The sequence below is a fragment of the Balaenoptera musculus genome, chromosome 3 (genome assembly GCF_009873245.2).
Source record: "Balaenoptera musculus isolate JJ_BM4_2016_0621 chromosome 3, mBalMus1.pri.v3, whole genome shotgun sequence".
NCBI lineage: Eukaryota > Metazoa > Chordata > Mammalia > Artiodactyla > Balaenopteridae > Balaenoptera > Balaenoptera musculus.
The window spans coordinates 65,608,593-66,185,308 of record NC_045787.1 but is presented as its reverse complement, the minus strand read 5'-3'; the positions used below and the strand labels follow the sequence as shown (position 1 = coordinate 66,185,308).

General features: G+C 35.8%; 1 protein-coding gene across 2 annotated transcripts; it reads left to right on the top strand.

Annotated features, from left to right (window-relative positions):
- Positions 1-100,114: 100,114 nt before the first annotated feature.
- On the top strand, positions 100,115-536,686 carry EDIL3 (EGF like repeats and discoidin domains 3). Of its 2 annotated transcripts, XM_036849259.1 has the most exons (12): positions 100,115-100,281; positions 100,814-101,030; positions 234,127-234,255; positions 260,382-260,411; positions 304,449-304,577; positions 343,572-343,685; positions 376,977-377,158; positions 413,503-413,658; positions 415,076-415,220; positions 419,609-419,793; positions 492,375-492,530; positions 533,600-536,686. In XM_036849259.1, exons 2-12 carry the CDS (start codon positions 100,964-100,966, stop codon positions 533,747-533,749), a joined length of 1,443 nt encoding a protein of 480 aa, XP_036705154.1. In that variant the 5' UTR covers positions 100,115-100,281; positions 100,814-100,963; the 3' UTR covers positions 533,750-536,686. The 2 variants fall into 2 exon arrangements, with proteins under 2 accessions (XP_036705154.1, XP_036705155.1); XM_036849260.1 differs by lacking the exons at positions 100,115-100,281; positions 260,382-260,411 and having other exon boundaries at positions 100,483-101,030.
- Positions 536,687-576,716: the final 40,030 nt, after the last annotated feature.

Sequence of the window (576,716 nt, the reverse complement as noted above, 5' to 3'; positions counted from 1 at the left end):
AAATTTAAATAGAAGTAGATTTTCAAAATTATAAAAAAAAAAATTCTGTAAATTGTTTAGATAAGGGATTAATTTTCTTATACTAAAAAAAAAATGTTAGTGAATGAGTCAACCTTTGCCTTATAACACAGCCAGATAATGACTTTGGGTTCTTGTAAGCTGACACATTGGCCTGTATGTATCACTTGATAACATAGAGTATATTTGTTTAACTCTAAAATATTTCCCTTTTAGATATATTTCAGAAATCCTTCATATACATGCGAAACTTTTAGAATTGTGCTAAAAGTAAATAAAAATAAGTAATTGAAAATAAATTAAGAGAATCTTATTACAGAAAGGACTAGTTTAAACTGCTAGAAAGTTCACTGATAGTTCAGGAATTATCACTTTTTGACAAGATGAACAATATGTGTGGCATGAACCAAAGCTGCTAAAGTTTCCTGTTTAGCCTTTCATACAAGACTATATTTTTTTTTTCCTGTTTCTCCATATTTCTCTTTCCAAGTGCACCTTTTAGCAGTCATCTGTATTCCCTCTGTCTCGTGTCTCTTTTTACTGTTTCTGTGCTTCACCCTTCTCTTCTTTTTCATGAACTGGCATATAACATATAATGTAGGTAAATATTTTAATGTTGGACTTGCTTACAATATAAAAAGCATTTGGAATGTTTTATTTTTCTAAAATAAAATTAATTTTTTCAATAAATAAATTGGTTAGGTAAGCAAATGTTCTTATATTACTTTTGGGCTTCTAAAATTCTCCCATTGGGATACCTAATCTTAGACTGATCACCCTGGATGAATGATTCAGCATAAAAGCTACGAGAATGGTGACTAATTTACCTAGACACTCATGTTTGGGGCAGTTGAACTTGAGGTACAGAAAGAGATGCACAATTAATAGCAGGAGCAGAATCTACAAAAAATGCAGAAAAGGAGACAGGTTTCCCCTGTTTCCTCAAACTAGGAGAGCAATATTGCAAGACCAGTGGTCTCCCTCATAATGTAAAATCTTGGCATTTAAGTCCTCATGGATTCCTAAGGATGATTCATAGAGCATATTTTGAAAACCAGTCTTTCAGTTGAAAACAAGTGTGTGTGTATATACATATTTAAATACAAATATATATAAATATAAATATATATATATATATAATTCTTTCCTACGGTGCTAACTGTAGCCTTAAAAAAATGCACAACATGAGAGTGGCGAGTTAAGTTTTATTTGGGGCAAAATGAGGACTGCAGCCCAGGAAACAGAATTTCAGATAGCTCTGAGAAACTGCTCCGAGGAGGCAAGGAGGGAGCTAGGATATGTAGGAGTTTTGCAACAAAGGGCAGGTAGTCGGAACATCAAAAGATTGCTGTTAATTAAAGAAACCAGATATGTCAACTTAAGGAATTTAGTGCTTCTCTATGTATGGGAAGTTGCAAGAGTCTGGGTTCACTGAAATCATTCCTTCGATATGCACCTCAGCTCTCAGGGGCCAGTATCCTGTATTTTCACATCCTGAGTCTCCTCAGGGCTCACCATAGGGAGTGGCTGCAGTCTGATGGCTGCTAGATGGCAGGTATTGTTTCCTTCCTGAGTTCCCTCAGGGCTCACGTTGGAGGGCTGCAATTGCTGATGACTGTGACATCCTTTGTTTACTGATATGGCAGAAAATATTCCATTTCTCAGTGCATATCAATCAAATTAGTAACCAAATGAGGCCATCTATACATTATCTCTTTAAGCATTTGGTATTTTAGGTAAAGAATCAATCATTTATTCTACCTCCTAGAAGTACTTTATTTCAAGGTGATAAATTAGTTGATGAAGGAAAGTATAGTAATACTATAGAAGAACTCCAGGTATTAAAGATAAAAAGAATGATAGAAAAATCACCATTTTTAACCCTTACTGAAATAGTCTATGCAATGATTATTAGTGAAAATTCAGCTCAATAAGTAAAAGGTTGATGAGAAATTTAATAATCAATAAATAAGGCTGTCAGTATCTGAACCCACTGATCAGTATTTGCATCCCTAAAAGTTTCAGGTGTACAACATAGTGATTCAGTATTTTTTCAGATTATAATGCATTAAAAATTATTATAATAACTGTGCTATGCAATATATACTTGTTGCTTATCTGTTTTGTATATAGTAATTTGTATCTCTTAATCCCATACCCCTAATTTGCCCTTCCATCTCTTCCTCCTCCCCTTAGGTAACCACTAGGTTGTTTTCTATATCTGTGAGTCCGTTTGTGTTTTTCAAATACATTCATTTATATTATTTTTTAGATTCCACATATAAGTGATATAGTATTTGTCTTTCTCTGACTTATTTCACCAAGCATAATATTCCTCTAGGTCCATCCACATTGCTGCAAACAGCAGAATTTCATTTTTTTTATGGCTGAGTAATATTCCATTTTGTGTATGTGTGTATTTTTTTGCTTCTGTTGCCCTTGCCTGAGGAGACATACCCAAAATAGTATTGCTAAGAATGTACACTGATGGTGGGAATACAAATTGGTGCAGCCACTATGGAAAACAGTGTGGAGGCTCCTAAAAAAAAATTAAGAAAAAGAAAAAGATCCTTTGAAATTTTACTTCATGTTGGGTTGAGGAATAACTATGTAACTGAGGTGCTTATTATTTTGTTTTGGGTATAGTCATTTTCATCCAGGACAGCTTCATGTATTTTGACTGTCAGTAAGGTATATGTCTTTCTCTAGTGTAGAAAATAAGGATGGATATTTGTGTATTCCTTGATTAAAAATGCTATTAAATCTTTAGAAGATGCACTGCTAAATCAGTAGCTATTTTGCTACTTTAAATCACTGTGTATGTGAGTAAACCTCTTTAAAGTAACTGATAATATAAGCATTCCTTTTCTGAAAGTAGCTCTTAAAATGACTTTCATTTTCACAAAGCTACTTATTTCATTAGCAAAAGTAAAGGCAAATCAAATGAATTAAAGAAATATCAAGTTCCTGATGTTGGCACACTGACAATATTAAATAACATTCAAAGGCTCTTTTTAGTGACAAGGGAAATATCCTTTTTAAGGTTATATATAACTTTGGAGAGTTGAATAATATTTTTCTTTGCTCTATTAAAAAAGGCATAATGGATAAAGTTCTGACAGGAATAAATATTTCTAATAAAAAGAATAGAACACAGAATATTGTCAGGAGTACTTCAAGAGTTACAATGAACCTGATTGCGTTAGAGAACCTGATGCTTGTTTCTTCTATAGGCACAAAATATCATAACTTGTCCAAGCACCAGCATATAACCACTTCATAATAAATTCAAATCATGGAGGAACTTTAAGTATTCTTCCAGGAAGAGCTATTAGAAATACCTCTGCTTTGAAAGGTTAATGATTCTATGAGAAGTCAAAAATATTGATGTAATATTAGACTAAATCATGTACTGCATTGGTATTCAGACATGTTTGAATCATTAAATATTTTAAAATGAATTATTATTCACAGATGGTCCAAAATTCATGCCTTAGCTTTGCTGTGATATTTGTAGTTTACTGAAAAAGAATATGTGGGATTTACTACCAAGAATTCAAGTCACATAGAATTAGTCTAGAATGCCAAAATATATCTGAAATACAATTTTAGTTAGTTCAATATCAACTTTTTTCCGTTAATTTATGGCCTTTCCTGAGTTTTTAGAGAAATCATAAATAGTATATTTCCAAGCATACCGCTTTATTGAAAATCACTTTTGGTATGATTAGAAGTCTCTAAAATGTATTTTTATTTTATTCTCTTTTAGCATTTATGGTACACACAATGTTCAAACCTTACATATATTTATTATTAGAAATAATTTAAATACAAAACAAAAAACAAGAAAAAAACTTCCTGAAGCTTACAGAAGAATTCTAAAAACAAATTAGTATTAAAGTTATTAAATAAAATTAGTAAATTATATTAAATGTTAATCAAGAAACAATTTATAAGATCTCAGGCAGCCTAAATACAATAAAAATTCAATGAAGTTGTACAAATAATAGGGAAATAAAGCTATGCTTTGAGCACTAATATTTTAATTCATACCAATGTAAAGGAAATATTAGAGAAGCAAAAATATTAACATACAGACATTTCATAAAGCGCCAAAAGGTAATGCAGTTAATTGGAAATGAATAATCCTTTTAACAATTTCCTCTACTATATCATATTTCTTATTATTTATCTCTCCTTCATACATTCATAGGAAGCTTCATAAGAACTTTCTTCTCTCCAATCCCAAATTTACATAAGTGGAAACAAAGGTTTATAAAAATTACATAATTTTTTCAAGATCTCAAAATTTAATGTGGTATAGTGGGTCTTCTTTCATACCAATACCAGTGATCTTAATCACTCTACTAGCATGCCATTGTCTATGGACATGAGCTGTACTCTGTCACTCTAACTACATAAAAATCCTTAGATAAGCTGTAAATTTCTTAGTATGAAAAACATGGTAACAATGTGACTCTCCACTATTAGAGTATAAGATGATTTAAATCATTGCATAGCTTCAGTGGTGATTAAAACTGTATAATTGTTCATAGATTTTTCTGATCATCGTTATGGCAGATTATAAGTTTTGGAATGGACATTCAAGGGCTTTACACTTTTTTCCTAAATTTACTCTCATCTCCCTCACAAATCTTGTACTTGAATTCTCAAAGAGATTCATTTCATCTTTAAATAAGACAAGGAATACATTTTCTTATGTGAATTAATGCTGTTTCTCAGTGGTATGCATGGGTTTAGTTTATATTTTATCTAATGGGGCCATCTAGAAGAGATATAATTCCTATTCCATATGACAGCCCTGAACATTTCTTTTCCATACTAAGCAGCCCTGCTTATGATTCTTAGTGTAACATAGGTTCTAGACTTTCACCCTCCCAAAATTTTTCCTTATTTGAGATGTTCTAGGTTACCTGAAATCCTTTTGATATATGGTTCCCAGAACTAAACACAATGTGCTTACCCACACTCAATAGTTCATTTACTTTAACATAAATGGAATTTTACAGATTGCATTATTTAAAGGAATAAAATGAGATGTTACTTTGAGGAGTTTAATGTAATGGTATTGATCTGAATTTCAATTTAAAACAATTTAAAAATTAAAATACAGTCTAAGGTACAATATGCACAATAAATGAGTCATAGATTCAACATTAGTATGTTAAAATATTAAAAGATTTACATTGTGGTTCATAAAAAATAGTTTATTATTGGCATGCCCTCACTTATCTTTCTAATTATTAAAATGATGACAATAGGTATAGACTTTTTACTATAAAATTAAAATATTTAGATGGATAATTAATTTGCATATCACTGTCATATTTTTGTTAGAAAAATATTTTTGAAAGAAATTGCAGTGTCATTAAACATTGAATTTCACTTTGTTCAATGTCAGAAATGCTTTAAATGATATACTTAGGAAACAGAATCAATAAGAGTTTAGACAAATCTGAATGAATTGAATTTATTAATATAATTTGCTAATGGAAAATTGTGAACCAGGTAAGGATTCAAAGGAAGATTTTTATACAAATGATTAACTTATTTCTGTATCATCTCAAGCATATATTTGATGCTTCAAATACATGTTTGTTTATAACTCAATAAGTTTTCTGGTGTTGCTCCATTTGTCAGCATTTTTAACTCACTGAAGAATATACTACATACTGTTGTTTTAGTTGACTTTTATAACTGCCCCACTACCTAAGAAATAAGTACATTAAATCAAAAAATTGTTAATCTAGTCTTTTTAAGTGTCTTAAAGCTATAACTCAATTTGCTGTAGAATGGATTTCATCACATGTTTAAAATTCATCTTTTTAAAATTGACAAAACTATCTGAAAAAAACCTGGAAAATATCTGAAAAAATATTCTGTATCATATGGCCAATTAAGAAATAACATGACATGATCAGGAATATTTACTATTTAGCTACTTTTTCTATAACATTGAAAAGTGTTATAAATTTTAAAAATCGAAGGAAATATAATAATTGTGATCCTAAAATGGATACATGTAAATTATCCTGGGAAATTCTATTAGGAATAATCTCACTTCTATAGTTTTTCTTATTCTAATGCTCAGTATTATCACAAAACCTATTTTTTTCTAACCTGTATCTTCCTGCAAATCATCCATTCAATTTTCAGTCACATTGAACATTCAGTAACTTTTCCATTCCTTTGTTTTATGATATAACTATGTTTCACCCATACTTTGTTCATCTTGATTATTTTCCAAGGTAACTCCTGTGAGTTTTGAGCTTTGAGCCTGTATTTTCAAAACTAAACAAATATCTTTTGTCTGTTGAGCTTTCCTAAATGACCCACAAAGATATAGACTTTTAGTGTGGTACTCTTATCTTTTTTATATTTGGGAATACTTTAATATTCAGAAAACAGATGCAGACTTTGTGCCAGGAAGCAAATCAGTTTACATTTATCCATAAAAAGACACAGAAATTGTGTTCTCACATACAGCTTTCAAGGATGTATGGAGTGGTGACATTAGAATAAATAATTTAATAACAGAATAAATACAGAATTAAAATGATTGAACAGTGAATGACAATTTATTAGATATAAATCCTGAAGTTCAATGAGATAATTTGTAAAAGGAAGTTGAGGTCACGAATGAAATTGGATGAAAATATGACTTTTCTCACGTTTAGCTATGGTGAATTAGCTTAAATCAGACTAATCCTTCTGCAGAAAACAAGTCAAGAAGCTATAAAAAGTATACGAGATATCTATTAAAAACCATTAGATAATGGCAACCAGATTTGAGAAATGAAGATCCAAAAGAAAAGTACTGTGATACAAATCCAAGATTCCAAGCACTTGTCTTTCACTCTCCCATAGCCCCCTTGATACATTTGCTAATTTGACACATCCGTTAAGGAAACAGATGTTGAGCACAATGTTTGAGAGTTGAATGGGGCTAGGAGACAAAAATTCGAGTTAAGGACCTGGCAAGGAGGAAGGGCTTTGGAAAATACTCCAGACTTTTAGTCACGAAACTTGAAGGTCTATATCCTAGAAGTAAGGGAACATAGGAATATATCATTGCAAACAAAAGCTGAAACTTCTCAGGAGGAATAAGATATAGGAATAGAGAAAACTGGATTATATACTTGTCTTCACAAAGACTTTAACCCTCGTTTAAGTTAGTTCAAACACTATTTGAATCTTTCTTCAGTGTAACTTAATTGTAGAGTTTATGTCCTATCTAATTTTCAAAACTTTGTGTTATAATTAAGGGGCAGAAGTGGGAGAGAAAAGTTCTATTTTTTTACTGGACCACAGTTGTTGTTTTCAGTCAGGTTCTCTTGCTCTTACAGTCAGTAGCCTCCTTAGATCTGGTCCAGAGAAGGGCTTGTCCTGGACTCCCTAATTCTGAATTTTCTTCTCTTGAGGTAAAGGATTGGCAAGGGCAAAGTGATATGCTCGTCTGGAGCTTGTGCCCTCCTCCACTGTCTAGATCATGCTTAGGGTACTTTGCCCCCTGTAAATCTCTGCCCAGTAGCCCCAAATCTCCTTGTAAAGCCTGTAAGACCTCTTTCCTGGGTCTCCCCTTCCAATGATTGACCACATCTGCCACATCTGCATGTGCACACTTTTGTAGAATAGATGCCCTGGTATAGATAGGAATGAAGTATCCACTTATGTGTGCATTAGGTTGTTGATGAAGAAAAAGGGAGCTGAGAGTAGTAAGAGAAGGTGGGGACAGAGCCCTGGCTGGGGATAGAGACAAGAGGTAGGCTCTCCCCTTGCCTCTAAGTTATACCCTTGAACAACAAAAGGTTTGAGAATTCTAAACTTAAGCCTGGCCCTCCCAATTATTATAATGGTAAGGAGATAAAACATTTTCTTTAACAGCTAGCTTACCTTAATGACTTTAAATACTTAGATGTGGTTTATATATTAATTAGTTATCAGTATGACAAATTTCCCCAAACTTAGTGGCTTTAAATCATTATTACTTTTATTACTTCTCCAAAGTCTATGGGTTGATTAGGCAATTCTGATACAGGCCAGGTTTGGCTGATCTGTAGGTGGTCACCTAGCTCCTTGACTGGGGGCTAGCTAGCTTAGAATGGTCTCAACTGACATGATAAACTCTGTTCCGTGAGCCCATTGCTGGCTGGTGGTATCAGAGTTTGTGTCTTTATCTTAGGCAGCTATTAAGAGTTTAAGGTAACTTCATCTATTTGTTTAATATGAAAATAAAAGTTCAGTAAATACTGAAGTGACTTATTTTACATTATGGTAATTTTTAAACACCTCCTCATAACTGTAGTGATCCAATAACTGCTATTTTATGCTTTAAATGTATATTTAATTTTAGAGCATGCATAAATTTACCTTGGAATGTTGGCTATTCTTCCTATATTCTTACCAAACAATTCTGATTTTGTGCTTTGAGCATTTTGCGTTTTGTATCCATAATGGGCATAATAAAGGTCAACACAGATCCTTTGCTGAAAGGGGATGTAGCCCAGGGGATCAGAGATATAATTGAGTCTGAGAGCACAAATCAGTGTCATGACAGAAATTATTCCCAAGTCAATAGTGTTATTACAAAGGCACTACCATTTAATAATCCTTCGTTCTCTAATGTTAGTCAAGTCTGAAAGTAGATAAAAAAATTTTAAAAGGGATAAAATACTGTGAGATGCAATGAGGAAAAATATAATCAACATTTCCTCCAACCTCAGAAAATAAATCTTCAGGAAGTACTTAGAGTTCACTTAAACAAGCATACTTTAAAAAAGAAAATCTCCCAAGCTGTTATTTGAAAGTATTTTACATACATTAAAAAGTTGTTACCTGTTAACTCTAAAAACAAGTCTCTTAAATAATGTATATCACTAAGTTTTTGATGATCTAGAGAGAAAATTCTCACAAAGTAGACTTCTAAAAACAGGTGTCTTTTCATCAACTTGCCAAACTATATGAGATTAATCTTACTTACCTCTTTTTTATTAGAATATTTTACTAGGTACATATTTTTCACAGTAAGTTGTTTCAGTGTTCAGGTACAGTAAAAAGACCACTTGAATTTAGTTTTTAAAATCCATATTAGAATTATTATCATTGGAAATTTGTAAATCTAGTTTATGAATCTAGTCAATTTTAATTTTAAATCTAGTGTGTTTTAATATATAATTCTAATAAACTTTATCATCTTTAAGGTAGCCTTAAATATAGCTTGGTTAATTTTATTTCATTAATATTTTATCTGTATTTCTGAATAAAATCTATTCAAATTTTTCTTTATTCTAAATAAAAAACAATCTTCTCAAGTCTTCCAGAAATGTTTAGGTATCAAATAAATTATACTTATAAATATTACCTCTTTTATGATTCTTAAATATTTGTGTACTATTAACAAAATCATCTTTCATTTTTCAAATAAAATGACAAATCTATAATAATTACTCGTTTACATATTTTAAATTTGGATCAAAAGAGTAAGCTTTGGGATACTTAAACGTGCCAAATTGTCTTCATCATCACAGATGTACTCCATTAGTTATTTCTGTGCTCAATTCTAAACCTTTTATGTTTAAAAGACTCACTAAAGAACAGTATCACCGTCCCACATAAACTGGACTCTCAGTCACAGCTGTCATGGGTTATATACAGCAAGAGGTGCTTAGCAGGGAATTAGTAGTTGTTGCCTCCCCACCTCCACCTGACCCCAGGCTGACTGCTATTTATTTTTACTATAAGGAGGATTCTATGTGATACCAAAGGGCTGATCTTTCAGCTCCTGTCCCTCAGTTAATTTACATATTACCGTATTTTCATTTGAATCTTCAAGCTCATTCCCAGATTATAGGTGTCATTTTTTGCTAATTATTTAGACCTCTTTTTTTTTTAACTTAGTTGGCTTTGAGAATATGTTAATGCTTTCTCACCATCTAAAGACTCCTTTCCCTTGTACAGTTCACACCCTTATATATTCTTTCATATAATTTTAAATTCTTTTGCCTCATGTAGCTAGCAAGAACGCTATATTACTTTCCACACGTTTTTTCCTGTGTTGCAAGTCCACAACTTTTACACTTATTAAGATCACCTCCCATTGGATTTCACACGTATCTTTTGACTTCTTCTGGCTCTGTGGTCGGACTCTAAAGCTATGTTGATAACAGTGATAAATATTTAGTCAGAGTTGAGACTGAGGCTCAGCTGGTATTCAGGGCGTGCTAGTATAACAAGTACTCTAACAAAGGCTGCCCTGCCAGAGAGTAAAGTTGTATTTTTTTTCCTCTTTTCTAGTGAAAGAATTACCAGACAACTATCTTGGAATCATTAAAGCTAGCCTTCCTTAGAAAGTTTGAGAAGAAAGAGACATAAATTAAACCCTTTGTATTCTGAGAGTTGAACATATCTAAGCTTGGACTAACACAGGGGGAAGGGTTAAGGGCAGAAGCTAAAACAAGTGTTTTCAGAACAGACATTCTGAAGTTTTGACACAAACAGTGCTGATTCAGAGCCCATATGCTGACATATATAATCCAGAGTTGAGAAGTGGTCCTTCTCTGCCTATATGGTATGTAGTTTTTTTATTTTCTGTATATTATGATGTTTTAACATCATAAAGCACAAACAAAAAAAAACCAACCTTTCTTGCTGGGAAGAGACTGTCCCTCTCGGCTAAGCAATTCTTAGATATAGCAAAGGGCCCAGTGGGGAACATGCCTTTGATATGCAAATTAACCAGTCTAGAGCCATATCTTCTCTCCCTGGCCTACGCACCGCAGGAGGTGATATTCCTCTGCCTTCATAATCCCAGGGCCAGTTACCAGGCAACTAGAGGCCGTCTAGCCCAAGCCAACTGGAATTATTCATATTAGCCAGTCCTAAACTGTTGACCCTGCCTTGCCTTAACCTTCCTACAGAACCCCCAGTAAAGGCCATGGCCTAAGCTCCCCCTGCTCCTTCCCTTGTGCCTCTTGACCTATGCTGGTGTCATCCCCTGTGGCCCTGAGTCACATACATGTACTCCCTTCTCTGGGACCTGTGAGTATAATAAACTTTTTCCTTGCAGGCCTTGTTCTCGTTTTGTCCTTTGGCTGGACCAGCTTTAGCACACCATGTCCAACATGTACAATTTGAAAATGGTCCCACTCTCTGCCCCTGGGATCTGCACAGCTTCGGCAGCTCAGGGTTCAGGGTATCTGCCATGGGAAGAGAGGTATTGACACTGAAGGAATAGCAGTGACCATCACCAGTCACTGGCATGCAGTTCTGCAAAAGAACACAGAACCAGAGCAGATTTCTTTCTGATTCCCCTTAGACAAATTCTAGAGACTCCCAGAAACAACTGGGAGAGTTTTGAAGTAGACATTGATTTCCTCAAATTATGCAAAAAACAAGCCAGCAACATTTGGGAATTTATATTAGTGTGACCTTATTGGACCTATAGGCTGGGGAGGCATAAGGACATTCTGATTTCAAATCAGTTATTAAATATGTATGCACAGTTCAAGGTGTACTTGGTTCTTGCACTTTTCAAGGGTGAATGAATATTTTGTTTTGCTTTGACTTCTTTTTTTTTTAACATCTTTATTGGAGTATAATTGCTTTACAATGGTGTGTTAGTTGCTGCTGTATAACAAAATGAATCAGCTATATGTACACATATATCCCCATATACCCTCCCTGTTGCATCTCCCTCTCACCCTCCCTATCCCACCCCTCTAGGTGGTCACAAAGCACCAAGCTGATCTCCCTGTGCTATGCAGCTGCTTCCCACTAGCTTTCTATTTTACATTTGGTAGTGTATATATGTCCATGCCACTCTCTCACTTCGTCTCAGCTTACCATTCCCCCTCCCTGTGTCCTCAAGTCCATTCTCTACGTCTGCGTCTACGTCTACGTCTTGCTTTGACTTTTGAAACACAATTATTAAAAATTGATTTAAGGGAGGTCACGTGAGTGTGCACAGTTTTCTATCTGCTCTACTCAGTGTCATAAACTCTATAACTGAGTATTCCCAATGCTGTTCAAATAAATGTTTATTAAGCTGAAGTGAAATAAACAGGAAAATCCAAAACAGTATAGGGTAAGTGCCCATGGAGGAAAACAAAAATTGCGAACAAGGAAGGGAGTTTTCTTTTTTGTTTTGACAGGAAAAGATTGGTGTCAATTATACATCCCTAATTACTTTAAAGCACTGCTGGCTCATGATGTATAAGCATTAGGTAATACTAGCTAATCTTTATTGAGTGTTACTATATGGTGGGCACTAGATTAGGCCATTTAAATTTATCATCTCACTTAATCCTCTCAACAGTCCTCAGTAGGACTATTCCTACATTCCTTTTTTTTTTTAATTTTTACATTTTATTTTATTTATTTTTTTATACAACAGATTCTTATTAGTCATCAATTTCATATACATCAGTGTATACATGTCAGTCCCAATCTTTAGGCTCTGCTTACTTCTTCAAGTCTCATCTCTCATCCTTCCCTGGCTCCTGTGCCATCACAGGCAACTGTGAGCAGATCCATTTTAATTGCTCCCGGTTCCCAGCTCCCTCTCCTCCTCTCCACCCACCACCAATGTAATGCTTATCCCACTGCATTGGAATTTCCTGCTAATTGTCTAGCCCCCACCTACCAAAATGTATACCCAAGAGAGTAGCTTCCTTTCCTAGCTGTCGCATCTTATCAAGCAGAGCACTAGGTAGGCATCGTCTTCCCTTGGCAGGGACGTTGCCTGTGTGTTGGTCTGTACCTACCTCTCTGGTGACTCTCCTGTAACAACTCTGATTCTTCTTCCTCTCTTTCATTTCAGACTTGCTGTGTTTGATCTAGGATAAATATAAAACAAACTAACAAGGCTTATCAGTTCCAGAAGTTAAATCTAAATATATAATAATCTCTTTTAGAAAAAGCTGTACATCTCTTGCTGTATTACCTTTGATATTTCTAATTTTACGTTGTAATTTTTGGTTTCTTAAATATATTTTCCAGTGATTTCACCATTTTATTAGTTTTCCTAAAAGAACCAGCTCATAATTTTTCAGTTCTGCTTTTCTTTTTTTTTTTCTTTTCTGAGTCATAATTCATTAATCTCTTCTTGCAATTTTTTTTTTGGTTTATTTTCCACAGAGTTGCTTTATTTTTAATCTAACCATTCTAGAATAGAGTTCTGGTAGTTATATCAAGATGTATGTTTCTCAAAGCATTTGAAATGACAACAATTTAAATAGATACAGTTTCTAAGCCCTACTAAAGAGAAAGATTTTAATGTCCCTAATGTGTTAATCCTTCCATTCTTATTAGGGCTTGGGCAGGCAGTTTGCACATGAGCAAACATGTTCTTAAAGTGGCTAAAAGCACCAAAATTAGGGAAGTTGAAGAAAAAAAAATGAGAACAAAAAATTCTAAGAAGATGATTCAGAAGAGAAGCATTTCCTCTACTTCAAGGAGACTCTTGCAGCTTTCAGAAGCTTTGCTTCTCTAGAACCAACCTGTAGGAGTTTTCTAATGTGGACAGATGTCTAGGGCTTTGGGTTTGGAGAAGACTTTGCTCCCCACAGGACAATCATTTACATAGAATCAAACAGTTTTCATCTTTGTGTCTTGGCCTTTTATAAAGCTTTTATAAAGAAGGAACGGTACTCTGAACACAGCAGTTGTTCCTTAATTCTTTGGGGGTTAAAAAAAAGAAGAGAAATACTACGATTTTTCAGTTTTTTAGTATCTTGACTTGTTCTGAAGTTTGGATATAGATGTGTTTTACATTTAATATATGTTTTAAATCAGTAAATGCATGCATTGTATTTATTTTTTACATATTTTCTGGATATTTTTCTTATATATACATATATACTCACATATATGTGTATGTACATGTAAAGGAAGCATGCGTGTAAAATGTATATATTAAGGTACAGGTGAGAATAAAATCTAAAAGTATGGATGGTAACATAGAAGGGGATGAGGAATGTTCCTCCCAATATTTTAAACACAAACAGAAGGTGGAGATCAGTTTCTGAAATGATGTACATCCAGTGATATAGATCAATATATTTTATAACACTGCTCCATATGGCAAGGATGAATTCTGAATACCATAGTTTAAGTTTGGTGAAGTTCTAACTCATACAAACTATCCTTCAACAACATATAACAACCTCCTATCAATCCAGAGGGACAATTTGCTAAGATCCCAAGCAAGAAAAACATGGAAATGATTTCCAGCTATGAAGCTTGTCATCAACACAGAAACATGACAAGGAAGAGGAATCCACCTCATCAGCCTCAGAAAAGAAACCCCATTTCTCCTAACTGTTGAACAAAATGGGCTTAATTAAAGCAACTGAAAATTTTGCAGCCCTCAAGACGGCAACCTCAGATGAGTAACTGCTACAAATAAGATTTTGAGTGCTTTGATTTTATCCTAATGAGCATTTTGGTTAGAAAGAATTCAAGTCACCTTCAGCGAATGAAGCACTCTCTAGCCCACTTTCCCTGGACTAGGGAAGAAGAGGGCTGTGCCTTCTTTAAAGGGAATACCACAAGAGCAGTTTACAGAAAAATGGCAGGAGAGGAAGGTGTGATGGATGGTGCATGGGGTTTAGAACACCTTTGCTCAAAAATCAGCTACAGATTGGCAGGCATCAGTGATTCCTGGACTTGTCTTTCAATCCATTCTGTACACACATATTGGGAAGGAGGTGACCTCTACTTCTCTCTACCTTTCTACACCTATATTTAAAACTATTTTTCCCTCTTGAGCCACAGAAAACCAGACTATTCAAAAGCAACAAGGCAGGACTTCCCTGGTGGTCCAGTGGTGAAGAATCCGCCTTCCAATGCAGGGGACACGGGTTCAATCCCTGGTTAGGGAACTGAGATCCCACATGCTGCGGGGCAACTAAGCCTGCGTGCCACAATTGCTGAGCTTGCACACCTCAACCAGAGAGCCTGTGTGCTGCAGACTACAGAGCCCACGCGTCCTGGTGCCTGCGTGCCACAACTAGAGAGAGAAAACCCACACGCCACAACCAGCGAGAAGCCCATGCCCCACAACAAAAAGCCTGTGCTGCAATGAAAAATCCCGCAGGCCTCAACAAAGATCCCGTGTGCTGCAGCTAAGACCCAACAGAGCCAAAAAAAATAAAAAGAAAATCAATAAATAAATATTAAAAAAAAAAAGGCAATGTGGCATAGAGAGCTTACCCCAAATTTTATGAAAATATTTTAAAGGATTCATGGTTCTGTAAGCTCCTGAAAGATTATTTCTGTCTGGTAAATTTGGATTTCCAAGTCCTAAGTTTGAAATCTACTCAGTCATAAATATTCTTTACAGAAGAACTTCAGTGACCTGAAGAAGAATTATGACCTAAAAAGCAACAATTAACCAAATCCTAAAGACTTTATTTAACAGAGCAGGGAAAGTAGTTTACAGTCTTTGAAGGATACAGAACCCTAGAGTATGCAAGGTAACCAGCAAATACCAAAAAAAAAAAAAAAAAGAAAGAAAAAGAGAAAAGAAAATCTACTTTGCAACGTTTTAAAAGCATATGAGAAAAACACTTGTTTTTAACTCAGAAAAGGGAAATAGACTTTATTTATAAGGAGTGAACTCTCCTTTAAGGAAATTTTTCATATATTGGCAGGAACTCAAATCTTCACGCTTTTAAGTCATTATGGAACACATGATCTCTCAGGTAAGAATAGCAGCTTCCATTATGACTTTTTTTAATGGTTGAAGGTATGTCATCACATTTTCAGGAGAAGATTCTAATTTTCTTTCATTATTTTGTTTTATATTTCTCCTGCAATTGTTTCTTGTCAATTGCATTTCAGATATCATCCAACATGCTACTCACTCCTGCGATTTGAATCATTGAACTCAAGGTCCCTTCCAGTTGATTAGAATCTCTCAAATGATACTGACATTTGAACTGTGCATCTGTAATCTGTTTGCTCCTGCTAAGTCTTACCTCTACATACAACCCACTCTCCATAATTCCTAGCGAGAAAACAGAGCAGATTTAATGACATCTTGGACCCCTCGACAAGGCACCTCTGTGGGCATCATGGCCCTTTATTGTATGCTCTCATAAAAATTGCCACCACTGTGGTTATTCAACATATGTTTTTTAAGTGCCTCATATGTTGCAAACGGTGTACTAACGTTACAGTGGTTCAAAAATGACCACAATAGAAACTTTGCTCTCTAATGACTAATCCTAAAAAGGAGATTGGAATTAGCATCATGTATTTCCATACCTCCACACCACAACTCCCCCACTGATGACCCCAAAATGTATATGTCCTAGGAAATTCAGACTTTCAGGGAATGAAAAGAAATAGCAAAATATTTACAAGTTTGGTGGATGAGAAAATGAGTCCTAAGTGAAATTTGCATGTGCTTTCCTCTTGGGTAAAGTAGAGCATCTATAATGTGCTTTAGAGCTATTGCTGTTTCTTTGGCAGTGAATTCTCTGTTTACATCTTTTGCTCAGTTTTATTGCATGGTATGTCCCTTTCTTATTAGTTTATAAATTTATATTGAGAAATTCAAATTTACCTAAATATATTAGGAAAAATAGCCCTTCATATATAACATGAAATGTACATGTTTACCAGTTTGATTTTGTTTTTTGATTTAGCTTATTGTATGATCTTTGATTGAGAAATCCAAACTTGCCTAAATATATATTAGAGAAATTAGGCCTTTTTATATAACATGAATTGCAAATTTTTACCAGTTTGTTTTTGGTTTTTGACTTTGCTTACATATGATCTTTGACATTTGTATGTTTGGTATATGTGTCTGTATTTTAGTCAAATTTATTCATTGCTTGGTAAAATGATCAACTTTGGTTCTTCATGTGGTATCATTGTTAGAACAGTTTTCTATATTCTGGGCTTATAAAGTACTTATCTAGTTCTTTCTTGTATATTTTTGGGTTAATTACATTTAAATCATTGACATGTATTCATAAGGTAGCAGATATATTTGTATCTACCTCATTGTTTCTAAATGGCTACTCTGTTCTATAAAAACATTAGAAAAAGCCCTGTTTCCACATTTAGTTCTTGTATATATTTGTGTCCATCTCGTGTCCATTTCAGGATTAAACAATAGGTGAAAACTGTAGTGATTGGATACAGCCAAAAGTGTCTCTAATTCGTAATAATCAAGGCATTGGTCAATCAGTATTAACAATACATTAGAATAATCAAATACGTATTATGTGAAGGTATAATAGATATAATGATATATTTTGAGACTATTGAGATTTACTATCATTAACTACTATATTTAGATGTGTAGGGTTTTCTAAAATTGTATTTACAACCTGTATATAGGTAAAATTAAGTGTATTAATTATTTTATACATATATGCTGCTAAATGGCTCTTAAAATAAATTTTGAATATAGTTTCTAAAACAGACAGCTGCCATCCCCTTTGTCACTTATTTTACCAGGTTGCCTAGAAACATCACTTAATAGATTGGACAACGGCAACCTTTGTAAAATGATCATGAACAATAAGGTACATGGAGTCTAAATGTGGCTTCCTAAATTATGAAATATTGTTGTGATGACTTATTTCAGTCAGTACTACATATGCTAAAAGCACATTTTTTAGAGTGCAGAAGTATTAAGTAATTTGAATACTCAGAAATACAGATGTATCTTGGATACTCAAAGATAGAGACATATATATTTCATTTCATTTTGTGAGCAGAGATACTCCTAGAATAGAATGTCCTAAAAGTCACTCCAGGCTTAACGTTTTTCATGTTAAACATTCTGTGATTGGTTTGGCTAACCCTTGTTTTTCTCTTGTAGTTGACTGAGAAACATGCTGGCTTAATTATTTTTCTTTTTAACTTATTATCTAATGCCTAGCATAGAGCATGTTAAAAATGATGTTCAGTAAATGTTTACTGATGACATTTTAGCCAATCATATAGAAAAACATGCAATTTTAGCCACTCATATTTAATAACTTACAGTTTCACCAGATAAAATTTTATTGGCTAAGAAAATTTTAACATCGGTACCATATAAATTTTCTTCAACTTCGAGACAAAATAATTCATTATGTTCATGATCATGAAAAACAAACAGATACTCAAATGCAGTGATGAGACTAGGCAAAATTTCAGCAGTTTCTTCCTTTCCTGACTTTCATGCCCTCCAGATATACCTTCCACATCTAGCAGCTACTGACCTAGACTGGTATATAGCTGGGATTTTGACAAAGATTAATTCTCTTTCAAATTTTCTGAATGAGTATGAAGAAATCATTTTAGGTTTTTTGTCTATGTCTAGGAACTAAAAAATCTTTAGTGTCACAAAAAGTGAAAATTATTATAATGCAGATGTGAGACTTTTAAGAATGCTTATGTATAAAAACAGTGTGAAGAAATCCATACCCAAACTGATAGTTTCTCCTATGTAGCATAGTAAGTATCTGAATATTATTCTATTATAAAGGCAAAACTCAGAAGAGGGAACAAAAGTGAAGTTACATGATGGAAGGAGAATGAAAGCAGAGGCCTTTAAAAATATATTCAAATAAATTTCCCTGTAAAGGACAAAATGTAAAGAATATTAAGGATAACTGAGAAACCTGTCTCCCACTATAAAACTTGTTTTGTGGAGAAAATAAGTGCCTAGTATAGTTAGACAGGCGCAAAGGTGCCCACACATCAGTCAGTTAACATAATTTGAGAACCTCAGTGTCAAGAATCGTGAAAAAGTCTGACATCTTACTCTACTTGCAAGCTAAAAAGTCTCAACTTCTTGAATGTTGGTAGAAGACATGAGATGCTTGTATGCAGGGGCAGAAGCATTTATTTCTCTCAACACAGCAAGCAGCATTGAGCATGAGCATAGCTGGTGTTCGTTCTTCAAGTCCAAATTCCCGGAGGGATGGAAAAAGGGTAGGTGACACCTGCACATATGGTGGATTGTGTTACAGGAGAGGAAATCTGAGTTTAAGGAACCTGAATCTTTTACACCAGAGGGAGGTAGAGGTACAATCTATCTCTATCTTCCAATGCTTTTTGCTACAAAATATCTCCTTGAAAAGATATTCTGGAAAAATGGCACTCAGTGCTTCTATTTGCAAGATGTTCAGAAACTCATAAGCTCCATAGAGGATTCTCTTCCAATCTTTGCCATTAGTGATTGACTAATGTAGACTATAAATGTAGAGTGTTTAACACTGAACTCATCTATTACATCCTTGTCAAAATGTTACTACACCATATTCAACTTTTGTTAAAATACTATTTTTACTATATATTTAACCTGTTGTGTAGAAGAAACCACTCTTTTCCCATTGCATGTCTGTATCATTTCTTGGTTTTTGTTGTATTTTTGTATTTTTTCTTTTTGTTGTATTTTTTCTTCCTCTTATTCTTAAAGAACATGAATTTCTTCCTACTGCATACTATCCCAGATTGAAGGTCATCTGAACAGTGAATATTTCTGAATTATTTCCCCTAAGTTATCTAATTTCTCATATTCTGAACCATTATTGCAAATGGACATTGTAAAAGATTTTAAAAATTTAAAATATATACTCTTTAAAGCCTTAGAAAGAGGGGTAAAAAAACAATTAAAATCTATAAAAATCACCACATACATGTTTTTAATTCATACGTTCCATTTGTGTAGTTAAGCACACATACCGAGAGACAGACATATGTACAAACTCATCCACATGACAAAGTGGTTATATATTTGAGTACTAGATTTAGGTTATGTATGTTCACATCCAGGATCTGCCAATCAGAGCAGAGAAACCGCAGTTTCCACATGGATAGAAATAGAGATAGTAGCCATTACATGCAGGCATCGTAAGATTGCTGTGAAAATTAAATGAAATAACGTTGGTACCTTTAGTGCATTACTTAGACCTAGTAAGTGTTCAGTAATTGTAATGTAGAATGATGTAGAAGAAGAGCTAGGCTCCCCACCCCTAACAAGCAAGTTGCATGGCCTTTCCAGACTTAAGTATCTTCATCTGTGAAACTACTAGTATTGTAGTATTTGATCTCCCATGTTCAAACACCAAGATTCTGTTATTCTGTGGCTATGATTATATGTAATGTTTGTTTTAAAATGTCAGCATTACAGTGAAATTCAATCATGAACAACTAACAAAAAACTATCATTGTAATTTTTATTGTTGTGATTATTATTCAGAAAACCATAATTATTATTCTGATTCCCAGTGCTTATTTAGCTCTTTGTTTCTACTAGGAAGTGATGTTTTATGGTCATCATATTTTTCCCTAGAAAAATTCTTGAGTTATCTACATTAATATTTGTTTTACAAACAAGGAAACTGAAATTTGAATGGGTTAACAAACTGACTAAGGTCATATAACTGGAAAGAGTTAAGAATAAAGCCTGAGGAGTGAAGGAACAAGAATGCAATTTAAACAAAAATAGGATGATTTGGATGGTGGGCATTGATTTTATTTTTTTAAATAAATTTATTATTTTTTTGGCTGTGTTGTTGGGTCTTTGTTGCTGCTCGCGGGCTTTCTCTAGTTGTGAGTGGGGGCTACTCTTCGTTGTGGTGCGCGGGCTTCTCATTGCGGTGGCTTCTCTTGTTGCAGAGCAGCTGTGGCTCGCAGGCTCTAGAGTGCAGGCTCAGTAGTTATGGCGCACGGGTTTAGTTGCTCTGTGGCATGTGGGATCTTCCCGGACTAGGGCTTGAACCCATGTCCCCTGCATTGGCTGGCAGATTCTTAACCACTGTGCCACCAGGGAAGTCCCGGGCATTGATTTTTAAAATAGCGTTCTCTATAGACACTAGATTATAAATTTCTGAACAGAATTTTTAGTTTCTCAAAGACAAGAACCATTTGTTTTCCAGTTTCCTTCAAACCATCTGTAAACAGAGTAGGCTCTAATGAAAACATAGTGACTGAGTCAATGATTCAGTCAGCCCACTCTCCTAGCATTATCTCAATAATATATCTGTTTCTTTTGGTTGGACATGAGCAGTCTCATGGCATGAAGGAGCAGTATTTTTTAAAAAATTGTTTCACTGAGTAAATATAGAATAGTTAGCCAAGATGGTGACCAGAACATAGTATACTGATTTAAGAAGCTCTAGTTGTGAGTGTTATTGCATAAAGGAAATTTTGGCACAGAAATGACAGTGATCATTGATGTCTGTGTGAACAACAAGTGCTTGGCAGGAGACACGCAAAGCACTTAGTGCAGAAGTTTGGGCAGACATCTGTCTTTGCTAAAGACACACCATGTTCTGATGAACCATGGCAGGCTGAGAATGTCAACAACATTCCCTGGAGTTAAAATCTGGGAAAATTTAAATAATCTCTGTCCTGGATAGAGGGATTTTTTTTTTTTTAATTGGAAGTGATGATTTCTAAATTGTCTCAAATCCTCAATTACATGTACCATGGTTTTTGTTTTGGGGGGTTTTTGTTTGTTTGTTTTTCCTCAAGTTTAAAAGGAAACCACAGATACTACCAAAATAAAATGGTCCCAAATTGGGAGTGGGTCAGTTGACATAATGTAATTTTTCTTCTAGCTCTTAACATAAAGCGTTGAAATGATGCCCATTTTCCCAAATCGCAGAAACAAGGTAGAATATGGTCAGTATGGGACTGACATGCAGATAGTCAAACAAACACAGTCCTTTCATTTGTTTAACCAGTAACTCATTATGCAAGAGCATGAGTTCTTGTACTATTTTGCTTAAACCATTGTTACATTCTTTTCCAGTGCTTCACAAAGCAAGAGCCAAAATTGGAGCCAAAATTTCACTTTTGATTATCAGAAAGTATAAGATGCCCATTTTCTAATAATGACAGTAATAACTACTACTTCCTCAGATCATAGTTTGTCGCAGACATTATGCTAATCATTTTTCATGGATCATTTCTGCAGTATCTGACTTTAGAGCTGAAGAAATTGCCTTCAGAGAGATTAAATCACAGGCCAAGATCACTGGCTGGTCAGTGTCTGAGCCACAATGATCACCTTTAAGTTCTGTCTGATTCTAATGCCTGGGCTGAGACAGTATCAAAGCCTACAATAAATTCATATGCATTTCAATAAATACTATCACAAAGGGGTCATGGGCCTGTGGAAGACCCCCCAAAAGAGGACTTGATCTGGTACAGCACAAGTCTGCATTAGACTTGATAGGGATGTTAGGGGTCCCTAAAACTACATAAATTAATGTAAAAGGAAATAAATAGAATAGATGCTAGGAATAGCTTTTTTCTAAAATTACTATTATATATTCTTAAGGAAAGACTGAACTTTTTTTTAATACTTTGTTTTTAAGTCTTTAAGGAGTGAGCAGCTAAGAAGTTATATGTTCTGTATAATATAACATATGAACAGGAAGCCCTAATGCTCTATTTGTGTATGGATGCCAGGGAACATGTCTAATTCTCAAGATTATATATATCATTGGCTTAATTATTATTGTTAGTTTCTTTTTGTATAATTTCAATATTTGTGTGATTTTTATTGTTTATTATGTATTTACTTCTCATTTTATAAAAATATATTCTACATTGAGATCCAAGGCTGTAAGATATTTTAAATGTAAAGTTATGGTTCTAAAACTGTGTTCAAATCAAAAGTACGGAAGTCAGAATATTTCAAATAAAGGATGCAAAATTGCATCCACTGATTTCCAACAAATGGGAGGTAAGCTGCCTAAGATGAAATGATAAGTGACTTTGGGAACAGGCTAATTCAAGGGCATTGTAAATGTCAGTTTTCTGTCTTCCTCCCTATTCTGAAAGTTTACCAGTATGAAACAGTTTTCCTAATATGCCACAATGAAGGCAAAACATAGGAACAGTCTTACTGCTGAACCTAACTCAAAAATTCAATTCACTAATAATGTGGCTAATTCAAAATAGGCATGTGATACAACACATAAGTACCTTCTCATAAAAATAGTATTTATATTTTTATACCAAAAATATAAAGTGCATAATGTTTCAGTGCATTTTGAACATTTTTAGATTAAATAAAAAGTGGTTAATTTAATTTATATTTCTGTAATTATAAAGTTCACTAAGAATTTTCTTGTTTGTATTAATTTTTTAGAGACATACCGTTTGTTGTATAATTAACTTGAAATAGTATCGAATTTCACCTGGCAGTATCCCTTCTACATGTCATAAACTGAAAATGATACAGATTGCAGTCATCCTGCGGAAGGCTCTTGTGGTAGGCACAGTGCTCTACTGGCCTTCTAGATTCTGGCCCCCTGGTGTACATGCCCTGCATAATCTACTTCCCTTAAGTGTGGGTAGGCCCATTGTGAATATGATGGAATATTACTCCCATGAAAAGGTTACATGGAGAAAGTGAAAGGACTTTGCAGAAATAATGAATGTCCTTAAACAATTGACCTTAAGTTAATCAAAAGAGAGGTTATCCTGGTGGCCCTCACCTAATCAGAGAGTCCACTAAAAAAAACTCTAGAGGTAAGCGACAGAAGAGATTCAAAATAACAGAGTCCATTTCCCGTTGGTGTTGAAGAAGTAAACTGCCAAGTTGTGGAGGGGGCCACAAGACAGGAAACAGTCACAATTCTAGGAGCTGAGGGCCTCAGTCCTATAGCTTCAAGGAACTGAACTCTGTCAACAGCCAATGAGCTTGGAAGAGAACCTAAAGCTTTAGATGAGATCACAGCCATGGCTGACAACTTGATTTCAACCTGGTGAGACTCTGAGCAATGGACTGAGAGAGCCTGTGCTCAGACTCCAAACCCAAGGAAACTGAAATGATAAATTTGTGTTGATTATAACCACTAAGTTTGTGGTCATTTGTTACACAGCAATAGAAAACTAATAGACTTATCCACAACTATTTTCTCTGGTGCTAAATTATAAAAATTCATTTGTTTGCTCTTTGCATTGGTGTAGGGAGAAAATAATTGCAGGTGAATTTTCATGCTCCCTGTATTGTCATTAAATAGCTACTCTTTTCACCTTCAGCACTGCTTACTCTTCCCAGTTCAAACAGCAAAATTAAATAATTGAAATTTTAACACACAATTAAGCCCCAAAGCAAAAAACAGAAAAATTAAATATTCTTTTAAATGGCAGTGAAAAGAAGCCAATTATATATCTTAGTTCTCTATCCAGTAGGTTCAAATCACATCCTGATTTTCTCCTACAACACTGAACTTGAGTTTTCTCTTTCATTTCAAAATTCCTCAAACTATGAAATATAATATCTTCAAATACATTCATTTCAAACAATTCTATTTCAACTGGACCAACCAATTCAAATGCCCCATGGGATTGATTACATCAAGATAATAGGCTAAGTATATGATGAAAATATGACTTGCTATACTAAGAAAAATCACTTGTCCTTCACTTTTTCCAATTGTAATTATATCTGTGACTCACTCAACAACATAATGAGGATTATTTTATGTATGATGATTTTGATGTTCCAAGCCAACTTTAAAGTATTTTTGCATTATGCAACAAGATATATTTCTAAAAAGATGCCTTTTGTAAAAGCTGGATTTTGTAAGTCAAGTAGTATTTCTTCATTGGTATTTTACATGCATTTTCAGAAGAAAAAAATGGATATAAAATAATCGTACTTTCTGAAAAGTACAATTAGTGTTTTTAAAAAAAGTCTTGATTTTAATATAAATGACATAGGCAGAACACTCTATGGCATAAATCACAGCAAGATCCTTTTTGACCCACTGCCTAGAGTAATGGAAATAAAAACAAAAATAAACAAATGGGACCTAATGAAATTTAAAAGCTTTTTCACAGCAAAGGAAACCATAAACAAGACGAAAAGACAACCCTCAGAATGGGAGAAAATACTTGCAAATGAATCCACGGACAAAGGATTAATCTCCAAAATTTACAAGCAGCTCATGCAGCTCAATATCAAAAAACAAAGAACCCAATCCAAAAATGGGCAGAAGACCTAAATAGACATTTCTCCAAAGAACATATACAGATTGCCAACAAACACATGAAAGAATGCTCAACATCACTAATCATTAGAGAAATGCAAATCAAAACTACAGTGAGGTATCACCTCACACCACTCAGAATGGCCACCATCAAAAAATCTACAGACAATAAATGCTGGAGAGGGTGTGGAGAAAAGGGAACCCTCTTGCACTGTTGGTGGGAATGTAGATTGATACAGCCACTATGCAGAACAGTATGGAGGTTCCTCAAAAAGCTAAAAATAGAACTACCAACAGTCCCACTACTGGGCATATACCCTGAGAAAACCATAATTTAAAAAGAGTCATGTACCACAATGTTCATTGCAGCTCTATTTATAATAGCCAGGACATGGAAGCAGCCTAAGTGTCCATCAACAGATGGATGGATAAAGAAGATGTGGCACATAAATACAATGGAATATTACTTAGACGTAAAAAGAAACAAAATTGAGTTATTTGTAGTGAGATGAATGGACCTAGAGTCTGTCATACAGAGTGAAGCAAGTCTGAAAGAGAAAAACAAATACCGTATGCTAACACATATATATGGAATCTAAAAAAAAAAAAAAAAAAATGGTTGTGAAGAACCTAGGGGCAGGACAGGAATAAAGACACAGATGTACAGAATGGACTTAAGGACACGGGGAGGGTGAAGGGTAAGCTGGGACGAAGTGAGAGAGTGGCATGGACTTATATATACTACCAAATGTAAAATAGATAGCTAGTGGGAAGCAGCCACATAGCACAGGGAGATCAGCTCGGTGCTTTGTGACCCCCTAGAGGGGTGGGATAGGGAGGGTGGGAGGGAGATGCAAGAGGAAGGAGATATGGGGATATATGTATATGTATAGCTGATTCACTTTGTTATAAGGCAGAAACTAACACACCATTGTAAAGCAATTATACTCCAATAAAGATGTTAAAAATTTTTTTAAAAAGCTGAGCAAGAGGACTGCATCTTTCTCTTATCCGTTCTTCTGCCTCAGTTATTCTGCTGTTGATTCCTTCTAGAGAATTTTTAGTTTCATTTATTGGGTTGTTCATCATTGTTTGTTTGCTCTTTACTTCTTCTAGGTTCTTGCTAAATGTTTCTTGTATTTTCTCCATTCTATTTCCAAGATTTTGGATCATCTTTACTGTCATTACTCTGGATTCTTTTTCAGGTAGACTTCCTATTTCCTCTTCATTTGTTTGGTCTGGCAGGTTTTTACCTTGCCCCTTCATGTGCTGTGTATTTCTCTGTCTTCTCATTTTGCTTAACTTACTGTGTTTGAGGTCTCCGTTTCACAGGCTGCAGGTTCGTAGTTCCCATTGTTTTTGGTGTCTGCTCCCAGTGGGTAAGGTTGGTTCAGTGTTGTGTAGGCTTCCTGGTAGAGGGGACTAGTGCCTGTATTCTGGTGGATGAGGCTGGATCTTATCTTTCTGGTGAGCAGGACCACGTCTGGTGGTATTTTTTGGGGTGTCTGTGACCTTATTATGATTTTAGGCAGCCTCTCTGCTAATGGGTGGAGTTGTGTTCCTGTCTTGCTAGTTGTTTGGCATGGGGTGTCCAGCCCTGTAGCTTGCTGGTCATTGAGCGAAGCTGGGTGTTAGTGTTAAGAAGGAGATCTCTGGGAGAGCTTTCACTGTTTGATATTACATGGGGGCCAGGAGGTCTCTGGTGGACCAATGTCCTGAACTCAGCTCTCTCACCTCAGATGCACAGGCCTGACACTGGCCGGAGCATGAAGACCCTGTCAGCCACATGGCTCAGAAGAAAAGGGAGAAAAAAAGAAAGAAAGAAGGAAAAAATAAAATAAAATAAAATAAACTTATTAAAATAAAAAAATTTTTTTAATTATTAAAAATAAAAAAACGGAAAAAAAGAGAAAGAAAGAGAGAAGAGAGCAACGAAACCAAAAAAACAAATCCACCAATGATAACAAGCACTAAAAACTATACTAAAAAGAAAAAAAAAAAAAAGGACAGACAGAACCCTAGGACAAATGGTAAAAAAATAAGCTGTACAGACAAAATCACCGAAATAAGCATACACATACACACTCACAAAAAGAGAAAACGGAAAAAATATATTTATATATCTATAAAAAAAAAAAAGGAAGAGAGCAAGCAAATCAATAAAAAAAATCTACCAATGATAATAAACTCTAAATACTAAACTAAGATAAACATAAAACCAGAAACAAATTAGATGCAGAAAGCAAACCCCAAGTCTACAGTTGCTCCCAAAGTCCACAGCCTCAATTTTGGGATGATTCATTGTCTATTCAAGTATTCCACAGATGCAGGGTACATCAAGTTGATTGTGGAGATTTAATCTGCTGCTCCTGAGGCTGCTGGGAGAGATTTCCCTTTCTCTTCTTTGTTCGCACAGCTCCTGGGGTTCAGCTTTGGATTTAGCCCCGCCTCTGCATGTAGGTCACCTGAGGGCGTCTGTTCTTTGCTCAGACAGGACGGGGTTAAAGGAGAAGCTGATTAGGGGGCTCTGGCTCACTCAGGCCGGGGGGAGGGAGGGGTACGGAATGTGGGGTGAGCCTGCGGTGGCAGAGGCCGGCATGACGTTGCAACAGCCTGAGGCGCGCCGTGTGTTCTCCCGGGGAAGTTGTCCCTGGATCACTGGACCCTGGCAGTGGCAGGCTGCACAGTCTCCTGGGAGGGGAGGTGTGGATAGTGACCTGTGCTCGCACACAGGCTTCTTGGTGGCTGCAGCAGCAGCCTTAGCATTTCATGCCCATCTCTGGTGTCTGTGCTGATAGCCGTGGCTCACATCCATCTCTGGAGCTCATTTAGGCAGTGCTCTGAATCCCCTCTCCTCGTCACCCCAAAACAATGGTCTCTTGCCTCTTAGGCAGTTCCAGACTTTTTCCTGGACTCCCTCCTGGTTAGCTATGGTGCGCTAGCCCCCTTCAGGCTGTGTTCACGCAGCCAACCCCAGTCCTCTCCCTGGGATCTGACTTCCGAAGCCCGAGCCTCAGCTCCCAGCCCTCACCTGCCCTGGCGGGTGAGCAGAAAAGCCTCTCAGGCTGGTGAGTGCTGGTCGGCACCAATCCTGTGTGCGGGAATCTCTCTGCTTTGCCCTCTGCACCCGTGTTGCTGCGCTCTCCTCTGTGGCTCTGAAGCTTCCCACCCCACCCACCCCCTGTCTCTACCAGTGAAGGGGCTTCCTAGTTTGTGGAAACTTTTCCTCCTTCACATCTCCCTCCCAGAGGTGCAGGTCCCATCCCTATTCTTGTGTCTCTGTTTTTTCTTTTTTCTTTTGCCCTACCCAGGTACGTGGGGAGTTTCTTGCCTTTTGGGAAGTCTGAGGTCTTTTGTCGGTGTTCAGTAGGTGTTCTGTAGGGGTTGTTCCCCATATAGATGTATTTCTGACGTATTTGTGGGGAGGAAGGTGATCTCCACGTCTTATTCCTCTGCCATCTTGAAGGTCTCTGTTCTCAGCGTTTTTTAAAACCAGTTGGGGCTCTTGGTTACTGTACTTTCGAACTACATTTAAAACAGACTTGTAACACAGGAAAAGAAAAACTTTATGGCAAAATAAAACCAAAATAAAAGCAAAAGAGCACTTCAAAACATGTGGAAGTTATATAAGTTGCTAGCTCTTAATTACTCTTGCTTAGTATAAGTGTACATAGCAAGCCATTTGGGTTCATTCAAATATGCAACACAACTTAATTTTTGTTCCTGTGAACTTTTCTAATTAGTAAAGTAGTATAAAGTTAATTGGTACATATTGTTTTTGTCTAAAAGCATAATGTTGAATTATTAATTTTATAACATTTATTTGATGTGTTTTGAAGTGAAAGAAACATTATATAGTTGACACTTGAACAACAGGGGTTTGAACTCCATGGGTCCACTTGTACACATGTTTTTTCCAGTAGTAAATACTACAGTACTATTAATACATGATCTGTGGTTGGTTGAATCTGCACACATGGAACCGCCGATCCAGGGGAACCATGTAGAGGGAGGGCCAACTTGTAGTTATATGTGGATTTTACACTGCTGGAGAGTTGGCACCCCTAATCTCTGTGTTGTTCAAGGGTCAGCTGTACTAAAAAAATTATTTGTTGTCCAAAAAATGGTATAACTTTTAAAGAGTTTTTATAACATGATTGTTATAACAAATCATGATGACCTAAACCGTGATTTGAGACAAGTTTACTTAAACTATAATAGCAAAATCTGACATATTCATAATATTTTAATAAAGTCTGTCTAGAAAATAAAGATTATCGATGTTTACCTTACACTGGCTTTTCTCAACATATGTTACAAGACTTGCTTACAACTCAGTCTTGAATTGACCTCCTTCTGGCTCCTTCTCATTGCCAAGTTCTCTAAGACAGCAATTTCTAAATGCTGATTCATTTCTGAGACAGAGGATGTCAACATGTCATATGCAGTAGGCTGCTCCCTTGTCAAAACCTTTTTTTTCCCTAATTATTTTACATTTTATTGTCATCTGTGCTCTCGAAGTTACTTATATCTATTGTATCTGTATGAAAGAAATTCTATATAATGGAGTGCTAGTGTGCATCTCTGTGCTGAGAGAGATCACCTTGGTAGCCTGAAATCAGCTGTAGTGGGAGTAGTTACACCACAGAAATTGGCAAATGCTACAAATCAGGGCTCTTTTTTTTTCTGTAAGTAAGTCAAAACCTTTTTATCACTCTAATTGCTGCCCGTAGTACCTTATCTGTTTAAAAAATGTCTACCTCCAGTTCCCAAGTGCCTCCACAGCCAGCACTGAATACCACGTGCTCACGGGGACCCCGTGCTATGTCTGTATTCTCTGTAGAAGTGCCTGCTCCAATGCTGTTTCTTCTCCAGTGTGATTCTGGGTACCTATCTGCTACTTAGTACTTTCCTTTGAATAGTAGCCATTATGTTTTATTACCTTATTTACTGATATTCTACCAAACATCTGAAATTTTCAGTTTGTTTCTTTATTTTCCTTAATAACTTTTCTTAAAATGATCAAACTTTTTTTTTATTTTAATTTTCTGAATGCCTGAACAGTTCCAAACTGAGTCAACAACCTTTAGATAATCATTATAGGTTAATGATTTCTTGACACAGTCACTGATATTTTTCAGAATTCTGCAGTGGTCCTTCCATCCTGCTGTGTTTTTTGTTTTCTTTTGAGACTTCCTTTTATTTTGCAAGAACATAGTTTGGTTGCCAAGCCTTTCATATCATATTCCTCTTATTAATTCTTCTTCACTTCTTAGTGTTTCCATAAAAATCTTGAAGAAACATATGTATGTATCCAGTCATGTGCCCACAGATGTGAAAGCTGCAATTAATAGTTTTTTCCTATCTGTTTGGCAAAATGATTGACCATATTTTATCAAACATAAACCGACAGGCTTTAAAAAATATTTTTAATGGTTATACTTATCAGCTTCTGCAACCCTCTCTACCCCATCCCTAACCCTAACCCTGGTTAATCCCTGGTTTATGACATCTCTAGGATGAATAAGGATGCTAATTCTCAGAAAACTGATGATTTTTTTAGGTTAATACACATGCTTATGCATTATTTCCCTTGTAATCTCCTTGGAGACACATTGTTTTGGGAATCATTTACTCTGTGCAGGGCACTGTACTAGGCACTATGAAAAAGGGATATACTCTTGGTTGACTTAGTAGTTCCATGCAGCTGCCCCAGGTTTGCTATAGTGAATGAAAGAGTGGGATTTTGGAGGGGGGGGTCTGAGATCAATGAAGTTCTCAAACCTTCCACTTAAAAAAAAAAAAAAGACATTTAATCCATACATAATATGAATACATAAATGACTTAACTAGATCTTGAACATTTCTTCTCTGATCTCATGATTAAACCCAATTTCACTACCTTCGATTCTCCCTTGTGCATCTGGAAAGATGAACAATAGAGGAGGAAAAAAATCTTTAAAATTCTGCTTTTCATTGATTTCTCCACTAGGACATAGTCTGTTGCAGAGAGGTAATCATTTTCTCAGTAACTGGCACTGTCACAAAGGAAAACCTTTTTTCAAACAACTTCTCATAGATGCAGAAAGCAACCTCACCAGATTTCCATCCCACGTTAACAAACTATCTAGATATTATGCTGTTATTCTACTTCTGATGGGAAGAGCACACAATTCTGCTCTTCCACATAAAACACAAAATTTATTAATTTAGTAATTTCTTTACTAATTTTTTTTCACATATTACCATTTGAATGCCCTGGAATCACCAAGCAAGCAAGACAAGCAAGGTTACCATTTTTATTAAACGTTTGTTTTTGAGGGTGAGGGACAAGTTTTTGTTTTGTTTTTTTAATAAATGAATGAATAAGCAAATAAAAAATTAGCAAACACATATATCAGATGAAGGTGAATGATTTGTAGAGAATTTAAACAAAGTAACTTGAGGGTGTGACAGAATGGTTACTCCCAGTTGCATGGGAAGAGAGCCTTTCTGAGGGAGCAACAATTTATCTGGGATCTAAATGATGAAAAGCAGACTGCCTTTAAGTTTCTGTGAAAAATCATTCTAAGAAGAGAGTAGGGCTAGTCCAAGCAGAGAGTGAGCTTATTATTTCCTAAGACTGGAAATAAAGCCAGTGTGCCTGGAGCCTAATGGTGGAGAAGGTTAAGTGCACAGTATGAGTCCAATGAGTATAGTGAGTTGAATGGTGGCCCCCAAGAAGGTATGTCCAAGTCCAAAGTCCTATAGCCTGTGAAAGTTACCTTATTTGGAAAAAGGGTCTTTGCAGATACAAAGAATGAATCTTGGAATGAGATCATCCTGATAGAGTCTATCAGGTAGACTCTAAAACCAATGATAATTATCTTCATAAGAGAAAGATGAGAAGGCAGTACAAGACAGAGGCAGAGACTGAGGGGATGTGGCTACAAGTCAAGGAAACCTAAGAATGCTGAAAGCTATCAGAAGCTGGAAGAAACAAAGGATTTTCCTGTAGAGCCTTCAGAGGGGTTCTGGACCTGCCAGTATCTTGATTCTGGACTTCTGGCCTCCATAATTGCTACACAATAAATTTCTATTAAGATACCCAGTTTGGGGTAATTGGTCATGGGAAATTAATACAGAGAGGTAAGCATTGGTAGATCATTAAGAACATTGACAGCAAGTACAAAGCGTTTAGAATTTAATAAAAAGAAAAAAATGAGACTTGAGTGGGGGGGATGGAGAATGAGGGGCTGTTAGAGGACAGAGATGGTCTGATTTTTCACGAAGGCAGATAAATACTGGTTATCAGCTCATGCTCAGGTGCTCGACATCTTTGGGTTGAATCCTGGTCTCTATGAGCTATGCATTAACTTTCTCTCAGCTATATGATATGGGTCAATGAATTTTAAACATCTAGGCATTTCGTTTCCTAGTCTAGTGGATATAACAATAATACAGTAACTCATAGGTTCACTGTGAGATTCAGTAAGTTTAAACTTTAAAGTACTTTGAAACAATATCTGGCACTCAATAAGTACTTAAACATTATATATTGTTTCATTTTTTTAAGGTTTGGAAAATAGATTTTAGAAGGAGAAGAGGTGAGTCAGGGAGAAAAGAGGGATACATAAGCTCCAAGCAAGAGATTGGATAAAGATGGTAATATAAGAGGAAGTGAATGAATGTTTTGAAAATAGAATCTATTCTACATGGATCTGGGAGGTGAGGGAAAGAGAAATGAAGGACGATACCTAGATTTTCAGTTTAAATAACTCAGAAAAATGTAGTAATATAAGTTTAAAATAATAGGACATAGTGTCCTTAAAGGAGCAGGGGTTTTTTTAATAGAAAAATAAGAGTTATGTTTTAAATATATTAAATTTCAAATGTCTGTTAAATATACAAATCAGGAAGGCAGCACATGATTGTGGAGTGTGGGGAAAATTTGGGTTTGGAAATTAAGGCTAGAAATAGAGATTTGAGAATGATAAATCTACAGATGGTCTTTAAACTGTGGGTCTTGGTAAGATCACTGATGGAGAATGTATAGATATCTCAAGGAGCTGTTATTAAAAAGGAAGAAAAAAACAAAGGTAAGAAACCACATCAATTCCTAATATTTACAATAGTTTACTGTTAGCTATTCTCTCTTAATCAGTTTGGGCTGTTATAACAAAATACCATAGACTAGGAGGCTTAAACAGGAGATATTTAGCAATACTGTGTTGTATATTTGAAAGTTGCTAAGAGAGTAAATCTTAAAATCTTTCATCACAAGAAAAATAATTATGACTATTTGTGATGATGGATGTTTATTGGATTTACTGTGGTGATCATTTATATATATATATATATATAAAATCATAATGTTGTACACATGAAACTAATATAATGCTATGTGTGAATTATATCTCAATTTAAAAAATAGATGACAGAAGCAGAATACACATGTTTCTCAAGTGCACATGGAACATTCTCCAGAATAAACCATGTGTTAGTCCATAAAATGTCTTAGTAAATTTAGAAAGTTTGAAATCATACAGAGTATCTTTTTTCAATAATAATGAGGTGAAACAAACAAAAATAGGCATTTACTTTTCAGTTCTGGAGGTTGGAAAGTCCAACATCAAGGTGCTGGCAGATTTGGTTCCTGGTGAGAGCCCTACTCCTATTCCTAGTCTTCTTACTGTGTCCTCACATGGCAGAGAAAGAGAGCTCTGATCTCTCTTCTTCTTCATAAAGGACACTAATCCAGTCATGGGGGCCCCACCCTCATTAGCTCATCTAAACCTAATTACCCACCAAAGGCCCCAGCTCCTAATACCATCACATCTGGGATTAGGACTTCAGTATATGAATTTGGGGGAACACAACCATTCCTCCATAATGTATGCCATTTAGGTTATTTATATCTACTATGTTTGTATGGTGGAAAGACTGTAACAGTGTGCTACTGTGCATTTCTTCCCAGTTCCATGTTCGGTGACATCATACTGATAACTTGAAATCAGCCAGGGTGAGAGTACCTCTATCATAGAGTTTGGAAAATGCTCTAAGCCAGCCTCCTTCTCCTACACCCCCTGGAAAACTGGTTATTCAACATTTGCTAGCATATACTATATGCACACCACTGGGCCAAGAGAGGTTTTGTTTGTTTTTAGGATGGAAGATACTGCTAGTTATTTATATGCTGATACTTGTAGGATAAGCCTTTTTACATTTCTAAAATAATTCAAATTGTTATTGGCTTAATTCTGTTAAGATAAAATATAAGTTAATTGTTTGAGGATAGGGTTTTTGAGAGGAAAAATTCATAGAGGAGAATATTATTACAAAATCATTGTTTCTAAGAAGGCAAAAGTGGATTGGATCCAGAACCCAAGTGAAAAAATTGGCCTGAGATAGGGAAGAGGCATCTGTAGTGACATCAGAAAAGACCAGTGCAAGTAGTTTGGTGTACTTGTGTGGGAGGTGATGAGGACATTGCTTCTTTGCCTGCCAGAAGGAGAAGGTCTCCTTGCCAAGCCCATATTTGAGAAAGAAGTCTCATTTCACCCAGTTACAGCTGCCACATCTGCCCCTAACTAGAATCAACACGTCCAACAACTTGCTCACCATTTATTTCATTGCACCAGGTCTCCAGAAATAAAACTATTCAATCGAAAGCATTCTTTTCAATTATTTATGAAAGGTCTGTAAGTTTTAGAAATGAAAATACTAACCCAATTTTCTTTACCTACATTACTTGCTTATAAAAATTCATCTCTGAAGTTATATGCAAGTCACAGGTCTCACAAATCCTCCAATCGTCCTGAAGAAATAAACTTATGGCAAATTTTCCTGAAGTTTATGTAAATCCAAAAATAGCTTCAGTGTTTTATGAGTGGAATGTTTAGCCCTCAGTACAGTCGATGCTAAGAAGTTCCATTAGAATGTAGAGCACTTGATAAAATACTCCATTTCTAGTACCTAAATATAAAAATTAGAGCCTGTTATCTCTAAATGGAGTAATCTTCAGCCACTTTGTGGCCACCTGAGAGGTTAGGTAATCTCTAAAATAATAAACCTTCAAATTCCTCATAGAGTTTAAGTCTCATAACTGGAACTGGCTGTCAGATGAGAATAACTCAGTTGAGCTCAGAGTAGCCAAAAAGCTTTTTATATTTCATTAAATTGCTTTCTCTTGCTGATGACTGGGACCCAACTTGGATATTGTGGTTTTATGATTGTGATATAAATTACTATCAGGAAATATTCTGATGACCCCAGATCACACACAAAATAATCAACATAGCCTGAATTGATTTTGAATTACTAAACTAGGGTAAACCTTTTCACATAACTAGAATAATTTCATTTCTTACTGGTGTAAATGTCAATTCTCTGAGGAGAGGATTTTTTAAAGTTAACCTGTATCCCAGATATCGTGACACAGGTCTCTCAGGGAATAACTCATGAATCAAATAAGGTATTGCCAGTAGGTTGATTTCATTATTTGACCCAGAGAGAGACTCATCCAGATTAGCTAACGATAAGGAGTTTAATGTCGAGATCTATATGGAGCAAGAAAAGAGGCAGAATCTCAGAGAAGTTAAGTGTAGGATATATAATCAGGTTGGGTCATATGCAGAAACTCTTATGGGTTCAACATATTTTTCTGTGTTCAGAGCAAGAGATTATAATCTCCCTTTCCATTGTGTTAGCATTAACCTGATTTATGTATTCTCTGTATGTCAGCTGAGTTCTCCACTCATGACCTCCAGGCCTCTTCACTCTCTATTCTGTGTATCTCTAAAATGTTTCATAGTTTGCTTTATTCATTGTTTACTGAGATTCTTTCATATGTCAGGGACTGTCCTTGGCAACAGTGAACAAGACAGATAAGTTCCTTGCCCTCACAGAGTTTGCCTTCTTCTGGGGGAGATGGAGATTAACCAGGAATTCAAGATAAATATAGATTGTGAACATTTATATCCTATGAAGGATGTAAACGTGGGCTTGTGATTAAAAGTGAACCTGGGTGGGGCAAAGCAGGGGATGAGTGGTAGGGATGAACAGTACTACTTTAGATAAAGTGATAAAGTGATCTGGAGAGTTGAGAATGAGCGATGGGGCAAAGGTGTGAAGTGGGAGGAGTTTTGTCTGATAATCATAGCAATGGCTTAATCGTAACCTCCAGCTTACTGATAGCCCAGTAAGTTACTGGCAAAGCCCACTGACCATTTATTCATCCTCCCCTTAGTGCTGGGCAATGTGCAAGCTCACCCAGCCAGGGAAGCCCTATGCCTTCAATTTAATTCCTTTATCAATTCTGTGCTTTGTGGCTCTTAGGAGATTTGTGGCTTTTAGGAGATTAGAGTAGATGAAGATGACAACTTGTGTCTGTTTCACTCACTGCTGTATCTCCAAGGCCTAAAACAGTTCTGGAATGAAGGGTTTAATGAATGACTTGCTGGAAAATAGGTGGACTATGGGATGGATTTGAATTTTATCAGTCTAGTTAGGAATGTTGCAGTAGTGTGTGTTCAGTAGTTTTTCTCCTGAGCAAAGTTTGCTTGAATTATCTTGGATATGAAGTTTAGATTTGCATGATTTAACAAAAAAATGCTTAAACTCTTGCTTATATTCATTTTGGTTCATATATATGAAGCTTTCAAGACTCAAGAAAAATTAATGTGCCATATGTATTTTAAAATCCCAAACACTGAATATAGTGCCTGTACTTAACTGTAAGTAGCTGTTGAATAAATGAATGAATGTGCATGTACATTTTTAGTTCTCCTATTTTAATGTCAGCTTGAGAAATTTTACAATATGGATTTCTCCTCTACTGAAATATATAGAAAACTTGAGATGGTTTAAGATCAAATACACAAAATTTTTCAACTTTAGAATTAATGACAATTTTCAATTTTAAGGTTATTTTCCCCTCAAACCATAACTTTTGAACATAGCTTTCAGAACTTTTTGCAAAATTATGTGTTCTATGAAATGAAAAATTAATTATCACAAATGTCACCCACAGAAAAGCAGTTACAGAGCAGGTGAACATTTAATTAGTTTTTAGATATATTTCTTGCAATATATTTTTTATTCATTAATCAGTTAAAAATAGTTAATGTTACTTAAACCTACGTACAAATTCTGGTGGGGTATATTTTTTCAGATTGAATCAGAAATAGACATCTATTATAAATGTGTAAGAAAATGATTTCCAGCTCTAACAAACAAGTCAGATTTTCTTTTGACAAATTGGTGTAGGTTTTCTCTTCAGAATCTGAAATTTTCAGGTTGTAGCAGTATGAGGCAGCTTGTCCCTTATTCTCTGGAGATATGGATGCTAGTTGGAATAATGATGTCTGGGATCTAATCACAAATAAGTTCAGGACTAAATATGCATTGCTGCAGCCACTGAGGGAGAAGAGACGAGACATACAAATAACAGCTTCTTTCTGAGTGAGAACATTACTTTCCGGACTGTTCAAACAGGGTGAGCACTTTCATAACGTGCACTTCTAATGAGAGCACAGTTGCATATTGACAGCTTAACCAGCTTCAAACTCTGCCTAAAATGTCAGACTCTTAGCAGATATTTCTAATAACAATTGAGACGATTTCCATTCAGTCATTCACTCTACACTACACCTCTGTTAAGTGTCCAGGCACTGTTCTAGGTGCTATCTGGTTTACTTAATTGCAAAACAAAACATAAATTTGTGTTAGATAGAACAGAAAATTACACAAGGTTGTCATGTTTTAATACAAATTATAAGAAACATGAAATGTAAATGTTATTAGGTAAACTACTATTGGACCTCGGATGAGAAAACTGAGGCCCATAAAGTGGTTGTGTCACTTAACTGAAGTTAAGCTGTAGGGCAAACTGCAGAGCTGAGCAAGGACTCACCAGATAACCTCAGTTCTCCAGGAGTGTCACAATTTTATATGACTTTATCATTTTGGTGGAAGTTGTTTATTTTTATATTATATTAATTTTTGAGTTAATAAGTAGACCTGGTACAAAATCAACAGTATAAAAAGGTTTATATTTAAAAGTATGCTTCTTCCATCTTCAGTCCACATGCACCCATATTTTTCCTCAGAGGTTACCAGTTTTACCAATATTTAAAACATGATTTTGAAGATCTTATAGGAATAAGAAACAAACGTATGTGCATGTGGGTATAATGTGCGTATATGTGTGTGTGCATATATATGAATACATATTTGTCTTCATGCATATATGCAGATGTGTATGTGAATGTTTGTTTTTCTGAACAAAATGGTGGCTAACTGTAAATAATGTTCTACACCTTGCTCTTATCTCTTGAAAATGTTTCCTGAAGCCCATTCCATATCAAGATCTGCTGCAGATATGAAAATCTGAGCCATTCTGATTATAATCTTTCTTTGGAGATCTTTTCATTTTTCCTCTCTGAAAACTTCTTTTGACTCCAGTAATCTAAAAGTCACAATTATTAATGTCTTGGGAGGGTCTATTTTTAACTATTATGCTGTGCATGATACTTTGCATTTGCCATTTCTAATGCCCAGGAGAGTATATAAGATCTGCCCTTTGTTCCTTGCCGGAAGGAAATGATCCTGGTTTTTGACTAAATGAGACAATGGAGGGAATTCTTAACAGACAGTAGGAACAGAAACTTTGCTTTGGCCAACCACTGTTTATTTCTGGTTCTCATGGTGTTTGGGATGCTCACAAAGAACACTAAATGGTAGCAGTCAATTCCAGGTTGCCTGTTGCTGCATGAAATCCAACCAACAGTTTAGTTATCATTCCTATGGCAGATTGCAAAAATGACCACTACTCTTCACTCCTTCCACGAGGAGGCAGAGTCTATTTCCCCTTGAATCTGAGGTGGCCATTAGAATGTGGAAGAAGTGACTATGTACCAGTTCTGAGGCCTTATTCTTTCTATTCCCACGTAGAACTGTGACACTGCCATGTGAACAAGACCAGAGTTGGCCTGCTGGAGCATGTGATACTCTTGCCCAGTTGCCCCCCTTACTGCAGTCAACAGCTAGACAAACCCCAGAAATAGAGATTCCCAACCTGCCTGAAACTGGGTTGGAAAATAAAAACTGGGTTTTTTTTCATATCTAGTTTCTTCAACTGATAAAATATTCTCAAAATAAGCAAGATCTGGGGCAATGACTAAATCAAGGGTATAGACTATAAGACCCCTTTTTAAAGACATCTGAAAGAATTCAGATAGTGTCTATTAGACCCTCTCAACTAGAAAAAAAAAAAAAAAGTGTTTCTAAGAGTCTTTAAGGGACCTTTCCAGCAGCCTGACATGCCTCATCAAAGTAGAGAGAATTTGAGAGTATGGCTTTTGGTGAACAGAATTCATACAACAAAATTCATTGGAAACCACAAGTTTTTAAGAGAATTATACTAGCAAAAGCACTGCCTGCTTAGAAGTAAGGGGACTGAGGCAGTTAAATGAGAAAAGACCTTTGGGTCCCTATGTTTCTTTTAGCAAGAACTAGACTAGGAAAAATCCTTAAAGATATAGTAGAAGTGAGAGGATATCAAAAGTTAGAGCTGAAATCCATTCAGAACAATGGGCTGGAGAAGTGATTTCCAAGGATCAGAACCAGGCCCTTATCAAAAAATGGTCCCTGTTCTTAGAATGGGTAGGCCTGGTAACATCTGTCTCACTGGATTTCTGAATTGTCATGGACCAGTGACTGCACTATTCTTTTGTCCACCTCCCTCCCCAAATGGGAGTCCTTATGTAGTTTGTCTGTTCCTGTTTCTCAATTATCTGTTGGGGTCTAGGAGAAAGACAGTTCATCTTTCACAGGTGTCTGGAGCGAAAGGAGGTATATCCAAATAGCTACATCTAAAACTGATGTCGATTGCAAATTCCAGGTTTTGAGCCTGGAGCCATAATTGGTTGAGATTTTTAGGGATCCGGGGATGGCAGTAGCATGTATCGCTTTTGGAAACGATGTGATTAGGTCCAGAATAGCCTTTTTGGAAGATGAGAAACATATGACTCAGTTGCTTCTGTCATCCTAGAAAAAGAGTTTCCTTGCTCACCTGTAGACCACAGATGCATGGGGGAGTCAAGCTGTATCCAGAAGTACTTCCCAGCCTCTATGTCTAGCATAGTGGTTGACCTACAACTGCATCCACTATGCTAGACACAATATTTTGCAATTGCCTAGTGAAATGCCCAGGTTGTCACATAAAACCTTCCCTGATAGTAATATGTGGGCACCTTAACTCTGGAAATCATTCTGGTTGTCAGTCTCCTAGATAATGAGGAGGAATGTTTTCAGATAACAAAGAACAGGAACTTGTCATCTATCCCAAACCAGGGTTTCTTTTTTGCCCTCATGACACGTGAGTTACCTCCTAAGATTGGAAAATGGGAGCAGACAATCCTGGACTCTCTGATGCTCCATGGAGTTCAGTCAATAGCAAATGTTATCCCTCCCTTAGTACTTATTAGGAGTTAGAGTTAAAATACCACCCACCATTATCCACCATTAGCCATGAGGCAGGAGTCATTTTGAGTGTTAGCTCCTAATTGTACTGTAACCGTAAAGCTGCTCTAATGTGTGGGCTCTTGTAATCAAGGAAATGATCCTGATTCTATGTCTTAATGAGACAGTAGGGAAGAATCTAGCATGTAATAGGGAAAATACTTAACATTTATCTGAACCACTGTTTTCTGGTTTGTAGATAAAACCTCTATTTAATGTGGGAATGAGGAGGAGAAAGTATTTAAAATTCATCTTCTGAACCATGAATCATGCCCAGAAGGGAACAAGAATAAAACTAAGAGAGCAGGACTTTAGATACTCCAATTTATGCTTCACCAGAGAGACTCGCCTATGTCATTTGTAATTATTGCTTTGAGTGGTAGAAGCTGCACAAGCATTGTCTCATTTAATCTTCACAGCTACTCAGTGAGTAAACTATTATTTACATCATTTTACAAATGAAGAATCTGAGTCTTGGGAACTGAATTATCCAGTCTTTCAGTTAGAAACTGGCAGGCCTTTACTATAACACACACACATGCATAGCATAGAAGACAATGCTATTAAAATTATCTTCCACCTCTACTTCTTGGGTTTTATTTATTTATTTAGAAAAGAAGTATGCTGCTAAAATGTTTGAGAACCATTGGATCACTCATTATAGAATGTTTAATACAATTTTCACTCTACGTTACTTCAAGGGTATGAAAATTGTTCTTAAAAGTACAAAAGTTTTAGAAAAAAAATTGGAAGTCATTATTTACCCACCTATTAGGTTCTAACTTTTTTGGTTTTGTAGCATGGCACATTTTTACATGTAGAACATACTACCAGGTACCAAGTTATAGCAGAGTAAATATATATATATATATATATATATTCATTCCCCGACACCACCACAGAAAATTAAAGTTTGATAGTTATGTTATAAAGACATGAATATGTCAAAATGAAATGTCCCAAAATAAAATTTCAAAACACAGATGCCTCAAGCTTTCCTTTACTGAAATACCTTGAAACAACAATTCTTTAAAGCAACCTAAAGTGCTGATAAGGAAAAAATAGTGATACTAATTGTATGCCAGTGTAATAAAATGCTAGGTTAACAGACAAAGTTACTGCATATGGAAAGACATTTTATTCTTTTTTTTAAATTGAAGTATAGTTGATTTACAATGTTTTGTTAGTTTCAGGTGTACAACAAAGTGATTCAGTCATATATATCCTTTTTCAGATTCCTTTCCATCATAGGTTATTATTACAGGATATTGAATATAGTTCCCTATGCTATACAGTAGGTCCTTGGTGTTTATCTATTTTATATATAGTAGTATGTATCTGTTAATCCCAGATTCCTAGTTTATCTCCACCCTTTCCCCTTTGGTAACCATATGTTTGTTTTCTATGTCTGTGAATCTATTAAGACATTTTATTCTTAACTTAAACCTCGAATTTCTGTGAAGGATGATATTATCTAGTTTTAGTATTAATGGAAAACATTTAAAATTTAATTTGCTGAAAATATTTTAGGAAAATGCTTAATGATTAATCAAATAAATGAAAAAACATATTCTCAGTAGGCATTCGTCCATCTCAGTTATACTACTCAAGGCTTAGCAACTGCATTCTTATGCAATCTGGAATAAATCATTTACATTTTGTCATAGTCTTCAAATTTTTGCAATGTAATTTATAAGTTAAATCATATTTGTGTAGGTGTCAGGTTAAAATGTAAATAATGCATTTTTCAATTTGTGAAGAGTAAGTCTACTATGTAGTGAAAATACTGTGTTGTGGGAAATATTTTCTCATATACTTTTCACTCACTGTACTCTTTTTTTTTTTTTTTTTTTTTTGCTGTGTCATGACTCAGTGAGGAAAAAAAAAATGATCATAATATAAAAAAAAATCACCATCCATAGTCTCTGGATTACTTCCTAGAAGATGAGATATCCATCAGGCCAGAGGAGGAGTTATGAACTTATTCCTTCTGCTAGAATAAGTCCTGGAGGCTTTAAATTCTTATAGATTTTAGTAAAAAAAAAATAATAATAATGATGATGATGGAAATAGTGATAACGGTAATTGTAATAAATGCATTATGCAAGGATGTTTAGAGTATAAATAGATATTAGAAGTGTCTTTCCTAATGGAATTGAGGCTAAGGAGGTTAATTTACTCTTGTTGACATGGAGTTTGAGGTTGACACTTTCTTAGCTTTCTTTCTAAATTTCATGATACTGTTACTTACAGTTATGTTAAAAAATTATGTAATCTTTTGTCCTCACCTTAGTGGCTACATTTCATTGTGCTAAGGAATGTAATAGTGGTGAAATGGTCAAAATAGTAAAGGTAATATACTCTTTTACTAAAATGCTGATAAATATTTACAAATCAAGTGAGATAATACTTCAGTTTATTTCATGTATGAGTTTTATGATTTTAAATAAATTTCACTCTGTATTTGTATTGAGGAGTTCTCATTGCTAGGGATATGAGTCTTAAAAATCCTACGCCCACTTAGGGTTATATTTTCAATTACTGTGTTACCTAGTAAGAACCTAGCCTATTTAGAAATTATTTTGGTTGACAGGAAATGATGCCCATCTTTGGGAAAATGAATCATTAACAAAACCTCTGGCTAGCTGTACATGGAAGGGATACGTCATTATGTTTTGTAAAATTATATGTTATCTAAATTATAGATTAAAAAAATGACCAAATTTATTATGTAAAAGAACTTTCACAATTCTGATTTTGTATCAAATGCATAATGTGCCAAAGCACTTTAACACAGCTAATGAGATAATGTAGGGTTATGAATTATAAATACTTCAGGATGCTTGTATGTGAAATCATCTATTCATTTGGTGAGTGTTTATAGAGATCCTACTATGTGACAGACAAGGAATACAGAGTATAGTCGAATGACATAGTCCTTTGAGGCATTTACATTCCTATTTAATATAAAATATTCACTTCAATTTATGGATAACAGGCTCAGGAAAAATTTGAATAGCGAAATAAAGGTTTTTGTAAGCATTATTTTAAGCGTGAACTTTGGGACCCCATGTGAGACCATTTTGTGTCTCTATTAAAATCAGACTTATGGCTATGGAATGCATGTGGCAAAAAATACCTAACTAACTTTTTCTTATAATATATATACATTAAAAATTCAATTGATGAGGTATGTTTTACATTTTATGTTGTCTCCCAATAACGAATCATAACAAAGCATGTTTCCATCATAAGGAACTTGTCCTTTCACCGAGTATTTGTATATTGTTTATAATTATTGTAGATTCATATGTGAAACCCGAGATTATGAACCATAATACATTTTTGGCTTTAACGATGTTTAAATTCCATGACTCAACTGCATTGATTTTCTTATTAAAGTGGAAATATACTTCTATGAAGAAATAATAAACTGGAATTCCACAACCCACTGTTTCAAATCTAATAATTTAATTTCAAGTAAAATCAAGCATTACTCATAAGCCAAAATTGTTTTTGCTCCAAAGTTATTCTACTCTAATTTTTAAAACAACCACATTCAATTATTTAAACACATAAAAACAATAAGCATTCATTCTAATCATGAGTCCATGTTTTCTTGAGTCCTGAATTCTTACTGTAAACAAGACCAAATAAGTTCACGTACTTACTTCACCATTCCCTGGCACTGTTGATGACTGCATGCCCATAAAGGTTAAAACAGTGTTCAGCAAAATGCCTAGAGCAGCAGAAACTAACCATAGTACAGTGTCAAGGACATCTACTTATTTCCCAGGGACTCACTACTGAATGTAAAAATGAAAGTTACTGAATTTTTTCAGAGTCTTGTGCATCTCACGTCTTGATGTTTGATGGGTGATATCATAACCTTGAAAAATCCCTCGACTGCAACAAATCTTTTTAATCTGGCCCTTTGGTAACTAGGAAATTAGCAAGTATATGTTATTTCTTATGTTAAGAGTATTTTAGAATGATTCTGCCAAATTTTCCCAGAAGACACTCACTTAAATGAATTTCACTCTTGTAGTAGGATTATAGGGATGTTGGCCTTACTGGTTGGTGTCCTGGAATCACTATTTCTTCTCATGGTAGCATTAAAATTACTTCCCACTTGTGGGGAAAATCTTAGTTCAATTGCTTTCAAACACTTATGGAGAAACATGTTAAAACCAGTTCAGAAAAAAAAAATGTTGAGCAAAATTATTACAAAGACAGTGGTTACAAAACAAAGTCTGAAAAAAATAATTATGATCTACTTTACAAAGAAAACGAGAAATCACATCTGTCTCTAGACCAAATTTCAAATATCACTCTGATATTCATGACCCCAGTACCTAACCTGAAACTTACTAGGAAGTTAAACCTGAAACTTACTAAGAAGTTAAACCAGTCTTCCACTAAACTGCCTTGACAAGGTGTAGTTGTATAGATAGACCATGTTTCTAATTACTCAATAGTGTTAAATCCTTTTAGCTTAAGTAGTTTAATGATTTCCGGTGGATGGCATTCATTCCTTTGAGATTTAAGTAGTATTCTAAGAATATTTAGCAAAATCAGGAGGAAATATAAAAAGCACCCTTAGTTGTAATTGATTAAACATAAAATGTCATATTTTTCCACTGCCAAAGTATAGTACTCTTTAAGTGCTTAGGGAAGCATGTCTTTTAGGTCACTTGGGTATCATCTAGTACGTTGTAGTCATAGTAATTTATGAAGAATTAAAAGCCATAGCCTGGAAGTTTAAAAGGCCTTTTTTTCCTATGAACCACCTTTGTGCCAGCCCTATAGAAAATTCCTTTTAGTGAAAATAAACTATATCATAACAGATAAATCATTGCCATCATATGCATAACAAATCATGGTATAAACTACTTCCTAACATTTGTACTGCAAGTATAATTCTACAGGGTATAGTGTTATAAATATATATGAAGAAATTTTTAGTGTTTGGAGTCACAGAAATGTGACAAATCTAGAAGTATTTTATTTTAGTGTTGTTGGAAATTTTGTGTCATCAGGTCTTTCTACATTATGTGGTATAATATAGCCTTTTAGAATTTATTTTTATGAAGGAAGAACACATAAAAGTGTATATCATTCCAGGATCAGTTAATAGAACACAAGTCTTTCTTATTTCCATTTAGGCAGGCTTTGAAATCCTTTTCACAGTCTAACACACCATTAAGTTATTGCTACTTGGAAATGAAATGGAGGTTATTACATTACGAGGTAGCATTTTTGGTTAGATGATTTTTTTGTTTAGTTTTGTTTGGGTTGGGTTTTACCACTGCATCTTACTGATTAGGTAATGACCAAGTCTAAGAAGCATAAACATTAATCTCAGAGTGAACATGAATCAGATAGGTAGGTTGAGCTATTATTTCAGCCATAATTCCATGGATTAAATGAATTAAGTCTGACAAATCCTTAACTCATTAATAAATTTAAGTATGCTTAATGAATATCCTTAAACTTTTAAAATTACATCTTAAAGGTTAACCCTGGGACAGAAAGAAGGAATGCCTCAAAAATCAGTCTAATTCACTATTGTTTTTCTCTACAAATGTTCAAGCTTATCGTATTTTCATATACAAAGAAACTTCGAAAAAATAGAAGAAATTCTAATAAAATGGTATAGTATTCCAAAGTGAAAATCAAAATAATAAATATGCTAATGTAGCTGAGAATACACATCCTGTATTAAAATTCTTCAAATATAATGAACACTTTCTGATGTCAATACATTATCATTCAGCATCCACTAATGGGAAAGGAGCCAGTTTGCCTGCAAGTGCAATGATCTGTAAACATTCCCTCCTCCCTCCCTCTCATCTCTCATCCTCTTCCTCCTCTTGCATGTCATCTTTTTTATTATCTAATTAAGTTGATGCCACACCATCTAGCAGTCAATCAAGTGAAAAACCCAAGAATAATTACTCTTGATTCCTCTGTCTCTCTCTCTGCCCCACAGCCTGTTAGAATTGACAATTGCCCCTTGGCTTGGCAGTTTTGTTTCCTAAATATGTCTTTAAACTTTTCCCACCTCTTCATCGTTAGTATTGCTGTCCTTGCTGAGGTTCAAAACATCCTTCTCCTGCACCTCTTCAACATTCTCTTAACTACCTGCTTTCCCTGCTTCTAATCTTGGGCTGTCAACTCTGTTCTCTCCCATTGCCAGGGTGCCCTATTTAAAACAGAAACTATCTCTTAAAACTCTTCAATTGCTCTTTAGTTTCTATAGAATAAAGTCCAGACCACCTTGTATGCCATAACTAACTAATCTTGACCTGGACTGTTTCTGTCTCTCCAGACATATCTTCACCCTCGTCTGCTTGAAATTTATGATCCAGCTACACTGAGCTGCTTCTAGTTTTCCACCTACATGATATTGTTTTCTGTCTTCATGGGTCTTCAAATGAAGTTTCTTATGTTGGGAATGCTCTTACCCCACTTTTCACCTTGTAGAATAATTCCTACAAGGTATTTTTTTTTTTTTAAAGATTCAGGTTATATATGTCTATCCCTAAGTTTTCCATTATTGAATAATTATCCATGTGTATGCTTTCTACCCCAAGGCATCTTATCCATCTTCGGCTGTCTGGAACATGGCAGGTGAACAGAATAAACACACTCAGTGCATTGTTGTGAATGAATGGTAGAGTTCAAATTAGTATATCAATTTCAAAATGTTTATCCATGTTAACAGAAAATGTAAATAACTCAACTTAATCTTCATAATTCAACCAGAGCTTAGCTACCTGTTGAAATGCCAAAGTTGTGGCACAAGAATTATCATAACTCATTTAAAGCAATTTAAAATGTGGTCACCCTATAATGGGTGAAGAAAATGTGCTCCAAGAATGTGTTGCAAGTATATCTGCTTACACAGAGGAGCAAGCTATTCTGTGCATAAAAATGCAACCCTTAAAAACTACTGTGGGTCCTTTCAGGGTGAAAGCAAAGACCCTCACCTCTTCTCAGTAGACAAATGATACATTGGTAGGGTCCTTTCAAACTCGATAGCAGATTATATACGAATTTCTTGTTTTAAAAGTGCTGCTACTTTAATCAATCTTATAAGCAAGAAAATTATATTCATTGAATTTTAGCTAAAATTTTGGTCATTTCCTTTAAATCTTATATTCTTTATTGAAATTTAAACTCTTTCCAAGATAAGCTTTAACATGTAAGAGAAAAATATTTATATATTTCAAGTTTAATCATATATTCATTTAAAAGTCAGTATTATTTTCAACTTATACAGTCTGTCAGTTCCCTCTTCTCATCACTGCACCTCTTCTGTGGCCTAGTATCATTTAAATCCAATGCAGTATTTGCTAACTGCTTGTGAATATGTATTCCAGATAACTGATTTTTTTTTTTAATGGCAGAGGTCTTGCCTTTTCAGATCTAAAAGGCAGTAGAGCTTTCATTAATAGAAAAATGAGGGTTACATAAAATCTTCCTACCATTGTAACTGCTCAGATTCTATTCAAGTTAAATAGCTCTCCAATGAGAAGTTAATATGCCTGCTGTAGTGTTAGCGTGACACAGCATTAGCACAGGGTCTTTCTTTTCAGTTCACAGAATATCCTGTGGTGAAGGTGTTGATGTTGGAAAGAAAAACTATTTCAATTCAAAGAAGGATGTTTAATTCATGTGGGACTTTTTTTTCTGGTTGTTGAGTTATGCTTTGTAGGAAACATGAATTGAAAGTTGAAGAACTGAACTCTATTCTCAGCTGTGTCACTGTCTTATTGCTCTAGGTTATGTGAAGTCACCAAAGCAATTATCTCTTTGTTTTTCCACATAAACAAATAGAGATACTAATTTTTCCCACAGATAACTGGAGAGAATCAGAGTCACTGGGCTGGAATAAGAAATGGTTAGTAATGAGAAGTAATATAAAGAGGATTTGATGATGGGCTGGATAAGGGTGTAGGAGGACCTTCTGAAATTAGGTAAATTTTCTGACAGATGTAACTTAATATACAGCCTGAAATTGAATCTTGAGAAAGGCCTATATTTAGGAGGTACAGTAGAAGGATGTGGGGCTAACTAAAGTGGTAGAGAAACTTCAGAAGGCTGGTAGAGGACCCAGATGGCAGCTGTGGCAGAAACCAAGGAAACTGTCTTCCAGACCACCCACCTGTTCCCTGATAAGCATCTCTCCATCTCTATGACCCATTTTAAGGATCATCTCCTTTGATGCAGAATAATAGGTCTCCCACACCCCCACCCCACCCCCGCCAAACATTTCCATGTCCTAATCCCCCAAATCTGTGAATATATTTGATTGTATAGTAAAGGGGAATTAGTGTTGCAGATGGAATTAAGGTTACTAATCAGCTGACCTTAAAATAGAAAGATTTTCCTGTATTATCTGGGTGGGCTCAATATAATCACAACAGTCTTGAAAATTGGAAGAGGATGAGAAGGAGATGTGAGGATGCATGCAGAGACTGGAGTGTTTAGATGTGAAAGAATTCAACCTGACATTGTTGGCTTTGAAGATGGAAGGGGCCTTCAGACAGCGTGTGGGCAGCCTTTAGAAGCTAGAAAAGGCAAGGAAATGGATTCTCCCCTAGAGCCTCCATAAAGGAGCCAGCCCTGCTGATGCCTTGATTTTAGCCCAGTGAGACCCACATCAGACTTCTGATCTCCAGAACTGCAAGATAGTAAATTTGTGTTTTAAGCCACACAATTGTTGTAATTTGTTACAGTAGCAATAGAAAACTAATACAGGAACTTTCAGTACAACAAAATTTCAATTTCCTTGGTACAGTGGTCAAAGTGCATTGTTAAAAAGGAAAGACTTTGGTACAATAGAAGTAGTATTGGACTTGGAGTTAATAAAACTGGACTATAGCCTTGACCTTTAAAAAACCAACCAACCACATGGACTTGGGCAAGCCCTTAAATTTCTGCACCTTACTTCCCTCGCCTATAAAACAAGGAGTGAGATTAGATGATCTCTCAAGTTCCTTGCAGTTATAACTATTATAAGCAGATGACTGAGTTCCTTCAAATGAACATGTATTTTTCAGTTCTGTTTTATCACATGTAACCTTCCCCTAAGATTTTTGAATTTCTGAGAGAATATGCTTTCCCAGAAAAGGAATTGATTTCTGAATAGGAATTCTGGGGAGTTCTGCAGGAAACTGTGGAAGGGTATATGGGCCAAGAGACTTTCTAGACCTTTGCAAAATAGCAAATAGATGGGATTTTTAATCTTCTATGCCACTGGCCTTGGGCCATTCTGAGAGAGTATGCTCCCAATGGGACCTCCCTCCATCACCCTTTGTCTGTGTACCCCTCTCCATGTCACAGTTCCTTGGTTCTGGGGTACTCACCTGATGAGGCTGCTGAATTTGCAACTCATAGTATCTAGTTTGACTCTGTTGAGCCCTTGAACTAGAGGCTGTGTGAAAGCCTCCACTAGGACAGCCATATGTAGGCCATTTGTGAGTAAGCTAAAGGAGTTGGTCTAGAAAGAGAGAGTAAAAGAAGTAGATGTGTAAAGTTTAACAGAGATGAGAGACTGTGTAGCCTGAGATAGGGCCACAGAGGTGTACATGAGAGAACGAGAAGATATGAATGTATGGCAACTGCCTAACTCTAGGCCCTGGGGAGACCCAGCTTCTTTTTATGCCTCTGGATGATATGGTATGCACCTACCAAGTATCTCTCCTTTTTTGTTTGAGCTCCCTTGTGTTGCTTCATTTTCTTGAAATCAAATAATCTCTGCCTACAGCGTTAGACCCTCACCTATTCCGCGCTGATTTTCTATGCAAATGCCAAACCATTTATGAAAGATAAGTTTAAAATGATCTCATGTCATTCAGTGATCAGAACACCTAATTATGAGCTAATAGCTATTCAAGTATATAAATTAATAAGAATTTCAATTCACAGCATTGGAGTTAAAAATTGAAATATGTATTTCAAGATTTTTTTCTTGTATCTATTTCCTGTTAATAATTTGCCATTGAAAAACCAAAGCAGATATGGGAGAAACACATTAGTGTTGTTTACTAAGGGTTTAACTGTGTTTAGGGGGGAAAAAAAAAAGAATCCTTGCCTATTGAAATCCTCTTGCTTTGCAAGTATTTTTACAGAAAAACTTTGTTATAGACTTCTGAAGGTTATTTTGTTTATACCCAAAAATAATAAATGAGGATTTTTACCATAGGATACAGCTAAATGTTCTTTATTAAACAGATATATACAGCCCTACATTTTGCATTCTATTCAAATATTATACATGAATGTTTCAAAGATTAATATTCTCTTCTGAGCCTGTAAGAGATTGTGTCAATTTCTATTCTACCCAGGGATTTTTCCATTGCTTTAGGTATAAATATATAAAAACTCAGGTAGAATTTATTGATGTATTACTAGAGTTATGGCAATGACAGCTTGTCATATGCTTTGCAGAGAAAGTCATTAGCCAAATGCAAATTTAGGTCAGCTAACATTTCTGAATGATATTTAGGGGATCACTGAAATTATTGAAAATGTGCTTCATATTTCATTATGCAAATGTCAAACTCGATTCCTCATTCATTTATTTATAGTCATGTTCCCAAACTTACCTGAATATGCAACCCATGAAGATCTATCATTTAATGAAGTTTTCCTCCACCACAGTTCTGATTCTCAACAATTAAGGTAAATCATTGTATCTCATGTCTTTAAATAAGCTCTCAGCCTCTGACACATACAAATAAATATTTATGCATATTAGGTATACATAAAGATATTTGACAGAGACTAAATAAATGAAAGTATAAGTGCTTACTTATAACTTTTTTCCTCTCATGCCTTTTAAGTAAAATGTATGATCTGCACTGCATAAAGAGGGGAAGATACAAATGGCAGAAGTACTAAGAGCTCCAGGTTGCCTTACAGCTTCATCAGAGTGACCACACAGCGAAGAGTGTGAGACAATTAAAAAAGAAGTGTACTAGCACAGATGGGAAAAGAAGTTAGGAAAAACTGAATGGACAAAAAATTAATTAATAGAAGTTTTAAGAAGTTTTGATGAGGGATGTATGCTGTACTTACTTCTACATATATTCAAGAAAATCTAGATTAAAGAGTTACTATAATCTACAAGCTTTCCAGAGTCAGAATGATTTTCCCTTTGTGTTCCCATGCCAATGTTAGACTTGGCTCAAGAAAAAGAGCACCTTGTATTACAATATTTGAGATACATGCATATGTATATGCATGTATATTAATAGATTTGAATGCCTAGTGTGTTAGAATAGTTTTATGTGCTTTGATTTTAAGAAAAAGGAATAATGAGTAAACTTATGTGAACATTACAGATTTACATTATATTAGTTCTCTCAAAGTATGGCCTAGGATCAGTGCAAATACTTTCTGATTATTTCAACCTCTCTGTAGTTGATCTTGGCAAAATCCTGGTTTTTGGCAACCTTGACTTTCTCATTAAAAATGATACTGTTCTCCTTTCCTCAGTCAATTCATTCCCACAATCAGGCTCTAGAACTTTTTGCTAATAATTGCCCACAACTCCATACTCTCAATCTTAAGCATCCAACTTTCCATTTATAACATTTTATCTTTCAGCTCACTCTCTCTAGTGTCCTAATTACAACAATTCTTTGACTCCATCAAAACCTCCAATTCATTGATCCTACCATCTTTTTACTCCTCCTCAACCCTATTATTCCTCCATCCCCTCCATATCTGACTTAGATTCTACACCAATCATTATTATTACTCCTGTGCACAGACCCTCACACCTTTCTTTATCTCCCTCCATTATATTTGCTGAGAAAAATCCCAACTCTGGTTTAATCTAACTTTGTATTCTACATCTGCTTGAAGAAATACATACAAGTATGCTCTAAGTCAATTTATGATCACAAACCTTAAACAGGTCTTTAGTGCTTCCAACCAATCCTACTACCCTTTCTAAGATGAGTACTTTACACCTCTTCCTTTCTGTCCTCACACTATCAACAGTCTTCTCCCATACTCTCTACTGATTATCTTCATTCCCATTTCACTGAACAAATGGAAGTGGTCAGATTTCTGAGACTTTTTTTTTAATCCTCTTGCCATCAAATTAAGTTCTTTACATGTAATGCCCTCTGACTCTTCCCTTTGCAATAAGTTTTATGATCATTTGTTTTGTTTCTTTTGTTCATGTTTCTTACTCTGTCCCCAACACCCAGAATGATGATGGGAATATAACAGCCCATAAGTAATTGTTGAATGAATTCAGTCTAATCTCTGACGCCCTCTACAACTATGGTACTGCCCTTCAATATCTACTATTTTATTCTTTGTTTCATCTTTTTAGTACCTAGAACAGTACCAACATTTGGTATTTCTTTGTCAAAATTTATAAAATATAAATGTTTGAATATTCAGGATATTTAATCCCAGTTAGAGCAATAACATTAGCTAACAGCAAATTTAATTATGCTCTGTCCATCTTTGTAGGATATTTCCTAATCATAGTTTAAGAGATTTGCATAACATAAAAGTTGATCTTCAAAAAAAAATTCATAGCACTGCATTCTGTTAGAATTCTAACATATCCAAGTTCAATAATTATGCTTATCTGTAATTGATTTTGAAAGAAGTACTCCCTTCTCCAAGAGCTATGTTATTTCATTTTATGTTTCCTAAACTGTAGACTGTGAAATCTTTCTGGCAAGAGACAAATAAAAACAAAAGCATACTGAATACATTCCATTCAAATCAAACACTTTGTTCCCATGGGGTCAGCTTACTCTGTGTAGGGTTCTTCTTTCTTACTTCCAAGTAGACTCTATTTTTTTTTTTTTTTTTTTTTCAGCTTTAAGAGGCACAAATGGAAGCTCACAAATCACAAAACTTACCCAGATGCTCACATTCAAGCTTAGGTCCATAACCCTGGGTATTTTATTGTCTTTAAACTTTCATCTGTTTGTGAACTTCATAACACAGGATTTAACTTTCATAGTTGATTTCTCACTGTAGTAAACTTTCTCATCTCTCCCTTTGACAGTTTCTGACTCTGATTTCACTCTCTATTAAGTTCATTGATGAAAGTAGCAGAAAGAGCACGATCTGCCAGACTGTCTTTACATTTATTGACATAAATTGTTCAGTAGATTTTACTCAATAACAATTTCCAATTTTCTTGTATCCGTTTACATCCATAATGTTACAGACAATTGACATCATGTCACTTTGCACATAAAACAAAGAGCAAAGATGCCCACTCTTAATAAACATATTAAACCAAGGCAGCTTGGTTTAATTTACATGTAAATGTAAAGGCAACTTCTATGTTGAGAGCAGAATGAATTCCTGGAATCCACGTCAAAAAGTGATATTCATAAATTGGTGCATATTTTCTTCATTAACAATATTGTGTTTGTAAGGTTTGTATTTTCTCAAGGCATTGACATAAATCACAGAGGTAACCAACAATGGCCAATAAAAACAAAAATATGTCCTAGTCCTGCTGGCTAAAGCAACATAGAATGCATCTATAGTCTCTTCCATATAATAGTCATTTTCATATTTGAAGGGCACCAAAATGTACTGTCACCTGAATATTCTTTTGTCCAAATTAAAAATCCTCACATCCTTTCTATGCTGTTCTATCCTTTTTATATGCTAAGATTTTACTCATCCTTAAAGATTTCGAAAAATATTGCTATCTTGTTAAAATCCTTCACCTCCAAAAAGTAGAAAAGTAATAATAGCCTCTTCTGTGCTTTAATTGGTACAATCCTAGAGTAGACTTCATTCTTCTCTGACTTTGTACTACAATTCATGATATCTTTGTGACTGCCTTTAAGGTAGAGACTGCATCTCCTCATCCTTGCTCAGGGCTTAGCAGGGAATGTAGGGCACATAATAGGTACTCAGCAGTGTGTTGTAAATTGAATCAAGTTAAGCTCAAGTGTATTCTAAAATCAGTGAAACTGAAACATTGACTTTAATAGGAAGAGACAGCTCAGGTCTAGTTCTGACTGGTTTGCATATGTATATATAATATTGTGATAAGATATTAATAAAATTAGCATTTGGGGGTTTGGATTATTTCTATTTTAATTTTCCAAGGAACATATATTCTTTGTAGATAAAATTAGAAGTACAAATGAACAAAAAGGACAATAATAAAACCATCTGAAAACCTACTACCCAAGGGTAACTACGATTAGCATTCCATGTGTATCTTTTAGGTATTGTTCCCCAGGTACATTCCTTATGTAGTTCTCAAAGGAGAGAATAAGAGAAATGAGGGACCAGGTCCAAATAGTTAAAGGCAAATTGCTGTTAATTAGTCTGAAACTATTATATTAGTGATATACATGAAAAGAGGATTTTAAAAATTTAATTAGTCTTTATTTTATTTTATCTCCTACCAATGTTTTCTCTTGACCATATCTATGCAGTAAAAACAGAGTCAGATCAAGATTCTAATTTACTTTTATATTATTCTCACTGTCATTCTAAAAGCCCAATTAGAGATATAGAATAATTTGGCTAAATTTCTTTAAGTTATCCAGTTAATTTAGTTATAATATCCAATACCATCAAATAATATGTCATAAAATTAATCACAAGTTAATATTTTATAGTTTTCATTTTGGTGATTAGTTTGTTACATTATTTAAATAAGAAAATTCAATAGAATTTAAAAGTGCATTAGACTTAAAACTAATGAAACATTTATGTGGTATTATCTAAGATATTTAACTCTTACATATTTTAGGTACTATGATAATTTACCTACAATTTAAAATCTTGTCAGGGCTCTAGAGTAAATATTACTTTGTAGTTAATAAGATTGAATGATACATATTTTAATAAACTCACTAATTTCTCCATTGATCAATCTAGATAATAAATGGTATAGCCAAGCGCTAGTTTTTAAAGATCATGCTCTCATAGCATGTATGAAAATGCTTGCATCCAATTCAAATATGTTAGTATAAAAGCTTTAAATTGTTTCAAATAACTTGACCATGTTGCCTTGCTTTCCTCTGATAAATAATAAATAGGGTTAATCTTACACTGATCTTACGTCATATACTTATGGCCTTATCCAAAGCTTTCATCCACCTCCTCTCTCACAGATGTTCTAATGAGCACTGTTTCTTTAAAGGGAAGGGTACTTGTCTTGGAATAAATCTTCAGAGTTCTATCTGTCCTCGTTGTCAAGTAGCAATAAGTGATTTTCCTAAAAAGGAGAGAAAAAAAGGTAATCCAGATTGCAAAAGAAGGAATTTATGGTGAATGGGTAGAGTTGGTTCCCATCAAAATTTAAAAGAGTTTGTCTATAAAGGGAATGATTACAGTGGTGGGAGCAGATTTGGGGGGAACCATGGCTAAGCTGTCACCACATCTAAGCCCTAAGGATAGGAGGATAGAATAGTTACAGAAACCCAGATGTCTTGAAAGGAGTAGTGACTTTTAGTCAAGGGACTAAACTAACCTCCCAGGGAGGGAGTTGGAAGAATGAATACTTCACTTTTATTCTCCCTTTTCCCTTTAATTTCCTCTTTGCCAGACCTAAGGGACACCTGAAGCCTCGGGAATCCATTGATGTAATACATTCATAGTGGAGAAAGATAGAAGACTAGATATGGAAGGCAAACAGAAAATAACCAGAGGAGTTAGTAAACATAAGATTTAAAATCCATGCAGGTAAAGAGCAAATTAAGATCAAGAAAAAAAAATAGTTTCTTGTTCCACTATGAGAGAATAGTACATATTTATGAACAAAGGAGATGTCATAAACTGAAGCAGATTGAAGAAAATGTGGATAAAGAGAATAGTTGAGGAAACAAAAATCTGAAGTCAGGAACTGCGACATCAATGACAAACATTAAGTCCAAAATGATCAAGGCAATAGGGAATATATACATGTAGTGTAAACCTTTAACACAGAGATAACTTACACTGCCCTTTATACAAATGTAATAATCCCTCTGTCAGACCATTCCCAGTTTCTTTCTTTTATTATGTTATTTATGAAAACAAGTTGTCTCCCTGACTAAACTATTTAAACTGAGATCTATATGTTTAATTTAGCAAATACACTGAATAACTGTTATAGTTAAGGCACCGATATGCAACACAAGAATAAATAGAATGGGTCCTTGATCTCTAAGAGTCAAAAATATCTGAAAGGAAGGAAATTCTGACTCATGCTACAACTTGGGTGAACCTTCAGGACATTCTGCTAAGTGAAATAAACCAGTCACAAAAAGACAAATACTGTATGATTCTACTTATATGAAGTACTTAGATGAGTCAAAAATCATAGAGACAGAAAGTAGAATGGTGATTCCCAGGGGCCAGGGGGAGGGGATAAGGGGGAGTTATTGTTGAATAGATATAGAATTTCAGATTTACAAGAATTACAGGGATGGATGGTGGTGAGGGCTGCACAACAATATGAATGTATTTAATACCACTGGTCTGTACACTTAAAAATATTTAAGATGGTACATTTTTATGTGTTTTTTAATTCGATTTTTAGAAAGCAGCCAGAAAAAAATATATCCAAAGGGAATACAACATGTAAAACTGTTATAATTCAAATTACTCTGTGTAAACACAGTATGAGAAGAAGAAAACCTTTAGGAGACTATGTAGAAGAGAGAATAATGAATTTTGAGGAAGAAGGTGAAAAAGGTTTCATAAAGAAGGTGCTATCTGACATGTGCTTTTGAAAACAGTTAAGATTTCAACTGGTAGTGAACAGGGTAAGCACGTTTTAGTCAGAGGGAATAAGTAGCAAAGAACAAGCAAAAGTAAGGAAATGTGAAAATAGATATTTAGTGTGGGAATGGTGAGAAAGTTCAATGCAATGAACATAGGCTGCATATATAAGGAATGTGGCATAAACCTTTCATTTCTTATCTAATATCCATTAATTTGCTTAATTTGCTTCCTTCTCAACAGGACTCTGATTTATTTGAGGAAGAAATATTCCCAAATTAGTAATGATATTCCCCAGCCACCTTGCAGCAGTACAGGTGTCCATGTGATTAAGTTCTGGTCAAATTTGTTGGGTACGCTATAGGCAAAGATTCTTTAAAAGGAGGCTGATGTCTGGCAGGCAGTTTTTTTTTTTTTAATTTTATATTGGAGTATAGTTGATTAACAATGTTTTGTTAGGTTCAGTTGTACAGCAAAGTGAGGCAGTTATATATATATGTATCTATTCTTTTTCAAATTCTTTTCCCATTTAGTATATTACAGGGAATTAAACAGAGTTCCCTGTGCTATACAGTGGGTCCTTGTTGGTTATCTATTTTAAATATAGCAGTGTGTATATGTGTACTACAAACTCCCAATCTATCCCTCACCCCTACCCTTCCCCACTTGGTAATCATAAATTCGTTCTCTAAGTCTGTGAGTCTGTTTCTATTTGGTAAATAAGTTCATTTGTATCATTTTTTTAGATTCTGCATATAAGTGATATCACATGATTTTTGTCTTTCTCTGTCTGACTTACTTCACTTAGTATGATAATCTCCAAGTCCATCCCATGTTGCTGCAAATGGCATTATTTCATTCTTTTTAACGGCTGAGTAATATTCCATTGTACTTATGTATCACATATTCTTTATCCATTCATCTGTTGATGGACATTTAGGTTGCTTCCATGTCTTGGCTATCATAAACAGCACTGCAGTGAACATTGGGGTGCATGTATCCTTTCTGACCATGTTTTTCTCTGGATATATTCCCAGGAGTGGGATTGCTGGATCATATGGTAGCTCTATTTTTAGTTTTTTAAGGAACCTTCCATAGTGGCTGTACAATTTACATTCCCACCAACAGTGTAGGAGGGTTCCTTTTTCCCCACACTCTCTCTAGCATTTATTGTTTTTAGACTTTTTGATGATGGCCAATTCTGACTGGTGTGAGGTGATATCTCATTGTAATTTTGATTTGTATTTCTCTAATAATTAGTGATGTTGAGCATCTTTTTATGTGCCTCTTGGCCATCTGTATGTCTTCTTTGCAGAAATGTCTATTTAGGTCTTCTGCCCACTTTTTGATTGGGTTTTTTGGGGTTTTTTTTGATATTGAGCCACATGAACTGTTTGTAAATTTTGGAGATTAATCCCTTGTCTATCTCATCGTTTGCAAATATTTTCTCCCATTCTGTGGGTTGTTTTTGCCCTTTGCCTTTTTTCTTCCTCCTTCCTGGAATGCAAATGTGAAGGGTGGTGCTTTAGCTGCTCTCTTATGACCATGACACAATAAGTATATACTACAGAAGGCTAAGTGGAAGAATGGAAGAATCCAGAGTCCTGATGATACAATGGACTTGTGCCATTCCCAGACTTCTGTTTATTTTTGTATATTCTTTTGAAAAAGAATTCCCTGTCTTGGTTGGCTACTGTTTTATGGGTCTCTGTTCTCACAACTGAATGCAGTTCTTAACTGATAAATACAGAGATCAGATTGAAAAGGTGCCATTTATATTGAGTTCATAGAATGCATAACTCAGTTCCTTCTATGTTATAAACTCTGATTAATGATTTTTCAAATTATATTTATCAGATGAATTAACTAATGCATTAAAATTATTTAATGGTGAAACTTTCCACAAAGCCTGAATGTCATAGGTAGGAAAAAGAATAAGGAAAATTCTTCTGATATCTTAAAAGAGGTTGTGCTGGATAAAAAGATGAATAAGGTGGATTAAATTCACACCTCAAGAAATATATGAAGTGAAACTAACAATACTTGAGTTATATTCCTTTAAGGTGAATATTATGGACAGAAACTACTACATTCCAGGTATTTATGTGGCAGCAGCTGAATAGACACTGGTCTGATCTTGAATGACATTTCTTATGTGCTTTTATGCTATGATATTAAGATGATGATTCATCTCATTTTTAAAGTCTTCTAACCTTCCAAAAGTTATAATTTATTCAAAAGTTTAACAGCTCACTCTGTCAGGAATGTTTTCTTTATGTCTAACTCACATCTCCTGCACTGTTTTTAGAGGACATTGAGAAAAATATGTACCTATTTTCTGAATAAAAATCCTAACAAGGGCAAATGTTATATTTCTTAGAAAAACAGCTAAAAGTTATAGTGATGTGACTAAGAAAATCATTTCTCCCAAATATTTTAAAAGTACATAGAAAATGATTGGAAGAAGGGAGACCTTAATGATCAATTGATACAGTGTCACTCTACTCTCTTCCATCACTGTCATTATTGAGTTCTTTTTTTTTTATTTTGGTTGCACCGGGTCAAGTTGCAGCTCACAGGCTCCTTAGTTGTGGCACATGGGCTCCTTAGTTGTGGCATGCGAACTCTTGGTTGCAGCATGCATGTGGGATCTAGGTCCCTGACCAGGGATCGAACCCGGGCCTGCTGCATTGGGAGTGTGGAGTCTTAACCACTGTGCAACCAGGGAAGTCCCCATTATGGAGTTCTTATGCAAAAGTACTGTTACATAGTAACATAATCCAATTAAGCACCTGTCAACTGTCTAAAATGGATATGTGGAATATTACATAAAAATTTGACTGATCTCACTATGGAGAACAGTATGGAGGTTCCTTAAAAAGCTAAAAATAGAGCTACTATATGACCCAACAATCCCACTCCTGGGCATATACCCTGAGAAAACCGTAATTCAAAAAGATACATTCACCCCAGTGTTCATTGCAGCACTATTTACAATAGCCAGGACATGGAAGCAACCTAAATGTCCATCAGCAGAGGAATGGGTAAAGAAGATGTGGTACATGTATACAATGGAATATTACTCGGCCATAAAATAAGTGAAATTGGGTCATTTGTAGAGACGTGGATGGACCTAGAGACTGTCATACAGAGTGAAGTAAGTCAGAAAGAGAAAAACAAATATCGTATATTAATGCATATATGTGCAACCTAGAAAAATGGTATAGATAAACTTATTTGCAAAGCAGAAATAGAGACACAGACATAGAGAACAAACATATGGATACCAAGGGAAGGAGGAGAGGGGGTGGGATGGAGTGGGAGATTGGGATTGACATATATACAGTACTATGTATAAAATAGGTAACTAATGAGAACAGACTGTGTAGCACAGGGAACTCTACTCAGTGCTCTGTGGTGACCTAAATGGGAAGGAAATCCAAGGAAGTGGGGATATAGGTATATGTGTGGCTGATTCATTTTGCTGTACAGCAGAAACTAACACAACATTGTAAAGCAGCTATACTCCAATAAAAAATAATTTGGCTGATCTTTACCAACTCAATCTTGTAACTTTATACTGTTGACACTTTTTAAAAATGTAATATACTGAAATAGATATATTTCTTCATTATGTTTATATATGTACATGTATACACATACATTATAAATATATACATGCATAATGCAAACTAAATTATTTATACAGGACACATTAAATGCTTCAGATTCAGGGCACTTTAGCAGCTATTCTGGTTGACATAAAGAAGAAACAGGTGTGATTCAGTACAGTTATCAGTATATTCAGAGCAATTTCATAAAACACTGAAATATATCAGAGAAATCAAGAGACCATATCTGCAAATGTAGTGTATTATGAAATGTGAACTAATTTTGCTTGTAAGAGGAGGAAGCTAATGTACTTTACAAAATAAAGTCATCCTATTGCATTATACTTTTTTGTTAAATAAAATATTTAAAGCACACAGGACAGAGCCCAGCATGAAGTAGTTACTAAAAATTATGTATTAATTGCACTTTCCATTAGTATCCCACACACCTTCAGTTACAAATAGCAAGTGATGTCAGTGCTTAAACTTTCTAAAACACGTCTTTTGTCATTCCACTTCTATAATCAACAGCTTATTTGCTCATTTATTTTTTGTTCTAAAATCAAAGTATTTGGTCAGACCCCACAGCTCTCCGCATTCTGCTCCTCCCCAGCTATTTAACATTATCTCTACTCTAACATTAGCCCTCCAGTCCTGTCTTCTCACTGCCTTCATGAATGCCGCATCCATTTCCACCACTCTATGTTTACTCATGCTATTTCTGATACCTGAAACGCTTTCCATTTATAGAACCGTTCATCAAATCATAATCTTTCCAATCACAGTTTCTACCACTGTGTGACCACCTTTATTAGCTATCACACTCTACACAAACTCTTCCATCTTGGACTCAATGTTTTACTTGTAATTACCACCAAAGAACTTAATATTTTATTGATAATTATTAATATTTTATAGATTAAATAGTAACATATTAAGTATGATTTTTAAAATTTTCATGAATAGAATGAAATGGATGAGATCCTGGGTCATTCACTCATTCACACTTATCAAGTATTAATTGAATGCCAATTTGTACCAGTCACTATTTTAGATACTTGCATCAAAATATCTGTCGGAGGGGAAGAAGATCCCTATCTGTACAAAACTTACAACTAATGAGGAGAGAGAAATATTTACCAATAAGTGTTAAAATGAGTAGATTATCTAGTAAATTACAAATGAGAAGTAGTACCATGTGGAAAAACAGAGTAAAGTAAAAGTAGGGTATGGGGAATGTGAAGTTATATCCTGGTTGAGAAGTTTGAGCACTGAATTGGGAGTTATTTAAAAAGTGGAGATAGAATAAACAACTCTTTTAAGGAGCTGGCCTGTAAAAGCAAAGATAAATGGGACGCTAATCAGAAAGGAGAGCAAACCCTAAAAGAATATATTAGTTGTTACTTAGTTAAGTTGGGATATAACTGAAAGTATGGACTACTTCCAATTGCCAATTGGAATTAGAGACAGGACAACATGATGATTAATTGGACAATGGGAGCAGAGACCATAATGTGAGCTGACCACACTAGAGTAAATGGCTATTGAGATTGCTTTGAGGTAAGCAAAGCGTGAGGTTTCCACCTCGATTTGATCTTATCAATGTGTATTTGGCCATGCACCTGGAAATCCTATATTTTTTCTCCTTTGTTATGTTATGAAAGGTTAATATAAGATAAGTAAAGGAAATGAGTCTGTACACCATTAATGTTCTCTGTTGCTTTTATAGAACTTGTTAAAGGTAATGGGGAGCTACAGGGACACCTGAATATTTCTTTTTTTAAAGTGGGGAGTTTGAACATTTAAAAGGCCAGCGGGTGGAAAATGAATTAGGAGGCAAGACCAAATCCATTGACTGTGCTGAACAATGAACAAAAGTTTGCCTAGAGTGATGATGCTTGCATCACCGTGGTGATTGGGAATCACGACAAATGGGAGGGATGTGTTGGCAGATTGCCAAAGTGCACTTATGACCCTAAGTCCCAATGCTAACAATCTAAGTATAAAAATGTTTCTTCAAAAATATTTTAATAAATTCTTCAACTATGGCTGAAAAACTGAGGCCCAATGAAACCTTAACAAGGTTAAGGGACTAGATGAGCAATTTCACATATTGTTAAAAGAACAATCAGCAATGAATATTTCTGCAATTTGATTGGAAAATTAAAATTAAACTAATGAATATGCTAATTTCTTTCTGAAATCTGAAAGGAGGCTTGCAGCTGTATGATTTTAAGAAGAAAACCTACATGGGTGGTGGGAAATGGAGAATACATGGTTAATTTGAAAGATTCAGAGCTAGCATGAAGAAGGCTTAGTGTATAATATTTGTTGCAATGACAGACTTGAGAACCAGTTTTGACTCTGCCACTTCGCTAGCTCTAAGACACTGAGCGAGTTACTCAACCTCTCCGAGGCTCAGTTTCCTCACCTTAAAATAAGAATGCTACTAATAATTGCAGTATATACTTATTGTGAGAATTTAATGCAGATAGAATGCACTAGCATTGTCCTTGACATGAAATAAATTAGAGGCATTGGTATTATGACTGTATTGATACTGGTGTTGGCATTGATATTTGTGTTTATAGTGGTGTTCTGCTCTTAATGGTGTTGGTGTTGTATTGGTACTGGCATCGATATCACTACAAAGTACAGCCTAAGGCATTATTATGGTAATAAGAAAAGAATTAGGCCTACATTTTAGTCATCACAAGGGCTGGAACTACTAAGAAACAGCATAAGAACAATTCATCTTCAATAACCCAGAAGATGAAGACCTTTGCAATGAAATAAAACAGAAATCTCCCCATGTCTGACAAAGCTATAACAGGTTCTTATGTGGATAAAAGGCTGCCTTCTGGGTCAGGATGGGAGTGTGAGCTAAAAATTAGGCATTATAATACCTGTTTGAAATAATTACAGTGTATATTAAATGAATTAACGTGTCTGCCTTAATTCCCTGGAAGAGCCTAGATTATTATTTCCCCGTCAGTCCTCTCTTATGTAGATTCCTCTGCTTTTTTTCCACCTACATCTAAAGGAAAGAACCAACTGCAGCCCTGTCTTTTATGACACTCTTATTTTCTGTAGAAATAAGATTTTATTCATCCTCTTAAAACTAAAAAGAAGTCAATATATATGAATAAAGAATATAACAAATTCTGAAATTGAGATGGTTATATGTAGTTCCTTCTGTATGGAACCATGGTCTTACACTAGTTACAGGCAAGAGAAATGGCTACTACAAAACTTCCATTTATTCTCCTTTTGTTCACTGAGATGCTGAGAAATAAAAGTGTCTGTTAATTTTAAAGTATTTAAAACAAATTTGAAAGTTGTGGGGGAAAAATGCAGCTGCTCAAAGATAATTTCTAATTTCTATAAAAACATGAGCTAAATGTTTGATATTTTTAGAAATTTGGAAAACAAGCTCATGGATTAGAGATTTAATGGATGTGTTAATTCCCTCCTGAAAGCTGAAAAAACGATTATGACTATACAGTCCTCACGAGAGCCAAAGAGAAGAAAATAAAGACTGAGGTCATCTATTTGGCTAATACGGAAGGACTGACAATTTTAGCAGCAATTCTGCATAATTAATGTAAAAATACTGGCTACCAAAATTCTCAGGGTTAATATTAATTTTCTGATTTCATTATATCCCTCTATCCTTCCACTTTGAATAGTTTACAGCTGTTAATATGTTTTTATATTAGTTGTTCATACCTGTATCATCATCTAGATAACAAGCTTGGGCAGCGATCATGTGTTATTCACCTTTTATTCTCTCCAGTGCTTAGAAAATAGTTGTGATCAGTACATATTTTTAATGAACTAAATTATGCAGATTCACTATGAAATGGCCTTGAATTAATAAACATTTTCATTTATTATAATTTAAGCAAAAGGCCTATAACTTCTATTTTATTGAAAAAAAATTATTTCAAAAAATACCTGTTCTTTTCAATTATGAATCCAAGGAAAATTGGGTAACATGTGGAGTGAGTTTGGGTAAAATTTTAAAGAAAAACAGATCAGTTGCTTAAAAAATAAGTAGGTTTTTGTTTGTTTTTCTTTTGCTTCAATAAGTGATAGGCTGGAATAATGTTGGGAAAAGAATAAAGATAATAAGAAACAGAGGATGTACAGAATGTCTGTCTTAATGAAAAGGAAGATATATCTTGGAAAATAATTGAATGGTTTCATTAGGGAATGTGGAGCCAGCTCAGAATATCAGGACAAAGAAACAAATGTTCTGTGATTGCTATAGACTGTTGCTCCTGAAAAGAGTACCGAGATTAGAAGGTCTGTGGAAATGTGAATAGGTCATGTTAAAAGTACCCTTAACATCTGGTCACCTTAGTTGTAGTGATGTCATGGTGGTAAAGGATAAAGAGATTTTGAAAAACACTTTGAAATCTTAGGTTCATGGATTAATTTCCTTGGTGCTAAGAGTAGGTGAGTATCACGGGAGTTCAGACACTGAAGTCTGGAAAAATTCTGTTAGTAAACTTCATGAGATTTATGGGGAATGTCATAGGCAAGTTGATTTTTAAGGAAAACAATTGCAAAATGTTATTCATAATCAGTAGCTCTCTCTCTCTCTCTCTTTCTCTCTCTTCATGTGTGTGCGTTTGTGTGTGTGTATGTATCCAGAGAGAGACAGAAAGAGAGGATGTGTGTGTGTGTGTGTGTGTGTGTGTGTGTGTGTGTTGTTCTCTCTGGAAACCATAGTACAGATCTAGTAATATATTTTAGACGGTCAATTTACTTCAGAAAAGCAAAATTTTTTTAAAATTCAAAAATTAAACAGTATGAAAATTTTAATTATAATTCACAATGTCATTAATAAAAAAAAGAAAATCATATGTTAATCTCAATAAATGTAGAAAAAGCATTTTAAAAATTAAATCATTTATGATTTTATGTTTAAACAAATTAGGAATAGGTTTGAAATTGAAAGCTTCTTCCTTGAGACTAGGAATGAAAAGGATTACTATTATTCCTACTTTTATTTAATATTTTACCAGTGACCCTAGCCAGTACAATTAAACATGAAAAAAATCATTAGTTGAAAGGAATGAATAAATTTATGTTTATTTGTTGAAGACCTGATTGTGTATGCAGAAAATCCAGTATATTCCAGATCGACTTTAAATCTAAATGTGAATGATGAAATACTAAACTTCTAAAGGAAAAATATTGAGTATCTTCAAGATACTTAATAAATAGTAGTATTTTACAGAGGATACAATAAGTAGTAAACATAAAAGACTGAGGAATTGGACTTCGTTAAACTTAAGAACTTCTGTTCATAAAAAGACTCCAATGAAAGAATGAAAAATGCAACCACACGCTGGGAAAAAGATACTCATAATGCAAATACGCAATGAAGGATTCATATACGTAATATATTTTTTAAAACTCCTATAAATCAATAATAAAAAGACAAACAATACAAAAGAAAAATAGTCACTTTTCTAGTCTGAAAGCAAAATATGACTTAAAGATGTGCTTCATAAAAGAGGGTATCCAAGTAGCCAGAAAACAAATTAAAGGTGTTTAGCCTGTTTACCTGACAGGGAATTATAAAGCACACCACAGTTATATTCAACTACCTATGTATCAGAATGAATAAAATTAATTAATGGCTAATATAAAGACAGTGCCAGTATTTGAGAGTATTTGGAGCAATAAAAATTTCATACATTGGTGGGGGAAGTGAAAATCAGTACGAGCCCTCTGAAAAACTATCTGGCATTATCTACTAAAGGTGAACATAATATTCTTCTATTTTCCCAATACTTTTAGGTATACATCCTAGGTATATCCCCCAATTCTCTTAGTCATGTATTTGTAGGCATGAACACAATACTCATAAGTATAAACTCATAGGTATATAACTATTTAAAATGTGCACATATATGTACTAAAAGGCATGTACAAGGCATGTACCAATAAAGCACCATTTGGTCATAGCCACAAAACTAGAAATAACCAAACATCGTCACTAATGGAATATATAAATTGTAGTGTATCATGCATAGGATTCTATCTAGCAATTCAAATCAACAGAATACTGCTACATGCAGCATGAGTTAAGGTCACAATCACAAAGTTGGTCAAGATAAATCAGACTATATAATTCTATTTATATAGAGTTCAAAAAAGAAAAACTAGTTCATGGTGATAGAGATCAGAACAGAGGTTGTCTTTTGGGAGGAAGAGGTAATACTTGGGAGAGAATGGGTGAGGAGTGTCTGAGGTACTGATAACATTCTGTTCCTTGATCTAGGTGTTCCTTACACAGTTATGTTCAGTTTGAGAAGTGAGCTGTCCACATACGTTTTGTGTGCTTTTCTGCTGTGTATCACACTTCAAAAATTTACCAAACTCAGCTAAAAGTAAATGCTGTAAAGATTAAGAATCAAAAGAAATATTAAATTGGAATAGTACACTTTAGGAAAACTAGAAGAGGAGTAAGCCATGTAAAAGTCATATTTTATCTTAAACACAAAAAAGAAAAACAGACAGAATTGAATTCTCCTTAAAATGCAAATCAACTTTTGCACTGAAGTAAGTAGGGAAATCATTTTCCATCTGAAAACATCAAAGAACTAGAAAGAAAAGTATATTTAAATATATGTTAAGTTGTAGAATTATAAGGTTCTTAAGTATTACAATGAGCTTTTTATAATTTTTGTTTTATTAAAATAATTACTTAAATTTCAGTGTTACTCTTAGAATATTACATATCAAAGAAACTAATTTTGGTTTCTCTGTAAATTTGTCACTTAATTATTCCTAATGGAAAAGCTTATTGTTCATTCACTCATTCAGAAAAAAAATCTATAATAATAATAACTGAATTCAGAAATAAGGCCCTCCATAGGACTAACCTCTCTAGCTCCAGCTCCCACCTTGCTGACTTTGGCCTTCTGCCCTCTGGGCACACTGACCTTTAAGTTTCTTTGTCAGGCTCTGAAGCCTGTGAGAAAACTCTCCAAAAGCAGAGCGCTCCTATTTTCCTGACATCACAGTTGCTGTTCCAGATGCCACTGGTGGTTGACTGCTTGAATTAATACCCCCAATTTTTTACCCCTCTTTTCACTCATGCCTTTGGTTAATGGCCTTCCATACTGACTGTTCCTGGCCATGTAACTTGCTTTGGCCAGTGGTAAAGTAGCGAATTTGCAAAAAGTGGAGGCTTGGGAAAGCAACTGTGCATTCTCACTTCCTCTCTTGTTCTTCTGCCAAGCCTGCTAGAACATAGGTCAACTGGTGTAGACCTGAATCTCCTCACTTGTCCCATCTGAGGCCACTCTACACCAGCCGACAGACATATAAATAAGCCCAGTCAAGACCATAAGAGCCTTCTTGCAGATGGAATGCTAAGAAAGGACCCATGAGTAAGCCCAGTTGAGGCCAGAGGAAGCCCCTAGCCTACCTGCATATTTGTGAGCTACACTTATTTTGTAGCTATTCTAAGTCACAGAATGTTGGGCGCAGTTTGCTATGCAGCATTGTTTTAGCAATAAACAACTGATACACCATTACATACTTCAAAGGTTCTCTCTGCCATACACAGCCAGAGTCAGAGAAATGCCTCAGAAATGAGCCTAGCAGTCTTCTGATTGAGGTCATTCCCATGCTTTGTAATTCTGACTTTGTAGAAGACACCAGCTATAGACTACAACTCTAGCATAACAACAAATTATAACCTGAAATTATCACCAAACTGATTGTCTTTCTTATTGGATTTATGGTTGAAAATATTCTCATTAAATGCACGTGAAAGTAGTAGCTACTCATCCCTTCCACAACACGTATCCCAACAATTCCTTCTGCCTAGGACCACCTCACTTATGATTTCCTATGCTTATGTTACATCCTCTCCTCTTGTGACTTGTTGAAACCTACTTTTTCTTTAAACTTCAGCTGACTTATCATTTCATGAATTTCCCTGACTTCCCTAATTAAGTCAAAGAGTTCTCATTTTACCCTGTGTTTTTCCTTTGTGGCACTCATCACAATGCAAAATTTTTCATTCTTGTAATTTTTAGGTTAATTATCTATCCTTACGTTGATTTTAAGTTCCATGAGAGTAAAATATTACATATTTTTGCTCACCATTTTGTTCTACTGCCTAATACGATGCCTAATGCATAAAAGGCAGTCAGTAACTACTAGGTGAATGAATGAATAAATTTAATTTAAAGCCATCACAAAATCAGTGAAAAATTAAAATTGAATGTGTATTTGTGAATTTAATTTAATTAATAAAATAATTTTTATTTCTTAATCTTTGTCAGTGTTCTACAGTAAGAAAATTTATATTTAAAATTTTACCAAAAAAGAAAAATGAATGATAAACAGAAAAATCTTTAAAAGTTGGAGAAAAGCCTGCAAACAGAGTGAAGACATGAAAATTTTAGAACTTGTGCTACATTATAAAGATTATATTTATTGAAATATATCATTCCTCAGTAATTGTTGAAAATAAAAAGGTTGCAAAGAAACCTTGTACATCAAATTAATAAATTCAATCTGACTCAGTTAAGTGGTAATTTAATAATGGAATAATACATTTATGTTAAATTTTAATATCATACATAATTATTTTAGTTTTTTGGATGACATCAAAACAGTTTTCAAAGCAGACTTTTACTGTTTAGTGTCAATATGCATCCTTTTCCATTTGCAGTTTAATTAGATTTCTAATAGAAAATTGAAGTGGAGAGTTAGAATAATTATATGGATTATGTAAACAACTAAATCAGCATCAACATCGTTAATACTGTTAGATGTATAAAGGAGTGAAAGGATATAAGTTTCAATATAATTTTTTATACTTTGTTATATTAGAATATATAATGTCGTATTGGATTATATAGTAATGTTTTTCTGCAACTGCTCGGCATAAAACTGCTTATTAGATGACATTATAATATCTATTCTGATACATCAGTATGAACTCTTCTGAGGCTTTTTACAATATCAAGTTGTAAAAAGCATTTAGTATAGTGATGTCAGCAGGGTGGCTGAATGAGATATCCCTCACACATATCCCCTCCTCAGCAATAACTTGACATCTGTACACAGACAAAAGCTCAATTATTTGTCTGTTGAGTTCTTAGAAATAGCTACAACTTTCACAGAGTATGAAAGCTTAAAATAAATAAAATTTTAATGAGATTTTCATTTTTATTATAATAATGTATAAACTGTATAAAATATTAAAGTCTATTGTTAGCAGCTTGTTAAATTAAGGAGTACTGTATATTGTTTTTCTGCACATTCCCTGCTTTTTCATCAACACTTATGGGCCTATTCAGGCACAACAAGTCTTCATTTGACTCAGTGACTACCTTAATCAAAATCTCATTAAATCCTTACTATCCCACAGAAAGACTTGACATATAGTAATATAGTTTACTGATTTATAGATAAATATGCCCAAACACAAATTCATATTTTTCTATGATCTTTACTCTTAATGTGCCTTTGCTCTCTTTGCCATTGTAGATTTTTCTCTTTCTCCCTATGATACTTAATACACTATTGTACTTGCTTGATAAAGAACTTTATTTTAATATTATCACTAGCTCTAAAGAAAGGACATGTGTATTCCTATCTGCTTTACAAGACTCTCATCTTTCTTGGGTCAGCAACTATCTGAAGCATGTTTTCACTGCAGAAGGCAGAAGCCAAGAAAGCAAGCCCAACCTCAAAACATTTTTCACACCTTCACTTGCATCGCATCCACTAACACCCCACAGGCCAAAGAAAGTCATATAACCAACCCAGCGTCTTTGGGGTAGAAAAATATGCTCTCCCATGGCAGTGTGAGGAAGAGGCATTGGATATTTGCTAAAAAAAAAAAAAAAAAAAAAAAAAAATCTAATATACCATACTTACTGAGCAAGGAACTACAGAAAATGGAAACAACTGAAAACTTCCCATTCACTGTAGTCCACATATATGCTATTCAAGTCCACAGTGTCTTACTACAGGCTTTAGTACAAAGTTTAATTCATCTGTTTTTACCCTAAGGTTAAAAATACTTAAACAAATGGTAAAGCTAAATCACTTTTTTAAATGAGTTTATGAAGCTTCTTACCAGTCGCCACATAGAAAAAATCCACTTTAACTCTCTGAAAAATATAAGACCCATAAATAGGTTAGTGACAAAGGTCAGGTTAGTAGTCAGACTCCTGATAAATTGCTTTATTTTTAGAAAGATTTTAGAGCTGTGTTTACTTGTGTTTACTCAAGTAAATGCTGAGAGAAAGGTATGATGCTGTGTCTCTGTAATACTTCAAAGTCAAGACAAGATTATCCACACTAAATGCTTATTTCTGTAGTTCATTGACGACCATCAACTCATACTACGATGATCTAGTTTAACCCATTTCTTAAGTTCTTAATCATTATGACAGTTTCATTTCTACATATAAAATACAAAGTGACAAAGAAAATAAGAATGTCTAAAAGGGGTAGATTTCTAAGTTTAAGGTTTTGATTAGATTTTTTCCAAAAGATTGTGCCATAACTACGTTTCCATGTAGTGTTACTTGATTTCATTGCATATTGAAAGTTAATAGTTTATAATTTTAAGTCAGTCAGTATTCACTGAGTTATTTACCTATTGCTCAGTGATACATAAAAACCCAGGATAAATAATGATTTCTACCATCATCACAGAATCTAAAAATGTATTTTAAAACATAGGCTTCTTTGGAAAAAAAAAAAAGAAACTAATTTGGTGAGAAGTTTTATTGGACATATCCAATCTACACTTTAGATAATTATTGAGTTTTATTTTATCTCTGTTAAGCAAGCACAAACTTCTGTAATTATATTTCTTTGCATCATTTAAAAAAAAAAAAAAAACACTTACAGAAGAGTTACAAGTACAATACAAAAAACGTTTCCTCTTTCTGGAACATTTCTGTGCCAGCATGCTGCCCCCAGCAGGACAACCTCTTTATCTGGGTTGGGCTCTGACTCCTGATGCCAACCTTCCTTTCTACATGAAAGCCATCTTTACTTTGTCCCCCTAATTCCTTTAGAATGGAATAAGCCAAGGAAGGAAGGGAAAGGAACAGCTGTAATTATGCTTCTGGATTTCCTCCTCAGTCATTTTGGTTAAAGAGTACATATTGTGTGGTCAGTTATAATATCACACTGAGGAACCTTGGAAAATATTATTCCAGAAAATGGCAATTCAGAATACCTTTGCTTTGTTTTACGTATTTAAATACCCAACTCAGAGATCTCGTCTATAAAAATCTCACAAACAGCAAAATTAATCATGTAACAGCATAACTCATATCTAATGTTTGACTGCTATATATTTTTATATTATTATATTTGGCAGTAGTCTAAATTGGTAAAGTTTATACACCATTGAAGACATTTTGAATGTATATTTCAATTAGCTTATGCTCCAGCATCTGAAGATAATTTTCATACACTTTGTTACAATTGTGAATTATACTTGTCATGTTCTTTAGAATTACTATTGTTCCTTTTGTTTGTTTATTTTTAGTTTTTAATTTTGAAGGCTAATTTAAAGATGTTAGGCCTCAAGCCAAATATAAATACATGGGGGAAAAATACAGTCTATTCCAAAATAAAACTATTTCTGTCTTTATTTCTGGAAAAATGACCTGTTTCTGCAACATCAGGGGCAAGGAACAAGCATGCTATTAGTACTAAGTGCACTTTCTACTAGTAAACCACAAAGTGCTTTTTCAAATCAATATGTTCTGAAAAAAAATTTTTTTAACCTATCCAGCGGGGGAATCATTTTCAAAGTCAAAGACAGTGGAAGATAATGGGCGCTAGAAAGTTCCTCTTTCTTTCCATTTAGGATGCCCCTGTGTTCTCTCCTCCTGGAGACAAAGCAGTTAAGTATATGGCCCATGCATTGGAGGAATAACAGCCCAGTAATCATGAGACAGAAAGCATGGCCATGGAAACTGCTACAGTGCTGGAATAATATTCGATTTTCCTTTAATCTGTTCCAGATTTTTTGCAGAGAATTTTACACTCTGGTGTAAGTATTACAATTTAGAAGTACTTTTCTCCCATTTTCCATTCTGATTCTCCTCCAATAGCATATTTGTATGTCACAATTTTGATAAACAAAATCAGTACATATGTTTTATAAATAATTTTTCCCTCACTGGTTTTTATTCAAAGGCAATCGTATAATATATTTCACTTTGTCTGGGCAAACTGAGCATGTCAATACTTTTCATGTTAAGTTTTTGGAAGACATAAAGAGGGGGCAGATCTTTCAGCTCAGAATCATACAGCTACCAGGAATGTGGATTATAAATATTTAGATTTAACCACTATCCTCTGGTCATTCATTGAGCAGGCCAACATCTAATGAATAATCTCCTTCTGCCACAGAACTGCAGAATGTTAGCCTCAGGAACACAATGATAAATGAGATTGCACCTAGGCCCCAGAGATATTCAGAGTCTCAGGGGTGCCTCCATGGAACAGCCTTCAAAATGTTTGGAAAATTGAAAGTGAAATTCATTCTATCATGTTCTCTTAATATCCATGAGAAGAGAACATTCATTTTATTTTATTTATTTATTTATTTTATATTTATTTTATTTTTGGCTGCATTGGGTCTTCGTTTCTCTGTGCGGGCTTTGTCTAGTTGCGGCGAGCAGGAGCTACTCTTCATTGCGGTGTGCAGGCTTCTCATTGCGGCGGCTTCTCTTGGAGCACAGGCTCTAGGTGCACGGGCTTCAGTAGTCGTGACACGTGGGCTCTAGAGCGCAGGCTCAGTAATTGTGGCGCACGGGCTTAGTTGCTCCACGGCACGTGGGATCTTCCTGAACCAGGGCTCGAACCCGTGTCCCCTGCATTAGCAGGCAGATTCTTAGCCACTATGCCACCAGGGAAGCCCAGAACATTCACTTTAGAAAGAATTAAATTGTGAGTCAGTGTACCCAGAAAACATTAATTAAATATTAATAGGTTTCTATGATACACTGAAAACAAGTGTAAGTAGGAATCAACATTTGCTGGATTAAATCATAAAGGACCTAGAATCTTCAAAAAGGAAGGTTATAAATTCTGTCAAAATAGAATTCTCTGCCTTAACATAAGCTATCATATCTCAGTTGTCAAAGAGTCAGAGAATTAATGCAATATGTGATGACTGAAATCTTGACTCATCCTTGTGTCTTCTGTTTCCTTAACTGAGGAAGTTTTGAAATATCTGCTTTATTTTTATTGAAGTACAGTTGATTTACAATGTTGTGTTAGTTTCAGGTGTACAGCAAAGTGATTCAGTTACACATACATACATATCTATTCTTTTTCAGATTCTTCTCCCTTATAGGTTATTACAAAATACTGAGTATAGTTCCCGGTGCTATATAGTAGGTCCTTGCCGGTTATCTATTATATATGTAGTAGTGTGTATATGTTAATCTCAAACTCCTAATTTATCCCTCCCCCCCTTTCCCCTTTGGTAACCATAAGTTTGTTTTTTATGTGTTTGCATCTATATCTGTTTTGTAAATAAGTTCATTTGTATCTTTTTTTTAGATTCCACATATAAGCAAGATCATATGGTATTTGTCTTTCTCTGTCTGATTTACTTCACTTAGTATGATAATCTCTAGGTCCATCCATGTTGTTGAAATGGCATGATTTCATTCTTTTCTCTATGGCTGAGTAGTATTCCACTGTGTATAGATATCACATTTTCTTTATCCATTCATCTGTTAATGGACATTTAGGTTGTTTCCATGTCCTGACTATTGTAAATAATGCTGCAATGAACGTTGGGGTGCATGTACCTTTTTGAATTATGGCTTTCCCTGGATATATGCCCAGGAGTAGGATTGCAGGATCATATGATAGCTCTATTTTTAGTTTTTAAAGGAACCTCCATATTCTTCTCCATAGTGGCTGTACCAATTTACATTCCCACCAACAGTGTAGGAGGGTTCTCTTTTCTGCGTAAGCTCTCCAGCATTTATTATTTGTAAGACTTTTTAATAAAGAAAAAAGTTGTGTATGCATGTATGGGGGTGGGGAGAAGGAAACCTTGCCATTTAAGACAATATAAATGGACCTTGTGGGTGTTACGCTAAGGGAAATAAGTCAGACAGACAAAGAGAAATACTGTATGATCTCACTTATTTGTAGAATCTAAAAAGGCAGGGTCGTAGAAACAGAGGGTATAATGGTGATTACCAGGCACTAGGGGAGAGGGGAAATAGAGATGTTGGTCAAACAGTACAGACTTCAGCTATGAGATGAATAAGTCCTGGGGATCTAATGTACTGTATGGTGACTAAATTTAATAATGCTCTATTACATGCTTTAAAGTCACTGAGAGAGTAGATCTTATGTTCTCATCACACACACAAAAAGTGGTAATAATGTGAGGTGATAGAAGTGTTAACTAACCATTGTGATGTTCACTTTACAATAAATATGTGTATCAAATTACCATATTGTACACCTTAAGCTTACACAATATTATATATCAGTTATATCTCAGTAAAGCTGAGAAAAACTAAAGTCATAGAACCCAATAAAAGAAAGCTCCATGAGGTCAGGAAGCTGGCTGTTTTGTTGTTGTTTGTTTTGTTTTGTTTTTTAAACCTTATATCTTCAGTACCATGCAGCCTTTCACATAGTATGGATTGAATTGGTGCAATAAACAAAGTAGGCGTTTTTGGTGGATTGTTGTGATACATAGTATGTATCGAGTAGGTATAATAAATATAGTAAACTTTTTGTTTATTGTGAGATTTTTTTGTTATTTTCCTTGGTTTATTTTTATGTTTGTTGTTTGCATGCTTGTATTTGCACATGAATGTTGAACTAACTTAGTTTATAAATGAGGGTACTAAAGCCCAGAGAAATTAAAAGAATTATCCAGATTTAAACATTTCAAGTACAGCAACAGTTTGATCTAATCTTTTAATATGTATCCTTTATGGGGATAATAATTTCCTCCACAATCCACTCTTGATTCCTTACCTCTTTTATGTAATAAAAGAAACAAAAGATATCTCCTGTAAGCAACATATGTAAAGATTTTAATAAAGGGCATATAAGAATTATCAAATTACTTGTCAATGTATTATTATCACTACTATTTTAAACTATTACTTTTTGATAGACTTTCCCTAGAAATAATATGATTGATTTAATAAGCATGAACTGCAATTCTAATTCAACATATATCCTTTCTCTAAATTCAATTGTATATGGAGAATTTCTCATATTTATTCAATAACTCAACTGTAGAGCACATGTGTATGAATGCATGTGAGCGTTCAACCCAGATACATATACATAACAACATGCATGTGATTTAATATTGGTGATGTTACTGTAGAAGAATGATCTAAGAAATTAATTAAATCTTATAATTGTTTTAGTTGATTCAATAGTAGGGTATAATGTTATTTTAACTTTAAACAGTGTAAGGAGAAACATCTGTAAGGATCATAATTTTAAAGATCATTGCACAGGTAGACATAAAGCTATTTACTTTTAACTACTGAATCAATAGTTGATTTTTGAAAGGCAAGTTAAACAGCATTATATTTTAATGTTGGAAATTAATCTTAATCTCATAATAAAGAAGATTTTAAACTTATCTAAGTATCATTTTCAAAAACTAGACTTCATCATGTTTGCCTTGCAATAATATGAATAAGGGGTTTTCATATTTTAGGGAAGTAATGCAGCATGTTTAAATATATCAGTCCTTTCATGAAGAACTGGGTGACAAAGAACTCACCATCTCCTTGACAGCTTTGCACAGCTCTGAATATTAAAATCTTCTTCCTTTTACATGGCTAAAATCTGTTTCCTGGTAACTTCTTTTTAGTATTTCTTACCTAAGCCCTTTCTCGAGTGATCTCTCCATAGTGGAACCCACAGCTCTCTCCATCCTATCAAGTACTACTTCCTCTTCCATGTAGAAAGGATGTCTTGGTGCCAGTGGTTATTCTAATGGTTTTTGCAAACCCTGATAATCATGGAAGCTTCTTACAGTTCCCTGGACTGCTGGAGATGCCCTTCACTTTGGGTATCATACTTGTTAGGTCTCTTTGAGGTTTTGGCTTATTTCCTTGATTCTAATGGGATATATACACCCCCTGAGGTGATGGTTAGAGCTTGAGATTATCACAGTTACACACTAACCTTTACCGCTCAAGGGGATATCTTAAAATAGCTTTTTCTGGAGGAATAGTTTATCAGTAGGTAATCTGAGATATTAATTTTAAAAAATGCCCTCTGAAGATAAAAGGTTATTTTTTATGTGTATTTTTAAATGACAGTGAAACATACAACTTAGGTAAACTGTCTGAATTAATTAAAAATAAAAAATTAAGCTTCTTTAAATAATTATGAAACCTAATGAAAGAAATACTCAGATAAGCACACCTGAAAACAGTCAGATATGCATTCTGAAAATGCAGACAGAAACACGGTTGACAGAATTCCTTTGTCATCCCATTTCTTATATTGACCAACAAAACTTCCCTTCCCATTGTAATAAAAAATCAGATTCTCTTGCATAAAATAAAGGAGGTGACTAAATACAGTAAATAGAGAATTAAGCATCAGCATCTTGTGTCCTGCAAAAACAATTTTATAAGGGTCATCTAAAGTAGAGTACTGAAGGCAACCACCTTATCAGTATTCCTAAAACCATGGCAGATTGATCAGTTTTAATCCTGAGCAAGATAGCATAACAAGATTAAAAGAGAATCAATAGGACAGTCTGATCAAAACCTGGTAGATACTAGGCTCTTCATGCATATTACCTCCCAAACTTACAAGCCTCACAAACACTTTTATGTAAATATTATTCATCCCATTTAAGAGATGAAGAAAGCAAGGCTCAGAGAGCTTAACTAACATGCTCAAGTTTACATAGTTAATAAATTGTGAGAAAGATCAACTTGTTTGACTCAGTCTCACCCTTTCCTTGACACCACAAGGCAAGTCATTGTTTTTCCACACCTGCATTGAGGAAAATCCGACAAGTACTGGGCTCATTTCTGGTTGCTTTAGGAGTGTAGCATAGCTGCATGAGCAAGCGACTATGAGTCAGATGACCTGGTCTTGGATTTTCCCTCCACTGACCTACAGAACTTTAGGTGTGTCATCTTGCATCATGGTATCTAGTTTCTTATATTTATAAAATACAAAGCCAAAACTGGATGTTCTCCAAGACTTACTTGCTCCAGATTTGAAATTCTGTGATTCTCTCACACACCTCTTTGAATTATATTTTCCTTTTTAAACAAGAGTTATCTGGATTTAGATAATTGTATTTATTTTTCATGTCAGCTATTATAAATATTTGGAAATGTGATGTGTTTTACTCTGTAAGATATTGGCACTATCCTGTGATAAACCTTTCAAAGTTGTCTTATGCTGATATCAAGTGCTGGATTTCAGAATAAGAAATGTGTGACTGGAAGTCTTTTAATGCTAGTAATTCTATTCTGACTTGGAAATTACAAAGTCTTTTGGCTCATGTATGCAGTTAAATTTATAAAGCACAATGGCAGTGCTCCATTTTATACTTTTTATGTAATTCAGTGATTTGGTCATGGGAAGAAAAAGCTGGTATTTGGATAAAACTAACAATATAACGTAAAATCGGCAAGTTTTTTTTTTTTAAGATGGAGGGTTATGCATATATGATATTTGTATACACATACATATACAAGCATTCACACATATGCCAAGTCATTTTTCTTTTTGAGACTGAAATACCATATTTCTCATATATTTTAAAGAAATAAAACAAATTTTTATGTCATTAAAGTTGTGTTTTACTTTGTAAATAAAAAGGAAATTTTCCAGTCCTTCTTCTTACCATTATTTTTTTTTAAGCACATTGATTTTTTTTAATTTTATTTTTTAATCAGTCATCAATTTTATACACATCACTGTATACATGTCAATCCCAATTGCCCAATTCAGCACACCACCATCCCCACCCCACTGCAGTTTTCCCCCCCTTGGTGTCCATATGTTTGTTCTCTACATCTGTGTCTCAACTTCTACCCTGCAAACCGGTTCATCTGTACCATTTTTCTAGGTTCCACATACATGCGTTAATATACGATATTTGTTTTTCTCTTTCTGACTTACTTCACTCTGTATGACAGTCTCTGCATCCATCCACGTCTCAACAAATGACTCAATTTCATTCCTTTTTATGGCTGAGTAATATTCCATTGTATATATGTACCACCACTTCTTTATCCATTCGTCTGTCGATGGGCATTTAGGTTGCTTCCATGACCTGGCTATTGTAAATAGTGCTGCAATGAACATTCGGGTGCATGTGTCTTTTTGAATTATGGTTTTCTCTGGGTATATGCCCAGTAGTGGGATTGCTGGATCATATGGTGATTCTATTTTTAGTTTTTTAAGGAACCTCCATATTCTTCTCCATAGTGGCTGTATCAATTTACATTCCCACCAACAGTGCAAGAGGGTTCCCTTTTCTCCACACCCTCTCCAGCATTTGTTGTTTGTAGATTTTCTGATGATGCCCATTCTAACTGGTGTGAGGTGATACCTCATTGTAGTTTTGATTTGCATTTCTCTGATAATTAGTGATGTTGAGCATCTTTTCATGTGTTTCTTGGCCATTTGTATGTCTTCTTTGGAGAAATGTCTATTTAGGTCTTCTGCCCATTTTTTGATTGGGTTGTTTGTTTCTTTAATATTGAGCTGAATGAGCTGTTTATATATTTTGGAGATTAATCCTTTGTCCATTGATTCGTTTGCAAATATTTTCTCCCATTCTGAGGGTTGTCTTTTCATCTTGTTTATGGTTTCCTTTGCTTTGCAAAAGCTTTGAAGTTTCATTAGGTCCCATTTTTTAATTTTTGTTTTTACTTCCATTACTCGAGGAGGTGGATCAAAAAATATCTTGCTGTGATTTATGTCAAAGAGTGTTCTTCCTATGTTTTCCTCTAAGAGTTTTATAGTGTCCAGTCTTACATTTAGGTCTTTAATCCATTTTAAGTTTATTTTTGTGTATGATGTTAGGGGGTATTCTAATTTCATTCTTTTACATGTAGCTGTCCAGTTTTCCCAACACCACTTATTGAAGAGACTGTCTTTTCTCCATTGTATATCTTTGCCTCCTTTGTCATAGATTAGTTGACCATAGGTGCGTGGGTTTATCTCTGGGCTTTCTATCTTGTTCCATTGATCTATGTTTCTGTTTTTGTGCCAGTACCATATTGTCTTGAATACTGTAGCTTTGTAGTATAGTCTGAAGTCAGGGAGTCTGATTCCTTCAGCTCCGTTTTTTTCCCTCAAGAGTGCTTTGGCTATTCGGGGTCTTTTGTGTCTCCATACAAATTTTAAGATGATTTGTTCTAGTTCTGTAAAAAATGCCATTGGTAATTTGATAGGGATTGCATTGAATCTGTAGATTGCTTTGGGTAGTATACTCATTTTCACAGTATTGATTCTTCCAATCCAAGAACATGGTATATCTCTCCACCTGTTGGTATCATCTTTAATTTCTTTCATCAGTGTCTTATAGTTTTCTGCATACAGGTCTTTTGTCTCCCTAGGTAGGTTTATTCCTAGGTATTTTATTCTTTTTGTTGCAATGGTAAATGGGAGTGTTTCCATAATTTCTCTTTCAGATTTTTCATCATTAATGTATAGGAATGCAAGAAATTTCTGTGCATTAATTTTGTATCCTGCAACTTTACCAAATTCATTGATGAGCTCTAGTAGTTTTCTGGTGGCATTTTTAGGATTCTCTATGTATAGTATCATGTCATCTGCAAACAGTGACAGTTTTACTTCTTCTTTTCCAATTTGTATTGCTTTTATTTCTTTTTCTTCTCTGATTGCCGTGGCTAGGACTTCCAAAACTATATTGAATAATAGTGGTGAGAGTGGACATCCTTGTCTCGTTCCTGATCTTAGAGGAAATGCTTTCAGTTTTTCACCATTGAGAATGATGTTTGCTGTGGGTTTGTCATATATGGCCTTTATTATGTTGAGGTAGGTTCCCTCTATGCCCACTTTCTGAAGAGTTTTTTATCAAAAATGGGTGTTGAATTTTGTCAAAAGCTTTTTCTGCGTCTATTGAGATGATCATATGGTTTTTATTCTTCAATTAGTTAATATGGTTTATCACATTGATTGATTTGCGTATATTGAAGAATACTTGCATCCCTGGGATAAATCCCACTTGATCGTGGTGTATGATCCTTTTAATGTGTTGTTGGATTCTGTTTGCTAGTATTTTGTTAAGGATTTTTGCATCTATATTCATCAGTGATATTGGTCTGTAATATTCTTTTTTTGTAGTATGTTTGTCTGGTTTTGGTATCAGGGTGATGGTGGCCTCATAGAATGAGTTTGGGAGTGTTCCTTCCTCTGCAATTTTTTGGAAGAGCTTGAGAAGGATAGGTGTTAGCTCTTCTCTAAATGTTTGATAGAATTCACCTGTGAAGCCATCTGGTCCTGGACTTTTGTTTGTTGGAAGATTTTTAATCACAGTTTCAATTTCATTACTTGTGATTAGTCTATTCATATTTTCTGTTTCTTCCTGGTTCAGTCTTGGAAGGTTATATCTTTCTAAGAATTTGTCCATTTCTTCCAGGTTGTCCATTTTATTGACATAGAGTTGCTTGTAGTAGTCTCTTAGGATGCTTTGTATTTCTGCAGTGTCTGTTGTAACTTCTCCTTTTTCATTTCTAATTTTATTGATTTGAGTCCTCTCCCTCTTTTTCTTGATGAGTCTGGCTAATGGCTTATCAATTTTGTTTATCTTCGCAAAGAACCAGTTTGTAGTTTTATTGATCTTTGCTATTGTTTTCTTTGTTTCTATTTCATTTATTTCTGCTCTGATCTTTATGATTTCTTTCCTTCTGCTAACTTTGGGTTTTGTTTGTTCTTCTTTCTCTAGTTCCTTGAGGTGTAAGGTTAGATTGTTTACTTGAGATTTTTCTTGTTTCTTTAGGTAGGCTTGTATAGCTATAAACTTCCCTCTTAGAACTGCTTTTGCTGCATCCCATAGGTTTTGGGTCATCATGTTTTCATTGTCATTTGTCTGTAGGTATTTTCTGATTTCCTCTTTGATTTCTTCAGTGATCTCTTGGTTATTTAGTAACGTATTGTTTAGCCTCCATGTGTTTGTGTCTTTTACGGTTTTTTCCCTGTAATTCATTTCTAATCTCATAACGTTGTGGTCCGAAAAGATGCTTGATATGATTTCAGTTTTCTTAAATTTACTGAGGCTTGATTTGTGACCCAAGATGTGATCTATCCTGGAGAATGTTCCATGCACACTTGAGAAGAAAGTGTAATCTGCTGTTTTTGGATGGAATGTCCTATAAATATCAATTATCTCTATCTGGTCTATTGTGTCATTTAAAGCTTCTGTTTCCTTATTTATTTTCATTTTGGATGATCTGTCCATTGGTGTAAGTGAGGTGTTAAAGTCCCCCACTATTATTGTGTAACTGTCGATTTCCTCTTTTATAGCTGTTAGCAGTTGCCTTATGTATTGAGGTGCTCCTATGTTGGGTGCATATATATTTATCATTGTTATATCTTCTTCTTGGATTGATCCCTTGATCATTATGTAGTGTCCTTCCTTGTCTCTTGTAACATTCTTTATTTTAAAGTCTATTTTATCTGATATGAGTATAGCTACTCCAGCTTTCTTTTGATTTCCATTTGCATGGAATATCTTTTTCCATCCCCTCACTTTCAGTCTGTGTGTGTCCCTAGGTATGAAGTGGGTCTCTTGTAGACAGCATATATCTGAGTCTTGTTTTTGTATCCATTCAGCAAGCCTGTGTCTTTTGGTTGGAGCATTTAATCCATTCACGTTTAAGATAATTATCGATATGTATGTTCCTATGACCATTTTCTTAATTGGTTTGGGTTTGTTTCTGTAGGTCCTTTTCTTCTCTTGTGTTTCCCACTTAGAGAAGTTCCTTTAGCATTTTTTGTAGAGCTGGTTTGGTGGTGCTGATTTCTCTTAGCTTTTGCTTGTCTGTAAAGTTTTTGATTTCTCCATCAAATCTAAATGAGATCCTTGCCATGTAGAGTAATCTTGGTTGTAGGTTCTTCCCCTTCATTACTTTAAGTATATCAGGCCACTCCCTTCTGGCTTGTAGAGTTTCTGCTGAGAAATCAGCTGTTAACCTTATGGGAGTTCCCTTGTATGTTATTTGTCATTTTTCCCTTGCTGCTTTCAATAATTTTTCTTTCTCTTTAATTTTTGCCACTTTGATTACTATGTGTCCTGACATGTTTCTCCTTGGGTTTATCCTGTATGGGACTCTCTGTGCTTCCTGGACTTGGGTGGCTATTTCCTTTCCCATGTTAAGGACGTTTTCGACTATAATCTCTTCAGATATTTTCTCTGGTCCTTTTTCCCTCTTTTCTCCTTCTGGGACCCCTATAATGGGAATGTTGTTGCGTTTAATGTTGTCCCAGAAGTCTCTTAGGCTGTCTTCATTTCTTTTCATTCTTTTTTCTTTAGTCTGTTCCACAGCAGTGAATTCCACCATTCTGTCTTCCAGGTCACTTATCCGTTCTTCTGCCTCAGTTATTCTGCTATTGATTCCTTCTAGTGTATTTTTTATTTCAGTTATTGTATTGTTCATCTCTGTTTGTTTGTTCTTTATTTCTTCTAGGTCTTTGTTAAACATTTCTTGCATCTTCTCGATCTTTGCCTCCACTATTATTCCAAGGTCCTGGATCATCTTCACTATCATTATTCTGAATTCTTTTTCTGGAAGGTTGCCTATCTCCACTTCATTTAGTTGTTTTTCTGGGGTTTTATCTTGTTCCTTCATCTGGTATATAGCCCTCTGCCTTTTCATCTTGTGTATCTTTCTGTGAATGTGGTTTTTGTTCCACAGGCTGCAGGATTGTAGTTTTTCTTGCTTCTGCTGTCTGCCCTCTGGTGGTTGAGGCTATCTAAGAGGCTTGATGGGAGGCTCTGGTGGTGGGTAGAGCTCCCATTATTTATTTTTAAATTACAATTATATTTTTTAATTCTACAAAAGAAAAAATACAGTCAAGCCAAAGGAAAAATTGCCTCCAACTCCATTATATAGATATAACTATTTTTTTAAATCTCTTGGTACATATACTTCCAAACTTTCTTTAAGCATTTGTGTGTATAAATACAATCATACTACATATACTCTTTTTCTAATCTGATTTCTTTTATGTAATATTTTATATAAACAAATACAAATTATAGTAGTCAGTGCATCCAAAGTATTTGACTACATGGGTATTAGAAAATTTATTAATTTTTTATAGACTAAAAATAATTTATAATGAATAATTTTTTATTATTACTTAATGATTTTCCCATTTTTGATATTGGCAATGTGCAGTAAACATGTGTATATGTATCTGTACTTGACTATTTTTTCCCTTAAAATAAATTTCAAGATATGAAATTTTTAGGTGAAATGGTGAAGTAGTTTTAAAAGTTCTGATTTTTACTGTTACATTTCCCTATAGAATTTTAAAAAATCATTTTACATTTGTACTTACTTCCTAACACTCTTCCAAACTCTTAAGTCCTCTTCTTAAATAACATTTAAATGTTATTTGGCCACCTCATTAACATTTTTCCATATGTTGGTACAAAACATTCAACTATATGAATTATAAAAGTATTACAGAGGAAGCCCCACAATGCCCCAGCTGATATTTATCTTACCCCATGAAATTTACGCCTACTGTTTTTTGGAAATCTAAAAACCATTTCACTTTCTTTGAAATTCCTTTTGGGAAGTGACCTGCCCCTGCTTTCAGTCTGTGTGCCTCGGTGGAGCTGGTTCCATCCCCTATTTCAGGGGTATGTGACCCAGGCCACAGCCATGCAGTACATTTCATTTTCTATTCAAGAGAGATTGGTTCAGAGATGGGCATGCTCCTTTATCTAGAGCATTCACCATGGAATTTTGCTCAAATTTGTGGAAGAAGAGATGTGTTTGCATGTAGTACACCCTGGGATGATGTGATGGCTACTGCTGTAGCCATTTCTCCACCACATGGAACATGTTTAGACTGGAGCCAACACAGTAGCGGGCAGAACCAAGAGGTGGGAAAAAGTCAGTGCTTGTAACAATCTTCGATCCCTGAATCCAGCCATGCCTGGCTTGTGAAAGATCCCTAAATTGTAATCACATGAACAAGAAATTCCCGTATGGGTTTAGTTTTTGGTTACCTGCAAGTTAAAAACAATAATGCTAACTGATATATGTTCAAATAAAAGTTTCAGTAATAGATTCATTTCCAAGTCTTACAGAACTTGGTGTTTCCTTCTTGTTTCTTTCTATGTTCAGTCTACACCTCCAGCCATATTATAGACACACATGGTATGCTACTCACTGCCCTATCTCCTCTCTCATCTCTGGACACTTAAACGTTATATTTTACTGTTGGCAAAAACACATAAGCAGCAGAATGACGATGACGTCAACAACAACAGAAAACCCTCAATATTTATTCTTGAACTATTATTTGTAAATTCTCCTGATTATCTTCAAATGTCACAGATTCTCCACCTGCATACAGACTATGAGCTTTTGAACGGCAGGTTGTGATTCTTACATTTCTTTCCCTTTTCCTCAGAGTCTTGCTTTAACAAAACAGGAACTCAGTAAAAAGTGTGCTGATGGATTGAAAACAAAAGTTTAATGACAAATAGAAGTAGCAAAGGAGGACCTTTTCATAGGATAGCTGATAGCCCTAAGAGGCCACAGATCCATATTAAAGATAAGATAAATTGAAGTGCTAAACTCTGCAGGCCACACTGGCTACAATATCTCAAAGATTAGTAACATTGTGTTCCTAAACAATCACACAAAACATAGACTGTAAAATATATAATCAGATAATTATACTAGTTCAATTCTATTTTATTTCTATTATTCACTTGCCTTTTAATTTCAAAGTTTATTGCTTTTCCTTATCTTTGAAAATAGAGAAAACAAATTTTACTGGAATCCTGGGTGTATTCTTGACATTAAAATAAGCGATTCATAGAAATAGTTACTATGTTATCATAAAGGTATATTTATAATTATATAAATAATTAGTAATTCTAATAAGTAGTTAATAAATATGTTGTTCTGTGTTTAAAAAGTGTTATTTATCCACTCTTGACACATACTTTAGGTAGAGCAGAGAGGACGCCTTTATTAAAAACACAGAGGGATTTCACAATATAGCAGGCAAGCCTCAGATTATCAACTGCTTCATCAAGATTTGCTTGAAAAAAGTAGAAAACCCATGGGCTTGTTAAGAAGTACAGAAATGCCGTATGACTGATGCTGGAGTCAAATAACTGGTATAAAAATAAGCCCTGAATAAAAGGAGGTTTATATGAACCGAAATGGTTTTCTGTTATTTGAAACCTTCACATTATTGTGTGGCTTATATACTAAGCATCATATACTTTATTGCTTTTTAAATAAAAATGTTTTTTATCACATTACAATATATTTCAAAAGGCAATGTATATAACATTTAAAATTTTTAAACTAAACATTTTTAATTAAATTTTAAAATATCTATAATGACAGGCTTAGAGATATCCTTTGCTAATACTTAAAACTTTCCAAAATGTTTCCTATGTAACTACAAACATATTTTTATAAAAATTATGTCATTATATACAATTTTGAAAATTGCATTTTTGATCACTGAATTATGATTATTTTTCTGTATTAGTGAATATTTGTCTATGATACAATATTAAGAGTTACTGTATCCCATTGCTGGGAGTACCATTATTTAATTAATCAAATATTTACATTTAATTAGCCTGTTAGCATTAACATTAACTTTTAGAAACAAAACTCTGATGAATAAAAGGATAAAGTTTCCCTCTCTCTTGAATAAAATGTGCTTACCTCTCGTAAGCAGTTTGGTTGGTTTATATGATGCCCACCACGAACCAGAATTTCTAGCATCAGTTTGTCACTTATTCTACCTTTCCTTTCCAAACTGGTAACAGAAAATGCAAGTTACTCCACAAATTACTGAGCAACTGACTAATTTATGCTGGAGAAGGACAGACCAGTTTTATAGGTTGCTCACAGTTCTCGCTAGAGGCATATTTACCTTGATGCTAGTGAGGCTTAAGTTTCAGGGACTTTCATTTGTACCAGCTCCTTCCAGGGCCCTGGGAGGGACCTGGCAATATGTTCATATGGTCATATGCTTTTGAAAATTTTGAAATGGAAGGTTTATAACCATTTCTATTTCTAGTCCAACTCTCCCTTTGTCAGCACCTTCCTTTTTTGGGGGGTGGCATTGGAGGAGCCATGGGAATTTGGGGGATATGTGTCTGAAAAAGTTGAGTTTAGAATTCACTTATTTTGGGTTTAATGCCATGTATTTATATGGCTTGCAGTCACTTTTACTTGTAGTAAGTAACCCTCACGGTTGTATAGCAATAACTCCATGAATATTACCACCACTTCCTAGCCTGACTAATCCAGACTGTGACAACAAGATACAGGACTAAACCCTGTAGAAGTAACCAGCACCAACTGTATGTGGATAGTGGAAGAGAAACACAGTTTGACAAATATAGATCCAGAGATCCAGTCTGCGGAATGTTCCTTGAAACGTTACACCTTGTTTATAAAAAAAAGTTGACAGAGTTTTAGAATACCAGTTCTAAAAGTTTTGACATTACTGAGTAGGAGTTGTGACATATAAAGAAAATTACCTAATTATTCATTTAATTATTTTTGATTAATCATGCTAGAGAAAAAAATCAATTTTTTTCCATTCTCTCTATAGGTACTCATATTTTAAAATTGTTCTTAAATAAAAAAGTGATCAAAAAGTATACATCCAAAAGAACTGACAGAATATAAGACATGTGTCAGGCTATGTTAATAAAATGTTTTATTTTGTGATCTTTGAAACTTTGAGATAGGTCTCAGCTTTTTAAGATTTAAAAATAATCTTGGTCACTCTAAATGAAAATACACTTATATAACCATTTAAAACTACGTTTTAAATACATAATGAACAATAAATATATTTATGATACATTGTTTAAGGCCTAATGAGAGAGAGGAAAATATGAAGATAGAAAAGGAGAGGGACTTCCCTTGCAGTCCAGTGGTTAAGACTCTGCATTCCCAATGCAGGGGGTACGGGTTCCATCCCTGGTCGGGGGACTAAGATCCCACATGCCACAGGGTGCAGCAAAAAAAAAAAAAAAAGAGAGAGAAAGGGAGAGAGATGTAACGTATACATATTCATATACTCTATTTGTAAACATTTAGGATACATTCTGGAAAGGTATATTCTAAAATGTTAACAGTCATTAAGAAGCAGAGGTGAACTTATGGGTGAATATTTTCTAGCATTTAAAAAAAATCTAGATTAAACATAAGCATTTACCTTAATGTCTTAAAAATTAATCAAAACCATTGTGTTATGAAAAGTATAAAACTATATTTATTGACTTGGTTAAGATTACTTAAACTTTACCTAATGCTGGACATTTAACTTGTTTCAGATATTTGATATAATAAATAATGTGACATACTATACTTGATCTAATAATTTAATAATAACTACTCTTTTAACTGAATTATAATCATATATAAAACTATATTAAATTAACTCCTTAGGATAAATTCTTAGAAATTGTTTTACTGGGCCAAAACTTATATTTTAAGTCCCTCATCTATAGTATCAAATTGCTTCTTAGAAGATAGAAGGAAATGACATTCCCACTAGCGGTATATGACAATCAGTCATCACAGTAAATTATTCTTCATGCTTTGATATTTACCTTTTAATTATTTTTATGATTTTTTTGATGTACAGAAGTTTTTATCTTCATTTTTATGTAGACAAGGAGATTTGTCACTAACTTCTTTCATATTTTCATTAACTGTTTTTTACTTATTCAAAAATTGTAGATTAAAATATTGACCTAAAGGTTTTCTATTATATGTGGTTTGATAAGAAAGCTAATTAGCTTGAAAATCAATTTTTATTTAAAAAAAATTCAATTACTAGAAGTATGTTTACTTTATTTGATTTGCAGAAATGTTGAGTTACACCTGCATATTAAAAATTGAGAAATTTCATATTACACATCAGGTTTTAAAAAAATTGGATTCTGGCTATTCTGGGCCCATAATCCCCAAGGCAACAACCAACTGTAGTTGGGTAGCTGCTACACCCTTTAGATTGCATGCATTTTCCAATTTGCCACCACTCCTTATATTGTGTTCTATTGGGTCTATTTTCATTCCTGTATGTGCCTGCTTTGGCATAGTAGGCATTTAGTGTGAATTTTTATTTTAAATAATAGATTAGATAGATGTTCACAGAAAAGACATCAGGATTAATCTGGGCTCTGTTTTCCTTAATAAGACTGTGCTGTTGCTGGTGTCTGGAGCAGAATGGGTTCCAATGTCTGTTGGGTTCAAGCGACTGTGCAGTCTTGGCTGACCAGTGTTAGGGGTGTATAAGTGGAGTACGGGGGTGTATTCTGGTGAATTTAGTCAAGACCTGTTGGTTCGTGGAATATTTGGGCTGCACAGTAACACTAGTCAACAAAAGAATTTAAATTTAGTGATTTAGTGATTTAAACGGAACTGTGTAGTAAAATGCCTTAATACTTTTTAGAATGTATGATAGATGAGTGATTGAATATCCCACAAGTAGATTTCATTGCTGATACAAGAGAAATGAACTGAGAGTGAGTGAGAGACAACCTAAACTCCTGAAAAAACTTAGAGCTCAAAGTGAGGAGGAAAATAGTACCAAGTGACAGAGGAGTTGGTAATGCTCGTCATGAGTTTAACTCTGCAGATTGATCAAAGAAACAGACTGATCAGAAAATTTAATGGATGAAAACGTTATTAGATGATGTTTCAAATTAAGAAAATAGGGTATAATGTTTAGACCTCTTATGTTGGTCTAATTCTGTGAGGAAGCTGGTCAATGCAAAAACAGCTCCGTGTTTATCTGAAGACATATGCATAGTACATCCGGACATTTTTTTCTGAGAGAATCAAACTTCTCTTGACATATCGACGATGAAGTAAAGTTTAGGAAAACAAATTATACTAGACAACCAACACTCCTGCTTGCAAGAATTCTTAATAGAGGCTTATTCTGAAGAATGAAATTTAATAAGCAGAAAATAATTAACAAAATATTTTTATTTTTAGGATGCAAGTGAAAAGCAGGCTAATGCCCACTTCTGATTTTTTTTCAATTTCTTCTCTCATGGTTGCTGAGGCTTCTGCTTCCTGTAACGTGCTCTTCAGGTGTTTCGCTGCCTAACTTCTGCTGAGTGTTCTGCTTCGGGCCCCTCTAGGACTATCCTCTACCCACCCACCCCTACCCCTCCCCATCACCAACCCCTCGCATACCAATGTGTACTCTGAGCTCCAGTTATCCAGATATCAGAAGGTATCCATGAGGATATCCTTAACCTTAGAGAGGAATACTTCTCCCTGTCTTTCCAGGAGGACGTTGCATTCCTTCCCCGCTTGCTCCACCCTCCTTTTCTACTTTGTCTGTCTTCAAAGAAGAGACAAAAATCAACCTAGAAATTAACTTCCTTTGTTAGACCTCTTAACCACAAAATTGTTTAAATGGACATAGGGACAGAATCACTACTCTTTTTAAAGATTTATACAAAGAGGTATGCTGTATCTTCCTTCTCAGCCTCAGGTATTTGGGAGATTCCTGCAGGGAGCAGAGACTAGCCAGTTTATCATGTGCTTCTATCCGTTGCTCAGTTGCTCCCGTTTGCACACCTCTGGTGCTGTAGTCAGACTAGAATGCCACTGGAAGTTCATAGCATTGAGAGTTACTTAGATTTGCTTGGAAGTGCCAGACAAAGTAAATAGAATAAAAGGAATTATGAAGATTTCCAATTTCCTTTTCACCCCATACTGTGGGCTGAATGTAAGGCTTGGTCACTGTCAGGAAGTTATCTTTAATTCATAGATTTGTTTATTAAGGACTGACTGATCTTAGACATTAGAAAGCAACAATACTCTAGTCGTTACCCTGGGATGTCTATGAGTTGGTGCTTATTGCTCCCGTGGGAAGGATTCCTCAGCCAACAGTGCCAGCCACTGCCAGGAGCAGGGATTTAAGCTCCGTACTACTCAATTCCTCCACAAGACTGCCTTTTAGGGCAAAGGTGCCATCTGGGATTAGAAAAGGAGAGCTGTTTTATAGCACTAAAAAAGGATTTTACAGAACGAATTAGAAGCAAAAGGACTGGCCACCTCCCTTGTTAGGGATGTAAGCTATTCAGAGAATTCATAAGATTCTTCTTCTGCATTTGAAAAAGAAAAATTAAAATAGCTAAAAGAAATATTATAGTAATACAAATATAAGTAAAGTAGAAAATAAAGCAGATAAAACAATAAAAGATTTTGCTATGGTTAAAAAATATTAAAGGTAAAGGGACTAGCAATTCCTTTTATTTTAAGGAAACTGGCTAAAAGTTGTAGATCAATAGTTTATGTACTTAAGTTATCAAAACCAAGGCTCTTCCAAGGGGGAAATTTCTGGGCCTTTTCAGTCATTGCTCAAGGTTCCCAGGCAGTGTCAGGGACAGAACTGAGTCACCAGCTTGAGCCATAGCCCAGAGTGACACATTATTTAATACAGGAACGGAAAATGTTAAAATAATACAAGGGTGTTTTCAGCTGATGCTGAGTCAGATCATCATAGGCAATACTAGAAACATTTCCACCCCTCACGCTACACACTATTATGATGTATCCTACTCATATAGGAAGACTAGAAAATAGTTTACATATCAATATTCCTGTTAATTTTATTTTTAAAATTAGACAGATGCAATTTTAAAACTTTTTGGCAAGAGTACCTACCTTCCTTCCATCTGAGTACGCTTTTAATTTATTCATCTCCAGTTTGACAGTTTCAGGTATCCTCTAAACTCATCATTAAAAAAAACAAAAAATAAACCCTGACTTTTAGGTTACTTTATAATCTCTACTTTCAAATTCATGTTAATTTTTTTCATTACATTATTTTATAGCAAACATTCAGGAATGTATTCCTTACAATAAAATGGTAAATAATAATTCAGCTAAGTGGAAAATTAATTTTTAAATTTTTTTATTGATGATTAGATAACTGAAGGCCCATATTACAATGGGTTTTTACTATATCAGCTGCAACTTTTCAATTTGAACTATCCATTTCATTATATTTCAGATCATAAATTGCATTACAAATCAAGTTGCATTGCTATGTATTATTCCTTAAGAAAAATATAATGATTAGAATCAAACTATAAATCTCTCAGTTCTCTAAGGATTTAGTGAGACAATGGTGAAATTTTGCTTCATAGCTTTTATATATACTTTATGATTTTGTTCTTGAAAATAAAAGCTTCCCTATGAATTAAAGTTCCCAAGATCATCCAATAAAACAAAAAAGCCATGCTGCCATTGTGTTTTTAAAACCTTATTAAAAATCTTTTGGTTTATATTACTGTTTTGTTTTGCTCACCCTCAAAGGCATAAGGTCAAGATGTTATAATTTTCTTCACAGTGAGAAACATGATATTTCCTGAATCCTCCAATTTTAATATAGGCATTATGGTTTTGTATAGGTTTGTATGGGAAAAGTATGGGTTAAAAATATTTAATCTAGTATTTCATATTATGTTAATACAATAATAATTTAAGACAAATTACAACTTTAATATGAGAGATGCATGATATTTTATTTTAGTGAAGTATTTAAAATTACTATGTATGTTAGGGAATGTGCTAGTAGTATTTTGTGTTCAGATAAAAGTAACAGAATCAATGTCAATTTTAAACACATGAAATCAAATGTTATTCTCCCCATGGCTGAGGAAACATACCGTATTTCAAATTGCGTTTGCCAAAATACCATCTATTAAAATATATTCCATTTGAACTTTCTATTTTTTTTTTTAAATGAACCAGTGATTGTGAAAATTTTTTACTGACAGAGTTTTCTCATTAAGTTGTAGTCTTTTGGAACCAGGAAAATCAAAGAAGATCTTATGTGTTCATTTGTTTATGGAGACAGAAACATTTTTCTCTAAGTTTCATTTAGTTTTGGTCCAACTACTATGTTTGATGTATCAAACCAGAAGTCTTGTATATTTTAAATAAATAAATATCTGGAGGGAAAAAGAGAGGGAAATGCCAATGAAAACTAGATAAAAGAGGAAATAGTCTAAAATTGTCCTTTGGACTGTTATACTATGATTTCCCCCCAGTTAACCATATATTTAAATAGCTATGGATATGGTGGGCACAAAAGAATTTTTTATCATTTTGTTTTAAATCAGAAGACATACATTGCATTCCAGATTTCTGTCAAATGCAACCTCAAATTTTACAACATCCAATCCTGCCGAATCTTCACAAGCCTCTCTTGCTAATGAAAACATAATTTTTCTTTTTATCATATCCTGTACATTCATGAACACTTATTTCCTTTCTACACTGACAGTACTGTCTTCACCCCTTAAAGTTATTTTTCGAGCAAATGTTGGTACATAGAAAATGACTGTACCACCTGACCTGGACCCAGGAGACCAGAGGCCATGTGCTGTGCCATAAAAGGTCACTAGAATGGTCTCATCAGAGTCAGGAACAGTATAAGTGTGTCCATTTATTTAGCATTTATTTGGCAGCAGTTACAACAATTTCATGGGGAAAAGAAATAAGTATGAAAATCTGAAAAAGGGGGTAAAACTAATATTATTTTCAGATGATATAATTGTATATGTGAAAAATCCAAGAGTAAACTAAAAAAACTGATAAACAGTAAAAGACTTTAATAAAGTGACTATAACATAAGTATACACATACACACACACACACACACAAATAGCCTTCTTATAAACAGCCAGTTACAAAATATAACTGAAAAAAACCATTTAAATAAGTACGTAAAAATATTAAATACCTATGGGGCTTCCCTGGTGGCCCAGTGGTTAAGAATCTGCCTGCAAGTGCAGGGGGACACGGGTTCGAGCCCTGGTGCAAGAAGATCCCACATGCCGCAGAGCAACTAAGCCCATTCACCACAACTACTGAGCCTGTGCTCTAGAGGCCGCAAGCCACAACTACTCAAGCCCACGTGCCTAGAACCCGTGCTCCGCAACAAGAGAAGCCACCGCAATGAGAAGCCTGTGCACCGCAACGAAGAGTACCCCCCGTTCGACACAACTAGAGAAAGCCCGAGCACAGCAACAAAGACCCAACACAGCCAAAAATAAATAAATAAATAAATTAATTAATTAATTAATTAAAAAATAAAAATAAATTTCAGTTGAGTAAGAATTGTAAATACACACATGAAAACATAATATCCATAAAAGTACTATGAAAAAATATATGAGAATATGTTTATAAACTCAGAATGGTGAGGGTCTATCTTAGCAAAAAAATAAAACCTAGATATCATAAAGCAAAGGTGGTTAAATTTCATCACTCCAAATATAAAACATTTTAGCACAGCAAAATCAAACAAAGCAGCTGTAAACTAGCTGGATAAATTGTTTGTCATAAATATGACACACAGTGGGCTAACTTCTTTATTATATGCAGATTACCAATCAAGAAAAGGGTCAGCAACCCAGTAGAAAAAAGAGCAAAACACATGAAATGTAGGTAACATAAAGAAAATGTAAATTATTTTTAAGTATATGAAAAGTTGCTAAAACCACTCAAAAAATATTCAAAACCATGAGATACCACTTTTCATCTGCAAGATTGAGAAGACCGCAAATTGCAAACACATTGTATCATCCGAGATGTAAGGAAGACAAGTTCTCTGATGTATTATAGGTGGAAGGATGAATTCATATATCCTTTATGAATGGCAGTATGGCAATATCTACCACAATTTTATTTTATTTTTTATTTATTTTTTAAACAATCATTTCTTTTTTTTATAAATTTATTTTATTTATTTATTTATTTTTGGCTGTGTTGGGTCTTCGTTGCTGTGCACGGGCTTTCTCTAGTTGCGGCGAGAGGGGGCTACTCTTTGTTGTGGTGCGCGGGCTTCTCATTGTGGTGGCTTCTCTTGCTGCGGAGCACGGGCTCTAGTTGTGTGGGCTTCAATAGTTGTGGCACATGGGCTTCAGTAGTTGTGGTGCATGGGCTTAGTTGCTCCGCAGCATGTGGGATCTTCCCGGACCAGAGCTCCAACCCGTGTCCCCTGCATTGGCAGGAGGATTCTTAACCACTGTGCCACCAGGGAAGTCCCACAATTTTCACCCAACAATGCCACTTCAAGCAGTCTATTCTAATGAGTTTATCTTGCACATGTGTGTAAGATGTGCATTCATTGCAACATTGCTTGCAATCACAAAAGATTGGAAAGAAATGTCTATCAAAAAGGATTTATGTTATGCAAATACTATGCCAGTCTTTGATGCAACTTCAGAAATATATAATTTTTTGGTGAAAAAATGTAAGATACATAATGTTTGTATAATTTAGCAATTTTTTTTCAAAAGCATGTGTACAATACTCTATATACACACACATGTGCACAGGTGTGTGTTTGTATGTGTGTATGTATATATACACATACCTTTTGAAAGATACACAGCAATAGCTACTAGCTACCAGCTGTTGGCCCTGGGGAAGCATCCCTGTGTAAGGAGGGAATATCATCAAGAAGGAAACCTTTATTTCTCTGTACACCCACTTGTACCTTTGAGCTTTTATTATGTGCATGTATTAGTTATTAAAAATATATTTTAGGGAGCTGAAAACTAAGTCGCTCAATGGGTTGAGCAGGAAACTGGAGGGAAGTAATTAGAGGCACCAGAAATTTCTCTTACCAGGGTCAGACCCTGAAGGCAAAGGCTACCCCTGTGTAATGGCCCTGCATATGTTCTGGAAACAGCATCCATCAGGGAATCAAGCAGGGAAATACTGGGAACTCTGAATTTGGTATAAAATGTGTATTTTTAAAAATGAATTTTCCTTAGTGTTCATAGTGGAAAGACTGAAGAAGTTTAGAACATAACATTCAGCTATATCCAAGGAATGCAGTTATCTTCATGGCAAGATCCATTTGTAATTATTTGGAAAGGTAAGGTTAGCACCAGTGAAACAACTAGAAAAAAATAAGAAGTACTAATTCTAAGAAATCATGGTTCTGTGGTACTGGAATAATTTGAGAGGTCTGACAGGGAGACAGGAATTCAGCTAGTAGAATTTGTAAGAAGTCCTTTCAGATCGGGGCAACAGCATGAACAGAGGACTGGAGGAAAGAATTAGCTTGGTGTTTATGGAGAGCAATGAAAAAAAGTGTTATGAGTTATGCAAATATTTTAGAGAATTTTAAAATGTACTTGGAACTCTACACTCAAGCAGAGTATACTCTAAAATGATAAATCAAGGTCAAAGAGAATGCAGACTGTACTAAAAAAAATGACAGTTACAATTATAGCCACTTAAATTGAAAATATAAATGAATGAGATAAGTTAGACGCCTGACTAAATAGATGCTACAGCATAATGGTTATGAACATTGCTCCTGGAATCAAACCAGGGCTCAGATCATGGCTCCTGGCTCCATCCCTCATTGCTGCCTTAATCTTGGGCAAATTACTTACACGTTTTGATCCTTGGTTTCCTCAACTGTTAAATAGAAATAATAATAATATTTACTTCATAAATGTTGTTGGGATGACTTAGTGGAGCAATATATTTAAAGATGCATTAGTACTTAGCATACAGCTGACCCTCCATGATTTTTACCAGTAGAGTAAAGTGGTTTCCGGATTCAGACTGACACTGACTTGAGACCATAGGCAATTTTTGTAACCAACCTGTGCCGCATTCCTTCTCTCTAAAAAAGGGATGATGATAGTGACTCACTGTATTACTTTTCTCTTGCTGCTTAACAAGTTATCACAAGTTTAGCAGTTTAAAGTACCAATTTATTAGCCCACAGTTCTGTAAGTCAGAAGTCCAGGTGGGCTTGACTGGGTTTTCTGCTTTGGATCCCACAATACTGAGATTTTAATTCAGAAGCATTTGGGATATTAAAGAAAATAGAGTTTTCGAAATACAATATAAAGTTTTTAAGCACAAAATGATTTTTAAAATTAATAGTAGTACTGAGTGTAATTTGATCAAATAATCTAAGACGCTTCCTATATCTAGTTTATTTATAAATATCTTTCAATAATTACAGGAATACAAAATGCTACCTTTATTTGCTGATTGACAAATTAAAAGATGAGTTAAAAATTTTTTTTCCAGATAATTTAATGGGGGGTGGGGGATGGGAAATTGAGATAATCAGCTATTGAGGAAAATTCTTTTGGAATTCTGTATGTGATTATTGTCTCTGTCATCATCATCATCATCATCATCATCATCATCAACATCATCATCATCATCACCACCACTGTGTGCCCACTACTGGCCTAGGCCCTTTTATAACCACAATAATTTACCACTATGAGTTTGACACTATTACTAATTCCATCTTACAGATAAGAATATTGAGACTTGGCGATTAACTGAATTGCCTGTGTTAAGAGTTAAAGTGGTAGAGACAGTATTCCAATTCAGACATTTTCTGTTCCAGAATCTAAACAAGGAGCCAATAAGAATAGTTCTTGAAAACTAGTAAACTTTCCACAGTCTCTTTTTTGTTTGTTTTGCTGATACTTTATTCTGCTTTATTTTCAGACAACATTTCCCAAGTTATTTTCCTTATAGCGCTAAATACAATATGTTAACAGGTGTGCAGAGAAAAAGCTTACCTTAGTAAAAAAAAAAACCCACAAACTTTGTAAAATGCTGGATTAACACTTTTGAAAAAGTTTCTTAATCACAGGACCTTTCAAAGTTTTTAATATGCTAACATTCACCATGAATCTTTAAGAGGCTGCTTTGATTGGCGATGTTTCCCAAAATTATTTGACTATGAAACTTTTTTTTCCCCCATTAACATCTTGGGGAAAGTAAGCCTGCAGAAAATATTTTGGGACCCGCTGTCTTCAAGTGATGTATAGATTCATTTTTGATGCTCTAGGCATATATTTGGAGAAGCTATAAAACTGTAGGTTGGATCATATGTGATTAAAGGTCCTTTTGCACTTTATGTGAGGTAAAAATTCTTAACAGAATTTCGCCCTTTTTCTTTTCCTTTTATAAAATGTCTATTTCTTGTGGTCCTTTAACATTTCTTATATTCCACTTCTGGACAGGCTGTATATGAGTTTAGTAAGAGTGAAATGAGTCCTATAACTGTAAATTAGGTAAAGTGCCTGGAATTTTCAAAATGAAAGGCTTATTAGTACATGATGATTATCAATAAGTGAGGGAATAGGGTAACTATGTACAGGGAGGTATGAATCTAAGATTATGTACCAAATTTAGATTGGAAATGGGACTTAAGAAAGTAGAGGTATTAAACTGGCAACATATTTTACAAGTCGACTGCCAGGTAATACAGAATGGCATTTATAGTCACAATTCTAGGCATTTGGTCATAGAATATGAATTTTAGTGTAGTTTTATGCTCTCCTGGAGTTTTTTTTTTTTTTAAGAACTCAAACTAAAAGAAAGAAAATTTTAGTAACATACACTGTTGCCAAAAAAATTATTTAACTTTCTAACATGCCTACTGAGGTCATATATTGTCAGAAAAGTGGAAATAAACAGGGAATAAATAGGAAAATAAACAAAACTCTTGGCACACTTTTTTTCTTTAATATCACAGAGTCATTGGTTTCTGATTTGATTTTATTATTTATTTATTTATTTTAATTTTCTTGGAGTGTAGTTGATTTACAATGTCTTTTTAGTTTCAGGTGTACAGCAAAGTGATACAGTTATACAAAGACATATATTCATTCTTTTTTCGACTCTTTTCTCATATAGGTTATCATAGAATATTGAGTAGACCTCCCTGCGCTATACAGTAGGTCCTTGTTGGTTACCTATCATATATATAGTAGTGTGTGTCTGTTCGTTTTTGAGATTTAGTACTGTGTTTTAGAAATAATGCCTTAAAACTAATATTAAACATCTCACTTCAAAAAGTTAGAGATACTTTATGATGGACATGCCACCACATGACTGATAAAAAGCATACTTTTAAAATTAAGTTACAGTGATGTGACAGAAAGTTGGAATTTGCTTGTTTGAAACTGCTTTGCTGCAGCTCTGGACAGTGGTACCTTACACTAACATCTGTGGCTTTAAGCAAGAAAACAGAATGTAAATAAATGATTCTTCCCCTTTCCCTTAGCAAAATCATTTTTTAAAAAATGTTCTTGTACCCCCACCAAACATGAGATCTGAACAAACCTTGTTTTTGTTGTTGCTGTTGTTTTTTTGTTTGTTTGCCAGCGGTACCTTAACTTCTCGATGGCAGTATACAATGTTATTTTTCCATCAGCCTTACATCCTTGATCTCACTTCAAATTCCAAAGGAAGGTAGAAACTGAAGTTTAAAGGACTCAAGGAGGCAAAAGGAGATGAATTGCATGACCAATTGTCCTCTGCTATCCTTTTCTTAGTACGTTCTCCTTTCAAATCTTTGCCTTCAAGAATGTTTCCTTCAATGTTTCTTTGTTGGTGTTTCTGTCTCCCTCCCTACCTCCCTCTCTAGAAGGAAAAAAAAAAAAAAATTAAAGGCTGTTTTTCATTTTGGTACCTGCAACTGCCAGAGCTGAATTCAGGTACCCTAAGCAAATATTTTAAATGGAAAACAGAGGAGAAAACACTATTGTAAGCCATGGGCTGTAGTTTTGGTTCAGCCACTTTGACTGCAAAAGCCAGTCAATTTATATTGCTTTTGGTGGGTAGCAGCGAAATTTGATCTACCATGGTGATGCTTCAAGAATCTGTCTTTGCCTTTTATTTTCTTGCACGGTCCCCAAACTCGCCCTACTATTTCTCATCTGAAACAGATGTCCTCCTTGAGGAGATGTATGCCTCCCACTGGCTTGCCCTGTGCCTTCACCTTTTGGCCCCGGTGGACAGATGAGCCCACAGGGCTCTCTCCCCAACCCTAGAGCCAACCAAAGTGCAGCCAGAACAGCAGCAGAGCAGCCCTGTCTCGGCTGATTAGAGTCTGGCTGCTGACCACGTTGCATTTCCTGGAATCCGGGACAATTCACTTTGCAGCGTTCTGTCTCTCGGGCAGCTTTGTGCCCCAAGAGCCACTTTTCAAAATCTCTTGACTTCTTTTTCTGGCTATACTGAGAACGGGACTTCAGGGGATTCCTTAACGTGGTTAATTATAAAGTCAGTGTTGGAAACCAAGAGAATCTCAGACACCAAGGGTTGCTTCCCTTAACCCCGGAGTCTCTGGCGTGTGTGCAGAAGGTACAGGCACTGTAGGAACTTCAGAGGTGGTGGCAGGTGCCAGGGTGTGGCTGCAGTTGTCTCCCTTTTCTCTTCCAGCAGAAGGAGCCACCTCTGGGGGGTGGGGGGAGAAAGAGGGGGAGGCCGCCGGAGGGATTAGGAAGGAGGGGCGCGCGGGGCGGGCGGGCGCCTGCGAGGCTCAAGCTCACACGCACGCCGCCTCTGTTTGTACACAGTGCGCTCTCGGCTCGCTCCCTCGCTCCCCGCCTGCTCACGCTTCATTGTTCTCTTAAGTCAGAAGCCCCGCAGCCGGCCGCGGCGGCGCGAGCAGAGCACGCAGTGTGCGGGTCCGCCAGCGCGGGTGACCCCGAGCCGCCGCCGGAGCCGGCGCCCGGCCCCGCCCGCCGCGCCTCGCCTGGGACCCACCCGCAGAGGAGGCTGAGCCCGCTGGCGACTCCCCGGAGCTCGCCCACCTCCCAGCGCCCCGGAGCGCAGGCAAAAGGGGAAGAAAGATTCCTCCCTTTGCTCACCACTCTTTCTTGCTCTCTCCAAGAATTTGTTTAAGGAGACGCTGCAGGAAAAAAGACATCTTCTTGAATCCTCTGTCGGGGCGGGGTCTGCCGCTGCCCTGCGGTGCCACCTCAGCGACACTACCCTCCACTAGGACCCCTGGCCAGCGGGGTAACGTCCGAGAGACGGGATCATGAAGCGCTCGGTAGCTGCTTGGCTCCTGGTTGGGCTCAGCCTTGGTGTCCCTCAGTTCTGCAAAGGTGAGGCGACGGCCCCGGGCGCCGGTTGCGGGACAGGCAGAGAGTCCCCTGGGAAACGCTGCGCAGGGGGCTGGAGGAGGTCCCCCGGGCGCTCCAGGGGTGGCGAGCGCCGTGGGCGGCACCGAGGAGGCTGCGCCCTGCCCTGCGTGCCCAGGAAAAGTGCTCGCAAAGTCAGAGCGGAGTGTGCGGGCCTGAGCCGGGAAGAGGGTGTGGGGTACCCAGATGAGATCGAGGAAGGACGGGGACGCAGGGGAGGCGGGGGGGGGGGAACCAGATCTTGCACGGCTTACTTGGCCCCCGGGTAGCCGCGCGAACCCTCCCTGGGCAGTGTTGGTGATGCCGGCTCCCGGCTCCAGACGGGGCTTTCGCTGGGGAGCGAGGGAAGCGAGCGTGCCCCGGGAGTGGAGTAGTGGAAAGGGGAAGAGGCTGGAGTGCCATTGGGCTGTCCGCCTCCAGGGTGCTGTGCTCTGGTGCCCGGCCCACGCCAAGCAGTTTGCAAATCCGAACCCGGTGCTGGGAGTTTGGGCGGTGGGTGCGGTGGAGACGGGTCTGATAAGTCAGTTCGGCTTTCCCCCATCTCCCCATCCTGGAGGCGCAGCACCAATAGCCGAAAAACCCCAGGAACCCGCCCTTCCTCTAGCCCAAAGGGCCTCAAGCTTTGCTCAGCATTCCCTCCTGGTAGAAGCCTAACTCTTGGTAATAAGGAATCTTGCGTTGCAAGACTACCCTGGCACCCCCGCCCAAGAGCGGAAAAGTTGTAAGAGGTGGTCTGGTGGTGGTTTTCATGAATTGCATGAAATAAACCAGTCTGTTTAAAAAAACAAACAAAAAAAAAACACAGGACTTTGAGGAGTCTCCCGCTGAGTTGCGTAGTCGGCTTCCAGGTCCCTGGGAAGGATGGCCTGTCAGGACAAGCCTTGGTCTTGGTTCCATCTACGCTCGCGCTGGGGTTGAAGTTGGCGCCTGGAAAGGGCAGGGGGAGCTGCAGGGACTCTGGGTAGGTTGCTCGAGGCGGACCCAAGTCCCTTCTGCGCCCACATACACAGGCGGCTCCTCCTGTGTGTTCAGTGGGTAATGAAACCCTCCGCAGGCTGCTTCAAGTGGAGAGCTGAGTGCACTACAGGGTTTAAAATGCTGTGCCTCTCGAAAACGGTGGCTGGATTTACAAATGCATTGACTCACATCCATTTGAGATTAGACGCTGAATGAATATTCTACACCATTCATCCATGCACCCATCCGCCTGTTTGTTTCACAGGAAAATTGTGAACTCTTGGGCTACTATTTGCCTAAGAAGCCGGGTGTTCCTCGCCAGATGCCCTCGGTGCCCTACCAGTAGCTATCCAGGCCGCACCTTTCCTGGGCCTCCCTCCCTCCCCCAGAACGTGGCTATTTCCCCCTGCGAGTAGGTGTGTGCCTCGCCCGCGTTTACTATGTGCCCTTCCAGTTATCAGGCAGAGGCCGCCAGCCGCTCCACTGAAGGTTAAGGAATGGTAATGGCTCTGTAGTTGCACCGCGGACTGCCCCAGCTATACGAAAAGGACAGTGCTTCAACCGCCGATATTTCTCCTTTCTTTCATTTCCCGTCTGGATTCCTTCTGCACTTTGATCCCTCAGCACGAAAGGAGGGGGAGAACGGCAGGCATTCCCCTCCCCTCCTCCTTTCCCCGCCTCCGTTCCCACCCCAAACCGAAAACACACACTCACCCACTCACAGGCACCTACTCCTTGACACCATCGCCTCCATCATCGGTCCTGGCACCTAGGCGGAGGGCGGCGCAGGTGGAGGAGGAGAAAGTGTATCTAACCTGTGTGCCGCGCTAGCCTCCCTAGGTCTGGTTGCTGGAGCCCTGGGGCGCTCGGTGAGTCCCGTCTCGATGCAGCCCGAAGCTCTGCTGTCTAAAGATACACACGCCTAGGGCACAGCTTACTCCGCCAGGCGATCCAACCTTGGTGTGTTGCCTGGGCTCTCTTTCCGTCCCCTAGACAATGCTGGGCAGTGTGTACTCCACATTCTTCCGTAGATTTCTCTTTTTGTCCAGACAGCCTGTGAGGAGAGGGACAGGAAAGAAATGGACCATTTTCCACGAGCTCTTTTTGTTAAACTTGCACCTTTCTAATTTATTCTCCCTCAGCTCTGCAGAAAGGCAGAGTACAGCTTGCGTGACATCTCCAAACAATTAAACTTTGAGCAAACTTATTGAGGCCAGTGTTGACGATGAGAATTTACCTTGCACCTCTCCCACCCCACCTCCCCAGATATCATTTGTCTAATGTATACGTTTTATAAATTGGTGTTTCCCTGTGTGGGTTGCAATTTACGCGTATTAATGACTGGGATTTGATAAGGACATGTAATTCCTTTTCTTAGTCGTTTTTATTTAAAAATTAAACCAATGGATCAGTCAGATTGAATATTTCATTAACTCTTAAATTATTCATTGTTATGGGTTGCTCTAAAAAACCCAATTACATGCATACAGTTGCAGCAAGCACGTGACATCTTATGCAATCTGTCCCTGTGCTTGCAGTTTGTGTCTGAAGTCTTTAAGCAAATGGCACTGTTTAAAAATGTCTAGACATGTCCTAAATACTATGAAATCACTGGCGTTCGCATTTCCTTTTTTAATCAATGGCGATTTTTAGTTAATTCTACATGGGGATCAATTAGTACCTGAACAGTCTCACTCGAGGTAAAAGCACCCATGCTTCTATGATTAGTATAGCAATACTGATGCTGAAATAACAGGCTACTGTACTTTAAAAAAATTATTACACATTAGTGTCTTCATTACTTGATTTACATGATCATTAATTTTATACTTTAAAAATAAATGCTAGCTGCAGATTCCAGGTGAAACATTAAAAAAAATAATTTTGAAATACTGAATTAAAAATAATAAGTAATTGAAGATAAAGTATCCTGCTGGTACAGTTTGACACTAATGCAAAGCGCTGACCACTGTTATGATGCAAAACACATTTTTTCCCTTTTGGTCCTAAAGAAGTTTTTTTCTAATTATTTTTGAAATATTTTCTTAGAATTGAAATGTATTTTTGTTTTAAATTTATATTGTTTGGGGAAAACATTTATAATAATACAAATTAAGGGTTACAAAAATTGAAATGGTCTGTTCTCCCCTCTGTACTCTTGAATTTACAAAGATCTTCAAAACCAGGCAAATGTATTTTACTTCTGAGCTCTTCTCTAAATTAAAACTCTCTTGTATTTTTCTCAAATATCTTAAGATCAGTGTTTATATAAAACATGTATTCAGGATGTAGGGTATTTTTAATAAATATTTTCATAAAATTTTCCTTTCTTGTCAGATACATATGATTTTTCCTTCTCACAAAATGAGAATACCATATACGTGACTAGACTAAAAAAGCTTGGTTGCTCAAAACCATTACAAAGTATAAGTTTGACAGTTTTTAGACTCTAAATTAGTAGTCCACACTCTTAATTTCACTGATATTAATTAAGATAAAAATTTTAATTAGGTAATTTATTTTTAAAACTTTTCATCTTTTGAAGGGTTTTGAATAATGGGATGGACTGTATATGTTATCATTTGTGTACAGTTTTGTAAACCCGCCTGATCTGAGAGTTTCCTAAAGCCTAAGAAAGTAATTCTGATATTTGTTGTTTACTGAACATACTTGCAGGCGCCAATAGCTTTGAGTATCATTTATGATGTAGTAGGTTCATTATATTCCTTGCCAAATAAACCCACGAAAAACAGTGCGGGTTTCAGAACTCAGTTCAAATCAAAGTAAATCAGAACGCTTGGGTACTGAGAAACAAACAGCAAATTTTGTAATCAGTTTACTCCTATGAGTTTATATGAGTTTGAGTTTATTTCCTAAGTAGTTTGCAAACTGATGTTATTATGATGAAAAAAAAATAGTAGAAAACCAAAGCCAAGCCATTCCTATTACTTAATTCTTACCTGTCTTTTAAGGAAGATGTCTAGCATGTTTTTGTTTTTGTTTTTTAAATCACAGCCCTTATAATGATTATAATATCTTTTGGTTAATCAAAGCAAACATGTATTTATATATAAAGACTTAAGTTGTTGGCTATGTGAAATGGATTATTGAAAATTTTCTCATGGTTGTGTGATAATGCTAAAAATTAAGTACTATAAATACTTACACTGAATGAATTACCCCTTAATTGTTACTGAAAATACCTCTAAACAGTCTTTGCTTTGGGAGAATTGTTGAAGGGAAAAGTAGACTGGGATCATCGACTATGCCCTTGCCAGCAGGTGTCAGGATAATCAATGGAGATCTTTTAAAGGAAAGATGTTGGGTGGCGGGCGGGGGAAGTAAAGTAGTAAATGTTAATCTGCAAATCCACATAAAGTGACTTTCTACTCTCTGTGAAACTGATATTATTGAAGTTTTCAGCGCTCCCCTGAGAAAGATAGGGAGGGTGAGCTGTAAGGACCTGCTGCTTGTACCACAGGATTTTTACTTGGAAGCAGAGTTGCTCTAACTGCCGCACACAAATAACTATATGTCTAGGTTGAGCCATTATTTCTCAGGGGGTTCCTGAGTAACTTCCAAGGAAATGCACGTAGAGCTATGAGGAGCTTGTAGTAAAACAATTATTACTGAAATGTTTGGCATACTTTTAAGCTTACTCTCCCTACCAACTGTAAATTTTATGCATAGAAGTAAGTACTTGTTATATTGATTTACGTGGATGTATATTCAACTATTTATATGTACAGATCTAAAGTACTGGAGGAGATTACAGCTTATCCTTTTCTGTCACAATGGTAAAGTGTATGCTTCCTGAAACTTGTAAGTTTCTAACTTAAGTCACAGGGCCAAAAGAGACTAAATGACGTGATAAAGTTTTGTCATTACCCATTTAAGCCAGTTATTATTCCTTATGTATGTGCCTATTGTGTTTCAATAGCTGTCAGTGACTTGACATTATTTTTTTCTAATTGATCCTTAACTGATAACCATTCCTCAAAAGTTAGTTCTAGCATCTGCTGATATAGCCCTTAAAACAGTGTTACAGATTCACCGTCACACCATTTCTACACGTTCTCTCTGTTTCTTATAAAGTCGCTGATACCATGTCAAGCAGTCTGTCTCCAGTGGTATCCTTTCTGTGTCAGAGTCCTCCTTAAATAACCCCCCTCCCAACATTTCCTTGCTGGATAGCAACGAGGGCACAGCATCCACTATAAAATTCTGTCATCATTATTAAAAGGTTGCAAATCTCTAAAACACTGTGACATTTGCAATTTGCTTTCTTGTGAGGAAAAAAAAAATGACAATGTAAAGCCTCTACTACTAAATCCTGAGGTTTAAAACATAAACAGAAATAAATTAGGATCTGAATTATGGAGCAACTCAGGATTTTACACCTTGATACGATCACAGTGTCCTGCCTAAAACTATCAACTGGGCAATAACTTACGTCCACCCCACTTGTAGAGAAGTATCTTGCTTTGCCTGTAGCACAGAGCTGAGAACCTAGGAGACAACATCAAAAACTCCTGACCACCTAAAATAGATAATGCATTTCGGCCTTAAATCATATAGAAAAGTCTATTTCTCATGGTTTTTAAGTTCCAGGGCTCTCTATAAACTGAATTCAAAAAATAAAAGACATATGAGGTAATAGGTCAAACTTAATCAGAGCGATAAAACATGGCAGCTGTTAGACAAAGAGGAGATTGAAAAAGTATATGTAAAAGCAGAGCTACCTTACAGTGTAAAAAACTAGAGACATTTATTTGGGGTGGGAGAGGGGCTATGTTTAAAGGCCAAAAGGCATTACCCTATGTGAGAATATGCTTGTATTTGATGCCAATATTGATCTTGCATCCTAGACAAAGACTCACTGCAATATGTTGAACATTTGGGGGATACAAAGGCAGTGAAATATGTGCATTATTGAAGAGATTTTGTCCAAAATGTTTAAGCTTGAAAAACCTGTTTAAAGGTGAAAGACATATCTGAAGAATGTGCTTGTTTGAAATTTTATTTTCCCATCATTTCAGATAATATGTTGTTATACATTTTTTTATTGATTTTCCTCCTAAAGTAATGAATGAAGGTACAAATTACAAAACAGAGGACTCAATTTTGTAGAAAAGAAGTAGATCTCAGAATGCAGATAAGATGCCCTGCAATTATTTTGTTATATTTTAGAAGGAAAGGTACTACTATTTTGTTTTAAAATATGCATTATTATGGTGATAGAAGCTGTGTAGGATTTGTTCAACAGAAGATTTAATAGTGCATGAAGTAGAATGGAGGATTTAAGTTCAAGAATTTAAGTGAAGGCTTTTTGAGTACTAAAGCACTTTTGAATGTGATTGTTACTATGGAGAAAGAAAATTGACTCTAGATCTAAGCTTTACTTTTTTCTATTTTCTAAAACAGGTCTGTATCAAACTGATCAGTCTCTTTAAAACTAATTTAACATAGTATAACAGCCCACAGACGGAAAGGCCAAGGTTTTAATCTCTTTTTGTTAAATGACTTTGTGCATGATTGAAAGTGGTCTCTGAATGGGTTAGGACACCATGCATTCTTTAAGGTTTATGCTTGGTATTTGATGAAGACATTTATTTTGGGAATGCACAATAATCCTCTTAAGTCTCTTCTTGTACTGAGGTCAGGATGACCATTTACATTTTACTGCTACTGGAGATCATATGAAGACAGCCCAGGTCAAACGGGCTCATGACCCTTGGGCAGAAAAGACTGGGACAGTCAAGTGGGAACATTGGAGAATATTCTTGTTTGAAATAAATTGGCGAATCCCTCCCAGTAGCATAGAGCAGTCTCCCAATTATAGGCATCAGTCTTATCTTTGCTCACATCTCCGATACCCTTCTCCCCTCACATGTTTGGCTCCAGATGCTAATTGAACTCTAATTTTATCCACACACTTTTTCCTGTTTGTTTATTCATCTTTTTTCATTCTATAGTTTAACTTTTGTATTGTCAACACTATTTTGAAATTGTCTATAGGCAAACAAAATGCAAATTACCATTCAAAATGCTTTCATATTTATTTATAAATTCTTGTGTCATATTGTGCTTCCTACAGAGCCAGGGCTTAGAGCAGTGCAAGGCAAAACAAACAACACAACTCTACAACAGCAGCAACAAAACCGAAACACTCAATATATATCCAAAAGAATGGAGCTATCCACTCCCCGCCCTCGCCCCCGTCAGTGTTCTGTGAGAGATACCCACATATTTTAAACAGCAGTATGTTACAAAAGATAAGTCCAAAGTAGTCCCAGGAACTTTAAAAGCTTTGTTTCTCACTTTGTTATATTAACTTTTTTTTTTCTTTTTTTTACAATATATGTTATAGAGTGAACTACTTTGAAAATACTTCTCAATACTCCTGCAAGAGCATTGCTAAACACATAATATTAACATGCAGGCATGACAAGAAGTGCTGTGTTTGCTGTGCATCTTCAGTTAAAAGAAAAACTACCTCTGAGTGATTGATTTCTTTGTTAGATACAAGGTTCTAACATTTCCAGCTAACTTTAATTTTGATCTAGGAACAATAATTTTTCAGACATCAGTTTGTTTTTTGCTTTCCTCTCTTTATTTGGGGACTACCACCATGTCTATTTAAGCATCTTGCTAGATAACTTAACAAGGAGCATTCATTCGGATATCTTTCTTAAGTATAGTTAGTAAGTGTAGTATTTATTTGGTGCATGTTAGGTGTTCCCCTGTTCTAAGTACCATCTTTGATTCTCACTATGATTCTATGAGGCAAGTACTATTATTATTTACATATGAATGAGAAGAGAGATACAGAGAGGTTAAGTAATCTCCCAAATAAATAATCTACTAAGTAGCTTGTTAGAAATAGGATCCAGTTTAAATCTAGAGCCTGCTCTCTTAACTACTGAACTATGCTGTATTTCAGTGAGCGACACATCCTGTATGTCATGGAAATATTTTGTTAAATGATTTTCTTATTTGTAAAACACACACATCATATCCAATTTCTATTTAACAGGTAGATATTTTGGAAGGGGTAAATTATATTTATTTTCTTGGGGCAAAATTTTTAAAATTTTCAAATTTAGTTTGGTAAAGTGTCAATACATCTTTTCTTTTCACATTCAGAAATAAAGGGTGGCGTATGCTCTGTTTGGTCAGAAAGAGTTAATGTGTCTTTCAGAAAAATGCATCACTAGTATGAATAGTGAAGACAGGAAAAAGAAGAGGAGTACTCGGGAAGTGATTCAAAACCTTGCTATTCAATTTTATTTCAACATGATTTTTAGAATTTATTTTGGTTTTCTAGGATTCCATTGCTCCACTGTTATTCAGTATGATATGTAAGAGCATGCTTTCTCTATAATTTTCAGATACGTTATGTAGGAAAAAGTGATTTTAAAGGTTAACAGATACATAATGTAGGACATGGTGATTTTAAAGGTTAACTAGGTTTTTATTTCTGCTAGTTTAATGAAGGTATTTTATTTGCTTTACATCCCATCCTCATTTAATTTTATTTCTGTGTAACGCCATTAAGAAATTTGAGCCAAACAAAAGCACCAAATGGTCTCAAACCATATCAGCTAGAAAATTATATCTTCTGGTTTCTTTTAAGCGTTATTTAACCAAGATATTTATTTTTTAAAACTAGAATTGGATTAACTTTAAGTATTTTACAAAATAATGAAAATTACATCATATGAGATCACCTTGTTAATATCTTCTTCTGTACATCTGTATGGTATTTTATAGTTGAAATGGACCTCTACATGCTTTATTATATTTATTCCCCTAAAATAATAATAATAATAATAAAAACAATAGTTAAAATTTCTTAAGCATTTCCCATGTCTATTCTAGGAAACATAAGCAGAAAAGGCATTCTTAATCTCATTTAACAGATAAGGAACCTGAGGTTTGAAAAAGTCACATCATTTATAATTCAACATGTCCTATAATTTAAGCAACCATTGCCAGAGTTTGAACTTGACTGTGATTCCAGCTTATCTTTTACTCTTTTCTGCTATACCACTTTGCTTTAGGTAGTTATAGTTGGTGCTTTTTTCTCAGTTCTTGGACCCACAAGATGAGAAGGAGGAGTTGGTGTACTACTTGCTTTTTCGGAAACTATTCTAACTGCCTCTTAGTATGACATTCACACTTTCCTGCCATCAGCCTATAACATCTCCTTTCCTCTTTGGAGCCAATTACTAACCATCACAACATCCTGAACTTCCTCAAAGGCTTCAGAACCTTGTTTCTTCTCTATTATTTGTTCCCTTAAAAACTTGTGACCCTTTTAATAATCTGGTGTTAAACTTCCTGGAAGTTCCCAACACTAATGATTCCCAGCTCCATTCTTAGGTACCTACTGGCAATGCTGTTCATTAGACTTTCTCATCACATGATTTGCTCATTTACTAGTACTTTAAATTTCTCAGACTTTCCATTTCTTGCCAGAATTTTCTGTCTTTCTACCTCTCCTTGCCCTTCATTCCCAGTAAACCCACTCTTGTCATTGCTGTAATTTTCAGTTCTTCTTATCTTTCTTCTTTACCAACCTGATCTTTGTGGTTATCCATTTCAAGATGTATTCAACCATTTGTGAATTTTTCAGCCCACGTGCTTTCATCATTTTTGCTTCTTTAAGTCTCAAACTAAGGTAATTTCCAACGTCCCTTTCCCCTCATTGGCCATGAGAAAACTGGAGTTCTGTCAAGAGGTAATAGGATCCACTGGAAATCCTGGTGAATTTGAAAGGTTGAGTTTTGGGTCCAAAAGGGAATGAGCAAGAAAGAAAGTGATGGTATGAGGAGTAAGGTGATGGGGGCATTGCAGTAATTATACTATAATTACAGATATTGATAATTATAAATTTGGGAGTATGACCATAGGAGTTATGGTTGAAGGAGGGTAGAAGACAAGATCATTGGAAGAGGAGAATCAAAACATTTGGAAAAATTATCTATGTGGGTATTGAAATTCCCCAAAAAATTATACCAGGAGAAATGTTGGAGAGAATGATAGTGAACCAGGAACAGAAATCTTTAAGGAGTGAGAGAGGTACAGAGATGAAGAAATAACTATAATAGGGGGGTAGTATTGGGGAATAGAGATCTATGGCATGAAATTAAAAGTGGATAGGGTTTTTTTGCTGTTGCTTTTTTTTAGAGCGTAAGGAGAGAATGTTCAGGAAGTTGCACTGAGGAACAAGAGGGACTCCTGCCACATCTCTATAAGCTATGGGAGAGAAAATGGTAACCAATTAAGAGAGCTGCAGGTTAGACACTAACTCAGAGGAGAGCTGATTTTCTCTAGAGCAGGAAGAGAGATGTAATAGCCTAGTCCCAGGCATCATGCACTTTGACAGTCTTCATCCTACACCTTTTGACACATTGAGCTCATTATGATAATTGATATATTCACTAAGAGCTATGCTTTCAAGCACATAAAATATGTTTTCATATGCAACAGCTCTTTTAAACCTCACAAAAACCTAGTGGATTATTATTATCCCCATTGACAGATGAAGCTATAGACAGAATAATTCTATTCCCAGTGATAAACACTCAAAACTAGGTTTTGTAGACCCAAGTCCAGGACTCTTTTCACTTTAGCACAATGGCAGAGAAAAGCCTTAAATCCGAGGAAGGATCCCTTCTAAATTTAAAGCATAGCTGGGTAATGGGAAGATGTCCTACTTTGTCCTATTCAGATAGGCCTCTATGTATTTTGAGGTCTACAGAGTTTAAGTTACTAGGAATGTCTATATCTGCTTGGTGGCCTTAATCCTTGCCCATCTTGGATTATTTGTCCAAATGGTTCTTACTGGAAAACAACATTATTACTAGGGGAAGTTTTTTTCCTTTATAATATGCTCGTAATTGTGCAACCTTGTACACAAAGAATTCTTTTTCCTCAATTTACATGTTTCAAATATTTGTAAACCATAATGTTTCTTCTTTAGTTTCTGAGATGCTAAAGTCGTACATATTTTTCCTTTAATCTGTCCTTGTAAGCCATTCCTTTCATCCTTTTAGTTGTGTCGTTTGGAATCTGTCCAAGTAGCCTACATATTTATGCAACAGGCTTGCCAAAAACTCAACAGAGAATTCCAGGGATGTGCTTCCCTAAAATAACACCACACACATTAGTCTGTACTTTTTAATTTTGCAAATACAATCTTAATTTTTAATCTATTACTTTGCTGGTTAATTTTTTCTATCAGACCACCTTTTTCCAAGTACTACTTATCTATGTCATTTTATTTCATAATTTTGTTTTGCATTAGCCTTCACTGGAGTTTTACTTTATATTTTTCTTCATTCTGCATTCAGAATGATGACCATTACTACTGTATGATGTATTCTCTGCCCACAGAATCTCAGAATAACCTGATTTCTTCACTGTAAATTGTTATTCTGCTACTTATTGCTATTTTAATATCATGTACATATCAGCTAAATAATAATACAATGTATAAATTCTTATCCTTACCTTTTTTTGCATATTTATTTCTTTTGGGCCCTTTGAAGTATTCACTATCTTCTTGAAACCATCATCTGTCTCTATTTCTGTATTTTTCCTATTTATTTATTTCTAGCTATCTCCTTCTATATGTTGCCATTTTCTGCTCCCAGATCATTCCTCAGCTTAAACTGCACAACCTCAGAGAATCTTTGTGATCACCTTCTCCAAGTACTGAGGCGTCAACATACACATAGATACAAACAATATACCCCTGTCACTAGCTTCTATTACTGTTCTTTTTTGAAATTACGCATTTTTCAAAAATCACATTTATATAATCACTTGTTTATTATCTTATTTTCTCTCTTGTTCGTAATGTATTCTTGCAAGCTCCGTGGGGGCTGGAAGAACATCTGTTTTATTCCCTAATGGTTATATCCAGCTCCAAACGTGATGCCTTGTACACAGTAGACACTCAATATTTGTTGGCTGAGTTTATGCATGCGTGAAGGAGTGAAAAACATGAATGAAAAACAACTCTGCTGGTGTATAAATCTTTCTCTGGTTAAAACAAAAAATGTGTTCCTTTAATAGACCCATTAACTAATTTAATAAATTCTTATCTACTTGCCCAGATGCATTGACGTGTGATTTATGGCGCAAGTGATACACTTTTAGAAAGCAATAAATACTTAAGTAGAGGCAAACTCTAAGAGCTGACTGAATAAATTACCATCTTGTTTTCATCCCTGTCTAATTTATAAACACTTTAAAATCAAGATTCGGGTTTTACCTTAAATTATCAAATTACAATAAAATAGTTGTAATTGTATATGCAAGATAGACAGTAAGCTTCAGACTATCATTTTATTATCAGGAGTTGAAAAGAAATGTATATGCAACAAAATCAAAGCACTTGGTGGTTTTTCACTGTCAGGTGGAGGAGCTGCAGGTAGCCCTCCGATCTGCTAATTGCCCCAGTGCCTTGGTGACCACTCCCATGAGCTCCACCAGCCATAACTTTCCTCCCGCCATAACTTCTTTACCTCCTCCCACCACGCAGTCACACCTGCTGAACCCAGATATACTTGGCAGAGGGGAAAAGACAGCACCTGGGCACTGTGTCTGCCCAGGAGTCAAGAGTCTCCGAAACAGCTCTGTTTAGAGTTGTTTGTGTAATGACCATCTTTATGTCACTGCAAACTGCTTTTTATTTCCCTTTGGGCAACTATACTTCTACCATTCTTAAATGCCTCGGTGGTTCTAAAACAATTTGCATGCTTGTGACCCCAATAATTGTGTGATTTCAGCTCCTAGTCTAAAAGCTCTGAAGATGACGTGTCTTTCTAAAAAAGGTATACAACGGCAAAGGATTATGTAGAATAAAAATGTTAAAATCTAATGCTTTGCTCTTTCTTATGTGATAAGAAAGAAACCTTGGCTTTTTTTTTTTTTTTTTTGAGGGACAGTTACTTCATCATCTTTGTTTTAGTTTTAATTATTTTTTAACCTGAAGTATATACTCATTGAAGAAAAGTTGTAATGGTAACACTTTGGTGTCTATATTTAGAGACTTCTTTCAATAAATAAATATCTCAAAGTAATGTTTTTAACCATAAAGTAGATCATACCACCTAGTTTTATAATTTATTCACATACATTTTATTATGTAGAGATGGATGCCAAGAACTGTTCTGGGTGTTGCAATTACAGACGGTGAACAAAACAGACAGAAATTCTTGCTCACATAGAGCTTACATTCTAATGAAGTGGAACAGAGAATAAACTAAGGAAATTGTCTTGTAGGTTAAAAGGAGAGGGTAGGGATTTCAGGAGTGGATTTCATTTTTATGTAGGGTGCTTATGTCGAGCCTAACTGTTCAAACACATTAAGGAAGTGACTTACATGTTGCAAGTATGTTGTCTCAAGTTTCATTTATCTTTATATTATATTTATTATGTTTAATATGCAAAAGGTAAAACAAATTTATTTTGTAAAATAATCCATATTTTCCTTTATGAATTCTGCTTTTGGCATCATATTTAAGTTCACAAGAATCGCCCTTTGTTTCTCCAACCAAATGGTTGGGTATGTTCCAACACTACTTAAAAAAACTGTTAGAAAATAAAGCATGTATCATATAATAAATTAGAATATTTTCTAATTTATTCACATTATATATAGCATTAAAATGTTTGTGAAGTTACATATTTATGCAAAATGAAACATATTACAGTAATCTATATACAGTGTGATAACCACAAAGTGAAAACATAAAACAAGATAAAGCTCCCAGGCTCAGGAGTCGAGAGTTTTCAGTTTCAGTAGATGACTAACCTTAGTTTTCAAAAATAAATAAATAAATAAAATGGGGATAGTAATAATACAGCCTGACTCCTAGGATTATTGTGAGGATTTAATACAGGTTAAATGCTTAGAACAATATTTGTGTCCTGTGATGGATATGACGATAATGATGATGATGACACTGCAGTATTTCCAGTGCCATAGCACAATGCTTGGCACACATTATGATAAAAAATTAACTGGTAAATGAATGGAGTACCAATCCATTTTTTTTCTTATTTAATTATTATTTTACTTTTTGGTGCAATATTTATCAAGAAGACTTCAGTCTTTTAACTGAGATATAACTTACAGGTATATTAATATAATGTGTTGTTAAGAGAATGGAATCAGATAGACTGGGAGTTGGATCCTGGATCAAACAGTCAGTAGCTCTGAAGCCTTCTGCAGTTTGTCTAGCTTGTAGACTATGGATAAAGCAGTAGGAATCTAATAGCGTTGTTGTAATGATTAAAAGATATAATCCACATAATGTGCTTATAGATCCTGGCACAATATAAACCTCAATAAACATTATGTATTATTATTTTCTTAATTGTGGCTGTGGCTATTACTGTAAAGGGGGCAGTTACCTTGGGACACATTCCTGAGGAGAATGGTATAAGGAGGGGATGGGAACCTGGATGGATCTGACAAATTGGCTGATCAACAAAGTCTAGCAATTCTTGAATTTATGCTAAATGAATCTTGGTTATGTTTCTGACTTTATTTGTATTTCAGGGGGTATTTAACTGTCTTATCCATTAGGGCTGCTATAATAAAAATACCATAGACTGGGTGGATTATAAAAGACAGAAATTTGTTTCTACAGTACTGGAGGCTAGAAAGTCCAAGATCAATGTGCCAGCAGATTCAGCGTCTGGTAAGAGCCTACTTCCTGGGTCGTAGGTGGCCATTTTTCACTGTGACCTTATGTGGTCAACATGGCAAGGGAGCTCTCTGAGGCTTTTTTTGTAAGGGCACTAACAGTACTCATGAGGCCTCCACCCTCATGACCTAATCACCCCTGAAAGACCCTAGTTCCAAATACCGTCATATTGAGGATGAGGTTTCAACATGTGGATTCTGAGGGGACATAATCAATCTGTAGTATCGTCTGCAGTAGAATAGCCTTCAACGTCTCCTAACTCACCAGGAGGTCTTTGCTTCCTTTATATTCTTTCCACTTAGGTGCACTTACTCTCTACTCTGAATATTGACTGTGAGTTGTGTCCTGATTTATAAGCTATAATAGAAATTTCTAAAATACTTTAGGTTATTTTTATTTCACATTTTGCTTTAGAGGCCTCAACTGTGAATATGGTATATAGGGAAGTTTAGAGCATGAAGGTTTTTTAATCTGCTTATTCATGACTGGTGGTCTCTGTGGTCAGTACTTAGTATTCAGAAAACTGTTATCTCATGTATCTAAATGGGTAAAAATTAAGTTCATGTTGGGCTAAAGATTTTAAAATAAAATAATTCTGTTTGCATTTTAAATAATTGACTTTTATACTGTTCCCTCTTTGGGGGGAAAAATGCCAGAAAAACAACAACAACAACAGAAAACTTTCCATTCAGGGAATACTTTTAAATACAAGAAATAGATATACAAACATGTTTTAAGAATTAATGTAGAACTACATGGTTTCCTACAGAATGACTCAGTTTGTTCAGATGAATTAAGAAATAGACATTAATGATTTTAGGGTATAAGACTACTAGGTCAATTTGTACTTATTTTCAAAGTAACATTTATGACTAAAATCAGCTCGTGGCCAAAGCAAGCAGGATTCCACATGAGATTTACATGGTTAAAATCATTGAGATTTATCAAGAAAATATATTATGCATGGACTATTTCCAAGTCAATTCACAGTTAAAAACATTATTTTGAGTATTATAAGAGAGTCTCCATGAAGGAGCAGTGGTAATACACAGATTCAGGATTATTTACCTGTTTTGAGGTCAGCTAATTAGTGATCTTAATTGCGTTTACAAAGTCCTTTTTGCCATGTAACATAACATATTTAATGTTTACAGCATCAAGGAGTGAAGATCATGGGACCAGAATCCTACTATTGTTTTTATACATAATCTCATGTAGATACAGGTTTGTATAACTTCATCTGCTGTAACAGTGTGGACTAGTTTAGGTCTCAAAAAACTTACTCGTGGCTCTACCAAGTACTTGCCTTGTGACTTTTAGCAAACTCTAATCTCTTGGTTTCTTTATTTGGCAAAAATAGAGATAATAGCCTCTACAGTATTTGTCTTTTGGGCTTATTATAGTGATCAAAATGAAAATGAAACAATATACTGGGAATGATTTTGGAACCTGAAAACTGTCCTATAAATTGTTTGGTTTGGTGGTAGCTTCAAATTCTTGCTTTGTTTTCTATTCCTTTATAGAGTAAGCTAGTATTAGAAGTCGTGATGATTCCTGATATTTTATATGATACTCCCTTCATTTGTTTTTGTATGTTTAACTGAACATATCCAGATGCCATGAAAACTTTTGATTACAGTTGTTTGGAAAAGGAACATAAACACACGAGAAATGATGACAAATCTGATATGTAGGTAGCCACTGCATTATGAGAACTTAATTGGTGGTGATCAGACAGCTCCTACATGTTAAAATGGGCATATTTATATCTGGTATCCCCAAATGTCCCTGATTTCACCTGCCTTTTTCAACCCTAGGTTGAGATCTAGAGTGGCTGGCTTAGAAAATTGTTTTGTTCATGCAAATGCAGAGAATTAAAAAGTTAAATCATCCTCTCACCCTCCTGACAAAATTGCCACCTCCAAAGGAATCAGGGTCATCTTCTCTCCTGCTATGTTCCTGCTGCATTCTTGCTGTGTTCCTGCTACATTCTTGCTGTGTTCCTGCTACATTCTTGCTGTGTTCCTGCTGCATTCTTGCTGTGTTCCTGCTACCCAAACCTTCAACTTCTTCTTGTCCCAATGCCAGTCCACAAAAATAGCTTAATACAAATTTCCTTAAAAATAGTAGCAGTGACACTATTTAAAATATTTTAGCTAGTGTTATAGATTTGTTTCTAGAAAAACATGCTTTATTTTGTTTCTAAAAAGCTCAATTTCAAAATTATACATGGATCATAAGCCATAACTTATTTTTGAATTAGCAATTTCTTGATACCTTTCAATACAAGAATTAGCTTAGATTCTATTACTAAAGTGCAACCACATTATTGAGATTTCCCCCCGGTAAATATAAATGTATACTATATATACTGTATATATATGTAAAATTTTAATACTTTATTGTAAAGGAAAGTATTAAATTGGAGGAATAAATACCTTAATACCTTAATAAATGACCTCTTTAGTTAGTAATAGAGTTCACCTGGTGATTGCTTTAAAAATAAAATGTATTCAGAAGTCAACTTTACAAATAGGAAAACAAAAATATAAGCAAAATTACTGCTAAAAATAATTTCTATATATTCTTTGGGAAGCGGTATAGATCAATTTGAATTAACATTTCTGGATTATTTTAAAGACTTTTTTTTTAGTTTTGAGTTCCCCATAATTCGAGTACCTTGAAATATTTAAAATGTTATTACTGATAGCAGCTGCATAGTAAACCAATCTAGGGTTGGTGGTTTCGGGTTGCTAGTTTAGCTTTAATTGGGAATATGTTATAAATTAATAAGTCAATTGACTTTGGGATAATAAGAGGCATAAAGAACTCTTCCAGGATCAATTGTTTGTGAAAGCAATTATTAGGAGCAAAGCCTAGAATCACAGCCCGCTGGAGCATGCAAAGTTTAACAGTGACTTCTTGGACTCTTTTATGTCAGTATATCAGTCTGAAAGTATGCATTTTAAAAAGTAACTGCATTATAGAAAACTTAATATTTAGGTCATTTGGCAATATGAGGAATGTAAACCATCACTCCAGAACAGTGTAGCTTGGATCAACCTTTTCTTTTTTTTTTTTTTTTTGATTCTAGAAATTGTAGGAAAACACTGACTATGAGGAAGATGCAGTTTAACAATTTAAAGCTTATTCAGATGGTTCGCTGGTTCCCTGACTCCTACAAAAGGAAATTAAAGTAAAATGAATTGATGAATACTTTGGTTGCACTCCAGGAACTTAAACACTGTTGTTTCTTTTGTTGGAGTAATAATCAAGGTGTGTAGTAAGGCAAAAAGACATTACTGATATGTGCTTTTAAAACTGATAGTCCAGAAATTAAGTCGAAACCATTCCAGGAAACCTACTAATACATGTTTATAGTTAAAAATTGGTTCTTTTGACATTGCTGCTCATTTGGGAAGTTGGCTTATATATATCCTATGTTAAGTTCATTTTGTTATGTATCTATATAAGCTTGTTATTGTAGGGTGTTACTCAAGCTGCTGCTCTGGAACAACATACAGAAAACTCTTGTGTAACCAGAGTATTTGTGACTTCCAATTTAGGTTATTAGTCTTATGTTGGAATGGTCACTGTTGGTTTTTTAGGTTTATGAAAATTGCTGTAGTAACATTTGTAGTAACAAAAGTACAAAATATTACTATAAAAGTAATATTTGTAGTAACAAAATGGTACTATAAATTTTTTGATATGCAGAACACCATAACAATCTTGTGTCTAGTTCAATGAATTTTCAAAATTGTATGTGCCCATTTAATCACTGACTAAAACATGATATAGAATATTTCCATAGTCCTAGAAAATTCTCCCATGCTATATCCAGCCAAATTCCATCCTTACCCCTCCTCTCTCCAACATCTGTTTTTTAAATTTCTGTCACCATAGATTAACTTTGTCTGTTTTTGGACTTCATATCATTGTTAGTATAGGGGGAGAGAGAGAGAGAGAATTTTAGTCTGGCATCATTCACTCAACATGATGAGTTTATTTATCCTTGTTATTGCACATATCATGAGTGCATTCCTTTTTATTCTTGAATAGTATTTCATATAAATATAGCACAATTTGTTTATTTGTTCTCTAGTTGATGGACAATTGGGTTGTTTCCTGTTTTTAGCTATTATGCATAAGGGTAATCTGAAAAATCTTATGGAAGGTTTTTTTTTCCATAGACATATGATTTCATTTCTCTTGGATGAATACCTAGGAATGTAATTGCTGAGTCATAGATACATACATGTTAACTTGATAAAAACCTATTCAACAGATCTCCAAAGTGATTGTGTCATTTTCCTCTCCCAGCAGCTATGTATGAGGGGTCCAATTGTTCCCATATCATCACCAAAATTTGTTCTACAATTGATGAACAATGAAGGGGTTAGGGTCACTAACCCTCCACGTAAAACTGACCCACAGTTTAAACCCCTGTTGTTCAATGGTCAACTGTATTAGTCTTTTGATTGTAGCTGTTCTAGTTGATATGAAATGGTATCTCACTGTATTTTAAATTTGTGTTTCTTAATGACTAAGGATTTGAGGACAGATGAGTTTCTTGACATTCATGTATCTTTTGTGAAGTGTCCAGTCTTTTGCAAATATTACTTTTTGTTACTGTTGTTTGGGTATTTTAAAGCTGATTTGTACTGGTTCTGTATATATCCTGAATATGAGTACTTTGCCAGATACATATTGCAAATATTTTTCCTAGTCTGTGGCTTGATACTCATTTCTTAATGGTGTCTTTTGATGTAGAACTTACTGATTTTGATGAAGTGCATTTTATAGATATTTTTCTTTTAGAGTCAATGTTTCTAATGTCCTAAAAGGCCTTTGCCTGGTCTAGTGTCACAAATATATTGTCTTATTTTTTCCTCTAAAAATCTCATATTTCTGGTTTTTACATTTAGGTTTATGATCCTTCTTAAATTAATTTTTGTATGTATCACGAGGTGCGGGTTGAGATTTATTTTTTCCATAGGGAGATTCAGTTATTTCAGCACCATTTGTTGGAAAGACTGATTTTTCCATTGAATTGACTTGGTGCCTTGGTTGTGTCTATTCTGTGTCTTTAATCTCTTTATCTTTACACCAATACCAGGGTGCCTTGATTACTTTAGCTATATTGTAAGGGTTGAATTTATGTAATTTCTTCTAAATATATTTTATTCTATATCTTTTGTACTTTTATATAAATTTTAGAATTAACTTGTCAGTTTCTTCAAAAAAGCCTGCTGGAATTTTGATTTAAATTGCACTAAATTCATAGATCACCTTGAGAGGAATGGCCATATTAACAATCTTATATCTTCCAATCAATTAAGATATTATATTTGTTCATTTATATATCTGTGTGGATCCATATTTAACAAAAGGACTAATTCCTTTTATTTTTGTAGAGTTTTATAAAATATAAAGCATTTTTACATTGATTACTCATACTTTATCTTGTTTTAAAACAGGAATTAAGTATAAAAAGTGGAGATCATTCAGCACCATAGTGTGTTTCACAGTGCTTACAGAAGCACTTTGCACATAGGATATACTTGATAGACAAATTGAATTCCCAGAAAACCATTTTATTAATACTTTTATAACATGACAATGCTGTTGGAAAAAAAATAGCATTTCTAATAATGAAGTTTTTTAAACTGAAGTATATAAATATGCAAGTTTCCAGAAAAATAAACTGAGATTCATAGCATTAGACCTATTAAAAGCTGGAATGACAAAACCTTTAAAACACTGGGAAGTAGTTAATGGAATCAGAGAAATTTAGAGTACCTGTGAGCATCTTATTCTCCTAGAAATAAAGATTGTACTTTAGCCAGCTTGAATAGGTGTGTCTTCTATTTATAAAGATAATGGTAGTTTTAGTTATTTCTAGCTTTTTACAGAGTAGTCAGGCTCCTAAGGCGGGAAGACATCGTACAGAGGCTTCATCCTGCTTTAGAAGCTTAAAGATCGTGTGTGTATGTGTTGATGATCTTATTCCAGAAGAGTGTTATCACCAGAAAGCTTTTGCTTTGACTGAATCTCTTGAACCAAGTCCAAAAGAATGTGATTTTCTTTGAAACAGGTTGAGCAAAACCCATCAATTGTCTATTTTTTTCTATTACCACTTGTTTGCAGAATTGACTTAGGAAAGTGGACCAAAGCTATACTGAAAGGCAAGACATATGCTTTTGAGCCACTCATTGCTGGTACCTTTCCAGCACATTCGAAAATATTTAATGTGTTAATATGGCACCTAGAACATTTTAGGAAAAAAATATTCCTAGAAGAATCTTGCTATATAACTGTAAGCCACTCCCCAAGTAAATTATTTTTGTTGCCTTATATGATAATTGAACGGTAGATTGAGTTATTGGAAAAGGGATTGCATTCTTCCTGCTTGAGAGGCCATTATTAGCAATGTATTTATATCCAGTCTCCTCCCATGATTTAGCTATACCACATATGATCACAGTGAAATGAAATAAAAATCTTCTAAAAGACTACTTTTTGTCATGTGGATCTGTGATAAGATTTCTCAGATCTATACCAAGCACTACTTTGAAATTTGCTGAGGTCTTTTTTCCTTTCAGTGTTTACTGAGGTTCTTATTTAGATAATTACCATTCTGGAGGTTATAACCTACACAAGTGATGGCATTACTTATTCCTTCTTTACTAATTTAATAGGAAATGACTGATAAAGGGCATTCGATTTATCTACTCACTTCACATTAAGAGATGTTTTTGAGGGCAGTGACTCTATTCCCAGGCTTCAAACACCTTGGCCTTTAATTTGTCAAACTTCAGTCTTTAAGTAAATTAGCTGGGTTCCTACTGAATTAATTGAATTCGGAGAAGGCTGTATAAATAGTTGTTCCTATGTTTTCTCACGCATTTCTGTAGGGTCCAAACTGTTGGAAAGGAATTAGAGTCTGAATTACTCAGTTACACCTGTAACACCTCTTCTTTGACCTCATAAAATCTCTCCTTTTCCCTCTATTAACCCTCCTCTTGCCTTCCCTTACTTTTCAATTCAGCTTATATCATTTTACACCTATGTTAGCTGCTCCCCTGTGAATCTTCAACTCCCCCAGGCCTTGAGCTGCTTTCACTTGGTATTTGTTCAGCCTTAGTTGGTAGTAATAGTTTAGTGTTTCAGTCCTAGAAACACGTCCAGTAGGTGCATTGAGAAGAGATTCATCTCGCAGGTGTACGTATAATTTTTAAAACTTATATCAGAATGAATTTTTAATTCCATAATGCTAATTATAATCACTGAGGTTACAAAAAGACACAGGAGACTTCTGGTCATTCACTCCTTATTTATCATGGATTTAGATAAAAGGAGTTAGTTGAACAACTTGAATGTTTAATGGTCTGAGGTTGAGATGATCTGACCACAGCAGAGATAAACCTGTCCCACAGTCTGTGCTGCAGCCCCCATTCTCCTGGTCAGTGCTTGGATGGGCAATGCCAAGGTTAGCCTCTGCCTCTCAGGTTTGGGTGTTTTAACTGATGAATAACCTCTTTTCCCCAATCCTGTTGATACACCAAAGCATTCTGGCATTCTTTCTTTGGATACAATTATACATTCTGTTAGTTCCATGTCAACTGTTGCTATCCTGAAAAGCCAATCTTTTCTGTTGGGATTTTATAATTTAACCAGCAGCTGGCAATTTTGTTTTGTAGTTTTCCAAGTTCTCAGGGAACTCCCAACCTGTTTAAAATTGCAGCCTCAGTATACATGAGCCATATAACTAGAGGGCCATGATGTTGGAATTTAAAATCTCGGGTTTGTTATTTATTTCAGAAAGAAAATTGCATATTCTAGAAATGCCCTTTGTGCTTTTACATTAAATGATTAGCAACGTGTTATATCACTTATCTAATTAAATTCTTATGTGATCAAATTTTGGGCAAAAGTTGGGAACTAGAGAGGACATTTATCCAAATTCTTGCTGTGTTGAGTATAGCTGCCTTGCACATTTTATGAAATGCTATAAAGGCAGACATGCCTGGTGATGTCTTAGTCAATCAAATGGTTGATAAAAATTTTATTCATCATATTTAAGTCATCTTAGACTGAAACCACAAGCTAAAAAATATAAAAATTAATTCATATGGAGCACAGCAGCAGGAACATTAAAATGGCAGTTCTTAATAAACCCAAATTCCCATACCTACGTGAATGCTGTCATCCCTGGGGTAATCACCCAGGGATGTTTATTCCTTTTTTTCCAAATGGTACCACAGTTGTTCAAATGGTATCTTAAACTCCTTTTGGAACTGTCTTTAAAGCCACAGGATAAAATGAGTACCATCTTTTTCATGCCACAGTTAGATTCTGTCCCAAAACTCAGCTTTATTTTTAACTAGTTTACTGGGCTTGATACTGAGGGATGTTTTACTTCTTCTAAAAATTGTGTATAACCTCAAATGACCAAAAACTACCACTGTTTAGGTTCTTCAGTATATTATAGCACAATATGTGAAAGCAATTTCAAAAGGGAACCTTGTGCTGTTTCAGAGCAACTTCTGTGTCACCTGCTCACGTGACATTATTGTAGGTATTTGTGATTATGAGCAACACTTTTCTGTGGCCTTATGGCTTACACAGGATTAGAGAAAAGTGCCCCACTTAGGGTCTAAGGAGAAGAGAAGATGCATTAAATAGTTAGAGAAGGCCAGGTGTATTTCCAGAACACAATCTCCATTTGTAATGCATTCACTGGAACTGGCCTCTAAACCCCAAAATTATGAGGTTCCAGGGTATACCAGAGCTAATTATTGCCTGTGCAGAATGTTCCTTGGCTGCATGGAGTATTCTTGTGGTTAGTCTGGGTTTTCTATGTGAATCCTGCTTCCTTGTGGCTGCCATGACTGATTCAGCAGCCCTGGAGAGAAAGAAATGGGTGAACACTCTGCCCGTGTTCCTAGTGATCCTGTCCTTCCCATTTTACTCACAGAAAAATAAGAACCTGATGGGAGTCCTGGGGCAGCGGTTGGGGGTGGGAGTGGGGCTGCCACTAAAAGTGGGAACTGACATCAGAAAGATTGTTCTCTCAAGGTCAGAAAAGCCAAATAAATGATATTTGAAGACTCAATTCCTGAATCATTGATATAATGACTACTTGGAAGAAAATAAGTATGACCAGTTAGGTCTAAGATAATATAGATGAGGAAGTAATAACCCTGTATCTGATGTGGTAGCAGAATAATGGTCCTCCAAAGATTTCCAGGTCCTAATCCCTTGAACCTGTGAGAAAGAAACTTTGCAAATATGAGTAAATTAAGGATCTTGAGATGGGGAGATTATCCTGGATTATCTGTTGGGCCCAAGGTAATTACAAGGGGCTCCTTAAAGCGAAAGAGGGAGCCAGGAGATTCAGAGAAGGAGATGTGATGTTTGAGGCAGAGTCGAAGTGAGGATTGTGAAAAAGACTCAACTGGCTATTGCTGGCTTTGAAGATGCAAGGGGGTCTCACAAATTAAGGAATGTGGGTAGCTTCTAGCAGCTGGAAAAGGCAAGCTAACAGATTCTTCTAGAACCTCCAGAAAGGAATGCAGTCATGCTAACACCTTGATTTTAGTCCAGTGAAGCCCATTTATATTTCTTTCTTTCAGATGGTAGTTAAGATAATAAATTTATTTTGTCTTAAGTTATTAACTTTGTGGTAATTTATCACAGCAGGAACAGGAAACTAATATACTGATGCAAGAGCATCTCTCCCACTTACATAATCCTGGCCATTCCCTCCTTATCACCATTCTTGCTTTGGCATCCTGAATCCTGGGAATAATATATTTTCACATGATTTTTATGTGATTGGTTAAGATTTTTAAAACATTCATAGAGTGAATTATCTGAATTAGAAACTAATTTAGAGGACAGTATGTTTAAAAATATGTCTATCAATTCATTTAAAACACTTAATAGTGGTGATGAACTGGATTACAATTTTCTCCCAAGATTGTGTTCCTTTTTCTTAATTTTGATGTGAAATTATACTAATACTCCTGTAACTTCGTTAAAAATTATCCTAAAAGTTGTCTATATAATTTCAGTACTAAAATATTGTTATATTTAAGATTGCCTGAGATAAATGAACCATCTGCTGAGGTTTGGAAGCATTTTTCATTTCACACAGAGATCTATATATCCAGAGTATCATTTTAACAGAATTTGATAGGTGATTTTTAATTAGGTACTTAAAAAATATGAGGCAAACATGAACCTAGAGGTAGTACAATGATATAAAAATTCTCATAAGAAAATGAAGAAAATTGTTAGGATACAAAAATTATATAAGATATAAGATGGGATTCTACACCAAATTATGTCTTGAATGTATTTTAATTATACATATTTGGGGAATTGTGATGCATGTAAGCCTAAGAAAATATAAAAATGATTACTTTTAAATGCCTTTTTATATGATAGTTATTTAATTAGCATTGATTAGCTGAACATTTAAAAATTATTTTTGGTGGAGTCGCTGACAGTTAGAAACGTATTTCCTTCCTTTCTTTGTTTCCAAGCATTATCAACATAAAAAGCGCAAGGGAAGAGGCCCCAACATGGCTTGCTTCCCAGAATCCTGTTCCAAGATTGGCATCTGCCCTTCATGCCCACTGAGGTCAAATGGAAGACTAGACTAGGCTTTGGCTTTTATTATGTACCTCCTGTGTTTTAGTTGACATTACTTCATTTGGCTTTCACTAGAGTCACAACCGATTCACGTACAAGGTCCTTATTACACAAGTATTTATTATGCACATGCCCAGAGTTGTAATTTTAAGTTATTTACCCAAGATTGCACATTAAGTAAGTCGTCAGAGCTCAAACTCTTCCCTACAACCTGCCTCGTTGCCAGTGTCCATACTCACTGGGAGATACCAGTGTGGCAGTTCCATGCAAACTGCCCTTCCTTTTGATTAGTTGCAACAACTGTTGTGATTGGTTGGTGTTCATGGTTTACCCGTTGTTACCTATGTTGCCTGTCACCCCTGACTCTGCTGCCTCTAAGAAGTACTCTTCCCAGTTAGGCCTGCTGCAGGGACTCCTGGTCCTGCCCTCTACCCAGGCTGTCTTTGTACAGCCATTAGGGAAACAAAACTAACCTACCCTCCCCTGTGGTGGCAGTTGAGGGGGGTGAGTTCTCTTTAGATTTACTTCTGTTATCCACAGGCTAAGGTTTAATACATTTCACTGAATTATTGAGTATTTTAATTGGAAGGAATCTTGGCGAGCATTCTGGTTCAAATCCAATCCTCATTTTATAGATAAGGGAATTTACATTTAATAATTGTTAAATGTAACTGAAGTTCAATATGGAGTAAACAGTATGTAATTTACCCCTAACAACAGCTCTAGTAGGTGAGTATTACCTCCATTTGACAAACAGGGGAAATGAAAGCTTCATTGACTTTCCCATCATCACCCAGCTCATCATCAGCGAGATAGGACATGAGCCCTGACAGAATTGTGGGGCTGAAAGCCTAGTTCATTGGTTGCCTGCACTATCTGTTTCCTATAGAGATGAAGAACAGGCAACTTGGGTTGCTCAAGTCCGCACACCTGACTAGGAACATACCTAGGACCAGAACACAGTGTTTGTCAACAGGAGCTCTTAAAGTAATGCCAAAGATTGTAGATAGATTTTGAATCAGATAATACTGCAAAATAAGAATGATGCTGCAAATTTATTGTCTCAACAATCCTGAGTGGAGTCAAAATAGATAAAAAATATACAAATAGCCCTAATAAGATCATACAGTTTCCCAGAACCACCTGTCCTTGCTGACCTATGAACATCTTTTTAATACCCCCAAAGAGCTAGTTTAAAGGTTTAAAAGGGGTGGGGGATGCTCTTAGCTGAAAAAGGCTATTACTGTGCTATCTAATACAGTAGTTTGATCACACATGGCTGTTGATTATAGGAAATGTGGCTAGTCTGAATTGATATGTGCAGTGAGTGTAAAACACACACTGGATTTCAAAGGCTTGACACACACAAAAAAGTAAAATATCTCATTTAATTTTTATGTTGATTACATGTTCAAATGATAAATAATTTTATTAAAATTAATTTTTATTGTGTCTTTCCTCTTTTTAAAGTGGCTACTAGAAAATTTTAAATTGCATATGTAACTTGCTTTATATTTCTCTTGAACACTGCTGGACTAGAATAAGAGATAATGGTGAATATTCAAATCAGAAGCAGGACCTCTGCTCTTGGAGTACTTTTGTTTGTAAATTTAGATGATACATAGTATGGCAGCCCTTTAGAGATAATTCTGGCTCACTATTATTTAAAAAGCTCGATAATAGCATACTATTACTTTAGTACTATTATTTTTTGTTATTTCAAGACTAAGTCTTATTAATCTCTTGTGAATTGTCAGATAAATGGTTGGCCTATGGTTTCAGTACATACAACTTTGAGAAGTTTAAATATACATGAGATTGTCCTAAATCTTTTAAGTGGTTGAAAAACCAAACTCTTTTAAGTACTTATTTACCTCAATACGGCGTTCATCTAAAATGACTAATAGATGTGTCAAAGAATACTCAGCTTTACCAGTAAACGAATAAGTACAAATTAAAATGGTATAATATAGCCTTTGCTCCTGTCAGTAAAACAAAAATTAAAAGATTGTTAATATCTAATGTTATTCTGGTAATGGATTCCTGGAGAGAGTGCAAATTGGTTTAAATTTTCTGGTGGGAAAATTGACAATAGACATAAGAGTTTAAGGAATTTAATATAGTAACTAAAGTTGAGGCATAATATTGAGAAAGAAATAACCACTAATCACTAGTCTCACATAATATTGAGAGATAAATACACTAAGATAACTTACTACAGTGGATAAGAGCACAAATCCTAGAGCTAGTTTGCCTGAGTTAGACACCAGGGTCTTCCACTTCCACTGTGCCTCAGTTTCTTCATCTGTAAAATTGAAGCAAGGGTAATAGCTACCTCATAGAGCTGTTGTGAAGATTAAATAAGTTAATATTGCTAAGGTTTTTGGAACAGTGCCTGGTACACAGTAAATTACATATATATTTTTAAGTTCATTAAAAAGTATTTGCTAAGATATATGTACATATAAAAATCTGTGATATTACATATAATACAAAATTTGAAAGTGAGAATTTAAATGAATGGTATATCCATGCTATAAAATAATATGCAGTCATTAAAATGTTATGAGCTGTATTTATTGACATGGAAGAGTGTCAGTGCTGTTCATAATATGTAGTATTATTCTATTTTGTGTCTATTCATAGAAAAATGACTGGAAACATGTGAACATGATTCTTTTGAAAATGGAATTTTGCTTTATAAAATGGACTTGTTTTTATTTTTCAAAACGATCCTGAATTTTTTAATTTAAATTCAAATTATATTTAAAATATTTAAATTTAAGTTTATTTAAAAATGTAAGTCACAAATCCTTAGTTCTTTTCGTCAATAATGAATTATGTACTTTTTGAGTCAGCAAGTGGGTAAGTACATTACTACTCTTAGTTACCTTTTAGGATAAGAGGGTTAGTTTTTTTATCTACTAACTAGATCACTTCATTACAATTCACCCTAATGTATAGTTATAGGAAGAAGAAACAAGCTGCTTAAGGCCGAGCAGGGCCAGGGAACCCAGGTGGAAGGGCTGTCACTAATTAGACTCTTCTGGACTATGATTTTTCCACAACACAGGCTTCAGAGATGTCTGGTGCACTGTTGCCTCGAGACCCATGCTTGGGAAAGAAGCTGTTATTTTTTTATAAATAACAGTAGTAGAACATGTTTCTAAATTTGGCAATAGAAGTTAACAAGAATATTATTTATCTCTTAAAAAGGCTGCTATATTACTTAGTAAAGAGAAGAGATATCATCATATTTTAGATGAAATTTTGAGCTATAATATACAAGAGTTATTAAGATTATGGACTGGGGCTGTGACATATCATAAGTAGGAATTGTATTATTTGTTAAAATGATGATTGAGTTTCCATAGTTTGAGATAATGAAATGTGATTTTTATTTAATGAAACATGGAAGATGTATCAAATGTAACATTGCTAACAAATGCTAACTAGAAATTGAATTTTGTAGGAGTTGAAGTGGTACTTTAAATATTCTGAAAATATTGGGATATTTATATCTTCAATAGACACTGATGACCTTCTATGTGTTGGTGACTTTTCTGGGTAACAGGGTCAGAGAGATAAACTTAGCACATTTGGAAATCATTAATATGTTTCAACTTATGCATCTTTAATCCACCACCTAACCATACACAGCATCCCCAATTGACAATTTTTTGTGGATAGTTTTTGTTAGGTTTGCTTTGGTTTGGTTTTGCCATGGAAGAACACAAAAAAACAAAACAGGTAAATCAGGTGAGAGATTTTAGATTTGGGTAAAACCAAAGAGAGGGAATCACTGAAAGTTTCTGAATAAGGAAGTTTGATAAAATAGGTATTTTTTTTAGAATATTGCACAGGCAAAGTGGTAAGGAGAAAAAAAAGATGGATGTAGCAGATGCTGTCAGTGACCCACCTAAATCCTTCAGGCCCTGCATTTTGCGGTGTTCAGGATGATGTCCAGCCGCCATACTATTTCCATGCCTAAAGGCTTTTTCTGGAACAGGTAGAACGGAGATGACAGGGAATGAACACCCCCTACGGATTAGTCTTCAAGCAATAATTTCAGGGAGTTGGTGTGTAAACAGCCTGGCTCTCTTCTCCAAATGGTATAAGTCTCTGAAGTGCATTTTCCACCTTTCCCCCTGTTTTCCCCCATAGAATTTAGCCCACCCAAGTCACCCTCTGCAGCAGCTTCCTTTGTAAGCACTCTTTCCTGGCTGCCTTTCCTTCCATGAATCATTTCTCCAGTCCCTCACCATTGCTTCCTGGGCTTGAACCTAGTGTCAGGGTTTATCTCTGGGGAACCTGAATGAGGTAACAGCATAGGGGCAGGAGTCGGAAAGATCTTTATCTTATTCATGCAAAATAGTAACGTTAACATTCCGGGTCTTTAAAATATACATGTGAGCAAACATTTTAAATGTATCTTATAGAGAAAAGTAATTCAATTAAGTAGATATTGAGTCCTTTCAACATGGAAGAAACTCCAGTAGCCCTGCAGGGGCTAAAACTAGTGAGACACATATCTACCTTCCAGGAAATTGCAGTTATTGGGAGAGACAGTGAATATAAAGATGATTATAAGATAGACAAGTGCAATATGTGAATTCAAATTAAATAATTATTCCTATTATTGAATGCATATTAGATCTTAATGCTTACTAAAATTTTTCTCCTAAATTAATCTTAATCCAACCCTGTCTTTAGAAGCTAAGAGATTGTATCTTTAGAAGCTAAGAGATTATATCTAAGATGATAGGAAAAAAAGCCAAAATATGGTTATGTATAATTAGGTAAAGAAGATCAATAGAAAAGTCACCTGCACTTAGTTTTAGTTACTATAATTAATGATGTTAGCACAATGCATTATAATAAAATTAAAGGCAAATATTACTGGAGATGTCAATTAGCTATTCCCAAATGGAGCATAACATTTCTTTCCACTTATACATATTCAGTTTTTGTCCTCTGCTTCATGATACAAGATCTGTAAATTTAGAACAATATGAGATGAGTTTTCCGATAAAGAGGACAGATAAAAATAGAGTTTTGTATTTGATGGGATCTGAATACATTCACATATTTACTATTTTCCTTCTATTCATATATATTTAATGCTGCCTAGAACAGAACTGTGAACAAAGGGACACCATGTTACAATCTGGGAGCTCCTACAGGTCATAAAAGAAGCCAAGGCTCACCTGTGCAGCTTAAGTCCCAGAGCTAGGCTTAGAAGCCTTAAGGTATTATAATTTATCGATGTATTTTTGTTAGTACTTGTTGCATGCAAAAGACAGAAAACGAACTTAAACCAGCTCAAGCAAAAAAAAGAGTTCATTGTCTCATGGAATTGAAATGTTCCAGCTTCACACACAGCTGGATCCAGGGGTTTAAATAATGCTCTCAAGACTCAGTCTCACTTCATCCCTTGGTTCTGTGTTGGTTTCATTCTCAGACAGGCTCTCCCCGTACAGAAGCAAGATGGTTATCAGTGGCTCTAAGCATACAGGTTATTAGTTTCAACGCTAGTAGAAAAGGGATAAGCTCTACTGTCTCAGGAGAGTTTCACAAAAGTCCTGCAGTAAGTATCACTGGCTCTGATATCCTTGTTGCTTCACCTCATCATTCCTGAGTTACCCTCACAGCCACTTAAAACATGGAGACTGGTGGAGAGGGGAGTTTCCAAGGAACCTCAGGGCCTATTAACAGAAGACAAGGAATAGAAGTCCAGCAGGCAAAACCAAACATGTCCACTGTACTCACCTTCTTAAGGAGAGTACTCATGAAAATACCAAGATAAGCAAAATTAAATTGGCAAGACCAGTAGTTCAGAGATATAGAGCAGGGATCAGTCAACTATAGCCCTTAGACTAAATCAGCCCCCGCAGCCTGTTTCTGTAAATAAAGTTTTATAGGAACACAACCATGCCCAATGGTTTATGTATTATCTCTGGCTGTTTTTTTGCACTACAGCAGCAGAGCTGAGTAATATCAACAGAAGCAGTATGACCCTTAAGCCTAAAATATTCATTACCTGCCTTTTCTTTGGAAAAACTTTGATGACCTTGAAATAAGGATTTAAGAGAAAAATAATAGAATTAATTTGGTGCACTTAATAGAGTAAATAAAATTGGTACAAGTATCAGTTTTTAAAACAGACATTTTGCTTTTTGAACCTTTTCCAGTAGAGAATTTTCTGAAATCATCTGCTTCAGTAGTTTATGAAACATTGCTTTGGTTGCATAGGGATCTGCTGAGTGAGATTCTTCAATCTGTACCTATTTTTAGAGGTTTTGAACCAGCCTTACTAGCTTGGAATTTTTTTTTTTTTTCTTTGTGTACTTGCATCTGACTACATTTCATTTTTGGAAAACTTTGCAAAATGCTTCTTTAATTATGTGTGTATGTGTATGTGTATTCACAATACCTAATGATTTTTTTTATCCATATAAATTAAAAATGAAATTTAAACACATTATCTCTTTCTGTACCATCCTGAGTCCCAACTAATTAGGGAGCAATTAATAACATTGTGGTATATATTTTTTAAAGTAGACCATCTGTGGGAGATTCTCAGATTGTAGATATTTTGTTACATGATAACTCAGTCAGCTTTTGGCAACACTGTAATTGGAGAGCCATAGCTCCACTTTAATTTTTTTTTTTTTTTTTTTTTGGCTTAAACAACAAAAATGTATTTCTCACAGTTCTGGAGGCTGGGAAGGCCAAGATCAAGGTGCTGACCAATATGGCTCCTGGTGAAGGTCTTCCTGGTTTGGAGACTGCCACCTTATTGCTGTATCTTTGCATGGCAGAGAGAAAGATCATGTCTTTTGTGTGTCTCCTTTTTTTTTTTCTAATTTTAATTTTTTAAAATTAATTTTTATTGGAATATAGTTGATTTACAATGTTGTGTTAGTTTCTGCTGCACAGCAAACTGAATCAGCCATACCTATATCCACTCTTTTTTATTATCTTTATTCTATTCCCATATAGGTCATTATAGAGTATTGAGTAGAGTCTCCTGTGTTATACAGTGGGTTCTTATTAGTTATCTATTTTATATATAGTAGTGTGTATATGTCATTTCCAATCTCCCAGTTTATCCCTGCCCCCCTTTCCCCCTTGGTAACCATAAGTTTGTTTTCTACATCTGTGACTCTATTTCTGCTTTGTAAATAGGTTCATTTGTACCATTTTTTTAGATTCCACATAGAAGCGATAGCTTTTAGATTTGGAGAGTATCTGGCTTTTTTGGTATCCTATTTTTTATTATCACTGTTTATTTTTCTCATTAAAAACTACCCCAAGAGTAATAGATACTTTGAAAAGGATATTTGAGTATTTCTTCTTTCTTTTTGCAAGTTGGTGAACTCAAATGACATTTCCTTGGCAGAATATGTGTTTCAGATGTCTCTGTTTAGTAGGGTTCTATCTTTCTATGGCAAGAGAATTAGTGGTGTGTTACCCAATAATGTAATTACAGAAAGATTTCAGTGGTTAGGTATTTCCTCTGAGGTGAAATGGGAAATGTTACAGAATAGATTTCTACTGTAGAGCCTGTAGAATATTATCTGTGTGGGCCAAGAAAATGAGCCACAGGAAAAGATGAGAGAATAACAACTTGGTCATTCAAATACTTCTGTGAAAATACATAATCCTCTTAAAATGCTTCATAAGCAATCCAAGAGTTTTTAGAATGGCGCCACCAGTTTACTTTAAGGGTAAGTGATATGACTGATTGGTTGAAAATGATATTATAATTTTGAAGCAACATAAAACGTTTAAATCAAGAGCCCTAGCATTTGACACAGCAAATGATTTGTGGTAGTCTAAGGAAGCTCTATCTAATAGAAACGTCATGCAAACCGCACGTGTGTAATTTAAATTTTTCTAGTGGCTATATTAAAAAACACAAAAAGATATAGGTTAAATGAATTTTAATAATATAGTTTAATGGCAACTATAGTTGATGACACTGTATCGTATAATTGAAATTTCCTAAGACAGTAGAACTGAAACGTTCTGATCAGAACAAAATAAAAAGTGAATATGTGTGGTGATAGACGTGTTGATTAACTCAATTGAGGGGCGTGGGGGGCATCGGGAATCCTTTCAAATGTATATATATCAAATCACCACGTTGTGCACTTTAAATATTTTACAGTTTTGTGAATTATACCTCAATAAAACTTAGAAAATAGTTTTATGTTTTTAACCCAGTATGTCAAAAATATTCTCATTTAAAAACTTAACAGTATAAAATTATTAATGATATATATTACGTTCTATGCTTTATTCTAAGTATTTGTAATCTGGAGTGTATTTTACAATAACAGTACATCTCAATCTAGATGCTAAGTTTTCATCAAAAATACTTTATCTGTATTTAGAGTTCATAAAATTATATTTGAAAGAGGAGAATCACATATCCAAGTTGTTGCTAATGTTAAAAATTTTTCTAATAGCTACATTATTAGATTTATATTTAAATTAAAATTCATAAATTTAGCAAAAAGGTAAAAATTTATTTCTTTAGTCATACTAGCCACATTTCATGTGCTCAATAGCCACATGTAGCTAGTAGATACCATTGGGCAGTGCAGGTGTAGGATGTTACTCAGTCATACAAGTCAAAATTTTCAAATACTTGTGATTTATTTCCTTATAGTAACAAAACATATGAATAGGAGTATCTACAATATGCCAGTTGTAACAAAATATATTAAAATGAATTTTCACACCAAAAATTGACTGGCATATGTTCTGTAGGCCTTTTGGATGTTTCCTTCCCACCCCCCCCACCCCCAAATAGTGGCTTCTCTTCCACAGCTAAAGAGCCTCTGCTACCACAGGTAGCAGCTTTCAAAGATAGATGGACTACATTTTTTTTAATAGAATTATTTTATTGAGGAACATTCATCTAAAGTATATTGTTCTATTTTCCCAAATATTGAAGAGTTTCATGTCAGATTCCTGGTGGGACCCCAGGCTGAAACTCTTCCTGAGCCTTGGCTGCAGAGTGAATCTTAGGTGATGGAGGCCAGAGGCCCCGGGCCTTTAGGATCAACTTTAGAGCTTTCCCATAGGAGAGAAGACACCCCTATTTCTTTCCCAGGTTCTGTTCCAAGCCAAAGGGTCCTGCTAGAGATTATGAGTTAGAGGCAAACCAGAATCCATAGAGATCAATCTCAATTCTTCACCTCCTGTGGACAAAAAAGTTTAAATAAATTTACAGCTACTCATGTGATATGTATGGAATATACCTTAATAGTTGTTTGGTTTTGGTTGCCTTTCTGAAGTCCTAAGGTAGGAAGAAGTTTCTATGGAAATATTATATCACTTGTTAATTCTCACAATTTTCCAAAAAATGAAAGTAAATCCAAGTGTACTTCCTGCCCCAGTACAGAGGAGCTGGCCCATCTTAAAATAGATAAAACTAGACAATTTTATTTCTCCTCCAAAAAGAAAAAAAGCAATTCATTAACAACATAACATGAATGTCAAAAAACCATTTTTACTTCAGGTTAAAAGGACTCAAAGACCTGACCCATTGTTACAGCAGTTCAGGAACGCGGCCAAGAATAGAAGTTATGCCAAGAACATTTTTTTTTTTTAATTTTAAATGTAATAAGAACTCAGCTAGAGTTAAAAGAAAAACAAGTTATTTCAAGTGATGAATTTTATCAGATGAAAGTTTCCAACTTAAAAAATATATATTAGTAGGCAAAGACAGTGCACATCTCAAATTTTAAATGAGCCAAATTTAAATGACTTCTAAACACCTCTTTAAATTTATCTCTAAAGAAGAAAAAGAACAGGCAAATACTTGCATTTGTTCCTTGCGTTTTAGCCATTAAAAATTGGTTGTTCCTTGCATTTTAGCCATTAAAAAATTCAACATACATATTTACCATGAGTCTGAGTTTTGCAAATGTAGAAAATTATAGTTTGGGATCATGAAGATTTTAGGTAACTCATGAGAAAGTGGAAAGGAATTTGGACAGCAAATATGTGAAGGATTACAGTCCTGACTTTACTTTCAACACCTTGGTTAAGGACATTAAGGTTCTTTGAATAGGGAGGGTGTATAAATAGAATTCATGGCTACTTAGCAGCTGAGAAGTTCAGTGAAAATACTCTTTCATTATAAAAAGTACTATCTAAATTTGAAAGGGAACTTGATTACAAATGTATGGATAGATGATTTCTAAGTTTGCTTTCAGCTCTAGAAGTTTGAAAGTTTCTGAAATGAGGAGGAAACAATGAAAAATAAGGAATAATATTCTGCCAGACAGCTTGATTCTAAGTCAGTATTTAAACTTAAAACTGAAATGTAATACTGAACAGTCATGAAGGATAGATAATTCATGATACAAAGATTGACTTGCTGTTCTGTGTTCAAAGAATAGATGAAAGAAAGGCTTATTTAGTTCTAGGAAACTGAGTAATGGTGGTTCATAAATTTTATTGATAAAATTGCTTTCAAAAGAAAGAAATCAATTCACCCCTCAGGGCCAAAAGAGAGCACAAAGTAACTGTAAACCTTCCTCATTTAAAAAAGGGAGAAAGGCTGCTATTTTTATTAAATGCGTAAGAATGGTATAAGGAAAAAGCATGCATTGATTATGCGGTTACTGCATACTGAGCTTCTAGGGAGAAAGAAGCTGTCTTAAAATAAGCTGTAATATTTGCATTAAATTTCTTGTTATGACAGGGGCACTTGGATACATAGAAGGGATATTATATTTAAGTGGTCCGTTGGGTTTTTCATATGAAATATGCCTGTGTGCCAGTGGCAAAAAGAAGGACCTTTTTCAAAACTTCTTCATCCACCAGAAAGTTAAAAATATTTTAAAAAATAATTAGTTGAAATGGGATTTTCTGGCTGACCCCATTTCAGATTATATTAGTTTCCTCTGATCATCATTTTTTTTTTTAGGGTCTATTCTTAGAAGGATTTGAGGTGATTGTGTGAGACTTCTGACCCACACAATAAATGACAATAGAAGCTGTTCAAACTTAACTTGAAAAAAACATACGGAAATATTTAACAAACCTTATAGAAATGTTTGAAACACTTGTCTTTTCTGTTAACCTGAAACATTTTTTGACTTTCCCTTGGTTTCTATGAGGCTCAGCTCTGTTTGGATTATTGTGAATTCTTTTTTTATAGTCAGGCACAGTTGCCAAACAGCTGTTCATTCAACTAGAATATAAAGCCTATCGATGCAAAGATTTTTGTGTGTTTTGTTGACTGCTCTATCTCCAGTCTAGAATATTGCACATAGCAGGAGCTCATTCAAGGTTTCCTGAAACATGTTGAGTGCATGCTATGTGTAAGATATTGAGCTATGTGAAAAAGGAAAGATAAATGTGTATAAGTTCCTAAATATTTTTGAGAACCTATTTTAGCAGGAAGATGTGTTCTGGTACCAAGCCTGATGGATCTGTCAGGGAAGATACACATTAATCAGGCAATGAATGTAAACTGAAAAAGAAATGCAATGGGTGCCGTAGGGGAGGAAAAATAATTTTCCCTCTATTCTTCCAGGTTCTTGGTGGAGACTTCCCCTATAATAAAAGACAGATTAACAGGTTTACCTCCTGTATACATGGGAGAAACCCAGGAAAACTGAGAAACTCTGCAAAATGGCCCGAGTCACCACCTTATATTCCATCTTCAGCTAAAGATAGAAGATGTGGGGAGGGGAAGGCCAGTGCTGGGAGGTTAGCAAGAAGAGCTCAGTAAACAAGGGTATGGTTGTGATGCAGATTTAAGTCACTGCCTTCACCATGGATAAAGAATTTCTAGAGGTTTTGTCCTCCTTCTCTTCCCAGGAGAAGAGAAAGGCACACACTATTAAAAATGGAGATTTCCCTTATAATTGTAAACGTCTCTCATAAAAGGGTAACTCATACTTGCTTTTCAGAGCTTCCCCTGTGTCTGCAGCTTTTCAAAAATAATCAGCCGATTATAATTTTCAGGTCAAAAAGGTTTATTTTGGGGTTGTGAATTATATTTCCCTTCAGTGCTTTGAGAGCACAATCCTCGATGGGGGCAGGGCTGAGGACCACTTTCACATACGTCTTCCCTGAGTTGACTTTTGAGCTGAGCCATGAAGAGTGGAGGAATTGACATAACTGAAGTGGTGCAGTGGTGGCGGGGAGGGTTTTGGATGGGGCATCGAGGAGCACATCAGGCAAAGTCCTATGGCAGAAGGAAATATGGTGCCTTTGAGAAACTAAAAGAAAATTTGTGAGATTGGGAACAGACTTAACTAGTAAGTAGAGCTTTGAAAGTTGATGGAGTATAGCTCACGGGCCACATCATCCCCTCTAGGCTGTTTGATCTCTATCTTACTGGCGATGAAAGGCTAGAAATTTTTTTTTATTATTAAAAAATAAAACTGTCACTTACAAAGATAGTACATAATTATTGACTATATTCCCCACACTGTACATTTAATACTGGTGACTCATTTATTTTATAACTGGAAATTTGTACCTCTTAATCTCTCTCACCTATTTCACTCATCCTCCAACCTTCCACCCCTCTGGGAACCACCTGTTTGTTCTCTGTATCTATGAATCTGTTTCTCTTTTGTTATTTTTGTTCATTTGTTTTTTTAGGTTCCACATATATGTGAAATTGTGCAGTATTTGTCCTCCTCTGAGAAAGACAAATTACATTTAGCATGATACCCTCTAGGTCCATCCATGTCACAAATGGCAAGATTTTATTCTTTTTTATGACTGAATAATATTCCATTGTATATAAATACACCACATCTTCTTTATCCATTCATCTGTTGATGGGCACTTAATTTGCTTCCATATCTTGGCTATTGTAAGTATGCTGCAGTGAACATAAGAGTGCATGTTATCTTTTCAAAGTAGTGTTTTACTTTTCTTCAGATGAACACCTAGGAGTGGGATTGCTGGATCATATGGTAGTTCTATTTTTAATTTTTTGAGGAAACTCCATACTGTTTTCCATAGTGACTGCACCAATTTTCATTCCCATCAACAGTGCATGGGGGTTCCTTTTTTCCCACATCCTCACCAAAACTTGTTATTTATTGTCTTTTTAGTAATAACTATTCTGACAGGTGTGAGGTGATATGTCACTGTGGTTTTGATTTTCATTTCCGTGATAGCGGGTGATGTTGAACATCTTTTCATGTCCTGTTGGTCATCTGTATGTCTTTTGGAAAAATGTTTTTTCAAGTCCTCTGCCAATTTTTTAATCACATTGTTTGCTTTCTTGTTGTTGAGTTGTATGAGTTCTTTGTATATTTTGGATATTAACCCCTTATTGGATATATCATTTGCAAATATCTTCTCCCATTCAGTAGGTGGCCTTTTTGTTTTGTTGACAACTTTTTAGTTTGATATAGTCCCTTTTGTTTATTTTGGCTTTTATTTCCCTTGCCTGAGGAGACATATCCAAAAAAATTACTAAGACCAGTGTTGAAGAGTGTACTGCCTATGTTTTCTTCTAGAAATTTTATGGTTTCAGGCCTTACAAGTCTTTAATCCATTTTGAGTTTATTTTTATAGATGATATGAGAAAGTAGTCCAGTTTGATTCTTTTTCATGTAGCTGTCTAGTTTTCCCAACACCATTTGTTGAAGAGGCTGTCTTTTCCCCATTGTATATTCTTCCTCCTTTGTCATAGATTAATTGTTCATGTAAGTGTGGGTTCCTTTCTGGGCTCTTTATTCTGTTCTCTTGATCTATGTGTCCGTTTTTGTGCCAATACCATACTATTTTGATTACTGTAGCTTTGTAGTATAGCCTGAAGTCAGGGAGCTTGATTCCTCTAGCTCCATTCTTCTTTCTCAAGATTGTTTTGGCTATTTGGGGTCTTCTGTGTTTCCATACAAATTTTAGAATTATTCTAGTTCTGTGAAAAATGTCACTGGTATTTTTACAGGAATTGCATTGAATCTGTAGATTGCCTTGGGTAGTATGAGCATTTTAACAATATTAATTCCAATCCATAAACATGGTCTATGTTTCCATTTATTTGTGTCCTCATCAGTTTTTTTTCATCTGTGTCTTATAGCTTTCTGAGTACAGATATTTTACCTGCATAGTTAGATTTATTCCTAGTTGTCTTATCCTTTTTGATGTGATTGTGAATGAGATTGTTTTCTCAATTTCTCTTTCTAGTAGTTGGTTGTTAGTGTATAGAAATGCAACAGATTTCTGCATATTAATTTTGTATCCTGAAACTTTATGAAATTCATTGATGAGTTCTAAGGTTTTTTGGTGTCATCTTTAGGATTACCTATATTTAGTATCATGTCATGTGCAAACAGTGACAGTTTTGCTTCTTCTTTTCCAGTTTGGATTCCTTTTATATCTTTTTCTTGTCTGATTGCTGTGGCTAGGCTTTCCAAAACTATGTTGAATAAAATAACAGTGAGAGTGCATTTTTGTATTTATGTAACAATTGGAAGGCATGTGCAGGTGTGAGGGACCAAGCATAAGTCCACCCAGTGTTAGATTTACAATGGGCATGCCATTACAATTGAAATACTGTAAGGATTCTAATTCCAGATGAATCTTAAAGCCAGAGACATGCATTTTACTTGGAATAATAGTTCTGTTATAGAAAAATATAAATAATAATGTTCCCTTTGTGAAATCCCATGAGTAAAAACACTAATTCACATTGTTTGGCTATGTTCTAATTAACTTACAAACATCAACTCATTTGTCTTACATTATTCAAATAAGAAGGGGACTATTATCATCCCAATTTTAGAGATAAGGAAACAGAGGTACTTTCCAAGGGTATAGAACTTATAAGTAGCAGAGCTGCCTAATTCTAGAGTCTGTGCTCTAAACCACTGACTTTTTAAAATTGTTTTTTATTTTTTTATTGTTGTTAATGTAAAAGTTTTATTTACATTTATGAAGACCATGAAATTATAAGTTTAGTAAAATGTATTGTTCATAATCTACTTGGGAATCAGGAGTAAGTTTTCTTCATAGCAGTAATGGTACCTGTAATGTGATATCTGAACAGTGAATAAAAGGAAGTATCAATAAAAGCAAAGCAACGACAACAAAAAATCCTTCAGTAGCCTAGAATGTTATGAAATGTAGTATTTATATACTTCAGAAAATCAACTATTATTAAAGATATGTTTATTCTTCCATACTAAAATGTCTTTCTTTTTAATGTATTTTTAAATTTTCTTCTACACTTACAGAAATTAAAATAATTATTTTTTAGAGATTAGAACAAAAGTGAAATTCAATCATTAAGTATATTTTCACAGGTTAAGACTTAAAGAAAAAACCCTCCAGGATATCCTGCTCCTCATTCCTCATCTTTCCTAAATTCTTATTTTTTTTTTTTTCTTTTAGCGTCAGAGTTAGAAGTTACTCCAATTACAGGTATATATCAAGTGTACTTTATTGTGCATTCTTGGTCCATAATGGAGTTATGATTAAATAACATGCGTATCACACATTAACATGCAGGATTTTTATAAAGGTAATTGTTAAAAGCAATAAATAAAATGTTACAAAAATTCAAAAAGTTATTCCAGTATTTTAAAGCACAGTATATTTAAGGGAATAAGTCAACCATACAAGTAGACAGGAAAATATCCATATACAAACTTCTTGGGATTTGAGCCAATCTATAGGCAGAGGGAAGGCACCCAGTTAAGAGGAAGATTAAATATAAAAACTACAGGGTGACTGATAGAGTTCCTGAGAAGAAGTTAAAGGAGATAAAAGTTAGTGTATTTTCTTAAAACATAAAATAATTATAATGATGCAGATAATACCAGTATAATTTACATAATGCTTATTGCATGTCAAGCTCTGTCCCAGCAACTATTGCTACTTAACTCTTACAACAACCTTATGAAGTAGAGGTTGTTATTACATTATCCCTATTATCCAAACAGTGATCTGGAACACAGAGAAGTTAAGTAAATTTCCCAGTGTCACACAGGTGAAGAGCGGCAGAATGAAATTTGATCCCACACAGCATGACTTAAGAGTCTTTGCTTTTAACCATGATGATGAATTGATAAATGGCTTCTTGTACAGTCCAGGAAGGTAAAGTAGGTCCTAGTCATTCATTTTTACTGTCTCCCTGGCACCTACCGCAGCCCCAGCACAAAGAAAAGCAAGGAAGAAAAGGGATAGGAAGGCAGAAATATTGAGTTTCCGGTCCAGCTACATAATTTTCAGAGCCTAGTACAAAATGGAAATATGGGACTTCTTGTTCAAAAATGATCAAGACAAAGCAGCAATAGAAGATCATTAAACCAAGTGAGGGACACTTCAGAGTGTAGGGTCCTGTATGACTTCATAGGTCGCATGCCCATATAGCCAGACCTGAGGAGCTGCCTTAACCTTGGAAAAGAGATGCAGTAATCTCTTTTTCTAGGGAAAGGTTTTGGTGGATTGGATTATTATTCTCAATTCTTCATCGTGTGAACTTACAGTGCATGAAAGTGAGAGGAGTTTTTACTTCCTCAACCCAGTGATGTTGGGTTTTGTCATAAGATTTATCTAGGCAAAGGGATAAAATTAATGCTTCAATAGTATCAACATAGAGCAGAGCCAGGGCCAATTTGCCAACTGCTTATGTGAAATAAGATAGTTAAGGGACTATACTAGGGATTTTACATATTTTATCTTATTTTATTTTACAACCACCATTGACCTTAGGTATTATCATTATGTGTCAACCATTTTTCTTTTTATAAATGAGGAAAGTGAGATCCAGAGAAACTAAATACCTTGTTCAAGGTTATATGGCTGCTATATTAGTTGGCTACTGCCAAATTCCTGCTGCATAACAAACACTGACAAACTCAGCATTTTAAAACACGAAACATTAATTTTTTGCTCACGTGTACAGAACACATTAGTCTTTTGCTTGCGTGTCTGCAGATCAACTGGTGCTCAGATCTAGACTAGGCCCAGAATCGTAGTTCCTCTTCCTGCCTTAGGTTGTCTGGGCTTGACCACAGGCTACAACTTGAATTCATGTTTACTTCTTATGTTCATATCTTTCATGGAACGGTCTTCTCATGACAAATGACAGGAGTGCACAAGAAGCTAACCAAACTGCAGAAGCACATTTTAATGTTTCTGTTTTTCTCACACCTGCTTGCATTCTGCTAGCCAAAGCAAGTTACAGGGCCAGCTATATTTAGTCAGAAATGGGCTTCTTAAGGGATGGTCTCCTTAGTCCTCATCCTCCCAAGAGTTAGTGTATAACTTCAAGTGGTAGTTCGTTATGGAGATTCTAGCCTGGATAGTATTATTGGGGGAAAAAAAAAAAGAATTTGATTAACATAAATCTAGAGTTAGCTTTCTAAATATGTTTCTGTATTCAATTATTTGACCATTATATGTATGTATCTAAGTATGTAGATTAGTATCTTAATAGTTATGAAACTTCAGAGAAGCATAGATGCTTGACGCAAACAGAAAGAAAAATGCGTGTTCTTTTAATGTTGATGACTAATAACCTCATATTTTATTATGGTACAAAAAAGAGCAACCTCATAGCTTTTGCATAGTGTTGCATATCATTATGATTTCTAATTCAGTATGGAATTGAATATTACAGTTCTATAGTAAAAATGAAATATTTGCATCGTTATAGAAGACATCCCTCTCCTGATTATGGTTCATCATTTACCATGGCCAAAAATAGTTATGTAAAATATTGAAGGTCAGTCTGAATATAGTCACTGAGTCATAAATTTGTAGGTAATGTAAAATAAAACCTACATAGTGCCAGAAAAGGGGGTTTTATTCTTTGTTATATCTGAATCATATTCTGTGTGTATGTGCTCTAGAGCCAGGCCCTCAGTGTGGAATATTTTTCTCACTAGTTTCAGAACACAAAGGGGCAATATATATATGTATGTGTATGTATATGTATATATATATATATATATATATATATATATATATATATAATTAATTTTATTCACACTAGAAAAGCAACGGTTTTATTATTAGTTGCCTTTGTTCTCTAATTTGAAGATGTAGCTACCATTTGGAACCAAATGCAGGGAATTTCCAACCCCATAGTCTCTTACGTATAAATTCAGAGTGAATCCCGTGCCCTCCCTTCTTGTTTCTAGCTTTGGGATAGTTTTCCTATACTGTTTGCCAAAGCAGATCAATGCGATAGTTCTTAAAATACAGTGGATAAAGAGCCACCACAAGACCATAGGTGGCTTTGGTACCTTTGTGCAAGTTGGAAGAATTCACCCCTCCAAGAAGACAGAGTTCTTAGGGTACACAGCTTGGTATCTTTTCTACGAATTAGGAAAAAGCACGTCTTCAAAGTTTTGTATGCAGGCTTAGGTCCGTGCACAGGACTAAGCCAATGGAATGCAGGCTGGAATTCAACCCTTCTTTGGTTGCTTGTCCTGGCACACTTGTGCCATGAACAACCTGTGCAACTGTATGGAGTCCCTATGATTAAAAGACCTACCCCAGCCTAGACAAGAATTTGGTTGTGACATTGAGCAAGACCCGTAAACTTCGAAGATATTTTTTAGAAATTTATCTTATAGTTTTGAGATATGGTCTCACTTCAAGGGAGAACAGGGGAGACGTGTCCTTACGTCTTGTTTTGGAACTATGTAGTTTTTTTTTAAATTAATTTATTTTATTTTTAATTTTACTTATTTTTTATACAGTAGGTTCTTATTAGTTATCTATTTTATACATATTATTGTATATATGTCAATCCCAATCTCCCAATTCATCCCACCACCTGCCCCCTGCCACTTTCCCTCCTTGGTGTCCATACATTTGTTCTCTACATCTGTGACTCTATATAAGAGTAATAAAGCTACAGAATGTTGTTATTTTTATTGTGATATTTAGCATAATGTCAACTTAATTATGGATTAAATATCTCTAAATTAAAGACACCATCATCCACTTTGTGAACCAAGCCTGGGTCCAAGGATTCTTTATGAATCACCTTCTTCACCCTCTCTCCTCTCCCAGTCATAGTAACTGAGCTTCATTAATACCCTTTCTTTAAAAATAATTTGTATTTCGCCTTTTTTCTATCACCACTCTCACTGCCTTGGTTCAGACTCTCATTATGTCTTTCTTGCATTATTATAATTACTCCCCATCAATTCTGAATCATGTTTCAATCCCATGAATCCATTCTTCATAGTGTCCCTTCACAGTGCAGTTATCCCCTCTGCCTGAAATCCTTCAATGACAGACCGTAGTGCACAGGAATAAATCTCAGTCGTAAGAATCACGTATGAAGTTTTTCATGATTTGATCCCCATTGACTTTTCCAGTCTCATCTTCTATCTTCATGTTCTTCAACTACATATAGACCTAAACACATGAAGCCTTTTTTACACTTCTTTGCTTTTGAACATGCTAGCCCCATTATCTCAAATGCTGCACTCCCAGTTCCTGTGATTTCATACCCATTCATTAAGTTTCTATTTGAATATCAAAGTCAGTTCAAATACTCCCTAACCCCTCCCCCTTTCCTCCACTTCCTTCCCAAGGCATGCACCCCTTCCTTGTTTGTAAAAATTAATGCCACTTGTATGGTAATTATTTATTTACAAGTTGTGGTCTCCATTTGATTGTGTATGCTTTGAGTTAGAAGCCAAGGCCTTAGTTTTTTATTTGTTTATTTGTTTTCTATTTTTTAAAATATCTTTAGATTCTTATTTAAGGGATGACTCAAAATAGCTGTTCTGCACATGTTTTCCAACGAATGGCCCTACTTAACACATTCAGTGTCTGGGTTAGGGCTTCCCTTCCAGTACAGATATCATACGATAAAAGGGGAAATAACCTGGGGTAAATTGGAGGATATAATAATGCTAGTAAAAAGAGAATGAAAAGAAGAAAGGAGATTCTAGTGACAGGAGGTCAGAAAGAGGAATAAGGAGCAGATTTGGAAAGCAGGGACAAATCAAACTGCAAAGCCCTTACCAGAGAAAGGAAAGGTGAACACTCGTAATATTTGAAAAAATTTTTAATGTAGACGAAGAGATTGTCTAGAATGCACTGTGTAGAATGGACAAGTAAATTCAGACTAAACATTTTGAATATATGGTGGCTATGCCAAAAGAAGGTATAAACAAGATCACAAACCAAGGGCATAAAATTAAAAGTGACTTAAGGAGTGATGGGGAGTAATAGAAATGGTCACTGTGTAAACTAAGAGCAAGAATAAAAAAATTACTGTGCAGGGTTTAGTGAAATACTGTTATTAAATTTGGAATTATAAAGAAAATGGGATTCCTTTTTAAAAATAATATCTAGTTTCTGTTAGAATTACATTATTACTAATAAAATGGAATAAGAAACTGTAAATTGTACTCTTGGTTTGCTCTAAAATACACTATTCCTGTCAGAAAGGAGGACAAAATATCAAGCTCAAGCCTCTTAGGTATGAATGATAACATGAAAGAAGATAATAAGAAAGAGAATATGTATAAGGTAAACTGGTGCAAGGAACCGTCACCATTAGGTTGTCCTTCACTATAGCATCACTTTAAAGATGCCAGGCTTTAGCTGGTACTTGAGAAGAGGGAAGACATGAGCCAGTCAGCCTCCGTGAGAGTAACAGCATCCCTGAGCCCAGGGATAAGCTTCATCACAGGACTCAGCTGGATTAAAGTAGAAGGAGCCCCATTGCCCTGATGGCTGGGCTGACTGGATGGTTCACTTAGAAGTAGCTTCAGGTCTTGCGAGGCAACTAAGATCAGGGTTATTTCTCCACGTTTCTCTGTTAAGATTTTTGGCGTAATGTAACTTGATTTCCCACCCTCACCCCTCTTCTATTTTCTCCCACTCCTGGGTTCAATTTTTTAATAACCAAGGTAATTTATCTTTTAAGTTGATCTATGTTGGTCATTAAATGTCACATCATTTACTACTGTGGTTTAAGTATTAAGCCTTATTGGGGACCAGCCAGTTATGACTGGCTGGATGTTCAACATCTAAGTGCTAGTCACTGTTATTGTTTTTTACAGTGAAGTCATTTTGTACATGCTAGATAGCTTTATACTGTAAAATAGTTACTATTTGTAGTGTAAATATATCTGAAAATGTCCAGTTTAACAGATTCTGGAGGCAAAATGTCCCCACACAGTCAGCTCCTGCTAAAATCACTGGAAATGTGTCATGTTACAATGGTAAGGGCTGACGGTTACCAGAGGCTTACTTATGAGTTAGAAGCTGCATTTTACATTCGTCTTCTCATTGATCCTCAAACTCTCTCTCCAAGGTAGGTAGCATTATTATTCTCATTTGTCTGAAGAAGAAGCTGAAGTTTAGAGGAGACAAAACCATTTTGTTCCCAACCATTTAGTGAGAGGAGGAACAAGATTCACATCTTCATAGTGAGCCCAGCTGTTCACCAACATGCTCTACTGGACAACAGTACCTCAGTGAATGAGTTCATAGGGCTGATATACTGCTGGTATTTGCAGTTACAAAGTTCCACTTGTGAAGTACTGGGAAATTAGAAGACCTCTCTTTAATTTTGGTGTAACTGAAAGGATCAAGAATAAGTATTACAATGAAAAGTAACAAGAATTACTTTATATAAAATTTATATTTACTTTATCTCCCAGTTATTTAATGTTCTCTGACCTGCAGAATAGAGCGGGAGAGGATTTAAGAGTCCTCTCACTCAAACTTAGTTTAAAATTTTATTGCACAAAAAGGCATGTGGATCAGATATTAATCAGTGGTTAGTTAAAATGTTAAGAAACAGACAACCAGTATCTACTGAGGGAGAATTTAAAAGAAGAGACGATTGGATTGGCAGAAAAACAGACACACAGATTATGGAACAGGGTTGAGAGCCCAGAAATAAATCTATGCATATATAGGCAACTAATTTACAACAAAGGAGCCAAAAAAATAAAGTGGAGAAAGGAATGTCTCTTCAATAAATGGTGTTGGGAATGCTAGACAGCCGCATACATGCAAAAGAATGAAACTAGACCACTATTTTATACCATACACAAAAATTAACTCAAAATGGATTAAAGATGTGCATATAAGACCTAAAACCATAAAACTCCTAGAAGAAAAGAAAGTGCCCACTTCGACATTAGTTTTAGCAGTATGTTTTTGGGTATGTCTCCTCAGGCAAGGGAAACAAAAATAAAAATAGACAAATGGGATTAGGGCAAACAAAAAAGCTCTTGCACAGCAAAGGAAACCATCAACAAAACAGAAGACAACAAAAGAATGGGATATTTTCAAATTTTATATCTGATAAGTTAATATCTGAAATTGTAAAGAACTCATAAAACTCAACAATAACAAAAAAACAACCCTATTAAAAAAAATGGGCAGAGGTTCTGAATAGAATTTTTTCCAAAGAAGGCATACAGATGGCTAACAGGACATGAAAAGATGTTCAACATCATTAATCATCAGGGAAATGCAAATCAAAACCACAATGAGCTATCACCTCACATCTGTCAGAATGGCTGTTATCAAGTGTTAGAGAGAATGTTGGTGGGAATGTAAATTGGTGCAGCCACTGTGGAAAAAAAGTACGGAGATTCCTCAAAAAATTAAGAATAGAACTACCATATGATCCAGCTTTTCTGCTTATGTGTATTTATCCAAAGAATATGAAAACACTAATTCAAAAAGATATATTACCCCCACCACTATTCATAGCAGCACTATTTATAATAGTCAAGTATGAAAACAACCTAAGTCCCCAACGACAGATGAATAAAGATGTGGTGTATGTATATATGCATACACACACACGCACACACACACACAATGCAATACTATCCAGCCATAAAAATGATTAACTCTTGCCACTTGTGACAATGTGGATGGACTTTGAGGATATTATGCTTAGTGAAATGTCAGACAGAGAAAGACAAATATTGTATGTTTTCACTCATATGGGGAATAAAAAAAATGAATGAACAAAACAAACACAGATATAAGAATAGATTGGTGATTACTGGAGGGGAATGGGCAAGGTGAAATGGGGAGAGGAAATGGGTAAAGGGGATCGATTGTATGGTGATGGGTGGAAACTAGACTTTTGGTGATGAGCACACTGAAGTGTATAATACAGAAGTCAAATTATAATGTTGTATATGCAAAACTTACATAGTGTTATAAACCAGTGTTACCTCAATAAAATAAGTAAAGGAGATCATTTTAGGAGGACTTATAGAAGATGATTCTTGAGGCAAAAGATAGATAAATCTAAATAAATTTTAAAAACCTGTAAAGGTCTCATTAAAAAAGATTGAGGTTTCATTATAATGAGACTTTCAGCTCAATGGATGCAGGAACCAGGTTTTTCACCATTTTTGCCCAGCACATTTAATGCATTCAATAAATATCTGCCAAATTAATGAATAAGTATGTCCCTCTGAAAGGCAGGGAGGAAATTGAACGCCAAAGACTGAAAAGGCAGAATAAATCAGGGCAAATTGGCAACAAATTCTGAATGGGATGTTCAGATTAAATTTAAAATGAAGAAGGTAGTAGAACTTGGTTACTTGTTCTGTAGGAAAAAATCTTCCCTCTTTTTAGTTGCACTATTTGAAGAATAAAATATTTCATTCATCCCACATGGCCCCTGTACAAGGGCATCATTCTTACATGAAAAGATTCAGGATGAAAGAAACTCAGTGTCTACTGATACCTACTTCTGTTCTTCTGGTCAGGAAGAAACATATTGTATAATTATTGCACTTTTTAAGTCATGGTGGTTGCTCCATTTACCTGAGCACCTAAAGGTTACATCCTAGGTATCTTTGGTTTCTTTACCTTCCATCAGGCAGCATTCAGAAATTCTTCCAAATAAGAACTTCGAATCTAATAAGTTACTGATTTTTCTTAATGTTTGGGGGGGGAATTTTGTGTCAATATCTTTTTCCTATTGAGTATGTTATTATAGGAAATAGAATATATTGATATAATATTTATGGATTTTAGTATTTGTGGCCCTATTGATTAATGAAGAGTATAAGCTTCAAAGATTAAAAAACAATGAAAAGCAAAATTTTATCATGAGAGAATGTCCTAAAAACACTTAGTTTCTATTTATTTATTTTCTGACACAGAAATTATCTTTCAGTGTGAAGTAACTCTTTCATTAAGTTTGTACTTTTGATCTTTGTGTTAGTTTGTTGTTAAGGAAATCATAACTAATCGCCGTATCATGCATATCTCCATTTCTCAGGACTATTTTTCTAAAATATTTCTCAGTGAAATGTTAATTTTATACCCATGGTATAAAATGGGAGAAAATATTTCCTTTTGTTCCTCCCTAGAAAGCTGTGCATTTTCTTTTTATTATCTTATTTATTATACATAAATTTCAATTTGCATATATAAGTAATGTATTATTTAATGATATTCTAATGTTTATAATTATTTCACTATTGGATTTTAATGGTTTCTGAATGTATATAACTTATCTTCAGAAGTCCCTATAGAAATAGTATTTATTTCTATTTATAAAAATATATCTATCTCATTCCTTTCTAAAAGGATGTGCACTAAAGAGTATTATGCAGATTTTCTTTTATTCTGTCTACCTAGTTCATTAATAGCTTGTTCCTTTGAAATTAAATAGAGTATGTGTTAATGCATGTATTTATTATTTGAAATCTTGATTAATTTTTCACTCAAATCAGTTTTTATTCTTAATTTTCTCCTCTGTCAAAAACTGAATTCCTTTCAACCCCAATTTCAAAAGGCAAATTATGTTAATTTTCAAATGGGGATAAATCACAGTGTTTAAGCAAGTGAAATGCATAGCTTTTTTTAAATTGAAGTATAGTTGATTTACAATGTTGTGTTAATTTCTGCTGTACAGCAAAGTGATTCAATTATACATATATATACAGTCTTTTTTGTAAATATTCTTTTCCATTATCATTTATCATAGGATATTGAATATAGTTCTCTGTGCTCTACAGTAGGACCTTGTTGTCTCTCCATTCTCTATATAAAAACTTACATCTACTAACCCCAACCTCCCACTGCATCCTTCACCCTCCCCCCTCCCCTTTGGCAACCACCAGTCTGTCCTCTATGTCCATGAGTCTGTTTCTGTTTCATAGATAGGTTTATTTGTGTCATATTTTAGATTCTACATATAAGTGATATCATAGAGTATTTGTCTTTCTCTTTCTGACTTACTTAGTATGATAATCTCTAGTTGCATCCATGTTGTTGCAAATGGCATTATTTTGTTCTTTTTTATGGCTGAGTAGTATTCCATTGTATATATGTACCACATCTTCTTTATCCACTCATCTGTTGATGGACATTTAGGTTGTTTCCATGCCTTGGCTTTTGTGCATAGTGCTATGAACATAGGGGTGCATGTATCTTTCTGAATTATAGTTTTGTCTTGATATATGCCCAGGAGTGGGATTGCTGGATCATATGGTAATTCTGTTTTCAGTTTTCTGAGGAACCTCCATACTGTTTTCCACAGTGGCTGCACAATTTACATTCCCACCAATAGTGTAGGAGGGTTCCCTTTTCTCCACACCATCTCCAGCATTTGTTATTTGCAGACTTTTTAATTATGGCCCTTCTGACTGATGTGAAGTGGTACCTCATTGTGGTTTTGATTTGCATTTCTCTAATAGTGATGCTGAGCATCTTTTCGTATGCCTACTGGCCATCTGTATTTCTATGGAAAAATGTCTGTTTAGGTCTTCTGCCCAATTTTCAGTTGGGTTTTTCATTGTTGTTGTTGTTGAGTTGTATGAGCTGTTTGTATATTTTAGAGATTAAGCCCTTGTTGGTTGCATTGTTTGCAGATATTTTCTCTCATTCTGTAGATTGTCTCTTCATTTTGTTTATGGTTTCCTTTGCTGTGCAAAAGCTTGTAAGTTTGATTAGCTCTCATTTGTTTATTTTTGGTTTTATTTCTATTGCCTTGAGAGACTGACCTAAGAAAACATTGGTACGATTTATGTCAGAGAATGTTTTACCTATGTTCTCTTCTAGGAGTTTTATGGTGTCATGTCTTATGTTTAAGTCTTTAATCCATTTTGAGTTTACTTTTGTGTATGGTGAGAGAGTGTGTTCTAGCTTCATTGATTTACATGTGGCTGTCCAACTTTCCCAACACCACTTGCTGAAGAGATTGTCTTTGTTTCATTGTATATTGTTGCCTCCTTTGTTGAAGGTTGATTTACTGTAGGTGTGAGGTTTTATTTCTGGGCTCTCTATTCTGTTCTGTTGATCCATATGTCTGTTTTATGCCAATACCAAGCTGTTTTAATTACTGTAGCTCTGAGGTATTGTCTGAATTCTGGGAGGGTTATGCCTCCTGCTTTGTTCTTTTTCTTTAGGATTGCTTTGGCAAATTCTGGGTCTTTTATGGTTCCATATGAGTTTTAGGATTATTTGTTCTAGTTCTGTGAAAAATGTCATGGGTAATTTGATATCTTTCCATTTATTTGAATCATCTTCAGTTTCCTTTATTAATGTTTTATAGTTCTCAGTGTATAAGTCTTTCACTTCCTTGGTGAGATTTATCCCTAAGTATTTTATTTTGGGGGTTCCACTTTTAAAAGGTATTGTTTTTTTTTTTTTTAACATTGCCTTTCTGATATTTCATTCTTGTTATAAAGAAATAGAACTGATTTCTGTATGTTAATCTAATATCCTGCTACCCTGCTGAATTTGTTTATCAGTTCTAGTAGTTTTTGTGTTGAGTCTTTAGGGTTTTCTATATATAGTATCATATCATCTGCATATAATGACAATTATATGCAGATATAATGACAGTTTTACCTCTTCCCTTCCAATTTGGATACCTTTTCTTTCTTTTTCTTGTCTGATTGCTGTTGCTAGGAGTTCCAATACTATGTTGAATAGAAGAAGTGAGAGTTGGTATAAGTGCATAGCTTTAGTTGCTAAATTCTTATTATAGCTTCAGTTCTTGGTGATCAGCCGTATTGTTTGCAACTTAAATATAAGAAATTATTTAAAATGTACTACTTCACAACCTAAGGTAAGGAGAAGTACCAAATTACATAATCATAAGTCAACAGGAGGTTATCCTTGAGCTTTAGTATAATTCTGTGCCCTCCTTTCGCAAATATTATTATTGTTTAATATTATCATGTTTCCCCTTTTCTTACTGGCCACCCTCCTTTCCCTCTATCCCTTTATGCTTCTCAACTCTTCTCATTTTCATTCACACCTCTCTCTCTTTCTCTTTCTGTCTCCTCCCTCACTCCTACCTACCTACTTACCTACCACCTACTTACCTACATCATCTGTCTATGAATGTGTAGACACACATTTAACACAGCCTGACTATCCTTGTCCTCAGTGCAATAAGAAGGATGTAGACTGTCAGGTTTTACCCTGATTCTGCAATAGGCTGATGGGATTTTCAAGGTGATCTTTACCATAAGAAGCTCTTTGTTTTCATCATAGCCTTTTGAGGAACTGTGGAGTTACTTATTGAAGCTGTACTCCTGCCGTTACATTTTTGATTGAATCAGTGCCAAACACCAGTAATAGTAATACAGCAATACTGCCCTGGATCCTCCTTTCTCAGGACCTTATGTCTCTGCCAGTTGAGAGTCTGGCACGTATCCTGTGTGCCTGCAGGGAGAGGTGTCCTGTTAAGTGTAGTCAGGAAAGCAGCCACTTCAGCTCATGAAATCTTGCACTGAAAGTTAAAATTCTGTAACCAGAAGTTTATCTTGAGAGCTTTGTAATGGCTTTCAGCTTTAACCTGATTTAGGCAATCGACCTTTTTAGTACTCTGTACACTTTATTTTCCTAGAAGAATCTGATATTAGATTCTCTCTTCTATCAGTCAGAGAATACTCCTCCACTGGATTGTCTGGAGAGGCTTTCAGTGAGTTTCCTAGTGAGCAGATGTATTCAGCCTTATAACATATTTGCCAGTTTGCCCCTAACTCTATAGGTGAATAATTCAGTAATTTGGGGGAGCTCATTTAATAATTTTACTTCTCTTTTCTTCAAGTATTGACTGAGGATCCATACTCAGTTCTGAGTATGTGTATGCGTTAAAAAATGAACAGTCCCTGTACCCAGGTGGGTCCTACTGTTAAAGAAAAAACTAGTATACAGAGGGACATTTATATAACTTCTATAAAAAATCTTTTGAAGATAAATATCAGTGAGGAAACAAAATGAAATAAAATAACAGAGAATTTGCTGTAAGAGTTGGTATGCCAACCCCTTCCTGATCCATTTTTCATGGAATCAACCATGCTCATTATTGCTGTTAACTGAAGGCAGCTCTGCTACTCAGGAAGGATGAGCTTGACCACAGGCTTGCATGCAGCCCTGCAGGGGCCTCCTTAGTGGCCCTGTCTACTTAAAAGGTAAGCAGAACTGAGAAGTTGGATTATAAATAAAACCAAAGAACTAGAGAATTTTATTGATAATTGATCTCTGTTGTAAATGTTGACCACATTTTTTATGTCTGTGTCTTCATCTAGATATTTTACTGACTCTGTTCTTTATAAAGACAGATAAAGGAAGATAGCTGAATGTGAGGAATCATCCTATTAATAAGAAAAATATTTTTAAAATTGTGTTCTTTTCAGTTTGTTCTGATGGGAATGGACACGACTACATATAAAATGCATATCCTTAATGTATTTTTTTAATTTTATATATTTATTTTATTTATTTATTTATTTATTTTTGGCCACGTTGGGTCTTCGTTGCTGGCCGTGGGCTTTCTCTAGTTGTGGCGAGCGGGGGCTACTCTTCGTTGCGGTGCACGGCCTTCTCATTGCAGTGACTTCTCTTGTTGAGGAGCATGGGTTCTAGGCACACGGGCTCTAAAGCACAGGCTCAGTAGTTGTGGTGTACGGGCTTTGTTGCTCTGCGGCATGTGGGATCTTGCCGGGCCAGGGATCGAACCCGTGTCTCCTGCATTGTCAGGCAGATCCTTAACCACTGTGCCACCAGGGAAGTCCCTCCTTCGTGTATTTTAAAAAATAAGATGTCAAGTATGAATTTGAGAGCTAGCTGTACTTACACTAATTCTATCCTAACAACTACATATACTAAGTTAATTCCATCTTTATTTTCATAAAATGAGTTTTCTGACAATTAAGGAAAAGGAAATGTACATACATAGAAAGTATGGATTGTACTAGTTTAAACATTGAAATTAACCATCCTGAGACTTTGCTGTATGAATTACTTGAGTACTTAAACATTAATGTGACAAGCTGTACCTCTCAGGAAGCATTTTTGGCAACTCAGTGTAGTGTGCACTGCAGCCTGCCTATATTGGTCTATCTGTCTCATGCTTGTTTATTGTCATCTGAATGAAAGCAAGAGGTACTCTGCTACATTCTGAGTTCCCAGAATTACAAGGCCAGTTTTAGAACTAAACCTTTTCTCTTTGCACTGAAAAGAAAAAGCAACTAGTTACTCCAGGAGAAAATGGTAGTTTTTCTGGGAATTTTAGTCTCTCAGCTTATCATACTTACTTGTATTTTACGTTTATTTGGAATGAATTATTTATTTGAAAGTTAATATTAGAACTGAATAATCATCTATAATATATGTCTCTGGAAAATTATGTTCTCACTTTCTATTGACAGCTGTAAGTAATTAGAAATGTAGGTATTTAGGTATTTAGATATTTTAATCTGATATTTGGAAATCAAACTGAAGATAATTTTGCAGTCTCTGCAATGGAATTTCTTCTAAAAATCTATAAGTAATGTGTAGAAAAATACAAATTGTATAATTTTGGACAGGTCACCTGATAATTCTAAGTCTCTTTCCTTTTGTGCAAAGGAGATAATCTCTCTTATCTATAAATACTCTTGTGAATAGTATATGTGAAAATGCTTTGAAAAGTACTATTATTGTATTTATTATTATTTTTAAAACTGTCTTTAGCATTATTATAAAAATGGTGATAAGTTTATACAGTAGAATGAAGAGGCAGAATAATACCAGTAATAACTTATTAATTTTAAGGTAGCAAGAGACTATCAAATGCAGAAATAGAGACAAGCAGTATAGACAATAGGAAGTATAATCAATATGCTAACTTCCAAGAAAATTACCTAAATTAATACCTGGTACAGTGTTGTGGAATGCAGTCAGAGGAGCTATACAATTCTGGGAGCCTTTCATGATAAGCACTGTGTAATAGGCACAGATGTATTCATAGTAAGGCATCTAAAGAGCGTATTTTGTGCATTTACAAAATTCAGAAACAGAGCTGAAGTATTTATCTTGAATATTCAAGATAAATCTTAGTATTATAGAAGAACATCAGTACACATTTAATGGAAATTGCCCAACTTTTACTTCACTTTTCCTGTCTTCTTTGTAGTATGGGATGTTGGTAACATTCAGCTGGTAGATAGGACATTTAGGTTGTTCAACAAAGAGGTTGCCATGGAAGAGAAAAAACAATGGTCATTTTCCTTTTCATGCCTTTCTCTCTCTTGTTACTGGGGGGAAAAAAAAAAAAGAAGAAGAAACCAAATAGCAGTTTTCCTGTTCTCAAAGAAGATATACTCTTGCATATATTATAAGGAGGAAATGTGCAGAATAGGGGTACTTAGCATAAAATCACTTAGTATGCAGATAGTGAATTTCATAAGTAGTGACAGAGGTTCAGTGCTGCCTGCTTCCCAGCACTGGTATGACTGTGGCAAAGAACTGTAGTTCTTTTAGAGGATACTCATGCTCTGAAGAGTCAAACACAGCGAAGTTGAAAGTTCCCCGAGGAAAATTTCAAGTGCTTATAGGAAACTTTACAAGTATCTGCCTCTTCTCCTTTTCCCAACTGAAATAACCTTACAGATGCAGTGAGAGATAATGTGAACCACCGACAGTTACTTGAATTTTACTTCATTCAGGGTACTGCACTTCTTTTACTGATGGAATGATATGAGGCATTTTATCTCAGCTGAATGTCCTCCTGGTGTTCTTTGAGCTGAAGAAATTTGCCATTTTCTGCACTGAAGCAGAGGCCTGGTAAGGAGATAGTGGGGTGAACTTTGTATTTCTGTAGAGCCAATAATATACATGAAGAGACCCTAGGCATACAGGAATCATGTATCCATTTCAGAAATATTTTTTCAGGTTTCAGAAATCAAAAGTCACCTGAAGCATTTGTTGTTAGGTGAATTGCACCACTCAAAGGGAATATACAAAGATTTATTCCCTTGAGGTTATTAAAGCTCCTTCTCTTAGGGCAGTAGCCACATCTAAAGAGTCAGAGCATAGAGATGGAGGGGAGGTGGACGGTAGTGGTGGGAAGGATTTTCTGTATAGCTAATTTCACCATGGTATAAATGTTCACAAAATCTAATATGCTTGGATTGATTTCATCTTAAGACACAGCTTTAAGAAACACGTTCTATATATAGAACATCTAGTTCTGTAGAAGAGGATTACTGAGAAAGGCTGAAATGTTTAATTGCACAGGACGCACTTCTACACTTATGTTTCAGAAAATTTTCTATGTTACCTGTCCTTTTAAAAAAATATTATTCATTGTTGGCTCCTTTTTCACTCTAATGAAGCAAAAGGAAATAGTATTTCTAAAGAGCATTAATAAATGTTATCAAAGTGGTAAATTTAATATTAGAAATAAATTCTCCTTGAGCAACATCCATTTATTCATCTAATGAAGAAATACACACTACCTCCCAGCATTCTTGGAGTGCCCCCGTGCGCTGGCAAGACCTCCACGCACTATCCTCATATAAAACTAAGATGAATTAGGGTTACACCCTCAATGGGCGAAGTGGAAAGTAACCCAGCTTTCTTAATCTTTCCAGTCAGTGGAAAAAGGTAAAATAATAAAAATAAAGTGTCTCCCTGAAAATGCCTAATTCCTTCATTGGGCATTGGGACTGCCATTCACACTCACTGCATGGCTCTGAAAACTGCATCGCTAAAATTTAATACAAAGTGGTCTTGAGAAGTTGGTGTCCATAATGTGTAACTGAAGTAAATGCAAAACCACTCTACAGGGAAAAAATATGTACTACCTAACTCTAAGTGTTCTCACAGAAAAAGCTCCAAAGAACATGAATTAAAAAATAAACAAAATAACACTAAATATATAGAGAAATAATCTAATATAAAAAAGTTTTAAAAATGCAGAATCAAGTTTGCACAGACTGTACATTTTATTATGTATGTAATTATGCATGTAATTTTATTATTATTATATGCAGAATATAAAATAAATATCTTTAATCTCTTTAAACAAACAAACCAACCAAAAAAGATGGAGTTGAAAGTGTGACAAAGGCAGAAATGACTATAAAAATTGGTCAGTTATATTTGAAACAGAACTAAATTTAACTTATGGAAAGGAAAAACAATAATTGAAATTCTTTTTAAAAAATGGATTCATTAAACTGAAAAACTGAAGAGTAGACACAGTGAAAAAACATTTAGGGTATAGGACAATATATCTAAAGAAATTATCTTTATTGCAGAACAAAGAGAAATCGAGAGGGAAAAATTAGAAGTTAAGAATGAAGGACAAATAAATTCCAACATATGTCTAATTGAACTTTCTGAGGGAGAAAATTTAGAAAATGATGAAGAAACAACATTGAAGATAAAAGTAGCTGAGCTACTTTCTAGAAATTATGAAGGATTTTAGATGCACAGGACATGAAAGCAAAAAAATTAAGAATCCACATTTAAATACAGCATACTGAAACTATAAAATGCTAAAGACGAAGAATTCTTAGGAGTAGCCAGAGAAAATACAGATGACCAAAAGATTTGATTCACTTTTAACTTTATAATGGCAATAGTTGAAGACTGAAGATAGTGAATCATGTTTTATAAAAGCTAAGAGTACTTACAGTCTGAAATTATATCCTATAAGCTTAACATTCAAAAATGAGGGCAAAATAAAGGTATTTTCAGAAAAACAGAAATTGGGAGAATTCAGTACCAACAGAATCTAGAGGAACTGCTAAATTTCACACTTCCAGAAGAAGGAGCATAATCATGTTAGGAAAGTCTGTGCAGAGGAATAGTGAGCAAATAAAAAAGGTAAACATGGAGGAAAATGTAATCAAATGTTGACTGTATAAAATCATAACAAAAATATAAAATCTCTTCCAGGTTAGAAAAATCAAGTTACAAGCAAAGCCCTGGAAAGCAATTGTACTTAAGTCTAGAGGTGGATGATCACAGGTAAAGATTTAAAGATCATTGTATTAGTCTGAAAGAGGACAAAAATATTGATTAACCTAACGTATTGAATAAAAGACGGATTTTCAAATTTCTAGTCAACTAAACTAAAGCAACAACTGAAGAATAATAACTAAAAGGAAAGAAATAGAAATGTGTATCCCAAACAGGGCGGTGAATGGAATCAGGGTGAGGGTAGGGAGAATCTTGATGAGTACAAATGAGAGAAAAAAAATGTAGGACAAATTAAAAGCATAAGGTAAGATGGTAGAATTAGTCCAAACATATCGGTGATCTCAGTCAAAATGAATGGACTCTCCAATTCAAAGAAAAGATTGCCAAGAAATAATAAAGCAAAATATTTACAGGGTATACATTCAAAATATAAAGATACAAAATGTTGAAAGTAAAATAATGAAAAAATATATAGTAAGCAAATACCAAAATGAAGCAATTTTTTAATTAGACAAAATAGACTTAAAGGGAAAGCATTATTAGAGATTGAGGGTTATTACATATTGATAAAATGTTAAATCTCCAGTGTCATATATCAGTTCTGATAGTATATCAACCAATAATAGTTTAAAATATGAAAGCCAAAATTGAAAAGGATAAATTGACAAATCAGCTGTCAAGACAGATTTTAGACCTCATATCCTAATAATTGATAGAACAGGCAGATTTTTAAAAAGTAAGTATATGGCAAATATGTACAACATATACTTGATCTAAGGACACATATAGAGTACTGCCACCAACAAATAGAGAATACATATAATTTTTAAGAATACATAAAACATTATCCAAAATTTTTAGCCTTATATGTTATAAAGCAAATGCCAACATATTTCAGAGAATAAATATTATGAGGTTGTATTCTCAGAGCATATCTTTAGCTAAAAATCAGTAACATGAAATAGCTACAAAACTCCATATGTTTGGAAATTTTTAAAAACACATTTAAAAAACTCATGAGTCAAAGAAGTAATAGTGGGAATTATAAAATACTTTGAAATGAATGATAAAAATATTGCATGTCCACTTGGGATGCATTAAATAAATAATTAGAGGGAAATATGTAGCCATTAGAGTTATTATGAAGAATAAAGTAGAGATATTAGGAAATAAGAAAAGGGTGAGCACTGTGTAAGCATTATAATTGAGAAGTTAGTTTTAAAAAATAATCCATGCAAATTAGAATTAAGGAGATAATATTAAGAGCACAAATTAATAAAACAATATACCTAATAGGATCATAAGATCAATAGTTGGTTCTTTGAAATTCCTAAGTTAAGGTGTTAAAGATTCTACAAGGCAAGGCCCTAATAAACAACATTTGGAGGGAAGATATGGTCGTAATTGCAGATACTACAGAGAATAAGAAGATAATTAGAGAAATAAAATGAACAAATTCCTAGAAAAATACATTTGCCAAAATTCAGTGAACGAGAAATAGAAAATCTGAATACTCCTCAAACTGTTAAAAAGGAAATGCATAGCTTTTAGGAGCAGTCATCCTAAAAGAGAAATATAAAATGCTTCATCTTATTTTGTGAGGCTTTTATAATTTTGATCCCCAAACCTGACAAGAACAGCTGGAGAAGAAACTGTTACAGATTGGTCTGTCATAAAAATAAATGCAAAAATCCTAAACAAAATTTTAGCAAAAATTAAAGCAATGTGGGGAAAAAGATAATACTGTACATCATAATCAAAGTGAATTTATCCCATGCATATAGTCTGGCTCAAACTTTTAAAATTTGTTCACCATATTAACATATCTATAGTTGCAGAAAACAATTTAGTAACATTCAGTAATCATTTGTGACAAACATTCTCAGCAAAGTAGAATAGAATTCCTTTCTTGATATGGATTCTACATCAATAACTTCAGCAAACCTCAGACCCACAAGAAATGGTGTAACTGTATGTACAGTGGGCCTGTCAACTGCCCTACGCCGTTGTATGTAAGGGATTTGAGCATCTGTGGATTTTGGTATCATCAAGCGTCCTGGAACTAATCTGTGGATACTGAGGGAAGACTGTATATACTATTGTGTTAGCTTTTCTTCCTGTTGGTATCCCTGTGTGGAGGAAATCTCGGTGGAAGTTCTTTTTTTTTTTTTCCTTCTGTATCTTCTGTGAGATGGCTTGGAATCATTGTAGCATTCTGAGGTTCTGGTTGCTTTCCCTGCTTCTACAGTCCATAAGGAGGGCTGGATCTACCTAGAGGCAGTCAGTAGTGCACAGGATTTATTGTATGGTGTGGTAGTAAGAGACTTAGAATGGCTTGATTCTAATTCAGCCTCAGTTGAGAGATTTTCATAAAGTCTGCAAGTCTCAACTGCTATTTCTGGTTCTTCAAAATTCCTGCTGCTGACTAGACTGTGTTTACAGTCATTTTCCTTGGGTGCAGCCCGAGCTGGCTGCCATACTTTTCAAACTTCAGTGGGTATCTAAGTTCCTAGGCCTCTGGTTAGAATGCAGATACTGATTAATTGGATTTGGCACGGGGCCCGAGTTTCTGCCTTTCTAACAAGTGATGCCAGAACTGTTGCTCCATGTTTTTAAGTGAAGCATTTCAGATAGCAAAGTCATTTTTTACAGGGTTCTTAGAGTAATTCTTTCAATCAGTATACTTTATTTACTGAACTTAAAAAGAAATTCAATTACAGGCAACTTTTTCAAAAGTATTAGTTACATTAAATTTCTTTAATTAGCTACTTGATATAGCTCATATCACAGATACACTAATATCAGTGAAGTAGTTTATCTTCAAAAAAAATTTTAGCATGGGAGGAGATATCATGGTGTAACAGAAAATAAACAAGTGAGAAACTCTGGATTTGGTAATCATCAGACCAAGGTGCTAGTCTCAGGTCTGTAACTACTTGGTTATGATTTAAATTATCGAAATCTTGGTTTCTTAATCTGAAGAACTAGGAGTTGAATGAACTGCATGATTTCTCTGGATTGCTGCAACTCTAAACTGCCATGATTATAGAACTTTCATAATTACAGTAGTTTTGACGTAGCTCACATATGAGATTTCAGATCATTTATACATAAGGTAAGCAGCAAAGTGTGGAGTCGAATCCAGGCTATTATCTCAATCTTTGAGAAACATAATGAGTATTTTCAGTTGGGTTATTGGTATAAGATGATCAAATTCACTGGAAATAGATCAGTTCACCTTTTATCTTTCTAGTCATTGCCATATATTCTGTTAAATCAGAGATAGATAAAAGGAAAAATTGCAATAGAAAAACCTTCATGTATTGTGAACATTTAGTAAACTCACCTCACATTTCTCATTATCCAGTTTCTACAAATACCATAAAAAGCACAAAATCATAAGATATTTATGTTTTAAATTAAGTTATTTGAACTATTTGAAATAATGAGGTTAGAATATATTTTTCTTGAGACTTCTCTGATTCTTTATTTTCCACATATACTTTTATTTTTTTTTAACATCTTTATTAGAGTATAATTGCTTTACACTGTTGTATTAGTTTCTGCTGTATAACAAAGTGAATCAGCTATATGTATACATATATCCCCATATCCCCTCCCTCTTGCATCTCCCTCCCACCCTCCCTATCCCACCTCTCTAGGTGGTCACAAAGCACCGAGGTGATCTCCCTGTGCTATGTAGCTGCTTCCAACTAGCAATCTATTTTATATTTGGTAGTGTATATATGTCAGTTCCACTCTCTCACTTCATCCCAGCTTACCCTCCCCCCTCCCCATGTCCTCAAGTCCATTCTCTACGTCTGCGCCTTTATTCCTGTCCTGCCCATAGGTTCTTCAGAACCTTTTTTTTTTTTTTTTAGATTCCACATATATGTGTTACAATACGGTATTTGTTTTTCTCTTTCTGACTTACTTCACTCTGTATGACAGACTCTAGGTCCATCCACCTCATTACAAATAACTCAATTTCGTTTCTTTTTATGGCTGAGTAATATTCCATTGTATATATGTGCCACATCTTCTTTATCCATTCATCTGTCGATGGACACCTAGGTTGCTTCCATGTCCTAGCTATTGTAAATAGAGCTGCAGTGAACATTGTGGTACATGACTCTTTTTGAATTATGGTTTTCTCAGGGTATATGCCCGGTAGTGGGATTGCTAGGTCATATGGTAGTTCTATTTTTAGCTTTTTAAGGAACCTCTGTACTGTTCTCCATAGTGGCTGTATCCATTTACGTTCCCACTAACAGCACAAGAGGGTTCCCTTTTCTCCACACCCTCTCCAGCATTTATTGTTTGTAGATTTTTTGATCATGGCTATTCTCACTGGTGTGAGGTGATACTTCATTGTAGTTTTGATTTGCATTTCTCTAATGATTAGTGATGTTGAGCGTCCTTTCATGTGTTTGTTGGCAATCTGTACATCTTCTATGGAGAAATGTCTATTTAGGTCTTCTGCCCATTTTGGATTGCGTTGTTTGTTTTTTTGATATTGAGCTGCATGAGCTCCTTGTATATTTTGGAGATTAATCCTTCATCAGTTTCTTCCTTGGCAAATATTTTATCCTATTCTGAGGGTAGTCTTTTCATTTTGTTTATGGTCTCCTTTGCTGTGCAAAAGTTTTTAAGTTTCATTAGGTCCCATTTGTTTATTTTTGTTTTTATTTCCATTTCTCTAGAAGGTGAGTCAAAAAGGATCTTGCTGTGATTTATGTCATAGAATGTTTGTTCTCCCTATGTTTTCCTCTAAGAGTTTGATAGTGTCTGGCCTCATTTAGGTCTTTAATCCATTTTGAATTTATTTTTGTATATGGTGTTAGGAAGTGCTCTAATTTCATTCTTTTACATGTAGCTGTCCAATTTTCCCAGCACCACTTATTGAGTAGGCTGTCTTTTCTCCATTGTATATTTTTGCCTCCTTTATCAAAGATAAGATAACCATATGTGTGTGGGTTTATCTCTGGGCTGTCTATCCTGTTCCATTGATCTATATTTCTGTTTTTGTACCTATCATACTGTCTTGATTACTATAGTTTTGTAGTATAGTCTGAAGTCAGGGAGCCTGATTCCTCCAGCTCCGTTTTTCTTTCTCAAGAGTGCTTTGGCTATTCAGGGTCTTTTGTGTTTCCATACAAATTGTGCAATTTTTTGTTCTAGTTCTGTGAAAAATGCCAGTGGTAGTTTGATAGGGATTGCATTGAATGTGTAGATTGCTTTGGGTAGTATAGTCATTTTCACAATGTTGATTCTTCCAATCCAAGAACATAGTATATCTCTCCTTCTGTTTCTATCATCTTTAATTTCTTTCATCAGTGTCTTATAGTTTTCTGCATACAGGTCTTTTGTCTCCTTAGGTAGGTTAATTCCTAGGTATTTTATTCTTTTTGTTGCAGTGGTAAATGGGAGTGTTTCCTTAATTTATCTTTCAGATTTTTCATCATTCGTGTAAAGGAATGCAAGAGATTTCTGTGCATTAATTTTGTGTCCTGATGCTTTACCAAATTCATTGATTAGCTCTAGTCGTTTTCTGGTAGCATCTTTAGGATTCTCTATGTATACTATCATGTCATCTGCAAACAGTGACATCTTTAATTCTTCTTTTCCGACTTGGATTCCTTTTATTTCTTTTTCTTCTCTGATTGTTGTGGCTAAAACTTCCAAAACTATGTTGAATAATAGTGGTGAGAGTGGGCATCCTTGTCTTGTTCTTGATTTTAGAAGAAGCGGTTTCAGTTTTTCACCATTGAGAACAATGTTGGCTGTAGGTTTGTCATATATGGCCATTATTATGTTGAGGTAATTTCCTTCTATGCCTACTTTCTGGAGGGTTTTTATCATAAATAGGTGTTGAATTTTGTCAAAAGCTTTTTCCACATCTATTGAGATGATCATATGGTTTTTATCCTTCAGTTTGTTAATATGGTGTAGCACATTGATTGTTTTGCATATATTGAAGAATCCTTGCAATCCTGGGATAAACCCCACTTGATCATGGTGTATCATCCTTTTAATGTGCTGTTGGATTCTGTTTGCTAGTATTTTGTTGAGGATTTTTGCATCTATGTTCATCAGTGATATTGGCCTGTAGTTTTCTTTTTTTGTGATATCTTTGTCTGGTTTTGGTATCAGGGTGATGGTGGCCTCACAGAATGAGTTTGGGAGTGTTCCTCCCTCTGCTATATTTTGGAAGAGTTTGAGGATAGGTGTTAGCTCTTTGCTAAATATTTGATAGAATTCACCTGTGAAGCCATCTGGTCCTGGGTTTTTGTTTGTTGGAAGATTTTTTATCACAGTTTCAATTTCATTGCTTGTGCTTGGTCTGTTTATATTTTCTATTTCTTCCTGGTTCAGTCTCGGAAGGTTGTGCTTTTCTAAGAATTTGTGCATTTCTTCCAGGTTGTCCATTTTATTGGCATATAGCTGCTTGTAGTAATCCCTCATGATCCTTTGTATTTCTGCAGAGTCAGTTGTTACTTCTCCTTTTTCATTACTAATTCTGTTGATTTGAGTCTTGTCCTAGTTTTCTTGATGAGTCTGGCTAGTGGTTTATCAATTTTGTTTATCTTATCAAAGAACCAGCTTTTAGTTTTATTGATCTTTGCTATTTTTTGCTTCATTTCTTTTTCATTTAGTTTTGATCTGAACTTTATAATTTCTTTCCTTCTGCTAACTTTGGGGATTTTTTGTTCTTCTTTCTCTAATTGCTTTAGGTGTAAGTTTAGATTGTTTATTTGAGGTGTTTCTTCTTTCATGAGGTAGGACTGTATTGTTATAAATTTCCCTCTTAGAACTGCTTTTGCTGCATCCCATAGGTTTTGGGTTGTTGTGTTTTCATTGTCATTTGTTTCTGGGTTTTTTGGGGATTTCCTCTGATTTCTTCAGTGATCTCTTGGTTATTTAGTAGTGTATTGTTTAGCCTCCGTGTGTTTGTATTTTTTACATTTTTTGTCCTGTAATTGATATGTAGTCTCATAGTGTTGTGGTCGGAAAAGATACTTGATGCGATTTCAATTTTCTTAAATTTACCAAGGCTTGATTTGTGACCCAAGATATGGTCTATCCTGGAGTATTTTCCGTGAGCACTTGAGAAGAAAATGTATTCTGTTGTTTTTGGATAGAGTGTCCTATAAATATCAGTTAAGTCTATCTTGTTTAATGTGTCATTTAAAGCTTGTGTTTCCTTATTTATTTTCATTTTGGATGATCTCTCCATTGGTGAAAGTGGGGTGTTAAATTCCCCTACTATTACTATGTTAATGTCGATTTTCCCTTTTATGGCTGTTAGTATTTGCCTTATGTATTGAGGTGCTCCTATGTTGGTGCATAAATATTTACAATTGTAATATCTTCTTCTTGGATTGCTCCCTTGATCATTATGTAGTGTCCTTCTTTGTCTCCTCTAATAATCTTTATTTTAAAGTCTATTTTGTCTGATATGAGAATTACCACTCCAGCTTTCTTTTGATTTCCATTTGCATGGAATATCTTTTTCCATCCCCTCACTTTCCTTCTATATGTGTTCCAAGGTCTGAAGTGGGTCTCTTGTAGACAACATATATACGGATTTTGTTTTTGTATCCATTCAGCCAGTCTATGTCTTTTGGTTGGAGCACTTAATCCACTTATATTTGAGGTAATTATCGATATGTATGCTCCTATTATCATTTTCTTAACTGTTTTGGGTTTGTTTTTGTAGGTCATTTCCTCCTCTTGTGTTTCCTGCCTAGAGAAGTTCCTTTAGCATTTGTTGTAAAGCTGGTTTGGTGGTGCTGAATTCTCTTAGCTTTTGCTTGTCTGTAAAGGTTTTAATTTCTCTGTCGAATCTGAATGAGATCCTTGCTGGGTATAGTAATCTTGGTTGTAGGTTTTTCCCTTTCATCACTTTAAATATGTCCTGCCACTCCCTTCTGGCTTGCAGAGTTTCTGCTGAAAGATCAGCTGTTAACTTTTTGGGGATTCCCTTGTATGTTATTTGTTGCTTTTCCCTTGCTGCTTTTAATATTTTTTCTTTGTATTTAATTTTTGATAGTTTGATTGGTATGTGTCTTGTCGTGTTTCCCCTTGGATTTATCCTGTATGGGACTCTCTGTGCTTCCTGGACTTGACTATTTGCTTTCCCATGTTAGGGAAGTTTTCAACTCAAGTATAATCTCTTCAAAAATTTTCTCAGACCCTTTCTTTTTCTCTTCTTCTTTTGGGACCCCTATAATTCGAATGTTGGTGCATTTAATGTTGTCTCAGAGGGCTCTGAGACTGTCCTCAATTCTTTTCATTCTTTTTTCTTTTTTCTGCTCTTTTTCTGGCAGTTATTTCCACCATTTTATATTCCAGGTCACTTATCTGTTCTTCTGCCTCAGTTATTCTGCTATTGATTCCTTCTAGAGAATTTTTAATTTCATTTATTGTGTTGTTTATCATTGTTGTTTGCCCTTTAGTTCTTCTAGGTTCTTGTTAAACGTTTCTTGTATTTTCTTCATTCTATTTCCAAGATTTTGGATCATCTTTACTATCATTGCTCTGCATTCTTTTTCAGGTAGACTGCCTATTTCCTCTTCATTTGTTTGGTCTGGTGGGTTTTTACCTTGCTCCTTCATCTACTGCATATTTCTCTGTCTTCCCATTTTGCTTAACTTACTGTGTTTGGGGGTCTCTTTTTGCAGGCTGCAGGTTTGTAGTTCCCGTTGTTTTTGTTGTCTGACCCCAGTGGGTAAATTTGGTTCAGTGGTTTGTGTAGACTTCCTGGTGGAGGGGACTGGTGTCTGTGTTCTGGTGCATGGGGTGGATATTGTCTTTCTTTTGGGCAGTCTTGCATGCAGTGGTGTGTTTTGGGGTGTCTGTGAACTTATTATGATTTTAGGCAGCCTCTCTGTAGTGGGTGGGGTGGTGTTACTGTTTTGGTAGTTGTTTGGCATGGGGTGTCCATCACTGGAGCTTGCCAGCCGTTAGGTGGAGCTGGGTTTAGCGTTGAGATGGAGATCTCTGGGAAGGCTCTCGCTGATTGTTATTATGTGGGGCCAGAAGGTCTCTGGTGGTCCAATATCCTGAACTCGACTCTCCCACCTCAGAAGCTCGGGCCTGACACCAGGCCAGAGTACCAAGACCCTGTCAGCTACACAGCTCAGAAGAAGAGGGAGGACAAAAATAATAATAATAATAATAATTAATTAATTAATTAATTAAAAAAATTTTTTTAATATTAAAATTAAAAAGTTAAGGAAAAAAAACAGGAAGAGAGCAACCAAACCAATAAGCAAATCCTCCAATGATAACAAGTGCTAAAAACTATGCTAAGATAAACATAAACATCAGAAACAAGTCAGTTGCAGACAACCTACCCCAAGTCTACAGTTGCTCCCAAAGTCCACTGCCTCAATTTTGGGTTGATTTGTTGTCTCTTCAGGTATTCCACAGATGCAGGGTACATCATGTTGAGTGTAGAGATTTAATCTGTTGCTCCTGAGGCTGCTGGGAGAAATTTCCCTTTCTCTTCTTTGTTTGCACAGCTCCTGGGTGTCAGCTTTGGTTTTGGCCCCACCTCTGTGTGTAGGCTGCCCTCAGGCTTCTGTTCCTTTTGGGAAGTCTGAGTTCTTCTGCCAGCATTCAGTAGGTGTTCTCAAAAATTGTCCTTTTGACAACTTTTCCACTTTCCATACCTTGAGTAATTCTACTTTGACAACAACAAAAACATTTTGTTTCGCCAGTTATGTTTTTCTGCTTTAATCCTTCTCTGATTCTTGAGGCTTATTCATTTAGAAAATTGAATAAGCATACATATTCATTAAATTACGAGCAGATTTTAAAGCTTGTTGTCTTGAAGACTTTTCAAAAGTTTACACTCTATAATGTCTTCTTTGGGACATCATAGAAAAGTTATATTTTATATATTTTAACTATTTCACATTATAGATCAGGAGAGAGATAGTGGAAAAGATTAAATGATACCCTTTTATCTTCAAAGTGTTTTTGGAGAAAGACTGGTGTTCTTTCCTGCAAAGGTAAATTGGCCTCATAATTTTAGCATGGTGAAATTTATGAAATCTAAGAAACCTTTTAACTTATATTTCTGTACATCTGTACTAATAAAAGAATCTCCATAACCTAAAATAGACTTTTCCTTTGCATGCATTTATTATATGAAAGTCAGACGCTAAATTAAGAAGGAAAACGATAAAGCGAATTGGGCATGAAGATAAAGCAGATGTTTCTGATACTGTAAAGGCCTAGCAGAGTAAGTCACAGTTATGATGGCAGAGATTTGTCGTTGGAGTCACTGCCTTACACCCTTCCCCATGATCTGTGCATCTCAGATTACTTTGTCCTAATGTGGACTCCCTTCTGGTTCCCACTGTGGTCTTCCTTTTCTTTCCTTTTTCAACTCCCAGACCCCACTAAATGGTATCTACCCTATATTCTCTGTACCTTCAGTATATGGATCTTGTGTAAATATCTACAATTTGGTTGCAAAATTGGACCACTTGGGAGCTTTAAAAAATACTGGTGTCTAGGTCCTACCCCCAGAGATTCTGATTTAATTGATCTGAGATGTAGTCTGGGCTTTGGGGTTTTAAAAAGCTTTCCACGTATCTAATGTGTAATTTGAGAACCACTGAAATGTACTGGGAAGTCTACCTGTCTCTTTGGGATCACCTTCTACTTAATGTCAAAATACCCTTCTAGGTAGATATTACATACATTGTAGAAAAAAGGAAATGGAATATCAGAAAGGTTAAATAACTGGTGTAGGGGCAGAAAATAATTTTCACTTTACCCTTCAGACTTCTTAGCTGAGACCCCTCTAATGAAAGATGGATTAACAAGAGAAAAACAGAAATTTACTAACTTGTGTACCTCATGCATACATGCGAGATACTTGGGGGAAAAGGGTAACTCAAAGTGGTGGCTTTAGAATTCAGGCTTAAATATCATCTTAATAGGGAAAGTTTGCAGGGGAGGGGAATGTAGGCCTCTTAGGGGAAAGTAAATGACTTTTAGGAGAGATAAATGGACCGTTAAAAGAATAAATGGAAGGTGTGATAATTTATGACAGTTTGTCTGAGTGTGGTGTCAACCTTTAGTCCCCTCTCCTGTGATAAAAGTCAGTCCTCCCTGGTTGATGAAACTCCCTGGGAGGGGATTTATGACAGTTGAGTCCCCTTTGGAGGATATGTCTTTAGACAGATAAAGGGAGTTCAGAGAAAGCCTCTCCCTGCATCTGCTGTTTTTCAAGTGCCTATAGCTCGAAATAATCAATATACTAAAGTGGCATATTTTGGAGTAGCCTGTCCTGAACTTCTACAGTTGTAATTTGCAATAACATATTCTGCTACTCTTCACTTGCCTAAGGTTAATGTCACTAGTACGTGGTAGCCACAGGATTCTATCCAAGTTTTCCACAATGGCAGCCTAGCTCCTTCCCCTTATGGAGGGAGTAGGCCTAATTCTATGTTGTGTGGCCCAGATTCTTAGCAAAGCCAAGGTCTCTTTTCTTATTGTATTGCAATATTAGTAGTCTTCATAAAAAAGTTAAAGAAACAATATTTACTTATATGTAAAACTAACTCTCTTCATCTATAATGGTAGAATGATTTATTTTTTCCCTTTCATTATGGAGCTGCAGTGGTCCATTTGAATTTAAACTGGTACATTATGTCTTTTAACCTGACTGACAGTGCCAAGGTAACTACTTGATATTTGCTATATTTCATTTAGTGACAAGGCATTCTAATCTTCTCCTATTCAATTTTATATATGCATTTAAATATATGTGTGTGTTTTCAGTATTGTGGGCCCTGTCATAAAAACCAGACCTTTACTATCATTTAATTCATATAATTTTATGGCAGGAGTGGAATGCCACTCAAAACATTGCTGAGGCTTGTTAAAATTACATTTTTCTTTCGAAATATATTTATTCAAGATAATCCAATATTCTATTTGATAACTACTTTAAATTATGGATTTCCTCTTCCTCATTCTATCTGCTAAAATTACTGTTTATATTTAAATCATTCATTTGTTGAGGAAGGAGGCACCTTAACTTAAAAGAAGAGCACTTTGCTTGTTTATTTTGTACAGCTGACAAGAAGTGTAACCTAATAACAAAAAGAAACATCCTACCAAAAGTGTAAAAACATTCAATAGAAAGTGCATTGAATGGTGAGAGGGCAGTAGGTAACCTCTTGGAAGCTTTTTGTCAATATCTACTGATGCTAATGCATGTTAATTAACTAACTAAACATAACCTAAGTCCAAGCAATTCATAATACGTGGCTTGTAAAAGAATGTTTAAGGTGGCATCACTTATGAATTTAAAAAGTTAGAGAAAACCCCAAAAGTCCACCAACAGTGGAAAGGATAATAAATTGGTATATTCATCCCAGGAATACTCTACAGCAATGAAGAAAAACTACTTCATGCAACAATATGGCTGAATCTCATAGGCATAATGTTGCGTGAAAGAAACCAGACTCAAAAGAATGCATTCTGTTTCTATGAAATCCAGGGGCAGGCAGAACTAATCTATGATGACGGTGGTCACAGGAGTGGTTACCTTTGGGAGATGATTGTTGACTGGGTAAGAGTACAAAGGAGCAGGCTGGAGTGTGGAAAGTGCCTTATGTTTTTATCTGGAAGGTGATAAGGGAGCACGCCTGTGTAAACATGGAGCTGCGCACATGATTTCTGCACTTTATGCAAGTTGTAACTCCATCAGAGCACATTGGGTATATGCATGCACGTGTGCGCTTGCATGTGTGCATCTATTCTTTTAAGTTTTGGTCTAAAAGGACAGACACCTGAGTGAGCAAGACCTTAGGACACAGCAAATACTTGTATAAGCATAAAGAAAATTGTGACCTCAGAAGATTTAGAATTAGCACCCTAGATGGCTGTGTTACTCACCTTAATGCTTAGATAACTGATCTGCTTTCCAACATTTGCCTGTCCTTTGGGGTGCAATAGAACTAATTTTTTTCTGTAAATTCTTCAAATAATTTTAAATTGCAGTCTAGACATAAAGGAAATTGAGCATACCGTTCTTACAATACATGGTTTTTGCATAATGACAGCAGAACCTAAAACTTCACATTGCCCTTAATGTGCTCTCCCCCATATTAAAAAATATATTTGTTTTCTCTCAGTTACTTTGGGTAAATGACTCCCCACCATTATGGAGATTTCTAATATGACCTGATCATCATTAGCATCTGGCACAACAATAACTATTGTTTTAGTCCTACTCTGAGCTAAAAAGTGTTTTATGAAAAATGTTTAGATATCAAGGTTCAGTTATTTCTTTGTCAAGAGAATGATTTTAGAGAACTATGTTAAAGTGTGTGGTCTCAGTGTCAGAATTCAGTTATTTGTTTTCTATGAAAATCTCTCTTAATGGGTATTTTCTATACCGCATTTGTAAGACATTTCTGGAACTGAGGGAAAGCAATGATAGCATGGGGTGCCAGTGTGGACATAAGGGTCTAAGGGAGAACATGGATTACTACCAAGTAAGCACAGACGCGTTGGCTTGAGAAAGAAACAAACAGACCAGCAACAAATTTTATTTATTAATTTTATTTTATTTTTATTTTTATTAAAAAAAGTTATTTTGGGCCCTGCCATGAGGCTTACTGGATCTTAGTCCTCCGACCAGGGATTGAACCCGGGCCACAGCAGTGAAAGTGCCGAGTCCTAACCACTGGACTGCCAGGGAATTCCCAGCAACAGTTCTTTAAAAGTAAAGATTCCATATAAAGGGACAGGAGAAGGTAAATGGGAAAATCTTCAACATAATCATATCATGTAAGTTTGAGCTCAGGTAAAAATTGTGGTCTCCATATGTATCACCAGTACATAGCTCATAGAAGGAAATATAAACACGTCATATTAAGTCCTATATCTTTATATAAACTCTGAAAAGAAATTTATTTGACAAAATGTGAACATAGTATCTCCTTTTGTATGTCCGATAAAAATCACTTAGTCTACATAAACAATTATTAACTGTTTTCCTGGGTTTAAAATGAATTAACTGAGTGACGGATGATAGAATTTTGCCCACTTGCATGATCTAAAGGATATATTGCATCTCCTGAGGAATCTTTATTTGAAAAATATGTTGCTAGAAAAAGAAGTATCAACTTAATTTTTTAAAATCACTATCAAATATATATCAAATATAGAGATCTCTTTATACAAATGATATTATTTTTAAAAGATAATTTTTTAGTCTTGCATCCAATATTATGAATCTTGTCTTGATAGAATACCAAGTATTTCTATTTTATAAAATCTGAATACTAAATTAATAATTTACTTTTTATCATTTTCAATATTTTTAAAAAATCAGTAGCCAAAAACGAGTCTTAAATTTATCTTTATACCTGGCCAAAGAAATAATTCTCAATGGAATTAACTTAAAATACAGTAGAGGGCATGTATCTCTCATATAAAAACCAATTGCAATTAAGGTGTCACTAGTTTAGACTGTTCTGCAGCTGGTTCGGAGATTTCATTTGGGGAGTGAGCGCCAGAGGCATTAGGACTATTCATGTGCACAAATCACCGTAAGCTTTACAGTCCTGTACACAAACAGCTTCTGCTTCTCTCTTCTACATTCCAGATACATGTTCGTACCTGCCTACGAGATATCCTACAGGCCCTTAACACTCAGCATTTCCAAAACATACTTTGTAATCCCTCCTCTGTCTGCCCAGGCTGGATCATTTATTAGTAATAAAGGCCAGAAAGCTAGGAGGCCACGAGGTCAGACTGATGCAACATCACAGTTGTCTCTTAAATTCCTCTCCACTTTATTCCTGTATCCACTTCTCTCACACTGAGTATCCCATGTGACCCCGAAATTGCCTCCCTGCCTTCAACCTCCTCTGCCCTCCATATTTCCTTTACACTGTTGTCCAGAGTTATTGTTGTGAAATATAGATCTAATCATGATTATTTGAAATCTTTTAGTGGGTGAAAGGATAATGCAAGAATCCTACAAAGTTCTGACCTCAAACTACCTTTCTGTTTTCATTTTCTACACTAAGCCACTCTTTTCAAACCCAAATTTGTCTTTTTTTCCCCTCCTAATTCATATTATCCTCTACCTCTTCACTGCTTTGTGCACTAGAGACCAAACGTTTTTATATACGGCACCTTCTCATCTCTCCTCCTGTATTTTTTATATCTCTCTTTCCTGTACAGGCTCTAGCTAATTGTGGACTTCCATCAAGTTTGGCCTTGCCCTCTGCTTTTTCTTTCCCTCTAATAACTCCCTCGGAGAGAGTTCATTTGCTCTCAAAGCTTCAACTGCCACCTCTGTGCTTCCCGTGTTTCCTCAACCCAGAGCATGAAGCCTACAGCTGCTACATAACCTTTCTAAAACATAACTTTGGACCAGTTATTTTCCTCTTCAAGAACCTATAGTGATTTTTTGTATTGCTCATGTGTATATATGCATAAAGCTAGTATAAATACCTCTTTTATAACTGTAGCTTATATGCCATTTCTGCAGATGACTTACTTCTCTGTTTTGTGGGGCCTCTTATCAAGCATCCCCTCTATTTTTGTGGAGGCTCTCTATTTTTCCTTATCCACATTACCTCAGCACTGATCTTACCCATATCATGTTGTTTATTTTCTTTTCTGTGACTTCTTTTTGGTCTCTATGCCTCGAACATCCTTCCCAGTTTTCCATTAATCTGCAGGTATTATTTAACACAAGACACAGGTGGGATCCACTTATTCTGTGAAACCTCTGACTAACCCTACTTCTCTCCTGTTACTCACTTTGGATTTATCTTCTGCTTTTAAAGTGTGTTCTTGTATTTCTTTTTGTTCTGTAATTGGACCTCCCTAACTAGATTATTTATCTGTTATGATCATGTCATTTTTTCGTATTCTCATGTTATGATAGGTCATTGTCTTTTTTTAAATTTCTAGTACTTAATACACAAGAGATGGATACCTAGTTGATGCTTACTGGAAGAGTATATGAATAATAATTAAGTCTTACTGAGTGTTCACTAGGCGTCAAGTATTATATATAGTATTTTACATGAATCATCTCATATATTCTTCATAAACCTCCTCTGAAGTGGTACTATTATTACTCTTCTGTTGCAGATAGGGAAACTAAGGCACAAGGAGGTAAAACGGTTTGTGTAAGGTCATATGGCAGGTGAGTAGTGAAGCTGGGGTTTGGAGCCTTGTACATAATCACTAACTCAGTTTGGAAATATGACTTAAAAGGGCTACAGAAGATGGTGCTGCTGGTTAAATCTTCTCAGGAAATTACTTGTTCAGGGAGCATGCCTTACAACCCTGAAAGTTTTGCCACCACAAAATAATAAAGCAGAAGCACTGGGAAGAATTGCTTTCACTAGAAATGGATTTGTGTGTAGCACTTGACTCATGATTTAGGACTAACTTATTCGCTAAGCTCTAAATTTTTTCTGATACCATCTAAGCTGTATTGGTCAAGAGAGAGTTGTGGACAATTTGACTGTAGAATATACTTTACCCATTTGCCATAATCCCAGATCTCAAGGAAGATTCTATTTAGTTTATAGAAGGTGGGAAATGAGAGTAAAATTATTGTTATTTATAATAGTAATATTTACCAGTGTGGTGTTTTCAATCAAGTGTGCCCTAATTTTAGAAGTATATCATGAGCATTAGACTTCAGTTAGTTCATATGTTACTGTTTCCAGTATTAATCAAACTTTGACTTTAAGGAATCCAATCCCAAATGCATCATCAGTTTGGTTGCTCTTGTGATTGGTCTTCATCCTATGTTTCTAGCCAATGCTCAACCTAAGCCAGTGACCTTTTTACATAGTAGCTGATTCTAATACTTTTCTGCCAACAATGAAAGAAATGTAAAAAGAAAAGGGTTGGGACTTCCCTGGTGACACAGTGGTTAAGAATCCACCTGCTAATGCAGGGGACACAGGTTCGAGCCCTGGTCCAGGAAGATCCCATGTGCCGCAGAGCAACTAAGCCTGGGCGTCACAACTACTGAGCCTGCACTCTAGAGCCCATGAGCCACAACTACTGAGCCCGCGTGCCTAGAGCCCATGCTCCGCAACAAGAGAAGCCACCGCAATGAGAAGCCCACGCACCGCAACAAAGAGTAGCCCCCGCTTGCGGCAACTAGAGAAAGCCCACACGCAGCAACGAAGACCCAACACAGACAAAAATAAATAAATAAAATAAATATATTTATTAAAAAAAAAAAAAAGAAAGAAAGAAAAGGGCTCTATTCCTAGGGTAATGTCCTGAGCTTGCTTTTTTGCTTTCGTCTAAAAAAGCAGAAAGTTAGAAAACAACAATTCTCATCACAACAAAGGAAACTCTATTGCTTTCATAAATCTGAAGAGGAATGTGCTCAAATTCACAGATCAGAGAATTTGAAGGGCATGTGACAAAAGTAAAGAAAACATATAGACAGTGTATCTTGAAGTTATTTTTAAGTAACTGGTAACGGAACTCACAGCTTGGAATTGTACAGTGTAGCACCAAATGAAACTCTGTTGAGAGCTTTTGAGAGACCTTGCTTCATTTAGCTAGTAGATTACAGCCTATATCTAAAAAGGCTCCTGGGACCTAGGGCAACTAAGCTAATCTGTGCCTTTGGGAGTGATTCCACAAAAACTGTTAAGAGCTAAATTTCGTAGAACAAATTGTGTACAACATAGGCACAGAAAATAGTTGCAAGGTGGTCCAAAGAAACAGTTTTACCATTTGAGAGGGAGGAGATGTTTAATATAATTGTTCACATATGTACCCATGGAGAAATCACTGGAATTAAAAAAAATGTTAACAGCATTTAAATGTATCTTTTCTTTTTAAAGAACGATGAAGTCAGGATTATTTAATTACTGCTTAAGCCCTGAATTTGTTAGTTCTAGATTTAGTTTCTGACTGCTTAATTTTATTCACCGTCTTAAATACTATGAGTTGTTTTGTTAGTTTATCCAAAATATTCCAAGCCACTAACTAATGCAGTGTTTTGCCCTCCTAAGAGCTTTAGATTTATTTTTAGCTACATTAAAGTTATATTAAAAAATATTTTCCCATATCTGGGATTATATTCATGAGGACTGTTTTTCTTCGTTATTTTCAATGACTGAGATCCTTGTTTCTGACACATTTCTAAACCATGTTACCACATAAGAAGTGAGGGCTTGCTTTCTTTCTTTCTTTTTTTATTTTAAAACATGATAGTTTTCATTATCCCTGGGATTCCTTGCCTTGTATCCATATTGGTAGTATTTTTTGGCTGCTTAGATTTGTTTATATTGAAGTAACTTTTTGAAGATTTAGTCATAAAGATATAAAACTAATTAATGGATTTCAATGAGACTTATCCCAAGACAATATGTATCATTCATCAGATCCTCAATATGATATTCAAAACATAATTTCACCTTGCACACTTAATTGATCTTTATAACAATTTGTTCTGAGGTTTGGTTTCAAATTTTCATTTAGGATACATAAAATAAGAACTTTTTCCCTGGTATTTTTGTGTCAGTTTCACTAAAGCAAGAAGAGTGGAATAGAGGCTGCCTGTTCAAAACTACAAAATGCGAGCTGGCATTCAGTATTTTGTGGTCTGTCATGCATGTCAATTAAGTGACAGAAATGCCCCAGATGTTCTGTAACACATTGAGAAAGCTCCATATTCTAACACAATTTTGGTGTACCCTAGGTGACTTTGAGTTGAAAAATCCTAAATTCAACATTCTTGTCAGTCCATTGACATATAACAAAAAATGTAGTCAGGCTTGTTGCCTAATGTTAAAACCAGACATTCTGTTACCAATTCAGTTTTTACCTAGAAAACATCCCTGTTACTCAATGGTGAAAATATTAAACAGGAGCTATATTGTTTACTGGACCATCTACTTCTGCATATCTTCATATATTTACTGCTATAGCAGATTTTTCCAAAAGCTTTAGAGTCACATTTTTACATAAGTTATGGCTTGTACACACCAATGAATACATTACTCTGCAACCATTAAAAATAAAGTGATAGATTATATAGGGTGCCATGAAAAGCGGCCTAAGATATATTGTTGAGTGGAAAAGCTAATTGCAAAACAGTTTATATGGCATGATCCACTTTATCTCAAACAGACACACACAGACACAAATACACACGCACATATACACACAGAAACACACCCGTTCAAGTAGTTGCATTAGGAAAGTCATATTTGAGTGGGGGAAGAATAGAAAGAATTTTAAATTGTCATCTTATGCTTTTCTGTACTGTAAAAATTAAGTTGTAACTATTAAAAATAGTTTATACCTAATAAAAATTTAACTGTTTAATTATTAACTTTAGGAATAATAATAAAATAAATAATAAAATATATTAACAATATATTTTAATATTAATAATAATAAAACATAGAAATAATGAAAATCTAAACTATTATGTGCCCACATGGATGTTAATCACTAAATTAATTGTGGACGTCTATAAGGCAGGTTAGGAGAGCAAGGCTAGGATGTGTAGTGTGTTTAGCTTGAAGGTGGTTCTTGGTTCTCTAGTTCTCTTAATGGGATGTGAGGACAGTGAAATCAGGACAGAAGTAGCAGAAAGCATTTCCAAACACGCTGAAGCCAGTCTTAAGATATTATACATAATGAAAAGAAATAGGGGTGGGGAGGATTCTGGCCAAACAGCTAAGAAAGAGAGCAGAGAGTGGATACCAGAAAGAAAATGGAAAATGGCACTTTAGAGCATAAGTGCACAGGTTCACCTTGATGTTGCACAAAGGTTATACAGGCAATGACTCAAAGATGGGGGTAGGTGACGTGTTTTGTTATTCAGCTATTTATAAGGGAACAGGATTGTGTGGTTAACGACAGACCAGTCCAAGCAGGACCCATGAAAGACAGAAGGAGAATTTACATAATAAAGGCACAAGATTAAAGAGACCAAGGCCCCTACATTATACAACTGCAGCTGCCACCATTCACATCCTTATATAAGGCACCTCCGGAGCTGTGCAGCGCACTACCTGGTCAGTGGTCCACACTGTCCTGAAAGAGATCTTCATGATTTGATCAGAAAATTGCTTCAAGGAAAAGTATCAGTATTTTTCATTTGCTTTTAGAGACTGTGGCTCATACCACAAACTATGATGGAGATAGCTCTAGTAAGCACGATGTCTAGCCTATTCACTGAATACAGTAAATTAACGTATGATTAAATGATTTTCTTCCACTCAAAGGGCCTGAGATGGGGCAGTGAAGTGGAGACTACAGAGATCACTGTTTTGAAGATATTAACAGAGAAGCTAGATGAATTTTGAGGCTTAAGTACAGTCCTTCATTTTTAAGGTTAAGAAAGACCTGGGCACAAATAGGAGCTCAAAAGAAAAGTTTCATGATAAGAGAATAATTAAAAGTGCTGGGGGGAGAAAAAAAAAAAAAGTGCTGGGGGCAATGACTGCAGAAATAAAAGTCTGGCAGGTGTGGCAAGAGATGAAACCCAGAGTGCAGGTAGAGAAATTCTCTATAGAAAAGAAATCATCTCTGTCTCTGAGAGGGCTCAATTAGGAGCTTCATATATTGTAAGCATCATGATAGCACAGTTCAAAGTTCATAGGAAGCATTAAATGAAATATTTTTATCCTGAGTAAAAAATAAATGATGTTCATTGGGTTTCTTCTAGATAATCTATCTTCTCCACAAACATTGAGGATTGGCCACCTTCTAACGTTGATTGAACTAGTTTTTACTATTGTCCCTGTGGGCTCAAAGTCACCAGTAGATAAGACAATGAGATCGCCTAGAATAGAAGACGTATAATAGAGATAGATAACATAGGAAAGACTTTGGGAAGTGACATGTCATGGACATTTTTGAGAAATGAAGAGGATAAATCCATGCTGAACCATCTACGGACTACAAAGGTTTCTTTTAAAATTAAAGTACTTGATATTTCAAGTTAAAAAAAATCATGTACAACTGTTAATGTGGTAATGTAAGCTGCAGAAAAAAAGGAGTAAAACATTAAAATCAAACTGATAAAAAAAATAAAATGAAGGCTCTATGATTAATACTAAATCTCTCAGGAAGTTACCAATCAGATTTTTAATTGCATTAAAAGACTGATTTTTAAGACAGATATTATACAAATATACACTCTACATAGTTAATACTCTTGATAGAGAAAATGTTACCCAAAAAAACTAGTTTATTGTTGGCTTCTGCAGCTATTTAAATTCATCTTAGGATGGATCTTAACTTCTTGTGTCTCACACTACTTTGATAATATGATGAAAACTATGGCCTCTCTAGTCAGGAAAAAAATAATCCCACACAAAACACACACATCTGGATACCAGGTGAAGAAACAGAATTCCTGTTACTTTTTCATCTTCTTCCTCAAATTCTCTTTATCTGCTTTGGACCAATCAGTGCCAAAGAATTAGAGATACTCCATGAAAGGATCAGCAAAGATCATCACAAAGGAGAGCTTGGTCTTGATAATTTTTTAAAATGTAGAATTTATTGGATTAATGATCTATTTACAAAGTTGTAAGTCACAGTGGCCTGCAACTTGATGATTTACAGTTGTACTTTCATTCTTTACTACGAGTATGACAGGCTTTTGTTAAAGTGATGATAACTGTGATTTATATGACAAGATGGAGGCTGACATTTTAGCAGGGATGGATCTGACCTTTCTATTTCTGTACTTGGCCCACTACAGCAAGCAGATACTAAGGCTTGCAAGAATAAGAGTATGCTGTATTACATATGACTTGATTTAAAGGATTATTTTGAAATTGACAAGTCTAAAATTTGTCCTGTCATAACTATCTTTTATACTTCATGCTGTTGGATTCATTTTACTTCATGAGTTTGCATTTGACATTCTGATTCCCTATGATTCTGTAAAATTTCTAAAATATTTTATGAGCCATATATGTGTGTGTGTATGTGTGCCTATGAGCATGTGTGATTGGCTTGGACTCATCATACCTGGATTCTAGTTCTAGTCTAGGTTCTACCCCAGTTTTTTTTTTCTTGTGCTGAGAACTCTTTGGGTTTACTCTCTTAACAACTTTCATATATAACATATGGCAGCATCAATTATACTAATTGTGTTGTACATTACATCCCTAGTACTTATTTATTTATCTTATGATTGAAAGTTTGTACCTTTTGACCACCTTCATTCAATTCCCCCTCCACCCATCCACCACCTCTGGTAACCACAAATCTGATCTCTTCTTCTATGAGTTTGTTTGCTTGTTTTTGAAGTATAATTGACCTACAGCACTGTGTTAGTTCCTGGTACATGACATAAGAGATTCAATATTTCTATACATTACAAAATGATCACCACGATTAGTCTGGTTACCGTCTGTCAACCTACAAAAATACTACATTATTATTGACTATATTGACTGTATTCCCCCTGCTGTACATTCATTCTTAATTAACAAATATTTCTTAAGGATGAATTTCTGTTTATGTTTTTTGTAAGGATATACACTTTATTTTCTATATAATCAACGCATATATGTGGAATCTGAAAAAATTGGTATAGACGATCTTATTTACAAAGCAGAAATAGAGACACAGACGTAGAGAACAAATGTGTGGATACCAAGGGGGAAAGGCGGTGGTGGGATGAATTGGGAGATTGGGATTGACATATATACACTATTGATACTATGTATAAAATAGATAACTAATGAGAACCTACTGTATAGCACAGGGAACTCTACTCAATGCTCTGTGGTGACCTAAATGAGAAGGAAATCCAAAAAAGAGGGGTATAGGTATACGTATAGCTGATTCACTTTGCTGTACAGTATAAACTAACACAATACTGTAATGAAACAATACTCCAATAAATATTTTTTAAAAAAGGAGGGGGAACGGGGAGAAGGATAAATTGCGAAAGTGGGATTGACATATATATACTACTATATATAAAATAGATAACTAATAAGGACCTCCTGATTAGCACAGGGAACTCTACTCAGTACTCTGTGATGGCCTATATGGGAATAGAGTCTAAAAAAGAGTGGATGTATGTATATGTATAACTGACTCACTTTGCTGTACAGCAGAAACTAACACAACATTGTAAATCAACTATACTCCAATAGAAATTTGAAAAAATAAAATGAAATAATTTGAAATTATAGACATTTAACTCAGGAAATAAAATGATTCCCTTAGACCATACAGCATACCCATGTTTAAGAGCTTTTATTGATAAGATTGCATTGGTAATATGTACTGGTGTGCGAGACAGGATAATGGCCTCCCAAAGATGTCTACATCCTTCCTAATCCGAGGTACCTATGAATATGCTGCTTTCCTTGGCACTTCACAGGTATGATTAAGGTTAAGGACCTTGTGATGAGGAGACTATCCTGGAATATCCAGGTGGACCCAACCTAATCACATGGGCCTTAAAATCACAGAAGTTTCCTAGCTGAGCTCAGAAGAGAGGAAGATGTGACTACAGAGTAGTCAGAGAGGTGCAATATTGCTGACTTTACAGATAGAGGAAGGGGGCCAAGAGCCAAAATATGCAGGCAGCTTGTAGAAACTGGAAAAGGCATCAAACAGATTCTCCCCTTGAGCCTCCAGAAGGCAATGCAACCCTGCTGACCCCTTGATTTTAATCCAGTGAGAACTATGTCACGCTTCTACAGAACTCTAAGATAATAAATCTGTGTTGTTTTGAGCCACTAAATCTGTGGTAAGTTTTTATGACAACAGTAGAAAATTATTGCACTGGGAAATGGTAAATTCAGACCAAAAGGGTAGATTTTTAAAAGATAGATGGATGGATAGATAGATAGACAGATAGATAGAAAAATAGAGACATACCATGTGGTAATATAAATTTCCAACATGTTATGATATACAGAATGTTCCAAATGTATTGGTTAATAATGATTGCTCTATAGACAAAAATATAGGTGCTGTGGGGTTCTGGTGATTAACTTATCATTTGTGTTTACCCCCTATACATTCTGAGATGTAATTGAAATATAGGCAGTACATACAAAGATCGCTAAACACATGAAAATAAAAAAAGGCTGTTGCTAACTCTAAAAAACCCCCTGAACTTTGTAAATGAAAATACATATACTAAATTGAGACTACTTAGAACAGCAGAGAACAATAATTATAGTCATAAAAATGAAACAATTCCATATAAATATAATTAAATTTATATTGAGAGAATGGAGGATAGATTCAAAAGATAGATAAAATATTTTCTGCTGTAGAAAAAAAAATCAACTCAAGGAGGTAGAATTACTGGGTCTGTTTCAATGATAATATACATTTGTATAGGGATATATAGGGAATGGGGCTCTTAAGGCAACTATATATACATATAATGGAAAATATATTTAATTAATAATTTATATGGTTTTAAAAATATATCAAGTAATGTCAAAAGTCCTCATAGAGGAAATAGCAATCCCCTGCCATCCAGCCCTATCCTGCTGCTCTAGGCATCACCACTTTCACCTGCTTTAGCTCCTTCTTCTCGTGTTAGCCTACATGCTTTTAAAAATGTATGTCTACCACCACCTGTTAGTTCAACAATTTTGGACACTAGAGTCCTACCACATGTGATGAGGATTGTACCTGTCTTTCTATCCATTACCTGTTAGTGGATTGCAGAGGCAGATCCTCCTTATCTCCACTGCAACTTGTTAACAGAGTATTCTGAACTAAGTTGTCCCTCTCAGTATTTAATTTCTCAGCACAAGCTCGTAGGTTTTCTAGACATTTGTTAAATACTTCATCTTCTGGTTATGGGTCCCCTCTTCATGGCAGATTTAGATGTTATAGTGACCAGTAGGCAGCTTGCAAATGAGGCTCTATGAGGTTTCTAGAGAGAATGAGGTAGTCCTTGAAATAGCAACCATAGGGCTGAACCCAGTGGGGCCCCAACCAGAATGACTAAGAATCAGTATTCAATGAGACAAGAGAGGAACAAGTGGATGGTGGCAGGCATGAGAGGAGAGTGGTTTCAAGAAGGATGGATAGGTCAGTGAGGATGTGACCATTGCTTTCACAACTCGGAGGTTATACGTGACCTTGGCAAGAGCAGTTTCTTCAGAGTCCTGGAGCCAATCGCTCCACTGGAGTGAATTAGAGAGGGCATGCATCACATGCTGGTGACAAGTTTACCTTAGGTCCCTTGCTGTAAAACATCATTTTGTTTCAAATTTAGATGACATAAAAATTAACTTGTATGATTAGTTTTATCAGTTTAAAGGCACATTAAGTTTCTCAAAATAAGAAATAAATATCTTGTGCTCTTCAGGTACAAATATAGTTTCATTTTCATTTCAAAATACATGTTTAATGTTCATTGAGTATGAGTCGCTCTCCTAGATCCTGTGGGAAATACAGAATAGAACAAACTTATTCTAGAATATAAATGTTATCCATAAACATCACTAAAATACCTAACTAAACATTGATACACAGTAATAAGGTACCTACTTAGCTAGGCTGAACTTTACTGCCTGGAGCTCCAACGATGTAGAAAGGAAGATGAATGCCCTGGGGCAAGGAAGGAGGGAAGGAGTTTAGTATCTTTTCTGTGACTACCTAATCCTTGCTAGAGTTGGAGGAAGGAAAGTAACTGACGGGTATAAATTGCCTACTATGTGTCACATACAGAGTTTGTTGCTTTACGTGTGGTACAAATTTATCCTTTTAACAAATCGAGGTAGTAACTCTGATTATCCTCATTTTACAAATGAGGAGACTAAGACTAGAAGAGGTTTACTTTACCTCTTTCTTACTGTCTCTAAATGTGGCCCAGGTAGAAAATTGGTAAAACCCAACTTTGAAGTAAAGATACACTAACTTACGTTAATGCCTATGATAAGTCTTCCTTCCCTGTATGATTGCTGACATCCTAAGTCAGGGTTCACAGGGAGACAAAGTCTTTGGGCATTCAAAATGTTTCTATTACAATATAGTAAATGGTGTTTGTGTAGCAGTTAGGAAACATAGAGGAATGATTCAACCCATGTTTTTGTATAATAGACAGTGGCAGTGGATATCAGTTTGCCATATTGTATTATAAACAATTTAGGAAAATTTGTAGTTGTCTTTTAAGAGTGATATATTTAAATTAAAGAGCCATATCCTTAATTATTACTCTTACTGCTATTTTTAAAATGAAGCAATGAACTCTGTAGCTTTCAAAAATTAGTCGTTACATTTAGGAAAAGTTAGTAGGTCCGCCTTCTTCCCACTTTACACATGAAATCTTTGTTGAATATTCACAAGAATACCTAAACTCTTAACAATTTAATTTAGTTAATCTTTATGTTATGTATGCTTTAATATCCCACCGTTATAATGACAGACTTTCCTGTTGCTTCGGTAATAATTGCTAAATTTGTCATTACTCATGAGTACCATTGTCTGAATTACTTTAGGTGATTTCCTCTGGTGTTTCATATTCTTAGAACATAAATGCAATTTAATATTATTTTAGGGTGGGGTAACATCTTTTCTTCAAGTGACGTACTAGTTAAATGTATGGATTAAAACAGACATGCCTACATATTCACATTTACAGAGTTGTTATTTTTAAAATTTATATAGACAATGACATTTTCCTTTAATTTCCTCTTTGTTATGATGTGTGGCATAGGAAGAGAGAAAAATACTAAAATTTTCTATTTTCTTATGACGGTTGTGTCTTCTGCCTTTTTCTTTTCTGGCTACCTTTGTTGTATTGAATTCCCTGCTCAATATCTATGGGAACTAGATAAGAGCTCCAGATAAACTTACACTTTATTGAAATGTATAAATATTAAGATGCATTACATTGTAATGTACATTGTGTTCAACTTACTTGCACACTTCAATTTTGGCATTGCTTCTGTGAAGTAGCGTGATGCCTCAGAAGTCTTCCTTGCTCTAGATCCTATAATCAGCATGTACTGGCAGTGTAACCTTTTCAGGTTATTAACCTCTAAGTTCTGTAGGATGAGGATGGTAATGGTGCCTAATTCATTGCTGAGGTTTAGGGAGGTAGTACACATAATGTGTTACCATGCCATCTGACACATAGTAAGTACTCAATAAAGATTAACCAGTAAATGTTAGCTAATATATTTCCTAACTGGAAGATCCACTTGGCTTTTTAAAATGCTTTCAGATAGTATGACTGTTTTGTAGGGTTTTTCTAAATAGGAATCCGTTGACTTGGTATAGTACTCAAGTGAGATATACACATGTATATATGTATGTATTTATTATACATCCGCTAAAAGACTACACTCTGATGATAAATTAGTTTCAAAACATTTTATTTCTTAGTATTTGTATAGTATATATGGCTAGTTGGAATTTCTCACAGCATTTCTATCTGATGATGGGTCACTTTATGGTCATTATGGTACATGCAGTTTTGGGGGTTTTTTTTTAGTGTTTTTTTCAGGTTTGTTGAGGTAAAATTGATAATAAAATTGTTTATATTTAAGGTGTCCTGCTTGATTTTTTTTCTTTTTAAATTAATTTTTCTTGGAGTATACTTTCTTTACAATGTTGTGTTTGTTTCTACTGTACAGCAAAATTAATCAGCTATACATATACATATATCCCCTCTTTTTTGGATTTCCTTCCCATTTAGGTCACCAGAGTGCATTAAATAGAGCTCCCTGTGCTGTTTTTAAAAGGAATCTATTACTTTGCAGTATGTAATTTTGACCTATATTTTACATGCTGCCATACTTCATGTATTTCATATAAATACTTGCAGATGGGATATACATTCTTCTGTTTCCAACAAATGCAAAAGATGTATTTGTATGTCTATATATTAAAATTTTGTTGTGAAAAATTATATAGAAACAGAAAAGTGAATAAAAACAAGTATACATTGGGATGACTGAGTTACTTAAAAGAGAAAATTCATGTAACCATCACCTAGTCTAAAAATCCCTAACCCTGATATGCTATCTCTGGTGCCCCTTACTAACCACAGCCCTCCCCTCCCTTGTTCTTCCCAACTGGCAAAGGAAACTGTATCTTCATTTGTATGGTTATCACTTTTCTTGATTTCTTTACCACATTACAACCTGAAAATGTATCCCTAAAGGCTATAGATTTGCTAGCTTAAAATTTTGTCTTTATGTAAAGATTTTACTGGGACACATATGGATTGAACTGGACATGGTTCATTTTCCCCACACATGGGTAAGTCTTTACTTGAAAACGAGTATTAGCAGAGCCTCAGTGGTTAAGAGCACAGACTCTAGAGCTGAGGAACCTGGGTTCAAATGCTGGCTCTGCTTCAGTAACCTTGAGAAGGTTTTTCAACACCTCTGTACCTCAGGTTCCTCGAACTGTATAACTCAGTAATGACGATACTGAACCAAACTTGGGTCTGCTTGCCCACACACAGTAAAGCCAATCTACTGATGTCAGGTTGTGGTGAAAGACAGTGCAGCATTTATTGTAAGGCACCAGACAAGGAGTCTGGAGCAGCTATTGCTCAAAAAACCCGAACTTCCTGATGGGTTTCAGGGAAGCATTTTTAAAGGCAAGGTGTGGGAAGGGAGTCACAGGGTGTGTGACAGCTCATGCACAGTTCTGTGATTGGTTGATGGTGAGATAACAGGGCGGTGTCATAGGGGTTAACATTATCAATCCTCAGGCGCCAGTAGGTCTGAGGGCTATGGGCTCATGTTCATTAAGTAGTTACTTCTTCCATTTGGTGGGGGTTTTAGTATCTGTAAAACAACTCAGGAAATGTGCATCAGATACTGTTATCTAGGTACTTCAGAGAGGCACTAAAGATTCTGTGACTGCCATATGGCTGATTTACTGTTTACATTCTTACCAGTTCTCCTGGCCCACCTGCTACTTTTGTCACTACATGTTCACATCCTTTTAATCATTGATTCTTGAGCCAGGGGAAGCCTGGGAGACTACAGTTTTTCTAGAAACAAGAGGCAAGCAGAGGACATGATGGGAGGGGTCTGTCCCAGGAAGGCCCTATAGCATCCTGCTTGGTTACAATGATAGTGTTAGCTCATAGGATTGTTAGAAAAATAAAGTTAATTGACTTGGTAAAGTGCTTTGTGTTTACTAAGTAAATATAACAACTGTTATAATTGTGTTGTTAGCAGTAACCCTTGGTTTACTCAACATACTCATGAATTTCTAGTATCTGATATATTCATCAGTCTGTGAAATCACTAAGAGTATATAGTCTGAGAGCCAAATATTTTAATGGTAGGGTATTCTCAAAAATATTTTAAAATAGTGAGGATGCAATTGTAGCATACTTCTTTCTACCTTCAGCCATTAATGATAAACACAGATAGCTGCTCTTCTGCCATGAAGAGTTTGTATCATCGTTGTTGGCTTGACAATCTGCCGTGTAAATCTGTGCCATGCTCTTGTCCTCTTCTGCACACAGCTGAGAGAACTGAACAAAAAAGCTTTAATAGAGGGCGAATGCTTTCCTGGCTCCAGAACACTATATCCTATTCAGCATGAGATAGACTCTGAAACTCTGAGGGCCTTTTAATGTTTTATTCTGAAAACAAGGTCTAAATTTTGAAAATTACAATTTTGAAGGTTTTTTCCTGAATAATATGATCACCACATTGATATTCACAGTCACTGTTGGTGAACAGGTATGAACATGGTGTAGCAGAAAGATGTCAAGCTTGATGTATGAGTTTGTTAGGGTTGCCATAACAAAGTACCACAGATTACATGACTTAAACAGCAGAAATTTATTTTCTCACAGTTCTGGAGGCTAGAAATCTGAGATCAAGGTGTCATCAAATGTGGCTTCTTCTGAGGCCTTGTTCCTTCGCTGGTGGATGGCTGTCTTCTCCCCGTATCTTCAGATGGTCTTCCCTCTGTACATTTATTTCTGTGTCTACATTTTCTCTTCCTATAAGGACACCAGTTATACTCGACTAGGGCTCATCTAATGACTTCATTTTAACTTATTTTCCTCTTTAGAGACCATATCTCCAAATACAGTCACATGCTGAGGTTCTGAGGGGTAGGACTTATGGATTTGGGGAGACACAATTGGGCCCCAAGTACTTGTGTATCAGGATGCAAAGTTTCTTATTCTGTTTTGCTATAACAGTAAGAGTCTAGTTAGACACTTAACTGGTCTGGTCTGTATAAGTTTTCTTCCAGCTGTGACATATCATGATGTAGGTCAAAATTTACATAAATGTAAATATGCAAGACATTATCATGCATAGAATCATTCACTGAAGTCATCAGTTCTGTGAGGAGTGGTCATTCATTTTTAAAAGTAATTTTAACTTCATCTTCAGTGACTCCCCCCAATCCCTCTTTCTTCTCTGTTAAAAGTTTGATCTGTACTCTAGAAGAGCACTGCCCAATAGAACTTCCTGTAATGACAGAAATGTTCTGTGTCTGATGAATATAGTGAGGTAGCTACTCAATAACCCCATGGCTAATTGAGCATTTAAAATGAGGTTAGTGTGACTGAAGAACTGAGTTTGCATTTGTAATTTTATTTTTAACTTTAATTAAATTCGCATAGCCACTGCAGCCAGTGCTACCATATTGGAAGTAAAGTTCTAGTTCATCTTCAGAGTTTTTTTTTAAACTGTATCTGAAAAGACCAATGGTATATTTTTTTTATGTGTGGAGGGAGGACTATAAAGTATAATTCAATTTTTTCTATATTTCGTGCTATACATTTTTTTAGTTATTATCTTCTATATACATGGGCTATGTGTTTATGTGTGTACGTGATAATGAATGTTCTTACTTCTTGATGGATTGTCACTTCTCTTATAATCCTTGTGTAGAATTTTGTCTAAAGTTTCATTTTTTAATATTTATATAGTTTTTCTATAAGTTATGTATAGATATATCTGTGTATATGTACATATACACACACAGAGTATCCTATTATTTTCTGTCTTTCAGAGTTCCTTTGCTTTCTGCCCTTTTCAAAAGGTATATTTAGAAATGGGTTTCCAAAAATTCAGTCTGATAACCTCTGTCTTAAAAAGTGAAATGATTCCTTTGTTCTAGTATTCTTTAACTATATTTGAGCAAACCAGTTGTGTGTGCTTATGTGTGTGTGTGTGTGTGTGTGTGTGTGTGTAAATAGAGTTAAGATATAATTAAATGTCTCTTATCATTTGTCTAACATTCTGGTACAGATAATGAAAATCAATTTAGTAAGGAGAAACAGTAGCTCTTAATTGATTTAGCTGAATATAAAGTTATGAGCTCTTTTCTCTCTTTAGTTCTGTTCAGTTCTACAAACAGCTACCAAGTAGCTTGTATGATTCTAAATGTCACATAGCCTCGCTGTTGGACAGGCATTACCTTGCATTTTTTTGGTACCATATATTGAATTTTAAATTGGGTTATCAGGCAGATTATAATATGAGCAAGCTATCCTGGTTATAATGTTCCCTGGTGGAGAATATTTTAGCTTAAATGTTGCAGTCAGAGGAAAGCCAAAATAGCAAGTGTTCAGTGAGCAGTCTGTTCTAGGATCGAAACTGAGCTACTTGAAATAGCATAGATAGTCAGTATCTTAGTATTAGAGATGCTGTATATCCAGATGGGACTCCTCAGACACAAGACTCTAAAATGGAGGTTTGCATGCAGGAAGAATACTTGCAGGGAGTAAGGGAAGCAGGAATGGGCAGAAGGAGAGGTTGACCATGATGAGGTTGTAAAAGAAGTCTCAGATGGTATCCTGGGCAGCTCTGAAGCTGAGATGGCCCTTGCAAGTTGTCTGGCATTGAAGCCAGGGTCTGTGCTTCTGTACTCAACCGGTCCCTGGATGTTTGCTGTCCCCAGGGAGGGGGTGCAGTCTCCAGTGAGGCAGCTCCGTTGTCCAGGCAGTTACTGAGAAGGAACTAACTTTCGAGCTTGTAGGAGCTAATACTCCCAACTGGGGAAAAATGAATGCTTTGTTCCTGACAGGGGATCCAAGAAGCCCACCAAGATATCTTTTACAATGTACTACTTAGAAGACAGGAAAAGTTTGTGTTTAATTCTTTTCATTAGGCACTGGTGTATTACAATGACATTACTTATGTTGGACAGTCAGGATGTTTCTCTGGAAGAGTATACAATACATATATTAAGGTTTTCACTTCCTCAGTATATTTTTGTGCTTAAGTAGTTCCTTAACTTGAAAGGTGGAGGTGTCTGAAATGATTATTAATAACTTCAGTAAACCTATTTGTTTCTGACAAGGAAGTAACAGCAGAAAGAATAACCTAGAGAGATTAGAGGGATGGAAAGATAAAAGGGAGTGAATGCTATCAAGAGAAAAGTGTTCTAAGAATCAGAGAGTGGTCAACTGTGTTAGTTGCTGACAGGAAGTCAGAAAGATATGGACCGAGAAATACCCACTAGATTCACAACCAAGTGGTCCTTGGTTCCTTTTAAGGTGAGGAACTGGAGACCGATTAACAGCTTGCAAGGAGTGAAGAAGTGATTGAATGATTCATAGGAGAGAAAGTGTATTTGACAATTTGAGCATGTGTCAGTGCTGACCAGAAAGAGCTTATGAAGAGAAAATTCAAAGAACAGAGACCTAGGGGCTAGCATCTCTCACCAATGAGGAGGTGGAAAAGGGTATGTTCTGAAAAGAAGACATAGTATAGATAACTCAAACAGCAATCTGTCTACCTAATTAAGCTCTTTTATTAAAGGAAGAAATATTTAACAAAACACTCTATTGTTGTTAATGGCTAAGTTTAAGTAAATTTATTTAGATAAAGGAACAGAATGTTAAGTATGTAACTTTAAAACCAAAAGCCAAGCTTACATTGTAGAACTTATTCTCTTTATTTGTTTGATTGTTTTTATATGCCCAGCTTAGAAATCTAAAGGAGTGAACTACTGAATTTAGCAGTTTGCCTGGAAAAAAACAGAAATATTGTTAAAATGCAGCATTCCAGGGTAGGGCAGGGATGTTTTAGTCACAATCTCCAAGCCTTGATCTGCATTTCTTAGCTCTATACTACACATTTCAAATTTATTGATTCATTCAATCATTCAACTTTAATTTTAAAATTAAGTAATGTTCTAAAGCACCTACTGTATGTAGGCTGGTTCTAAGTAATGGGTATAGCAATAAAAAACAAAATCCTACCTTTGTGAGTGATCATTCTAGTGGAAAAGAGAAACAATAAACAAAATGTTTTAGTAAAATCAGTAGTATGATAGTTGGTGATAAGTATTATAAAGGAAATGCCTGGATTTGGGGGCAAGGAACTTAACAATTTAAGTTGAGTAGTCAGCGGAGGCCTTTGGGAAGGTAATATCTGAGTAAGGGATTAAATAAGGCAAAGGATACAAGGTTTTCTCATGCATGGATCATGAGCATTCTTAACAGAGGGAAGTTTTTTAGATGCAAAGATCCTGAGGTAAATGCATGGCTGAAATACTTGAGAAATAGCAAGGGGTCTGTGGGCTGGAGCAAACTGAGAGATGGAGAGAAAGAAGATTGGGAAATGAGGTCAGAGAGATAACAAGAATCTGGGAAGCCATTGGAGTATGGTTAATATTTAGTTGGTAAGTGTAATCTTGTGGTTTATAATAAGAAATATATATCTGTTATGTTTCTGACACAGACCTTGGAATTTCCTGATAAGAGCAATTAAGGTGTCTTTTGTTATGTTAATGAGGCGACTTCTGGAAAACCCTTAGGTAACCTAAAGATGGAAGCTGGTTGCCATGGGAACCAACCACATGATTAGAGGGTTAGATCTTTCAGGTCATCCACTTCCAAGTGGGGAGAGAGGCGCTGGAAGTTGAATCAGTTGCCAATGACCAATGATATAATCAACCATGCCTGTGCAATGAAGCCCTTATAAAAAACCAAAAGTTAGGAGAGGTTCTGGAGTGGTGAACATGTGGATGTTTGAGGGACAGTGGTATACGCCATGAGATCACGGAAGCTCTACCCCTTTCCGCATACCTTGTCTTATGCATTTCTTTCATCTGGCTGTTTCTGAGTTATATCCTTTTGTAATAAAATGGTAATGTAGTAAGTAAAGTGTTTCTCTGAGCTGTGTGAGCTGCTCTAGCAAATTAATGGAACCCAAGGAGGGGGTCATTGGAAGCTTCGATCTATAATAGCCAGTCAGTTTGAAGCACAGGGACAACCTGTGCTTGTGACTGGCATCTGAAGTGTGTTGAGAGGGGGCAGTCTGGTAGGACTGAACCCTTAACCTGTGGGATCTGATGTTATCTCTGAGTAGATATTGTCAGAATTAAGTTGAGTTTTAGGACACCCAGCTGGTGTCTGAGAATTGCTTGTTGGTATGGGGACCCCCCTCACACACCCACATTGGGATTGGATGTGAGGCTTATTTTAGTAGGTACTGATCCAGTCTTAGACTGACGTTGGCATCTATTTCAGTCTGTCAGAGCCATGTTATATACCCTGTTAAAGTTTTCGAATATATCCTTTCACTGAGAAGTTTGAGCAGAGGGGTAACATGATCTGACATGTTTTAACAGAATCACTCTTGCTGACATATGAGAAAATACTGAAAGGGGCAAGGATGAAAGTAAAGAAACCAGTTAGGAGGTTATTGCAATAATCCAGACAAAAGATGATTATGGATTGAACTTGAGTGTAACCAGTGGAGGGGTGAGTTGTGGTCAAATTCTGGATGTAATTTGAAGATTGAGGCAACAGAAACTGCTGACAGGCTTGTGGGTATGAGAGAAAGTAATGAGTCATGAATGCCTCTAAGGCTTTTGGCCTGAGCAACTAGAATGAATTGACCTTAACTGAGATGAGAAAGACAGCAGGAAAAGTAGGTTTGACGGAGATGATCAGGAGCTTGGACGTATTAAATTTAAGATGCCCATTAGTCATCCAAGGGAGTTTGTAATTACATGTCTGGAATTTAATGGGATGTACCAGGCTGGAGGTAAAAATGTTAAGTCATCAGTCTATAGGTGGTGTTTAAAGCCAGGAGACTGGATGAAATCATAAAGGGAGTGAGTATAGATAAAAGAGACAAGAAGTCCAAGGACTGACTGAGCCCCGCAGCGCTCTGAAATAAAGAGTTAGGGAGGAAGAGAAAGAGCCTGCAAAGAAGAAATGGCCAGAGAAGTAGGAGGAAAACCAGGGCAAAGAAGTGTATTGAAAACTAAGTGAAGAAAATAGTTTATAGAGGAGGCAGTGCTTAACTATGTCAAAGACTCCTGACTGGTCAAGTAAGATGAAGACTAAGAACTGACAGTTGCATGAAGTAGTGTTTTCAACTTTAAAGGGTTCATTTCATTTTCCCATATGACCATGTAGAGATCAGGCCTTCTAAGATGCAGACATTCTTGCATTCCAATCCCCAGTTATTAAGCCTGTGTAATTTTGTTGATTAATTTAAAAATTCATCCAGAATTCCAAACAACATTGGAAATCATTTTGACAAATATTTTCATGGTGATCTCACCTCAAAATGTAATATCCTCAGTAGTCAGAATCTGAAAAGCAGTATTATTATTTTCTTCATTTTTGTTCAACTCAGTTCTTTTAATGATGATGTAAAGATATGCCATGGATAAGACCAATACCTTTGGAAGTCAGACATCAATCTCTTATATTCTTAATAAGTCTTCCATTTAAAATAATGTCACGTATCATATTACATCCAGAACTAAGCTTGTATAAAGGATCAAAATAGCACATTTCTCTTTGGAAAATAAATTACTATGTATACCTTATAGAAATAAGGCTAGTTGACAAACACAGGTTTAAAATCAGTAGAACTCTAAGTTTATAAAACATATGCATATATTACATCTTTCAACAATATTATGTGAATCATCACCAACCAAAATCCTCTGTGTCTGCTGTTATGTGGCTGCCTTCCTCTCTCATTTCCGGGGATAGTCTTCAGTCATAGACATCTTAGGTAGGGGGTTGTTTTCAGAAGAGTACTTGTTGGGGCCCAGAGTAGCCTACCCCAAAATGTGCCTCAGTGACATATTGATTATTTTGAATTAAAGTTATTTAAGAAATGGTCAACACAAGAGGGATACTCTGACCCTCTTCTGTCTCCCTGAAAGCAGGAAATAAGTCTCTCGTGTCAGAGGTGTGCTCCCTGCCTGTGGATTTAGAAGGACACCCTTATCGCCAAAGATAGGGAATTTGAGCCAAGAAGCCTATATAAAAAACCTTGCTACTTCTTTAATTTATTATACTACCCCAAGCCCAAACTCTGTTTATATTCCTCGCTAATTGGGCACCTAAAACCTGTTTCTTTGTCCTGTCAATTCCTCATAAATTTATTGTTTCTTTGTCTAAAATGTATAAAAGCTGCCTGCTTTGGCCACTTCTTAGACCCCATTTCTGTGCATGAACTAAAACTTTTTTTTTCTACTATTAATCTGCCCTGTGTCATTTTTATTATTAGTCCAGGCACAAGAACTCGAGAGGGGTAGAGGGGGAAATTTCCCCCTCCCCAGCATACCAATAAATTGTTACCTTCACCAGGAAGCAGGATTCTTACAGTGTTCTCTAGCCTTACGCACTAGCCTGTCTGGGACGTTGTGCAGGGTGTAAAAGTGGGCGGAGTTCCGAGAGTTCAGCCTAAAGCCCCAATGGGGAGAGCAGGTACCGTGCATGGGCTGCCCCACTGGGAACTCTGACCTATGAATAGCTGAGGATTGGCCTAATTGATTCTAACCTGAAGTGCGGGGCCTTGTTTTATGAGGGCAAGAGAAACACCATGAATAGAGAAAGCATTGAATCTGAAATCTTTAGAGAGAATACATAGAGTCTACACTATTCTCGGTATTCTGCTGCCCTATTTAACCTAATAAGTTATAAAATATACAAAAAGGGCAATAAAGGATTCTTTGTATAAAGAATCCAACTAAATATATAGCGTTGTGGATCTCTAGCTTACATTTATCAAAATAAAACAAGCAAGCACTCGAAGAATAGATGCTAAATATATTGTGTTGATCCAGAGTGTGGCTGTCTGCTGAATTCCTTCAATACAGGCTTGATAAGACCTTAAGCACAGCCTATCAGCTTGTACCGCAAGATTTATTGCTGAATCGCCTTTTTTTATACTTTAAAGAGTATTTTATTTATTCTGTTTTCCATTTATAAATCTTCTGTTCCTTCATGTGGTTGGATAGCTATGTCTTTCTCTTTTAAATCAGGGACAGACTGTTACTCCTTATGATCCTTTCCCTTTAAAAGTATACAATGGAAAGAGTGTAGCAAGCTAAAACTCACATCAGTTTTTGTGAAAATATGTGATATCACAGAATTAAAAACATTTTTAATATCCTAAACTGCAGTCTACTGCCTATGCTATTGTCTGGAGAGCTTGGCTTCTCAAAGCATGGCTCAAGAATATTTATGCAGTCTGACTATAGAGCCTAAAGCTAAAACAAGAATTTAAAGATACAGGACAAGAGTTTCATCTTAGGAAAATCCATGGGAAAAAATTCCCATGGAATCATATAGGTTGAAATTCTGGCTGCCAGCACTTATGGTCAACAGGTAAAAAGAACTCCATATATAATATAGTTCCAATTTAGTGCTCTGCGTGTCTCCCCATTCCCATATAAAGTACTGAAATTAATCAGTGCCACTGGATCCCTCATACCACTGACAGAACAATCACCCTGACACTTTTCCTGGTAAGCCTTTCTACCTGAGGCCTTCCACAGTCCATCACTTCCCTTCATTAAATCCATGGTGGAAGCAGCAGCTATCACTGAAAGTGCAGTAATGCATACCAAATGGATGCAAACATCTTAGTAGCTACATGTGGAATTTATTTTCAACAACCTGGAAGCCTCAGTCTAACATAAGATTATCTTTTCATTATGGTTTCCTTTTATGAATGTATTTTGTCTTAGGTATAAGAACCATATTAATTTTTTAATATTGTAAAGGCAAAGTGTTTTGTTTCATTCAAGTGGCCATTTATTGCATACCTACTATATGGCAGACACTGTGCTAGGCACAAAGGATGCTAAACCTCCTAGACATGGTCCCTGCTTTCTAACTGCTAATGCTTGTATATGAGGTATCAGTAGCTTTCAACTGGTTTCAGATTAGCAAGTCTCTATGTAGGCAAAGTAGCATTTGAAGGCTAAGTTCACACACACACACACACACACACACACACACACACACTATTATTGTTGAAAGATATGTGGACACTGTTGGGATTAGAACATTTAAATTTAGTTTACTTAATAGCATTTTATCATTTAGCTTTTTCTTAATCAATGAACCTTGAAAATGCAATTCAGATTATGTGAGAGTTCACAATTTTTTGACGTTTAAAAGGAGCCTACTTATTCAGAAATATTCAATTTCACTGTTACACAGATTATGTACATAGTTTAACTATACTCTCATCATAGTGCTGTTAAACGTAGATTCACTTACCGGTGACTTTAGAAACATTCTTGTAGATATCGACTTCTTGTGACAGTTGTTTGGTTTGTTTGTTAAACTAAATTTCAACCCATCACAGAGCTTTCACTGGTACACAGAGTGTCACTGAAAATAATAGTTTTTATAGATTTTTCCCATTGTCTTCTGGATGGTAACTGATGCTTAGCAGCTAATCAAAACATATATCTTTCAGGAAGGAATGGGACAGCGTTTTCTTTGTTGTACTGGAAACAAAGGTAGCATTACAGCAATGAGCTGTGGCATCTGTCTCCTCTTATGCTCTTTGGTCTGAATTCCTCAAGACTTTTGTTTTTATTGCAGTCCTCTTACTTACAATGTTAGGACAAAACTATTTAAAGACTTTTAGAAGTTAGAATTATTGTTATATGAGGCAGAAACATTTTTTCGTCAAAAGCAGCAAAAGAGGAAAAGCAACTAAGTAACCCTAAGACTATTTTCCTTGATAATGTCCATCTCGTTAGATTTATCATAATCAATTCTTCAAGCAAATGGTTTTTGAACATGACGATGGCACTGTGTACCATTCTAGGTGCTGGTGATAAAGTGATGAAGGATAGGCCTTTGTCCACAGAGATGCTGTGGCCTAGTGGGGAAGGACCAGTACACAGAACAGGTGCTTGTGTATGGTAGCAGTGCCGTAGGAGACTTGCCATGGGGTTTCTGGGAGGAGTTCTTTCACCAGAAATGGGTGTGGAGGGTGGTCAGGGAAAGGGGCTCCAGCTTGGGAAGGTCAGTCCGTAGTTAAAAGGTGAAGACTCAGAAGTGTGGGGGGGAGGATTCTTGGCAAGTGTGTGTGGAAAGTGCGGACGTGTGTTGCTGGTGTTGGGAGCGGAGGTGAAGGGAAGGGAGCGGATTCCAAGGTGATTTACAAGGTAGAAGATGAAGAGGACTTGGCGGTCATAGACTGAATGCTGGGGATGAGGGAGGAGAGAGCTCCTGTACACAGTCCTGTCTTGTGCAGCTGGATGAATGGTTGTGCTCTTCCCTGAAGGCTCTGGGGTAGTTAGAGGGAACATATGTTCAATTTTGTATATAATAAACTTGGTGCCATAGAGATATATGAATTGGGATAATCAACTGACAAAAAAAGACAGTGGCCAGAGAAGCAGGAAGAAATCTAGGAATATATGCTAGGAAACTAGGAATATATGTAAAAGGTGTTTCCTGAAGAAATAATGCTTGTGTTGCTAAAGGATGAGAGATTGAGAAAGATTTGTGAATTGCAAGTAGTAGTAGTTCAATATGGCCAGAAATGGACAAGAATTTGTGTCTAATTCTAAATAATTGAGATTTTCCTTTTAAAGTGAATAGTGCACCTCTGAAGGATATTAAGCTGTAGCCTGGTTTACTTTAAAATGGCCTTTAAAGGAAAACCTGGGGTTATATTTAGCTGTAAAAATAGGAGTCCTTAAAGATACCTTGGCAAAGCGGAGTTATCTCAATTTGTTCTCATGAAAGATAAATAGAGTTAGGGTGAAGAAAATTGTTTATTTGAAAAGAGCAGTCAACTATAATCACAGCAGTTTCTAACTCTTAGAACATAAACCTGAATAGTTAACTGATCTTACAATTATTATAATGATTACAATCATAATGTTATGATTATTGTAGCATCAGCAGCTATTTATTAAATAATCACAAGATGGCATAATTGGGAAGAAACTGTAGCCCTGCTTAGTGGGTATTTATAGTCAATTCTTTAATATGTTTCTTATATTCCATGTTTGCCCTTATAAGTGAATACTGAACATAGCAACCCAATATGGAATTTCACCAGCTTATCTTCTTTCACAGTGACATGTAGGTTTAAAAAAAAGAACAGAAAGAAACAGACACAGTTTATTTGAAGTTAATTTGTACCGTTTTATCTCTCTTACATGATATTTGATTAGGTAATCCCAAGAACAAATTCATTGATAAAATATAATCAATATGTAGTAGTTTTTCAAAAAAGTGTAAGAAACACACTGAAAAATACATAATGGAGAGTCAGTTAGTGAATGTCAGTATTGGATACTTAACTACAGATGTCAGTTTCCTTAACTTAAATAGAAGAAAACTGAACAGTAATCAGGAAAATGCACACTAAAGCAATAAAGAGAGGTGGCACTATACGTATCAGTTTGCAGAGGATAAACAGCCCAACAGCACCAAGTGTTGGCAAGAATGTGGAATAACGGAGACTCACACACTGATATTGGGAATATTAGTAGGTTCCACTGCTTTGCAGAGCAACTTGAAAATAGTTTAGTACATGCATATCATTTGACCCAGCAACTCTGCCTCTAGATATATAGCCAAAAGACATTTTTGCACAGTGTTTAAGGAGAAACATACTAAAATGTATTAGCAAAAACAAAACAAAACTGAAAAAACCTAAATCCTAAATATCCATCAACAGGAGAAAAGGTGAATGCATTCCAGTATATGTATACAGTAGAACACAATAAAGCAATTAAAATATACTAATTGGAGTTTTGTGGGTAAACATGAGTATATTTCAAAAATACAGTTTTAAGAAAAAGCGAAGAATGCAGAAGGGTACATTTAGTATAATATTATATGTAAAGTTTAGAGAGTAATATAAAACTCTAGATTTGTGTGGATCCATACTTATATAGAAGTATAAATCATGTATTCAAATTATAAATATAAAAATTATATTAGTGGTTTCCTCTTTAGAATGAGCAAGGGAAAGAAATGGAATCAAGGAGGGGTGAATATGAACTTAGCACCATGTCTTTAATGCTTTGCCTCTTAAAAAAAAAGTGAAACAGTCAAAAATGTTAAAATTTGGCAAAATTAGGTGGCAGATAAATACATGGGTATTGATTATATTAGTCACACTTTTCTGTTTTCTTGAAATATTTCATAATTTGAAAAAAGAACTTGAACTGCCTGAGGTTACAAGTTATTATAAGCAGAGCCAGGACTGGAGAGCATCTGGTTGTCATAATCAGAAGAGAACAAGCGGGGGTCAGGTCTGTACACACAACCGCCCATGCAGAAGAAGACCAAGCCATTTCCACACTGTGATCACACATGTCACCCACAAGTCATACTAACAGCTACCATTTTAAACCACTGATTAGATACTTTGCTGAATGTTTTATGTGGATTATGGCATTAGAGTGAGATGAAAACAAAAGTCATTTGAGACCTAAAGTGCTTTATAGTGGACCACCCATTACTGACAGGGAATGTGGGTTACAAAAGGCATTAAAAGTCAAATGAATAATGTGTTTAGGGATGAAGTGATATCATATAAGATAGACCCCGTCCTCCTCTATTTGGAGTCAACTTTGCTTTCCACTTTAAACTGATTGAGATGGTAGCCTATGCATAAAACACCAGAACTCATAAAAGTCAGATTTGAATTCTAATGATCACAGTAAAGGTAAGAATTAGAATTGAATGAGAATAAAGTGATAAGAAAAAAGTAACATATTACACTTCAGGAAGTGTACCAAATCTATTAACTAGATCATGGAAAGTTAGCAGTTGATGAGGGTGGTCATTTATTGAACACTTACTATGTGCCAGCCACAGTTCTAAGGGCTTTGCAAACATGAACTCATTTATCTCTCACAATGACCCTTGTGAGTTAAGTCCTTAGATTTTTTTCCTTTACAGAAAAGATCACTGAAGCACAAATTGTAAACAATTTTCCCAAATTTACAAAACTAGTTTGTTATGAGGACAGAATTCCAGGGCTCACATTCTTAACCACAGTGTAATGCCAACAGTAATGATGTGAAAAAGTGATAGAAAAAATATATTTGCAGACAATAGTTCACAAGTGAAGAAAAGACAACAGCATTATTTAATAGTTGTAAGAATACAGTCTACCAAGAAAAATTTATACAGACAAATAGCATGACAATGAAGAGAAAACACTGTAGAGAGGGGCTTTTACAATGTACTGGTAAAACAGCGGCCACTGTCGAATAGAGGCCTGCTGGATGATAATTATCTTATTTAATGATATTAATTTCAAGGAGATGAAACTGAACCCTAGAGAAATTAATGAATTGGTACAAGGTTGTACATCTCATAGTTGGTGGAGCTGGCATTTGAACATAGGTCTCTGGACCAGAGATCCAGGTCTCTGTACCATAGCACATTCTATTTGGGCTTCATGTTCTCACTGTGTCTGCTAGGATTCTTGGGAGATGCTATTGTTATCCCTCATGACATTTGTAAATGACACACCCTTTACTACCCAGTAAAGGTGAAAGAAAGGGAAGAGTGAAAAAGGGACATGAATCCTGGATGCCACAGGGAAACAATTCTTTGTAGGCATGTTGAGAGTGAAGAGACAAGAACATTACATTTTGCCTTCCCCTCACTTAGCCATTGTCCTTCAGTGATACCAGTCATGCTGGAAGAATGAAAAGCAATGTGGCCAAAGAGTCAAGCCCATAAAGCGACGAGAATGTGCAGCTTTCAGTCGTCCCTGAAAACTGGACAGCATCAAATCTTGAGCAGTGGTACATTAAACAGCAGGAAAGAGACCCTGGGGATTAAGTACTGGTGTGTATCAGTCCACTGGCAATAAAGGAATGCTTATTTTAGTACAAAGTTCCTGGGTGTCTGGGGAGAACGTACAGCAGTGGAGTATTCAAACAATTTTGGAATGGGTGCTGGAAAAGAGAAGGTGTCAGCAGAAATGGCAGGAGAAATATCTGAAAGAAGGTTCAGCCCTGTGATTTCGCTGTGGGCAGCGAGTCACGAGTAACAAGGAGAACAAGATAGAGCAGTGGTGAAGGGCAGAGATCCTTGCAGACCAAAGTATCCATCCAAAAGTAGAACAGGAGAGACAGTGTTACAAACAGCAAAGGGCTCAGCAAATACTAGCTTTGACTACAGATACAAAAAGGAACAGTTTTAAGATAGGTATAGTATAGTATAATCTGTTCATAAAGCAGCTGCCATTGTAGGTTTAGGAGCACACAGTGTTAGTAATCTCTGTAAATACCACGGCATACAGATAAAGAATGCATATGTAGAATGCAGATTGCAGTGTTTACACTAATCTATGTGGCTGGATTCCTAAGGAAAATATAAGAAAACAATTTTTAGCATGTCAGTGGGATGCTGAGGGAACTTCTCAAAGGAAAGTATTGGTTTTCTTTTATTGATTGTGTTTACTAATAGTTAAGAGAGTGTTTTGATGTGATTCCTCCACATTTATTTAAATTATTCCTTCCCTTCTCACTGGAGGGAGTTGGACTTAACCTTTATTCTAGTGCAGCATTTGAATAAGTTTTCTCTCATCAAAAGAAGGGAAGAAGGGAATTTATAGCCATTGAATGCCTATTATGCACTAAGCGTGGTGCTCTTTGCTTTACATGCATTATTCTGTTTTCCCAGTTAAGCCTCCCAATTTAAGAATGAAAAAGAAACTGAGGCAGAGAAGGTTTTTCCAAGGTGACAAGGCTAAAAGTAGTAGAGCTGGGATATGAAAGAGATGGATATAGCTCTTAGAGCCTACAGCCCTTGTATTATGAAATACTGTCCTTTGTGTGCTCTCAAGAGGAGCAGGGAACCTGGGTAGGGACAATTACTGGTGACGCCCCGTCAGAGATGTCAAGAAGAACTCTAGGAGGATGGGGAATCTCTACTCCCCCAGGAGAGGAGTTAGCAGATCTGCATTTACTTATGAAAAGCACTTGATCAAGGCAAAAATGTTATGTACTGACATTCTGCACTGTTCTTTTTCTTTCCATGAAGAATTTTGGCTCTTTGAGGCAAGGTTAGAACTTAGGGAGTAACAGTGGACTTACAGGTATGTTAATGGCTCCTTTCCTCAGTGCTGGGGACATCAGACAGTCTTTCTCGTCCCTTATCCCTGTCATAAGATTGGGCACATGGTAGGTCCTTGATATGCTGATTTGTGTTGAAAGGATGAAATTGAGAAGATCAGAATTTTCAAGCTTTATGTGTAAGTTTGTGTCTTTGAGGAATTTTACCCACCTGATTCTATAAAAGTCCAGATAATTTTTGAGTCTCTATTTCGTGCAAAGGTTGATGCTAGAAACACAAATATTTAGTAGACTCAATCCATATGCTCAAGTGCATACACTCAATGTAGTAACAGAGGCAGTGGTTTAAATGAATGAATGAATGAAGTACTTTGTGAGACACATGAGAGGGACTCACACCCTGTTATATTATGCATCCATTCTTTTACACTTTTTGCACTAAATTTTCTTTAGCCTTCCATCTACTCTTGTTCCATAAACTCTCATTCATCCTTAAGATCATTCTCAGACATTCCCTTTTCTGTCTATTCCCATACAGCTTTTCTATCTAAAATCAAAGGAACAACCTAGACGATGTGATTGATATGGGCTATTAGGGAAAAAAGATTTGTATAAGTGCTTTGAGTTACTTGGGGGAAGATATGTTACAGACAATCAGGTATTATTAGAATTCTAATCACATGGATGGAGACATTAAAAGGTTGAGTCTTCAGGGATAGTACTTCATGGGTATAGTACTAATAGAAGGGCATACATTTTTAAAAATAACTTCATTATGATGTGAATTAACTTTCAAAGTAAGGGCTTCAATTTTTTGCATTGAAACTGATTTCTAAATTAAAATAAGTGATTTTAATTTGATTGTTATTAGTTCACTGTTTTCAAAAAAAAAAGAAAATATATTACAAAATCTCCATGTAAATGGTAGAAACTATACCTGTGACATTATAAATTGCTATTTCACTATGTTAGGCGCAGGTAGGTGCTTGAAATATACATGTGGAATGAATGAATGAATTTTAAAATTATGACAGTAATACTGAACTATGTTTTATGAACTGTTAAGAAGTAAACATATAAGATATTTGAAATACTGGTCTTAATAACTGTAGTAGTTATATATTTGAAAGTGAAGGTAAATGAATGGTAATTTTTTTTTCAAATAAATATAATTCTTTATATAACATAAAATAGCCAGTAATTAATAATTGAAATTTTAATTAAGCAAAAAATGACATCAGCTTTTTAATTTTAAAAATGGCTTACTTTATATGAGAGGAAGTGTTTTATAGACTGCTGGTGTTAATGGACCAAGGTAAGAGAATAACAAAGTTGTGATTATTATAGGTTATATATTTTAAAAGTTTAAATGGTGAAAAATGTTTTTGATTCAGTTTATTTATTCTTAGAATGTGCTATGTAAAACCAACATTATTTGACTTGAACATAAAGTCAAAAGGTATAGCAGCAAACTAATGCCAAGGAGGAAATAAAGATATTGGTAAATAAAATAAACAGATCGAAAAGCAAATTCATATTGACAGATTGTGAAGAAAAGGATTAAAAAGTTACAGAAAAGCAATTAAAGCACAGTTAGAGATTAATGGGGGAGAATTAACAACCAGAGCTGAGAATTCTGGAAACACATCTTGAATTTGCACTGAAAATTCGTAAGCAAGAAAATGTAGATACTTTCTAAATTCATCTGAGTGTAAATTTTGGCACACCTTCACACTGTAGTGTTCTAAAACTGATTTGGAACTAGAGAGCCATATTTCTTATTTTGGGATTTTCTGTGTAACTAAGCAAACCAAAAGTTTTACAAACAGATGAATATGAATAATCATCCAACAAAAGAGATAACGTGCAATAGGATGAGATGGCAAAGGACCGGCCTGTAAAGGCTCAAACAGGTTTATAAAGGAAAACTGCAGATAACTTGGGGCTGGTTTTAAAAGACTCAGGGTAGTAAGAAACTGAGATCCCACCAACAAGGAGAAACTTACTGAATATTCATGCATGAACAGTGCAAACTAGGAAACCTCCCTGCAGCAAATAAAGAAATCCAATGAATAAAAAGTAGTTCAGTCTTGCCGTAATGAGGCCCTGAGCTAGTATTTTTTTTCAATTTTATTTTATTTATTTTTTATACAGCAGGTTCTTATTAGTTATCTATTTTATACATATTAGTGTATATATGTCAGTCCCAATCTCCCAATTCATCCCCCCACCCCCCCACCCCCCACTTTCCCCCCCTTGGTGTCCATACGTTTGTTCTCTACATCTGTGTCTCTATTTCTACCCTGCAAACTGAGCTAGTATTAATATTTCTATCTGACAAGAAAAACGTTGATGCTTAAGATTTACTTTTGCATTTTACCTATCAGATCTTTGTTTTTGAGCACGTATTTGTCAAAATCATTCACCACCTCCCTCAAGGGACTCAGTTAATATATTTGCCTAGTTGTTGCAATTCTCTCATATCCGCTGTCTGTGAATAATGATGCTTCTTTAATCACTCATTAACACTACAGTTTATCACCTCCCACCATTCGTTAGATTGCCTTCAGAATAAAAATAAAGAACTTCCAGAGTATTCTTTTAATATCTAACAGATATCACACGCCAAAACCAGTTCAGTTGGGAAGAAGTGGAAGGACATTCAACAGGAATTCAACTTGTAAATGAAACCAACAAATTATAAGTTATACATAATTGAGAGTGTTTGCTAAGAGTATGTTAACACATTTTATACAGATGCTTCTGATTTCCTCCTTGTGCCACTAAATGAACCGACTATATTTTAAGTGCGTGGTTAAAGTAGGAAATCAAAAACTGATGTAAGACTTTTGTGATAGTCAATTATTTTGCACATTTGACAAAAAGAAATCTTTACTGAATGTAAACTGGAGAGTGGCTTTTATTAGGTTCTCAACCTTGTGGTATAGCAGGTAGTAGAAACATCATGGGGCTTGACTTATCAAAACTGGGTTCTAGTCACTTATTAGCACCAGAGCCTAAGTTTTTCCTTCCCTAAAATAAGAATAACTATGGGGTAGAGGGTGTGGTACAGTAAAATTAAATAAAAACCAAATACTGTTTCGGGGATCAGGAGGTTGACAAGATTCCAATCCCAAATGTGAAACTGTTTGGCTGGGTGGTGCATCACTACATTTCTAGACTTCCCTTTACTCACTTAAAAGACAAGGGAGATGGATCATACAGACTTTGGGGTCCTCTTATCTCTGAAATTTTATTGATGTATTATGTATGAAGTCAAAGTGTTATTTTGTGAGATTGAAATAAAATATATGTTTGTGATCATATGCCCAAAGAATTAAATTGGTGCAAAATGCAATGAATTATTACCTTATTATTACTCTTTTTATTACCATTCTGATGACTGTTGTGCTCTGAAGGTCTTTCTGTGTGTGTGTGTGTTTGTGTGTGTGTGTGTAGTAGTAGTAGTAGTTGTTGTTCTTGCTGTTGTTGATTTTCAGTGGTGTATAGTATTTCCGAATATCAGTCATCGTTATGATAGCCAGAGTTTTTACTATGTCTCTTTACCAACATTTTTATACAAAAATTATTTAATATCTTAAAAAATCGTCTCACATTTAAAGTTAGCAATGATATGCATAAAGTGAGTTTCATATGTCAATTTTATTTTTTCTAATGCATATTAAAATAAATAAATAAAGTACTCTTCCCTGCACTACTTAAAAGCCTTCTCTTAATATTTGTAAAAATTGGGCTTTAATATAATTAGAAAATGGTGAATGTAGAGAGGTTAAATATTGAGGAGTAAAAATGATACTAGAATATTTTAGGATGTTCAAATTCAAACAACACAGTTTAAATCAGAAATACAGCATTCTGAGGAAAAGCAGATATGCACCAAAAACAAAAGGCATGGCACAAAGACAATAGAAAAATAGGTCAGTTCATCTCCACCTGTTGTCAAGCTCTTGGCCTTATTTTGATTATAAAACATACTTGCTCACACTGGGAAGAATGTGAACTAGTATTAAGATTATAATCAAGGAATAATTGTACAGGAATGAAGCAAGGTGGCCTAACCTCTTTCCATATTATAAAGACCTGGAAATACAAGACGATGTGTGTGTAGAACTATTTTGAGGCATGAAAGAAGGCAGTGCCATAGGACTGCTACCATGAAAAAGCACTATATGTGAGGATTATAGTAGAAACCTTGGTGAAATAAAACTAGAAATTAAAGAAATGCCAGGCTTGGAGTTTGCATTAACAGTTAACTGAAACAATGTGTGGTTGAGAACTGTCAGGGCACTGCGACAATGTTGTGTCTCTCACTATTCAAATAGATTTTACGGGTCGATTAAATAAAGTACTACCTGTTAAGTGTGAGCTTTTTTGTTTAGCATTTTATAAATATCAACTAATTTAGTTCTCACAACAACATTGTCAAGTACTCACTATTATTAACCCCACTTTTTACATGCGGAAACAGAAGCATACAGAGGTTAAGGGACTGGCCCAAGTATGCAGGAAAGCTAAATTTGACCCCAGGAGTCTGGCTGGGTTCATCATTAGCAGATTCATGTTCTGCCTGTCCCACAAATGGGCCTGATTGTTCTAAAAAAGACCCCTTCTCTTTGGCTGAGTGATTGATTCAGGAATTCTGATTAAGGACATTAGCACAAAGACTTCCCGTAAAGATAGGAATCAAATCAGAAATATGTACTGTATATACACATTAGGACCAATAAGTAGTGGGGAAAATTCCCATGTCTTCTGGGAAAGAAATCCCCTTGCTCTTAGTAAAGAGTGTTTATAAGAGATTCTCTTCTTCTGGATGTCATAGTGTGAGGTTTCAAGTCCTATTACTGCTTTGGTCGTTTGGACACTGTATGAGAAGCCCTTCTGATACCTTACCAGGGACTAGAGACAAACAAAGCCAAGAGAACTGCAGAGAACATAAGTAGAGTCACTGTCTACTCAGAAGCCAACGCGTGAAGTGTCTTGGATGCTTGCCACAGGCTTGGATGCTTCTTGAGCTTTTAACTCCATGCCCTTAAACAATAGGAACTGTAGAAATTGTAAGTAGTTACAGATTTTCTCTCTTCCTCCCTCCCTTTTTCTCTTTTCCCTCTCTCTCCCCCGCTCCCTCCCTCCTTTCCTGCCTCCCTTCCTTTTATTGTTAAAGAACAAAACTAAATTTAAAAAAAATTTAAATCAAGAAGGAAAGCTCCAAGAACATAGTGGTAGTGGAGTATCCAAATCTGAGTAATTCCCCAATTGAGGATGCAGTGTGTAATTCCTTTGACTGCTATGAATTATGTCATTCTGCCTGAAGAGTTTCTATATTGACCCTGAAAATGCTTCTAGATTTTATCATGTCAATAAAGTTACTAAAATTGACCTCTACTCCCAATAGTATTAGAATGTAGCTTATATAGTAATTATGTAATTACTTTAAAAAGCATGAGACATAATTATATTAATCAAAGTGAGAAACCTGTTAAGGGATTTGAAATGAACATAGAGTCTCTTTCCAGAGGTAAACTAAATCTCAGTGGCTTACAAGCTTACAATACATACATCAGTATCTAGTGGCTTCATGGGGAAAATGAAAGGCATATAAATCATTGATGAGGGATCCTCTGAACATCAGCATTAATTTTCCTTCTGTAATAAACTATGTCCCTTTTTTTATTTTAAGTGACACTTAAAGGGGCATTCTAGTTTCACATTAAGTATCATACCAATAATGTAATGCTTTCAAATAGAGTCAATTTTGTCTATTTCTCTTCTTTTAGGAAGACCCAGAAAAGGTGAATTTTAAGTTGTCTAGATAATATTTGAAGAATAAATTCGGTAAGACCCAGACTGTGTCATAAGTTTGTAACTTAATTCACACTAATTAACCCTCTGCCTTGAATCTAGTAGGGACATGATGAATTATTTTTGAATGACTCAAGGGATGGATGAAGGACTAAGACTTCTTTTCAGGACTGGGCTGTATAAGTGATCTAGACCACTAGTTATATTTCTTATAATATTTTTATGTCTGCCTACTCCATGGATATTACTTCATTCCTTGTCAGGTTCTAGATCAGAGAATAAGAAATCAGATTGAATGGGGTTGAATATAGGTGATATTACTTACTAGATGTGGAATCTTGAGTGAGTTATTTAACCTTACTTTTTATTCACTATTTGTTTTTAATCACCAAAATAGTGATAATAGTAGTATCCATGTCATATGGTTATTGTGAAGTACTGAGATAATATCTATAAAGAGCACAGAACAATGCTTGGTATATAATTAGTACTTAACAGTTAGCTTTTATAGTTGTTGGTGTTGGTATTTTCAAAATTAAATAAAATTAAACAAATAAAAACTTTAACCTCCCAGGATACATATCAGTCAAAGTAAAAAATGAATTAGAATTAAATTATGCATTAGTTTTATCAGAGAGATGTTGTAAGTTGACAAAGAACACTACATAAAGTAAGCAAACAATATCAGCATATTTACTGACAAATATCTATATATCGTCATGCTTATGAGTTTAACAGCTATAATAAACCTTGAGAGTTCACACCTGTAATGTGTCTATGATGAGAATAGGCTGAGCTCCTAAAGAGCACATTTTTAGTATTCCCTGCATTAAGTAAACATTAAACATTCATGGCCCATCATAATGCTCACTAACCTCTATTTCTTTCAATTCAACCTTGGTAGTTATCCTTTCTGTTTCTAACTAGATGCTAATTGCATTTTTAAATGTTATGAGTTTTTTAATTAAGTTTTTTTCTTATTACAAAAAGCAGTACACATAATTGTCCAAACATTACAAAATTAAAATAAACACAATGAAGAATATTTAAATACTCTGATGACCTGCCTATCTAGAGATGGCCGCTCTTGATCTTTTTGCGTATACCTTTCCAGATCTTTCTTTTCCTCTCTCCAACTTTAGAAAGAGCTCATAGAACATTACCTGCGTTTTCATTTAATGCAGGCTTTTGACAAGATCCAACAGCATTTGTGTATTGACACTTTGCTTACAAATTCTAATGATCTCCTGTAAAGTTATTCTAACCTCAAGGTTGGGGAGAAAGGGGGAAGGATGGCAGGTAGGTCCTCTGGAGACCCTTTAGTGTGTACTGATATGCCTCTTGAGTTTCCTAACCCTGGGTCTGGGAAAATGGCCAACAATAATCTTACTAACTACGTGGCCCACATTCAGAATAGAATTAAAGCTTTAAGAGCCTCCATATTTGTATATCTTTTGGATTAGTTAAGCAGTTAAGCAGATCTTCCTTTATTTTTTCTTTCCAGGTGACAAAAACTCATAGTTTATCTTGTTGGAACTAAGTTGTAAACTGCTCCTATTAAGGAGGAATGGAAACCATATGTGTATATATTGCTTACAATCATGTAGGTTAATTTGCAAACGGTCCCAGCCCAATGACATGAACCATAAAGAAGAGCAATATGCTATTTGTGATATTCTAGATTGGGATAATATTTTTGAAAGGCTACTAGGCAATATCAATAAAATTTTTGAAGCAAACACCTACTTCTATGGTTATAGTCACAGTATAAGTGCCATTTCTGTCCATTTGTGTACAACAAACATAAAAGACAGTACTGATTTGTAAATTTCAGAAAGGACACAAAAGAACGAGCTAACGGTGGCTACTTCTAGGGTTCAAGAATGAAACGTAGGGAAGGGGTCCAGTTTCACTGTTTTTCATGTGGCTATCCAATTTTTCCTAGAACATATACTGTTTTTAGAATTAGGAAAAAAAAATGTTGAATTTTACCATAGAATGTTAAAAAATGGTGATTAATAGTTCAGGGTCCTAAATTATGTTGCCAGGGTTCAAATGCTCTGAGTATAGGCAATTGTTTTAATTTTTTTCTAAAAATGAAAGTGCTTGGATCACAGTAGGTGATCAATAAAATGGAGGTGTTATCATTATTGTTATCTTAAAACCTAAGGGAAAAACTTTATGTTCAGAGCATGTTTGTATACAGTACAGACTGCATCAATAGAATGAGAGTGATATCAGTGTCTGAAACGTTAACTGCATTTTTAAAAATCTGTATGCTCTTATACTTAAGTTTTCAATGGTGAACCATTTTACTTTCATATGTAGGTTGGCTATAATCTTATCTTTGTAAACATAACAGGGATTCAGAGGGGACTGATGTTTACATGGAGAAAAAGCACAAGAGATTCTATTCCTTAAAATATCCTTCAACACTTGAAGAAAAACAATCATAAGCCACACAGACCAGAAGTCATTCATTACTCCTGCTATTAGCTCTATTTTAGTGATTACTAATCTACATCTGTCATTAAATAGGAGGGACAATGACCTCTTTCTAGGCAAATTACTGCTGATATATGCTACCTCAAGCTTCTAAAAGCTTTATTTCTATTGCAAGTGTTTTGTTATTTTCAGGTAATTGTTTGTCATCCTTGTATTTCTTGTGATAAGAGAGCTTATACATAAGTTCATTCAAATGTAAATATATGAGATTCTTTCCCCATATATATATATATTACCTACTATAAACCAGATATTATTCTAGTACTTGCTATCATTGACTCAAACAATGATTCATATATTGTTCATCCACATAATTTTCCAAGAGGCTGAAATTATCCAAAGATGAGAAGGTAGGCAACACACAATAATACTAAATAATTGGCCTCTAGTCAGAGAATGAAAAGAACTTGAAAAATATAAAGAACTTGAAGTGGTGAACAGAAAGGTGAAGGAAAACAGGGGCAAGGAAAACCATCCCAACATGCATAGTTTCTTATTTCTGAAGCCATGCTGACTACATGTGAATTTTATTTTGCCATTGTTATTCTATGTCTTTAGGTAAATTCTGGAACTTTAGTAAATTTTAATTTTTCATATATAAAATGAGGCTTATTAGCAATATCAGCAAAGTTTATCATAGGGATATTATGAGGATTAAGTGATATAATACTCATAAAGTACTTAGTATAATGTTTGGCACATAAGGCACAAAAATATTAACTAATATTACTATAAAATAATGAAATGTTCTAACAGATCAGCTGAGTAATGGAATGAAAAATATCAAAGGATATATGAAATATGGAAATTTAAGCAAGCAGGTAATTTGTATCAGAAAAAAAAATTTCAGGAACAGGTTGCATGATTTTAGGACTAAGGATAGTTATGTCACCAAGACAGTTATGTCACCAAGACAGTTATGTCAAAAGGGAGCTCTATGAGGCTTGGGACAAGGAGTTTCCCAAAGGTTTATGTAGTTTGAAGTCCCATACCCCAGATTATTCTAAACTGCATTCATACCATTCTTATATGAGAGTCACTGACAAAATTGCAGAGACAGTAATTCAGCCAATGAGAAAAGGGAGACAAAGTCAAAGCCTCACTAATAGCAGAGAGATAAACTGATGCTGGATTCTGAGCCTTTGGCCAGAGCTGCATAAAACCCTCCCATTTCAGATCAGGGCTGGTTCAGGGACTGGGAAGGTGCTGGTAGGTATCAAATGATCACAACAATGAGGACAGGAGGGGTACAGAGATTGAATACCAGGTAAGACCTCACACGGTGTGATCCAAAGCAGAATCCAGACTATTGATAAAATAGAGACAGTGGGTTTTTTAATGCATTCAATTTCTCAAAGAGTTGTCCATTTCTGTGCTTAGTGGCTTCTTTTAACAAGTCACATCTCTATTTGGTAGGCCAGAGGGATAACACAGTCTCACTTCCGAACTATTTCCCTGGTCTTTTTTAGTATAAAAGCACTAATATTCTAAATGGAGTTCCATTAAGGCATCTAGAACTCCTGAAGAAAGGGCACTTTGCTTTCCTCCTTACAATCAAGTTGTTCCCTAGAAAGATGCAAATTGGTGTGCTAACAGCAATAACCTGATACCTGATGAAAACTGGGAAGACGGCAAGAATGCCCATAATTTCTGACTTCCACTGAGTTAATTGTCAGGAACTCCCCTGCATTAAGAAAACACATTGGCCATATAGCCATTAAATCTGACTAGCAGATTCCATGTTTGTCAAAAGAATTAAAGAGCTCATTTGTTTTCATGTTTATCAGGAAGCTATCTACAGAGAGTGGCCTATCAAAGTGATTTATGTTTCTGCTCCCTAAGACTGTTTTGTCTGTGGATAAAAGGTATAAATTCTGAAATGTTAGAGATTATCTGGAATTAGAGCATTCAGCAGCTATTCTATAAAGTGTTGCTTTCATGTGAAAATATTGCTGTAAAAGTTGAATATGAAATCATTCACTTTTTACAAAATTTAATCAAGATCTAAATCAGACTTTTAAAATATGACTTACATTCTATAAATTAGATAGGTGTCTGTCGCTTATTTTTAGTTGAAGGAGGACTAGCTTTAATTTCTGTGATTTCTTTTCTCCACCCACCAAATGGATGAACATATATAGTCAGGGTCAGTGGCACAGTTTATAAACATGTTATGTAATGAGATGATTGACTACTTTAAACATTCTAGCAGTGACTAGTTGGGGCTGCCCTTAAAACAGTGAAATATATTGCTTCAGCTTTTACATGCTGTAGTTTGAAACTGTCATTTTACAGCTGTCTTAAATTATGACTTTTTAAAAGAAGATTCTAAATAAAACACAAAAGTAGACTTTGCAAATTTTTTCTGTAATTTTAACATGGCATATCCTTTCTACCTGAAAAAAAAAAAAAGATTAAATGGGTTATTTAGTGATTAATAAAATGTCCCGTTATTTCTTTGGGTCACTGTGCTTAACAGGTGATCACTGTAGCCAATTTGTTTTCCTACTCATTTTCCTTGGAGGTTATGTTTCTATTGAGGCCATGAGGCTTTACGTTTAGAAAAGGAAGAATTCACAATCTAAGATCTAAATAAGAAGGCAATGTGAAACTTCCACCGTAGGACATGGCACTGGATTTCATCTTCTTTGTATCACCTGATGGTTTTTGTAAAGTCAGTGTGAGTTTGTGCCCTTGACAAAGATTGATGGACTAAGTGTTATCATCATGATGTACTGCATTATTTATATAAAGCAATCAAATTCTATCTTTTAGTTTGTCCTTTGCTGTCAACTGAAGAACTGCGATAGTCTGAAAGAACAATTAACTGGGTTTATAATTTTTGCATAATTATAAAAATATATAATCTTAGAGCATAAAATTCAATAAGCTATCTTATTTATGCATCTTTTAAAAAAATATCCAAAGCAGTCAGGTGTCACGCCTTTGTTTTGTTGACCTTCATCACACCTATCTAGTAAAACAACAAAGCTGGATCAGGGTGTCTCCTTCCTGTACGAGCACTAGCTGTTGTCCTCTAACCAGATACATGGCTGGGTACATGTTGCAACTATCAGTTTTTGACTCCAAGCCCAGCTGGGCCCTCAGTGCTTTCCCTTAGTCTTTTTTTCTATGCTTTTCCAGGCAGCAACCTTCTATTTACTGCAGGTACATATTATTTACTTTCTACTCTTCTCAACCCTCCGATCCCATGACATTTTCAGCAGCCCTGCTACACAGAGAAAACGCCAGGTAGGAGCTCCCTCAGTTTGTCTAACAGCATCTACAAACATAGAGACATCCAGGTGAAACTTCCTATTCTGTCATCTCCCTCCTCACGCCAGAGGCAATTCCTTCCACATGTACTCTGAAGCCCACCCTTCATAGTGTTTTCTCACTCCCTACTCTTCTGAGTATTCCTTCTTTACTGCATCTTTAACCTCTTCTCTTCTGGTAGCTGCTTCCCATCAGCACCAAACACTGTCAGGTTTCTGCCATTTTAAATACACTTCTAGCCTCTGTCTCCCACCCCATTTTCATTTGGATAACATTTTATTTGAATAACACTGACTATATGCCAGGCACTGATCTCTGGCATGGGGAGAATTTGGTGAATAAGTTGATTCCAAACTTAAGAGAGTTTACAAGGTAGAAACATGTGTCTGCTTCTAGACCATGTTTCCAAAAACACGTCTCAGAATTTTTGTTTAGACTCCCATGATTTAAAAGATCAAATTTATGCTAATTTCTCTATCTCTAACTTGAATCTTTCTCCACAGGTTCAAATTCATAATATCAACTTCTCACTAAATATCTCCACATGGATGTCTACAGACATTTCAGTCCAAGCATTTCCAAAAGAGAATGCATCATCCCCCTTCACCACCATCCCCAAACTTGCTCCTTAGACCATATTTTCTATCAAAATGAAAGGCAGAGCTTTTTGTTAAATTTTGATGTATGAGTTACCTCCTTCGTTCTTCTCTTTCTTTTCAGCCATCACATTGGATCTATAAATTTTGTCTCTCAATATGTCTTTTGGAATTCACTTCTCTCCACTTAGTTTTTAGTACTCTGATGCAAGCCGGCAATCCCTTGTGCCAGAATAAACTTTGCCTCTTCCTCACTGGTCTGTCACCCTTAGACTTTGCCTCCTTGTAATCCAGTCTCTGCATTGCATCCAGGGTGAATTACTTGAAGTCCAAATCATGTCACCCTCCTGATTAGACCCCTAAATGGCTGTCCTTTATGCTCAGGAATGCCCAGACTCCTTGGGAGTGTCTTAAAGACACTGCATACCCTGGGCAATGCCTATTCTTCAGGCTTATCTCTTGCCATTTCTGTTTTCTCTCTTCTCTCTAGCTAAAGTGAGTTTCATCCTGTTTCTTAAGCACGTGCTCTGGCTCTTCTCCCTAAGTCTGCACGTGCTTTCCCCTCTGCATGGTCTTTCTGGTCCCACCCCTTTGTCTGGCTGGTTTCTGCTAACCCTCTTGTATTAAATTGGAGATCACTTGCCTTGGGAAGGCTTCCTAACTCACAGTGCTGAGTCTGGTGTCCCCTCTTGTGCTCCTTTGGCATCAGGCATTTCCTTTTTCATAGACCTAACATGTGATGGTCAACTTATTTATGCCTTTTGTTAGACTCTAAAGAACAGGTAATTGTCTGTCAGGGGCCCCATAATATGTGCAGCAATTACCACTTAATGTCACGTAAATGGACTTCAGTTTATATTAACTAGACAGATATTCTTCATAGGTAGAAATAATATAGTCAAAAAACACTTGGAAATTCCATTATATGGTTGAATTTTCTGGTGATTTATGAAATCCAGCTAAGTATTCTATGGAAATTCAATATATGTTAGTAGTAAGTATTATCTGTTCTGTTCTGCCTAACATGCTGTGTGCCTTTATTTTCAATTTGCTGATTCTAGTTTCCTGCAAATATTTTTTTCACATCTCATAGTGAACCAACAAAGAAAGCTAGTCTAATAAATTTCTTTCCTCTTTTGCCATCCTCTCAATTGAAGATAGGAAGATACAAACTTCCTTCCTTCCTTCCTTCCATCCATCTCTCCTTCCTCCTCCTTTTCTTTCTTTCTTTCCTCACTTTCTCTTATTCGTTTTCCTTCTTCTTTAATAAATTGAAATCTTTGGATGAGCTTTAACAAATGTGGAGGGCTGGGTTCCAACCCCAGTGATTCTGACTTAATTGGACTGGGCATCAGGAATTTTAAAAGCTCCCCTGTGATTCTAATATTCAGCAAAGTTTGAGAACCACCGGGTTAGATCATCTCTAATGTCCCTTTCAATTCTAAAAACTCTAGATTTTGTTATTTTAAGGGACTCTCCAGAGTGTTTTAAAATACAAAATATGCCAAAAGACTTTTTTTCAAAATGTAGAGCCAAAATATCTTTGTCTTTTCAAGCAGTTATCCTTGATTAAAGCTGTGTGTTAAAGGATGTAAAATTCAAATAGTCAACACTCAAAATTATTGCTGATTTTCTTCTAATTCTATTCAGTACTTTATTTCCTTAGCATTAAAAAGTTATCTAAAGAGAAAAAATGTCTTTAAAAATAGTGGGATAAACCACAGGCTAACAGCTAAGAAACATCCTGCTTTAAATTAGCTTTAGTATGGCTCTGAGTGAGTCTACAAAGTTTCTTTGTTCATTAATTAGATTTGTGTCTTCCATGACTGCACGTGGTCATTTGGGGGCGCTGTGAACATTAAGGTGTAGAATTGGATGGTCTTTTATTACAAGTATGTCTCGTGATTTTCTGGTAAAATGACAGATCCTCTCAACGTGAATAAACTTATTCTTATTGGCTTTTTTATCTTATTTCCTTCTCTATTCTTCCAAATTGCAGGATGGTCTGAAATATCAACTAAAATTTAGTTTTAAAGCACAAATGAAGCTAACAATCACATCATACCTTTTGAATTGTATTTTTTTTTTTTTTGAAATTTATAACTGGACACATTATCAAGCTTTAGCTTGTGAAAGAAGGCTTTAAAATCAAAATCTATGCATCAGACTCATTAGAGCATACAACAAATAAAATGTCAATATTCAGCATAAAATGTTTCTCAAGAGGCACCAAAGTAAATTGAGAGGCCTATTGTTGATTCAAAGTGACATTTATTTTGTTCTGTACAGTTTCACTGGCAGTAAGTCATAAGGGTGCTAACATTTTCTGTGAGTTTTACCAGGTTGAGTATGCAAATTCTCATTTTAACTAGAGTTATTGCTCACTTGTGTACTAGAATTGGGTCATTTTGCCAAGTACTCTGTTTACAGGTTGGTTCAAATTCTAACTTGTGCGTTTGAAGGCAAAGCTTTTATTTTCTTTCAGTTTTTAAATGAAATGATAGTATAGCTGCCAAGTTCAGTGGGAGAGCAATAAACTGAAGATGAGGTTGTAGTACACAGACCTGCATTGTCCTGGTTGTGGAACATAAATTTAAATGGTCTCTTGTATCTCATTGTGGTTTTGACTGTATTTTTGATTTGCATTTCTCTGGTGATTAGTGATGTTGAGCATCTTTTCATGTGCCTGTTGGCCATCTGTATGTCTTTTTTTTTTTTTTTTTTTTTTTTGGAAAAATGTCTACTCAGGTCTCCTTTTTTCTTTTTGTTTTTTTTTTGATATTAAGTTGCATGAGTTCTTTATGTATTCTGGATATCAACCCCTTATCAGATATATCATTTGTAAATATCTTCTCACATTCAGCAGGTTGTCTTTTCATTTTGTTGATAGTTTCCTTGGCTGTGCAGAAGCTTTTTAGTTAGATGTTGTCCCATTTGTTTATTTTTGCCTTTGTTGCCCTTGCCTGAGCAGACATCTCACCCCCGCCCCCAAATATTGCTAAGAATGATGTCAAAGAGCTTACAGCCTATGTTTTCTTCTAGGAGTTTTATGGTTTCAGGTCTTGCATTTAAATCTTTAATCCACTTTGAGTTTCTTTTTCTATATGGTGTAATAAAGTAGTCCAGTTTCATTCTTTTGAATGTAGCTGTCCGGTTTTCCCAAAACCCTTTATTGAAGAGGCTGTCTTTCCCCCATTGAATATTCTTGCCTCCCTTGTCATAGATTAATTGACCATGTAAGCTTGGACCTAGCAGGTGTTATGCTAAGTGAAATAAGTCAAGTAGAGAAAGACATATACCATATGATTTCACTTAACTGTGGATCTAAAAAGCAAAACAAATTAACAAATGAAACAAAACAGAAACAGACTCATAGATACAGAGAAGCAACTGGTGGTTGCCAGAGGAGAACAGGGTGGCAGGGTGGGTGAAATAGGTGAAGGGGATTAAGAGGTACAAACTTCCAGTTATAAAATAAATTAGTCACAGGGGTATAACTGTACAGTTTAGGGAATATAGTCAATAATATTGTAGTAACTGTGGTTACTTATTGTGGTGATCATTTTGTAATGTATAAAAATATTGAATCACTGTGTTTGTTGTTCACCTGAAACTAATACAATATTGGATGTCAATTATAATTCCATTAAAAAAGATCAAAAGTAAAACAAACAAAAATATAGTCTCTTTTACTTTACCACATATAAATATGTATTGTAATATTCTTCACATTTAATTTGCAGAGATGTTGAAGAAATTAAATAATATCTTGTGTTAGTGTAGTTACATACTTGAGAGATATGTTACTACATTTTTGTTGTTTTTTTTGTTTTGTTTTGTTTTTTTAAATTTTTTTTTAATTTTTATATTTCTGGCTGTGTTGGGTCTTCGTTTCTGTGCGAGGGCTTTCTCCAGTTGTGGCAAGTGGGGGCCACTCTTCATCGCGGTGCGCGGGCCTCTCACTATCGGGGCCTCTCTTGTTGCAGAGCACAGGCTCCAGATGCGCAGGCTCAGTAATTGTGGCCCACGGGCCCAGTTGCTCCGCGGCATGTGGGATCCTCCCAGACCAGGGCTCGAACCCGTGTCTCCTGCATTGGCAGGCAGACTCCCAACCACCGTGCCACGAGGGAAGCCCTACCTTTTTGTTTTTAATTTTACATCTGTATACCAATTTTTTTTTCAGAAATGAACAGAGGGCAGGGATGAAGGTACAGACATATTCTAGGTGGCTTCTAGCATTGCTAAAGGAACAGAGCAAATGGAGATGCATGCCTATATCCAAATAAATTATTAATATATTTACAATACTATGTAAATACAGGAGTACATTAGCAATACTGTGTAAATATATTAATATCTAAAAAAGATATCAGTATATAAATACATAAGTACATTAATATGTAAATACAATAATATATTTTCAGTAGATGTTTGATAACATAGGAAGAATAAGCTTAGCAGAAATGTCCTTGATTATCATGAGGACAGAGAATTAAATGTAGGGCTCTAAATTATAATTTGGTTCTTACTAAAACTGTGTTGCTGACAAAATAAGTTTAGTGACACTTAGTTACTGTTTTGCAGATACTCGACCTCCTTCACATTTCTTAAATTCATCACTGTCTTGCCTATCACTCGGGCTACACACTTGCTGTTCCTTCTGCCTACAAGACTCTTCCTTAGGTTTTAACATGACTAGCGAATGTTCATCCTTCAGCTCAAGTGGCACCTCTTCAGAGAAGCCTTTCTTGACTGGCTATCTTAAGTAACCAGTTCTATTTACAGCCTTTTTCGTCCAGTTTGTTCTCCTCTCTACTCGCTGACCCACCCCACCCCTAACATGGCTTTTATTACAGTGGTTAATACCTTGCTTATTTATTTGTTAAGTTTTTCATTATGCATCCACTCCACTAGACTATAAATTCCAGGAATGCCGGAGCCGTATGTCTTCATCTAAGCTGCATTCCCAATGTCTAATGTGGTTGCTGGAATATCAATAATGATAACTGGATCAGTGACCCTCTGATCTGTGAACTGGAGATAGGCAGTAACATATAAAGAAAACTGAATGCACACACCATCCAAGAGTTTATATATCAATGAGAGAAATTAGCTGTTCTATCCACCTGATTCCCAGAGTACTGCCAACATAGAATTTTCTCCTTTACTTGGCATTACAAGTTGCACGATTGTATACTGAGCTCACAGAAAAAACACAACCACGATCATAATGGTACAACTTTTAGTGTTCGGGGGTTTTTTATCTGCATCGTCTTGTGCAGTGCTATATGATATTTTATAGATTCATACACACTTTGCAATTCAGGCTAAAAGCTCAGGCAAATTGATAATAAAGTGAAATAAGACAGTCCCTGAATCACCTTGAACAGGAGGTGACTGGCAGCAGGTGGTGGGTCAACGAGAAGAATGAAGCTGACACTGAACACAGACAGGATGGTCCCAGTCCAAGCAGAACCCTGGAGAGCAGGGGAAGGGGGTGGGGAAGAGGAGGCAAATGGGAAGTTAAATTTAGCCTGCAATGATTTCTAGCCCCTGGGAAAAACAGTTGCTTCCTTCTATTGCCAAAAGGCAAATCGGCATCAGCTTAATTTGCCTGAGTCTGCCATAAACTGCAGATGGAATCATAAAACATAGTTAGATTCAAACTAAACACATCTGTCCTAATCTAAAGCAGGTGAGGCCAGCCAGCCAAGATGCATCAGGGTATAACACTGCGCACAGATTACAATATGCGGAGGTATATTTTAGGAGCCTGCTGACAGTGAAATAAAGAACCATGAAAGCGTGTATTGTCCTCTTTTCCTTTCCTGAGCCTGCCTTCTTGTACTGGTTGCCATCTTAGTTTTAAGACTCAACCAATACATCCACTGGGAAACAAACAAAGAGACAACAAAACTTGAAATCCAGAAGTCTATTGCATTTTAATCAGGATTCTTGCCTAAACTGATGCTTTCTCAGATTAATTGAAATAACAGGGAATCAGAAGCCCCTACAGTGCATTTTAATTAGACTTGAAATTTTAGCCAGAGAGGGTTTGCTTCTACTTAAGGTATCAGCTTACATCTGTACCACCCACTGAGATAGTGGGTGTAGAGAGAAAACAAGCAGGCTAAGATATGATGGTTTTGACAAAAGTAACTATGTAACTTATCCAAACCAGGACAGTTTTGAGAGTGAAAGGGGACTATGGTACCCGTGGAGGTGCATGACTCCAATATCCTTTCAAGAAAGAGCAATCTGTTTGGCTGAAAAGAATGTAATTAGCTTCCAGTGACCTTCTTCTCTAGCACTTTCATGATCCCACTTGAGCCTTATGATTGAGCCTTGAGCCTCCTCCGGCCAATGATTGAACCCAGGAAGGGCACTAGTGTCTGGTCATTTCTGCCCTTGGGGGATTCCTCTAAAGTGTAATCTTTGCTCTGGAGCTCCCTGGTAGATTGGCTAAGACTTTGTCAAGTCTGCACTATGGATTGAGGCTCCCCTGCTCAATCCTCATTCAATAACCGCCCTCCACCCTTTTCTTTTCACAGATGTCAGATCTGCATCACAAGATGAAGGCTTTTCCTTCCCTTTTCTGCTTCCTCCCCATTTTATCTTTCCTAGGCATTACTTCTCAGTAAACTTGATGTACTCTTTGTGGAGAACCCAACTGACAAAGGGGTGCTATTGATAATTAGGTGTGGGGAAACAGATATATAGCACAGCCTCTAATAACCCTAATTATATTTGATGGGCTCTGTTGTGCCCATCAAAACTTTGTTTTTTGCTGACATTGTCCATCTATCACAGGTACATGTGGGAGCCTTTAATCTCAGGCAGACCTTGACATAATAGAGCCTAAGTGAATAAACTGGATATTCATACGGTAGTGGAAAGGACCTATCACTATTTTCCTCCTTTTTCTCTCTTGAAGAATCTCCCTTCTTTTTTCTCACTTATTTGTTAGTGTGCCCAAGGACCTCTCCTCCCCTCTCCTTTCCTTTCTGCTCCACTCCCCTCCTCTGTCCTCCCTTTAATGACTGTCACTGGAATACAGTATTCACGTCCGTACTTAACAATCCCTGTTTTAGCAAAAGCTCTCTGATTGCATATCTGCTTATTCAATAGCTTTATGAGACATTTTCATTTTGAATATTCCACAGACTTCTCAAACACAATAATTCCTTTGACACTAAGCCCATTATATTTGCTTATGAAAGATGGCCTCATAGTCATACAGACAGGAGCTCTAGAAATCAACCCAGATTATTTGCTCTCCCTCAACCCCACATCAATTTGGTCACAATGTCATCTTGATTCTACCTGGTACATTTTGGTCATACCTATTACCTCTTTCCTATGTTTCAAAAAGACACTGAGTAAATATCAATACTGGGGATAAAATATGAGTTTTCACAAGTATTAATTTCTTAGAAATAGGTAGTAAGCAAAAAGAAAGAAAAAAAAGTACAAGGACAAGAAAGAAAACAGGTCAGCTAAACAGCAGCTGGTATCTACGAGATATAATGAGAGGTGAACAGATTGTCCTGTCTCATTTTGACCACAGAAGCATCATATGACTGCCACACATACCTGGTAGAAAACCGATTAAGTATTAATACCAGAAAGGGCAGCACAAGTACCAAGAAAGTTTTCTTAGGACACCAAAACTCCCCATGATGATGGGATAACCAAAGGGACCAGACATTGTGGCATCATGTGACCTTGGGTAAGCTCACGTCAGTTAATAAACTTTGCAGGAACCTGGCAGTAGGAGTGAGAGGGATCAGAATGAGAGGTCTTGATTTTGGATAAATATATATAGTCTGTATTCTCCAGAACCTCTAAGATACTGTTCATCCCTTGCCTTTCTCCTGTAGAGGCTGCTTCTGTCAGTGTGAATAAATCAGTATAAGCATCTACAATGTTACTTGATCTGTTGAAATGGCTGCAACAACAGATCCTGGTCTGGGGAATGTAGAACTCCTCTTTTTGTAGTATGCACAATACACAGAAATATGACTGACATCTTATTAAATAAAGGTTGAGTGTTAGTACTCATCTTCATGCAATGTACAGAGTTAGAAGATGGCAGTGTTGTTAGTCTGACTGCACAAAGCTGTGCTGCTTTGCTCACACCAAAGGCAGAGAGGCAGGATCACACTTTTAAACTGGTAATTGGCTCTTTCTAGAAAATCTCAACAATAATGCCTTGTTTCTAATGGGGGGTAGTGATCTGGGAGGACTTCCATTTCCTATTTTATTACCTAGTATTTATTAACTGGATTGGATTTAAATGGTGCCTGCATTGCTTTCCCTGTCCACAGCTATCTCTAAAGAGGGTTAAGAAAATCCTCATTATTTTTTGCTGGGACTACTTCAAAAGATTAATGCTTAGTCCTTCTGCCATCAGCCTAGACTACTCCATTTGATTCAACACAATGCTGCCTGAGTCATCATTCCAGAACACAAATGTGATAATATACTTTCCCATATGTAAAGTCCTTTTATGATTTTCCAGTGCTTACAGATAAACTTCAGAATTTTTTGTACAGCATACAGGGCCTTTACCCTTCTGAGCTCATTTCTCTCTACTCATCATAGACGTCTATGCTTTAGTTATAGTGGCCTACTTGAAGTTCCTGGAATAAGCCATGATCTTTTTCCTTTGTATATGTTATTTTCTTCACCTGGAATGTTGAGCATATACCCCCTTCCTCTTCTGCATCACCTAACAGCACTGCATCTGTTTAGAAGTCTCCTGTGGTCCTAAGATTAGGATCATGTATACTAATCACAGCTCTTATTACTATGTGCTGCAATCATTCCCATTTTTTTAATCTCCCACAGTGGGCTCTGTACTTATTGATTGTAAGGACTGTCTTAATTCTGTCTGGCTAGCACTTAAACGTCAGTGCCTATCATAAAATGGGTGCTCAAGGAATAGATGGATGCATGGACAAATGGATGGACAAACGGAGGGATGGTTGAATGGCTCACTAGCTAAATATATAAAGAGATAGACAGATGGTCTATTGAAATATCTTTACCAGTCATCAACCTCCACTTTCAAAGGCACTCTATAGAATTCTGCCAGGATAGTCTTCTTAAAATAGATCTGACCATGTCAAAACTTTAAAATATATGTTAAAAACATTCATTGGCTCCTCATCTTACAAATTATGATGCCACTTTTTAATCTTCCCTGATCTGACATAATTATACTTTCTCAGCCATTGACAATCAAATACTCCAGGGTCCAGCCATGCTAAATTCTATAGTATTCAAAAAAATCATATTCATTCATTCATTTATTCACTTATTTCATGACTCCCTTTTCTAATATATGCTCCAGTGCTAATGTAGTATTTTTATCTATCATGTTAATATAGCTAATGACTTGCTTTGTAAATTTAACAAATATCTTAACCTCCATTTTTATTTTTCTAAAATTTTAAAGCAATTAGTCTGGAAAAGAGGTGAAATAATTCATGGGAAAGCTCCTATAAGGGAATAAAGTTCCTAAGAAATACCAAGCAGTAAGGAAGTTGGGACCTCACTGCTTTTTAAAATTTTGAAAAGCCTCATTCTCTTTTAATCCAGGAGGTGGCACCTTCACCTATAAAGCTCCCTTAGAAACTATATGGGCTTTTCTAAATCTGATTCACATCCTCTTTGTGCAATAAAGCAACACCCGTGGGAGGACCTTCAAGATGGTGGAGGAGTAAGACCTGGAGATCAACTTCTCCCCACAAATACATCAAAAATACATATACACATGGGAACAACTCCTACAGAACACCTACTGAACACTGGCAGAAGACCTCAGACTTCCCAAAGGGCAAGAAAATCCCCACGTACCTGGCTAGGGCAAAAGAAAAAAGAAAAAACAGAGACAAAAAATAGGGACGGGACCTGCACCTCTGGGAGGGAGCTGAGAAGCAGGAAAAGTTTCCACACACTAGGAAGCCCCTTCACTGGTGGAGATGGGGGATGGCCGGGGGGGGGTAGCTTCGGAGCCACGGAGGAGAGCGCAGCAACAGGGGGGCAGAGGGCAAAGCGGAGAGATTCCCGCACAGAGGATTGGTGCCGACCAGCACTCACCAGCCTGAGAGGCTTGTCTGCTCACCCGCCGGGGCAGGTGGGGGCTGGGAGCTGAGGCTCAGGCTTCGGAGGTCGGATCCCAGGGAGAGGACTGGGGTTGGCTGCGTGAAGAAAGCCTGAAGGGGGCTAGTGCACCACAGCTAGCCGGGAAGGAGTCAGGGAAAGTCTGGACCTGCCGAAGAGGCAAGAAACCATTGTTTTGGGGTGTGCGAGGACAGGGGATTCCTTCCCTGTGTGCCCACAGATGGCAGAGCACCACCTAAACAAGCTCCAGAGACGAGCGCAAACCGAGGCTATCAGCTTGGACCCCAGAGATGGGCATGAAACGTTAATGCTGCTGCCACTGCCACCAAAAATACTGTGTGCAAGCACAGGTCACTATCCACACACCCTGACCCTCCCGGGAGTCTGTGCAGCATGCCACAGCCAGGATCCCAAGATCCAGGGGCCACTTCCCTGGGAGAACACATGGCACGCCTCAGGCTGCTGCAATGTCATGCTAGCCTCTGCTGCCACAAGTTCACCCCACATTCCAATTATGACTACCATACCTCTCCCTCTCCCTGGCATGAGTGAGCAAGAGAGCCCTAATCAGCCACTGCTTTAACACCCTCCTGTCTGGGCAGGAAACATGCCTGAGGGCGACCTACATGCAGAGGTGGGGCAAAAACCAAAGCTGAACCCCAGGAGTTCTGCGAACAAAGAAGAGAAAGGGAAATTTCTCTGTGCAGGCTCAGGAGCAGTGGATTAAATCCCCACAATCAACTTGATGTACCCTGCATCTGTGGAAAACCTGAATAGACAACGAATGTTCCCAAAATTGAGGCGGTGGACTTTGAGAGCAACTGTAGACTTGGGGTTTGCTTTCTGTGACTGATTTGTTTCTGATTTTTATGTTTATCTTAGTTTAGCTTTTAGTGCTTGTTATCATTGGTGGATTTGTTTATTGGTTTGGTTGCTCTCTTCTTTTTTCTTTTTTTAAATTTATTATTATTTTTTTAAATTTTATTATATTTTTAAATTTTTTTTAAATTTAATTTTATTTAATTTTATTTTTCGTCCTTTTTTTTTCTTCCTTTTCTTCTGAGCCATGTAGCTGACTGGGTCTTGGTGCTTCAGCCAGGTGTCAGGCCTGAGCCTCTGAGGTGGGAGAGCCGAGTTCAGGACATTGGACCACTCGAGATCTCCCAGCCCCACATAATATGTCAGCGAGAGCTCTCCCAGAGATCTCTGTCTCAACATAAGACCCAGCTCCACCCAATGGCCAGCAAGCTCCAGTGCTGGATGCCATATGCCAAACAACTAGCAAGACAGGAACACAACCCCACCCATTAGCAGAGAGGCTGCCTAAAATCATACTAAGTTCACAGACACCCCAAAACACACCACCGGACATGGCACTGCCCACCAGAAAGACAAGATCCATCCCCACCCACCAGAACACAGGCACTAGTCCCCTCCACCAGAAGGCCTGCACAAGCCACTGAACCAACCTCACCCACTAGGGGCAGAGAACAAAAACAACAGAAACTACGAACCTGCACCCTGTGAAAAGGAGACCCCAAACACAGTAAGTTAAACAAAATGAGAAGACACAGAAACACACAGCCGATGAAGGAGCAAGGTAAAAACCCACCAGACCAAACAAATGAAGAGGAAATAGGCAGTCTACCTGAAAAAGAATTCAGAGTAATGATAGTAAAGATGATCCAAAACCTTGGAAATAGAATGGAGAAAATACAAGAAAATTTTAACAAGGACCTAGAAGAACTAAAGAGCAAACAAACAGTGATGAACAACACAATAAATGAAATTAAAAATTCTCTAGAAGGAATCAATAGCAGAATAACTGAGGCAGAAGAATGGATAAATCACCAGGAAGATAAAATAGTGGAAATAACTGCCACAGAGCAGAATAAAGAAAAAAGAATGAAAAGAATTGAGGACAGTCTCAGAGACCTCTGGGACAACATTAAACGCACCAACATTTGAATTATAGGGGTGCCAGAAGAAGAAGAGAAAAAGAAAGGGACTGAGAAAATATTTGAAGAGATTATAGTTGAAAACTTCTGTAACATGGGAGAGGAAATAGTCAATCAAGTCCAGGAAACGCAGAGAGTCCCATACAGGATAAATCCAAGAAGAAACATGCCAAGACACATATTAATCAAACTATCAAAAACTAAATACAAAGAAAAAATAGTAAAGGCAGCAAGGGAAAAGCAACAAATAATACACAAAGCAATCCCCATAAGGTTAACAGGTGATCTTTCAGCAGAAACCCTGCAAGCCAGAAGGGAGTGGCAGGACGTATTTACAGTGATGAAAGGGAAAAACCTACAACCAAGATTACTCTACCCAGCAAGGATCTCATTCAGATTTGATGGAGAAATTAAAAGCTTTACAGACAAGCAAAAACTAAGAGAATACAGCACCACCAAACCAGCTTTACAACAAATGCTAAAGGAACTTCTCTAGGCAGGAAACACAGAAGGAAGAGACCTACATTAACAAACGCAAAACAATTAATAAAATGGTAATAGGAACATACATATCAATAACTACCTTAAATGTAAATGGATTAAATGCTCCAACCAAAAGACATAGAGTGGCTGAATGGATACAAAAATAAGACCCGTGTACATGTTGTCTACAAAGACCTACTTCAGACCTAGGGACACATACAGATTGGAGGTGAGGGGATGGAAAAAGATATTCCATGCAAATGGAAATCAGAAGAAAGCTGGAGAAGCAATTCTCATAACAGACAAAATAGACTTTAAAATAAAGACTATTACAAGAGACAAAGAAGGAGACTACATAATGATCTAGGGATTAATCCAAGAAGAAGATACAACAATTATAAATATACATGCACCCAACATAGGAGCACCTCAGTACATAAGGCAAATGCTAATAGCCATAAAAGGGGAAATTGACAGTAACAGAATCATAGTAGGGGACTTTAACACCCCACTTTAACCAATGGACAGATCATTCAAAATGAAAATAAATAAGGAAACACAAGCTTTAAATGACACATTAGACAAGATGGACTTAATTGATATTTATAGGACATTCCTTTCAAAAAACAACAGAATACATTTTCTTCTCAAGTGCTCATGAAACATTCTCCGGGATAGATCATATCTTCGGTCACAAATGAAGCCTTGGTAAATTAAGAAAATTGAAATCGTATCAAGAATCTTTTCTGACCACAGTGCTATGAGACTAAATATCAATTACAGGACAAAAACTGTAAAAAATACAAACACATTGAGGCTACACAATACACTACTCAGTAACCAAGAGATCACTGAAGAAATAAAAAAATACCTAGAAACAAATGACAATAAAAACATGATGACCCAAAACCTAGGGGATGCAGCAAAAGCAGTTCTAAGAGGAAGTTAATAGCAATACAGTCCTACCTCATGAAACAAGAAAAATCTCAAATAAACAACCTAACCTTACACCTAAAGCAATTAGATAAAGAAGAACAAAAAACCCCCAAAGTTAGCAGAAGCAAAGAAATCATAAAGATCAGATCAGAAATAAATGAAAAAGAAATGAAGGAAACAATAGCAAAGATCAATAAAACTAAAAGCTAGTTCTTTGAGAAGATAAACAAAATTGATAAACCATTAGCCAGACTCATCAAGAAAAAAGGGAGAAGGCTCAAATGAACAGAATTAGAAATGAAAAAGAAGTAACAACTGACACTGCAGAAATACCAAGGATCATGAGAGATTACTACAAGGAACTATATGCCAATAAAATGGACAACCTGGAAGAAATGGACAAATTCTTAGAAAAGCACAACATTCCGAGAGTGAACCAGGAAGAGATAGAAAATATTAACAGACCAATCACAAGCACTGAAATTGAAACTGTGATTAAAAATCTTCCAACAAGAGCCCAGGACCAGATGGCTTCACAGGCGAATTCTATCAAACATTTAGAGAAGAGCTAACACCTATCCTTCTCAAAATCTTCCAAAATAGAGCAGAGGGAGGAACACTACCAAACTCATTCTACGAGGCCACCATCACCCTGATACCAAAACCAGACAAAAACGTCACAAAGAAAGAAAACTACAGGCCAATATCACTGATGAACATAGATGCAAAAATCCTCAACAAAATACGGGATTCCATTTAGCAAACGGAATCCAACAGTACATTAACTGGATCATACACCATGATCAAGTGAGGTTTATCCCAGGAATGCAAGGATTCTTCAGTATATGCAAATCAATAAATGTGATACACCATATTAACAAAGTAAAGGATAAAAACCATATTATAATCTCAATAGGTGCAGAAAAAGCTTTCAACAAAATTCAATACCCATTTATGACAACAACTCTCCAGAAAGTAGGCATAGAGAGAAGCCACCTCAACATAATAAAGGCCATATATGACAAACCCACAGCCAACATTGTTCTCAGTGGTGAAAGACTGAAACTGTTTCCTCTAAGATTAGGAACAAGACAAGGTTGCCCACTCTCACCACTATTATTCAACATAGTTTTGGAAGTTTTAGCCACAGCAATCAGAGAAGAAAAAGAACTAAAAAAAAATCCAAATTGGAAAGAAAAAGTAAAACTGTCACTGTTTGCAGATGACATGATACTATACATAGAGAATCCTAAAGATGCTACCAGAAAACTACTAGAGCTAATCAATGAATTTGGTGAAGTAGCAGGATACAAAATTAATGCACAGAAATCTGTTGCATTCCTATACACTAATGATGAAAAATCTGAAAGAGAAATTAAAGAAACACTCCCATTTACCACTGCAACATAAAAGAATAAAATACCTAGGAATAAACCTACCTAAGGAGACAAAACACCTGTATGCAGAAAACTATAAAACACTGATGAAAGAAATTAAAGACAGTGCAAACAGATGGAGAGATATACCATGTTCTCAGATTGGAAGAATCAACATTGTGAAAATGACTATACTACTGAAAGCAATCTACAGATTCAGTGCAATCTCTATCAAACTACCAATGGCAGTTTTCACAGTGCTAGAACAAAAAATTTCACAATGTGTATGGAAACACAAAAGACCCCGAATAGCCAAAGCAATCTTGAGAAAGATAAACGGAGCTGGAGGAATCAGGCTCCCTGACTTCAGACTATACTACAAAGCTACAGTAATCAAGACAGTATGTTACTGGCACAAAAACAGAAATATAGATCAATGGAACAGGAGAGAAAGCCCAGAGATAAACCCACACACATATGGTCACCTTATCTTTGATAAAGGAGGCAAGAATATACAATGGAGAAAAGACAGCCTCTTCAATAAGTGGTGCTGGGAAAACTAGACAGCTACATGTAAAAGGATAAAATAAGAACACTCCCTAACACCATACACAAATATAAACTCAAAATGGATTAAAGACCTAAATGTAAGGCCAGACACTATAAAACTCTTAGAGGAAAACCTAGGCAGAACACTCTATGATATAAATCACAGCAAGATCCTTTTTGAGCCACCTCCTAGAGAAATGGAAATAAAAAAAAAGAAAAAAAACAAATGGGACCTAATGAAACTTAAAAGGTACACAGCAAAGGAAACCATAAACAAGATGAAAAGACAATCCTCAGAATGGGAGAAAATATTTGCAAATGAAGCAACCGACAAAGGATTAATCTCCAAAATATACAAGCAGCTCATGCAGCTCAATATCAAAATAACAAACAATCCAATCCAAAAATGGGTGGAAGACCTAAACAGACATTTCTCCAAAGAAGATATACAGATTGCCAACAAACACATGAAAGGATGCTCAGCATCACTATTCTTTAGAGAACTGCAAATCAAAACTACAATGAGGTATCACTTCACACCAGTCAGAATGGCCATCATCAAAAATCTACAAACTATAAATGCTGGAGAGGGTGTGGAGAAAAGGGAACCCTCTTGCACTATTGGTGGGAATGTAAATTGATACAGCCACTATGGAGAACAGTATGGGGGTCCTTAAAAAACTAAAAATAAAGCTATCATATGACCCAGCAATTCCACTGCTGGGCATATACCCTGAGAAAACTATAATTCAAAAAGAGACACGTACCACAATGTTCATTGCAGCACTATTTACAATAGCCAGGACATGGAAACAACCTAAATGCCCATCGACAGACGAATGGATAAAGAAGATGTGGCACATATATACAATGGAATATTACTCAGCCATAAAAAGAAACGAAATTGAGTTATTTGTAGTGAGGTGGTTGGACCTAGAGTCTGTCATACATAGTGAAGTAAGTCAGAAAGAGAAAAACAAATACTGTATGCTAACACATATATGTGGAATCAAAAAAAAAACGAAAAAGGTTCTGATGAACCTAGAGACAGGACATTTATAAAGACGCAGACATAGAGAATGGACTTGAGGACACGTGAAGGGGAAGAGTAAGCTGGGACGAAATGAGAGAGTAGCATTGACATATATACACTACCAAATGAAAAATAGATAGCTAGTGGGAAGCAGCTGCATAGCACAGGGAGATCAGCTCGGTGCTTTGTGACCACCTGGAGGGGTGGGATAGGGAGGGTGGGAGGGAGGTGCAAAAGGGAGGGGAAATGGGGATATATGTATACATATAGCTGATTCACTTTGTTGTACAGCAGAAACTACCACAACATTGTAAAGCAATTATACTCTAGTAAAGATGTTTAAAAAATAAATAAATAAAGGCACACCCGTGACTCTCTGAAGCCTGTTTTTCACTCCAGACGTAATCAGTGCTGCTTTGTGTATTTTAAGGCTGCTCAGGGATAACACCCTTAAGATTTCTAGAATTCCTTTTTTATTTGAGAGATTCTTTCAGGCTACACCTGAATTATATGAAATGTTTTCACAAAGGTCTTGTAGCTACATCCTTCATTTTATATTTATGTTGAGGCCATCTTTCTGACAAAGCTCTGGATTTGATCTTTCACTGGTTTGAGAGGCTGGAGTTGAGAAATTATTTTCTATCGCAAGTCCTGGTGCCTCTCTATTCCTTTTCTTTACTTTCAAAATCATCAGTTCTTTATTTAGCATGTCTCTTTCTTGTAGTGCCTTATCAGATACAGCTATTAAGAGTCAAGTGACACTTTAACATTCTGCCTACAAATCTCATTACTCATATACAAAAGTTTATTAGGTACATTCTCTATCAACCAAGTATCCTCAGGTGATAGTTTTACCAACTGCTTCTCTCTGTATAGCAGGGAGAGCCCTTTTCCTAGCCTCCTGTAGCCATTCTTTCAGTGCCTTTCCGGATTCCATCTGCCACCAGTATCAAAGTCAAGGCCACATATTTTAGGGTTTTGTTACCGCACAACTTATTTCTCTTTCCTCCCATGTTTCTCTCAACTCTCTCAAGCAAGAGAGAGATTTTATTCTCAGGGTGGTTGCAGGGTTCTAAGAGAGGAAGCAGAAATATTCAAGTGTTTTTTCAAACCTCAGCTGACTTCAGGTCTCCTAACATCCTATTGGCCAAAGCAAGTCACATGGACAAGCCCAGACTCTAGGGATCAAGAAATAAACCCCACCCGTTTATTGAGAGAAATTGCAAAGTTACAGAGCAAAGCGTGTGGATATAGATAGGTTATTTATTGGAATAATTAATAAACCATTCAACCACAGATATTTCAGTTAACCTTCTTTAACAAATTAGACAGTATTTACATGTAATGAAGGGACCCAACCTGAGTTAATCACTTTTAGTATGCAATTCAGTATGCAGTGTTTGAATCGTAAAATTTAATTTTTACCATGTTACATACCATCTCTCTTAGAAGCACATGGTTTCAAATGGGTCTTGCCTACCTTACCTGTAAATCTAAATAGTATGGTGACTTTACCAAAGGAAGATGAGTGGGGTATGTGAAATAGTACAGTTCACTGCCTAAGGCAAGAAAATTCAATATCTGTTTCTTTGTTCCTCAGGTGATATTTGTGATCACAATCCGTGTGAAAATGGAGGTATCTGTGTGTCAGGATTGTCTGATGATTCCTTTTCCTGCAAGTGCCCAGATGGCTTCACAGATCCCAATTGTTCTAGTGTTGTGGAGGTTGGTAAGTGTAAGATTTAAGCATTTCAATAGTTATCCTCTTTGTTTTCATGAGTGACTGACAAATTTGTCAGTGCATTATGGGTACTCTGTATAAGATTCTTACGTGTTGCTAATTAGTTAACTCCTCTGTAGGCCTCTCAAGTTTAACATTTTTATTTTATATTTAAAGTATATTTTTATTCATAGTGCTCTCAAAAAATTTAAAAATATATTTTAGTGATTAACATTATACTTTAAAGGCACTACATGTACTACTTGAATATAATAAATTTATTTTTCTAATATTAATATACATTTAAATTTTATTTTCACTGGAAAGCAATTCCCAAGTCAATTTATTCAAGTTAGATAGTCACTCTGAATAAAATAGAACTTATTTTAGTGATTGAAAATATTCATCAGTATTTTGTAGCTGTTCTAATCATAACTTTTCTAAGACTATAAATACATGATGAAAGAAAAAATATTCCAGCTGCATTGTTCTTCAAAGTCTCAAAAACACTCTTGGCAGATATTAGTCAGTGATCACATTTCAAAATGTTTTTCATCTGTGAAGTACTTCATTGGCATGTATAGTTGTGGATTCAGGGTAGCTTCCATAATTTCCAAATAGTTCTCCATTAAGAAGATATCGGTACTTTAAATAACTTAACACTACATAAATTTGTATAGAGATTTTTTTCTCTGTTTAAAAGTAATACCATGGTTAAGTTGGAAGAAATTTTTTTTCATGTCAATACAAAGAAGAAAAAAGTGAACTATATCTGTTCAATATAGGAAAACCAAACATGTATTGGATTAAAGTTCAGTCAGCCAGCATAAACCTTGGAAAAGTCAGAGATGTCCATAGCTTTTCAAAAATAGTTTTGAAGAAGAAAAGTAGTTCTGTCTACAGGAAGGGATCAGTGTGAGTTACTCACCATTGTATCTAATGCACCTAACTAGTTCCTTTATGTGTAGTAGGAGCCCAATACCCAATAACTTGGTTGAATGAATGAAAGAATAATTAAATAACACCACTAACTAGCCATTTTTGGCCACTATTAATTGCATTTTAGTGTGTTTTATTTTTTAAATGTGTTTTACTTTTATTTTTATGTCACATTGGTATGAATGTATTACATTCAAAAAAGTTAATTATATTATTGCTGAAAAGTACTATGTTCATTTGATTCATTTCAAAGACAATTCTCTTTTAAGGCTTTTATTAACTTGCTGCTATTTTAGGGGATTTGATTCAGTGCCATAGAAATAAAACTGTTGTAACCACTTTGACCAAGTCTCCAAATATATACAGTGAGTTTCAGAGTTTAATATGAGAATTCTATCCTCACAAAAGTCTATATCTCTGAAGAAAATTAGAATGATAAATATTCCCAACAGGAATATATGAATAGAATAAAAATTTAGAGTTATATTTTAAGCCCACTGACCCCAAATCGGCAGTGCCTTAGATTTGTAGTATATAATGTTTTTGTTGCTACTTTGTAAGGGCCAAATCTGGAACTGAAGAGGCAAATGTGTTTAAATAATTAAGAAACCAGTATCTTTATAGAATTTTGAACTAAATACTTGAATACTTCGGGCCATAGTTTTAAACATTAATTCAACATTTGTCATTTTATCAGAAGAATGATACTATAGGCTGCAACACTTTAAAATCTAAACATACTGCCATATTCCTCTTAGTTCAATGAGACTTTGAGAAATCAAGTGCTTATAGAATTAAGTTTTACTTAGATTCATTATTCTCTGTTATTAAAACACCTCACATTTCTTCTACCTCTTTGTTAACTCTTGCATATAATCAGGGAATACTAAGTATTTATTGAATAAAAATACTTACTAGCAATGCCTTTAATATCTAGCCTACCTTATTTTTTTCGTGTCTTTAAAACTAATTATTGGTACAAATATATGAACGTTAGATCATTAAAGACAATCCTGCCTTTTAATTTAAAAAAATCTACCACTTTTCTGGAACATTTCTGGGACATTGCTGTTGTTGTTTCCCTGCTGTTGGGTAGCACCAGTGCAGAAGAGCAGAGTGTAGTACTAGAATTTTATACCAGAAAAACCTCAAAAGCTATAGGTATTTTGATGTGATATCATAAAAGACAAAAGAGTTGAACTGTCACCATTGCTGTATTTTTACTTTAACATTAATCCTTGCAAAGATGGAGATATGCTGCTAGCCTTTTGAACCATATATATTTTGTGATCATATGAAGTTCTAAATCACCTTATTAAAACTTGCATTTTGATCTAACTTTAAAAATTATTATTACTCTATTTATTCTACAATCAAAAATATACTCTATTGTAGTGCATTTGGAGAGGGGAATTTCAAACATATGCCACTCTCAGAGATAAAAGTTGATTCTTGATTTTACCTCAAACTTCATTACTTTGCAGTAGCCTTATTATAAGTTCTTGATGCTACTTATTTCAAAGAGAGCCTCATCCATTTTTGGACTTTTACTCTTCCCTCTCAAAGCATCTAGTGTCAGGTAAGCACAAAACACTTTACTCCCTTTGTGACCAATCCTCACATCACTTACATTCCTATGCTACCTGTGGAAGTTTGGAGAAATTAACTTGCTCAGATTTGTGAACTTCATTCACTAGGCAGCATTGTTCTTCTTTGTACTTAATTCTTGATCTGGCTGTGTACTCCAATATCCATACTTTATCTCTCTCTGTCACTCCCTGTCTCTTTGTCTGCCCCCACCCCAGCACACACACACATCCCCCTTATACAGACATACCTACAGACCGTGATGTTCTCAGCCTCTTAGAGTTATGAAAACTCCCTTCTGATAGCCACAAAAGGCTATAGGAAAGCACCTCTATGAACAAAGGAAAGGAAAAAAGCCTAGTTAGCATCCTCTGATTTGAAGACATCAGCCAGATTTACCAGTGTTTGCATAGACGTGCAGTGGACAATGCCACCTTCTCCAGGGGACTGCTAGATAAGCACCATGTGGTTAAGACCCTAATTACTTCCCAGTTACTTGCTCACGTTCTTGAATGGCACTGTGTAGTTTGGAGCCAAATATTGACACATTTATTTCACAGAAAAATTTCTATTACTAGTGAACATTCTAACATTCATATATGGAAACCTTGGGAATTATTAAATTGTCCAAGTGCCATGGTATAATTCTCCTCTGTATGCTATCAGAGTATTTCTGTAAACTAATAACAAATATAAATTTTAAAACTCAATTGCATAGTATATTAATGCAACCAAAGAGGACAGCGTAAGTGATTGACTTTAAAAAAAATAAAATCTTAGTTTTCATTTATTCTTAAACAAATATTTATTTAGCACTGACTAAGTAGTAGTTACCTAATGGTAGAGATGCATTGGTAAACGAATTTACAGGAATTACTGTTTATCTAGGAAAACAGATAAATAAATAAGTAGATAAAATGATGGGTATTGTGATAGGAGAAGTAGATGGAGCCATTAGAATATAAAGCAGGTGTCCTCTTTTAAGCTAGGTGTCAGAGAATGCATGCCTACCTGAAAAAAATAATATTTTGACATAATTCCAAAAAATAATTTTAATCTACCAGGCAGAAAGCTAAAAGTATTCCAGACAGAGGAAATAATTTTTAGGAAAACGAGGATATAAGAAAAGTCATAATTCCATGAACTGAAAGAAATTTACTGTGGCTTAAAAGGGGAAAGACATGATGGCCATTAATGAGTCTGGAAATGGTGATGGTGGCAGATTCTGCAGGGTTGCATGATGTTTTGTGGAATTTGGACTTTGTTCTAAGAGTAATAGAGAGGATTTGTACTTTTAGAATATCACTGTCACTGCAATATGGGGGAAAAATTAGAGCAGAGTATGGCAGGGGACAATTTGTAGGCTACTGCAGAGACCAGGTCAGACTTGATGATCTTAGCCTGGGTCAGTGTAGTAACAAAGAGGATGGAGAGGAGAGAGTCAATATGTATTTAAAGGATACAACAGATAAATTTTCATGACTTATAGGGTTACTGGATAAAAGGGGTTTGCATAAAGGGAGGAGTAAAGAAGAAACATCTCAAATTTCTGGCCTGAGCAACTTGGGGCCATTTACTGAGACAGTGAAAATTGAGGATACACTGGATTGGAAGGCAGAAAATGAGTTGAGTATTTCGCATACTGAATTTGAGGAATCTGCTAGACATTCGTAAAGAAGTCCGGCATAGATTTGGAAGTCATAATTATACAGACAGTGATTTAAGCTCAGGGACTGTATGAATCTGTCCAGAAGCAGAATAACTTGTGAAAAGAAGAGAAGACCAAGAAATGGAAACTGATGAGAGGTTCATCAACAATTAAGCAATAGGTAGAGAAAGTAAAAGCTATAAAGAAGACTGAGAAGGAGTAGTTAGGGAGATAGAAGAGAAACCAGGAAAGGATTGTGCCCCAAAAGTTAAGGGTAGACAGGAATGTGTGGTCAGCAATGTCAAATACTGTGGAGAAGTTGACCAAGGTAAATACTTACACTGATTACATGTGACTTACGGATGATCTTGCCAAGATCAATTTTGCTGGAGTTGTGAGGAAAGAGCTAGGTTGTGGCACATGGAAGATTTAGAGGAAATTTTTTAAAAAGTAGCTAGGAATACAGGGGAACTTCCTCAACTTGATAAAGAATATCTGTAAAAAACCTACAGTTACCATCATACTTAATGATGAGAAATTCAAAGCTTTCCCACTAAGATCAGAAACAAGGCAAGGATGGCCCCTCCCACCACTCCATTTTAATATTGTACTGGAAGTGCTATCTAATGCAATAAGACAAGTAAAGGAAATAAAAGTATACAGCTTGGAAAGAAAGAAATAAAGCTGTCTTTGTTCGCAGGTGACATAATCATTTAGAAAATCCTAGAGTCAACAAAAAAAAATCCTCCTGGAACTAATAAGGATTTATAGCAAAGTTGCAGGATGCAAGGTTAATATATAAAAGTAAATCATCTTCCTATATAACAACAATGAACAAGTGGAATTTGAAATTAAAAAACATAGTACTATTTACATTAGCACCCACAAAAATTAAATAATTAGGTATTTAAAACTCTGATGAATGAAATCAAAGAAGAACTAAATAAATGGAGAGGTATTTGTGTTCATGGATAGGGAGACTTAATATTGTCAAGATGTCAGTTTTTCCCAAATTGATCTATAGATTCAAGCAATCCCAATCAACATCTCAAGAAGTTATTTTGTACATATCAACAAACTGATTCAAGAGCTTGTATGGAGAGGCAAGAGATACAGAATAGCCAGCAGAATATTAGAGGAGAAGAGCAAAGTTGGAGGAATGATAATACCTGACTTCAAGACTTACTGTAATGCTATAGTACTCAAGACAGTGTGGTATCAAGAAACAATAGACAAATAGATCAATGGAACAGAATGGAGAGTTCAGAAATAGATATATATTAATATAGTCAACTGGTCATTGACAAAGGAACAAAGGCAATACAATGGAGCAAAGGGAGTCTTCTCTACAAATGGTGCTGGAACAACTGGACATTCCCATGCAAAAAAATGAATATAGACATAGATGCTCTTCACAGAAAGTTAATTCAAAATGGACCACATATGTGTGTGTGTGTATATATATAATATGTATAACTGAATTACTTTGCTGTACAGCAGAAATTAACTCAGCACTATAAATCAACTATACTTCAATTTAAAAAAATGGATCATAGACCTAAATGTAAAGTGCAAAACTATAAAACCCCTAGGAAATAACATGAGAGAGAATCTAGAAGACTTTGAGTATGAAGATAACTTTTCTAATACAACACCAAAGACATAATCCATGAAAGAAAGAATTCATACGCTGGGCTTTATCAAACTTCTGCTCTGTGGAAGACAGTGTCAAGAGAATGAGAAGGTAAGCCACAAACTGGGAGAGTATATTTGGAAAAAACATAGCTGTTCTCCAAAAAAAATCTTGGCTGTTCTCAAAAATATACAAAGAACTCTTAAAACTCAACAATAAGAAAGCAAGCAGCTTGATTTAAAAAATGAGTCAAAAGCCTTAAAAAACACCTCACCAAAGAAGACATACAGATGGCAGATAAACATATGAAAAGATGTCCCACACCATGTGTCGTCAGGGAAATGCAAATTAAAACAACGAGATACCACTACACACCTATCAGAATGACCAAAATCTAGAACACTGACAACACCAAATGCTGGAAAGCATGTAGAGCAGTAGAAACTCTCATTCATTGCTGGTGAGAATGCAAAAATGGTGCAGCCATTTTGGAAAATAGTTTGGCAGTTTCTTACAAAGCAAAACATACTCTTACCATGTGATCCAGCTATCATGCTCCTTGGTATTTACCAAAAGAAGTTGGAAACTTATGTCCACGCAAAAACGTGCACACGGATGCTTATAGCAGTTTTATCTGTAACTGACAAAACTTGGAAGCAACCAAGATGTCCTTCAGTATGTGAATACATAAACTGTGGTACATCCAGACAATGGAGTATTATTCAGCTCTTTAAAAAATGAACTATCAAATCATGAACAGACATGGAGGAAGCTTAAATGCATATGACTAAGTGAAACAGCCAGTTTGAAAAGACTACATACTGTATGAATCCAACTCTATGACCTTCTGGGAAAGGCAGAACTGGGGACAGTAAAAAGATCAGTGGATGCTGGGGCAGGGTGGTAGGGATGAATAGCAATAGAGCAAAGATTTTAGGGCAATGAAAATACTCTATATGATACTGTAACATTGGATACATGTTACTATGCACTTGTCCAAACCTATGCAATGTACAACACCAAGAGTAAGCCCTAATGCAACCTATAGACTTTGGATGATTATGATGGGTAAATGTACGTTCATCAGTTGTAGCAAATGTACCATTTTGGTGGGGAGTGGTGATAATGGGAGAGGTGCTTGTGCGAGGTCAGAGACCATATGGGAAATCTCTATACCTTCCTCTATTTTGCTGTGAATCTAAAACTGCTGTAAAAAGTAGTCTTTAATTTTTAAAAATGACTATAACAAACATTCATCAATTTATTCATTTGTTTGCCCATCCATCAAATATTTAGCGAGCACATACTATGTGTTAGACACTCTTCCTGGCAGTGAGGATATGAGCATTAAAAAAGAGGCTTTGCCTTCACAAATATTCTAGTCAAAAGAGGAACTAGACAGTAAACCACTACACTTATCATGGTAAGCTCTATTTAAAAAATAAAGACAAGTGTGAGGTAGAATAAAAGGAGGTTATTTTTGGATAGGACTATTAGGAAAGACTGAAAGGTTGATGTTTGAACAGAGAGAAGAGCTGAGATACCTTCATTGCATACAGATGGCAGAGTGACGACAGTAACTAAAGAGGAATTTGGGCCAAGGGGGTTTTTCCTTTAAAATAGCACTATAATGGCATTATGATTCAGAAATATGATAGAAAACCTAAGCTTGTGTTTTACTAAGAATAAACTAAATCAGATGACTCATATAGATATTTTAATGATATTTAGCATACGCTTAACCTATTAAAACTATCAGTCTGACAACAGAGGACATAAACATTGGAATTTTGTAGTAATTTAAAATCCATCATCACTTTTAGAAAGAATTCAAAGTACCTGTGTTTCTGAGAGTAGTTCAGTACAGGGAAACGAAGCATATCATTTCATTTCTAGTTCTTCCTCTTTATCCTGTCTGTCATTTCATTGGCTTCTAATCAGGTTTTCTCATTTAGAAAAAAATTAATAAACATGAAGGTGCTTTATCCTGTTCTGTCTTCTCCTGTCCTCTTCTATGGTTCTACATTGAAACTTATTTCCCTTCGGTAATTGGTATCCATTTTCTAACATGAATTCGGGTTCTTTTAAATTTGTGGCCCTCAGCTCTCCTCACTGCTAATCTATCCTTCTGCTTCCATTTCGTTATGAGAAATTGGTTACATCTGCCCCAGAAACACGAAGTATCTCGTAAAAATTAAAAAAAAAAATACACGCCAATTTCCACTGTACGTCTTGCACCATGCATAACCATATTCATGTGTATCTTTTAGAAGATGACCAGTGTCAGAATTTCAAGTATTGTAGTAGAGACTGAGTCTGTCTAAAAGACTTCTTGTTAGTGAGCATGAAATATCAGAATATTGATAAGCTTTAAGTAGATCTCTTGGGTAGAGTGAGGCTACTTTTAGATTTCTGAACTTTGGTTACCAAATGAGAGATTTGGTAAATTTCAGTTAAATTATTCATATAGTAGATGAAATTATGAGTAATTGTTAGTTTTTTTTTCCCCTTAAGATTACTTCTTGGACTAAGGAAAGGTAGCTCATGATTGAATCCATATTTCTAGAAATTATCATAATGAGAGTTATTCTGCATACACTAAAATAGTTTCTCAAAAGCTGCTAGCCCATGGATGATAGCTTAGAAATTTCTCGGTCAATAAGAGTCAAAGGCATTTATTTTCAGAGTTATGTTTACTTACTTTTTTGTTAATAAAAATGATTAAATATGTGTTCTTACAAATAGAATTATGCACTTAAGATGACAGAATTAATAATTTAAGGGAAATGTTTTACCATTTATTTTGCATATATTATAGAAAAATAATTTTGTTTTATATATATTTAAATTTCTATAACATAGCTTATAAACCAGCTTATTAATTTTAAAGTGGTTCTAATTTACTGTTAATTATAATAATCAGAGTTTGTTAGCTTGCAATTCCAAGCCCTAACATTTATATACTAACCTCAGAAAACACATATATAACATCAAAGGACTTCAGAAAATATCAAGTACAGAAATCCTCTCTTGCCCAGTCAAAAGATGAGTGCCAATTTGTGGTAAGGCTTTTGCTTTCAGGAAAAGACAATGTAACAAATTAATTCTTTTTTGATGTGTACCATTTAAACCGGAATAAATACTTCGTGAATGAAGGGATAGTAGATGTGTATCATTAAGCTTTTTCTGCTTAACAAATCACAAATTTAGTGGCTTTAAACAACAACAATTCATCTCACAATTCTGAAAGTCACTTAAGTGGTATTCTGGTTCACTGGTACTGGATAGTTGAAGATGGCTTGGCTAGTATGGCTTATCTCTGATAGATCAAGCTTCCTTACATAGTGGTGGTGGGAAGGTCCCAAGAGCAGTGAGAAAGATCAAATCACAATTAAAAGCACTTATCAAACCTCAGCCTGTGTCACATTAGCTAACGACAGTTTTGATAGGAGGATTTGCCGCTTCATATTGCAAAGGCGAGGATGCAAGAAGGGGAAGAATTTATAGCCAGTTTTATAATTTACCATAGAATGTTAGTTGCTTTTCTCTTTATTTGATTTTTTAAGTTTTTATTGGCAGTGCAAAAAGTTGGTAAACATATAGATATGTTTGTGGATATTTATTTTTATGTTACTAGCTATGAATACAAAAATTTTAGTAACACTGATTTTTATCAAAAAAAAATCCTCTATTTTTTATAAGGGAGGAAAAAGTAAAAACTCTTTTAAAAGGAAAAGCTTGATTATTTTCTGTTTATTTTAAGGAAACACATTGAAGAAATTAGAAAAGTGAAAATGCAAAGTGACATTAATTTTTCCTTTTATTCAGATTCCAAATGGAGTGGCATGAAGTCGGTTGTGGCACTACCAAAATGTACAATTCTGCATATTTATGAAAATTACTATTTTAAAGTGATAGGCTAAATGACATATTTAGCATTAAACTCTGGGAAATTTTTCTCTTCCAATTTAATGGAAAAGAGGTCTACAGGAGACTTGCAAATGACTTATAAAATAGAGAAAACATGCCCAACAATCTTTAAAACCTTCTATACTGTTACTTGGTTTTATCTTCTTCATTGATTTTTCACCATTAATCTATTGCTTGATTTTAACAATTATAGCTATTGTTTGTTTCCTTTCAATCGAATTAAGTACCCATCAACCCACTGTATCCTAAACAGAGCAAGTCATTAAAAAATAACATTGTTTTTAACCAATTGTGACAAGGTGTTAAAATCTTATCATTTCAGGGAAATTGACATGTTGCTGCAGAATGAACAAAATCTTCTTCCTATGATTACAATAGAAACAAGAAAATGAAAACATAATTTAGGTTGAGTTGCTAAATACCATTAACAGGAAGAAAAGTGAACAGTGTGTGCATTGTTTTTATCTTGACATAGCCAGCTATATGTAAGAATTTATATTTTACATAGAATTATTGATTTTATTACAAGAGTAATAAAGAAGAAAACTTAGGAAATATAAAATAAAAGAAGTAAATAAAAAGTATCATAATCCTAGGTTATATATACTTTCATTATCTTTTCTATCATTTACCTACATCTAAAGTTCTATCTATGTCTGTATCTATAGTCATATACAGTCATATAAAGAGTGATAGCAATTTAAATTGACACCTTTATACAAAATTGTCTACATGTGTTTATGTGTATACATATGTGTGCATAAAACATACTATACATAGCATATTCTTTGATGATTCTTTTTCACTTAGGATATGAAATTAAAATCTTTCCATTTCATTAAAAATTCTTTCCTGACATTATTTAAAATATCAGGCTAACATTCCATCACTTACCTTCATTTTATTCAGCCAGCCCCTATTTTTTTTTAACATCTTTATTGGAGTCTATTTGCTTTACAATGGTGTGTTAGTTTCTGCTGTATAACAAAGTGAATCAGCTATACGTATACATACATCCCCATATCTCCTCCCTCTTGCACCTCCCTCCCATCTTCCCTATCCCTCCCCTCTAGGTGGACAAAAAACAACGAGCTGATCTCCCTATGCCATGCAGCTGCTTCTCACTAGCTATCTATTTTACATTTGGTAGTGTATATATGTCCATGCCACTCTCTCACTTCATCCCAGCTTATCCTTGCCCCTCCCCATGTCCTCAAGTCCATTCTCTACATCTGCGTCTTCATTTCTGTCCTGCTCCTAGGTTCTTCAAAACCATTTTTTCTTTTTTTTAGGTTCCATATGTATTTGTTTTTCTCTTTCTGACTTACTTCACTCTGTATGACAGACTCTAGGTCCATCCTCCTCACAACAAATAACTCAATTTTGTTTCTTTTTATGGCTGAGTAATATTCCATTGTATATATGTGCCACATCTTCTTTATCCATTCAATCTGTCGATGGACACTTAGGTTGCTTCCATGTCCTGGCTATTGTAAATAGAGCTGCAATGAACATTTTCGTACATGACTCTTTTTGAATTATGGTTTTCTCAGGGTATATGCCCAGTAGTGGGTTTGCTGGGTCATATGGTAGTTCTATTTTTAGTTTCTTAAGGAACCTCCATACTGTTCTCCATAGTGGCTGTATCAATTTACATTCCCACCAACAGTGCAAGAGGGTTCCCTTTTCTCCAGCATTTATTGTTTGTAGATTTTCTGACGATAGCCATTCTGACTGGTGTGAGATGATATCTCATTGTAGTTTTGATTTACATTTTTCTAATGATTAGTGATGTTGAGCATCCTTTCATGTGTTTGTTGGGAATCTGTATCAGCCCCTATTTTTGGACATATAAGTTACTTGCAAATTTCCTCTATTATAAAGATTTTGGTACATATTCTTCTAACTAAATTTTCTGTACATTCACCATTGTCTCCTTAGACTAAATTCTTAAAAGTAAATGGTTGGGATAAGAGTTATTTGAGAACCTTTACTATCATAAGTATTGTATAGGAAAGGTAAACAGTTTATCATGATGGTTTTTTTAATGAAAAAAAAGCTTAATGGGCTTAGATCTACTTAATCACAGTAATGTAGATTTGGAGTTATTTGATTTATATAATAAGAGAAGAAAAATATACTTGGAGAGCAAAAGAAAAGATTGTTGTCCTATCAAATATATTTTTTAAATACCATATGAAGACTACATCCCCTTTTATTTTCACTTAAACAGTTATTATATAAGGGCATAAATCATTTAGAAAGGACAAACTATAGATAGGCATACAGAAAGTCCAGTTTGGTAAAAACTGTGAGGAAAAGGCTATTCTCTAAAAGTAAGACCAATGAGAGAGGGAGCAGGCATTTTATCAAAGGAACCTTAAAAATGGCTCTAGAGCATCTAGAGTATGGAACAGACTTAGAATGACTGAGTAAGGAAAGCCTAAGAAGGTTCGATAAAGGTAGGAAGTGGGGGAAAGATTAATATGACGCTAATGGAAAGTGAAAGGCTCTTGGATGAATGAGGGAACGTTTGCTCTCTTCTTTCCACTTACCGTTAGTTACCTGAATGAAGAGAAAGAGATGAAGCATTAAGAATTCATTGAAATTTGTATTTTGATAGGTTGATATTTATTTCTTAAAACTATTAGAACCCCCTGTAGCTTTTAATATTAGTAAATTAGGTTGATCAACAAATCTTATTGGCACCTACTATGTGCTAGGCTCCTACTGTTTGTTACAAGGAATTACTAGAGTAAAGCATAAGGGTTACTACAATGAAATAGAAGGCATGAAACTTTTCTCAAGGAGTTTCAAGTAGACGTCATTGTGTGTGAAGGCTTATTTGGCCACAGTCCCTGAAGTCATAGGAAAACTGGGTGACACCTTAAGGTAACTTTGTACTCTAGGACAATTTATTTTTCAACATATATCAAAGTATTTATGTGAAGGCAAATTCTGTAATCCATATTACTTAAAGGACAGTGGCAACACATAATTTTTAAATAAGTCATATAATGAGAGAGAATTGGGGCAGAATCCTTTTCAGAATTTAATTTTTCCCTCTGAAAGAATAAAATTCACTGAACTATGATTTAAAATGGACAATAATCAATATTTTCTGTTTATTTTATTTTAATAAAAGCTTGGAAAATAAAGTAGGAGGACACAATTTCAGTTCCTCAGTAAAAGATAGAACCACAGATAAGGGTGTTTTCTTAAGTACTAATCCTGGGAAAATATATCAAATTTCAAGTAAGAATTAGCACCTTCTTTGCATAGTATGTTGATAAATCCCCACAATGTCTCTACGTGGTAAAAATTTAATTGAGAAATCAGACCCCCAAGTGCTTCATCCAAATCATAGAGAGCAATTGAGTATAGAACTCATTACTGCTACACAGTAGCTACTATATATTTTCAACAACAAGACACATGTTGTTTGTGTCAACTCAGCTCTATTTCAATCAATGTCATTGATTGAATGGCATAAATGGCATAAATCAGGGTGCATCACACAACATGCTCTGGGCTCTGAGGTCAGCTTCCATTAATTATTCAACTCTGGAGGTTGAGCTATATTATCTCCACAACGATTTCCTGACCCAAAACTTCTGTGGTAAGTCTCACCTCACAGCCAGACATTCTGGTTATCAGGTCATCATGTAGTGAACATTGAAGTGGGGCATTTATGAAATTTACCAATCACCATAATGCCAATGACATTTTTTCTTTCACCTTTTCCCTTTAATAGTGTTTTTAGAGGACTCTATCCATTAAAAGGCTAATGTATGCATTATTCTTGCAATAATCTTGAAATAACCAGTTGAGCTAATACCAATCTCAGTGTTAAATGGGAAAAGGATTCTGTGATAAACACGATGACTATACCAAGGTCATGAATTCCTGCTCAAAGGTGGGCAGAACAGGCATTAAACCTGAAATTGTGTCCCATGCTTTTTCTACAGTCCAGTGTTTGTGTCCAAATTAAAGTGTACCTGTTACACATATGGGGAGGGATACTTTGAAGCAGTGAGAGAACCTGGAGATACAATAACAATAATGATAGTATTAAAACCTCTATTCCAGTGTTGTCATGCTGAGCATGCTCTTGGAATTCTGTAGGAACATATTCTCTAAAGAATTGCATCATGATGTTGTGATCAAGAACTCAGCCATACTGAATTCAAATTCTGACTGTTCTATTTACTATCTCTGTTACTTTGGCCAAGTTGCTTAACCTCTTGATGCCTTCGTTCCTTACCTGTAAAATCCAGGTAATAATAGTACCAACTTCAAAGGGGTTTTGTTCAAATTAAGTGAATTGGTATATGTAAGGTTCTTAGAATAGTTCCTGACTTATAAAAGAGCTATGTAACAGTTATAAAATAAGTAAATAAAAATAGATAGACCTTATAGACAATTCAAAGGTTACATGCAGAAATCAAGTTTCCAAGTCCCTGAATATTCTTCCATCATTTCAGTCATTAATAACATTATTGAAATGTCCAATAAATCCTGACCTATTATTTTTATGTCAGGATTTTTTCTGCTTGTGCTTGAATATGCAAACTGGGGGCTATTTAGCTGTCAGCTTTTAATTTTTCAAAATTTTCTTTTCTTCAGTGTATAATCTGACAGATCACCTCATTTGTTATGGGAAAAAAGAGAACCCTATGTTTTATTATTTGAAAATTATGAGTAATATAAGTAATGTTTACATAATTAGGAATTGGCCTTTCAGGAATAGAGCTTTCCTTATGCTTACAGAAAATAACTTATGAATTGATTTTTCTTTATAAGATTGCAAAATGGGAATCCTGTAAAGGCATAATAAATACAAAGTTGGAATTTATGACAATGTATTAATATTAGATTCTCAGATGTGATACATCAACAATAAGCTCTTTGTGGCTTTGCATAAAGATAGAATCACAGAGCAGAAAAGAACAGTAGAATCTTCCATTTAATGAATGTTATTGAGCACCTCTGGAGAGCTGTTCCTGACCCCCAGGACCTAACCTCCCCTTTGTCTATGCCCCCAAGATAAAGAGCTTGACCTTGAGATAAACTTGGGAAAGACTATAAAACACACACACCAATTGTCATTACACAATGCAGAAAATAATCATCCTGAGAGGAGAACAAAGTGCTGTAGGTATCAAGAGGAGGAAAGGTTACTTCCAGTCCTAGGAATCAGATTCAATGGGTGAGATAGCTTTTGAGATGGGCTGGGCTGGAAGTGTACTTCACCAGTAAAATTATTTGGTGGGAACATTTTAAGCAAAATATAGGATAATAAAAGGCACAAAGATGAGAGGCATGGGAACCTTCTGGAAGAATTAGCATTAGTGGTTGCCTAGATTATTTGGTGTTTGCAGAGATTCTGAGGAGCCAGACAGGAAGGTGGTTTGGATCTACACCGTATAGGGCCTTTAGTCCATCCTCTTGAACTATTTCCATAATATAGTTTTCAATGTTATTAACAATATCATCCCAGGAACATGATTCTGTAATCTCTTTTGATAATGTATAATTGAACCATACCAACATTATAAAAACAAAACAACACAAAACTCTTATTAACAAAATTTGTGATAATTTTTAAGTAGTACCTCAGGCTTTTCTTTTGAGGATTAAATTGTACTTTTTTTTTTTTTTTCATTATGTTTTTTCTGCCTCCAAGATAAACCTGTTTTTCAACTCATTAATTATCATGATTGTTTTCAATAAGACTCGGTCTAATAGGTAGTTGATTTGGAAAAGGCTCAGTGTGGCTTATTGACTGAAATTAGTGTTAATTTCTAACCTAGAATTTCTAACCAGAAATTAATTGCTGAAAGAAGCAACTGCAAAGTTTCAAAAATAGTTTTCAGGAGACCCTCCTATGAACAGAAATGTCAACTGACATGTGGAAAATCCCATGAGAAACCACAAAATATTTATATCCATCTAGATGGACACCTAGTCCTGGACACTAAGGAAACTGTTTCAATGAAGACAAATGTTTGGTTTTCCTGTCTGTGACATAATCAACTACATATGAAATATATGCAAACTAGATTCTTTGCTAGAGAGAAAATGAAAGATTGGAAAAATACATTTAGGGCTTTGCTTGATTTCAAACTTTTGCAATTTTTCCTATTGCTAAGGTACTTTTAGATACTGGCTTGCAAGCCAGTCTGTTCTCTCTTGACCCTCACCACATGTCTCCCTCCCCCTTTTTTTTCCTGCCCAATCTTGCCCTCAGATAGAAAGGAGATAAGATTAGTAGCCCCCAGTGTTCTAGGAATTGGTCTGTAAGATGAGGCTGGAGGAAGGGGAGAAAGGAAATTAATTCTTTCAGCAGCACGAAGAAGGCAGGTAATAACGCCATTGTATTCTGTGCTAGTTAGATCTCATCTGGACATCTAAATCTTGTTGCTGTAAGATTTCATTCGTATTGCTATGTTTTAAAAGACCCTGACAAATTTGAATTTATCAAGAGGAGGTTAATAAAAATCATGACCAGGTTGTACGTCACGATTATGAAATTAAGTGGAGATGTTTGTCTCCGTTAAGAAGAGAATTATAGGGAATATGTTAGTTGTCTTCAAATATTTGAATGGCTGGTATGTCAAAGAAAGCCACATTATTCCATTGTTTTCCAGATGCTGTCTTTAGGAGAGTGATATGATGTGTTTCTTTGTGAGATTATGAGTTCCCTGCCACTAGAAGTTTTGAAGCAATGTTTAGATTTTTGATTGGCAGGTTGGACTAAGTGACCTTTAATTTCAGTTTGGATTTAAACTTTTATTTATGCATAGTCGCTTACATCTTGCTTTCTGAACAGGCTGTTTCCTAGACTGTTTCTTGACAGTTTGGAAAAGTAGAAGTTAATAGTGTGCATTCACAACTTGAAAATAACCTCAAAGATAAGAAGAATGGGGCTTGGGCCCTCCCTGAATAGCCTTGTACCTTTATTCAATTTCATTGCCTTAAAGTTAGACCTGTCCACTTTTTTTATCACTTTTTTTTAATCCTTAAAGACTTTCCAGTTAAGGAAAAATTCATCCTAGGGAGACAAGTTCTGAAGATAGGGAAATTACATTGTCAATGTCGTTTGATTAACACCTGAATGTAGATACACTGACTATTTTCTTTTCAAGAAGGTCCTAATGATTCTGAAAAGAAAGCATTTAATTTTAGCTTCTATTTTAACAGGCAGGAAAAACATCCTCTATAGCAGTCATTAACTCACTGCTGAATAAGTCAGTGGCATATTAGATTAATTGAGCTCTGTATAGGCAAGCAGAGCCTGTGCTTTATCACTTATCGTTAGTGTCCTTGGGACGAGTTCAAGCTACATGAAAAAAAGAATTCCCCTTGACCAAAGAGAAACAGATAGATCCACCAGAGGTATCTCAGCTCTATTCAAGTTACACCTTCCACTGTTCTTTCCCTTCATCTTTTGAGTTTCAAAAGATATTTTAATTAAGCCAGATGTGTGGATCTGTATTTTGGGAACCCATCATTTCAAAGCCATCATAAAATTTCTGAATTCCTCTTTGGAATATAAGTAGTGAAAAAAGAATGATATTTTACTAAAAGGCTTCTCAGATTTCATAAATGGTATAAATGTCATGTTTGAAATATCCGTATCATTAAATACCGGCTTGTGCACATACACACACACACACACATTATATGCCAATATTTTGTAATAAGGTAATTTTCTGTCTTCAAGTAGTCACCATTAATTTTTTTAAACGTTGAAGTTTTTTAAAATAAATTTATTTATTTATTTATTTATGGCTGTGTTGCGTCTTCGTTTCTGTGCGAGGGCTTTCTCCGGTTGCGGCGAGCGGGGGCCACTCTTCATCGCGGTGCGCGGGCCTCTCACTGTCGCGGCCTCTCTTGTTGCGGAGCACAGGTTCCAGACGCGCAGGCTCAGTAGTTGTGGCTCACGGGCCTAGCTGCTCCGCGGCATGTGGGATCTTCCCAGACCAGGGCTCGAACCCGTGTGCCCTGCATTGGCAGGCGGATCCTTAACCACTGCGCCACCAGGGAAGCCCCAACATTGAAGTTTTATATTATTTAATATAAGAATATTATATTCAGTATACAGCCCTACATACCCCCTAGTGGGGTGAAGGTGATGGGCAGGGAAATCTGTTAGTCTAAGGCTGCATCTCCTCAAGCCCACAGCTCAGCCATTTCTTCGTCTCTTGTGTCTTGTGCTTGGGCATCGGTCACTGGAACTTTTACTTGATCTCCATTAATAGTAACTCTATTGCAAGGGAGGTAACTTTCATAGGAAGAAGTCACAAATATAATACTGTCCAATATATTTAAGAAGCATGTTACTAAAGATAGGCTGAAAGCATAAAAGAGGATCCTTTAAAAGCCTTATTTATAAAAAATGAATATTTTATATTGTGTTTAAGATTATGAGCTCTTATTTACTTAATGAAATTATTTGGTCATTTATTTTTGTTTCATAGTTCTACCACTGTTCAAATGGAGTCTGATTATTCATTGAAATAGTATTTCTAAGAGAAAAACCCTGAATCCATCCAAATATCATTCAGTAGAGACTTAAATAAATCATGGTTTATCCATAAAATAAAATATTATTATTGTCCATATTCACTGATAAATTGAGATAGAAAATATGTGCAATATATTAATGAAAGCAAGTCAAAGAACATCATATATTATATAATCCTAGTTTTATTTATAGTATAAATATTTAATTATAATTACATATAAGTTTATATATGTATTCTGATGTTTAAGGATTTTTACTTCAAAATTCAGTTTGTTTTGAGTTTTTAGTTGATAATTTAGATGATGTAATAAATGTAATAAATATATTTCTATTTTCTAATGCAAATCTTAACCCATTATAACAATGGGTTTTTTGCTAACCCCTTAATCACAAAATCTCTTCTGACATTAACATTTTATGTGCAATGATTCCGTGGTTTCCTTAAGTGGATGCTATCTCTGGGATTTGTGCCAGTATTGCTGATTTATCCATTATTTTTTCGTTTTTGGTTCTTTTGGTTTTAACAGATTCACTTTTTAGATTAGCTCATTTGTCCAGACTTATGGGAATGAAGTGAGGGTGAAGTGAGCAGTTGCCCACACGTAAGTAAAGCAGAAATCCATAGAATATGAGCCGGGTGGTATTAGCTTCCTTCTGTCAGTTGCTGTGAAACAGAACAATATAGGTGTTTAAGCATCTGAAATTCACATATGATAAGCAAGTAACTTCAGCTGCATGGCTTTCCTGTCACATTAAACAGCATTCTTCTTCCAGAACTATTCCCTCCTCTCCTGTATTAAGTTTTCAGAAAATTATGAATTAATTTTATTGGAAATTGATAAATGTGAGCAGCCATTTATATTAACTTCTGACCTGCTTTATCCTTCACAAGTTTCTTCTATTTGGCCATGAATTTTCTTTGGCTACCTTAGGTTTAATTCCCAATTCTCTTTTTAGATGGCTCCCAGTAATGTAAAACAGCCATTAAATTCACTTACTGGACTTCATTTTCTCATGTCTAAAACTGGATAGCTTTCCAAAAATATTTACTCAGTACTAATTATGTGCACTATACAAAACTGAAACATAACTGCTGCCTTTGAAAGAAGGAGCATGGATAATGTCCAGCTTGGGAATAAGATTGGAAAATATTATTGCCATTTTGTTTAGAACTGGCTTTAGGTTGTAGTTTAAAAGCTAGTGGGGGATGTTTGGAGGCAACTAAATCGGGAAACTAAAATAAATACTAAAGAAATGAGGGTGGTGAGACTTGCATTCATTCTACAATGATGAGGTGAATTTGGATAGGGAGGGAGGACACATTGAATAAACAAAGGATTTTTGAGGACAGTTGTATAAATACATGAAATGTTGAATTATAGGCTTTTGTAATGTTAAATCACCTAGCCTAAAGGAAACCTAGTGCTTCCTTTAAGTAGCAAAATGTGTCCTAATTATGTCCCCAAAGTCTCTTTAATACTAGCTGAGGTATGAATATAGGCCTGTTACTTGAGGCATATTACTTCCCAGCTACCCAATTCTCTGGGAATACTTTGTAAATTACATATGTTTTTTACTTAGTAGAAAAAAATGAAACCAAAGCTTTCATTCATTCTTTATTATTTTCCCCATTTGTACCGCTTTCTAAAATGAGAAAATCACAAATGCATTAATTGCTGTTAACATGATTAACTGTATAAGTAGCCTGTAAAACTCATGTGAGCTATATTACTACTAAACTTTAGAAAGTGCATTTTTGTGGTTCTATTTTAATGAATGTATTTAATTAATAAACTATAGTTTGATGCCTTTTGAGTTAATTTAAAATCACAGATTTATTTTTTCATGAGGTGATGAAATGGTCATTAGAGCAATCATTGTCTTTTCAAATATTATTCCTTTTCTCTCCTGCCCCAAGAAAGAAAATATGATTGTATAGTTATATAAGTTATTATATATGATTATATATAAATTTCTATAACAAAAATATAGATGACATTTAAGGCTTTCTCTCTGGCAAGTCTAGTAATGTAGCATAAAGAAGCAACTAAATTTTATTGAGTAACACAGAGGACTGTATTAAATATTTACACATATTTTCTTTCTTTCTTTTGACAAATATTTATTGAGCCCTGCAGTGTTATAGGTATTATTCTAAAAACTGTAGTTATAAGGGTGAGCAAAAGAGGGACATTCCTGCCCTCATGAAACTCCTAGTCTAACGGAAGACACTAGTAAGCATACAAATACATACTTACAGGCTAACTACATGTATACATAATTATATTTTATGTACTACACATTATTAACTGTATTCAAATAAATGCTGTCCTCCAAATCTAGCACAAGAATCAAACTGCATGTGGAAGACTGATAGAATAGAGAAGACTTTGAAATTCTCTGAACATTTTCTCTGCAAATCCATTGACTGCTGCTGCTTACCGTGACCCAATTATTCTGCAGTTCTGAGAGTGGAGAATTGACCACATAGTATGCTGTCTGAAGTCTTTGGCCAGGAGAGACTAACACTTCTCTTCATACTTTCGCAAAAAAGGAGTTGGTAATAGCAACTTTTAAGTCCTGAGGCTTGTCCTCATTGGGCCATTGGCCAAGAACAAACAAATCAACAAACAATAAAACAAAGATCACGTAAACCAGTAAAACCTCTTTCTGAATACTTCTCTGTATACTTCCAGAGACAACTCCACAACTTACTTAAATGACTGAATTCACATTTTAAATGTTCATTTACTCTTTGTTTTAGTACGCACACACACGTACACACACACACACATTTATAGCATTTAACCTCTAGGCAGCCATGAATAATCATGCATACATATCATCGTTATTTTTGCATCACTGCAGTTGAATAAAAACATTCTAAAATGTTGTGAGAGTACAAGAATACATACTTCTTGTTGCTTTGCTCATGGAAATCATAAATTACATAGATAATTGTATATTTGCAAAGCATATTTGTGCATAATTAACTAGATTTATAGTATAGCAAACAAAATGATCCATAAGTCAATATGAACTAACATCTCTATGTAAAATAATCATATGCCAAGAAATGTATTTGATGTATTTCATATGAGCTTTTCCTATTTGATGGTGAGCGATGCTGGGCTGGGTATAGAATTGTTTTAAATGGATAGAATTTCCAAGGTATGAAAGTTTCCTTAAAACACCCAAGGATAAGACAAAAAGAAAAAAAACCCAGGAGATATCAAAATTGTTGAGACCACATGAAGAGACTAGAGCCTGTTCAATGAAGAAGTATGTGTGTTTTGCTAGCACATGTATATCAGGGTAATACAAAACTCACTGGGTTTGTGTAGTTATTGTACTTGACAGTTGATCCTGTGAGCAAAGGAGAAAGGTGAGGGAGGGAGGAAAGAGGGAAGGGAAGGAAAATCTGTAGGATGCCTTCTTCTCCTTCGGTTAAGCACCAACCCAGTTCATGAAGATGTACACTGCCGGACTGTCCTGAAAAAATTGTGACCAACTTCAGAAGCAGAGGAATAGGTTTATTGTATCAAAATGTGGTGGTAAACTCTGTGGAAAAATTAAAATAAAAATTTGCTGAAAGCCCAGCTGCCCTCAAAGCACAGCCCTAGACTGTATGTATTTCTGGTCTCGCCTGCCTCAGAGATGATTAATTTCTCAGGCGTTCTAATATATTTTAAATGGGAACAACAAAACTGGTTACCATTGCAGTTGAATGCCATTAGTTGCAAATAAGAGAAAGCTCAACTAAAACTAGATAAATAATAAAGTGCAAGTATTTTTCTTCAGAGCTAGAAGTCTAGAGTAAAGTCAGGATATGATTCAGTGGCTCAATAATATCATCAGTAATCTAATTTCGTTTTGTTTATCTACTCAGTCTTTGAGAATTGGCTTCTTTCTAAAGCTGGCTCCCATCATCGTTGCAAGATGTCTACCAATTTGTTTCTAGGGCCACAGACTTCCTGGTCCTTACCTAAGGAAGTGAGAGAGAGGGTTATTTGCAGATACTTCCACAGAAGAAAGTGTCTTTCCAAGAGCTCTCCTCACCCAAACACCTACAAACCTGTCCTTACACATTATTGTCTCCAGTTGGATCATATACCTACCTAGACCAATAACTGTGGCCAGGAAAAGGGAAAAGATTTACTTAGTTCTGAGATACAGACTCTCTCTCTAAATCCAAAGGAAGAGTCATCTTCCCCCAAGGCATCAATGCAGATACCCAAATAAACCTGAAGATGTTACAAGAGAAGGAGCATTGAAAGTCGGCGAAACAACCACAGAGTACATCGCAAAGGGTTTTCTACAAGCCTGCTAATTTACTGCTGCAGTTCCAACAATTGGACCCATGGCTCTGCAATAAACTTTTTATGGATAGAGCCATAATTCTCAATACTTAGTGTTCATAACAGTCACCTGCTGAGCTTTTTAAAAATGCAAAAACCTGGGCTAACACCCAGAATTCAAATTCATTAGATCTGTGGCATTTTAACAAAATCCCAGGTGATTCTGTTATGGGCAATGAGAGGACCACACTGAGTTAAATTCTGTATATTAGATATATACTTTTACTCTCTCTTTTCCTACCGTCACCATAATTTCAGTACATTTGTCTACATTGTCACCAGGCAGAAAAATACAGAGTTGTTAGTTTGCTTTTATTTCTTTTGGTGCATGTGTTTCTAATTTCCAGGATTAGAGGAACTTGCATGTGACACAGACCTCTGTGTGTGTGTGTGTGTGTGTGTGTGTGTGTGTGTGTGTGTATTTTTATTTGCTGATTCATGAATTCCAAGAAGCAAATAGGAAGAGTAAGGAATCATTTAGGTATCATGAAATTACTTCTATGATCCATAATTTCACTTAAATGTCACTAAATAGACCACTGATGTCCACTTTGAGGTTTATTTGTACTTCTGGGGCTCTTGCTGCCACCTGTTAATAGTTCCCGATGCTTTGTTTGGTAATGCAGTTAGCCTACAAAGCCATCTTTGCCAGCAATAACTGAAATGGTGAATTAATACCAATCCTAACCCTGTATGTGCCTTTGTGAATATGTGTGTGTATTTTAATAGTATGTATATTGGTTAATAGTATGAATATGTTTAGTAGTATGAATATAGTTACATCTGCAAGTTATGAGGAAGCACCACTATGGAGATGTTTCAAAGAAATACAATTCTGTGCAGACTTGTGTACCTGCTGATTCTAATATTGTTTTTTTGTTTGTTTTTTTAAAATATTTATTTATTTTATTTATTTATTTTTGGCTGCATTGGGTCTTTATTGCGGCATGCAAGATCTTTCTGTTGCAGCGCAAGGGCTCTTAGTTGTGGCGTGCAGGTTTTTCTCTCTCTAGTTGTGGTGCACAGGCTCCAGAGCGCATGGGCTCTGTAGTTTGCAGCATGCGGGCTCTCTAGTTGAGGCATGTAGGCTCAGTAGTTGTGGCGCACGGGCTTAGTTGCCCCCCGGCATGTGGGATCTTAGTTCTCCGACCGGGGATCGAAACTGCATCACCTGCTTTGGAAGACGGATTCTTTACCACTGGACCACCAGGAAAGTCCCTCTAATATTGTTAATTTGTTACAAACATGCTTTCAGGTATTATAGGCTGAAGTGTAGGTTAGTACACCCCAGGAGCTTTGGCTTTAAGACTATCTAATTGCTGTGACTCCTATAAGTTTAGAATTGTCTTTACTTCTGTGCTTGCTTGTCCTTTCCTAAAATTTCTTGCTTATCCATATATAATGGAGGAATAAAATCTTAGCCCTTCTGATATTTCTTTCTTAGGCATCACAGGCTTGGGATCTTTTGTTTAACCTCCTAGTCAGTCCCTCTCCTGCCTATGTCTATTCCTGGATTGTAAGGGACTTGAAGAAGTTTCCAAGGGACCACTTCATTTCTTAAAGGGATTTCTCTTGTAGCCCTTACATCCAGTTTTTGTTTTTGTTTTTTCCCTTAGGCTAAGTCCAGGGAACATTATCTGAAATCTAGCCAGTCCTTATTCCATGACCCTTTCTCCCATTTCCTTTTCTCTTTTAGTGGATACTGAATTAGCACTTTGTGAGACAGTAAGGCACAGTGGAAAGAGTTTGGTTTTAAAGTCACGTGAGCTTGAATTCAAACTGACCTTAGACAAATTGTTCAGTCACTCTGAATCTCTGTATCTTCATCTATCAAATAAGAGTATATTTCATCTCATCAGTTGCTTTATAAATTCAGTTCACATACACAAAGTGACCAGCTATAAGTGTAAGCATTTTTATTCTTGTTCCTTTTGAATCTCCAGACTTTTACCAACAATGACCCATCCAAGTCAGCACTTCTACAAGCCCCTGTGGTATTTTCCTAAAAGGGAGTTCCTAGAAGCTACCAACAGTTTTCTTCTTTGAACATGTTGTGAAGTACTTTGGACATGATAAAGCAGCAAACAGCTTTTAAATATTTATGTTCTCCACACCATGCGTGCTAAATGTGTTTGCTCTATTTTTTTTTTTTTTTTTTTTTGGTGCCAAGGAAACAAGCCAAACAGTGTGAGAGGAAAATACTGTCAGGACACAGAGTAAGCTTGTCTAATGTGTACTCTGTGCAGATGTAACCCTAACGGAAAATAGTGGAGACTGCTCCCTAGTTACACAATGATACCTTGATGAACAAATCACCTGGAAACAAAACTCCTTTATAAGCAATTCAGCTGAGTAAATTTTTATTTTAAAACCTCATGAATCAAATGAAGTAGTACTGGCTAGAGTAATATAATTCAGCAGTAATATTCTGATAAAGCTGCAATTGTGCACAGAGCAGAAATATCTTCTCACAGAGCATGTCTGTTAGTATAAAGATGAAGACGTGCATTCTAGGCAAAATTGTGAAGCTACTTCACTTTTGCAACACCATGCTCCGTCCTCCACATACACACAGCAGATTATTACCCTTGGAGTTGTGCTGCTCTCAAAAATGTCCCCTTTTAAAGAAGGAATCAAAATGATTCACACTCTGAATCATTTTGAGGTGGGCCCAGAGTTTGGCAATTCTTGTATAGATGCAGGGTCATGAACCACTGCTTTAGCATAAAGTTATGTTTTCGTAATGTGACCTCTCCTTTTGTAATATCCGTACTTATCCATGTGTGCTTGGGGTCAACCTTTAAAATGCAGGTTCCTGTGGCTTCAACACAGAAACACCACCACTGAATCTTGAAGTTTGTAGTACACATGAGTTGAGTGTGTTTGTGTGTGTATGTGACGGGGAGAGAGAGAGAGAATCTTTGTGTTTAACCAACACTCAGAGTGATTCTGAGTCACTCTAAGGTTTAATAATTCCTACCTTTTTATAATTTCTAACTCATGGAACAGAATTTTTGACTGTCAACAATACCTTTTAATTCCTCTTTGCTAATAGATAATTCCCACAAAGTGGATGGTTGGGGTATTTATGTTATATACAATTTATATTTTAAACAATATTATTTATAATAATTATAATAATTTCCACTCAAGCTAAAAAAGTTCAACCTTGTTTGCAAAAGGACAGAAAATTCAAATTCAGACAACCGAATGGTCTTTTCTAATGCTTGCTTAAAGTATGAGAGTATTTAAATGTTAATTTAATGTAAGTACTATCCATTTATCTGTCATTATCTAATTATCTAATGAAAAATTTCTGATGTATATACAAAATTTCAAGTCAGAGACTTTTAGTCATTATTTAGAAATGTGAAATATATTTATGTTCAATCTCAATTTCTCTTTCTCGCTCTCTGCCCCGTCTCTCTCTCCCTCTCACCTCACTCCTTCCCTCTCATCTCACTCACTCCCTCTCTTTGTTCCCACCCCATCTCTTTTCCTCTATCATAGCATCAGATGAAGAAGAGCCAACTTCAGCAGGTAAAGTTCCTATGCTGTAAAGATTATTCCTATTTAATTTAATGCCCTTAGTAATATAGACCGTTTGAAATGTATTTGTTCAGGTTTCAACCACAAAACTGGCACAGTTTTATTTATTTACTTTATTTCTTGAACCCATTACGCTGTCCCAGTCTAAATGATGTTGGTTATGAGTTTTAAATAAAAAGAGAAAATAATTGAAAATGAACTGTCACAGAGGAAATCATAACACAAAAAATCACATCACTATTACAGAATAAGGAAAATTGGAAAATTAAAACATTGAGAAAAATGCCAATAAGTCATAAAATGGGGAGAAAAAACTAAAATGATAAAATGTAGAAAAATAATAAAATGAGGAGACTGAAATTAAAAAGAGGAAAATGATGAAACAGACTTTCAGAAATATGACTTACCGTGATAGAATACTGCATTATCAAATATGACTGACATTGAATATGATATTCATTTAAGTTTAAGGATAAAAATCATGTTGTTGCCTCAAATACTCACTTTCGTTAAGAAAATAATTTTTGCAGTTATAACTTAATGATACTGAAACTTGGCATCATGACTCTGCTTCTCATCCATCTAATCAGCATTGATCAAGAACAGGCTCAGGTCTGAACTAAATACTGTGAGGAATGCAAATGGTAGAGAAGGCATGGTGTTTTCAACTTGGTTCTAGGACAGTGGGATGGGTCAAAGACCAGGCACATTTATAAGGAGAAAGCAGGCACCACAGCCAATCTGGTTAGCAAGTAATAAAAGACCCAGGCTAGCAGACTAGCAACATCAGGAAAAAGGGATAAAGCCCTGAGATTGAGGGGTTAGATGCTGGTTGGAAGAGAAAGACCAGAACTTAGCACCAGGTTCTTTCTTAGGCAATTGAGGAAGGGAGTTAGGCCTGAGAGACAGGAGCAGGAAATGGTTACTGAAGCTAATGGACAAAAATGGGGCTTGATTGTATAGGAAATGGGGAATGTAGCCCAGTTATTGGAACTCAGGGACAGAATAGGGTCTTTTCAATTCATAGACCTAATTTATTTCAATTGGTAGGAGACTTCTTGATTTCTACCTTCTTCTAGAACTGGGCAGGGATTTTTACCTGTAAGAGTGGTTCAAAACATCAAAAATTCAACGGAAGAAAATGAAATAGACATCTTACAAATATCTTTGGTAAACTGCAAGGATGCCATATTGCATTATACTCATTATCACTGCCTTGAAATGGAATCTCAGAAGACAAACTCTCAGTTAATGTTTCATTTTCATAATATTGTTAGATAGTTTATAACCTGATTTGGATGATAAGAACTCCCTATAATTTTCTCCTACTCTAGTCAGTATTATGTAGCCTATTTTTAGGCGCAACCTAATCACATGACTCAGTAGCAGACTTATGTGTTGTTATGAGTTTCCTCTGCCTAGTTTCTGACTTCTTTTTGCCCTGACTTGAGGCTTTAGTGTTAACAGGGTTGCTCAAAGACTCGTCTTTCTCAGCCTTGGCTGAATTTTCTCTTGGTGTGAGTACCAGTCCTTGTGAGCCTATGCTTTTCTAGAGCAGTTTCATTCCTCTAATATTCTTACACCTCATTCCTAGCTATGTTGCCTGCCAAGCAGTTTTGGTGACTTTGCAAAAGAATTATTATTTTTGCATGATGAAGATTAATTTTAATTTAATGTAAGTAATACAGATAACTATTTCTTGGTGTAATTTTCTTATTTTAAAATTATTTTAATAATGTCTCTTCTTATTAAGAAACTCTTTTGTAAATGCAACTGAACATTTTTCCCCAAATATTTATTTGACTCTAGAGTGATCTGAACATCAGAGAGTTTAAATTATGTTTTTAAAATATTTTTGTTTTCATATATGACCAGATGTTTTTGTTGTGATTTTAGCACAGATGATTAGAATAGAGCAAATGTATTAAGTAATATTTTAACTAAATAGTTTCACATACAGATTACGTTAACATTAAGAAAATTTGCATTTAGTAAAGCAGACATTCCTTTTATATAAAACTGCCAATGGGAGCCAAATGTTCTTCTGTTAATTTTATCAAGGTGTATAATAAAAAGTATTATTGTGTAGTTGTATTAGAACTTTTGACAAGGTATTATGAGATTTGTAAAGGCTTGATTTCATAAGGACTATGAATAATTGTGGAAAGTGGATTGTGATTTTGTTGTTTTAGAGCTTTTTTGGTACTTCTTGCCCCCAATTTTTTCAACAACTATTTTTCTCAATTAAATATTTATTATTCTGTTTATGTGTCTTTTTCAGTAATATTTATCAAAAGATATCTTTTATTTTAAACTATTACCCAAAATATATTTAATATATTGTTGATAGTCTCTGTTTTTACTTTCATCTCCTTCCATCAACAGTTTATCTAGAATGATCTTTCCTAAGCTCAGACTCCTTTAATTTATCTTTTTGATCCTTCTTTAATTGATCTTTCTTTCTGTTATTTCTCCATTCTGTTTAAATTATCAGTGAAATGCAATCATGTTTGCCACAGAAATTGTACCTGAATTAAACTTTCATATGTCCCCACATGATATCTTTATCAGTTTCACATTCTTCCTTCAGCTTCATGGCATAATTGGACTGTAACTTCTTCTAATAATACTTCAGTTTCTTTAAACTAAAAAATTCAGATTATTTAAATTAAATAATCTATTTCTAATAGATCTGCTACTCCTCAAAGTTCAACAGTAGAAGGAATAAAGTACATGGGGGTGTTTCTTGCTGCCAGATGGTCACAGGCTCATGATCACCAGTTGTTAATATATGAGTTATAAGTTAAAAATTAATATTTTTAAAAACAAATATATACATGGTTTATCTAAATGTGCAGGTGCCTAGTGGATGCTACTGAATGATACTATTTATTAAATATTTGCAATGTATGGATATTATATAGCAAATCTAAGTTATTTTTACCCCACAGGTACACAGAATTGGATTAATTATAATTCAATAATCATGAAAAATTCTCATTGTCCAGAATACTTTTTAGAGAAAATAATAGGTTTCTGTCTGGACTAACATATAGTATAAAAAAAATTAGAAAGAGACAATATAACTCTGAGAAAATTAATGAGATATTAGATAGTGTTTTACTTGTATTATAATGCTGCAAAATATGTGCTTTTCTCTTTACAATAGAGTATATTTGATTTGACTTATATTTAGAATTTTTATAACTGCCATCATTAAAACAGACAAGTGATTCCTCTACTCTGTTACCATATGTTTCTGTTTACAATATTTTTATGCTTCACTCTGTCTTTAGTCATTTTTCAAATATGCGTAATTTCTCTTATTTGAACCTCTAAATTGCCATGCAAAAAGCAAGTGCTTAGTAACTGCTTTTTTGGTGTTGACTTATAGAGGGGATGCATAACAAGTCACATCTGTGTTTCTACTCATGGAGATGTAGCCCCTTATTGAATATGGAACATCCATTTATTAATTATTTTCATCTTCAAATGTTCTGATGGGATGCATTAGCCCAGAGCAACATGTTTGTAGTATCTGAGTTACAAGGGCCGTTTCACCTAACACCTGTTTCTGTAACTACCAGAAGCTTCTTTTTATTTATCTTAGTTGAATCTTATGTTCAGGTACTTAAACATCTTATCATTGAGTACAAAAACACATCTATGAACTGTACAAGAAATTCCTTCAAACTAGGTTATATATACTAAGATCTAATTATAAACTAATGAGATTCATTGTTTTAAAGAAACCATAACAGGTACTGTACCTCCAAATGAGTCCTGTTTAGAGGTGATATATGTAATCCAATTATGTTGCTGTTGCTCAAATAATTTTGGTAACTCTCTTTTGACATTTCCTTCAGATATTGCAACATCGGTTATTCCCTTCTATAGTCTCAGAACTGTGCTACTATATTCATCAGACACTGGTCTAAAAAATAGGCCTTCAAAAACAAAGATTTGCAAATATTAAGAGAATGTGCATGTGTGTGTGTGTGTGTGTGTATCTGTAGGTGTAAGATACAGATCCGTTTATAACTTTAATAACACTCTTTAATAGAGTTAAGTCAGTGGCTGCTTCGCCCATGTTGCACAAATCCAATTTCTATTTATCTTCCATTTAAATTTCATAATAAGGAGAGACTTGATAAACTGATTACACCAATGCCTTTGTCTGTGTTCTTTAAGAAATTAAGACACTTACATTAGAAAATTGACTGCTACAAATGAACTAATCCATATAAAATTTAACTTATTAACTATAAGGTCTATCAAATTAGGCTTATTGTCATAGAAATTTCTTCATTCCTCTTTATTTTTTTTGTCTTATTAGCTATTATTTTACCTCTCTAGAAATACCATTTATTCATCAAATTAGTGAAATCATTGTAAGAATTAAAAGAGGACTAGAAATGGAAAATGTTACTGAATGGGATCAATCAGTCAGAAAGTGACACAGTTGAGATATTGTAGTTGTACGATAAATCAGTGGCTAAAATTAATAAAACCACAACTTACTATTTTTTGTTTATACCACCTCAGAAGCAAATCTTGATTTCTTTTCTTTTTTTTTTTTTTTCTTCTCTTGCTTAAAGGGAGATTTTTAATTGCTCTAATTGTCATTTGTCATTTTTTAATATCAAAGAAAGAGACTGAGTTTGAATTTGTATAAAAGTAGTTATTAATGCTGTTAGCTCATATAATAACAAAAAATATGATTAGAAAAAATGGAATTTTCAGATGAATGTAAAAGGAAACTCTTTTTAGCAATCAGCTATGTTAAAACACTAAAGTGCAAAAGCCATACTGTTCTTCACATGTTTATAAAGTTAAAATTTCATAATTTACTTAAATGTAAAAGTGCATTTCTGGCCTATTAATATCAGAGCCCAATTGGTAGTGATGATACAGGTTACTGCCTGGATACAGTAGTTTATAGTAGACTCTTGTGACCTCTGTGTTGCCCATCAGAGTTGGAGAAGTGTTGCACAGCAGAACTTCATCATTTTTACTAGCTCCTTCTAAATCTTTTAGTGTGTTTAATCTTTTATAAATGATCAGTTTGGCCACTGAGGAAATACACCTAAGAACTAATAATCTATACATATAATAGAACATTGACTGGCAGTAATAAAGACTTAAGGCTATATTACATATATATATATATTCATAGTTTTATAAACAAACTATATATATAGTTTAAAACAAATATGTTATATATCTGTGCAGCTAAACACAGGACGCAGTGATTAGATATTTTTGTCTTGTTTTTGAAATACTCAATCTTAGTCCTACAAAAACATTACTTCTGTTTATGGTGGATTTTGTGATTTTCTTAATTATGCTACAGATTCTTTTAGATCTCTTTCCTGTTTTCTTATAGAATTTAATTCTGCATGGCAGACTATGTTCAATTATTCTACAACTCATGCTTTTGGAAAGGAATGATATCTAACCATATTATTCTCTAATGAGCGTAACACTCTTTTGCATTTTGATCTTAGCACTTTATTTCCTTGGGGGTCTAAAGTAAAGCTGCACATCCTCGTTTTTGTTCACCTTACATTTGTAGCAAATTTTCTCCTTTTTTATATAGACATGGCTATTTTCCCTCTAGTGCCTGGAGCAACGTTTCTAATTATATTGTCAAGTATATTGTTCATAAATATATGCTAAGCAGGCTTAAATATTAAAACCCAATATATAAAACTAAAAAGTTTATTGCTATAATCTCTAAAAAATAGAAAGAAGTCATTATTTGTAGATTCTCAGTGGAATAGGGAAGAAATCATTGCCTCTAAAGATTTATCTTTGGTCAGTTCACTAAGACATTCGTTAAAGAACAAATACTGCTTACTTCTTTTTTAATAAAACAAAACTTCCTTATTGATAGATATTTGATAGTGACATTGAATTGTGAGAAAAATAGTTGGTTTTAAAATTTCTGTTATATGTAGATAGTATTTTTCTTATTTCATATTTAAGAAATATTCATATTTAAGGTAAACTTAAAAATAGTAATAAAGGTATATACATGGAAAGGAAAAGTGTATCTGTCAGTGTTCTCTGGAGGAGCAGAATGAAAAGGATATATATGTATATAAAATAAAGAGATTTATATTAAGGAATTGGCTCATGTGATTTTGGGGCTGGCAAGTCTGAATTCTATAGGGAAGGCCGGCTGAACTCAGGCAGGAGTTATGGTTTACAGCCTTGAGGCAAAGTTTTTTCTTCTCAGGGAAACCTCACGTTTTGCTTTTAAGGCCTTCAACTGATTGCATGAAGCCCACCCATATTATGGAGGGTAATCTGCTTTACTTAAAGTCAACTGATTGTAGATATTAATCACATTGACAAAATACCTTCACAGCAATATCTAGGCTAGTATTTGACCAAGCAACTGGGTGCCACAGTCTAGCCAAGTTGACACATAAAATTTAACCATCACAGAAAGTGAGTAAAAATTATATAAACACAAAATATTTTAATTTTCAACAAACCTATTTCAGGAAAATAGACCAAGCATAATTTGCAATGTTTAATAACAATGCATGTTGCCCCACTATCTGTGTACACTTAGACTTCAAGCCTTATTTAATTTCTAGTACTCCTTGCATTGGATGGATTCATCTTTAAGGCCATCTCCAATTGTCTGGGTCAATTTTTTTGCTGTCCCAAGTTTCACCTCAAAGTTTATTACAAATAGAGCACTGAGAAGTATTAATTTAATATTCCAGGGATTTGTTGGCTCAAGGAAGGCATTAAGCATTCCCCTTCATGATGGGTAGGATAAAACCCCATGTACCCGAAGGCCTGAACCTATACCTTTAGGTGTTTTTATCTTCAGATAAATAGCTGTCTCCTACCTATACAGTATTTTCCTTTTACAGATTTCATTTTCATCATCCATAAAATTTCATTTTACCTTAAATGTTTGATGGAAGGATCAAACATGATGATACATTAAAGCGTTTATCACATCATACCCATCCTATAATAAGTACAAGGAATCTAAGCTGTTCTTTTTACTTTTATTATCATCAGTGTTGTTTCCCATATTATTATTATTGTTATTTTGATTATGATTATTTGTCAGGCAATGTGCTAAGAGTTTTAGGTGCAGTTTTTTATTTAATTTTCACAATAAAGCAATGAAGCTAATATATATATATATTCCTACTTAAAGAGGAGAACACTGAATTTTAAAGCATGAATATGCCCAAGGTTACATAATAAGCAAGCGACAAAAGGAGGATTCAATTTCAAGTTTCTCTGGAGAAACTTGTACTTATTCTAATGAAGCAAACTGCCTTTTATTCACTTATAAATAGTTTTACGTAACATACATTTCTTTCATTTGTAAAAGTAATGCACAGTTATTCAAGTTTTTTGTCATGCATGTATTATAAAGCTGTACCTAATAACATGCAAAATTTTACCTATTATTTTAAATGATAATCTGATTACTATAGTAATTTTATGGACCTTGTAGACAATTTTAAAATAATAAAATAGGAAATGGAAATCCCTCTGACTACCTTCATCCATATTGAATATTTGCATTTTCAGAAAACATTCTGCCTCAATCTGGTTGCTCTTACAGCCTTCTCCATCTCAGCGGCTCAATCCAAATCTTCAGGGTCAACTTTGATAACACCCACTACATCCCATTCTCACCAGACCCTTTTAGCCTCTTCTTACAAAATATACCCAAAATCTAACCACTTCTTGCCATCACATATACCATCACCCTTGTCGAATTCACCATCTTCTCACACTTGGCTTATCATGCAGTAACCTTCTGAGTGGTCTTCTTCTTCGTACCCTTGACCCCTCTGCAGGTCCTTCTCAACAGAGAGACCAGGATAATTCTCCTACAAGACCATGAGATCCCATCACTCTTCAGCCGTAAGGCTAATTTAGTACCTCTCAATCAACCCTGCAGTAGATTTAGGATTGAAACTGGATGTAATTTGCACCCTTCGTTACCTCCCTGGCTGCGTTTCCTCTACAGCCACCCTGTCCTTCCTTTTCATGCAACAAACACAAACCCTGAGCCCATCCCCGTCTTGGGCAGGGTTTTGCACTCATAGGTCCATTGTCTGACAGCTTCTCCTGCAAGTATCTGCATGACTCTTCCATCACATCCTTCATGTCTTGACCTAAAGATGCCTTCTCAGAAAGGCCTTCTTTTTGTCTCTAAAAAGGTCACACCTTCTCCACCTTGTCATGGTCCCCTGCTCTGCTTTATTTTTTAATGTTAGCACAGTCTGCCCAGTTTATGTAGCTTATTTTCTGTCCAGTGTGAATATAAACTCCCCCAGGGATGGGGTTTTTTTGGTCTGTTTTATTCAATACTGAATCCCTTGTTGCTAGAACAATTGTTCGGTACATGGTAGTCGTTTAATAAACATTTGTTGTATGGTTGAATTAATGAATAAATTCAGCCATACTGATTTAATGCTGCTTTTAAAGCACTGTTAACCCAAGAACATACATAGTTCTTCCCTGTGTGATGATATAAAGAGAGAGGGGGTGATAGATATATTTCCCAATTTAAGAAATAAAAGGATAACACTAATAATTTGATAAGAATCTTAAAGATGCTTTAAAATTACTTAAATCCCTTGGCAGTGAAAAGCCATTACATTGATCTTTGTTTTTCTGTTTTGGTTGCAGTAGGATAAAATACATTTTGTTTAGTACTTCTTTGAGTGTGGTGTCCTAACAATGTCAGTAATTTAGCCATTGTTAGGAATTACTGAATGGAAACTGCAGCAGTGATTTTAAAAGCTTCAAACCTGGCAACAACCACTATCTAGTGCTGAGCACGGGTAGAAGAGTGGGTGGGCTTAGGTCAAGGAGGCAGCAGAAAGGATGTGAGCAAGGCCATTGGCTTCCTGGGTTTGGACTCCAAGTAGAATAAAAAAGGGCCTGCAATTTTTTGGTACAATAACTTCCTCCTTATTGCATTGTTATCAATGCATGTCTCATTAATAAGCTCACAGACATTTTCAGGTAATTTTATTTTCAACGTTGTGTGGGTGGTAGACTTTTTAAGTCTTTGAATAATACATTTAAAAATAAAATAAAATAAAATGTACCTGGGTATAGTATTCTTGGGATACACCTTTTTGTTTCTAATTATTTATCCAATACAGATCTTCAACTGCTAGAATTCACCAAGATTTAGAGATACGTCCCATATTTTGCATCTAATTTTCTGCTTTTCTAAACATAAATCTAAATGAGAAAATATCCAATATTTCTTACCTAATTTAAATAATATGTTACAATATTGTTGATTGTTTTTGAAAACTTACTAGAGGCTCTTGAAAAAGAGTGAGCAATCCAGTTCTCAAAAATAAAAACAAGAAATAAAAACCACTGTTCACATCAGCTAATAGTTTGTGCCAAGGCTTTAGATGTTGTTTGAAAGACACTGTGATACCTGTCTGAGACTGAGGCCCTCTGAAATCTATTTCATTCCATAACTTAGTGTTTAAAAATGTGTGGGAAGAATTGTGCAGGTACTAAGCCATGAATATAAACAAAGCTAAAATAAGAATGATCAGGAAGTGAATAAATAGGGAATTTATCCCCCAGAATTTTAAGCTTCATCATCTTTACCTATCTAAACACATTGTTTTGCAGTAAGTTTTATTTATAATATCATGAAGAAACCACTGAGAATTCTGTTCCATGTTGAGTTTCTTATAATATGCCATAACTTAATCTGATACTTTTAGGCAGAATGCTCAAACAAGTTTGTCTAACTTTCAAGATTCATAGAGCTACAGAAGAGGGAGATTAGCATATTTTTAAGTAACTTGAGTTTTCAGACTGTGGGGGTTTTTTTTCAGTCTCCTGTGTTTATATCATTCAATTTCTGTGCTCCTTGACAGTTTGGGGGGTGGTGGGAGATAGAGAGACAAAACTATTGCTTCCCACTAATTTTATTCTTATTCTGAAAATGAGGAAACCAATGAAAGCTGGCCTCTTAAAGACATTCTTTCATTTCACTCCATGAAACCTGTGCCTGGCTTTTATGACCCATCACACCCGTGTTTCTTCTCCCTAGGAGACAAACAGTTTCTGTTATTCCAAGTCATACGTGCTGTGCTCACTCTTACTTCAAAGCTTTAATTCATGTTTGTCTGTCTAGGGCATACTTTTCTTTCCCTTTTATATCTCCAAAACCTATCCATCTTTTCACAGTCATCTCATGTCCTACATCTCCCATCTGCTGTAACCCACACTGATGTCTCTTTTCCCAAATCTCAACTTGTGTATCTGTTAGGAATGTTCTTTGTGGCAGGTAACTGAGATTAGCATGACTGGGGAAGGAGTCCATTCTCTGAGATCACAGGATCTTCACTACTACCTTTTAAGTAAACCATGTTTCTGTGAGTATGAAAGAAGGGATAGAATAGAGGTTGGGGAGACAATAGTTTCTATCGTTAAAGGGATTTGAGTTCCATTATTATGTACTGGAAGTGCATTGGAATTGCTTCTCCACCTGGACTGGGGACTCACTCCTGACTGTGATTCATCCTTCTATTGTATTCCCAGCAATGCTGAAGACGGAGTCAGGGATCAATATCTGTATTGTGCCCAGTAGATACATATCATTAAAATTATCATCACTCCTTAGGATCATAAAACAAAAAGAAAAAAAAAAAGAAATTAAATGAACACAGTGCTTTTCAAATATACAAAATATGTAAGCTGTGTGATAGTACCCGTATGCAGCTACTATATCCTCTTGGATTTGTGTAAATTACAATTATGTCAGTCACATTTCTTGATTTATATAATTCCTTAATCACTTTGACTACAGCTGTATTAGTTTTCCAAACTTCCCGTAACAAATTACCATAAACTCGTTGGCTTAAAACAACACATAGTTATTCTCTTATGGTTCTGGAGCCCAGAGGGAGGTCTGAAACCAACATGTCATGAAGGCCATGCTCTAGTGGATAAGCCTCCCTTGCCTAATCTAGTTCATGGTGGCCATTAGCATTCCTTGGCTTCTATGGTTGTGGCCACATCACTTCAATCACTTCCTCCATATTGACATCATCTTTTACTCTTCTGTCTGTGGCTTCTCCTCTTCTGTCTCTTATAAGGACACTTGTCATTGGATTTAAGACCCACCCAGGTAATACAGGATGATCTCATCTGAAGATCCTTAACTTTCTTTTTTTTTCTTTTTTTTAGCATCTTTATTGTAGTATAATTGCTTTACATTGTTGTTAGTTTCTGCTGTATAACAAAGTGAATCAGCTATACATACACATATATCCCCATATCACCACCCTCTTGCATCTCTCTCCTACCCACCCTACCTCACCCCTCTAGGTGGACACAAAGCACTGACCTGATCTCCCTGTACTATGTGGCTGCTTCCCACTAGCTATCTGTTTTACGTTTGGTAGTGTATATATGTCAATACCACTCTCTTACGTTGTCCCAGGTTACCCTTCCCCCTCCCTGTGTCCTCAAGTCCATTCTCTATGTCTGCATCTTTATTCCTGTCCTCCCCTAGGTTCTTCAGAACCTTTTTTTTTCTTTTTTTTTTTAGATTCCATATATATCTGTTAGCCTACAGTATTTTTTCTCTTTCTGACCTACTTCACTCTATGACAGACTCTAGGTCCATCCACCTCACTACAAATAATTCAATTTCATTTCTTTTTATGGCTGAGTAATATTCCGTTGTATATATGTGCCACATCTTTATCCATTCAGCTCTTGGTGGACACTTAGGTTGCTTCCATGTCCTGGCTATTGTAAATAGTGCTACAATGAACATTGTGGTACATGTCTCTTTTTGAATTATGGTTTTCTCAGGGTATATGCCCAGTAGTGGGATTACTGGGTCATATGGTAGTTCTATTTTTAGTTTTTGAAGGAACCTCCTTACTGTTCTCCATAGTGGCTGTAGCAATTTACATTCCTGCCAACAGTGCAAGAGGGTTCCCTTTTCTCCACACCCTCTCCAGCATTTATTGTTTGTAGATTTTGATGATGGCCATTCTGACCAGTGTGAGGTGATATCTCATTGCAGTTTTGATTTGCATTTCTCTAATGATTAGTGATGTTGAGCATCCTTTCATGTGTTTGTTGGCAATCTGTATATCTTCTTTGGAGAAATGTCTATTTAGGTCTTCCGCCCATTTTTGGACTGGGGTGTTTCTTTTTTTTGATATTAAGCTTCATGAGCTGCTTGTGTATTTTGGAGATTTATCCTTTGTCTGTTGCTTCGTTTGCAAATATTTTCTCCTGTTCTGAAGGTTGTCTTTTCATCTTGTTTATGGTTTCCTTTGCTGTGCAATAGCTTTTAAGTTTCGTTAGGTCCCATTTGTTTATTTTTGTTTTCATTTCCATTTCTCTAGGGGGTGGGTCAAAAAGGATCTTGCTGTGATTTATGTCATAGAGTGTTCTGCCTAGGTTTTCCTCTAAGAGTTTGATGGTGTCTGACCTTACATTTAGGTCCATTTTGAGTTTATTTTTGTGTATGGTGTTAGGGAATGATCTAATTTCATTCTTTTACATATAGCTGTCCAGTTTCCCCAGCACCACTTATTGAAGAGGCTGTCTTTTCTCCATTGTATACTCTTGCCTCCTTTATCAAAGTTAAGGTGACCATATGTGCATGGGTTTATCTCTGGGCTTTCTATCCTGTTCCACTGATCTATATTTCTGTTTTTGTGCCAGTACCACACTGTCTTGATTACTGTAGCTTTGTAATATAGTTTAAAGTCAGGAAGCCTGATTCCTCCAGCTTCATTTTTCATTCTCAAGATTGCTTTGGCTATTCAGGGTCTTTTGGTTTCCATACAAATTGTGCAATTTTTTGTTCTAGTTCTGTGAAAAATGCCATTGGTAGTTTGATAGGGATTGCACTGAATCTGTAGATTGCTTTGGGTAGTATAGTCATTTTCACAATGTTGATTCTTCCAATCCAAGAACATGGTATATCTCTCCATCTGTTTGTATAATCTCTAATTTCTTCCATCAGTGTCTTATAGTTTTCTGAATACAGGTCTTTTCTCTCCTTAGGTACGTTTATTCCTAGGTATTTTATTCTTTTTGTTGCAGTGGTAAATGGGAGTGTTTCCTTAATCTTTCTTTCAGATTTTTTATCATTCCTGTATAGGAATGCAAGAGATTTCTGTGAGTTAATTTTGTATCCTGAAACTTTACCAAATTCATTGATTAACTCTGGTCGATTTCTGGTGGCATATAGCATGATGTCATCTGCAAACAGTGACAGTTTTATTTCTTCTTTTCCAATTTGGATTTCTTTTATTTCTCTTTCTCCTCTGATTGCTGTGACTAAAATTTCCAGAACTATGTTGAATAATAGTGGTGAGAGTGGGCAACCTTGTCTTGTTCCTGATCTTAGTGGAAATGCTTTCAATTTTTCACCATTGACAATGATGTTGGCTGTGGGTTTGTCATATATAGCCTTTATTATGTTGAGGTAAGTTCCCTGTATGCCTACTCTTTGGAGAGATTTTATCATAAATCGTTGTTGAATCTTGTCAAAAGCTTTTTCTGCACCTATTAAGATTATCATAAGGTTTTTCTCCTTCAATTTGTTAATATGGTGTATCACATTTATTGATTTGTGTATACTGAAGAATCCTTGCATTCGTGGGGTAAACTCCACCTGATCATGGTGTATGATCCGTTTAATGTACTCTTGGATTCTGTTTGCTAGTATTTTGTTGAGGATTTTTGCATCTATGTTCATCAGTGATATTGGCCTGTAGTTTTCCTTTTTTGTGACATCTTTGTTTGGTTTTGGTATAAGGGTGATGGTGGCCTCGTAGAATGAGTTTGGGAGTGTTCCTCCCTCTGCTCTATTTTGGAAGCGTTTGAGAAGGAGAGGTGTTAGCTCTTCTCTAAATGTTTGATAGAATTCACCTGTGGAGCCATCTGGTCCTGGGCTTTTGTTTGTTGGAAGATTTTTAATCACAGTTTCAATTTCAGTGCTTGTGATTGGTTTGTTAATATTTTCTATTTCTTCCTGGTTCAGTCTCAGAAGGTTGTCCTTTCCTAAGAATTTGTCCATTTCTTCTAGGTTGTCCATTTTATTGGCATATAGTTGCTTGTAGTAATCCCTCATGATCCTTTGTATTTCTGCAGGGTCAGTTGTTACTTCTACTTTTTCATTTCTAATTCTGTTGATTTGAGTCTTTTCCCTTTTTTTCTTGATGAGTCTGGCTAGTGGTTTATCAATTTTGTTTATCTTCTCAAAGAACCATCTTTTAGTTTTACTGATCTTTGTTATTGTTTCCTTCATTTCTTTTTCATTTATTTCTGATCTGATCTTGAGTTCTTTCCTTCTGCTAACTTTGGGGTTTTTTTGTTCTTCTTTCTCTAATTGCTTTAGTTGTAAGGTTAGGTTGTTTATTTGAGATTTTTTTTTCTTGAGGTAGGATTGTATTGCTATAAACTTCCCTCTTAGAACTGCTTTTGCTTCATCCCATAGGTTTTTGGTCGTCGGGTTTTCATTGTCATTTGTTTCCAGGTATTTTTTGATTTCCTCTTTGATTTCTTCAGTGGTCTCTTGGTTATTTAGTAGCATATTGTTTAGCCTCCATGTGTTCGTATTTTTTACAGATTTTTTCCTGTAATTGATATCTTGTCTCATAGCATTGTGGTCGGAAAAGATGCTTGATACGATTTCAATTTTCTTAAATTTACCAAGGCTTGATTTGTGACCCAGGATATGATCTATCCTGGAGAATGTTTCATGAGCACTTGAGAAGAAAGTGTATTCTGTTGTGTTTGGATGGAATGTCCTATAAATATCAATTAAGTCCATCTTGTTTAATGTGTCATTTAAAGCTTGTGTTTCCTTATTTATTTTCATTTTGGTTGATCTGTCCACTGGTGAAAGTGTGGTGTTAAAGTCCCCTACTATTATTGTGTTAGTATCGAACTCCCCTTTTATGGCTGATAACATTTGCTTTATGTATTGAGGTGCTCCTATGTTGGGTGCATAAATATTTACAATTGTTATATCTTCTTCTTGGATTGATCCCTTGGTCATTATGTAGTGTCCTTCTTTGTCTCTTATAATAGTCTTTATTTTAAAGTCTATTTTGTCTGATATGAGCATTGCTACTCCAGCTTTCTTTTGATTTCCATTTGCATGGAATATCTTTTTCCATTCCCTCACTTTCACTCTGTATGTGTTCCTAGGTCTGAAGTTGGTCTCTTGTAGACAGCATATATATGGGTCTTGTTTTTGTATCCATTCAGCCTGTCTATGTCTTTTGGTTGGAGCATTTAATCCATTTACATTTAAGGTAATTATCAATATGTATACTCCTATTATCATTTTCTTAACTGTTTTGAGTTTGTCTTTGTAGGTCTTTTCCTTCCCTTGTGTTTCCTGCCTAGAGAAGTTCCTTTAGCATTTGTTGTAAAGCTGGTTTTGTGGTGCTGAATTCTCTTAGCTTTTGCTTGTCTGTAAAGGTTTTAATTTCTCCATCGAATCTGAATGAGATCCCTGCTGGTTAGAGTAATCTTGATTGCAGGTTTTTCTCTTTCATCACTTTCAATATGTCCTGTTACTCCCTTCTGGCTTGCAGAGTTTCTGCTGAAAGATCAGCTGTTAACCTTATGGAGTTTCCCTTGTATGTTATTTGTTGTTTTTCCCTTGCTGCTTTTAATATTTTTTCTTTGTATTTAATTTTTGATAGTTTGATTAAAATGTGTCTTGGCATTTTTCTCCTTGGATTTATCCTGTATGGGACTCTCTGCACTTCCGGGACTTGACTATTTTCTTTCCCTTATTGTGGAAGTTTCCAACTATAATCTCTTCACCTATTTTCTCAGTCCCTTTTTTTTTTTTCTCTTCTTCTGGGACCCCTATAATTCGAATGTTGGTGCCTCTAATGTTGTCCCCGAGATCTCTGAGACTGTCCTCAATTCTTTTCATTCTTTTTTCTTTATTCTGCTCTACAGTAGTTTATTCCACTATTTTATCTTCCAGTTCACTTACTCATTCTTCTACCTCACTTATTCTGCTATTGATTCTTTCTAGAGAATTTTTAATTTCATTTATTGTGTTGTTCATCATTGTTTGTTTGCTCTTTAATTCTTCTAGGTCCTTGTTGAACTTTTCTTGTATTTTCTCCATTCTATTTCCAAGGTTTTGGGTCATCTTTACTATCATTACTCTGAATTCTTTTTCAGGTAGACTGCCTATTTCCTCCTCATTTGTTTGGTCTGATGAGTTTTTACCCTGCTCCTTCATCTGTTGTGTGTTTCTCTGTCTTCTCATTTTGCTTATCTTACTGTGTTTAGGGTCTCCTTTTCACAGGCTGCAGGTTCGTAGTTCCCATTGTTTATGGTGTCTGCCACCAGTGGGTGAGGTTGGTTCACTGGGTTATGTAGGCTTCCTGGTGGAGGAGACTGGTGCCTGTGTTCTGGTGGATGAGGCTGGATCTTGTCTTTCTGGTAGGCAGGACCACATCCAGTGGTTTGTTTTGGGGTGTCTGTGAACTTATTATGATTTTAGGCAGCCTCTCTGCTAATGGATGGGGTTGTGTTCCTGTCTTGCTAGTTGTTTGGCATGGTGTGTCCAGCACTGGTGCTTGCTGGTCGTTGAGTGGAGCTGGGTCTTAGCGTTGAGATGGAGATCTCTGGGAGACTTCTTGCCGATTGATATTATGTAGGGCCAGGAAGTCTCTGGTAGTCCGGTGTCCTGAACTCGGCTCTCTCACCTCATAGGCTCAGGCCTGACACCCGGCCGGAGCACCAAGACCCTGTCAGCCACATGGCCATGTACGTGGGGAGTTTCTTGCCTTTTGGGATGTCTGAGGTCATCTGCCCACGTTCTGTAGGTGTTCTGTATGAGTTGTTCCACATGTAGATGTATTTTTGATGTATTTGTGGGGAGGAAGGTGATCTCCATGCCTTACTCCTCTGCCATCTTGAAGGTCCTCCCCCTTACAACTGCAAAGACCCTTTTTTTCAATAAGGTATCATTCAGAGGTTTGGGGATTTGGTCATGGACATATCTTTCTGGGGGACACCATTCAACATACTTCAACAGCTAAAGTAAATGTGGTAAATAAATGTACAATGAATTAGGTTGTCCTTTTTTGGAACCTGAAAATTTTAAGTAAATGAACATATTAATGTATAATAAAAGATTTGCAAGAATGGTAGACTATTCTTGCACCTCGAATATTTTTTATTTCCTTGTTTAAAAACTGGTCATAAAAATATAATGATAAAATCATAGTTTACTCAATAAAGCAGCACAGAGAGCATTCATAAAGCCTATAGGCATTGTCAAGCCTAATATAATTCAGTGAAGTGGAAATAACCTCAGTATCAGTGGAAACTCTGTATGTTCTAAGAAATGGGTTCTAAGTAAATAAAATTAGTTAGTAACTATAATAATATATATTTAAACAGGCATGTTTAGTAATATCTGCAGGGGAAAAAAACAGACATATGCAACATCTTAACCACATTGTAAAGTAGCTCCTTTCCATTTTAAAGAAGAAAAGTGTTATTCACAAATTTCTTAATTATTTTGACAGAATTTTATAATTTCTTGATGTTTTATAATTTCTCCAACTTTAATGCTGGATTCATTCATTTGTAAAAACAAGGAAAAAAGAAAAGCAGAGCCCCAGATTTTAGAAGCCTAAAATGCATTTATTTTATCCAGTCAGGTTAGTTAAAATAACACATAATGAGAAAACATAAAATTAAACCTTACTTTATTTTTATTTTAGTTTTATTATTTATTGGCAGAAAAAAGTTCAATATGGGTAATCTATTTTAAGTAGAAAACAAATATTTACTGTGGCAAATATGAACAGTCTTTTGTTCAAATTCATTTTAGCAATTTGGGAGCCAAAGCTTAACCTTACTATAATGAATACAGAACTTTTAAATTGTTAGTATTAAGCTTTTACTTTCATGATAATTTTAACATATAGTAAATCTTGTTAAGTCAAGGTATTTTTTATACCTAGAAAATGTTCTTTGAAGGTGGTGGCAGTAAAGGGTGAATTAGAATGTGCTTGGGCATGAGTCTAAGCTCTTTCTAGATTCAGGTAACAAAAGCCAAGTGTCTCCGTGTGATGTGGAAATGACCCTTGGGAAATCATCATGTTGAGTAACTTGAGGGATAGAGCAGAAAATACCAGTAGATTGCTGTGAAAAATGTGTCAGGAAAACATTTTAACGGAATTTCTTCCACTTTATTTATCAGTGAACAGGATACCCAATAAATGCGTGTACTTCTGTTGCTGAGTGTTTATGGCACTGCCAACTTCTCTACCCTATGATTGATAGAAGTTAAGAATAACCTTACTTTTCACCATCTGTCATTAAAGAGTCAAGTTCTTCAAGTGGACACAGCTTCTTTACAAGATTTTAAATATTATGACTTACACATTTCCTATTGCCTCTGTGAAAGAGATGTAGTCTTTTGCAATGACACAGCTGCCTTCATTGTTTTTCTTGCTCCTTTGTTACATTACTGCTCATCTTTATTTTTGTTCATTATTTGAATGTTTCTAGCTTATTTTACATTATTTTGGGGCTGTCTAAAATCCTTCCTGGAAGAAAAGTGGGACACAGATAGGCACAAACATATAGACATGACTATGTAGAAATTTACTATTTTAATAATTAAGGCTTCTTATAAGACACATTGCATTTAAAAATGATACAAAAGTAACATTTCCCTTTTAGGTCATATAGCCATTTTTTGATAGTTGGCCTTGGACCAATTAACTTATGCTTATAAATGGTCACAATAGAAAAGAGAGAATTTTAAGAGCTACTTTGAGATCACTAATATGTTATTTCAAAGAAGAGCAGAAGACACTTTGGAGGATACTTATATCACAGTCATAAGGGGCCTCCTGAATTTCCAAGTTAATTGGAACTCAAGCCAATAAGGGAAGAATAGGTTGCATGTAGACCTAGAGACAGAAAATAATTGGATAATAACTAAAACTAGATTCTTAATGGAGATGCATGCAAATTTTATGATAGAATTGAAGAAAAAGAAATCATTTTTTAATTAAAGAAGGGGCTGAACATAAAAAGTATAGAAGTTGGTTCTAAAAAGATAGTATCTTGATTGTGAAAATTCAGTTACACTTTTACCTACATTTTGATGAAAATAAAGGAAATAAATTCTGTACCAAATATAATTAGGATAAATAGTGTTCAAAATATTTTAATGTTAAAATCTGTTGTGTTCTATATTGTTACTTTCAGGGGATATACAATAGACATTACTCCCTGAAGTATATATATATGAAAATGAATTTGACTAATAGGACTATATAAGTGTGTAATTTGTCCTTGGACAACTAATAACTTTCTAATGAAGTATTTTAAATAAATTTTATAATAATGATTATTGGGTTTATTTGTCCCAAAAATGCTGTAAACATTCTTCAGTAAGGTAAAATCGTGTTTGATGTTTTGCTTTCACACCTATTTTAAAATAAAAGTAATAAAAGTACAAAGCAACAAAAGTGGAACAAACATGTAAAGTCCAAGCTGTTTTCTAATGGAAGAATTCAGTATCTGCAAGAATTGTCGATCATGTCTAAGGAATTGACAAAAGCCTGTAACAATTCAAATGTTAAAAAAAGAATGTATCTACAGACGTGCACTTGCTTTACTTAAGATTTGCCTCTTTTCTGAGATAGTTAATATTAGAAATACAAGTATTTTGTCTTAAGTTATATTTAAAAAGGAGGTTTCTTTTCCTTAGAGAAATGTGAACACTTTTTATAAGTAAAGAATATTGTCTTCTTATAAATCTAGAAATTTGATGAGCCCTTGACCTAAAGTTCTTAACTGCCACTTGTGAGAGTACAATGCTTCCATTATGTTATAGATTTTATAATAGTCACTCACCTATGTGACCTTTCAATTAAATCATTGAAGTGCATTCTAATTTAGGATTTCTCTGAAAATCACTTTGAATATTCATCTGATTCAGAGGTTCCCGTGCATCTCATGAAGCATTATGACCCACCAGGAACATGTGCTGTTGGCATACCAAAATCAGCACTGAGATTCAAATTCCTTTTGAGAGCAATTTGTGGAATTAATTTACCTATATGATTTAGGCCTGTCAAGGGGTTCATTCATCTGTTGGGTCATCTTTGCTAGAGATTTTTTTATCTAAAGAAATAAAAAATATTCCTAGTGGTAGTGTTTACTTAATTCCCTAGATTTTAATTTAGGCAAACATGAGGTGTAATGCTCATAAAACAGCCCATCTCTGAGATTCATTCAGCTTAATGTTCTGCAGAATATTAATATATTAAAAGCTGGATACTTTTCAGCTTTTGCCTCTCATAAGTTAACCATTTTGAGTCAAAATTCAGTAGTTTGAAAATAATGAATCTAGTTAGTTTTCTCTGCAGTATTCAACGTGAACAACAGTCTTTTAACTCCTGACATTCCCCCCTTGACCTCAGTGGCTCTGTATTTTTGTTTGGCTTTAAAATTGTCTGTTTTTACTTAGTGTCCTCTTTCTTTTGCCTGTCTTTTGAATATAGCTTTTACTATCTCCTTGCCCCTTTTTCTCCCCCAGGCTTCTCTTAATTCCTATATGGATAGAGTATTCCCAAATCTGGGTAGCTAAACCTCTTAGTGACTCAGTTTTTTCAGTGCAATGGTGAAATTGTAATTATTATTGGAGATATTATATGTAAAATACCTAGGGGAATACTCAGCTCATAAAATATGGGAGGCTGCTTTCTCTTCTCCCTCTTCTCTATAGCCCTGGCCTCTCTCCTGAATTTCATATTTCCATTTTCAGACATCAGCCAGACACATCTAATGGTCTATGTGCAAAAATGAATATTCTAAACTTTTTTTCCCCCCTGCTTTCATATGTTACCTCTCTCAATGGCATTACCAATTTCTCTGTCAGGCATAAAACATCCAAGTCACCTTCTATTTCAGTCTCTTCTTGGACATGACCTGTTAAGATCACCTCGTTCTTACTCTGCAATACTGTTAAGTCTATCCCCTTACTAAATACTCCCAACTGATATCCTATAGGACTAAAAAATCTATGTTTGCACAAATTTTGCTTAGCTCTTTGTGGTTTACAAAATGTTAAACAGTGAAGGAATTAGACTCCCATTACCGTTTTTGTTTTTTTGTTTTTTTGTTTTTTGCTGAATCAGTCAGGATGAACTTCATTATGCCTCAAGAATAAGCCACATCCAGATCTCAGTGGCTTGTCACACAGGTCCAGTGTGGGTCAGTAAGGGATCTCTGCTCATTGTACTCGGGGCCCTGGGCCCACAAAGGCTACATCTCAACAGTTGCTTCTATAATCACTAACACAGTGTGAAGCAGGCATGATTAACCACTAATTAGTTCTGAAAATATCTGTCAGAAATGACACACATTACTTCACACATTATTGGTCAAAGAAATTCACATGGCCACTACTAACTTGGAAAGGGGTGGGGAAGTACAACACTACCATGTGTCTATTAGGAGACCTGGAATATTTGTGAAGTCTTGAAGATTTTAATCTGATAATTACAAGGGCTGCACACTGGTTTCCTGCCTACATTGACCTTCCCCTTCTTCAAACCCTTTTCAACAAAATTCTCCTCCAAAATCCATAGATTTTAAAAAAAATCTATTCTTTCAGTGCCTGTTATTTTACTTTTACCACATTTTACTTTGTTGTAGCATAAACTGTGCTCTTTCTGCACTTAATAGAATTTTATGTAGATTTTATTATATAGCTAAGTTGTTTTCATATCTTTAATTGGCAATTTTCTATTCTATTAATACTTCATAGTTATGTTTTATTGAAGTTTGCTTAACTATCCCTCAACTTGTGGGCATTTGTACTTTTTCAAGTGTTTCACTTTTACTATAAAACTTTTCTAAAAAGATTGAGTAAGTAGAGTTAATTCAAAAGATTAGATTGTCAAATCAGCCTTACACAAATCAGAAATCTTAGCCAATATCAAAGCTTACTAATGATTTCAAGGATACAAGCAGTCAAGAGGCACGAGTGAAACAGAGCGCTTTAGGACATTGAGGACAGCTCCCCAGGTCTTTCTTTCCTTCACTGGACACATGATGTCTGACCCAGAAAAACAGATGAGGTCTCTAAGTTTGGACATGGATTACGACGTCTATGGGGGGTATTTAGATAATAGTCTATCTTCATGTAGCTGTTAGCTTATATGACATTTGCCATGGAACTATACCTTACAGATTCTGGATTGAAATTTGTTTACCAGAAATAATCCTAAACTAGAGATATACCCCTAAAAACATTCATAGGTAAGATGTCTCCTCCTAGCAAACATTTGCTAGCAGGTTTAGTTATCTGTATGTTTACGAAGAACGGAAACATCTGCCTTTCTTTCCGTTGGATCATACCCCTGATAAAAGGAGAAAAATAGATTATAAACTAATTATTTAGCTGCTCTCACCACAAGACACAAGTTGTATATATTTGGGAATTAGTATTCATATCACAGATTATTTCTTTGAGATGTAATACACAAATTAATTTTTTTCATTACCCAAACAAATATATTCTATTAAAATGTTACAAAACACCCAGCTTTACTGTGCTCCATGCCTAAGTGCCTTATGCTTGATAAATAATTATCTTAGGCTTTCCTGTGAAGATGAATTTTAGTGGAAATCATATCAACTGGAAGATTTGTCACTCAGTTTTTACCCATATAAGACAATTTTTCCAGTTTCTTTCCCATTATGCCAGTACTTTCCGAGGAAGTTTTTTTCTTACTATCAAAATCTACATAATCAGTAATGCCTGTCTGCTGCTAACATTGGCCTGATATGGACTTAAACATTTTTTTTTGTTTCTTTTAAAATGAGTTTCAGTTTCATTCGAGTAATTATATGACTAATCACTTCAGTTTTATTAAGACAAGTATAATATTTCACAAAACTATGTAATAACTTTAATTATTTGGATGTGTCATATGAAAATATACTCCTACTTCTAAATTTGAAATCTCATCAAATATCATCAATTAAAATATGTAATAATTTAAGATAATATAGCTATTCTTCTTTGTGTATATTATGACTCTGATTTTGAAACTTGTGATTTTTTTTTTTTTTAGAACTGGGAAGAAAGTTTGCTATATTTTCTTCAGTTACTCATAAATACTAATTAATTTTTATGTCTGGTTTGTTTTATTGAAAATGAATATGCTTCATTGTTTATGTGTGCTGAAGATCTTTACATAGAATCATGCTTAATCCCTGAGAAATTTGGAACACATTAGATAGATTGATTAATACTCTGCCTTTTTTTCAGAATGATTTTACAGAGGCATCTTTAAATTCAGATATAAATCATACAACATTTATAATTCATATTCTAAATAAACTCATTCAAGAAAATTAATCCCTGAATGTAATCCTGATTGTAATCACCCCAGTTCCCCTACTTTTTCAAGCTTCTTGGGGAATTGTACCAATATACTATTAGAAATCCCAAATCTATAGACTTGGGAAGGGCTTGTTTTCCTCAGTCATTAGATACTATTTGCTTTAGTTGCTCTCAGCTTGGGTATCAGCCCTTGCTCACTTCGTAGTTGGTCACAGGATAAGTTTCCAGGGCTCCTCCAAATGCTGCTGCTAATGGAGCCCTCAGTTGAGCTGAGGCATGATAGGAGGAAGCTAGCATTTCCTTTTACTGTGCACCACTAAAGCCTCTTCAATCCCACTGACACAAAAGCTTCCTGTTGCAAAATTTTTACTGGAGATTTGAGGCCCCCTGGAAGAAATAAAAAGGACACAACAGCAACAACCAAAAAAAAAAAAAAGAGAAAAAGAAAATAACCTCCCTCTTGCTCTGAAATCTGTCGCCTTGTTCAATTCTCCCATTGCAAATCTCATGCTTCCAGGTAATGGCAAAGACCTATTTAAGGATAAGAAAACAAGTTCATTAGAAAGTACTATCAGGCAAAACACCCTACTTACCTAAGAGGTGTTCATTTTGGGCTGGATCACATTTTGGGGCCTATTGTCTTCCTTTTTCGTGATGTTTGAACTTTCAATATATGTAGTATAAGGATTTTCCATCTCTTTCCAAAAGTGGTTAGAAAGAGTGAGGATGATTGTTCTTCTTGTTACATGTGACAAAGGAAAAAAAATTAAAGCAGTCAAATTAAGATGAAGTTGGGGTGAGGTCTGTGTCTAAAGGGGTTGCACACTCTTGGCATAGACGTGTAGGATAGAGGTGAGCTATGAATTTGGCTCTAAACATCTTCCTTAACTTTATATGTTTTCAACAGATAAAAGATCCTAACACATTGGACTATCTCATCACTACCCACTGAACAGAGACTTCTTCAGGAGCAAAATCAATTCAAGTTGCAATTTGCTCTTTACACAGAGGTCTGAGTCTCTCCATCAAGTAGGGATCCTGTTGGGCATTAATCAGTCTGGAAATCTTACAAGCAGGCAATCTCATTCCATCTCAGAAACCGTAATGTCTTGGTGACTCCTAAAACTGGAAGCCTTCTGGTTCGTGATCTTCACTAGTCCATGTTCTCATACAGCTCTGCTTACTCTGGTCACATCCAAATTTCCGCTGCTCACCTTGTTCTGGAAATTGAAGATCCCCATTCCAAGGCACACAAATCCCATGACATGCTGGGCATCTTCCCAGAAATGTCCTTTGTCTTAACACAATGTTTCCAAAAGTATGGTACTTACTGCTGGTTGTCATTGGATGAGCTTAGTGGGCAAAGAAGACATTAATAACCCTGAATGACACAGTGTTACATAGAATGTTACTTTCGTGCTAATTCTCTTTTCCTCGTTCTGATCAAGTCAAGAATGACTCAGTACGTTGGTAATCTTTAACAGGTCTCTAACATTTTGTAAACGTATATTCAAAATGTGCGTATGCCTTTATTATGTGACTTAACTCAGTACTACCTGTTTTTTTTCAGATCCAGAACTGATTTAGTTCTTAAACTACACCTTTTCTTTGATCTCAGACCTCCAATCCCTGTGTTACTCCAGCCTTCTCTTTCAGCTCCTTAGAGCCTGACCACCCTCCTTTTACTAGTAAAGACCACAAGTTCCATCATCAAAACCACTCTCTTGCACACATTTTCATTTCCTTTGCCTTGCCATTCCTGAGCTGCATACAACTAGAAAGCTCCTAACTTTGGATTAAGGGTATCATCATCCTTCTCTTCTAAGCACAGCAGAAGAAATGTCATGTCATGCAGAGAATGGTGCCATTACAGTTTCCTAGTCTTCAGCATCAACTGAACATCAGTACTACCTACAGACCCTCTGATTGTCTCCTCACATATCTCCTAAGCCCCACAAGTTGATATTTAAAATTCTTCTGCTATGTTTCCTATCACACTACCTCCCACTATCTTTTTTTTTAATTTTTTTGAAGGATAGTTGATTTACAATGTTGTGTTAATTTCTGCTGTACAGTGACTCAGTTATCATATTCTTTTTTATTATGGTTTATCCCAGGATATTGGATATAATTTCCTGTGCTATACAGTAGGACCTTGTTGTTTATCCATCCTATATATAATAGTTTGCATCTGCTAATCCGAAACTCTCAATACTTCCCTCCCCCACCCCCATCCCTGTTGGCAGCCACAAGTCTGTTCTCTATGTCTGTGAGTCTGTTTCTCTTTCATAGATATGTTCATTTGTATTATATTTTAGATTCTGCATATGTGTTAACATATGGTATTTGCCTTTCTTTTTCTGACTTACTTCACTTAGTATGATAATCTCTAGATGCATTCATGTTGCTGCAAATGGCATTATTTCATTCTTTTTAATGGCTGAGTAATATTCCATAGTGTGTATGTGTGTGTGTGTATATATATATATATATATATATATATATATGCACCACATCCACTTTATCCATTCATCTGTTAATGGACATTTAGGTTGTTTCCATGTCTTGGCGATTGTGAATAGTGCTGCTATGAAGTTAGAGGTGCATGTATCTTTTTGAATTTATAGTTTTGTCTGGGTATATGCCCAGGAGTGGAATTGCTGGATCATATAGCAACTCTATTTTTAGTTTTTTGAGGAACCTCCATACTGTTTTCCATAGTGGCTGCAGGTTGTATCTTTTCTACTATTGAGGTAGACATACACTTTGTAGAGGAAATAAATAGAAATCATCCCTTGGTAACTCCGTCAAGTAGCTAATCCTACACATTCAGTTTGTGTGCATCTGATTAGTCATTCTTTGCTTAAAACTCTTAACTTCCCATTATCTTCAGGATAAAGTCTAAATCCCTTATTTGACTTGTGAGGTTTGTCATAATTAGGCTCTGCTAATCCGTCTGACGTTTTCTCCTACCAGTTTCCCTCTTGCACTTCAGGCTCTAATGACACTGTATTTGTTTCAGTTCTACAAATTAGTCATGCTTTTTTTTTTTTTTACTTTGAGTATTCATACATGATAAAGCCCTCCTCTGCCTGGAGGGCTATAACCTACCTTCCTTATCAACCTATTCCTATTCATCCTGTGGATCTCAGCTTTAAATGTTCATTATCTAGGATATCATACTGAGTTTCCGATATTGAATTAGGTATTCCTCCTACATTCTCCCAGAACTTTCTGTACTTGCCATACATTAACACCTAATTCATTATATTGAAGTTTTCTAGTTACTTGTCTGTAATCTTCTTTGGCATACAGGATTCTTGTGGCCATTGGCTGTTTTTGATATTGTTCACTATACCCAGTGTCTGGCACATGGCAGCTGCCTAATAAGTTTCTGATGACTGAATGATGTTATAAATTTAAATTGTTCTTAAGAATAAACTAGATCTGTCGCTCATGAAAAACAAAACTATTCTTGGTCTCAAGCTCAGAGATGCTTCTTGGATCCTGGATACCATGACTCCTCACAGTAAATAAAGTGGGGTGGGTTGTTGTTTTTTTTCCCCCAAAAGTTTTTTTCATTTGTTCATTTTGTTTGGTTTTTATGTAGGTCAGTGGGATTACAGCAAAAATAATCCTATAAAAGCACTTTTTTGTTTGTCAGAATGATCCTATGTACATGGATAATGGCCTTTTTGGCATAATGCAGGGCTAAATCCAGCTTTGATAGTATTTAGTAAGTTTAATATTGTTTCCTGACAAATACTTGGAAAACTTAGCCACTTAAATGCAATATTCAGTCAGCAAAAATATTCTGAGTACATCATTGACAGACACTTGGGATATATCAGTGAAGAAAACAAAGTTCTGTGTCTTCATGGAGCTTATATTTTAGCAAGGGGGCTTTCTGACAATAAGCAAAACCCAAAAAGATAGATGATAGATAGATAGGTAGATAGATAGATAGGGAGATAGATGGATAAAAATAAATAGGTTATATTAGAAGGTGGTAAACGCTTTTCAGAAAACTAGATCACTGTAAGGGAGAAATTGGAATATTGGAGGTAAAGGTACGGTTTGCAATTTTGAGTAGAAAACAGGTAACATCATTTTGAGCAAAGGTTTGATAGAGGTGAAGGAGTTAGCAGAAGAATTTCTTAGGTTGAGGGAACAGCCGGTGCAAAGTTCCTAAAGTGGAAGCCTGACTGTCATGTTCAATACAGCAACAGGGGCCGTATAGACACAAATTATTTCATTGTTTTGTACTGTAATATCAATATATCGTTTGTTATGAGTGTTTATCTGTGTTATCTGGCTTTATAGCCACTCAGTGATATCCTGAAGATAGAACCAATAGCATTTCCTAAGGAGCTGGATGCAGGGTAAAGGCATATACACCTTTTATGCTCCAAGGGGCAACATAGGCAGAGTTCGGAAGGACCTCCTCTTAGGGAAGTTGAGAGGCCTGATGACCACAAGTGTCTGAATCAAAGACTGCACTTTTTAGCCCAGAGGTGCACTAGGGTAGCTTCTGTGTAAAGAGCTGATATTCTCAAGATTTCAGGTTCCCCTCTAGCACATAGATCAAGGAAAATTTGGAGCCCCCGTCTCAAGTTCAGTGACATAAAGCATGGTCAAAATTATTTTATTCAGAAAAATATTAAAACAGTGTAATAACATTCCTACTACAGTTGTGAGGGTGAGCCTGAGTCCACATCTAAAACGTACTTAATCTTGAACAATACGGTTATCCTTGAATACTCAAATTAGAGACATTTTTGCTGCTTGCCAATCTTCATTAGAATTCAACATGTATTTCCTATCAAAGTTCCATAGTATCTTGTACAATGGTGTGAAGACATTGTTTAGCTGCTCCTTTGGAAATTACCATGTCTGTACATTTACAACTGATTTTTTTGAAGCACTAAATAAACAAACATAAGTCTCTTCATTGTTTGTTACCTACTTCAATCAGACTCCTAAATTATTTTAAAAGGCTTTTTGCAGGAAAAATTACTCTAAAAGCCATACCACGTTGACCAAGTAGCAGCTACACATTCTTGTCACTTCTAGTAAATTATTGGTTGCTCTGAAAATCTTTTATATTTGATATGCTGACCTTAAAGAATGACCTACTGTATTTCAATTTCAGACCTACTATATTTAAATAGCATGTTGGTAATAACTTCTTGAATTAATTATTTAAGGTATTCACTCATTGACTAATTCATTTATTGACTACTGCATATAATTTCTCTGTACTGTGATATTTCATCTAAGAGAAATTGTGTTGGAAATAGGAAAGTGCAACAGGCAGAAATAACCTGAGGCATTTTATACTGAAGATGTGAACCTCAGCTTCTTTGTCTCTCCAGATGGTGACATCCTGATCATTTTAATCAGCATACTTTATTTGGATCATGAAAACACTATAAATATTAAATCACAGTGCAGTCAAACATGGGTTATTGCCACTTCTTTTAATGGTTATATGGCCATATTCTATGTAGTATTGAGTACAATGTCAGAGTCCAAAGACAGTGCTATGAAAGTGTAGTATTTAATTTTTTATTATTTTGATAAAGCTGAGAAGGGCTTAAACATCTAATAACTTTTGTGAAGGAAACCTTACCATTTTATGAACTATAGTCAGATTTTAACAAAATTCACCACAAAATTGTCAGCAGAAATGATTTCTTTTATAGGGAATACAGTGATTACCATAGCTCTCTATCTAAAAATTGCCCATCTATGTTCATGTGATTAATGTAACATGGAATTTACAAATTTAAATGCATAGTGATGGAGAAGTGGAAATAAAGATTTTTATAATAATGCAGATCTGTACTGCATACATTTAATACTTTCGCTTATGGGTTAGAAAGTGAATTGTGTTTAATAGCTCAACATTTTTAATTGGGTTTGCAATGATAATAAATTGTTATACACATTTTTAAGTGGATTTCCAGAGTTCTCAAATATTTAACTGCCTGCTACATTTTCATGTCTACTAGGAAGCGAACAGACAAGAACTTTACATAAAGTGTGATGTTATTATTTTTAAATGGCTTTCTGTTTTTTTTTTACCCACACAGTTCTTATCCCTATGGGCAAATCTTCTTTTTTTTAATATCTTTATTGGAATAAAATTGCTTTACAATGTTGTATTAGCTGCTGCTGTATAACAAAATGAATCAGCTGTATGTATACATATATCCCCATATCCCCTCCTTCTTGCGTCTCCTTCCCACCCTCCCTATCCCACCCCTCTAGGTGGTCACAAAGCACCGAGCTGATCTCCCTGTGCTATGCGGCTGCTTCCCACTAGCTATCTATTTTACATTTGGTAGTGTATATATGTCCATGCCACTCTCTCACTTTGTCCCAGCTTACCCTTCCCCCTCCCCATGTCCTCAAGTCCATTCTCTACGTCTGCGTCTTTATTCCTGCCCTGCCCCTAGGTTCATCAGAACCTTTTTTTTTCCTTTTTTTTTTAAAATTCCATATATATGTGTTAGCATACGGTATTTGTTTTTCTCTTTCTGACTTACTTCACTCTGTATGCCTATGGGCAAATCTTGATAGAGGTTTTTCTCAGCCTAATACTATAGCAGTATTAACTGGGTTCTCTTGTCAGAATGATCTTATGGCAACCAGTTTTAGAAGTGTAGTTAAACAAAAGGATTTCTAAGGTTAGTGAAATGACAGTACAACACTGAGAGTAGCACCAGAGAGATCATGGAAAATCAAAAACAGCCAAAGGCCTTTAGGTAAATCGGAAAACATGTATATTTTCTCAACATGTATTTTTCCCGCCTTTCTTCATTTTCATATCACTCTTTTAGTTCTCCATGTTTTTTCTTTTCCTCTTGTGGATTCTAAAAGGAATTGAGATTGCTAAAAAATTTTTTACCTCTATAGACCAAATAAGCTTTATTTTGGAAGCAACAAAAAGTATTGGCAGTTTATCAAACTTGACTTTTCCTGTAGTTATATGAAAGTGACTCCCTAGATAAGCAAAAGGATCAACCAGAATGTCCTCTTGGTATAGAATAATGTCACTTAAATCCCTAACATACTTTGCCAGTATATTCAGACCATAGAGTTGTGAACATTTTTCATCCATCTGGCAAGTATTTGTTGTGTGCTAAAGGGTATATAAAACACCGAGTGGGTTATAAAAGAAGTGTAAAACAGAAATCTCATGTTTTTGGAACCTTAAAATCTACTCAGAATTATAAAATGTATACTTGTTAAATAGTTTATTAATAATGTAAAGCAATATGTTAAGTGCCATAATCATTTCACTTGATTTCCTGCTAATTTTTTTCCTACCTTTCCAGTTGCTTTCTCTGAACACTGCATTTTCTGTCCAGCCATTAAGTCATGGCATATCTTGAGTCTTGGTCCTCGATTCTCCGTATTATCTCTAGTCTTTCCATAGGTGACTGTATTCATACCCATTCATTTCCACCTATACTGGGGACACTAACATTTATATCTCTAGGCCACACTCTTTTCTGCCTTCTTGTTACCTCCTGTTGAATAACAGATCCAAAAAGTTGACTCATGATCTTCCCTTCCAATCTAGACCCTCTTCCAGTACTTCTGTCTTAGGGAATGGCATGCATCATTGGGATGTGAAATCTAGAAACACAAAAGTCATCCTTGACCCTTCTTTCTCAAATCTGTCTATTTCTTTCCATATCCCCCAGCCCACCACTCTAATCCAGGCTTCCCGTCATGCTTCACCGGGACTAGAGTGAAGACTCCTAACTGGTCTGCCTTCATCTATGCTGATACTTTCCAAAGTATTATCCATATAGCACACAGATTATCTTTAAAATTGAAATTCCAATCATATTATCCTATTGCTTAAACATGTCAGTGTATCCCCATAAAGCCCTTTCTCTTTCTTTTTTTTAAATTTATTTATTTATTTATTTATTTATTTATTTATTTATTTATTTTTGGCTGTGTTGGGTCTTTGTTTCTGTGCGAGGGCTTTCTCTAGTTGCGGCGAGCGGGGGCCACTCTTCATCGCGGTGCGCGGGCCTCTCACTGTCGCGGCCTCTCTTGTTGCGGAGCACAGGCTCCAGACGCGCAGGCTCAGTAGTTGTGGCTCACGGGCCCAGTTGCTCCGCGGCATGTGGGATCTTCCCAGACCAGGGCTCGAACCCGTGTCCCCTGCATTGGCAGGCAGATTCTCAACCACTGCGCCACCAGGGAAGCCCTCTTTTTTTTTTTTTAACATGATGTTTGACAGCCTGCCTGATCTGGTCCCTATCTATCTCTGTCTTTGCTCTGTCTACTCCATCTATACTGGACTCCTTGAAGACCCTTCCACAGACCTATGAATGGAAAACTCATCTCCTTCCTTACTTTAGCTCTTACTTGGATTTTAGTTCCTAGCTTATGTGTAACTTCCTCGGGAAACCTCCTATTAATAGGTTCTCAGGATACTGTATACCTTTCCTTCATGACTCATTGAAAAATTACATTTTTAATGTGATTTTTTTGGTTAGTGTCAGTTCTTCCACTTGATTGAAGTTATATGAGAGCAGAAAGAGTATCTGTTTTGCTCACCATTATAACCCTAGTACCTAGCACTGTGTCTGGAACACAGTATGAGCTCTAAATATGAACCGAATAATTCTGTGAATGAAAGGATGAATGAAGGAATGAATGAAACAATGACTATAATAGAGAGTAACAGAAAAAATTTGTTGAAGAGAATAAGAATAAATGATAGGGAAAAAGTAACGGAGGTTATGAAACTTGGGGCGGTTTTGGAAGGAAGGAGAGATTTGGAAGAGACAGTAAGGCGAAGAAAGGCGTTCTGAGCTGGGGAACCATATAAGCAGAATATTAGGAATAGATTTTATCTTCTTTAGGTGATAAGATGGTAACTTAATCAGGTAAAGCGTTCTGGTTCATTTTTATAAACAGTGGAGTTAACATTGACTGTCCAAGATTAGTCTAAACTTATGGACTTCAGAATTCCAGGCAGTAGGAGACCGTTGCAATAATACAGTTTATCTAGTACATCATTCCATTGGGAGAATTAAAAAGGTTTATGACTTTGCAAAAAAGCTGCTTTCTCAGAATAGGATATTTCAATTGATCTTTAAAAAAAAAATACAGACAGTATTTTTCCAATCAGTGACTACTTGGTCTTATTCTGGAGAATTATTTGGAAAAGTTTGGTGTTAATGATTATAACCATAGTGCTTTCAACTCAGGTCAGGATGCTGAATCCGCTCACGTGTTTTCTTCATTTTAAAATTCTTCCTGAGTCTGATACATGCATAGTGGGATAGTAGGAACCATGATGCTATTACCTAGCTTCCCTGTGAGACCCCTATCTTCCATTTGACATGGATTCAATACGATTAAAAGTGAAAATGGAAAATAAGTTAATTATTGCTGTTCTGCATCTGTTTCATTGCTCTCGTTTTTAATTCTTCATTTGTGTTGGTGACCTTTTCTGTGTTTGGGCAAGCATCCCCTAAGCTTTTATCCAGTGATTAAGAAGCATTCATTACACACTCTGTTTGACATGGTCATTACTTAATGCTCACTTAACAAAATTCTACAAGACCAAATTATCACAGTGGGTGAAGGAACAGATGGCCAGCTGGCCGGAATCCATGCCTGCTTCGTTTCATGCCTTCTCAAGTCTGCCACAAAGAAGCCGCATGCGAGACCTAAGGAGGCTATCCAAACAGTAACTTGCCTGTCCAGCTGTGCTTCAATATTCTCAGCTGTGCAGTCTGGGTAGGTGCTCTTCCCATCTGAGTGTAGCTGGATCCCTGAGCTACAGGGATCTCACTGCCTCATGGTTAAGATGGCAGTCACAGAGGGCAGATTCCAAAAGTAAAAATAGAAATCCTTTCCCCCTCCTCCTGTTATTACCTTCAAAATCAAAACCACTTTGCTAAATTTCAAAAGAAAGAGCTGTAGTTTTGTGGAAAGAGTGCACCTACTTTTAATACCTATTTGTAATTACAAGATTATCCACAATCTGATATTTTACAAATTGCCACAGCCTTCAGCAAACAAAATTGAGCTTGGCTCCAGGCTTAAAATTGGATTGTTGCAACCTGCTAGGTGTGGATGAGAAAGGGCTACAAGTGAAAATGCAACCAACCTCTAAACTTTAGGTTTTTGTTATAGACTATGAAAGGTAGTTTAGATTATATGCTGTTATTCCTAAAATTAATACTGATTTTCAGTCAATCATCATATATTTATGAAGCAACATCAGAGTATGTAGCACTTTATCAGCGTATATGGGGATAAAAAAAATACAAGGAGTAGGGGTTCCTGTGCACGAGTGTTTATAATCTCGTCAGGGAGACAAAAGAGACCCATAAAATAATTAGAGCAGGAAGCAGTATACAGTGAGATGCTAATCATGCAGTACAGGCGGCAAGTTCAGTAGAAGCCTGAAAAAGGTGAAGAGCTGTCAGAGGAAGACTGATGAAGAACATGGAAATTTTGTAGCTGCTTAGAGACACCATGTGAAAGAGTGAGATTGCTTGATGCTCCTGAAACCTGGGCTCAGATATTTGCTTATAACAGAAACACATTGGTCTCTCCTCTGTCTTTACTCCATGCCCCGTCCTACTGACATGTAGAAGAGGAAACAAACCAAGGTAGCTAATGGCAAACTTGAATGATATCTTATCACTTTGCACCACCTGCTGATGTGTATTCAGGAGCTCGAATTGTATTTTGCAATGCATGGAATGTGAGTTCTGACAGATGCACTTTTCAAACAGGTGATTTGCTGAGTTCTGTTTGGAAACAGCTCCCTGATTTTAAAGGGCTTTTTAAGGAATTAGAGAGACATTCTTATGATTTATTGGCAATAACCAGAGCTGGCTTATTACAATCACTAGAAGCAGAAAGAGATTTTTTTCCCCTAGATTAATCAAAAATTTTTGAATGTCAGTTTTTTCAATTAGATTGGATTGCATTTATGGTTTCTAAAGTTTCATAGGAATTTTCACAAGGAAATCCCTTCTCTTACTCTAGTGGCTATCTGAAAAAAAGGAAAACATGACATTGATTATCATGATGGCCCATACTTTAGATATCCATGTTTCCTGTAGATTTTAGAAATGTTTATCCTATTGACCCAAGATTTCAAGGTGCACTTGGGTCTTCTGTTACTAACTTCAACAGTAATAATTACTTAATTTTATACAGCATTCAGTAGTTTATAAAAGGCTTCTATACACTATCTTTAATGTTCATAGGCATAATACGCCAGAATTAGCGTCCTTTATTTTAGAAAGGAAATCAAAGGGCAACATTATCTTTTGTCTTGTGTTCAGTACATATTGTTCTATTAATGATAACATCACATAATCAATCAGGAAGCAAATTTATTGGTTAGGTAAAAGATGTCCCCAAACAGACAGCATGTTTTGAAGGATTAAAAAAATGTATATGCATTGTGACTACAGACTAATGAGACAGATTTCTGTTTGAGTAATAAAACATTCTGAGCTGACATGGTGGTTTGGGAAGCTTATTTTGGCATCAGTGCAGGATGAATGGACAGAGGAAGAAATGTAAGATGGAGCTATAGTAATAGTTATCACTTTGTAAATGATAGATCCTCTTGCTATATTTTGTTAATAATTTTTAAAAGTCATACTAATATTTAATAAGATATCTATTTATTGGGAAAAGAGGACATATCAACTATTGTCACAAATGATTACATGTGTTTATAGAAATAACGTGTATAATGGCTTTCCTCAGAGTGTTGGCTGACTACATAAAAAACGTGCTACCATTGGCAAGCCCAACTCTAAACTAGAGTAAATGGCTAAAGATCAACCCCAAGAAATCTTAATTCTTTCTTCAGTATTTTCTTCAATCGTGCAGCAACAGGCCCTCCTTGATGACACCTAAATAGCCACTTCTGCACTCTTCCTAGGCACTGCTCCAAATTTAACTGCTCTCCTGATCTCCAAAATCATCAAATTTTTTTACCACTCTGTGTGATGAGAGCCAAGTGAAATTAGTTTTAGCTAAGGTGTTAATTGTTGCTAAATATGAGTGCTTTGTCAGCCAACTCTAACAATAGATGAGGGTTCTGGTTTCCTTAGTCAGCTTCATTGCTACAAGAAACAGCTACTTAGGGACTACAGTGGATTGAAGAGTACCTGTCCAAAATTCCTTTCTACCAGGAATCTCAGAATGTGACCTTATTTGGGAATCGGGTCTGTATTAGTTTGCTGGGACTGCCAAAACAAAATACCACAGTCTGGGTAGCTTAAACAATAGAATGCATTTCCTCACTGTTCTCTTAGTGCAAGATCAAGGTGTCAGCAGGTTTGGTTTCCCCTGAGGACTTTCTGCTTGGGTTGTCGATATCTACCCTCTTACTTTGTCCTCACGTGGCCTTTCCTCTGATATTGGAACATCGCTGATATCTCTTTTGTGTGTCCAAATTTCCTCTTTGTATAAGGGAGATTGGATTGGGTTAGGGACCATATTATGGCCTCCTGTCACCTTAATTGCCTCTTTAAAGCCTGTATCTCCAAACATAGTCACATTTTGAGATACTGGAGGATAGGGCTTCAACATATGAATTTGGGGGGAACACAATTCAGCCCATCACAAGGGCTTTGCAGATGTAAGTAATTAAGGATCTTGAGATGAAATTATTCTGGACTAGGGTGAGCCCTGAATCCAATGACTGGTATACTTATAAGAAGAGGAGAGAAAGCAGAGAAACACAGGAAAGAAGGCGTGTGAGGATGGAGGCAGGGATTGGAGTTATGCTGCTACAATCCAAGGAGCACTGAGAGCCACCAGAAGCTGGAAGAGATAAGGAAGGGTTTTGCCCTAGCGTCTTCAGAGGGAGTATGGCCCTGCCGACACACCTTGATTTCAGACTTCTAGCCTACAGAACTGTGAGCGAGTAAATTTCTACTGTTTGAAGCCACCAGGTTTGTGGCAATTTGTTAAAGCAGCCCTGGGAAACTAACACAGGAACCCTAACCACCTTTGTAGCCACTAGTCATCTCAGTGCCTTCCTCTAGACAGTTATATATGAAGAGAGTCCGGTATTAATTCTCTAGGAGAAACTTTTTCAATAGGTATTAAAAGAAAAATCTCTCTTTAGCCTCAGATTTCAGTTTTCATAATGTATTCAAATATTTTATATTTAAGGAACAATCTGTTAAATTTGCTGATTCTCCCCTTAAATGGAGTGTTTTAGATTTATTTATAGTTTACCTCTCTATACATATACAAAATACCCGGAAAATATTGACAAGTTTTTCCTCAAATGGCTGAATTTACAATTTACATTTAAAAAGGCGTAGAAAAGGGGAAGAGGAAGAAGGAGAAGGAAGAGGAGGAAGAGGAGCAACTAGTGTAAAAAATGGTTTGAAAGCATCAATCATGTGAACGTTCCCAGAATAACTCCTTCTTTTTCAACTAGTTTAAAATAGAGTGGTAATGGCTCAAAATGGCAACTGCCAAAATGTTCAAAACTTATTAAATTTAAAAGCAACACTATAATAGAATTTTAGCGTGTTTTTAAGAAGAGAGTTTGGAGTGAACTTTTGGGTCATAACTATTCCTATTTGCTTGCATTGCTAAAACAACTAGTGAAACTAAGCTCTTGCAGTGGTCTTACTGATATTTCCTTATTACATAATCTAAAATGTACATTTATTTTTAATATCTAAGTACCAATGTTTTGAGAGTGTAATTTGTAAAATTGACCAGGTCTGTGTACACATTGTCACAGGAGAGTGTTAACCTATTTACTTTCTAATAATCTGCTTACACACCATGAGGAATTCATGATTTGGGGCATAGTCTCTAAATGTGTAAAAAGCTAACCACGTTACACATATAGAAATCACTTCAACTCTCTACTGTTGGAATTGGGAGAAGGTAGATGCAGAAAAGCAGCAAACCATATACAGATCTATTGCTTTTGTGAGCAATTAATCTTGTTGACATATTTATATGAACTTGCATAAAAATGCCTGAAAAACATGCTGTTGACTTCAGTTGTTCATTAATATTGATCATATGCTGTCCCCATTGTGTTAGGAGCTACTTAAAGATTACCTACAAAAGTATTACAGCGTTATCGATTTTAAAACTCCCTGAAGCCTCTGGTATCTTGCAAGTCCGCTTATACTTTCATTAAGAATGACATTACCAAGTGTCTAATCAGATAATTTCGACTTTTAAGAATACTAATCAGAACTGAAGCTCATAACCACGTGTGTATACTTCTTCTGTACACCTGTAATACAAAAAGAAGCAGACTTTTGAAATGGAAATGAATTGAGATGGCCCTTGTTTTTACAAGCTCTGAGTATTTCAGTAACATTACTTTGATTTCAAATTTTGCTCTGCTGTTAAATTGTTTTCAAAGCGATGTATAAGTTATAGATTAACGCTGACGTGTTACAAAAAACATATGAGGTGTCCTAAATATTCCAAAGTTTTGGCAGCAAAAGTTAAGAATGTGGCCATATTACAAACATTTGTTAATATGATTATCACTAAGGAAATTCTAGAATTAAATTTTCAGAAACCATTACATAAATACAAAAAATGTTAATACTGAGCATAGTATATTCACAGTGAAAGATAGCCATTAAAATTACGTTTAAAAAATGAGATACATAAACTGGATCACTAAGTATTTTCTTTTGTTGTTAGCTTCCTCATCCAGCTGCCGACAATTCCATTCAAAACATTTATCACAAATTACTAGCAGAACTCAGCACATAATAGATGCCTAATGAATAGATGTTATTTAAGCTTAACTGGAAAAACCAAATTAACAACACTTCTACGTTGAGCAAGGTCAGGGTCAGTTTCTTTCTTATTCTCACAGTACAATCAATGGTATATGCTATAGGTGATGGTTATTATTTTTCAGTGTGCCAAGACCTTAAGACCTACTTACTTTCAGTATCAAAATAGAGAAGATTATTGGATGCGGGGGAAAACTTAAAAACAGCCAAGAGTTTCCTAGGATGTCTAATTCTCATATGACCGCTCACTTATCATCTGGGGAAAGAAACCTGGAAACTCTTGATACATATTTTAATTGTCACCATTTAACATCAAACATAAAATTTTTTGGCTACCAAGAAAATTTTGTGAGTTGAGAACTTGGGCTACATTTGTTATCTTATCTTTATGTACTAAGTTATATTCTGATTATTTCTTTTTGCTAATGTTTTAAGTGAATGTCTTTCTTTATACAGGAATTATTAAATTAGGAGACTAAAACACTATTAATCAGATTATATGATGTTAAATTTTTCTTGATTATATATTTGCCAAAGAATTAGGATACAGGTATAATCATTAGGCAAAAGTTTACATTCTAATGATCTGTTATTTACAGTTATAATAATATTACAAATGTAATACTCTAGAAGCTTAAACCATATTAGAGACAAAAAATATTGGAAACTAATTATAAATTTAAAGGACTTGAACCTTAAAAGGTGTAGAAAAGTTACAGAAAGTATCCTAATTAATTACCAATTGAAATGCCAAAAGATATTTATAGCTTATAAACCTTGTAAGCTTTAATGGGGTCTCCACAAAAGATATGATGGTTATCACTCATTAGTCCCATATCGTTGTTTATTAAAAATTTATCAGAAACCTACTGTGTGCTGACCATGACTCTTACCACAGAGAATTAAGGGTCTAATGGAGAAAAGTATCATGTAACCAGTCATTTCAACACTCTACCATGAGTTCTCCAAAAGAATGTATACAAGGCATATAACATCAGTTTCATGGTATAATTATTAGGGACAAAAAAGAAAAAAATCTGTATGTTGGGCAGGGTCAACTTCTTATCTTCACAGTATAAGCAACAGTATACACATACCAAATATATTATTACAAAATAATAGGGAGAAATACGTTTGACAGTTGATTTCAAACATAGCTGAAGTGGAGTACTGTTAGCATAGCAGAGCCTCTCTATATTCATAATATCTAACACACTGACCCATTTGCTGAAAATACTCTGAAATATTTCTATTTAGGAAGTCCTGTATTATTTATAGGAATGTGCTTAGTGAGTGCTTGCTGATTCTTTAGGCATCTGTCAAGATTAACATATTAATCTACAGATCTTCAACGGGGCAGGAAGTGTGGCTTAATGGAAAGGGCTTAGGTTTGTAGTCAGGCAGAATGTGTTAAAGAAAATCTTGGCTTTTGCAGTTACACGTGTTACTTAACCTCTCTGCGCAAGCCTGTTTTCTTGCCTGTAGAACAAAGATATGTTCTTACAGAGCACCATAAGGAATACTATGTACTTCATGTTGCTTAGCGTATAAAGCACTCTAGAAAGGTTAAATCCTTGCCCCATTTGCCTTACCTCATCCCTGCCCTGTAAATGAAAATCACTGAATTTCTTAGAGTAGGAAAAATAACAGCAGCTACAACCTTTGTAACATAATCTTTTTCTGAAACCCAGATGTCAGCTGAGGTCATGATGTCTTTGGGGGTATAAATAAAATGAGCTCCAACTCTCTAACTCGTATCTTTGGGGAATCCCAGAGGCTGCACCAAGATTGCTGGGCAGACTTTGCCTGTGCCCTCAGGAAATATCTAGAGTGTCTAGGACTAGATACCTCTGTCAGCTTAGTCTTCAGGTTCCTGTATCCACTGGATTCTTGAGTCCCTCGGGCGTCGTGTCCTGCAACACTTCTTCCCTTCTGCCAGGATGAGCCAGATGAATAGCACAGCTCTTTCCCCTTGATTTCCCCCAATACCACACACAGGTCTGACTGTAGATCTGGATAGTCCAACAGAGACAGGTCACATTGCAGCAGTGCCAACAACTTAAACCTGAATTTTAGATGTCACAATTTCTTACCAGCTACTTTTCTTCCCATATTACAGCCTCACAGCATACTGTTTGACCCCGCTCACTCCCTGAAATTTACTTCCATCTCTGCTTGTGTGGTCTCCCCTCCTGGGTTGTCCCCATTCATTCCTAAGTTCTTCCCTCTATACGGCAGAGCCACTAACTCATCCTCAGCTTCTAGCCAAGTTCTACTTTTCCAGAGATGCAGGAAGCATGAGTAAACAGAGTCATCTATTCCAGGCTCATATTTGCTCCTTCTTCTTCCAAGTGACTTCCATTGACCACTTTCCTCATAATCACGGCTTTAACTGCTCCCAAGGACTGGCAGAGGCCTTACTATTTCAGTTGTTTGCTTTTTATCCCTCCCTCACCCATCTCTGTAAGTAGAAGGGAACATGGAAAATATTTATTTTCTTTCTGATATAAATAATATCACTCTCTTGAGGGGTCAGAAATAGCTTAATCATTTTTGGTTTTAATAACGTTTTTCCTACTAGAGAGAATTCCTTAAACTCAACATTCCTCATATTAGTTGAGGTTTTTGTTTTTTATTTTTGAGAAATCACTGAATTCTTATTAGGCTTGTTTCCTCATCTGTAAAATTGAAAGATTGGATTAGGTGATCTCCAACGCTCCTTATTGGTTTAAAATTATATAATTCTTAGGCTATAATTATTAATATCTTTTTGGCAAATATATGCATGACTATCAGTTATCAGTTAATAAAATCTAAGTCATGTATTTTCTTATTTTGAGTGAACTGATGAGTCAACCCTCTAATGTCACTTTTATTTCTTTCACTCCTCCCCAGTTGGTTGATTCTGTAAAGAATGTAGGTTTTAGGATCACAGATTCTTAGCTTGAGACCTAAATGCATCACTTGTAGATGTTCATTTGGGAAATATTATCTAATCTTTCTGTCTTTAAGTTTTTGAAAAAGGTAAAAGAGAATGGTAAGGACAACTACGTCATCTAGTTGCTGGGAGGAATAAATGAGATTATTTATGTGAAAGGAATTTGTAAGTTGTCAGGCATCGTTAATGTTAATTAATTTGAGAGGAGGGAGGAAATAGAAAGTGAGAAAGAAGAGAATGAGGGAGGGATTCTGTAGCATGGTTTGCATCTCTTCGTGATGGAAAAAAAAAGACCACTGGTGTTAACACCTTCTTCCTGTCTCAAACATTTACAACATACCACCTCAAGGACAGGTGTTAGTTGGTCTAATTGACAAGTACTGCATAGCACTAAACTACCTACTTGAATAAATGTATTTTTTTAAATTGGTATGAAGATATCTGGAGAAAAATCACAGATACATTGATTTCTTTTCACTCTGAAAGTCAGCCCTACCAAGAATTGAGGATCTAGACACCAGAGTTTGCCACATTGTTGCCTATTTCATGCATATCTTTATTAGATTCTACAACCATTGAATTTCGTGAAATTTTAAACTGGAAGAAACTGTCAAACAGCTACTGGAGGACGTGATAGAATTATGAAGTCTTGCAGGATAGCGTTGCCCAACCTCTGAGTGCTTTCTGTTGTCAACTTTGTGATGATGTTGAATTTCCTTTTCTCTCATCAAGTTGTTAAATGGCTTTGACCCACACTTGGGTAGCCATTCACTACTGTGACCTTTTAATACAGCAGTCCCCAACCTTTTTGGCACCAGGGACCTCTTTTGTGGAAGACAATTTTTCCACGGACAGGGGTGGGGAGGGTGGATGGTTCAGGCGAAAACACAGGTGATGGGGAGCGATGGGGAGCGGCAGATGAAGCTTCACTCACTCGCCCGCCCCTCATCTTCTGCTGTGTGGCCCGGTTCCTAACAGGCTGCGGACCAGTACCGGTCCATGGCCCAGGGGTTGGGGACCCCTTATTTAATAGCCTTGCCTGATGGAACCCCCGCCCAGTTGACTCTGGTTATCACCATTCTTGTGCCAACACTTTCACCTACTCTCTAGTCTCTGCTGAAACCACTTGCTTTTCTTCTTCACTAATCTTCCTCCAGACTCTGGAATTCATCTCTACATACAGAGTCAGACACTTGGTTTAATTACTCTTGCTTTCCTTTTCTAGTATGTACGTCTTAACTTTCTCTTCAGCGATTTTTGTTTCACATAATCGATTTTTGTTTCACATAATCACATAAACTAGTGTGTTCTAGTCTCTCCAATTAAAAAAAAAAGGACAAAATTAGAGAATACTATATATTTTGCTTGGCCTTTCTTCATCTCCCAGGGAGAACTTTTTCTTCTTTCAACTTTTCTCTTCTTCACAAACTCCAATCTGGGTTCTGCCCTGAGTCAATTAGCATCTTCCAAGAGGCCAACCAACAATATAAGACAGAATTAGACGTGCAAAATGTTTATTGGGGGGGAATAACTGTGATGGACAAACGGGAGAGAGAGCAAGAGTAGGTAGGATGAGCCTTCAGACTGTGACACAAGCCTGTCAACTCTGAAGGGAGAAAAGGAAGGAAGGAATATTGCAAAGAAAAAGCCTTGGATGCTACTATGCCAGTTGAAAAAATCTCAGCCATACCAAAGGGGCACCCCAGAGTAAAGAATGTGCAGTAGAGGAGTCCCAGGGTCAGGCAAGACTGGCCCAGCTCTACACCTCCACCGTGCCGGCAGCTGGTTCTCTCCAAGGGAGGTGGAGCACCACAGTTCTATTGACTCTCACAGTACCAGTCACTCTGGTGAAGTTACTTTCTCAAAGCTTGAAAATAACTCTCGGGCTTCCCCGGTGGCGCAGTGGTTAAGAATCCTCCTGCCAATTCAGGAGACATGGGTTCAAGCCCTGGTCTGGGGAGATCCCACATGCTGCGGAGCAACTAAGCCCGTGCGCCACAACTACTGAAGCCCACGTGCCTAGAGCCCGTGCTCCGCAGCAAGAGAAGCCACCGCAATGAGCAGCCCGCGCACCGCAACGAAGAGTAGCCCCCGCTCTCTGCAACTAGAGAAACCCTGTGCATAGCAACAAAGACCCAACGCAACCAAAAATAAACAAATTTATTAAAAAATAAATAAATAAATAACTGTGTCTCTTCTCTATATTTGCGACTTTCGATGAGCTACTTCCTATACATTGGCAAAAATTGTAGTTCTCCCGAAGTATGCCCCACCACAAACTCACAGACAGTCGAAAAAAGTATTGCAACCAGCTCTCCACTCCACTTGACCCATGTGGTTATAGTCACTCACAAGTTTATGCTACTTGCACCAGCAGGATACAAAAGCTCTTCTGTGTTCGTAACTCTAGAAATTGCCATTCACTATTACTTTTTAAACACGCAGAAGAGATGTTATAATTCAGAGACCTTAATAACAATATTTTACTTAGTGCTAATACTTTCTGACTGTTTCATATGTGTCTGTTCTGGGTATTTTATGTGTATGAATTCTTTTCAACTCTATCATCCCCCTTTGTGGTAGATTGTATTAGTGTTGCATTCAACAGAAGATGAGACTGAGGTAAGGAGAGGTTAAATAAATCGTCCAAGACCACATGGCTAGAAAGTGATGAAACCAGGATTCAAACCCAGGCCACTGATCTCTAGAACTCCCACAACTACTACATTTCCTGTGGCACTAATATCGAGAACACTTTTCTCTATAAAATTGTTAATTGCAAAATGTTGACCCAATGTCTACTTTAAAGCATATGCATCATGCAGCAATATTCTTTTTCTGTCTTTCAGGTCCCTGCACTCCTAATCCGTGCCATAATGGAGGAACCTGTGAAATAAGTGAAGCATACCGAGGGGATACATTCATAGGCTATGTCTGTAAATGTCCCCGAGGATTTAATGGGATTCACTGTCAGCACAGTAAGTCATCCACAGTCATTGTGCTTTTGCTATCATTGATGGCAAAATATACAAGTCATTATCGTTCTTGTTTGTAGTAGAATGATAGAATCTTTGAGCAGCAAAGAGCCCTGGCCGTTGGCTAATGCTACTTCTCTCCCACTGAATATATCACATTCCCCGCTGACTCCTGGACTGTGTTTCTATCCTCCCAGGCGTGTGGGGGGCTAGCAGTCTTCTGTTGGCCCTTTTCATCGTTGTTCAGCCATACTTGCAAAATGCTGCTTTTATATTGAACTGATATGTGTCTCTTTCTTTCACATTTGTCCTAAAGCTGCATTCTTCAAGCTTCCTAGACATTATTCTGTTGATTCAGTTCAGAGATGATACCCAGAAAAGAAAACTGCCCACTCTGTCCTATCTATAAGCCAGTTTCCTCCTTCTCACATGTCAGCATTTTTAGTGTGAAAATCTTTGAAAGTTCAACAAGTGTGCTATCTGCATATCTCTCTTTTATGCTTGTTCTTATTTAACCTGAAGTTAAACAAAATATGTCCACTTGTGATGAATTCTTCTTAGAAGTATGGCGCAACATTACTGTCCTTCTAAGGATTTCTAACAGTAAAAATCTGCCTTTGTATACTCTTACATTCTCCACCCTAGAGCCCTGCAGCACAGGAAAAAAAAAAAAAGTTAGGATGATATGACCTTGGGTGCAGTCCTTGCCACTAAACAGCATCCCATTACGAAAATTCTATTCTCATTTCAAGGGGGGATTCCTCTGTAAGTGTGTGTGCGCTATGCAAGCAGCCCTTGATTGGGGGGCTCAAGTGGGGTTGCCAGACTGTCTTCCTCTGGATGCTGCTCTGACACTATGTCACAAAGCTTTGCCAATAAGTTAGTAATATTCTCTTCAGGTGATTAGGTAAATGTCAAGGCAGCCAAGATTCTGGGCTCCCATCTCTGTCTTTCCAGAGATGTTTTGAGATATCCATGTGTGAAGGCTGAGCAGTGATGCTACAATAAGGAAAAATCAGCTGTGGTGACTTTGGACTCAGCCTGACAAAAATCAGGAGCTTCTCAGTCCCTTGTTGGTGATCTGAGCCCTTAGAGACAGTTACAAGCAGTGTAGGTATTACAGTAGGCTGTATTATGTGTATTATAACAGGCTTCTACAGAAATTCTACAAATTCCTGGCCATTGCAGGTCTCCAGAAAAGTACACAATATTCTCAAAGTCTCAGAGCCAGGATGCACTCTACATTTTTTGCTGATGATTGGAAATCTGGCTCTGGCTGACATATCCAATTTTGCCTTACTCATTCTTAACACCATGGTCTTAATCATCACTCCAGTATTCATGGCTTATATATTCATTACTCACGCTAGGACATTCGCCATTCCCTTATTCCCCTCCCTCTGCTCAATATCCTGTCCCTCCTTCAAGACTCAGGTTCTATAAGACCTTAAACCTATGTTTAAGGTTTATGGGAAGCTGGAGGCTGAGGGATTCAATTTAGAACTGGGATTTTGTGGTCTAAACAAACTGGTCCCTCTTCTCTGAAGTGCATCACTATTAGAAGCAGCAGAGAATGAGGGAAAGGGATTGGATTTGGAATCAGAGACCTGGATTTGAGACCTGACCTCTAAGTTATTGGATAAGTGACCCTGAGCCAGTCACTTGACCTTTCTGTGCTTGAAGACATATAACTAGAGAAATTGAACTAGAAATAAATGATCTCTGGCTCATACATACAATACTCTCATACTAGGAGAGTATTATGACTAAATGGGTAGCTTGCTTACTGTACAAAGGTTATCAGGTCTTCCTCTTTACAGATAAAATTGAAAAGGATTATATATTGGGAAAGCAAATTTAGAAGTGCTGGAAGCCCTGAGAGCTTTTCCAGGTGGGAGAACCAAAAAAAGCAGCTGTTTAGTGCCTAGATATACTCTAGCCTAGATATACTCTAGAACCTTGCTATTCAAAGTGTAGTCCTGCATCAGCATTACCTGGAAGCTTGTTGGAAATGCAGATTACCAGGTGTCACCTCAAACCAATTAAATCAGAATCTGTTTTTAAAAATGATCCCCAGTTGACTCCCACACATATCGAAGTTTGAGAAAAATTGCACAAGGCTTTCAGTAGCTAGAACTAGTCATCTCATAGGTTAAGGTAGCAACTTCTGCATTCAGTTACATAACAATGCATTATAGGCAAAATATTTATTATTATTTTGCTAATAAAAACTATATTGAAAATCAGTGAAAATCAGAGATGGACAAATATGATATGAACATTTCATTTGGGAAAAGAATTTTAAAAAATTCTTCAGACATCCAATTATAGCAGGGCTTATTAATTTAGTTCTATACGACAGAATGGGAATTAAATATCTTTTGGAATATGCTAAATAGTTAAAGAATTTTAAGTTTCATGATATAGGAGTGACAAATACATAGTTAATAGGTTTAGTTTAACAACTGTTTTGTCAGTATGTTACAAATTAGAAAAAATGTTTCCAGTGCTAGCATTAATATTACCTACATATGCTTTTTTCTTAAATTAGGTTTTGGTTTTGAGAACAGTTTTAGGTTTACAGAAAAATTGAGCAGAGAGTACAGAGAGTTCCTGTATATCCCCCTTCCTTAGTCTTCTCTCTTATTAACTTCTTGCATTAATCAGGTATATTTGGTATAATTGATGAACTGATATTAATATATTATTATTAAGTAAAGTCCATAGTTTAAGGTTTACTATTTGTACTGTACAGTTCTATGGATTTTGAAAAATGCGTAATATCGTGTGTCCACCAAAGCTTCATGCAAAATAGTTTCACTAACCTAAAAATCTGTGCTCTGCCTATTCATCCCTCCCTCCCTACTCCCAACCCCTGGCAACCACTGATTTTTTTTTTTTTTTTTTTTACTGTCTCTGTGGTTTTGTCTTTTCCAGAATGTCATACAATTGGAATCCTACAGTATGTAGCTGGAATCATATACTATGTAGACTTTTCAGAGTAACTTGTTTCACTTAGCAGTCTGTATTTAAGTTTCCTCCACGTCTTTTTGTGACTTGATGGCTCTTTTTGCTTTTAACCACTGAATAATATTCCACTTTATGGATGTACTTCAGTGTGTTCATTCATTCACCTATTAAAGACCATCTTAGTTGCTTCTATTTTTGGCAATTATGAATAAAGCTACTATAAACATTCATGTGCAGGTTTTTGTGTGGACATAAGTTTTCAACCCATTTGAGTAAATACCTAAGAGTGTAATTCTTATGGTAACAGTACATTTAGTTTTGTCAGAAACTGCCAAACTGCCTTCCACAGTGGCTGTACCATTTTGCATACTTGGCAGCAAAGAATGAGAGTTTCCTGTTCTCACAAGCATTGATTATTGTCAGTGTTTTGGATTTTAGCCATTACAAATGCTTTTTTTGGTAATGAAAATAGCATGAGGTTATAACTTTATAACTAATAATGATTAGTATTGGTTTTTATATAGAAGTATCAAATTATACATGATCTTAAAATGCCATACATTAATGTGTATCATATACATATATATGTAATTATGTGTATATATGTATATGTACATATATGTATATATATGCATACGTGTGTGTGTCAATTATAAGATGTAAATTATAGGATGAGTTGAACACCAAAATTGTCTAGAGGTTAGACTTTTGAAAGGCATTTTTAAGCAAGCACTTTTCTGGTGGGAGCTGCATTTTGGGCTGGCTAGAAGTAATCATATTTTATTTGTTGCCTAGTTACAAATCTAATGCCTTAGGGAAGGACTGTTTCTTCATTCTTAGAATTCTTTGCCCATCTTACTAGTGAAGGCATTCTGTGCATTCTTCCCTACCTGTGCTCAGCTCTGCAACCTTCAATTCCTTTTATTGGGTTGGCCAAAAAGTTCAAACTGAGAAAGTTGGCCAGAAAAATCACAGAATCTAAAATTTTCCTCTTTGTATATTATGCTAAATGTTGTAAACCAGTTTGGTGTTAATTTTATACTATTGACTAATGGATTCATACATTCAACAAATATTTATTGGGGACATGAGTCATTTTACTTTTTTAAATTACATTTTTCACTTTTCTCAGAGTTAGCCAATGGTATTTGCTGTTTTGACAATCACTGTTAATTGGATTAATTACATATTTGACAATTACATGTGTTTTCTGATAGGTGATGCTTGTTAGAATCTGGTTCCACCTCAGCCCTATTGAATCACAATCTTTGGATGGTACCCTGGATATAGTTAAAAGTATCCATATGGTCCTTAGGTGCACCAGACTTGAGGACTACTGGCTAAAAGAATGACGTTTAATTTCCAAATTATATGGGAGTAAACTTGCTTTTAGGGAAAGAATTCTGGATTAGACTTGGATTTTTGATGCAGTTCTATCTTGATCAATTGATGAAGACTTGGTTAGTATTTAAAGGTTCTTTGATTCAGCTTTCTCATCCAATGATTCAATTCAATTCAATAAACACTTACTGAGAACTTCACACTGTATTATGTGCTGGAAATAATATGTCTATAAAAAGTAGAATTAATAATCCTTTGTCCTGCTTCCCTAAATAGGATATTTGTTAGAATAAGATGAGGCATTTTAGAACATACTTTACATATCTTAAAGGGTAACAAATTCCTAATGGATGAATATTTTAAAATATAATGGGGATTCCTATTGGTCTTTAATTTTTCCCTTCTCTTAAAAAAATTTTTAATTGTAATTATTTTTTCAAAAAAAATGAGTTGTAGGGCAGTGGGGAAGCCTAATTTGGAACTTTATGCTTTTCTATAAGAATTCCTCTCTTACATCCTTAATTCTAAGAGGTAATTATTATTTTGTTAAATTACTCTTTCTAATTTTAGCTTGATGGCCTCTTTATTTTAGCTTTCCCACTAGAGGATAAATTTGTCCTAATAAAGTATTCACTTCAAAACTGTGTGGAAACAACCTGGAGTTAGTTATTACTGACACCTGCAAACTATATAACCACAGTGGCTAAATAGACCTCTAAGGAGACTTCCAAAATAGACTTGCCTCCAACCTCAAAAGGTTTCTGACTGTAGAGAATTCAGATTTTTCTGTTCGCTGAGAACTTTGCAGGTCAATGTTAGACCCCTTAACTCTATAGCCAAAGGTTCTCGAACTTGGTGTGCATATGAATCATCTGGGAGTACAGATAAATATTCAGATTCATTTTGCTCATCTGTAGAGATTCTAATTTAATAGAAGTAATTTTGGACCCAGGTCTGCCTATTAACAATTACCCTAGTAAAACTGACACAAACAATTCTAGAACACTGGTTCTCACCTTGGTTGCATATTAGAATCACTTGGAGACTTATGAAAACTACTAATGCCTGACTTCCACCCCAGAGATTCTGATTTAATTGGTCTGGGGTATGGTCTAGACATTAGGAGTTTTAAAACCTCCCCAGATGATTCTAATGTGCAGCCAAGGCTGGGAATTAGTGTTCTAGAACTATACTGCCAGGAATTACTATGTCTTAAAGATACCAAGCAGAGAAATACTCACAGAGAAACGAAGCTTAGGATACACAAATATAACTCCACACTAAATGTATAATCAGGCAACCTTATTGAATTTTGTCATTCAAGCTTTACTTAATATAACGGAAATCATCTTACAGCAAGAGCCCTCAACTGATTGAAAGAATCAGGCCAAAGGAAGATATTAGCTTACTGTTCTTAAAATATGTTATCCCTTAATCTGTCGGCAATAGTCAGCGTTCCAAGGCATTTTCATTTTCTTGTTTTCACTCCTTTCAGGAGTCTCACAAAGAGCACTGTCCTGGCAGAGCTATGTACTACATATTTACACAGAAACACTATTCAAATATAGACACAGTCTGTGATTTTTTGCAATGAAATATTCAGATATTGTCGAACTCAAAATATTTGAAAATTGCTACTTTAAATGACAGTTAAACATTCTTTTTTTTCCCTGTTACTTATTAAAAGAAATCTGATTGTCAGGAAACCATAAGTTCTGAACAAAAATATGTTAAAATTTGCCAGAAAGGTTAGACTCATGAAGGTGGTGTATTTATACTAATAGGCCTGACCTTCTAGAACTGATTCACTCATGATTTCATAAAGGATCTCTCCAGGAATAGAGATGGTACCACAATTAGTTTAAGAAAAGAAATTTGTTGCATGTAATCCAAACTTCCCAGGCCTCTCAGTTTGTGGCAACGTGTAACTTTGATTTCCTAATTCCTGTTGCTCTTAGCTACCATTTTCCAGTGCCATTTACCCCTGTGGGGGCTCATTCTCTCCTGAAGTCTTCCTCACTCAGGAAGACTTTATTTATTTATTTATTTACGCATTTGACAAGTAATTTTTGAGAGCTTACTTACTATTTTGCCAGGCTTCCACATGCTTAGGAACGAGTATGAGCTCCCTGGCTCTGCTGACGGTTCCACCTTGAAAATGTTGCTAAGGGGCTGGCTGCACTTTCCTCTGATGGTGGCCACCCAGGCACCTGAAACTGCACGTGGTCTAAGCAACCATCAGGCCAAGTTAAGCCGTTTTAAGGACATTGGGTCCTACTGTGTTCCCTGGGGTTGGAGAGTCACAGGGCTTTTCCCAGAGCCTCACACATCCCTTTACGGACACAACTGCTCAACTTCCTGACCTAACTGCGCCTTCTTTTTTTTTAATTGAGATACAATTGACACGTAACATTATATGCATATCAGGTATGCAACATACATTTTTTTTCTTGTGATGAGAACTTTTAAGATCTACTCTCTTAGCAACTTTCAAATATGCAATACAGTATTTAAAATTATAGTCACCATGCTGTACGGTACATCCCCAGCACTTATTTGTCTTGTAACTAGAAGTTTGTATCTTTTGACCCCGTTCACCCACTCCCTCACCCGCTGCCTCTTGCAGCCATCCATTTTTTCTCTCTATCTGTGGTGCTGGTGGCTGTTATTGTCCTTGGATACCTGAAGATAGTGTCAGATCCCATAGGTTGAGGGCTCAGTACCACAAGACTGCCCCCAGCCCACTCCGGATGGTCCCCAGGTTACCAACAACTTCTGTCAGATTTGGCTACAAATAGGACATTCCCTCCTCAAGTTCTCTTAATTTGCTAGAGCAGCTCACAGAACTCAGGGAAACTCTTGCTTACATTTCCCAGTTTATTAAAGGATGTGATAAAGAATACGGGTGAAAGCCTAGATGAAGAGATACACAGGGCGAGGTCCGTGAGGGTCCCAAGCACAGGAGGTTCTCTCTGTGGAATTGGGGTGTGTCACCTTCCCAGTATGGATATGTTCCCTAACCTGGAAGCTCTCTGAATCCCGTACTATTGAGATTTTTATGGAGACTTCCTCATGTAAGCATGATCAATCATTAATTCCATTTTCAGCCCTTCTCCCTTCTCTAGAAAATGGGGGGCAGGGCTGAAAATTTCAAGCTTCTGATCATGGTTTGGTCTTTCTGGTGACCACCCCTCACCCAAGAGACCACCCACAGTTGCCTCATTAGAACAAAAGACACTCCTATCACCCAGGAAACTACAAGGGTTTTAGGTGCTCTGTGCCAGGAACAAGGGAAAGAGACCAAAATAACCAAGTCCCTGGTGTCATAGGACTTCCATTCTAGTGGAGAAAAAAATAATTTAAAAAATAGGACATACGCATTTACCATATTGCTCAGCAGTTATACTCTTGGGCATTTATCCAAGAGAGATGAAAGCTTAAATTCATACAAATGTCTGTATGTGGATGTTCATAGCAGCTTTATTGGTAATAAACAAAATCTCAGATTGGCCCAGATGTCCTTCAACAGGTGAATGGTTAAACAAACATTGGTACATACATTCCATGGAATACTTAGTACTCAGCAATGAAAATGAAGAAACTGTTGATAAATACAACTTAGATAAATCTCCAGGAAATGAAGCTGAGTGAAAAAAAAAAAGAAAAGAAAAGCCAATCCCAAGAGGATACCTACTGGATGATTCCAAGTAAAACATTTCTGAAAGGACAGAATTTTAGAAAGGGAGGACAGATTTCCAAGTGTTAGGGAGGGAATAGAGGAAGGTGAGTCCTTAAAAGGACAACATGAGGTATCCTTCTGGTATTGGAACTATTTGGTATATTGACTAGGATGATAGATACACACACCTACTTATGTGATAAAATTATACAGAATTACTTACATATACACAAATGAGTATAAGTAAAACTGGAGAAATCTGAATAAGATTGATATAGTAATAGCAGTATTTTAGTTGTGCTTTTATATTACAGCTTTGCAAAATGTTAACCATTGTGGAGAACTGGGTAAAGTGTACATGATATTTCTTTGTCTGATTTTTTACAAATGCATTTGCCTCTACAATTATTTTAATAAAAATTTAATTAAAAATGTAGCAATATATATTATGTATAATGCATAATAATGTAGTAGTAACATGTAATATCAACAATAATAATACGTATTATAAGGATAAGGACTAAGGAGCAGAGGTTTTTGAGTGATATTTTAGAGCATGGCCAAAGTTTTCTCCCAGGAATTGACATCTGAGTAGAGATGTGAATGAAGTCGGGGGTCAGCCAAGTAAACCAGAAGGAGTAGCGAGTGCTAGGGTCCCAAGAGGGGTGTGTGCTTAGGGCACAATGAATGATGAGAAGGGAGGCAGAAAGGAGGCCTGGTCAAGGGCTGGATCAGGTAGGGCCTTGTAAGCCATAGAGAGGGCTTTTTATCTTATTGAAATTGGAAGAGCACCGTTGGAGGGTGGAGAGCAAGGGAGTATGTTAATTCATTTGTTTGGAGAATGGCTCTGACCACTGGTGAAGAATAGGCTCTGCTGGGGGCAAGAAGATGGTGGCTTGGACTGAGGTGGTAGTGAGGACTTGAGGGGAGCTGAACAATGTTCAGATTTGGAAAATCGTTTCAAGTGGATTACACTGGGGTTGTAAATACTTGTTTTTTTCTAATTAATTTCAATAGCATTATAATTATTATTTATTTTTACTTAATTTCTTGTCATGAACTTGGGCAGTATAATATATTGTTATAATTTTCATGATGCCTTGTTACTGACATTTGTTTTTAGCCTTTAACAGCATCATTAGGATAGAATCTAGAATTTTAAAGAAAAAAGGTATATATATACATATATAATCAATGCTTTAAATGTGTACCATATTATTTAAGATATTGAATTTTCAAAATTTGATATTTTTAAATGACTCACAAAATTGGTTATATTTAGATACATTGTGTCACTTTATCTTTCACATTAGCTGAGTCATAATAATATAGTACAGTATATTTTAAAGAAAACATTATAACGGAAGTGATATGTAAATCAAGACTAATACAATTACATACTAAAATACAATAATGATTTTGAAAAAGAGGACAACATTTACATTTTAATCGGAAATCTGGAAATCGCAATTGCATTGAGTGAGTATTTAACATCGGCCTTTAGAATATAACTTGATCAGTTTTGCTCTCACGGTTCCTAATTGATTTTGCAATCACTCTACAGCCTATAAGTTTAGAGAAATTTGAGGCAATATATTCCTTGGAAGTAAATTATTCTTAGATATTCAGGAGGTTTTAATCAATTTATAAGATACATCTTAAACTAAAACATTTCTAAATGAGTATTCTTCCTCCCAACCACATGAAAAAGACTCTTTCGATGGTAAGTAAAGGAATTGCTTTTGACTCTTGCTAAATAAAATGAGTATAGTTAATTTGAATAGTAAAGGCATGATTGTTAAGGGGGTTAAGAAGTTAAATGTAGAAGAGGGTCAAACTTGAATTCTTTCTATGTTATTAACAAGTCATATCAATTTGAACTAATGATTATGCTAAGCCTTGGTTTCCTTCTTTGTAAAATAGAAATAACTGAGCCCTTTGCCTACTCTTAGGTCCAAGTTAATGATGCCCAGACAATTTAATATGTGTGAAAGTGTTATGGACAATTTAGAAGTCTGTACATTTATAAACTCTCATTATTATTTCCGACTAGTTTTCAAAATACTTTTTCTTTAATCATTATAGAAGAAATTGGTACTAAAATAAACACTGATTTTATATGAGCGAATTTTGCAGCAGAGAGAATAGGAAGCCTAGATGCCTCAATTTAAAAAAGTGAAATCTTGTCATTGAGAGTATACGCCTTCTCCATAGCTCGGGAGAGAGGAAGGAGAAAAGAGAGAGCTAGGCATAGACACAGTGATAGAGATAGACATAGAAATAGAGGGAGAGGAAGAGTGAGAGGGAGGGTGGGAGAGAAGGGGAGGTGTGGGGGGAGAGAGAGAAAGAGAATGAGAGAGAGAACAAAACACGTTAGTACTTTGGTTCCATTTTTCTGCTTTTCATTAAAATGCCTTAGAAGAGTTATCTATACTCAATGTCTTCTATATGCTCTGTGATTACTTAAAGACTATATAACATTCCGATCACCTCCTACCACCTTCACTTCTTCCCTAAGGCACCATTATCCACCAGGACAAACTCTTAATGATTGTGCTGTCTCTACACTTGTCCCTAGGCTATTTTCAAAACAACAACCAGAGTGGTCCTCTTAGATCACAGCTCATGTTAGGTCACTTCTGTGTATAAAACCCTCCACGGTTTCCCAGTGCACTTGGAGTAAAATCCAAAGTCCTGTATCTACCACAAGAGACTGATGCATTCTCTTCCCAGCCATTTCTGACCTTATTCCCAACCATGCTCCATGGTGCTGATTCAGCTGGGGTCACACCGTTCTGTCTGCCCTCCAACATCCAAGCCTGCTTCCAATCTGGGGCTTTTGCATTTGTGTCCATTTACCTGACCTCTCTTTCCAAGAGAATCACAAGACTCTCCCTTTCTTTTCTGTATTAGATCTTTGCACAAGTGTTGATTCTCCAGAGTGCCCTTATGTCATTTTGTAAAACCTTCCTCTGCTATCTCTACTCTCCAACCTTTTTACTTTTCTTTATCTTTTTAGCACTCCTCACCACCTGACATATTATATATTTATTATTTATTTTTCTCTAAAAATTAAGCTTCCTGAGAGCAAGGGCTTGATTTTTTTACTTTTTGCTCTGCTGTCTATGCCTAAAAGTTCCTAGTAGGTACTCAGTAAATATTTGTTAAATGAATAAGTGAATAACTAAACCATTAGTCTAGTACACAATTAACCCATTAATGCATCATCTACTAATACCCTGTCTTCCATGATGCTGGACTCCGTGGAAGAAGAAAAAACTCTAAGAATTTGCCTTCAATACCTTGTGAAATTAGTGTGGAGAAAAATAACATGTCATCTAGCAAGACTCCTATGGCCAAATAAGTTTGAGAACTGTCCATTTTTTCCTCCTTTTGGAGAAGGCCAATAGATTGTTGATACATTGATTGTCAATTTATTTGATAACTAATTGTTACGTAATTTTTAAAACTTGGTTAATATTGTTTAACTCAATAATCTGGAAGAGGTGGGAGTGGAAATGACAGTGAAAGCTCAGATGGAGGGTTGAAACTTTAGGCAAAGGAGAGAGGACAGATGAAAACGAAGTGAGGTAGAGACACTGAAGGTGAGGGGGTTATTGCCAAACGAATGGTAAATATGGAGGAAGCAAGGGTGGGGTGAGGTGGAAAGTTATTTCAGGGATCCTTTGCATCTGCACATATTCATGTTTTAATGCAAATGTCCACCCATGCCTACTTGTTTACGAGCATTGATTCAGCATTTACAGTTCTCCCAGAAACAGTGATTATGTTAATGTTGCCCTGCCTGTAGTGACCCCTTTGTCTGAGAGGTGAAGGAGTGATGAGTGATGCTTTCCATCAAGATCATCTAGAGAGCCATTTGCCTCTTTTGCTACGAGAGTCTTGGCCATTATTTGTGGTATACAGTCAGCACACTGTTTTTCTTGGAGTCACTTTTCTTCCTCTACCTTCGTACCAGCTCAGTCCAATGCTGCTGTATATGCTTTAATGCTGCATCTCTTCAGACTGAACTCAAGAGCTTTGTGAGCTATGTTTTCGCAGCCTAGGCAGTGAATCCTTCAAGAGTAACGTTGTAAGGCAGACTCCAGCAGCACTTAGAGACGAACGTGGCACAAGAGTTACACTTGTGGGAGAAATGGGTCCTGAGAACCCTAGACACACATAAAAGGTACACACAGGGAGAGGTGGTTCTGATCAGATGGTTTTGAATCCGTGCCCTCCCCAGAGCTGTGGCAGGTATGTAGTTGCTTTCTGTATAGAGCTCTATACATCATGTGGTAGATGAAAGGTAAATGAGAATAATTAAATGCAAGCATCTGGCATTTGCCTGGCCATGCACGTATTAATCGTGAAGTCCTTGAGGGCAAGAGTCTAGTTGTGTGTTTCCTTTGCCAGCTTTTGCATAGCAAGTGACACAGTTAGGGGTACCAGCTCCATAAGCTGAACCTCTTCTCTTCCTAAAATCTAGCCCTGACCTAGTTTCCCTACTTTATTTCTGTGTTCCCCTTTATTCACCAAATGTGTCACCCAAGTGAGCTCTTGCCATTCTTCCTTCACATTCCTTAACTGCCCATCGCGCTGCCTCTGCTGATGTGCTTTCTGTGCCGGGAGCCCTTCCCCTCATCACTTGTCTATAAAACCAGCCCCGAATCCTCCAGGAGCACTTCCATGATTCCCAGTCCATCCTCAAGCAAGAAAGCCCCCCTACTCTCCACCTTGCATGGCACTTTTCTTTCTTCTTTCTACCTTGCTTTGTATTGATTTGTGTGTTTCTCCTCTCCCTAGGTAGCTTAAAGACACTTTCCACCTGAGTCATCCTCGATTCCTGATCACAACCTAGAATTGTGCTTTGCATGTAGTAGGTACTCAAAATATAGTTGATGAATTAATGAATAAATGAGTGACTAGGAAGAGCTCCGTAAACCCTTCCTTATTGTTTGAATACTAAAATAGAAACCTAGAGAAAACCATGGTGAATTACAACAGAGATAATTGCAATTGTTTTGTCTCTAGACATTAGACCTGTTGGGGTTACTTGCCCTTACTTGGCAGAGTTATGTGTATGTTTTACATATCAATTTACCCTTTATATCTAGCAATGTGCCTGTCACATAGTAGGTGTACAATAATAAATATTTGAGTGAATAAATATGAGGACACATTATCAATGCACTACTTGTATATTTTATATAAATTCAAGGAAGCACGTGTTTTTCTTTTCTGAGGTACAAAGATGCTCCGTGTCATCAGATACTGAAAACTATAAAAGCTGTTTTGTTTGGCTGGCTTAGACAAATTTAGTGTTCAAATCCAGTAAGTATTCTATCTGAAGTTCCTATTGCTCCCACTCTACTTATCGGTTTTGGACATCTATTTTTATTTTCAACTATTTTAATTTGTAGAGATTTTATTGCAAGCTGTTTCAACTGCTTTGTAGAAAAGCAGGGTATATATTGAAAATAAATAATTATTCCAAATGCTTCCACGTTGGCTTGGCATATATAATGAGAACAGCACAGCACAGCACAGCACAGCATGTATAGCAATAAAGATAAATCCCTCATGGCCAGCTCCAGAGGTCCAAGTCAGCCTTTTTAGAGGCAGAGCAATTACTCCGAATTTCTAAGGAGCTGTGTATAAGTGATTTACCATATTTGAATAGAGCAAGCAATAGAGTCCACTCAGACATTAATAAGGTGTTTTTTGGTGGCCATATGGCTAGCATTTTCTAGAATCATTTTCTGTGTCTTCATTTAGGATGAAGTTCATTGTATATCTGCAAGTCTACACCTGTGATTTTTTTTTTTTTTTTTTTTTTTTTTTTTTGCTAAAACTTGCTACGTGCATTGTTCTCTCAGTAAAAGATAACATAATGTCCATGTTAATGCATTACTGTCAATATTACCCTAAGTGGTATAGATGGATTGACTCAGGATGGCTGATTGTTACCTCTAGATACACTGGTTAATCTTTTAAGTCTGCTTAGATAAGTTCCTGTACTGTCAATTACTTTTTTAACTTATAAAGTCATATAAGGTATTTAGTATATTTTTGTGTTGATGGTCTTATATATCAGAAACTAAACAGATGTAAAATTGTCTTATTTCCTTGGTGTAGTTTAACTCTCAGTGGACTCTGGGGTTTTTTTTAATTGATATTTTAAACTCATAGGCAATATGACTTATTTCAATTTCTCTTTAAGTGTGGTCTTGTAATAATGTAAAGGACGTTTTATCTGAGAGCATAATCTTTTTCTTTCCTATTCAGAGTGATTGAATTGAAGAAAACTATTTATTGCCAGCTATCTTTCTGCTGTAGTTTATGGCGTGCCATTCTCAAATGGTTCAGAGAGTATATTTAAAATGAACCTTTTGGTCGTTTTCTGTGTTTCAGGGACTTTGGACATGATTTTGTTTTGTCATTTGAAAGCAGAATCATTCTTTGAGGTTCTAATTTCTTTTCCCATTTTATTTTTAAAAGTTTCTCAAGTACAAAACTCATGAGCCTTGGTAGATTTTTAAAGCAGACAACCTTTTTTCCTACAAATATCTCCTCTTAAAAAACATGGTATATATTAAGTACATTGTCACTAATAAAGGAAAAAGAAACCATGGGAGATCAGAAAGCAGTACAATACTTTTTTGTTGTTGTTGCTGTTGTTTGTTTGTTTGTTTGTTTTGCAATGACTTCTTATATTCACTTACATACTGGTGATTTAATGCCTGTCTGGAGAGGTCCAAAGACAAGAGACTGTGACTGAAGCTGCCCCCACCTGATATGGAGGAAGGGCAAGGTATTGTTTGAGGAATAAACGGCACTTGTAGACTATGGCAGGGAAAGGATGTGTGTGGATTTCTTGTGGGTCAGATATGACCCCAAACCAAGCAACTGTGCTGTCTTGAAAGGAATGGAGCCTAAGCAGAAAGCCCAGGGAAGCTCTCTGACCCGCCAACATGGTGGTCCTCAGGGAACCGGGGGCAGAGCATAGTGACCCATCAGAGAAGGCAAGCTAGAGGCAAAGAACTCCTAGTGATGAGATATTTTCAAAGAACCCACAAAATTGCCCCACAAGAGAATGAGCTCACAACTACACATCTGCCACATCCAGGGTCACCAATGCCATATTTCAACCTGAATATCAAGGAAGACTTTCATCTCATCTACTCTGAAACTGGAGAGGCCAAAATACAGCTAGAGAGTAGAGGATGGGTTGGAATGAGAGAGAGTGTGTCCCTCACTTCCTTCCCAGTTCTCTCCTCGGACACTGCCAGGAGGGTCCCGGGCTCTGTACCTCACACTGGCGACCTTGCTCTGGCCTTCCTCTGGCATCAACCCTCTCCATGGGGCCAAGAGTCAATGGGCACAAGGAGCATGCCCACCTGGAGACAGATTCCCCTCTTCTAGACCATGCTCAAGGTACTCAGGACCCCAGAATACTCTGTCAAATGGCATCCAACATACTTCCAGGGCCTATGCATGCCTCCTCTCCGTATCGCCCTGCCATGAATGGACTGTGTCACTAGTGTGCATACCCCGCCTCAGCTCAGTGACAGGCCGTTGGGTAGCTGTTTGCTGGGTGGGAGGTAGAGCTTGGGTATCCATGGAGAAGGGTGGGTTGAAGGTCCTTTCCCCCAGCATCCTCTCTTTGTTTTCTGGAACTCTGAAGTATCTGGGATTCTCAGTTGAAACCTAGTCTTCCACAGTGTTAGAAATGTAGGAGAATATATATATATCCTTTATATATACACATCCCTTCCCTGCCATATTCTACAAGTGCCGTCCATTCCTCAAACAGTACGTTGCCCTTGCTCCATATCACATAGAGGCAGCTTCAGTCACAATCTCTTGTCTTTGGACCTCTCCAGGCAGGCATACATATATATATACAATTTATATATATATATTACAATTTATTAACCTTATTTATGATTTTTAAATATTTAGACATGTAAGAGACACTGCAAATGTTAAGGGAGGGCCTGCTCCTTCCCCATGGCAATTTTCCCAGCTTAAGGTAAGACTAAACTGGGGAAGAAATTTCCAAATTGGGTATGATTATGGATTTTTAGATGCTAAAAGAGTGGACTTATTTTAGTATGTAAACTATAAGTGACTGTTTATTAACTGAAAGTAAGCTAAGGATAGTTTTATTACCCAAAAGTAACCAGAAAAAACTATGGAAGTTGCTTCAAGATTTGATTCAGTGATAGATAGAAATAAATATCTAGTATTAGGTAAAGGATGTTTTGATTTTGTTTTAAATCTTACATACTAGGAAACTCTTTGGTTAATAAAGAACCCAGTGTTCATTTGTTTGTTTGTTTGTTTGGGTGGATCATTCTCTTATAGTCACCCTGTGATCATAGCACCTGTCCAAGATACATAGGCTTGAGTACAAGATTAGTCATACCAAACCCAGTTTTTTAAAAGGCAATTGTCCTGAAGTTAGCGGAAGAACAATTTTTTTCTTAAATTTGGAATACTTCATTAGATTAGAAAGAATTGAAATAAGAAAAGTCTAATTCTATTAACTGTTAGTTATTCTCTACGAGTCATAAGTAGTTGAGCATGGTTTTATGATTAAAAAAGAAATAGGACATATGTTACGCCCCAGATCCATCTTCCTAGACGCTTTACCTGTAGTGTAGTTGTTTCCACACTGAGGTGCATATACCCCAGAAGAGTGCAAGAGACAATCCTGATAGGTGCAAAGAAAGTAAGATAACTTTTATGTTTTCTTATTGTTAACAATTATGTGTATTAATCATACTACTATTTGCCATGTGGATTGACAGAGACACCTCACTGGGTTTATCTGTCAGAGGGACACCAGTGCAGAGGTTCTGTGGGAAGGTAGGAGTTCTACAGAGCAGCACACTATCAGCACAATGTGGCTGCTTATGTTATCTATTTTCAATTAAATTAACCCTCACCAAATCCACAATTGGCCTAAAAAGAAATCTACAGAGAAAAGTCAGATTGGAGAAATTACCAATGATGCAAGAAGAGAAGAAAATGGTAGCTAAGGTTTCTTCTATTATGACCTAAGCACAAAAAATTATGAGATAACTTGTGTCAAACTAGTCATAGCTAACAGGAGATTGGCCCCCAAATTGAGATTGTCAACATGATATATATTTTACATCTACCGTTATTATCGATGAACTCACCCAGAGTAGATACCATGTTTTGAGATATTAATGGTAATATGAAGCCATCACAATTAGGAAGATGCTTTAAAAATTGTATTGCAACCTTTCTCATTCTTTTAAAATGTATATTTCCTACATACATTCTATACTGTAAAAAATATATTCATTTAGTAATACTTGATATATGATCAAGAATTTTGAGATCATGATTAGAAAGGACTAAAGAGTATTTACATTTTTTGAAAGAAAAAAATACAACATCTGAGCTCATGTACGCTTCAACTTATAAGACAAATGAATGTCTTATTATATTTATGTTGACCCATTTCCTCTGCTTCTAACTAACCTCAAAGACACCATTTTCTACCTACCAATTTGTAGTCCATTTAGGATTATTGAAACAATATAAAACCTCAGTCAGAGAGATTTATGCAGCCCTCGGAGAAATACAGTAGTTGTAAACAATGTCTGCACCCTAGTTTTCATACAATGATTTAAGATGAGCTAACTCATAAATGCACTGTTTATTTATAATGGATAGCTAGTTGCCTTTTACCTTATTTTGTGAATGGAAGTTTCTACCCATTAATTTGTATTGCGAAGTGGCAAAAAGTGAATCTCTAGAGATGCCTGTGGCTAAAATATTTCCACTTGGCTGTACATGTATAGGCAACGGGGGTATCATTAAAATAGAATAAAAATGTACATTGTGTCTTTTTATTGTTCTGTTTGTTCCTTTGTTATAGGCACTACAGGGGATAATTTTATGGGTATTTATAATAGTTTAGGGGGGATATAAAAATGACTAGAGATATTTGGGGTGTAGAGTATGATTATTAGATCAATATACTGAGAATGACACTGAAACACAAAAGCATGGAATGACACAATTGCATCTTGACCTGAATGTTTCAAAAATTAAGGTAAACACCTTGTTACAGAAAATGGAGAATTTATCAAATACTTTGTTTTCAAAGTAATAGTTTTTTTGCACATCTTAAGCATCTTAATATAAAAGGTTTTAGGACATAAAACCAAACATTTCTATATGTCTTCTATTTTTAACTATCCAATTTCACCATGTAATTGAGGGATAAATAGCAAATAGATGCAAAGCTTATCTTATAATAAGGTAGGACTATGCACAACATAACTATGGAATATAAAAGTATCTTGTGTATGCTGGAAGCACTTTAAAATTATGTTTTAGTAATCAGTGTATTTCTGTGTTGATGTTCTGAATGCTCTTTCATCTCCTAGGTATTCTGTTTTGTAGGATAATTCAAGGTATGTCTCTGAGAAAATGCTGACATATTTGGATATGTATGAATGCAGTTGAACTTTCTTGTGTTTTGCTAGTGGGAATTGGATAAATTATTTTTCCAGTATTCACTTTAATTTTCTTCAATGCTGATACTCTTCTTTAAAATATCAGAGCAGTGTTCACTTTGAGAGTTAAGAAGTAAATTGGTAAAACCCTTAAGGTTACCTCTTTTCGTGAATTGCTAGATAAAAGTAGAGAAATGAGAATGCCAAAAGTTACTTGACTCTGTACGATATAATTGGTAGATTTATAAACCAGTCAGATTTCAATTTATTTTTACTTTTACTTATTAGGACAGCTGGTTTTACAAAGGTATTCTTTTTTCTCTTTCCTCGTGTGTAATGAAGCTTGTTGTGCCTACCCGTTTTGTCTGTGTACTATTTTAATACTTTAGTTATATGCAGCATGCTGCTTCATTATAGTGACACTTCTTTGTTCAGTAATATATTCTAGTTATTGTGGTCTAGAAAGTTTCAGAAACATCCACCACTTTTATTTGTCACCAAAATATGCAAGATTGTAAGGCTGAAGTATTGTTTTATTTTAATTACGTCTTCTGAATATTTATGCATTTAGTAACTTATGCATTTACTTTTCTATATGCCACTACTTTTAATTCATAACACATCTTACTAAGGAGTAATTAAATGGGAAAAACAAATTTGCCACAAAGACTTCAAAAGAATTAAAAATACTCATCATCTTCTAGATCATTCTCTCCACAGGCTTCCTTACAGAGATCACACAGATTGGCAGCTCTGCCACTGTCAGCGACACTGAGTTATATGATGTGGGCAGAATGGAAGGGGTCCAAGAAATTGATTTTAGGAAAACATAGAAGCAGGCTTTGTAATTTTAAAACTAGTTGAATGTGCAGAATGTGAATATTCAAGAAAATAGAGTTTAAGTAAATAATTCCAGAAACTGTGTAACTCGTGTGTGTGTGTGTGTGTGTGTGTGTGTGTGTGTGTGTGTGTTTAATTGAAAAGCCTTGAGTGTCTTATCCCCCCACAATCACCAACGCCTTTCTTCATCTTGAGTCTTCATTGTAGTTTGAATGTTATTTGCTGGGCACCTTATTTCACATGTGGATTGTATGTAAAGCTGTTTTAGAGTCAATGATGTAAATCCCCCACTTCGTTTTAAAGGAAGAAGCAAAGGGTTATACTGAGATTCTTGTCAAATACTCTTCAACTTTTTATTAGAATCAAATGGTAAAAAAGATATTTTTCAGAGGTGTATTAAGAATCCTCCATTCTTTCTTCATGCAAGGAAACTTATAGAAAAATTATGGATCATGGTTAATTTCTGGCACAAAAATTTTGATAAAGGTGGCACTGGAGAAGGAGGAAGTCCAACTGTTGACTTCTCTTGCTGTCTCTGACATGTGCTGATGGTACTCTGGTGTCTCAAATGAATATAATGAAGATTTTAGCTAGTGGATGCTGGATTTGAAAAAAAGGAATGACTTCTCCTGAAGCTTTCCTAAACAAACTCTGGGACTGAACTTATTGCTGTCTCAGGGAATATGCTCTCCTGTAAATTTACTGAACAGTCAGAAGAAATGATTTTGTGTGTGGGGCTGCCACCCTCCCCAGAGGGCCATCTTTAAGTCCAAGGGACTGTAGTAAGAGGCTGGTTTCCAAGTGCTTAAAAAGCTATTTTATTAACAACCTTGTGATAGTGTAAAGTATTACACTCTTAAAATACATAGTGAACATTTTAGTGAAGTTGTTTGGGAAGAGGATGCCCCAATGGATTATCTTCTTCTTGTTTCCATGTTTCCACCTAATTTTTAGTTATTTAGTTACTTATTTAAATTTAGCCTTTCATGATGGCAAACTGAACATACATATTTACCACCCCTTTATTCTCAGATCCTCAGATCTCATGGAAGTGACAGTGAAGATTTTTTTTAAGGGATAGGATTTTAATGGTACAAAAATAGTGAGATGGGACTATTAGCACCCCAGTGATTTTAGACATTTCTAGATGACGGAATGTGGGAACGAATAATGTTAATAGAGAAGGGGGCCAAGAACCTACATCCTTGATCGGGAAAAGTCTGAAATAGTGTCAAAGGTTATTTTTCTTTTAGGGGAAGAGTGCAGGCTAGGAGTCACCTGGAGTCAGCTGGTACAGAGAGACGAGTGGACAGAAAGCAGGTTCATTCATTAAGAACTCTCTTTGCAACAGCGACCCCAGCGACCCTTTGATTTCCCGCCACCCGCCGCCCCATATATAAAGCATAATTTCCGAGTCTAAAACTGGGAGATTGCTGTCTAAAAACTTTGATCAGCATTTCCTTGGGGAGAGCTTGGGTTCCTGGTGTGGAAGTAGGTATCACTGAATAAAACCTTTTTCATTCGGTAAATGGAGGGGGCCTTGCTGCCTGCTTCCTTATGTTCCCGCGTGCTTAGTTTCCAGACAGTCCCTCCATGTAGGAGAGAAGACTTGGTAAAAATAAACTTATAAAGAGATTGAAGAAACCACACCAGTAAAGTATATTAATCAATCTAGTTTTTCATTCAGAGAAGTAGTCAATCACTGAAGTCAACTACGCAAAACAGAAGATCCAAAATGAGCACATAGAATAACTGATACAAGACGAAGCAAGCATGATTCATGGGTCAGCAAGAACTTTTTAAAACATCTTAATTAGAAACATAAAGAAAATATGATATTCATAAAACTAGAAAATGTCACATTGAAAAAACGTTATGGATATGAAAAGTATGATTGGAAAAAAATTGATGCAGTAGAAGAATAAAGTTAGAGAAGTCTTGCAAAACTTAGATCAAAATATAAAGAAATGAAAAACATGAGATATATGTTTAGCAAACATGGAGAATCTATTTAAGAAATTGAACAAAGGACTAATTTTGTAGATCCAGGGAAAATAGAGAAATTGGAGGATCATTATTGAAATAAGAAGTACCAACACAGTGAACGCAAAGCAAGATGTATCCAGATAAATTCTAATGAAATCTGGATATGGAGAAAATACCCAAATCCCTAAGAGGGGTACCATGTTAACTCTAAAGACGCAAAACTTACAATGACTTCAAACTTCTCAGACAGTGACAGTTTATATTAGAATTTAATGAAGAAATGAGTGTACCTTTACATTTCTGGGGATACATGAATTTGAACTTAGACTTCTGTTACCAGCCAGATTTTATTCAGGTGCAGGGACAATAAGACAAAGGCACAAAATAATATTTTCCTTACTCCTTTCATGAAAATTACCTGAAGATGTTCTCTGGCAAATGAAAAGTGGATATGAAAAAGAAACTTAGCCTCCAAGACAGTATAAAAGGAAAGAAAGGGGAGCAAGGAAAAGAAGTCCCAGGAGGTAGCTCGCAGCATGCCTGGAAAGCAGTCAGCCCAACTCAGAACAAGAAATCAGAGGGCTCCCCAAGAACGTCTTCAAGTAGCATGGGAATAAATTTCAATCAACATATGGAAAGATTGTGATCATATGGTGAATACCTTTATACTTCTTGCAACAAGAAGAACAATTAAATATTCCAGAAAAAAATGAGAGAAAGAAAAAAACCTCTGTAAATATGAAGCATTTAAATGAGACATGATTTTAAACCATTCATAAAATATGTCAAAAGGAAGTAGATTTGTGCCTCCATAGTGTGGTACATTTTTGATGAGATACAGTAACATTTTTCTACTTGGTTCTATAGTGAATAATATTTATATCATCATGTTATTGCAAATGCTCTTCATTTTCCAGTTCTTACAATTAATTATACACAAGACATTGGAGAATTAATATACAACAGACGGCATTATTGCCCCGATTCTTCATCCCTCCATATATCCTCACCCTTTGTCATATGTGACTTTGGATCTTCCTGTGAAGGAGGAATATATTTCTCTCATTCCTTGACTTTGAGTTTAGAGATGTGACTTGGTTTGGCTAACTGAATGAGCCTAGGCCTTAAGAGGTCTTGCATGTTTCACTTTCTTTTCTGAACTTCTGTTGTCACATGGACGAGGTCAAAAGACAGTTGCTATACCCTCAGCTTGGATCCCAGAATGGTCACACAGGGAGCAGACTTGAGCGCAAGTGTCAGTGAGGAGCTGAGCGTGGCAGTATCTTTAGGTCAAAGCTGAGCTCCTCTGTGGAGCCCACCTGAGATCTCCTGACACCACCACCTCTCACTGGGAAATAAATATATGCATATTATGTGCCACAGAGGTTTGTGATTGTTACACAGACTAACTGTAGCTTTCACTGACATACCACCATAAAACAGAACGTGTTGGAAAAACATAAATAACATTTTGGTAGTAAGAAAAACAGTGGGACTCTAGAGGCAGGAAAGAAATGTGAAAAGTGACGTAGAGCTCTAATGTCTAAAGCTTATGCACAAACAGCAGGTTTATATATATTGGTTAAGATTGTGAAAATAATGAATAGAAGAAGGAAAATAATTATTTAAGAAAATTTAGAAGGCACAGAGAATAAGAGGAGGTAGTTTCTGGAGATCATTTTCTCACATGTATAATAAGTTACTATTGATAATGAATAGGATAGAATTATATAAAAGCCATGGACTAAATAATTATACACCTGCAAAATTATGTGTATATATATTATACATATAATATATACATGGCAGGTAGATAAAAATAAAGTGTCTTTTGTATTTAACTATGTATAATTACAATAGCCTCTAAATTTCTTTAAGATATGAATTTAGTATACTTTAGTGGTAGTACGTATAAAGAGATCTACAGATTTCGAAAATATATTTGTATGTTCAGTGTAATAGATTCGTCAGTAGATTTTGGTTGTTCTCTTCCTCTGCATGACTTAACCAAAATACTTTAAATATTGTGGTACTTTGTGGATGGATTCTACTTTGGGAAAATATTAACATCACTTCTGAAGATAACTCTGCAGTACATTTAAGTGAGACTACACAAGCCTTCCTTTATCCTCTGAAACACAGAAGGAGATTTAACGAGGGTAGGGAAGTAAGTTTTGCTGTGTAAGCTTAAATCATTATGCTCGGGGCCAAATTAAGCAACTAAGTTAAGTAGATGGGGTTACACTTATACTTATTATTAACTGATACTTAGTTCAATTCACAAGTCATTGGATTTTATTAAAAGGAACTAAACTCTTTTTCTGCATTAATCTGATAATAGCATAATACAGCAATGCAATTTCTAATCAGACCCACTCCTCTCTGACATAGGACCATTTGTTAAAGTGCTTGTTATGGAAATAGCCAATTATTTCAATCAGGTTCATTGCAGATGATGGAAATTGTTGCCTTAAATGCTTACTTCTAAAATGTGAAATTACATAGTAAGTAATTAATGGCATTGAGATTTCCATCTTACTGTATATTAAAAGAAATTAATAATAAAAATCCTGTCAAATATGCATGTGTACGTGTGTGTTAAAGTTATACCTCTCAAATAGGAGGAGCAAAGAAAACTAGAAGAGTTATTTCATGCTTTTTATATGAAAATTACAACTTCTTAAGTAGATCCTAAGTGCAGGAAACATACACATCAATATACTTTATGAACTTACTGCAGAAAAATTTCTGGGAAATAAGAACTATTAGGGTAGGTATGGGTAACATCAGTTATAGTTTAATAATCTTCAGTATTCTGATAGTCAGCCATAGCAGAAATAAATCCAATCTAAAACCAAAAATACATAAGCAATAGAAAATTTTGCAGTTATGTTACTTTTTTTCCATTCGTCTTCATTTAAGGCTTCCTGCAAAGCCTTTCTTGAGTGATGAAAATAACCTGCAAAGCAGGAGGTGAACTACCATGAAAAAATTAGTATTTTTGTCATTTTTATGAATACAGCTCCTTCTATTAGTATGTTTTATTAAACTACTCAATCTTTCCAATAAGGCCTGCCTCATTTCATTTGGGCTGCATGGCTCTCAGTTTGAGGTGTAAGCATAAAAGAAAACAAACCCCCTCTGATGTGAATTTCAGAAGGCTGATGTCCCTCATTAATTTTGTGGGCCTGTTATTGTGATGCATTGTGTGTGCATGGATGCATGTGTGTGTGTGTGTGTGTAGAACTAAGTTCACAGCTGGTAAATAAGTGGATTGTAAAAAGAACCTTGACATGATCACTGTCTTCAACATCTTTGTTGAGCCATACTTGCCATACAGTAAAATACACATATTTAAAATGCACAATGTGATACGTTTTGACATATATATGCACCTATCCAAGCATGATCTTAATCAAGATTTTGAACATTTCCATCAGTAAAATACACATATTTAAAATGCACAATGTGATATGTTTTGACATATATATGCACCTATCCAAGCATCATCTTAATCAAGATTTTGAACATTTCCATCACCCTCAGAAGTTTCTCCCTACCCATTGTAATCCCTTCCATCTGTCCCTCCAAATTCATCCCAGACAACCACTGATTTTCTTTCTGTCTCTATAGATTAGTTTGCATTTCTAGAAATTTATATAAGTAGAGTCAAATATACATATACTCTTTTTTTAGCTGTTCTCTTTCGCTAAACATAATTACTTTGAGAACCCTTCATGTTGTTGTTTGTATCAATAGTTCATTCTTCTCTATTGCTGAGTAGTACTCAACTGTATGGCTATACCATAATTGGTTTAGCCATTCACTGATTGATGGACATTGGGTTGTTTCTAGTTTTTGGCTATTACAAATAAAGCAACTATGAACGTTCATAAATGTCTTCACATGGACATGATGTTTTACTTCTCTTGGGTCACTACCTAGGAGTGGACTGGCTAGATCATATGGTAACTCTATGTTTAAATATTGGAGAAACTGTCAAAGGATTTTCCAAACTAAGTGTACTATTTTACATTCTGACCAGCAGTGTATGAGAGTTCAATTTCTCTACATCTTCATCAATACTTGCTATGGTCAGTCTTTTTAATTTTAGCCATTGTAATAGTTGTGTAGTGATATCTTTTTCATTTTAATTTGCATTTCTCTATTGACAAATGATGTCAAACATCTTTTCATATGTTTTCCCATTCATATATATCTTTTTCTTTTTTCTGAAGGAAATTTTTTGTCCATTATTTGTCTTTTTTTTTTTCTTACTATTGAGTTTTGAGAGTTCTTTACATATTCTGGTTACAAGTGCTATATCAGATGTTTGATTTGAAAATATAGTCTCCCAATCTGTGGTTTGTCTTTTCATTCTCTTAAAATTGATTTTGAAAGACACAAGTTTATAATTTTGTTAAAGTACAATTTATCAGTGTTGATGGCTCATGCTTTTGATGTTGTATCTGAGAAATCTTTGCCTAAATTGAACCCCAAAAGATTTTCTCCTATAATTTTTTATAGGTTTAGGTTTTATTCTAAGGTTTACAAACCATTTTGAGTTAATTTTTGTATATGGTATGAGATATGGACCTGAGTTTTTGGTTTTGTTTGTCTGTTTGTTAATGTAGTTATTTAAATAGTTGTTCCAGAATCATTTACTGAAAAGACTACGTCTATCTACAGAATGACTTTTACATCTTTTGTAATCATGATGTGCCTTTGTCTAGTTTTCCTCATGTTTCTGGTGCTTGGGATTTCTTTTTTTTTTTTATTCTTTTTTCTTTTTATTGGTTGAAATACTACTACGAATCAAAAGAAAAATTTACTCATAATCCCACTAATTTTTTTTCAAAAAGTTTAAAAAATAAACAGTTAAACATCAGGTGAAAATCTGCTCTCCACTCATCTGATCACCCACACTTATGCTCTGATAGTGAATACTATTAACAGTTGGGAGAATATTCTTCCAGATTTTGACCACATTGATACTGACTTGTGCTTGGGATTTCTGGTGCCTGGATCTGTCATATAGTTTTCATCATATTTGGAAAATTTTTGGCCATTGTCTATTCAAATATTTTTCTGCTCACTCTTTCCAGGGACTCCAATCACATCTATTTTAGGTTACCTATATACATGTGTCCCACACTCACATACGTCCAGTTTTTTTTTTCCTATCGATATCTTATTCTGTATAGTTTCTATTATATCTTAAAATTTTACTGATCTTTTCTTCTGCAATATTTAATTTGCTTTAGTTCCTTCTAGTGTATTTTTCATCTCACACATTGTGGTTTTCATCTCTAGAAGTTCAATTTGGGTCTCTTTTTCTATTTTCCATGTCTGTACTTAACATTTTCAATATACAGAGCACAGTTATACTACCTGTTTTGAAATCCTTGTCTGATAATTCTAAAATCTGGCTCGCTTCCTGCTTTTTCACATGTCTATTAATCCTGACTGGGGATTCCCATCAGGACTAATGAATTTTACCTCGTTGAGTGGGAATGCTCATACGCTGTAGTCCTATATATCTTCTTGAGCTTAGTTCTCTTACATGATTAAATTTCTTGGAAATGGTTTGATTCTTCTGGGTGTTACTTCTGAGATTTGTTAGGTGAGACAAATGAGATCTTTAGTCCCGGACTAATTTACTCCCCACTACTGAGGCAAGGCCCTTCTAAGTCCTCTGCTCAGTGCCCCAGGAATTAGTTTATTTTCCAGTCCCACTGGAGGGAACTGGCAGTTTTCCTGGCCCGGTGTGATCTCCAAATATTGCTCCCTCTGGTCCATTTAGATGGTTTTTTCCTCAGTAGTTTCCTCACTTGCATGGGCTGCTCCATGCTCTGCTGAATTCCTGAGGCAGCACTGCAGTGTACAGGGTATGCTCTGTAGGTCTCTGTGGGCTGCCTCTTTGTAGCCCTCTCCGCTCACTCTGTCCTGCAAACTCTAGCCTCCTGGGCTCTCCAGACTCTCAGCTCCCTCTTTTTAATTCATAGAGTTGGCCAGGTTCCACCTGGATTCTTTCTCACTGTGCCATGGCCTGGAATCTCTCTTAAGGCAGTAAACCTGGGCAGTTGTAGAACTCACCTGGTTTGTTACTAACCTTCATTTCCTAATATCCAGTGTCTTGAAAACTGCTATATGTTTTGTCTGTTTTATTTTTTCGGTTGTTTCAGGCAGGAGGGCAAATCTGGTCCCTGAACTTTGTCTTGGGCAGAAGCAGGAGTTCTCTTGAATCCCAATGCGTTACCACTTTTTAAAAAAATTTTTGTTTGGAGTATAGTTGATTTTCAATGTTGTGTCAGCTTCAGGTGTACAGCAGAGTGAATCAGTTATAAATATACGTATAGCCACTCTTTCATTTTTTTTAGATTCTTTTCCCATATAGACCATTACAGAGCATTGAGTAGAGTTCCCTATGCTATACAGCTGGTTCTTATTAGTTATATATTTTATATACAGTCATGTGTATATGTCAGTCCCAATCTCCCGATGTGTTGTCACTTTTAATGAAGAAAATATGCTGATTTGGCATCCTTAGCAATAAATATGGGAGAAAAAATAAAATATAAAAATTAACAGCTTGTAGACAGCACTTTTTTGGCGCTGAGAAGTGAGTTGGTTCCTGAAGCAGATTCTTCCATGGTGGCCTGGAGTGTGGCAGATGTTTGGTTGCCTCCAGCTCTGCCAGGAAACCTATAATTATGTAGATGAGATTCTGGAACTGAGGGTAATCTAGCCACCCAGCTCTTTTACTTTGATGGAAGCTGACATGCCTAAGAATTTTAAAAGGAGTGTTCTCTACCTTACCAGCCATAATGTATGTCTATCAGATATAGAGCTCAGTGATCTCTCAGGCCAAATGTATGGAGAGTCAATGTTTAGAAAATAGTAAATGTCACCATTTTAGAACGAAATATACTGAGGGTATCTGTTGAATTATGCCATTCAGTGAATCAAAATTTCCATGGGCTTTGCAATTATGGGGATAAATACTATCTTTCATGCCTCTCCAAGGCAGAGCTGCTCTTCTGTAGAACATTTATGAAAATCCTACCCATTTATTTACTCTGATGATAACCCCAAAAGCAGCAGTATCATTTTTATCCAGCAACCTAATGAAGAAACATTCAACAGAGCAATATAAATATCGATTAGTCCATATTATAATAATGTAAATAGCTTTTTTTTACAGTCCTTAAAGTTTATCTTCTTCCCATAAATTACCTCATTTAATACTTAGAGTAGCTTTAAAGTATAATAGAATTCATCATTTTTAATTATGCCTATGATATAAAGTTTCAAAGATATTGAAATGTAAAAGCAGGAACTATTCTTATTTTATTACCTGAGTCTACATATATCTGTAGGTAAGAGTTGATTTATGGTTATTTTTAAGAAATTATTCTAGGATTAAGAGAAATTATTTTTCTTTATATGCAAGATGTAACTGTGTATCACTGCCTTTTATTTAATTGTGACATGGCTTATATGCTTTCAATGATTCATCATTTTTAGTATAAGTTACTGTCTATGTTTTTTAAAAGATAGCATGGTCATTGAAGAGAAAAATAATTCAGCCTGGTGAGTTGAAAGTTTTAATTTATTCCCTTAAAAACCTCTCTTGATAAAAATATACCTTAAAATGATATATTGGTGTTAAGCCCTTCTACTTACGACTTGTATATGAAGTGAAATAAGTGGTTACCTACGAGTTTCATGTGTATTGTATCTTCAAAAATACTATGAATTAAGTTGCTGATTAGAAGTGCAAGTTGGTGCAACCACTTAAAAACCAGTTTGGCATTATCCACTAAAGTATATAAATGACTCAGCCATTTCACTCCTAGGTATACCCAGAGGAAATTTAATATACTTATGTACAAGCACACTTATGGATGCTTTTATTTATAGCAACAACACAAATGCCATTAACAATAGAAAGGGAAAATGCATTGTCGTGCATTTTATAGTGAAATATTATAAAGCAATGAAAATGAACTCACTGTAACCACGTGCAAAAACATTGTGAATGAAGCCACAAACAAAAGAGCATGTACTGAATGATTTCTTTTTTTTTTTACTATAAACTTCAAATATAGGCAAGAATAAAAGATACTATTTAGGAATGCGTATTTAAGTAGCAAAACTCTAAACCATGAAAAGAGTGAGGCTGTGATTGCCATAATAAGCAGGAGGTCAGTTACCTTTGTGAGGGTGGAGGGGAAGTTGTGAATAGAAGGGGCATGGAAAGGCTCTCAAGTGCTGGCGTTGTTCTTGTGCGTGACCTTGGTGACTGTTAAACAGGTTGTCTCTTAACAATAATTCATTTAACTCTATTGGTTTGTGTACTTTTCTATGTGTATGCTATCTTGCAAATAATGATTTTAAAAAATGTGGATTATCCTCTTTGAAAAATAAGAATTTCAGCTGACATGTATAAAATAGATCCATGTCCTCTGTAAAGAAAGAAACAAAAATAAATGTATTCTTTTCATCAGAATGTAAAGTTAATAGTCAAGTATAAAAGAATGTAAGAGCCAAAGACATCCATTTCTAAACAGACAAGCAGTTATGGCTTTTAGGAATAAAATTAGAACAGATGCCCATTAAGCCCAAACTACTTAAGAGTTTGAGAAAAATTACTAAAAGGAATAAAGGAATTAGGGAAAAAAAGTGTTCCGAACTAAGATTTTAGGACTGGAGTCTTTGGCCTAGAGCAGTGATACTAATATTACTAGAACATTTTAAACATTTTGAGATCAAGGGCTGTGTATTCTGGCTTCTCTGTCCTCCTCAGCACATAGAGTGGTACCTTGAAGGCAAGTATGAAGTAAAGGTGAAGGAGAATTCATATTTCCTAGTGGTGGTAAAGTTAACTGGTGAAAAGCATATACTCCTGAGACAAATTTTCTGGGTTTTAATCTCAGTTTCAGCACCTGTGTGACTCTGACATATTATTTGTATTTTCAATGTCTCAATTCACTCATCTGGAAAACAGTTATGATAATAGTAGCTCAGAGGGTGTGATGATATATACAAAATGTTTGAAACAAGGTTTGGCTCATGGTACAAGTGGATGGATGTGCTAACTGTTGTCAATCAGTTGTCATCCTAAAGAGCTATTTGTCCGTACTTAATATGTTATAGAGTTATTTTTAAGAAATTAATTCTGAACTAAGTGAAATTATTTTTCTGTATATATGAAATGTAACTGTGTATCATTGCCCGTTATTTAAATGTGACATTGCTTGTATGCTTTTAGTGGCTCATCATGTTTAGTATAAGTTACTGTCTATGTGGTTTTTTTTGAAAAAATTACTGTCATTGAAGAGAAAAATAATTTAACCTGGTGAATTGTAAGTTTTAATTTATTACCTTAAAAGCCTCTCGATAAAAAATGCATCTCAAAATGATATACTGGTGTTAAGTCCTTCTACTTACAACTTGCATATGAAGTGAAATAAGTGATTACTGTAAGTTTCATGCATACTGTATATTCCAAACCATTATGAATTAATTTGCTGATAAGAGTGCAAATTTTCCCCCAGTTCTTTTATTCCTCTTAGTAATTTTTCTCAAAATCTTAAGTGATTTTGGCTTAATGGGCATCTCTTGTAATTTTATTCCTAAAATCCATAACTGCTGGTCTATTTAGAAACGGATTACTTTGGCTCTTACATAGCTGAAGTATTGATATATATACAAGTATAACTATATAAATAATACATTGAAGCTTACATACAGGTAAACTCTAAAGATTATCAACTGCTTTGCAAGCAACGAAGTTTAGTTTGAGCAAAAGCCTGAGGAGGACTCATTTGTCAATAAAGATTTTCTACTGTAGGTAGTTTTCCTTGGGGTCTGCTGAATATACAAAATGGAAAGCATGACCATATGCTGAAATTAAAGTGCTTATATAAAAGTAAAGAAAGAAAATATGGAGAAATCATATTCTAGTTGACTATTCAAGTAGGATTCCCAAATAAAATACAGGATGGCCAGGTAAATTTGAATTGCAGATAAAAAATTTTTTTATAAAGTATGAGCCAAATATTGCATGGGCATCTTGTATTTCTATTTGCTGAATCTGGCAACCCTAAATATTAGGAAGTCTGTATGCATTTCAAACCAAGCCAAATGTTTAAAGATACATGCTGTAGTCATCATGTTGTATGTATGGTCTGAGTGATACAGACTCAACATAAATTGCCCTTCCAACTCTTTGAATTATTTTTCCAAATGTTACCAGTAATGAAATTCTAGAGTGAATGAGCTTTCTAAACCACAGATCTATTCAATCCCATGCCCCCTTTCCACACTTCTTGAATTCTCTATTAACTTCTCAGTGTCCAAGGACTAAAGTTCAAACTCCTTAATTTGATTTGTAAGGCCATAAAAATCTGGTCCCAGACTATCTAGTAACCACCATCCCTAGTAGTTCCACATAGTCTCTGTGCATATCCAGACATTTAAAAGTGCTCAGTTCTCTCTGAAAACATTGTGTCCTTTTATGTTCCAATTATAGAAGGTGAGACCTCTTAGAACAGTTGCAACTATCCCTGTTCACTGATGTATCCAATCATATATTCAGTATTTTAGAGCCTGATTCATGGAAGGTGCTCATCAAAGTTTTAATGAATGAATGAGTGAGTGAATGGGTGTGTGAAAGCAACCATGTGAATCACAGCTATGCTTCCCATGTGAATCCCATCTCATTTTAGCCAGTTATGGATTTCTGATAACTCACTATGGAAAAAATCCAAAATAGTTGATCTTTAGTATTGACCATTAAAACTAGAGAGAACTGCAAGCAAACTAATTTAACATGCATTTGACAGAATACAGTGATTGATTTTGGATAAAGCATTATGAATATGCAAAATATACAAATTATAACGTATATAATAAAAGGAAATATATGAGTTTTATACTTGGAGCACAGAACTATGGGAAAATGAGGAGTCACTCTCAGATATGTAGAATAATGAGATGCATATTAATTTAGAAAAATAACTTTACAGAGTAATTAGTTATAACTTGACATAACTCAGAAGCATTTTCCGCAGCCAGATAGACACCTCTAAGATTCAACATTCTCTAGCCTGCTAGACTAATTTAGTTATCGCTATTTGAAGTCTCTGAGAAACTGTGCGTTCATTCATTAGAGCACTTGTCACTGTACTGTAACTGATTATTTCCTCGTCTATCTGCTGTACTATAAGAGCCTTGAGAAAAGTAAGGGTCCATGATATATTAACCTTTGCATTCTTAGAACCTAGCAGAGAACTAAGGATGGGTGGATGGATAGATGGACTTCATACACAGAGGTTCTATGCGGTGTTTGTCAACCCTGGCTACCTGGACTCCTATAAAACAATATTTATGCCTTCATTCCACCCAAGTCCATTTAAATTAGACTCTCTGGTGTGGAGGCTTTGGTATATTTTAAAAGTTCTAACTTTTAAGAGGAGCATTGTTCTAAATCCATTCTCCTTAATAGAACCGCTTTAGAAGTAGGCTGGTACATCTGCCCAAATCCAGGAACTCACTGTCACAGTACAGGTGATGATTCCCCAAGTCTCTGGTATTCTCAGTTTTCTTACCAATCAATGAATATTTATTGCAGGTCAAGTTACTATGCTGCATACCCCTAAGGTAATGTTCTTTGCAATTGTTTGCTCTTTGGTAAAAATTTTACCAGAGGCATTGGTTCATTTTAGCTTCTACTGTGTTTTTTCATGTAGCATTTATTTATGAATTTCTTCAAGGCCCCAAATATTTGAGTTATATCACCCTCTTGACTACCCCTCCCCCAACCCTTCTTCTATCTTCCCTGGTTTTGACTTTATAAGTATCTTGGAATAACTGTCTTATCTTGCTGGCCAAATAACTAATTAAGACAACTAAAGCCTTACTGAAATAATTTTAAACGGAGACATCCTAGAGAACTGGGCCCTACCTGGATACCAATAACAAAGTTTCTTGCATTAAAATTGAGATCTCAAAATAAATGTGAGAATGCCAGGATACAGATGAGCATAGAGTATTATCTTTGTTAGTAAGCAGTGATGGTTAAATACCTCTTGGATATTTTTTTACACTATTGTTCTTGGTAAATGAAGGTTATCAGTAAATTATTATAAAAGGTTTGCCTGTGGTATGTTCTCATCCAAGAATGCTCATTTTAATTTGCTACTTTAAAATAAATTACTAGCATTATAGCAAAAGGCCAGATCAAAACAGAGCTCAAGCACACAAGATTAAAAATATACTGACTTGCCCCCAAAATGATTGGGAAATCCTGTAGATAGTTCTGATTATGACGTAATTAAATTCAATACCTGAGTGGGAGGACAGAATTCCTAGAAATTCATCATAATTTATTCAGCCTTAAAAGAGAAATTGAAAACCCATAGACTTTAGGTAAGAAAAAATATAAAAGGTTAAATTTTAAAAGGCAGTCACTCACAGGAAGTCTGGAGAATATTTAATAGCTAATGGGGAGCCCAGGGAAGATGGGTTACAAAGGATCAAAAATAGCAGACTTGAAAATAAGCATTTGTGGGCTATTTAACAGTCAATAACAATATTGCAGGAGGAAAGACAGACCAAGGGAAGGGAATAAGGAAGCCAAGGAATTATACCTTTGCAAAGAAAAAAAAGGGCTTAGTTATGGTGTCCTTTTAATATATCAAAACGGGGGTGCTCAGCCGGAGAATCAGTTGTTCCTTTCTTGATGCTCATGGGACCTGGATATACTTGGGGATCAAAAGGAGGTAGTTTCACGAGTGAATTAAGTTGTCTTTTTTCCTCCACTCAAGAGGAGGTTACATGGATTTCTGTCCTAAAAAGGATTGGATGTCCTAGTCTAAATGGTGGTCAATATTCAAAATATTTTAGGCCAAGTTGGCAAAGTAAATGTAGTTGAACTACTGGGGCCAGATGGCATCCACCTCAGGAGTTCTAGAGAGACTCGAGGGTGAATTGGGACACTGATGGCCCAAGAGTGCAATGTGCAATCATTCCTGTTCTGCAGATTACAAATGGGAGCCAGTTTGAAAACTAATTAATTAATTAGTTATTTAGTTAATCGATTAATTTTGAAAGTTTCCACAGGATGCCCTAGCAATTAGACTCCGCAAATCTCCATTTCCTCTCTGACCAGCTAGTGGAGTCTATAATGAAGAATGGGATTTCTGAATATTTAAATATAATGATCTGAAAAGAAGCAACATCATTTCTGTGGTGAGAAATCATGCCCAGAGAAGCCACTGTTTTTTGAAGGCACTGATAGAGGAACTAGCAAATATAATTTTGATTTTCAAAAACTCTTTGACAGGCTACTACTCCAAAGTCAGTTTCATGGGCTTTGGGGCTGTAATTTGCACAGTGATGGTCTGACAAAGATCCAGAAAAAAAGACTAGGAGTAACTGAGCACTTCTCATGATGCACATGTGTATAAGTTCAGGAGTACTCAGAATGATCTTAATGAATATATGTGTTTTTCAGTAACTAGAGGAGGCTTCTCACAGTGACATCTCCAGAGGGTGCATGGGTTGACATTATTTCTGTTAGCAAAAAGCCAAGCCTAATAGGGAAGACTACAGCACACCTTCCCAAATCTATAAAAGGTGGGCTAAGGGCAAAATAATGGTAAAGATAAAGAGACTAAATTATGCATATAATATGAATGAATCTATGTAAGTATTTACAACAGAAAAAGTGTCTGGACATCCTTTTAGAGTACCTTTTGTTTCAAAGATATGCATGCTGTTGTGACCAACTATCTATTCTCTCATCTCTTCCTCTCCTTCCTTCCCTCCTTTGCTTTGCTTTGTTTTGTTTTGCTTTGCTTTGTTTTGTTTTGCTTTGCTTTTTAATTCCTTCACACACACACACACACACACACACACACACACACACACATCACGAGATTGTATCTGGAAATCATGCTCAGCTCCTACCACTGTGCTTCAGTCAGCTAGAGGGTGGACAGCAAAAATTTATGTTTTCAGAGTAAGGAATCAGGACTCAGCTGGGTGTCTTAATTATAAAATCTAGCTTTGAATGATGTTATTTTTAAAAAATAATTCTCAGGAAGCAGTCATAGAACTAAAAACCTCAAAAAATGATAGCTATTATTATTATAAATGAACTATAAAAATGACCAAATATGGAAATTCCTATTTTGTATGGAACTGCTATGTCAAATTTTTCTTAGTTATAAAATAATTTATTATATATCAGTATATTTTGGAATAGATGAGGACTTTTTTCTGGAAATGATAATGTCATGATCTGTGACAAAGAAATATGTATGTGATTTATTACAAAGATGTTTAACTTTCATTTCATTATATTCTGTGAGTATTTATATCTAGTCTTTAATTAAACATGATTTATTCCAATTGAGGTCTGTTTCCATTTAGATTGCTTGCAGTGTTAATCACAGTGCAAATAGCCTTCACCGCTGAAAGAACTCTTGCATTATACTGATATATAAAGGCTTCTGTGTAATTTGCATCTGTTATCTGAGCCTACGTGTTACTAGATGTGTACATAGGCAGAAATGTTTTACTTATTTTGCTACTATATTAAAGTATGTAACTCATTTAATATAATGTTTTTATTTTTATGAATTTAGATCAAGGTAGTTTTTTGGTTTAAAAAAAAAAGCAAAAAATGCACAAACAGTAGAGGATCTTTTTTTTTTTTTTTTAAATCACAAACTAAGTATGGCTAGAAAGCATTTTCATTTCAGCAAATGCAATTCCAGTTCATTCCACCTCATGTTAACCTCTGGGTAAAGGTGTAACTGTATTTTTAGAAACAAATGTTCTTAATTTTAACTTCCATTGTTGATGATTGTAGACCTGGTCTGATGAACAAATAGATAGACGTTCCAAGGTCGATTAGTCTCAATTAAATTCACATTCTCATGTGTTAAGTACTACTTATCGTGTAAAAATTTAGAAGAAATGAGGAAGCAAAGAACAACGGTAACTGCATATCCTTAATAGTACATATAATAACTCTTGATCTCACATCATCAACTATGAAAACTTCCTTCTATTAACATTTCAAAGCAGCAAGAGCTGGGTTTGATTTTACTCATGATATAGGTCAATATTAAAATGAGAAATGTTCAGGTAAGGTAATTCTCTTACCTGAGAATTAAAACATATGTTGTACCTCTTAGCATCAAATCCTGGGTGGGTCTCTGTCCAGCCTTCTTTCATTTATTTCTTAAGTCCAACCCACATACAGCTTTTCTAAATCTTTCTGGGGTACAAGGGTATAGAGGATACCCTCACAGCTGGCTCCAAGCCTTCAGTGCCAAAAGAGAATGGCCAGTTACCTCAGCTGACACTAAGAGTTCATGGTAATCTGGTCCCTATCTGCATCCTCAGACTTGGTTCCCAGCACCCCCCTTCCCACTCTGTCCTCCAGACAAACTGTGCTATTTGTGTACTTGAACACACCGTCATACCATGAACGCTTCTCTTCAAAGTTGTGACTCATTCTGGATCCCTGCTTGGAAATACAATACCCTCTTCATCCTGTTTTTATTAATCCTAATTAAAACTTTCCTTCAAATCTAAGATCAAATTCTATTTCCCTTATGTGCTCTTTTTCAGACATTAATTAATACTCAGTTTCTTCCCTATAAGTATATAAAAGAGTAGCTTTTTATGTCTAACTTTACAAAATAAGGCAATGCATTCTTTAAGACATGAAGATTTAACTTCTTGTCAGGCTCTGACATATCTCACCTAAAACAAACTGTAGTAGATAGGATACAGGGAAAGACATATTAAGCATGTTCCAAAGTAGCCAGTCATTGCCATTTCCTGACATTCATCTGGTAAGAAAATAAGTAGCACAGTGACTTTTGTGCTATTTTCAAAGTTTAATGAAAGTATTTTGCATGTTAGTCCAATATAAATAAAAAGTGAATTTTTGTTAAGACAAAAAGAGATAAATATTTCATCAGATGAGAGAATGAATAAGTGACACACTCTTCCTTCCCTCCTTTCCCTCTTTTCCCTCCTTCCTTCCTTCCTTCCTTCTTGCTTAAGAGTTTGTGTCAAATATTTGTGAGTCTATTATATTTTATAGTACACAGCTGTTTTTTAGAGATGATCAGATTCTGATTTTATCCTATTGTTTGATATTATAAAATGCTCAAATTATTCAGATTCTCTCTGAACACAGTCATGAATTGTCTCTACTCTCAAACTGTAGCACTTGACCAGAAACCAAAAGGGATGGTTTTTTCAGAGAAAGTGGTCACCTGCCTAAAGAAATTTAGACCAAACTTTGCCATAAACTTAGAATGAAAGGATGACCAAATCTGCTTCCAGGAGGAGATGCTGTTTATAAGAAAGAAGTTAAAGGAAAGGGCAAAATAGAGGTTTTCTAGTATTTTGTCCTTGTTTGATATTGAGAGGCTAGTTTAATGATCATATTGTTTTAAGCACTATGAAAACCCAGGACTTCAGAATAACTTTTGATACATTGTAGTGTATCCGAAGGCACATTACACATCTGAAATAATTTTTTTCAGATTGTTTGCACCACTATTTTGTTATAAATTTTATCAAGAAATATTTATTGGGCACTAGTGGTTTTCCAGATAGAGTGTGGCATTTGTGGAGGTACAACGAACGGTGCAGGGCAGGTGCTGCATTTGTAAACTTCACAGATTGACTAGATGGAAGGGTGAAAGGCACATAAACAGACAGTCCCTAAGTAACACCATTTAGATATGTAGGAAGGAGTTGTGGGATAAGAGCAGAGCAGGATTTCAATTGAGATAGATGATAGGAAGGGAGAGTGATGGGGAGAAGTGCATGTCCTCCAATTACTTTACTGGCTCCCACAGAACCTAGCTTGGTGCTGAGCTTAGACGAAAGGATGTGTAAATATCAGTGACTGATATTTGACTGAATTAGTCTTTAATTCTTTTTTCATTCAAAATCCCATTTGTTGTCCCTGTTGTCCAAAATTAGAGTGGAAATTAGTATAATTTGCTGAATGTTTTATATTTCGTATGATTTTGCATCAGGTATAATAATGATATATAAAAGGTAAGTCCCTTTAGCCCTCCTAACTTTAGAAACCCTTGAATGAGATTAGGAAGTGATCATCATTTACATTTATTATAGTTTGCATATAATAAGATTTAGCTATTAACTCCAATTTACTTCTCATCGCATTCATCAAAGGCGAACTATTTAGAAACTAAAACATCTCTGTCAGTTAGAATTTTAATGAATTAAGGTGAAATGAGACAGTGTTAATTGGCAGTGGTTGCTGCTGGGGAGGTTTCTAGATCTTGTGATACCAATTCATTTCTCTATCAGGGTTAATTTGTTTGATTTAATTCTAAGGATACGTGGAATATTTCCCCAAACTATTCATATTTATTTTCAGGATAGGAGAGTGGTTTAGTTCTGTTGGATTTGGATTCTCAATTCCATTTGAACTGGATTTAATTTGATTGCTAATAAATTGTCGATTGTAGGCACCATTTATATTATTGACTAGAGACATACACACACACAGCATTATTTAGACTTTGTTTTATTTAAAACGCCTAAAACCTTCTAATAACTGATCATTTTTTCACCAATAATTCTCTTCCTCTCTTCTATTTTCCTCAGATATTAATGAATGTGAAGCTGAGCCTTGCAAAAATGGTGGAATATGCACAGACCTTGTTGCTAACTATTCCTGTGAGTGCCCAGGAGAATTCATGGGAAGAAATTGTCAATACAGTAAGTATTCATATATATATAAACCTTTATTTTCATAGCCTCCATTTATTATGGAATCTGGGCCAAAATCAATAATAATTTGCTTCCAGATTTCATAATGTATTGAAATGGCACATTTCATATTTGTTGTTGTTAATGTTATTAATGTGCATCTATTCTCCAGGATAGGTCTCACTTAGAGCATGATAGGCATAGGAGTGGTTGCCTTGTGGTCTCAAAGGAGGTCAACAGTTCCTCAGAGACCCAAGTACATCTCTCCCATGAATCACATTTTGGCTTTTGAGTTGTGCATATGACCTAATTTTCTCCCAGAGTGGTTACTCTGTTTCAAACAGTAAATTCAGAGCGTTCTAACCAGATAACCTTTGTCACAAATAAAAGGTAGAGATTCATGAGGGTTCATGTTGAACTGGCCAACACATCAGTAAGAGTTTTACATGCTATTTATTTGTCTTCTTGAAAGCCTAAGACAGTAGGGTCTTGAGATGATGGATCAAATTATAGGATAATAATTTGCCTGAAATGTTTACAAAGAGGCACAAAGCACCCCACCTTCTCCAAAACAAATAAAAAACCTAGGGAGAGGTAGTAACAGGATTATAGTCAGTAAGAGGAGACTGGAATTGGGCACAAATTCATGCTAACAAGAACAATAGTCATGTAGCTTAATAATTGTTGGGCACTTATAGAAACTTCATAGTGCTACTACTTTGATGTATATAATGCTATTAGAGCATCATAACGTTATGCAAATTCAAAAGGCAAATACAGATAAGAATTCAGACATAGAAACTGAGACACATAGGCTGTGTGGTTTGCCGGGTTCTCACAGTTAGTGACAGAACCAGGACTGGAAGGAATCTAGAACCAGGTCTTGTGATTCCCAGTTCAGTGTATTTTCCTCTAAACCAAGAATGACATCTCTTTGGACAGAGCTGAACAAGATAAACTTGAAAGCACCCTCCACCTCCACACACACACACACACACACACACACACACACACACACACACACACACACACACTCTCTCTCTCTCTCTCTCTCTCTCTTTAGCCAGAGTAACAATTTTTTTTTTTTTTAATGCTAAAAGGGTTTTTATTTATTTATTTATTTTTGGCTGTGTTGGGTCTTCGTTTCTGTGTGAGGGCTTTCTCTAGTTGCCGCAAGTGGGGGCCACTCTTCATCGCGGTGCGCGGGCCTCTCACTATCGCCGCCTCTCTTGTTGCGGAGCACAGGCTCCAGACGCTCAGGCTCAGTAGTTGTGGCTCACGGGCCTAGTTGCTCCGCGGCATGTGGGATCTTCCAAGAGCAGGGCTCGAACCCGTGTCCCCTGCATTGGCAGGCAGATTCTCAACCACTGTGCCACCAGGGAAGCCCCAGAGTAACTATTTTATTTCTCACTTTCCCTCTCTTTCTTCCTCCTTGACAGTGGTAACTTATAAAATAAAACAAGGAAAATTATTGAAGAATTTATTTGGGTTATGTATATAAACAAAATGATGATCTGGAGATTCTCATTACCCTAGTCCTGAAAAACTTCATTAAAATAATGAAATTGTGAATATCAAAGAAATACCTTGGATAGGGGAAAATATTTCTAAGCTTAAAAATAATTGGAGAAGGACATGGAGCATGAGTTAATAAAGGAAGCTTCAGGCATGGATGAATGGAAGGAAAGGACAGTATGAGTAAGCGGGTTGATCATACAACTGGATGACCAATAGCCACCCAGTCGACAAACCTAGCAACCTTCCTATAAAGCATTTAACTGACCGCCCACTAAGTTAACTTAAATTCAGTTTCAACTGGTCCTTGGCCCACCCAGGCCCAGCTCTTGTACCTTTTTTCTCTTGGTTCATGGGACCTGAATATGGCTGCCTGGTCAGCCTTTGCCCTCTGTACTGACCAAGGAGCAATTAGACAGCCAGTTGGTTTCCTACCTATTGAAAATGGAAGGAGACCTTGATGTGAGCTAGAAATTGAAACCAATGGCGAAAGCCTATTCATCCCTCCATCAGAGATTTTACTGAGGTCAACACATCTGAAAATACCCTTGAAAAGAAAGAAACCTGATAGGTTAGGAAGGATGTATTGAAATAGACTTTGAACTTAATGGCCATTAGTTTGCTTCTAGTGTCTTTGCTATTGCATTTAATGAAATTCTTTGTTTTTCTCTGACTTGGTTTTATATTTGTAAAATATTTATATGTAAATCCAGACTGCTCTCTGAACATGCATGTGATAGTGAGGTGCCTCCCTTAATCTATCGTATGCTCTGACATTCTACCGTTCCCTCTGTTCATCTCTGTGCCCTGACAGATATCGGAACAGGTCACCTAAGGTACACTCTAAAATATGTTCCTCTTGGGGTATTTGTTTTTATTGCATTGATTTATAAGAGTATGTAATAAATTAAGGATTCTAATTCTTCCCATTGTCTAGGTTTCTGAGGCTATGGTTTTATTTTTTTTCTGTGGCTTTTTAGAATGTTTAGAAAATCCACAGTAAGAAAATGCATCTTGCCACAGTGATGATTTAGTGATATGCATTGAGAACGTAGAACATTCACTCACTACATGGCATATAGAAGCACCTGCAGGTTACAGGTAATGCTAGCTCCCAGCTGATTGAGTTTAAGATCTTAGGAGTTGACATTACATAGATTATAACCAATTTGCGTACTTCCACTCTGAAGTAAGATTGATGAACTTTCTTCAGGCTTTGTATGCTCTCCCACAGGGGTCCACTAGGTCAGCTTACACCTGCAATAATGGGAGAGAAGCCATTTGTTTCAGCAGATATTTCATGTGAGAGAGGGAAAGGAGAATGATGGCGACTAACTGCTGGGGGGTTAGAGGACACCCATACCGAAGTATCGTTATCCTTGTGTTCACATTCAAGCTGTCATTCTAATTTGGGGCTGCTGCACTTATATTTGCCTCACTTGTGCCACTTCTTTCTTATTTGTACTGATGGGTTAATTAAGTTTTAGTATATTTTGCAATGGGGTTATGCAAATGGATTTGAAATAAGAGAGGTAGACAGGAATCTGTTTCTCATTTTAGGCCATTTCTACATGCAGACATCTTGATAGTTTATCTGAGATCATTTATTTATTTCTCACTCATTTCAAATAATCAACAGACATATGAATGCTATGATCTGACCAACTACTACTACTAATGAGCCTTGAAAATATAAAAGTGGTAATTTTGGAGGTTGCTTTTTTCAGGGTGTAGACAGACTGATCTTGATATCTGTCTACTTATCATCAAAAGATTTGTTTTTCTCAGATCTTAACCTTTTCTCTGCATTTTTCTCATATTTACCATACCTTCAATTTTAATCAATTTATTATTACTACCTTTATCAGGCTAATTAAATGAAATATTTTTAATATTAATGATATTCTACGTTTTAAAAACCTAAGTATATTTATTCATTTTCAGTTAAACCATTAAAGGTAAGATGTTTATGCTGAGATGCTACTTTAATATTATTTTTTTAATTATGTGACTTCTTTATTTATAATGTATGTCTTTAATTAATATAGCTATTAAGTACTTTTACTTTGTAAGGAATAAATTTATATTTAACCCTATCTATTATAACACAATGCCTAACTATGTGGTAATAATTATTATACGTATCAATCACCTATTAAACATTTTCAGTAACAATATAATTAGTTCAGATGTTAACAACAAATGTTTTAATACTTGGCAAGGGATCTGCCTGTAATTTTCACACTAATTATTTCCTAATTAATATTTACAGGTGAGTTAAGGCAATAATACATTTGATTTATATAATTTCAGTTTAGATTTCCATATACGGTTCATACAACTTATCATTGACTCTGAGAAATCTCAGTTATTTTTTAGTTTTATTCTTCATTTTCTATTACAGGGGATTTAAGTTTGATTATTTTTTATTTTAATTGAAGTTACTTTTGATTGACACGTGAAAATCGTTTAGATGTTTCCATAATATCTATTACAGTATTACAGATACTCTTCTAATTTAAGTTCTAATTTATATTCCTTTGTCACTTTTAAATGATGTAAGTTCAAGTGTTCAGATAGCCGTTTTCATAAACAGCTTGAAAGGACAATGGTGATGAACTGGAATGAGAAACCTATATATCAACCATTTAGTAAAATACCTAGGTCAATACATTTTGTAAAAAAGCAAATAATTGCATAAATAAATAAGTAGACACAAGGATTTTGAGTTATCTAAAAAGTTAAATCTAGTTTAGTCCCCTTTTTCTTTTGTTATAATTTTGTGAAATTTAAAATTTTTAAACAACTGCCTATCTTTAGTAATTGACTGTGTGTATTGAGAACAAAATGTGTAGAAGTCAGCTTTAATGCCTTGTATACCATGTTTTACAAGTACATAAATTTAGGAAATCCAGTGGCATTAACATAATTTTTAATAAACAAATATTGTTAATTCAACCAAAACCTTTATAGGAGATAGGAGTTGCTTTAGTTTTTGAAAAATATGACATTATAACATACTTCTGAACCACAAACACCTAAGTTCATTTCTTTATGTTTTCATGTTTACAATTATTGTAAGCTGTCACTGTTATTTGATCAAGTACTTTAGTGAATGATGAATAGGAACTAACAGTGGAAAAATAATTTCAGTATTTTCTTATCTAATATAGATGGTCAGAGATTATAATTTTATCCTATCTAACACTAAATTTCTACTCTGCTATATCCAGCTATGACATAGATCCAAAAGCAAAATATAAGAGAATCTGATTAAAATAAAGAGTTTTAAAAATAAAAGGTGTTTATAAGGAAGTAAAGATGAGAATTAAGACATAAATTTAATAAGAAAATTGTGTTAAGTCCAGTATTAAAACATATTGAATGTATATAATTATGTGTTCAATAAATAAACTAGCCACAAATATTTATTGTTTTTCTTAACTATGTACAGAATTTTCAGAACATGTATTAATGAATTAATTCATTCACCAAATTGGATCCAACACTAGCCACCCCCTAGAGCTGGGGCAACAATGGCAGTTAAATTCAGTTCCTATTCTCATGGAATATAGAGATTAGTGGGAGAGAAAAACAGGAATTACATAATGTCTAATTATAAAACATGATAAGTACCATGAACGAAAAGAAGAGGGAGCCGTGACAGGGGTGCCTGTTCTGTTTTGGGGAGTTTAAGGAAGTAACATTTGAACTGAGGCCAGAAGCACATATAGTAGGTACCAAACAGAGGGCAGGCTATGGAGATGAAAATTTTACAAGAAGGACAATATGCTCAAGGATAAACAGACCCTTTGTCCTTAAGAATCTTAATATTAAGTGGATGAGCTCTGATTGCTGTATGATAATCATATGATGAGGTTTTCAGAATGATCACTTACCTTTTAGGCTTTGACAATATGGGGTCAAGATTAGTTGATGGCAAGCATATTTATATATTAATAATCCATCTCATAAACTATCTTTTTATGCATCTACAAGGAATTTTTAAAACACCAAAATAGACTTTAACTTTTGCAAATGTAACAAGAAATCAAAAAAACAAAGAAAAATAATCATGAATGCTAATTCTAGTTTTATTCCAGTTAAAAAATAGCTGCTCTGTTTTAGAATTTTGAAATGGTAATTTGCAACAATTTTTGTCTTTGAATGCATTGCCTAATATCAATGTAAGATTACTTTCCTTGAATACATAGGATAGGAATTAATCCAGAACTCCAATAGGACAGGAGAAGGACAGCTTACCTCAGGCTGTCACCTTTTGTGAACATAAAAAAAAGAAAGAAAGAAATCGACTATGGGTTGATGAAAGTTTTATATTCAGGATTAATTGTATGATGTTAATCCAATATACACAATATTTAAAAACCTACCCATAAATATATAGAGATATAAGTGGAAATAACCATAACTATAAATACTTGAGTATAGATAATTATTTTAACTTAATTTCTCACATTCTTTTTAAAGACATGACCATAAGTACAAAAAACCCAGAATACTGTGCGAGAATATCAATAGGCCTCAAGGAAAGAAGTGATTCCAACATTACTGCAGGATGAAGTCTTTGCAACAATAAACACAAAAAATTGACTCAATGACAAAACCGAATTGGATTTTCTGTGTCTGACACGGAAGTTCCATCTTCAATCAGTTGCCTCTGGGTATATTTTTCCAAATGTTGCCCAACAGTTTTGTTCAGACATATCACACTTTGAAAGTTCACCTGTTGTACGTTAAAGTGATAATCTAAAAGGAAAGGCAGAAAAAATATCTGCAGAATGCTCAAATAGACCCCCTAGGACTTACTAAATACATCTAACAAATTGAATCAGATTCTTATTAACTGTATTTTGTATTTGATTACAAATAATTACTGAAACATTCAGTAAGACCTTCTTGTTTTTCAAATTATGTAACATTCCCATTATGTACTAAACTGCATATGTCCAGGGATTAAAATTTAGTTTTGCATTTATTCTCCAGGCTAAAACTCATTTTAATATATCCTACCTATCTCAGAAACCAAGTAAGATAAAATATGCAGAGATCAGGAGAGTTTGGGAACAGGATAACCTGATTTCATCTTCATAACATTTAGAACGGTAGTGTATGATTGAGAAATGTTGTATTTTTCTCAGACTGTAAATATCAATCTTTTCAACCATCACCCCATCTTCACCCTTGAAAAAAAATAAAGGTAGAACTCAAATTTTACACTACAATATTACACTACAGAAAACCAAAAATCTCTCTATAAGGAAACTACTAGAAAAGAAGTCATCCTAGGACTTGAAAGTTGAAACATGGTTAAAATGTAATTTGTGGGCTAGTCATTATTATTTACATGTGTTGCCATGGCATTTCTGGGTACTTAGGTGAAATTTTGGATCTGAATATCAAAGTGAGGCTGAAATCGTTGTTTCATAATGGGGAAATTACAAGCACAGATCACTGTGGTTTCTGCTTTTATCAGAGTCACTGAACAGCAGAGATAATGCTTTTCTCAAATAGGAGAAAGAAAAGAACATAGATGGTTTCTGATCTTTTACCAAATGGGCACAGTTTCCCAGGATTTCCTGAAATCCCAAGGGTTTCAAATAGTAGCAGTAAAATTTTACTGGCACCCAAGGAGCTGAGTTGGGCGGGACACCAATCCCAGCATGCCCCTGGCTGCAGTTGTCAGCTACATAAGCAGACTTGGAAGTGATAGCTTCCAGCAGCGTGTAACACAAAGAACCTCGTACATGTTTTGAGTTTCATCTTCAAAGCATTCTTCTTCACCTGAAGGAGAAGGGCCCAACAGATTTCTTTCCTGCATAGGCATATTGAATTATAGGTGCAATTGGCACATCCTGGTAAGCTAGGACAGCTAGTTATTAAAATGCGGGTGGTAACTCAGGGAAGCATAGGTCACGAAGACTCAGATTCAAGAATCAGATGAGAATGATGAAGTGGTAAGATGGAATGTTAGTGCCAATGGAGATATTAAAAATAATAAAGAATATAAGATTACTAAAGATAGAATTTAAGATAAAGAAGTTCTATGTGCAAAGGGACAAAAAATAAAAGATTAATTAGAGAAATTGAGAATCAAGACTTAGAGAGGGCAAAGAAAATAGTGTTTCCAAAACAGGAGCTGGTCAAGGAAATGGATACCTAAGAAAAGACTTTTTAGTTTGGATCCTGAAATCATTATTAGTCCTTAAATAATTGTGGTGGGTGGTAAAGAGAATGCCAGATTGCAGCTCTTCCAGATCAGGCAGGTGCTGAGGAAGAAATAATAGCCACAGACCGCTCCTCCCAGATTATAGTGCGCTGGACTTTGAGCATATCTTAAAACACAAAGAGCCATTAAGGTGGCCAAGGACCTAAAAATATATTTCGTAATAGTTACCTTAACAGCTTTATCTGGTCAATAATACACATTCTTTTTAGAGCTCTAAAGGGAATGGACTCATAAAGTATCCAACTTAAAAATAAATTGAACTTGAGGAATATGGTTCTATAAAAAGAAGTAGAGTCAGAGCAAAGTCAGTAAATTCAATACTAAAATTCAAGGAAAACAGGAGCAGGGACAGAAAATAAACTATTCTGACAAGAAAAATGGACAGAACTATAGTTATAATAAGGGATCCTATAAATACTCAGCACTATTATCTAACTACAAAACACTGAAGAATTAAAACCGCACCTCTTAGCTCCAAGAAATCCGAGGATATTTGTGGTGGTACGTTCAAAATAAAATTCACCTTATATTTTTTTGGTACACTCAGGCAGACACACAATTTTTTGAATATGCATAAAACGACTATTTCATTTATAAATGTTGCCTCATATCCACTCAGCAGTCACTTAATAATGCTTTTTCCTTTCCCATTAGAATTATTCCTGGATTCTACCACTGTTAATAGTTAGTTTTCAGTATAACAAAACATGAGCACTTTCCTACAGAGATTAATATAAAGGATGTTCTCAGTCCCACCCCCTTAAGTGCTTAATGCAGAGTTTTTGACCAAGGGTACAGGATCTTCAGGGATGGATAGAATTCAGGGTGTCTGTGTTTTTTGATGAGAAAACAAAAATCATATGTTTATTTTTACTAATGGCTCCCTGAAACTTAGAATTTCTATCCATTACAAATGTAGGCAACAATGAATCATCGCATTAGCAATACCAATGACTTTGTCACTAATAGAAATCACAGATATTTTCATACCACATTATACTTGTTGTACATAGCTGAAAATACCATTTACCATTTTCACTATAAGAAATTATAGTAGTCCTGCCACCACCTCTGTTATTTAATGTGTTAATAGATAAGCATACGTATTATTGTATCACACATTTTAAAATATTTTGGTAATTACTTTGTACTTCTGCCTATTTCATTTTATGAACTCAAAAGCATTATGCTGAGAAGGGCCTCTAGGCTTTACAAAACTGATAGAAACATCCATAGTGCAGAAAAGGTTCAGAATCCTGAGTTATTGGCTTATTGGTTTCAAAAGATATTTTTTCCTCCTGGATAATATGGATGAAGCTTTTGGAAATAAAAGTTATTAATGATCCATTTTCATTGAATGTCCATTTCTAGGCTTGCTTCTGAGTTTTGTTCTCTAGCTCCATGTATAAAAAATATAAGCAAAATAGCAGAAGATGATACTGTTAAGCCACATTTTTGTCACTGTGTTTACAGGTGTTTTAATAGCAGGGTTGAGTTTTTACTGAACCCATTGTTGCTTCTCACCAACAATGCAGGTTTAGAAAGTTTGTAACCCTATAGAGAACTGATGTATTCTGAGTTAGATATGGATACTAACCCATATTTAAAAGACGAGAGAAAAGAGATAAACTAAAGAATATCCCTCCTGTCCAAGGGCTACAGTCTGAAGTAGAACACATTCTGCTTTTTACCAGGACCTTTTTAATTTTCTCAAAACCAATTATAATCTGTGTAAAATTTTATAATCAATTTAGTTATTTGGGTTGCCAGTGGCATATACACAGTTGCTTTAAAAGAATGCAACTTGTGTATCAGTTAACCAAAAATTGCTAGTGGTCCAGAATCACAGCATCAAGTACAAAGTAAATGTGGATTGCTCATTACATGAGGAAAAAAAAAAAAAAGCCAATCTATTAAGTTATATTTTTAGTTGATGTTCACATCAGTTTTAAAGCATCAGGGTATTGTCACTAAATGCATAATTAAGTCTATTTTCGAATTTAGTTCTTATTTCATAGTTTACAGGTACCTAGAGTTATTTTAAGCAGTGTACGCTTCCAAGACTCATGTGATTCTATCATTTACTTGGACTTCTTTCTTTATGGAGGATAAGTTTGCACAGATCTGTGAGGGCTAGACTGGAATAAAAAGGTGGAAATGACTGGACATCTAACAACCTAGATCTTTTGCAACAGGACTATGAAAATAGCATGATGCTAGATGCTGAGACAACTATCAAAATATATAACACAAGGTCATTGACATTAAGAAATTTGAAATATTGCTCTGATGTACTTTTTCTGGCTTTTTTATTTGATTGTAGGAAAAATATACCCACTCGATTTATTTCATTAAGAGGGCTATTTTCAAGACTACATGTGAACTATAAAGAAAGCTTATGTACTACTTGGGCCTCTGTCTTGCTTTCTCGTTATGTCTTTATTCCTGTTTCCAGGTCACATAGATTCTCAGAATTTTTGCTTTTCCCTATTTTTAATTCTCTTTCCTTCTTTGCATGAATAATGAATTTCAAGTTATTGAATATTCCTCAATTACAACAGTATTTTTACCTGGGGTAGCTTCTTTTAATGAATAATAAATAGTGCTATGGATTGCACATGAAAAGGTTACTTATAACACAAAAAAGCAATAAGCTTACAATTGTATCTGAGAAGGAAAAACAATTCATTTAGTGTCTCTTAACTCTTCTTCCTAGCATAGCAAAATACCAGCTTTTTATACACATTTAACCTTTTGAGCGGTCAGGTGGATTTTATCATAGGAGCCTAAGTGAGTTCATTCATTATGCAGAACACTACGAAAGTCCCCACAGAAGTATTAACTGTGTCCTGGTGTTTTGTCTAGTCATAAAAAGTAAAACAATTTTTTTATATTCTGGGGATAATGGCACTGTTGCCTGAAAATATTACACAGTAATATATAAAATTCTGTGCAATGAAATGGATAAGCCAATGTAAAAGAAAAAAAAATTTTTTTCATTTTCCCAGTCTGATAATAAGCCCTCAGATTTTTGGTTTCTAATATGACCTGGAAGAGAGAATTTTATAGTTCTGGTTTAACTGTATCAATTGTAGAATTGCCTAATTGCCTAATACCAGTAATATGGGAATTGTCCAAAAAAATTAAAACATGCACCCCTAAAAGAAAAAATAAACATTCATCATATACATTTCCTCATTTCCACAATTCTAAAATGTATGCCTTTATACTAACATCTCTGAATTTGGGATGCATCTTAAAATCATTGATATGTTAATGGTACTTAAGAAAATGGTACACAATAATGGGACCTTTGTCTCACTAAAGTCTATTAACTTAATAATAAAACAGAAATTTAAGTAACATGACCATTCCAAAAAATATACTACTAGCAAGCATTTATATCTAAGCTAAGCTCTGCAAGTAATGATTTTTAAATCAATAAAATAAAAATATGGATTAATACTAAAGAAAATGATGCATAAATTCATGCTGTCCATTTGTATTTCCCATCGTATGAATACTTTACCATTATTTACGTCAGGCCATATCTGTAGAAGCCAGTGTATTTGCCCACAGATTACCCTTCCCAAATATGGAGATGTGTTCAGAATAATTCAAAACCAATAAGATCATTACACAACATTTCTCTCTCACACGTGCACACACACACACACACACACACCTCTACCTTAATTAGAAAATAGATTAATTATCTTTTTCTAGGCACAATTATCTATCAAGTAGTTTCTAGTGAGTATCTCTGTGCACTTAGCAACAGGTGATAGCCTCTCTGATGGTCTAACTTGAAAAACTGTTTACCTTTCACTTGTTTTGAATGACCCTTTAATTTTTTTTAGTATGTGTGCTGCCGAAGAGAGCACCCCTTTAATGTTTTTTTAAACATTTTGTTTTTCTGATTACAAAGTTACATATATGACTAAAAAAGAACACTTGGAAAACAAAATTAGCATTTTAATTTCTTTTCGTTCTGAAATAGAGTCCATTTTTTTTTTAATCATTCAATTAAGTTCTGCTCAACCTATGCAAATTTTTAATTATTTATTTATTTATTTATTTTTGGCTGTGTTGGGTCTTCGTTTCTGTGCGAGGGCTTTCTCTAGTTGCGGCGAGCGGGGGCCACTCTTCATCGCGGTGCGCGGGCCTCTCACTATCGCGGCCTCTCTTGTTGCGGAGCACAGGCTCCAGACGCGCAGGCTCAGTAGTTGTGGCTCACGGGCCTAGTTGCTCCGCGGCATGTGGGATCCTCCCGGACCAGGGCTCGAACCCATGTTCCCTGCATTGGCAGGCAGACTCTCAACCACTGCGCCACCACGGAAGCCCCTGAAATAGAGTCCATTTAAATCCACCAGTTAGAGTACACTACCAAAGACTGCCCTTATAACATTTATTTATTGTTACTTTATTCTTTCTAGTGTGTGTCTAACATGTGTCTAGTTGGTCAAATCCCATATCAGATCTAAAGTTTTTCAAGAGTAGACATTGTTTCTTCAATGTACTTCCTTTCCTAGTCTCTGTAACACCTCAATTCCCTGCATGGATAGATTAGACATTTGACAAACCCAGGCAGTTGAGTAGCTAAGATTTCTTGAGAGAGAGAAAAAAATGTTAGAGAGAGAGAGAGAGAGAAAGGAGAGATGCCTTCATCTATATTAACATAAAAATGGGAAGCAGGTTATCACTTATTTAAACATAATGAACAGACCACTAGATACATATAATCCAAATTTTAACTGAATTTTAAAAAAGAAAAATATTGGACAATTTTATGGGCTTGGTCTTACACTTTTTAACAGCATATAAGTAAAAAGGAATGACTGTTTTATATTCTAGTAGCAGCCTCTCTACTCCCAAGAATATAATAGTACATACAGTTTTTGAAGTTCCAGGAGCTGGCTAGCCAAGTAAATGGTCTACAGGCTGTTTTTATTACTGGTTGAAATGAATTTTTTTTTTAGTATTCTACTTTAACCAGAGAGTATTGATAGCAGATAAATACTGTAAAAATCATGTTTCAGTTAATAATTCATGTTATTAAATAGCCATGCTTATGAAAAATGGGAGTTAAAACTGAATTTTAAAATGATTGTAAGGTATGTGGAGTAAATATAATCAATTGATTTATTTTCTTCATATTTACTTTTTAATCTGTTGGCACAGATAATGAATCTTGGCTCTACAATAAAGTGAATATGAGAGAAAAGAGAAATATACTGGGGAAATCCAAGTTTATGTGCACATGAATGTTTAATTGGTGTCTGTTTATTTTTCTAATGATTATTGTGCACCTAAAATATAAAGCTATGAAAAACAAAAATTAACAGCTACTACAAAAGCAATTCTGGGTTAGAACACAAAGTTCTTGATAAAGTAATGATACAACTTTTGGAAATTATGCGCAAACCTTTGTATCCTAAATTAGACTAATGTTGTGATACTTACCCAGATACTAATTTCTTGTTTGAAAATATTAACATGGAAAACAATTGCCTCCAAAATTTAGCCAGAGGCATTTCATTAACCAGAGAATAAAGTCTTATATCATAATTGGCTTTCTTATAAGTGAACATTGAAGGCAGTTCATATACTGTAGGGAGAAAATAAAGAGCAAGAGAGAGAAGAAAAATGAAGACGTAGAAAACATTGAGGTAGGCAGTTCACTATCGTCCTTTTCTATGGATCTCTAGCTATAAAATGATGCTAAATTAACATCATTAGCATTTAAATTAGCATCACTTGAACCTTAAAAGACTGGAGTATGAAATGTCATGCCTCTGCCTTGCTCAAAGAAGAGGTTCAACAAATATTTTTTAAATGTTTAATGAATAACAATCAGTGTTGACCCTTCTGTCTACAAGCCATAGCAGAAACAATGATGAAGAACACAAAGTGAGCTAGGTTACCACTCTTTGTCTTTATAAACATGATAGCCAAGTGCCCTGCTTGTCATTTCTCATCACTTCTCCACACTGCTTAAGACATAATGCAGCAAACAGAGTGTCCCCGGCAAACAGATTGTATCACAGTGTTTATCATGACCCTTTGGTAATAGATTCACCTGGGGTCAAATCTTCCTTCTGTGACTTTAAGGGAGTTATTTAACCTCTCCAAGCCTCAGTTGCCTTAATTAAAATTAGGAATGAAACTGCTATTCATGGGGTCATTTTGAGGCCGAAATGCCTGACATATTTTTCTCTGCAATAAATATGTTCAGGCTTCATTTTTATTCTTCAGGAATGTCAGTGAGAGAAAAGAACCATACCTTTGGAGGAAAGAAGTTTCTTCTGAAACTGTCTCTTCATTTTACTTTGTTTATTTGACACTTCAGAAAAAACCAGTATTCATGCATGGTTTTCATATACCTCAAAATCAGATCAAAAAAAGAGTTGGCTAGATGCTAAGGGGCATTTCATGATTTTTCTTCCAATCCATCTTCTTTATGTCTTTGGAAATCTGAAGCAATGAATATTAACATTTTTCTCACATTGATTGGAAAAATAAGTCATGATGAAGCAAAAATGGTTATGCTGAAGATATGGGAATCAGGTATTACTCAATTTGGGGAGAAAAGGTTTGTTACTTTACTCTCAGTTATGGACTTGAGGAAATGAGATTTCTTTGATTACTGCAACAAAATTGCCACCAGCTAAAACTTTATCTCCATCTAACCTAAAGATAGGATTACTCGGATATTAAATTGGGGGAAAAAAAACTTGATTATAAAGGCACTTTTCAGAGTTGTAATCTGGTTTATCAAAGTGTTAATACGAGACTTTTTCCATAGGAGAGATCCCTATTTTTCACCACAATGAAGAAAAGTGCCTGCCAGTCACAGACCTATTTTAAAAAGAGATTATTTAATTGGTTATTTTTATTTCCAGTGAGTCTGGCACTATACTGTGGGGAATCATTTCGTGTTCATTCATTATAAGAAGCTATAGTTTACATTTCCCCCAGGCAGAGATTTATCTGACAATTTGAATGCTTTGGTGACAGAATTATCAGATGATGAATGTAATATTAAGGAGACGCCAAGTGACATGACATTTTGAATCATTTTCAGTAACTGTTCATGATTAATAATTATGCTTATGTATGTATTTTAATTTTTATTAAATAATATTTTGTATGGGAAATGGGAGCAGATGTTCTACTCTTCTTTTATTTCCTGAATAAGAAGTAAATGCATGTAAAACCTGGCTGAACTGGCAGTATATTTTTCAATCTTGGATTCTTCAGGTAGTTACAGTGGAAGTCAATCTCTCCCACCATAACTTTTAACTCTAACTTTTGCTTTCTAACAATAAAATAACAACCATAACAATTACAATGGAAGAGCTACCATTCACTAAGGGCATATTGATTGCCATATGGTTTACTATGTGCTTACCATATATTGTTTCTAACCTATGACACAAACCTAAGGTGGGTGTTATTTTCCCAGTAGTAAAGATGATTAACTCACAGTTTCCATACTTTGCTATATATTGGTATCACCCAGGTTTTTAAAAATACAGATACCTGGAACTGCATTTTTGTTCATGCCCTTAACCAAACTTGCAATGAAAACAGTCTTGAAGAACTGATATAACAGAAAATTCTCTAAGACTCAATGTCACTTTACATACATCACAAGTCACCAGTGTATTACACTTAGTTGTTACCTTATTTCCCAGATAAATTACTTAACATTTGTAAACTGTATGATCCTATGAAATTGTGGACCTTTAATTCTATTAATATAGAATGAGTGTTTCTATTGTCTTTTTTTCTTTGCTGTTTTGGTTTAGCTGAGCAGATAACTTTTGAAAGTACTGAGGTGCCAAGAAAATATTGTCGTAAACCCCTACCTGAGCAATTTATAGTTCACACAGTCATTTCTTTTTTCTGTAGCTAAAGAGGTATTGGGTAATTGAAAAAATTGTTCAATGAATGAAATATTAGTAATGCAGGTAAAATTTATATCCCTGGTTCTATTTATTTTTGTGTAATTTATCATTCCTGTATATTAATAATAGTATTCATATCTTGCTGTATCCTAATGACATTAACTTACAACATAACTGCTTTTAGTAACTTTTTGAAGCATGAGACTAAAGTGAAGGATCCCTAAAAAAGTAAATCACTATTTTCCTCATTTGCACAGGAATTTTTAGAAATCATGATAATTCTTCCATCTCCATTTTGGGTTAAGGACTGGGCTTTATTTTATGTTTGTGATTTATTGGCCTTTATCGGATTCCTGGTTAATTCCTGGTGAGCTGTCCAACATGAGTTAGATGAAAGCTTCTGGAGAAACTAGTCTTTCACATAATTCCAAAGTATGAGACACATTAAGTTCTCTTTTAATTAAAAGCTTAAGAAAAAACATGAAATTCTAGTTTTGACTATTTTTTCAAAATGTAAAACTTCCTAATGGGCAGTCATAGGATTATTTGTAGTTTAAAACTTTATATTTGTCATCTATTTTTTTTTAAAACATCTTTATTGGAGTATAATTGCTTTACAACAGTGTGTTAGTTTCTGCTGTATAACAAAGTAAATCAGCTATACATATACATATATCCCCATATCTCCTCCCTCTTGCATCTCCCTCCCACCCTCCCTATCCTACCACTACAGGTGGGCAAAAAGCACCGAGCTGATCTCCCTGTGCCATGTGGTTGCTTCCCACTAGCTATCTATTTTATATTTGGTAGTGTATATATGTCCATGCCACTGTCTCACTTTGCCCCAGCTTATCCTTCGCTCTCCCCATGTCCTCACTCCATTCTCTACATCTGCGTCTTTATTCCTGTCCTGCTCCTAGGTTCTTCACAACCATTTTTTTTTTTTAGATTCCATATATATGTGTTAGCATACAGTATTTGATTTTCTCTTTCTGACTTACCTTCACTGTGTATGACAGTCTCTAGGTCCATTCACCTCACTACAAATAACTCAATTTCATTTCTTTTTATGGCTGAGTAATATTCCATTGTATATATGTGCTACATCTTCTTTATCCATTCATCTGTCGATGGACACTTAGGTTGCTTCCATATCCTGGGTATTGTAAATAGAGCTGCAATGAACATTGTGGTACATGACTCTTCTTGAATTATGGTTTTCTCAGGGTATATGCCCAGTAGTGGGATTGCTGGGTCATACGGTACTTCTGTTTTTAGTTTTTTAAGGAACCTCTGTACTGTTCTCCATAGTGGCTGTATCCATTTACATTCCCACCAACAGTGCAAGAGGGTTCCCTTTTCTCCACACCCTCTCCAGCATTTATTGTTTGTAGAGTTTTTGATCATAGCCATTCTGACCACTGTGAGGTGATATCTCATTGTAGTTTTGATTAGCATTTCTCTAATGATTAGTGATGTTGAGCATCCTTTCATGTGTTTGCTGGCAATCTGTATATCTTCTTTGGAGAAATGTCTATTTAGGTCTTCTGCCCATTTTTGGATTGGATTGTTTGTTTCTTTAATATTGAGCTGCATGAGCTGTTTGTATATTTTGGAGATTAATCCTTTGTCAGTTGCTTTGTTTGCAAATATTTTCTCCCATTCTGAGGGTTGTCTTTTTGTCTTGTTTATGGTTTCCTTTGCTGCACAAAAGCTTTTAAGTTTCATTAGGTCCCATTTGTTTATTTTTGTTTTTATTTCCATTTCTCTAAGAGGTGGGTCAAAAAGGATCTTGCTGTGATTTATGTCAAAGGGTGTTCTTATGTTTTCCTGTAAGAGTTTTATAGTGTCTGGCCTTACATTTAGGTCTTTAATCCATTTTGAGTTTATTTTTGTGTATGGTGTTAGGGAGTGTTCTAATTTCATTCTTTTACATGTAGCTATCCAGTTTTCCCAGCACCGCTTATTGAAGAGGCTGTCTTTTCTCCATTGTATATCTTTCCTCCTTTATCAAAGATAAGGTGACCATATGTGCGTGGGTTTATCTCTGGGCTTCCTATCCTGTTCCATTGATCTATACTCCTGTTTTTGTGCCAGTACCATACTGTCTTGATTACTGTAGCTTTGTAGTATGGTCTGAAGTCAGGGAGCCTGATTCCTCCAGCTCCGTTTTTCATTCTCCAGATTGCTTTGGCTATACGAGGTCTTTTGTGTTTCCATACAAATTGTGAAATTTTTTGTTCTAGTTCTGTGAAAAATGCCATTGGTAGTTTGATAGGGATTTCATTGAATCTATAGATTGCTTTGGGTAGTATTGCCATTTTCACAATGTTGATTCTTCCGATCCAAGAACATGGTATATCTCTCCATCTGTTTGAATCATCTTTAATTTCTTTCATCAGTGTCTTATAGTTTTCTGCATACATGTCTTTTGTCTCCTTAGGTAGGTTTATTCCTAGGTATTTTATTCTTTTTGTTGCAATGATAAATGGGAGTGTTTCCTTAATTTCTCTTTCAGATTTTTCATCGTTAGTGTATAGGAGTGCAAGAGATTTCTGTGCATTGATTTTGTATCCTGCTACTTTACCAAATTGATTAGCTCTAGTAGTTTTCTGGTGGCATCTTTAGGTTCTCTGTGTATCCTATCATATCATGTGCAAACAGTGACAGTTTTATGTCTTCTTTCTCAATTTGGATTACTTTTATTTATTTTTCTTCTCTGCTTGCTGTGACTAAAACTTCCACAACTATGTTGAATAATAGTGGTGAGAGTGGGCAACTTTGTCTTGTTCCTGATCTTAGTGGAAATGGTTTCAATTTTTCACCATTGAGAATGATGTTGTCTGTGGGATTGTCATATATGGCCTTTATTATGTTGAGGTAAGTTCCCTCTATGCCTACTTTCTGGAGGGTTTTTTATCATAAATGGGTGTTGAATTTTGTCAAAAACTTTTTCTGCATCTATTGAGATGATCATATGGTTTTTATCCTTCAATTTTTTAATATGGTGTATCACACTGATTGATTTGGGTATACTGAAGAATCCTTGCATTCCTCGGATAAACCCCACTTGATCATGGTGTATGACCCTTTTAATGTGCTGCTGAATTCTGTTTGCTAGTATTTTGTTGAGGATTTTTGCATCTATGCTCATCAGTGATATTGGCCTATAGTTTTCTTCTTATGTGACATCTTTGTCTGGTTTTGCTATCAGGATGATGGTGACCTCTTAGAATGAGTTTGGAAGTGTTCCTCCCTCTGCTATATTTTGGAAGAGTTTGAGAAGGATAGTGTTAAGTCTTCTCTAAATGTTTGATAGAATTCGCCTGTGCCATCTGGTCCTGGGCTTTTGTTTGTTGGAAGATTTTTAATCACAGTTTCAATTTCAGTGCTTGTGATTTGTTTGTTTATATTTTCTATTTCTTCCTGGTTCAGTCTCAGAAGGTTGTGATTTGCTAAGAATTTATCCATTTCTTCCAGGTTGTCCATTTTATTGACATATAACAGCTTGTAGTAATCTCTCATGATCCTTTGTATTTCTGCAGTGTCAGTTGTTACCTCTCCATTTTCATTTCTGATTCTATTGATTTGAGTCTTTTCCCTTTTTTCCTTGATGAGTCTGGCTAGTGGTGTATCAATTCTGTTTATCTTGTCAAAGAACCAGCTTTTAGTTTTATTGATCTTTGCTATTGTTTCCTTCATTTCTTTTTCATTTATTTCTGATCTGATCTTTATGAAGTATTTCCTTCTGCTAACTTTGGGTTTTTTTGTCCTTCTTTCTCTGATTGCTTTAGGTATAAGGTTAGGTTGTTTATCTGAGATGTTTCTTTTTTCTTGAGGTCGGATAAACTTCCCTCTTAGAACTTCTTTTGCTGCATCCCACAGGTTCTGGGTCATCGTGTTTTCATTGTCATTTGTTTCTAGGAATTTTTTGATTTCCTCTTTGATTTCTTCAGTGATCTCTTGTTTATGTAGTAGTGTATTGTTTAGCCTCCATGTGTTTGTATTTTTTACAGATTTTTTCCTGTAATTGATATCTAGTCTCATAGCGTGGTCGGAAAGATACTTGATACGATTTCAGATTTCTTAAATTTATGAATGTTTGATTTGTGGCCCAAGATATGATCTATCCTGGAGAATGTTCCATGAGCACTTGAGAAGAAAGTGTATTCTGTTGTTTTTGGATGGAATGTCCTATAAATATCAAGTAAGTCCATCTTGTTTAATGTGTCATTTAAACTTTGTGTTTCCTTATTAATTTTCATTTTGGATGATCTGTCCATTGGTGAAAGTGGGGTGTTAAAGTCCCCGACTCTTATTGTCTTACTGTCAATTTCCCCTTTTATGGCTGTTAGCATTTGCCTTATGTATTGAGGTGCTCCTATGTTGGGTGCATAAATATTTACAATTGTTATATCTTCTTCTTGGACTGATCCCTTGATCATTATGTAGTGTCCTTCTTTGTCTCTTGAAATAGTCTTTATTTTAAATTCTATTTTGTCTGGTATGAGTATTGCTACTCCAGCTTTCTTTTGATTTCCATTTGCGTGGAATATCTCTTTCCATCCCCTCACTTTCATTATGTATGTGTCCCTAGGTCTGAAGTGGGTCTCTTGTAGACAGCATATATACGGGTGTTGTTTTTGTATCCATTCAGCCAGTCTATGTGTTTTGGTTGGAGCATTTAATCCATTTACATTTAAGGTAGTTATAGATATGTATGTTCCTATTATCAATTTCTTAATTGTCTTGGGTTTGTTATTGTAGGTCTTTTCCTTCTCTTGTGTTTCCTGCCTGGAGAAGTTCCTTTAGCATTTGTTGTAAAGCTGGTTTGGGGATGCTGAATTGTCTTAACTTTTGCTTGTCTGTAAAGGTTTTAATTTCCCTGTTGAATCTGAATGAGATCCTTGCTGGGTAGAGTAATCTTGGTTGTAGCTTTTTCCCTTTCATCCCTTTAAATATGTCTTGCTGTTCCCTTCTGGCTTGCAGAGTTTCTGCTGAAAGATCAACTGTTAACCTTATGGGGATTCCCTTGTATGTTATTTGTTTCTTTTCCGTTGCTGCTTTTAAAGTTTTTTCTTTGTATTTAATTTTTGATAGTTTGATTAATATGTGTCTTGGCATGTTTCTCCTTGGGTTTATCCTGTATGGGACTCTCTGTGCTTCCTGGACTTGATTGACTATTTCCTTTCCCATATTAGGGAAGTTTTCAACTCTAATCTTTTCAAATATTTTCTCAGTCCCTTTTTTTCTCTTCTTCTTCTGGGACCCCTATAATTCGAATGTTGGTGTGTTTAATGGTGTCCCAGAAGTCTCTGAGAGTGTCGTCAATTCTTTTCATTCTTTTTTCTTTATTCTGCTCTGCAGTAGTTATTTCTACTATTTTATCTTCCCGGTCACTTATCCTTTCTTCTGCCTCAGTTATTCTGCTATTGATTCCTTCTAGAAAAATTTTAGTTTCATTTATTTTGTTGTTCATCATTGTTTGTTTGCTCTTTAGTTCTTCTGGGTCCTTGTTAAATGCTTCTTGTATTTTCTCCATTCTATTTCCAAGATTTTGGATCATTTTTACTATCATTACTCTGGATTATTTTTCAGGTAGACTGCCTATTTCCTCTTCATTTGTTTGGTCTGGTGGGTTTTTACCTTGGTCCTTTATCTGCTGTGTATTTCTCTGTCTTCTCATTTTGCTTAACTTACTGTGTTTGGGGTGTCCTTTTCACAGGCTGCAGGTTTGTAGTTCCTGTTGTTTTTGCTGTCTCCCCCAGTGGGTAGGGTTGGTTCAGTGGGTTGTGTAGGCTTCCTGGTGGAGGGGACTAGTGCCTGTGTTCTGGTGGATGAAGCTGGATCTTGTCTTTCTGGTGGGCAGGACCGCATCCGGTGGTGTGTTTTGGGGTGTCTGTGAACTTATTATGATTTTAGACAGCCTGTCTGCTAATGGGTGGTGTTGTGTTCCTGTCTTGCTAGTTGTTTGGCATGGGGTGTCCAGCACTGTAGCTTGCTGGTTGTTGAGTGGAGCTGGGTCTTAGCTTTGAGATGGAGATCTCTGGGAGAGTTTTTGCCTTTTGATATTATGTGGGGCTGGGAGGTCTCTGGTGAACGAGTGTCCTGAACTTGGCTCTCACATCTCAGAGGCTCAGTCCTGACACCCGGCCGGAGCAATAAGACCCTGTCAGCCACTTGGCTCAGAAGGAAAAAAGAAAGAAGGAAGGAAGGAAGGAAGGCAGGAAGGGAAAGAAAAAAATATTATTAAAATTAAAAATATAAAAACATAATAAAAAAGGAAAGAAAGAAAGAAGAAAGCAACCAAACCAAGAAACAAATCCACCAATGATAACAAAAAAAAAAAAAAAAAAGATAAACAAACCAAAAAAACGGACAGACAGAACTCTAGGACAAATGGTAAAAGCAAAGCTATACAGACAAAATCACACAAAGAAGCATATCCATACACACCCACAAAAGGAGAAAATGGAAAATATATATATATATGAAGAGAGCAACCAAATCAATAAACAAATCTACCAATGATAATAACCTCTAAATACTAAGCTAAAATAAACATAAAACCAGAAACAAATTAGATGCAGAAAGCAAACCCCAAGTCTACAGTTGCTCCCAAAGTCCACCACCTCAGTTTTGCGATGATTCGTTGTCTATTCAGTTATGCCACAGATACAAGGTACATCAAGTTGTTTGTGGAGATTTAATCTGCTGCTCCTGAGGCTGCTGGGAGAAATTTCCCTTTCTCTTCTTTGTTCGCACAGTTCCTGGGGTTCAGCTTTGGATTTGGCCCCGCCTCTGCATGTAGGTCACCTGAGGGCGTGTGTTCTTCGCTCAGACAGGACAGGGTTCAAGTAGCAGGTGATTAGGGGGCTCTGGCTCACTCAGGCCGGGGGGAGGGTGGAGTACGGAATGCCGGACGAGCCTGCAGTGGCAGAGGCCGGCGTGATGTTGCAACAACCTGGGTGCCGTGTGTTCTCCCGTGGAAGTTGTCCCTGGATCACGGGACCCTGGCAGTGGTAGGCTGCACGGGCTCCTGGGAGGAGAGGTGTGGATAGTGACAGAATTCTTGCAGACAGAATTCTTGATGGCTGCAGCAGCAGCCTTAGAGTTTCACGCCCGTCTCTGGTGTCCATGCTGATAGCCGTGCCTCGCGCCCATCTTTGGAGCTCGTTTAGGTGGTGCTCTGAATCCCCTCTCCTCGCGCACCCTGAAACAATGGTCTCTTGCCTCTTAGGCAGGTCCAGACTTTTCCCCAGACTCCCTCCCGGCTATCTGTGGCGCACTAGCCCCCTTCAGGCTGTGTTCATGCAGCCAACCCCAGTCCTCTCCCTGGGATCTGACCTCCGAAGCCCGAGCTTCAGCTCCCAGCCTGCAGACAAGCTTCTTAGGCTGGTGAGTGCTGGTTGGTACCGATCCTCTGTGCAGGAATCTCTCCACTTTGCCCTCTGCATCCCTATTGCTGTGCTCTCCTCCATGGCTCCAAAGCTTCCCCCTCCCCCGCCCGTCCCCCGTCCCCACCAGTGAAGGGGCTTCCTAGTGTGTGGAAACTTTTCCTCCTTCACAGCTCCCTCCCAGAGGTGCAGGTCCCATCCCTATTCTTTTGTCTCTGTTTTTCCTTTTTTCTTTTGCCCTACCCAGCTACGTGGGGAGTTTCTTGCCTTTTGGGAAGTCTGAGGTCTTCTGCGAGCATTCAGTAGGTGTTCTGCAGGAGTTGTTCTCCATGTAGATGTATTTTTGTTGTATTTGTGGGGAAGAAGGTAATCTCCACATCTTACTCCTCCACCATCTTGAAGTTTCCTCCTTGTCATCTATTCTTAACATAAGTTTATAAGAAGCATATCTATTTATTTAATCATTAGGTCAGACTACATAATAATAATGTATTCTGTTTGAACATACCAGAAAGTAGCAATGTATCTCATTATGAATATTTTGTTGAACATAGCTAATATTCTATCTTCTTTTCAGCAGTTAAAGATTTAAATCCAGATTTAAGGTTTTTAATACCTTACTTCTCTGAAATATATGTGTGCATTATTAGTTAGCTCTGATACACACTGTAGTTGTTTTTTCTGCAAATATTGTCCAACAAAAATGAATATTTAACCTGAACATAACAAAATATCAGGGTCTACCATTATTATATAAAATTTCTTTGAAAAGAAACAAAAGTTAAATTTCTTATTTTAATAGGCTGACCTATATTCATTACATTATAAAATAGATCTCATGTGACTCTCACATAAGAGTTAATGTATGAAAAGCTGGCTTAGCTTCCACAGATTTATAATAAAATTGTTACTCTATTAAATTCTCCTAGAATGCTCTTTCTATAAAATTCATAAAGCATCCTTTGTTTTCGTAGCTTTACATTTGTTTTGTTTAAAATTCTACATTGGGTTTTCCCTTTCAGAACTACAAAAATCATTGCAAATACTATATGCAAAGCATTTGTGATACTTTCTTCTCTAGGAATGTTCGATTAGTAAATGCATTATCATCAAGAATTCATCTTCTGTCTCAGTTCTATACTGGAAATGCTGACAAATGATTTACTTTTTTATTTAGTTTGGAAGGAGAAAAAATAATGGAGCTGAGGTTGTGACGTTGAGAGCAGACTTTAAAAAATTACTTGCGAGAACTTTTAGTTCCCTTTTCCAACACTAACAGTTCTCTGACTCTATGATTATTGTGTATTTATTTTCTCTATGACAAATGCTTCTTTATATTTTTAGCAGTGAATATACATGTAGACATCTCTAGAATTCAAATAATCAAATCATCTACTGTGTACTTCCAGGCTCCATTTGGGCCTCCATCCTTTGTTCCACCAACTTTCCAAAGTATGCTAGCATTAGAGAGGGCTCATTATGCTGTACCTGCCATCTGCAATGGCTTTCTGTTTATCCTCTTCTTACTTAGTTTCTTCTGACCTCTGGAACACTGAGACTTCATACTTGACCTGAGATAACATCCAGCGTGAAGAAAAGCAAAACTGCATTGTACAGGAAAAAAATGACCAGATAGCTGATAATTGGATATGGGAGAGTGATTTATCTCTCAAATAAAAATCTGTTTGACATGCCAATCATATTGCTATAACAAAACATCAGAGGCAACACCTTGCAGTACTTATCCTTATATGCATTTACCAAAGACACTTAAAAGATGTAAATAACTTATAAGTGTGGAAAAGTGTCTTCTGCATAGCAGTGTTTGGATATTTACGTTTGGTTATTCGACTCATGTTTCTTGGAGCAACTGAATCCCACCTTTAGCATTTACCTTGGCATTATACCCCTTTTTAGCTCTTTCCTGTGCAGATGTATGTTTTGTCAGAAGGCAAGAATAGGTATACATCTGCAGGTTTTTGAATTGCAGGCTTTTGACTCTACAGACAAATGTTTCATCCAACCACGTTGTTATCTTCATAGTTGGTAGAAGATGAATTGTGTAGTGTAAGTGGAAGCCTGAGTACAAGTTACTGAAATCTTGCCTGGCTGCAAAAGTACATTCAGTGCTTGAAAAGCCCGTATGCTTTTCTCTTTTGAAAGAATATATCTTAAACAAACTAAAATGTGCTCTTTGATAGTCCTATGGCAATGCTGTTAGCTGTGATAGGATGATAATATTAGATTTGACTGACCTTTGTGAATTATCTCAATACAAATTTTGGCCTTTGAATACTAGAGTCCATTGACCCTGCTATTTAAATAACTCTATCATTCTGCATCAATATGCTCAAAAATTAGCTTGGGGAAATATTAATGGACAGTTTCCTATTCAAATTTAGCTTATTCATGAGTTTAATTTTTTCTGGAATTTAAAACAATTAATTTAAACTGATAGTACATCATAATTGACTTGAGATAATACAGTGTGAAGAAAAGCATAACCACATTTTACAGGAAAATAGCTAGATGGCTGAGAATTGAATTTGTAACTTTATGAAGGCTGGTTTTCATTCCAGATATTTCCCCTACCTCCAAGAGCTAATTCTTATATATTTCAAGTGTTCCAGCATACCAAGAAAGAATTTCTGATTTTAACACCCACCCAATATGTAGAATCCTTAGAGTGATAATATCTACATTAAGAAGATTAATTAAGTTTCAAGAAAGGAAGAGAAGTAACTCCAAAACAACAGTGATTTGTTTTAATGTATGTTAACCCACAATATTGAGAACTTCCAATTGTAAGGCACTGTGCTAAGTGCTTTGGAAACATAAATAATGCAAAAGGCATGGTTTCTACCTTTAAGAAGTGTATTATCTAAGAGAAAAACTATGCACAAATAGCTGTTCCTCATCATTGATCTCGGGCACCTCTGAGCTTCTCATTATTGAAAATAATACAGTTCTTAATAGAATGGGGAAAATTCTTTAGTGGCCACGTATCACAGAATCAATTTTCAAGATTGTGAAGAAAATTAGCATTTATCAAGGGTAAGCAGCCCATCTGATGCAAAGAAATAGAGTTTTCTCCAAGCTATACATTCATTTTATGTGAATTCCAAATGCGCTTAACTAATTTTTGGAAACCATTTTGATGATTTTTCAGCTACTGGTTTCCCTAAGCAATGTTACTGTGGCCATATGTGAAATCTATGTCTTGATACAAAGCAGCATTCTCTAAGTGTGGAGAGAAACAAACATCACCAAATGGGATTTTAACTCTAAGTCCTGTTAAGGTGATCACTTCCAGTGCAATGAGGAGTGGCTGGCTGACCCCAGCGTGCTCTTGAGGGGTTTGTGAGTGAAGGGAAGGCTGTGTTGTGCATGTCCACTTTCACATTCTCACACCATGTGCAGGGAGCTCCTTCCCATCTCCCTGATCTCCTACCACCAAACCAGTGCCTCCAAACCCTATTCCCGAGATCAGCCTTTCTTATACTTCCTGTCGTCGTTCTATCCCTTGTCCTCTTTCCTCTGACACCAGTCTGCAACACCAGCAAAATGATAGCCTGAGAGACATCAGCAAGTGTGTGTGGGGGGAGGGGCAGGGGGGGTGGGGCGGGGGCGAGCTTAAGTGACAAGACTCACAAGCAAAACATCTTCAGGCCTCCTGTTAACCTCTGAGCCCCAGTGTAAGGAATAGTGGCCTTGATCTCTCCCTCACCAATTTAGAACCCAGTATCAAAACAACTCCAAAATAGAGCAAACACTAGGAATAAAAGAAAGGCCTTGGTCCAGGTGGCACAGAGGGAAGTTTCTGTTTGAATCAGCATTTGCTTCTGCAGTATTGGAGGTCATCAGTAATTCCTTCGCCCATGCTCGTGTTCAGCACAATTATCGTGCTATGCTAAGCACAGGAGAGGTCTCACACTCCTGTAAGACGAGATGCCCAGAGAAGGAGAAGACTGGAGATGTTTAAAGATTTGTTTCTTACATGGCTTTAATTTGAAATCCTTTCATTCTGAAGATGTCTGGATACTGAGATAGAGCGAATGAAAGCAGTACGTTCCTGTTACAGATTCAGCCAAGCATCTCCCTTATTTGAAAGGCTTAATCAGCACACTCAGGAAGAAGACGTGAGACATCTTGAGGCACTGCTTCCTTGTCAGCTGAAAGATCAATAAAATGCAGACGCCATTCTTTGCCACGCTGCAGAAAATGAATTTGCAGAGTGAGAAGGACTTCACTTTGAAGCTATTTTATTTGCGCGTGAACTTGGCAAAGGCAGAGAAGTCGCTCTGGGGAGAGCATGTGAGGCTTGGCCCCAGCTGGCCCAGTTGCTTTTGCTCAGCCTGCCAGGTGACATCACTCACTTGCTCAGTTCATCTGAACAGCAGGGCCTCAGGTCAGAGACATTTCCAGGCCACTCAGACAATTCAGGCAAAGCAGTTATTTAACTGATTATGTAAATGACACCTAAAAGCCTCTGGTAATCATTGTTGATTGGACTCATTAATTTAGGATTATTGTTGAATCTGACAAAAGCAAGCTCAATACCAAAGATACATAAACACAGCTCTAATGGTCAGGAAATGTAGACCACCATGTCCTACTGCCATATTTGACAGTGATCAAATTGCCACTGGTCCCACTCTAGGGGTAACGGTGGACAATTTCAGAAATACCTGGTTGCTTTGTGGCAACTAGTTGAAAGAGAAGTAACCCACTTGACTGCCACTCCGTTTTTTTTTTTTTTTCCTTATGGAAGAAATGCGCTCCCTCTTCACTCAGCATATAAACAACTTCTAAAGGCTTCAGTATCTTTGTACACTTGAGAGACTAAGTGGAATAATTTTTTAATTTAAAAATAAATTACACAAATAAAATGTTACAATGTTAGCTGTAATTTTTACTGTTTATTTACCTTTTATATTTATTTTAAGATTAATTTTCTGCCAAGAATGAGGCTTGCTGCTGGGTACTATGTGGGATATAATCCCTGTCTACAAAGGGGCTCCCCATTTTGTGGGACAGCAGATGTACACACATGGATGAGCCGTGGGGCAAGGAAGTTCTGGGTGTGGCCTCAGCTTAGAGGCAGGTTTTCAATTTTCAATCCTGTCCCTGCAGCCTGGTTGATGTGAATCTAGCCCATAGGGTTCTGCATGGTAATAGCAGATGGGACTAAAACAGTTCCCCTCAAATGCAATCCACCAGCAAGAATAATTTTTGATAAAATTTTAAGGAAGGAATTAGATTCAAAGGTGTTAGTTGTGAGACATGGCCAATCCCTTAACTGGGAGCTACTATCTGCTATTTACTATCTGTTACCCTCGAAGATACTCCATTTCTCTCTTCCATTCTACATCTAATTAATACTAGCTCTGCTCAATTTTAACTTCTAAGTATGCTTTGAACTCTTCTTTTCCATTTCTCTTTCAGACCTGCATCATTTTTCACCTGGACCATGGTAGTAGCTTGCTATTTGGCCACAGTTTTGTCCCCTCTTAAGTCATTTATATTAAATGACAATATCACCATAGTTAGAATCCTTCAAAAGCTCCCCATCACTAATAGAATCAATTCTTCTCAGCAAAATAATCTAGGCTATCTCTGCTTCTCCATCCCATCGTTGACTATCCTCTGACCAGCCCGTCTTGGTCTAGTAATACTGATCTGCCTCTACTTCCCTAATCATACCAGGCTGTTTCCTATCTCTCTGTCTGCCCTCCCTTTCTTCTTCACTATGTTAATCCCTACTCTATTCCAGAAAGTCTTTCCCTGAAGCCCAAGCTGGCTTATAATTCCCTCTCCCATTCTCCCAGGGAATCCTGTGCATCCAACATCACAGCCTCTGCTCTATTATATTAAAATGTTTCCTTCAGGAAACCAGTACCGTAAATCTAGTGCAGTAGCTGACTCCTGCTTCTCACTCAGAGATCAGATTTATGTCACCTCTCAGAAAGGCCATCTCTGATCATCTCATACTCCCACCTGGTTCACCCTTTTTTTTCTTTCACTTATCACTTTATGGTATTTCCTTGTTTATTTAAGTGTTTGTATATAGTTTGTCTCTCCACTAGAATATGAACTCTGAGAGCTGAGACTTTTTCTGCCTTGTTCATCCCTGTATCTCCACTGCCTGGAAAAGTGCTTGGTATATAGTAGGCCTTTAATGAATATGCATTTTTCAAAACTGAATTTAATGAATGGAGAATGGATGGATGGATGGATGGATATATTGATGAATAGATGGGCATGTAGTAAGAGGTCAATAAATTAAAGACTGAATAAGCCTATCCATATTAGATAAGCAGTATATAGGCCAATAATGGTCGTAGGTCAATTTTTTAACACCTATAAAAGGACACAGACCACCATAATACCTCAATATTTACTTCTGTGACTCACTGCCACAGACTGTTGTCTACTATTTTAAGGTATCCCAATTTGTAAAAGCTCTGTCATATCCTGCATACCACTAGTAATATTCTACACGTTTCCTTCATGTTAATTTTCCTATCTTCTATCCTAGTATGTTTATGCACACATCCCCATATAAAAACACAGAAGAAAAAAAATTCAGAATCAACTTTTAAAGAATTACTGAACTCTTCACTCTATCAATTGACATTATTTTCTGTTTGTGCATAGAGCATTTGGCTTAAATTCCAGACTCATCTTTTATGAGTTTAGCTTCCCTCCTCAAAGGTTTCCTCATTTATGAAATAGGTGTGATAATCTTTTTTCCTTGAAATATTATTTTGATTATGTGAGGAAACACATGTGGATGCATTTTTCAAACTTCAGAATGCTCATCTAATATTGTTTTCCAAGTATCATTTCATATCCTTCCCTCACTTATGGATAGTGATAGCAGTGTATATCTCCATATTATCTTTCTTTTAAGCATCTTATTGTTTGCTGCTTAAGGTCAGTTAATCTTAGGAGTATAATCGTTTGCATTCTGAATTGCAACTCCTTCATTAGTTTTTATAACTGTTGCATTCAATAGGACATTGGGGAAGTGGATGGCACAGGCAAAAGGAAATTGGATTTTGAACCTTTTATTATGATGACATCCATTTGATTGTGGTCCAAATGATGAGTGAAGAAAAGCTGGTGTTGTGACAACTTTCCAGTGTGAAATAAAGTGTAAGAGTTGGATTTGCTTATTAGTTTGCTGTTTAGGAGAAAAAAAAAAGCCCCCAATATCAATATTCAGCACATATTTACTGGGCTCTTCTTGTGTACAAGCCAAGCCACTGTGAGCATCTAAGGATACAGCAGTGTAAGATCTGGTGCCTGCTCCACAGGAGCTAAAAGGCCAGGATCACCTCATCTCTAAAGAGAGAAATGCAAGTGGCCTTGTAGAACCAAGCTCATTATTCACAATTTATAGTCACAAAGGCAAAGCACTGTTTACCTTTCCTTACCTCACAGCTGGTGAATTAGGGGTCACCATGACCACAACTTTTAAAATGAGAAAAATTGAGGACCACTCAATTTTTAAGGAATTAAACTGATACCTCACAGACTCATGCTTTGGTCAAGAACCCCCCAGAGTCATGTTCCCTCTGCTGGGCTTTAGTGATCAACAACATAAAGTATAGTATGTAAGTGAATGTTACAAAACTTTATTTAAAAAAAAAAAAATTGTGGAATTGAGGACTGAGAAAAGAAATATTCATCAGTTTGACATCACAACAATGAGATAGCTCATGTGAAAATATTTTGTAAGCTGTGAAGCCCTATATAAATATAACATGCCAATATATTTTTTAAATTATATTTTATCTGAATGAATGACTATTGAGGGCATGACAAAGATTGGGAGCCTTATGGCAGAGTAAAAAATTGCAAATATATTTTTTAAATTGCTCATTGGTGTTTGGCCTATATGATAATGCAACAGTTCACAGCCACTGTGTTTGTTGATATAGTAGCTAATAAGGGGAGGTTGGTAGGTTGAGAGTGCTGACAAAGTAGACATACTGCATAGTGTAGTTTGAGGTCTAATTTTGTTTAAAATGGTTACAAATTCGGTGAAGATATCCAGTTCAGCATAACATCTTTAGAAGTAAACAACTAAATGGTACACAGTTCTTTCTAAGGCTAAGCAGTTTAATTAATCAAAGCTGGCTCTCTAACTCTGCCATGCCACTGACTGGCCTACAATAAATGGTCTCCCTGCCTGCTGCATTTTTCCATCCAAACATTGTACAAATCAAGGACAAGTATCCTTGAGACTCCTTTTAATGGCAATATTCTTAAAAAGCCAGGCTCCTGCAGTTGCTTAAAATCAAAGAGCATAATGAAAGTTTCTTAGTGCTTTTACGAAATCTGTAAAGATCTTGAAATTTGAAATGCAAAGCAAAGCAAGAGGCCAAAGACTCAACATTTGAGTTTTCAACGTTAATTTTTTAGGAATGCGGAAATCAGATTGTTATCAGTGGCTTCTAATACTGCTATTCTAAAAACGAATGGCTTCTTAATTTAATGACTTCAAAGTGATATAGTGCACCTCTATAAAGTGCTAAAGAGTGCTAAATACAATGCTTTAGAAAAGATCTTACTACCTAAATTTAACTTATCAAGTGAATGATTTGTCAACTGTCAATCACAGAGATGCAATTTTTGCTGTATTAATGTCATCTTTACTAATAACAACTGATTAAGATGATTACTTATCCACACATTTTCATTTTTATAAAAAGTGTTTAAAGGTTTTAAATTCATTGGGGAAATGTTAGTAAGTAATGTGCTTAGAACTACTTATTATCTGAGCTTGGAATAGAAAAAAGAAAACATGTTTACACTTAGTGAAAAAAATGGTTACCAGTGAGAAACATCTTTGTAACTTTTTAAAATATTATGGTCCAGTGGCAAAGTTCTTCCTTTCATATTTTCACTCTCAATCTGAGTGTAATCATTTAATTACTGATAATCATTAGACTTCAATAGTAATTAAAATCTAAAATATGCTTGGTAGCAATCACTGATCAAGTTGACTTATATACACTAACATTTAATAATAGCAGTACACTCCTTTCATATTTTCAGGAATTCTAGTATGTATTATAGTGTATTTTATAATAGAATTATCATATTTGTTTTACAAATCTAATTTTGCAATAAGTTGAATGTAGTATATGAAATGTTAATGAAATTAAGAAAACTAGGTATTACTTTTCATTATATCATATTACTTGTTCTGAATTTTCAAAACTGAATTCACAATAAATGTACTTTCTGGTGAAATTTTAGGGAATAATTAAGAAATTCGAATATATATGATATATAGTACATATATAATTTTTAGATTGATTTACCTTCATTTCTAATCTTAAAATCTAAAGACATTTGGTATCTGAGAACATATTATTTGAGTATATTATGCTTTAATCTTAGTATTTAAAATTTTTATTAGGAAATTTATCTTGAATTTCCAAGTTGCAAATTTAAAGAACAATAAAAGAAAAAAGCTAAAATGTCTGTGCAGAATCCCAATTGGTAGAGTTGTGGATTTCAAAATGTAAATATTTTAATATCTTGATTTACTGAGTGGTATTTATACGACTCTATATAATGTCTGAGTGCTTACCTGCTTACTCTATAAAAATAATTTGTCTATATATGTCCTGTTACTTATAACATATCACAAGTTATTATTATAATAATTTTAAATGTTGACAGATTTAAACATTGCCCTTTTTGTGGAAGCATAACTGACAGTGGTTATAAAAATTTAACTTAAGAAATTTATAGAGGTGAGAAATGCTAAGTCAGTATGAAAATGATTTTGATACAAACCTCAGATGTAGGCTAGTCAAGAAATAATGGATCAACAGATATTTATTAAGGAATTATGATTTGTGAGGCATACTAATGGGAATATAAAATATGAGAGAGACCTTTTAAGGACATTACACTTTTGTTAATGTGATCAGCAAAGGATAACAGTACATAATGCAGGATTGCAGTGCAGAATGGACGTGTCTGTTCAGGTGCCACCTTCAAAGCAAAGGAAGAAGAGCGTGGCATGAGGAGCAAGAATTATTTCCTTCATGTAGTGATCAGTAACAAATCCGTAAATTCCGAGGGGCTTGAATTGCATGATGGTCCACATTGAAATCACTTTAAAACTATCTCCCATCAAATCTAACAGCCATATTTTGATATGGATTATTTCTAATACATTCAATTTTTTTTCCTCATTTGTTCCCAGAATGCTCGGGCCCATTGGGAATTGAAGGTGGAATCATTTCAAATCAGCAAATCACAGCTTCATCTACCCACCGAGCTCTTTTTGGACTCCAGAAATGGTATCCCTACTATGCACGTCTTAATAAGAAGGGGCTTATAAATGCCTGGACAGCTGCAGAAAATGACAGATGGCCATGGATTCAGGTAACAGATGGGATGGAACAAGGTTACTGGCAAGGAATGACCAGAGTCATTTCACAAAGAAGATAGTGAGTGTCCAAAGTGTGACTTTTCTTCATGGTCACAGAGGAAAGGATGATTTAGCTAGAGTCCAAATGGGCTATAAACTCTGAAACTGTGGGAAACATGCACATTCCATTGGAAAGTGGGTTAAGAGGGTTAAAAATGTTAAAATTCTTGGGTTATAAATATGACAATCTTAAGGTACATATCAAAGAGGGAGGTTTTTACATATGCCATGTGTTCCTTAGTACTGTGTTAACATTTAGTAGCAACTTTTGATACTTCAAGAGTATAAAAATTATGTCTTTTCCTTCTCTGTCTTATTAGTAGTTCCATATGTGCAAATATAGAATATGCAATGGATTATGATAATACCTCAAAAGTCTTTAGCACCCTCTTTCAATAGCTGAGTGTGTTTCAATTCATACTCTATCATTTATTAGCATCAGTCAGCTATTTTTTTAAAACATGAGAAAACAATGACATACCAAGAGACTAAGTGATTTCCCAAAGATGTGATGGAGGGCAGTAATGCCTGCATCTTACATTTTATCTACTTAAATACTTTTTGAGCCCTTAGCTGAAGTGAGACAGGAAACTACCTATTTGGAGACAGAAAAGGTGATCAAACCATGATTTCTGTGAAAGATTATACCTCTGTTGGTGGGGAGCATGTTAACAACATCTAACAAGTCGTTGATGTGTGCTGAAGAGAGGGAAAATCCAGTATACCCTGGGGTCAGAGGAGGAAGTAATTAATTATCATGAGAAAGCCTCACTGGAAGATAGCTTTTAAGATAGGCCTTGGAAGATGGGCTTTCAGTAGAGACCAGATATCAAGGGAACTGCATGATCCAAGATGCTAGGTGAGAATCCGGGCAACGCCATGTAGAAAATCATGACCTGTGTTTAGGTTGCTAGAGGAACGCGTTCAAATTTAGTGTGCGAGTTCAGCACGCCGTAGGATTTATGAATACCAAAAGGTTTGGGCTTTATTCCATTGGAATAGGGAGTTATTACAGAATTTTGATTTGCTTAGGTAGCTGATCTGTTTTATCTGTTAACTACATAGTTTGAGTCCGAGGTAATTTTTAAGATAGGAATCCATGATGTGATGTTATAGCAGAAGATAGAGACTGCTTTATAGGCAGTTAATAGAAAGGGAAATTGATTTACGGCCAAGTAGTATGATCTCTGTAGTACTTTCAAAACAGGGCCAAAACCTCCTTCAGATATATCTTTGCTCAGATTTCTTATGAATTTTTACATATCCTGTATACATTTCTTTTATCTATATGGCTCCATGTGGTTGCCTGATATTCTTGTTTTGTTTTATGAATTTAATTTGCATGCATTTGCAGAAATTCCTTCTTAAGTTGCACATAATTTTTCTAATCTACAGCCACATGCACAAAGAAAATTCCAGAGTGGAAATGGCACCTTTGTACAGTTTTGATCATAGACTAATGAAGTTCCAGTTAAGTTTTAAATAAACACAAAACAACAAAAAATGCTTGTATTCTATGTGCTAAAAATCATTCCAGAGACCATTCTTTAAGTTGACCTTATGAAATGTATTTATAGGATTGAGGTCATGATAAAACTTTAGAAATTATGATTCATAGCAGAAATTGTAGAGCAATTGAGAGATAATGTCACAAGTTTGAATCAGGGTTTCTATTTGACAAATTGTTAGTGAGCGTCAGTGATTTCCTATTTCAGTAAACCATAAATAACACACTTAGACAGTTTTTTTCTCTGAGAACCACCTTATGATTGTTTTATGTCCTGATTTTTCATTTATTTTGTCACGGTTTATTGCCTACTTAACACTGCAGAAGTCTTTCAGAGTGTGAATGAATTTTAAATTTTCTTTATCCCAGTGATTATAGGTAGAAATAACCTCAGTGAAACAGGATAGTGGTAGACTCTTAGAGGAACTTAGATTAAATATAACTTTATCAACCTAGGTAGAATAATTAAATACTTCTTTTAAGGGCAGTCTTTTACTATTATTACTATGGTTATTATTATTTTTCTTTTGGTGTGAAGATGATAACTCTTAGAGAAAAACAAGTAAAAGTAAAATAAAAGGGTTTATATTAGATGAGGAAATCTTGCATATGATGGGAGGAAAACTGAAAACTCACCATTGTTATTCAATACATACTTCATGATTGTGTTCAGAGTATTATGTTATTATATTCTCTAATAACATCTTATTTTCTAAGTTATTTTTCTAAAAAGAAAACGTGTATCCCTTTCTTAAAGGAAAACCGTGTCTAGGAGGCTCTGGGAAGTCTAATTATGTACCAAATATTCTTTGTTTGAGCATTAGTAATTTCCCTTGTCATTTAATTCTTTTATTTATATTCAGTCCTTCAAATGAAACATTTGAGTACTTTACTTAAACTCACTTATAATGAGCACAGTATTCCCCTAATCTTTCAGGTGTATGAGACACATGCCCTAATTAGTATTCAATTTCATTTTCTTCCTTGTCTTGATGAAATGAAAATTGAAATGGCCATTTTTAAATTTACACACTCAGCATGCAATTATGGATAGTACCACAATATTCGTAATTGGTTCTGAATTTAAGGGGTTAGTGCAGTAAATTCAGTTAAACAAAAAGCTTTTTTTTTCTTATTTTTTTTTCAAGTTTTTCTGACCTTTATTTCCTCACCCAGATTTTTTTCCATGTAATAAATAACCACCACCTTCAACACTAACTGGGTCATTAGCACCCTGGAATATCAATTTCCCTTTTGACTGATATGTCAGAAATAACAACTTTGCACAATTATGGAAATATGCCTTGTAATATATAAAAATTAAAAGCTTATCTAAACCTTCTGGGAACTTTGCTCACTGAATCAGATCAGCCAGGATGATTATTTATTATTTATTTTAAAAGATAAATATTTTCTACTCCTGTTATTTTTCTCTTCTTTTTTTATAGCTACATGTAGTTTTCATTTATTGTTTGTTATTTTTTTTCTTTTAATTTCCAAGGTGATTTTGTTTGTATATGTTCTTTCTGGGATGCATATACATTGGATTTCCAGGCATTTATTTATTCATCTGTTCGACAAACATTTACTAAATGAGTGTCTACCCTGTGGTCTGTTCTCTATTGGGCACTAGAAAAAAGATAGTATTTGCCTTCGCAATGCTTTCAATCTAGGATATAGAAAAGTAAGTAAACATAATAGTATAACATGTGTAGCCTGGTCTTACATCATCTGCTAACCATTCTATTTGAACCATAATATTTTATTATATCCAAACAGTCTATTTTTAATAGAGCTTTTGTTAAACTAAAAACTAGTTTGGCATATTTATAGAATATGAAAGGAGAGAAATTCCCATTACACTATGTATTACATAGCTATATTATTATATGCTGATCTATTTGATGGGTATATTAAGGCAAAGCCATAATTTTCCTTTGAAAGTTAATTTACCAGTAGTTGTTTCAGTGCTAGTATTTTATCACAGAAAAATAGATCTTGATCTATTTTAAATAATTCATTACCCTTTTGGAAAATGTGAATATGAACTTAATATGTTCCTTTTCTATATCCCACAGAGTTTAGTGGGTGGGGGGGGCAGGGTGAGTAGTTATTTCTCAAACTTTAATGTGCCCAGGAATCACATAGGTCACTGGATAAAAATTAAAACTTCTGAATTGTCCCACAGACCTATTTATTGCAGGTCATCCTCAGACTACACTGTAAAAACAGGGCTCATCAGCTCATAAAGTCTGGTTTTGTACTGCCTGAGATACATTAAAAATAAATAAATAAAATGCACTTTTGCTTGATGATCTGAGCACTTAGTTGTTGGAACTGCAAGTAGTGATAACTGCATGGGTGGGAGGAGAGGAAACAACAGTGAAGAAAAATGAAGAAGAGTAGTAGGAATTATGTGACCCGCAAAAAGTCTGTAAACCAGAGGGAGGCAAAACCATGTTGTATGTCCTAGTCAGAAATGCATCCCCCCTTTAGCAGCAATTCCTAAGTAGTCATTATTCATTAGTCATAAAGTTTGTAAGTATTTTCAGCAGTTAGTGTTCTTAAATGGCTATTAGATTCTTCTTTGTTAGAAAAGTTTAAATACCCAAAAGCAAGACCATCTGACTTCTGCATTTTAAACAAAATAATAGTTAGTGTAGAATACATGGACCCAAAAGAGACTTATGTGAGCACAAGTTATGTTACAAGTTCACATTTCTGGAATATAAATTCCGTATGTGGTGGGGTTTTTTAAACTTTGTGAACTAGGTATTTAAAATGCTGCAAAAAATAGAGTAATCATGTATTTCATTTCAAAAGCCTATATATAATATGTTTGAAGACTTTTGGTACTTATAGGCACCTGGAGCTCCTTGAAACACAAAAACCGTTTTTAAAATCATAAAATTAAAAAGTTGATTTTTTTTTCCAGCTTGTTTTCTAGTTACAGAACCTGAATTGCACAGAATCGAATCTGTCTTTACTACATCTTCATTCAAGTAGAATATGTTTTAGCCTGTTTTTTTCCTGAAAAAACTACATTCTCAGATACACTCCCATTCATACTAAACATCTCTCTAAGGTTAATTACATCTAGACATTAATATATTGCTTCTAATCATCTTTGTTTAAAATAGTAACCTTGTATGGAAAATTACTATTTTCCTTTAAGTTGTTTATTAGAAATGAGCTTCCACACATAGTTGTGTATGCTTTTAAAAATGTTACTTTTTAATGTTTAAAAACAAAAAGGCACTTAACATTAAGTAAAAATGACATGATGCATCTTTACTGAAATATATTATATTGATATATTTATCAATATACTTATTGATAAATAAATATATTGATAATAAATATATTATCAATATATAATATTGACAATAAATATAGTTAGTCTCTAATTATTTGGTCATTTACCACATTTATACTAATACTAGTGCATATTGCTTGCTTATTTGCTTTAATGGATGTGTTTTGGATCTTAACTCCAGATTCTCTGAGCTATGGAATAGATGACTAACCAGATAGCAATTGTTCTCTAATATAAAAGAAGCTGCATTGGGAATCTCTTCTCTTTCCTCTAAGCTGCTTCCTCTCTTTCAGCACCCAAGACCTCATTGACCTGGATTTCTTGCTGTTGCTCAACTTCACCTGGCTGTTTGCTGCTGTTGTGGTTAGGCACATACACTTCATGGTTTTTCTATTGACCATCTACCAACCTTCTTTAGATTCAGCTCCTTTATTGCCTTTTCTATAAAGTGATTCCTGAAATTCCTGCTTTTTATCTCCAAAGCCATAAGTGACTACACTGTCCTTTTTTCCCACTCTGACAACTATATGTTTCAATCATAGCAGCTAATATACTTAACATAAAAGGGTCTTTGTTTACCTTTCTCCTATATCACTTGAGAGTTAGTATTACACCTGATTTAAGTCTATTTCCATAGCACCTTGAATTAAAAAAAAAAACAAACTGTGTTGGATAGATACAGATAATTGATAGAAGAAAAGAGACTATTGAACAAAATAGATGGGAGAGAAATAGTGGTTGTTTTCACATGGTAATCATACTGCACTGAGTGGTACTGAGAATGTCCAAACAACTTAGCTCATCTCTATGTTCAGCTGTTATATACTTACATGTGAATTGTGCCCTCTAAGCATGATCCCATTGGTGCCATATATGCTACATCTCTCCACAATATAAGGAATTCCTCACGCATCTGGGCAGAAGAGGAATCAAGCTTTCTGTAATTCCAGTGGCCCATACTTTCCTCCGTACCCACTGCAAACCACTTTTATATGCAACGTTAGATGAGCGTGGGTAATATTTGTAAGGTGTTTGCCAGGAAGTCTGCTAATTAAACCCTGAGTGCCAAACACCAAAATTTTCATCTTCTCCTATCCTGGTTATGTTTTGTTCCAGAAATGTTAAAGAAAAAATGTCTATTTTAACTTCTTGCAAAATTTTTATAAGTTGTTATTATAATCACACCACCAGAGTTTGAAACTTTAGACATTACTGTTGTTAAAATAATCATATTATTTTAATGTCTCTCTTAGTCTCTCTCTAAGATTAATTTACCATAGAAAAACATTTAAAGTACTAGTATTTCCCAACCTTATGCTATGTCATTTTTGCCCTTACAGAAATGTCAAAAAAACCCAACTAAATGTATTACTATTATTCATAAAATATAGACTATGAAGAGTTCCAGGGAGTTGTTTTAACACAATTTTTAGCATCTATTAAACTGTTAGTAGATAATTCAGTAAAACACTCATATATAAAAGACTTTTTCATTATACGTACTTGCTATACATTTTGGCCATGAGAAAAACATTTCCAACTTATCTTCTGTATTTACAAAGGTTGAGATTTTAAATGTCTTGTGGTTCGTTTAGTTCCCAATGTCTCATGAATATTACCAGAGTGATTTTTTTTTTTTTTTTTTTTTTTTTAGTTTATGATACTGGTAGATTGAAATGGAGACCATCTGAATTGATTGAAAATAACTCTCTGTCAAGGAAAAAACAAAACATTCAAAGTTTAATATCTCTGGTTTTCCAATCTACCTTGATCTCCTTGGCAAACTTACTCTGGTTCCCTCTTCAAATCTCTTCACGTGACCATCTGGGCAGCCTCTGGGCTATATATCCCAATTTCTGGCACTTAGGACTAAAGGAGACAGAACCCTAAGTTCTTATCATCTTTCAGAGTTTCTAGTAACTTTGCTCCGATGTTACCAAACGCGCTCGTGAACGTGAGTCTGCCGTGCCTGTGGATCCAGCTTCAATCCGAGGTGTTAACCATGCTTATGAGACCTGCCCATGGGAGATTTTGCTTATGAGTCCGCATCAGCTACTGCCTCCAATGCAACAGTTTGTTCTGAAAGGGCTGCAGCAGCACCTCTTGCAAGGGCAGAGGAGGGCTACTGGCAGCCTGTCCTGAGTCCTCAGGCGGGGTAGAAAGGCCGAGAAGCAAGGGGAAAAGTGAGAGTCTGAGCTAAAGGTGTGATTGTCTCTTTATGTTTATCGTCTGGGAACTAGTGGGATTACTATTTGGACTGAGCTGAAGGAAACCCTTATTTCCACTGTAGACACTGAACAAATTTATTCTGCCCCAAGGCCTCACTGAAAACCTCCTTGTGTTGAAAATGTGACCAAGTACCAAGCCACTTGGCCTGATTCTGAAAGCTTTAGTTTTTTGAGACAGTAATTAACTTGAAACCATTTCAATTTGGGGGATTCGGTTGTTGTTTAAAACTAACTGAATGTGGTTAGATGTAAGTGCAGAAAAAGTTACTCTAGTCACTTATACTTTGGATCCAGCTGAGTCTCATTATCCATACTATTATGTATTAGCTTGAAAATCATCTAACAGCTAGCACTATATGCTGTTTCAACTACTTGGTGTATATTGAATCCATAATTCCATGTAATTGGTATTGTTCTTATACCCATTAGTCAGATAGGGACATCTAGGCACGCAACGATAAATTGTCCAAATTGACTCATCTAGTAAATTGCATAGTTGTGATGTAAACACAGACAGCTTGTGTGAGAGGCCAGCGCTAAGCCGTTCCTAACCTCTGTACTATCCTTAACTTTGAAAGCTCTTGGAAGTGCCCTTTTATTTATTTATTTATTTTTTGGAGGTACGGGGTGGGCACTGGTAGTGGGTATGGGGGGAGTCTTGGATTTTCTTAAAGCTTTATAAAGTAGCTATTGTATTTTATAAAATTTATATCTGCACATAAGCAAGCAGTGCACCTCTAGGCTGGGGCAGTAGTTCTCAAATGTCAACTACATAAAAATTACCTGGAGAGCTTTTTAAATATGGTCCCCATCCTTAGAGTTCCTGGATTAATAGGTGAGAGTTGGAACCCAGGGGACTACATAATAAGCAGACACCTCAGGTGGATTGTGGTAGCGGTGATTCTTAGGAAAAAAAGTAGTAATCGCTACCCTGATGGAGCTCACAGTCTAGCAAGAGAGATATACTTCTCCTTGAATGTGCCCCTTTCACTATTAGAAGCAACTTAATTAAATAAAGATGTTGGAGGATAGTATATTGTTCTTCCAAATGAGACATCAGTGTGGGATATTTTAAAGTAATGGATGGCATCAAGACATCACAATTCTGAGACCTAACTACTTAAGCTGCTTTGGTGATATTTTATTATTAAGCTGCCTGTTTGAGTTGTCTGCCTTAAGTGGAATCCCCATTCCTCCATGAACTGGAAATAGTAATGCTTAATCGTTTTCAAAGGATTTTTGCCTATGACGTGAGACCTTCAATAATTAAGTCATAATTAAATAGTAAAAGGGTCGTAAAATATCCACATCTCTGGAAGACCAGGCTTTAAATGTTTTATTTTCAAATCCTCAGCTGGGTCTTAGGAGTCTTTAAGGAAGAATTACTTATTTTCTATGCAACCAGAGTATAATGAAAACATCAAAAAGCCATTTACATTTTAATTATTAAAGGTGAATTTAGTATATTCACCATTTTTGAGGATGACATTGAAGAGCTTATTCCAGACGGAAGGAACAGGATGAACAAAGTCACAAAGGAGATGGAGGGAACTCAAGGTACCACAGGGACTGGTTTATTATACTGAAAATTTGGGTACATGTCGGCGGGGAGGGGGGGCGGGAGGGTGCGGAATAAGAGGATAAGGGTCTACAAAGGTAAGGAGACATCAGAAGGTGAAATACATCAATACTGGATGAAGGTGGCACTTGATGGTTATTGAAGAGTTTTCAGCAGGTTATTAATACTGTCAGAACTAGAGTTTAGGAAGGTGGCATGTCAGTGGTGTGGTGCGTGTTATGTGTACACAACACAAAGCCTAGTGCTAACGAGGCTTTTAGTAAAATTTTATTGAATAAATGCTGTGTTTAATGCAGAGGTGAGTCTAGGAGCAGGCACACCAGTTGAGAGGCTTTTATCGCTAACTGCCCAGAGGAGGACCTGAATGAGACTGGCAGCTGTTGAAATAAAAATAAAAGATCAAACTGTAAGAGGGTTTGAGGGTGCATCACTGACAACGGATTCAACTGTGTGTTATGGGAGGGGAGGGAGGAAAAAAGTAAGAAAAATTAAATTCCAGGGTTTTGAGCCTGAGCATGATTTTGGTACCATTAACAGAAATGTAGAAATCAGGAAAAGGAGTTGGTCTGCTTGGAAAATGATGCGTATATTTTGGGCCTCAGTGATTTACCTAGAGAAAATAATATCCAGCATAAAGCTGGAAAAGTGAGTTTGTTCTGTATAGAAAGTAGAAGTGGATCAAGTGGACACCACCGCCAAGTGACACGCTTCCTTATTACCACTGGTCACTTTGAGTCACAAGGCCATGCCTGTCCACAGAGTTGAAGTAGATTTTTGAGGGGACAGATGAGAACTCTAAAATAGAGTATCCTCCCACAGAGGTAAAAGTCTCTCTCTCTTCTATTTCCATTTTCATCAAAACAGTGTATAAGACCATAGCTTACCTGGGAGCACCATTGCACAGGACCCTTTGGAAGAAAAGAGCTGAACTTTGAGCTTGGGGATAAGTGTATTCATTCTACACATTAACGCCTTTTTCAGGACATTTCATTTCTGTACTATATGTTGGTTACATTTTCTCCATGTATTTGTTTTTAATGTTGTTATTGCTGTGGCTGCTGCTTTTTTCCCCTAAATTGATATATTTAATTAGAATAGTAGCTGTTTCAACTTAACATTGGTGTACTTAGTATAGATTGTTTTATTTTGTTGTTATTTTGGTCCTTGAAAAAATAACAAAGATCTCCTTTTTTTTTTTCCCACAAATGGGCTCTCAGATTTTTGCTTGTATTATGTGTTTAATGCTACTTTAAGTGTGAAGTATTCTTCTCTGAGTTTATAATAACAGGCTATATTTTCATTTTTCAGATTAAAAAGAAAGCTATGTTAAACTCAGGTCTCCTTAGTTACTATCATTAGCACTACTATGAGAGTGAGTGCTGAATTTCAAAAGCAGATGTAAATGTTTCTTAGTTTTCCTAGCAGGAACCCAACCTAAGCCAGTATTTTTTTTTTTTTTAATTTTTAAAATTTTTATTTTATACTGGAGTATAGTTGATTAACAGTGTTGTATAGACTTATTTTTTAGAGCAGTTTTAGGTTCAGAGCAAAACTGAGAGGAAGGTACAGAGATTTCCCATATATCCCCTGCCCCCAGACATCCCCTATTATCAGTGTCCCCCACCAGAGTCATACATTTGCTACAGTTGATGAAACAACCTTGACACATCATTATCACCCAAAGATCATAGTTTCCATTAGGGTTCAATCTTGATATTGTATGGTCTGGACAAACATATAATGACATGTATCCACCATTATAGTTTCATACAGAGTAGTTTCATTGACCTAAAAATCCCCTGTGCTCCACCTATTCATCTCTCCTTCCCTCTCCCAAATCCCTGTATTTTTACATATTGGTAGCTTTCAAGAAGTTCTTCCAAGTGACTATCTTGTAAAACAAAACAACAAATAGGACATTTTGATATTGCCAATGGATCTTAGCTTTTCTTTTCTTAGGAGCATTAACCCAGATTTGGAAAGATGTATGTAAATGTTGAAAGAAGAGTACATTACAAATTTTTTAGAATGTTTTCCTTAGTTTCGAATCTGCTGTAGATGAATCAGTATTTATTTAGCAGCTCCTATTTGCAAGAAACTATTTGGGCAATAGACACATTTTCTGAGCCTATGTGGAGCTTATTTAAGTAAAGAAAACATGTTAGATGATCTTATGCAAAAAAATTTTACTTCATTGTGTGGACATTTGAGAGGGAAAAAAAAAAGCTGTTTGATTTAATTCAATGAATAATTGAACTCAACGATGTGCTCTGGGAAGTGTGGAGAATTTATTCTGAGTTCCAGCCACATGGGACTTCTTGAAGGGTATTCCCTTCTACTTCCTAGGCTTGGCAAAAACATCTTCCAAAGTGACCTCCAACTCCCTTTTAATTAATAAATTCATTCATTCATTCATTCATTCATTCAGTATATTCACTGAGCATTTCCCACGTGCCAATTTCTCTTCTAGAGGCAAGTTTATCAAGGAAGCTTTCCCTGACTCAACTCTTCACCCTAGACTAGATACAGTTCTCATAATATATGTTCTTACAACTTCTTATTCTTTTTTGCTTGTTGCTTATAATTAAAGACTATATAGGAGATTATTTTATTAAGTAAGCTGCATGAGGGTACGGGACTGTCTGTTGTCTCACTTTGTATTCTCACCAATCCCAGTGACTAAACCTTTAATAAATAAGAAAAAATGCTATCATAATTGGTATCCCCAAGACCTAGAACAATTTTTCTTTGCTCAGTATTTATTAAGTGAATTAATAAATAGTGTGAAGATAAGCCACATTACCTATAAATCTAACACAAGTAAAACACATTTGCATAAGCAGTTATATTCTATGGTAAAGCAATATGGTGTTCAAGATCAGTGGTTCTGGATTCAACTGGCCACTGTCACTTTGGATAAAATTACTTAACCACTCTAAGATACAACTTCTTTATATATAAAGTGGTAACAAAAATAGAGTGGCTTTTTAAGATTGTTGTGAATGTTATATAATGGATGTTGTCACATATTGACCATACAGCAAGTGATTAATAAATGTACATTCTCACTCATTAACAAATATTTATTGAGAGTTGTAGCCAAGACTTTTAACTGTCTCCCAACATCCTTTTCGCCTATTTCCATAGCAAGAGGATTACTAGCTAATAAGCATAGCTACCTTAGGTCTAGAGTTACCTCAGAATATAGTCTTATTCTGTATAAGATTATATATCTTGTTTAGTGTAATATTCTGTATATTCTATATAAAAATAGTCTTTTAGGCTATATTTCTCAACCTCCATTTCCACTAGGTGTAGCCTTGTGATTCACAAATGGCCCAAGGCATATAAGCAAAATCATCACAGTGTGGTTTCTGTGAATCTTCCTTGAGAGGTTGCACCCACATTCCGTCTTCTCCCCTCTTATCCCTTTCTTCATCCTGCTGCCAGAAACTCAGATGCCACCCTCTTGGACCATGAGATCAGGATTTCATACAGTGGCAACAAGATAGAAGGCAGCCGGGGCCCTGCTATATCAGCCCCTTCTGCCTAGTCACATGTTTACACAAGGGAGAAGCCAAATTCTTTCTTATTTAAGCCACTGTTAATTTGGGCTTTTGTCACTCACATCTGAACTGAATCTTACCTAATATGATTCTGAAAATAGCATGTTCAATATTAGATCCAAGGCCAAATGTATTAGTGTCATAATAATAATTTTTAAGTGTTACATGTAAGTGCAAAGGAAGCTATTTAAAAGGAGACTTAAAGAGCAGATAAGCTTTCAGACTGCTCCAATAGATGAAAGGGGCCTTCCAGATAGACAGACATAACAAAAGAATTACCTTTTTGTCCAGCCTCGCCAGACCCTCATTAGCTTAGGGAGTGCTCCACCCCCTGGGCTATCTCTCTTGCTCTCCTCTCGGTCTGAGATGACCATTCAATCCTGGCATGTGACCTTGGGGAGGCAACTTGACCTTTTGGGCTATCTCTCTCCTCTGGGTCTGAGATGACCATTCAATCCTGGCATGTGACCTTGGGGAGGCAACTTGACCTTTCTAGACCTAGTTTTCTGTTTCCAGTCACTATTAATTGATATTTTCTCTTTATGTCCATAACAACGCATTTGTCCCTTTATCATTTGCAACATTCTGCTTCGAATTACAGTTAATTGTGTGTTTTTTCCTCTTTAGATTACATGTGCAAAGATCTTTTCTGTCTTTCCATTTCCCACTGTCTCTATCTTCATGTTTGTACATTATAGACATGTGGGACAAATTAAATCCATTAAAAAATCAGAAGTGCAGCTGAAAATATAAGTTGCAGTGACATGGTAGGAATTAGTGCATGCCAGAGTGAAAGACGTGCATGTTTTAATTTGGTGGTGGGGAGGCGAACCACTGAAGGTTTGAAAACGAAGAAGTGATCTAAGACTGGAGAAAATCTACAGTTCAAGCTACCAAAAAAAAAAAAAAGTCAAGTGTAATGTAGTTTGCCTTATTTTGAATGTCCTAATAACATGATTATAGTATTTTGTCATCAGGAATTTTACGTCACTTTTAAAATCATATGAATCTTAGAATAATGGGTCGTAAAATGAACTGTAAAGCTAGAGTTATGGATGTAATTTTTATAGGAATAAATCTGGTCAGTGGTTAGTATGTGTAGTTCTTGACCATTAAAGAATAACTTGTTTTCTAAATTTCAGTCACACTCTAATGAAATTACAAAAATTTAAAAATGATATTTTTCCATTTAAAAATAATTAATTCAAGGTTTCGAAAATGTTAGATCAAATTGTATTATAGTATTTAGTTAGGGGAAGTGGAACAAAAGTTTACGAACAATACAGTCATTACATGTTTTAAAGATTGTCTAATTGCCAACATCTGTTCAGCAAAATTATTATTTTAAAAAAATGAGATATATTCTATTTTCTTCCTCCTAAATTTGAAGTATTTTAATGTTTTGCTATGCAGATTTTTTTGGTAGTGGTGAAACTGTGTTTCTTTGAAAACATGTAAAAATATTATCTTCCTACCTTATCAAGGAGTCCATGTTGGACAAGAGTGCTGTGTGGGGAGTAGAGTTTTTTCTGTGCTTACCTTTGCCCTTTGTGTATTCTTCTCCTTACTTCTAAGGGAGCATAGATGACCAAAGTTCCCCCATCATCTTCCCCTCTTGGCCCATATGGGAGACCAGAATTATACAATTTATTTCTTAGAGTTAATATAAAGAGCAAAGAAATAGTGTAATATGTATAAAAACACTTTGAAAAGTAAAAGTTAAAGAAATGGAGTCTAATATGCCTAATCAGTGTGAATTAAAGAATCATTTTCTTCTTTTTGTTGTTTTCCTACATTTGTAAAGGAGAAATTCAACTTTCCTCTTTCCTGGAAAGAATGGTACTGATAGCAAACAATCAAAGAATCCCTAAAGATGCTAGGCACCTAAGGGTCAACATCACCTTTAATACTCAGAAGACCCTGTGAGTTAGACAGCATCTCATTACCATTGTACAGATGAAGAAATTCTGGTTCAGGAAGGTTAAGAACCTTGCCCAAGGCCATGTTAGGAAGTACAGTGGCACAACCAGGTTTCCAGCATGGGTTTTCAGAAGACAAACATTTTAAGTACAGTGATCTTCTCCCACCCTAAAGAAACAGAATTTCTGTTGTTCCTTCTAATACCCCTTGGTGGAGGCAAGCAATTTTGGGTCTTAGTGGTTCTTACCACTGATCATCACCTAGAAAGGAGGGGTCTGTATGCACATCTTAAAGACATGCAGTACAGGACTTCCGATTGCAGTCTTTTGCTTCTCTTTGTTTCTCATCTTTCCAGTGTTCCCATAGCACCATCATTCTCCCAACACCTAATAAGAAGTCCCAAACTCAACAAGTCCAGTCCCAGATGTTGGTTTGTTGTGAAAAACTCTGACTTCAAATTTCAGGATTTATTTGCTCATAAAGGGATTCAAAATGTTCAAACAGCTTAGAGCATTTTACCTTCCATATTTTAGTTAAAAATAATTAGATATTTAAGTGGAGTACCCATACTTTCCATAGAAATACAATGCAAATTACGAATTAATCCTTACCATAGAAGTGTATAAGCAGGCAGAAGGATTAAAAGATATTACTTGCCCCTTCCAGGGAGACTTCGTTATAGACTGCAATGAACCTTTTGTATCAGGCAGCACTTTAAGAGACGATGGAATATGCCAGTGTGTGTCCGATTTTGGAGTCATATTAAAAACTTACTTTCAGCATGTCTGAAATTGGATAACCTGGTTAGCTCAGGTAATAACATTCCTAGCGGCTACCGTTAGGTCTAGAGTAACAATTTAATAATAAGGAAAAATAACCAAGCACTATTTGGTTTGTCTTTTTAAACAGAGTTTTTGAATCATGAAGTTAAGTTCTCAAAAAAAGCCATGAAATGTTGTCTGTTTGGTTATTGTTCAGAATATTTGCTGATATATTCCAATGTGACAATGAAATTTAATTTCTAAAACTGTTTAGTTTTATTTTTGAAACACAGATGGAAGAGCGTACTTATTTAGATTAAAATAAAGCCAGAAGTACACAAAGACTATAGAACACTAACTTATTTCTTGGTAATGGCTGCTGCATCTGTGCCCCAGAGGTTTCCACTCCTTCTGTTTAGTCCTCTGATTTCTCTTTTTGGTTAATTCATTCATATTGCTCAATGCTAGAAAATAATATCCTAGAAAATGTGCCACTTCGTTTGCTAGAGCATATGTTTGCTTAGACTTTTTCCTTCAGTACATAAAAATGAAGAGTATCATAGTATTCTGCTTCCCAGAAGTACCTTTTAAGTTTTTATTATGTGAATTTTGTTTCTGTCTTGATGTTTGATTGATCCCACGTCAGCATTTTAAATTTCAGGGCACTAACTGCCACTACCGATAATATCTTCATGAAGGGAAAGGTATAGAGTATTCTCATAGCAAAACTTGGAAACTGTTCTGTTGGCATTGTTGTCGTTTGTGTGCTACAAACAACACGCTGAAATAAGAAAAATTAGAGAACACAGGGGATAATGCATTCTTCTCTACCTGCCAACCCTTCATCGTCCTGGTTAGGGATATGAACATCAGGGAATTCTCAGGTTTGGCTAAGACTATACTTAAAATAATTGAAGATCCAGTTGTTATTTTTCTTTTCCTATTCCCTCAGTACTGTCCTCAGTCACGTTCACTTTGAAGGCCACTCAGCGAGGTGGTTGAAGCGGAGGAGAGCATTCATGTGGACCTTAAAGTGAAATTCCTCCCCCTCGTTCCTGAGCCAGCTATTAGAAGTAATGAACCTCTCCTAACATCTGCCTTAAAGTTTTTTTTCAATTGATAAACTTTTTAAAATTTTTCAACATGCTAATTTATCCCCCCTCTCTCACTCCTCCCCCCTCTCTCTTTTCTTTGTGGAGCAGGTGATTGCCCTCTTCACATCCGCCTAATAGCTATTGCTGTTGACATTGGCCACCTATAGGAACTTAAGCAAGTCCAGTCTCTGGCCCACAGCCTCCCTCTTTCCTCTCCCCTTCATGGCGCATCCACTGCTCATGTGCTTGTGCATCAAGGATTTTTTTTTTTCCTTTTTGGTATCACCTCAGGCTTCTTTAAAAATATATAGATTAGCAAAGTGACCTTATTTTTATTATTTCTAATGTATCTTTATTGAGGTTAATGTTCCTACTCATGTAATGTCATCATTTTCTCTTTTAATTCCTCTTGTTTCTTCCCCATCTTCTGTCTTCTCTTTGAGATTTCTGTTTTTCTCCTTCCTTCCTTCCATCTTTCCCTCCTTCCTTCCTTCCATCTTTTTACTGAATCTATTCAAATTACCAGGCTTTTTACAGACAATGACTCCTTTAATTCTTGCCCTAGCCATATAAAGTAACCAGGAAAAAGACAAGAAAAATCTAAATTTCAGAGCACAAGAATTAAAATCCCTACCTCAGACCATGAAACTTTATTTATGAGCGTTCTGGACTACCACTACCTTCATATATACTATTACATGAAACCTAATATACAGATTGAAGTCTTTAAACAAAATAGCCACAGTTCAGTTCATTCCTGAATATAAATACTGGAGGATATGAAGAAACTCTAGCCACAGCAAGTACCAAGAAGGGGGAGAAGAGTACAATATACTGAAAGCTCTTCAGAAATAGGGGGAAATTCAGAGGAAACTGTTATGCCAGGACTCGTGGAACAGCTAACAGGTTACACCCATGATGGTGTGTGTATTCCTTCTGTTGCATGCTATTTACTGAATGAGGTGTTTCACTTTGATTGGAAATTTTCCCAAGTGCAAAGAGTCATAAAGAGATTCTAGTTTTTACGCTTACTTGCTTGTGTTCTTGTCCCATCTTTTTTTCAAAGAAGACAGTTGGGTTAATTGAACACATGTCAAAGGCTGACCAGCATTCAGAACAGTGGAGAGCAAATTAGGACCCCTCTTATCTGGAGCTTCAGAACTAAGTATTAGATTAGTTAATAAAAACTGATTAAAAGAAAAAAGCATTTAAATTCTGTTTCATGTTTCTTAGATGAATCACACCCATGAAGCATTATTGATTTCAGTTTTTATTTTATTTGTTGCTTAAGCATACTGGCAAAGTTATTCAAGCATAGAACCCTAGGTATTAATTACTTCCCCAATAATATCAATTGTTTTCAGTAATTTGCCTTTTCGAGGTTTTTCAAAGCTATTTCACGTTTTCATAGGCAAAAAAACCCTCTCCTTTCCCAGTCACATTTAGCAATTATGTTTAATCAAATTACATAATTAAAATAACAGGCACAACTTGAAAAAAAACAGGTTGAGGATCAAACACAACTGACTCACGGTTAGTGTGCGTTTCAGCTGGCAACAAGGAGAATGGGCCTGGCAGAGACCAGCCAAAGTGCCAGGATGTGCAGAACGGTGCATGTGTTTAACAGTGGGAATGAAGTGTTAGTGAATCAGGTCGTTGGTGATAGGGAGGTTGTTTAAGGGAAATTCTGTTATAACTAGGCCAGTCATTTCAAAACCATGAACCTATGCACTGTTGGTCTGAGTTACTCCTTTCATACCGACACACCCCAGAGGTCTTCCTCCTTAGACACGTTCATGATGCTTCCCACCACCCAGGTCTCCACAGAAGATGTTAAAGATGCAATCGATAAAATACTTTATGTTAATAAGAGAATGTGAATTACAGGGGAATCTAATTCCCTGTAATTTTTAACTAAAAACTTTTGGTAATAATGTTCCTGTTTTTTTTTTTAAGCCCTTAAGCAACATCTGAACAATCCAAATATTTAGAACTGCCTCAGAGGCTCAAGTTATTTCTCATATCGCTCAAAAGAGATGGTTACCTGTTCTTTTTGCCTGAAGCTTATTTGTATTGCCAGCTCCCAACTGACAGCCCTCCTGGAGGGATTGTCCTTACTGTGACCTGTGAAAGCATACTTAAATGAGGTGGATTATGAAAAATATTGTGGATAAAAAAAACCTCATTTACGAATTTAAAAGTTTAAATACCATCAGTATAAAATGGTTATCTGGAATTTTCAAATATACATGTACATGTATACATATGTGTGTGTGTATGTGTGTGTGTATATATATACATTTTTTTTTCATACTTCCAGACCCGGAGCTAATTGAATGCATGTCTTTTTGCATCTCCACTCCACCAGAGGTAGAATGTTAGTACATAAAATAAAATCTCTATTAAGATGAAAGTGTCATGAATAATGACAATTTACAATTTCAAGGGTGCTCTAATTCTCTCTAATTACACATGTCCTTTATAATAACCACACAAAAAATAATGTTTCTAATTCAACATAAGGACAGTTCTGATATTCGAGTGAAATACTCATTTCCTTAAGTTAAAAGATGGTTGTAGTTTGGCCATTGTTTCCTTAAGAAATGTGCTTTTCTTTTAGTTTAAGCATGATTGTGTTCATAGCTAATACACAGTTACAGCAAATTCCTCAAGTTATGTTTTAACAATTCTAATGATGGACATATATCAACATAATCCTGTCTCATAGGTTCTTTTATTACTTTTATACTTTTAATATTTATATGATAATCCATAACCCTCATCATTAAGAAAAGAAAAATTAGTAATTTAAAAATCTCTCTTCACTAGCACTTAGTGGTCAATTTACATAAATTTTGTGCAAATTATTAAAACATTGGTATGCATAATGATTGCTATAGGGTATCATTATTTAAGTACTATTTATTTATATAGTACTTTAATGTAATATGCTGTCTAATCTTCAAATCTGCATTTTTTCCGTAGCAACTCACAGACTACTGATTGTGTGCCCCAATAATCATGAAGTAAACAACCACTAAGTGTTTGATTTTAATATGATTTTCCTAATAATTTATGAATCAGGCATTTATTTCTCTTATTGATTCATCTTATTAAATTAATTAAACAAGGAGACCATTAGTCTGATTTGCCTTTTTTATTGAAGTATAGTTGGTTTACAATATTATATTAGTTTCAGGTATACAGAATAGTGATTCAGTATTTTTACAGTTTATACTCCATTAAAAGTTATTACAAGATAATGGCTATAATTCTGTGTGTTATACAATATATCCTTGTTGCTTATCTATTTTACACATAATAGTTTGTATCTCTTATTCTCATACCTCTAACATGTCCCCCGCTTCCTTCTCTCTCCCCACCGGTAACCACTAGTTTGTTTTCTATATCTGTGAGTCTGTTTCTCTTTTGCTATATATGTTCATTTGTTTTATTTTTTAGATTCCACATATAAGTTAAAACATACAGTATTTGTCTTTCTCTATCTGACTTAGTTCACCAAGCATAACATTCTTTAGTTCTGTCCATGTTACTGCAAATGGCGGAATTTCATTCTTTTTATGAATGAGTAATATTCATATATGTATATATCACATCTTCTTTATCCATTTGTCTGTTGATGGACACTTGGGTTACTTTCATATCTTGGCTATTATAAAAAGTGCTGCTATGAACTTTGGGGCACATGGATCTTTTCAAACTAGTGTTTTCATTTTTTCTAGATATGCACCCAGGAGTAGAATTGCCGGCTCTATTTTTAGTTTTTTGAGGAACCTCCATACTGTTTTCCATGGTGGCTGCACCAATTTACATTCCCACCAAAAGGGTTCTCTTTTCTCCAAATCCTGCCAACATTTGTTATCTGTAGACATTTTTTTTTTTAAGAGGAACTTTATTAATTAATTTATTTATTTATTTTTGGCTGTGTTGGGTCTTCGTTTCTGTGCGAGGGCTTTCTCTACTTGTGGCAAGTGGGGGCCACTCTTCATCGTGGTGCGCGGACCTCTCACTATCGCGGCCTCTCTTGTAGTGGAGCACAGGCTCCAGACGCGCAGGCTCAGTAGTTGTGGCTCACGGGCCCTGTTGCTCCGTGGCATGTGGGATCTTCCCAGACCAGGGCTCGAACCCGTGTCCCCTGCATTAGCAGGCAAATTCTCAACCACTGCGCCACCAGGGAAGCCCCTGTAGACATTTTGATGATAGCCATTCTGACAGGTATGAGATGATATCTCATTGTTGTTTTGATTTGCATTTCTCTAATAATTAGTGATGTTGAGCATCTTTCCATGTGCCTGTTAGCCATTTGTATATCTTCTATGTATTCAGGTTTTCTGCCCATTTTTTGATTGGGTTGTTTGGTTTTTTTTGATATTGAGTTGTATGCGCTGTTTATGTGTTTTAGACTGAGTTGACTTTAATGCCTTAGCAGCCTACATAGGCAAACACAAACCTAAGCCTGTAAATTCCTCAAGGTTAAGAAATGGAAACCTAAGGACAACCAATCACAAACAGCCAACTAGGCTTTCCCAAATGATGCAACTCCTTAAGCTCTAGCTAATCAGATAATTTCTTTGCTTTGCTTCCCCCTCTTCTCTGTAAGTCTCCCCCAAGCTCCTGTTTGTGGAACACTCTTAACTACTTCTTGTTTGGTGCTGCCCCATTCCAATCACTTTTTGATCAAATAAACTCTTACAATTTTTAATATGCCTCAGTTTATCTTTTAACAATCTTCAATTGGCAAACGTTTCCTTTTCTTCAAAAAGGAATTCTTCCTCTTCCACTTCCCAAGTATTACAACATTTAAAAAACTGAAAGCTTTTTTTTCAGTTTAATAAAATAAGAAAGTAGTTCCTTTTGGCAAGCTGTATTTGTTTACATTTTATGTTCATATTGTTTTTATGTAGTGATACCAGCTACCAGTCAGACCCACACTGGAATGCATTACTTAGGTGTATCACAACTTCTAGGTTGAGGTAGAGAAAAACAATTAGCTATTCATAAAGCTACTTTTAAAGCTAATTGCTTATTTAATACTAGCTTTTGCCTAAAATACAACTATAAATACTTTTAAGTATGTTATTATGCAATAAGTATGCTTGAAATGCTTATGGCACTGTATTTTATACTGGGGAATGCGTCTCAGAAAATACTTTTGTATATAATGGTACTCTTACATCAGATGGTCATACTTAAGTCCTTTTCCTTGAGAACAGAGGAGGAAATGAGAGGAACCAATGATCCCTTCCCCCACTTTGAATATCTTTTGCCAGCACTGATTTGAGGATGAACCTCCTTATTTCCTGGCACTGTTACTCATTCCCCACCTTCTGTCTCATTCCTCTTCTCTTATAGAAACTCAGCCTAGAAAGGTTGATGTGTAATCTTTCATTTCACCTTTCCTGGGTTGATTTAGACACATGAATTTTTGGAAAGTGCATGATGTTATGTTGTATACGTGTTTGTTTTTCAATTTACATAAATGGTGTTGTGTATATTTCATTCTGTTTTTTTCCACATTCTTATGTTTTTAGATTGCTATGTATGAATCCAGTTCATCACTTCTGACTCTCAGAAAGTATGCTTTTGTGTATGTGTGCAAAAGCACACACAGACACATGCATGTGTGCACATACATTTTATATTTTCAATCTCTATTCCTCTAGGGATAGTCACTTAAGCTGCTCTTCTTTGCTAACATAAAAAATTCTACAATAAATATGTGCGTGCATTTCTCATTGAGCACCTATGCAGAAATTTGCGGGGTGCGGGGAGGAATACCCAGGAATAGGTTAATTTTAATAATAACTCCCGCCATCAGCAGAGGAATACTTCAGCAATACTTGATATTATCTCATGTTTTTTGTTTTGCCATTCTGGCTATACGTTGTTGGCTATTAATTGCTCTTTTTATTTAATTTGCATTTATTTAATTAATAGTGAAAATTTAACTATCGGCATTTCCTTTTCTCTGAATTGCCCTTTAATATGCTTTGCTCCGTTTTCTGTTGGTTTTTTTTCGTCTCTTTGGAGTGTGTGTGTGTGTGTGTGTGTGTGTGTGTGTGTGTGTGTGTTTGTAATAACCCCTTGTATATTTCACATCAGTAGTTCTCAACTGAACTTGAAGTACCCATGTGTCTTGTGGAGGTAGGGATCCCCAAAGTCCCATTCAGGAAGTTCACAGGTCAACACTATTTCCATAATAATTATAAGATTTTCTTTGCCATCTTCACTGTGTTGACATTTGTACTGTTGCCACAGAACAATGGTGAGTAAAACTGCTGGAGTCTTAGCACAAATCAAGACAGTAGCATCAAACTGTACTAGTAGTCTTTGTATTCACCCCCATTATGCACACGCTGGAGGCCAAAACAAAAGAAAACTCCAGCTCATTTAAGAATGTCCTTGATGAAACAGTAACGATCATTAATTTTATTAAATGCCGATGTTGGCCATGTCTTTAATATTCTGCATGATGACATGGGAATCACACATAAAGTACTTCTCCTGAGTACTGAACTATATGAGGATGATCTCGAGGAAAAGCACTTGGGAGACTGTGTGATTCGCAAGCTGAACTACCCCCTCCTTATTTGAACATTATGTTTACTTCAGAGAACAACTGACAAACCATGACTATTCATACCTGGATATTTGGCAGATATTTTCTTGAAAATGAACAAAGTAGTCCTGCCATATTAAGGAAAACAACTGACAGTATTTGTTGCTAGACAAAACTTGAAATTTCAAGGGAAAATTAGAATTTTGGAAAAAATGTAACTGCCAGCATGAGCTTGAGAGCTTCCAGTGTTTTAAGATTTTTTAATGAAATTGGTGGTGATATTAATGAATGTGACTTTTTGATATTATATAATAAAATGTGTAATCTTTTAGAGAGTCCACATAGCTCCGTGAGTCTATATTTTCCAAATGACAAATGTATGATTTTACAAAACCATGCAGGGGTAAAAGACCCATTTAAAGTGCAAGATAAACCAATGGATTTTAACATAATGAATATGAGAAGTCCACTGGTAGATTTCAGATTCCACACTGCAACTTAAATTTAAGAAACCACTTCTTGGAGATTAACCAAGATGGCGGAGTAGAAGGACGTGCTCTCACTCCCTCTTGCGAGAGCACCAGAATCACCACTGGCTGCTGGACAATAATTGACAGGAAGACCCTGGACTTCACCAAGGAGGATACCCCGCGTCCAAGGACAGAGGAGAAGCCACAGTGAGACGACGGTAGGAGGGGCGCAATCAGAGTAAAATCAAATCCCATAACTGCTGGGTGGGTGACTCAAAGACTGGCGAACACTTATACCACAGAATTCCACCCACTGGAGTGAAGGTTCTGAGCCCCACGTCAGGCTTCCCAACCTGGGGGTCCGGCAACGGGAGGAGGAATTCCTAGAGAATCAGACTTTGAAGCCTAGAGGGAATTGATTGCAGGACTTTGACAGGACTGGGGGAAACAGAGACCCCACTCTTGGAGGGCACACACAAAGTAATGTGTGCATCGGGACCCAGGGGAAGGAGCAGTGACCCTGGGGGAGACTGAACCGGACCTACCTGCTGGTGTTGGGGGGTCTCCTGCAGAGGCGAGTGGTGGCTCTGTTTCACCGTGGGGATAAGGACACTGGCAGCAGAGGCTCTGGGAAGTTCTCCTTGGCATGAGCCCTCCCAGAGTCTGCCATTGACCCCACCAAAGAGCACCGGTAGGCTCCAGTGTTGGGTTGCCTCAGGCAAAACAACCAACAGGGAGGGAACCCAGCCCCACCCATCAACAGTCAAGTGGATTAAGGTTTTACTGAGCTCTGACCGCCACAGCAACAGGGAGGGAACCCAGCCCCACCCATCAACAGTCAAGTGGATTAAGGTTTTACTGAGCTCTGACCGCCACAGCAACAGTCAGCTCTACCCACCACCAGAGCCTCCCATCAAGCCTCTTAGATAGCCTCAACCACCAGAGGGCAGACAACAGAAGCAAGAAAAACTACGATCCTGCAGCCTGTGGACCAAAAACCACAGTTACAGAAAGATAGAGAAGATGAAAAGGCAGAGGGCTATGCACCAGATGAAGGAACAAGAAAAAACCCCAGAAAAACAACTAAATGAAGTGGAGATAGGCAACCTTCCAGAAAAAGAATTCAGAATAATGATAGTGAAGATGATCCAGGACCTCGGAATAAGAATGGAGGCAAAGATTGAGAAGATGCAAGAAATGATTAACAAAGACCTAGAAGAATTAAAGAAAAAACAAACAGAGATCACCAATACAATAACTGAAATGAAAACTACACTAGAAGGAATCAATAGCAGAATAACTGAGGCAGAAGAACGGATAAGTGACCTGGAAGACAGAATGGTGGAATTCACTGCTGCAGAACAGACTAAAGAAAAAAGAATGAAAAGAAATGAAGACAGCCTAAGAGACCTCTGGGACAACATTAAACGCAACAACATTCGCATTATAGGGGTCCCAGAAGGAGAAGAGAGAGAGAAAGGACCAGAGAAAATATTTGAAGAGATTATAGTCGAAAACTTCCCTAACATGGGAAAGGAAATAGCCACCCAAGTCCAGGAAGCGCAGAGAGTCCCATACAGAATAAACCCAAGGAGAAACACGCCGAGACACATAGTAATCAAAGTGGCAAAAATTAAAGACAAAGAAAAATTATTGAAAGCAGCAAGGGAAAAACGACAAATAACATACAAGGGAACTCCCATAAGGTTAACAGCTGATTTCTCAGCAGAAACTCTGCAAGCCAGAAGGGAGTGGCATGATATACTTAAAGTGATGAAAGGGAAGAACCTACAACCAAGATTACTCTACCCGGCAAGGATCTCATTTAGATTTGATGGAGAAATCAAAAGCTTTGCAGACAAGCAAAAGCTAAGAGAATTCAGCACCACCAAACCAGCTCTACAACAAATGCTAAAGGAACTTCTCTAAGTGGGAAACACAAGAGAAGAAAAGGACCTACAAAGACAAACCCAAAACAATTAAGAAAATGGTCATAGGAACATACATATCGATAATTACCTTAAACGTGAATGGATTAAATGCCCCAACCAAAAGACATAGACTGGCTGAATGGATACAAAAACAAGACCCATATATATGCTGTCTACAAGAGACCCACTTCAGACCTAGGGACACATACAGACTGAAAGTGAGGGGATGGAAAAAGATATTCCATGCAAATGGAAATCAAAAGAAAGCTGGAGTAGCTATACTCATATCAGATAAAATAGACTTTAAAATAAAGAATGTTACAAGAGACAAGGAAGGACACTACATAATGATCCAGGGATCAATCCAAGAAGAAGATATAACAATTATAAATATATATGCACCCAACATAGGAGCACCTCAATACATAAGGCAACTGCTAACAGCTATAAAAGAGGAAATCGACAGTAACACAATAATAGTGGGGGACTTTAACACCTCACTTACACCAATGGACAGATCATCCAAAATGAAAATAAATAAGGAAACAGAAGCTTTAAATGACACAATAGACCAGATAGATTTAATTGATATATATAGGACATTCCATCCAAAAACAGCAGATTACACGTTCTTCTCAAGTGCGCACGGAACATTCTCCAGGATAGATCACATCTTGGGTCACAAATCAAGCCTTAGTAAATTTAAGAAAATTGAAATCATATCAAGCATCTTTTCTGACCACAACGCTATGAGATTAGAAATGAATTACAGGGGAAAAAAACGTAAAAAGGACAAACACATGGAGGCTAAACAATACGTTACTAAATAACCAAGAGATCACTGAAGAAATCAAAGAGGAAATCAAAAAATACCTAGAGACAAATGACAATGAAAACACGACGACCCAAAACCTATGGGATGCAGCAAAAGCGGTTCTAAGAGGGAAGTTTATAGCTATACAAGCCTACCTAAAGAAACAAGAAAAATCTCAAGTAAACAATCTAACCTTACACCTAAAGAAACTAGAGAAAGAAGAACAAACAAAACCCAAAGTTAGCAGAAGGAAAGAAATCATAAAGATCAGAGCAGAAATAAATGAAATAGAAACAAAGAAAACAATAGCAAAGATCAATAAAACTAAAAGTTGGTTCTTTGAGAAGATAAACAAAATTGATAAGCCATTAGCCAGACTCATCAAGAAAAAGAGGGAGAGGACTCAAATCAATAAAATCAGAAATGAAAAAGGAGAAGTTACAACAGACACCACAGAAATACAAAGCATCCTAAGAGACTACTACAAGCAACTTTATGCCAATAAAATGGACAACCTGGAAGAAATGGACAAATTCTTAGAAAGGTATAACCTTCCCAGACTGAATCAGGAAGAAACAGAAAATATGAACAGACCAATCACAAGTAATGAAATTGAAACTGTGATTAAAAATCTTCCAACAAACAAAAGTCCAGGACCAGATGGCTTCACAGGTGAATTCTATCAAACATTTAGAGAAGAGCTAACACCCATCCTTCTCAAACTCTTCCAAAAAATTGCAGAGGAAGGAACACTCCCAAACTCATTCTATGAGGCCACCATCACCCTGATACCAAAACCAGACAAAGACACTACAAAAAAAGAAAATTACAGACCAATATCACTGATGAATATAGATGCAAAAATCCTCAACAAAATACTAGCAAACAGAATCCAGCAACACATTAAAAGGATCATACACCACGATCAAGTGGGATTTATCCCAGGGATGCAAGGATTCTTCAATATACGCAAATCAATCAATGTGATACACCATATTAACAAATTAAAGAATAAAAACCATATGATCATCTCAATAGATGCAGAAAAAGCTTCTGACAAAATTCAACACCCATTTCTGATAAAAACTCTCCAGAAAGTGGGCATAGAGGGAACCTACCTCAACATAATAAAGGCCATATATGACAAACCCACAGCAAACATCATTCTCAATGGTGAAAAACTGAAAGCATTTCCTCTAAGATCAGGAACGAGACAAGGATGTCCACTCTCACCACTATTATTCAACATAGTTCTGGAAGTCCTAGCCACGGCAATCAGAGAAGAAAAAGAAATAAAAGGAATACAAATTGGAAAAGAAGAAGTAAAACTGTCACTGTTTGCGGATGACATGATACTATACATAGAGAATCCTAAAACTGCCACCAGAAAACTGCTAGAGCTGATTAATGAATATGGTAAAGTTGCAGGATACAAAATTAATGCACAGAAATCTCTTGCATTCCTATACACTAATGATGAAAAATCTGAAAGAGAAATTATGGAAACACTCCCATTTACCATTGCAACAAAAAGAATAAAATACCTAGGAATAAACCTACCTAGGGAGACAAAAGACCTGTATGCAGAAAACTATAAGACACTGATGAAAGAAATTAAAGATGATACCAACAGATGGAGAGATATACCATGTTCTTGGATTGGAAGAATCAACATTGTGAAAATGAGTATACTACCCAAAGCAATCTACAGATTCAATGCAATCCCTATCAAATTACCAATGGCATTTTTTACGGAGCTAGAACAAATCATCTTAAAATTTGTATGGAGACACAAAAGACCCCGAATAGCCAAAGCAGTCTTGAGGGAAAAAAATGGAGCTGGAGGAATCAGACTCCCAGACTTCAGACTATACTACAAAGCTACAGTAATCAAGACAGTATGGTACTGGCACAAAAACAGAAACATAGATCAATGGAACAAGATAGAAAGCCCAGAGATTAACCCACGCACCTATGGTCAACTAATCTATGACAAAGGAGGCAAAGATATACAATGGAGAAAAGACAGTCTCTTCAATAAGTGGTGCTGGGAAAACTGGACAGCTACATGTAAAAGAATGAAATTAGAATACTCCCTAACACCATACACAAAAATAAACTCAAAATGGATTAGAGACCTAAATGTAAGACTGGACACTATAAAACTCTTAGAGGAAAACATAGGAAGAACACTCTTTGACATAAATCACAGCAAGATCTTTTTTGATCCACCTCCTAGAGTAATGGAAATAAAAACAAAAATAAACAAATGGGACCTAATGAAACTTCAAAGCTTTTGCACAGCAAAGGAAACCATAAACAAGACGAAAAGACAACCCTCAGAATGGGAGAAAATATTTGCAAATGAATCAACGGACAAAGGATTAATCTCCAAAATATATAAACAGCTCATTCAGCTCAATATCAAAGAAACAAACACCCCAATCCAAAAATGGGCAGAAGACCTAAATAGACATTTCTCCAAAGAAGACATACAGATGGCCACGAAGCACATGAAAAGATGCTCAACATCACTAATTATTAGAGAAATGCAAATCAAAACTACAATGAGGTATCACCTCACTCCTGTTAGAATGGGCATCATCAGAAAATCTACAAACAACAAATGCTGGAGAGGGTGTGGAGAAAAGGGAACCCTCTTGCACTGTTGGTGGGAATGTAAATTGATACAGCCACTATGGAGAACAGTATGGAGGTTCCTTAAAAAACTAAAAATAGAATTACCATATGACCCAGCAATCCCACTACTGGGCATATACCCAGAGAAAACCATAATTCAAAAAGACACATGCACCCGAATGTTCATTGCAGCACTATTTACAATAGCCAGGTCATGGAAGCAACCTAAATGCCCATCAACAGACGAATGGATAAAGAAGATGTGGTACATATATACAATGGAATATTACTCAGCCATAAAAAGGAACGAAATTGAGTCATTTGTTGAGACATGGATGGATCTAGAGACTGTCATACAGAGTGAAGTAAGTCAGAAAGAGAAAAACAAATATCGTATATTAATGCATGTATGCGGAACCTAGAAAAATGGTACAGATGAGCCAGTTTGCAGGGCAGAAGTTGAGACACAAATGTAGAGAATGGTCATATGGACACCAAGGGGGGAAAACTGCGGTGAGGTGGGGATGGTGGTGTGCTGGATTGGGCAATTGGGATTGACATGTATACACTGATGTGTATGAAACTGATGCCTAATAAGAACCTGCAGTATAAAAAAACAAACAAAACAACTAATACTAAACTTTCATTGGGTTATTTGTATGGAAATATGTTAATATAAATGTTTCAGACATTACATGAAATTTCTAAAAATCTTATATTTGTATTTGTATGGAAATATGTATGGAAATATGTTAATATAAATGTTTCAGACATTAAAAAAAAAAAAAAAAAAGAAACCACTTCTTGTCAAGTTCTGATGTGGTAGCAAAGAAGAATATAAACATTTATCTGGAAAGGTTATTAAAATACTCCTTTTTCCAACTACATATCTGTGTGAAGCTGGCTTTTCTTCATACTTCAGCCAAAAAATATTTTGCAGTAGATTTGATGTAGAAAATAAATATGAGAACCTACTTATCTTCTCTTAAATCAGATATTAAAGAGATTTACAGAAATGTAAAATAACCTCTCCCCAGTAAAATTTTGGCTTTGGACAATTTATTATTTTACAAAATTATGGAGCTTATGTTAAAATGTAATTGGTTTGTTACTCTTATTTTTAATTAATTAATCAATTACTTTACTATTATTAATAAAGTTATTAATTTTAAAAATTAATAAATATTTCTAAAATTTGTCAATTTTAGTTTCTAATATAATAAGCATTGATATATATATCCCACAATGTCAGGTATCAGTGTATTTTCTCTTTGGGGCCCTCAATAATTTTTGAGAGTAAAGGAGTCTTGAGACCTAAAAGTATAGAACTAGTACACTAAATAAGCCTGCTAGCTTTTGACATTACAAATATCTTCTCCCAGGCTGTCACCTTTCTATTACCCTTACCCAACCATGTACTTGGCTGAATAGAAACCTTTAATTTCTTTGGGGAGCCAATTCCATTTTTCCTTCACATTTATGCTTTTCTGGTCTTCTTAAAAGAACAGCTTCTTCAACTCTGAGGTCACAAAAATTATGTTTCTACATTTTCTTCTGTTAGATGAATAGTGTTACTTTTCACATTCGGTCTTCAGTACATTCCAATCCAACTTCATTTCTCTGTATATAGAGAATCAGTTCTCTCAACACCATTTACTAAATAATCTATCCTTTCTCCACTGGCTTGTAGTGCTGCCTCAAGTGTCAATATATATGCGGGACTCTTCCTGGATCCCCTTTCCAATTTGCGCGGATATTTTTCTATGTGTTAGCACCACATTATTTTTAATTAAAATGGTCTTGTAAGGTCTTAATACATGGCAGACTTCCCCCATTTTGTTACATCTTTTTCAAGATTCATTTAGCTATCTATTAATGAAAGTTTATTTTTCAATGTATAATTTAAAATAAAAAAGTATAGATTTTTAGAATAAATTAATCATGGCAAATAGTTTTTTTCTGGATTTTGATGAAAACTGCACAGAATTTACAAACAAAATTGAGGGAGTAAATTTATTATATTGTCTCATCCATTAAAATTTATACTGGTCTTCTATAATGTCCTTTAGTTCAAAAATATTCTCCATAAGTCATATTAATTATTTTTGAGGTTAATTTCTAGATATTTTATAATTACTGTGGTATTATAAATAACATCTTATTTTTTTTACTCTAATTGTATTTGTATTTTGAATAGGTAAGACATCTACAAATTACAAGCTTCGAAAGACACAAAAGAGTATAGTAAAAATTCTTCTTCCTAATTCTCTCTTCCAGATATCTGTTTACCTACTTTTGAAACCATTGTTAACCAGTTTCTTATTTTTGCTTTCAGACATTATAATTATGTACAAGAAAATATGTATATTTATTATTCGCCCTTTACAGTAAAGAGGGGTATGCAGTGCACACTGTCCTGTTACTAAAGTCTTTGTACTCTTTTCACATAATTTCCAGATAATTGTAGATCATCTTCTTTGATACCACACCAAAACCTGAAAGCAGTAATTTCTTAAATCGTATGCTAAGATCTCCTCTCTCCCTGTCCCCTCCCGGCTCCTTCATTCCTGTTCTTTTGTTTTACAACTGAATTGTATTCATTTTCTGGACTTCTCCATAATGAAATGGCTTAGACCCCTATTGATAGACATTTTAAATTGCTTGAAATTGTGTTATATTATACATAGTGCTGCAGGGAACAACTTTGTACCTACATCATTTTGCCTATGTGTGATTATACTTGTAGGCTACATTCCTAGAATGAAATTGCCAAGTTTAAGAAAATGTGCATTTGTCATTTTGTTTCAAGTCACTAAATTGCCCTTCATAAAAGACTGTGTCATTTATACTCCCACCACGAATGTACATGCTTGCCTATTTCTTTACACTTTTGCTGCTAATACCATATAATAATTTTTTTTTTTTTTTTTTTTTTTTTTTTTTCCTTTTGCTCATGTAAAAGGTGAATTATAGTACCTTGGGGTAGATTTAATTCAATTTACATGAAGAAGATTGAGTATCTTTTCATATGTTTAATATCCATATATATTTCCTTAGATGTCAACTAATGAAATCCTTTGCCCATTTTTTTCCTCTTAGGTTGTCTGTGCTTTACCTATTAATTGGTAAGATCTAATATTTTTGATTAATCCTGTGCTCTGATAAAAATATGAATCCCAGTTTGTCATTTGTATTTTGACTTTATTTTGCTTTTTAAAGAAAATTTTAGTTTAATATAATAACATTTGTAAAACCAGTACCATGATTAGAAAGTCATTTTTATCTCTGAGAGTATTCTTAATTCTACATTTCCTCTGTCCTTTGTGGTTTCTTTCTTTCCTTCTTTCTTTCTTTTTTTTCATTTGAGTGTTTAATTTACCTGGAATTTATTCTGGGACAAAATGACAGATACTGATCTAAATTTATTTATTTAAGGTGTCTACCAAATTGTCCCAATCCAGTTATTGAATATTCCATCTTTTCTCCACTAATTTGAATATCACTTATTTCATATACAAAATTTCCTTACCTACTGGGGTCTATTTATTGATTTTTCTCTTCTGTTTTATTGATCAGTCTGCCTTTACATGTGCCAGTATCACACTATTTTGATTATTTATATTACATTTTCCTTTGATAATTGCTGATATAGATTAATGATATGTTTTTTTTAAATTCATTCATTCATTCATTTTTGGCTGAGTTGGGTCTTTGTTGCTGGGCGCCGGCTTTCTCTAGTTGCGGCAAGTGGGGGCTACTCTTCGTTGTGGTGCACAGGCTTCTCATTGTGGTGGCTTCTCTTGTTGCGGAGCACAGGGTCTAGGCGTGTGGGCTTCGGTAGTTGTGGCTCACGGGCTCGAGAGCGCAGGCTCAGTAGTTATGGCGCATAGGCTTAGTCGCTCCACGGCATGTGGGATCTTCCCGGACCAGGGCTTGAACCCATGTCCCCTGAATTGATAGGCGGATTCTTAACCGCTGTGCCACCAGGGAAACCCGATTAATTATATGTTGATCTTATATTAAGCAAACTTGCAGAACTTTTTAATTAGTTTTTATTATTTGTTACTTCTCTTGAATTTTCAAAGTAAATTGTTATATCATCTGCCAATATGGGCAATATCTTTATCCCATCACCTTTTAGAAAGGGTTTCATAACCTGTCTTTCTGCTCACTAATTTATTCTTCAACTATGACTCTTTGCTTGAAGTCACCCCATTGGGAACTTGTTCAGCTTCATTTTAAACTTTATTTAACTTTATATTTTTTATTCTCAGTATTTCCAATTGGTTTTTGTTATTTTATTATTTAGATGCTTGTTTCTGTCTTATGTTTCAAAAACTCCTTTATCTTTTTAGGGATTTTTAAAATTTTTTTTGAAATCTTAACCTGCCACCTGTCAGGAACCCATTAATTTCCCCTTCTCTCCCATGTTGAATCTAATGGTTAGATTCACACACACACACACACACACACACACACACACACACACACACACACACACTTAAACATAATAGCCCTAAATATCTTATTAGTACATAGCTTTGGAAGTTGATTTCAAAGTTTTTTTCATATGGTTATTATGATTATTAGCTCATATAAGGGCAGAACACAGAAAAGGAATGCCCCTTTTCATTTAAAGAACAACAAAAACTAAAAATCAACCCAAAGAGCAAGCACAGAGCTTTCTGGGTGGCAGGTGTTATTAAATTTCTACATGCATTATATCATGTAATTTTCACATGTAAGAATTCTATTAAAATCCATTTTACTAGGGAGGAAATTAAATTTCAGAAAGCTTAGACAAGTTGTTCAAGATATATTGGTGGGAAGTGGCAAAAGCCAGGGCCGAAACTGTCAGCATTTTTCTGCCTTCTGCCTGGTCTTTGCCTGGGTTCTAGGCATTCTAGATCCAGATTACGTATCTTAATATTTACATTAATGCAGGGAAAACAGTTCACTCAAAACACCTTAGAAAGTACTTTTGTTTTTTTAAGGACATGCAGTATACCTACTACCCAGTGGAACAGTAATTTCTCTGAAACCAGATAAATAAATGAAAATATTTTATTGCATATCCAAACATCTATCAAGGCCACAGGGAGTAATTTTGGAATTTCTGATATAACCCCCTTTAGTAGACCTTTAGTTTATTTACACCTTCATACAGGCAGAATAAACAGAAGTCAGATCACCTTTTAGCCGATGTTATTTTACAAAAAGATCACAAAATAATGTTGGAGTGGGATGAAAGGGGATTACTTGCAGCAAATTTTGTGGTAGAGATGTTTTTAAAATCATGTGATAACCTTCTCCCAAGGTTTAGTTTATTTCTCACAGTAATATAGATTCCTGGTATTAAATTTGTGTATGACTATGACAGTGAAATCTTAGCTCTTTTATATATGAATTCCTTATTATTCCAAGTTTAATAATGCTAGATACAGGAGAACTCAAAAGCCTAAAACCTAGTAATTGCTAATAATCCCTGAACCAGTATTCTATGAATCCCTTTTTGGTTGTTATTTTTTATTTGATGAAAACAGTACTGATATTTAATTACAAATACCTACTAAAAGTAGATACCACCCAAGTTGGGTGCTGTTTACTCTCTGGAATTCCAGCTCCTTGAGATATATACTCAGAGCTTGCAAATATTAGAGCAAACAGGAATCCTTTAAAACATCATTTCTGATATGACTTAGAAACATGTACTCAGATTTTCATTTTTTGATTGTTACACAATTTAAGCTTCAGAAAATTAGTCTACAGCTCATCAGCTAAAACTCTAGCAGAGATAATTTGGCCATCTATAAGGGGTGTAAACAAGATAATTGAAACAAGATAAAAGATAATGAAAAAGGAATGTTCAGCAGTATCAAGTGTGGAATTTGGCTTCCAAAATGGGAGGAAACGTGATTCATAGTGTCCACTGTTTATGTTATATATATTAGAAAGATTTAGACTATGAAGAGTCTCCATGTGAAAAAAAAAAATGCTATACATATGCTAGTGGAAGAATATGGCTCTTTCATAGCAATGTGCTCATTTACCTAACATACAGATAAAGTCTCTTTTGGAGATAACCTTTACCAAATCTCACAGTTAAAATTACAAAATCATCTTTAGAGAATGAATTGAGATAAAAGAGTAATAAGTAAAATTTACCTTCATGGGGAGTATTCTTTTATTTGTACCTCCAAACAAGAATGGGACATAAAATGTATTCATGTCAGTGATTTTGATGTCTAAGTATTAAAATGAGAAAAGCAAAATCAGATATATGAGTCAACTCACTTCACACTGTTGAAGAAAAAAGGAACCACAGGCCCAGAATTTAAAAACAAAAATGTTGTTTATAGGTTTGCTTTACAAGAGTGAAACGTGGGCATGCTCACCAGTCAGAGGCTGGGGACCATCCACCCCAGTTCTTTAACTCATCCAAATTCCAGATGAGTAAGACAGAGACTCGTTTTATGAGCACTAGTTGGGGAAGAACCATCAGAGAGGGAAGATGAGACTTAGGGAAACTCAGAATAGGGAGGAAGGTGGACCGTGCCATGTTAGCAAACTTTCAGAAGCTTGAAAGGGCACTGGCTACATGCAAGATTCAGGCTTGCCCTTAACACATTAACACATTTAAAATCTATAAATCCAGGGAAATAAAACATTGTAGGTCTTTTAATGAGTCACAGTGTTTGTCTGGGGTGGGAACTCTTTAATGATTGCTTTCACAGTTCCAATTTTTGACTTTTTAAATGTATGACATGTTTTTAATCATATAAAAACAATGATTCTAGAGGCGCTGGTTTCTTCATGCACATCCTCCGCCATTTCAAATGTTAACTCTTATAGTCCCGTCAGAGAGTGGAAAATCCTTATCACTTACATGAATCTGAAGATTTTCTGGTTTTCTCAGGAAATGGTCTCTGAATTATTAACAATATTATAGTATAACAGATTTAAATTATTCTGATTTGTAATTGGTGGAGAGGAGAGCTTTATAGTGATTTGTCAAGAACATTGAAACAGTGCTTTTCTACTGAGCTTAAGATTTTATAGACATCATAAAGGCATTTTAAAGTGAATAGAACAATTTTTAATGTTTGCCCATATATGAAGAAAGTATTTTTCTTACATGGTAGCATTTAATGAATGATTATGTTGTGTCAAAAGGAGATTTCTATTTAAATATGAGAAAAATGTTGAAAGATTTATTAGGTGACAGTTATGCTGCAGCAAACTATTGTAGGGTGATTTGGAATGGGGAGAAAATATCAGTTAGAACATCTCCATATAATGAAATGAGAAGTATTTGGTGAAAAACCCTCAATGGCCAGTGTGTACTTACACAACCCATAGCAGAGACTACAGTATAAAGACTGAGAAACTGAAGATACTTTTGTACTTGTTTTTTGCCATCATTGTTGTCTTTACCTTTTCTTATTCTAATACTCAAAGATCTCAAAGAGGTTTGCATGTTTTATTTTAATGGAAATTCCTTGAAGGCTAAAGCAGTTGAGACACACTAACAGTTATAGTGACATTAGTTTCATAGTAATGTCATTGAGGTTATTTTGAGAAGATAACATTCTCATTTTTCACTTTGCTAACTCATACTTACATATCATAATCAACCAAATGCTTTCAGTACTTATATTTTGGGGACACATGGCCCTTTTCAAATCTTGTTCCTACATATTGCTTTACTTTAAAAAAAAAAAAAGTATACCATCAGAGAAAGACATTTTGAAGCTAAGCTTGATATATGCTTGTTTTGTATTATTTAAAATCTTTACTAATAAATAAAAATGTTCCATTTTCAAATTTGATATCATCAGCATTGTTATCCTGAAAGCAGTGAAATTATAGTTGATTATGCCTTGTCTCCTCAGATAAATTTACAAAGAAAAATGAGAGTTACTGGTGTGATTACTCAAGGAGCCAAGAGGATTGGAAGCCCAGAGTATACAAAATCCTACAAAATTGCCTACAGTAATGATGGAAAGACTTGGGCAATGTACACAGTGAAAGGCACCAATGAGGATATGGTAAGACTTACATGACATTATTAATTTGAAAGTAAACTCCCATAAATGATCATGGATTACCAAATGATTACTGAATATTCAGCAGAAGGCTTATGCTGTTGAAAGTAAATTTATGATTCTTTTAATTGCACCAGTGGTGTGGAGAGGGTACAGTGGTATCCCAAATTATCAATGTACAGTAGCTACCTTTGAAATCTTTCTCAGATTTTAATTGGTGGTCCTATAAACACTTTATCACAAGGTTAGCATAGTCCTGTGTATGAAATTAAGTTTTATTTTAACAACAGTCAGCTTTCAATTTCATTTTATTGCTTTGACAGATTAGCACTCTCCTTAATCAAATAAATACAGATCAAAACTTTTATTTTTAAAGAAAAAATATAATTTTTAAAGAAAAACACCAAGTTATAGAAAACATAAATATCTTTATATACTTCATATTGGAAGAAAATTTTGTTATTTAGCAGAATAAGATATTTTAGAAGAAATGGATATAATATTCTATGTCTCCTTTGCCTTTTCATATGATATTTCTAATTTTTTAATTAATTTTACCCCCAATTTTTAATTTAAAAAAATCAGCACTGCAGCTCATTCCATTTAAAACTGAGTCATTAGACTAGACTCTCCTACATTTTATGAATGATTTTTTAAGTTACCTTCTTAAATGAATTTAATAGGTTTTCTGATTATGTAGAGGGTAAAATGAGAATGAGATTTAAAGGAATTAAAAATAACACATTTTAGCACTTAATTTTTAGAGAAAATTAGCTTTTCACTGGAGATATATATGAAGAATTAGGAGTCTCTTATCTGGGACAGACTGATAAGGAAGTAATCTTGAGGAATCAGACCCTAAAATGTCATAAATCTGATCACAGTATTAGAGAAACTGAGTGATCAGGAAGCAATAGTGAAGACTGGTTCCTAAAAACAAAATGAAACAAAAAAACTATAATCACTAAGTAGCAAAATGAGCAGACAGACCCCTGTCCCAGATTAAGTTAAAAGATTAAAGTAGTCTGAAGGACTGGCCTTAAATTGACACGACCATCATAGTAAGTTATAGATTAAGCCATAGGTCACAGTGGTTTACAGCTTTAATGAGGATTCTGTCTATAGGTTTGTTTTTTTTTTTTTTTTAGGGAAAAAAGCATTATATTTTATTTATATCAGTAGAAGAAAAATAAAATACTAAGGTTGCAGAAAGGTGTTAAATATTGAATTTACAGAAAATTATATTTATATTCACTTCTCATGGCAAGGTGCTTTCTAAATGCTCCAGACCCCTAGATTATTTAATCCAATCTTTGAGAGATTACGTTGTGTAGGATATAGGGTCAATATATGAAAATAGGTTTTAAGAAAAAGCTGTTGCAATTAATAATTTTAAACTCTATGTTATCTTTTTACATAGGTGTTCCGTGGAAATGTGGATAACAACACACCCTATGCTAACTCTTTCACGCCCCCCATAAAAGCTCAGTACGTGAGACTCTATCCCCAAGTCTGTCGAAGACACTGCACTTTGAGAATGGAGCTTCTTGGATGTGAACTGTCAGGTGAGTCTCATATTATGTATTTCTGTACTCTCTTTAAAGGTAAAAAAAGTACATTTGTATGTAGTGTGTTACTAACTTGCAAATTTTCAACACTCATAGATGTTCATTTCTGCTACAGAATGTCTAGGGCTTGGTTCAATGAGAAAGAGAGAGAGAGAGAGGATAAACAAGTTCTATAACATGCTACAGAACAGAATTAATGTAGAAGGGGCAATGTATTTCTTTGAGTGATCAAAGAAAGTACAACACATTTTCATTGGAAACTTTTGTCAAATTTAAATGTGCCTTCTTGATTTTAATAGTAACTATGATTTATGTTTTATGACAAAATTTCAGTAAAAACTGGAATCTGCCTGACCTCATAAATTGCAGTTACATTTAGGCTATACAGCATAGAAAAGTAAGCTTTATCTTTGTACATCTACCATAAGAATTTAGTTTTGTCTTTTTTTTTTTTTTTAGGTTTTATGAAACATGTAAATTTATCATTGCTTCCAAGGAGACAATACTTTAAAACCAAGATTGCTACTATAAATTCATTCTTAGATCATTCTTATCTAACAATCTGCTTATTGTACAAACAGTGGTTTTCGAACACAAAGATAATCTATCAAGGCACTCAGATTTAAATAATCCGTGTCTTCCAGGAGCATCAGGACTAGATATAAAGATGAAGACTTTATGAGTGGATCTCACAGTCGTTCACTTTCAATCTAGCTAGATTCTGAACTAAACAGAAAACATTGTCTAGGCATTTCACTATGCTATATTTTTGGTGGTTGTTCTTATATTTCTATCATCAACATTTACAAACTATCTTTGCCACTTTGGCCTGAGATTTTGTTCAAACCACTGTGTTTTTAAGAAAACTAGAAATTCATGTGTGCCCCACTTTTTAGTGTAACCTCCAAGTATGAGAGACTTTCGTCATACTTACAGAAGTGCCGTTTAGTTAAAAATAGGACACATCCCTGCAAAGAGACAACTGAGAGCTTTTTATTCATTTCAAAATGTTGCATATAGGTTAAAACGCGCACACTTTATCTATTTCCCTTCTTGGGTTTATTTGTGATGTTAAGAAAGGGAATGATTTTCAAGGAAATAGAAGTTACTATTAAAAAACAACCAAACTTTAAATGAACCCATTACATTCAAAGGAGTTAGAGACATTTGGGCAGATGAGTGAATCTACTGATATTTTAAGAATCACATTTTCATATTATATATGGGTGTCTTTTATGAAGCAGTCAACATACAGTTTTAGTACCATTAATTATCGTAATGGGGATGTTTTCCTTATTTTGGTAATTTGAACTGGCTTATTGACTACCAGTAAATCACAGCAGAATTATTGCTGCACAGTGTTTATGTTGCATGTCACTATATCACCACAGGCCAGTGTCATCCATAAGTCATTCATCATAAAGCAATCAAGAGGAAGCCACAGTATGATGAAGTTTGCTGTTAAGTCCCATGCTTTTCAGGTGCTGCAACATCATCTTCCCCAATTTTTCAGTCTTTTGATTCATGAGGGCCAGTCTCTCAGACATGGCACAGTTACACCCCTAAGATATGAATATATTTTACTTTCAAGTTTGACAAGAGGTTACACCTGACCCTTTATGGATTTTTATGTTTTCAAAAAGAAGCCATACCTCATCTCCCAACCCCACAAAATGATTTTGAAAGTGTATGCAGAGAATAATATCTCTTAATGAATGCTTATGAAAAAATAAATAAATAAAAATTTAAAAAACAATGGGACTTCCTTGGCAGTCCAGTGGTTAAGACTCTGCGCTCCTGATGCAGGGGGCATGGGTTTGATCCCTGGTCGGGGAACTAAGATCCCACACGCCCTGTGGTGTGGCCAAATAAATAAATAAAAATTTAAAGCTAGGGCACCTCACTTTAGAAATAATCAATTTTGTTAATACCTCATTTTGTTCAGGTGCTCTCCATGTTGGTAAAAGAGTTAATTTATACATATAAAATCATATGGATGAGGAGGGAAATTGGTGATGTGAGGCAAATTGACAGAGAGGTTAGCTATAACACTTGGAAATAAACATTAGTAGAATGTACCAAACTATTTCCCACAATCCAGTGCAACACTGTAAAGCCCAAGGCTGCCTTATTGTACTCAATAAACTGTTATAAGAGCTCTCAGCCTGCCTAGAAGATAGCAGTTAATCTTTTTCCAGATACTTACAAAGAAAATTCCCTTAAATTCTCCGAAAGAGATATGATTTAAGATGTTTAGCATGAAATGGATCATGACCGTAATTAGTAGAAGAATAGTCATTCATTCATTCTTTGAACAAATTATTCAGCACTTCCTCTGGGCTGAGTACTAGACAGCAGAGTGGGTAATGAAATGAATTCTATAACTAAGTAGAAATGGTCAAAGTAAAGGTATCCCTTTTCTATCCAATACTTCAAAAACTGTGTTACATCGCAAAAAGGAGAAAAGCAACTTTGTGTCTCTTTCCTTTGTGTCTCTTCTGCAAGCCAAGCAGTTGTACAGAGATTCCAGTGGCAAGGTGGGGGGTTGGTGGTGATAACAGAAGAAAAAGTCAGAAATCCATAATACAGACAATGCACGTTACCTTAGAACTGCTTGAAGATAAAGAGCATGCTATTAAGACTTTAGGACTTTCTAAAATCTTTGAGATTTTTGTCATGAAATTTTTCTTTTTCAGAATTCGTATTTAGGATTTAGAACTACTTATATCATGGAACTTGGGGTATATAGGTCTCCTATGCCTGCAACTCAACAAAACTTGAGCTAAGACATCCAGTTGGCTAGCCCTCTATGTCAGTCTCTGTCATGTTTGCATAGGATAGGAATTTCGTAGAAGGTGGAGGTGAAGGCAAATGTGGAGGAGCCTCAAGAAGGAAGACTTGATCTAGATCTACTAGGACAGAAAGCCAGTAATTGCAATTAAGAATTATATTTATCAGTGAAAAGTTCTAAACCACCTCTCTTAGAGCCTGGACTGAAAATGGTGTAGTTTCAGAAATTGCAGCCAATCATAGGATATTCTTTTAATACTCACTGGTATGCTGATTTGGGGACTTAATATTGTCATCTGTTGGAATAAGCTTTATGGAGATAATAAAAATAGCTAACGTTTACTGAATGCTAGCTATATGCCAGCACTGTTTCTAAATATTTTATCAACTAATTTCTTAGAAGACTTTTTTAAAGATAATTTTGATTATTATGACCATTTTATAGATGAGAAGACTGAAGGACAAAGCGGTTAAATAATGAGTACAAGGCCACACAGCTAGTGTGTAGGGCATTAGCAGAGCATGAAGAGATGACATTGATCAGAGAAGTCTCCTATTTTATCTTGGCTTTCTTGATGATCAAACTTACCTGTGTGTTCCTTGGCCAAAAGGTAAAATTTTACATATGGAAGACTCAGCCGCTGGCTAATATGATAATAGAATCATGCTTTCCATTACAAGCTTTGTGAAAGTGAATTTTGTCACAATTGCAATTCAACATTGGGAAATCCTGTGTATATGTACATACACACATACAAGATTTTTCAAGGACAAACAAACCCAAATTTTGTACCATGTCAAACCTGAAAATATATGTGGCAGATTTGAAAATCTTCAAAAAATATCCAATACTAGAGATTATGGAGTATGATTAAAACATAAAAATTTATGAAAAGTCTTGTCCAGTAATGGTTTTTGCTAGAATTAGCTTATTTTTTTTCTGTTATCTGTTAGTTTAAATTCTACACGAGCACAATGTCAGGTATATGGTATACGCTGAATAAATATTAGTTTCCTATATTCCAGAAGAAGCCATGTTGGTATTATAAGAATCAGTGATAATGATTAACAGGTTTCTTGGAAAACAAATGCTGTCCAGTTTAGAATATACCATTGGAGCAGTTTGTGAAAATGACTTTGTACTGAGGGAATTTTCATTTTCAGTACTATGAAAACAAATAAAAGAAAACCAAATATCCTCTCTGAGAAAATGTTCCATTTTTAAAGACAAAATGAAACTGTTGAAAACCGGGAAACCGTCATGAGGCTATCAGTAATAAGACAGGAGAGAGCATTTCAGCATTGCTTTCATTTTGCAAAATCATCTATCACAGAAAAGTAGTTTGAATTGTCTGTCTTGTTTTCAATTTTTCCAAAATATATTCAGACAAAATAGCTTGAATTGGTTATCTTGTTTTTCGATTTTGTTCCCGATTTATTTCTGATTATAGCCGTTTTTTGAATTTAGATGCTCTCTCTTTGGGAGAATGAATAGCATTATGCTTAATCCTCTCTTGCCTATCCAAAATGAATGCAGAAAACTTCCCAGCATGATAAATTATTTTTCTCATAGAGCCCTTCTCATTTTCTTCCAGGCTGTTCTGAGCCTCTGGGGATGAAATCAGGACACATACAGGACTATCAGATCACTGCTTCCAGCATCTTCAGAACTCTCAATATGGACATGTTCACTTGGGAACCAAGGAAAGCTCGGCTGGACAAGCAGGGCAAAGTGAATGCCTGGACCTCCGGCCACAATGACCAGTCACAATGGTTACAGGTAATATTTTCTAAAAATGTCTCACTACCCACTTTTCCTCTTCCTTAGAAGATTTCCTGTTGGTTAGATAAATATCGGAGTCATTATCTTCATACTAGTTTAAATGTGCCTTCCTCTGTGGCTTAACTAAATGGGTAAAACAAAAATTCCTTATGAATCCGTTTTCGTGTGCTATTTTTACTCTGATGTTGATTTATAGATGCTACTGTCAGACCGATGCAGCAGAGTGGACCAAATCACACTACCTGTAGGTCAATTTGATTGATTATGAGAGGATTTGCATTTTAACTCTCATCTATTCTAATGCTTTGTGTCAATATTGGTTTGAAAGCATCACAGCAGGAATCCAAACCGCCTTGAAATCATGCCACTGACCAGCAGATTGTTCCCATAGAATCATGACTCATGACTTATTAGCTCTTTATCTGTGGTTGCTAAGCAATGGAGCAATTTGATTACATTCTCATAAGAAAGCTTGCTTGTAGAAGGAAAGCATAGACATTGCAGTCTGTTTATCATTTGCAAATGAGGTAAGATTATAGTCAGTGCTTCTTAAAACAACCTTCTTGAAGCGCACTTATTTATGGAGTACTTTTAAGTATGCACAAATTTGTTAATGTCTTCTGTAGCAAAGAAAAGTAAGACAGCTTAATTCCATAATGAGGTCATTTTATTTGAAAGATACGCGTTCTCCTCTTATTGATTTTTGTGCTGCATGTATGCGTTCAGAACTGTGGTAATTCATTGTATTTCTGGAAATCATGAAAACAATTACAATAGCAAATGTCACCCCTCATCAAACCAGATTTGCCACATATGAAACTCTTCTTACCAAGTCACCTGAAATTTCCAATAGTCTCTTCTTTCTTGACCCTACTTTTCCCTATTCTTACAGAAATATTCACTTTTTTTCTTTACTGTCCCCTAACATTCTACCTGGATCTTTATTGATCTGAAGCTTTATTTAGTTCTTTCATTACCATACATAATGGATATAATTATGTATGTCTTTCTCCTTTTACTATTCTGTGAACTTTTTGAAGGTAGGCTTTATACATATATATATATGTAATACAGGACATATTTATCATCCCAGAACCCAGCCTCATGTCCTTGCCTATATGTAGCAGTACTACTAAATTAAATCATTCATTTGACAAATGTTTGTGATGTACCTCTGAAGCGTCACATACCATGATAAATAGCGATGGCACATGAGCGAGCAACACACTCTTCTTGCTCCGAAGACATTACCTCTTTCATAAACCATTCCTTTTATTTGCTTTGCATGACACCACACTTTGTTTTTCTTCATCCTTCTCACCGCTGCTTCCCACTGTCCCCCAGGCCACCCTTCCTGTGCCTGTTATCTTCCTGACAACCTCATTTTCACCAACTCCACACACTCACATTAGCCAATTTAGTGAGTACTGTTTATTTCAACTACTGAAAAAAGGATTCAGCTTCTCCAAAATTCTTTCTCTTCTCACCATCCCCACTGCCACTTCCAGGATCTAGTCTGCCACCCTCTTTTGCCTTGGTTTTTGCAGAAGCCTCCTAACCAGCCTTCTGGAACTAAATGTCTGACTTTCTGAAAACCTGTTTCCCAAATTGTAACCTGTGTGATTTTTTTTTTCCTTAAAATATAGATGTGATTCTTTTACTCCTTTATTTAAACCCTTCAATTGTTCCCCATCAGCCTCAGAATCAAGTGCAGCTTCCTTAAGATAGCCTAAAAATCTTGGCGTGATTTGGCTTCAATTCACCTCTTACCACACTTCTGAATTTGCTTCAGTTTCTCAAACCAAACACTACCTCTCTCTTCCCCTTCCATTATAAATGTGCTCTTCCTAGAGGAAAAGAATGGAGAGAACACCTCTGCCCAGAGCATCCCCAACCTTCTGTTGGTTAAATCCTTCAACTATAGTTTAGATGCACTTTCCTCTGGGAAGGCTTTGCTGCCAGCTCCATCCCACACCAAATCTGGCTTAAGTTCTCTTCTGGATACTACTGTGTCCCCTGTAATTCTCTCACTGTCACATTATCACGCTCTATTGGATGTTGTGTCTTCATGCTACATTATTTGCTCCAGGAGGGATGGAACCACATTTGCCTTTTTCTACTTTCTCAGTCTGTTGTCCAGTACCTAACTAAATACCTGTCACAACACCTGACATGTGGTAGGCATTCAATAAGTACTGTTTTTGTTTTACTGAAGTATAGTTTATTTACAATACTGTGCTAGGTTCATGTGTACAGCACAGTGAACATATATATATTCTTTTTCAGATTCTTTTCCCTTATAGGTTATTACAAAATAATGAGTATAGTTCCCTGTGCTATATAGTAGGTCCTTGTTGGTTATCTATTTTATGTATAGTAGCGTGTATATATTAATTCCAACCTCCTAATTTATCCCTCCCCCATCCCTTTCCTCTTTGGTAACCACAGGTTTGTTTTCTATGTCTGTGGGTCTATTTCTGTTTTGTAAATAAGTTCATTTGTATCTTTTTCTTTGTTCTAGATTCCATATATAAGCGACATCATATGATATTTGTCTTTCTGTGTCTGGCTTACTTCACTTAGTATGATAACCTCTATGTCCATACATGTTGCTGCAAATAGCATTACTTCATTCTTTATGGCTATTTTCCATTGTATGTATGTACCACATCTTCTTTATCCATTCATCTGACGATGGACATTTAGGTTGTTTCCATATCTTGGCTATTGAAAATAGTGCTGCAGTAAACATTGTGGTGCATGTATCTTTTCAAATTATGGTTTTCTCCAGATATATGCCCAGGAGTAGGATTGCAGGATCATATGGTAACTGTAAGTTTAGTTTTTTAGGGTACCTCCATACTGTTTTCCATAGTGGCTGTACCAATTTACATTCCCACAATAAGTACCGTTGAATGAAAGAATGAGTGAATCGATCAAAGTACTATTCAATTTAGTGATTTGGGCCTAAAATGCATATAATTTGCTCCCCAATTTAAGAGACCAACTGCTAATATCCTCAAAATTTTAAGTAATATTTGAAAAAGAAATCTAAAATTTCATATTAAAGGTCTGGCCTTTTTAATAAAGGAACTAAATTTTCATAATCGATAGCCTTTATGAACTTTTCAAGTTCTTAATTAGAAGAAACCATGGAAAATATCCTTTCCGTCTGTTAGACTTGAATGGTGAAGTTAAACTTGTTCTTTGTTGCTGTATAATATTTTTAAAATTGAAAACATTTCAGTCATATCTCAATTAACTTGGTGTGGCTAACATTATTTGTGAATCATAATGCCATGTGGAATAAGACAAAATATTTTACACCCCATAAGTAACTCAGACAGGCTGGTAGACTCTAGAAATACCCACATAAGGGTATTGCCAATGGCAAATTTCTTTAGAAAGATCAAAATAAAACAAGTATTCTTACATGAATCAGGGTGTAATGTTCAATGCAAACCTTCATCCATCACTTTTTTTAAGATGACTTTTCATCTGTCTTCTTAAAGTCACTTGCATGCTGAAATTGATTCATTCTGTTGGTGACAGATTTTCTGTCAATTCATGGACCAGTTGTTCATAGTATATGTCTATTTTTTGTTGTGTCAAAACATATTCAGAATCTCCAAGGCAAGGTAAATTGACATCTTTATTTATTTTTATTTTTTCTTTTTTGACATCATGCAAGAAAATGCTCCAGAATTGACAATTTTTAGTGTTTTCTCCTCAAGAGAGTAGAATCTGTTCAACTGTACATTGTTATACTTGTTAGTATCTTTGTTGAAAATAAGATTAATACTTTTATAGATAATGTATAGGGTGATTGTTTTAAAATTTTTGGTGTAGAATCAATTTTTTTTTTTTTTTTAACTTTTTGGGTTTTATTGATTTATTTATGGCTGTGTTGGGTCTTCGTTTCTGTGCGAGGGCTTTCTCTAGTTGTGGCAAGCGGGGGCCACTCCTCATCGCGGTGCGCGGGCCTCTCACCATCGTGGCCTCTCTTGTTGCGGAGCACAGGCTCCAGACGCGCAGGCTCAGTAGCCGTGGCTCACGGGCCCAGCCGCTCCGCGGCATGTGGGATCTTCCCAGACCAGGGCCCGAACCCGTGTCCCCTGCACCGGCAGGCAGATTCCCAACCACTGCGCCACCAGGGAAGCCCTAGAATCAATTTTTATCCTTATTTAATGCTTCTGAACTTATAAATTTTGGCTGTGATCTTAACTAAAATGCATCAATTGTGAGAAATAGCATGGCTGCCATTTAAATCCTCTTTCTTCATTATCGATCTCCTACTAATTGCTTTTTAAGAAATTTCTTTTATATGCCAACTATACACGTAACTCTTTAATAATGAGAATTTTATTTCAGTTTGATAGTTTTTTCCAAAACCTGATCATATAGTATCTGGAAATACAATTGTTGAAAATGAAACCAAAAAAAAAAAAAAATCCTTTACCCAATTGTGATATATTTTAAGGAATCTTTATGCATTCTTTTAAGGAATTCTTATGTATTCAAATATCACTTAAACATTTTATTCTTATTATTCCTCTAATGTTTCTTCCAGTCTCTTCTCTAGGGTCAAAATCTCAGAAGTTTCTCAAGCAAATGTTCTCGTGGGTTTTTTAAGGAGTGATCTTACCTAACTGATTCTTTTCCTCGAGCTACTGTTAATCATGAAATCATTATGCTATTCCTATATGAACATGGCAGAAATGTGTTAAGTCCACAGGCGTTCCTAAGCGAGAGGCATTTCTCAGACCTCTGAAAAACTGTTGTTGCATCACTTGATATGTTTGATGGTCTCTTAAACTTTGAGCAAGAAGTTCTATCAATGTGTTTTCCAAAAGCCTACAAAGGTTAAATTGTAGTTCTTGCCTTTCAAAAAGTCTTACCTACACCTAAGCTGAAACGTAATAAGGCAGTCATTCCTAACTCAGAGTTGGACATTCCTAACACATGGTTGGACTAGATTTTAAACCCTGTCATAAAATTAGTGACATTTAATTTACAGAGATCTTTTAGAAGCAAACTATTATTATCTCCTGTGGCTAGTTTCTAAACAAAACCCAGAAATTTTGTTGGGTTTTAAGGTGGATTAAATAAAACAAATGACAGAACCGAGGAAGCACATAGTGGGTAGCCAGCAACAAGTAGTTCCCTTCTTTCTCTTTCTGGTGGCTTCTGAAAACTCAGGAGAGCATCATCTGACACCACCAATTATGACCAGGAATGAAGATATGCATACATATTTTTGCTTCTTCCAAAAGGAAATTTCCAATAAAACTATGAAATATAAAGTAATATACCATTAGATCAGTTGCATACTGTGAGCAATGTTGATAGATTACATAAATTTGCATTGGCAAACAAAAATTTTAAATATTTTTACCTAGGCAGCATCAGTTGTTTTTCAGATTCTTTACCTGAGAGTAATAATAATTTTATTAATAATTTAAAATGAACATTATATCATTTGGCAATGTTCTCTACTGAAATCGTGTTCTTCTTAGAATGTCTATGTGCTTTTAATGTTCATTTTCAGGGCCTTTTCAACAGATTGAGTAAATTCCTTTTTATTTACGCTCAGATTATACAAACTGATTAAAATTCAGCATGAGATTGAGATGTTTAGTGACATTCTATCAGGAGTAGGAACATTACTGATGATAATCTTATAAATTGTGAAGAAATATTTTGCTACAGTAGATGCATCTAAACAAAGAACACTCTACGAATTAACTTGGATTGATTAAAAACTTGTTTTAAATAAGACATAAATTCTCTTATAGTGAATACACTGTGTATATACTCATTGCCCTATTTATTGGTGGTGACTATAGAAAATGGATAATTCATCATCCATAATTGAAACCATGAAAAGTTTTTTCAGATTTCATAAAGGGTAGCATAATATAAATGACTAATAGGAAGAAAAATGTCAGAGTGTCACTTAGGAAATGACCTTTTGGTCTATTTCATGGGACATTTGCTAATTTAAGATAGTCTGCATAGTATTTCAACCAAATTAGTAGAATTAATAGAGTTGTTAGACTGCCCATTTTAATGCTGACCTTTGTCAAAATTGCAGCTAACCCTACACAGCTTCATTTCAGTACTAATTTTGTGGAAATGTGTAAGAAGGCAATTGAATTTAGGTTTTCAAATTAAATAAGCCTTGTTTAATTTAGTCCATTTCAGATTTTTAAAAGGGAGTATTCTAGCCATAAATTTTATAACTTCTTTAAAGCCATTAACTTCCCTTGCTCTCTGAACAATTTATTTACAGAAGAGCTAAAGGAAAGGTTTTTGAGGATCAAGGGACCTCTAAGCCACTGGGAAACATTTGGCAATATGAAGGAATAATCTGATTTCCAATTCACTATTTCAGTCTTTCTTATCTAGTAAACATAAGCCTGCGCGAAGGTTTCAGTTATAAAGCAGATCTGCAAGAGATCAAATAATGAAATGATTTATGCAGGATTGTAAAACATCTTCCATCTTTCATAAGTGGTAATATATTTTGGAGTGTATGAAATGAATCAAAGGAGGTCTATACTTTGCTTGGATTATGAATTCATCTTTAAATTTTTTAATAATTTTATAATATCAAAGGAAATCTCCATGATCCATTAGGAAAAAAACTTTTAATGAGCAAAACACAATTGAGTAGGATATTTATACAGAAAATACTTAGAGGGCAAAGAAAAGTGCCATAAACATCAGTGTAGCTGTACTGAGGGCATAATTCGAACTCCAAACATCTGGTTTTGAAGGCTGACAAGTCACAGCAATAGTCTGGGATCAGTTTTTGCTCTTTTTCTAAAATGTAGCTATTACAAAAAAAGATAACCTCTCAGGCAACCTTCCCTTTTAAAGAACTCTCACACCACTAAGATTCTAGTATCTAAATGATGATTGGCCAAATCCAAAGTAGTCAGAAAATTACCAAGCCTACCAGATAATTTCCGGTGAAGTTAACAACATCGTATAATTTAATTAGTGTTATGGTATAGACATATAATCTTAAAATTAACCTTTAAAAAAGTTAACTTTTATATTCTGCATATTATATCTACTTAATACCCAAAATTTTTCCCCTACCTTTCCACCCATTCTCATTTTGAGTCATTTCTTTGTTTTATATCCCTCTTTAAACAGCTTGAAAAAAAGAATTCCCTAAGACAAGGCAATGAGACCTACCAAGCCATTATGAAGTATTAATACATTAGCATTTACATATAGCACATCGTGAAGAATACACAAAGCAATAGTTCTGGTGGCAGAGGAAGGAGTAGATCAGATTGAGTGCAGGGTGCAGCTTTGGAAGGCAAGCCCCGATGGTACATGAAAATTGGATGGAAGCTTTGTGGTTTGGAGGTTATTTTAAATGGCTTCATAATTTTTTAATTCAAATAAATATTTTTGCAACCCCTATTATAACAAAATACAATACCAGGTGCAAGGAATTGAAAGATACATTCGGCATTGTGTCCACCTGCAGGTGTGATTACTGATGCCCTAATTGTTACGGATTCAGCATTCCAAAAGCAATAAACAGGAATGTGGGAAGCTGGATGCTTCTACTTAGAAGCCATATTTGAAACCACTTAAAAACTGAACAGCAGGATTTAAAAGAATTGTATGTGCACAGCAGGCCCGTTCGTGTTTTTATGATAATGAAAACTGAATGACTTCTGATTCCTTTGTATGCAAATAAATTTTAATTTGTGGCATATTAGCTATCTTTATAGTAACAAAATATAGTTACAAGAATAGTAATCATTTCCCTCTAAAAATATGAACTGAAAATATGCCAATGAGTAAAATTTAGAACTTGGGAATACTGTTTCAAGTAAGATGAGCATTTGTGAAGGCTTTCAGATAAAATGGGAATCAACTTTAATCAGTGATCTCATTTTGTCTTGAAAGCGGCCCTCTCAGTGACTAAGTTATTTCTGTTTTAGGAGGCTACAGAGAGTCTGAGAGATTTGCTAAAGATTGCACAGCCAATCAGCAGTACAAGGGGAAGTCAATACACCAGGAAACTCACGCAATGATTTTTATTTTTTTATTTTTTTTAACATCTTTATTGGAGTATAATTGCTTTACAATGGTGTGTTAGTTTCTGCTTTATAACAAAGTGAATCAGTTATACATATACATATGTTCCCATATCTCTTCCCTCTTGCATATCTCTCCCTCCCACCCTCCCTATCCCACCCCTCTAGGTGGTCACAAAGCACATCACGCAATGATTTTTACCACAGTATTTTTTGTAAACCATTTAGTGAGTGAGGGGATTCCTTTTTTCAGGGAATGTTTGTTGGATTAGGAAGCTCTTCCAGGGTCCAGTGCATAGCATAGCTCTGGCCATACCTTTCTTGAAGGAGAGCTTCTGGTACCTCTTTGAATCCAGCTTGCCCTCTAAATCTGTGCTTCTACACTGTAAAAATTGTATACCCCTTACGGTGTTAAACATTGAACCCACACAAGTTAAATATTTAGAAAATATAACATCTATTTTTTTGGTTTAAGATAAAACAAATAGGAAATATAATGAAAATTCTAGCTTCCTTCCTACAACTCGATGGTGTGTCCTTTGTGCACACACCACATTTTAGACAGCGCTTCTTTGCCCAACACTCTTGGTTGTAGTTAAGCTCACCTGGCCTGGTTACTTTGGTTTATACTAGAGGTCTTTGTAATTTTTCTTCAAAGCCAATGGTGCTATGATGAATAGGTCATTCAGTTTTCATTTACATTTATGAGTAAGGTGTCTTTCATTTGTGAAGTATTTATTTGCCAGCTAATGTCGACATAAAATACATTTATTTATAGCAATATTGCATTCATTTTCTCTTTCCCTATTAAATTAGCATTTCTGTGAGGAAAACATGCCTCAGTGAAATGACTTTTAAGTTTCTTGTGTCTCCGTTTTATGCTGCTATTGTATTTCTTTCGCACAGTATGTCTACTGGAAAGTGTAGGTCCATCTACCCTTGCCCATTTCCGTATTTAGCCCTTGGTTAGAATATTCTCTCATATCCTTTATGATGTGCCTAAGGACATAGCTGCCTACCAATTAATCACTTTCTGGAATTTGTATATATTTTAATCACTTTCTGGAATTAGTATATATTTCAGAGGAAAATAGATATCAATTTCCTTGGCCAGGACAGATTGTGGGTTCAATATCAAGGCCAACCAGAGTTTTGACTTCTTAACTCATGACTTAAGCTCCTTGCCTAGGTCTGTCTAGACATCCAATGCTGCTCGCTCCATTTGGCCTGCCCGCTACTCCCTGCGAAACCTGGTGCACATCTGACTGCCCTCCCCTTGTGCCCTCTTCTCATCTGAGCTTTCCTGGGTCCTTGTTCTTTCGTTTATCTCCTCTTTGGTCTTGCATTAGGGCTCCAGCCTGCCCTCTGAAGGCTCATTGCCTATTTATCATCAGCTCATTTTCATCTTTGTGGAGTTTCAGCCCTGCCCTGGCTCTCACAGGGCCATAGCTGACCTCAGTCTTAGCTCTCTTAGCTCCTGGTCCTGGCACTCAAAATTTCTATTTTTCCAGATGCATCTTTTCTTCACATAGTTCTACCAGCGGAATCCAGTCCCCCTGACTGCAGACCCAGAGTTTCTAAAAGGTCCTCTCTTTCTCAGTCTGATTATGAACTGATGAAATTAGGATAATGTATATCACTCTTTCATCCTGAAGATGTGTGTTCTTTAACACGAATTAGATTCCCTTTCTCCCCCATGGTCATTTTTATCAGTATTTTTCAAAATGTACCCTGAAAAATACTGTTTCTTATAAGGTTCTCCACAAAAAAAAAAAAAAAAAAAAAAGATTCTATGCTGAAATATATTTAGTAAAGTCTATATCCTCTTCTCTGTTCTTACTGATTCAGATGAATATTAACATAGGATGCTTAAGAATCCTATAGGAAAGAGACTTGTTTTATTTGGTGATTTTTTCAAACTTATTTGGTCACAGAGTGCTTTTTAAAAATAACTACAAAGGGACTTGCCTGGCGGTCCAGTGGTTAAGACTTCGCTTTCCAGTGCTGGGGGTGCAGCTTAGATCCCTGGTCGGGGAGCTAAGATCCCACATGCCTCACGGCCAAAAAACCAAAACATAAAACAGAAGCAATATTGTAACAAATTCAATAAAGACTTTAAAAATGGTCCACATCAAAATATCTTTAAAAAAAATAAACAACTATATATTTAAATAAATTAATTAATTAAATAAAAATAAAAATAACTACCTTAACATCTCCAGAAACCACTTTAGAATATTCTGTATTAATTAATTTGCATTTCTGTAGCACTTCGTTGTTTTCAAAAGGCTTTTCTAATAATCTGTATCTTTATAATAATCTGGAGACATATAATTATTTATGTAAAGTGTTCTGTCCCAAAATAGGAAAAAACAATTTATAGAAGTTATAGGACTTAATCCTGTAAGTATCAGAACTTGACTCAAAATTCCGGTTTCTCTCTTTTCCATTGAGTGCCGTTTTTCATGGCTGTTTGCATCTGACATCGTGTAGGAAGAAGTCTAACCTTAGTAGCCTTTTTTTTTTCGTGAATTTTGTTCGTGATTTTCATTTTTTTTTTTTTCAGTACAGCAAAATATATGCAAAATATGTGTATTTGGAAATATGGTTTTCCAATTCACTTCATTCTTCTATTTTTGTGATAGACCTACTCAATATCACAAACAATTTCATCAATTCTATGTCCATATATGTACAAACCAAGCACTTAAAATTGCCTAAGTGCATTCAAAGCATTATTTTCATTTCCTCTTCAGAAAGAACGTTGCACATAAGCTAAAGTTAGCCCAGGTGTGCCTGAAGCATAGTCAACCCATGTCATGAATAAAATGGGCTCTGTACCTTGACCACTCTAAGCACAGAAAGTAACATGTGAACAGTTTTGCCTCTTAAGAAACAGTTCCTATAAGCTAACAAGCTTATTAGCTAGAGAAGTTCACAACAGCACACAAATGTTTGTCAACTCAAGTGGTAAAAAATATTCTCTCCCACTTGTTGAAAAGTGCATCTGATAATTTTCTTTAAAACTGTTTCCCTCTCATTTAAAATGACAGATTTTCATTGGAACTTATCTTTAAATAAACTGTAAAGTTGGCCTTCCTGCAAATGTTCATACCCTTTGGCTTTGCCTTCTCTGTGTTCACGGTGTAAAGGTCTCTCTCTTCATTCCAATGATGGAAGCTTTTGTAACTGACATGCATTAAACTTTAACATAGAATTCATATTATGATAGTTACTGTTTTACAGTAAAGTAGGACACTAAACACATGCAACGGACATTTTGTAGCATCCGTCTGTTGAGCAAAGCAAGCTCAGAACTGTGAACGCATCATTATTTTACAGATACGTTCCTTGCAGGTTTTCCTCACTTAAGTCAGACTGCAGTCTCTGAATATGATTTCTGTTGCCCCATACATTTTCTCTTCTACGTGCTCAGTAGCTTTTGATAGAGAAAGCTAAGAGCAGATAAAAAGCATTTTATCCAAGGTTATCCAATGTAAGAGAGAAATCGAGATATTTACCTATAATAATTATTAATTAGTACCTATTTATATGATATCTATAGTTTTAAAATTAAAATTAAATTTTGTAGATTGTATTCAAAATTGTATTAATTATCATTGTGGCATTGTATAATGATTATTATTACCATTTTATAGGCAACATAGCTGACAAAACCAAATATGGTTAAGAGGGCTGAAAGTAAATGAATAAAATAAAAGCAAGGGTAATTGAATAACTGTCATTCCAGTTAAATTCTGAGTCACCTTTTTCCCTTCTCCCAACATGCTACCAACTATTTGAGGCTCAGCTTTTGTTTCTTTCATGAGAAGCACTATGGATTTTAATCCCAAAGCTGTAGGGTTTGATGGCCCTTCATGAGTACCACAGGACCCATCTGTTCTGTTAGGTATATGCCTGGTGATGTGGAAGGAGCTGTATATACAAGGTAATGGATCTAAGAGTACTTAGAATGTAACACTAAGTATATATATGTATGTCTCTACACCCGCCTCAAAGCTCCATAATGGGAAATAGGGGAAATTCTAAAAATAAAGCAACTTTAACGCCCTCACTGGGAAAAAGCACACCACCAGCTGCTTGTATCTTTTTGCATGTTGGTGTCAAAGTCATTTTCTCAAAGTGTGGTTTAGAGACCTCCTGCTTCAGAATCAGCTGGCATGAGCTGGCTGAAAATGTGGATGCCCAAATGCCATTCCCAAAGACTCTGATGTTTTTAGGTCTAGAATGGGCATAGGAATGTACATTTCTGGATATATATTGAGGGATTCTTGCACTGTGTGAAACTGCAGAGAAAGGAATTGGTAATTTATGGCTTGACTGATAAATATATTCATTTAGAGGCTACCATTTTAATGGGACTTGCTTAGATATGTTGAATTGAAAATTATTTGAGTGTGTATCTAACTGCACCTTAGGAGTAGAGTATCAGATACTTCAAATTAAGGAAATGTCATTATACCAGTAGGCAGAATTCAAAAATTTCAGCCTTATATGGATCTGACTTTTATTAAATGAATGAATCCAACAACAAATCTTTAGTTTCTCCTAATTCTATAGGAAATAAGTTGTATTGAGCATACTCACATAGAACCAGATCTGAAATCCGAGAAAGAGGATCTGTGTTGGTTTCTGTATCTCTAGTATCCTCTGGCTATGAAAAGTAGCTGGGTGGGTGAGTGAGTAGGTAGGTAGATAGATAGATAGATAGATAGAATTAAGGTCTAGTGTATGGAATTATGGAGTTATTATGGAATTATCACAGATTTTTGTTAATTGGTCCTTTGATACGTGTAGTGCAATAACAGATATTCCTAACAATTACCATGAGATACTACCAATTTCTGAAGTAACATTTGAAGAGAGTAAAATATGTTCAGTGAAGATAGAGTATTAAGTTTACTGTTTTTGTCTCATAAAGAGGCTTTGTTTAAAGTAGGTGCTTATTGAAAGTCTGTTGAATAATGTTTTCAAAACGTGTTGATATATATGCAGTTTATAGAGTTAATTTTAAATTAATTGGTATATTTGATAAAAAAAGGTATTTTGTAATGTTAGGATGGTAAACTCTATAGCAGAACTGTCTGGGTTCAGACCCTTTCTCTGCCACTAACCAGTTGTGGGACTATGGAAGAGCGATTCTACACATTAGTGTCTCAATAGTCTCATTTTCTAAATGGTAACAGTAGTATCTTATAGAGTTGTGTTAAGGACAAAATGAATTAACATAGTAAAGTGTTTTAAAAAATTACTATAAAAATGTGTTACTATTATTTTATTAATCAGAATGAATCAGTTACCAGTGAAACTATATATATAGCACTTTCTTTAATTTAAGGTTGCCAAATAAAAAATCTAGAATTTTTAGTTAAGAATAAATAATGAATTACTGTTTAATATAAGGGTGTCCCAAATATTGCAAGGGACATACTTACACACACACACACACACACACACACACACACACACACAAATGTTGTTAATCTGAAATTCAAATTTAACTGGGCATCCTATATTTTATTTTGCTAAATCCAGCAACCCTATTTTCACACTGTCTAGTTTGCTTTCTTTCCCCTGGAATCTCCAACTGAACTAAGCTATCATGGTGATATAGTGATGATTTAGTCAATAGATAATGGTTTTAATAAATTGCTCACCTATAATTATTTTATACTGTGCCTATATTCCAGATGAATAGATATTAGAAATCTAATAGTTTGTTAACTCCCGGACAAATATGCTTAAATTGTCCTCCACTTCAAAATTATTAATCCCTATTTTGTTCTGGAAAAAAAAGAAGCTAGTCTTTATTCTGACTCTTCTGTGTCTAGTGGATTTATGGGGGTAAGATGAACCCTTTGAGATCCACACATAGAGCAAGGAAATCTATGCTGGAAGTCAGTCTCTTTCAATATAAAGGGACTCAGTATAATATTTTCCATCATGTGAATGTGTTGAAGTTGCCAGGAATGCCCCTAAGTGACTCTCAATGACATTTGGGATATTGTGTCTACAGTTTGTAGAAATTACCACTAGGTGGCGTTTAGGATCCTCAAAGATTCTTGGCTCAGTTGAGTTCATGTTATAAAAAGACACACACAGTCCTTAGGACCTGACCCTTGATCTCCTGAATGACACTGGAGATGGTATCCCTCCCAACCTCCATCATCAGTTTGTTCATCTGAGAAATTTAGTAAATGCCCATTCCACAGGCTGTTGGAAGACTGAATTCTCTTGGTATGAAATATATATAGCTCTAGTGGAATTATGGAATTTAAATTATCATGGATTTTTGTTAATTAGTCCTTTGATTTGTATAGCACAATAATAGATATTGCTAACAATGACCATGAGATACTAGACGCAGATGTAGAGAACGGACTTGAGGACACGGGGAGGGGGAAGGGTAAGCTGGGACAAAGTGAGAGAGTGGCATGGACACATATATACACTACCAAATGTAAAATAGATAGCTAGTGGGAAGCAGCCACATAGCACAGGGAGATCAGCTCGGTGCTTTGTGACCACCTAGAGGGGTGGGATAGGGAGGGTGGGAGGGAGATGCAAGAGGGAGGAGATATGAGGATATATGTATATGTATAGCTGATTCACTTTGTTATACAGCAGCAACTAACACAACAATGTAAAGCAATTATACCTAAATAAAGATGTTAAAAAAAAAAACCAAAGAAAACATAATTCAGGGTTCTTGGAACAGGCTAAGTGCCCTGTATGAGTTCTCTTCCCTGCCTCTTCTTTAGCATTAAGGCAGAACATTTAGAGATTAGCAGTAGTGGAACCAATTTTGACCCCAAATCCTGTGGCTATATTATATTTAATCACAAGACAAAGTAAGGAGGTAACATAGGCTACTTTGTGTCTCTAGCTTTCAATCGGATTATTTCATATATTTCAAAAGTTGCCTAGACTCCTGAATTTTTCCACAATAGTTCTACTTAACTATCTGGAAAATGCTATGAAACTCCTCTCCCTCACCCCCTTTGTGAGATTATCCATTGTTTTATCAGCCCATCTTTCCTTCTGGAAAGTTACTCCCTTTGGGGAGCAATCCAGTCTAACCTGGTATTTGTAATAGGATCTGCCAACAGAGTCATGTATTCACTCACCACAGCTTTCTTCAGAGGAGAGCCCAGAACTTCCTGGTAAAAGGGAAGCATCTTGTTGAAGCTGTCACAGAGAAGGTAAAAACAGAAGTAGGAGACATTTCTTCAAGCTGCCCTTGTAGAGCAAGCACACCATAATTTATGACAAAATGATTATTAGAGAGGCTTTATGGAGAGCTGAAGGAGAAACTAAAAACTCCCAGACACCTTGGGGCCACCAACTCCTTGGAGCGCCCACTCCACCCTCAAGTGTGAAATTGAGAGACAGGATAGGTACTGACTGTTCCCAACCTGCCACATGCAGAGAGCCACTCCAGTAGTGTTTAGTGGAGAAGAGAATCCCAACATGCTTTGCTCTTTCTTGAGCTCACTGTTCATATCAATTGACACCTTTTTTTTTTTTCTTCTATCCGCCAGGCCATAGTAACCAACAAGAATATGGCCAGTATTTAAGAAAAATTTGTGGTGAAAGACCTTAAGTAGAAAAGTCTATCCACTAGATTGTTTTGGTGTTGTTTTTGTTTGTTTTTTGGCTTTGAAGTTCTATGGGAACATAGTAGTAGAAGACATTATTCTATCTATTAGGTCTTGGGAAAAAATGCAACTGAAAAATACAGCACTTGAAAAATTGTATCTGTAAATAATATCATGAATTAAAATGCTAATTAGGGGACTTCCCTGGTGGTACAGTGGTTAAGAAACCGCCTGCCAATGCAGGGGACATGGGTTTGAGCCCTGGTCCTGGAAGATCCCACGTGCCGTGGAGCACCTAAGCCCGTGCACCACAACTACTGAGCCTGCGCTCTAGAGCCTGCGAGCCACAACTACTGAGGCCAAGTACTGAATCTAGCCCACAATTATCTAGACACATGATACGTATTGAAGAGATAAAGCATGAAAGATTATATTGTTGTTCAAAAGATTTGCTGCTGCTCTTCCCTGCAATTCTCCTTTCTGAAAAAGTATAAAACTTTTCAACCGCTAACTTCATGCTTTGTCATGTGACTTAATCTTAGCCAACGAATGGTAGCAAAGTAATGCTTCTTTTTTTCTGAGTGGAAAATTTTGGAAATGAAAAGAAAAAAAAAGTGGGTCCTGATTTACATTATAAAACTAGGCACAGGAGCATGATATCACTGTCACATAGATTCATCTGACAGCTACAGCTTCTCATGAAGCCAAAACGAAGTCAACCGTAAAATTCTTTAAACATCTGGAAGCCAGAGGGGAGAGAATGTACAAAATAAGAGTAATAGTACTTACTAATTTATAGGGCTGTTCTAAGCATTAAAATATATAATTTAGGTATAATACTCAGCAAAATGGCTTGTTCCTAGTAAACCCTCATTAAATAGTTTATGATAAGGAGAATGCAGATAGTGATCATCACAGCAGTGCTACTCTGGACCTCACCCAGATGGAGATATTTGTCAATGAAGTAGAATTGATAAGAACCAGGTGAGAAAGCAAACATTTTATAGTAGTAATGATAATAATTGCACAAAATTAGCTAGCTTTGCAAAGAATGTTTAGACACAGATTGCAGACCAGTAGCAGTGGGCTGGATTCAAATTCAGCCTAATTTTTTTCAGATGGCACTGGGTCCTTTTTAATCTCTAATTTGAATGGCCTAAATGGAGCATATGCCCACTCATTCACCACAATCCACCGCTTGATTTTACTTTTTTGATCCAAAATTGTCATTTGATTCATTCTCTGCAGGCCCGTGGAGACATTTCATTTGCTCAAGACAACCAAAAGGGCTTTTATTTCAGTTGATTTTAAATTAAGAACCTCAAGGAAGAGATAGTCCCCCAGCTTTTTCCAGTCTTGAGATATGACTTAGAGAAAACAAAGCTCTTTAATTTGTAATTTGCTTCTGTCATTCTGTCCTATTTGAAAACAGAGGGCAGAGAGAGAGGTGCTGAATGGCTGAAAAGCTGAGGCTGGGGGCTTGGGACTAGGGGTTGTTGCAGAGCCTTGCCCAGCTCTGGAAAATGACTAAGCACGTTCAGGTGAGGAGGAAAACAAAGAATGGTAAATAAAATGTAAAGGTCAGGCAAATAACTGTGAATGATGATACACACACACAAAGTAGCCCAGGTACCAGCAAAGAATCGGCACCGTGACTAGAGCACCACTTGTAGCAGTTTTGTAGTGTAATAAGAGAGAAGTGTTCAGTAGGAGAGATGTGTCCCGAGCAGGACCTCAGCTGTGGAACCACGGTTCCTGAAGCAGAACCACTTCTTGTCTCAAGAGTGATACCGAAGTTCAGTAGAGCTGGCCTGACACTGGGAGCTGACACATGAGGACAGAACAGGAGCCTGGTGGGGGAAAACAAGGGAACATCACAGCCCTAGAATAAGAGTAAGCTCGGGCCACTGCATGCCCATAGGTATGTTTGTGTGAAAGTGCCCCTTCCTCTGAGTGGACCAGTGAGGCCAGGCACTTGGTGAGCAGAACCCAGCCGCCTCAGCTGGATGCCCTGTGTGGACACAACCTGTACAGTGATACACTGCAAACCTGAGGTGACCCGACAGATAGGGAGAGAAGGTGCGTAATACCTCCTGCTTCAAGTCAGGCTTGGTCTAGTTTTGAATGAGATGGGGTTCAGCTAGGGGAGCTGGGGAAAGCAAGGTCTTATAAGTTTGGCCAAGCCCCTTACCTTCTCAGTGAAAGACATTGATCTTTTCCTGACAAGCAGAGACTAAACATCAGAAAGAGAAAGATGTACTTTAAGAGGAGTGAAGAAACTGTTAGCTCTCAAGCAGCTCTAAATGAGATAAGTTCTCTCACAGGACTAAGATTTTATACTTTTGCAATCGCATTGTACTGTAATCCCTTAAGTCTTTAGTGGCTTTTAGAGTCATCCCCTTATCGATGTTGAATGCATGTCTCCTTAAAATCCCTACCTGTCTAAGATTTGTTGGCCTTGGCAATAAAGTATGACTCCAAAGTAATGTCTTAAAATGAGGCGTTTAGAAAGGTTAGCCTTACAATGTATGAAAAAGTAGAGAAGCCCCTTGGCAGTTGACCTGCCTCTTCTGAAGTCCAGCTTCCTTATTTCTAACGTAGATGGGATATCATCCCAGAAATGGAAATAAAAATGCCTATCTTTCTTACTGATACCTGCCTGGTATCCAAGGAGGAAAAGTATCATGTCTACAGTTGTGCCTTAAGACCCTATCTGATACAGACCAAACCCAGAATGATCCCCCACAAAAGCACAGATTTGATTGCCCTGACTCTACACGTACCTACCCCAGGAGCCACATGTTGTGTTCCCAGTTGCCATCCCCAGGATAGAGGTCTCCTAGGTGTTTATCATTATTTATCCCGAACCTGCAATTCAGGCTACTCAGGAGGGAATGACACAAAGAGTGATTATTGGTTCTCATTTCAATACTTTTTATTATGCTATCCTATGAGATTTTTAAACAAAATTTGCACATTTTTGCAAGAGTACTCAGTATCACTCACTCATTCAGCAGACATTTACTGAATGAATTCTAGCTCCAAACTCTGGGGATGCAGAGGTGAAGAAGAAAGACAAGGTTCCTGCCCTTATGAAGTTTATTGCTCATAAAGGCAGAGCTGTAAACAAGAAAGAGAAGAAAAATGATATCCTGGGAATATAGAAGACTCTATTAGAACATATCATAGAAATTTGATCTGGCCTGTGGATCAGGGAAGACATTCTGTGAACGTGATGTTTGAGCTGAGACCTAGACTATAAGCAGGAGTTTGTTGTAACTAATAAATATTTATTATGAATTAAATTAATCTAATTTTAAGGGAGCATCATTTTTAAAAATGTAACTGATTTATTTCTTAATCCTCTAGCTAAGAAAATTTTAAACCACATCATTTAATATTAAAACTGAAAAGTTTCTATAATAAGAGTTGGAGAAGAGAATTGAGATTATGATTCTAGCATAAGAAAGCTAAATTAATCAGCATAGCTTTGTTGAGACTTAGACATTATATCAACATGAGGGTGAACTTTGCTCCCTGTTGCCCCTAAAGTTGCATGAAGTCTAAAATAAAAAGCTCTATTTATACAGATGCTTAAATGAATAGATGAGAATTCTGATGTGCGATTCAGTTTAATCATTCCTAAGGTCATGTTGGTTTGAGAAATTCATTCTTATTTCATAAGCCCAATTTAGAAACATCAGTATGGTCTTACAGTGTATGATAAAAAGCAAAATCACAGGAAAATAAAAGTAAATCTCCATGACTTTTGTCTTCCAAAAGGTCAAGTGCAGAGAGGGGTCACTCACTCTGCCTACAGGACCTATATGCTGAGACTTGATAACAGTGGTGTGGCCAGTCTTACCAAGGCTAGAAAAGGCTTGGTCTTCTGAGGATTTATTGACTGGTGAGGAGATGAAATGCCAGGATAGATTCCCATTTCTGTGGTTCAATTCTAGCTCTGCTTCTTACTGTGTTTATTAGCAGGGCAAATGAATTCACCACCCCAGGGCTTCTCAAGGGATTTTTGTGGAGCTGAAATGAAAGGACATCCATGAAAGTTGTTACCACACTGCCTGTCACATAAGCAATGTCTTTTCCCCACATGGATACAGTAGACAAAATTATAACAAGGGCCATTCTAGATTGGTTGAAGGCACATTTGCTTTTTGTGATGCCTATCTTGTAGAGTTGATTATGACGTGGTGATAATTATCATGACTATAGTAAAGGAGGCCTAGCCTACAGTCTGATAAAGTTTCTTTCCGTTACTTCTAGAATGACCTGATCATTAATTCCCAGGAAAATGTGGGGAAAAAAATTAAAATATTGGGTACAACATATCCTTTGGTCTTTGAGAAAAACCAAAGCTTAGTTTAATTTTTTTTGAATCAAAAATGAAAAATGGGAAACAAGTGCCATTCTTTTCTCAATGAAATGATCGCATCTAATTTTGTTGCGAGCATCTGTGTTTGTGTTTAATGGCAATTGTAATTATGCACCTGCGATGTGCAGCTCTTCTAATTTTAGTAAAATTGAGTATTTAGAAAATACATAACAAATTACTCTTTTAAATGAGTAAATTTAAATGCTGAAGGCTTTATAACTATCAAATTTCTGGTCTTCTAATTTCATGCAGTAGCTGCACACAGCTTTTATATCCAACAGGACAGCCTGGACCCTTTCCAGTGCGTTCAGAATCTTGCCCTGTATTCTGCTGAGTTGAGAGTGGCAACAAGCCAATCAGTGCCCCCTCTTCCCTCCCAAAAGAGCCTCCCCTCCAGAAAGGACTGTTCAAGGAGAGAGGGAACTTTTGTTCTTGCATCAGAAAAATAGCCATGGGGGTTAAGAGAACAGACCCTTTTTTGTCTGACTACCATGTTAAAATGTCGTCCCAGTACAACTCAGAGTCCAGATCACTAACTTAGTGTATCCCACAGAGTACAACTATCTAGAGGTAACTCGTGGCTCACAGGAAAGTGTATTAGAGCTCTAGACACATTTTTTTCCCCCAAATCTTATTTCTCTAGGTGTCACATGCCAACGGATTAATATTTTAATAATTTTGAATTAATTGTATCTTGTAGGTTGCTTTAGATCAATTTTGAAACAAGACAAGAAAAAAAATTTTTAAGAAAGTATGGAAAAGATGAAGAAGACCCATTACTAATTCTTACTGGTCAAGTGATTGGAGTTTTCAAATGCAAATTTGGGTGTTGGCCAGGAAATAATCAAGTTGAATCACCAAAATAGCAAGGGACATAGCAGTGCAATATGCAAGTAGTAAAGAAAGTGTAGGAGTTAGGCACCATCTCTCCAGAGAAACATCCTATACTGGAATAGTGGATCAGAGAAGATAATTATGTAAAAAGAGCCTGAGGGCAACCCCTGGCAGCTCCTTAATGGGTGCACCTGCTGGGGCTGATGCCCTACAAGGCCTGAAAATATGACCTTCGGAACTAAGGAGCTGCTCAAACCTGAGCATTCTGAAGCTCTACCCTGTCAAGTGGCTTGGCTTTCCCTGGTGAGCATGCCCAAGGCCAGATCCCTCTGAAGGGTCACTTAGCCCAACCGAGCATTGTTGAATGTTACACTCAAACATCTTCTCAACCGCTCACCTAGTTGTCTTAGACCACATTTCAAAATACTTTCAATGGAAAAATATAACTGCATATATTTGGCAGCAAACAGTGTCATGTATATTTCTTAAAGTGTAGGGCATACTTTAAAATTTCCATTAATAATCACTGTACCACAAAGCAACAGTGGTCAGAGGTCACTTTGATACTTTTTTTGTCTCTTGAAGTTTTCCTCGCTGTTTCATACAAATACTTGAAAATATAAGCTTTCTTTTCAAATTGCTATTGGCATTAATAAAATCTTGCTATGTATATTTAAGCTGTGTGACTCAGAAATTTAAAGCAAATATTTCAAAAACGCTGACTCAAAACTCTTCAGATTTAAAAAGGAATATGTAAGCTCAAATTCTTCTTGTATTTGTTCAGTATTCCAGTTCCCTAATCTAAGGTTTAAATCTCTTTTCTTTTTCACCTATGGGAATATATTTTTCATGGAGAATTCTCAAGTTAATCAGAAGTACCGGTTCTCAAATAAGATTTATTAGTTCTGTTTTTTGAATAACTTTTATTTTAAAGGAGCACTAACATTAAACTTAGTATATAATTTTTTCTGTTTAACTATGTGGATTTTTAAAGAAATGCCATATAGATATATCGTAAAGGCCAAGCATATTTTAAAGGTTATGCCAGTGGATTACAAGAATTGCCTTTCTTATTATGTTCAATATGGAACAGAATGCTAATTGATCTTATTGGAATGATCCTCTTAAAGGTTTTTGGTTTAATTAAACAGTAGTCATGTTTAATCCACTTCAGATAAAACTTTATTTTTAATTAAATAAGAAAGGCACTTAGCAATCTTGCATGAATTCTTTTCTGAGAAGTTCTTTCATAGGAAAAAGGAAACACTGATTTCTCCATATGTAAAGAAGAAGTACACTTTTCAAATACCACTTTGCACTTCTCTCTCTTATGGTTCATGGGACATGTTAACAAACTTTAAAGAAGTTTTGTGCTAATAAATCCGGCAAATCTGAAATTCCTCTGTAATATTTTAAGTTATTAAAAAGGTTTTGTGTCATCTTTAGTTAGAGCTTCTCTGGTAATAAGTAATGAACAGGTAGAATTATCAACTAAGTCACAACTTCAAAATAGTATCCAGACTTTTGCCTGAAAGTGCAGTTATCTTCTTTAATTTACCAAGATTCCATAAGGCAAAAACATCTGATCAAAGCTTGAAAAAAAAGGGTGTCAAACAAGTATTTCATATAAAAAATCAGCTTAGTGTATTCCTACTTTTTAAAATTGTTGTTATGTACTGAATTGTGTCTACCCCACCATCAAATTGGTATGTTGAAGTCCTAACCTCTAGTACCTTAGAATGTGACTCTATTTGGAGACGGGGACTCTAAAAAGGTAATTAAAGTGAAATGAGGTCATGTGTGAAAGCCCTAATCAAATATAACTGGTGTCTTTATAAGAAGAGGAAATTAGGACACAGACATACACAGAGGAAAAACCATGTAAAGACACAGGGAAAAGTCAGTGATCCGCTGACACCTTGGTCTCAGACTTCTGACCTCCAGGACTGTAAGAAAATAAATTTCTGTTGTTTATGCCACTAGTCTGTGGTACTTGGTTATGACAGCCCTACCAAACGAATACAATTACTGAAACTAGTCAGTCTGTGGCAGGATTTTTTGAAGTGATGAGGTCTGGGAGAAGTAGAACGATGGTTGGGGTTGTATGAGAAACTCAAGGAAGGCACGGTCCGGAAGTGCAGTCTGCCACAGCTCATGGGCCCCGGCTGCGCCCTACTTGTTAAGTCACCTGTGACTCTGCTACTCTAGAAATCAGAGTTGGTGCCCTAGCTTTCCTCCCTGGACATAACCTAGAGAGGACAGAAAATGCTGCCTTGTTCATGATAAAACCAAATCCCAGAAACTGGCAATCCACAACATCGCAACAATCTGTCAGGTGCTTCAAGATACATGTTTAACTGAATATCCTTTAAGCCCTTCTATATTATGAATATATAAATACGACCTAAGAATAAACAAAAATCCAATATACATGCTCTTGGGCTATTTATCATATCCCAGCTATATCTTAGAAAATTGCTTTCCTTAGTAGATATTTTTAGAGCTCTTGATGCATCTGCTCCTTAGGGAAAGCCATTTAACCTCATGTCTAATGCTTATGAAGTAGAGGTTACAAGGTTGGAAGTTAAAAAAATAACAAAATTGTAGACAAATGGTTTGAGATTTCTGACAAATGTAATTTTTTAAAGAATATTACTTGCATTTAGATATGCAAATGTATATATAAACATCAAGTATTTCACATATAAGATATTTAAAATACTTAGACAAGAAAAACCCAAACACCTTTATACCATTAACTGGTTGTCTCCTGCATGTGTCTCTTTTCCTAATAATTGCATTGTAGATTTAGAAAGAGACTTTAAGGTCATCCAGATCAAAAATCAGATGTGATGAGTCAGACCTGATGTTTAGAATCCTTTGAACATAGACTTTATAGACATATAAGCATTGAGCCTGTGCCTAGATAATTCCAGTTACAGGAAACTCCATCCATTGCTGGGTTTTTATAATTAATAAGTTGCCCTTCCTTTAAAAAAAACTTCCCTGAGTTTCTAGCCACTTTCTGACCTTTACATTGTAAATAAAGTATGGTAATCCTAGCCAACTCATTTGTCTTTCTCTCCAAACAATTTTTTTTTTATTTAATAGCTCTTTTATTTATTTTTATATGTTTTTAAAATTTTTATTGAAATATAGTTGATTTACAACGTTGTGTTGGTTTCAGGTGTACAGCAAAGTGATTCGGATATATATATGTGTGTGTGTGTGTCTGTGTGTGTGTGTATATATATATTCTTTTTTTACATTCTCTTCCATTATAGATTATTACAAGATACAAGATATTAGCTCTTTTAAAATGTGGTCCTCAGAACTGATCACAGTGTTCCGTAACTGTTCTAATCAGTGCGGAGTGAGATGGGCAGAGTGCCCTGTGAGGGTGTCCCTGCCTCTGAGTTTCTAGACACGGACTTGAATTAATGCAGCCCAGCACTAGGGAAGGTTTTCTTATTGTTCTTTCAGTATTATCACACTTTTGGTATATATTACATTTCTTACAGGAAAGAGATGAGAGAAGTTATTGCATGTTGTTAGTATACCCCAGCATAAAATTTTGTTTTTGTTTGTTTGTTTATTTATTTATTTTTGCACCTTGCAGCATGCGGGATCTTAGTTCCCCAACCAGGGATCGAACCTGTGTCCCCTGCACTGGGAGCGCAGTCTTAACCACTGGAACGCCAGGGAAATCCCTCAGCATAAAATTTTAAGATTTTGTTTCCTATTCCAACTAACTGCAGGCTGCCAAGGCAATTCTCAAAGATATACCTGTGATAAAGATCACCTTAGCCTTAGGAAAGTTGAATACTCCCTTTTGGTGAAAGCATTAAGGTAGCTTATTTCTATGCTTTTATTTCTATTATTTTTCATGAAATATAAATATATAAGTCTCTGTTTAGAACTTCAATACAGATGGATATTATATATGCTAATTTAAAATTATACATAAACAATATTATATATATCTAAAGACTGTGTGTGAATATATAGGTATAACTATATATATGCATACATGTATATACATACTTACATATGTACATATAGGACTATTAGAAACCTTTGGAAATATTTTTTGAAGTTTAAAATTTCCAGTAAACTCTCCATTGATTTTTTGTGTCTATTTTCATGTATCAGGTTTGCCTAATTGGGCTCTCCTATATTAGATGTTTTATGTGGCAGAATTATAAGTTGTTGAATAAAAGTATAAATTCATAATACATACTGCAAGTATAATCTACACACATACACATTCTTAACAGTGCCCTTGTTTTGTTTTGGGATTTCTTTATGCAAATTTTTCTCTTGGGTTTTCCTCTAATGTGGATAAGAAAAATATGCCACTAAGCCACTCCTTGTGCCATCTCTTCTTTCTAAATCAGCCACCCCCATTTCCACTAAACATCACCTTGGGAATTTGATGGATGGATGGTTCCATGAAGCTCCTCTTCGTTGTAGGGTGTGTTCTTGATGTCTTTAAGCATTACTTAGCACATACAGATGTAGGCAGAAGGAGTATGACAAGAAATGCAAGCTTTTTCACAACCTTCAACAATTTCCCTGCCCCCATCCCATAAACACTTCCCTCATCCTGCAAAACTCTACTTTCCTCATAGCTACTGAGATCAAGACAGTCTCTCCTAATATCATTTCCCTTCCATTTTATCTCCTCTACCTCAAAGCAACTCTGTAGTCCTCAGCCCTGGCTGCACATTAAAGTCACCTGGGGGCTTAAAAAAATTCCCATGCCCAACCTCTGTCCAGATGTATTAGATCAGAATCCCGGAATGGTGCCCCATTACTGTCATTTTATTGAAGCTCCCTCAGTCATGCTAATGTGCAAACAAGGCTGGAAATCACCATGGTCACAAATTTATTTCAACTACAAGAATCTTTGACCCCTTTCTTTCTATTTCAATAGAATAGGACTCTTCCTTCTTATCAAGACTTAACTTTATCATGGATTACCTTTATCAAATATCCTTTCTTTTTTATCAAGGATCCTTTACCAAGTATTACTTCTGATTACACCCCCTACCTCATCTGATTCTTCAGTTATATGCAACCTGAGAGACAGGTTGATTCTCTCACTTCTTCCTACTCATTATCTACAAAGAAGGTTAGGTATCTCTTAATTCTAGAAAAATATAACTCAAAGCATAATCCTATATTTCTTTTCCTTCCACCACCAAAAAATAAATTTCATCCCATTCACTTCCTCAACTTCCATCACTGCTAATTCTCTTTCCTTCCAAAGGTGGCCACATCTTGCCACTTCTCTCCCCATCAGTTACCATGTGGCATGCCCAGACAGAAATGGTACATAACTTGGACACAAATCCAAAAGCAGTAGAGCCAACCTAATGTGCTTATATAGGACACCAGGATTTTTTCAAGACATATTACTTGGGTTTACTTGGTTCAGAGACCAATAACCAACATAACAAAGAGGGTTTCTTTATGAATGACTTTATTATGATATAAGCCAAGATTCACCAAAAATAGGTAATTCTACAGTTAAATTTAATTGTGTTTTCCTAAACAATTAACACTGATCCTAATATTAACTTCATTGCTTCCTCATTAGGTAATTGATGGTATTTAGCCATATTAGGATAAGAAAATATTCAATCTTGATTTTGCCCAGAATATTTTACAATTTATTATTGTCTATTTTTCAATGGTAATTTTCTTACATATGTATTTAATCAATGCCCATTATGTGCTGTGCTAAGCACTTTATGTATACAATTTCATTTAATTTTCAAAATAGTCTTATAAGCAAAGTTTTTTGAAACTGAGGACCAGATAAATAACTTGCTCAAGGCCACACGACTAATATATAGTAGAATTAAGATTCAGATTTACATGTCCGATTCTAAATCATATTGCCCTTTCCATTATAACTCACTACATTTCCCAAAGACAAGATTTAGGAACCATTGACAGATTTTAATTCAAAGAGTGACATGTTATATTTGCATATCAGAATGATTAGTCTGTTAGCTGTGTGAAGGATTAACTGGGAGGACAGAGACATAAGACAGGAAGACAAGTTAGGAAAAAAAATTGTAAAGGTAAGTGGAAGATAATAAGGCCCTGAGTGTAGTAGGGGCAGTAGGAGTGGGAATTGGCAGGGAGAAAACTGGAAGAGCAAATTAAGAGGTATAATTAATAGCCCTGCATGACCAGTAGTATACAAGATTGTTTTTACATGTCACCAGGTAGTTTCCGAGAAGGCAAATCTTAATTTGGAAAAGAACATGGAGGATTATTCTTGGGACACCAAAGTTCATATAAAACATGGTAGTAGAAATGCCCAGCAGGTAGACTAAAGTGATTAAAATGTTGTCTACAGTTAGGGGAAAGCAAACTAGAATTTGAAAGTTCCTAGCAAATAACTTCACAGAGGGTTAAATTCCTCAAGAAGAATGTACAGCATGAAAAGAGAAGAGGGTCAAAGGCAATGGACACCAGTGCTACAAAGCATCTTCAGGATCTATCCCTTTTATTCCACTCCAGTTCCTATTTTCTAGGTACAGGCTCATATTACCTGTGCAATCTCCTATGCATTAATTTCTCCAGTTTTTTACTACTTTCTTCTCATCCTGCTCCACTCTCTATCTCCATCTAGTATGCACTTGACTATCAGATTAATTATCTCACTGATCAGAATGTTCAGACTCTCTTTCAAAGTCTTCCCACCTGTCCAAATTTACATTCTAATGCTAGTTCATGAGTGTTTTACACTTAATCAAAATGGACAGTGTCCCAGAAGAATCTCTGGGCATTTTCGATCTCCATGTTTGGATTATGCTTTACCTTTTGGAAGGATACCAACTACTCCATAAAAACTTCTTATAACCCAGATAGGAGCAAGTTTTCCTTCTCTGAATTCTCATAGCATGTGTTTGAAGATTGGTATATTTATTATTTCTCTCTAATTCAACAATTGTTTTGAACACTTGTACCACAGATTCTTCTAGGGGAATAAACATGAGAGACATAGACCTTACTCTTTAGGAGTTTATAATCCAGTAGGATCTTTATTTGTGGATACTCATATAGTAACCAACACATACTATTCTATATGATAATGTCTTTATATTGTACAAACACAAACTAATATAATCTAGCTTGAGTTCAAATGATACCAGAGCTAAAGCAAGATGCTCTCACATGAGTTATTTTGAACCTAAATATTAAGACCTTTTATTCATTTAAGTCCTTAGTAGACAACATATCAGGATAGCTGCAGCTGTTTAATTGGTTTTAAGATAAGTATTTGGAGATGATTTTTTTCTAATTCATAAAGAAAATTACAGTTAGAAATAATCAAATAAAAATAAAATTAGCTGTGGCTAAAACCAAATATAGTAAAATCTGTATTGTCTAAATATTAATAGAGTAATCAAATATTTCTGAAAAAAAGTTAGAACTGATAAATTTAAGCCAGGAAAATTGGATTTAGTAGAAATGTCCCCCCCCCCAAAAAAAAGACACAGTGGCAGCAGGTTAAACACTATAATTTTATATGAAAAATAAAAGATAAGTGAATTGAATGTTGTAAAATTTATTTAAAGAAGAATTGATCCAATAAAATAATTTGAAGAAAATAAAAGAGAGAAACATTTTCTCTGAAAAGAAAACTGATTAAAGAATTAAACTGGTTCAAAGCAATTTACTGCAGAAAGTGCTTTCTTATGGAAGCATCAATGTTAGCATAATTCTGATGAAATATTTGGATTCAAAACATCTGTGGGATCAAAACAGGAATCTTATATTCTACAAGAGTGATACCATGCAAAATTTAGTGTGCATATGAATCAACTGGGCATCCTGTTAAAAGGCAGATTCTGAGTCAGTACATCTTGGAGAGAGGCCGGATACTCTGCAGTTCTAACCAGCTCTCAGGTGATGCCACTTTGAGTAGAAGGGGACTAGGGACCTCCCTTTGAGTAGAAAGGTACTAGGATTTCTCATGGAATCGAATTTATATCTTCATCAGGCAACTAGACCAAACTAATAAGCCATTGCTCAGTCCCAATTTTTTTGAGAAAATCTGATTAACGCAGTTTGAGTGAAGCGGCAAAGGGTACAAAGGACACATAGTAAACTCATGGTGGCAAAAGCCCAGTCTTTTGCATATAGTTTACAAAGGAAGGGACAACTCCTTTACTTTAATAAACATGGTTTTGCTGAATACTGAATGTTGAATGTTGTGTTGGCGTGTAATATGGTATGTAGTTGTGGCAGCCATCTTGGGATATTGAAGGAAGCCAGTTGAAGGGATAAAATCAATATTCTCAAGATCGTAGGGTGACAAAAGTAGGAAGAACTTGTGTCTTTGGGGAGGCTAATGAGCCCCTCAATTAACCAATCCTGGAGCAACCCGATTTTAAGACTTCATGTTATGTGAAATAATAAACTTCACGATATAGTTAAGCCATGATGGATTAAGTTTTTCAGCTACTTAGAGCTCAAAGCATCACACAGCTAGAAGGTAGCAGGTTCATGATCAAAACCCATAGATTATGACTCCCTGTTCAGTCCCTTTCTTCCTACTCCAGGTTTTGCCACGCTGCCTAAGTGATAAACTACAAAGTGACCAGGTTCTGAACTTAAACATCTATACTCTGAAAAGTGCCTGGCTCAGGGCATTAGGTATGGTGGGTGCTTAGCACATAGACATTAAATGAATGAATAGTGATTGAAAATTTGAGGTATTACAGGACAGAAGGAAAAAGCAAATGAAACACTGATGCTAAGGAGAGTTTATTAAAACATTTTTCTTGGCTATACGAAATAATGTTTGATTTAAAGTAGACTGTTAAGAATAATGTTAAAGGACTATATTGTACTTTAAAAGTGATTGAAAATTAATTAACAGAGGATATTTCCCAGAAAATAGCTACAATACCTTTGAGAATCGTATACCGTGAAGAGTCTTAGTTATAGCATGCCTGAGTCAGGCCAATTAGGAGTGAAGTACAGTTACAGATTTTGCATTGCCTCTTAGAAGGTTTGCCTGGTATAAACACCAAGGCTAATCTGTGTGGAAATAATCTCTAAATCCTGGAAATTGGGTTATAGGCCATCATTGACAGCTCAGAGCAAGTAAAATTTTAATGCACCTCATATAAATGAAAACATTAAAATTAATTATACAAATTTAATCTGCTTTTCAGCTTTACAGAAAGATGTAAGTTTAAATTGAGCAATGCTATTGTGTCATTTGAACTGTAATCTTGCAAGTGATTTAAATATTGAAATAATTTTTCAGGTTTTGTCTTTTTTGGTTGATAATGGGATGATTTGTCATTTTGCCCTATGTTAGCTAGTAATTGGGTCCACAGTATACACTAAAGAAGAAAGGCCTAATGAGACAGGTTAATAGGAACCTTGACACCCAACTGTTTCTTATAAAGAACACATCTCTTCAGCTTCAAATTTGAATACAATCTAAATAGTCAAATACATTTTTTGCATTTACATTTAACATGTTATTACAGGGTGTGTGAGGCAGTATTCAGGCAAATAGCCTATACTTAAACTTTTTGTGCAATCTTGAAATTGTTAAATCATTAGAAACATTCACATCAAAATATTGCTTAATAGCTATCTTATTCCAAAGGACAAGATTTTATGATACGTTACTAGTACTTGGACTAAATTTGTGCTATCCAATATCTATTTGTTCTTGAACTCATATAGGACTAAAATAAACTTAAATATTTACAAAAGGTACTTAATGTTCCACTCCATACATTACTGTATGATATAAAGAGCATAAATAATTTCCACAATTTACTAAGTCTTAGAATATAAAGAATGAATTTGTCAGTCATTTCTTTAGCTCATTTTTAAAATCCACTCATTTTCTCTTCCAAATTTATTATTATTTATCTTTAGTTTTAATGCACTTCTTTTGCATTGGACATTTTTCTCCTTTTTAAAATTTTTAAAATATTTCAATGTATTTTTATTGAATGAGTCTTTAAACTCCATAGTGCTTTACAATTTTCAAAAGTTTCATACACATGATTTCATATAATCCCATAATAACATTTCTTTCTCCTTGATTTACTTTTAACTCTTTTTAAAAATACAAGTAATTTTTTTCCTTATTCTACCTAAAAGTAGAAACTGTTAGCATGTACACCGTGACTGTTTACTGGTATACTTATGTAGTCTTTTAGTAAAGAAATGTAGAAGAATTAGAAAGATATTTCTCTAATACAATTGTTCTACAGGGGAAGATGATTTATGTATATATTTAGACCTTTCCCATCAAATATTACTGTTCTTGTTGAGAGAAGCAGCTAGTTATATAGATAGATGAATCACTGGGACAGATGTCATTACATGGGGTATGTGTTTGTGTGTGCGTGTGTCTGTGTATGTGTGTGTTTGTGTGTGTGTATATGTGTGTAACCAACTTGTTACATCCCATTGCAAAGTTAACCATATCGAGGGCCAAGATTTCTTTAAAAGAGAATGACCACTTTAACCCTGTAAAAATTATCCCTCTAAAAGTCGAAGAGATGCAAAGAAGGATTGATTTTAAATAGTCAATAAACCCGTTCCCTGGTAAATGTAACCCCCTCTGGACTTATCTCAATGGCTGCCATTTAGATTGCTAGATTGTAATAAGAAATGAGTTTGACCTGACATTTTATTCCTTAATTCAGCAAACTATCTCTGGAGAAATGGCCCATGAGAAAGCAATCTTCTTAATCCATATTTCCTTTGGGTGAATATAAATTTGAGTCATTCCCGATCCATTCAAGTATCCTAAATTATTAAAGGAATTAATAGCTGAGTATAAGGCTCAGATGAGGGTGAAATCTGTTGTAAGCATCTAAGAAGTACCTCTCTGTATATGTAAAAGGTATATTGTATATTGTACCAAAACAGCATTTTACAAAGCATTATGTTTAGAAAGCTAATACTGAAGGAAATACATGAGATTATAAAAGGAAAGCCTTTTTTTCCTGCACAAAGTTAAATCTACAGTTTAATACACTAATACACATGAATATCGGGGAAGGGCCATTAATTGTAGTGTTCCCCACGCTGATTTAGCCAAGGAGCCCTTTGGGTGCAAAGCACTTTTGCCAGCCCATTGCTCTGTGGAGTAGCCCCAGGACCTCCCAAGAAAGTCTTACCAGAAAACTAGACTAAATTAGAACACAAGTTCCAAGGACTCAGGAACAGAACCAAAGATTCAGCTAGAACCAGCATGATTAGCCTACTTTGGGCTTCTTTTTCAAATTTATGTTGCTAGCAAATCAGATGAAAATAAGTCTTGCATATCCAACCCTTCACTTGTAATTACTTAAAAACCCAAGAAAGGTGTGTTAGACTCCCTGTGTTATATCCCTCTTCTGCATTTTAAGAGAGGAATGAGAGTCTTTGCGATATACATCATAACCAGCCCCAGGGACAGAGTTTCCCTTTACCTTTTGGAGATTTGAAATTTTGTAATTCTGAAGTTAATAACTTTCTAACACCACTGGAGAAAGGCTTGCCTCAGAAGACCTGAACAGTTCTTTGAATGGGGAAACTTATGAGCTTCCCCAGTTACTCCAGCTGAAGGTAGAGGACATCATAAGGAGTGAGTGAGAGAAGCCAGGTACTGATGGTACCTTATGATTCTTGGGAACAGAACAAGGTTGAGTGTAAGGACAAATGTGAGAGTCAGGACAGCAGTAGAGAGATTCACTGAGCATTTCATTCATGCCCCTCTTGCCTACCAGTTTGTTAAACTCAGAGAGTTTAGAAGAACCAGACATCCCTCTTGTCATTAAGGGAATTAGTCAGCTTGGGGAAATAGGGGTTAAAAATATCAGGAAGTTTTCTTAGCCATCATTGCTTCATGAATCTCAACAAGGATTAGTATGGTTGCCTAATAAAGCAGATGCTGCACTGAGGCAAAGGTTTTAGAAAAATATCAGATGAAAGAGTCTCATATCATGTTGCTGCAAATGGCATTATTTCATTCTTTTTTATGGCTGAATAATATTTCATTCTATATATATACCACATCCTCTCTATCCATTCATCTGTCAATGGACATTTAGGTTGCTTCCCTGTCTTGGCTATTGTAAATAGTGCCACTATGAACACTGGGGTGCATGTATCTTTTCAAATTAGAGTTTTTGTCTTTTTCAGATATATGCCCTGTAGTGGGATTACTGGGTCGTACGGTAGTTCTATTTTTAGTTTTTTAAGGAGCCTCCATACTCTTCTCCATAGTGGCTGTATCCATTTACATTCCCAACAACAGTGCAAGAGGGTTCCCTTTTCTCCACACCCTCTCCAGCATTTATTGTTTGTAGATTTTTTGATCATGGCCATTCCGACCAGTGTGAGGTGATACCTCATTGTAGTTTTGATTTGCATTTCTCTAATGATTAGTGGTGTTGAGGATCCTTTCATGTGTTTGCTGGCAATCTGTATATCTTCTTTGGAGAAATGTCGATTTAGGTCTTCTGCCCATTTTTGGATTGGGTTGTTTGTTTTTTTGATATTGAGCTGCATGAGCTGCTTGTATATTTTGAAGATTAATCCTTTGTCTGTTGCTTCATTTGCAAATATTTTCTCCCGTTCTGAGGGTTGTCTTTTCGTCTTGTTTATGTTTTCCTTTGCTGTGCAAAAGCTTTTAAGTTTCATTAGGTCCCATTTGTTTATTTTTGTTTTTATTTCCATTTCTCTAGGAGGTGGGTCAAAAAGGATCTTGCTGTGACTTATGTCATAGAGTGTTCTTCTTATGTTTCCCTCTAAGAGTTTTATAGTGTCTGACATTACATTTAGGTCTTTAATCCATTTTGAGTTTATTTTTGTGTATGGTGTTAGGAAGTGTTTTAATTTCATTCTTTTACATGTAGCTGTCCAGTTTTCCCAGCACCACTTATTGAAGAGGCTGTCTTTTCTCCACTGTATACTCTTGCCCCCTGTATCAAAGATAAGGTGACCATATGTGCGTGGGTTTATCTCTGGGCTTTCTATCCTGTTCCCTTGATCTATATTTCTGTTTCTGTGCCAGTACCATACTGTCTTGATTACTGTAGCTTTGTAGTATGGTCTGAAGTCAGGGAGCCTGATTCCTCCATCTCCATTTTTCTTTCTGAAGACCGCTTTGTCTATTCGGGGCCTTTTGTGTTTCCATACAAATTGTGAAATTTTTTGTTCTAGTTCTGTGAAAGAAGGGCATATACTTTTGAACAGTAAGGTCTGGGTATGAATTCACATTCTTCCACAAAAACTTTAACTCCAGATAGCCAGATTAATCTCATTTAGGTAATGTTTCCTCATCTCTTTATTTATAATTTTTTAAAGAAGATATCTGCTAGCTCCTTCAGAGGATCCTTGAGAGGATTAAATTTGGCTTTTTATATAAGAGAAGAGTTTAGGGTAGTTTCAAGACTCCTGTTGTTAGTTCTCTCTATGACCACCACCCATCTTGACTCACACTTTGTTTCTATAGCAGCAGTTGGGTAGCCTTCAGCAAGAAGTATAGCAATCCAAGTGGAGGAAATAACTTTACTGCAAATGGATTACATGTGTCCAGACAGCAGAGACTACAGGTATCACACCTTTACTGTAATAAATTCCACAATGCTCTTGTTTGTTTGAAGTTCTCTTTGTTTCCAACATAATATTTTGAGCCCCTATAGCATCCAGTATTTCTACCTTTCCTTAAGCCAACTATAAAAATGTTTATTTATTATCCTTGCAAAATAATAAGCTTCAGAAGTTCAGGGATTCTGGCCTACTGTAGTGTAGTATAAAGCAAAGTAGATCAGAATTCAAGGGGCCTCCATTTTAGTCTCAGCCCTACCAACAAGTACAGAAATCTTCGGCAGTTTCTCAATTTCCGTATTTTTTTAAATAAGAAGGTTGGACAAATAATCTGAAACCTTTTCAGCTCTAATAATCTTAGGACTTTTAAATCATCTGTTATCTCATATATTCTTAACACAAAGCCTTTACACTCAATTAATATCTGTTGAACTACATGAATTACAGCACCTGTCAAATATGAAATACAATACGGAATATAAATTCAGAACATTAATTTCCACACATTTCACAACACTGGGATCAGAAAAGGCTTTAGAGGAAGAAGGGAAATAAATGAGATAAGCTTTATTAGAGCTAACCAGGGTTTTGGTGTGCATGAAGATGAACTAGACTTATGCTCAACTTTGGCTTAAACATTCTCCTTTGGCTACAAATCTCATCACACACCGTTTAGAGCAAATTTGCTTTATGAACTGTAACACACACGGTAATAAACAGATTTAACAGATGACAAAAGTATAGAAGAAAAGTAGTTCTCTAGAAAAGCTGTACTTCTAAATGAAAACTCTCAAGGCTGTGCCACAATTTTAACATTTACTTCTTAAGAGAACTTCTACTATTCATATGAATCTTTTCATTTCTTAAAGGCTTCTCAGCCTGGTTCATTTTTTTAATAGAAGTTCCATGAGTTTTTTGTGCTGATGAAAACCATATTTTCCTCACCCTATTTCAACACCAGCCAGCCATGTTCCTATGCTCTTGTGATATTTCTCACTATAAACTGATGATATACATTATTATTTGCTTCATCTAAGCCAAGGGATTTTCTTCATACCATACTGAGAGTTTTGTTAGGAAAACATGCATTTTTGGTATACAAATAATCTTTTTTTTTTTAATTTTCATTTTAGGAATCAAATACTTTTATTTAATTGATTCCAAGTTCTTATTTGCAACCTTTGGGGAAAAAATGGGTGACCTATACCTAGAAAAGAAACTTAGGAGTAAATTCTAGAATGAAGGTATGGGTCTGTGCTAAAATATTGGCCTAAGAACCGGAGTCTAGCATTTCAGTCTGAGCTATGCCACCTGTGAGGGAGTAGTCTTATTCACTTCCCCTTTGTAATAGATGAGTTGTACCATTTATCCAGCGCTAACATGCCATTGTATTATTGGGATGTACCTGCTTTTCTCTTCAACTTAGATTTTTTTCCCTTCAGAAGTGCTTCACTCACAAAGAGTGTTTTCTACTTCTCAGAAAGCCATGCTTATGAAGCAGTCACTAGCTCTACCCTGTTGGGTCCCAAGTGTACCACATACTAAAATCACTCTTCAGCTCATCGAAGTGACCTAGGTCATTCATCTGTAAAAGAAGAACAGTACATTTTGTAATCATCAGAAGTAGCAGGTCTACAAAACTGCTCTATGGTACAGAGGTCACTATGCACTCTGCCCTGCCTCCTTCTGTTTTTAACTGCAAATCTTATTGTAGCCAAGATGCAGGACACAACAATTTCTGGTATTATTAGGTTATCCAGAGCTCCTTAACTGTTCTTCAGTTAGCCAAACCCACAGCCAGCTGACCCATAGACAGAGAAAAGTAGTTTCCTTGGTTAGTTGGGTAGTTAGCTAGTTTTTCTTTCCTTTCCTTTTTTTTTTCTCTTTGATTCTTGTTAAAGCAGCTTTTCATTTCACATTATACTTCATTAGAGAGTCTAATTTTTAGTCACAAATGTGATCAAAGACTTTTCTAAAGTGACTTAACTGTTCTCGACAACTGATAAGACAGTTACGTGCTCTCGGAAGAATAGTGAAAGTAGCACATTGAAAATCCTGTTAAGCATAATGGAGTCAAGATTTTTTTTAACCAAATGAAATATTATCTTACAGAGTAGATATAGAGCTGTCCAATTATTAGGGTTCCAGATTTTGAAGCTTAGAAAGTCAAAAACAATATCTGTAGATGTGGCTGATTTTAAGGTGCATCATGTCTCATTAAAAACAGAGAAAAAACAAAATAGCTTTCAGTTTATTACAATTCAATCTGTATGATGTAACATCATTGGATTGGCTAACTTTTCAACCAAATTGATTCGTACTTCAGCATTTTGTTAATTCCACTTAAGAGTTATGCCCCAGAAAACAGATTAGATTTACAAAATATTTTGTTCCAGAAGATATATTTGTATATTTTGCATCATTTGACTTGGGTTGAGCATGTACTTTAAACTTCTCCTTCTATACACCACATTCTTCTTTCTTCATTGCTGAATCCCAATGCTTACCATGTAGTCAGCATTCAGTAAATATGTGTTAAATGAATGAAAGAAAGAATGAATAAGTGAATCATGTGTTTATCTGATATACTTCAACATTTCTTCATTTAATATATTAACAATCACTACCCACAAAGAAGAATCTCTGTGCTTGGCAGCATAATATTCCTGAAGCCTTTTGATAAATATCAGATCGTTTCAGTCTTCATGATTAAAGAATTCTTTTAAAAAAACTAAATTATCAGCCATTCCAGCTCTTAATCAGCCCTGCTGTAAATCACAAACCATGCTTAGCACTTCAACTGCGATTTCATAATAGAATGGTTCCTTTTTGTAATGAACAATACCCCTTATTGTTTTTAGATTAAAGGTTTGAAATTTAATTTTGAAGTTCCCTTAATGTATATTATACTGGTATATGAGACTACGTTAAAATGGAAGATGTACTTTTTAAGCTTCTGTTCTTAGAAATAAAATAAGCATAATAGGTTAAAAATCCTTCCCTGAAAAGGTTTTCTTATCATTTAAAAATTATATTTGTAAAGCAATTTAAAACGTTTTTAAATTCTTTAAATCTGCCAGCCATATGTTCTTTAATTAGGAGGAAACTCTAGTAAGATTGGAAGTGCACATTTTATCTGAACACAGTAAAAATCTTCATATAAATGGAAATGTACCTAATAGATTTTATATATTCAGTTAGAGTCATGGAAAATGAAAGCTATTTGTAGAGTAATGAGCTTGGCTTCTTCAGTTGGGAAAAAAATTAAATCATATCTGGAAGGATTTGGAATTTCTTTGATTACTTTATCATCTCTTTCAGTAGGTTAGGATAGAGTAATTATAATTTTAAAATATGCCTTAAACCATGGAGAACAGCAAATTGAGAAACTGTGTTTACAGTTACAAATGGAATGTTTTCAATTCAGTGGGAAGCTGGTCCACTATGCTCAAAATCTGTGTAATTTTTTAAAATGCAATTAAAAAAAAAAAAAAGCCTTGGTACAGTCAATACTAAACAGGCATTATTCCAAATGCCATTGGACTGTATTTCTAATGTGAGCATGAACATTTGTTTAAATCCAAACAGTTTGTTTTATTGAATTGATATTTGTCACTTGAACTCAGAATGAGGTCAATGTCGTGACACCTGGACTGTACCCTGTCTGGTGACAGTCCTGTAGGAATTAACCAATTGCAGTGGTAGGCAGAATGCTAGGATTTCTGTAGAAGTAATCTTTGATCTCCACAAAAACTACGCAAAGTAAGTCTCATCATCACTATTTACAAGTCAACAAAGAAAAAAAAACCAAAAACCACAGGTTTGGAGAGGTAAGTAGCTTGCCTAAGATCACACAGTTAGCTAATTAAGGGCAGACTTGCTATTCTAGCCAGTCCAAGTCCTAGTCTGTCTAATTTCAGATCACATCCTCTTCCCTCATCTATCATGCTGGTTCTTAAGGGAACCCTCCCTGTCAGGCCTTCCTTTTTCAATTCTTCCTGAAAGGATGGATATGAATAATTACAGTTTATTCAACCAACATTTACTGAGTACATTTCATGTGCTGGGCATCCTGCTAAGCACTGGGAATAAAGGGAAGACTCAGATGCACCAAATCCCTACCCTCATGGAACTTATACTGTAGCGGAGAGGATGCCAATCAATCAACAAGGAATTTAAATTAATGATAATGCCAGGTAGTGAAAAATGCCAGAAAGTAAATCCCAAACAGGGCAAAATTGGTAAAATTGAGTAAGGGTGCATGTGCATATGTGTGCGTGCATAGAAGTGGGGTTGCTATTTTAGTAGCATAGTCAGAGGGGCCACCTCTTTAAAGACTTGGGGTTAGAATAGATACTTGAATGAAGTGAGGAAGCAAGGCTTGCAAAGTAAGTTCTTGGGGAGAAAGGCAAAAGCTAAGGCTCTAAGGCAGGAATAAACTGGTGTACTAGAGAAAACAGAAGAAGAACACCATGGTCAGATCAGTGTAAGCAAGTCAGACACACGTGTAGTTGACGTTGGAAAGGTGGGCAGGGCGCATACCACACAAGGCCACCCGCTTTGCTTTGTGTGTGATGAGAAGTCACTGGAGACTCTAAACCAGGAGGAAGGAATCTGAGCCATGTATGGTTTTTAAAGATGATATTGGCAACTATGAAGAGGACTGACTATAGAAGGGCAAGAATAAAAGCAGTGAGACCAGTTAGGATCATCTAAGAGAACAGTACAGTATTCAAATGAGAGAGGATTTTGAACTTGGGTGACAGCAGTGGAGAAAAGAAGTAGAGAGACTCAGATTAAGTTTTGAAGGTGGACTTCTAAAGACTTGACAGAGTGAATGAATGTAGGATTTGAGAGCAAAGAGAAATCAAGTATGATTTCTAGGTTTTTGGCTGATTACCAAGATAGGGAAGATTAGGAGAAGAGCAAGTTTAGCATTTTGTGGGTCTGTAGTGGATGGTGATGTAGCTGACTAAAGAAGTGTAAGGACACAGATGATGTGAAATATCATTAAAGGCAAAGGCAATGTTACATAAAGCAGTTGCTAGCACAGCAGGCTACAGTCAAGAGACTTGGCTCTGCCAGCGCCCCAGGGTTCTTCCCGGGGCATAGATGAAACCTTCCACACTGAGATGCGATATGAAGCCATTTTCGGGGGGCTTGCTGACTCCCATTGCACACATGACCCCCCCACCCTGTTCTGGAGACTCTCGTTATGTGCCACCTTCTCACCAGGGTAGATTTACTTTTGACTGAAGTCTAGGTCTGTTTCCCAGAAGCACTCCTGGCTGCCTCAGGCTTCAAGTGTAGCTGAAATTCTCTCCTGTAGGGGAGAATGTGATTGAATGTAAGTGTGAATTGCCTCTTAGACATGCATTTATAAAACCCCCAGTGCTAGCAGACCCCAGATATAGTCAATGCAGGAAGAACATGATAGAATTAGCAATACAATGAGGGATATTATATATGTAAATGAAAAAGAATACTTACTCGAGAGAATGCCTATCCTTTGTAAACTGAGAAGCACAAAACAGTATACAGCATTACTAACATTAAATAATACCTGTGAAACTAGACAAGAATATGAAAGAAACTGTACCTTACACTTGTAAAAGCAACTACAACCACACATTTAAATTTTGAAGGAAATAGAACCTGTCCTGGAAAGGTAATCTGGAAGAATTAATAATACGTTTGAAGGAGAGGACAACGTAGTACAGTAAACGAAGACAAAGCTGGAGAAAATGAACAGCCTGACATAGTATGAGTGAAAAGTACAAGCAAAATGTTACAAAGAATGAGATTATATGAGTAGAAAGAATGATTGTTATAAAGTCCCCAGATTTCTGCAGGGAGCTCAGTTTGGTGCTCTGTGATGACCTAGATGGGTGGGATGGTGGGGAGGGAGGTCCAAGAGGGAGGGGATATACGTATGCATATAGCTGATTCACTTTATTGTACAGCAAAAACTAACACAACACTGTAAAGCAACTATACCCCAGTTAAAAAAAAAAAGAAATGCATGTGAGGTAATTGTAGGAAAAGGTTAATTTGATATAGAAATTACTTAGAAAGGCATACCCTAGTATTAAGAAAGAGGAAGAAATCGGAAGTTCGGATGTGAAACTTGTATTTCAAACGCAACCCAACCATGCACGTGAAAATAAGTACTCAGTGAGCTCCTGGGAGGCAGGGACCTCGCTGTTACAAGCATGAGTCTTGGCATCTGCCAGACTGAGTCCCAGGTAGGCCACCTGCTTGCTGTGTGACTTGCGGGAGCTGCCTAACCTCACTATGCTCAGTTCCCACCTTTTTGGAATAGGGATAATTACGCCTGACCTAACGAATTGTTGTCCGTGAAATAAATAACAGGATAGAACTTGACCCTGTGCCTGAATTGGTGGTAGTGGGCTGCCATTTGGGCCAGGGCCAGCGCCAGGGTCAGGGTCAGGGTCAGGGTCAGGGTCAGGGTCAGGGTCAGGGCCAATGTGGTGAAAAGAAAGACTGCATGTGGCATTGATGACCATCCTGCCTGGTCAGTGGAAAAGTTCTCCCTTCTCATCACTTCAGGCATCTGATTCCAGTCGTACTTTTCAGCAATTCCTAGAGACCTTCCAGTTTCCAGCCATCTAATTCCCCTTTATAAAGGCGCCTGTGCTTTTATAAAGGTTCACTTTGAGGTGTGTGCAGCAGCCTATTCATGACAGTGTTTTTTACTCTTGACATTTCTCAATGTCATTAATCTCACAAGTTCTTAACTCAAATGTTAGCCTCATTAAATGAAATATTCATCTACCTATAATTTTGCTTAATAAACTGACAATAATGTTAGCATGCTCAGATTATTTCTACAGATGATCATATCACAGGTTGATAGTGACTTCGATGTGTTAAAGATATTTGTTATTCAAAACAAAGGCTTAATAAGGCCCAGGGAGGGAAAACACCAACTCTTCATATTACAGTCTGAGTCTTCCAAGTTCAGAAAGAATGTCAGGAGATCCCACTGGCTCCTTCTGTTCTTGGCCCTAAATCAAATGATCATCAGGTTATTGATTATCACTTCCATAATTTCCCAGTTACGATATTTGTATAATATGAACAAAGTCAAATGGAAATAAGCCTCATTAAGCAGATTTTTATCAAGAAAATGGCTGTCTTTATTTTTCCTATTTTGGCCAAAAGTTTAAAATGAAACAAAAAAAAAACAGACAACCTGAGGGGGCCCACCGAGTTCAGATATGTATATTTAACAATCCCAGATGCAGCTTTTTAACGTGAGACTCCAAGATATCCCCTCTCTGCCTTGCCATTAATAGTCAACCAACTATTCATTACCTTCATTTTTTTCACATTCCTCTCATCTCCTGCTCACTCTTCTGCCCCATCACTTTGAAACTTTCAGCGAGATCATATCAGCAATCAAGATTTTACATTTGATGTAGGAAGTGCCTTCTTGTTGTGGAAATAATAATATGTTATCTTTCTTCTAACCTTTTGGCTAATCCTTTCTGGTATGTTTTTAGGGATATTCTTTCTGTTGCCCAATACTCCTTCTTCTGCCTTCTCTGCCATTCAAATTACATGCTTCCCCTGGGGTAACATAATCCACTCTTAATCCTTTGTAAACAACTCTATTTTGATGACTCCCAAATTTCTAGCTGTAGACCCACATATCCAAATACCACTAGATCATATCACTTGTATGTCCTCAGATATTTTAAATTCAACATGCTCGACCAGTTGCTTACCTTTTCTATCCAAATTCAATCCTTATTTTCAGGGATTGGGTCCACCAACTACCCAAATGCCCAAGCCAGAAATTTAAGAGTATCTGAGATTTCTCCTTCTCTCATACCTACACCCTCTTGGTTCTCTGTATTCACTTAGTCACTAAATCTGTTCACATTTTTCATATTACTATCCCATATATGTGTGTACTTTTCCCCACCCTCATTGCCACTGTCTAGTTTAAGTAATCATCCTTTTTCCCTTTAACTGCTACAGTAGGCTTCTAAGTGGTCTCCCTGCTTCAATACTTGCTCTCTGCCAAAAATTTCTCCATATAACAGCTGAGGGGATCATACTAAAATACAAAACCAATGCTCTTCATCATTATCTTGTAGAAGGCCCAACTCCTTTATATAGCATTATCTACCTATCAGTATCCAACCTCTGCACATTTCTCATGCCTCATTTCCAGTGACATTTAATGGGACATTAAACTCTGCCTTCTGCCCATACTAACCAGTATGTGCCTGCAGTTACTGGTACAGGACAGATCCGTCCTCCCTCCAGCCCTTTGCCCATGTTGTTTCCTCTGCCTGGAAGGCTGTCTTCCTGCCTGTTCACTTGGCTGCTTACAAGTTGTCTTCCAGAACAGTGCTTCTCAAGCTTTCCTATACATACAAATCACCTGGAGGTCTGGTTAAAATACAGATTTGTTTCAATGGGTCCAGACTGGGCACAAGATTCTGTATTTCTAAAAATTGCTTCCGGATGATGGCAACAGTCTGGTAGGTGACACTCCGACTAGGAAGGTTCTAGAACTCACTTCAGCTATCACTCATTCTGGGAAGACTTGCCTGACCTTTTAGGTTAGAAAGCTGCTTTTATTATAACATGTGGAGTATTCCCACATATCACAGCACTCATGACCTTGTGTTGTTACTGCCTGTTTATTGTGATGTTACCTCAGTCTAATGGACCAGCAACATCCTTGTACATCACAGCGGTTTCTTTGGGGGTTTTTTTGTTTTTAATTATTATTTATTTATTTATTTACTTTTAGCTGTGTTGGGTCTTCATTTCTGTGCGAGGGCTTTCTCTAGTTGCGGCAAGCGGGGGCCACTCTTCATCACGGTGCACGGGCCTCTCACTGTCGCGGCCTCTCTTGTTGCGGAGCACAGGCTCCAGACGCGCAGGCTCAGTAGCTGTGGCTCACGGGCCCAGTTGCTCCGTGGCATGTGGGATCTTCCCAGACCAGGGCTCGAACCCGGGTCCCCTGCATCGGCAGGCAGATTCTCAAACACTGCGCCACCAGGGAAGCCCCATCACAGCGTTTTGCCGAAGGTTTTACTTTTGTTTTGGGTTCGAAGGATTCGTTAGCAAAAAGACACGACTCGTCACACAAATAGACAATTTCAACTTAACTTCAATAGAAAATCATTCAAAAGAAAGAAACAGAAATGAAAAGGGAAAGAAAATTAAAAGCATCACCAAATTGGGCCGACACCTACATCCAGACTCAGACAGCGCTGGGAAGTCCCGAAAACAGCAATCTGGAGTCCCAGTCGGGAAAGGTCCCAGGCAGTGCGTCCACTCTGCGAGTGAGACTTCAAGTTGCAGTTTAGGGGAGTCTCTCTTATAATACCAGGCAGCAAACTGATATCGTCAGTTTGCGTGCAAATATGCAGCTCTAGGTTTCTTCAACAATGCTGTTTATCTCATTTTGTGTATCATAAGAATTTCTAGACCCCCGGGAACTGGCCAGGTCCCCGAGGCTCAAGAAATTCCATGATCCACTCCCTTCTTTTTCTTCGGTGCCGCCGTACTCGCTGGCGTCAGGCTCACTAGCAGGCAAGGTCACGAGTCGGTTAGAGACCTAATAGCGCCTCTGAAGCCTGAACAAGCCTACTTCCGTTTCAGTCTTCCTGACCCACAGTATGCCCAGAACACTCTGGATCTGCTACAGTGTGTCCCACACTGATACTGGTCCTTGCCGTTACTGCTGCTATGTCTGCTTTTGTTCCTTCATCACCTGCAGTGCTGGCTCTCAGTTGGAGAATACTCACATTTTCTATGGTGAGTGCATTTTCTGGCACCATCAGTGTTTTGTGCTGCTCTGGAAGCCATGTTCTCTCTCCTGTTCTATATCCTTCCACATGTCGGGGTGAGAGAAGGGGTACTTGCATTCCTTTCAGTCAGAGTAGATTCTGCTTGAATACCAAAGTAGAAGGCACAGCTATAGTTATCCAGAAATATAGTCATCATGAACATTCTTGTTCAATAACGTAGTGTGAGATTTTATTACTTAATCAGTCTGTGTCCAGTATTATTAGAAAGGTTTACACTTGTCCGATGGCACTTACATAATATGTTGGCTGGCATGCTTGTAGGAACAACTAAAGTCAATCAGAGCTACCTTGCCCTCTTTTCATCTAGATTATTCATCTCAAAATATCTTTAGGTTTACCCGGGATCATTAAATTTTACTACTGAAATGAGAGAAGCTTAAGATTACTCATAAACAGGTCAGGGGAAAATATGAACATAGTAGCTATACTTTATGCTTCCTAATTGATCAATTACAGAAGCCAAGGTAAATTTAAGGTACACATTGTCTTAGCTCATTATGGATAAAAATACGTCTGTCAAGAATATAATCAGACTCACAGCCTTGCTTACTGGGTAAGAGGGAGAATGAGCCTTCATAAAAGTTAAGGCATTTTCTGTTCTCAGCTGGAAATTTTGAGCAGGAGAGGAATAGGCAAATGAATAAAACATGGTAATGGAATGTAATAAAGCAGAAATTGAAACATATCCACTAAGTAAGATCACAGATAGCATACAAATTTCACTGACCATTAAAATGACTCATCAGGCAAGATTATGATATTTTTAATCCCTAAAGTGACTACGTGATGCGTTACAGAGTTTGGATTTTATTAAAAATGTTAAGAGTATATGAAAATGGATTAAAATTTCAACTTCCTAGATCTGACATTTATTTTTAGCATGTAACAGCTCAGCAGTTTTAATTATTATTGCCAGATAATTCTACTCTTTAGACTGCTGTAGAAATAACTTTGCAAATTGTTCATCAGTTATATGCCAGATACTGGTGCAGGGACACTGTAGAAAATGACATCTGTGGAATAAATGCCTTCCCTTAGCTCCTCACCCTTCTCCCCTATATACAAATGTAGTGACTCCCAGCCAGAGTCCTGTAAACCTATTATTAGGGAGCAGGAGAGGAGAGAGGAGGGCTGGAGGGTTTGCTAGGGTACTTTGGATTCCTAACATATTGAGTGTTGTCGCCAGGATTTTAAAAAATGTGTATAGGTATTGCGGTTAGGAATTAAATTAAAATGCATTTAAAAGTGTCACTGGATTCTTAAGTGCTTATTTTCACATTATGTCTTTTATCAATAAACAGGTATTGTAAGTAAAATTACCACTATAAAGAAAGGGAAAAGACAACCCAAACTGTGTGTGTGAGTGTATGTTTAATCCCAATTGTTCCTGCAATGGAAGAGACAGTATTTTTCGCTTACCAACAGTCCAGATAAATAAGATATAAAGGGAGGGAGGGAGGGAGGGAGGGAGGAAGGAAGGAAGGAAGGAAGGAAGGAAGGAAGGAAGGAAGGAAGGAAGGGGTTAGAAATTGTGGAAAGACTTTTACACATAACTGTATTTTCTAATTTGGCCAAATTTTAAGTAATTCCAATGAGAAACAAGTTTCCTTGGAAAACAAAATGAGAAATGTTTTTCTCTGCATATTATTTAGGTGGAAATACATCCAGTAGATCCAGGTTTTCTCTCCAGCCAAGAAGTGATTTGGAAAGAACTAAGCAATGTGGTGTTGGTAAACAGTGTTTTTTCTCATAAAATGCCAGCCAAAAAGAGAATCTATAACAATTACCAAACTCCAAATTTAAGACTTGATTCGGATCTTTCTTTCTGTCAGCCAGTATAGGAAAAAAAGTTATTAAATGGGTGCTTTTGATGCAATTTACATTTGTTTGAGTATAGAGAAAAAAATGAAACTTTTAAAACAAACTATTTTTTGCTGAATAAAAACCTTTGCAGGATAGCCTGAAATGGTAGAATAAATGAAATGGGGGGAAAAAAGTGTTGTGAAATTGTCCCCAGTGGATTTCTGTAAGTTCAGTTTCAAATACTCTTCCAAAAAGTAACTTGATAATCAAAATCTCTTCTATTTAACGTAGTGCGCTGATGATATAAGTATAGCAGGTATATAGTTATTGAAAAAGAATCTGATTATCTGAAAGTATCTTATAAATTGTTTCATACCCCTAGCTCTGTGGGATGATCTAAGACTATTTGCACCATAAAGGAAGCACAAAATGCTTAAATACAAAAATGATGGTGATATATAATTTGCAAGGTTTCCAGTTATGTCCTAATTTAAAGTAACCATGTAATGAAACAGTGTTACCACATTCCCCTTGAGGGAACTGCACATAGTTCTGGAGAGCCTTAGGGAGTAGAGTGGCCAAGAATTGAATCAGAAGAGGAAGGGTACAATATGAGCAATAACAGAAGATGTCAGAACTATTTTAAATTGGTAGTTTTCTAGTTATATACCTCAGAACTCCAGACTGCCTTAGAGGGTGCAAAGTGGGTGCTAGAGGGCAAAGGAAGGACTCAAAAGTGAGTTTAGGGAGGCCTTGCTCCCCTCCTCACTCACTCTGAATAGTCCAGTTGCAGACTCAGGTTCCATGGAAGATTATGTTTGCAAAAATAAGGTGTAACCTAAATTATATGCAAATAAATCATTCCTCATTTTGTTTTTCAAAGAAATTTGTTTCCTATTGGGATTACTTTAAAATTCAGCATGCTTGAATACCATTGGTTTAGAATTTAAGAAGGTCTATGGCAGGTGGATGAGGGGATTCAATAGAAATGATCTGAAGATTCTCTCCACTCTTCCCTTTAATATGATTAAAGGATATCATTTACAGAATGGAAGGGTAAGGATGCAGATAGGAGAAAGTAGTGCACCTCTAGGGTTTCTTAATTTAAAGGGAAATGGAGGAGAATATGTGTGGTTTATAATAAAACACCATTTGTCACATTACTTTGATTTTGTTTTATTCATGGATTTTAAAAAATATTTCAAATAATATTAACAAGGTTGTGAAATCTTTATGTTCAACAAAGGGAAGCATGCCTTTTATAAAGGCAAGAAATATTGCTTTACTATAATTAAGGTTTTGCTTTTAGGGAAGTTTATTACCACTTGGGCTCTTTTATTCCTTCCTTACTGGAATTATTCATCCTAATGTTTCATATTAGTGACTATTTTAAGATATTCTCTTATTTAGGTAAATTGAATCTTCTAAAACAGCAACTGGTAATTCCACAGATACTTCAGCAGTAGTTGATTTGGGTAGGCACTTAATCTGGACCAAAATTTTAAAGCTTTATGTTTGTATATTACTAACCCAGAAGACAAAACTAAATAATCATTAACTAATTAATCAAACAATATCATTTTAAAAATAGTTTGATAGTCATAACTTTCAGAATGTGATAATAAAATATTAGCCAACAATAATATTTCTGTACCATTAAAAATGAATTTATGTATAATAAAACATCTTCCATTTTCCCAGGCTGCACTTTAAGATAATTGAACAGTGAAAAAAAAAAAACCCTGAAATACGTGCATATATCACAGTGTCTTCATTGATAAAGTACCTTAAAACTGGAATTGGCTATGAACTTAATAACTTGAATATAAACATATTTTCAGTATTAGATGCTTGCAAAATTTGCTATTTATTTACTTGCCTCCGTCCCTTCCTTGCTACTTTGTTAACCAGTGTCTAGATGGCAATGTCTTGAATCTTTGATTGAAATAGTCGTTGTAAGACCATGTATTATGAAGACAGTTTTGAGGATTAAGAGTGTGTTTAGTCTTGATTATGAACGCTCATGAAGCATATTGTCTAAATTGACCTGATAACGGTCAAATCAGTTTTTTTTGTTGTTGCTTGTTTCTTTGTAATGAGTATCTTTAAAAGACTTTGCAGCAGCAGACACAGCCCAAGGCAGCCTGGAAATCCACACTGATGGCAGTAGGGCTCTCTCACTTCCAGATGACCCCCCGAGGCTGGATTCTTTCTGGTTTCTCTGAACAGCTGAGCATCATGATTTTGTGTCTATGGAACAAATGTGGATTTTTTTAACTAAAGAATTTATAAAGTGGACTTCTGAACACACTTATCATATTCTTTCAATTCTTTGCTGCTATGAACTGGCTTGGAGTTACACAAAATCTACCTTTAGGTGCTTTTATAGGTCCATGCTGTGAACTGCCATCTAGAAATGTAGCACTGTAACAATAGCACTTCGTATCTACCATCATTCTTGCATCATTGAATCCTTATGTGTTGCACCTGCTAAGCTTTGTGAAACCTCCAAAGGCCTACTAATAGATTGCAGAGCATATCTGAATTTACAAGTTTGCCAAATGTGGACGACAAATAGATTCACTGAAGCGGGGGATGTGAGTATACTCACAATTCGACATGGGGAACTCTGGGGAGATAGGCTCCTTTGGCCAAGACATCAGGGGGAAGGATAGCAGTAAGGAAAACCCACATTCTGCCTATGATAAGGGTGGCAGATAGTCAAAGTATATGTCAGCATCTTGCCAAAGCCTAAGAGGTGCTATTTGTAACTGTGAGTGCAATTACATACAACCCCGTTTCCCCTCACCCCCTTACCCAGTGCCATCAACACCAAGTTGTCCAGATACCGTGTTCCCTGTGCTGTTTAACTCATGGCCAAGATTAATTGGTAGTGAGTGGCCAAGAGACTCTGATCGTATGTGCAGTGTTGAGAACATTGAACATGTTAACTTTCATAAGGTTCATGTGAATTTAAATAAAAGTGAGAAAATAAGAGTTGTGATCAAAGAAGAAAAAACATGTTGTTGGATGAAATTGGAAGCAGATGGTGAATCGATGAGGCAAATACAGTAAGATAGAGTGATTGGTTACCAGAAAGTACATCTAGCTTTTTCTAATCAAAAAAAGATTTAACGACTTCATTGTACTCTTACCCTTAATAAAAGAGACTTTTACAATGTCAAAGCTCACTGTTTATGCTATTAGGAAAAGTAGAGTTTTTGCAGTTTAACTAGGTAAGGAAAGAAAGTGGGAGTAGACCAGTTGCTATAGGGTTTCTGAGCAAAGCTGTGAAGTGAAATATGCAATACAGGGACAGCACTTAAGAAGCAAGCAACATAAATGTTTAATAGGAAGAAAAGATTCAGAATCTGAAAAATACAGGATAAGTTGAAATGACTTTGCATTCTAAAGGTATGCTGAACAGCAATGCTTCACATTACATTCACAAATACAGGTCTTTACTCTTCGTAAAGAATACAGAACACTCTTACGCTATCCATTCCCCTGTGCCCTTCACTTAATCTGTTGCCTTCATCCTTTTCTCTATTACTTGACATCTAATCATTTCATCATCTTTCTGACTTCTTCCTGTTATCTGGTATATTAGTTTTCTGTTGCCAAATAACAAATTATTACAAGCTAAAACAATGCATGTTTATTTTGTCATATTTCTGTGGGTCAGGGGGGTCTAGTAACTGGGTCCTCTGTTCAGGGACTCAGAATGATGCAGTCGAGGTGTCATTTGGGCTGTATTCACATCTGGAAGATTGAATGGGGAAAAATCTGCTTCCAGGCTAATTCAGATTGTTGTCAGACTTAATTTCCTTGTTGCTATATGAGTGCCCAGCTGTTTTTGCTGCCTGTCAGCTGGAGGCTGCCCTCATGTGCTAGAGGACACATTTAGTTGCTAGAGGCCATGTTCTAGAGGTAGACCACAGTTTCCTGCCACGTAGATTTCTCAACATGGTCTCTGAATTTAGAAAGCCACTAGAAGAAACTCTAGCTGCAACCTGCTAAGAGTCTTATATAATGTGATGTGAACAGGAACTGAAATCCCATTGTGTTTGTCATTTTCTATTGGTTAGAAGCAAGTCACTGGTCTTGCCTACACTCGGTGGAGGGGAATATACAACAGTGTGGACAGCAGGGAGGGTGAAATCATGGGGCCACCCGAAAGCCCGCGGGCCACACCTAAAGTCTATACTTTAGTCAGATACCTCTTAGAAGATCCATTTATCTCTTTAGCCATCCTGTATCCCCTTGTGTCCTTTGTCCCCTTTCACTCAAAGGACTGATCCCAAAGCACACTCTATAAAGGCTCAAAATAACCATCAGGAACATTCCATCTCCCCTTCCCCCAAAATAAAGAGTAATACATATTTCAAGATAGCATCAGCAAGGGAAAAAAATCAGAACATTTCTCTTGGCAACGTATCTCCTCTGTCTGGGAGCCATCTCCATTCTGCAGAGCTGTTAGCAAAGCCTCACATTTGGACAGTGGGAACAGAGGCAACCCTCGCACGTGGGGTGGGGGAGAGGAGAAAAAGGAAGTTAGTGAGATTCCAGATCTTTATCTAATGGGACTAATCTGTTCTTGTATCTGGAAGAGGAAGAGCAGATGGAGAGGAGCTGCTGCTTCTCTCTGCTTAGCATTTGTTAAAACGTAAGAGAAATTATATTTCTCCACAAGCTCAGTTCCTAGTGTTTAAGCACCTAAGGAAGAACTGGTAACTCCACAGCTAGGGATTCAATTATCCTGAACCTCATGAAGTGAAAGTAAGCAATCTGAAGTTTACTCTGTAACCCTAAATCAATTTGTGAATCAAAGCCTTAATATTTGATTTAGTTTTATCTTAAAATCATCTTCCCACGACTTAAAAATGCTCCCTCTCAAAGGATTCTCAACTTAAAAAGCTGACCACTTCTACAAGTAGTGATATTTGCTCTTGATCTAGGGTTAAGAAATGTCATCCTTGGTGGTCATAATATAGCTGCTATTGCTTTTTATTACATCTTTATGTTGGGTTTTAAATTGGTGTCATTTTATTTTTAGGAAACTCAGCTTATATTGCTCTTTAGGAACAAACATGTTTCTAACTAAATATAAAGGAAAATCATTTAAAAATATATCTTGGTATAGCATTTTACTTTTATAGAAATATTTTCATATCTCACTTGACCCAGAGAACAATTATATGAAGAGGTTAGTGACAGCTAATATGAATCCACTTTATAGGAAACAGTCTCAGAAAGGATACATGATTGTCCAGGGATACCCAGGCCAAAAATGACTGAAGTCCCAGTGAATCCAGGCTGCCAGCTCTACAGAGAAAGCTATTCCATGTACTTCCTGGCTAGAACAGATGAGCTCTGTGCAAAATGGGACAGATACCAAATCTAGAGGAAAACATTAAAGAAGGGCTGTTTTCCTCTTGCTCTTGTGGGAGCACAGTTTTAATTGATCTTTTTTTTTTTAATTTCAGAGGAAAATACATTTGAATTTAATAAACATAAAACTGACTGAATTTCATTTACCTTTTAAAAAGAAATTGCCTAAGTCAGGAAAATATGATTAGTTCTTTTATGTGTCAGTAGATTTGGTAATTATGCATTATTTTATTGAGCAGTCTGATAAGCACATAAATCACTTGAAATGTCAACACACAAATGTGTTGATTTTGGCTGCCTTAATGCTGCCGTTACTTTTCTCCTCAAATATGAGAAAGAACTTACAAAGATACCTTTATGACAAATTTTAGTGTAGATTTGAAATGGTAATATCTAAACAAGGAGAGTCATTTTCAGTGGGAAAAAGCAAGTTGCAGGCAAGTGTATCCTGTATAGTCAGAAGAAAATACCATATCTAAGAGAGGTCTGGAGATGTTCACCGTGTTCCAGGGTGGGGCCCCAGCCCCAGTTCTATTTTGCTTTCTAGCAAAATAGACATTGGTTATATTATAACAAATGTTATTTGAGATTTTTCTTAATAAACTAAATATATGATACATAGTTAATTACTATGTTATATATAATAAACTCTACGTGATATATATATAGTGATATCTAGACATATATTCCCTGATAGGATCTGTAAAACAAAAATTTTTAACCCAAAGAAATATGAAAAAGAACGTGTTACATTATTCTTTTCAGACTCTTTGTTAAATATGTAATTTTCCCTCCTCAGAGACTATAAGAAAAATGTGGAGGTTTGGACACAAGTGATGAGTCTGCATATACTGGACATATATATAGTTAATGAGGCAAAGTTGCAGTGACCATTTAAAAGATTAAGCTGTAAGAAGAAACACTTTGAGATATAAGCTGCAGATACACAAAGGATCTGCACTTTTCAGAAATGGAAAATTGATTTTTAGCAGCTTCCTTTTTTCTAGCACACCTAAAAGGTGATGTAGGAAATGTCTCCCTAGATGAAAAATTGGCTATATACTTTGACAAATAGTAAACATTAAAAAGTCAGCATACTAATGTCACCAGAAATTAAAGATAGAATACTATTTGGTAGTCTGGCTAAGTCAAAAGATTTAAATTTACATCATACCATGTGAATACATGGTACTTTTTTTAAAAGGCATATAATGCTACTGAATTGCACACTGGACTCACAAATTATGTATTGGCAATAGACTTTTATGCTATTGAACACTGAAACAAGAAGAAACCAAGCCATTTGCAAATGGGGTGGTTTATATAAAAATTGATAGCTGGGGACTCCCCAAATTGAGAGATAAACCTAAGAAGATTGAAAACCAGAAACATAGTGTTGAAGGGTGGGCTTAGGCATTTTACAAAGAACCTAAAATCTAGAGATGTTAAAGGATTTGTTCAAGTAGAGTACACGATAAAAACCTATGTTTCCTTTTAAAACAGCACATTTAAGTTAAAATCTAAATTCCTTATGCCGTAAATTTCTTCATTTACTACCTATGGCTAGTGACTAAGAAAAGCCCTTTACAAGTTGTTCAAACCTTCCATTCCAGCCTCATTCTCCGAAATTCTTCTGTCATACATTCCAGCCACAAGAAAATTCTCCTCCTCCTCTAAACACAGAAAGCTCTTTAAAGATACTGTACATTTGCAAGCACACTTCTCCTGGTCTGGAATGTCCCTCCCTCTTTTTTTCACTGTCCAACTTACACTAATCCTTCAACATTCAGCCTCACCTGGGCTCTGCTGGCTCTTTGTTCCTATGCCTCAAGGGGTCCATTCCCCTGCTGTAATCTACGCCCTGCAGGCACTTTGTTCCTATGCCTCAAGGGTCTATACCACTGCTGTAACCTGTGCAGACTGGGGTCTGCTTCTCCCCTGACACCAGAGCTCCACAGGGAATTTTAGTCACCTGAGGGCTTAGCACACAGTAGGCACTCAGTAAGTATTGGATTAATGTTTGGATAAATAGAGTAGAAGAGGAAATGTAATAGGGTTATTATCGATTAACATTTAGCTTAGGGAGTCAGAGATTTTCAAATACAAAGGAAACTTGAAAATCCTCTACACCAGGGGTCCCCAACCCGTGGGCCATGGACCGGTACCGGTCTGCGGCCTGTTAGGAACCGGGCCGCACAGCAGGAGGTGAGTGGCGGGCGAGCAAGTGAAGCTTCATCTGCCTCTCCCCATCGCTCGCGTTACCACCTGAACCATCCCCTCACCCCCACCCCCATCGTGGAAAAACTGTCTTCCACAAAACAAGTCCCTGGTGTCAAAAAGGTTGGGGACTGCTGCAAACTATGTGTCTCATTTTACAAGTGTGTTCAAGGTTAATTCACTTACTTCAGGTTACCAAGCTAGTATACAACAGATTCAAGGTTTAAATCCATGTCGTCTAGTTTTAATTTTATATCATAAACCATCTGATGAAAAAACTTCGTTATATAAACTATGTCTTGGTTATTTGGAATTGTACCAGTTCATAAAAATATAAAAATATTTGCAAGTATTAGTGAGCACTTGATGACTGATCTTTTATGCAAATGATTGTTTTCTTTTTTTTTAATCATTGAAGTGGTTTGCTGATTATATCTTTGCTATTTTTTAGATCAAAAGAAGTGGTACTGAGCATTTTATAATATAAGCATATTTTTAAACCAGGGCACTTATGAGCCTCCCCATTTTTTTCAATAAGCATTAATAATGTTTCCAGTTTTTATTTTCATGTTCTGCATTGCAACCCTATACTTTTTAATATGAAGTTTTATGTTTCACTGTAAACTTTAGTTGACCCTAAAAGTTTTTAAATGCATCAATTCTAACATCAGGGTGACCGAAAACAAGTCAGATCTTAGTACTTAAGAAAATAATACAAAACTATACACACAGCTATGAAAGGCAGATTTCAAATTGCATGAATTAATTTACTGAATTTTAAAGTAATGAATTAAAAAAAAATTTTACCTAGCACTAGACAGGTAAAGTACATAAAGCAATCGTCAAGAGAGTTCAAGCAAACGTAAAATCAAGGCCAGTTTACTCATTTCAAAAAGATAAGGTTTGTTTTTTTTTTTTCTCTTTTAACCAAAACTTGATTTCAGGAACAAGAATGAGCAAGACATTTTAGAGCAGAGAGTGTATGGCCCTTATTTACTACGCTGGTATACAAAAATTATCCATTTCCCAAAGCTTTCTGGACACAGCACCAACATACAGATGTTACAATTAAATTCAATTAAATCCTGTCACTAAAAGCCCACACTTCATATTTATAACCAAGAGTAAAGAAAAAAATGAGGATTCTTAAGGAATATTTTGTCCAATCAAAAGAATACCTTCCATTTTTCCTAGTGGGTATGCCATACCAAGCCTTGGTAAACTATAGAAATCATTATGCCAGAACAGAAAACTAGGGCAGTGCCCTATATTGATTATGAGAGATTTTGATTATATTTATTTCTGATTATTTTTCTCTGGAGTAATCAGCATACCAGGGAATATAACATTCAGTTAGCATGAAAAAGAATCTACAGACACCAAGCAGAAAGAGCCTTCCTAACTCTCCTTCATTCTTCCTTTTACTTAGTCTGGGATGGAAGAAGAGAGAAGCAAGGAAATGTTTGAGGAGCAAATCAATGTAATTTAAAAATTGTAGAAACCATACTCGTTCAGCGTGTGTGTGTGCGCGTACGTGCACATCTTTGCTTAGTACTATGATGTGTTACCCATGTGGGTAAGCCTCCGTTCATCATAATATCCAGTCTGTCATAGGCAGAAGCTGTCTGGTTGTGAATGGGTTGCATTTATGCCAGGGAACAGGTAGAGGAACAGATGACCTCTGGTGCAGCACTTTTCAGGAATGAGCAAGACATTTTAGAGCAGAGAGTGCTCTAAAAGTCATTTGTGTTGGGTGAATAGTGATTCTGTTTACCATATAGATGTGTCAAAGCTTATTTTCTGATTTATAAACTAACAGGTATTTCAGCATTTCTTGAAATGTACCAGATTTTCCCGTGATGGGAAAAACATGTCAAAATAACCTGTTTAGGTACGACAAGCCACAAGATAAGAGACAAATCTTGTGAGCTGTTTGAGGATGAACCTTTTTTTAATTTTTGTTTTTGTTTTTATACTTCCCTGCTGACTGGTTCCACTGTAAATAACTTTCTAAAATTATACTTTTAGTGTTATTCTATCTAATAATTTCTACATGATACCTCTTTTCTTTAAATCAGTGTTTGAATTTCATTAAAATATCTTTGGATTTCAGGATCCTTAAGCACTTATATCAAATAAAAGGGAGTTATACTTCAATTTTCTGTTTCTTTCACTTCTATTTTTTTTCAAATTATGTTTAAAATGTCAGAAGCTTTGCACCTGAAGTCTCAGATGGGATATCAAAGATAGTTATTGCAAAGATGTTCAACCATTGGGGGATGTCTCATGAAATTCTTCACTTAAATCTATAACTGGGCCTTCAGTGAAGTGAGGTATAACTTGGGGAGTTTTAAAAATCTTGACTACATATGCCAAAAAAATAAGTAAGTTTAATATGATGAGTTTATTTCAAGTGATTTATTAATTCCATACCTAATTTAACACTGTGGTTTATAAGCTATTTTACAGTAATAGAAAATATAGTGCATGAATAGTTTTAGAGTTAAAGAATGTGATTTTAAAACTATGAGATTGTTTGGAGCTGACTGCACAAAGAAATGAACCCTTGTTCTGAGATAGGAATATATACGAGAGTCCCTTAAATAAAGTGCCACTTCTAGAAAGGAGAGTGTGAGCATCTTGTTCACATGCAATCAAGAAGAACATATTTTTTGTGTGATGAATTGGGAGACTGGGATTGACATATATACACTAATATGTAGAAAATGGATAACTAATAAGAACCTGCTGTATAAAAATATAAATAAAATGCAAAAATTCAAAAAAAAAAAAAAAGAACATATTTTTTGAAAGGTGTATACCCTATACTTGAGCCATATCATTATAACTGTTAGGCATATACCTATTGGGGCCTTCATTAAAGATATATCCAGGCCATATTGTACTGTGGGGCTTAATTAAAATATGTTCATCAGATACTATTCAGATTTTATCAGCATTCAGCACCCAGTTTTATATTTTTCCACTTAATAAGCTCAAAAGACCTTGGATACGGTGTTAAGGAGAATAAATAGGAAATTAACATTGGGACCTAAAGGAAAATCTTGATAAGATTGGGATTTCAAGTATACAACAGCTGTTCCTTATTTCCACTTGGGAACAAAACAAATGGAAATTAATGTCAATAATGGTGAAGAATATAGATAAAGACATTTTACCATAAATAAATTAATATAAAGAAATAAAACATGTTGGCTTTATGCATATTCAATGAGCGACTCTAACTGTGGCTTCTAATGAGGCTCTCTAAGATGGCAATTATAATTTGTGGTGACTGGAGTTGTGATGGGCTAGATAGCCCTGCCTGCCATTTCCACCAGAGTCGGGCTTGTCCTTCTTATACAAATAAAATGCTGACAGTGTTACTGACTATGTATTTGAATGAAAACAATTTGTATCCTTGTTATCCATACTATATGTACACTCTGGACAAAAGATTTTTTTAATAAGTAGCCCTTTAAGGCAGTCCACTTTCTGTGTCAATGGCTCTTAACCCTGTAATCTACAGTCAGTTCTCTTCCTGCTGAGCCATCTCCCACCCTTTCCTTTCCAATCACTTCAGAGCAATGTGCTAACGGGCTGTTTTTCAACTGTTGACATTGATGGTCCATTTTCCCAAACCATCCTGATTCCTGAGAGGCCATGCCCCTTTCTACTTTCTTTTGCAAGGACAAGGGGAGAAAAATTACATCTAGGTTTCTTTACATTGTTGTTTTAGCCTAAAAATCAATCACTATAAAACGTGCACAGCTCCAGTTAAGACTGAAAAATCTAGAATTAAGGCTCACATGATCTGATGAAACAAAATGATGTACAGGACTCTACAGATGATTTACAAATTGTGGGAATTGCAAAGCTTTATGTCAACATAAAATGCGCAGCTCCCTCAAGCAAGCATGGTACGTAAAAATATGTTGTGTGTCCTTGTCAACTTTCCTAACTTTCATGGGCCTCTAAATATTTAAGATATGCAATGTGATTTGCCGTTGCAGTATACTGTATGCTGTGGATGTTTTCTTTTGAGAGTTCTCATGATTTTCATTTATTTGTCACAGAACAAGATTTATGTAAATATGCATATTGATACACATATTTGTGTATAGATGTTTTGTGCTTGTAAATGTCAGTCTATAAGATATATAATGGTTATACAAAACACAAATGCCTTTGATAAACTTACTATTCAGTGAAGTAGTTGTCAACAGCTCTTTCAAGTCAACAACCAATCAAATTCTGGCTACTGAAGTGTATGCCAGTTCAATGAATCTTTAGCTTTACAAAGAGATGCTGACACAGTTTCTACGTAGGCTCTCCTCTCACTGTGCTTTCAAAACCACTAAATAAAAAACTATTTCAATTCCTACTTAAAAGTTATGTTATTATTTTCTAAATTACATGCATAAATTTACCAGTAATTTTCTTTGTTTTCTACTTCATTTGGGCTTTGGCACTGCTATAATTAAAGTACCTAAATAACATTTATTGGATATTATCATGCTGTTTTATCAAAGACTTGTATTAAGTCTCCATTAACCTATTAATAATTACTCTATCAATTACAGACTAATTCAATTAGTCACCACCCTGAATTATTGTTTGTGGAATAAATCAAAGTTCCCAGCCTAATCAAAATCGGGCTTGAAAGGTAAATAAAGAAGATATGTTAGTTCTACTTTCTCAGGGTGATCTTATTTTTGATGAACTCAGCAGAAAATCACTTTCAGTAGCCTAATGAGAAAAGTATGATTCTTTTCCTTAAAAATTTTCTAAGTTTCATATTTTTCTTCACATATGTTTTAGTGTTTCTGATATAGGTTTTGGAGAAATTGGGTAATAGCTTACCTGTTAATTTGATGTCAATTTTAGTTACTTGTAACTATAATTGTTTGAGAATATTTTTTCAAAGCAAAATTTGTATAGAATATTACAAAAATCTGCTCATTAAAAAAGCAGAAAATCAAGTTATTTTAATTTCTCTTTATATATCATGATTTAAGTAAATTAATATAAGGGCATTAGATTCAATCCTTATAATAGTATTTTATTAACTCTAAATGTTTATAATTTTGGTTGTTTTTATATTTTTTTAATTTAAGTATAGTTGATTTACAATGTTTCAGGTGTACAGCAAGTTGATTCAGTTTTATATATATATATATATATATTTACATATATATGTATATATGCTTTTTCAGATTCTTTTCCATTATAAGTTATTACAAGATATTGAATATAGTTCCCTGTGCTATACAGTAGGTCCTTGTTGTTTATCTATTTTGTATACAGTAGTGTGTGTATGTTAATCCCAAATTACCAATTTATCCCACCCCCCTTCCTTTTCCCTTTGGTAACCATAAGTTTGTTTTCTGTCTGTGAGTCTGTTTCTGTTTTGTAAATAAGTTCATTTGTATCATTTTTTTAAATTCCACATATAAGTGATATCAAATGACATTTGTCTCTAACTTTGCTTAGTATGATAATCTCTAGGTCCATCCATGTTGCTGCAAATGGCATTATTTCATTCTTTATTATGGCTGAATAATATTCCATTCTATATACACACCACATCTTCTTTATCCATTCATCTGTCAATGGACATTTAGGTTGCTTCCATGTCTTGGCTATTGTAAATAGTACCACTATGAACACTGGGGTGCATGTATCTTTTCAAATTAGAGTTTTTGTCTTTTTCAGATATATGCCCAGGAGTGGGATTGCTGGATCATATGGTAACTCTATCTTTAGTTTTTTAAGGAACTTCCACACTGTTCACCACCAACTTACACTCCCACCAATGGTGTGGGAGTGTTCCCTTTTCTCCATACCCTCTCTAGCATTTATTTTTAGACTTCTTGATGATGCCTCATTCTGTTATGAGGTGGTACTTCATTGTAGTTTTGATTCACATTTCTCTAACAATTAGCAATGTTGAGCCTCTTTTCATGTGCCTGTTGACCATCTGTATGTCTTCTTTGGAAAAATGTCTGTTTAGTTGTTCTGCGCATTTGTTGATTGGGTTGTTTGGTTTTTGATATTGAGCTGTATGAGCTGTTTGTATATTTTCGAAATTAATCCCTTGTTGGGTGCATCGTTTGCAAGTATTTTTCTCCCATTCCGTAGGTTGTCTTTTTGTTTTATTTGTGGTTTCTTTTTCTGTGCAAAAGCTTTCAAGTTTAATTAGGTCCCATTTGCTTATTTTTGCTTTTATTTCCCTTACTCCAGGAGAGGGATCCAAAAAACTGTTGCTGTGATTTATGTCAAAGAGTGTTCTGCCTATGTTTTCCTCTAGGAGTTTAATAGTATCCGGTCTTACATGTAGGTCTTTAGTCCATTTTGAGTTGAGTTTTGTATGGGGTTTTAGAGAATGTTCTAATTTCATTCTTTTACATGTAGCTGTCCAGTTTTCCCAGCACCGCTTTTTGAAGAGACTGTCCTTTCTCCATTGTATATTCTTGCCTCCTTTGTCATAGATTAATTGACCACAATTGACCATAAGTGCATGGGTTTATTTCTGGGCTCTCTATCCTGTTCCATTGATCTATGTGTCTGTTTTTGTGCCAGTACCATACTGTTTTGATCACTGTAGCTTTATAGTATAGTCTGAAATCAGGGTGCATAATTCCTCCAGCTCTGTTCTTCCTTCTCAAGATTGTTTTGGCGATTCGGGGTCATTTGTGTTTCCATACAAATTTTTAAATTATTTGTTCTAGTTCTGTGAAAAATGCAATTGGTAATTTGATAGAGATTACATTAAATTTGTAGATTGCCTTGGGTTCTATGGTCATTTTGGCAATATTGATTCTTCCAATCCAAGAAAATGGTATATCTTTAAACCTGTTTGGGTGGTCTTCAATTTCTTTGTTTTATCTTTTAAATTTCTTTGAGAGTTAGTGAGAAAATCATCATAGTTGGACTTTCATTTAGAACTATTTTTACATAGAGAGTTTTAGTGAAGCCTGAATGAATTTTCTCAAACATTTTTGTAAGAACCACATTTGGAAGGTTCCTCTAGAGCTGCAAAAGCAGACTTGATTTTAAATGTTCCTATGTTGAGCTTATCAAGAAATCACTTACATTATTTTATTACATTCAACTTCTCAATTGTGACTGCCACATCCTTTGATTCCCTTACCATCATCCATATAGTATGCATACAAATATAAGCCAGTCGGTGACTTTCCAGGCTCTGGGCAGAGTTTCCTGTAACTACAGTGTGAGGATTCCAACATCTGAATCAGAACAGGGGTGGCCAAGACCCAGAGGCTGCCCTGTGGACAGAGGGACCTGAGGTCACTTTACTACAGCCAGAGACTGCAAGCTGTGGTCAGCACTCTACTTCCCAGTGTCCCATCACATCCATTTACCGCATAATGCAAACCTGGAAAAGTGGAATAGAGTACATGTTGGCTACATGTTAGCTCACTGAATCCTAAAATATGAAGCCATTCATTCATTATATACTTACTGAAATACCTTGTGTATGCCAGGTGTACAGTGAACAACAGGGACGAAGTTGCCTGCCACTGTGATTTTACTTGTGATAGGAGAATGCTTTGGATTTTGTATTATCAAGAAAATAGGTTATCCTTCCTGTATGTAGAGGATAAACAGCAAGAGTAGGAGAGGTTCATCCTTCAGACCAGCTAAGCTATACTGCCTAAATGTCTGCTGGGCCTTGTTAATAACACCTTTGGCAGTGTTTATATCTGAAGGTCAGAAAGAATTCATAAAACAGCCTGATAGATGGTGAGAGACAATGGGGAATGCTTATGACCAGTGTGCTGACAAACACCAGGACTATTCTCTCTCTGTTCAAGTAAGGGAAAATAATACAAGATTATATCAGGCTTATTTTTTAATATGCAGAACATGAAAAGGATAGAAATTACTCAAAAGCTATGAAGAAAACTGTAAAAGTAGAAAATTTTTTACAGAAACAAATGATTAGTAGAATATATATAAAGATATTTTTTCCTTGAGTAATAGAATGAGACAAAAGTTGAGATGATGAGGGAGGGATCTTAAATTATGTATTTCAAGGAAATTTAAAAATTTAGCAGTGGAAATTCCATTATCAAAAATAAAATGCAGGGCTTCCCTGGTGGCGCAGTGGTTAAGAATCCGCCTGCCAATGCAGGGGACACGGATTCAAGCCCTGGTCCAGGAAGATCCCACATGTCGCAGAGCAACTAAGCCCGTGCGCCACAACTACTGAGCCTACACTCTAGAGCCTGCGAGCCACAACTACTGAGCCCATGCGCCTAGAGCCTGAGCTCAGCAGCAAGAGAAGCCACAGCAATGAGAAGCCAATGCACTGCAACGAAGAGTAGCCCCCGCTCACTGCAACTAGAGAAAGCCATGTGTAGCAACGAAGACCCAATGCAGCCAAAAATAAAAATAAATTTATTTTTTTTAAAAAATCCATAATATTGAGGATAAAGTGGAGAAACTCTGAAAATACAAAGGAGAATAATATTTTAAAATGATGAGTGAGAAAATATTATAAATAGGAAAAATTAGAAGTAAAGAGCTCGTCTTTGGATAATTGACCTTCTAGTGGGAGACGCTAAAAGAAGCAGAAGCAACATTTTAAAATATAAGACCAGAAAACCTTTTGAGCACACTTCCCTCCCCCAGGAACAAGTCTACAGCTTGAATGAATACACTTTATTCTATACAAAAGCAATAAAAGAGACTCTCACCAAGGTATATCCTGGTATATGATGATGATGACAATGATAATTTATAGTACTGATTTCAAGAATAAAGAGCAGACCTTATAACTATCACCCAGATAGTGGGGAAAAAACAAAAATTTTAAAAATGGATTATTCAAGAAAAAGTGTTGAGAAAATTACATCTTCTTTTTTTTTTTTAATTTTATTTACGGCTGTGTTGGGTCTTCGTTTCTCTGCGAGGGCTTTCTCTAGTTGTGGCAAGCGGGGGCCACTCTTCATCGCGGTGCATGGGCCTCTCACTATTGCAACCTCTCTTGTTGCGGAGCACAGGCTCCAGACACGCAGGCTCAGTAACTGTGGCTCACGGGCCCAGTTGCTCTGCGGCATGTGGGATCTTCCTAGACCAGGGCTCGAACCCCTGTCCTCTGCATCAGCAGGCAGATTCTCAACCACTGCACCACAAGGGAAGCCCGAATTACATCTTTATAAAAAATAAAGTATGAACCTTATGTCACATCATATGTACACAGAAAGCCAAGATGATTTAGATGTTAAAAGGAAGGGAGGAGGGAAGGAAGGGAGGGAGGTAAAGAAGAAAACTTAGAAAGAAAACCCAGAGGAAATTATAAGGGAACATGTAAATCATTTTTCACCAATCTAATTAAGTAGAAGGTCTTTTTAGGCATATGAAAATATGTAATTGCAAATGGAGTGATTGATAGACTTGAGTACAGGAAAATTAAAAACTTTCGTGTCAAAAAAATTAAATGACATAGCAAATTAGGGAAAAATGCAATAAATATAACAGAAGCCAATATTGATGCTATATAATTCTTTAAAAGCAACAAGAAAATCTCTAATCCCAGAAGTGATAAAGGATACTAAAGAGACATTAATAATAATATACATTATTAATGAGACTGAACAATTAGGAGAATGTAAATGAAATGCCACTTTTCACCATTTATATACATTAAATATAAAAATGCCATTTTTCAAATTGTAAAAAATATAGAATTATATAAAACATAGGACTAGTGAGTATGTAGAGAAAAAATTATCATATACCACAGTTGGAAGTGTATAATTTTTCCAGAAACAAATGAAACAATGTATATACCACATTTCAAATGACAGGTCCTTCATGACGATAAGGAAACAGTTGCGCCAATGAGCAAAGATAAATACACATAGGAGTTCATTTTAGGTTTTTACCAATGAAGAAGAATTAGAAACAAGAATTTTTAAAATATCAGTAGTGGACTGGTCAAATAATTTTCATATTTATTTCTGTATCTGTGAGACTGTTACACAGCCATTACAAAGTATTATTATTATTTACATATAAAAATATACACATGCAAATTACAAAACCACATTCATACTGTGAGCTTATTTTCATGAAGATAGATGTATGGGAATAGGAAATGTCTGCAAATATGAATATTAAGAGGTCAACAATAATTAACTCTAGATAATAGAGTTTTGGTTATTTTATCTGGATTCCTTATATCTCTTCATACCATCTGAAATAATCACAACTGTTTATTACTTTTATGTTTAGGCAATAAACCTATTTTCCATATTCTCTGACCAAATTCTATGAATTTATCCTATGTATTGGGTTAGACAAAAAGTTCATTTGGATTTTTCCATAAGATGTTATGTAAAAACCCAAACGAACTTTCTGGCCAACCCAATAAATGAGATTATGTGGCCAAATGAAAGGACTAGGATTTTATGAAAGTTTTAATTTTAATAGAAAATTTAAGGATACAGGGAGGCGCAAATGTTTTACAGTAAATAAATGACTGTGATAAACTCTTGAAATGACTTGTTAGGATAGAAAAAAGTCTTAAAAATATTTTATTGACATAGAGAATTACTAGTGAAATATTAAGAAAAAAAAAGAATAAATTGACCTGCAAATGTGGACTAAAAGTGCAACCAACACCTGGTAACCAATAATATTGTTCAAATGCCAAATAAATACAACAAATTTGTCTAAAATATCCACATTTAAGGGGTATGAAAATCATTGATTGTATCTGATTGTAAGACAGAGCTGTTTTTTAATATTCTCTGTATTTCTCAATTTTTATTCTTAGCATGTATTTTATATTGAGAAAGATTATTAAAATAACAATATTAAATATAAAATGTTCATAATTATGCTGCCTCCCATCCTTAGTTAAGATAAGCAGTTGAACTACCTGCATGACTCTAAACAAACTCTTTTAAAAAGTTCATAGTCATGAGCTGACAGCAATCATGGGGTGCAGCTCAGGTTGACATATGCAGTTGTTTATGTTATAATTGTAGATAATTGTTAAATATGGAATTATCTCAATTTTGAATCCAGGGCAGATGATTCCTGGATATTTGGAATGTCTACAATATGTCTGATATGCTACAAAACACGTTCTTGAGCATAAAAAGTTTGTTTATGGCATCAAACATGTATCATGCTTGGTTTTACATGTAAAAGGCACACTAGAAAACATCAATAAAACAGAACATTCCCTCTCTCTTTGAAAGGTTATTCTATAGTATATATTTTTTGTATTAGTGTTCATAATTTTAAAATGCAATATGGGAAAAGCAATTGCTTTATTAAATGTTTTTAAATATTATTGGAAACTAAAACTTTTTTTAGTAAGAGGGGGAATGCAATCATGGGTGCTGGAATGAGTGTATTATGAGGCCTCCATAGTATTTTAAGGATTCTAAATCCATAACCTTAGAGCTACTAAATTGTATGAGATACAGGGACTGGATAATATTTCATCATAAGTTGATCACATTAACTAGTTAGCCTGCAAATATGGAATAAAAGTATGACCAGTATCTGATAACCAAAAATGTCCAAATGTCAAGTATAGTTAATTACAGGCGTACCTTGGAGATATTGTGGGATCAATTCCAGACCTCTGCAATAAAGCAAGTCACGTGAATTTTTCGGTTTTCCAGTGCATATAAAAGTTATGGGGCTTCCCTGGTGGCGCAGTGGTTGAGAGTCTGCCTGCCAATGCAGGGGACACGGGTTCGAGCCCTGGTCTGGGAAGATCCCACATGCCGCGAAGCAACTAGGCCCGTGAGCCACATGAGATTATGTGGCCAAATGAAAGGACTAGGAGCCTGCGCGTCTGGAGCCTGTGCTCCGCAACAAGAGAGGCCGCAATAGTGAGAGGCCCGCGCACCGCGATGAAGAGTGGCCCCCGCTTGCCACAACTAGAGAAAGCCCTCGCACAGAAACAAAGACCCAACACAGCCATAAATAATAAATTAATTAATTAATTTTTTTAAAAAAGTTATGTTTATATACTGTAGTCTATTAAGCATGTGATAACATTATGTCTAAAAATATAACATGACATACCTTAGTTAAAAAATATTGCTAAAAAATACCAATCTTCTGAGACTTTAGTGAGTCATAATAGTAACATCAAAGATCACTGATCACAGATCACCATAACAAATATAACAATGAAAAGTTTGAAATATTGCAAGAAGTACCAAAATGTGACACAGAAACACAAAGTGAGCAAATGCTGTTGGAGAAATGGTGCGATAGACTTGCTCGACACAGGGTTACCACAAACCTTCAGTATGTAAGAAACGCGATATTTGCGAAGTGCAGTAAAACAAAGTATGCCTTTATGTGCTTTAAATGTAGCTACGATTATATAGAATTTTTCATATAATGTTAAGGTAAAAACTTCTATATTGAAACCAAAAAGTCTAAATATTTTGCCTATAATTTAATTATTAAGTATAGATAATTATATTAGCTTCAAAGTTATTTCTGCTTAATGAGTTAATTTTACAAAGTTCCTTGAAGTTATAAAATACGTAATCCAAAATAACTGATACAACATAAAAGCAAAAACTAGAGCATTGTAGATGCAGCAGAGCACCATATTTCTGTGGTAAATCTCTTTGGTCTTTTTGTTCACTTTTTTTGAACACCTATTTATCTATATCACTTATCATTTTCTTCACCCCTTTAAGAACATCTCCATGAAAATCATCAGACTTTCCTTGGTCTGCCTCGTCTCCTCCCAGGGAGCCATCTGTCAGGGTGTTATGCAGATAATCTGAAATGTAGTTCATCTTGACCTTTTTCAAACAAATGTTCTTAGTTTTTCTACACTGTTTTTCTAAGTTAGACACTCTAAAAATATGTATGCTTTGCTAAAACATTGTAGGATGTTTTACAACAAAAAAAGGTATATTCCTACATAACACTCATGCAATACTTTTTTCTTTACTTATATATCATTTAAGCCTCTTTCTATATAGATCTTCTTTTTTCACTCTTATAATTAAAGGAAAACAAATCACCCACTATAATTTGGAGTCTAATTTTCTCTTAATATTTTTTAATTTAATTTTTATTTTATATTGTAGTATAGTTGATTTACAATGTTGTGTTAGTTTCAGGTGTACCACAAAGTGATTCAGTTATAAATATATACATATCCATTCTTTCTCAGATTCATTGCCTATATAGGTTTTTAGAGAATATTGAGTTCCCTGTGCTATACAGTAGGTCCTTGCTGATTATCTATTTTATATATAGTAGTGTGTATATGTTAATCCCAAACTCCTAATTTATCCCTCCCCCCACCTTTCCACTTTGATAACCATAAGTTTGTTTTCGAAGTCTGTCTGTTTCTGTTTTGTAAATAAGTTCCTTTGTATCATTTCTTTTGGATTTCACATGTAAGTGATATCATAAGATATTTGTCTTTGTCTGACTTACTTCATTCAGTATGATAATCTCCAGGTCCATCCATGCTGCTGCAAATGGCATTATTTCATTCTTTTTTATGGCTGAGTAATATTCCATTGTATATATGTACCACATCTTTATTCATTCCTCTATCAATGGACATTTATGTTGCTTCCATGTCTTGGCTATTGTAAATAGTGCTGCCCTGAACATTGGGGTGCATGTATCTTTTCAAATTGGAGTTTTCTCCAGATATACCCAGGAATGGGATTGATGGATCATATGGTAACTCTATTTTCAGTTTTTTAAGAACACCCAATACTGTTCTCCATAGTGGCTGTACCAGTTTACATTCCCACTAACAGTGTAGGATGTTTCCTTTTTCTCCACAGCCTCTCCAGCATTTATTATTTGAAGACTTTTTGATGATGGCCATTCTGACCAACGTGAGGTGATACCTCATTGTATTTTTGATTTGCATCTCTCTAACAATTAGCGATGTTGAGCATCTTTTCATGTGCTTTTTGGCCATCTGTATGTCTTCTTTGGAGAAATGTCTATTTAGCTCTTCTGCCCATTTTTTTGATTTGGTGTTTGTTGTTTTGATATTGAGTTGCATGAGCTGTTTATATATTTTGGAGATTAAGCACTTTTTGGTCGCATCATTTGCAAATATTTTGTCCCATTCTGTGGGTTGTCCTTTCATTTTGTTTATGGTTTCCTTTGATGTGCAAAAGCTTTTAAGTTTAATTAGGTCCCATTTGTTTATTTTTGTTTTTATTTTCATACTCTAGGAGACAGATCAAAGAAGATATTGCTGCAATTTATGTCAAAGAGTGTTCTGCCTGTGTGTTCCTTTAAGAATTTTATAGTATCCACTCTTACATTTAGGTCTTTAATCCATTTTGAGTTTATTTTTATGTAAGGTGTTAGAGAATATTCTAATTTCATTCTTTTACATGTAGCTGTCCAGTTTTCCCAGCACCACTTATTGAAGAGACTGTCTCTGCTCCATTGTATATTCTTGCCTCCTTTGTTGTAGATTAATTGACCATAGGTGCCTGGGTTTATTTCTGGGCCTTCTATCCTGTTCCATTGATCTATATTTCTCTTTTTCTGCCAGTACCACACTGTTTTGATGACTGTAGCTTTGTAGTATAGTCTGAAGTCAGGGAGCCTGATTACTCCAGCTCCATTTTTCTTTCTTAGGATTGCTTTGGCTATATGAGGTCTTTTCTGTTTCCACACAAATTTAAAATTTTTTTTCTAGGTCTGTGAAAGATGCCATTGGTAATTTGATAGGGATTGCATTGCATATGTAGATTGTATTGGGGAGTAGAGTCATTTTCACAATATTGATTCTTCCAATCCAAGAACGTGGTATATCTTTCCATCTGTTTGTGTCATCTTCGATTTATTTCATCAGCATCTTAGTTTTCAGAGTACGGGTCTTTCGCCTCCTTAAGTAGGTTTATTCCTAAGTATTTTATTCTTTTTGATGCGATGGTAAATGGTATTGTTTCCTTAATTTCGCTCTCTGATCTTTGGTTGTTAGTATATAGAAATGCAACAGATTTCTGTGTATTACTTTTGTATCCTGCAACTTTACTGAGTTCATTGATGGGCTCTAGTAGTTTTCTGATAGCATCTTTAGGATTTTCTATGTATACTATCATGTCATCTGCAAAGAGTGAGACCATTTCCCTATTGTAATATAATCTTAATATTTAAATAGAGATGCACAACATTCCATAAAATTAATTATATTCTTAATTAACCATTTCACCCATAAATGTGAATTTTAGTTACTCAATATTTTCTCTACTTCCAGTAAAGATGAAATGACTGTCTTTGTGTACATCCTGAGAAGGTGGCCAAAATATGCTATGATCAAGAAGTTGCTGCTAGGACAATCTGGCCACCTGATTTCCCTGTTTCCATATTTATGTTTCTAAAAGGTACTCTGAGACCAATATTAGATTCTTCCCCCAGATTTATTTATTGTTTTATTGTTAACAAAGTTTTAATACTCCTATATATTGTTTTACACACATATGTTAACTCATTTAATCCTCATAAAATCCTTAAAACCCTAATAAAGGGACTATTCTCATTTTTTCAAATGAGGATATTGAGCTGTAGAGAGGTAAAGTAGCTTGCCCAAAGGCATATAGCTAGTAAGGGTAGAGCCAGTTCGTGAACCCAGACCATTCAGCTCTACTAGAATAGGCTGGCTTTCACAATCACATTCCTGAAGATTGGAGAGGATTTTAAACTAGTTGCCTTCCCAATAAAAATTGTTGGTACAACTATGATGATGTTTCCTTAACCAGTAATGCCACGTAGAGAAACAAGAGGAAAGCAGCTAGCATTTTCCGCTGTGATACACTGCAGTATCCTTAGCCACGGGTTGGTTTTGTCTGCAGAACATACTTAGGAAGTAGCTCCAGCTTAATCGAGCAAAACCTTTATTGAGGACAGTTACATGTTAGGTACTTTTAATACAGATCCGGACATGAAGTGCAGTGCATTAAGCCAAATGTCTACCCATGTCCCAGCTTAGTGCCCTAAATAACCTGCTCTATCTGAGCCAAACCTTGGGAGGTGAGGGTCTAAAATAGCAGACTCATATTTGCAGTACAACTTTAACTCAGAAAATCTGCAAGAGGACAGAGTGGTCCTGGGCCAGGGGTAGGCATAGGTCCAGAAGAGTGGGCTTTTCTGGGATCATCTTGCATGATGAACGTGAGAGTGATGTCTCCTTTCAGTGTGTCGCAGAGTGAGATCTGTACACCCCTCTTGTAGCAACCTCATGTTAAGTGTGGGATGCTGATTATTTTTATACTGAAAGAAGGTTTGCTTAGGCCTGGTATTCTAAGTTTATAATGTAGCAAATTTTAGGACCAAATCCAGCTTGAAACAGATTGCTGACTATTTAAATCGAGGAGTTGACTTAACTGGAACAAAAAAGAAAAACATTTCTGGATCAAAAAAAAAAAAAAAAAAAAAAAAAAAAAGCTGGAGAAGGGGAGCTGTTAAAGTGGGAGAAAAACAGATCTGTTAGAAAGAGCCAAGACACACAACTTAAGGAGAAAACATCTCCACCCAGCAGGAAACCCTGACTTTAAGAAATACCACTGAAAGAGAGATGCTCCAAGACTCCTCACTGCATCATCTTAGCTTAGGATTTATGGACATTTAGGCACTGAAGAATCCACTGGAGGTATTCTTGGTGTCAGTTTGAGTTCCTGTATGTTTACAGCCTTGATGACAACACAGTGACTCAGAGTACTGTAAGACTTTTTTTCCATTTATTGAGTGTCAGCAACATTAAGAGCACTTTGAAGACCAGTGGCTAGGCCTAGACGTTTCTGCGCAATTAGATTTGGATTTAGTACAGCAACAGCAGTCCACATTTTTAAGCCCAGACAGCTAAAGAACAGAGAGGAAATTCATGTTTAAAGACAGTGCTCTCATAATATTGTAAAGCCTGGATTGCTTTTGTTTGGGGCTTAGAGTGGCTGTACGTTTGATGAGTGTGGTGAGAAAGCTTTGCGATTCTTCAGAAATTTCTGAAATAGTCACAGAGAATGGGAAGAAATCATTGAGTTAGAATCCATATGCGGAACTTTGAATCAGAAAGACATGGATTTGAATCTGGGATCCTCCCTTTACTGACTGTTGATCTTTCAGTCACATGTCATGTTATGTTACCTCCCTAGCAACTGTTCCCTCTACAGTGGAGATGATATCCTACCAGAAAACAGTATTAAGAGGAGTCACTGAAGACTTACCACAAAGCATTTAGCATTATGTGAGGCAGCAACAGTTTCCTTCCCAGGATATCATAATTTTGCCATCCTGCATTGCCACTGGACACGCAAGATATTTTAAGTGACATAATACATGTTTGGAAAGTAGTAACAACATTATATTTTATAATTTTTTATAAACTTTCTAGAATGTTTTAATAAAGTATTAAGGGTGGTTTTCTGTCTTAATCCATTGTCCAGCTTGAGCCTAATGTCTTTGATGAATGTTACAAAAAGAGGGCAAAAAGCCCATGTGAATTTTTTAAGAAATATAATCCTATGCCATGAAACATTGGTAACGTTTTCATATCTTTATTGATGAGGATCTATGTCACTTAATATGGTCTATTCAATGCAGTCTCCCTAGTCCCCTCTTCTCATTGATGACCTGCGTCTGACCCATGACTGTCTATTTGTAGCTACAAACATCTCTCAGGATGGAGAGCCTGAAATAGAAACAAAAGGTCATAGTGGTTGAAAGCCACTAAGGTCACACATGAGATCATGACAGTTGAAGATGATAAGATCAAGGATGTAGCAGTGCACTTAGTCATAGGAAGTAGGAAGAAGTAGGTGGCTATTGTGGGAGGAGAGAGGAAGCTATAGATCAAGGAACATTAATACAACAAATGGTAAAGGTCTTAATAAGAATTGTCCACATGGAAAACAAAGTTTCCTATAATTTTTCTTTTAATTAGCATCATAAGATATAAGAAAAGATGCATGAATTAGAGAACAAAGAGGGGAAATACTATTCAATGTTATGTATTCTTCTTTGATGAAAATCATTCCTCTCTTTTGCATTTCAGTGTTGCAGTTGATGAATTTAATGCTTACTAAATCACCGTGGGTCTTATGCCCTTTAATATATATTTTGCAACAATGAGCACATTGTGAGCACAGATCCCACAAGTCACGGATGCATATTTTAATTCTCTCTCATTTTTGAAGAATACTTGACTTCCTCCTCAACAGTTTTAGGGTTGTAGTTTTCTGAAAGATGATTTTCATTGGACAATGATTACTATTACTCAATTATATATTACTGAACTGATTAAAATTCATGGAAACAGGGTTGACTTTTTAACACTTAATTAGGAAACATCAAATTTTTTTGTTCCTGATATGTACACAGCTATAATTTTTATTACTATAAAATTGACCAATAAAGTCAGAAAATTGATTTATAAGCACAGACTCTGGGAGATGATGATCAGTCTCAAGAAGATCAGCCTTGCTAGTTTTGTACTATCTCAGTTACACAAAAACCACATGCTAGATGAGTCAGTTTAATATAAAATTGACTGGTAGACTGAAAAGACCACCACTTTATTTAAAAATGCTCAAAATGGTTGTTCAAATTTTCAGCCAGGTTTACCCAGTGGCATAATCAAAATCACAAGTCAATAATAAACTCAGTCTTCTATTTCAAAATACAAATAATCAAATGGATTTTTGGCTTTAGGATATATATTTCTTAATCTCCTGAGTTCAAAAGAATTGCAAATTTATAATGGACTCTATCGTGGCATTTGAATTATGTCTTTTCCTTTTTGTAGGTGGATCTTCTGGTCCCTACCAAAGTGACTGGCATTATTACACAAGGAGCTAAAGATTTTGGTCATGTGCAGTTTGTAGGCTCCTACAAACTAGCTTACAGCAATGATGGAGAACACTGGACAGTATACCAGGATGAAAAGCAAAGAAAAGATAAGGTAAGTCATTCTGGTGGTTTGATGACATACAGAAGTAGAGGATCAAATTGTTTAACATTTTTTATTTCCTTGATTATTTTGATAATTAGGAATTGTAGAATTATAATTATAGAAGTGAACAGATTTGATGATTATACTAGTTCATTGAAATTAAAATAGGGATGTTTCTCTGCTCAGTCTCCTTGATTGTGTTTTAATTCATAGATTAATATTTTGACCTGTAAAATCTGTGTTCTAATATTTATAATGATCAGTATATATTGATGCACTTAAACTTCTACACCATACGATCTCTAATTGTTTTGCTAAAAGTTCTTACTATGTTGAACATCTTTGTATCTACTGGTAGCTACTGGTCTGAATGTCTGTGGGATTCTGGAGAATGAAAGTGCTCAAGGGTAATATCAGTAACTAATTGGATCAGATGTTAAAATATGGCCTTAGATTAATGAAGTTGAATGAATTTGTTGCTTAGAGTCTGTGCAAAGAACTGTACCTTTCTGAAGACATCAGTAGAAACGTAATCTCTTATTTCAGTGATTTTGGGGAAAATATAATACACTTTCATACATGTTAAGCATTTCTGAGTTAATAATGATTTTTCCATTTTATGTAACCCCTTTAGTTCCTTACTGTTGTTGTATTATTAACCAATAGAAAGGTTGGGAATATCTTTCTTTCTTCAAGTATGCAAGGTAGAGAATTTAATTTTCCCAGAAATACTAAGACTGGAGTGACTATTTCAATGAGACTATAAAGTATGAATTCAGTTCACACAAAATTTATTTTAGGGGAGATGTGTTTTAGGTTAAGATTACAAAACCACAACTCTTTACCTTTTAATGTCTCAGAATATGCCCATTTAGCATCTCAGGACAGACATATTCACTTAACACCTCAGAACACACACACATTTTGCGTTTTAACATCTCAGAAATTGGTGTATCTCAATGTCACAATCTAATAGCCCTTACTATATTCTAGAAGAATGTAAAATAATGGCATGTTTTATAATCAGTGGCCTCTTAGATTGAATGAATATTGGGTATTTTGTAAGAATGTCTTCAAATTTTTTGAGGTGTAGACAAGTGTCTGCTATGATTTATATCAAATAACTATTTCAGTTCTTGTTTTCACCTTTTACAGTAGGCATTTTGATGTGTAAAGAATGCAAATATATTCCATAAGATGAAATTTTCTAAACTTCATAAATTATACAGTTCTTGAAATTAATTTTAAGATAAGTATTCTCATCTATAATCCATGTGCAATATTCACTGAAAAGCACATTTGTGATATTTAAATCCTTATATAAGTTGATTTAGGGAAGAGGTGTAAACCATTGTGCTGGTGAAATACTTCTTGTCTCCATTTATATTAAGCATATGATTTAATGATTATTTGTGAATCATTTTTAAAATTTCCCTAATTGATAGACTGGACATTGTTATTTATGCATTTTATTTCATTATCTCAGTCTGAAATGTACATAAAACTTTTGTGTCAAGTTGGCCAAGTGATTAGATAGTGTTGTTCAGGGTTTCTATATCCTCCCTGATTTTCTAGCTACTTGTACTAAAAATTCCAGAGAGAGCAATGTGGAAAATCCAACTCTAACCACTGATTTCTCTATTTCTCCTGGCAGTTATTGGTATTTGCTTCATGTATTTTGAAAGTCTGTTGAAAGATATATGAATGATTAGGGTTGTAATGTCCTCTTAATCAAATAACTCTTTTATCATTAGAAAATGACCTTCTTTATTCCTGGTGGTATTTTTGCTCTGAAACCTACTTTGCTGCTATTCATAGAGGTACTCTAGCTTCATTTTGATTAGTACTACATTGGTATATGTTTTCTCCATCCTTTTACTTCTAACTATTTCTACTTTATATTTAAAATGCATTTTTTCTATGCAGCATATAGTTGTTTCCTTTTTTCCAATTCAACTATCTCTGCTTTTTAACTGGAACATTTAGACCATTTATATTTATATGAGTATTGATGTAATTGGGTATAAATCTAACATGTTGCTATTTATTTCCTATATGTCTTATCTTTTCTTTCATTTTTTCCTATTTTCAGCCTTCTTTTGAATAGAATTTTTTAGTGATTCCATTGTGCTTCATTTGTTGACTTATTTGCTATAACTTTTTTTGTTATTTTAGTCACTGCTTTAGGTTTTGTAATATACATTTTAAACTTATCGAGTCTACCTTCAAATTAATGTAGAGCCCCGGAAACATACCTCCATAAGCACAAGCAAAATAGATTATAGTTATAAATCCACGTACTTAGGAGCCACACTTACTATAACACATGATTTTGCCATTCCCCAAATAAGTCTTATTGTAAAGAAAGAAAAAGACTCCCACTAGGCAAGTTGGAAAGTCATGAGAGTAAACTGACACGTTCAGTGAAAAGGATGTAAGCCAGAATCCTCATGCGAGACAATGTCACATCACCTATCCAATGTAAAATTTCCGAAAAAATAAACCATTTTAGAATTATAAATATGACAGTTGGCTAAACTCAGTCAATATAACTGGTAGTTTTAAAATTAAATTTATCCAGTCTGTTTTTAATATTATAATTAGTTTGGTACTTTGAAGAAAAGGCTTAATAAGTTTACTATTTATTACCAAAGGAAACAACTAACACCAATAAACAATACATAGAATGCTGTAGTTGCTATTATAATAAAGAAATACTTTATGTATAAGAAGGAAATGCAGGACATAAACATCTCCATTCCTACAGAGAAGGGAATTTTATAAACTAAATGAGAAAATGGATTGCATGAGTTCTTTCAGCACTTGGAAATACAGGCATTTTACACACACACACACACACACGTATATACACATATATATCCCAATAAAAATATATGTTTATATATATATCCAAGTAATTATTGTGCTTTGTTTTTATTACTATTATTACTAGGAATTTAGATATCATTTCATATATTCTTTATAGAAGTGCTCTTCTTCTTTCGAGAGGTCCTACAAAACTCATTAATTAATTTTTCTGAAGTTGAATAAGCCACCTTCCATTCAGTCTTAGTATTATTTATGTCTTGTTTTCCATGATTGCTTTCCACAAGGGAAAAAAAGTCTTCGATATTTAAAAGTGTAATTCAACTACAAGCTTTCATGGAGATAAATATAATAAATGAATTGAGTGTTTCAGGGGAAAATAGATACCTGTGAGATATTTTATATATGCACATTTCAAAAGGAAATATTTACAAAGTTTTCTTTTCTTTCTTTCTTTCTCTTTTAAACACCCAATGTCCTCCAAATGCCCTTTGGAGCTTTCTGTTTTTGATCGAGGATCCAATTAAGATTCACATGATGTATTTATCATATCTCTTTAGTCTCCTTTAGAGTAATTCTCTTGTCATTTTTTTCTTCCAAAACATGGACATTTTTAAGAGTCTAGGCCAGATGTCTTGCACAGGATCTCACAGCATGGTTTCATCTGTTTCCTCATGATTTTCTTTTCTTTGAATTTAATTTTATTTATTTTTTATACAGCAGGTTCTTATTAGTTATCTATTTATACATAATTAGTGTATATATGTCCAATGCATCCCACCACAACCACCACCCCCCCGCCACTTTCCCCCTTGATGTCCATACATTTGTTCTCTACATCTGCGTCTCTATTTCTGCCTTGCAAACTGGTTCATCTGTACTATTTTTCTAGATTCCACATATATGCGTTAATATACGACACTTGTTTTTCTCTTTCTTTTTTTTTAATTTTTTTATTTTTTAATTTTTTTTTAAACATCTTTATTGAAGTATAATTGCTTCACAATGGTGTGTTAGTTTCTGATTTATAACAAAGTGAATCAGCTACACATATACACACGTTCCCATATCTCCTCCCTCCTGCATCTCCCTCCCTCCCACCCTCCCCATCCCACCCCCCCCAGGCGGTCAAAAAGCACTGAGCTGATCTCGCTGTGCTATGCGGCTGCTTCCCACTAGCTATCTATTTTACATTTGGTAGTGTATATATGTCCATGACACTCTCTCACCCTGTCACATCTCACCCCTCCCCCTCCCCATATCCTCAAGTCCATTCTTTCGTAGGTCTGTGTCTTTATTCCCATCTTGCCACTAGGTTCTTCATGACTTTTTTTTTTTTCCTTAGATTCCATATATATGTGTTAGCATACTGTATTTGTTTTTCTCTTTCTGACTTACTTCACTCTGTATGACAGTCTCTAGGTCCATCCACGTCTCTACAAATGTCCCAATTTTGTTCCTTTTAATGGCTGAGTAATATTCCATTGTATATATGTACCACACCTTCTTTATCCATTCGTCTGTCAATGGGCATTTAGGTTGCTTCCATGACCTGTCTATTGTAAATAGTGCTGCAGTGAACATAGGGGTGCATGTGTCTTTTGGAATTATGGTTTTCTCTGGGTATATGCCCAGTAGTGGGATTGCTGGGTCATATGGTAATTCTATTTTTAGTTTTTTAAGGAACATCCATACTGTACTCCATAGTGGCTGTATCAATTTACATTCCCACCAATAGTGCAAGAGGGTTCCCTTTTCTCCACACCCTCTCCAGCATTTATTGTTTGTAGATTTTTTGGTGATGCCCATTCTAACTGCTGTGAGGTGATACTTCATTGTAGTTTTGATTTGCATTTCTCTAATAATTAGTGATGTTGAGCAGGTTTTCATTTGCCTCTTGGCCATCTTTATTTCTTCTTTGGAGAGATGTCTATACAGGTCTTCAGCCCATTATTGAATTGGGTTGTTTGTTTTTTTAATATTGAGCTGAATGAGCTGTCTATATATTTTGGAGATTAATCCTTTTTCCACTGATTTGTTTGCAAATATTTTCTCACATTCTGAGGGTTGTAATTTTGTCTTGTTTATAGTTTCCTTTCCTGTGCAAAAGCTTTTAAGTTTCATTAGGTCCCATTTGTTTATTTTTGTTTTTATTTCCATTACTCTAGGAAGTGGGTCAAAAAATATCTTGCTGTGATTTATGTCATAGAGTGTTCTTCCTATGTTTTCCTCTAAGAGTTTTATAGTGTCTGGTCTTACATTTAGGTCTGTAATCCATTTTGAGTTTATTTTTGTGTATGGTGTTAGGGAGTGTTCTAATTTCATTCTTTTACATGTAGCTGTCCAGTTTTCCCAGCACTACTTATTGAAGAGGCTGTCTTTTCTCCATTGTATGTCCTTGCTTCCTTTGTCATAGATTAGTTGACCATAGGTGCGTGGGTTTACCTCTGGGCTTTCTATCCTGTTCCATTGATCTATATTTCTGTTTCTGTGCCAGTACCATATTGTCTTGATGACTGTAGCTTTGTAGTATAGTCTGAAGTCGGGGAGTCTGATTCCTCCAGCTCCGTTTTTTTCCCTCAAGATTGCTTTGGCTATTTGGGGTCTTTTGTGTCTCCATACAAACTTTAAGATTTTTTCTTCTAGTTCTATAAAAACTGCCATTGGTAATTTGATAGGGATTGCATTGAATCTGTAGATTGCTTTGGGTAGTATAGTAATTTTCACAATATTGATTCTTCCAATCCAAGAACATTATATATCCCTCCATCTGTGTCATCTTTGATTTCTTTCATCAGTGTCTTATAGTTTTCTGAGTACAGGTCTTTTACCTCCTTAGGTAGGTTTATTCCTAGGTATTTTATTCTTTTGTTGCAATGGTGAATGGGAGTGTTTCCTTAATTTCTCTTTCTAATCTTTCATTGTTAGTGTATAGGAGTGCAAGAGATTTCTGTGCATTAATTTTGTATCCTGCACCTTTACCAAATTCATTGATTAGCTCTAGTAGTTTTCTGGTGGCATCTTTAGGATTCTCTATGTATAGTATCATGTCATCTGCAAACAGTGACAGTTTTACTTCTTCTTTTCCAATTTGTATTCCTTTTATTTCTTTCTCTTCTCTGATTGCCGTGGCTAGGACTTCCAAAACTATGTTGAATAATAGTGGTGAGAGTGGACATCCTTGTCTTGTTCCTGATCTTCAAGGAAATGCTTTCAGTTTTTCACCATTGAGAATGATGTTTGCTGTGGGTTTTTCATATATGGCCTTTATTATGTTGAGGTAGGTTCCCTCTATGCCCACTTTCTGGAGAGTTTTTATCATAAATGGGTGTTGAATTTTGTCAAAAGCTTTTTCTGCATCTATTGAGATGATCATATGGTTTTTCTTCTTCAATTTGTTAATATGGTGTATCACATTGATTGATTTGCGTGTATTGAAGAATCCTTGCATCCCTGGGATAAATCCCACTTGATCATGGTGTATGATCCTTTTAATGTGTTGTTGGATTCTGTTTGCTAGTATTTTGTTGAGGATTTTTGCACCTATATTCATCAGTGATATTGGCCTGTAATTTTTTTTGTAGTACCTCTGTCTGGTTTTGGTATCAGGGTGATGGTGGCCTCACAGAATGAGTTTGGGATTGTTCCTTCCTCTGCAATTTTTGGAAGAGTTTGAGAAGGATAGGTGTTAGCTCTTCTCTAAATGTTTGATAGAATTCACCTGTGAAGACTTCTGGTCCTGGACTTTTGTTTGTTGGAAGATTTTTAAATCACAGTTTCAATTTCATTACTTGTGATTGGTCTGTTCATATTTTCTATTTCTTCCTGGTTCAGTCTTGTAACGTTATACCTTTCTAAGAATTTGTCCATTTCTTCCAGGTTGTCCATTTTATTGGCGTAGGGTTGCTTGTAGTAGTCTCTTATGATCCTTTGTATTTCTGCAGTGTCCATTGTAACTTCTCCTTTTTCATCTCTAATTCTGATTTCTGTTGATTTCTTGATGAGTCTAATGGTTTATCAATTTTGTTTATCCTCTCAAAGAACCAGCTTTTAGTTTTATTGATCTTTGCTATTGTTTCCTTCATTTCTTTTTCATTTATTTCTGATCTGAATTTTATGATTACTTTCCTTCTACTAACTTTGGGGTTTTTTTGTTCTTCATTCTCTAATTGCTTTAGGTGTAAGGTTAGATTGTTTATTTGAGATTTTTCTTGTTACTTGAGGTAGGATTGTACTGCTATAAACTTCGCTCTTAGAACTGCTGTTGCTGCATCCCATAGGTTTTCGATTGTCGTGTTTTCATTGTCATTTTTCTCTAGGTATTTTTTGATTTCCTCTTTGATTTCTTCAGTGATCTCTTGGTTATTTAGTAACATTGTTTAGCCTCCATGTGTTTGTGTTTTTTACAGTTTTTTTCCTTGTAATTGATTTCTAATCTCATAGCTTTGTGGTCGGAAAAGATGCTTGATATGATTTCAATTTTCTTAAATTTTCTGAGGCTTGTTTTGTGACCAAAGATGTGATCTATCCTGGAGAATGTTCCGTGTACACTTGAGAAGAAAGTGTAATCTGTTGTTTTCGGATGGAATGTCCTATAAATATCAATTAAATCTACTTGGTCTATTGTGTCATTTAAAGCTTGTGTTTCCTTATTAATTTTCTGTCTGGGTGATCTGTCCATTGGTGTAAGTAAGAGATTAAAGTCCCTCACTATTATTGTGTTACTGTCAATTTCCTCTTTTATAGCTGTTAGCATTTGCCTTACGTATTGAGGTGCTCCTATGTTAAATGCATATATATTCATAATTGTTATATCTTCTTCTTGGATTGATCCCTTGATCACTATGTTCTGTCCTTCCTTGTCTCTTGTAACAGTCTTTATTTTAAAGTCTATTTTGTCTGATATGAGTATTGTTACTCCAGCTTTCTTTTGATTTCCATTTGCATGGAATATCTTTTTCCATCCCCTCACTTTCAGTCTGTATGTTTCCCTGGATCTGAAGTGGGTCTCTTGTAGACAGCATATATATGGGTCTTGTTTTTGTATCCATTCAGCAAGCCTGTTTCTTTTGGTTGGAGCATTTAATCCATTCAAATTTAAGGTAATTATAGATATGTATGTTCCTATGACCATTTTCTTAATTGTTTTGGGTTTGTTTTTGTAGGTCCTTTTCTTCTCTTGTGTTTCCTACTTAGAGAAGCTCATTTAGCATTTGTTGTAGAGCTGGTGCTGAATTCTCTTAGCTTTTGCTTGTCTGTAAAGCTTTTGATTTCTCTGTCGAATCTGAATGAGATCCTTGCCGGGTAGAGTAATCTTGGTTGTATGTTCTTCCCTTTCATCACTTTAAGTGTATCATGCCACTCCCTTCTGGCTTGTAGAGTTTCTGCTGAGAAATCAGCTGTTAACCTTATGGAAGATCCCTTGTATGTTATTTGTCGTTTTTCCCTTGTTGCTTTTAATAATTTTTCTTTGTCTTCAATTTTTGCCAATTTGATTACTATGTGTCTCGGTGTGTTTCTCTTTGGGTTTATCCTGCCTGGGACTCTCTGAGCTTTCTGGACTTGGGTGGCTATTTTCCTTTCCATCTTAGAGAAATTTTCGACTATAATCTCTTCAAATATTTTCTTGGGTCCTTTCTCTCTCTCTTCTCCTTCTGGGACCCCTATAATGTGAATATTGTTGCATTTAATGTTGTCCCAGAGGTCTCTTAGGCTGTATTCATTTCTTTTCATTCTTTTTTCTTTATTCTGTTCCATGGCAGTGAATTCCACCATTCTGTCTTCCAGTTTTCTTATCTGTTCTTCTGCCTCAGTTATTCTGCTATTGATTCCTTCTAGTGTATTTTTTATTTCAGTTATTGTATTGTTCATCTCTGTTTGTTTGTTCTTTAATTCTTCCAGGTGTTTGTTCTTTAATTCTTCTAGATCTTTGTTAAACATTTCTTGCATCTTCTTGATCTTTGTCTCCATTCTTTTTCTGAGGTCCTGGATCATCTTCATTTTCATTATTCTGAATTCTTTTTCTGGAAGGTTGCCTATCTCCACTTCATTTAGTTGTTTTTCTGGGGTTTTATCTTGTTCCTTCATCTGGTACATAGTCCTCTGCCTTTTCATTTTGTCTCTCTTTCTGTGAATGTGGTTTTCGTTCCACAGGCTGCAAAATTGTAGTTCTTCTTGCTTCTGCTGTCTGCCCTCTCACAGAGTTTTCTAACTCCTTTTTTATGCCTTTCTGTTTTTATCGACTTCTTTGTTTTAATTGATTTTGGGGGTATGTATGTGGAAGTCTAATGTATCAATAGATCCAGAAACAAGATTAATGTCAAGAAAGCAATGACAGGGAAAAATTATATACATACATAGGAGTATCTATACATATGTATGAATGCACATGTATATATGTGTGTGTGTGTATGTGTATGTGTACATACACACCAGAAGTCACTTGCAGAAAAAAAGGTGCCTTGTTCTCTTCATTGAGATATTACTCTCTCCAAGCTTTCATAAGAATTGTAATTTACTTTAGTATTCTATTTTTGGACAAAATTCCCCATTAAATCTTTTGTTATTGAGCATGTGATGATACTGTCTCAATACAATCCCTGCATTCTTATTTTTCTCTTTCTAGTCTACAATATTTTCTAACATTTAACTAACTTTTGTATTTCTCTACAACATGGATTCAGATACACTTTTATTTAAAAGCCAAATGTTCCTTTGTTCTCATGAAAGTGATATTTGTTTTTATACTCTTGGGGCTGTTTCACTGCAGTTAGCAGGAAAATTGCAAAATTTGATAGACACTTTCTGCAGTTACATTTTAAGGTTAGAAGCCAAAGTAAAACAATAATAAATTTCAGGAAAAGTACTTATATGGAAAAATTAGAAATGAAATTGGGTTTTCCCAACCAATATATTCGTCATAATGTCATGGTGTTTAAGTAAACCTGAGTTTACACCATTGGAGCTTTCTTCTTTGGGAGAAGAGAAAAAATGCTGGTAATAGTCTATTTTGTCTCTCCCCCTGAAATTACCCAGGTTTTTTAAAAGCATAAGTCAAAAAATTACAACTTTACTCTGGGTTTTCTGTAAGAGAAAATCCCAAACCCTGTTTTTTATTGGTTCTTAAAAAGATGAATTCCACATATTCATCAAGAACTATTCTGCAACATCTTGGAACTCTCTAATTCAGTGGTTACCAAAATTGTCTGATCGTAACAGACTCATGGGGGAGCTAGTTAAGAAATACAGGGACTTGCCTGGTGGTCCAGTGGTTGAGAATCCACCTTCCAATGCAGGGAACACAGGTTTGATCCCTGGTTGGGGAACTAAGATTCCCACATGCTGCGGGGCAACTAAGCCCACATGCTGCAGTGAAAGATCCTGCATGCCACAACTAAGACCCAATGCAACCAGATAAATAAATAAATATTTAAAGAAAAAGAAAAAGAAAGAAATACAGATTTCTGGGCCCTGCTTCAGACTCTCTGGGTAGGAACTGGGAAATTTAAATGTTTACAGAAACCCCAGCTAATTTAAATAATAAATGTGGGAAAGATGATTCTAATTGATACCAAAACTCAAATTAAGCTTTTGAAACTAAATGTAGTTTTGTATTTTTCTAGTGAGAGTGGAATTTATTATAATTCTTTAGGACTTTGGTTGGGCTCTAATTTGTCAGTAGAAGTCAACATGAATCAGTGTTTCCAAAAGTAAGTTTAGATTTTAATATGCTTGCCAATTCTCTTATGAACATCAGAAAGTAAACAGGTATTAGCTTTAAACAAATTTTAAATTTAAATAGATTTAAGTAGTTAGGAACACAGATTATGTGGGAAAGCATCTAGGAGAATGTGACATTTGTGTTCAGCAGTTATTGTCTACTCTATGCTAGATGTATGGGGCAGAGGCAGGGGGGAGTCTGAATATGACATAGTGGCTCAAAGAACTCCCAGTCTAATAAGGAGCTCAGGAAAGGTGGAAAAACTGATTCAGTCAGCTTGTTTTGAAGAATCAAAATATCATCTACCCAATGTATCATTTGATAAAACAACTCTAGGAAAGAAGTAGCACATAGATGTCCATTTCAAAAAGTTTGTGACTCTCCAATAGAAAAAAAAGAATTCCTGGTCCTTCTCTACTTCTTTTTTTTCTCAACATCAGTGTGAAAAAGAGAAACAGCAGCATAACCCTCCTTAATAAAGCCTCCAAATCTGTATTGGAGGATATATTCAAATCCAAGAGTAATTACAGATGCCACAGGGCATGCTGTCCTTCCTGCTGATGCTAGCACTCTTAGGTAGCTGAAATTAAATTTGAATATTTAAAGCCTTAAAAGTCCAGCTCATCAGTGAAGCAGACTGAAAGAGACATCAGTCCGGTAGTCAATACCCATGCTGTTGTTTTGAAATTTGATCTGGATCAGAAATTTAGAACCTGAAGAATGCTCTAGGAAGTAAATAAATGTGATCCTCAGTGGCAATTGGTGAGGAGGATGCTAGGAGGGGAAAATGAAAGGGGGTGAATTAGTCTTTCAAGGAGGACCAGCCACATGTTTCTGAATAGCAAGATCAAGGACAGATCTCTCAATCTTGCATGGAGACCCTTAGTCTCATCCACTCAGAGTCCTCTTGCTGTTTTCCAGTAAGGCAGGGAGGGAAAGAAAAGGAGCTGCTTTTTTGAAAGCAATTTCCAAGAACTAATTGACTTTACACAAAACACTCAAATTCAAAAATAGCAAGTGAGTTGTGCCTCTATTTGCTAGAGATTTGTAATGTAGTCACAGTAGTGTACTTACTTAGGGATCTGGTGAGTGACTTAATTGTAAGTTAAAGAAACAAGACTATAGTTTCAGCGTTGTCTAAAAATAAGGACAGTGTTATTTTAAAAAAAACGCCATCTGGTATCAACTGTTACTTACAATTTTATCTGCTTTCTTCCTTGTCGTAATTCAATATTACGGGACCTGACTAGGATACAGTTGGTGTAAAGAATACAAAATTGCCTATGTTCACATAAATGTGGGTGTTGTTGGATTTTGGAACTTAGGACACCACCTGAGAATATTTCCATTTTGGCAGAATATAAAGTTCAATGATGAGCTCACCCTTTTAAATTTTAAATTGTATGAAATAGCTCTGCCCAGGAGTAGATAGACGGAGGTAAATCATGGAATTCAGGGATTAAAAGAAAATAAGTTCAGTTATTTCAATATATACACCAACTGCAAAATTCAAGGAAATCCTGTAGTTCCTTATATAGCTTTTATACTGCATGATCTTGCCAAAAATAGAATGGGATCCCTGTAAATTTTGCAAAGGCCTCTGACCAAGAAGGCTGCATCTCAAGAAATATTCCAGCAGAGAAGAACTGATTCATCAAATGTTGTTTGCAGACCTAGATCTGCCTGCTGGATTGGGAAAGGGCAGGCACATTGAACAAATTTAAATTCTAAAAGCAGCAAATTGTCACCAGTAAGTAGTGTGAAAGCAGTTGGTAAGGTGCACAAAGGACATAATGGGGACTCACTTAGAGTCAGTTGTGAAGTGGGGGCTTTGGGTCAGAAACAAGGCAGAAGACTGGATGCAAGTCTAGAGGCAAACAGGGCTGGATCAGCTATAAGGAGACCTGTATTTCCATTTCCCTGTTTAACATGACCTCCAAACGGCCTGCCTACCCAAAGATGTTTGTTCCTGAACCTAGGGTGAAGAAGGGTTTCAGAGCAGGAAAGGAAGAGGAACAGGAAATGGAGCTTATGGGATGGAGTTGAGCAGGGAGAGGGTTAGTATTTAACTTAAAGAACTACAAGTGTAGAATCAAGTAACTATCTGCATGCTAGAAACAAAAGACAAGCTAGAGTGACACACTAGCCACAGGAACCATCAGAAGCCAATGTATCTGAAGGAGCTCATTAATTTAAAAAAGACATGAGGTTTATTTGGAGACAGAATTAGAAACCTAGTTGCCTTTCTTCGAGGATCAGTTTTGAAGTTGCAAAGAAAATTCTTTTGTATGTCAGTTCACATTCTATAATATTAAAACTAGCAATGTAAAATATGTGGTTCATTCTGGCCAATGAAGCGTTTAAATTTCTTAGAAGGAATTTGGATTTTTTTAATCTTTATTTAAAACAAAAAGCAAAAGCAGAGTGGTTGTCTAAGGACATATCATCAGGTAGTAAAAAGAAAAATCAAACATCAGGCACAAAATCCATAAAACTCCCCAATTTGGGGGTGGGTTGGAGGAAGAAAAACATCCCTGCCACTATGACTCATATTTAGTGACAGATAACATCCAGCACAGATGCTATGAAACATCATTCTCAATAAGATCGAAGTTTATGCAGAAAAGAGAAAACAATACAGAGAAGTGCAGTAATGAGGAACGAATATATGTTTGTTCTTTGTGTTAATTATATATGTCTTGAAAACTCAACTTCTTTATTTTCAAAAAATTTGATAAACTACCTTAATATTTGAAACAATATAGTCTTTCTAGTTAACAGATGTTTCTGCATGAATGAAAAAATATATGTGGAAAACACAAGGAATATGTTACATAGTTATTCAAGTGAAATGTTCATAAATACAAAATATTTTTTTTATTATTGCCTGCTTTATGGCCTTACTTTTCCCAATACTCAAATACCAGAAACCTTAAAGTTTCCTAATTTTTGCCTTTCTAAACCACCATCACTCATCAAAAATTAATAAAAATTTCCTTACTGAAAATTCTGGATATCTAATGTTTATGTTTGACTCCCGTATTTTGAGACACAGTTGCATAATGAGAATATTCCTCAGTGGAAAAGAATTACTTTTTCTTTAGTTCATGCTTGTATTACTACTGTGAGGACTATCAAGTGTCAGACCAACTATGACCCTATGCATCGATTAAAAATATTAAAACATAAAAATATATATATTTTTTAGTTTTAAGTGTACCACATAGTGATTTGATATTTTTATAGATTATACTCCATTTAAAGTAATTAAAAATATTGGCTATATTCCCTGTGCTGTACAATATATCTTTGTATCCTATTAAAAAAAATTTTTTACATATATATATATATATATATATATATATATATATATATATATATATACACATTCTTTTTTACATTCTTTTCCATTATGGTCTATCATGGGATATTGAATATAGTTCCCTATGCTATGCAGTAGGACCTTGTTGTTTATCCATTCTACATATTGATATGATGGTTTGCATCTGCTAATACCAAACTCCCAATCCACCCCTCCTTCAGCCCCCTCTCCCTTGGCAACCACAAGTCTGTTCTCTATGTCTGTCTGTTTCTGTCTTATAGATAGGTTCATTTGTGTCATATTTTAGATTCCACATATACATGATATCATATGGTATTTGTCTTTCTCTTTCTGACTTACTTCACTTAGTATGATAATCTCTAGGCCCATCCATGTTACTGCAAATGGCATTATTTCATTCTTTTTTATGGCTGAGTAGTATTCCATTGTATATATATATATACCACATCTTCTTTATCCATTCATCTGTCGATGGATACTTAGGTTGTTTCCATGTCTTGGCTATTGTGAATAGTGTTTCTATGAACATAGGGGTGCATGTAACTTTTTGAATTATAGTTTTGTCCAGATATATGCCCAGGAGTGGGATTGTTGGATATTGCAACTCTATTTTTAGTTTTTTGAGGAATCTCCATAGTGTCCTCCATAGTGGCTGCACCAACTTACATTCCCACCAACAGCATAGGAGGGTTCCCTTTTCTCCACACCCTCTCTAGCATTTGTTATTTGTAGACATTTTAATGATGGCCATTCTGACCGGTGTGAGGTAGTACCTCATTATAGTTTTGATTTGCATCTCTCTAATAATTAGTGATGTTGAACATCTTTTCATGTGCCTGCTGGCCATATGTATGTCTTCTTTGGAAAAATGTCTATTTAGGTCTTCTACCCATTTTTTGATTGGGTTGTTTGGATTTTGTTATTGAGTTATATGGGTTATTTGTATATTTTGGAAATTACTCCCTTGTTGGTCGCATCATTTGTAAATATTTTCTCCCAGTCCATAGGTTGTCTTTTCATTTTGTTTATGGTTTCCTTTCTGTGCAAAAGCTTTTAAGTTTGATTAGGTCCCATTTGTTTATTTTTGTTTTTATTTCTATTGCCTTGGAAGACTGACCTAAGAAAAACATTGGTACAATTTATGTCAGAGAATGTTTTGCCTATATTCTCTGCTAGGAGTTTTCTGGTGTCATGTCTTATATTTAAGTCTTTAAGTCATTTTGAGTTTATTTTTGTGTATGGTGTGAGGGTCTGTTCTAACTTCACTGATTTACATGCGGCTATCCAACTTTCCCAAAACCACTTGCTGAAGACACTGTCTTTTCTCCACTGTATATTCTTGCCTCCTTTGTTGAAGAGGGTGTGTGGGTTTATTTCTGGGCTCTCTATTCTGTTCCATTGACCCATATGTTAGTTTTTGTGTCAACACCATGCTGTTTTGATTACTGTAGCATTGCAGTATTGTCTGAAGTCTGGGAGGGTTATGCCTCCTGCTTTGTTCTGTTTCCTCAGGATTGCTTTGGCAATTCTGGGTCTTTTATTGGTTCCATATATATTTTAGGATTATTTGTTCTAGTTCTAGTGAAAAATGTCATGGGTAATTTGATAGGGATCACATTAAATTTGTAGATAGTTTTGGATAGTACAGCCATTTTAATAAAATTAATTCTTCCAATCCAAGAGCATAGGATATCTTTCCATTTCTTTGAATCATCTTCAGTTTCCTTTATTAATGTTTTATATTTCTCGGCATATAAGTCTTTCACCTCCTTGGTCAGGTTTATTCCTAAGGATTTTATTTTTTTGCATATGATTTTTAAAAGGGATGGTTTTTCTACATCCCCTTTCTCATTAGTGTAAAGAAATGCAACTTATTGCTGTATGTTAATCTTGTATCCTGCTCTCTTGCTGAATTCATTTATCAATCCTAGTAGTTTTTGTGTGGAGTCTTTAGGGTTTTCTATATGTAGTATCATGTCATCTGCATATAATGACACTTTTACCTCTTCCCTTCCAATTTAGATCCCTTTATTTCTTTTTCTTCCCTGATTGCTGTGGCTAGGACTTCCAATACTATGTTGAATAGAAGTGGTGAGAGTGAGCATCCTTGTCCTGTTCAAGATTTTAGCAGGAAGGCTTTCAGCTTTTCACCATTGAGTATTATATTGGCTGTGGGTTTATCATAAATAGCTTTTATTATGTTGAGATATGTTCCCTCTATACCCACTCTGGTACGAGTTTTTATAATGAATGGATATTGAATTTTATCAAATGCTTTTTCTGTGTCTATTGGGATGATAATGTGGTTTTTGTTTTTTCTTTTGTTGATGTGGTGTAGCACATTAATTGATTTGTATATGTTGAACCATCCCTGTGAACCTGGGATCAATCCAACTTGGTCATGGTGTATGATCTTTTCATGTGTTGTTGGATTCAGTTTGCTAATATTTTGTTGAGAATTTTTGCATCTATATTCATCAAAGAAAGATATTGGCACGTAATTTTCTTTTTTGGTAGTGTCTTTGTCTGGTTTTGGTATCAGGGTGATGGTGGCTTCATAGAATGTCTTTGGGAGTGTTCCCTCCTCTTTGGTCTTTTGGAAGACTTTTGAGAAGGATCAGTGTAAGTTCTTCTTTGTATGTTTGGTAGAATTTGCTGTTGAAGCCATCTGGTCCTGGACTTTTTTTTTGTAGGAAGATGTTTAATTACAGATTCTATTTTACTTCTTTTTTTTTTTTTTATTCACACACACACACACTGTATTTTATTTTTACAAGACATAAATAGACTGACACCAAGCATTGTACATGGATGACCACACAAAAGCAACAATGATTGCAATTACCCAAACATGAAACACACTCATACTATGTCATAATATTGACATTCAGTCCAGTAATCCTCCACGTAACAGCTCCTTTACTTGCAGTGAAAATTGATTTGTATATTCTTTGCCTCTGAGTCCTTGTGGGATTTTTTTTTTTTTTTTTAATTCAGACAGAAAGTCACAAAAATTATACTCATCCTCATCAGTTCACTCAGTCCCATGTAATTAATTTTTTTTTCATCTTGATCTTTGTTAGCACTTTTATGAGTTCATCAGTTTTTCATTAGAGTTCTGAAAATGCTTATTCATTCAGTTCACCAGTACAGTCAGTTACCAGAAACCTGTACTTGTCAGAGTCTTTTCATGAATTTCTTGAAGATGAAACCCTTTTATAGGAACATATTTGCAAAATCATCAGAGTACACCCAGAACTGTCTGTAAATGACAAAAGACTTAAAAATGACCACGGTTTAAAGATTTGATGAACTTTCATAATAATGCAGTTGACAAGAAAATTAGTTATTTCTGAGATATACATTTTAAAGTAATAACTAGGATTATTACTTATAACATTATACCAGAACATATAAGATTTTTAGAAATTTCATGTAATGTCTGAAACATTTATATTAACATATTTCCATACATATTTCCATACAAATACAAATATAAGATTTTTAGAAATTTCATGTAATGTCTGAAACATTTATATTAACATATTTCCATACATATTTCCGTACAAATACAAATATAAGATTTTTAAAAATTTCATGTAATGTCTGAAACATTTATATTAACATATTTCCATACAAATAACCCAATGAAAGTTTAGTATTAGTTGTTTTGTTTGTTTTTTTATACTGCAGGTTCTTATTAGGCATCAGTTTCATACACATCAGTGTATACATGTCAATCCCAATTGCCCAATCCAGCACACCACCATCCCCACCTCACCGCAGTTTTCCCCCCTTGGTGTCCATATGACCATTCTCTACATTTGTGTCTCAACTTCTGCCCTGCAACTGGCTCATCTGTACCATTTTTCTAGGTTCCGCATACATGCATTAATATACGATATTTGTTTTTCTCTTTCTGACTTACTTCACTCTGTATGACAGTCTCTAGATCCATCCATGTCTCAACAAATGACTCAATTTCGTTCCTTTTTATGGCTGAGTAATATTCCATTGTATATATGTACCACAACTTCTTTATCCATTCGTCTGTTGATGGGCATTTAGGTTGCTTCCATGACCTGGCTATTGTAAATAGTGCTGCAATGAACATTCGGGTGCATGTGTCTTTTTGAATTACGGTTTCTCTGGGTATATGCCCAGTAGTGGGATTGCTGGGTCATATGGTAATTCTATTTTTAGTTTTTTAAGGAACCTCCATACTGTTCTCCATAGTGGCTGTATCAATTTACATTCCCACCAACAGTGCAAGAGGGTTCCCTTTTCTCCACACCCTCTCCAGCATTTGTTGTTTGTAGATTTTCTGATGATGCCCATTCTAACAGGAGTGAGGTGATACCTCATTGTAGTTTTGATTTGCATTTCTCTAATAATTCGTGATGTTGAGCATCTTTTCATGTGCTTCGTGGCCATCTGTATGTCTTCTTTGGAGAAATGTCTATTTAGGTCTTCTGCCCATTTTTGGATTGGGGTGTTGTTTCTTTGATATTGAGCTGAATGAGCTGTTTATATATTTTGGAGATTAATCCTTTGTCCGTTGATTCATTTGCAAATATTTTCTCCCATTCTGAGGGTTGTCTTTTCGTCTTGTTTATGGTTTCCTTTGCTGTGCAAAAGCTTTGAAGTTTCATTAGGTCCCATTGTTTATTTTTGTTTTTATTTCCATTACTCTAGGAGGTGGATCAAAAAGATCTTGCTGTGATTTATGTCAAAGAGTGTTCTTCCTATGTTTTCCTCTAAGAGTTTTATAGTGTCCAGTCTTATATTTAGGTCTCTAATCCATTTTGAGTTTATTTTTGTGTATGGTGTTAGGGAGTATTCTAATTTCATTCTTTTACATGTAGCTGTCCAGTTTTCCCAGCACCACTTATTGAAGAGACTGTCTTTTCTCCATTGTATATCTTTGCCTCCTTTGTCATAGATTAGTTGACCATAGGTGCGTGGGTTAATCTCTGGGCTTTCTATCTTGTTCCATTGATCTATGTTTCTGTTTTGTGCCAGTACCATACTGTCTTGATTACTGTAGCTTTGTAGTATAGTCTGAAGTCTGGGAGTCTGATTCCTCCAGCTCCATTTTTTTCCCTCAAGACTGCTTTGGCTATTCGGGGTCTTTTGTTGTCTCCATACAAATTTTAAGATGATTTGTTCTAGCTCCGTAAAAAATGCCATTGGTAATTTGATAGGGATTGCATTGAATCTGTAGATTGCTTTGGGTAGTATACTCATTTTCACAATGTTGATTCTTCCAATCCAAGAACATGGTATATCTCTCCATCTGTTGGTATCATCTTTAATTTCTTTCATCAGTGTCTTATAGTTTTCTGCATACAGGTCTTTCGTCTCCCTAGGTAGGTTTATTCCTAGGTATTTTATTCTTTTTGTTGCAATGGTAAATGGGAGTGTTTCCATAATTTCTCTTTCAGATTTTTCATCATTAGTGTATAGGAATGCAAGAGATTTCTGTGCATTAATTTTGTATCCTGCAACTTTACCATATTCATTAATCAGCTCTAGCAGTTTTCTGGTGGAAGTTTTAGGATTCTCTATGTATAGTATCATGTCATCCGCAAACAGTGACAGTTTTACTTCTTCTTTTCCAATTTGTATTCCTTTTATTTCTTTTTCTTCTCTGATTGCCGTGGCTAGGACTTCCAGAACTATGTTGAATAATAGTGGTGAGAGTGGACATCCTTGTCTCGTTCCTGATCTTAGAGGAAATGCTTTCAGTTTTTCACCATTGAGAATGATGTTTGCTGTGGGTTTGTCATATATGGCCTTTATTATGTTGAGGTAGGTTCCCTCTATGCCCACTTTCTGGAGAGTTTTTATCAGAAATGGGTGTTGAATTTTGTCAAAAGCTTTTTCTGCATCTATTGAGATGATCATATGGTTTTTATTCTTCAATTTGTTAATATGGTGTATCACATTGATTGATTTGCGTATATTGAAGAATCCTTGCATCCCTGGGATAAATCCCACTTGATCGTGGTGTATGATCCTTTTAATGTGTTGCTGGATTCTGTTTGCTAGTATTTTGTTGAGGATTTTTGCATCTATATTCATCAGTGATATTGGTCTGTAATTTTCTTTTTTTGTAGTGTCTTTGTCTGGTTTTGGTATCAGGGTGATGGTGGCCTCATAGAATGAGTTTGGGAGTGTTCCTTCCTCTGCAATTTTTTTGGAAGAGTTTGAGAAGGATGGGTGTTAGCTCTTCTCTAAATGTTTGATAGAATTCACCTGTGAAGCCATCTGGTCCTGGACTTTTGTTTGTTGGAAGATTTTTAATCACAGTTTCAATTTCATTACTTGTGATTGGTCTGTTCATATTTTCTGTTTCTTCCTGATTCAGTCTGGGAAGGTTATACCTTTCTAAGAATTTGTCCATTTCTTCCAGGTTGTCCATTTTATTGGCATAAAGTTGCTTGTAGTAGTCTCTTAGGATGCTTTGTATTTCTGCGGTGTCTGTTGTAACTTCTCCTTTTTCATTTCTGATTTTATTGATTTGAGTCCTCTCCCTCTTTTTCTTGATGAGTCTGGCTAATGGCTTATCAATTTTGTTTATCTTCTCAAAGAACCAACTTTAGTTTTATTGATCTTTGCTATTGTTTCTTTGTTTCTATTTCATTTATTTCTGCTCTGATCTTTATGATTTCTTTCCTTCTGCTAACTTTGGGTTTTGTTTGTTCTTCTTTCTCTAGTTTCTTTAGGTGTAAGGTTAGATTGTTTACTTGAGATTTTTCTTGTTTCTTTAGGTAGGCTTGTATAGCTATAAACTTCCCTCTTAGAACCGCTTTTGCTGCATCCCATAGGTTTTGGGTCGTCGTGTTTTCATTGTCATTTGTCTCTAGGTATTTTTGATTTCCTCTTTGATTTCTTCAGTGATCTCTTGGTTATTTAGTAACGTATTGTTTAGCCTCCATGTGTTTGTCCTTTTTACGTTTTTTTCCCTGTAATTCATTTCTAATCTCATAGCGTTGTGGTCAGAAAAGATGCTTGATATGATTTCAATTTTCTTAAATTTACTGAGGCTTGATTTGTGACCCAAGATGTGATCTATCCTGGAGAATGTTCCGTGCACACTTGAGAAGAACGTGTAATCTGCTGTTTTGGATGGAATGTCCTATATATATCAATTAAATCTATCTGGTCTATTGTGTCATTTAAAGCTTCTGTTTCCTTATTTATTTTCATTTTGGATGATCTGTCCATTGGTGTAAGTGAGGTGTTAAAGTCCCCCACTATTATTGTGTTACTGTCGATTTCCTCTTTTATAGCTGTTAGCAGTTGCCTTATGTATTGAGGTGCTCCTATGTTGGGTGCATATATATTTATAATTGTTATATCTTCTTCTTGGATTGATCCCTGGATCATTATGTAGTGTCCTTCCTTGTCTCTTGTAACATTCTTTATTTTAAAGTCTATTTTATCTGATATGAGTATAGCTACTCCAGCTTTCTTTTGATTTCCATTTGCATGGAATATCTTTTTCCATCCCCTCACTTTCAGTCTGTATGTGTCCCTAGGTCTAAAGTGGGTCTCTTGTAGACAGCATATATATGGGTCTTGTTTTTGTATCCATTCAGCCAGTCTATGTCTTTTGGTTGGGGCATTTAATCCATTCACGTTTAAGGTAATTACCGATATGTATGTTCCTATGACCATTTTCTTAATTGTTTTGGGTTTGTCTTTGTAGGTCCTTTTCTTCTCTTGTGTTTCCCACTTAGAGAAGTTCCTTTAGCATTTGTTGTAGAGCTGGTTTGGTGGTGCTGAATTCTCTTAGCTTTTGCTTGTCTGCAAAGCTTTTGATTTCTCCATCAAATCTAAATGAGATCCTTGCCGGGTAGAGTAATCTTGGTTGTAGGTTCTTCCCTTTCATCACTTTAAGTATATCATGCCACTCCCTTCTGGCTTGCAGAGTTTCTGCTGAGAAATCAGCTGTTAACCTTATGGGAGTTCCCTTGTATGTTATTTGTCGTTTTTCCCTTGCTGCTTTCAATAATTTTTCTTTGTCTTTAATTTTTGCCAGTTTGATTACTATGTGTCTCGGCGTGTTTCTCCTTGGGTTTATTCTGTATGGAACTCTCTGCGCTTCCTGGACTTGGGTGGCTATTTCCTTTCCCATGTTAGGGAAGTTTTCGACTATAATCTCTTCAAATATTTTCTGTGGTCCTTTCTCTCTCTCTTCCCCTTCTGGGACCCCTATAATGCGAATGTTGTTGCGTTTAATGTTGTCCCAGAGGTCTCTTAGGCTGTCTTCATTTCTTTTCATTCTTTTTTCTTTAGTCTGTTCTGCAGCAGTGAATTCCACCATTCTGTCTTCCAGGTCACTTATCCGTTCTTCTGCCTCAGTTATTCTGCTATTGATTCCTTCTAGTGTAGTTTTCATTTCAGTTATTGTATTGGTGATCTCTGTTTGTTTGTTCTTTAATTCTTCTAGGTCTTTGTTAATCATTTCTTGCATCTTCTCAATCTTTGCCTCCATTCTTATTCCGAGGTCCTGGATCATCTTCACTTTCATTATTCTGAATTCTTTTTCTGGAAGGTTGCCTATCTCCACTTCATTTAGTTGTTTTTCTGGGGTTTTTTTCTTGTTCCTTCATCTGGTGCATAGCCCTCTGCCTTTTCATCTTCTCTATTTTACTTCTAGTTATCAGTCTGTTCAAATTATCTGTTTCTTCTTGATTCAATTTTGATGGGCTGTATGTTTCTAGAAACTTGTCCATTTCTTCTAGGTTGTCAAATTTGTTGGCATAAGAATTGTTCATTGTATTCTTTTTGGGGTTTTTTTTGCATTTCTGTGGTATCAGTTGTTATTTCTCCTTTTTTATTTCTTATTTTGTTTATCTGGGTCCTCTCATTTCTTGGTGAGCCTGGCCAGAGGTTTGTCAATTTTGTTTACCCCTTCAAGGAACTGGCTCTTGGTTTTATTGATTTTTTTCTATTGTTTTTTAAATCTTTATTTTATTTATTTCCTCTCTGATCTTTATTATTTCCTTCTTTCTGCTGACTTTAGATTTTATTTGTTCTTCTTTTTCTAATTCTTTTAGGTGGTATATTAGGTTGTTTATTTGAGATTTTTCTTGTTTTTTGAGGAAGGCCTGTATTTCTATGAACTTCCCTCTAAGAAACTGCTTTTGCTGCATCCCATAGATTTTGTATGGCTGTGTTTTCACTGTTATTTGTAAGATATAAAAAGTATTGTTTGGAGGACAGGCAAAAGGCCAACTGTGAGTGCTGTGAATTTACAAAAGTTTCAACAAAAGTAAAAAATATCTATATTGAATGGTGATAGGCCCCCAGTAGAATGGTCAAGGCTATCAAACTTTAATAAATTGTTGAAAATTCAAGTATGTTATTATTCATTAAAAGGCACTGATGAAGCTGATTAAAGCAGGAGAACTTAGCTGAGAAAAATTTTTATTATTTTTACTAGAAGAATTACAAAGTATTATTTAATGTGAATCTGGTAGTTATCATTCCTACTACGAAAATGAGTACTTAATCAGTCTAAGACAGAAACCATGTCATTATTTTGGTTGTTGGAACTATGCACTGACTTTTGGCTAGAATACAGCAAAAAATATGAATCCATTTCATTTCTAAATAATTACCAAACAATGAATATTTTTACTGTTTAATATATTTTGAAGATAAAAAATTCCTCAAGGACATCGTCCATGGTACACATGCCAATTTTCCTATCCACCATCACACCATCAGCTGCAATACATGAGCAATTAAGTCTTTACTTTAATACTTTTAAAATGAAACAGTAAAATACCAAAGTTTTAAAACAAGGAAGGATATTTGCCCTCGTTAACTTCAGCCAAAGTGATATCTTTTAAAGTACATTCTCTATTGAGATTTTATACACACATATGCATATTTTTTCCTTTAAGGAGATAATAAAGACTAACTTTAATTAAAAAAAAGAATTAATATTCATGTCTACTCTTTCATAGTTTAAATCTGAAAAAGAATAAAAGATACCTGTCACAGTTCCATGTTTACTGGAAACCATAAAAGGATTTCTGAATCTGCCCCACCCTATAAAATGACTCATTTGGCAGTGATTCTCATGTACTTCCTTTTGTTAGAACTCAAAGAAAAAACATATTAATATGTATGGTGCACTCTTGAGACACACATCTGTACAAAACCTCTTGGGGCCCTTATTAAAGAGGCAACGCATTTCTCATCATTATAAAGCTTCTGGTGTAATTTGAAACACAAAGCTGATTAAAAGATAACTTTAAAAAATAGAAGATGAATACAGAAATTATACCTGCATGAAAGGGCATTCCTCCCAGTTTTTCTGCAACTGTGAACAGATTACCAAACCCCAGAAGACCGAACATAGAAATTAATTTCCTACTTTCCAATAAAACTAGAAACAAAATTAATTTTGCACAGATAAATGAAACATTAATAATAAAGGGAGGCATTCCTCCTCAGTGAGTGAAAATGTTACTTTTACATACAATATTGTACTTTTTTTTCTTCTTCTTTTTGGTAGTTCATCAATATCTATAAGTAACAGCAAAGTTGACTTTTCCCTCCTGATATCAAGTATATTTTAATAATCAGTATACCCTTAGCTCATTGAGACAACAAGACTCAGGATTCAGCTCAGACCAAAGCAGAGTTTGCACCTGCTCAGCTCAGGGCCAGGATTCCCTGTGCTCTTCACTTAGGGTTGTCAGATTTAGCAAATAAAATACAGGACACCTGTTAATTAGAATTTCAGATAAACAGTGAATTTTTTTAGTATATGTATATCCCATATCTTATATCTTACAGCCCTATCTCCATTAAAGATCTCCCCAATTTCCCAGCTGGATCAGCTGGTCTCCTGAGAATGTACAGGGGAGAGGAGAAAGGAAAATGCCTTATTTCTGCGCCTAGACACACACACACACACACACACACACACACACACACACACACACTCACTCTGCTTAGGCTCTGAGTTTCCCCTCTGCCACCTCCTCATGCATCTCCAGGATTATCTTCTCCCACTCCCTAACACTCCTTTCTCCTCAGTACCATTTTATCTTAGAAGACACGTGGCTGAATGCTTAAATCACTGCTGTGCTCATACATGTAGCTCTGTACTAAGTCATTTCTGACCAAGATAGGGTGAAGCTTTTCAAAGAGACTTACAGTGATGAAGAGGTTCCTAATGGGTGGAAATTATCAGATACCAATTTCTCTACTGCCACGTCATTTAGATGGCTACTATAAAGGGGTTAAAGTCACACCACATATTGTTCTGTTAAAATGCAAAATGCCTGGTATGATTTAGGAAATTCTGAAAGATGAGCATTGAGCTTCAGTAGAGAAGGAGGATGTTCTGTACTTTTATAGAAAAGGGGAAAGACATTTCCACATTTCTGATGTTAGAAAAAAAAGAAAAATTAGATGGCCTTACTCTCTGACTACTCTTGGTAATATCTCCTGGAGATATCTTTGAAAATCAGAGATTTTTTTCCAGTTCTATTTTTTCTGTGGGAATATTTCTTATGGCAGTCAAAATCTGAGTGGCTAGGAAGCAGATAGTTTAAATATATAGCCACAGTTTAGAATGGCATATTTTATGTTTCATAAATCTTTATAGGCAATCATCCTATGTGATATATTTCCTAGGATATTCTTGTTACTTAAGGAGACTTTCATCATAAAAGAATTTAAATATGGTAGTGTGTCCTACCTACTGACTTTTAGAGTGAGCATACAAAATACCAGCAAGTTGCAGGGAAGGAAGATAACAGTCGACAGAGTTAGAAACTTTTGCTTTGATTTTTCTCTGGGTCTTTTTCCAGGGTCAAGACCTATTAACAAAAGTCACATGAATTTCTCAGAGGAGTTCTTCTGGCTCTTTTCAAGCTGCCAGGTCTCCAGCTACTTGGTGCAAAGGTTATGCTAGAAAAACACAGAAGGAATGGAGGTGGAACTCGGTCCCCAGTCCCCTTCCCCCTCTCCTCTGGTTGGGTTGAATCTTAGCAGTTCCTTTTTCTTCTCCATTATAGTTAATAACAAGATATTGAGTATGGCTCCCTGTGGTATACAGTAGGATCTTCTTGGTTATCTATTTTGTGTATAGTAGTGTGTACCTGCTAATCCCAAACTCCTAATTTATCCCTCCCCCACCTCCCTCCTTTGGTAACCGTAAATTTGTTTTCTATGTCTGTGAGTCTGTTTCTGTTTTGTAACTAAGTTCATTTGTATCACTTTTTTAGATTCCACATATAAGTGATATCATATGATATTTGTCTTTCTCTGTGTGACTTACTTCACTTAGTATGATAATCTCTAGGTCCATCCATGTTGCTGCGAATGGCATTATTTCATTATTTTTTATGGCTAATATTCCATTGTATATATACCTCACATCTTCTTTACCCATTCCTCTGTCGATGGACATTTAGGTTGCTTCCATGTCTTGGCTATTGTAAATAGTGCTGCTATGAACATTGGGGTGCATGTATCTTTTTGAATTAGAGTTTTGTCTGGATATATGCCCAGGAGTGGGATTGCTGGATCATATGGTAGCTCTATTTTTAGTTTTTTAAGGAACCTCCACACTGTCCTCCGTAGTGGCTGCACTAATTTACATGCCCACCAACAGCATAGGAGTGTTGCCTTTTCTCCATACTCTCTCAAACATTTATTGTTTGTAGACTTTTGGTGATGGCCATTCTGACCGATGTGAGGTGGTACCTCATTGTAGTTTTGATTTGTTTTCTCTAATAAGTAGCAATGTTTAGCATCTTTTCATGTGCCTGTTGGCCATCTGTATGTCTTCTTTGGAGAAATGTCTATTTAGGTCTTCTGCCCATTTTTGGATTGGGTTGTTTGGGGTATTTTTGATATTGAGCTGTTTGTATATTTTGAAAATTAATCCTTTACTGGTGGCATCACTTGCAAATATTTGCTCCCATTCCATAGGTTGTCTTTTCATTTTGTTTATGGTTTCCTTTGCTGTGCAAAAGCTTTTGAATTTGGTTAGGTCCCATCTATTTATTTTCTTAGCAATTCTTTAGCTCAACTTGTCATTCTCATAGTGGACTAGGGAATCACAGGATAACCCATGCTTGCTTGTCAGTTATAGAGAGGTTGATGGTACAGTGGAGTGTAATATCCCTTAATCTCATACCAATTTGGATCATTTGAGTGCATCTATGAGAGGCCAGCAGTTAAATGTTCTCAAAAATACTCCCAAAGTTGTGCCATTTCCTCTTCTTTCCCAACACTTGCAACCCCCAGAGTACGCAGGAAACAAGGAATTTTAGAAAGATATCACAGCTCTCTTTCCCAATCAAGAATTAAATATCAGCCAACCAGCATTCACATCAATTACAGAAAAATGAAGGAGAATGTATAACAATTTGAAAAGCAATAAAAGGCCCTTTACTGCCAGGGTAGGGGAAAAAAAAAGACAACACACTTGCATTTTGAGGCAATTATTATTAGAATCTCACATTGGTGCATTTTGAAAAAAATGCCTAACAGAAAGAACAATAGATGGCAAATAATGCAGCAAGAATTCTAAGTGAACATCAAATTCTAGGCGGTTTAGTAAAAAATTTCTTGGGATATAATCAGAGAGCTACATATACCAGGAGCATGAAGCAAGGCAGGATTGGTTCAGTGGAATGTAGCATTCCTTGAAGCCAAAGACCTACTAGAACATAATTACAAAAGAGAGTAAACTTCAGAGCCACAGGAAATCTCCTGAGAGCAACCACGGGGTGGAAATAATTTTCTCAGGGAATGCATATATTCATTTTAATGGTTTAAAATGATTCATGCACTGGTGGAAGAAAGACATGGAACTTGTCCCCACGTTTCTCTTTTCACTTCCCCCATCAAACAAAATTGTTCTATAATTGAACCTTTAAAGTTAAATATTCAGTTAGGCAGTTTGAAAGCCTCATATAATTTCATTGAGGGCTTTAGGAAGCAAAGAAATCTCAAACCAGATTTTTAAAAGGGCTTATGGAACAAAACAATATTTTGAAAGAGATAAAAATTGGTAGCCAGTATGAAATATGGTACAGAATTAGTTATATATGTCACCATGCTCTGTAGCTTTCAGAAAACCTGACTGTAGTTTCTCAGGGGATTTCAAATTAATCCCCATAGAAGGCCAAAGTAATGTTCTCCAAAGAACGTATAAACCTTTGCAGAAACAATATTAAAGAAATACAGTTGTTTGCTGTATTTATAATATTATGTCCATAAGAATTAAATATCATCTAGAAATTAAGAAAAGTGAGTAAAATAGAGAGTAGAAACTAAGAGTGGAGGATTTAGAAAGTGTATGCAGGACCACGATAAATACATTTTAATAGCTTGTTATGTCAGGATTTAGTCAAAGAATCAGAAAAAAAAGTTCACAATTAATTTTGAAGCCTGAGTATCTGTCGCAGGCCTGGCATATGATGTAGAGGAAGTGCTGGACACAATTCTTTCAGACAAACGAATGTTGCAAATAGCAAAAAGCCCTGTGGAACCTATAACATTTCAACATTAATTACTCAGTGCAAAGTTGGGAGTTCCCAATCCACCCTCGCTCCTTACATCAGTTGAGAGTTGCAAGATCTCCAAGACCACCTCCAATTTGATAATTCACTAGACAGACTCACCGAATTCACTTAAAACTATTATATTCGTAGTTACAGTTTATGGCAGTGAAAGGATACAGATAAAAGTCAGCCAAGAGAAGAGGCATTTGGGGCAAAATCCGGGAGAATTGCAAACATGAGCTTTCAGTTGCTCTCTCGGTGGAGGCTTGGACAGTGGTAACTCCTCTCAGCAATCGTGTATCGCCAACCAGGGAAGCTCACCTCAGCCTTGATGGTCAGAGTTTTTACTGACGCTTAATCATATAGACATGGTGGACCACCTGCATGGCTGAGTTTAGTCTCCAGCCCTCCAGTGGGTCAAGGTGGCTTATAGCCCCCACCATACATCACATTGTCATCATGGGCTATCTTGTGTGACCCAAGACCCTCACGTACACAGACGCTCTTATCGTGCAGGATTTTCCAAGGGTTTATAGAGATTATCAGCCCAGGAGCTGAGGGCAAAGATTAAACCCCACCACCACCACCTTGGATAAAGTTAATCTTTCACTGCACACTCATATTACACAAGGTTGTATGAACTGTACAACCCTTACTGGAATGACGTGTATGTGCAAACACTATGACTATACTAGATTCAACAGTCCTGAACTATACAGACATGTTCGCCTGCTGACGAATTGTTTCTGTTGGCTATGGCCTTACCTCATCTGCACTTTTGGAGGGCAATCGTTTTATTCAAGATGCTTTGGGTTAGAAGACATTTTGACAGCTTCCTATTCCTTTCTGCCAATGAGGATTTTTGCTGCAGCACTGCTGGGATGTACTATAATGAGGACTCATCCCCCAGCTTATTCTTCTGCAGACTGATCATCAATGTAGACTCTTGTTAACAATCTACTCTTTCCAACAAAAGCCTTTTCCCCCGCTTTGGTGTACTTTTTAGAATGTGATTCTCAATATGCACTATTTTCCAAGGAACGTTTCCTAGAATATTGGAATTTACCTGGATACTTGTTTCTTGTTTCCTTATTACATCTGAAGGAATGTACTTATATTTAGGCTAATTTTGTTACAGATTTTCATTGGCTTAGTGGAATTGATCGCAGAGAAAACCATCAAGAATGATATACCAGCCATTCAATCATGAAATGGTTTCAGGGTACTGGTAAATTTTCCTAGAAAATTGAATTCACTGAATAATAGCCTGAGTCTATGTCGGATAAAAGAATCAAACTTCAGGTTCAAACTTTTTATATCCAATCACTAACAGAAGTTTCACAAAGTGCAAAACTTCCAATAAGTTTTTTTAAACGTGATGTAGATTTACACCACTCACTGAAACTTTTAAAAAACAATTTTCTGTACATTTTAAAACAATTTTTATTTTGCTTTTTTAATGAAAAGTTTTGATTTTCGGAATGCTCCAATATAAGGCAAAGCAGGATATAACTTAAAATGCAGCTTAGCCTAAAGCATATTAATAATCTAGTCATAGCATCAGAAACAAATGAAGCCTCTTATAAACACTATTCATATGGATAAATATTATGTTTAACGTCATTTGTGCATACTAATTCTGTGAAATTTTTCATAAGACTTTAAATCAGCACATTGATTCAAGTTGTAACTCTGAAATTTTTAACAGTCCAAAAACTTCAAGTAATGATGATGAACCATAAACTAGTAAGTGTAAGTCCTTTATGTCACCCACAAAAATCAGATTTCATGCTCACATAATATATAAATGGTTACTTTATGAAATAGATACTTAAATCCTAATACCTACCAAATTTCCACTATTTTTAAAAGAGATCATAATTATAACTAGGAATTGCTAATTTTAAAATGCCATGAATTCAATGAAATGAAATTGGGATAAATGTAAATTTCTACATGCCCTATAAATCCATTTTACAAGCAAGAAATTGGGGAAATTCTGGCTTTGGAAAAATTTTATGAAAAAATTCAGAGTTTATTTGACCATAAATCAATCAACCATGACCCAAAATGTAATATAATAGTTTTAAATCTTAGACTGTTTTGATAGAAGCATTGTATCTACAACAAAGGTATGCTTTATTTTTTGAGCCATTGCTATAATAACTAGGTACTATGTCCAAGCAAATACCACACTTTAATAGAACCACAGTTAAACCAGAGGGTATCCAATGGAATGAAATCAAGATAAGTCTGAAAATCACCTAACTTGTGGACTTTTTTAAGGAGCCATGAATGATTAGCCTAAAGCGTTGAATTTGAGTTTGAAAGGTTTGTGTTATTGTTAAATATGTCAGTGGTGTTTTTCTTTTAATAGCTAGACTTCTATGCTTGTTGAGAATAAAGCTCTAGATTGATAGATGGACGTTAGAAAGAGGCATATTTCAACCTAATAAGAAGGCAGAATTTCAAAGTGTCTAAATACATACCTGCTTTGTTATACTGAGGCTTGCCACAGATAAGCTGAAAGTTCCATGTCAGAAATGTTAGAGAGGGAAGTTGGCACTAGCAGATCTATGCCTTCTCTTCCAAGTCTCAGATTCTTCCACTGTATGGACAGAATTCCATAAAAACAGTGTTTCAGGGATGACAGCTAGAAAAGACTTTTTTTTCTAACTTCTTTATATGCACTCTGGATGAAAGGACAAATAATTGAAATTATATATGCTAAGTAAAGAATTCTTAGCTTTTGCACCCCCTCCCAGTACACACACACATGTTGCCCTAGGGAAATGGGTTTTATCTCTGTCCTTTCTCCATTAAGGACCTCAGGTCTGTGTACAGGTATACTCAAAAAAGCCAATGCTATGTTTGACACCATTAACAATGCAAATGCAAGTAATAGAGGAAACTTGAGATAGCTTGATTCAACCCGTTTATTTACACAATATCTGGAATCCCAAATATGGTTCTAGTCTCTACATATCAGAAGAGAAATAATGAAATCTAGAAGGGGACGACCAGAAGGCCACAGGGATAAAGCGATGTCACCTGAGACCTTGCTAAAATAATGACCTGTTAGCCTTGAAGAGCTCAGGGAGACTATAGAAAAATGCTTAAAACCACTTGGCTATTTGGATGATGTGAACATAAATTCCAAAAGGTTAGAACAATGTGAATCTCTTTAAAATTTTTAATGAGGGGCTTCCCTGGTGGCGTGGTGGTTAAGAATCCGCCTGCCAATTCAGGGGACACGGGTTCGAGCCCTGGTCCAGGAAGATTCCACATGCCACGGAGCAACCAAGCCTGTGCGCCACAACTACTGAGCCTGTGCTCTAGAGCCCGCAAGCCACAACTACTGAAGCCCACGCGCCTAGAGCCCATGCTCCGCAACAAGAGAAGCCACCACACCAAAATGAGAAGCCCGCGCACCACAACAAAGAGTAGCCCCTTCTCGCCGCAACTAGAGAAAGCCCGCACGCAGCAACGAAGACCCAATGCAGCCAAAAATAAATAAATTAAATTAATTAAATTTAAAAAATATTTTAATGAGTTAAGTTTAAGACAAATATTAGAAAGAAGTACATCTTTACAAACCTGATGACTTAGTAAATAAGTAGTATGTGCAAGAAATCCCCAAAGGATTTCTCAGTACTTGTGAAAGGCAGAGTCATAGCACATGACTGCTAAAAGAACCGGGGATGTGCCCCAGCCCTCTGACTGAGTCATGGAGGATAAGCTTGCCTTCCTCCATGATGCCTGGGAGCTTGCTACTGACGATGGCTACTCTGGCCTGAACAGACCATTGTCCCTACCGAAGAATGACAAGCTTCATCTTACAAAAAATATTGCTTCTAGCAACGTTTAATTGTTTTATTTTATCTGATAGTCTCTCTGTGTTAAGATCTGAATCCTCACTACAATCTGATTTGAATTTTATCTAGTATCACAGGAGAATTGACATAAGAAAACCAAATCCAAGATCTCAATCACATTGAAGCAGTTTCATTATCCTCTCTCTTATCTTCTCCTGGTTTGTAACTGTAGAAGCCTCTCCAAAGTACCTTGAGTGCCTTTTTGTCCAGGTCCCATGTGTTGGGAAAAACCTGAGAGACTCCTAAGCATATCATGTTTGAGTATCTCAGCAAACTTGTTACCAGCTAATTAGCTAAGCCTCCTCCTAAAACTGAAACTTGTGCATACTCTTTTTTTTTTTAATTGAAATATAGTTGAGTTATAATGTTGTGTTAGTTTCTGGTGTACTGCAAAGTGATTCAGTCATACATATATATAAAACTTTTTTTCAGATTCTTTTCCCTTATAGGTTATTACAAGATATTGAGTATAGTTTCTTCCGCTATATAGTAGGTCCTTGTTGGTTATCTATTTTATATATAGTAGTCTGTATGTGTTAATCCAAAATGCCTAATTTATCCCTCCTCCACCCTCCTTTCCCCTTTGGTAACCATAAGTTTGTTTCCTATGTCTGTGAGTCTGTTTCTGTTTTGTAAATAAGTTCATTTGTATCTTTTTTTTTTTTAGATTCTGCATATAAACGATATCATATGATATTTGTCTTTCTCTGACTTACTTCTCTTAGTATGATAATCACCAGGTCCATCCATGTTGATGCAAATGGCATTACTTCATTCTTTTTTATGGCTGAGTACTATTCCATTGTATATATGTACCACATCTTCTTTATCCATTCCTCTGTCGATGGACATTTAGGTTGCTTCCATGTCTTGGCTATTGTAAACAGGGGCATACTCTTTCTAAAAACTTCCCAACTCTTTCTCAGGTTCACTGTTTTCCCTTCTATATGGAGATTTAATGTTCTCCATCAGTCTTTTCAGACTTTGAATTCAATCTAGGTGCTTAAATCTCTAAAATGTGTATGTGAAAGCACTTTTCCAGAATTTTTACAGATTTTATAAAGTTAACTAAAAATACTGAGTTTGCATTCCTTTGCCAGGTAAAGCATTGAAATAGCATGCTTTAGCAGGATTTTCCTAGTGTTGGAGACAAGAAACAGCACATGTGCCACATGTTTGCACAGCAAGCACAAGATGTCATGCTAGAATTTGCAAATGTGTGCCTTGTGTTCTCTGCTGTATCATCACTGAGAGACCTCCAAAAATGAAAGTATAGTTTCAGTACTTTTAGATCCTGGTTTGGTTGATTCCAATACAGATTTAGGCTGTTCTTCTGTGGGCATTTTTGCTTTTTTAATTATCCTGTTTTATGAAACTTCATTTAATTTTTTTAATGAGCACTCAAATATCTATAAGTTTCACACATTAAATCAGAAATGTCGTAGCTGTATGTAGTTTCAGAGCTGCTGTACTTTCCCTCTGTGTATTCTCCATTATGTGTAAAGAGATAGGTATAACTAATAATTCAACTACTGCTTTGGGGATTGATAGTTCCATATTGAAACTTGTGCTGAAGACCAGTGATTTAAAAGAAAATTATTTCTTCCTGTATTTCCTTCCCCAAAAGTGGTAAAACACTATATTTTGAACTGTTGCAGATTTGCAATGAAAGTTAATGAATTTAAACTCTATTATGCCAAACATATACATTAAGTTCTCTAGCCAGGCTATGAAATTGGATTTTAGATTCTCTATTAAATTGTTAACACCGCAGTCTCAGTGAAGCATTTGAACCTATACATCAGAGAGATTGTCTGGAAACCATAGAATGTACTCTCTTATTTTCTGCTGTTGCAATGACAACATCTCTCAAGATTTTTGGTGAGTGTTTGCATGGTATATCCTATACATGTGAGCTTTTGCTAATAGAGACATTGTTATTTACTAACACATTTCAGTCCAAAACTAGTTCCTTTTTGGTCAGTGCAAGCCAGAACATTGCTGACGGTAAAATTCGTATTAAAAGAACATAGATTCAGTTATGCCAGGATGATGAATTCTAGACTTGGCACAGTTCAGTATTCCCTTCTTCAAATATTTATTCAGAAACAGCCTTTGAGATATATTTTGTGTCAAGTTGAAAAATTATTCCCCCACAAGATGGGGATGGCACTTTGCATTCACCCTCAATGGCTCATAATCTTTCCGTGGAACCAGCAGAAAGATTACCGCATCTTGTCTGTTGTGTCTATTAATGTGTCATACTCTCTAGTGCTTTAGAGAAGAATATCTTTATTTTTGTCTTTCCAGGGGACTTTTTGTGATCATGTGAGACTGAACCAACTGAAGAAGGCCATTTTTAAAACATTCCCCTTAATTTCAGAATGTTCAATGATATGGGTTAAATATTCTGTCATGAGATAATGGAGTTTCTTTTCTTTTTTCCCCTTTGGCGAATTTTATTTTCAGGTTTCTCTTTGACTATGTAGGCATGTTTTGATCTCAAGCAAGCTAAAAATTATCTTCCAATTGTAAGATGCCTCATAAAGCTAAAAGAGAAAACTTTGAAGAGATTTTCACTATCCTAGTTGAACAAGGAAAAAATATAAATATAAAATAGTTAGAAATGAATAAATGTTCAGAATCTATAGGTTAAAAATGGTAAAATGTTCAAGTTTAAATATTATAAATACATTAATTTCTCTCAAAGTAATTTAAAATTTAATGCCATTCCTATCAGGATCCCAGTGTTTTGGTTTTGTTTCTTTTTTTTTTTTCTTCTTTTTTTTACCATACCTTATATGCTTACATTTACTAGCTTCAGTTTTTTAATTTAATTTTATATTGGCATATACAATGTTGTGTTAGTTTCAGGTGTACAGCAAAGTGATTTAGTTATACATATACATGTATTTATTCTTCTTCAAGTTCTTTTCCCATTTAGGTTATTACAGAATAATGAGCAAAGTTTCCAGTGCTATACAGTAGGTCCTTGTTGATTATCTATTTTAAATATAGCCGTGTGTATATGTCAATCCCAAACTCCCAATTTATCCCTCCCTACCACCCTTTCCCCCTGGTAACCATAAGTAAGTTCATTCTCTAGGTCTGTGAGTCTCTGTGTTGTAAATAAGTTCATTTGTAACATTTTTTTTCAGATTCCATATATAAGTAATATCATATGATATTTGTCTTTCTCTGTCTGACTTAGTTCACTTAGTATGATAATCTCCAGGTCCATCTATGTTGCTGCAAATGGCATTATTTCATTCTTTCTCATAGCTAAGTAATATTCCATTGTATATATGTACCACATCTTCTTTATCCATTCCTCTGTCAATGGACATTTAGGTTGCTTCCATGTTGTGGTGATTGTAAACAGTGCTGCAGTGAACATTGGGGTGCATGTATCCTTTCAAACCATGGTTTTCTCTGGATATAAGCCCAGGAGTGAGATTGCTGGATCACATGGTAGCTCTATTTTTAGTTTTTCTAAGGAACCTCCATACTGTTCTCCATAGTGGCTGTGACAGTTTACATTCCCACCAGCAGTGTAGGAGGGTTCCCTTTTCTCTACACCCTCTCCAGCATTTATTGTTTGCAGACATTTTGATGATGGCCATTCTGACTGGTGTGAGGTGATACCTCATTGTAGATTTGATTGGCATTTCTCTAATAATTCGTGATGTTGAGCATCTTTTCATGTGCCTCTTGGTCACCTGTATGCCTTCTTTGGAGAAATGTCTGTTTAAGTCTTCTGCCCATTTTTTGAATGGGTTGTTTGTTTTTTTGACATTGAGCTACATGAGCTCTTTGTAAATTTTGGAGATTAATCCCTTTTCTGTCACAGCATTTGCAAATATTTTCTCCCATTCCGTGGGCTGTATTTTCATTCTGTTTATGGTTTCCTTTGCTGTGCAAAAGCTTTTAAGATTAATTAGGTCCCAGTTGTTTATTTTTGTTTTTATTTTCATTATGCTAGGAGATGGATCAAAAAAGATACTGCTGCGATTTATGTCAAAGAGTGTTCTGCCTAGGTTCTCCCCTAAGAGTTTTATAGTATCCAGTCTTACATTTAGGTCCTTAATCCATTTTGAGTTTATTTTTATGCATGGTGTTAAAGAATGTTCTAATTTCATTTTTTCACTTGTAGCTGTCCATTTATCCCAGCACCATTTATTGAAGAGACTGTCTTTTCTCCACTGCACTGTATATTCTTGCCTCCTTTGTCATAGATTAATTGACTGTAGGTGCATGGGTTTATTTCTGGGCTTTCTACTCTATTCCATTGATCTATATTTCTGTTTTTTATGCCACTACCATACTGTTTTGATGACTGTACCTTTGTAGTATAGTCTGAAGTCAGGGAGCCTCATTCCTCCAGCTCTGTTTTTCTTTCTCAAAATTGCTTTGCCTATTCAGGGTCTTTTATGTTTCCATACATATTTTAAAGTTTTTTGTTCTAGTTCTGTGAAAAATACCATTAGTAATTTGATAGGGATTGCAGTGAATCTATAGATTGCCTTGGGTAGTGTAGTCATTTTCACAATATTGATTCTTCCAATCCTAGAACATGGTATATCTTTCCATCTGTTTCTGTCATCTTCTATTTCTTTCATCAGCATCTTATAGTTTTTGGAATACAGGTCTTTTGCCTCCTTAGGTAGGTTTATTCCTAGGTATTTTATTCTTTTTGAAGCAATAGTAAATGGTATTATTTCCTTAATTCCTCTTTCTGATCTTTCATTGTTAGTGGATAGAAATACAACAGATTTCTGTGTGTTAATTTTGTATCCTGTAACTTTACCAAATTTAACCTCCAGGTGTTTGTGTTTTTTACAGTTTTTTTTCCTGTAATTGATTTCTAATCTCATAGCTTTGTAGTTGGAAAAGATGCTTGATATGATTTCAATTTTCTTAAATTTACCAATGCTTTATTTGTGTATCAGTATGTGATCTATCCTGGAGAATGTTCCATGTACATTTGAGAAGAAAGTGTATTCTGCTGCTTTCAGATGGAATGTCTATAAATATCAATTAAGTCTATCTGGTCTATTGTATCACTTAAGGCTTCTGTTTCCTTATTGATTTTCTATCTGGATGATCTGTCCATTGATGAAAGTGGGGTATTAAAGTTCCCCACTATTATTGTGTTACTGTTGATTTCTCCTTTTATAGATTTTAGCATTTGCTTTATATATTGAGGTGCTCCTATGTCTGGGGCACATGTATTTACAATTATTATATCTTCTTCTTGGATTGATTCCTTGATCATTATGTATTGTCCTTCTTTGTCTCTTGTAACAGTCTTCATTTTAAAGTCTATTTTGTCTGATACGAGTATTGCTACTCCAGCTTTCTTTTGATTTCCATTTGCATGGAATACCTTTTTCCATCTCCTCACTGTCAGTCTGTATGTGTCCCTAGATCTGAAGTGGGTCTCTTTTAGACAGTGGTCTTGTTTTTGTATCCATTCAGCCAGTCTGTCTTTTAGTTGGAGCATTTGATCTGTTTATGCTTAAGGTAATTATTGATATGTATGTTCTTACTGCCATTTTGTTAATTGTTTTGGATTTCTTTTTGTAGGTCTTTTTTCTTCCCTTCCTCGTTTGTTCTCTTCTTTTGTCATCTGATGACTGACTTTAGTGTTGCGTTTAGATTCATTTTTCCTTTGTGTGTGTGTACCTATTGTGGATTTTCAGTTTGCAGTGACCATGAGGTTTTGATAAAGGCAGTCTGTATATAAACAAGATTGTTTTAAGTTGGTCTTTTAATTTCAAGTACATTTCCAGTATCCTGAATTTGTACTCTCCTCTTCTCACAATTGCTGGCTTTGATATCATATTTATGTGTGGATGATTTCCTACTTCTACTGTATGTTTGCCTTTACCTCTGAGCTTTTCCATTTATAATTTTCTCATTTGTAGTTGTGGCCTTTTCTTTTCCACCTAGAGAAGTTCCTTTAGCATTTGTTGCAAAGCTGGTCTGGTGGTGCTAAATAATCTTAGCTTTGCTTGTTTGTAAAGCTTTTGACTTCTCTGTTGAATCTGAATGAGAGCCCTGCTGGATAGAGTATTCTTGGTTGTAGGTTCTTCCCTTTCCTCACTTTATATATATATAGTGCCACTCCCTTCTAGCTTGTAGAGTTTTTGCTGAGAGATCAGCTGATTACCTTATGAGAATTCCCTTGTGTGTTATCTGTTGCTTTTCCCTTGTTGCTTTTATTATTTTTTTCTTTGTCTTTAATTTTTGTCAATTTGATTACTATGTGTCTTGGTGTGTTCCTCCTTAGGTGTATCCTGCCTGGGACTCTCTGTGCTTCCTGGACTTGGGTGACTATTTCCTTTCCCATGTCAGGGAATTTTTCAGCTATTATCTCTTCAAATATTTTCTCAGGTCCTTTCTCTCTCTCTTCTCCTTCTGGGACCCTTATAATGTGAATGTTGGTGTGTTTATGTTGTCCCAGAGGTCTCTCAGGCTGTTTCATTTCTTTTCATTCTTTTTTCTTTATTCTGTTCTGCAGCAGTGATTTCCACCATTCTGTCTATCAGATCACTTATCCATTCTTCTGCTTCAGTTATTCTGCTATTGATTCCTTCTAGTATATTCTTCATTTCAGTTATTCTATTATTCATCTCTGTTTGTTTCTAGGTCTTTGTTAAACATTTCTTGCATCTTTTCGATCTGTACCTCCATTCTTTTTCCGAGATCTTGGATCATCTTTACTATCATTACTCTGAATTCTTTTTTGGGTAGATTGCCTATCTGCACTTCACTTAGTTGTTCTTCTGGGGTTTTATCTTGTTCCTTCATCTGGGACATATCCCTCTGCCATCTCATTTTGTCTAATTTTCTTTGATTGCATTTTCCGTTCTGCAGGCTGCAAGGTTGTAATTCTTCTTGCTTCTGCTCTCTGCCCCCTGGTGGATGAGGCTGTCTAAGAGGCTTGTGCAGGCTTCCTGGTGTGAGGGACTGGATCCTGATCACTGGTGGGTGGGCAGGGCTGTGCTCAGGAAGACTTTAAGCAAACTGTCTGCTGATGGGTGGAGCTGTGTTTCCGCCCTGTTGGTTGTTTGGCCTGAGGTGACCCAGCACTGGAGCCTACAGACTTTTGGGTAAGGCTAGGTGTGGGGAGGAAATGGCAGCCTCCAGGAGGGCTCACACAATGAGTACTCGTCAGAGCTGCCACTGCCAGTGTCTTTGTCCTGGCAATGAGCCACAGTCGCCCTGTGCCTCCATAGGAGACCCTCCAATACTAGCAGGTAGGTCTGGCCCAGTCTCTTTGGAGTCACTCCTTTCTTCCCTGAGTCCTTGTGTGCATAAGACCTTGTGTGCATCCTCCAAGAGTGGAGTTTCTGTTTACCCCAGTCCTATGGAATTCCTGCAGTCAAATCCTGCTGGCCTTCAAAACCAGATTCTCATGGGCTCCTCCTCACATTGTGGCTTCTTCTTTGTCTTTGGATGTAGGATATCCATCTTGGTAGGTTCCAGCAGGGTTTTGTTTGTTTTTTGGTTTTTTGTCAGTTGTTGTTTAGCAGTTAGCTGTGATTTTGGTGTTTTCATAAGAAGAGGTGAGCTCACATCCTTCTACTCCGCCATCTTGTCTCCATCCTTATTAACTTCAATTTTGGTCAAATGTATGCTGATAGCTTCTCCCCATGTTTTCTTGTGGTCTCTGGTAGGTCCTTGGATGATGATTCTTTGAAGGAGGGGAGATGGTGTACCTTTTAGTCTGGGTCTAGGTGCAGTCCAAGTGCTCACAGCAAAAGTAAGCACATATGAAAAACTCAGTCATTCAGACCACGCGCCACTACTCCACACTGTGCCAAGAGCCAACTGCCAATTTTGTTTTATTTCTTTCTAAAGCAAGCACTTCTCAAAGTTTACTGTAAAAGTCTCTTGTGAGAAAAATGGGCATAAACACCTCAAAAAAGCTTTGAAACAAAAGAAGTATGAAGAAGTCATGGGATGCCAACATGTCAGGATATTATAGGTCACAATGGTCACAAGAGTATTGTATGGATCCAGGAATTAATAGACAAGGCAAGAAAAAAGTAGTTACTAGCATTGATTGTGGTTGTCTCTCTTGATAATGGGTTAATTTTGTTCTCTATGTGAGAAGTAAGCCAAAGACATTGTGATAGAGACCGTTATGCTCACCAGATATCCACATGGTCCTCTCCATTTCCCAGCCTCCTTTGCAGTTGGGCTGAGGTCATATAATTAGTTAAGGTCAATGAGATGTATCCAGAAATGATTTAAGCTGCTTCCATACCTGGTTTTTTAAAACATCCTGTGTAATCTAACAGCTTTCTCTCTCGTTGCCCCTTATGAATGTGGATGCCGCGTTTTTCAGAAATGGTGGTAATTTGCAACAGCCTGGATCTCTGATCACTCCTTAGAAGAGACCACCTTCAGCAAGCTGCCTAACCAACAGCAGCCTGTGACAGAAGCAAAAAATAGATATGTTGCATTAAAAACAACCAAACCTGACCTTTTAAAAAAAAACATAAAAATGATAAATCTATGTATTCCTGCCTCAGACAGTTAAAATACATTTTCAACTTATTTAAGTCTTTAAACATTCATTGGCTAGTCAATTTAAAAATGATCATTAAAAAGAAGCTGCAATATGTCTCGAAAAATATAACATGATTAGTTATCAAATCTCACATATGCGAGAAATGATCCAAACAAGAAAATAATAAAAATAATTCCCAAGAAAAAGAAAGCCATATGATTGATAGTCTGTTCGTCTTTACTAGGTTTTCCAGGGCAATTTTGACAATGATACCCACAGAAAAAACGTCATCGACCCTCCCATCTATGCACGGCACATAAGGATCCTTCCTTGGTCCTGGTATGGGAGGATCACGCTGCGATCGGAGCTGCTGGGCTGCACAGAGGAGGAGTGAGGAGATCCCACAGCCCACAACCCTCCTCTCTATTTCCCTAAAAGTATCTCCACGGAATGAACTCTGCAAAATCTATTGGAAACTGAATGGAATTTTTCATGAAAAAGTGATCAAATTACGGTAGGCCACTAACTGTCTTCTTAAGGAGGTCTAAGCCTGCCTTTTCAAAGGTTTAATTTGATTTTTATCATTTAAATTTCTTAAGCAACATCACATTAGCTGTGAATTACTTTTCTCATTGTTTTCTGACTTCTTCATACTGGTTGAAATATATTAGGCAAAGAAAGTAGCACTCTTGATAGCAAGGGTAAAAAAATCTCATAGTTATCAAATAAAAGCAAGAGTTGTTAGAGCTTTCGTAATCAATACTCAACTTATTCTTATAAAAAGAATACTGCAATGTTAGCAATAAGTTTTTTTCCCTTCTGTAATGAGTCTATATTATCCTAATTATTTCCCTGTGCCTGACAAACACTGTCAGTGTTTATAACCAAAATTTGAAGAAGAATCTGTAACATGCAGTACTAACTGAAATTATAATTCTCATTTTACTTTTATTTCTAATCAGAGATTATGTGATCTTTCTCTTTGTGCTATTCTATATTCTATATATTATATATTGCCTGAATAAGTCCATACTTTTCCCAATTGACTTTTGTCCTATTACTTGCCTAAAAGAAGCATCATGTTTGTGTGTGTGTGTGTGTGTGTGTGTGTGTGTGTGTGTGTGTATATATATATATATATATATATATATATATATATACACACACGCACATATATATACATATATATATATGAAACATGATTATCAGTAGATTGAGCATATTTAGTATCAGTAGATTGAACCTGCAATTCTCTTGTTTTTGAAGGAAGCTATAACTATGTAATCTCCAAATAATTCCTTTATAAAGACCTGAATACTACCATTTTGCAAAATTAACAACAAAATCACATTGTTTCTTTAAGACAAAATTTAAACCTTTGTTTTGATGGTATTTCCATAGCCTTATCTTTACTTTAAAATAATAGAAGAATTATTTGTCTACTTAATTTTTTTGTTTTTAGCAAATATTGACAGTGCTGCATAACTTGGCCAAGCATAGTCATCATTTCTTTGTTCACCTCTGCACTTCCTGTGAAACTAGAATTTTATTGAGGTTTGAAATTAGTGGTGGTTTCTCAGGAAAGCACAGTGCATAGACATTTGTGAGAAGAGAAGTGTTTACTAATGACAAAGTAGTAAACCATTTTCAGGGTGAAAATTGATTTCTATCTATCTTGCTTCAAAGGTCCTGAAAAAATAATAAGCAATTATCATAATTTGTTATTGATAATGAAGGTTTCATTGCCATTCTCTCAAATTAAGGCTCACACTGCCTCCATGAAAGTCCTCAACATCTAATTTATAAGCTTTACAAGTATTTGTTTTATAAGGCTTAGACACAGAATTACTGGGGTTTTAAATTGTGTCCTGAAAAAGAAAGTATGGTATGTGTACAAAACATTGACGTCCTGTGCAACACTGCTAAGTTCTTTTTTTCCTTATTAATTATTTGTGCTGCATAACAGAAGCCACTGTCTTGTCTGTCAATGTGTTAACAGCATTTCTTGATGATGTATATATGGAGTGGTCTTCAATCATAGTGAAGAATTTAAAGAGAAAGTCAATCAATCAATCATAATGGCATTTTTAATAAGAACAAAATTAGGACTGGCTGGCCATGTATTTGTCCTGTGCCCACATGCTTTCTACTTCAGGCTCTTATTATAAAATTGTTGATTTGAAGCATCTGAAATGGTGATCAGTTTTTAGCATCTTTCTTTCAAAAACGAAATTGCCATGTCATCAATATCATCTTTTTAAGATAACTTTAAATTAGGAATTTAAGTATTTTTAATTTGTTAAATTTTAAGGTCATGTTACAAATAATTGCTTAGGTCCAAAGCTATACACACACTCACTATGTAGCCAATGACCCTTATTTCTTTAAAGACTTACTGTCCCACTGAATTTCTAGCCATTTTCTCTTGCAGGTTATGCACAATTCTTGATTCTTTTCAGAGTGAGTTTTTAAAACTATGAGTAATTTTTTGTAATGATTTACTTTCTCAAAATTATTCATGGCTTCTTATGATGTTTGTTTTAAATTTTATTTTATTGGTAGTTTTTCAAAAAAATATTTTCAAAGGGAGTTTGTTAAAATTTTGTTACCTTTTAGAAATACAAACAAATGGCTTTCTGTTGCTTGTGCATTTTGTCTCTGCTCTATATGTTTTTCACCAACATGACATATCATGGGATATCTCTTTATCCCATGATGCCCCAAATTAATAACAAAGGGATTCCCACATGTGGAAATGTTAATAATTATTGTGAACTAGTATGTAGCTTTTGTGTCATTTGTATCAATGACAAAGTGAAGCAAATTTATTTTATTTAAATTCACAGTAAAACAAGGAAAATCTCATAAGAACAAGGCACAGAAGAATCACCTAGCCTTCACCATATTGAGTAACTATAATATGCTAATTTTATAATCTATGAAATTACAATTTTAAACATATCCAGTTTATCTATGTCTTATTAAAAGCATTTATCATAATCACTGATTCTAATTTTAGGGTTGACTTTCTCTTTCTGAATGGCTTTGTAAGGGTTTATGTGAATTTTGAAGATTTAGGGTACTAATGATTGTATCTTTACTAGTCAACAAATTATGAAATATAATATTCACTGCTGGCGTCTGATGTGTCAGTAAGTACAGAAATAACTAAGACACAAATAACCTTTGCAAACTTTCAAGCTGTGTAATATTCTAATGTTGGGTTTTTTCTTTGTATATATACTTAAATCATGTAGGATGTTGTAAAATCAGTATGACCTTGTCTAGTCTTCAAAGTTAAAATAAACTTTTGAAAATCTGGGATACTTTACTTTTGAAGCAGTTGTAATCAAACACATTTGTAAGAACACACAAATTGTCTGAATGTGAATACCCACTACTCCTCTTAATTACATGCTGTTTTACTTTTTCTTTATACAGAAAAATGAAACAAGCACAGAAAAAAAAAAGGAATTCACAATAGCCTTCAAATGTACATTGATATCAGCCAAATTGGCCTTTCCAAACTTACTTACTTACTTATTAAAATGTGTGCATTTCTCCTGCTTTTAGCTGTCGACATTTTATTGGAATACTAATAACCCAGTCAGTCATTTTTTTGCCTCATGCATATTTAAAGTCTGTGCTCCAGGATTGACCTGCTTATTGGTAAACAGATGCTATTGCTGTTATTTCTATTGTTTAAGTACATGATTCTCAGGAGTATAATGAAGAGATCTAGTCAATAGTAAGCAATAACACAAACACTAATAGTATATTTATCCATGTAACTTTAGCTGCTGCTTAAAGAAAATCATAACACTTGGTTTCTTCATAAACCCTGTTTCAGCCTCTCTGAAAGTCACTGGTAAAATATTGAGTCTGAGTACTTCCCACTTTTAAGATATTTTCTTAAGAAGATTCAAAAAATTTAGGAAAAAAACTTGAGATATTAAATGTTGACTCAGTTGTGCTTCAGTGACTCTCTGATAGTTCTCATACTAACTTATATATGTTTATGTATTCATACATGTTCCTATTTAACTGCATTTTAATGTGAATGGTTCAACAGGGTTCCATTGTTGGCCTAATTTTCACACACAAGCACACACAAATGTGTTTATATTAAATACAAGCAATTGTATATATATCTTTTTTCAATAAGGCCAGTAAAGAATTATGACAACATCTATACAGGATAAAAAGTCATTGTGATAACAGAATAATTATTCAACAGAAAATTTTCAACTATGAGACTTTTAAAATTACTGGTTCAAGAACATTTCCAAGGAGGAAAGTCTGATCCTGTGGAAGTTTGACTTTAAAAATCTACTAAGGGTAACTTCATGAATGGAAAATATTCTCTCTATATAACCTAAAATTTTAAAACATACAGCACTTCAGCTTTGAGTACATGATTTTAAGTGGAGATTTTGATAAATAAACATTAATTTTTACTGTTAGAAATGCCTTGCTCTCTCTCTTCCCAAAGACTAGTTTAAACAATATTAACAATAGAGTTAGTGTGTTATTTATTTGTGAAAAATATTGCCACAAAGGTTTCTTTGAGATGCAAAAGGACCCTCTCACCTGAGCAGTTAAAGTGGAGGATTAAACCACTTTGCTGGTTGAGAAATATCTGAACTACTCTGCAAGAGAATGCATTGTCATTGTCATTGTCCTGACAAAGAAAGAATACCTAGGGTAAGTAGCAACTTTTCCATTGGTTTTGAAGGGGGAAACAGGATTCCTTGATTCTACTGCAGTAAGTAGCTATAACCCATATTGGATATTTCAACATTGCCACCAAATAAAGTATTTTCCACAGTAGGCAAGTGGCACTTACTCAAAGACTTATTTCTATTAGACGAATTTGGTAGCAGAAATAGGAAAAAAATTTTGGAAAAAGCTCCTCATTTAGTTGTTTTTGCATATCTTGGCAGGACTTGACTGAGCCATTTTGAAAACACTAATGCTGTGGAAATATGGCATAGGAGCATCAGCAAATGGTCACCACATGACATGATTAAGCATTGCATAGGTGACTGCCTCTAATTTAATTTTAATTTTAACGTCCTCAAGGGCATGAACCACACTCTTCCATATTTTCCATATTTATGTAAAATTCCCATAGTACCATTCATATGCCCACATATAAATATGTTAATAATGATGATGAATGGTGACATAAGCTCAACCTGCTGCCACCTGGGAAAGGAGTAGTGGTAGTGAGACTGATGGTGCATTCAAACAATACATCCCCCACGACCAGTGTGGAAACAGCTTTGAGAGAACTTCCCTAGGAATCAGGCCAAAACACTGTAGAGGATTAACAGGAAGACTACTGGGAGTAGGCTTCATGAATATGACACAGAAGGAATATTTTCAGTGATAAATGACTTAAATGACAAATTAAACATAGATTTAAACATATTTTATAATATTCCCACTTTTTAGAAATGTAAAGAAAAAAACAATAAAAAGGACTTGCCTTTCAGGAAGAGAACATAGCGGGCCAGCAGCTCTGGAAGAGATAATTAGTACAGCACTTCTCAAGGCCAATGGCATTTTCCACCTGGACCTGGGAAAGAATTGAACAGAGAGGTTAAAAATGGTATATCACAAAGGAAGCACTAAATAATCATCACCAAGGTTAAAAATGGTGTATCACAAAGGAAGCACTAAATAATCAACTCCAAGGTTAAAAATGGTATATCACAAAGGAAGCACTAAATAATCAACTCCAAGAGTTTAACTTCCTCAGTTCTCAAGTTTTAGGTAATGATAGGGATTTTTTTTTTTAACAGTAGAAGCATCCTGCTATGATCTGAAGTTATGTCCTCCCACAAATTCATATGTTGAAATCCTAACCCCCAAATGTGATGGTATAGTAGGTTGGGACTGTGGTGTAGGGGATTAGGTCATGAGAGTGAGACCCTCATGAATGGGATTAGTGCTCTCATAACAGAGCACCCTTAGAGCTCCTCAGCCCCTTCTACCCAGTGAAACACTAGCTATGAACCTGCAAGCTGACCCTCACCAGAAAGCAACCATGCTGGTATATTGAACTTCGACTTCCCAGCTTCAAGAACTGTAAGCCATGAACTTCTGTTGCTTATAAGTTAGCCAGCCTATAGTATTTTGTTATAGCAGCACTAATAGACTAAGACACATCCCAGAAAGGAATCTGTTTTTAGTGGTATAAATACCTTGATAAGTTGCTCGGGATGTGGACTTTTAAACAATAGTAAAATGTTTTTCAGATTTCCAGTGGAGAGAAATTGGTGGGTTAGGACTAATATTTCTTTGTTTAATTAAATATATTAGGAAAGGAGAAGAGCAGAGGGTAAGGGAAGGGAAGAATAAGTCCACTGTAAAAGTTCTTTCATGAAACATTTTTATTTCACTTATATTCCTGTGTATATATGTATTCTTGATCACCATGCTAATTATTTTTCTTACTCTGAAACAGCCATTAAAAGTTTGAAAGCCACTGCAATATGGTCCCTGAACAGTTTTCCAAACACATGGCACCTCCTGGCTGACAGGTATGCTGGTGGCCCAATGTGAGTTTAGAGCCAGAATTGGAGGGATCCTGTTAATAGGAGGCTTTTAGAGGCTGGATGGGGACAGAGGAGGCATGTGGTGTTGGAAGTCTAAGAGATTTTAAGAAAACAAATAAAGATACTACACAGAGAATTGTGTGAAGTTTTTCTTTGTGGTGGGCAAAGCCCTTTGTCCTTTTCCCCTTAAAATATTCTAATAAAATAAGTTGTTTCCTCTTCCATTTCATTGTTAGGGAAGATGCACCCAGGTGTTGAGTACAGCCCAAAGGTGGGTTTGCAGCATGAGCAGAGGCTGCCTGTGGGGACCTGGCACATGGGGGATTAAATAAACTGCAGATTTATATATTGGTTTGTTTTTTTGAATAGACATTGATGCTTTTTTTTAATGGATTTTTCTACAGTCACTTCTAGTTTAAAAGTCCATAATCTGATTCCCCCCACACCATGAATCTAAACTTTTAAGCCTTTCAGAAACTCATACTACTAATTCCATGCTTGAGAGTTTTCCTACCTAAACCTAATATCACAAATACTTATAACTCCAAACGATAGCATTAGGCTGTAATTCATTACCTGTATAATATTGAAATGCTTTCCCTTTCACTGGAGATATAAAAGCTAAATTCTTTCATAAATAACACTGTAGAAACTACTAAATATTAAGAAAAGATTAAGATTAACCAACCTCTTTTAAAAATCCTTCTTTGTTCCAAAAAAAAAAAAAAATCCTTCTTTGAATACAATCATACCTCAAGAAACAAGAAAAATCTCAAATAAACAACCTAACCTACACCTAAAGCAATTAGAGGAAGAAGAATAAACGAAACCCAAAGTTAGTAGGAGGAAAGAAACCATAAAGATCAGAGCAGAAATCAATGAAATAGAGACAAAGAAAACAATAGAAAAGATCAATAAAACTAATAGCTGGTTCTTTGAGAAGATAAACAAAATTGATAAACCTTTAGCCAGACTCATCAAGAAAAAATGGGAGAGGACTCAAGTCAATAAAATTAGAAATGAAAAAGGAGACGTTATAACTGACACCACAGAAATACAAAGGATCATAAGAGACTACTACAAGCAACTATATGCCAATAAAATGGACAACCTGGAAAAAATGGACAAATTCTCAGAAAGGTATAGTCCCCCAAGACTGAACCAGGAAGAAAGAAAATATGAACAGACCAATCACAAGTAATGAAATTGAAACTGATTAAAATCTTCCAACAAACGAAAGTCCAGGACCAGATGGCTTCACGGGCGAATTCAAACATTTAGAGAAGATCTAACACCCATCCTTCTTAAAGTCTTCCAAAAAATAACAAAGGACCACTCCCAAACTCATTCTACGAGGCCACCATCACCCTGATACCAAAACCAGACAAAGATATCACCAAAAAAAGAAAATTACAGACAAATATCAGTGATGAACATAGCCGCAAAAGTCCTCAACAAAATAATAGCAAACAGAATCCAACAACACATTAAAAGGATTATGCACCATGATCAAGTGGGATTTATCCCAGGGATGCAAGGATTCTTCAATATACGCAAAAGTGATACACCACATTAACAAACTGAAGAATAAAAACCATATGATCATCTAAATAGATACAGAAAAAGCTTTTGACAAAACTGAATATGCATTTATGATAAAAACTCTCCAGAAAGTGGGCATAGAGGGAACCTATCTCAATATAATAAAGGTCATATATGAAAAATCCACAGCTAACATCATACTCAGTGGGGAAAAACTGAAAGCATTTCTTTGAAGGTCAAGAAGAAGAAAAGGATGTCCACTCTCACCACTTTTATTCAACATAGTTTTGGAAGTCCTAACCATGGCAATCAGAGAAGAAAAAGAAATAAAAGGAATGCAACTTGGAAAAGAAGAAGTAAAACTGTGACTGTTTGCAGATGACATGATACTATACATAGAAAATCCTAAACATGCCACCAGAAAACTACTAGAGCTAATCAATGAATTTGGTAAAGTTGGAGGATACAAAATTAATATACAGAAACCTGTTGCATTCCTATACACCAACAATGAAAGATCAGAAAGAGAAATTAAGGAAACAATCCAATTTACCATTGCATCAAAAAGAATAAAATACCTAGGAATAAACCTACATAAGGAGACAAAAGACCTGTACTCAGAAAACTATAAGACACTGATGAAAGAAATCAATGGTGATGCAAACAGATGGAGAGATATACCATGTTCTTGGATTGGAAGAATCAATACTGTCAAAATGACTATACTATCCAAAGCAATCTATGGATTCAGTGCAATCCCTATCAAATTACCAATGGCATTTTTCACAGAATTAGAACAAAAAAATTGTACAATTTGTATGAAACACAAAAGACCCCAAATAGGCAAATCAATCTTGAGAAAGAAAAACGAAGCTGGAGGAATCAGGCTCCCTGACTACAAACTATACTACAAAGCTACAGTAATCAAGACACTATGGTACTGGCACAAAACCAGAAATATACATCAGTGGAACAGGATAGAAAGTCCAGAGATAAACCCACACAACTATGGTCACCTAATCTATGACAAAGGAGGCAAGAATATACAATGGAGAAAAAACAGCCTCTTCAATAAGTGGTGCTGGGAAAACTGGACAGCTACATGTAAAAAAAATGAAATTAAAACACTCCCTAACATCATACACAAAAATAAACTCAAAATGGGTTAAAGACCTAAATATAAGGCCAGACACTGTAAAACTCTCTGACATAAATCACAGCAAGATCTTTTTTCATCCACCTCCTAGAGTAATGAAAATAAAAACAAAAATAAACAAATGGGATCTAATTAAACTTAAAAGCTTTGGCACAGAAAAGGAAACCATAAACAAAGCAATAAGACACCCCCCAGAATGGGAGAAAATATTTGCAAACAATGCAACTGACAAGGGATTAATCTCCAAAATATACAAACAGCTCATAAAGCTCAATATCAAAAAATAAACAACCCAATCAAAAAATGGGTGGAAGATCTAAATAGACATTTTTCCAAAGAAGATATACAGATGTCTAAAAAGCACATGAAAAGATGCTCAACATCACTAATTATCAGAGAAATGCAAATCAAAACTATAATGAGGCATCACCTCACACCGGTCAGAATGGCCATCATCAAAAACTCTACAAGCAATAAATGCTGGAGAGGGTGTGGAGAAAAGGGAACCCTTTTGCACTGTTGATGGGAATGTAAAGTGGTACAGCCAGTATGGAGAACAATATGGAGGTTCCTTAATAAGCTAAAAATAGAACTACCATATGACCCAACAATCCCACTCGTAGACATATACCCGGAGAAAACCATAATTCAAAGAGATACATGCACCCCAATGCACTATTTACAATAGCCAGGATGTGGAAGCAACCTTAATGTCCATCAACAGATGAATGGATAAAGAAGATGTGGTACATATATACAATGGAATATTACTCAGCCATAAAAAAAAGAATGAAATAATGGATAGACCTAGAGATGGTCATACTGAGTGAAGTAAGTTAGACACAGAAAGACAAATATCTGATATTGCTTATATGTGGAATCTAAAAAAAAGTGTATAAATGAACTTAGTTACAAAACAGAAATAGAGTCACAGATGTAGAAAACAAACTTATGGTTACCAGGGGATAAGGGGAGGCAGGGATAAATTGGGAGATTGGAATTGAAATATACACACTACTATATATAAAATAGATAACTAATAAGAACCTACTGTATAGCACAGGGAACTCTACTCAATAATCTGTAATGGCCTATATGGGAAAAGAACCTAAAAAAAGAATGGATATATGTATCTGTATAACTGATTAACCTTGGTGTATACCTGAAACTAACACAACATTGTAAATCAACTATACCCCAATAAAAATTTTAAAATAAATAAATAAATAGTATAAAATGGGAAAAAAATCAATTAATTCATAATACATTGTTTCTGCCTTTTATTCAACAGCACTATTTTTGGAGGTAATAATTAAAACCCATCAATAAGAATAGCAATAAAACATTACTTAAGGGAAATTTCCTGCACATCCTAAAACATATATATATATTACCTGGAAGCTGAAGTCATTTGCGTTTTATTTACTTGTTTGGTGTTTTATCTGTTCTGAATTACAGACATTGAAATTTTGATATAAATTGCGTTTAACATACCTAAATCCTTCTAAACCATCTATTTGAATAAAATCTTGTAATAGCAAGTTCCATGGGGAAAAAAAAAATCCTTCTTTGAGGAAAATTTAAGAACTATGCAAGGTTCTGGAAATACAAAGATGCAAAGACTCTGACCTTCAGGAGCTCACAGTCTGGAGGGTGGGAGTGGGGGTGGGGGGAGACAAGGAAGCCAACAATCATATTGGGTGCTGTGACAAAAATATGCTCAAAGTGCAAAGAGAACACAGAACACAAGCACTCACACCAGTAAATGAAGTAGGTCAGGCAAAGCACCCTGGGGGAGGGGACATCTGAAATGACATCAGAACTGTCTAAATTAATACTCATGACCCCTGAAACCTCCAATTTACTATTCATGACAACTCTAGGAAGAACTGATTAACATTTCCTCTTTGGAAGAGGAGAAAGAAAAGCTAAAAGAGGTTAGGAGATTTGCCTAAGATATAGGGCGCTGATCTGTACCTAGATCTGATGATATCCTCCTCCTACTGCAATAACCTTTTCCTTTTTTTAAGTCAAAGGCTGCTGAAAATGTGTTTCGTTACATACTGGTACGTAACAACAGGAATGATTTGCCTCCAGACAAGCAGTTATTGTTTATTTTGCAACTTTGCATATTATCCTAAATAACTGAATACACCAGTATTACCTAACATAGTTTTTGAAATAACTCATTACTGGGTGAGGTGTTGCTCATCACACGAACATATGAGGAAAGATCCTCAAATGATGAACAGCTAATGACTACTGTGATATACTTCATAGCATCGATTTTTTAAAAGGAGAATAATAAGCCCGAAATGTCAAAGTATCTACTATCCCAAGACACAGTAAATAGCATATCCCCATGTGTACAGCACGAGATGGTTAATGTAATAATCAAAACATTTATACTTAAGAAAATTTTGAGAATAGCATTCAATAGATAAGAGAAACCACAGGTATCTTCAATTTTTAGAAAAGAATTCCAAATAACACACAAAAACAAACAAAAACACAAAACATAAAACCACCTCTTCTTGGGTTCTAGTACCCCATATTTATGAGTTAACATACTCTAGACTAGAAGAGTAGCTGAGTAGTGCACAATATCTTAGGAAATCAACCATGTGTACTAACACAATTTAAGGAATCAACTTCTTAACAATAAATAGTTGGCATTATCTTTTTCATTCCCTGGTGACTTTTCAATTAGTAGAATTAGGAGCTTAACTAGTGACTGATAACCCTGTGCAACCTCATGAAATCAGTAAATGAAATTTCTATAGCTTGATTTAAATAGTCAATTCTCTGTCAATGATTGATCAGTGAACGAGAATAAGCTGAAAGAATCTTAGACAACTGGAATTAAGGGACCATCAACTCTGGGATGCATTTGTTTAAATGTTTAATTCCCTAGGTTCTATTCATCCAATATCTAAATGTGTTCAAGAAAAGGTAGTATAACCTAAGTAAGTCTTTAGTATTTCTAATGACCAATGAATCTTACCCCTAATATTTGAATTATATCCTTGCTAAAGCTGAAATCACATATTTCACTAAAATCAGAAAACTGGTAGTTATGGTCTTTTTGTGATTACTCTGTTTTTGCCCTCTCAGCTCTCTTTAATGTTTTTTAAATCTACTCAATATTTTAAATAATCTTCTGAAAATATAAGGCCTCAAACTGGATAAGGCACATTGAATACAGTGAAAAGATCATTTATGATCTTTATCTTGTTTATCTTTTTAGTAGGCTTATTTTACAGTAGCACCTATAAGCTTGACAGATGTTCAGTCTGCAGTCAAATATGAGTACCTGATTATCTCTAATGCATTTCTGCATGTTAAGTTATTCTGGGTCTTGGTTTGGGCCAATATTCTTTTCCTTATTAAGCACATTGTCATATATGTATTCCTATTTCTTTTTTAAAAACCATTTTCACAGTAAATAATGATTTGAAACCTGTGCTGCAGGCACTCTCTCATCTAAGAAATAATTTGAGTCTACTAAAGGCAAAACAAAAGGACTCATGAAAATATCAAGGGTGAAATTTATGTCCATGGCATCTGTGTACGGTCAAATAGATTGTGCATGCACAAAGGAGACAGGCCAAGGGATGTGAGTGAAGGCTGAAGTCTAGCCTCTTTTCCATTTGGCAAGCTCAAACCCTGAGGAAGATCTGTCCACAGAAAGTGACTTTGTGTGTATCGTATTCCCACAAGAGGCACTTTTGCTAATTTTAATTAGCATCTTATATTCTGGGGATAGAGGCTTGATTAGTTTCAATGCCCAACTACCACTTTTATTAAGCCAATCTTCCAGTATAGGAAACTATTATTATTTTACATTTTTGTAATATATTTAGCATATTCTCAATATTTCCTACCCTAGTACAACCTTAAGCATAAAAATGAAAATTCAAAGTTTTGCTTCAATCTCCCCTCCACTGATGGTACTACAGATCACAAGTTGCACCTAAAATGGGTATGGATGTCCTCTTTTTCCACCCCTCACTCCTGCCTTTAAAAGTGGCTAGAATAGGGGAGTGGCCACAATGGCAGAGTAGAAAGACCCTGAGTTCACCTCCTTTCATGAGCAAATGAAAATTACAACTATCTGCAGAACAAACATTGATGAAAAAGACTAGAAACTACCAGAAAAGATTTTCTACAACTAAAGACATAAAGAAGGAACTACAAGGAGATGGGTAGGAGGGGCAGACTTGTGATATAATCAAATCCCATACCCACCAGGTGGGTGACCCAAAAACTGGAGAATAATTATATTGCAGAGGTTCTCCCACAGGAGTGAGAGTTCTGAGCCCCATATCAGGATCCCCAGCCCAGGGGTCCGGCACAGGGAAGACAAGCCCCCAGAGCATTCAGCTTTGAAGGCTAGTGGGGCTTAACTGAAGGAGCCTCATTGGACTGGGGAAAAGAGAGACTTCACTCTTAAAGGGCACACGCAAAATCCACATGCACCAGATCCCAGTGAAAAAGCAGCAATTTGATAGGAGCCTGGGCCAGACCTACCTGCTGGTCTAGGAGAGTCTCCTGGTGAGATGGGGGTTGGGGGGTTGAGGCGGCTGTGGCTCGCCCTAGGGACTTATACAATGGTGGCAGACATATTGGGGAACATTCAAACACATGAACACGGCTATTGGTGGCTGCCATCTTGGCTCATCAGACCAAGATGTGACCCCACCCAACAACCTGTGCTGGGACACCTCAGGCCAAACAGGAAGCAGGCAGGCTTCCTAAAGACTTCCTGAGTCTACAACTGCCTCTAGACATGGTCCTGCCCACCAGACAGGGCCAAGGCCCAGCTCCACTCTCCAATGAGCAGGCACCAGCCCTTCCCAACAGGAAGCCTGCACAGGCCACTAGACCAACATCATCCACCAGGGGGCAGACACCAGAAGCAGAAAAATTATGATCCCACAGCCTGCCAGACCCTATCCTGGGACCAGCTGGCCCTGGCCCTGACCACCAGCAGGCCAACAAAACCTTCGGGACACTCCAGAACCCAAAGCCAACTGTGTGAAGAACCTCCCCCTCAACCAACAATCTGAAATGAGCTCTGAGATCCGTGGGCCCTGCAGCCAGACTCCAGGTACCAGCTCTGCCTGCCAGGAGTCTGGCAAAATCCCCAGGATCTACCTTCATCTGCCAGTGGGTGGGCAATAGCCCCAGAGTCTTAGGAATCCTGACCACCCACCAGTGAGCCAGCACTAGCCCCAGAGCCCCGTAGGGTTCTGCAGCCAGCCATCTCATGACCAGGACACACTAAACAGCAGTCAGCAGCATCCACACAAGGTAGGGCCTGGCAACCAACTGGATTAGGGACCAACCAAACCTACCAGACCACCCACATGGTCAGCCCATCACATCAGAAGGACCCATGCAACCCTCTTAGGGGGAACCCCTAGAGCATACTTCTTGGGGAGTGGGGGCACTGAACTGCTGGGATGCATAGGACATCTCCTACACAAGGCCACTTCTCCAAAGTTGAGAAATATAACTAAACTACCACATAAAAATACAAATAGCAACTTAGATAAAATGAGGCAGCAGAGGAAAATATTTCAGATGAAGGAACAAATAAAACCCCAGAACAATTAACTGAAGTGGAGAGAGACAATCTATCCAAGAAAGAGTTCAAAGTAATGATCATAAAGATGATCAAAGAACTCCAGAGGAGAATGGATGCACAGAGCAAGAAGTTAGAAGTTTTTAACAAAGTATTAGAAAATATAAATAATCACCAGAGATGAAGAATACAATAATCGAAATGAAAAATACACTAGAGGAATCAATAGTAGACTAAGTGATTCAGAAGAACGCATCAGTGAGCTGGAAGACAGAGTAGTGGAAATCACTGCCACTGAACAGAAAAAAGAAAGAAGAATGAAATGAAAACAATTTAAGAGACCTCTGTGATAACATCAAGCACACTATAATATTCACATTATAGGGATCCCAGAAGGAGACAACAGAGAGAAAGAGCCTGAGAAGATATTTAAAGAGATAATAGTTGAAAACCTCCCCAATATGGAAAAGGAAACAGTCACCCAAGTCCAGGAAGCACAGAGAGACCCATGCAGGATTAACCCAAAGGGGAACACACCAAGACACACTGTAATCAAAATAACAAAAATTAAAGAAAGAATATTAAAAGCAGCAAAGGAAAAGCAACAAATAACAAACAAGGGAACTCCCATAAGCCTATCAGCTGATTTTCCAACAGAAACTCTGTAGGCCAGAAGGGAGTGGCACCATATATTTAAAGTGATGAAAAGGAAAAACCTACAACGAAGAATGCTGTACCCACCAAGGCTCTCATTCAGATTTGATGGAGAAATCAAAAGCTTTACAGACAAGCAAAAGCTAAAAGAATTCAGCACCACCAAACCAGCTTTACAATTGTCAAAGGAAATTCTCTAGGAAAAAGAAAAGACTGAAACTAGAAACAGGAAAATTACAAATTGAAAAACCTCACTGATAAAAGCAAACCTACATCAAAGGTAAGAAATCATCCACAGACAAAGCTAGCAGGGAGGTTTAAAGACAAAAGTAGTAAAATCTTCTGTAACCAAAATAAGCACTTAAGAGATACACAAAACAGTCAGATGTAAATTATGATATCAAAAACAGTAATCGTGGGACTTCCCTGGCGGTCCAGTGGTTAAGACTGTGCTCCCAAAGCAAGGGGCATGGGTTTGATCCCTGGTTGGGGAACTAAGATGCTGCATGCCACTCGTCATGGTCAAAACAAACAAACAAACAAACAAAAACAACCAAAAAAACCCCACAGTAATTGTGAGGGGAAGAAAATACAAATGCAGGGTTTTAAAATGCATTTTAAATTAAGAGATCAGCAACTTAAAAAAATCACGTATATGTATAGAGAGCTATACAAAAACTTCATGATAACTGCAAACCAAAAATCTATAATAGCTATACACACAAAAAAGAAAAAGGAATCCAAACATAACACTGATAGTCATCAAATCACAAGAGAAGAGAACAAAAGAAGAAAGGGGGAAGAAAAGACCTACAAAAACCAATCCACAACGATAAACAAAATGGCAATAAGAACATATATATCAATAATTACCTTAAATGGAAATGGACTAAATGCTCCAACCAAAAGACACACAGAGGCTGACTGGATATGAAAACAAGACCTGTGTATAAACTTCCCACAAGAGACTCAGTTCAGATCTAGAGACACATACAGACTGAAAGTGAGGAGAGAGAAAAAGGTATCTCATACAAATGGAAATCAAAAGAAAGCTGGAGTAGCAATACTTATATCAGACAAATAGACTTTAAAATAAAGAAGGTTACAGGAGACAAAAAAGGACACTACATAATGATCAAGGGATCAATCCCAGAAGAAGATGTGGCAATTGTAAATATATATGCACCCAACATAGGAGCACCTCAATACATAAGGCAAATACTAACAGCCATAAAAGGGGAAATCGACAGCAACACAATCATAGTAGGGGACTTTAACACCCCACTTACATCAATGGACAGATCATCAGAGAGAAAATCAATAAGGAAACACAGGTCTTAAATGACACATTAGACCAGATGGACTTAATTGATATTTAAAGAGCATGCCATTCAAAAGCTGCAGAATACACATTCTTCTCAAATGCACATGGAACATTCTCCAGGATAAATCACATGCTAGGCCACAAAACATGCCTCAGTAAGTTTAAGAAATGTGAAATCATATCAAGCATCTTTTCCCACCACAATGCTATGAGATTAGAAATCAGCTATAAGAAAGAACTGCAAAAAAACACAAACACGTGGAGGCTAAACAATATGCTACTAAACAACCAATTGATCACTGAAGAAATTGAAGAGGAAATCAAAAAATAACTAGAGACAAATGAACATGAAAACCCAATGATCCAAAACGTATGGGAGGCAACAAAAGCAGTTCTGAGAGGGACATTTATGGCAATACAAGCTTACCTCATGAAACAAGAAAAACACAAACAACCTAAACTTACACCTAAAGCAACTAGAGAAAGAAGAACAAACACAACCCAAAGTTAGTAGAAGGAAAGAAATCATAAAGATCAGAGCAGAAATAAGTGAAATAGAGCCTAAAGAAGAAAAAAAAAAAAAACACTAGAAAAGATCAATAAAACTAAAAGCTGGTTCTTTGAAAAGATAAACAAAATTGATAAACATTTAGCCAAACTCATCAAGAAAAAAAGGGAGAAGACCCAAACTAATAAAATCAGTAATTAAAAAGGAGGAGTTACAACAAACACCACAGAAATAAAAGGATCATAAGAGAGTACTGTTAACAACTATACACCAATAAAATGGACAACCTAGAAGAAATTATTAGAAAGGTACAGTCTCCCAAGACTGAACCAGGAAAAAATAGAAAATATGAAAAGAATAGAAATATATAAAATATATATATATAAAAATATATAAACAAATATAAAAAATAGAAAATATGAAAAGACCAATTATCAGTACTGAAATTGAATCAGTAATTTAAAAACTCCCAACAAGCAGAAGTCCAGGACCAGATGGCTTCACAGATGAATCCTACCAAACATTTAGAGAAGAATTAACAACTTCTCAAACTATTCCAACAAATTACAGAAAAGAACACTTCCAAACTCATTCTATGAAGCCACCATCACCCTGATACGAAAAACAGAGGAAGCATAACACAAAAAAAAGAAAATTACAGGCCAATATGACTGATAAACATAGATGCAAAAATTCTCAACAAAGTACTAGCAAACTGAATCTAACAATACATTAAAAGGATCATATGCCATGATCAAGTGAGATTTATCCCAGGGATGCAAGGATTTTCAATATCCACAAATCAATCAGTGTGATACATCACACTAACAAATTGAAGAATAAAAACCATATGATCATCTCAATAGATGCAGAAAAAGCTTTTGATAAAATTCACCATCCGTTTATGATAAAAACTCTCCAGAAAGTGGGCACAGAGAGAACATAATAAAGGCCATATATGACAAACCCACAGCTAACATCATACTCAATGGTGAAAAGCTGATGCCCACTCTTGCCACTTTTATTCAACATAGTTTTGGAAGTCCTAACCGTGGCAATCAGAGAAGAAAAAGAAAAGAAATCCAAACTGGAAAGGAAGAAGTAAAAGTACCAATGTTTGCAGATGACATACTACACATAGAAAATCCTAAAGATGCCATGAGAAAACTACTAGAGCTCATTAATGAATTCAGTAAAGTTGTAGGATACAAAATTAATATACAGAAACCTGTTGCATTTCCGTACACTAACAGCGAAATAGCAAACAGAGAAATTTTTTAAAATCCCACTTACCATCGCATCAAAAAGAATAAAATACCTAGGAATAAACCTACTTAAGGAGGTAAAAGACCTGTACTCTGAAAAGTATAGACACTGATGAAAGAAATCAAAGAAGACACAAACAGATGCAAAGATATCATGTTCTTGGATTGGAAGAATCAATATTGTCAAAATGACTATACTACCCAAGGCAATCTATAGATCCAATGCAATCCCTATGAAATTACCGATGGCATTTTTCACAGAGCTAGAACATAAAATTTTAAAATTTGTATGAAAACACAAAAGACCCTGAATAGCTAAAGCAACACTGAGAAAGAAAAACAGAGCTGGAGGAATCAGACTCACTGAGTTCAGACTATACTATAAAGCTACAGTGATCAAAACAATATGATACTGGTGAAAACAAACAAACAAACAAAAAAAAACAGACACATAGATCAATGGAACAGGACAGAAAGCCCAGAAATAAACCACACACTTGTGGTCAATTATGGTCAATTAATCTACAACAAAGGAGGGAATAATATACAATGGAGAAAGGACAGTCTCTTCAATAAGTGGTGCTGGGGAAAGCATGCAGCTACATGTAAATGAATAAAATTAGAACATTCTCTAACACCATATATAAAAATGAACTCAAAATGGATTAAAGACCTAAATGTAAGATCAGATACTATAAAACTCCTAGGGAAAAACATGGGCAGAACACTCTTTGACATAAATTACAGCAATAGTTTTTTGGAGCCCTTTCCTAGAGTAATGGAAATAAAAGGAAAAATAAACAAATGAGACCTAATTAAACTTAAAAGCTTTTGCACAGCAAAGGAACCCATAAACAAAATGAAAATACAACCTATGGAATGGGAGAAAATATTTGCAAATGATACAACCAACAAGGGGTTAATTTCCAAAATATACAAACAGCTCTTACAGCTCAGTATCAAAAAAACAAACCACACCCCCCCTCCAAAAAAAATGGGCAGACGACCTAAATAGACATTTCTCCAAAGAAGACATAAAGATGGCCAATAGGCACATGAAAAGATGCTCCACGTTGCTAATTATTAGAGAAATGCAAATCAAAACTACGATGAGGTACCACCTCACACTGGTTAGAATGACCATCATCAGAAACTCTACAAATAATAAATGCTGGAGATGGTGTGGATAAAAGGGAACCCCTCTACACTGTTGGTGGGAATGCAAATTGGTGCTGCCACTATGGAGAACAGTATGAAGGTTCCTTAAAAAACTAAAAATAGTTACCATATGATCCAGCAATCCCTGGGCATATATCCTGGGCAGGTATCAAAAAGATACATGCACCCCAGGGTTCATAGCAGCTATTTACAATAGCTAAGACATGGAAGCAACCTAAATGTCCATTGACCGATGAATGAATAAAGAAGATGTGATATATATATTTATATATCACATATATAATGCAATATTACTCAGCCATAAAAAAGAATGAAATAATGCCATTTGAGGCAACACGGATGGACCTAGAGATTATCACGACTAAGTAAGTGAAGTAAGTCAGACAGAGAAAGACACATATATGGTATCACTTACATGTGGAATCAAAAAAATGATACAAATGAACTTATTTACAAAACAGAAATAGACTCACAGACATAGAAAACAAAATTATGGTTACCAAAGGGAAAAAGCGGGAGGGATAAATTAGGAGTTTGGGATTAACATCTACACAGTACTATATATAAAATAGATAACAACAAGGACCTACTGTATATGTATATGAATAACTTTGCTATACACCTGAAACTAACACAACATTGTAAATCAACTGCACTTCAATAAAATAAATATACTAAAAATAAAGGCTAGAATATTTACAATAAGGATGTATCAGGTGAGTCATATTGGACAGAAAAATGAAAACAAAAATTCTAGAATCTTCTTTATTGATTCAATAAAGTTACTATTAAGTGTCTATTCAGTGTGTCTTGGACTTGAAGACCCACATAACCAAGTTGACATTCTACCTGAACCCAGAGAGCTTGCTAATAATGATGGTATAATTTGGGGCACCAAAGGCAGAATAAGGAACTGATGTTAATTGCATCCCCCCATATGAAAAAGCTCTTTTATTGCATTGACACCTTTGATTAAGTGCCTGAGACCTTTATTACTGACCCTTCATGGAGAATACATTTGTAGCTGGTAAAGTGTTGAATCTTCCAAGATTTACCTTTTCATCATATCTACAAAATATTTCAGTTACTTTTTCCTTCAAAGCATGTTTATTGGAATATCAATCAAAAATTTATTTAAGAATGCAAATGAAACTGAATATTTATACATTTGCATTACAGTTTATGGTCTACATTGCATATTACAGAGAAACATGGAATGAAAGGCAAAGTGGTGTGTTTTTGCAAACTTGAATTGCTAGGTGATTCCATGAAAACTTTCCTTAGAAAACTTCCATAATTAATAGGGGATGAGAGTCACTGATTTATATTCTAAAGGGATTCTTAAAATACTAAAAACACATGTCTCCTAAGTTAGCTTCTGGTTTAAGTAAATTTACTCCTCACAATCACAGGAAAATAAAAGCAATGGTTTCCTTATACAAGTCATATTTCTTTCTATTGGCAAATCCTTTGGTGTTTTTAGAATTTATGTAACACTGCCTAAATAAAAAAAGTAATTGACCCCTATCACAAAATCAAGCCCTGAAATAATAAATCTGGTTCAGCAGAAATTTACTTTAGAGAACATTTATCAGAATAGATTCATTCCAAAGGAATGATTTCAGTTTTATGAGTTAACTTTTAATAAAAATACTAATCCACTTGAGAGTTGTATTCTTACCTCTGCTACCTATTTCATTTCCAAAAAAAGAGTTATTCATAGGCTCAAACATTGACATTATTCGAAGAATACAAATATACAAACTTTAACATCATTAGCATATTGTAAGTTTGGTGTTTTAAATTGTAAATTCTATTTACAAACCTAAATCTTCCAATCTATCCCTAGGGAGTGCACCAGATATCCTACAGGATTCTGCAGCATCTGTTGACAAGTGCTAAATTCTTCCATTTGGTGGCTATACCTTCTTTATATTGATAAACCCAAGGTACTTATGTATGCAAATAATTAGTATCGTTACTATTGTCAGTTAATGAACCTAAGTTTTCCCCTACCAAAAAAACAGAAATCTCAAGTTTGGGAATCAGACAGCCCTGAGTTCAAATATCAAATCCTCTCTGGGCAGCTTTCTAGGAGTTTTTCCTCTGGAAAGTTTTTTCCTCTGGAAATATATATATATATCATATAGTTGCTCAGTAAATTTCAGGTTTCTGATGTGACTTTTGTTTTTGTCACTGTGGCAGGCTTACGTTTCACACACCACAAAACTCAGGTGTACAAAAATGTTATTCTTTGCATTTCATCTAATGCGTCCCTCCAAAAAAAAAAAGTTAGTCATTTCCAAGAAAACTCAGTTACTTCAGTGATTTCCAAGTTATTTTATGAATTTACTAATTTCTCCACAAATTCACTAATTTTCTCCTGCTAGTCTTTCAGCCTGAAGTGAAGCCTAAGCTTCAGGGTATTCAGAAGGTCATGTGAATGAGTGGGACAGGAGATATCCAGGTCTCCTTTTTATGTGGCATCTGGTGGGATATACAGAATCATCCTATCTTGTTGATGGCATCTCTGTTGCCATCCATGGGGGTGGCCATTCTCCACTGGGCCACTCGCTGCACCATCTTGCTATCAGAAGCTACTGCTCTTCACCACGACCTCTCAAACCACTGTCCTCTGCCTGAGCTGACACGGGGCCCTTCTTAGGGTGACTGAGATGATGCACTAGAATACAGGCTCCATGAGGGCTTTTTTGTGCTGCTGAGTCTCAGTCTCACACAGACTTCTATTCTCTGTAGAAATCTGTTGAATGAATGAATGAATAATACTTCTCCTGAGGTTCTCTTTAGAGAGGAAGACACGGAGCTGTCCTCAGGGCAGCCCCACACCCTGACTCAGCTGCCTCTACTCTAGGCACCTAAGACAGTGTGGCATAAGCACATCTGTGCGGCCGCCAACTCCCAGAATTCCAGACTGACAGGAGTCACAGGTCCTTTCCGCTCCTAATCGCACTACCTCAGGGGCAGACAGATCCTGCAAGCCCTGCTCCAATGCAGAAGGGCCATTCTTCCATCCCCTCCCCCCCTCCCAAGCTTGGAGGGGCTTGGCAAGTCTCAGGTGTAGGGGAAGTAATGCATTCAGCAGGGGCTGTCCCCAAAATGTTTTTGTGTGACACTTGGACTCTGGCTTTTCTGCTTTTACTTGAAATTAAAGAATTGGGAGAAGACAATGATTGAAGGTATGAAGGCCTCTGAGGAAGGGACACATCAGTGAATACTTTCTATATCACTCAGCCACGTGCATAAACAAAAATATATTAAACCTCTCTGACTTCAGTCTCCCTATTAGTAAAATGAAGCAGCTGAGTAACTTGCAGACAGATAAAGCCCTCACATTCAGGAAGCTTTATTAAATTAAACCAAAATGAATTATGACAATATGTATTCTCCTTCCTTTATTTGAAGACTTTAAATGAAATGGGCAGGAATCCTATATTTAGTAGCTATATGTAAGATTAAGCAGTTTGAAATATATATGAAAATTCTTAGTAATTATTTTCTGCAAGCAAAAGCTGTGAGAAGCTTTTCATATTTACCAAAACAAATGATTGTCATTTTTATAGGCCACCACCTTAGCCTCATGGAAAGGTTCTTGAGAAACCATTTTTCGTGGGAGACTGTAGAGAGTGTTACTATAGTGTGGTGACAGGTAAATGTGATGGCATTTGTGGTGGAATTCTCTCCCCGGAATCTGAGAGAAAAAAAAAGCTACACCTTGTATTTTTCTCCTGCTCTTTCTCACTCTTGTTTTACTAAAGAAAACACGGTTTATGTTGGGGGATGGCGGGGAATCATAATTTGGACACAATTTGGAAATGGAAAGTTATATTTGAAGCTCTAGATGTCTTTGTGAAGGGATGGATAGATACCATTCCATGGGTGTGTGTGCAAACAAAATATTTAATACACTTTCCCAAGTCATCCTAGATGATAGGATTTTAATCCAGCATCAGAACAGTAAATCTGACTCACTCACTGTGAGCAAAATCTCTGGAGCCTCTGGTCTCTTCAGATCCCTCCTTTCTGGCTTACGGAGGTCTATGGAAGCATTCATATATGCTTTTTTTTTTTTTCCTTTTCTATCATCTTATGGCATCTTCCATTTCCTCCATCATTCTGAAAACCAGTTAACCTGGTCCTCTACATTAGTATCATTGCAGCTGCTTTTTGACTCTGCCCCAACGAACCCTGTACTGGAGTCAACACAAAGATCCTTTGCTTCTTAATCACCTCCCTTACCTTCTCCATCAGTAGGCCTCCACTGGGTGCTGACTCCACCCCTAGGCTACTGTCTTTACTGGGGCCTCTCTCATCCATGTTCGTAGGTCTAGATTCCTAAAAACTATGCCTGGAGATAACAGGAATGCCAACTATTCTGTACTCAAAGATCTCCTCCCCATCTAACCATCAAGCATTGCCCCTACACTCATCTCCTTTTAGACGTTGACCCGTTCCTTACTTCTGTTGGGCCACTTCTTTTCCTACCTGGCAAACTTGGAGGGAAGGTGGTCTCTGTGGTCCCTGCATGCAGAAAGTATTTGACCTGCAACTCCACTACCTTGTACAAGTCTTACCTTGTCTTTCTCCCAGACCTCACAGAAGCTCACTCAAAGAGCTCCCCCTGACGGCCGTGCTCAGTAAGACAGATCTGACTTGGCAGTGGGTAAACAAAGTACAAGCTCTTGTTCAGGAATTCTTGCTCCACTATGGCTTGTTGCTTGGAGGCATGGAAAAACCATAGAGGTTGAAATAGCATCTCAAAGAAACCAGCAAGAGAGAGAAGGTCTATTTGCTTGTCAAAAATGGAAAGTAGGGCTTCCCTGGTGGCGCAGTGGTTGAGAATCTGCCTGCCAATGCCGGGGACACGGGTTCGAGCCCTAGTCTGGGAAGATCCCACATGCTGCGGAGCAACTAGGCCCGTGAGCCACAACTACTGAGCCTGCGCGTCTGGAGCCTGTGCCCCGCAACAAGAGAGGCCACGATAGTGAGAGGCCCGCGCACCGCGATGAAGAGTGGCCCCCACTTGCCGCAACTAGAGAAAGCCCTCGCACAGAAACGAAGACCCAACACAGCCAAAAATAAATTAATTAATTAAAAAAAAAAATTGACAGTAGTAAGTATTTCCCTTTAAGACCCCCGTATTAGAACACATATTTTGTCAAGTCTCTTTTAGGCACGGTTAGTCATTTCACTAGTTATTCCAGTGCTTTAGTTTGGGGGATTCTGTCAAGAAGCTTGTAAGTCTTAAAAACTTTTTAGAAAAAGGTTCAGAGAACACATGTGGGTGAAGAAGGGTGGTAACCCCATCCGTGGGGTATGAGGCACTGTTCCCCACAGAGTATGAAAGGAGCCAGGTCACCAAGACAATATAATTTCGTATTATGCAGGTAGGGGAAACTAATCTGGGGGGGGGGGCGGGGGGAAGAAACTGAGGAAAATAAGGCCCCATAAAATCCTCACTATGCAGACACTATTGGGGTGGGGCGGAGGGAGCTGTGGAGGGGAGGGAAACACCCCAACACGAGGAGGGAAAGGGTGTCCCTGAGAAGTCCATGGTTATCCAACTCCGAGGAGAACTTAAAATGTTTGAGACACACCAACTACGGTATTGATTTAGTGAGGTTTTCCACAGCTCTTACGTGTAGGTGTTTCATTCCTGGAACTCCTTGACTTCGACCTCTACTACCTGCACCACCAGCACCAGCGCCTGCAGAAGAAGTTCCTGCTTCAAGTAATAAAATCCTCTGTCCTGTCTATTCTAGTCCCCTGCAGTGATTTCTCCTCTTAAAGTGTTCCACTGGGGAAGGAGTCAGCTGCCTACAGCTCGTAAAACAAGTACTCTGTGCGTGTGCGTCTGCATGTGTGCGTGTGCCTGGGGGGGCTGTGTCCTACATTCGTTCCGCTTAGTAAAGGATACTTCTTAAATCCCCTCAAAAAAAAAAAAAAAATCAGAACAGACCGTCATTCTGTTCAGAGGAAGGCTGGGGGGTGGAATGCTCAAAACTCCTGTTGGTAATCTTTTGGTTTGTAATGCATTTTGACCAAGCGGGTTTTTTATCTCTGCCTCTGTAACCTTAACCTTATCACTCAGCAGAGCCAGCTGCCTTCCTTCGGGTGCCATTCTGACAGGCACAAAGACAGCCCTCTCCCTTCCTATCACGCACTTATCTCGACTTCCTTGGAGTGAGGACGCTCTCTTGGGCTATTTACTCTGAGAGGCAGAGGAAGAGTCTTTGCTTCAAAGATTGAGCTGCTATTTCCTGCAGCCAGACCCACACAGGCTGGAAGAACACACTGAAGCCTGGGAATCAGAAATTCCTTTAGGCGCCACGTTAAATAGTGACAGACACGGAGTCGTTCAAAAGGTGCACCAGCCAGTATATTTCATTGCAGTATCTATACATTACAGTAGCTGAAAGTGGATTTAAAAGTGAGGGATCGATTTAAAGCACAACCCCGTGACTCCGCATGAATTTGACTAGTTTAGACCAGTTCGTTCTAGTTGTACAGAACCACAGCAATAAACAGGCCATTCATAAAGCATAGAGTGTGTGTTCTTTATGGCAGCGCATTTTGCTTAAAATCTTTTAAATTATGCGGTGAAGAATTTGGGCAGAAATCCACTTCAAACCCTCGCACTGTCTCAGGGGTGGCCAACAGAAAGATCTGTGCCAAAAATGCTGTGTGGGTTAATTTTAAGAGCCCTTCTCCTCCACTATATTTGACAATTATCCACTACCACCTCCAAAAATCTACCTACAAAATTCCATTATAGGCAGTCCAATCCACACTTTCACAAGAACCAACATCATAGAACCTCTCTTTTTCTAAATCCAATCTGGAGCCATTAATGAGACATCAGCTTACATTCTACCAACTCATGTGTTAGCATGCTACAAAAGAAGATATTGAATTCTTTTTTAAATAAATTTATTTATTTATTTTTGGCTACATTGGGTCTTTGTTGCTGAGCACGGGCTTTCTCTAGTTGCGGCGAGCGGGGGTTACTCTGCGTTGCAGTGCGCGGACTTCTTACTGCGGTGGCTTCTCCTGTTGTGGAGCACGGGCTCTAGGCGCGTGGGCTTCTGTAGTTGTGGCACGTGGGCTCAGTAGTTGTGGCTCACGGGCTTAGTTATTCCACGGCATGTAGGATCTTCCCAGACCAGGCTTGAACCTGTGTCCCCTGCATTGGCAGGCGGATTCTTAACCACTGCGCCACCAGGAAGTCCCAAAGATATTGAATTCTTGACATTCTCTTTTTATAAGGTCACCAGTGCCGGCAATAGGATATGATTTTTGAAACAGTCCAGTGTCTCAGGCTGTTAGGAGCTCAAGGAAAAGGAGTATTAACTGACAAATGAATGTTACATAAAATAGTCATGGATAGCTCTAATATTTATTGTACTTGTTGTGTGCCAGCACTAAAGGAAGATCTTATATATTTATCTCATTTAATTTTTTTTTTTTTTTTTTTACTTTTTTTTTTTTTTTTTTTATTCACACACACACACACTGTATTTTATTTTTACAAGACATAAATAGACTGACACCAAGCATTGTACATGGATGACCACAACAAAAGCAACAATGATTGCAATTACCAAACATGAAACACACTCATACTATGTCATAATATTGACATTCAGTCCAGTAATCCTCCACTGTAACAGCTCCTTTACTTTGCAGTGAAAATTGATTTGTATATTCTTTGCCTCTGAGTCCTTGTGGGATTTTTTTTTTTTTTAAATTCAGACAGAAAGTCACAAAAATTATACTCATCCTCATCAGTTCACTCAGTCCCATGTAATTAATTTTTTTTTTCATCTTGATCTTTTGTTAGCACTTTTATGAGTTCATCAGTTTTTCATTAGAGTTCTGAAAATGCTTATTCATTCAGTTCAGCAGTACAGTTACCAGAAACCTGTACTTGTCAGAGGCTTTTCCATGAATTTCTTGAAGATGAAACCCTTTTATAGGAACATATTTGCAAAATCATCAGAGTACACCCAGAACTGTCTGTAAATGACAAAAGACTTAAAAATGACCACGGTTAAAGATTTGATGAAAGTTCATAATAATGCAGTTGACAAGAAAATTAGTTATTTCTGAGATATACATTTTAAAGTAATAACTAGGATTATTACTTATAACATTATACCCGAACATATAAGATTTTTAGAAATTTCATGTAATGTCTGAAACATTTATATTAACATATTTCCATACATATTTCCATACAAATACAAATATAAGATTTTTAGAAATTTCATGTAATGTCTGAAACATTTATATTAACATATTTCCATACATATTTCCATACAAATACAAATATAAGATTTTTAGAAATTTCATGTAATGTCTGAAACATTTATATTAACATATTTCCATACAAATAACCCAATGAAAGTTTAGTATTAGTTGTTTTGTTTGTTTTTTTTATACTGCAGGTTCTTATTAGGCATCAGTTTTATACACATCAGTGTATACATGTCAATCCCAATTGCCCAATTCAGCACACCACCATCCCCACCTCACCGCAGTTTTCCCCCCTTGGTGTCCATATGACCATTCTCTACATTTGTGTCTCAACTTCTGCCCTGCAAACTGGCTCATCTGTACCATTTTTCTAGGTTCCGCATACATGCATTAATATACGATATTTGTTTTTCTCTTTCTGACTTACTTCACTCTGTATGACAGTCTCTAGATCCATCCATGTCTCAACAAATGACTCAATTTCTTTCCTTTTTATGGCTGAGTAATATTCCATTGTATATATGTACCACAACTTCTTTATCCATTCGTCTGTTGATGGGCATTTAGGTTGCTTCCATGACCTGGCTATTGTAAATAGTGCTGCAATGAACATTCGGGTGCATGTGCCTTTTTGAATTACGGTTTTCTCTGGGTATATGCCCAGTAATGGGATTGCTGGGTCATATGGTAATTCTATTTTTAGTTTTTTAAGGAACCTCCATATTGTTCTCCACAGTGGCTGTATCAATTTACATTCCCACCAACAGTGCAAGAGGGTTCCCTTTTCTCCACACCCTCTCCAGCATTTGTTGTTTGTAGATTTTCTGATGATGCCCATTCTAACAGGAGTGAGGTGATACCTCATTGTAGTTTTGATTTGCATTTCTCTAATAATTAGTGATGTTGAGCATCTTTTCATGTGCTTCGTGGCCATCTGTATGTCTTCTTTGGAGAAATGTCTATTTAGGTCTTCTGCCCATTTTTGGATTGGGGTGTTTGTTTCTTTGATATTGAGCTGAATGAGCTGTTTATATATTTTGGAGATTAATCCTTTGTCCGTTGATTCATTTGCAAATATTTTCTCCCATTCTGAGGGTTGTCTTTTCGTCTTGTTTATGGTTTCCTTTGCTGTGCACAAGCTTTGAAGTTTCATTAGGTCCCATTTGTTTATTTTTGTTTTTATTTCCATTACTCTAGGAGGTGGATCAAAAAAGATCTTGCTGTGATTTATGTCAAAGAGTGTTCTTCCTATGTTTTCCTCTAAGAGTTTTACAGTGTCCAGTCTTATATTTAGGTCTCTAATCCATTTTGAGTTTATTTTTGTGTATGGTGTTAGGGAGTATTCTAATTTCATTCTTTTACATGTAGCTGTCCAGTTTTCCCAGCACCACTTATTGAAGAGACTGTCTTTTCTCCATTGTATATCTTTGCCTCCTTTGTCATAGATTAGTTGACCATAGGTGCGTGGGTTAATCTCTGGGCTTTCTATCTTGTTCCATTGATCTATGTTTCTGTTTTTGTGCCAGTACCATACTGTCTTGATTACTGTAGCTTTGTAGTATAGTCTGAAGTCAGGGAGTCTGATTCCTCCAGCTCCATTTTTTTCTCTCAAGACTGCTTTGGCTATTCGGGGTCTTTTGTGTCTCCATACAAATTTTAAGATGATTTGTTCTAGCTCCGTAAAAAATGCCATTGGTAATTTGATAGGGATTGCATTGAATCTGTAGATTGCTTTGGGTAGTATACTCATTTTCACAATGTTGATTCTTCCAATCCAAGAACATGGTATATCTCTCCATCTGTTGGTATCATCTTTAATTTCTTTCATCAGTGTCTTATAGTTTTCTGCATACAGGTCTTTCGTCTCCCTAGGTAGGTTTATTCCTAGGTATTTTATTCTTTTTGTTGCAATGGTAAATGGGAGTGTTTCTTTAATTTCTCTTTCAGATTTTTCATCATTAGTGTATAGGAATGCAAGAGATTTCTGTGCATTAATTTTGTATCCTGCAACTTTACCATATTCATTAATTAGCTCTAGCAGTTTTCTGGTGGCAGTTTTAGGATTCTCTATGTATAGTATCATGTCATCCGCAAACAGTGACAGTTTTACTTCTTCTTTTCCAATTTGTATTCCTTTTATTTCTTTTTCTTCTCTGATTGCCGTGGCTAGGACTTCCAGAACTATGTTGAATAATAGTGGTGAGAGTGGACATCCTTGTCTCGTTCCTGATCTTAGAGGAAATGCTTTCAGTTTTTCACCATTGAGAATGATGTTTGCTGTGGGTTTGTCATATATGGCCTTTATTATGTTGAGGTAGGTTCCCTCTATGCCCACTTTCTGGAGAGTTTTTATCAGAAATGGGTGTTGAATTTTGTCAAAAGCTTTTTCTGCATCTATTGAGATGATCATATGGTTTTTATTCTTCAATTTGTTAATATGGTGTATCACGTTGATTGATTTGCGTATATTGAAGAATCCTTGCATCCCTGGGATAAATCCCACTTGATCGTGGTGTATGATCCTTTTAATGTGTTGCTGGATTCTGTTTGCTAGTATTTTGTTGAGGATTTTTGCATCTATATTCATCAGTGATATTGGTCTGTAATTTTCTTTTTTTGTAGTGTCTTTGTCTGGTTTTGGTATCAGGGTGATGGTGGCCTCATAGAATGAGTTTGGGAGTGTTCCTTCCTCTGCAATTTTTTGGAAGAGTTTGAGAAGGATGGGTGTTAGCTCTTCTCTAAATGTTTGATAGAATTCACCTGTGAAGCCATCCGGTCCTGGACTTTTGTTTGTTGGAAGATTTTTAATCACAGTTTCAATTTCATTACTTGTGATTGGTCTGTTCATATTTTCTGTTTCTTCCTGATTCAGTCTGGGAAGGTTATACCTTTCTAAGAATTTGTCCATTTCTTCCAGGTTGTCCATTTTATTGGCATAAAGTTGCTTGTAGTAGTCTCTTAGGATGCTTTGTATTTCTGCGGTGTCTGTTGTAACTTCTCCTTTTTCATTTCTGATTTTATTGATTTGAGTCCTCTCCCTCTTTTTCTTGATGAGTCTGGCTAATGGCTTATCAATTTTGTTTATCTTCTCAAAGAACCAACTTTTAGTTTTATTGATCTTTGCTATTGTTTTCTTTGATTCTATTTCATTTATTTCTGCTCTGATCTTTATGATTTCTTTCCTTCTGCTAACTTTGGGTTTTGTTTGTTCTTCTTTCTCTAGTTTCTTTAGGTGTAAGGTTAGATTGTTTACTTGAGATTTTTCTTGTTTCTTGAGGTAGGCTTGTATAGCTATAAACTTCCCTCTTAGAACCGCTTTTGCTGCATCCCATAGGTTTTGGGTCGTCGTGTTTTCATTGTCATTTGTCTCTAGGTATTTTTTGATTTCCTCTTTGATTTCTTCAGTGATCTCTTGGTTATTTAGTAACGTATTGTTTAGCCTCCATGTGTTTGTCCTTTTTACGTTTTTTTCCCTGTAATTCATTTCTAATCTCATAGCGTTGTGGTCAGAAAAGATGCTTGATATGATTTCAATTTTCTTAAATTTACTGAGGCTTGATTTGTGACCCAAGATGTGATCTATCCTGGAGAATGTTCCGTGCGCACTTGAGAAGAACGTGTAATCTGCTGTTTTTGGATGGAATGTCCTATATATATCAATTAAATCTATCTGGTCTATTGTGTCATTTAAAGCTTCTGTTTCCTTATTTATTTTCATTTTGGATGATCTGTCCATTGGTGTAAGTGAGGTGTTAAAGTCCCCCACTATTATTGTGTTACTGTCGATTTCCTCTTTTATAGCTGTTAGCAGTTGCCTTATGTATTGAGGTGCTCCTATGTTGGGTGCATATATATTTATAATTGTTATATCTTCTTCTTGGATTGATCCCTGGATCATTATGTAGTGTCCTTCCTTGTCTCTTGTAACATTCTTTATTTTAAAGTCTATTTTATCTGATATGAGTATAGCTACTCCAGCTTTCTTTTGATTTCCATTTGCATGGAATATCTTTTTCCATCCCCTCACTTTCAGTCTGTATGTGTCCCTAGGTCTAAAGTGGGTCTCTTGTAGACAGCATATATATGGGTCTTGTTTTTGTATCCATTCAGCCAGTCTATGTCTTTTGGTTGGGGCATTTAATCCATTCACGTTTAAGGTAATTATCGATATGTATGTTCCTATGACCATTTTCTTAATTGTTTTGGGTTTGTTTTTGTAGGTCCTTTTCTTCTCTTGTGTTTCCCACTTAGAGAAGTTCCTTTAGCATTTGTTGTAGAGCTGGTTTGGTGGTGCTGAATTCTCTTAGCTTTTGCTTGTCTGCAAAGCTTTTGATTTCTCCATCAAATCTAAATGAGATCCTTGCCGGGTAGAGTAATCTTGGTTGTAGGTTCTTCCCTTTCATCACTTTAAGTATATCATGCCACTCCCTTCTGGCTTGTAGAGTTTCTGCTGAGAAATCAGCTGTTAACCTTATGGGAGTTCCCTTGTATGTTATTTGTCGTTTTTCCCTTGCTGCTTTCAATAATTTTTCTTTGTCTTTAATTTTTGCCACTTTGATTACTATGTGTCTCGGCGTGTTTCTCCTTGGGTTTATTCTGTATGGGACTCTCTGCGCTTCCTGGACTTGGGTGGCTATTTCTTTTCCCATGTTAGGGAAGTTTTCGACTATAATCTCTTCAAATATTTTCTCTGGTCCTTTCTCTCTCTCTTCTCCTTCTGGGACCCCTATAATGCGAATGTTGTTGCGTTTAATGTTGTCCCAGAGGTCTCTTAGGCTGTCTTCATTTCTTTTCATTCTTTTTTCTTTAGTCTGTTCTGCAGCAGTGAATTCCACCATTCTGTCTTCCAGGTCACTTATCCGTTCTTCCGCCTCAGTTATTCTGCTATTGATTCCTTCTAGTGTAGTTTTCATTTCAGTTATTGTATTGGTGATCTCTGTTTGTTTGTTCTTTAATTCTTCTAGGTCTTTGTTAATCATTTCTTGCATCTTCTCAATCTTTGCCTCCATTCTTATTCCGAGGTCCTGGATCATCTTCACTATCATTATTCTGAATTCTTTTTCTGGAAGGTTGCCTATCTCCACTTCATTTAGTTGTTTTTCTGGGGTTTTTTCTTGTTCCTTCATCTGGTACATAGCCCTCTGCCTTTTCATCTTCTCTATCTTTCTGTAACTGTGGTTTTTGGTCCACAGGCTGCAGGATCGTAGTTTTTCTTGCTTCTGTTGTCTGCCCTCTGGTGGTTGAGGCTATCTAAGAGGCTTGATGGGAGGCTCTGGTGGTGGGTAGAGCTGACTGTTGCTGTGGCGGTCAGAGCTCAGTAAAACCTTAATCCACTTGACTGTTGATGGGTGGGGCTGGGTTCCCTCCCTGTTGCTGTGGCGGTCAGAGCTCAGTAAAACCTTAATCCACTTGACTGTTGATGGGTGGGGCTGGGTTCCCTCCCTGTTGGTTGTTTTGCCTGAGGCAACCCAACACTGGAGCCTACCTGGGCTCTTTGGTGGGGTTAATGGCAGACTCTGGGAGGGCTCACACCAAGGAGAACTTCCCAGAACCTCTGCTGCCAGTGTCCTTATCCCCACGGTGAAACAGAGCCACTACTCGCCTCTGCAGGAGACCCCCCAACACCAGCAGGTAGGTCTGGTTCAGTCTCCCCCAGGGTCACTGCTCCTTCCCCTGGGTCCCGATGCACACATTACTTTGTGTGTGCCCTCCAAGAGTGGGGTCTCTGTTTCCCCCAGTCCTGTCAAAGTCCTGCAATCAATTCCCACTAGGCTTCAAAGTCTGATTCTCTAGGAATTCCTCCTCCCGTTGCCGGACCCCCAGGTTGGGAAGCCTGACGTGGGGCTCAGAACCTTCACTCCAGTGGGTGGAATTCTGTGGTATAAGTGTTCGCCAGTCTGTGAGTCACCCACCCAGCAGTTATGGGATTTGATTTTACTCTGATTGCGCCCCTCCTACCGTCTCACTGTGGCTTCTCCTCTGTCCTTGGACGTGGGGTATCCTCCTTGGTGAAGTCCAGGGTCTTCCTGTCAATGATTGTCCAGCAGCCAGTTGTGATTCTGGTGCTCTCGCAAGAGGGAGTGAGAGCACGTCCTTCTACTCCGCCATCTTGGTTAATCTCTCATTTAATTCTTAAAGGAGGTCTATGAGGTGACAGTAAAATCATCTCCAGGTTAAATATGAGGAAGCTAAAGTACAGCAGGTTGAAGTAGCCTGCTATTGTAGAATGAAACCAGGCAATCCATCCATACACTCTGACCTCAGAACTCATGTTCTCAACCATTATGTTTAAGTGACAATCTTCCATTCATTCTTTCAATATTCTGCTTTTTCTACTCTACTAAGCTTATTCAGACATGGGGGGGAAAAGACAGGAACAAAAATTATATCGTTGGTTTTCATTTCAAAGTTTATTTTCAAAATCAGTTGGTAACTTTAGATGCGTGCATTATTTTCCCAATATCTCCTGCTTTCATATAACTAGATTTCATTAAAGTCTAGTCCACAGACCCTTCTCACCGGGCTTAGATACCTGGGGTACGCCTGAGAGCAGAGTGTTTTCCATGGAAATTAAAGATGCCAAGAGGTATAGATTCTTCATTCACAAATGTTGAAGACTGAGGAGATGAAACAGTCCTTTGTTTAAGGCTGAGCATGGGATAAAGCAGATTAAACCAAATGCATTGGCTGTGATTTCTTGCACTCCACACCAAGTGGGACTGTCATAGTCAAACATGTCAGAACAGCAGTGTCAAAGGGCAGCTGTTGATGTCAGATGCAAAGGAAGACATCTCCACATCCAGTGAAATAAGACAAGCCTGTTTTCAGGGACCACAATGGCCCAATTCCCTTCCTATCCCTTATGGGGCTACTCTGCAGATTTCCTCCTTATCTTTCAAAGTTCCAGAAATACACAGTAATGACCATAGCCCGTCAGGGACTGTTTTTCCAGCTTGAATCCAGTAATCAAAGGCATCTGACCCATGCTGTTTGATTTCCCAGTCTCCTTACTGTCATCAAAGGCATACCAGTAGGAAAAAAAAACAAAGTACCTCCAAACATTCATTCCATTTCTCTTTGCAAACAGAATGTCAATTTCATTCATGGTTCCACTCCTCATGAAAGACAGATTCCTCAGTTTTGTGTCCATCCTGATTACTCACTGTTTACTTTGCCTGTGACAAGACTAAAGGTGGAGGGCTGGAGTGTAGTCTGCTTCTGGCCAATAACATTGTAATGGAATAATCCCTAATGAGGGAGATAAATACAAACAATGCAAGAAACTATAGGAAATGAGTGTGTGTGTCTCTCTTTTTCCTACACACACACACATATACCACCCGGTACTCTAGAAGGCCTGAGGAAGAGAAATTAAGTCTGCCAGGGAACATTGCTGCAAGTCCAGGAAAGCAGAACAGAGGTGGTGACATTAGAGCCAGACCTTCAGACCTTGAAGGGTGAATGGGAAGCTTTTTTCTAAATGGGGAGAAGAGGGAACAGCATACGTAAAATCACCAATTGAAGGTATGTTTGGTAGAAAGGGAGGACTCATTTGGCTAGAGGAGTGTGACATAGGGCAAGGTGCAAAGGTGGACTGAACCTAGATTTGAAAGAATCCTAAATGCCCTCCTTACAGATCTGGACTGATCTTCAAGCCATGGAGAGCCAATGAAGACTTTTAAACAAAGTGTCTGAGAATATAGGTTTTACTGCCACAATAAAGGCCAAAATCATAGTGTCTTAAATAATACGAAAGTTTGTTTCTCTCTTACACAGAGTTCCAAGCATAAGTAACCCAGTGCTGATAGGGCAGCGTCATGCTTTTGGAGTTCCAGGCCTCTTGTATCTTGTTGCTCTGACATCCTGAACAGGTATCCTAAAATGCTTGATCCAGCCCCCATGGTCACATCTGCATCCCAGCAGGGAAAGGAGAAAGGGGCAGAAGAGGACATAGTCCTTTCCTTTTTAAGTCCAGAAACTGGAACCTTCACCCATCAATTCATGTCCCCTTGGACAGAATCTAGTCACATGGCCGGACCTAACTACCAGGGAAGCAGGGAAATGGATTCTTCAGCTAAAGAGCAACCTCACCTTAAAAAGAATGAAATGATTGAAACTCTGTTTGAGAAACATCCTTTTAAAAAGTGAGTAGAGTGTCTGGAGGGCAGGAGGAGATCCATTAGGAGAACATCACACAGTGTAGATGTGGGCTAATGACTTTAATTAAAGCAGTGACGGTAGAAACAGCGACGAGGAAGACAACGGTGCAGGCCAGACGTCAGAGAGACTCAGCAGCTGGCATATCCAGGATCAAGGCAAGTGCTGCCCAAAGCACGGCTTCTGTCTACTTTACTGAATTGCTCCACTGAGCAGCAGCCTGAGAACAGCGACTTCAGGCAAATCCTCTTTTGTGATCCCATGTTAACTGACATTCTCTTTGGTCACCGGGAGCCCACCGGCTGTCCTCTGTGCTCAGTATCACGGTGCCCTCCTGAGCCTAAAGCAGCATGTGGGGCTCGGGCTTGCTTGATGAGCATGTTGAACCGAGGCAGTAATTAGTGGTAGGATTTCCACGCGCATTGCCTTTGGGGCTCTTCACTCTACAGAGTGATTCGAGCCGAACTGCTATTTTTCAAACTGACGGTACAACACACTGTGAATTACGAACTGATAAAGCCCGTTGTTCACGTTCTTGGGTGGATAGAGAGAAAAGCACAACCTTCGTCCAGCTGTCTGATGGTTCCTAAGATCTCAATTAAGCACGTTCGTTCATGTTTCACTGTTAATGTTATTTGGCCAGAAGTCAGGATTTCTTTCGCCCTCTATGTGTGCATGAACATCAGAATTTAGAACACAGTTATATTAAAGGGGTTATATACTTTCACATAACTTTTCACACACTTAGTGTGCATTTTTATAACCAATGTGTTTACATTCACTATTGAGTTATTTTGACATCGCAAACAGAAATTGATCTTATTCAAACATCAAATATTACTAAATATATTGAGAAGCTGACACTCAGAGAGGACTTCTGCCTCGTGTAGAGCTTAACCCCTCTCACCCCTGTGTGAACAGCTCCTGTTGCCACTATTTCTAAGGCAATAGCTGGGCTGGTTTGGCTCGAAAGGTTTTCGTATCTCTGATTTTCTATTGAATCTGTCCCCTGTGACTAGTATATCCTTCCACACTTTTTTTTTTTCTTTTTTAAATGTGGAAGCATCCTACTCATCCTTAAAGGCTTACCCTAATGTCACAGTCTTAGTCAGCTGAGGCTGCTATAACAAATATACCATACACTGGGTACCTTAAACAATAAACATTTCTCACAGTTCTAGAGGCCAGAAAGTCCAAGGTGAAGATGCTGGCACTTGTACTGTCTGGTGAAGAAGAGGGTCCTCAACAGGCATTGCAGATATCTCTCGTATCCTCATATAACCGAGAGCAGAGACGGGGGGAACATGTTCCCTTGGGTCTCTTCTTATGAGAGCACGCATCCCATTCACAAGGGCTCCATTCTCATGACCTAATTACCGACCTCTCAAAGGCCCCACCTCCTAATACCAACATATTAGTGGTTAGGATGTCAACGTATGAATTTTGAGGTGACACAAATATTTAGTCCATAGCAGTCACCTTATCTTTATGTCAGGCAGATTGAAGGTCCAGGAGGATGGAGCAAATATAATTTCTAACCTCACTGTTCTTTGAATTCCTCTTGTCTACTATTTCCTTCACGTCATTAAAGATAGCTCCTCAATTTTCAAGACCTGTCAGCAACAAGATACATTATTCCTTTGATATTTTAAGCTTTAAAATCTCACTCTCTCACCACAATCTCCCACTTGTCAGGATCTCTTACAGCCTCACTCTCCTACAATTGCTATTTATTCTCTTTCAAACCTCCCTTCCCTAGACTGAGGGGGTTCATCCTCACTAATCTAGACCTTACCAGCCCAGCATTCTTGACTCCCGAAACAAATATTTATTGAGTGCCTGGCACGTAGTAGATACAAATAAGATTGAAAAATTCTTTCCTCCTGTTTTACCACATGCTTCCAGCACACTGATCCTGCAAATATCTAACCTTCAACCAAGCCCAAACATTTCCTCTTCAGAGCCTGTATATGGATTGATGTCACCCCAGGGGGATGTGACAGTGCTATACAGTTTGCTGCTATGACAAATTCTCCATCTCCAATTCCCTGTGGACTCATAATGCAGTGTTGTTCAGTAATCTCTTTGCCTCTCATTGGCCAGCTCCCTTTCCTGTGCCCCACAGTAGTGATCTAAATCTAAACCATTATCACTTTCCTCTGTCCTCCAGCCCCATCAAGGGCCCCTCACTCAGAACAAAGAAGATCAAGGTTATGACAGCTCCCTCACCCAGCTCCATCTGAGCCCAGCACACGGCAGCCTCCCTCCCTTTCACTTTCAGAAGCAGCACTGCTATTGGCTGAAACCAGCCCTTCCTTCTCTGTTCTAAATATATAGACATCAAACTCACCCTCATTCCTCGTTGTCCCTCTATCACTCCTTTTCTTTATTTTTTCCTCTCTCCTGATCTTAAAATTCTTGGCACTGTAAAGTGAAAAGACATTTGTGTGTGTGTGAGAGAGAGACAGAGACAGAGAGATACAGAGAAAGAACTTTTATTACCAAATTCTTTGAAAGATATACACGTATATCTATTTCTCAACTGAGTCCTACATCAACATTAAACTGGCCTCTGTCTCTACCACTCCTCTATCTATGACCATCCCTCTATCAATGACTGTCAATCATCATCAAATCCAAACTTTAAATATTTAGCAGGTTTGATTAATCCTTTCATAAACTTTGTACATAGATTTTCATTTACCAAATGATTATTCCTCTGAAAGCTTATAATTCACTAATTAAACAAGTATCTATTGACAGCCTGGGCAATATTTTGGATGGTGGACAGAGCAGTGATCAAGAGACCCCTGCCTTGGGATGCAAGGATTTTTCAAAATCCACAAATCAATCAATGTGAACACCACATTAACAAACTGCAGAATAAAAACCATATGATCATCTAAATAGATGCAGAAAACGCCTTTGGTAAAGTTCAACATCCATTTATGATAAGAACTTCCCAGTATGTGGGCATAGAAGGAACATTTCTCAACATAATAAAGCCCATACATGAAAAACCCACAGATAACATCATACTCAATGGTGAAAAACTGAAAGCATTTCCTCTAAGATCAGGAACAAGAAAAGGACGTCCACTCTCGCCACTTTTAATCAACATAGTTTTGCAAGACTTTGCCACTGCAATCAGAGAAGAAAAAGAAATAAAAGAAATCCAAATTGGAAAGGAAGAAGTAAAACTGTCACTGTTTGCAGAAGACATGATGCTCTACATAGAAAATCCTAAAAATGCCACAAGAAAACTACTAGAGCTCATCAATGAATTCAGGAAATTTGCAGGATACAAAAATAATATACAGAAATCTGTTCCATTTCTATACACTAACAATGAAATATCAGAAAGAGAAAGTAAGGAAACATTCCCATTTACCATGGCATCAAAAAGAATAAAATACCTAGGAGTAAACCTACCTAAGGAGACAAAAACCTGTACTCTGAAAGTCATAAGACATTGATGAAAGAAACTGAAGACGACGCAAACAGATGGAAAGACATACCACGTTCTTGGACTGGAAGAATCAATATTGTTAAAATGACCATACTACCTAAGGCAATCTACAGATTCAGTGTGATCTCTATCAAAATACCAATGGCATTTTTCACAGAAGTAAAACAAAACATTTAAAATTTGTATGAAAACACAAAAGACCCCGAATACAAAAACAATCTTGAGAAGGAAAAACAGAGCTGGAGGAATCACACTCCCTGGCTTCAGACTACATTACAAAGGTACAGTAATCAAAACAGTATGGTACTGGCACAAAAACAGACACATAAATCAATGGAACAGGACAGAAACCCAGAAATAAACCCACACACTTATGGTCAATTAATCTACAACAAAGGAAGCAAGACTATAAAATGGAGAAAAGACAGTCTTTTCAATAAGTGGTGCTGGGAAAACTGGATAGCTACTTGTAAAAGAATGAAATTAGAACATTCTCTAACACTACATAAAAACAGAAACTCAAAATGGATTAAAGACCTAAATGTAAGGCTGGATACTATAAAACCCCTAGAGGAAAACATAGGCAGAACACTCTTTGACATAAATTGTAGCAATAATTTTTTGCATCCATCTCCTAGAGTAATTGAAAGAAAAGCAAAAATAAACAAATGGGACCTAATTAAACTGACAAGCTTTTGCACAGCAAAGGAAACCACTGACAAAATGAAAAGACAACCTACTGAATGACAGATGATATTTTCAAATAATATGACTGATAAGGGGTTAATATCCAACATATATAAAGAGCTAATACAACTCATTATCAAAAAAACAAACAGCTAGATTAAAAAATGGGCAGAAGAACTGAATAGACATTTTTCCAAAAAGGAAATGCAGACAGCCAACAGGGACATGAAAAGATGCTCAACATCACTAATCATCAGGGAAATGCAAATCAAAACCACAATTAGATATCACCTCACACCTGTCAGAATGACTATTGTCAAAAAGAACACAAATAACAAATGTTGGTGAGGATGTAGAGAAAAGAGAACCCTCCTACACTGTTGGTAGGAATGTAAATTGGTGCAGCCACTGTGGAAAACAGTATGGAGGTTTCTCAAAAAACTAAAAATAGAACTACTATATGACCCAGCAATTCCACTCCTGAGTATATATCCAACAAAAACAGAAACACTAATTCGAAAAGATAAATGCACCCCAATTTTCATAGCAGCATTTTTTACAGTTCCCAAGGTAAGGAAGCAGCAAAAGTGACCATCAACAGATGAATGGATAAAGAAGAGGTGGTATACATATACACAATGGACTAATACCCAGTTATAAAAAAAGAATGAAATTTTGCCATTTGCAGCAACATGGATGGACTTGGAGGGCATTATGCTAGGTGAAATAAGAGAAAGACAAATACTGTATAACATCACTTATATGTGGAAACTAAAAAATACAACAGGCTAGTGAATAAAACAAAAAAGAAGCAGACTCACAGATATAGAGAACAAACTAGTGGTTACCAGTAGGAAGAGGGAAGTGGGGAGAGCCAATATAGGAGTAGGGGATTTTAAAAAAAAGCGTTATTATGGGATTATATGAAATCATGTGTGAGAAACTTTTGAAAACTGTAAAGCACTATAGAATTTAAAGAATCTTTCATTCAAAAAAAAGTTTAAAAAAAAATAAAAAGAGACCCCCTGCCTTCATTGGGCTTAATTCTAGTGGAATTCCATTGTATTACTGACAGCAAGTTGTTACTATTGGTTTTTAAGTTGTTTTGGAGACTTGTCTATATTACTCAGGGTTCTCCAAAGAAACAGAACTAACAGGAAGTGTGTATATAGAGAGATTTATTTTAAGGAATTGGCTCACGTAGTTGTGGGGACTGGGCAAGTCCCAAATCTGCAGATTAGGTGGGCAGGCTGTAGGGCCAGGGAAGAGTCAATGTTGCAGTTCAGGTTCATTCTTCTGGATGAATTCTCTCTTCTTGCAGGGAAGCCAGTCTTTTTTTTTTTCCCTCCTTTATTTCTTTCATTATGTCTTTGATTTCTCCTTTTTTTTTATTTTAATAGATCTTTATTGGAGTAAAATTGCTTCACAATACTGTTAGTTTCTGTTGCACAGCAAAGCGAATCAGCCATATGCATACACATGTCCCCATATCTCCTCCTTCTTAGGCCTCCCTCCCATCCTCCCTATCCCACCCCTCTAGGTCACTGCAAATCACTGAGTCGATCTTCCTGTGCTATGCTGCTGCTTCCCACCATCCAACTATTTGACATTCGGTAGTGTGTATATGTTGATGCTACTCTCACTTTGCCTCACCTTCCTGCTCCCACCCCATGTCCTCAAGTCCATTCTCTATGTCTACCTCTTTATTCCTACCCTGCAACTAGGTTCATCAGTACCATTGTTTTTTCTTTTTTAGATTCCATATATATGTGTTAGCATATGGTATTTGTTTTTCCCTTTCTGACTTACTTCACTCTGTATGACAGACTATAGGTCCATCCACCTCACTACAAATAACTCAAATTTCGTTTCTTTTTATGGCTGAGTAATATTCCATTGTATACATGTGCCATATCTTCTTTATCCATTCATCTATCGATGGACACTTAGGTTGCTTCCATGTCCTGGCTATTGTAAATAGTGCTGCAATGAACACTGTGGTACATGTCTCTTTTTGAATTATGGTTTTCTCAGGGTATATGTCCAGTAGTGGGATTGCTTGGTCATATGGTAGTTCTATTTTTAGTTTTTAATGGAACCTCCATATTGTCCCCCACAGTGGCTGTATCAACTTACATTCCCACCAACAGTGCAAGAGGGTTCCCTTTTCACCACACCCTTTCCAGCATTTATTGTTTGTAGATATTTTGATAATGGCCATTCTAACCAGTGTGAGGTGATACCTCATTGTAGTTTTGATTTCCATTTCTCTAGTGATTAGTGATGTTGAGCACCTTTTCATGTGCCTCTTGACCATCTGTATGTCTTCCTTGGTGAAATGTCTATTTACGTCTTCCACCGATTTTTGAACTGGATTTTTTTTTGATATTGAGCTCCATGAGCTGTTTGTATATTTTGGAGATTAATCCTTTGTCTGTTGTTTCATTTGCAGATATCTTCTCCCATTCTGAGGGTGGTCTTTTTGTCTTGTTTATGGTTTCCTTTGCTGTGCAAAAGCTTTTAAGTTTAATTAAGTCCCATTTGTTTATTTTTGTTTTTATTTCCATTATTCTAGGAGGTGGGTCCAAAAAGATCTTACTGTGGTTTATGCCAAAGAGTGTTTTTCCTATGTTTTCCTCTAAGAGTTTTATAGTGTCTGGTCTTATTTAACTCCATAATCCATTTAGAGTTTATTTTTGTGTATGGTGTTAGGGAGTGTTCTAATTTCATTCTTTTACATGTAGCTGTCCACTTTTCCCAGCACCATTTATTGAAGAGGCTGTCTTTTCTCCATTGTATGTTCTTGCCTCCTTTGTCATAAATTAGGTGCCCATATGTGCGTGGATTTATCTCTGGGCATTCTATCCTGCACCATTGATCTATATTTCTGTTTTTGTGCCAGTACCATACTGCCTTGATTACTGTAGCTTTGTCGTATAGTTTGAAGGTGGGGAGACTGATTCCTCCAACTCCATTTTTCTTTCTCAAGATTGCTT

Bases quoted from the DNA above. Each gene is read 5' to 3' on its own strand.
- EDIL3 (XM_036849259.1), top strand. From the start codon at position 100,964: ATGAAGCGCTCGGTAGCTGCTTGGCTCCTGGTTGGGCTCAGCCTTGGT. The intron at 101,031-234,126 runs GTGAGGCGACGG...TTTGTTCCTCAG, and splicing joins TGTCCCTCAGTTCTGCAAAG to GTGATATTTGTGATCACAAT. The intron at 419,794-492,374 runs GTAATATTTTCT...TCCTTTTTGTAG, and splicing joins ACCAGTCACAATGGTTACAG to GTGGATCTTCTGGTCCCTAC.